Raw genomic sequence first — 530089 nt, 5'->3', positions numbered from 1 at the left:
TGGCAGTAGCCATGTGGGAGTAAGGACAGAACTTTCCTCTGCCTGTTAGGGAGATCTGGGCTGGTGGGACAGACTCGTGCCAGTGGGCCTGGGCAGAGTGCCATTGAACAGGCACCAGGTGCTCTCAGCATCACCAGCCATGGCATGGCCATGGACAAGGGTGTGGGCCAGCACCAGGAGTCCACACAGGAACGCTGTACCATGCTGCCTCTCCATAGCAGGATCTTGCTCTTTCAGGAGAGGATATCCTGCCTACTTAGGTCCGACTTTGAAAGGGGAAAAGACTGGTTAAAAGGCTGCTGGCCCTAGCCTGGCTCCCTTTTGGTGCTGGGTGCTTAGGCTGAAAGGATTGGAGGTTCAGCACATGGAGAGAACAAGCAATGGCTATTAATTGTCCAGACTCTCCAGAAGAAAACCCTTTTCTGAGGTGGCCTGTCTCTTACCCCAAGTGACTTCTTGCTCTTGTGGCTCCCAAGCACTGCACCAGGTTGTTCAAAGTCACAATTTTTCCACCCCTCTCTCTTACTCCCATACTCTCATTTCTTTTTTGGACAATGTAATGTGCTTTTACACTATGAAGTCACCTACAGACACTGGTGCCCAGTGATGAGATTCCCTCCTCATAGCTGCACAGCAGCTACATCCTCCCTTCCTCACTTCTTTCCTCCTTCTCCTCCTCCCAGCACCACCACCCTGTCCCTTTCACCACCTCTTTGTACTGTCACAATGAGATGAACTCAGGAGCTGAGTGTGACACTGAGCCTTGATGCTGCATGTTTAGGATTAGGTGGCCTGTGAGGAGAGTTTGTGGATCCCTAGAAGATGGTGAGTGGCTGAGACCAATGCTCAGGCTCTGGATGCTTTGCTCTTAGCCCCACCACATGCAGTGACTGCCTTGGAGAAATGTCCTTTTGTCAGAGTTGATTGTGAACTGTTGCTCAGAAGAGCTGGATAAGCTGCAGTTCTGTGCTGTGACATCTGCTCTGTTGCTGCTCTGGAACCCTTGGCCTGTCATTGTTGGATGGAGGTTTATTGGGAGCAAGGAGAAGATTGCTTTGTGTTAAGAGACATGATAGAAACTGCTGCATCCCTTTTTGACAGTTTTGAAGGGGAAGAGGGAAAGCAGCTGTGCTGCATTCCTGGTGACCACCCTGAGACCTCATTTCCAGAAGCACCTTTCCTGGAGCAGAAGAGAGCTTCCCATCAGTGTGGACAGGTGATCTTCCCTGCAGGAAGAGGGGCTCTGTGATGGGGCTATGTGTGAGGGGGGAAAAAAGCAGATTTTGGGGGAAACTCTGACAGAGTATCAACATCTGAGTGTTTGGAGTCAAATTGAAATGAGTTCATGCTTCTTTATTTCTGAGAGAGATACTTCCCTATGCCCTGCCTCTACTCAGAGCAGAGAGCTATCCCTGCTGCCTGGGAGAAATGACATGTCTCACCCAGCTCTAGGGCAAGCCAGGCTAAATTCCCAGCACGTCCAGACCTTCCCACCATCCAACCTCTTCCATCCGCAGTTTTCTGAAGGGACTTGTGAAAGGGAAATGGAAGGAACACCAGTCTGAGCACAGCTGAGAGCAGGCCACAGGGTCTTCCCTGTTCCAGCTACATGCTGCTCCCTAAAAATTAAAATTGTTTGCACCAACTCAATCACCCAAGGGTGTCACTGAAATGATGCTTTCTTGGAAGTGAAGGTGCTATTTTGGTGCATGGTACAGGTAGAAATTTTGTGCCAAGGCTGCAAACTGCAGACAGTGAATGTGGCTCCAGCCTCAGCGTCTCGTAAGTGACCTGGTTTGTTTTCTCTTGCTATTATTTTTTCCTTCCACCCCAGTCTGTCAGGTTGCAAGACAGAAGCTGAAATGTAGCAAAGGCAAGAGATGCAGAGTGAAGGTCCATCCTGTCTCTTGCAAAACTTGCCCATCTGACCTTTTCAGATGTCCCTCAGTGCATGGATTTTGGGGGGGTGAAAAACTCTGAACTGCCTATCCTTGGGTCTGCAGGGTGTTGAATTGCAGACAGGTGACTGGGAACTGTGCTGCCCAGTCAAATGTTAAAACTGGAATGCTTTTAAAGAGGCTGCTTGCTTGAGAGACATCATCTGATTCGAGCTGTTTGCTTGTCCCCAGGAGTGGGTGGAACAAGGTGGGAAAATATGTGGAGGAATAAAAAAGCCAAGAAAAGGGAAAAGCTGGTTTTAGAAGGCAACTGAGTACCTTGGGTTGGGAAATCAAGACAGATTTGGGAAGTGTGGTGCAGAATTTTCAGTATCACAATGGATACAAGCAAAACAAATAAACAAAAAAAAAAAAATAGCAATATACTGCAGTTCCAGGAAAAGTTAGCCATGAAACTGGGAAAACACTAGTTTAAAAAATGAGGCAGAAACAAATAAAATCAAGAGACCATTTATGCAGGTGGGAAACAAAATCACTAGTCTTTGTGCTTTTCTGTAATTTTTTTCCTTTAAGAAAATGCAACTGAAAGAATGTCTGAAAAGTTATGCTATTTCAGGGCCACAGACAGAAGTATAATGCTATATGAGCTGTTTCCTTTCATGTGAAAGGCTCTTATTTCCCAGAACTCAAATGTATAGGTTTCCTTGGCTCAGGATATAGCACAGTCACCATGAGCCCTCCAAACCCAAAAGTTGTTCTGAACACTTGATCAGCATTCATTCATGTACCAGTCTGAAGACAGTATTTGGTTCAGCATGTCATCTTAAGAAGATTTTTAAAAATCTTTTTAATTTCCTCCCTCTCCAGGGAGTATCCACATCCTTTCCTCATCTGGCAGGAATCAGCTGAAGCACTACAGCCATGGCTTGTACCCAATGTTTTTGTACCAGCTCTAGGTGTACTCTCTGGTTGTAAGGCAATGATGAGAATAAGCAAGGGGAATAAAGGAGATCCTGGCTGTGATATCACCCTGTGGTGGCTCCTCTGATAGCTGGAGGCTCTGGACATAACAGGGCTCCTCTGCTGTGAGACTCACAGGCACAGGCATGTCTTGGTGTTTTATTCTCCATTTACATTCAGTGGCTTTCTGATGGATGGTGGGCTCATGGAGCCTTGGCATGACAATGGTGTCTCCAAATGCGTATCAAAAATAGAAGAAAAGGAAGTTCCCCTCTCAGCACTGCTTTTCAGGAGTGGATAGACTTGCTTAACTCTAAGGCAGCTTCTCCACTCCTGCACCAAGGCATCTCTTACATCAGTACCAGTTTAGTGTTTACATAGCTGCTAAATCCTAAAAATTCTTTTCCTTCTGCTGCTGTCCTTGAAAGCAGAGATATTGAGTTTCAAGCCTGGAGAAAGTAGGTGTTTTCAAAACATCTGTTCTGGCTGGCAGTGTCATAAATGACACAGGCAGAGATGTCAGTCTCTGCTCTTGGAGGAATGGAGGAGTATTCCATCTCTCCTGTGCCTCTTTTTCCTTTCCAATGCAACATTGAGCCATGCATGACACAACTCCCTGGGAGTAGTGATTGGAGTCCTACTGCTTGCAAATCTGAAAAATTGAACTGAGGAAAGAGATAAGAGATGAAGAGAAGGAAGGACAAAATATTCCAGCTTTCCCCAACAGTTAAATAAGCTGGTAGGTCGGTTTCATGTTGGTGGCGTGGGTTTCTCACAGACACAATCTGACATCTCTTTTCAAACTAAAGGAATGACCATTGGCTCTCCACCTCCCTTCTGCTATTCCCACAATTTCAGCATCTCTGCAGGGGGAAAAGAGGCATCACAAATCTAACCATTGCTTCCCCACACTGTCAGGAGTCCTCCACAGGAACTGCTCTCCCTTCCAGCACAAGTGTTCTGATCCCACGGCTGAAAACTGGAACAGTTGTTCTGAGGGGAGTTTAACTGCTGAACTACTGGCTGCTTAGGACAGGGTCCCAGCAGGGAAGGGCTGAAATACCTCTAAAGAAAATCATAGCTCTGGGAGGTCCAAATGTCTTCTTGCTTGCTTTCTCTTGCTCTCTGCTGGCTTCCAGCCTTTCCAGTCTTTGCTGCTTGATACTCAGATAGCTGAGTTTCTGCATTCCTTCCCTTTACTGAGTGCAGAGGACTGGTGAAGCTGTTTGATTTCGATGTGGTAGGTGAGATCAGATTTCTCCCCCCATGCCCTCTTCTTTTTCTCCCTGTGCAGCTCCTGTCCTTGCAGTTCTTGACTAGCAGAGTTTTTAAATGAAGTGAAAGTCTTAATGTGAGGTGAATCCCAAGACCACAAACAGTTTGGACTTCAAACAGTGAGAAAATTGGCGCCGGATGATTCCGCACACAAAGCAGAAAACTTTCATTTCCTGCAGGCAGGATGGAATTGACTGTTATATTAAGACTTCAGAAGGAGCACTGCCCCGGAGTAATTTCACTGCTGTCAGGCAGTGTTGACATCTAGATTAACCTCTGTGCAGTGAATTTTACAGCAACTCTCATTGTAATGCATGTGGGGTGTCTCCTGTAAATCCCAGCTGAAGCCCACAGTGTCCCACCCTTCTGCACAGGAGAAAGGGTCGGGAGCAGCTGCTATCATTTTTGACCCCAGCAAAGCATGACTCCAACCTCATCCAGGCCAGTTCTGCTGAAACTGATTTTCTGCTGTGCTAAAGTGACAATAGCTCTGCCCTATATTTTTTTTTCTTCTAATTCCCCAAAGGGGTTTACATCACAAGGCTGAAATTTTTGCCAGTGACAAACAGCTCCCTTCACGTATCCAGCCAGCAGTACAGTCCTAATTAAAAGGCACTAGTTAACTAGTGGCAATTAGCTGCTTGCACTGATTAACTCCAAGACATACAATCCCCAAACACAAAGCTCTGATCAGATGTGATCTAAAAGGCAGACAGACTCCCAGCTGATGTGAGATGGTGGCATCCAATCCTACTCACCAGCACACAGGCACACAATGAACGCTGCCTACCAAACCTAAATTGCATGAATTAAAGAAATTCACACAGTTAACTCAGTGCAAGTCAGAGAACAGTGCAAAAGAAGCCCCTTGGCTCTGGAAATAAATGTTCCTGCTGGTAAGTCAGAAGCATAGGCCTGACCCCAAGTCCTTCTGTCTTTTGCTGTAAGGAGATTGAGCAGTGGGATTTCCCAGGCAGGACTACAACAGCTTCTTCACTTTTGTGCTGGCAGAGACAATCCTGTCTGTGGTTCTTAAGATGCATCTCTAAGATTCACTTTATGGAAAAAAAAAACCAAAACAGTAGCATATAAAAAAAAAACTACAGAAAAGGAAGGAAAGGGTTTTTTTGTGTGTTTTTGCCACATCTTCTTATTAATATACTTATTTCCTACTCAGACATTGCTCTGCAGTCATCTGCAGGAGGTTCTAGGCAAGAGAAAAACTGAAGAGATCAAACACTAGCCCTGAGGGCAAAATCCTGATAGTACTTCTAGAAATCTCTTTCAGAGCCCAGCTCTCCTCTCACCCACAGCTCTTCATAGCAGGCTTACCGTTATATTTGCCAAAGGTTTTGGACAGCCTGTGAAAGAGGTGACATATCTTCAGTTTCCCCTCATCTTCAGAAGGAATTGTGACATTTCTGTAATTTGACCCATCAGGAAGATTCCTTCAAACTAACATTTATTACCCCCAATCAGAATACAGCTAAAAAGGCTACCCAAGGTTATAGAAAAGGTCAAGCTTTTGCTTTGGACTGGAATTTGCTTTGGAAGGAATTTGATGGACCAATTTAACCACCACAGCACATCAAAACCTGGTGGCTTCATTTAAAAAGTAATCAGTATTGTATTTCGCTTTAGACATCCGTGCATTAGTGTTCTGCAAATATGATTTCCTCTTTGTTTGCATTATTGATGCCATAAAATGTCAGACACATTAAAGAAAAAAAATAGAGGCCAACCTTTGGGGTTTGGAATGATTCTGGCTGAATTGCAGTTGGGTTACTTTCCTTTTTATTTCCCCTGGCAGCCATGCACTGTTACTCATTCTGCTATTGTTTTACAAGGAGTTCTCTGTAAGTGTATTTATTCAGCCAACCATGTTTCAGGAAACACATAACCTTGATTTTTTTAGCTGCATGTGGCAGCATGTGTGAATGTGTGTTGGGGAGAGGAGGGGAGGTGGAGCTCTTTACAAGAGCCCTCCCATGCCTGGTAGTGTGTTGGCTTTGTGCAATGCTGCATGACTCCTTCCTGCTCAGGTGTCTGGTTTGATTTAACCTCAAGAACTGGCTTTTGTAATCAGGATTTGAGGTCTTCTGGTTTAGCACTGCCCAGAATCTGTCATCTGCTCTCACCATTCAGCAGCCATCTGCTATCCACAGAGGTTCCTAGATGTCTATGCCACAGAGATTGCACAATAATTGAGTCTCAGGCATGCGATAGAGGAGTTTTAGCTCATTCTGATCCTGGACCAACAGCAAGTTTGCTGATTTAGCTTGGTTCCCACCCAAGGTTCAGTGACTACAGTTCCCAAGACAAATACTCTTAGCTGCTCAGTGCTTTTTCTCACAGACTGTTACAAGTACAGGCCTTGGCAGTTGTAACTCTCTGTCTCACCTCTCTATAATGAATGTGGATCCATTTTCAGTGTTCCTGAGAATTTCTTCGAAGAATATTTTCCTTCCTAAAATCTAAGAAATTCTCACGTCGTCTATCTTCTTGAAAGTATAAATGGAGAAATAAGGTGGAAATATCTCTCCTGTGAGAGATTTTCATCAGTGGTAAAATTTCAGCTTTTCCTGCCAGTGACAGCAAGATTTGGGTGCATGGGGAGAAGAATACAGTGGAGCAGTCCAAGGAAGGGACTCAGCTAGGACCTAGACTGCAAAGTCATATATTCACTACTGAGTCATTGCCAGATTCATACAGGAAGAAATCCCCAGCTTTTCTTGAGCTTCAGATTCCTGCCCAGCTCTCTTTTCTCACTCCAGTTCTGAGAAAATGACCTTCAGATGACCTTCAGATCTCCCTATCTTCACAGATCCTTCCCAGGGATATCCAAACAACCCAAAAAAGTGATGACAGGGGCTGAATGGGTGTGTAATTCAGTGTCTTTCTCTCCCTTTTTCATCAGGGGCAGAGATAGTGAAAGTGACAGAAGAGAAAAATTATTTTCCCCAACAGCAGTGATCCAGTTTCTTTTTAAACTCTGAAATTTAAGATGCCATACAGCAGTACCTATAAATATGCCTTGAAATGTTGAATGAGCACAAGAGTATATTTGATTTTGTTTTTATGCCTGTAATTTCTCTCACCAAGAATTCAGCTGTTACTCAGCTCCCAGCAGGTTGTTCTGATTGCTGGAGAGATGGTTGGGATTGATTCCGGCTGTGACCTGTTCCAGTCCAGCCTCATTCTTATGTAGCTAGATTGAAACAATAGAAATCAGCAAGAGACTGAATTGTTGTTCCTGTGTAACTGAACCTTCTTGTACAACTCCAGGCTAAATGTTGAAGGCATTGATGACCCACGACTTTGAAGTCAGTGAAGGCTGTAGATCCTGAGAGGCACTGAGCAGGTTTTAGGAACAGAACGGCAGGAGAGAGAAAGAGAAATGCTACAAGAGGGAAAAACAAACAAACAAACCAACAAACATTACATCAGAAAAGACAGTGGTTGGTTCACAATATAAGAAAATCTGCTGCTGTACATGAGAAAAGACACAGAATATTCACCCTGGTAACCAAGAACGTTGGCCATCAGGACAAGAGCAGTTCTATATCCTGCAAGCTTCCTCTTACTTTTAATTTCCTTTTTCTCCTTCTCCTGCTAATACAGAAAAAATCCTGCCTTATGGCCTTCCTGGAAACTGAAATTAAGAAGAAGATTTGGGAGATGATGAAAGAGACCAGATCCTGCTGGATGATACAACACCTTTATAGCTCAGCATCTTTCAGTAGCAAAGGGGTGTCCTTTCTTTTTTTTTTTTTTTTTTTAATTAAAACCCCTAATTGGTGCAAGTGGCGTTCACAAAGAGCCTAAAACAGTTCAGTCCCCAGTCTCTGGTAAGGTGGGGATTTCAGCAGACGGGCAGACGGGGTGAGCGGCTCCCTGCGGATCAGCACCGCGGACAGCGGCACCGCTCCGGCCGCGCCGCAGCGTGGAGGAACCCCAATTTCGAAGTTTGACTTTTTCCTTCACTGCCCAGGGAACTGCTGTCTCACCCTTCGTTCGTTTCTCCCATGCTTTTTTTTCTAGTGCGAAATCATTATCTGTTATCTTGTTTTCAAGTGATGGAGGAGGGATGGTTTAAAACACAAACCAATCATTCCAATGAAAGAGTGAACCATTTTTTTCTTCAAACTCTTTGCCTCACTTTTTCCTGCACTGGTGTTCCACTTATGAAGGCTCCATCTCTAATTTGGATTGTGTAAGGTTCTTACCTTCTCATCCATTGAGACAGTTTGACAAATGGAGAAATATTACACTGGTAGCCCTTTAGAAACAGAATCCTTATTTTATTGGAAGCATCATGTGATTCAGATTTCAGCCATCAATTACATTTACTGTAGGTAAAGGGTAAACAGACAAATCTCTTGGAAAATTGCAAGAAAGTGACATATAAATGACACTGTGGCCACTGAAAGTTGTTTCCAACAACAACAAAACAAACAAACAAAAAAGACACATTACTGTGTAGTGGAGAATTGTCAGAATCATAGGATCATAGAATGGTTTGAGTTGGAAGAGACTGTTAAAAATCACCTAGTTTCAACTCCCTTACCATGGACAGGAACATTTTCCACCCGACCAGGTTGCACAAAGCCCTGTCCATTCTGGCCTTGAAGAGACAGACAAAGTGAAGAGCCATGCAGGCACCAAGAGACAGGGCTCCAAACGGAGAAGCAATTTTATCTTGCAGAGAAAAGAAAGGCAAGTGTCTCAGTGTTCATCTTGCTCAGTCTGCATACTTGGGATTTCATCCCACTGGTATCCTGGGACATACTAAGGAAGCTATACCCTCAAATTAGCGTTAAACATGTCCTGGACCTATTAATTGTGGTGAGAAGCTGTTGGGCAGGACCATGCAGGCTCATTATGTGCCTGAAAAAATTAGTGTGAAGAAGAGCCAGAAAAGTAGGCCAGAAAGTTGGGCTATTCCCCCACTCAACATATGCTGCTTTCTAGAAGCAGTTTCCTCTGTATCCCACCTCCCACACACTCCCCAGCTGTGACTGGAAGTTACTACAATGGGACATGTGGATGGACATTCAGGGACAGAGAGGGCTGGGAAATGCCTGAGACACAAGACTTCAAAACTTGTAAGCAGCAATACTAAAAATGAGGGATGAGGCTTCTGATGTCTGGAAGTCAGAAAAGATCGCAGGGGATGGCAAAGATAATTTAATTAGGGGCTTAGAGAACAAATGATGCTAAGAGGAGGGATCAAAGACACCTACTGGGACACAGGAAGAGGAAGGAAGTGGACAAGGACCTGATTTCCAGTGAAGGATCTTGATCAAAAGGGTGGTGAAAGTCAGATAGGAGCTGTGGTGAAGCAGAAGAGAACCCTGGTTGGGGAAGAACTAAAGATGTGAGTAAAGTATCCCTAAAGAATGATGTGTGCTCATCTGAAGGAGTCCTGAAGGTTTCTCCAAACCTTTAGTTCTGTTGGGCTTCCTCTAGGCTCACATTGTCTGCTTCAAACCCGACAAACACCATGACTTGAACTGCATTTATTTTGCTCTCTGGCAGCTCTGGTTTCAGTATTAACATTGTTTTAGTTCCCCTCAATCCTCCCGTTCAACCCCCACAACCAGCTAATTCCTGTGTGAAGGAGAATTGGCTTTTTTTAAAGTTTTCTATTATTTTTTTCCCAGAAGTGTCCATTAAAATTTCAGCTAAACTGAAAGGCAATTTTTTGCATGAGAGCTTTACATAGATAGGCTTAAAGCAGAACAGAAATAAATAAATAACTATACTAAATTACCTCCCCCTCCCCCACCTGTCTTAATGAAGTGCTGTTTTACATAAGTTATTTCAAGAGAAATGAAGTATTTTTGGGCAGGCAAGTGATCAACATTTATTTACGTTTCCAAGAGTATTGCAACTCCCTCTGAATCTTCTGGGCCAGGCAAGGAGGCAAGGTTTCCTCAACTAAAGGTTAAGGATATACACAACCTTCTTGGGTGAAGGCTGTCTTGGGGTTTTCAGGTGTTTGGGAATGTTTTAGTGCAGCCACTGTGCACTTGCCTATGGTAACTTCTGCAAGGTTTGTGTTGAAGCAGTGTTGTCCATCTGTGGTTTGTGTGGCAGTGTGATGGCCTAGGCAAAAAAATCACTCTGGTTTCCTGTGCTGGCCTCAAAAAAACCCCAGGCACCTTGCAGAAATCTGCAGATAAACTTAGTTTCCAGGAAGCTGCTCCTCCTCCCAGCTGAGCTGCCCTTCAGCAGTGCAGGCAGGCTTGGCCCATGGAAGGTGCTGCTCCACAGCTCACTTGAGCAGGCGAGCTCAAACTGAGAGGAGGATGGGGCTACAGCTCAGAGGAAAGACATTTTGATGGCATTTGTGCTGTTACTATTATTTAAAACAGCTTATTTTAATCTCTGCTAATGTCATGGAAAGTCTGCACGAGCAGAAAACAAATCCTCTGGTGATCTATGCTGAATTGATTTCTATTTTTTGGGCAGACTTTTTTTACACTATGCATCAATCCACATTTTCTTAGTCCGGGGCTTCTTTTGCATCTTATGAATCCTATTTGCCATTTTGCAAGTGAATTGATGGTTCTCAACCTTCTCCAAACCTCAGTCTCCCACTCTCCAAACCAAAATTCACCATTTTCTCCTGCTGGGAACAAGCCAGGTTACCCCTCAAGGGAGAATCTGGTGAGAGCAAGGAAGCTGTGATCTCTGCTTGCCCACCCCACCTCCACTGGCTCCAACTCAGAGGATGAGGAACTCTGATCTGAGTTTTGGCCAAGGCAGGGTCCCTGCTTGTCCCCTACCTGCCACATCATGTGCATCGAGCGCACTGCTACCCTGGAAGGGGATGACTGATACAGCATTAGTCACACTCACATGAAGAGTTTTTAAATTAAGAATTTGCAGTGAGGTCCAGGGACCTGTTAAAGTGCTGAGGTATTTACCCTCCCCAGACCTTCCCTTCCTTCCTGCCCTGCTTTGGCCCTTCCTCTCTCCCCAGCCTTGAAATGAAACAGAAAATTATTTTTTTAAAACTGTGTCGATAATTTATGTTTAGTATAAAGGATGATTTAATGGCATCACCAAAGGTCATTTTTTTCATCTCCGTGTTACTACCCCAGCCCCAGAGGCTGTGCATCCCCTCTTTCCCATAACTCCAGTGCCCTCCCTTTCATTCACCTGACACATCCCCTGTCACCACCCCACCCCAGCGTTCCACGCACCCGACACCCGCTTCAGGTTCAGCCAATGACCGATGGAGAGCAGAGATTTCAGACCGAAACCTCCACTCCAGGCCACCCCAAACTGGAACCATTTCCACCTTGAAAACAGTCAGTTGCTGCAAACGCCAGGCAGACTCATTTCTTGAATTCTGTAAGGTTTTTTTTAAAGCCTTTTATACCTATTTACGTGTGCGTGTGCGTGCGCCGAGTGTGCACAGTGGTACCTGTGTGCACAGATGCACACGAATCTCTCTCAAGTATAAATATATTGTATGTTAGAGCTGTAAATACTCCTTGGTCATGTGTCTATGTCTTCTTCAAAGTATCATATCCTCAGTGTTACGTTAACAACTCCATTTATTGATTGATGAAACTATGTGTAGACCTGTACCCTCCTGACATAGTTTATGTAGCTCTCTCTTCTCAAATAAAGTACAAAACTACCACCAGCAGGTCCTCCTCTTCTCTTTGTTCTGTGTTGAAAATTCATCTTTAACTCATAGAAACTTAAAATTTATGCAGTTTTCAGCTATCCCAACGGTACAGAAACCTTCACGTGGTGTTTTAGGGATTTTATGTTGCTGGTCAGGCCAGTAAGAGTTGTTAACAAAAGGCAATTATCTGTAGATAAAGTGGTGTCCCAACTGCAGTGAATGATGATCTCTGTACTGCTCCAATTCATTCTTCCCACCTACCTCCAGGTGCAGCCTACACCAATCACAGCTCCCTTCATCCTGGTAGAGACAACAGGAGTCCATCCTCCTCCTCCCCTTTAGGTGGATCTCTGTACCATTACATCAACCAACCCTCCCAAAGTACAGAAATTTCCCCTTGGCTTATAAGGATCCAGTCTCTTCCCTGTCATGCTGTTGGCTTGTTGCTGCTTGGATTACTCAGCACCCAAACTCAGCTCCAGTCTTGGGGCTGGAAACAAATCTCAGGATTATGGTAAAATCCACTGCTATCACTTGCCTCCACTTGATTCCAGGAAATCACAAGAACCAGAGGATATTTACCATTGCAAGCTGAAAAGAACCCTCTTTGCACAGATACACTTACTGCAAAAAACAATAAAGATGATTTGTGAAGTAACACTTAATTTACTGCAACTGACACCAGACTCCAGCTGCCAGAAATTTGACTGACAATTTCTATTTATTTATATCCTGCTATACAATATCTGCCTTAATGCTGTAAATTTTTCTGATTGGAATTTCACAGTGTCTGCCTGGATATTTATTGATCATAAAATAATCTGCACAACCCGTTAAAGTCAAGGCAGGGAGAATGGATGCCAGAGAAATCACTCGACAGGATCTGGGTGCCAGTGCCCAGGTAACAGGAGATGCTCAGATGCTATTTTTACAGCGTTATGTATCACTGAGAGCCAGTCACTTGAACTGCTTTTCTGCTGTTTCCTGAAAGCCTCTTCTGAAATGCTTCCAAGAGCCTGGTATTGAGTTCCTACCAGCAACTCCATATGGACCCTGCAACATGCCTCATTTGCAGCTCCTCACCGTTGAGAAATCCCACCTTTACAGTGAAATCTGGTGTTTTCACAACTGTTCTTTCAGACAGCCCACGAGGGAAATGTTTGGCTCTTCCTGCAGCAGTAAGACCACTTTTTTTTTTTCAACTATTATTTTTGGCAGGCAAAGACAGAAGCATTCAATTTCTGCCCACCAGGGAAAAAAATGTGAAACTTGGTCCCAACTGGGAGTTCCTGTATTGCCTGATGAGGAGAGTCTCTAACTTCATTCACACCTTCAATCATGCAGCTTTCCAGTATCTCCAGTGGATTTTGCCTTCTGAGTTTGGGCTTTTTTTAAATTCTGTTTTGTTTTGTTTTTGTTTCATTTTGGTTTTTATTTTCCTAAGGTCCTAAGGGACCCTTTTCTCCCCTATGGAAGTTAGAGGTGTGTGCTCTCCACGTGTGGATGAACACAAAGGCATACTTTGGTCATAGCCAATAACACTCTTTCTCCCAAAAGTCAGCACATCCCACCCCCAATCCAGCACACACCCACTTTCCCAACAGGAGCCTCCCAGTGTGACACCCCTCCCTGCCCTCTACACACACATTATACCCCCTGCTCAACCCACCATTCTCCTGCCTTCTCCTGCTCTTGTTCAACAGGAATTTGCTCCTTTCCCTGGAAATGCTCTGCTAGTTATTAATTCCTGCTGCTTTCTGGGGTCCCAAACCAGGCCTCATCTCACTGCTCATCAAACACAGCTCCCTTTCCTTTCTCAGCATCAGATTAATAAACCAGAAGCTGAAAAGCAATAAAGAAAACAAAAATCCCAGTTTGACCAACTTCTCTAGGAGTCACCCTGTTCTGCCTGCTCCCTGCTCCAGTTGCAGTTTGCCTTTGCCTGTCCAGGACGAGGTGGTTTCAGGAGCATGCAGCAGCTGGTGGAGCATCTAATGGGCTGGAAATAAAACTCCACCAAAATAAACAGCAGCCAGGGAGGCTGCCAGGCCACAGGCACTTGCCCCAAACTGGACAGCATCCCCTGTGGGAAGTGGACAATGGAAGCACTTGATCTGTTCAGGGCTCCCTGTGACCTTTTCAAGCTCCATAAACCCTTCACAGATTACCCTTTAGAAAGCAGGGAAGGCAAGCAGACCCCTGCATGCCCTCAGGGCAAGGGGAAGGGAGAGGTCCTGGCCTTCCCCCAGGTTGCAGAGAGAGTCAGATGAAAGGTTAACAACAAGATGTAATCACAAGGTAAAAGCACAGGGCAGGAATGGGACAAATAATTTCCTGTTGAATTGTGGCTTCTGTTATTCCTAGAGAAAAGCAGCAGGTATTCAGGAGCTTCTCATTAGCCAGCATGATTTCCATTAGGCTTTCTATTAATGTTTTGTGGTCGTAATAAACACCTACATAATTAACACACACAAAAAAGGAGCCCATTCCAAGCCAACAGGAGTTGCCACAAGCTGTGAACAGCACAGGTGGGTCAGTTGTTGTCTGGAACATTCTGCTTGCAAAGGAATTTCTCTTTACACCCACCTAGGACATTTCCCTTGCAAAGAGTTAAGTTTTAATACTTCTGTCCTCCTGCTTCAGTCTAGGAGAACATCTACCTCTGCTTTGCAGCTGAAAAAAAAAAAAAAAAAAGTGAGAGAACAGGATAGAAATTGTCACTGGAGAGATTCAGGACACTCCAGTATTCCCTAGTCCTTTGGTGTAGCTCTGAGGAGCCTTTTCCTGATAAAAACTGACAGGGAAAGAAATCCTTTAGGAACACATGCATGATCCCAGACAGTAAATAAGCCCCAGGAGCTCATTCAAAGTCCCCATGGAAAGAAGTGGAACCTACTACAACCTGGGCTTGTTTATAACCATGAAGCACAGCAGCACTTCATGTCCTCTGAGAACTGATGAATTATGGGGAAAATAGACACAGAAGTAAAACATGATATTCCCAATGCCAAGTTGGAGACTTTCCATGCCTTATCTGTCTTGATAAGGGCATGAACATCATTTCTGAGTATGGTACCCACAGTGAGAGCTCACAGGTAGATCTGGATCCCCCCCAGCCTTTGCCCTCCTCCCCACCCACTGCCAAAGGTACCACTGCCAATCTGTGCCCAGGAGATTGAGGACATGTCACTTTGGCAGGGCTGCCTGTCCCCCTCTCCTCATTTCAGACTCCTGCTGCTAAGAATTTGTGTGCCCTTTATCATAGCTCTGAAATACAGAGAGACACTTTGGAATTCAATTAGTCAACCAGTTGCCACAGCAACAAAAACATATAAACTTAAATGATTTATACTCACAGACACCACTTCAAATAGGAATAAATTTAATATAGCAGCTGGGAATGAAATGCATTGTACAATAAGAAAATTGTATTTTTTCCTCTTCCTGATGATAGGCCTCAAGGTCTTAATGCAATATAGATGAAAAAAGATATTTGGTCAGAAGGAAGCAGAATATGTTGCGCTGTATTTACAATGCCTGCTTGGAGAGTACAACCCATAATGAGCATGTACATCTAATCACAGAGCTGTGATGCTGTTTGCAGACAGCCACAGATCAAAGATTGCAGCTACCAAGTTGACTGCTTGGTTTCACTTTCTTTCTTTGTCTCTCCTTCATCTCATAAAACCTTTCCCGTTGGTCTCTACCCAGGCTAAAAACAAATCTACTCTCATTCCTGTTTCTCCATCCCCTACAGTGCCAGGTCCCCACCTGGTAAAGAGAGATTGTGGTTTTTTCCTAGAAGAAAAATAAAAAATTAATTCAAACATAGTCCTGGGACTCAGGGCAGAAATTAATTCCGAGAAATATGCAGGAAATATTTTCCTCTGCAAGAACAATGAAAAACTTGCAAGAAAATCTAGAATAGTCATTCAGGTGATGGTCACCTGCAGTATTTTTTCCTATAAAAAACTGAACATGAAGTTCACACTTCTACAGTTCTTCTTTGACTCTGAGAATCCCTGGAGAGAACTACAGGTACATGGGATGTGAGATCACAGAGAAGATAATGCATGTACAGGCCTCTGGCATTAGCACAGTTTCAGTGCATCCTCATTCCAGTGCATACAAATAGATCCTTTTCCAACCAGCAAAGGTTTCATAGAATGAAAGTGATGTAGGGGCTTAGAGGAGCCTTATGGTTAGTTTCCAGTAAACAGGAATTGTCCAGAGGTTGTGCAGAAACTGCCTCATCCTTTCTAAAGGCAGAGCAGCTGGTTTAACTCACAACTGTGGAAAGTTGTGTGCCTGTAGCTCATCTGCCTCTTTGTTGAGGTGCCAAAGCCAGCTGCCTTGGCAGGGCCTGGGCCAGAAACAGCCAAGCAGTGTCTAGGCTGCAGAAGAGAGTGGAGATCCAACCACTGGCTCCTCATTTTCCCCCAAGCAGAAGCTAGCTTGTCATGCAAGGAGGCGTTTGGGAAGTTGTCACCTGCCTCCACAAAGCCTGATCAGCGTGGCCAACCACTCCTATAGCAGAGGCAGCCAACACCCTTGGAGGGCTCAAACCTACGAGCAATTGTATGAGATCTCTCATCTGACCTGCTCCACTAGACAGCATTTACAGGGGGAATAAGAGCTTTATTTCCTGTCCAGATCGTGCTCGTAACACCTTCTGCTGCACTTCACAAGAACTCAAACAGGACGAGTCTCACGCACTCGGGGCCCTGTGTGCAAAGGCAACCTCTCTGGCTCAGACCGTGTTTTGAGTAAACACTGCAGATCCAAGTGCAGGAGGGAAAAGCCAGAAAAGTGCCTTTGAGACAAACTCAGTACTTTTGTCTAAGTACAAACAAACAAAACCGCAGAGGCCATAGCTCTCACAGAACTTACTTCTCGGTGGAAAAAACTACAGGGGTGAGATTTCACGGGCTGTTTTAGGCAGGAGGTCAAGAGTGTTGCTCATTATTAGAGTTGGCAGGTGGGGTGGAGAGTTCAGGGTGCTTTGGGTGCAAATCGAGATCAACACCTGCAATTCTCTTTGGCAGTTTGGGAAAGGAAAGCACACAGATGCACAACAACAACTAAACAAAGCTAATAATGAAATCATATTTATGTAGGCAGGAAGGAAGCTCAATTGCCAGGAGAGTACTAAAGTCTACAAGTGTAAATACATACCAAATAAGTCAGCTTGATGAGATGCCAAGTTTGTTCAGCAGAGTATGGCACTTCACTGTTGAAGTGTTCCTGCAGGAGAGAAACCAGGAAAATGTCAAAAAGGTCATTGGGTGAAATGTGTGGTTCCACCAGAAAACTGTGCAAACAAGCTCATGTCAGTAGATTCAGCACTGCCTTGCAAAGCTCCTGTTGGTGCTGTCACATTGAAGCACAAGCCTTTCACTCCTGAGCTGATCTAGAGCTCACTGCTCTCTCCACGTGGCAAATCAGAAACCACCACAATATATGAGTCAGATGGACTGAGTTTCCCCCTTGAAGGTTCTGGGTTTCAAGTACAAAAGCAGAGAAAAAAAGGACGTCAATACGTCCTGAGGGATATGGTGGGGCAAGTGTGTGAGGATTTGTAGGACTTGTATGGCCAATACATGACAATGAAGGATCCAAGACAATAAAGGAAACGAGCAGCTTTACAGCATCTCTGAGCCTCACTCTCAGACCAGACTATTCACATATTTTGAGTCAAGAGGGGGAAAAAACCCTACAAAACAAGAATAAAATAGTGCAAAGTATCTCTGGAAATGTTTAGAGTGGAAATCAGAGACATCACAATATTTAGACCCTGGATCAATCTTCCACAGACGTTACAAAAGGCAAAATCCTAAACAGCTGAAAGATGGAGCTGAGCCAAAAGAATTCAACCTGTGACATCAAAAGTCTTGACTTGGCTGGGAAGTCCCCTTCATCTCCCTTTCCCTGTGAGGGAAACATCTGTTCTTCTCTTTGCCTGCTCCATCTCTCTTTGGTACCATGGCACAGGGAACAGCAGGCTGGTGTGTCCATTCCTGCTCCATCCCTCCTGGATTAGGGGATGCAGCAGTTCAGCAACCAGCTCCCCAAGCCACAAACTACATTTATCATCATCTTTACACGCCTTTACACAGCTGGCTCTCCTGATGATAATGTGTTCTACAGTTTCCCTTGCTGGCGTGGCTTATGTTAATACTCCATTAACATTGCTAATCAGAGACAGACTTCTGGCAGCATCTCCAGGGGATGAGCAAATGTTGTCCTATGCCTTTCAGTTTAGGAGATCAGACTCTCAGATGAAATCCATTCCCAACATCTCTGATTTCAGCAATTAAATGGAGCTGCAGCATGTGGGAGCTGTTCAATGCTGGATGCATGTGGTTCCTCCTGCTCCAAAATAAGACCTTTTAAACTGCCTTTTATGCCAGTCCTCAGATATGTGACATTTGGAACTTTTGTTCACTTGGGAAATCAAAGACTGCTGGAAAGATGAGATGGATTCAAATCAAAGATAAAAGGTACAGAGGTCCTGAAGGTCTAACAGTGCATGCTCCTAGTTCAGCTTACCCCATCCAGAAATCTATACTTTAGTTTGATCTATTCCTTCTCACATTTCAGGAACACTTCCAAATCCACTTTAGCTTTACAAAAGGAGTCTACTTTTATTTGGATTAAGTAGAGTCAGGCACCATGATACATATAAATCTCTGGAAGGTCTACTTGTGTTGGTAAAAGGAAAGAAACTGCTCATTAATGCAATTTTTGAGTCACCTCAGATTGTAGGTGCACTGCCATTCTCTACAGGATTCAGAAAAACTATAAAATTAACATTTGTCAAAGCCTATACTGTGGAAATAAACTTATTTCCAATCCAAATGTCATAAATGAGGCAGAACAAAACAAAACTGTCGAAAGGAGATGTAAAGCCTTTATCCTCCCCAACTCCTTCAGCCACAAGAAACAGCTGAGCAGGAGGATGATGCCATTGAGCCAGTGAAACAGCGAGTCTGCTCAGCAAATTTATGCTCTCATTCAAAGAGATGCACCAATCCAGTCAAAATTAGGACAGGCTTCTTCTCTACTTTTCCCTTTCCTCTCCTCTTATAGTCTCCCTAAGAACACCTCATGCCTTGTTGCCTGAAATGGGAGGCACCTGCACTGCAGGAAGAGGTGCCTGCTGGTGCTTCTCAGTGATCCAGGCATGAGGAAGAACAGCTCTGTTTTAACAGACAACTGCAGACCAGTTACATCTGACAACAAAGCCAGTACCTGCCTTTCCCCCAAAAATCCCAGTTCAATTTACAGAAATAAAAAGAGAACTCACATACAATGCACATCAGTACCTAAATGATGAAGTGGTACATGACTCACAGCCATTTGGAGAGGCTTCTCCAAAACTCTAGGGAGCTCACCAGAACCTGTTTGGATACACAGCTCAGACATGGAGTAGATGCAGAGTTTATTTCAAACACCTCAGAAGTGTGGCTTCTGTGCCCACTCATTTTAAAGGTCTGAATTCCAAATTCAGTTAATTTGCCCCACATTCTCTGAAGATGGAGAAAACGGTGAACATTTGTGCAAGGTCCATGGCACGTGGATATGACCTTCAGTCACTGGCTGGAAGTGATTTCTAATGCATCAGCTCATTGCTGTAATGATGTGCTTTGGAGCCATTAATTAACTCGCTGCTCTCTGAGGAAATCCTCGTTTCCTCCATCATTCATATCTGCTTGGAAGAGCTGCAGACCTGCAAAAGCTCCGTGTGGAAGCCTGAGATGTGTGGGATGTAGCTGAGCAGACCGTGGGCAGGTGCTATGAAAACTTCCTCATCCAGAGAATGCCTCAGTGCAGCTCCACCACATCCCACAGCACCAGAATGATGCTGCCACAGCAGCTCTGCCAGGCCCCAGAATCACTGCTACTGGGACATCCCAAATCCCACTTCTGTGATCTTCAGCTCTCCAGCCTCCTATTCTACCTTAGTGGAAAATGCTAAATAATGGAAGATGAATAAAAATGTAGTGAAAATATTTGCTTGTTTCTCCTTGGCATAAATTGTCATCTCTCTCCTATTTATTCATTATTCAAATGTTTTCACAAGGCTGATTATGGATTTTTGCCTTCCTGGACCAGAGCTTGTTTGCAGGTAGTTGAATGCTTGTTCTCCATATTCAGTGCCAGAGCATGAATGAAGAGCCAGTCCACAGCTACTGAACCCTCCCCTGGCAGGATGAGGCTTAGCTGCCTTGGCTGAGGACTGAGACCCAAACAGTGAAGATGATATGTGCCTCCTGTGCTGCTCTACAATATTAACTCTTCTGCAGTTCACTTCTGTTTTGTTTCAGCAGCTTCCCTCACTGAATCATCAGAGAGCAAAATTGCTTCCAAATAATAACCAGCTCTATGGAGTGTTGTTTGGCAAGGGAAAGAGCAGAGTTTGACTCTAGATTTCCATAAATCTCAACTCACACATTTCAATTGCCAAGTAAAGTGTTCAGACACCTCCTTCTTCAGAGCCAGCACCTTGGGAACCCACCTTCCCAGCCTGATCTCTGCTTCCTCTCTTTACAGAAGAAACACCCTCACTTATGTAACACAGATAGCACTTTTGAAAATACTTTCAGCTCAGGAAGGTAATTTTTCCAGGTTAGGACAGTAATTAATGGATTTTAGGCCAACTCAGGTCCCAGACACCCCATCCAATATTGTGGGGCTGCTGCAGGTTAGTACTTCTGAAACCCATAATAGACTGGTCCTGTCAAAGCACATAACATCTCTGGCTCTGACTAACATCACTGCATGCTCTGGAGCAGCTCTATCCAGCAGAGAGAATGTACATTTGTAAGATTTCCACTGCACTTGTCTCTCCTTTTCACACACACAAACAAATCTTAAGGTACAGATTAATATTTAAACAACCAGGGCTACAAATATCTTCCAACCTTCTTGGGTAAGATTTTTCTTGTATGGAAAAACAGAGTGGGGAAAATGCACAGAGAGGGGAAAAAACCTCTTCTCAAGTGGGAATTTACTTTTCATTTCTGCTCCCTTTGATACAGCCAGGATTAACTGCATTTCATCCCTTTCTAAAGGACACGTTGGGTCTCCAGCTGTTTTTCCACTATCAATCCCTGGAGAACAAAGCTTAGGAAGTTAAATGAGTTTGGGAATCTCATCTTCGCTTTTAATTAATTTAAAATGAATGCACACTAATGACAGCACCATAGCAAGATTGCCAAAACTTTCCCCAGCTGTATAAGGAAGTGGTGAACACCAAAAAGCCTGGCACCTCACCAACAGCTTTAACCCTTGCTTGGAGAGCTACAGCCAAATCCTTTGGGCAGAATAGGTTCTGAAGGGTTCAATGGTTTTCATCTCCATGTACACTGTGGAGATGTCCTGACTACCTCCACTCCAAGCAGAGAAGCCCAGTCCTGCTGGCTGTCAGAGTCTCTGCAAAAAGGATGACAGCCAGAAATGCATCTTGCTGGGTCCAGATTGTGAGGAGCAGAACTGCTGTTCCCGTGTTCAGAGTCACACTTGCAGCTCCTTCTCTTAGTTTTGCATGAATTATAAAACTACAAATGCACTTCAAGTCACTCATGTGGAAAAAAAAGACAGAAAACAGCCTGATGAACTTATTTTCCTACCATCATTCCCATGGGTGGGATTACCAGTGGCATATTAGAAGGAAGGCTATTTGTAGATTTTTAAAGGCAGAGGGGGGGTCAGGTTGAAACAATGAGTGTTAGGTTGCTCCTAGTGCTGACAAGGTGAGCTATGGCAGGAATGAGTGCTGGGCCAGGGATGCTGGAAATCTGTGTGTGGAACTGGAGGCTGTTAAATCTGAGAACAGCTAACTCCAATTTTGGCACAGAGCTCACAGGGTTTGGGGAAACCATTCTGCAGAGACCACAACCCCAGCTGTCAGGAGTAATAAAAGCTCAGCTCTAACTGTGATACAGACATGGTTGAGGGGAAGGACAAGCTGAAAAGTGGACTGGATTTGCTGATCTTACAAGAAGATTTGTTTATAGTTACTCCTGATAAATGGAAAATAAAACAGAGAGCCAGGCAGGTCTGTACTGGAAATTAAGCCAAATTAGAAAAGAGTGTAATGTGAAAGGAAGAAATTGTACTCATCAATGTATGTTTAGGGTCTTCAGGAGGGACCTTAAGGACATTGTAGAGGGCAAGGAATGAGTTTAAACAGAGCAACTCCCACTGTCCCAGGTCACTGAGAACCATTCATCCATCACAGCTCTGGCTGGCTTCTCTTGATTTGAGCCTACAGCTTTGCAGGAGTTAGGCTCAGGACATTCTATCCTACCAGTGTCTCCTTGCTTCCCCAAAGAGCTTCTGCCTCCAGTCTCCTCCTCCAGACCCCCAGTTTGTCCATATTCTCAGTGTCAGTGTAAATACAGAGCACTCCTTGCTGTCCTGCAGAGGAAAGCTGCCAAAATAACAAGGTTCAGCACAGGAACGTGGGTTACAGAGATAAAGATGACCACAGATGGGAAGGAAGAGAAGCAGTTCATTAAGCAAGTTTGATATCTGCCTGCTCTGGACTATGCAGTGGAGGACCCAGGTACTCACAGATACAGGCACACACAGTTTGTAACCATAAACATTTTAAAATATCATGCCCAGAGGAGGGTTTTGTTCAGTTAAGACCTAAGGCACTAACACCAGTGTGGCTGTGATCTGAATCTGTGCAGGTAACCACCCTGCACTCTGAGGTTAACATTAGAGTGCCTTTACAGATGAGGAAAGCAATTACCTCATTTAAATTAAACAAAGATTCCTAAAGCTGCTGTTGTGCAATGCTTTCCCTTCTGTAACTGAGCACCAGCATATTTACATGGGGGCTTTTGTGGTTGGGCATAAGTCATTTGCAAGATATTTTTACTGCTTGCAGGAAATCTATGAAAAAGGATGAGGCAGAATGTCTTGGAATGCAAAGTACCAAGCTGGATTTTAACCACTGCACAACAGCAAATGGGTTATGCTTGGCTTTTTTACTATTCAGCTGGTAGCAATAAAACAGTGCTTGGCTTACTCCTTTACTGAGCCAAGTTCTTTATCTTGAAAGAACAATAGTGAAAAAAGGCCTGTAGAGGAAGGAGGCAGCCTTCTGAAAAGTCCCCTCAAGATTTGCTCAGAGCTGAGCACAGAAAGCTTAACTCCTACACCTCCAGCCCCCCTGGCACAGCTCTCCCAGCTCCTCAGTGCACTCAGGGTGGGAAAAGCTACAGCTCAGCCTTGTCTCTGGTGAGGGAGATAAGCACATTCACAGCTCCCCATCCTAGGGCATGGGGAGACAACTCCAGCTGCTTCTCAAGGCAGTGCTCACCCCTGAAGTGCAGAGGAAAAGCCCCTGCAGGTGATGAGGGTGTGCAGCTTTGCCTCTGCACTCCAGGAGCTCTCACTGCTCCTGCACACGCACCTGGCAGCACAGGTATCTGCAAGGATGATGCTCACCCAGAGGCTCCTAGGCATAGCATCCACTTAAAGGCAGAGAAGAGACAGGCCTCACCAGCAATGAATAGAAAAGGCTCCTTAAGTAAGACTGATGGCCACAGACAGATCCTCTGGTGCTCTGCTCTGCCAGCTCCCAGATCCGTATCAGCACCACATACATTACACGGTCGTCTCCCTTCTTGGCCAGGGACACAGCCATGGTTCAGCGTTTTAATTAGCCCATTCCAGGCTGTCTTGGTCATAAAGGCTCGCAGAGAGAAAGATAAACATTATGCAGAAATCATGTTAATTTATAAAATATTCAATTAAAGAAAACAAACAGCATAAACTAAGATCGTCAGAGCAAGATGATGGGGAAACCATCCTGCTGGGAGGCAGCTGCCTCTGGCCTTGGGCAGGCAAATATGTTGCTGCTCTGCACTTCTTGTACCAGAAGGGGCCAGGGAGAACAGGACCACCTGGGAGGTGAAATTACAGATTATGTCCTGCAGCAAGTGGTTTTGACAGCTCAGCCCAGGGCCCCTTCACCCCTTTGGGGATCAAAACACTTGCCTTCTTGTATTTTTTTCAAAGCAAGGAGAGGCACAGTCCATCCCATTTTCATTAATGTGCAGCAAGATTCTGTTATTTTAAAGCCCAATCCCACCATTTGCAGTTCAGGTATCTGTAAGCTGCTGAAATGCAAAGCTGACTTTCAAGGGCTTCTCTTGCACTCACACCAAACTGTGACCCTTGAACCCTGCTGAGGAAGGACCATTTTCTAATAGGATATGTGAAATGAGAAAGAGGATGCTGGGAATGAGAACAGCAGCATGTTCTGCCCCCAGGGTTGGGCACACAGCTGCATGAACAGCAACTACATTCAGGGCTGGATCTCATAAAGGAAATGAGGAGTGGAGAAAATCACAGCATTTAGGGATGGAAAGGTCCATTTGCTGTCTTTCCTAGCCCAACAGTGACAGATCCCTCCCCTGTGCTTTGTAGTGTGTGTAATGACCCAAGCAAGCAGGGCTTCTAGTTACTCTCTCAGGAACAGCTCCACAGCTTCAGGAATCTCCATGACAGCAAAGCCTAAGAGGCACAGCCTAGATTTACCTCAGCTAACAAAATGGGGTGGAAACTCGGTTTGAGTCTAAATATTGCCTTTAGCCTTCTGTATCTCTGGAGTACTTGGGCCAGGTTTATACCAGACCTCCCACCATTAGTGGGAGTCAAGTCCTTCTTGCCAAGTCCTTCTCCAGTCAAGCCCCTCTTGCCAAGCTGCATCTCAAGAGAGATGAGAGCTCAGAGCTCAGCAGCCATGCCATGGGGACTGGCCTCCTCTGCTGCCAGCCTGTGAAAGCAGAGTCCCTCTGCACTGCCCAGGCAGTGACAAAACAAGAGTGGAGGACTGCCTGTGCTGCTGGCCCTTGGCATTTCTCCTGCTCCTTTTCCCAGCCTTTTTCCTGCAGGGCCATTATTGCTTCCAGGGAGGGAAAGGAGGCAGTGACCCTGTGAGTAGTACAAACCATTAAGCCTCGCCCTGGGGAGTGGAGAGACAGGACTGCTCTGGCCTCAGTAAGTTGTGTCACTCTCTGAGATTCTCATTATCTCCAATGGGAGCTCTGATTTGTTTCTCAGTTCTTTCTCTTTGTACACAGTTGCCTCTCCTCTTCAAGGCAGCTTTTTGTGGGAGCTCTAGCCTCAAAGGTTCCTTTTTCTTCATGTGTGAATTACAGATGTCACAAACACCTCCGACATGGTGCATGATTCCTCATTCAAATGCAGACTAGCTGAGGGGGAAAACAAGTCTTTAGATGTATAGCATCCCCTGGGGATATCAGCATAGGACACAGGCGTGCCAGTGATAAGCCAAACTAGACACTGGATGTCACCAGCACTCCACTGGAAACACGGAGGAGGGAGCAGGTATCTGGCAGTAAAAACCTCCTCTCTTAAAGCAAGCACTCTGGTTAGCTAAAGGAAGGGTTGGCTGGGCATGAATTAACAAAGATCATCTAACATGCTCTAGAACCAGAATAAATCCAGCAAAAGACATCCAGGTGAGGAGGTGAAGGAAAGGATGGGAGGAGATTGCTATCCTAGCTTGGAAGGAAAAGCAAGACCAAAGGTGATGTAGATCTTCCAGACAACCACCAGCCCACAAACCTTAACAGCTGCCAAGGAAAATATTTGGTGGGATGGAGAAAGCTGCTTCTCCCCTGGCAAATCCTGAATACCAACATGCCTTAAGGGCTCCCCAGAAGGGCCCTGCATGTCAACAAAATGAGAATTCCCTGCCACCTAAATGGACATCTCCCAATGAAGAATGACTTCCAATGCACATGAGCACCTGGAATTCCATGCTCACAGAATCCTCTCCTTTCCTTTCACCTGACCAAACACTCCTCCACCCCAAGGTCCTGTGAGAGAAGATCAACCTTGACAAGATCTCAACCTGGCTGCTGTTCAAATCCCAGTGAGGAAGAAGAGGAGAAGACTTTGGGCAAAGACCCAACTCTCTCTCAACCAGACCTTTGCTCTGAGGGACACAGAAAGGAAAAAAAGATGCTTGAGGAGGAGAGGGGTTGCTGCACACATAGTATCCCAGACCAGCTGTTCAATAGACAATAGCACATTCAAACTATGTCTGAAGCTTCCTGGAAGGGTCCCCACCTCAGAAACACACATTGCACAGTTGATCTGGTTGCTTCCTGCAGAAATTACTGGGATTACAGCAGGTGCAGCACCTTGAGTAGCCATGACCCACACTGGGCTGCCAGACAGGTGGAGCTCCTGCACAGATACAAATCATGGATCTCCCTGCTAGTCTGCAGGCAGATTCCTCCAAGAGAGCTTAATGTTCCAAAATGTTGTGAAAAGCAGGATTCACACCTTTCTGTGTACATTGACAACATTTCCCTCTGGACAGAAACAGCACAACTGGGTGGAAAGAAGCAGCTCAACTGCCTGTCACAGACTCAGCCCTGCCAATAACCAGAGTGGAGTCCCTCATGAGTGGGCTGTGTTTTGGCAGAAAAGGTTGGGATTTTGCTCCACACCTCCCTCTCAGCTCTGCAGCAAGGATTTGAGTGGAGGCTGTGAAATACAATGCAAAACTTGGGATGGTGATGGCTTTATTCCAGTCTGGGAAGCAAAAGCTCCCACCACACTTTTCCTAACATTAAGGGCTCCTACTTGACTGCATAATTATATTTCTGTGCCCAAGCTTCTTTGTTTGTTGCTTGTTTTAAGATCTCCTCTGTTTAATACCTGGCTTTACTGGAGCACTGAGGGAAACAGGCACTTGAACTGACTGCCACCTTCCTTTCTCTCTCCATAAATGAAAGCATGGGAGTGCTTCACTGACCTTCTAAATACAGAGGCTTCAAATTAAATTATAACATTGCTGATAATCAGCAGACCAGGGATTAAACTGATTGGGGCCCTGCCAGACCAGATTTAGCTTTCATTAAGTTCTGCCCACAAATCAGACTTATCCATACCCTCGCTCTTGAAGTTATAATGGACACAAATGCACATAGGGAGAGCAAAATCCAAAGTACTTTACTGTTTAGAATTCTAATCCTTTCAAGGTCTGGAAATACCTGGGGTCCAGCTGCCACACGGTCTATCCATATCTGCTGTCACAAGTAAAAACCTGAAAGCAAGTAATTTACATGAGGCTTTAAGAGAGGAATGACACGAGCAGGGATGTAATCACTAGCACAGGGAAAGTCTGAAAGGAGCTTGTCGATCCCTATGAAATAGAGCAAGAAGCTTATATATATATATTTTTTTTTTCCTTGTGTGTGTAAATTTCCTAAACAGCTGACCTAAATGAGTTCTTACCACGATCAGATAGCCTGGGACAACAGAATAATCCTTCTAATAGGATTACAGGCTGTGCTAAAGGAGACTTCAGGCTTCTCTCCTCTGTGTTGTAACACACACACACATACACACACAGAGTTGGACCTGGTACCTGCAAACCCAGTGTTTTCCCCATTCATTACCCAGCCCTTCTCACCCCACTGCTTGTTTTTCCCACAATTGCTGTAAAGTAGTCACCAATATTGGATTGAGGAAGGAGGAAGGAATAAGTCAAAGAGCTGAAATCATAACACTGGACAGATGGAAGTGTGGGGGAATTGGCAGCCAAGAAGCCTAGTTTCACTATAATTCCAGGAGTATTGCCTGATGCCAGTCAGCCTTTGCAGTGCCATTCAGCAAGGCAGCATAAAAATCCCTGCCATTAAGATTTAGAGACAACACAAAAGCTGGTGAGGAAGCACAGAGCAATTCAGCAGGAGGTTCCACGGAGCTTTGCAGACCTCCTGGTATGCTGGATCTGTCCAAGCCAAACACCTTAATGAATGCAAACACAGAGTTATGTGCAAACAAAGCAGGAAGATCTACGTCCCAGCTGTGGGTGGAAAGCTGCAGGGAAGTGTGAGGGAGTCTCTGTGCCGTGAGAACAAGAAAAGAAAGCAAAGCACACACACAGAAAGGAGCTATTTCCTAATAAAGAAGTAACTGACTGTGAGCTCCCAGAGAAGGTTGTAGTCAGTAGTGTCTAGTACAGCCTTTAGTAACATGCAAAGGGATGGAGAATGTGCCTTGTAACTTCAGACTGCCTGAGTGAAACCAATGCTGGTGTGCTGATAACAGCTCTCACAAATGCATTTTTCAAAGGTTGCTAAGAAGCACTTAGAGATGGTGCTGGAGAGAATTAGAAAAACCACCAGATACAGTGGGGAAAATGCCTTGCTGCAAGGGACTAAGAGGAGCTCAATTCCCTTTATCAAAAAGATAGTTATGGGGGATAACAACTTCCAGCAGGAAAGATCTCAAATATTAGAGAGGTATCTGCTCACACACAGAAAGGCATAGTGACAACCAATGGCAGCTGAAAGATGAAGGCAGATCAACCCAAATGGGAAATCAAACATACATTTGCAATAATGAGGAATAGGGAGAAACTACACACTCTTTCTCCCCCCCCCTCCCTTTTTTTAATGCCTTTAAATTAAAACTTGGAAGACACTTGAAATTATCCCTGGGAGGCATCTTTCAGCCAAACATGTTCCTGCCCTCAGTGCAGGAGAAAGGAAATAAAGGCACTGCTCAGCAGTACTTCAGAGTGCCTTGACCAGGTGGAGGTCTGGGGACCTGTGTGTGCTGCAGGAGGTCTCCATCCCCCCTGCCTTTCCCTGGGGCAGCTGATCCACCAGCAAAACACCCCAGCAAAGCACCCTGCTGGAACAAATGTCTCCTCTAGTGTTCATGCAGACCCAGAGCAGCCCAGCCCTTCTGAAGAGTCCATCTGAACACATAGAGAGTGTATGCAGCTCCCACAGCTGTGCTTACAGCAGGTGACCCTGTTCCCAGTCCTGAAGGAGCATGAGGTTCCATCACAATGTTGCTGGATACTGCTGGGAACCAGGGAAAAAGCAGCCTTGAAACCTTGGGTTTCCCAAGCTGCTCAAGGACAAGAAATTATAACAAAGATTAAACACCTGCAGGGTGTGTGAGAGCTGTGTGAGTGTCTCGTGTTGTTTTGCAGAAAGCATGTTTGCAAAGAGGTGTTGCCTCTTGGACCAGTGAGTCTTTTCTATCCTGTATTACACAAACTACCCTATATAAGTGCAGTATTTCTTTAAATAAAGCTCTCTTTTGCTTCTCCATTACACAAGGAACTGTGTTGCATTATCCTTTCCATGCTCCTATAGCCAAAATGCAGCATCACAGTGCTGAAGGCTGGTTCAGTTCACAGTACTGTGCTCCTGTTTTGGGCTCTCCCTGGCAGGACACATGCCAGCCTTCCAAGAATTTGTGCTCATCAGTCACATCAGACCCTCTGCCAGCTCCCAGGCAGCACCACCTCACCCAGTGATGGAGGAGCTGGGCTCCTCCACCTGTTACCAACCACAGCTGGCTCTGCAGAGAGGCTGATTTTGACTTTATTGACTTATTTTTAAAGAGAAACTTGGTGAAAAGCACCAAAACAGATACTGCATTTATTTCAGCATCCTGGACTTTACTTGCCAGGCACCAAAACAAGATCTCACAGCAAAGCAAAGGGCTGGCAGATGAAAAGTTAATCCTTAAAACATCAGGAAAGGGAAAGAAGTTTGAAAGATTTAGAAGTGACTTGTTGCTTGACCTGGAAAGAGGATGCTGGAGCCCTGGGTCAGCAGCTCTCCTGGGCCTGTGATTGAGTAGGTGACATAATACAGATGACTGTGACTGAAAATTAATTGATGTTACATCCCTTATAAATCTGGACTACCTGGCCAAAGCATAATGCTCTCAGAGTGACTGAGAGCTGCTGAAATATTTATAAGAATGAGATATTACTTTGGCTTAGCTGGAGCAGAGGATTAACTTCATCACTCCCTCCTTTCTCCTCCCTTCTCCTAAAAATATGAAAGCTGCTTCAAAAGAAGGAAACAAAACTTTCCCATATCCACTTTAACAAAATGTTATTTTGAAATTAGAATTAATTTCACTTTTTGGGAGCATGTAATCCCTGTGGGACATATATATACATATATATATATATATATATATATGCCCACAGAGTGTGCCTGCACTATATAGCTGAAATACAGGCTGGTTCCCCTCATCTCCCTCACAACTGTACACCTGCCCTCCCCCAGCAGCAGGACCATCCCAATAGAATTCCAGCAGGGGAGAGGCCAGGGGAGCTGTAGGGACAAGCAACCCAAGGAGGAGGAAATAGGGAGAGAGGAAATAAAGAGAGAAGAAAACAGGTGAGGTGGTGAATGAAGAAAATCCAGGTGGGAGCAGGAGCCTTCCCACGTGCTGGTGGTGTGGTCCAGCCCCTTAACCCACATCTCCCTGAGCTGGTCCCCACTTCATGTGCCTCTACACAACAGAGCTGAAGTCTCCACCTCCCCCCTGAGCATCCCCATGCTGGGCTCACACACTGAGCATTCCCCACTCACTCATACAAGCCACGCTTCTCTCTGGTTTCAGCACTAGTTATGAAAATATCTGTGCATGATGCTATCTGCTAGATGTTTTATTATTATATTCATGTTGAAAAAGGAGTTTCAGCAGCTGTTTTCCTGTTGCCCTGCTCTTCCCAGCATTGGGCATGCAGAGAGCAGCCTGGTCAAAGGTCACCAGCTCCCTCCTCAGTGTCAGCTTGGAACCCTGAGAAGGCAGCACCTCTCACCTTGGTGCTGCTGCCTCCTCAAAAGCTGTTTTTGACCATGTTTCCTCTATGCAGATACACAGAACTGCAGCCAATATCTTTAACAGTCACCCAATATTTATCATTGGGAAATAAGGGGTATTTTTGATCATGAACTAGGGACTAAGCAACAGAAGGAATTACCCAAGGTCTAAAACATCTGGATCCCCACCCTGGGCTGCTTGAAGTGCCAGTGTCTGTCACCTACATGGTGGTAACAGCTGTCTTATGTGCACTCAGAAGTAACTAATACCCCACTTTTAGCTCTGACTTTTCTCACCAGCTCTTGGCCACATGAACCACAGCTCTGAGCTAAATAAAGGTTTAGCCTATGCTTGTTAACAGGCCTAAGGTTTGGGAGTGCTCCCACCACCTCCTCATCAATGGCAATGGCTAAACTCAGCACAAGGAAAGGCACAATCTCATTTCTTGCTGGCCCATTTGGGTAACTGAGGAAGTCTGGCAGCTTTCATCCACACAATAGGAATTTATCCCAAACCTAGATCTGCCCCTCTTCCTCATTCCCCAGCTTTTTTCACCCCCATCCTTTCCAATGAGCAGCACTTGCTGTTCAGGACAGACCAGGTCCTTTCCCAGCCCCAATAAGGCCCAGGATCCTTCCTGTGGACTCCAATCAGCAACAGGTCGATCACAGGAAGGGTAATTGTCAAAATATCCCTTTCTTCATTGTCTGGGGCTCTTCCACAGCTCAGAGGCACACAAAAGCTGCTGGCTGGGAGGATGACAGTGCAGGTGAAAAGCTGTCCTGCTCTGCTGTGTGATGGGCTGCACGTCCTGCAGGATCAGCACTTCAATAGCAACGCAGGGAATTTTTAGAGACATTTGTTTATCGCAGCCATGTGCCACCATTTGATTGCCTGAAAAGCCCAGGAGGGCACCTGAACACAATATCTCCCAGAGAGTGACAGTCAGGGCAGTCCTCAGCTGGAATTAAACAGACAACTTCAATACAGATGGAAAGGACTACAAAAGAGGCATTAAAAGAGCAGTTACATCCCTCTCTCAGCCGTGGTACCTGCTCCAGCTTCCCAGGCTGTCATTAGGGACTGCCACGGGGGCCTGTGTCACAAATGAGCAGCACAGAAAGCACAGCAGAGAGCAGCTCCTGCTGCTCCAGGCTGCCAGCAAGGAAAGCCTGCACAGCAGCACAGGGCAAGGGGCACAGCTGCTGCCACACCTGCACCAGCCAGAGACCTCCCTCCTTCCCTGGAGGTGATGGTGAAACATGGAGATTGCTGGTGCCCAGTGCAAGATAGGACAGGAGCTATTGTAAGCTCACTGGAGCATTTCTCTCACCATTCTGAAAATGCACCTGTTCCCTTCTCTTGCTGGGAAAGGCATCATGGTGGTTTCAGCTTGTGACTACAGCTTATAAAGCCAAAATTTTAAGTCCAACCTCCTTCTCCAGAGAGCTGTCCACCCACCCCACCCCAATTTGTCAGTATTATTTTCCAAGAGAAACCAAAGACAGGAAAATGATTTTATACCAAATTAGAATTTCCCCCCTCACTCCCACCTTTACCGCTTGGATGGAGATGCAAACCCCAGAAAATTCTGAACTGTCCAAATGAAAAACATATTCCTCATGTGAACATGCTGGGATGGTTTAAAGCAAGGGAAAAAATCTTCAAAACCTGCAAACTGTCAAAACTCCTCGCAGAGTCATTTTGACAAGCTCAAACCATAAACTCTGTAAGGTTCGCTGCCCATTAATATTCTCAGATGATTCCTTTCTCTATTTGATTGTCACCAAATGCAAATATCAGTTCTTCCAGATATTATCATATCTTGTAATGAACAAAAAAAGAAAAAAAAAAAAAGGAAGGTAGAAAAATAATCAAAATATCCAAAGTCTTCCAAATGAGTACTCAATCTGCCTATAACTAGATTTTCTGAGTTCATCATCCTTCCTGACAACTCTGCACAGGTAAACAAAATGTATTTTCACTGTTTTGCACAAGCAGTTTTGCACACAGTGAAATAGAGCTCATGAGGGCATCTCTCCCTCCAGCTTTTAGCATTACATACCTAAGCTTGTCCAACCAACATGGACAGGGAGCCCATGTCCCTGCAGAGAGTCACAGGGATCCCTCAGAGGGATCTTCACATCTTCACACCCAGCCTGTCTGGCCAAGGAAACATCCAGCAGGTCCCATCATCTAATCTGATCCTGGCAGGGCCCTGCTTTGTGCACAGCCCTGTTACATCACCTGGAAATATTTATGGAGAAGAGCAGCACTTTTGCCATGGCCTGAGTCGATGCTGTGCACTGCCAGGTATTTTTAGGCAGTGTGGATGGACCAGGAGCAGCACATGTCCCTGCTTAGCCACTGGCCTGTGCTCCCCTGGGAGGTTTGGCTGGCAGCCTTAGACAGCAGCATAGATCAGCAGGGCTCTGCACTCCTGTGACACTACATCAATAAACCTGCAGCTCAGACAAGGGGCTGTGGGGACAGAAATATATATGATTGCATTCCCATTGGTTTGAAATTTTCCCCACACAGTCTGCCTCTGGGCTGCAGCTCCCCAGCTCAGTTGGAGCAACAGATATATACTCTGTCAGGGCTTTGATGTATTAGAAACAGGAGGTGTCTGAGTCCACTCTAATCCTCTTCACATGGCTCATTTTTAACCAGACTTTCTCACAGGAGCCATCCCAAGGACACCTCCTCCAGCTGAGTAGGGGGGGGACTGGCATGTCTGCAATGCACCAGCGATGGAAAACTGAGGGAATTGTGCAGAAAAAAAGCCTTTTTCTCCCTCTCCTCTCCTTTCCTCTCCCACCCATGACTGACTGCTGCCACTGCAGCTCCAATCTGTTTGTGCAAACACTAGACCCTGATCTGGCTGGCAAGAGACGCTGCCTGGAGGCTGCAGGAACAGATGGAAATTTCACCTGGAAGAGCAGTGCATAAATAAAACTGATAAAAAGTTTTAGGACTTGTGGAACGTGCATAATGTGCCTTATCAGAGATATCAGCTCCCATGCTTAAACACTGCCAGTGGCTGCCAGAGGAAAAAAAACAATGAAAGGTCTCTTATAAAATTATTATCCTGTCACTTAAGTCAACAGCAGTGATACCACGATAGAAGCCAGCAGTTATGTCACATTGTTTTATCACTGTAATTACATCAAGAACACAGTAACTGTCTGTGAGCGATAAGATGATGGAAACAGCTCTGCTGAAGCTTCCTGTTCACAGTGCTGGGATTTGCAGGCTGGTTTGGGGTTTGGACATTACATTCAATTACTGTCCTTGAGTGCTGAAGAGCCATGTCAGTGAAGAAATACAAGCCCAGGGCTCCCCTGGCTCCTCCTGCTGCAGGTGGGGCTGGAGGAGTTATCAGGGTCAGTCCTCAGCATCACAGAGGAACAAATTGATGGAAATTGGCCTCTGGAGGATCCCTGGGCTTCACAGGCTGCTCAGACTCCTAAAAATGTACAGCAGGGTGACATGACAGCAGGGTGACATGAACACCCCCACAAATTGGTGGAGGAAACCATGCAGCCACATCTGCTGAACAGGAATTGATCCACCTCTCCCCAGGCAGAAGGGATATATACTCAGGAAAAAAAGTAAAATTGTAGGCTAAGAAAGGACTTGGCATGGAAAGGTAAGCAATTCTGTGCAGCTTGTAGAGTTTCAGGAAAAGGTGCTGAAAACTCTTCTGCTGACCCCAAAATGACCTGCAGTCCTTGATCTCACACTCATGCAAAGTCACATAATCTCTACGGACCCCACTAAATTCCCAAAAAACTGACACCCTCCAAATGCTTCCTTCAAACTGGTAAATTCCTAAGGTTGTCACTATTTGATGTTTGTTCCATCCCATTTTCCCCTTTGCTCAGGAATATAGTGCAGTGAGGTTCCTTCTGAAACCCAGAGTACTCCTTGCTCCTCTCATGCTGGAAACTCACCCATTCCTGTCCCTCTTTCCCGTGGATTCTGTGTTTGTTGTGATTTGTTCTGAGGCAGCACAGCAAACAGCATGCAGTGCAATGAAGTTGTGGCAGCTTCTGGTTGTCAGGCAAGATTGTGAAAACAAATAGTAAAAATGAGCTTCAGAAAGTAAATAGGGGTTTGGGGTTTTTTACATGGAAAAGACAAACTAGGTCACAGACATTTGTAAAAAGAAAGATGCCCTAAACCTGTTTTCCTGCCATCCCAACCTCCCTCTTATTCAGAAATGCACAGAATCATACAGTTATTAGACCTTCCCACACTTGGACACACAGGATTCAGGCAAGGGCTACATACAAAACTCCTTCTGCATTCACTGCAAGTGTGCTTAGATTTCCTCTGCTTATACCAGGGAAGGACCCTCACAATGACATTGCCCCTGTTATTCCAGAGCCACTGCTTTTCAGGGCTGGCTGGACCATGACAACACCTCAGTCACCTAGAGAAGAAGCACTTTCCAGCACTTCATTACTGTTATTGCAGGCTGCAGAGAGGTCCCAAGGGAACCTCAGCACTGTAAGATGGATGCAGGGACCATTTTTGCCAGACAATGCAGAGGAAGATGATGCTGGGGAAAACAAAACTGTTTACTGTTTACCACTCTTCCCACCAAAGTTTGAAATAAAATATCCTCTTGTGTGAAGTCAAGAACAGCAGTGCCATTAAGGATGATCCGTCATGCCACAGAACTTTATCATGGTAATTACATCAGCAACAAGTTTACCATTTGAGAAAGAAGAAAGATTACAAGGAGCAATCCACCCAAACAGCTGCAGTGTCACAGCTGAGAGATATGCAGAGAAGAGAAATGCATTACACAGGAGCAGTTGAGGATGAATTCCAGGTGGGAAGGGCTGTGTGTTCATGGATTGTGTTTAGAGGGGAGAATGGCTGCTTACAGCCACGTGAACAATGGTCCTGCAAGCACAGGATTTTCATTTGCATGTGCAACTTTTGCTAATCATGCAAATGATTTCCAGAGGGCCTTCAGAGAAATAGAGTCACCCATGGCTTTTTCAAGCTTCCCAAAGAAATTAGCCTAATCAAAATCCCTGACAGCTACACAGGCTGGAAGTGGCACAGATCAAGAGAAGACTGCTTGCATGTCCCTTCACATCTCACATTAACTGCACAGCCATCAGCCTGAATGCTTGACCTGCCAGCAGCTCAGGGAAAGGACTTCTGCTGTTTTAAAGCCTTGTGGAAACACACAGGGGATACTAAATTGAGATCTTGTGTGGAGCCTGTTGCCAGTATGGCAGGAACAGACACCAGTCAGAAAACATCCTTTCCTTCCTGCAGAGCAAGCGTCATGTGTCACAAGAAAAAACACCTTAATTTGTTTTCTTCTTTCTTTTTGACTCATCAAATTCTCGAGGAGGAGCATCACATCACCCTCCTGAGAGAAAATGAAGGTCATTACAGCCATTACCATTACAGTGCTAAGCTCCCAGCAGCAATATCATTTAAGGCTGTTTCCTGTGCCCTGGAGTCACTCTGGTGTCTTGCCCATCACAGAAACCTGCCCTGCTCACCTCGTGTGACCTGCCAGACATTTGCTGGAAGAAGTGTTATATAGGAGAGAGATTTGGAGTGAGTGGCTGAGGGAGAACACCAAAATAGTTGAGCAAGAGCAGGATGAGAGAGCATGAATCACTGTCCTCTCAAGGAGATATCCACTCACACAGCTCATGGGCTGGACACTCGTTTGCAGGGCATCTGCCCTCACCTTCCTGGCACAGGCCTGGACAAAACTGTCACACAGCCTGCAGTGAATTATCAGCCCAGTGATAAAGACTGCTCTCTTTTCTTTATGCCAAGCCCTGATCTAACTCTCTAAGCAACTCTAACCAACACAAACCCATCAATCAGCAGAGTCCAGCCTCACCTGCTCACTGCTGTGATCCTGGATCCTTTCCAGACCAGCTCCAGGCCACAGCACAATACAGAGAAAACACCCATTGCTGGGGAAATTGTGCTATTATTGTGACAGATGTGTTCACTTACAGCCCTCCAGCTTGATATTTCCATGGTATCTCTAAATACTGGTCAACCAAAGATTGCCAGCCCTTCCCTACTCAGTGCCCAGGAGCATTCCCTGCTGTGGGATACATCCTAATCAGAGCTACAAAGACTCATCCCCTCTGATCTTCAAAGCACTTTATCTCAGTGCCTAAGCAGAGCTCAGGGTGTGCAGATGCAGGCATTCTCTTCTGCAAAAGCTGCATCTGGAGGAAGGCACAGAAACATGGAGTTTCCATGTGAGTGGAAATGTCACTGAGCTGAAAGCTGAGCCAGGGCCCAGTTTGCCCAGGAAAAAAGCCCAACAGCCATTTCATCCTCTCACTGGGAAGCCTTTGTTGATGCTATCAAAAGTAACACTTTGATAGTTATGAGAAAGCCCTTCAAAGGTGTTCTAATTGGTGGTAATAACTTTTAGATGCCCAAAGAAATTGGTAGAAACACAAAAATGTTAGGAATGGAGTCAGGACAGGTGGGAGGGAAGTTTTAGGGGAAGTTTTAACATTTTGCTTTTGTTATTGCATAACCTTCTGTTTAAAAATCATCAACAGAGCAGAAAAAAAGCATTTTGCATCTGTGTTTTTGCAGAGGGTGGGGAAAGTCAGCTCCCCTGCAGGATGGCTGCAGTGTTCATTTATTCAATACATGGTAGACTAAGGTAGGATTTATGACACCAGGTGTAAAGTAAGTTTAGAGTGTAAAACACCAGCCAGCTTTCAAAGTCATTTAAGAAAAGGTATCCATGATAACAATAGATTGAAGATGAGAGACCAGTTCTCTAATAATCAAGCTTCAGTTATGATACCCTGCCCCAAAAGGTAGTTTCCACACCTCTATTAGCAGACCAGGGTTATAGTTGTGCTGAGTTCAGGTTAGAGATGGAGCTCTTCCAAAATACTCCTGAGGGACAGCTCAAGGGCTGGGGCTTTATCTCCATGTATTTCACAGACAAATGCTCAGCAGTGTTTCTGAGGTCTCCTCACCTCCAGCACAGGGCTGTTGGAGCATTGGGCAGGTGTTGCTTGCTGGGGCAGAGGGGAGAGAAAATTTTCTGCAGATTTTTTTTGAGTGCAAGGGAAGAATTTATCCAGTCACCACATGTGCTTGTAAAGCCATCACTGTGTTCACCCAAGCATGCAGATGGGTGAACACTAAAGAAATGGATAAACACCTGCCACAAGAATGGTTTCTGCATCTTCAAAAAATCAGATCTTTCTAACACAGCAGAGGCTCCATTGCAGACTAAGCTACAGCAACACCAGGACAGCAGGGTGCCTGCTCTGCCTGCATCTGTCTGTGAGGGACAGATTCAAAGCCTATGAAGTCTTTCTTGTCTTCAGTGCTTTATATCTCAAGCACTTAGCCTCTGTGTTCCATTGAGCTTGTAAAAACAATGTCACATCCCCCACAACAACATCACTTGGACTAACCAGGGCTGTCCTGACAGCCTCTAGTCAGGGCCCAGGCAGGCTGACAACATGCTTCCCATGCAATCCTTCGACAAAAACAGCAGCACTCAGTACCCAGGGCTTTCAAGCTGATACTTTCACTCCAGCTTTAATCTCCAAAATCAATTAAAAGCAAAGCAAATAAACCCAAGAGATCATCTCCCCCCCACCCTGTTTCTTTCAGCTTCACAGGCAGGAGCAAAAATTATCCTTCAGAATATCACATTGGAGGCACGTAGCACAGATGGCTGTCACTCAGTCATTAAGTGCAGTTTTGCAATTCCACCTATCACTCTATGAGCCAGGATGATTTGTGCATACTCGATGCAGGAGTAACATACAGGAGCCATCCTGCATGAAAAGTCATTATAGATAAAACAGACAGATCCCTGATAAGGCTTCAAAGGGGCTGGGAGTGTATTGCCTTCAAAAACATTGCCAGTCCCTCCTGAGATAAGTCCTGCTTGAACCTGACTTGCACTCAGGCTCAGCCAAGCTCTCTTTCACACTCCAGAGCTCTGCTTCTTGCTGTGGCTAAACAAATAATCTTGTCTGCAAAGCAAGGATGTCTGAGCAGAGAAGAGGGAGAGCCCTTACAGTAAAATGCCTCTTGGGTCACACACCAAGCAGACTTTTGTGACTTTTTGTGACTGCAGGATGCAAAGGCACAGGCTGTCAGAGCTGGTGGGTTTCCACCTGACACTGAGCTGAGTCATTTTACCTCAGGTCTGCACCTATTGGTGATGCCAGGCATCATCTCCAGGGTGGTTTGGATGCAATGCTGCAAGACAGCAGTGTTGAGTCATCCCATTCATCCCACCTTGCACTGTGACCAGTCTGCTGCATTTTTTATTTGTGTGGATGCGTGTCTGATGGGTCTGAGTCACCATTCACAGAGAGCTGCCAGCCCCAGCTACGAGGAACATCTCATCCAAAAAGATGGGGCCTATTTCTTGCTACAGGAGAATGATCAACTAAACCTCATTGCATATCGAGTGCTGGAGGAGAGAGGAGTGCAACACAAGAAGGTTGATAGCAAAGCTTCTGTTTTGTTGGCATGTTTTATGAGAAAGCATAATAATTGAGTAGTATTTTAGATATCTGAGACTTTATGAAAGGAGCCAGAGTAACAAAACTCCCATCCTCCTTAACACATCCATAACACATTTCTGAGCATTCCCTTAAACCAGAGCCGCAGAGACCTTGTTAATTATATTAAGATAAAGGGGAAATTTGCCAATTAAGCTCCCATTTTTTTGCATATGTCCCTGGCAGGCTTCTGATAGCACTGTCTGGTGCCTGAGGGCAGCGTTCCCCACACAAGGTTTCCTGGAGACCCGCTGCTCTGACTAAGCCTTCCATCATTGCTGTGCAATCACCAGCTCACCCCGGGAGCTAAAGCTGCTCAGGCTGTGGCAGACATTGTGACTTGAACCTTTCTCACAGAACATCTTAGGATGAGTTTCTCTGCTGCTGAAAGCTCAGCAAAGCAGATTTTAATGACTCTGCCAGCAGGAGCTGGTGGAATTTTTTTGCCCTTTCATCTAAGGGAGGTGTTTCTCAAGGACCTGTATTCGTGTGTTGGCTCTGGTGGTTACTAAGGCTTGATCACTGGAACAGGAGAGGAGATGGAAAAGAGCAAAGCTGGCAATTTCATTCTGCTCACATGCACACCAACCTCCCTGAGCACACATGAGCAGGCAGTTAAGTGTCCAGCACATGCTGATTCCACTTCTGCCAGCCTGTCCCTGTCCAAGTTTAATTCTGAGATCATAAAAGTGACCTGAGTACAGTATTTAAGTACGGCTGTACTTTTGCCAGCAAAGACCAGCCAAGCATAGAGGGCAGCATTGGAGAAGAAAGATCCCCAATAAGGATGGGACACAACAAAACCATTCCCCATTTCTAGTCCTCTAGTGCTTCCCAATAAAAGAAAGCAAACATTAAACTGAGGCAACAGGGCTTCAGTGAAATCTGAGCCAAAGTGATGGTTAAACCTCTCCACATCCCAATAACACTAAAGACTTGTTGACTGTGTAATTCCACATAAGGTTTCATGGTTAAAGCATCAGCAGCATGGTTTGTTTCCCCAGCCCAGAGATCAAAACGCTGTTTCTCAGTTTGTTACCTCCACCCAAGTGCCAGCCCTCACCAACAGCTCAGAAACAAGGGAAATGTTCCTTTCATGACTACTGCAGAGTATTCCCCAGGCAAGCACATTGCCTTACCTCAAACATTATTTAAGCATTTAGCTAGTTGCATCCTTTGTGTGTGAAAGATTGACTTTTCCTCTGCTTAGATGAATTAAATGGCTTTTGCTCCTTCTCCTGCCCTCCAACTCCTCAACAAGCAAACAATCATACTTCTGAAGAGCCTGTATTTTCTGTTAGTTTCACCTGAATAAATTCTGAAGTTTGAAGCTTCTCCTGCTTTCATCAAATCTGACCTGAGACACAAGTGGCAAGTGAGGCTAAGGAGAATGCAGGGAAAACAGGTTTAATTAAATGAACTTAGAAATATCAAGCATCATGATCAGAAGGTGAGATTTATTCTTTTCTAAAGACCATGAGAAAGAGGATAGAGGAAGTAAAAGAAGAGATAAAGGCTTTTGGTATTGAACAAAGTGGCCATCAAGAGGCCCAACTAAATTTTCATTATACCTTGATAGTAACTATAAAAGGAGAGGGAATTCACCATCCCAGAATAATGAGGAAAAACATTCAATTTGAATTGTCCATAAATACCCTGTGCTTGGAGGCTTTGCACTTCTCAACATCTAAATGGCAGTTTAAAAAGAAAACAAAGACAAGAAGGAGAAGGGAAGATGTACCCTTAGGGAAAAAAAAGCAGGAAAACAAAGATCTTTGTATCCATTTGACTTGATGTAAGCATTTGCCCTATCAAGAACTAATTAGCAGTGGAAAAATAAGCATTGGGGTCCCTGTAAACGGTGGTTTGTTACAAGCAACATTTATTACAGTGGGGTTTGACTACATTGCAGTCTGACAAGTCTAATCCACCACCTTGGTGCTGCACAGGCTGCTGCTTCCAACAGGGCTCAGACATCTCTGCTCACTCAAGAGCCCCCGCTGTGATCAGGGACGGGTGCACAAAGCTTTGTACAAAAACTCCACAAGGAGCACTCCTTGTTCACGAGCAGCCAGCCAAACAGGCACAGCAGACAAAGGCAGGAGGAAAAGTATCATGATCCCTATTTCTTGTACAAGGAGCTGAGCCACAGAGAGGTGAGTGTGTGCTTAGAGCTGGTGTGCTGTGTCACTGACACAACCAACGTGCCTTTCTTGTTTACCTGTACATGCCAGGAGGTCCTGGTGCCTTTGTGAGTCCCAGGGTTAACTGCACAGGCTCCCAGGATTGTATTTGTTCAGATTTAACAGCAGGCAGCAACCCCAATGCTCCCACACTCCAATGATTGCCACACCACCAGTGACTGTTAGAAAACCAGCTGAATCAAAACTGAAACACTCCAGTGCTATCTAAACAAACATACAAGCCTTTGTACTCAGAGCAGAAATTAATCCTTAAATTGATCTCCAACTCTGTCCATTTTCAAATTCTCTCTGAAAGACAGCTCTTGCATCCTGCTGGCCTGATAGGCAGCAAAATTGGGCTGCTCTGGGGTGTGCTGAGCAGAGATTTTCCAGCTGTGTCACCTACCAGTTACCCACCAGGGGATCACATTTTCCCACTCTTAGCATGCCTTGGAGAGCATCACAGAGTGGGGCAGGCTCCATTTGCAGGTTTCAGGACATTTTTGCATCACAGGTCACACACACAGATCTGCATCTTGTCTGTGAACTGTGACTCTGCCTCCAGAGACACACCCTGGTACAAAGCAGCTTAAGGGCAGCCTCGAATTTAATGCATGAGAATGTTCTGCTCAACCTGCTTGAAGGAAAAAGCCTCTCCTCTCTCATGTAAGGACACAAGGTGCTACTTGACCCTTGCAGGATGCCCTTCTGTAAATCAGGCTCTAGATGACATGTTGTGTGGTGCAAACAGGCTCTTTAGCCATGACTTGAAATGGGGCCAAATTCATCAGACTTAAAAGGGATGAAAAGTATTTCCTCTGTAGTAGATTTATTCTTGATCTATCTTCTCACAACCTTCCATTTCATTATATTTGCACCAAGCAGTTCTCCCTCAAAAGTCTCAGCTGCAGAATCCATGTAAGGAAACAAATCTGTCACTGGAGTTATCCATGCTGATGCTTGCAGCTAATTGCTTCCTCTCTCATATTCCCCACGTTGTTCAAGGGACAGTAAAATACCCCTCGAGGTCTTAGAGGTACAATTCCCACCAGGAAAAGAAGGAGAGCCCTTGCATAAAGTTCAGCCCAGGATACATGAACCAGCCCTCCTTCCACAGCCTCTAACCACATCAAAAGCTTCACATAACTGGGAATACCTGGGAGAGCTGATAGGTGTAATAATCAGTCTCACCTTTCCTGCAATTACTGGAGGAGTCAGGGGCTCTTATCAAACTCAGCTCTACCTTATCACCTCCTCACTGCCTCCCTCTTGCTTCTGACATCCTCTCCTGGAGGTGTTTCTCTGTCAGCCTCTCTCAGCCAGATACTTCACAGACCTAATAAGAGCAGACAAACAACGTCTCTGTCTGAATGATTAGCTGATAATCACAGACGTTGTCTTTGCCAAGTTTTTTGAGTAGAGATGCCCAGTTCAGCCTCTCTTCACCCCAGCATCCCGCTGCCAAAGCCCACAAATCACATCAATGTTAGGGATGGGTGAAAAACAAAATCTAGCTCATATTGTCTGACATCAAAAAGCTGCTAAATAATGCAAAGAAATGAAAACAATTTGGTTTGGATGATTGATTATAGGGAAATTGCTCATACCTCCAGAACGTGGCACTTCCAATCACATCTTTGTTTCATTTGTCAGCCAGGAAATTAAGTTCCTCTCCTGGCTCAGGGCCTGTGCTGTCCTGTTAGCTGCCTTTGGCACACTGCATGGCTTTGCAGCAGCTTTTTGCCCTGCTTTGACACCTCACCTTGTCCCACCTAAGCTGCCAAGCTGTGACCCTCTGGCACATGAGGTCTGGCTCAGTTTATCAGACTGCAGTGGCTCAGCTCTTCTCTGAGATGACACATTAACCCCAAATGGCACTGACCCAACCAGCACAAAGTGCAGCCTTGGAAAAGCCAAGAGGACACCCAGCAACTGAGGATTTGCAGTTGTCTCCAAGAAGGTCTTCCCAAACTTGGAATTCCCTCCTTCACCTTAATGCAATTAGTTTTAAAGAGAGACTTGACCTTCAGATCTTGAAAGGAATGTCAGTAGCTGCCTCACACATGAAAAAGCAGAGGGATGAAAGAGGCACATTTGTGTCAATAAAGAGCAGAAAACAGTCCCACTGGCACAAAAAATACTTCTCTTCCTCTCAGCTCCTAAAATCCAGCAACAAAAGGGATCTCCTAGTCCTGCACTCTGCTATGACAGGCAGTAGTTCTCTATATCCTTTGAATTAATTTAGCAAGCTCTATTTTAAAAACAAGTTCTGATTTTTGCCTCTAGCATTCCCATTATGAAAGGCTGTTTCAGAACATTGCTGTTCCGACAGTTCAAAACTTTCTTTCCATTTCCTGCCTAATTTATGCCTGGCCAGTTTTATACTCATGTTGTTACAGCAGTGCTGTTCTTTGGTTTAAAGAGTTCCTTCTCCTCCTGATGTTTGCTCCACAATGATATATGAACAGAGCTGTCACATAAGGCACGTTCAACCTAGTTTTACCACTAAAACATGAAGACTTTATCTATTTATAGATGGGTTTTGAACTCCTCGAGGAAACGTCTGTGTTTTTATATTGTGCTTAATTATAGATACATATGGCAGAAAGGCATTCTGTGGGATCATCAGAGGCAGGATCAAATATATTTCAACAACTTAAATAATAGTTGTTTGTCAAATATACTTAAGTAATAGTTGTTGGTCTAGCCCATTCCTAAAACTCACTGGGAAAGAAGATGCCTGTCCTAGACAGTTTTAGTGTTTTATCCCTCTAGGGATTAGAAACGTTTTCCTAATAAACATCTTAAATCTTCACCATGAATTCCCTCACTTTCTTTTTCTTACACCAGTGACCATGGAAAATGACTCATCATCAGCCTTTTTATAAGTGCTCCTTCTGTGAGGAAGACTGACTGCATCCCATTTCCATAGTTTCTCTCTTAAGAACTAATGCAGAGCCTTCAATCTTTATCTGCAGGACCTGTTTGCCTGACCTCTTATCATTCACTTGATTTGTTGTTAGGCTTTTCTTCACCCTGGGCTCTCCAGATTCCTTAATGGGTGTAGATAAAGTTCCACATCAGTTCTGGACACCCACACTTGACTGAAGCCCTGTCAGCCCCGAGCAGGTTGTAATCATTGCCTCCCAAGCCTGGCAAAGAGCACTCTTGTTAATACAATCTTGGATACAATGAGGTGTTTTGCAGCAGCCTTGCAGGGTTGATTCATATTCTCCTTGTGAACCAGAGCAACCCCAGCCCTCTCCAGATGCCTCATTGTGTATTCTCTGTTTTGTGTTTGTGTATTCTGCTTTGCCTGCCCCAGAGGAGTGCTTTGCACTTGTCTTAATTTCATCTCCTTTGCTTTCAGGCAGGATCTCTCATTTGTAAGGATTGTTGTAAGGGCTGAGCCTCACTCTCAGGGTGCTGTATTTACCTGGCACAATGACAGGCAGTGTCTAAGACCCCTGAATGAGGCACCCTGCCCTTCCAACACAGCTCAGACAGGACAGGGATGCAATCTCCACAGCTAGTTACACTGCTCTTCCCATACTACCATTACTAGTATTCAATAAACTTTACTTATTCCTGATTTTTAGAGATTTATTCCCCCAAAATGGCTCACACACCTTCCCTTCACCTTCTGCATTGTACCTTCCACACAACATCAAACACCATTCCATGAGATCCACCTTTCAGATCTCCCATCACCTGAACCTTCCACCTGCCACACAACACTGTCCCTTACTCTATGGCCCTATTCACCCTTGCCAACACCCTAAATCATCTACAACCCACAACTTCACCTTGAGTGAAGCTCAGCCTTGAGCTTCACTTTCCCCAAAGCAGCTGCATGACACTTTCCAAAGCTGGAATACACCCATGCACATTGTAACACAGGTTTCCTCTAAAGAGAGATTAAATCAGGGGTCAGAGAACAAACTTGCAGTCTAGTGATTGTGTCCCGAAGCATAAGATATTCTTCTGCTCTGCTTCAAGGAGCCCTCAGTACCTCTCTGAACCTCCAGTCCTCCTTCCCACATCCAGCAAGGCTGGCCAGGGAATTTAGAAGCTCTCAGGAGTCCCCTGCCTACACTGCCCTGGGCTGAGTATGTTCCATAATGAGATCTCAAAAAACATCCCTGTAACAGAGAGCACTCCAGAAGAAAGAGCCCTAGGGCCCAGCCAGTGCCTTGTCACACATAAAAACCTCTGGCCAGGGAACAAGTAAAGTAAATGCTCTCACCACCCACCCACTTTTGTTTGCTTTGACCTAAACTCGGTTCTCTCCTCCCTACCACCTCCCAGCTCCATTTTGACAGCAAGGACAGAGGTCTTTAAATCTGGTAAATTCTGAAGAGTGAAGCTTTCTAAATACCATTTCCCTGAAGGACATGGCAGTGTCCTGGCATGCTTTCACCTGAGGATTTTTAAGTGCACCACAAAACTGTTCCCTCCCATGGCACTGCACTGAGGGGCAATGCAGTCTGTGTATGAGGCATGGAGAGCTGCCTCAAGTCCTTTGTTTTGGAGGCATGAGACCAGCAGAAAGCTGCTGAGGGCCCAGCTTGCAAGGCCCTTACTCAGAACCAGAGCTAGTGTGACAGCAGGTTTAGACTGGAACATATTACAGGTTGGGACTAGGCTTGTTAGATCTCTTGGGAATAGCTCTGTGTTCTCGGGAATTGGGGGAGGTACAGGCTGGGTAATTGCATCCTTGCACCTCTTGGAGAGCCCTTTTCCACTGTCCTTCCCTGGAGGCTGTCAGATGCTTATCAGTGAAATGAGAGAGCACAAAATGAGACCTTAGTGCAGCTGGGTGCTGGTGTGCCTGCAGCGAGGGAGAGCGAGCAGTTACCAGCAGGAGCGCTGGGCTAAACGGAGCAAAGCGAATTCAGGTGGAGCTGCTGCTCCTCCTAAGAGTGATCCTTCAGGATTTGGCTGGAAAGCTGTTCCAAGCTGCTGCCATGGACAGAATGCTGATTCCAAGCCCAGCTCTCATCCATTGACATTTTCCAAATGGCATTTCCTTGTGCTTGCTCAAGCGTGGAGCGAGCCTTCCCCCTTTCCCGGTGCCTGCTCTCCTCTCACGTCTGCTCCCCATTCATGCTAACGTAGGGCAGGATCTTTCCTGCTTGCCAGAGGTGTGAAGCCAATGTAAATTACTTTCCTTTTTGCATTGAGGGAAAGTCTTATTATCAACCTGTCAGATCCAGACAGTTGCCAAGATGCTTTATAAAAAGAATTAAATCAGGCTCAATCTCCACAGATAGATTCCTGTTCCTCTTTGGGGGCCCCATACAGGGCTCTGGCCTTTGCCAGCAGCACCAATGCACATCAGCAGTGTTTTTTATTTTTCCTCTCTCAGCTGAGCTTTATCAGTCAAAGACAAGCATCTGGGGGAGACTGCAGCAGCATAAAACAGTCCACTATCATCAAAGAGTAAGTCATAAGAAAATTGTTTCCCAGGCTTTTAGCCAGGGACATATCACAATGAGCTGACAGAGGAATGACTTGGTTTCATCCTTGAAATGCAGCCCTCACCATTATTAGAAATTGATGGTCAGTAGGGACCAGCACAGCCCCCAAAGCAGTGGCATGCCAGAAGGGAAGACTGTACCCCTCACAGATGAAATAAATGAAGTGGGAGTTTTGCAAAACAAAATAGGATTATCTGTTTATAATCCAGCCAAGACAGAAACACAGCCCCTCTCTGGCTTGGTAGGTTCCCTTCATGGATCATGAACTCTGGGTCACAGTGGAAATGGCAGTCCTGGCTCTCCTGTGGCAGTGGCCAGGTAAGTTATAACCTGTTCTGGGGGAGGCTCATTGTCACAGTTGACTTTTCCAGCACTGAGTATCAATATTTTTGTTGCACCCTGAGGCTTGATGAGTTCCCAAGTCACAGTTATGAGGATGGCATTCAAATCCATGTGAAATCCAGCAGCCTCCAGGCTCCATAAGCTACGTGCATTTTGTCCTTCTCCACAGGAGTGAAAAAAATATATTTTAAAGCCTATAAATAAAATTAATAGCTCCTCAGATACCTTCTCGTCTGCTCTACCATCTTCCAAGTTCTACAGCTTACATGCTACCACAAATTGGCCATGTAGGGGCCTTGATTTAATACAGTGACAAAGCACTTGTCTCTCTGAGGCTGAAGTCCTCCACATATGGCATCCCTGGATGGAATGGATACAGGGTGAGGGCATGACTTCACACCAGAAAATCCACTTCATGCCACCATCCCTCCTTTCCCTTCTTCTACAATCTTCCCTGGTCACCTCTGCATTTCCTCTTCCCAAGGGGGAACAGCCTCCTCTCTCCTCAGGGTGAAAACCCTTGAGACAAGATAAGTTGCAGAAACAAAAATAATACAGACATAAAAATTTTCTCTCAAAAAACACCCAAATGATAATTTATAGCCAACCGTTCATGAGGGGAAAGGAAAGCTCTTATTTGAATACCTTATGCTAACTGCCTTTGCTGGTTGCTGCTCCGTGGAGGAAGATTTTGTTAAATTCAGAAGTGATGAAGGCAGTGGAAATGAGAAGGTAGCAAGAAGTCCTTCCTTCTCTCATTACTCCCATCCCATTCCTCCAGCCCACAAACTGGAATATAACAGTGCATTGTCTCAGCTGCATTAAACAGCTCTGGTGCCAGTCACAAACACAAACGTGCTCCTGGGCCACGCTGATGAATTGTCTCATGCAGAACTGACACATTTTGAGATCTAATTATGATGACAAAGCTCTAAACAATGTGGAGCAGACTCGGAGCCTTTGCTCATCAGTGCCCAACTGCTCCCACTGATTCCTTCTCTCGGAGCAGCAGTTTGTTAGCTGCAGGAACCGTCTGTCTGGTTTTTTTGGGAACTAACAAACTCGAAGACTTTCAGCTCAGGATTTGTTTTCTGCCTGCCAGAAGCTCTGATTTGATGCCCAGACCAGAGTCCATGACATTCTGGGTATTTGGGTTCCAGTCCCTTGTGAGCCAGTCAGTTCACGGCCTGGAGGGTTACAATTCTGCCAGGGATCAGTGGCTTTTCAAATGGGATCAGGTAACTGTGTGCAGACAAAAACAACCCCACATTCCTTTCTTTTGCTTTATACATAAATAGCCACTGTTCCATAAACCCTGCAGCCAGGAAGGCCTGCAGCAGTGCTCTCAGAAGGAAGCACACTCAGTTTGTCCTTTAGCAGGGGTGCCAAGGCATTTTGGATTCCTCCAGAGCTGCTGTTCCCTTTGAGCTGGCAGTCCTGAAAAAGCAACAGTTCATCTATAGCATTTGTAGGCCAAGTATAATAGGAAGTGTCCCCTTGCCAGCGTGTTCTAAGGAGTCTGCAAGACATCAGCCTCCATGCAGGCTGGCTGGAAGCTTCTCCAAAATCAGCCTACACACCTTGGCAGAACGGCCTGTCACCAATCCCTAGGAAACAACCACCTTTGAGAGTTAAAAATAGATGCTATTTTTAAAAACAGCAAATTAATAACCCCTAAATTCCTGCATATTAAAATAATTAAGTCTCTACTTTACAGCTGCCCTCAAACTGGCTTTCCCCCTTCATTTACCCATTTCCACACCTCAGTTCTGGCAGAGACTGGCACATCCAGACAAGTCAAGTGAGCTGTGAACTTTCTGAGGCCACAGACAGAGAAACACAAAGGTTGTGTGCAGACACTTTGTGCCATCGGTTTGTTGCTCACAGATGAGCAACCCCAGATGGAACAAAAGCATTCAGCATAACCAAGCACCAAAGAATAAATTGTTGGGTATTTCAGCACATCACATCCATGTCTCTTCCCCTTGTTAAATCTGTCTTTTTCCCATTATCATGGGCAGCACTGAGGCCTATGTAACATTTTTAACACAACAGAATTTCATGCACTGAAACTCTGGAGAGGAAAGGCGCAAATAAAACATAAAAATGTTCTCATGACAACACAGTAGTATTGTCTGGCAATATGGTGCCTTTTTTTCTATTTTTTTTTTTTTCACAGAAACCTTGTCTATTAAGTACTTCTCATACTTTTAGCAAAAGTATTCCTGTTTTTAGAAGTGTGAGACTAATTTATTTCCTCTATTATTTTCAGTTTAGCTTTTGTAGCATGGAAAAGGAATGGGACCTGAAAGTCAAGGATTTTTGCACTGAAATCAATGTGTCTGCCCCAGTGAGAAACCACCTTGGATCAATTCACAACCAATCTACTAATCATCACAAAATGAACATTTTGGTGAGAAGCATCTCCATTAGAGTCATGAAAATTAAATTAAAAGATTCATGTGATTTCATGAGAGTCTGAATCTGGTCTGCAACAAAAAGCTCTTCCCATCCAGGAAGGATGTCAGTAATACAAGTCGAATCTTTGGGACTTTATAATTTCATTGCAAAGTGTCACTTTACCTATTATGCATCTTCTCTTACCTTGTGTAGGCCCCCAAGCCCCAAGATGTCAGAACATCCTTACACTTGGCTGACATTTCTGAATTTGGTTGGAGATTAAAGGCCAGGGGGGAAAAAAAAGAGGAAAATAATTTCATATTTTAAATTCAGCTCTGGTACAATTACAGCCTGGGGTAAAAGTTCAGGTGGTTTTATTTTATCTCAATGGTTTATTTCTTCTTTCATCTGCCCTCCTGTCCTTGTACCTGCTCTATAGATACATAGAAATCAAGAAGGCCTTGAATCTGCAGTCCCTCATTAAACAAGACTCAGGTCTTTCAGACCAAACACAGAAGTCTCTTTATTTAAAGGCATCCATGTACAGTGGGGCCCAGTACTTCAATCAGCACCATGATGCTACAATAAAGATCATAAATTAAAGAATATTTTTGAACCTGGCCTTGATTCTCCATGATAAAAAGCATAGGTTTAAAAAGGTGAAGAAACACTGAGTGCACTCTGTTGCTACCATCAGACAATCCCTCTAGCTCAGCAGTCTTGGGTTTTATCACAACCACACACAGAGCTCATAAGATAGCAATCAATTAAACATTCTTGCTAAAGCATTTAGTCAGAATGGGAACATCTGGAGTTGTGATTCAATTGTCCAGAACTTGCTGCCTGATAATTAATATTCCTTCAAATGGCTCTTCTATCAAGGTGTCCCTCTAATTTCCAGCCATTCCCCTGTGGCTTGGAAACACCATTGAGTTATTGTTCATCCCCCAGCCCAAGACTTATATAGGAACAGGGGAAACAGATGAGATGGAGGGCTTCTGTTTCAGCATTGCCTCAGGCACATCCACCAGAGAATGCATGCAAAATATCACCTCATCCAACAGCAAGAAAGAAAACACTGAGGAAATGTTCCAGGAAATGAATTTGTATTTCCTCAATGGGACTAGTGCAAGGAGGATGGGTTCACCACCACCAGAGCTCACCTTCAGTTCCAATATCTGTGTTTTAGAACTCTGAAGGGCTGCATCCTTCACTTGCCTCTGGACCATGCTCTGGTGCAACTCAGGAACTCAGCTTTGCCATCACTAGGCAGGCCAAGCTCTGCATCTCTGTCTGTCTTACATGTGCAAATTCAGGCTTTTCAGGCATAAACTGATATAATTGTTCCACACTTGGATGGTGGTTGCTGCTCTTTAATTCAGCCCTAAAAGCCTGTCCAATTGAACTATTGGCATTTCACTCTCCCATCAACTTCTGGGCAGCCAGGGAATCCTTCAGCTGTCTGAAAAAATGTCTTATTTCTATAAAATTTTGCTTTCTAGTTGCAGGGAAACAAACTAACTAGACTGGAGAGAATGCATAGACCCTACATCAAGCAGGGATGTGCTCATAAATATTGATAGAGCATATGTAGGTAGTGGTAATGAGAAGCTGGATATCTTTACCTAAGAAACTCTTGGTACTTCTCTACTCTATCTGAGTTAGTTTGCTATTTTTTTCACCTTAATTTTGCCTGAAACCATCTCTGTCCAGCAGGTCTGCATGCTGGTTTAGAGCCCAGTCCTATCTTTACAAATCTGTCTGAAGGCATCTTCTTTGATGTCTTCATAGAGCTCTGCCCCAGAGAAGGGTAAGAAAAATCAAAATGCCTACACAGTCTGCAAGTCCAGCTCTGTCTATTTGGCTTCAAGTGTGTTTCCAATCTCTTTAAGCTTCCAACAGGGAGAAAGGGATCTGATTCTATGCAATCTCATTCACACCTCTTCTCCTACTGCTGTGGAGGCATGATGTTGACTTTTCAGCAAACAGAGCCTCATTCCTCAGGGTCTCTGCACTGCTTGCTTAGCTGAGCCCCATCAAATTATGCTCAAATCACACTAAGACAAGAGAAAAATCACAATATGCCCCTTCCATACCTCGCTTTTGTATTTATTTGCCTCTAATAGAATTTATCATCCAGAGGAATTTCAGTTTTTACAGAGCTGCTTCTTTTTCCCCTCTGTGATTTGGGTCAAATCCTATCACTGAGCTCTGCTGAATTTGTTGAATTGCTGTCCCCAGCCTGGTGGGGATGTGACAAGCAAACATTGCTGAGCTGTGCTCTCAATCCAAGCTAAGAACACCAAAAGGACTGTAGCAAAGAGCTGAGGCATCCCAGCCCAGCTGCAGGGAAGCTGATGGAGCCGACACAGAGCAAGGGGAAGTAGAGAAGGAGCAGCCCCTGCAAGCTCCACATTTCCAGACACTGACACAGAGACTCTTCTGGATGCCCTGCTCTCCCTTTGAGAGATGTGCTGGAGCCATCAGTTTCTAAATCAGAGCAGACATTGGGCAGAAAGAAATAGAGGATGACAACAGAAGGTCAAATGGACAGGGGACATAAAATCACAAGGAAATAAAGAGAAATGAGGCTTTTTATTGGGCCTACTCTGATGATGCACAGGTAGGAACATAACAAGAGCTGCTCTGACATGTAATTCAGGCTGACTGCTGTTTAGAAAAGGCTGTGTTTATCCAAAAAGAAAGCCTGCTGTTCTCATTTCTGGCTGTGGAAAAGGAAGTGGCCAGGACGCATCACCTACTTTGAAACTTTGGAACTTTGAAACAAAAGGAGGAACAGCTCAGGGAGCACATTTGTGGGTAACTGCACATTTCACCATCATCTTCTATCCCCCTACTTTTTTCAAAGAAACTACAGTTTTAGATAGGCATCTTCAGCATGGAAAAAATGAATCCCCATGGATACATCAGAGAGCAAAGGGAAGGAAAGAGTTCTTTTCAGAAAGGACACCAGCTTCACTTTCACCTCAGCTCATTCCCATTTCTTTCTTCCTCCCCAAGGTCTTTCTCTGTAGCCCTGCAGGGGTACCCTCAGCCCCTCTCTCATCAACCTCTAGCTCCCTGTGGGTCTCTCTGCTCCCTGAGGTTCCCCTGTTTAGGAAGCCCCTGGGCACTATGTGGGAGCATTCCTCCATGGATTATGCTGGCACCAGAGCTGCATCCCTTGCCAGCTGAGGGCTGGTGTGGTTATAGTGCTTTTAAATCTCCCCTGGCATTTAAACCCATTTTAAAACTCCCTGGAGTCTTTAAATGACTCATGCAGTCTGTGGAGAATGCACACCTTGGAGCATATGGCCCAAGTGCTGACTAATGTGGATAATGTCACTAGTGATGCTCCAGGGCACACACAAGCCAAGCTGCAGCTCCACAGAGGAGATCAGTGCAGGCCTGGCCTGTGTTTTTAATGCCTAACATAAAAATAGAGAAAGATGTAATGGGTTTCTGTTTTCAAACAAGCGTCCAACTGAGCCACCTGGAAGTCAGGGAGATGTGAGAAGACAAAACCCAAGCCATTAGTTATAAAATCTTCAGGAGGAAGGCAGATAGCATTGATAACTGTTGATAGCATTGTCTCTGTTCTTCAAGTGGTGTTTCTCAGGACATTCTCCAATCTGTGGGAATGTTCAGGGTTTGTTCCTCTGAACTGCTACATCTAGTGAGTTTCCTGCTCTTGGAGTGGGCTCAACAAATTGCCTCTTGATAGGGAATAACAAGTCCTGAAGGCAAAGCAACCACTGCACCCAATATCTCAGCCCTGTCAGACTGTGTTTGTTTTCTGTATCAGCTCTGGAGCTGAGACTCACAGGCTTCCTGCTCCTACAGCTCACAACAGAGCAGACTTGCATCTCACACCAGGGGACACCCGAGCTGTGGGTTGATTTAGTAGCTGGGATTTTGTGGTGTGTAGTGAAGAGAGACTCAGAGAAGATAGTTGCCAAAGTAAATTGTACAAACCAGCCAACAGATAGTCTTCTCCCTTTCACAGCCCCTAATGATCCCTTTGCTTCTTATCAGCACAGCAAGGGAACAGACATCCCTGCAGCACATAACCAGCCCCTCTCTGAGGACCAGGAGATGAAACCATCAGCAGTGAGTTACAAACATGGAGTATTCCTGAACTCATTTGTCTGCTGATAGGATTCAGGCCTTATTCCAGCCTGTAAATGGGATGTGCTTCACTAGTTTTAAATCACTCAGCAGGTGATAAGTGGTTAATGCCTGGAGCCCTGAGGTGCCTTCAAAACATAATTGCTTATTAAAATAAAACAATAATTAAGTGGAAGACACAGAACCTCGTGACTTCTGAAAACTGGATCGTTTTTTATAATGAATCACTGAGGCTGGGAGCAGAAAAGGGAGAAGGGCTAAGTCAGAGACCTGAGGGCACACAGTGCTCTGGCAGCTGAGGAAGAGAAGGAGTGAGAGGGCTTGAAAGCACCATGGAAAGGATGCTCCAGATGCCAGCACAGCAAAGACACAGCTGCATTCGCTCTGCAGGGAACGACATCCAGGCTTGCGTTGGGAGCAGAAAAACTTCATGCTCAAAAAATCTGAAATCAAGAAAACTGTGGCTCATTTTCAAGATGTTGGAGGAAGAGCAAGGAAATTGGTTGGTGACAGCTCCTGCCTTGTCATGTGGCAATGGCCTTGATAATATGGAGAGAAGGTCACAGCTTCCCAGGTCCCTTCAGGCTCCAATTAAACTGTCTCAATAACCATCTCCTAGATCAGGCTCTGCTGGAATCAGCATGTAAAATAAATTTCTCACCTTCCTAGCAGCATCCATCAGTGACTGATCATGTCTGTGTGGAGATCTGTAGGCCAGAAACTCAAACAGCAGATCCCTCACAGAGTTTTTGACATCTGGGGTGCAGGAGATAGTTTATATTCTTGTATTCCCCCTGCCTTCTCTCCTTGCAAGCACAGAGACCAGAAATCTCCATTTCTTTCAGGCAAGATCTGACAAACATTGCCCACCCCAAGAGCTTTGATTAGTCAGAGTAAAAACCACTGCATTAACTGTTCAGTAAGTAAATACCTGATTGTTTTCATCCTCTTCACACCACAGTATGAGCTGCATAGTTTTAATCATGCCTTTGGGCTTAATCCTGATTATTTCATTGCGAACTGCAAGAACATATCATTACTTACAGTGCCATTCTAGGCTTTAGTCAGTCCTTCAGGTCAGCAGGCAATGAGGGAATCATCATGTGGTACCAGCTCTCCATGCCCCTGCTTCTCAAATGGCAAACTCCTGCAAGCCCTGAGCTGAGAATTAATGAGAAAGCATCTGTGTGGTAATTTAGGCCCTAAATTTTCAACCCTTGCAGTTTTGCCTGTTCTCTGCAGATATAATCCCACAGAAGAGGAGCAGGGATAGACAAAGAGTTGCCACATAAGCCTCCAAACACATAACTTGTACAAGTTCACCAGGTAACAGAGTTGGTGACACATGCAGGAGGCTGTACCCTACACCAGGCAGAATATCAGGCTCAGTTTGCCTGTAGTGTAGCAGCTTGAAAATATTTTATCTTGATCCAGCTCCAGATGCCACATAAGAAAACTACCCAGTGTTAATTGGCCCTTCATTAACAAGCTCAGCAGAGAGTCAAGGCTGGAACTGAGGATGGAGAAGTTTTCTCCAGAGTGAACTTCTTCCCCTCTCCTTCCAGGCCAGGGTGAAGAGAAAACCAGACTCCACTGTCTGCCCTCCAGCTGTCCCCAGAGCTCCCCATACTGGCAGGAGATGCCAAACAATTTTGGCTTCTAAACATTTCCACATTAAAAATGACTGCCAGCACTTCAAGTGATCTGTGGCCTCGGTGAGCAGGAAGGAGGCAGCACACAGCTATTTTTAACCTGGGCTCGTTTCTTGGGGAGGAAATCACTCACAACCTGTGTGCATGCAGTACATTGGACACAGGGCAGGCTGGGCTGCAAGCTCTCATTCAGGAGCTGCCAGCTCTCTCTCTGCCCTGGGGACTGAGGGCCCTTTGCTCTGTCCTGCAGGGCTCCACAGGGAAATGCTGAATGTCTGAGTTTACCTGTTCTGTGCCCACCTCTGCAGTGGCAGGAGGGGAACCAGGGGCTCCAAGCCACATCACCATTGTGGCATCAGCTCCCCATCTCTCATTTCATCCTCTCTCGTGCTCAGAGCCCATCATTGTGACGTTCTTGGAACTCCTGTTCCTGTTCCCTGCCATGAACACACAGAGTCATGCACACTTCTGGGAGGTCCTACTCTGAAAAACAGACCCAGCTTAGCCTAGGGTAGTTCAAGAGTCTCTCCAGTCTTCTCTACATGGGGAAAGTGCAGGTTTCCTGAACTTGAAACTGCTTTCTTGCAGCCCTGTCACTTCTAACACTTACATCCTTTGCCATAATCAGTGGTCAAATGCTTCTGGCCCAGCAAGGCACAGATCACTTTGAACTGCAGTTCTGATAATTGGGTTTGGCAGGCAATATTTGGCCCTAAGACCTTTCTCATCTCTTTGATTTCACTTTTATATGCTCAAGGATTTCAGCTCTGAAGGTAAAAGACTGTTATAATCTTCTAATCTGACCTCCCACTTAGCTCTGGGTATAAAAATTCACCTGATGGTCCTGTACTGAGCTCAGGAACTTCTACTTGAGCTGGAATGCCACTTTCAGAAAAGTGATCTGAACTTGATATATTGAATTTAAGTAACAGAGAGCTTGCCTCATACTTTAGGCAACTGCTCCATGGGTTCATCATCCCATTGTTAAAAACATCCAGCTCATTTCACAATTGGAAATCAATGTTAGACAAACAGAGACATTGGATCTTATTACATCACTTTCTCCACTAGTCTAAAAAGCCTCTAACACTCAGTATTGTTGTGGTTTCCCCCCCTCAATTGTGAACAAGTTGCTCCTAGAATCTGCAGTGTGCCAGCTTCAGAGCAGAGTACACATAACAGATACATAGCAGCTTTAAAATACACTGGTTCATCATCAGTCTCAGCCTGAGAAGTTTGGCTTTTCAGTGTTTTTCTGCCCCACTCCCGTGCCTGTCCCTAAGATCAGAGGGCTTCTTTCACACCCTCACAACTCAGAGGTGCTACATTCCCTCACCTCCTCCTAAAAACTCTTTTGCTCACATTAAGCATGAAGGCCAGGTTAACAAATGTGCTTTTGGGTTGGATGAGATGAGCCCTCCTGCTGTGTTTCAGGCTCCAAAAATCTTGCAACCCCATTATAAAAACATACGGTTCGGTTTAGCTGCTCAGAATGAGACTGTGAATCTCCAGGTCCCTTGGGATGGGTGCATGCTTTGGGGAGAAGAGGAAAAATGAGAAAGAGACAAAGCTCAGAATCAGCCAAAATACTCAGGTTCTGAGCTTAGCTCACAAAAAACTGCAGACCAAGTTTTCAATCCACTGCCTAACGACCCCTGGGATCCACAGACCACTTCTAAAGGTTCTGAACAGGTAGCTATGAGAGCAACAAAACCATAAATTCTTGTAAGAAAATTCGTTATGCCACTCAAAAACTTTTGGGGCCCATATAGCAAGTGGGGATGAAAGCTATTGATTGCAGGATAAGGATGTAACAAGCTGAAGGGGAGCTTGGGCTCCTTTTCCTCCATGACAAAGAGCATCACACCTCAGTTAAGAAAGCACAGACACTCCAGCTATCCCCAGAAAGCAACTGGAAAAATAAATATGCCTCATCAGAGTGCAGCTTTTGCTTTTTCTGAAAAGAAATATGAGGCAAGCCTTTTTTTTTTTTTTTTTTTGTTTTTGGGAAGCAGGACAGAACAATCTTCCCGTGAATCCCCAAAGCACGATTTCTATGATCCCCCCATCTGCTTTCCCACTGGATGGCACATGTTTACAAATCACCCCTTGGAGGCAAGGGAAAAGAAGGAGAGAAAGAAAGTTGCTGTGAACAAATCCACAGTGATGGGAAGATCTTAGGGAAGCTGTTGTAATGTATAATCAGCCCATGTAATATGGAACACTAATGCACAGCTGCTCAGCAAACTTGTCCAGTATGCTTCTGCAGCAGCAAAAAAGGCTCTGAGGTCAGCTTGGTGCCTACCCTATGCTACAAAGAAATTGCCTAATTGCAGAAACTTGTGTAGTCTTCAGTGTTAACCTCTTTCCCTCACAGCCAGCCAAGCTACACAGATCTCTAGTTTAGCAAGCCTCAAGCAGGATGACCAACAGAAAATGGATTAATAAATCCAACATGAAAAGTCTGTTACTGTTGATCCTAGATTTGTATCTGGAATAATCTGTTTTTTCCCCTGAGCAGAGTAAAATAGGCCAATGATGCAGAGCAGGACTCACCTTGAGACTAAGAACATTTCAAGCTCCCTTTTCCCATCTGCTTTGTCTGTCTCTTCCATGAAATCTCAGGTTCATTGTGTAGGGGCTGAACTTGTAAATTCCCTTGGCCAGTGTGTTCCTGTGGTTTTAAGTGTTTCAATGCCTTGTGTTCTCAGACTAGAAGGATCTTGATCCTGCAGGTGAATGAGAAAATTCAGGAAGGGACGAGGACAAGGCAGAGAAGAGAGAACAGAGCCCAGAGCTTCAAGGCACCATTTAATTCTTCTGGGAGGGCACTGGATGGTGGTTCAGGCAACTCTCAGGCAGGAATGGAAACTATTAGTAAAGCAGGGTCTCTGGAGAAGCCATAAAGCTTTCAAAGTAACTTTGAGAGATAGCTAAGCAGAGCTGTGAGCAGGGGTTGCTCCTTGTTTCTAAAGCATCATCACCACAGGCTGAAATGAAGTGACTTGTGACTCAGAAGTCCAGGAGGTACCTGCAAACCTGAGGTTAAGTGCAAATGGGCCCCAGCTGACAGCCAGATCCCAGAGGAGAAAGCAGTGAGAGAGCTGTAATTTCAGTTCCTGGGCACCTACATGAGAATTTCAGTTCCCAGGGCTTTCACTTTGCAAAGTGTGCTCTCTGAAAACGGCATCTGAGACAGCTCAGCACTTGCTCGTAACTTCCACAACCTGCCTGGCACCCTCCCAACACTAGAAACCCTCGCTGCTTCTCTTGAAATTTGGCTCAGAAAGCACAAATCCCAGCTTCAGGCCAAGTGAACACTTTGTGAGCCATTCTGTGAGTCTGGCCTGAGTTCAGTGTGCAGATGATGTGTTTTCTGGGGGAAGAGGCTAAGCCAGACTCATCCACACAAAGTGCAGCCTGGCTGGAGGTAAAGCTGAACAGCCTGTGCCCAAAGGCATGAAGAGTTTGGGATTGCTCAGGAAATGCTGTCACTAGCTGGTGACAATTTTTAAAAGCAACCACCTCTACATGGAAGGCAGAGCTTGAAATTTCAGTTACAAGCATGCTAAATAAACTTAAAGCATTAAATAATCTTATGTGTGTCAGGTAGTATGGTAACCAATCTTGCAAGAAATCCCAAATTTCTTAGTAACCTTCTACAAGCCTCTGCAAGAGAACAATAATGCAGAGAGTGCAGAGATTGTTAATCAGAAAAGGACAAACAACTATGCCTGAGCAGGCACCAGTCTGTCCACAAAGCCTTTGCCAATTAAAAGCAAGATGGTTGTGTCAAGGATAAAGCACAGGTTCCCATGGTGTTTGATCTTGTCTAATTAGCAACTGCTAAGAACCAGTGAGCATTTTGATTTGGAGGAGTTTGGAAAGCTGTACACTAACAGAACCGTATTAGAAATGGAATTTATTCCAAGAGATCGTGCAATAGAAAGACTTAACTACATTAATAGTTTAATTTGGAAGAGATTGCCTCTTCCCTGCTGGAATTAGGTGTCAACCTATGGAGCATATTCAGTTTTATTTGGACAGTTAAAGTGTGACATTTTAAAATGAGGGGACTTTAAATCATATATCCGCTAAACTATTTGTGATGCCTGTTTGTGGTCTCATGTTTGAATTAAGGTCACCAGAACAGTTTTGACTTTTTTTGTTTTGTTTCATTTTGCTGACACTGCTCCCTCTAACATACCAAGCCCCTTGGTTAATTCAGTCCCTGCTAAGCACTGTGGGGCTCTTTCTTTTTGATCCCTGCCTGTAACAGCCATTGATCAAAAGATGGTTATTTATTTTTACTTTTACTTTTATTTGATTTGTTGTTCTGTGGTTGAATACTTACTTTGTGTTCATGATCCCAGCTCTCAGCTTGACCCCTCAGAGCCTGCAATCCTTTTTTGCACTGCAGTTTCAGCCCAGGACTAATTGTCCTGCAAGGTCTGGACTGGCTGCAGGCAGTTTGATGTGGCCATAGGTGGCTGTGCCACTGCAAGGCTTACACTTGCAGTTATTTCCTGGGCTACAAGAGGGTGACATTGTCACACACAGCTCAGCATTAATGACACTTTGCCAGAAGAAGACATGTCCCCTAGCTCAATTTTCTCATGCTACTTAGAACTTGGATGTTTCAGAAGGAAGGTTCTCTGTTGTACCAGCAGTTCTAAAATTTACCTCCTTCTTAACCATTGTGGCAACGATTTTATTTCAAATTCTAGTCACTTGTGGGATAATTCAATCTGTTAGTTTTCCTTTTGAAATGCAGCTATATCCACAAACTAAGTGTGTTGTGCCTGAGCCCTTTTCTCTTATTTCTGTCAGCAGTTATCAATTTTGTCCTGACAGATTTTTGGCTCCAGTGCACAACAAAAAAAAATTAAAGAGAAAACCATCTTTAATTCTTCACCTCTATGAATCAAAACATTCTCATTTGGATGTCACAGCAAAAGCCCCAAGACCAGAAGAACAAGGATCATTTTACAGATAATGGTAGGTGAAGAAGCTGAAAACAGGATTTTGTGGAACCACTTTAGAGAGGATATGAAATCTCCATGGGGAATTTATTAAAGCCAACAATGCAGCTATTCTGTAGCTTTTTGAGGCAAACAGAGGATCAGGTCTTCAGTCTCCTTCAAGCTTGTTTCCTCACTTGAAATTGTACTTGTTATCCACAAAACGGGCTGCAATTACTGTGCCAGAACAGGTTGGACTGTGACTGACTAGATCCCTGTACACCCAGCCTTAGGAAAACTAGATGCAAATGCAGACTGATGTATTTTGCACATGAAAATTGGAGTTTTCTACCAAAAGTTGTGATTCTTACTGCCTCTCCCAGTTAAGTTAGTCAGTTTGGAGTGTGAGGTGAGAATCAAAAAATGGATCATGTATGTCTGCTTCTTCTTTCTTCTTTATTGTCTTTCTTGTACTTCAATCTATACATAAGGAAATGTTACTGCTCTGTAATTCATGGCAACTTTTAGTTATGTCTGTGGCAAGTCTGTGGAAAGATGCTGCAATTGTCTGGATTTGATTTCTCCTCCATTCATTTCTTTGGTCCTTTTGTCTTTATCTTCTTTTTTCCACACATATCACCTGTTTCCTCCTTTCTGTGCCTGTTTTTTTCTTTCTGTGCCTGTTCCCTGGACTGGGAATGGCACAGGGGAAGCAGAGCATCCCTGTCCCTGCAAGCACACTCTGAGCCACCCAGCCATGCTCACAGCTGTGTCTCTGAATCCCAGCCCAGCCTGCAGCAGCTGTCCCACCCTTCCCCTTATAACCCACTCACACATCTAAGGCAGCAAGTCTCTAGGTGTGCTGTTGGGATGTCCTTTCTTAAAACTATTATATATTCTCTTGCTGTGGTTGAAACCCTGGTTCAAATCCACCACAATTTCCCATTTTCAAATTTTACAAAAATAGCTATTATTGCTTTCTCCCAGTAGCACTCAATTTATCTTTGAATTCTTACTGGATCAAACTTCTGTGTGAGTATAGATCTAACTTATTTTTTAAAAAAAATATTTTTGTATTTGTGTTATCTAAATCAGCCAACAGTGAGCTGTGGATCATACTGTCATATACAGCACTGATATTTCTTCCTTTATTTTCTTCATATTCATTCAGGTGTAATGTAAGAGGCAAACAGATTCCTTCATCATGTTTCATTCCTTGTGCTTCCCAGTGTTTTTTATTAAAATTTGTGGTAATTTTTTTTTTTTTTTTTTAAAAAAAGCTTTTTTATGATAGCAGTGATCCATCTTCATCTTCCCAGATCAGGTGTGTTCATCCAAGTCATGGTGAAGCCCACTGACCGTTACAGCAATAATACATATTTATTATATTTATTATGATGTCCAGTCATGCCCCAGGAGCTGGGACAGGAGTGGGACCCTGCTGTGCTGAGCCCTGTGTGCACACACAGGCCCACGAGCAGGACACACTGCTCCAGACCCTGCCCAATCCCTGCCACAATTTCAAAGTGTTGAAGGTCTGATATAATCTGTGAACTCACCTCAGTTTATATGAGCACTCAGAGAGTTAAAGCCAGCAGTTTATTTCCATTATTTTTTTTTATAGTGACTGCGCGCTTCTCAATTTCTGTATTATTCACACCTCAACAAATCTTATTTCATTAGATTTTGGGAACTGCAATGGTAATTTTGGTGATTAACTTTAAATTGAGGATAATACACGAGCAGATATTAACATAATGTCAAAACAATTTTGTACAATTGTTACTTAACCTTGGTCAAATAATTTCCACCCCCAGCATCCTCCCAAATGGACTTTTATTAATATGACACAGGCAAACATAAGAGAACCCTGGGCTTTATGCAGGGAAATGATTAAACAAGAACACTTATCAGAAATGATCATGCAGGGTAACAAGGCAGCAGGGCAAATCTCTGAATTTTCAGATTCTTAAGGCTGCATTTGGCCTTTAGAGGAATTACATGAATGAGCCCTCCACGGGAGGCTTGTCTTGCCTGGATGACAACTATCTCAGCATCAAGATGTTTAGCTTCTTGCATTTATTACACACAGCTGATTTTAAAGCTGATGGATATTCATTACTGCAAAGAACGAAGATCTTAATTTCTTAAAGTCTTGATATCACAGCTACACCTAAGAAAACCCGTTTTTTAGGGCTGATGGAGAGTTCACCATCTGTGTCCTCTTCAGTCAGTGGACAGACCAGGAAAAAAAAAAAAAAATCAGAAGGGAAAACGCACAAGAGTGATGAGTCAGAAACACAGTGGTGCCTCACCCAGCCAGGGGATGTGTTTAATCCCATACAGACTGGCTCCCTCCTCCTTGCAGGAGGCTGCTCCCATGTCCCATGACAGGAGCCACATCCTCGCCCACAACTGGCAAAGAACCCTCCTGGGCTTTCCTCTCATTAACTGCCAGGGGAAAGGGAAAACATTCAGCTCTGTGTCCAACTTTCAGTCTCACTGGGTTTCCTGGGACTTTGTTTTGCAATTCCCAGAGCTTTTTCTACAATCAGTAGACTGGCTCCCACAGGCATCATGTGGAGTGGGATAAGTCCCTTGCCACTGAAGCTGGGATAAATGGGATCTGGGCTTGCTGGAGCTGTGTTGGGGACTGGCAGGCCAGGTACCCAATTTGCACATGTACTTGCTTGAACAATCACTTTATAACTACAGAAAAAAATTGGAAATTTGCTGAAATTTGTGGCTGGAGCCATGATAGGAAAATACATGGAGGAAAAATAAATGGAGAGAAAAGACTCCTAATTTGTCAACATACTAGCTTTTATCCAAAGCTCAGCCATGGAGACTGCTGCTATTGGCAGAACTCCCCTTTACCATCTAGATGAAATGCTTCTGAGCAGATTGATGTTAATTTGCATAACCCCACATCCTTGGAGGAGAAATCCTTCCCACAACCCCTGCTTGGTGCAACACCTGTCAGCTTTTCACATCTGGGCTGTGGAGAAGCTCTCATCAGCATCATCAAGCTCTGAAAATATAAGGTATATCCACCTTTACATGTCAAGCCTTAGACTCAGATTCCTGAGACAGGAAGGAGAAGGTAATCACCTTGTAATCATTGGGAATGAATTCACAAATCACCTCCTGCAACTAAATTCACACACAAGAATCTTAATTTAAATACTGCAACTTTGAAATATTCAAGACCAATTATTGCTTTTCACAATGTTGACTTAAATTAATTCTGGCACTTATTCCAAATGTGTAGGGGAAAGAGAAAAATAAAGGAAGAAAACACATATAGCCTTTTTGGTTTGGTTTGGTTTAGTTCATGTTTTTTTAGAGGCTTTTTTTTCCCCCCACATAATCAGTCTGAATGGAACACAATAAATCTGAGAAGGTAATAAACAGCTCATAAAAATCACTTTTCAAACTGTTGCTAAAACAACCTCACAACAGTTGGTGCACTAATGGCTCACTGGAGGGATCAGAGGAAGCTTAGGTGAGCCATGAGCCCCAGGGTACAAAAAGTGCTGGTTGTTAGCACAGTGCCATGGCTTTAGGAAAAGTCACTGCCAGAGCATGTGGAACATATGGGGTGACTTTAGGAGCTGTTTGCTGCTTCCTTTCCATTTGGTCTCTTGTTTTTCTCTGTAATACACAGCATTTTGGAAGGTTTTGTCTTTTCTACACAAGGTCTGAAGTTTATTGTGAGGTCTTGCAGGGCGACATTTTGTGGTTTGCAGCAGGTAGAGGATGTGGCACAGATGTTCTGGGGAATCATCTGGACTGAACATCTGCTGAGGGCTTGGCAGTGGTGTGAGGAACAGGATTTGCTGCTCCTCTCCTTTTTCATTTGGAGGACTTCCCTGTTTCAGAGGTTGTGACCACTACATCTGCACTTACTGCATCTACATTTTACCAAAACCACATTTCTTAGGGGAAAAAAGATGGCATTTATCCAACCTCTCATGGCAAAATAGTATTTGGTTGAGAAGAAGCCCTTGCTAGAGCCAAACCTCACTGCAACAACAAACCTTCAAGTAGAGAGACCATGCAGTAAACAAAGAATCGTGTTGTTTCTGCAACGACCAGCTCAAGGAAGAAGGAACAAAGCATGAGTCACTGTGACGTGCACAAGCAGAATTATGAATGATAAGCTAAAAATAAAATGCTTTCAAACATAGTTGTGTTCCTGCTTCTGACTGAGGAGCATATTCCTCCAGGGGAGATGACACCTTCCCACTCCAGCTGGGCAGCTGTGTCACAGAAAGGCAGAGACCCAAAGCAAGCAGCTCCCTCACTGCCCTGCAGCTCAGCACAGCCTTTGAGCCTGATGGGTGATGGCAGCCACTGGGGATGGGGCACTCCATCACTCTGTGGCATCATCACTCTGCAGGCTTCCATGGCCAGACATCACCCATGCTGAACAGGCACCCATGGTGTCAGCTCCAGGAGACACAGCATCCTGTGAGACTGTCAAAATATAACATCTTGAGCCTGCACTGAACTGAGCCAAAGGTTCACCATTAAATAGCACTGATCATAGACCTTTCCTTTGATAGGTACTGTGGGTAGCTAGTAAGAGCACATGAGCCAGATTGTCAGTGCTATGAGGCTGCTCCTGAGCTTTTTAGTGCACTGATATGTTGCAATGTGAATCACTTCATCCTGAGAAATGTCCCAGCAATGCAATAATATGAGTGCATAAATTCTAAGGTCCTTGCTTGGTGGTTTTCACAGATTTTCCATAGTGTTTAGCCACCTTGCTGGGTAAGGGCAGGGTAGAGCCTAGGCAATGGCTTTCAGTCTGCTCCTTTACAGCTGAAAGACTTGGTAGCTCTTGATAACACTTCCAAGTCTGTATTAGCTCCTGCTGCATGTTACCCAGAAGAGGAAGAAGAAAAAATACAAGGTGAGCTAATTTAAAGCCTTTTGGCAAGCTTGAACACTTCTCTCTGATTTTGTCTATTTGTGTAAAAAAAATTCTGAAATTCTCCATGGGTGCAATATATCACCAGCTCAGACTAGGTTCCCTCCAGGCTCTGGTGAATATTTGGAATAAATCTGTATCAGGCTGATGTACGAACCTCAGCAACTCTGAGGTAGAGGAAACAGAACACCAAAGGCACAGAAGTGGGAAGGAGTGGATCCACCTTGAAGTAGGGGAGGGAAGAGCATCAGCAGCTGAGTTTCCAGTGTGTAGTGCTGCTTTTCCAGGTACAGTGGGAACACTGAGGAAATGGGAAATGAGCCCTGAGCTCATTAAGTGATTTCTGAACATCTGCAGATATTATCACAGCACACAGGAGTCCAGGACACTTCTGAGGCTGTAGACACACCTCAGTGAAGAAGACAGCTTTGCCTTGATTTTAAAGACTAAACGTTGCTAAGCTCCATGGGCTGGGAAGGGGATGACTCTCATCTTTAAAGGGAACAACAGTGATATCTGACTTATCTTCTCTTGCTAATGAGCTATTAGAAATTGTTTTTGAGCCATATACTCTTTGGCCTCATTATGACTGTGTTCCCATAAGCTCTGACTGTTATAATGAGGAGAAATCTGGACTGATGCATAGTTTTAATGAGATCCAGTGTAGATGTAAACCAGAAAGTCTTACATGTGAAGTCAGACCTCAAAGTGCAGTAACAGAAATAGGTAAAGGATTTACCTCAACAGAGAATCCTGGGCGAGAGAAGACGAAACAACAATTTTCATGTCACAGGTAGAACAGATAAAACTTGCCCCACACAAATCAAATGTGAATTCAAGAGGTGATATCTAGAAGGATGTAATTCACTGAGGAGAAAGCAGTGAAGCTAAAAAGTGATCCAGCAGCTAATGACTTCTAAGAATTGAATGGTGAAAGAAAATGCTCACTGTCGACAACACCAGCAAGGAATGAAACAGCCAGCAGAACATTTGTTTTGTTCTTGTCTCATATCTTTTCATGAAAATTAAAAGGGCAGGTTTCACAGCTGGTGAAGGACTTTTTTCCCCCTTCACTCTGCCATCAGATGCTGTCTCCACTTTGAAAACAGCAAATTTATGCCTGAAGCTGAATGGGTAAAAATTGGACTCTGTTGTCTGTGGGTATTTTGCCATGAAGAGCAGCAGGACCTGATGAGAGGTTTCATGTAGATCAAACTAAAGAATATTCAACGTCTCTGTTTTCAAAGGAGACTTCCAAGCAGCAGGAGGGAGCCAGGAGCCAGGGCTCAGCTGAGTGCACCCCAGGATGCCCAGGGCAGTCTGTGCTGTGAAGGGAAGGGAATGGGGTAAGGCTGCCAGCTTTTGCCTACGTTCTCTGAACTCAATGAGCCAGAGTGAGAGATCTCCAGTCTGAACCCAGAGGGGAGGATTTCATCACCATGCAACATGTAATGTCTGGTGAGGCTAAGAAGTGGAGATAAAACCTGTGAGAACTCCCAGCTTCTCTACAAACCTCTGTCTGAGGATGCTCTGCCAGTGCACAACATGTCCTCTCCTCTTTGTTGGCATCCTGTTTCTCCTGGAAAGATCAGTAGTAAACATTCAGCAAGAATTACCCTGAGATAATTCCTGTCAGGTCTTGGGTTTTGAGACAAGAAGGGAGAAATCTTTCAAGAGTAACTTTTCAAGAATAACTGTGGCTCATTTCTTTGTGACTGTTTATTTGAGCCATGCATAAGCATATTCATATGGGGAGCATTACAATGGCCATGCTCAAAAGATGTCTTGCAGCCACAAAGACTAGAGATTTCTGATATTATCTTCAATTAAATTTTAAACGCTGCAAATACTGATATGGCTGGCTCAGCACCCAAGCTCTGACTAACTTACTCAGCCTCTGGCTATGCCTCCAAATGGCAAAAGAGGTTCAGTCCCTCTGAGAAGATTTCTGTCCTGGGATGACCATGATCTTCACAAAATACCATGTGTGGAGGGGTTTATTCCCCTAACCCTGAAACTGCTCTCTCCCTGACTCTACTAAACTGTGACCAGATTTCTGTAGCTTCCTAATTAAGAGAGAAGAAGCACAAACATTAAATGCAGGGTTTTTTCTGCAGTACCAGGCTGGCTGCAGCTCTCAGTCCCAGAAGCCTGTAGGGATGGATTCCCCAACCTCTGTGCCTCTGTGAATTGCTCTGCTGTGACAGTGGCTCTCATTTTATAAAAGGACAGCCAACATGATGTTTCTATATGAAGAGGAGAGTGCTGTCCCTCAATAGAGTGCTTGGAAAATGCAGGATTGCTGTGGTTTATTTTTGATTATTAGGTGTCAAGGATTCAACACTGAACAGCTCTAAGGGTTTTGATAGTGCAGATGCTGTTGGTTTGAGATGTAAAGCCGTGCTCTGCTTCCCCACACCCCACCTGGAATGTGCTGGAGGAAGCAGACAATGAGAATTCTGCTTTTTTATTAATTTTTCCCTATTAGCAGTCATCAGAGCAGCCACTGGCTGAAAGTTGGTGCTTGCATTGGGGATGGTGCACACATGGCACAGCCTGTGTGGACTCAGGGCAAGTGCTTGCATATGTAAGTTCTTGAACTGTGATCCAGATGACAAATCATAAATATGGAAATTATTAAGGCATGTACCTGTGTGAGTGTGGGTGCCCCTGAAGTGCCTCTAATTTTTGTGCATCTCTTACTCCTGTGTACAAGTGTGTGCACCCAAAAAGGAGGGGAGGAATTATGAAGAGTCCCTTTGGGTTTGGGAAAGGTCCCAATTGCTGCCTCGAGGCCACTTTGCTTGCACAGGACTGAAGGTCTCAAGTGCTGGATGTTTTAAAGCCTGCACCTGGCACAGAAGGGGTGAGGTAGGGATAGACCTAAATCCAATTAAATGGAGATGTGCAGCTTTGCAACACTGCCTGTCTTGTTTGACCCAGGAATGTGTGTCATGCACTGTTCATGGGGCTAAACTGCTTGCCCGATTGACAAATTCCCTTCAGTAGAGTCCAATTGACAGATTCCCTTTAGCGGAGTCCTGACCTCCCTGCAGATGCACGGGGATGATATTTATCAGGTCTTGCAGCATGGACTGGATGTGGTTTCCCATTCAGCTCTGGAGCGTTTCCACTCTTGGCAAGAAGCTGTTAAAAATAAAGGGGTGGCAGGGAGGGGGAATGTATCACCTAATTGATTAGCTCGGTGAATCACAGACATTGCAGCCTGTCAAAGAGTAAATCACTGAGCTGTCTTTGATGTCTCCTTCGGCCAAGGACACACCAGCCTGCTGCAAGTGTTGCCTTTTCTTTAATGTGCTTGCTCCTCTCTCCCTTAGTCTTGTGCATGTGCACGCAGGGATGTTTTTCCACTGGATGCCTGCAGTATTTTGATTCCTTTGGCAATTACTGCCTAGGCAGGGCAACCCTACAGGACAGGTCTGCAGAGGAGTAATTACTAAGGAATGGGAAATGCAAAGAGGGATATTAAAGGCCCCTCAAGGGATCTCTCTCCCTCCCATCACAGTGCTGTCACTCACTCTGAAAAATACCTCCCACTGCAAATAATCATCCTGAAAGGAATGGGGACCTCCAGTTAATCCCATTTTGTGGTAGTTGGGAGAGAGGGAAAATGCAAATGGGGGTGGCTGTTGGCAGAAACACAAGGTCTTTCTGCACTATCTAAAAAGCTATTGGTTGTTTTTTCCCATTTCCAGCATGGCTGGAGATTCACTAACAGTCATGTGGTGCTGAAAGACTATAATAAAAAGCTAAGTGATGAGGCAGCTTTTGTGATGGAATTTCAGCACTCCCAACAGGAGCTGAAGCCAGATCCCACATACAAAAAAAAATGTGCTATTCAGACAAAACAGAACAAACTAACCAAATTTCTCTAAATTCCAAGCCTGAACCAGTTCCAGAGCTTCAGAAGCTGCCATAGGCACATCTGATCTCGCTGCCAATATGCACCACATCTCCCATCACGTGCCACCTCGGATGGAAGGCTGCTCCCAGGAATGAGCTGCTTGTCCTGGTCCCTTGCCAGTGCCACCTGGCTGACTCTGCCAGGTACAGCACAGGGTAGTGAGCACTGGCTGGGGCAGGCACTGGGATCTGGGCCAGGCTGGAGATGGCCTGTTAGAGCTGTCGCTCGCTTGGCTGGGCTGGTTTGTGGTGCTGGGACAGGGCTCAGCACTCGAGGGCTTCTGCCAAGATTTTCTGCATGACAGCACCCTCCTTTCTGCAGTCTGTGGCTGGACTGAGCTTCTCCCTGCACTTCCCAAGAGTGGGCCTGTAAAGGAAAGGAGTTCTGACGTTTCCAGGCTGTTCTCCTTGGAGGTCCCTGCTAACACAAGCTGCTCCCTGTCCCAGTGCATGCAGCCCATGTGTTACCAGCACAGAGCTATTGGCCACACAGACAGAACAGAGCAGGGCTCTGGTGCTCAGTTCCTTCCTCAGAAGGCAGCCTGACCCTAAAAATGCTCATGGGACACTGGCAAGCAGAGAATGGTGCTCCCAGAACATGCCTTGCTGCCATTCCTTCTCACTCCACCTCCCTGCAAGGCAGCTCAGGGAATGTCATCACTCAGCAGGCTTAGGACAAGCCCAAAGTGTCAAAAACAAATGAAAGAAACCACTCGGGCATTGAAACAGCAACAAAGGTGCTAGTGAAGAAGGATGAGATAAGCAGTTTTGATGGAAGGATGTTTTATGCTAAATGCTGTAAAGTGCACTGTCTAGCTCTCATCTCAGGCTGTTGTAACCAGCTGTTTCTGTATTCCAGCATGAGTTTATTGCCACAATGCTCCTCATGTAAGAATTTCCAAATTGTGTCCAAGTCAGCCAATCAGCTGGCCCCTGGCAAGGTACCTGGGTGGAGATTTGAGTCTAAGGTGACATCTCTTGTCTTTGAAACAATTATTAAGGCTTTTATTTTTTTTAATGGCTTTTTTTTTTTTTTTTTCCCAAAAAGCACTTTTCATTTGCCAGCAGCTTTCTTGAACTGTAAAAATCAGGACATGGCACAGGTTTTCAGTGTGGATACCTGCCTGTGGTTAATATCAGCTCGTTCCTCCCACTCTTCTTCCTCTCTGTCTTCAGCCTGTGGCCTCAGAAGAAGGCTGAAAAGGGCTAAAAAACGCGTGTCACCCTGACATTGCTCATGGACACGTGTTTCTGAGAGACAGAAGTGCCAGTCCTTGGAGGTTACACATGGAAACACTCAGTGATTTCCCTTTTCATTCCCCATCTCCATTTTGCACTGTCAGGTTTAAATCCACTTCGCCCATGCCATGTGAGCACTGCATTGTTCTAAATTCCTCCTCAAAATGACACGCTTCCTATGGCAATCTTGTTATCATTACCAACCAAGCATGTAATTTTCTCCTCTTCTCCTCTCCCCAAAAGTATATGATCTTACTTTATTAGATTCTATATCTATAAAACAAGCCATGGTAGGAGGCACAATGAAAATATAAAGAAAGGTGATGAGGCGTTTTCCTACCATCCCTGAATTCTGACTGGCTCTCAGGATACACAAGACATTAAACCATCATTCAGAATAAACATGTTAATCCCTCTTTAAATCTTAGCTGCCAAAGCAGAGGTGACCAGTGGTGGCTTTTGAAGGGCATGATGCTGTTGATCTTAGCAGGGATGTAACTCTCTGTGATTTCCTTGTGTATTTTTAGTGAGAACCCCCTGACAGGGTGCTAATGGCTGGATTCATCTGGAGAAGAGGTGATTACTAGAAATGTGGAGATGATGGTTTAACATTACAGTGTATATGTAAGTTCTTTTTCTTGGGCTTGAGATCTTAAAGAACCTCTCAGAGGTAATCAATGGCACTTTAGTACCCTTTGAAGCTTTTATTCACAGCATTTGCATGGTACTTTGTGACACATTGACTTTACTATTTTCCTTCAATTTTACACAAAATTGCTCCAGACCTGCATTTAACTTGCTGTAAATGCAGTGATCTGTCAGCTTCAATCACACACTGCATCTGGGGCTCCTTTTCTGCAGTAAAATCTTGGGTCATCATTACATTTTCCTGTGCTCTAGGATGGCAATGGGCTCATTGTTCAACTCTGCACCTGCCCTTCTGTGAACTGAGACACTGCACCTTGAAAGAACTCAACAGGATTGGCATTGACCTAGCAGAGAATTACAGTGCTGGAACACCAAATTGATATAACACTAAAATAAACTGGGCTCCAAGGCTCTGAATGGCCAATATTGTATATGCTAAGTGAATGAGGGCTGAATGTTCAAACAGCTTCTTTAAAAATGCAAGAGCAATTTCCTAATTTAAGTCCGCACATATATTTGGGGGTTGATTTGGGACCTAAACCAGGTGCTTTTCTTTTCTTTTCTTTTTTTTTTTTTTTTTTTAAATCTACAGCTTTGATCTCATACAGCCACATGAGCTTATCACTGTCAGAAACAAACTCTATATGGAAAAAGTTAAAGGCAATTTATACCTCATGGATATAAATTGGAAAACTGCACTTTTAAAAAGATATCAAAAAGTATAATGTATTCATCTGCCTGGAAAATGCCATGAATCTCTCATTCCTCCATATCTTATGTTCAGCCCAAGCCCTTTCCTGCAGCTGGCACTGTGCAGGTTCTTCTTTTTGCAGCTCAAAAGGTTGGAATTCACCTGACTCCAAGAAAAGCTCCTTCCCACACAAAAAACTGTGACCCACCTGCAAGGAAGATCATGGAGAGTTCATGAATCAGCACCCCAAAATTGTGGCTGGCCCAGGCTGAGTTTGGTGATGCCACTCACTCCAACTGGGAGCACTAAAAGTTTGGCACGAGACGTGAAATATTTAACCAGGCTGCCACCGTGTAAAAATGAGAGAGAGTGCTTGAGCAGAACATCTGTCAGAGAGGTGGCAGCTGGCAGAACCTGGCAGGGATTTTCTGGGGAGAAATGGGCAGAGTTTCCCAACTTTGTGGCAATGCTGATCTGCGTGGGAGGGTGATGGAGCAGGTGTGAGTGTGCTGCTCTCTCGATGAAGACACAGAAAAGCAAATCAGTGCCCTGAGGCAGCTCGTTTGAGAGGGCAGACATGAGTGCTGGGGGGGGGGGGGAGACAGACAGGGAGCAGGGGGCTCAGCCCCTGGCTCCTCATGGCCCAGCCAGTGGCCTCTGATTGCCACAGGCTTCTCCCACACTGGGTCTGCCAGCAAACCATAATCCCAGACTTCTTTCCATGCAGAATGTTGCATGTGTAAGTGTCTAACTCAAGGGATTTAAGAAGGGACACCTGCAGCAAGGTGAGTGTTTTCCATGGGCCAAGGTCTGGTCTTGTTGCTCTCAGTGCAGATGGGATTGAACAGCTCAGTCCTAGGCAGGTATCCAAGACCTAGCTCAGCAGAAGGAAAGAGATTTGGGTCCAGAAATCTTCCGGCCTGGGAAGAGATGGGTCTGACACTGCTCTCCCATTTGTCCTCCTACTGCTTTCAAAGGAGCTTTATGTGACCTTCCCCAGCAGCAGACTTTGGGTGTCCCATCACTGGGTTCTTACTTCCCTTATGAACTCTCTTCTCCCCAGATTGACCTCACAGTAGGAAGGTGAGTCTGGTATGAGGCTGGAGGGAGGCAAACACACAGAGCCTGAAACCAGCTCTGAGAGGGAGCAGGAGGAAGGATGTTCAGAGAAAGGGGTTCAAGGGGTGAAGGGGTCTAAGGAAGTCAGCCTGATTGCAAAAGTTCTTTGTAAACACAACAGGGCTTCAGTCCAATCTTTAAATTATTTTTCTCTGTGTCAGTGTAACTCCTTGTGTGCACACTCTTTTCTTCCACCAGATTATGCAAAGGTTCAGAAATGCAATAATTAATTTCCCCATCATTAGCACTGCTGCCCTGCAGATAATTCTGCTGAGTTTTTAACTTAGCGCTATTCTGTAAGCAAATAATTCCTCTTTTTGCACTAAGGTAGAGATTGCCAGAGACTGATGCAGGTCACTAGAAAGGGTTAATCAGCTGGGGGTACATATTGTCTAATTCCCATAGTGTGGGAGTGAGACAATAGGAGATCAGAGTTGGACTCAACTTCTTTGCATTCTCCCCCACGCTCCTTTTGGAGGGTGTTTCAGGGACAGGCTGTGAGGAATGCACACTATCTAATCTGCATGTATAATGTAAATATGCACATTTTTATTTGCTCTCTCCATCTGCAGGGAACTTGCTGGCATCAGAACAGCCATGCAGGCTCACAGCAAAGTTTCCCTGTGAAAGGGAAGGAGAAGACTTAGCAAGGCTGCTTGCTCTCTGCCTCCTGCATCCTGTGCAAAGGGGTGCACAAAGCCTGTCCTACTTCACATTTGTCTTTTGGTCTCAAAACCTGGGATGGACTGGGCTTATTAAAGGAAGCTGGTCCCTTAACTGAGCTGGAAAATCAATGTGGAAGAGGGAAGAGAAGAACTTGGCCAACCTTAAGCCATAATTTAAACCAATTTTTTCCAGCATAGCAGAAACTTAAAAAAATAATATTCAGGATAGGACAACTAGGTTTTATCTTTTGGAACAGATAAGATTAAATGGAGGTAAATTCAAGAATGCTAAGCTTCTCAGCATATGGAAATCAAAATGTTTCATCTGAGTTGTCAAAATAAAACATCTAGGCTGTATGTTTTGCAGGTTTTTTACGTGTTTGCATTTGAAGCAAGTTGTGTAATTTGCACATTGACTAAAGCAGCATTTTTTGCCTAGAAAATAAAGTAATTTTTATGAAAAGCTGTTCACCAGCTCCATTGTGGCCTTCTGAACAATGCTATTACCCTGGCTGGAAGCAGCAGCAGCAGCAGCTGGAGTCCCTTGCCCTGCCATCAATAGCTTGCAGCACTTGGAGTCCTGGCTGCCCTATAAATTGTCTGTCTCCCAACTGGCTGAAAGATCTGACTTTGCTCCACAAAATGTTTTGGACTCAGGTCACTTGAAATCAGGGAGGGGTGTTGCTGTGCAGAAACTAATGGTGCAAAAGAACTGAAGTTTGCACAGTCACCAGGATCTAGCAAAAACTTTCTTCATAACCTCTTTCAAGAACATAGATCTTCCTTCCCATGGAATTTTGCAAAGGCATGGCTGACTCAAAAGGGGTTTTAATCTATTTTCCTGATTGTTCCACTGCATGCATGTGTATTTGTGTGTATGTGTTTGTGGCAGTATAAATATTAATAGCACAAGGGTGAGAATACATGTGGCCCTCAAATGAGGTTACATAAACACACAGCTGCTGTGCTATTTGTAAATTTATAAAGACACATTTCCATCAAGAGTGTGAAAGTCAAATAACCGTGCAGGGAGAGAATGCACATATGCTTCATAAAGTGCACAAGATTACATGGTGCTACTCAAAGCCCAGCCCCACTGGGGTCAACTGGAGCTCCATCACTGACTTCAGTGGGATCAGCACTTGGCACAGTGCACTTGCTGTGATTTCCATGGATAAAGCAGAGTGAGCTACTGGAAAAAATCAGTATGAGAAGTGCCAATCCCTTGAGTCTTGCTGACATCTGAGCCTGATGGGGATGGTGCAGCAGCATAACACCACAGAGCAGAGAGCAGAGATTGTGCTCCTGGTGGAAAACAGGATGTGGACAGGGCTGTGAGCAGTTGGAAAGCAGCTCTGCATTTGCCTCCCTGCACTCTGAGCTCTGCCAGGGAGGGGCACTGGTGTTGCCTCAGGCAGACCCACAGCACAGCATTGCTGGTGTGTTGGCAGGGGTGATGTGTTGACAAGCTGCAGGTCAGAGTATGGATTTCCATGCAGTCCCTTTGGCACTCACAGCCTCCCCAGGAGGTTTGGCAGTCACTGTCAGACTACATTCTGGATGACAGGACTAGATGGGGCTAAGGTTTCATCCCATGCACAAGGTGGGGCATGCAAGGGGATGAGCCTGAAGCAGGAGGGTTTCAGGCACAAACAAGACTTGTTTAGACTGGGAAATAGGTTAAGCAAATGTTAAAAAATCCCTAATTTTCTGGGATTCTTAAGTTCTGAAATCAATATTACATTTTCCCTACTGCAGCAGATGCTACTCAAACCCCCATGGCCAGTCTAGGATCATATTTTGGACTCGCAGAATTACCTTGGTTGTGATAGCAGCCTTTCAATCAGGAGCATCTTCCTGAGAAATTTTCTCAGTCTGCTGCAACACAGCAAGTCCAACTCAGATAAAGGCCTTGATGTGTGGAAATTTATCTGAACCTTCTCCATATCCTCTATCCCCCCCTGGTTTGGTTTAAATGTTGAATGAGGAGCTCATGAGAAACTATTCCATAACCTTCCTGAGGCAGCATAACCTCATAGGAAGGGTGTTGTGCCAAAATCTGCAGATTGTATTTTGGTTTTGTTTTGTAGTATCACTGATGCTTTAACAATTGGTCCAAAATGCAGTCATGTAGTCACCCAGCCCTGGAGGATTTTCTTTATGGGCACCAAAGGCTGGGATTCCTTTTTTCTGGGTCTTCACCAAAGTGCCTGGTTGATGGAAGGTTGGCCCAGAATCCCTGGGTACCCAGTGATGAGAAACAGGCATGTGCAGATGGCAATTCAGATCTTGGGTGAGGTAAGGGAAGTGGACTGAATCCAAGCCTCAATCTGTCTTTGATTGGGAAAACTTAACTTCTAATGTTTTAATGTTGCCCTCAGGGGAGGGGATCTGTCTGGGGGAGGAATTATGCAACAGGTTGGGTTGTAAATGTGTGCTGGAGTGCACTGAGCACTCACCTCCCTCTGCAGACAAGCCCTTTACTGAAATGAGAATAATTGAATTTTTGGTTCACTAGCAAAAACATTTCTTTTCTGTATTGTTTCTGTATGTTTTTTTCCAAGCCAAAAGTAAAGCAAAAAAAAAAAGAAACATCTTTGTCTGGGCAAAAAATTTCTTTTGTCTCTTTAACAGAGGTAACAGCTGGATTATGAGCACACTTTTCAAAACAAAATGTAAGGCAAATTCTAACCAAACTAAATTTGTGAAGGGAAGATCAAAACATTTTCTTTGAAAGTAGCAAAATGAAACATTTGGATCTGAGTAACATATTCAATGTCAAAATGAAGTTTTGAAATTCCCCTTTTAGCCTCTGAGAAGGATTCAGTGAAGCAAATATAAACCCAAAAAAAATTGCTGTTACCAAATCTGCATTGCCCACTGAAAGAAAATATTCCCAAAATGTCTTTCTGATCTAAAAATGATTCTACAAATGCAAGAGATCAGGCAGCTGTTTCTTGGACAAAGTGCAGAGCTGTTTTAGCTGAAATTTCAGCAAGTCACCCCTAGGCTTTGCAGTAATATCTCTGTTCAGTGATCATGAATCCCTTGCAATTTAGAACATAAAAATCCTGCTAGTGTCATCATAGACAGACAACAGTCACCTCATCCAGAAGGCAGGATGAGAGCAACCTGGCCTTGAATTGTCATACCTTTATTTCAGCTATTTGTGTTTGTTCCAACCCACAGACTGGCTTTTGCTATATTTAGTTTCAATCTGGGGAGAAGGGCTGAAGGGAGTAATACAAATTTTATGAGAATGTTTTGTATTTTATCCCAAGTGTTTCCTACTTCCTCATGTAAAATATAAGTGAAGGAAGGGGATGAGTGAGGGAAAAGTGGTTTCCCAGAGTAGTACAACTGTGCAGATGGAGGAGCCAGGCGGGTTTTGCAGAGGAGCACTGGGGATGATTTAGAAAGGCATGGCAGATGCTGATTTCCCAGCCTGCAGGGTGGAGGGAGCACCATCAGCCAGCAGCAATCCCTTTCCTGGATGGGTATGGATGAGAAAAGCCTGGAGATGAAGAGCCTCTAACCATGGGCACCTCACAGTGCCTTGCTGGGTCAGGATTTGGGAGCAGAAGGAGGCACTGCCTGATCCCCAGGCGATGGATGGAGCAGTGCTGGTGGAGCTGCTTTTCCAGCTGCCTCATCTCCCCCAGCACTGCTCCTCAGAGCTGCACTTAGCTCAGCAGGGTGGCCTGGCCCCATGTGCCTGCTCCATCATTATCCAGACAGGGATTTCAGGAGCCACTCCAAAGGGCCGTGATTGTGCCGGCGTTAGGTGGCAATTTGCCAGCTGGAGCTCCGTGCTGCAGCCAGCAGGACAGCAGGGCACAGCCAGTGAATCTCTGCTTCCTTCTCCCCTGACTGCTCACTGCCATTCCCAACATCTCCAGAGGCTGAAATGTTTTCCTACCTTCAGGTATCTAGACATCTGAAAGACTTCTTGAGCCACGGCCATGAGGTCAGGGATATAAAGAAGTCCATGTGTTATCACTGGTGAAGTTATTCTGGATTTACAACACTGCACTGCAGTGACTGTGCCTGCCCTACACTGCAGGCCATCAGCCTGCTTCCCTGAGCTGTGCTCAGTGATGTGCTCTGTTTGGGCTTGTTACTGGTGTGACCTTAGTGCCACTGTTTGGACAAAATTCCCTCTGATTTTTCCCAGGCATACTCTGTACAGAATAATCAAAGGACCCTGGCTGCTGTCCCTCTGATGCACGTGCTTTTCACTTTGATTTTCCTCTCTTGTCACACAGCATATTCCCCACATCCCTCCATGAGGGATATTAGTCTGTTCAGCTGCTCTTCATTCTGGTTTCCATCAGCAGCAGTGGTCTGGAGCACAGGGGAAGATGAAAGGAGGCACCATGTAAAGCAGGCACAATCCCTGGAGTTCAGCAAGGATGAGGCTGCCCCAAGACAGTTTCCTGGGACAGACTGGAAGTGATGTGTGAGAGGCAGATATGGGTGTGCTCAGCCTGATGAGGAATCACATGAAAGGCACCATCCTCAGCAAGGAAATATGTAAATATTTGGAGGAAGGAAAAGTGTTTACTCCATAGGGTAGCTTGCATTGGTGTTACAGAAAGTCACTGATGCCGGAAAAAAAATTGGTAAATCTTCCAAATGAACAAAAGTGTTTGAGAATTTCTCTAGGAAGAGAAGAAGTGAATTTGTTAATTGTTCTATACCAGGTTATTTTGTTTGGCTCTAATTATATCCTTCTAGCAAAATAAATTATTTCTAAGCTCCTTGATAAGTGAGCAACAGAGTAATTACCTGAAATACTGCACTTGGACAGGAAAGCCACCAATATTATTTAAGCTGCAAAAAACTGTAGGGTACAGCTGACTCCCACTGTTCCCCTTCCAATATTTGTCTATTGTGTAACTCCAGATCTATGATACCTGCTATTCCCTATCCCTTTGAAATAACAATGTCTGTCTTTGTGCATCACTTTTCCACCACAGATCTCAAAGTACTTCACAAAGGCAGGTATCATTACTATCATTTTAGGGATAAGAAATCCAGACACTGGGAGGTTAACTGCCACTGGACTGCCCCACATTTACTCTTCGACCACCAGATCTTCCATTTACAGAGCAGGTCAAGTTTCTCCCTTCCATTCCTGGATCCCTCTCTCTCCCCTGTTTGTTCCAATAGAATCCAAAGGCTCGTGCAGAGATTTAAATTTATGTGGAGTTATTGACACTGTGTTCTGCTCTTTGTCTCCTTGTGGTTCCTGGAAATCTTTGTGTATCTGCCTGCTTTGGGGAGAGTTGAGATAATTTCTTTTTCTATGAGCACAGATTACAAAACCAGATCAGGTTCATGTATCTTCCAAACTCTGAAGGAGCCTGACTGTGAGAATTCAGCTAAGACTGCAGGATAAAGGATCATTACAATATTCAGTATTTTTAACTCAAGTTTGTACTCTAGCACTGCTCCTGACTTCACAGGCTGAAATGCTGGTGTCTCTTTATACTAGAGCCTTCTTGGCTCTTTTCAGCTCAAGAGTGCTCGTGGCTGTGTTTAAAATTCAGAAGTACTTTATTTTTGACAGTAGCCTGTGCCTGAACTTTTACACCCAGCATCAATTGTGATGAGGGGAGAAAATGAATCTTTGCCTTTGAATGATAAACTGTTTAAAAGTAGGGCTTATAATGGCAGCAGTAAAAGAGTTTCATTTATAGCAGCCTCAGCACAACAAAGATAATATATTTCATGGGACAGGAGAGTGACAAGAGAGGAAAAGAACCAACAATATTTATCTCGGAGGTGTTCCTCCAGCAAAACCAATTACTGGTCCTGTTCTTCTGAAGGTGTGAAGATGCTGTTGTCACACCTGAATTTCCCTGTGGGACTTGGATAGGACACCAAAGACAGAACAGATGAAAGGACATAATTCAGTTGATCTCAGTAGATTTACAGATGTTTATTTGTGCCAGAACCTTCACCCTCTGAGATCCTTTCCTGTTAGTGCAATGTACACTTGGGTGGAAGCAGGGTAACCTCAGAACATCCTTGTCAGGAAACTATTAAAATATCTGCACAGGGGCAGCTGTTTTGGCAGTGATCGAAAAAAACAGCATAAGAACAGTGCAAAAATTTATGAGGCTTCCCTTATGTCTTAGTGAATTCCTGATGATTTTATCCCTTCTTTGCTCTAGTTCTCCTTCTGCACTTCTGCACAGACACTTTTGAGGGCACATCCTGATACTGTACAGGCACTTGGATCTTGAATTTGAACAATTAACCACATTGAGTAGGGTCCCTGCAAACCAAGGTCAAAACCACTTGGATCACAAATAGAGATGCTCACACAAAGGCTTTCAAGTAAATTCTTAAGGAGAGAATAATTAGAGACACGGAAGGAAATGGAAAATGGGATAAAATGTTAGATAGGTTTAACAAAGACTCAGAGAGTGCCAGACTAACTCGATATCATTCTTTGATAAGATAATTGATTTTCTAGACAAAGGAAAAGCAGTAGATTTAATCTATCTGGATTTCAGTAAAGCATTCGATATGGTGCTGCATGAGAAACGATTCGTTTTGTTGGCAGATCTGGGGTTTAGCACAGGAACTGTAAGGCAAACAAAGAAACAGCTGAAGGGGAAACAATAGGTTTGTTTAAAGAGAGAAGCATCAGGTTGAAAACAAGATAGGAATGTCAGTCCTAAAAGGGCTTCCAGGTGTCTAATCTGGTTTAAACTCATGAATACTCTTTGTTATACATTCACTGTATAAAAGTTCATATAACATTTGTACCTGTGGGTTCAAACCTGGAAAACTTTACAAGTGGGAAGAAGTGATGGAACATTGTAAGAAGAGTTGGATATTATTGAGAGATGGAATAACAAAATCAGAGTGGGATCTACTGGAACAGACTCCTGTGTCATATATTTAGTTAACAGTAATATTCTTTCCTGTGATCTTTACTTGGCAATGCCATGTGAGAAGAACAACATAGGTGTAACAACTGATGGCCCATCAATAAGGTGTCACTGTTAAAAAGTCAACCTGGGATTTGAATATAGCAGATGATTCTACTTGAAAAAGTAAGGATACTATTGTGCAAGGTCAGAAGAGGGGATTTAATATGGAGCAGTTGAAGAACAGGACAATGTGGCTGAAAATAATGGAGTTTTCTACTATCAGGATTAGGAAGACCTCGCTTACACAGCCTAAAAATTGAATTATGTAGTGTTGTAAACACCAGGAAAAGACAAGAGCACTTTAACCTAAAGAAGATACATAGTGGTAAAAGATACTCATAAACATATTCAGCTTAGATTTCAGAGGACAATCTCATTCCACCAGAATATTGAATGTCAGTTAAGGGAAATGTATCCTAAAAACCTGCTAATTTAAACATGGAAAGGGATTGGTTGTGACAGAGTTGTTTGGGGGAAACTGGAACAGCACATGCCCAAAATACTCAGTCTCCAGCATTGTTTTTTAGTCCCTTTTTAATCAGCACAGAGAAATGAAATCATAAAACAGTATGAAAAAGGAAGCAAACAGCCAGTCTCTTGGTTATATGTTTTGTCAGTCCCCTGCTGGTGCCTTGGCTTAGAATTATTTATGTTCATTCCCAGTGTCTCATATCTTACCAGTTCAAGTTGATTTCTAGCACATATTTTTGCATTGCAGTTAGGTACATTGCTCTCAGACTGAAATACAATATTCACAACTCCCTACGTGCCATGACATTCCCTTTAACATGGACTCCAGAGGTAAATCCTGCACCCCAATAACAGGGGTGTGTTGTTCCCCCTTTAAAATGACCTTGCCTTTCATCCAGAACCTCAGTGGTCAATCTAAATTGTGTTGTTCCAATAAAATGCAGTTAGTTGATGAGCTCAGAGACATGATTCCTCCTTCCCTAGGCATAGCCTGCAGCATTGGTTTGTAGGGGGCTCGCTGGCAGATAGAGTGATCTCTGCATAGGAAAAACAGATTGGCATGATGGGCATGAACAGTTTAGCAGGCTGGAGGCAGGGAAGCAGGAATTTACAAGCAAATTGGTTTAAGTACAGATTGTTTCGTTTCTGAGAACAGCAGCAGGGAGCTCCGAAGTTGCATGCTGCTGCAGCTGTTTAGCCATTAGTTAGAAGAAAAGAAAGAAAAATAAATAAGACAAGACAAAGGAATAATCTTTGAATAGCAACAAAATATTTCAAAATAGAATTTGAAAAAAAAGCTTTAAAGAGTGCCTTTTTTCAGTGGTAGGACAAGGTGTGAGATTGGCATCAGCGAGGTAAATAGAAATGACTATAATATAGACACAGAGAGTGTATTCTCTATTCTATCCCTTAAAATACGAATTTGACACCCTAAACTAGGCATCCACTTAGTAGCCATGAGGGTAATGCATAGTGAGCAGTGTAAATATAAAAATAGAGCAAGCCCAAGTAAAATTAAATCAGGATAATCTGTTGAAGAGCAGCAGACTGGGACAGGGCTTACCCAGCACGCAGGGCTCTGTCCCTGCCATCTCCAACAGAGGAAGATTTTGCAGTAATGTTGCTGCATTTTACATCAGCCTCAGCCTTTCATCAGGGAAGGGTTCTCTGCTCACAGTCCCAGCTATGGAAGTGAGAAGTCATTTAAAGATTAGCTGAGATGTTATTTCTATCAAGCACCCTCCAAGCCTGGCCATTAGCAGCAAATTGGCTGTGAATAGTGTCAGAGCACCTTTCATTCTGACAGGCAGCTTACAGGTGAGGGACTTTTCCGACCAGACCTGCTATTCTTATATTTAATAATTCCTCACAGAATTTTCTCTCCTTATTTGTCCAGCCACTTTAAAAACCCATATAAAAATTTAGCATCCAGAACATCTCGTGGCAATGCGGAGTAATCTCCTGATGAACATTTTGAATTTGCCATCAACTAAATTTATTCCATAACTCCTCCTCATTGTCTTATGGAAAGAGCTAGTGCATGATAATTCCTTCTTCATATTTTCTACAGTGAAATAATACGAGAAGGAAACAATCTCCTCGTGTGTCCATGTGTCTAATTTTGACCACGACAGACTGGCTTTGAGGGCATGTCAGACCTGGGTCACAAATATCCTGCTGCTGCACAGCTGGAACAATGGGAAGGCAGAAAATAGGACATCTCAAAGACCCTGTATTTTCTGCCTCTTTTTTTTTTTTTTTTTTTTCTTTTCCTTCATTTTCCAGACTTATTTTGTGACTGGTCTGTCTTACAATGCTAGCATAACTTGCAGGTATTTCATGTCAGTGCTATTTCTGACCACACTGGCTGAAGCTCCCATTATGTAGGGATAAAGGCATATACAATTTTTACCTTGAGTTGATAATAACAGGAGCTTAAGTTTCACTGATTTGTTGTCAATGTCATAACCCACTTATGAAAGCATCATAACAGAGCCATAGAAGCATAGCTAATTGAAGTCCATTTTGGTGAAACTACAAGGGAAATTGGCCTCTTGTTTAGTAGCATTAATTTACTGTGTTCCAAAGTAAGGATCAATAAACAAACAAACAAAATAAGCTTTTGAGTTTATTCAGCAGAGAAAGAATTATGACATGAAGGATAATGTCTCCCTGTTTTATGGTACCTCTGGCAATAATATATTGAAGTTGTTATGAAGCCATGATCATATCAGAGACATTGAACAAAGAAACAACCACAACCAAACTCAATTTTACATATATTCTTTCACATGAGAGACAAATCAATGCATTCTCATAAATAATAGCAAAATCCCTTGAATAGCTCAAAATTCAATACACTTATTAGAATGTCACTAGAGCCCTGGGAACAAAGTGCATAAAAACATGGGTGGAAAGAATCACCCCAGTCCCATAATTTTAAACATTCCTAGATGAGGAGTGGTTATTAAAGATCCCATCATACTTTATTGGAGAGAAGGGATTTAATATACTACATGAACCACACTCTTGTTGGTCAGCTGTGTTTGTTGAGAGGTTACTAAGTTTTATGCAAGGCAGATGAAATTGGATGAGGATGTGGTCAAGACAGAGGATTAGACATACAATTTATGGGGCTGTTTGGGGAATGAAGACACTAAATCATTTGTAGTCATTTATAATATCATTTTTCACTGATATGGATAACCTTTGTGACCTGGGAGGTCATATATAAATATCTTTTTCTAAACATAAGGATCTCTTTTTTGCCTTTGTATTTTTAAGGCATGTTTGTATACTGGTGTCCCAATACAAAAGTGCTGTGCAACAAGTTCTGGGGGTCAAATTAACACAGGATACACCTCTGTGTCCACAAAACCCATCATGTCATATATTGCCTCCAAAGTCTTGTTATTGGTATTCCAGCAATATTGAGTCCAGAGGCCCCCAGGTTCTTTTGATTCTTCCTCCTCACACCATCCCTGGTGACATTCACACCACGCCACCTTGTCCTCCAACCCAGGCTACCTCTGGAGTGTCCTGCTTTTCCTCACCTAAACCCTCACCAGTATTACTTTGCCTCTTGCACAGGCAGGGAAAGGAAGGTGCCAGCCAGCCCCACACTAGAAATGAGACTGTGTAGACATTGGGGCTGAGAGAGGCACCGAACTGAGGGTTTTTAAATAAACTCGGGGAAAACTGCATCTTATGCTGAGCATATGACTGCCATAATAGTTTGTCTCATAACAAGGCTGTTAGCCAGAAGGGAAAGCAAAATTGTTGGTTTTTATATGTGTAACTAAGCATGCCTGGACAGAAGGATGTGTTTGGCATAATTTGAAACACTGGTTGTGTCTCAGTGAAAGCTCCCCCAGGGCTGTGGGAATGCCCCACTCGGTGCAGTTTGGGGAGCTGGAACAAACCCTGTGTGCCATGACTAAGGAGTGAATTATCTGAGTATTTTAGGCTCAAATAAGCTTGTCTTGACAATGACAAGTCTGTCAGGAGCTTCAATTCTGCCTCCTGGAGACATTAAAGCAAATGAGATGATTCCTGCTAAGTAGCCACCTTGGGAAGAATTATCTTATTTTATTATTTTTAAATAGAAAGCTTTTAAATACACATTCAAGAGGACTGAGTGGAGCTAATGCATCAGGAGCAGTGAATGCTGATTATTTGTCATAATAAAAACACTGATATGAATGAGAGAGGGAACAAATCACACCAACTGAACTGGACAGACTATCTTGGTGGTTTGTTCCTCTGCTTTGGATTAGAGTTCTTCCTATCTTCACAGCCCATTTAACCAAGTCCAAGTGCTTCCTTTCACTGCCTGCCATCCTAATCTATGTAAACCAGCTCAGTCAGGCATTTTTCATTGAACTAATACATATTAATGGGCAATAATACAGTTGTACTATTGCATACATTTTCTTGAAGTACAATTTTCCATCTAAAGAATTTTATTCACATTGCTGCATGGTAACTGCATCCACAATAATATCTTTAGTGATTATTCATTACAGGAATAATGCAGCTGTGTCAAATACTATATTTTAGTGGTTTATTTATTTATTTATTTTTAAACAAAAGATGCAATTATATTTGTTGACTAATCATATTGTTGTCATCAACTAAAGAAAATAATTTTCTGCTCAGGTATTCAGAAAAGTAGTGGACAGGTAGAAATCAGGTGTCTTTCATGTATCTGTGAAGAGAGATGATTTTAAGAATCATATAATCATTAAGGTTGGAAAAGACCTACAAGACATCGAGTCCAGCCCTAGAACAAACACCTCCATTCCAAATAAACCACAGCACAGAGATCCACATCCAGTCATTTCTTGAACACCTCCAGAACAGGTGACCCCACCAGTTCCTGGGCAGTGTGTTCCAAGGCCTGGTTACCCTTTCATGAAGAAATTCTTCCAGATGTTCAACCTGAACCTCCCGTGGCACAGCTTGAGACAGTTCCCTTGTCCTGTCACTTGCTGCCTGGGAGAAGTGCCAGACCTTCACCTGGCCACCAGCTCCTGCCAGGGAGTTGTAGAGAGTGGTGAGGTCTTCCCTGAGCCTTTTCTTCTTTGCAAACCTAGTTTAAATGTCTGGAAAGTTTCCTAATATATACATAACACATTTCCATTGGAGTTTCCATGTACCTACAGATCTGGCAGGGACCTGTGACTGAACCCAGGTAGAACTGGGCATGAACAAGGAGCAGAGGCTGCTAATGGTCAAACATTGCTCATGCAATGCACATGTAATAATCCAGTGTTGGATGTCCTGTTTCCTTGGGAATTGGCACTGTGTAATGGAGACATGACCAGGTGACAAACGTGGTGGAAGTAAATCTGGCTTCAGTTCACACTGACTGATCTTTTCTCTGGTCTCACCTTTCTCCTTGTGCCCTGTACATTGCCCTCACTCCGTCACAGGGTACCCCTGGGAGCACAAACAGACTGCTCAGCATCCTTCAGTCAATTTGCTGCCACAGTATGAGAAACCAGCAGCACAAGACACCGTGTGGAACAAGATTGATGGGATAATAATGTGTGTCCATCTTTCTCACTAGAAAACTTCATCATCAATTATGGTGTCAGCTGTAATTGTGTTGTCTCTTGAGGAGAGGCAGACAGTAGCATTGTTCTAAGGAGGCAGGAGGCTGTGTCCTTTCCTACATGATGCTATGGCTTTCTGAGGGGGAAAAGAGGCATCTCCTGAAAGCTGAGCTGCAACTAAACTGGCAAACCATAATTATCTGCAACGAAATAATTAGCAACATAAACACCTTCAGGCAATAAGCAATTCCAGCTACTCCTACAGAGGCAATTTGACCTCACTTAATGTCTATTATACATAACTTTGTAGAGTCCTATTGATAGTGTAGTGCCAAGACCTGTGGGATCTGCCAAAGTTTGTTTCCATCGCTTACTGAGGAAACAGCAGTTCTGCAGTTGCTTGGGAGATTAATTAACTTGTCAAGTAATTAAGTGGACAGCCTGTAATGAAGGTTCCTATTTCATAACTGATTTATCACTTTAGAAGCTTCCCAGATTTAGCTTCTTTACATGAAGGCTTCCATAAAAGGCAAAAAATATTTTGTACATTCCACTCACCTGTCCATGGTTTGTTTTTTTCTTTTTTTTTTTTCTGATTTTTGTCCTGGTTTTGTAAGGAATGCCATAGTGATGCAATAAATCTCACATATATCTCACTGAAACTTTTAGGGCTGGATGACCATTTTCATTTTGATGTTAGCAGATCAGCACTGGCTAAATGACAAGATCAGATTTTTAGAATGAGGTGCTGCTGCAGTGAGTGTTAAAATTGTTTGGTCATCTGCTGGTCTAATGATTGTGATTTTGGCAGACCCAGCTTCAGCTATCTCCTCTGTATTCAGTGATGAGCTAAGGGCCAAGTGAATTACCACTTTTTATATACTCTACCTCATCTTTGTTTCCCTTGAAAGTATTTGCAATATTTAAAAGGCCTTTTTGGGGATTTGTAGCATTGAATCTCCAGTTTTACTGTTGTGTTAGTTATCTGAGATGGAGAGCAGTAAACAAAAATTTCATGTATTATTCACCTTGCCCCTTAACTTAGAACTTCACATGAAAGTGTGATACACTGACATACTCTGAAGACTGGCTATTCTGGTGAGATAGTCTCATTTTCATTGATTTTTCTTAGAAGAATATATATTACTTACATGAATATGCTGACATTTTGTTGGAGCACATGTGAAAAATCCTCTCTATTTGCCTGCCAAAGACCTTCCCAGGAAAACAGTCGTGCTAACCTGTTTAAAGAAAGAATCCAACAGAATATTATAATCCTGGCTGAACAGAAAAATCCATCAATAAGTAAATGTGAGACTGAATTTTGAGTCTGCATGTGCTTGGAGGGGACATTGGTCTGGGGCAGTTTGCTCCAGCCTCTCGTTAACATGAATAATTGTTTTGTTTCAGGCAAGAAACTCTCGACTATCAATAAAACATAGTTGGTGTAGTCAGCCTCCTGTGGGGTACTTAATGATCCATAAAACTGTTTAAAGGGAAGCTGCCAACCTGATTTTGGCCCAAGCTGTGACTTTAGTTTTGATGTATCTGTATTATACACGTACATATTTGCATTTATTGGCTTCAAAGCAGAACTTTAGAAAGTGTAGGATTGCTTGCACGAACTTTATTTGCCTCTTTTATGGAACTGGAATTGTATATCAGATTTCATGACATGATCACAACTGGAGCTTCCAAAGCACCAGTGTCCTGAGATCCTTTGTGGCACGTGGCAGCAAATCTCCAGGGCATGAGCAGTGACACGGGCATGAGGAGCACAGGTAGGACTGCAGACAGCTGAGACCTTTCCACCAAATGCTATGGTAAGGCAAATTAGCCACAGGGCACCCACTGGCCTTGTCTTTGGCCTTCCTTCCCTTGGCTTTGGATGTTCTACACTGAACACATCAGAATGGGATTTGACAATGCAGATTTCTACCTCCCTGTTGCTTCCACCACCACCTCTCTCTAATGCACCCTTTTTTGAAATTGTTTGCTGTCATAGTCAATCTGTTTAAGGACTTGGAAAAACACTTTAATTAGCCCTGATAAAGTGGCTGGAGCCAAGTGAAGCATGGTGACTCTTGTTCTCCTTATGTTTGTATTTCCTGCTGTGTGTATTTGCTGGAAGAATCTTAAACCTGACTAATTACTTTTTGTGATGTGGGGACATCTTTAGGAAAGTGATTCTTTCCTTCTTTACTAGTGCCTATATTTTACATTTGCATGGTCCCCCATTCATCCTGCAGAATTTTCAGAAAAATATACCACACAGCACTTAAAGATCAAAAAAAAAAGGATAGAGGCAAGCTTGGAGGAGTTTGAAATTGTATTGTAACAATCAGCTATGATGTTCCAACTTCTCCCATTACTGACAGATCCTTCCACCAGTTTTGCATCACTTGCATCAGTTTGGGTTTCTTGCATCAGATTCTTCTCCATGCCTCCCAGTTTCCCAAGGGAGATGAATCAGGACTGGGGTATCCCAGGATCAATCCTTTCCCCTTCAGCTGTCTCTCTTTTTTTTCCTCTGCCCATATGGAACATGAAAGCTTTTGTAAGCTGTACTAGAAAGCAAAATCTCCCTTCTAACTTGTCCTTCTAGAGAAGAAGCACAAAGGAGCCAGATGCCCAACATATGAATTCAGCAGATATTAATCTAAGACAGAACAGATGATCATCTGTGGAAAAATCATCCTGTTGTTAATAGAGCCTTCAGGAATATTAGCAGACTGCTATAGCTTATGTTAGTCTCTCAAAGCTCAGCTGCTTTTTCCTCTGTACATGTTCCATATTCACCCTTCTCCTTCTCTCCTCATAGATAAAGACATCATGCAATCCTCTTCATCTGCCACTCCATTTCAGCAATTTTCCCCAACTGATGCTTCAATGATACTCATCTTCTTTCCTCAGTTTAGTCCATAGGAAATGTAGCATTAATAGGCTAATATCTGTGTATCCAGTTCTATATCAAGGGGATGGAAAATGGCTTATTTCCATCTGACCAAAAATAACCTGAAATCATTGCAATTCAATTCCTTGCTTGCTTTACATCTGCTTGGAAAAATATGGCCCATGGCAAGTAGGAAGAGAACTCAACAAACTAATTTCCATGCTGGAGCTGATTAGAATCTGTGGAGATGTTTTTGTAGGTGGAATGCTGCTTTGCTCCTATCACAGTTGCTGTCTCAAAATTCATCAAGCCCATTGTAGTAATTATATTAATCACCCAGAAACTCTGGCAGGATGTCACGCATTATGAAGCCATAGCCTGATATAAAGTAATTATTCAAATCTTCCCCCTCCAGAGGACTGTACGTGGCCTTACCCAGGGAGATGTTTGGGTCAGAGCTGAGAACCTGGGTAACATTTTCCATGAATTCTGCAGTGGAACGACTGTATTTGAAGTAAAGGCAGTTGCATCATTAGACACCCGACTAAAAATAGCTGTATATGTTGATGAGACAACCTTTGAGTGCTGTGATGAATGAACATTTCTTTTTGCTGAAAAGCTCTCCTTGTTTTCAAGTAGCTTTCCTAGTTGACAAAGGACAATGTGCACATGTTTTCCTGAAAATATTCTGGGAAAACATTTCAGAATGATAATGCACAGCCATAAAGATGTGTCTTTAGCCTCTAAATCCAATCAACAAGGCAGGGAGTCTTCTAGGGAGAGGCATCTTCTTGACTGTATTTTAAAGCAATGGCTCTGAAAATAGCAGATGCTTCAGTCTTGCTCACCTGCCTTCTCACCCACTGTGGGACTGGCTTTCACTTGTGAAATGCCAGATCAGAAACAAATGCTGCCACTTATTTATAAAGACCTCCCCATCAAACATCCTGCATAATTCCTGTGGAAAACAATATGCCCCAGGTGACTCTCCTCCCCTCACAACAGTTCGTGGGCTTCACTGCAATTATTTCCAATGGAAACTGTAAAGATAACACCATTTAAATTATCTAATGTTTTATTCAATATTTTGGTGGGTTTCAATTACTTCCTATTATAATTCAACAGCTTTCTTTTATAAACAATTATTGTCTTTTATAACCTGTTTCAAGTCAAATAAATTGTTTGCCTTTATTCCTCCTTGACTTCTTCCACAGGTATTCATTCTAGGTCTCCCTTTGGTTTTCCAGTTCCCATTAACTTGTGTGGCCTTTCATTAACCCCTTAAGTGCCCTTCCACTCTACAACACAATCAAGCCTCTGAGAAGAAGCTATCAGCACAGCCCCTGAGACAACCACAATCAATTAAGCTCATTAAAAATCAATATGATTTAATTACGAGCAACAAGACACAATCCTGGTAGGCTGAATAACACTGGGGTGCTTGGAGCTAGGAGGAGTCCACTGGGGCAAAGATTGCCCCATCCTTGGCTTTGGGGCTTCCCATGATGGGAAATGAGGGTGTCACCATGAGCTCTGACAGAAATATGAGCAGGTGGCAAGTGAGGGGAGCATTACTACAGTAGCTCATCTTAAAACAGGAATAACTGGGGGGTGAGACTATTCTTTGGTTCACAGAATTTATAGGGAAACAGTGCTTGAAAGGAAAAGGGCATCCCTAAGACACACTTGCAGTGATGTTAACTTATATGTTATTTTGTTATTTCTTTGTAGCATAAAATATGTCCTGATAACAGGAACTGGTTACCCTGTGATTTTGAAAAAAAATAAAAATGTTTGATTGTGAAGCTATTTGAATCTGTGAAAAAAAAAAACAAACTCCCTTTGGATATGGGACAGGAAGAAACCCTTCATTTGCAAATTATTGTCTCCTTGCCGTTCTTTGAAGGTGAGTTCCCAGTTCAATAGCTTTACATGACTGCGAGTTGTTGAGAGATATTGGGGAATAAAAACGTTTGTTTTGTGTAGATGTAGAACAGAGGCACTTTGTCCTTCATTTCACTCAGTTTCCAGGTTTTTTCCTTGATGAAAACTTGCCATGTTTAAAACAAGGTGGGTTTTTTTTAATGTTATTTTATTCCCCAAGAGAAAAAAAGCACACAAATCTGTCTGTTAAAACTCGTGTTTTTAAAATTTTTTTTTTCCTGGTGGGACACTGCTGAAAATGAAAGCATGTGTTCTTCTCTTTGGATTTTTTGCCACGATGTTTTCATTAAGCAAGTTGCTTTTCCCACACACAAAAATATACACATTAGACTAAAATCATCCATAAAACTTAAAAAATTCCATTTGGGATTTTTCTCCGGAAATGCAAAATTAGAAAAAAAATCAAAATAGGTCAGGAAAAGATTTCCTTTTAGCCAAAACAGTGCTTTTGAATTAATTTATTCTCAATCAAAACATTTCACTCAACTCTAATCGCTGGACTGAAGTCACCCTGCAGGATTCAAAAGGAGTTGATTTAGATGCTCCCATGGGTTCCCATGAATCAGAAAAGTAATCAGTCAATCATCTTCCTGCTCTCTCTGTTTTCTGTTGTTGAGTAATTCTCCAGATCATACTTGCTGAAACTCCTTGTCTGGCTTATTTTTCTACCTAGCAAAGATGACTGCAGCACCCACGGCCCCAGTCCAGCAAAGCACTTTACACATATTCTTTAGTTAACGTAGTCTCCTTGATGTTAATGAGGTATTCATGTACTTAAAGTTAAGCCCGAGCTTAAGTGATTTGTTGGACGGAGTCCTGAGCCCTGGGAGGGGAGGTGCTGAGAGCCTTTTGTGGAAGCATCCTCAGCTTCAAAGCAGCACGGCTTGGCAATGGTCAGAAGTTGCATTGATCTGAGTAAATCAGGTTAGAAATTGATGAAGACCCGTTTAAGCATCTCCCATCCAAGGCTCCTCTCTAAGTCTCCTCAAAGCTGGTTTTATGGGATGTGCTCTCCAAGCAGGACAAGAGCAGGGATTGCTCTGACTGACCAGGCTCAGCTCATGAATGATTTGCTGAGCTCCTGTAGGTGCCTGCAATGAGAAGTTGCTTTTGCTGAGAAGTGTGAGATCTGCCCCTGGACACCCATAAGCAATCACCTTGCTGAAAAAAAGCAAACTCAACTTGCTGAGTTTTTATACAAATTGCATATTGATAGCCTCTTTTAGCATCAAAGTGATCAACCTATTTTGTTCAAGGCTCCATTTCAGGTGATATAAACTGTAAATGACTATAATGTACTCTGCTCTGCTATTATTTATATTAAAAACCCCACCACTATTATGTGTAGGTGGAGGGCAAAGAAGGTTCTTCCCACCTCCTTGCACTTTGTAATCTTATGGATCCCTCTGAAATGTAGCAGACAGCATCAATCATGTTATATAAATAACAGCTGTGCAGTGCAGTGCAGTGATATACCTGTCCCTAGGCATTGTCAGAAAATCCCATGTCTTCCCTACAGAAGAGTAAAAAATATCTATTTCTTGAAAGTCACCAATCAATTGCTTCAGTCTTTTCCTACAGACCTGACACAAAAAAATGTATTTGAAATGTCAATTCAAAAATGCTTCAGAGGCGAGTTTTCCTGACTGGCAGAAGGAGACTTGTTACTGACAGCACTACAGGAAAAAAATGCCTGCTGAAACACATCAGTCAGTGCCTTTGCCATGGTCTGGAAAGCAGATAATGCAGAAAAGATTGTGTAATTTGATGCAGGTCCACCCTTGGGCTAAGCTTGTTACAGGCTTGGGCAATATCAATAAAGTACATCTAAACCAGACCCAATTCTCACCTGTTGCACCTGAAATCTGCTTCAGGGATTTGGATGGGCTTTGGTACAGGTGTAAGAGGTTCCCATGTGCCCTGATCCTGACAAAACTCATCATGTGAGGGAGCTCTTGAGGTCTGTCAGCACCACAAGTGGCACACAACATTTCACTGCTTGCATATCAGTCTTGCTTTCCTACAAAGATAAGCCATGAAATATCAATGCATTAAATCTCTAATTCATTGATTTCAGAATTAGTCTTACTATTTTATCTCAGTATCTGATCCCAGCCATCCAGACACAAAGAACAGGGATAAGAAATCCATATGCACCAGTGTGTGGTTAAAGAACAGTTTTTCCAGATAACACAAACATTAAAGCAAGGACAGACGGAAGTCAATATGCTCTAACATATTTTAATTGCTTCTTAATAAGTGGATAATTTTGAGACTTCCCATCTCAACCATTTTCTGCTTTTTCCATTCATTCTTCTACAAGTCTTCTTCTGTTTAGGACAGCAAGGTGCTGGCTGGACTCAAGATGTGTTGATGTCCATGGACCAGATGGATCCCAGAGTATTCCCACACCTCTGGCTTAGACTGATAGAGGTGCTGTGCTGACACCTTATATTCTCCTCAGCCATCCCTGCATCTCCACCTTCCTCAGAGAGGTGGGAACTGCATTTCAGCATTTCTTATCTGGGTTCAGTCTGACCCACCTCACAGTTCTGCCAGTGCATATCGACACAGAATGCAGCATCCCCAGGGGAATCCTCGTGGGTCCATCACTGAGCCTCATCCCTCTCTTGCAGCCCTCTTCCCAACTTGGGTACTCAAAATATTTTGGTTTGCTGCCTATCAGATCTGCCCATACACCAGCTCTGTCCTCAACAGTTCAGTGCTGATCAGTTCCTCCCAAAATCTGCTTTCCTGCCAGTCCCCACTGGGAGCATCCCAATATGCAGCCGTTTATGGTTTATGTCAGCAATGTGGAGAGATTCAGGGGTTGTTCACCTGAGGCAGGGCTACTGCTGGGCTGAAGTGATTAAAATATTAACTGCTGGAATAGCTGTCCATCCCACTCATCTCCATCAGAAGCAATTAATATGGATTATATATATTTTGCAAGAAGAATATCTTTCCTTTCAAGCCTTGGAGGAACTCCAGGGAGGATTAGGTAGAAAACTGAATGAGCTAATTTGCATAAATTAGGTAAAATGTGAATAGCAATTTGCATTCCGAAAGGCTCTCTCTGACTCTTCATGATATATTGATGCCATCTGGAAAACCCAGCTATGAACCAGACATTTGTTGGAACGATTTTCCCCGGGCTGTTCCCACAAACTTTGCATGTATGTTCAGAAATATTCCCCTTTCCTCCTACTGCTTGGAGCAGGGTTAAAGACCTCTTTATATGATTGACCCTCTTTATTCAAGAGAGGACAATTCAGATAGCTTAAGAAGAAATGGATGGTGCACTGGAAATACTCTAATTGCTGTTCTTAACTGGAGGCAAAGGTTCCTGCAGAGGCTGTGTTGAATCCCTGTGTTAATGTGGCAGAGAAATGTGGCAGGGTAAGGAAATGGTCAGGCTGGAGTCTGCTGTCATTTTTCTTTACTCAGATTTCATAATTTCTTTGATAACCATATTTTGTGAGCTTACTTTTTTTCTCCCTTTGATATACAGCTTTTCCTTGCATTATACGAATTTCAGCCCTGATCCTTCCTTTATCAGAAAGGATATCAGAAGTATTCAAGGCCAGGTTGGATGGAACCCTGAGCAACCTGGGCTAATGGAAGGTGTCCCTGCTGATGGTGGGGGTTGGAATTAGATGATTTTTGAGGTCCCTTTCAATCCAAACCATTCCATGATGTGTCCTTTGTACACTGGATTTCTCACACAGCCACACGTAGCCCCTGCACTCTGCCCAGCTCCATCACATGACAGTAAAGCCATGGTGACAGCAAAGCCACTGCTCCCAGTGCCTCCAGCAGAACATATTAGCTGATCATCACCTTCTCCCTCTGCTAGGCATCACCCCTATTTAACAAAGGTAGGAACTGAGGCAATTTGTCACAGGCATCCATTAATCTCCACAGCTCATAAATGCTCTTCAGGACAATGGACTTTCTGCTGCCTCTTGGAGCTGCTGCTGAAGCCATCACTGAATGGTTAACCAGGTGCTCTGTAGGTTCTCCTCCCAGAGCTGCTGATGTTGCTGAGGCTCACAGTAAGGAGCTACTGAACCTCAGTATCAGTGCTTTGAACAGACAAAATCATCTGGCTGGAGCCAGACCAGGAAACGCAGCACAGGGCAGGAACAACAGTTAATAGATAAAGGCTTTACATGCCCCAAGGTTTTAGGGCAAAGAGGCAAAGACAAAGGGTCAGAGAAGTTCAAGATGCCAGAAATGGGAAGAAAAGCTCTTTAGATGTAACCTTTTTAAAGCAGGATGGTAAAGGAAGCTGGCATCAGATTTGAATGTGATTTATAGCATCCTTATGCAATGAGAATTGCCACTACCCCCCAAACCCAATTATTTCCACAGCTCTTTTCCAGACAAATGTGTCTGAGCTAACAGACAAACACGAACTGGGGCATGAGTCACTTGCTCAGGCAGTTGCCAAGTTCACAGACTGAAGTCCATGACGAGTGGAGTCTGTATCAGCTGCCCGTGCTTGAGAGGCTGGATTTGGAATATCTGAGATGAACAGCCCTTGACTACAACTGTCAAAACTGGGGTGAAGGTAATAGCATCAGATTTATTCTAAATAAATGCTTTCCAAGTTAAAAGGAGGGATAAGGGTTTGGTGATTACACAGTAACTGTATAAAGCCCAAACTTATATATCCTGCAATTAAATTCTGAGAGCTCTGCAAAGTTCTCTTAGAGCTGCAGAATTAGAGGTCATTTCTGTGTGACCTGGAGGCTAAGACGGTATCAAAAATATCTAAGAAGTTTCAAACTTGAAATCCCTGACTGTGCTTTAACTCCTTTAGGCCATTCTGTTTTTCTTTTTTGAGAACACCAAAAGCAGCAGTAACTTTTTATGCAGCTTTGTATGTGTTGTATAAACTTTTGATAGTAAATGGCAAGCTGACAATTTTTAGATTAAATGTTTTTTTCTTTTGGTGAATGTAGGTCAAAACAAGCTGTTTTCAGAAGAACTTGGTTTAAATTAATTTCCTCATTTGAAGAAACTTTAATTTTTTTTTACATGGCAAAACATCCTTTTTCCTCATTTTTAACAACTAAATGAATTTTCTTTTTTTTATTTCAGAAGTCTCACCACCATTTAATGAAATATTTTCAAGATATCTAAATTAACTGTACATTGATCTGATCTGCATTTTTTTTTAGATTATTGGTTCACAAACACTGATAAATCCAGAACAGGGCAAATGATTACAAAATGTTGCAAATTCCCACAGAGACAAAAAGTATTTCCTTTACTGAGATAATAACAAATAGCAATCATAATGAATGTCATAATTACAGTGGTCGTGAGGATAGTTATTGGCAATTTAAATCAAAATGCTCCCAGAAAACAGGAGAAAGTGGGAAGGAGTGAGGTGGGTGGATGATGGCTTAAAAGAATGGTTATTGATCGAGTTGTTCATGGTGGATTAACTCAGGAAGGGAGAGCTGGATTTATTTTATCTTTATCTGTGAAAAAACATTGGATATTTGTTTAATTTTATTGCATATGTACAGTGTAACTTGATGATTACACACAATTTATACAAAAAGCCCATACTAAAGCAATTAAATACTCATTATGTTAGTTTTCCTGGCTCAGGAGGAGGACTAGATATTTCCTTGGGCTCTCCTCCAGCCCTGTCTTCTATGCTTCCATACCCCATAGGCCAATCCCTCTAAAACTGGCCTTTGCTGGGCTGGGCTCAGAGCCACCTGGGCTCTGACAGGAATTTCCCCAATGACCCATTTTGAGTCCAAAGAGCATTTGGGCAGGTGGTTAGGCCAGGCAAAACAGGAGGCTCTTTTATACTCTCCCTAGACTCCAGGACAAGCTATATGCAAGTGTTTTCCAAACTTTTCCAATTTGTTGTCCTCTAAAACCCCATCCTTTCCTCATGTAAGCCCTGTCCAGCAAGCCTGAGCCTGCTGTGAAAAGCTTTACCCTTTTTGCACGATTTATGGCTTCCCACTGCAGAGCCATTAGAAATGCCCAGGTCCCCAGGCATCCTCAGGGGTTGAAAACCAGGGGACTCCCAGAGTAATCCTGCAGGAGGGTGGTGCCTAGTCCTCTGCTGAAAATAATGGAACAGGCGTGAATCTCAGCTGGAGATGATGGAGGGGAGAAATGCTCACAGCTCTGAAACTGCCCACTCTGGTACCAGGAGCAGCACAGCTCTGCTTGACCTGATTTACTTGGTTCCCAGGAGATCTTGGAGCTCCAGGCTGCTGCTCAGCACCAGGGCACTGCCAGAGCTCCCAGTCCAAAGACACCTCATGACCCAGGTGCCTGCTGGGCTGAGGGGGCTGGATATGGGGTGAGAAGGGCAGGATGGGCACAGCTGGATATGGGGTGAGAGCAGGGCAAGGTGGCACAGCTGGATATGTGGTGAGGAGGGCAGAGTGGGCACAGCTGGATGTGGGGTGAGGAGGGCAGGGCAGGCACAGCTAGATATGGGGTGAGGAGGGCAGGGCAGGCACAGCTGGATATGTGGTGAGGAGGGCAGAGTGGGCACAGCTGGATGTGGGGTGAGGAGGGCAGGATGGGCACAGCTGGATGTGGGGTGAGGAGGGCAGAGTGGGCACAGCTGGATGTGGGGTGAGGAGAGCAGGGTGGCACAGCTGGATATGGGGTGAGGAGGGCAGAGTGGGCACAGCTGGATGTGGGGTGAGGAGGGCAGGATGGGCACAGCTGGATGTGGGGTGAGGAGGGCAGAGTGGGCACAGCTGGATATGGGGTGAGGAGGGCAGGGTGGCACAGCTGGATGTGGGGTGAGGAAGGCAGAGTGGCACAGCTGGATATGGGGTGAGGAGGGCAGGGCAGTAATTTCCTCTCTTCCTGGCACTGGGGAAGAGAGCTCTGCCCCCACCTGGCTGCAGTCTCCTCTCAGGGAGTAGTAGAGAGTGATAAAGTCTCCCCTGAGCCTCCTTTTCTCCAGAATAAACACCCCCAGCTCCCTCAGCTGCTCCTCATAGGACTGATGCTCCATCTGTGCTTCCCTGTGTGTTTTAGCACAGGAGGCTGCAGAACTCCCTGCCAAGAGAAATCATTGACTTCTTTGCCTGGAATAACACTGAGAGGTCCAAACTCTGATTAAAGCTGTCTTGTTTGCTTGCCCTCTCTGTAGTTACATGTGGGTATAGGATTCACCTATATCTGCTGCACTTTTCTCCCTGGAGAAAACATTTTGGCAATACTGAGAGGAGTCTAATCAGGTATTAAAAGCAAAGTGAATTGCACTTGCTGTAGAATTGAGGAAAATTACTAAAGCAATGATAGAGCCCCTCCCCTGTTTTAATCCATTTTAATCTCATTGTTGAGTTAATAAAACCTATTGGTTTACTAAATCAATGTAGGGTGTGATTCATTATTATGTGTGCTGGTACACAGATTCAACTACAAACTCTTTCTGCTATAGAGTGGAACAACCCTGATCCATTGGAAGTTGGCTCCAGGGAAAAATTACCTCTTGCCACTTGTCATAGGAAGATACTAGCTATGGTAAATTTTTGCTTCTGCAAATCAAAGGCTTTATTTGACTTTGCTGATGCTGAATGCACTTGAAATATTTTTACAAATGATTTAATCTACAAACAGAAAAGAAACCTCCTTTTGTTTGAGTTCATATTGGATTCATTTATGACCATTAAGCAAAACAGCTATGCCCTATAATGAAGAGGGATTACTAGGGAAACAAATATATTTGTTAGCTTTATTCTTCCCCCTGCATCTATTAGAACAAGCCTGTGTTTCCAGCTTGCATTTCATTTTCTTTATGGCAGGCTTCTGGAGCTGAGACATAAATTAAATAGATACATTTATATAAAGTCTGAATTTCTGGTGCTTTTCTGTCTCAGATCATATCATTCTTACCAACTGTCTTCATTTAGGAGGGTCAATCTATATACTACTGGAGAAACAGACTACATTTTTTTCATTCTGTTCCTCCCAATAGCTCTCTGAAAACAATGAAGTTCTATGAACTAAAAAAGTATCTCTCTTATTTATATCCTTGAAGATATCAGATATTTGACAGAATCTTTCTTCTTTAAGAACAAGTTGCAGTTATTATTTTATTTTATTATTTTTAATTCTCATTAAAGGACTTGAAAGGGTTTGAGTCAGAAAGTGCTGTTCTCTTGGGAGATGGTTTTCCTGGTCAATAAAAAGCATCCAATCTGTCACACCCTATGCAAAAAAGGGGAAAAAAACAAAAAAAAGTCTGGGTAAAATATCTGTGCTATATACAGCCATAAGTCCTTGCAAATAAGAATATATACCAGAATAACAAAACTAGGATTCCCAAGGACTTTGTGACAGCTGTGAAGGACTCCAAGCTCTGACATACGATCAAGCAAGAGTGACTTAACAAGTCACCAAACAGCAGAAGAGCTGAGGTAGCAGTCTGGGCACACGTTCTTGGCTGGTGACAAAGATATAATAATGCAATTTAACTTTGCTGACAGTGAAACAAAGTGAAGCTACATCATATTATTTTGCATTAGCTCCAGGCAAAGAGCATATGTATGGACAGGTACCTTCGCTCTGCTGATGTGAAAGGACATATTAACCTGTGTTTTATCCAAAACCTCAGGTCTTCTTGCTTCAGATATCTTAAGCTTTCACCACATCAGCCAGAAGGGATTCTCTAGCCCGGGTGTGTCAGGGGGAGGCAGCAGTGGCTCACAACCCCCTGTGCAGTTAAATGGGGTGCAAACAGATTGCACTGAGCTGAGGGGAGATCTGCAGCCCCAATTCCACCAGCACAAGGAGGCAACAAGCCACAGGGCAGACTCAAACTGAGATCAAGTATCTCAACCTTAATCCAGACACAAGACAATTAAAATATTATCTCCTTACAGAAAGAGGCCTCAGCTGCACAGTCCAAATGCCCAGATTTCAGCCTCTTCACAATCTTAAAGGATTATTACAGACTTAAATGGCCTTTGCCTTGCACTTGTTTGGGGCGTCCTTCCCAGCACATGGCACTCTGGAGGCTTCCAAAGAACACCCAGGAAAATGTAGGGAACTTACCTTGTGCCAGCAGTATTTGGCTTGGGGATGAAAAAAGAGAGAACATGAGAACTTGAAAATAGAAAATCAATCACAAATGAGTCCATTAGGGCAGTGACAGTGTCAGCTGTGGAGATGAGCATCTCTGAGCTCCATTTGTGAGTTGCTATAGATTTATGGAATCAGAACAATTTGGGTTGGAAGGGTTACTTAAACATCATCTTGTTCTAATGGCCCTTCCATGGGCAGGGACACCTTCTACTAGACTTTGACTGGGTTGCTTTGTGTTGGTGGCTGTTGCTCTAATTTTCTCCAAGATTTCGGGCTGGATATCAGAGGCTAGAGTCTTTCTGTAGACAGGGCAGGATGTCTGTCTACAGTCCCTTTACAGAAATTTTGAGGTACATTGTAATTGTAATTGTAATGTAGTAGATATACAGTGGGATTAGAATCACCCTGGAAGGCTAAACCAGGCAAGAAGGGAACCTGAGCACTGGTTGAATGCAAGGAAGGTTTTATTTACTGAAAAGTCACCTATTCCGGAGACTGCACAAAAGCAGGATAGTGGGAGAAAATAAGTAGGTAATGAGGACAGGGACAGAACTCCCATCTGGAAGAAACTGCATACAGGTAACTTCTCTCATCTACTTGCTGAATAGGCCTGACTTGGAGGTTCGAGGTCTTAGTGATGGATTAAATTAAAGAAGAATTAAATTAAAGAAGAATTAAAGCAGAACATGGTCAGCAAATTCTTCCTCCTTCATCCAGTTCACCAACAGCTGTGGAGGGCAGTTGTGCTTCTGGGATGCAATGTTCCTTCCTCCCCAGACACCTGCATGCTGGTGTAGGCTGGAGAAGAGGCTTTTCCCACCATCTGTACCTCTTGCTGCCTTTTGGTTTCCTTCTTGGATCATAGGTTTCAAATCACCAGTCCACCCTGGCTCTGTCACAGCAAGTGACCCATCAAGAACTGCATCAGTGAAAAAGATCCAGCTACAAATCACTGTCAGACTGCAGAGATGTCTTTTCTACAGTGGAGATGGAATATACAAAGCCCACCAAAAGAAACTATTCCTCTAGTCCATGGAGTATTTTGAGTTCTTGACCCAGGATTATTTCTGCACAAGAGACAATAACAAGAAGGAAGTGGGGAGCAGGAAACACCAATAAAAAATTAGGACATTAGTATGCTCAGTGGTGTAGATATAAACATGGATTTATTCTGCTGAGAAGAGTGATTGCCAGGATCTAGGGGAGTGGGGAAGTGAGGTTCTGCTGAGATACCCCTGATTTTACACACTCAGGTGAAATAATCATAAAAAAGCCTACATAGAAAGCTGTGACCATTCTGGTGTCTCTCTCTACCCACTAGAAAACCCTTTCCTTGTGCACTTGTGTGTGACCATGCCCATCCACCTCAAGATCAGATTTATGTGGAATGCATCCCTCAGTACCTCCTGCAGCACAGCCCCAGCTGTGGGTCACAGCACAATGCAGATCCAGCAGGGAAGAGCCACAAACTCTGTTCTGTGTCAGGGCCAGGAAAAAAAATCTTCATGCACAGAGCTTGTGGGCAGACAACTCAAATCACTGGCACAGAACTAAACTCTGGAGTCCTCATAATACCTGGAGGATTGTTCTTCTTAACCTACTTGCATTTTATTTCACTCGGCTCCTCTTTGCGCCTCTGCCAGTCGAAGCGCTGAGTTACAAATCTGTCTAGCAGAAGAATCTCTGCTCCCTCAAATGGCCTCCCTGGGCTGCACAACTCATTAATTAGCATCTTTTAAATGGTTGGGTAATACTCGTTGCTCCTTTTTGAAACCATTTCCCCAAGCCCTAATTTTAATAAAGCTGGTTCTCGTGAACATTTGAATATTAAAGCCTTTGGTTACAAAAAGAAGAAAGAGGCATTTTAAAAGACAGCTGGGCAAAGATTACTTAAATGGCTGATATAATTTTGTGTGTCTGTGTGAATGTGCAGCACCTCTGAGATAAAGTGCTGTCCTAGAGGTATTTCTGTGTCAGTGTGCAGGAGGTCAGAGGAGGTGTCAGTGTCTGTCAGGGCAGAAACAACAGCAGGGCCCTGGGCAAACATGGCACCATGCAATATCTTTAAGTGTGGGTGAAAATTTCTCTCAAAACACACCAGAAAGGGCTGAGTTTGCTTTGTGTAATTGCATGCACTGCTTCAGATGTGAAAGGTGAACTGCAAGCTGCTTCGTATTTAAAGATCTTATCCTGGGGAGTTCTATATCTTTTATTATGTATTCTTCAAGCTTTACAACCTCACCAGCTGGGGCTGATGGTGGCAAAGGAAGAAACAGTTCGACTGATTTTTTGCAAAACACTTTTCTGATGGAGGTGATGTACTAAAATCAGCTAACTATGTAATATTCTTTCAGCATTGTCATGGAAGATCTCCAGTTCTGTGGGGTATTAGCAGCAAGGGTTTCCTTATCTTGCCAGCAATGCCCAGATTTGCCCTGGAGGAACCAGAGGACAGTCTGGATTCCACCACCCTTTTTTTCCCTCCTGAGGCTGACAGCAGAGGAGTCAGACTGATGATGTTTTTTGTTATGTTGATACATCTTGTCGATTCTGGACAGGGCATAGACTCTCTGATTCATATCTCACAGGTTAGTGGATCAGACAGCAGTGATTTCTGTCTTATCACAAATCTGAGGTTCAGTGATCAGCGAGGTGTAAGTATTTCTTCAGATACTTCAGCCTGCCTGGGAAAGATTTACAGCCCTTTCCTTGCTGAAAGGCTTTATACACTGTCAAACCTCTCCTGAGTCAGAGGGCTGCCTATCAATGGGCTGTTATTTGCTCAGAAAGCAGCTGTGTTTTCCCACTGGATGCAGTGGCACAGCCGTGATTTGTAGCCCCTGTAAAACGATGATAATCTGTTATTCACAACCCACCAGAGGTGTGGTCACAGGGCTCTGCTGAGCTGGACCTGCTGCCCAACTAACACAATGCCTGAAAAGTAGCCTGGAAAATTTGTTCTTCTTTTAATCCACCTGATCTCACTGTCCTCTTTGCTGTGGCCATTGCTGACCCTGGAACATCCTGAGGAAGCCTTGGAGAGCTGACCCCAGCCAGTGCATCATTCACACAAATCCTCACCTTTGGTGGAGCTCAGCCTCACCCTGAAAACCCCAAGTGGAAGAACTGACACAATTTTCAATAGTTTCATTCTCTGTATTTGTTTCAGCGACAGATTTGAGCAACAGTCTCCATTCTTAAGCCATTTTCCTCTTAACAAAGAGGCTTTTCAGGAATGCTGAAGCACTCTCTGTCTCTCTTGAGCGGGAGCAATGCTCTCTGTGACAATGTGCAGCACTGAGTCCTTGTCCCTTTGCCAAACCGTGTCCTCTGCCCACTTGACCTTCAGGAGATGTTCTTTAGCTGACCCCACTCATGGAACAGTCACAGGAGGTCAACACTGTACATTGCCTTGAGGACAGAAGGCCAGAATGTTGTATTTGGAGGTCAGGCTGTTGACTTTGGAGGAAATGAAGCAAAAGGACAATGCAGGAGAGCCTCCAGAGACCTAGGGTCATGGAGATGGCTCCACATTCCCATGCAGTTTCCCTCCATGGGGAATGGGTACAGTACAGTGCATCTACCTGCAAAGAACTTTTAGGATTTATATTCACACTTTACATAGTCACCAACCCAAATTTAGAAGATAATCCTGAAATTTGACTCCTCTCAGCTTCTTTGGATCATCTCTGTGGTGGGTCTGGACTTCTTTCCCAAGGATAATTCTGCAGTTCCAAAGGCTGGGTGTGAATGGAGATTGGGTGAGGCAGAGGTTAATTTAGATTTGCTGCCAATGATCCTAAATGCAGTCAAAGGGTTTGGAGCCACCAGTGAGAGGCTGAAGTGGAAAGGGCAGTACACAGGAGTGAGCAGGTGGCTAAAGTGACCACAGCCACACTGTGGCTTCTCAGCTGCCTGTGGATCACAAGAAAAATTATCTTCTGTGGCTTCTTTTTGAGGGGCAGCCCCTCAGCTGCAGCAGAGGAACCCAGCAGGGCAGCAATCATTCCACATCACCCCTAAAGCTCTCCTCACCCCAGGTGTGGGGTCCAGCATGGGAATATTTTGGCCATTGATTGGGAAAATCAGAAAACTGACCCTCTGAGAGGAGGCTGAACTTCTCTACTCAAAGTAAGAGCAACCAGCAGCCAGGTCAAGGGATGAAATCACAAATGCAGTGTGAGAGAGGAGGAGTTTTGCAAAGCTTTATGTGGGGTTTTACCAGCTCCAACCATCCCACAATGTGCAGGATGGGTTTTCCTTCTTTGTGTGTTGGATGGCCTTGTGCTTCTCTTAAATTTTACCAGTGGTTAAAGCATAGAATATTTCTTTAAAAAACTAGGAAGACTGTCTTGTGCACACTCAGTTGCAATGGAAATCCCATCTTGAATGGCAGAAAAAAAAAAAGAGAAAACAGGATTTACAACATCTCAAAGTCAAATATTTACTTTATCTTATTTCTTTGCATCTGCTTAAATAATTGACTAGAAGTGGAGAACCTTCTAGGTGAGAGGAAGAAGAATAAATTTTTTTCAGGCAGACATATAATAGGTGAAAGATTATTATTGGTTCTAAATGCAGGATAAAACCCAGCTTCAGGCCTTCTTTGCTTAGGATGAAAACATATTTTCATGATTTTTATGCATATGAAGGAAAGTGAATCTTTTTCTCTTGTAGTAATTGCATTTTTAGTCACAATTGCCTGTTATCTTTTCATTTCCCACAGGTGGAGATATTGGTTTTCACGGAGGGTTTGCTTTAGCTGTTCATCTCTCAAAACCCTTTGTGATACTATGAAATATCAGGCTGCCAAGTAATCAGTGTGATTTTTTTTTTCCTAATGAACACACATGCACAGGCAGTAATTTGTTTATTCAACTCCTTGTTCAGGGTTGAAATTTACTCAGAAAGCAAGCAGCAGCATGGAGAGAGCCCAGGTTATGGTTCAGGGGAGAGATGGAGCTGCAAAGGCCATTTATTCACTGATGGCCTGTGACACCCAGGTGGGAACCTGTTCAACTTCCCTCATTCAAATAACTTTAATTTGGATTTTTAATTCCTTTTTCAGGAAGCTTTTCCTGTATCATTCATGAAGTCTCTTTGTCAGAATGGAAATAATTCTAATCACCTATGTTTATTTTCCCCTTGTTCACTGTTTTTGCTGCAGTCTGATGAAACGAGTTTGGTCAGCTTCCCACTTGGTAATAGGCAGATTCACTTTCTGATTTTCAGTCAGGCACAACACAGCAAGAAAACAGCTCATGGGGGTGATCAAAACACCTCACTGAAACAATTTCTGCTTATTTTGTTGTTTGTAATTATTCTTTTCCCTTTTTTTCCTTCAGCATCATGGAAATATTGAGTCAAAATTAGGTTGCCAACATCACTTAAAAAGAGAAGAAGGATTTTAAATCCCTAGTCAGTGCTAGAATCCATAGGCAGTCCTAAAAAAAAATAAAAAAAGAAAAAAGAAAAAAGGAAGAGGAAAACATTTGCCATCAGAATCAGCATAATTGTCACAGTTATTCTTGTTATTCTTTATTTTACCTACCAAGCTCTGAATTTGAGATGACTTCCTTTTATTTTCCACTGCTGATGGTAGATATCAAGAAGTGCAAAGATAAGCATGCCAGATTTCTGAAGAAAAAACACAATTAATCTACTTTGCTTTTCTGCTCTGGCCTCAATCTGTTGGGAGGAGGTGAAGGTGAAAAGGGCAGGGAAACAATTTCCAAAAACCTGTGCCGTGGCTGCAGGAGAACAGCAGGAAAACAGGTCTGAAGATGTTTCAAGTATTGTTTTATCCCTCTGATAACCTCACTTAAACCATCTTTCACCTCCATTTTAGCATCTGCAACCTAAAAAAAAAAAAAAAAAAAAAAAAAAAAAAGAGAGAGAGAGAGAGAAAACAGGACAGTGAAGTGGAATGAAAAAGATTTTCTATTTCAAAGACTTTCTCAGAAATTTGTTGGTAACCAAGTGGAACAGACCCACTCTCAAGGTGAACTGGGGGCTGTTCGCTTCATCAGGACCCAATTTGCAGCAGATTTCAGTTCTACAAGGCCAGAACCACCTTTTGCCAAGCAGATCCTCTCCTAGAGGCTTAAAGAAAACCAAAAGTAACACCAGGCTGACAGGGTTGTCTCCAGGCTTGTCCAGGTGGGGCTGTGGACACGGAGCAGCTGGTGAATCCTGGCTGCTGGCAGTGTGTGGAAAGGAGGATCCTGGGCTTAAACATCACATCTTCCTGGGAGGAAAAGGGGTCTGTGACATCAAAACTCTCATTCCTTCAGAGCATAGACCTATCTGCCTGTCAGGACTCTGAATTTGATGTGTTTTCAAGGCAGTTTTATGTGATGGATGGCTTGGGCCCCCTACAATTTACCTGCCAAAAGTTAATGTAAATGCTCCAGAAGTTTGCAGAGGAAATGAAAGCCCAGGATGTTTCTGAAGTCTGGGAGATAATTAGTGTGATTTACATCCTTGGCATTACAGGAAGCTTAATGTTTCTCGTGTTCCCATGAAATGTTGTTGGAGAGGTGGGGATTTGGGATCAGGATGCTTGTGGAGAGTGTAGCTGCTAACACAGATGGAAAGCTGATAACAGACAAAGGGGGTTTCAGATCCTGCTGCTGCACAAGGACACACTTTTACAGATGCTGGAACTGCTGAGCTAACCACTTTTCCTTTGAAAACTACTGCTTTGAATGGGCAAGAAATGTTTTTGCTATACTTAGAGGTGGATTATGTGATGGGAAAAAATAGAAGGGCTACTTCATGTGCCAGTGCATGAAACTGCCTCCAAGTCTTGCCAGAAAAGCACAGCAAAAACTTCTCAAAAGCCTTCTCTAATGAGGAGCAGGTGTGAATTTTGCAGAAAGGCAGGTTGCAGGGCAGCTCCAGGGAAAGGTGACAGGCTGTTGTGATAGGGGAGGAGTACACAGAGTGGGAACCTCTGGAATTCAGGCCTTAAGGTTTGACTTGTTGACAGATGAAAAATTACTCAGTGCTCACTGTTCTCAGAGATCAGACACCCTCCTAATGGGGATGGAGACTGGCCAGTCCAGCAGCAGGATTGCTGTGGATCTGCAAGGCCAGAGGGGCCATGGGGACAGGGAAAATGCTGCTGGGCAGATAGAACCATCTACAGAGTGGAAAGCCTCAGTGCTGGAGGCTCTGGGCCAGAAAAACCCATGGAACAGTGGCAGACAGAAAGGGGATGCTGGTAGAACAGGGGTAATAGATTTCCATCTTTCCAGGTTATTTAGGGAACTAGCCAGTGTAAGAGTGCTTTAATATTTTAAACCATAATTTAACTCCTCATATTTTTGCCCTGCATAACCTCATCTTGCCTTCTCTCGGAGATCCCTTCGGTCCTCACCGTGAGTCACCATGGAGACTACAGCCATGTGATGGCAGGACGTGACTCCACACTGCTGGAGACTCATCACCTCATTATTTATTAACAGACTTTCACCCTCATAGCCTCAAGAGGTACCTCATCTTGTTACCAAGGCTGGGAGAGAAACAAGAAACAAAGGTATAAAAAAAAGGGGGGAGAAAAACAGGCAATTAGAAATAATTAATTAGAAGTACTATAAACATGCCAGGAAACATGTAATAGGAGTGGAAATTGAGCCCCAAACCCTATAGGTCAATACAATTTAGCTGAAAAAGCATCTGGCTAGGTAAAGACACTCAATATACAGAGAGGTGAAGTTTGTGGGCAGGGTTATTCTGCTGAATGCCCACTGCAGGCTGTTGGGATGGGAACATGTTTTTTGTGTTCTCAGTTGGAAATGAACCCAAAGAGTTAAGTACATTGCCCTGCCTTTAAAACCTTGACATAAGATTTTGATCCCACAGGAATCAGGAATAAGAACCATGGAGACCACAGGACCATGTGGCTTTGATGACCAGTCATAATTTCTAAATTGTTAGGAGTCTGGCAAACACTCTGAAAACCTCTCACTCCTGAATTTTTGATTAAAACAGACCTGGCAAATAACAGGTCAATTCCTAGGAATGAGTGCCAGTTTATAAAAAAGGTCAAGATGCACAGCAGGATTTCCTTGCTTTGTATTTGTTTTAATTGAACAGCTAATCCAGCCTATTATAATGGAAAGTAAGTGCAGACATCATTTTATTTTTGTCTCTTTACTTTTAGGCTTCTATAAGAGCTATGGCATCAGCAAACTAGGTATTACTTTTTCTGGAAATTTCTTCCCAATATAATTAACCCAAAACTTTCTTGTGCCTCCTTCAATTGGTGACTCTCAACTAGGAGGAGACAGAACAAGTAGGAACTCCAACAGGGCTTGTATGGGGTCACCTGTGCCCTCTAGATAAATATCAGACATTACGAGACAATGCACTGGGCCAGAAAAATGAAAACACTTTCCTAATGTGTCTTCAAAGAGGCAAAAAAAATATAAAAATCCTTCAACTCCGAGCACAACATAAAACAAAACTGAAGGAATTGCATGGCATAAAGCCAAGGAAATTTAAGGAACAAATCTAGCAAACAATGAAACGTAACAGCTCTGACCAAAAACAACCATTAAATGTTAAATGCTGCTCTTGTAACTGACAACACCAACAACTTTAAAGGGCTGTTTTACCAGCATGTGTATGTGTGTGTAGGGAATACTTAGGCTCTCACAAAGCTGGCTAAATTTGTATTTCTTGTGTTTTGTTGTGGTTTTTTATCTTTAGTTTTTTTCTTTACAAATTTGTCCTAATGGAAGGAATGTCCACAGTCAGGCCAATTGCAGATGAGGAGGTTGGAGCCCTTTGCTGGTCTGGTGGCATGAAGGACCAAAGGCATCACCTGCCTGCTTGGTCTAGAGGCAGGTTCACCTGGAGACAGCTCCTGCCACACACAAATGAGGCAAAAAGTCTTGTGGTGGGGACAGGGAGGAGAGGGACTGGAGGACCAGGAATGGGGAAAGGGTTTGCTGATGTTCCTGTACATTTTGAATAGAGTTTCCATTCTCCCCTCATTCTCTTTGCTTGCAATGCCCTCTCCAGAAAAGTGATGTGCTGCTGGCTGCTCAGATCCAGCCACAGAGTGTCTGTATGTGAGATCTCAGTGTTTATCCCAAGAGTTATTCAGTGTTCAGCCTCCTGGCACTTAAGCATCTGGAAGTCTATTTTGCATTTCTCCTCACCATATCTTCCCCCTTTGAAGAAGGACAGTTTTTGGGTTTATCTCTACTCCACAAAGGAGCCTAAAGGAAGGACTTCAAGTACAGAAGAAGTACTGAGGCAACTGAGGTCAAAAAGTGAAGTCCTGGTCTTCTTCTGCCTGGCACAGCTCAGCAGAGAACCATCCCCAGCCATCTTTCTTGCTAGTCATACAAAACCCTTGATTGCTTTTGTTTATGTGAGACTACCACAGAGCCAAAAGATTTTTTTCATTTTGAAGGGAACAACGACTCAGACTCACCCCTTTCCTTTGCTGTTCCACTCTTCTCTTATCCTCTTGTCTCTCCTTCAAGAATTCCAAAATCTCTGTCAGTTTTTTTGATCAGCCCCTGTTGACTCAGTGGTGAATTTGTGAGAAGTCGTCCTTACCCATCTCCCTAGAGATTTTTTGGAAACAATTCCTACCAGCTCTTGTATTCTCTGACACTAGCCAGGTGATTCTCTAATCATATTTAGTACAGCAAGATTAACCTGTCATTAAAAATATAATTGTTCTTCAATTTGCACTTCTTTCTGAAATGGAGGCTGAACAGAATGCCAATGCTGTGACTGGAACTTTGCTGCAAAGCCTCTGGCAACAAAAAGCTTATTATTTGCAAAAGAGGGGATCCTAATTGGAAAATATGATGGAGAGAAAATAGTGAATCCCCAGTAATCTCCTTCCAAAATGATAATGTATGTGGTATAATGAATATTAATGCATCATATTTATGAAATGGGGACACTGGAAAGTGCAAGATAAGTTTTCCTTCTCTCTGCATTGTACTTGGCAAATAACACTTGGTGGAGTGACATTCACCCAGGAGTTGTCCTCCACACCTCTGTCTTAGACACAGCTGAACAAAAATGCACCCAGAATTTCCCTTATCCGTGAACAACAGATTTATTCCCTTACAACAGCCACTGCCCCACCTCTGGCATTCCCTCCCCACAACCCTCCTCTTGCTCATTGCTCATTTCAGTCAAACCTGACACTCCTCACACAGCCCCAGGGAAGGTGCATGAACTTGCACCAGCCCAGCTGGAAAGGTGGTGTTGTCCTAACATCCACTATGACTACACACTAAGTACCAGCACAAGTGATCTCTGAGAAAAGGAGATGCTTTATTTCAAAATCAGTCAACTGGATTTTAGAGGCAGGTTTCTCAGTCCCCATGGACTCTTGAAGATACTGGAATTAATGTGAGTTTGTGTCAAGACACAAAATTCAAGAACTCATAATCTGGCCCTTCCTGTTTAGGTATTAAATGCTAAGAAGTGTCAGAGTTTGTCCTGAATTTCTTGGTAGAGATGCTGCCACCCAGACATCCCCCCCCTCAATTGGCTAAATCATTGTTCCTAGCACTGTAACTATAGTACATGAAGTTTTTTAGGACAATTGACTCTCCCTTAAGTACAGTCATTACCTGTTCTGGCAGACTTCTTTGTAAGTCTTTAAAAAATAATTCCCAGAGAATTGAGGTTTATTGGAGGGAAATATTCTTTTATTTACTTGCCCATTCCCGCACTATTATCTTCCTGTTATCTGCTTCCTTTGGAATTAAGCAGTTAACATAGTTACTGTGTAGAAATGTGGTTTTCCCTTGGCACTCCTTGGAGGGAAGAAAGGATAATTTCAGACAGATTCTCCTTTAGGTAATGCATCTGCCAGAGCTATCTCAATATTTCTATAGGATAAATGAGAGTGACAGCCTGGGAGTTCAGGAAAGGAAGAGCCATCACATGCTGGTAAAAGACCTGAGTGAGACTGGATTCACTCTGGCCACAAACTTAAGTGTGTGACATTAAGAAAAAACATTTTATTTCCCTATTTCTTACTTCTCTACTTGCAAAAACTTTACTTTACCTCAACTCTTTTCTACTGTGTTGGTGTAAATTACAAACTCTTAGGTATAAGAGTTTAGGTATAGGTATATATCTATATATAGATAGATAGATGTATATACCTATATATATATATATATATGCCTATACCTATATATAGATATATGTCTTAGGTATAATCTCTGTCCCATCCTGTCATGTTATTTAGCAGAAGGGAACATGGATTTTTGCAGGGGCCTTTATAAACCAGAGCAGAGGTGACAATAACAGAGATGACAATGGGAGACAACATCTTCAGGACTACAAAGGCAGCTCACTGTCTTCTGATGTCAGTGCACATAATCCCCACACAGAATCCACACAGTGTTGCAATCACCATGTGCTCCCACCAGGATTACAGGAATGACTCACCTACAAAATGCTTCACCAGTTCCCACTTGTGAGAGGATGATTTGAAGGTGAGTGGCCCTGGGGCTGTCAATGATCTTCACAAATGCTGGACATGGAGTGTGACAATCAAATCATGTGCTCTGGCTTTAAACCTGTCCCTGCTACTGCTGGAACCCTGAAGCCTGGGAGTTTTGAACTTTCTGTGCTTTCTGACACTGAGCCCCAAAAGAACACTGCTTTTGACTTGAGGCCTTGGAGAAGACTTCCAAAATTGAGAGATGGAGTTGGGATCACTGGTGTGTAGTTTGATCAGAAGTGTGTAATATCACATGGTGAAGGGTTTGGAATTTGGGGTTATAGAATGTAGTAATGGGTATGGGACAAGATGGAGATTCTTGGGAGGTGGCTCTTCTTCCTTCTTGTTCCTTCTTCTTCATAGCTTTAGGTACTAGTTTTTGGTAAGATAAAAAGTACTGCAGTGCATGTCACAGGTGTTTTGTCATTGGGTCAAAAGTATAAATAATATAGATGTTAGTTTTAAATTGGATAGTTAGGCTTTAAAAAAACTTGTAGCTAGCTAGATTGATGGACATTTTTTTCACTTTTAGCTTATTAGCTAGAGGTGCTGTGGAACTCTCTGTACTGTAGATAAAAATTAATAAACAATCGAGTCTGAACATGAAAATCCATCTCTTGTGCTTTCAATCCTGACTCTAAGTGAAGGCAGAGGAAAAAAGATGCAAGCCACTAATATGTAGTGCCACTAATAAGCTACTTGTGCTAAAATAAGGTCTCAGCACGTGCAGCTTAGAGGCTGTGGCTCAGACAAGAGCAGTTCTGAATGCATCCAACAGGGTGGCACACACAGGACATTGAGTTCTGTAGGGCCAACAGGACATATCCCATTGCCATGGCTGTGGGGTGCCTTCCTCCACTCTTCCTCTAGCAAATGCATCCATCCACATGTGCTGTTTCAGGAAGCATCTAGCACTGAGAGAAACCCCCTCCCCCAGGCTATCCAAAACCTCCAGCCACTGCCATTCAGAGAAATCTCTATATACAGAATAATTATTTTAATCAGGAGATGTGTTAGAAATAGGATATGTGCAGCTGCTGTGTGGTTTCCTGCACTTCCTGGAGTGGCTGCCTGGAAAAGTGGGTTAAAACTGTAGGTGGAAGGGCAGTTGTCATGGAAACTGCATCATTGGCAGCTTCATTTCAATATTTTCTTCCTTCTGATAATTTTCTACCCATTTTGCCACTCTGATCTGGTACTCTGCCATCTTGGTTCTCCCCTGCCTTGATCAAACTATCTGTGGTGCCTCAAGTTGGGGTTTGGAAGTGAACTTAGCTGGATGACGTGGAAAATCAGTGGAGAGGACCACAAGCCTTGGAGGACAAGGCTGTGGCCTCAAGAGTTATTGACATCCATGTTTAACAAGTGCAGCTGAGAGTAAAATTTCAAGACTGCCAAATATAACCTAAAGTGGCCTTGAGAGAATGAATTACCTTCAGCTGATCTTAGATTTCTAGTTTTGTTTCCCCAAATAGTCAGATTACTCTGATGCATCCAGAAAATGTTCCAAAACCCCAAGAGTTTAATGAACTTTTATTCAGGTCATTATTCAGTTAAAAAGAACAAAACCCCCCAACTTTCCAGAAGGAGTGTTTCTTGTTATTAGCACTTTCCTACCTACTACTCTCAGTTTTGGAGGAAAACTAAAACCATGAGGATTCAGAAACAAATCAAACCATGAGAAAAAAAAAATAACAATTTGGACTAATGAACCTGAAAATGATTGGTCCGAATTATTGATAAATATAGCACTTAAGAGTAATGAAAGCACTTAGGCAGCATGGGGACTGGTTTCAGAGCTATTTGCCAGCTAGACAGCAATCTAAATTTGCAGCAAATGCTGGGCCTGATTCATCATAGAGTTTTCTATCCCCCTGTGGCTCTGGAGGCTGTTTTGCAGAGTAATGAATTAAGTTCATTACTCAAGATGCAGAATCCCTCTGCTCACACCAGCCCGTCACTTCCTGCTTGCTGAGGTCTGCCACAAGTAAGTTGGTTTTTACATAAAATTTAAGTTTTAATTTGTTTTCAGCAGAAGCCATTGGTAGGACACAGGGAACAAGAGTAAAGCCCTCACCCTCAGCAAAAAGTGCTTTTTCCTGACTTATGACTATTTTTTCTGTTGTTTTCTGGCCATGTCTGTGTTTGTTTATTTATTTTTTTTTCCCCAGTCCTAGCTTTATCAAAGGAACAGAACCACAGATGCAAAGATAGGTTTGTCTAGCAGGTTTGTTTTTGTTCTGGGTTCTTAGAGTGCTCCCCAGAGATGCCTGCAGAGGAACATCCTCAGCCGAGGCTCTTGAGCCCACAGCAGTGACTCCAGAGCACAAAACTACCAGAGTTACCTGGCTCTTTCCATTCCAGCTTCAAACCCTCACTGTGCAAATGAAAACAGCATTGTTTCCACGCTGATTTAACACTGGAAACTGCAAGTTCAGCATCACTTGAGGTGACTGTATTCAGTGCAGCCTGTTTAACTGTTCCTCATGGCACCACCAGCAGCTGATGGTGGCAATGGTCCTTTGCCTACGTGTGTGGCAGTGCCTGCAGTGGGAGGAAGGCTCAGTGGCAGAGATGAGCAGCCTTGGCTCCTGCAGGTTCCTGTAAATTAAACACTGCAGCCAAATGGAGGAAGAAGGGGGAGGGATGCATAAGGAAGAGCTCAGCTGCAAGGAGAGCTCGACCCCCACACTGCTTTCCCTTTCCCAGATGGGGAATAGAGCCCCATTTGTCATGACTCAGAAACCTCACAGCCAGCTACCTGCACATCACATCCAGAGCCCTGTGGCTGGGATGTGGAAGGATTTATAAACATGTAGGCTGGACTTTTATTTCCTGATAATCTAGTTTAGTGTGACAAATGGCCCCATGAACAGGACACCCGCTGGCTCTCACCATCCACGTCACCTGGACAGCCTCCAGCTTCCCAGAGCCTGAGGTGCTGGCTTCCTTCCCAGCACTTCCCTCTATCTGCAGCAAGATTTCATCACTCCAGCCCCTTTGGGGCAGTGACCCCACTGTACCTGTCACAAGGTGTCCTCCACACTGCCATGGCACTTGGCAGTGTGTCCTGGAGCCAAGCACAATTTAGGAACTCAGCTTCACTTTCTTTGTCGTCCTCTGCTCCTTCTCCCTGCTGCTCCCTTCCTCCCTCTCTTGAGCATCCAGGTAGCTCTTGGTTGCTCTCCACACACTTCTCTAACCCTATTACTACCCTGTAGGTGTGATAACCAGCCACCCAGTCAGCTCCTTTACCATTCTGTGACATGGGAATGTCCTTTGCTTATTCTGTCACACAGCTCCAGGCTCAGTGTCTCCATCTGTTAAATCCTGTTTAAAAACTCCTCAGAAGGGAGTTCCAGCACCAGATGCTGGCCTTTATCCATCCCTTCCTTACCACTCAACTGGTTTACCAGCCTAACCAATTTTTTATCTGCTAATAAATCATGAAGCAACAGAAGAAAACCATGCTCTGTTTTAAATAGAACTGTGGCAGCTCAATTCGATATAAACAATTCTGGCACTCCAAAGATTTCCAGTTGATGGAATGAGCATTTGTGAGAATATCAAATATCTCTTCTGAGCTCTACATAAGTCAAATGAGTTGGTCTGAACCAATCTTGTGATTCCAGGGGAATCTTCAAAGAAGCCTCAGCCCACCTCAGAGTGCAAAACATTATTACAGCAAGGCAGAATTTGCTAAAACTTTCTCATTTTTTTTTTTCCAAGCAGCAACAGTAGGATGTACTAAGGTAGGCAGATGGGACAGAATTTATCATTTTGCTTGGGTACTGTGGGCAAAGCCTGGGAGGTGTGTGCACCTGCAGGAAAGGTGCTCTCAGTCAATGCACATGTGCATCAGTACATGCTGCATCCAAGAGCAAATGCTCCTGTGCATCTCACACATTTTCATTTAAGACAGAATTATATCTAATCATTTTCAGATTGTGCCTGAAGAATCAGCTATTGCATTCTCTGAATCACTGCTGTCCAGTTCTTACAAGGAAATCATTAGCCTGTGGAAATACTCTTTTTCTTTACTAGCAGATGAAGCCATATGCTCATCCAGAGGCAATTACTCTTCTAATACAAGCTCTGTAATAATCTTAAACAGTACAGAATAGCATAATTGTTTGCTTTAATAAATACTTCAGAACACTTTAGCTGCATTGTAAAATGGCTTCACAAAATCCTGTTTCAGCTCCTTCCAGCCTGTCTGCAGTGTTCTCCATTCTTCTGACCACTTTTTTCCCTCTTGGAATTTTGCAGAGATACCTAAACAGAGATGTTTTGAATCACAAGTGTGAGGAGTTAAGAATTCCTTTCTCTTTCTCTTCTAAATGACTTTTCATCATATGGTGGACCCAAGTATCTATTAGGGTAAAATCAATACCAGCTCCCAGAATAAAGAGAAAATGCCCCAGACTTCATAAACTTCATGCACAGCCACTGCAGCTGTATATCCAAAAGGAATCTAATAGAGTGGCTCATTCCACAGGTTACTGATGTTTGAAACAAGTCCATTGCTAAAATTGTTAGGAGCAATGTAATTCTTAGCATTACAACCAAAGCAGGGCTCCTGCTTCTTTGCCTTTATAGGTACAGCTGAGCAGCAATGATTTCTCTGGTCTCAGTTCCTAATATCTGAGCACCTCTCCATGCTAAAATTGATAACAGCCAAACAATATCCTCCTTCCTTTCTTCATCCCTGTGGGAACGTGAAAAGTTGTATGCTGAGTGGCAAGGACAGATAGGAACTGAGGAAATATGTCCCTTTGTTGGGACTCAACATCCCACTGCCTGTTCATGTCAGATTGGAAGCAAAGGTCAATGACCCTCTACTATTTTCCATTCTTTTTCCTTTTCTAATATTTCAGGTAGATCCTGTGCTCCTACCTCCTCTGAATGCTGTGAAGGAGCCAGGGAGCTGGGAAGGATCCTCTGGTTGACAAGAGTTGTTATTTAAAATAAAATTATTCATCTGAGCACCAGAAGTTCACTGAAGACCAGCTGAGTGACACCCATGACACTGAGCTTGCATGTAAATGCAACTTTTGTTCTTTAGGACTTGGCTGGGTCAGGCACAAACACAGATCAGCAACTCTGTTCCCAGTCCCTCCCATGAAGAGTAGGGCACAGCAGGACTGCTGGCTGCATATCAATCAGGTTGCTCCAGAGAAAACAGTGGGAAGATATTCCTGCTCCCCCTCCCAGGTCCTGAGATGGGACCCATCCAGAATACAAAACACATCCTGAGTCCAGGAATCTGCAACCAAAAACCACCCAGAGACATAAAAGTCATGGTTGCAGCACATTTTAATAGTATGTAGATGGACAAAACAGCAACAGCATTTATAATTCAGGAACATTAAAGAAAATATAGCACTTGCTGGAAAGCACAGTGGTGCTCTCCATCTGCCTTATCACTGGACTCCAATGGTTGGGTGCCCACAGACCTTTAGCATTAAATTTTACATTGATTTTTATGGCCAGTTATTACATGCAGTGTCTGAGCACTCCAACTGCTCTGTCTCCTCCCTGGTGTGGTATGAAATAAAGTTCATGGCAGTGGTGTAATGGATGGCTCGGACCAACTCCAAAAGTGGGGGTTTATCAGGTAATTATTTGAGGGGAGTCAGAAAATGTGGTCTTTATGTCTACATATAAAAACTGCATTAGGTTTGGAAAGAGCCAAAACATGTCATGTCATGGGTTCCCAGTGCTTATTACTTCAGCCCCTTTTCTCTTTCCTTCCTTTCCCTTCCAGAGGAGCATTCCCAGGCCTTTGTTTCACTGGGAGGACACCAATTCCAGCATCCCATCACTCACAGCCCAGGGAGAAAAGGATGTACTGGTGTTCTGGAGCCCAAAAGGCACTGAGCTGGGTGCTGGAAAAACACAAGTTTTATAGCAGCTGGCAAACCCAAGGCCTGCATTCCTCCCTTTATAATGTGACTCCCTTTATAATGTGACTTTCAAAATCAGAAGTGTCAAGGTTGCCTTCCCAGGTACTTGGTAAAGATGTGCTCATTCTGCCTTGCACTCTAGGACCTTCCCTAGGACAGACTTTTTAGCAGGGCCTGTTGTGATAGGACAGAGAATCATGGTTTTACATTAAAAGAGAGTAGATTTAGACTATAGACAAGGAAGAAATTGTTTGCAATGAGGGTGGTGAAAGACTGGCACAGGATGCCCAGGGAGCTGATGGATGCCCCATCTGAAAACATTCAAAGCCAGGCTGGATGGGCCTTTCTAGATGAAGATGTCCCTGTTCACTGGGGCTGGAATAAATGAGCTCTAAAGGTCCCTTTCAACCCAAACCATCCTGTGTTTCTGAAAAAGGCTGTTCTCATGCTGGCTTCAAGGAGAACTGCACCCTCACCAGGAAGGCTTAGCAGATGTTAGATTTGCGTAGGCTTGGACTGCATATTCCCATATTTCAGGATTCTTTTCCTTAAAAAGGCTGCATCACCAAAATAAAAATTAAATATATGGTGTTGAAATATTTTCTAAGGTGCAAGTAACTAGTTAAAAAGAAATGGAAAAATTCCACTGGTTTTCTACATGACATCTGCCTCTCTGGAATACAGCTAGAGGGTGGCTCAGCCTGGGAGGGGGATCAGCACTGTTGGACTGTTGCAGGGGGAATTGTGCCTCTTCCATACATCTCATTTATATCTATCTGAGAAGAGCTGGGCCCATTGTCTCAAAATTGCTTTGAGCTAGGACAGGATGAGGCAGGCTGTGGATACATGAGCTATTAGAGCTATTAGTGATGGTGATGTTAGACAGTATCGCTTGTCTGTCTGCTTTACAGTTATAAATGTGTGTCATTTAAAATACAATGAGGGGCCAGATGCTCAGCTGGTTCCTGACATCTATCCACCAGCTTCTCACTGCCACAGCTGTAGCAAATTCAGTGTCTTTACAGGGAGTATATATATATTTAAAAAAAAAAAAAATTATAGCTGATTTTGAGGTCCAAGCTATGTGCATGACATAAGAATTCACTGCCTGCCCACATCTCCATGAAATGGTGTGCCACTGTGCCCTGAGATTACAAACTGGGAGTTCAAAGGAGGGTCCAAAATATTTGAATAAGATCCTGTTTCCAAAAATCTTCAATTAATGCTTTTTCAAAGAAAGTTAAAATTATTTTATTTTTAACATGCTAGGGACTGAGTAATCCCTTCTCTGCCAGCTTGGGCATCCTACTTCTGCAAATGCCAGTTTAAGATGAGCAAAGGAAGATGAAGAGCTCTGTGAATCATACTCCTTGGGTTCATGTCAACTATGTGCTTGCATAATGCCTCTGAACCAGCTGCTGAGTATTATCTCTAGTTTCTAATCCTCTAATTTCAGAGTTCTTTTGTGCAGATTATTGCTAAAAACTTCATGTAATTAATATCAATTATTTGGATTTGCAGTTTAATCAGTGGCAGATATTTTCCAGCTCAGAAAGCTGTGCTATTCCTGTTGCCATTATTATTAATTTCTAGTCTCGGTCACCCAAATAGATGATAATAAATACAAATGTAGATTCACTTGATACCAGGACTGTGTATGACAGGAGATGATAAAAACCAGGAAATTCATGAGAACCACATTTTTATTCCTGTTATTCTGCCTGAATCTGTCCAGTCTGACAAATCTGGTCTCAGTGAAGCTTCAGTGTCCCTTTGTTGCCAGGTAGCTGGTGCAGCCAATTTAGTTTGCTGTTGAACCTCTCTGAATGAGCACATATTTAAATACTACATTTGCTCACACAAATTATGCCCTGCTCCTCCTCCTACCCCAGATCATTCTCAAATCTAGATCATGACCCTCATATTGTTTTGTTTAAAAATATGATCAGCTGTGACTGCAGGATGTGAAGTGCAGTCACAGAATAGCCAATATATATCTATGCCCATTATATTAGGAAACACAGCCACATTTTTTCCACATCCAAAGCCAGATGGATAATACCCCATGACCTAAGTGCTAAGGGAGAGATTTCCAGAAAAAAAAAATATGTGTGGTCTACCCAAGAACGTGCAGGCTCATGCTGGCAGCTCAGGGAGTGAAGCTGATGTGTGTCAACCCCACTCACAGGTTCAAGTCTCACACCTGACTTGTCCCACATTTTACCAGCTCTGGCTACTGAACCACAGCCTCCTGCCTCCTCTCCTGCAATTCCTGGCATCAGATAGTTCAAGATGCTGCAAAAATTAACCCTGGCAGATGTAACCATGTGCTCAGGATTGGGAAGCTGGAGGAGGGAATGCCAGTGCCTGGAAGATGGATAGTGAATATGAACACACAACTTGCCTCAGGGTAGCACAACTGCAGCACAGGTGTGGGCAGGAGATGAGTTTTTGCCACTGCCAGCAGATTTCCCAGGTTGAGGGCAGTCTGGGATGAATATTGAAGGTAAAAATGCACAAGTAGGTACTGCAATAGTCTCCTAAATTATTGCTTCATGACAAACTGTTTAGGTGCCTCATTTCATGCCAAATGAGCTTTCCTTTTTAATTTTGGGTTGTGCTATTTATTTATTTATTTACTGTTTATTTATTAGTTTTACTTTGCACGTCATCCAGTCATTTACTAGTGCCTGAAGAGGTAGAAATTCTTTGTTTATCTGATTTTAAGAAATCCCAGCAGGAGCTTTATGGAAAAATCCACACACTCTGCAAACAGGTACAGGGGTGTACTATGCTGGTGGGGAAATCCTCCTTATTAGATATATAAGGCTTTTCCCATATTTCACCAACCTTCTTCTAGCCAAGCTACCAACAGAGAAAGAGAAGCAGGTGGAGTGTCACAGTGCTTATACTTGTAGAAGTGTAGGAAATTGCAGCTACAGCATGGCCTAATTTACAAGTACCTGATTTTACAGCCTTAACACCCTTTCAATGCAGAATTTTTTGCACATAATTCAGGACTTATTCTTCCCTCATTGGGGCAATATCTTAGAGTGATTTGATGCCTGATTCCTGCTTGGCTGTTCCAGGGTTGCAGTGATTGCTGACACTCAGGTGTGGGAGATCAGCCCTGGCCAGAGGAGGCTGCCCCAGCCCATGGATGAATGCACAGGCAGGACAGGAAGGGGGACCCTGACTTGCCTTCAGAAAGGTTCCAGGAGTGGGGGGATAAAGTTCATGTCCTGCCTGCCTTTTCCATGATCCTGACCTGTCTTAACTTTTCAGTCCAGTAAGTGCATGCAGAAAAATGTGTTTTTATTAGAAAAATTTTTGGGAAAAAATAGAAAATCATGTCCCAAGTGGTGACTGGTAATAATAAAATCATCACTTTGGAGTGAGAGAATGTGGCTTTCTACACTTTCTAAGAGAGCATCAGCAGAATAGGACAGAGAGAATATTATCTCTAAAAGCTATGCATCATTCTCTTAAAATGTTAATGTTCCATTTCTAGCTGAACAAATAAACCTCTAGGAGTTGGATGCAAGTACCACTAATGAATCAGAGTGCAGACCAGGAAAACAAAGAACCAGCCTCTGACTGCAAAAAAAGCATCTTTCAAGGAATAAAAAAAAATAATTAAGTCATTATTTAAAAATTGTTCCAGTAATGTGCTGTGAACAAAGGGCTGTTAGCTTGAAAGGACCAAACAGCTTTTATTTCAGAGCACTTTATTTGCTGCAGAACTATAAACAAGATCCCCAGCAAACCCTGCAATCAGAGCACGTGTCATTAAAAGATTCAGAAGCCTTTTTCCCATTTACCATTTCCTTGAAATGTTGAGGGTTTTTTTTCCCTGTTTTGCCTTCCTAATGTATCTACTGTGCAGTTTCCACGTGGTTTAACATCCAAGTCAAAATCAGGTGGATGCAGGCAGCAGTGCTTCATGGCTTGCTTTTATGGCTTTCATTGAGTTCCTGGTGCCACAAAACCCATTGCAAAGATTAGGATAATGCAAGATCTGATCTCATATGTGCTCATGTTGAGTGTAGTGTTGAATGAAAACCCCAGGCTATTTTCATCATCCGAGCACTCAGGTTTATTATCTGTAACATATTCCTGCCTAAAAGCGCTAACCAAGGTTGTGTCAGACACTAAAGAGCCACCTGGAGTTCTTGCCCTCAGGAGGAGCTAAATTGGACAAAACCAGAAGGTGATGAGAAGGCAGAGATGAAGTGATGCTTAAAGGGATGCAGAGCAGGCCAGTGGTGCAGATGTGAGCCTGCCTGCATTTAATAACTGTGTCCTGGTGGCAGTGCCTGCAGGGCTGACACTGGGTGTTGAGCAGCATTTTCCAGGGAGCAAAGTGGTTTGTTTTCCCAAGTGCACAACTCCAGGAAGTTTGTGTGGCTTCATCTCCCATGCTGAGAGAGATCCAGAGCCCTGCTCTGGGCATCATTTTTGATTCCACTTTTTCCTCTGTATTCCTTCTGGTGTCCCAGTGTCCTGTCTGTGGAATGGCACTGCTCAGTCCTGCCCAGAGAAACATTGAGCCAGTTCTAAAAGGCTCCTGGTAAAATACCACAGTTGTAGGCATCTCCTCAGGAAAATTGATTCCTTTACTGTTTTATAGGAATTTCAGTTTACTTTCCCCATCCCCATTTTTGTGGCCTTTAGAATGGGTTGAATTCACTCCCAAAATCACTGTCTTTATTCATCTTCTGGTTGTCAGACAGTGCTTTCCAAACTTTTCAGTTCCTCTACAGAGAAAATTCAGCAAAATAAAAGAGTGATTTCTGAAGGAGGACCTCAGTAATTTGAAATTTCTCATTAAATGAAATTCCCTTTCTAAACTACTTTTGGAAATTGCCCCATTGCAACCTTTTTTGGTGAATAACATAATTCATATGAGAACCAACACAATGAGGCTGAAACAAAGTGCCTCAACCTTTAGAAGAATGTTAAATAAAAGTCAGATGAAATTGAAACTGTCCCTTGAAACACTCAGATTTTCAGAATCAGCATTTTCTCATAGTAAGCTGTTCCATATCCCCTGCTGGCAGCAAGCTTAGAGACATCAGCTTTTTCTGGAAAAGCTTTAAGAGCTGGGTATTATTATTGTTATTATTATCAGCAATAATATGCAGAGGAAATGGAGTTGGAAAACAGAGGCAAGAGGATAGATTCTGCTGCAGCTTTCTATGCCCACTAGTACCATGGTTTTGAATTCACAGAGGTCCAAAGGAGAGGAGAGTTCCCCTCTACAAAGTACTGTCCACCTCTCTTTGCCTCCATGTTTCTACTTATGAGCACATCAGGTGCTCCCAGCTCACTCTTCCACTCTGCTGGATTCATTCACATGCCACCACTGCCTGTCATGACATCAAAACTAACCCCTAACAAATGCTTCATTTGTGGCTTTTGCCATTATTTTTTTTCCATTTGCATAGAATGGAAAGGTAACACTGATGATCAGGAGAAGGAAGGCTTTGGACAGCACTTCAGTTAGCTCAGTGGGCTCATACAGGATGACACGGCCACTGTTGCTAGTGAGCTGCACAGATTGACTCAAATATCTGGATGACAAGTGCAATTTAAAGCATTTTAGGATGGATGTTAGCACACACACGGTTGTGCGCCTGCTTGATGAGCAATCCCACTAGGAGGCTGATGGCAGGGAGGAGTGGGAACGAGGGTGGGCCAGGGTGGGTTGGTGTCTCCTGGCATGATCTGCTCCCTCAGGTGTCAGAAGTGGGTTTATAACAGGGTGTAGAAAACCAGGCATAACTTTGTCTGAGGGCTCCCATCCCATCTGGGGAGCCTGTGACTGACCACAGCACTGTGGCTGCCTCCATGTGCCATTGAGTCCCCAAATTAAAATTATTAATATATTTTCCCTTGGCAGGGATTATTGACATGTGGCTGACACATATCCCGGTCCTTCATGGATGAAATGTTTTGTCTGCCCCTTTAAGGAGTTTACTGCCTCACTGACCTTTATATTCTGCAAAGAAGCATTTTAATCTCCCACACTACTGGGCTGCTAAGTGGTTTCTCATTTGACTTGTGCTGCTCAATGGTCTTTCCATGTTGACGGGCTCTATTAAGTCACTGGGAGTTACTCTGAAACTGTTCTAAGCTGTTATTTTCAGTAATAACACTTCTATTTGTTCCCCAGGTTCACCACGCCCACGGGAGGTGGGAGGAGATGTGGAAGCACAAATTCTCATTAAAAGAAGAAGCAATTTTCTTTGGGAATAACCTACCTCAAGGGGACCAGAAAGGGTCAGGGCACTGATTCCAGTATGAGCCCACCTGAGACTGGAAATCTAAATGAATCAATTCTCCTATTGATGACTTCCCCAAAATGCTATTTATCACTCAGAGCCTGTCAGGAGGTGTCTGTGAGTCCAGGGAGTGTGCCAATATGTTATGGATGATGTAATTGTTCACTCCTGTCAGCATTGTCTCTTCGTGTAGAGTTTGTACATAAACAACTTGTGAGTGCTCGTCCTCCAGAGTTATTTAATGTGCATTAGTCACTAGACATGTGACTTACTTTCCTTGAAAGGGGGGGAAAAAAGGAAGAAACATCTTTGGGATACTCCCCATGGAAGACAGAAGAATGTATTTTTTCACTGAATTCATCTCATATCGCATAAAATTTGGGAACAGCCTGGTTGCATGACCTGCATGCAGGAGACAGAGCCACCAGCCAGCCCACCCAGCATGGGGTGACTGAAGGTGCAAATGGCAGAGCTGAGCAGTCAGCCCAGGAAATTCCCTGGCCCTTCTATCAGAGAAATTAAAATGAACCTTTTCCACCATTCCCTGCTGCTGCTTTATCCTCTCTGGCTCTTCTCTTGGCTCTGCATTCTGGAGCCTTGAAATCCAACATCAGGTTCAGCCCTAATGGTATTTACAAACTCTTTTATTTTCTTTCTTTCTTTTTTTTTTTTTTTTTTTTTTTTTGCCTTGGTGAAACATCCCCATGTTGCTCAAGTTCTTGTTGGTTAGAAATAACTGCAAACTGTACACCAGTTCCACCCTGTCTTTTCCCTCTGTGCCCATTATATAAGGCTGTTTTGATAAGCCTGTGTGATGAAATCATATACACATATAGTACAATAATAATATCAACCTCATAATGACTAGGGAGAGGATAAAAAATGTTGGCTTTATCAAAAAAATGATCTCTTTTAACAACAAATTGTAACTAATTAGACTTTGAATGGGAAATCAAATGAAAGTGCATGAAGGCTCAATTTTCCATACAGCTGACGTTCTGACCTTTTTAGGAGTGGAAAAGAAAATTATTTTTAATTAACATGACTAATCATTTCCTGTCATTTTCAGATAATTGGCTTTGTCGAAAAAAAAATAGATGTTTTGGGGGGAAAACTGGGGAGGGTGACAGTGGCAGCTCTACTGGCACGTTTAACCTTTTAGATTCTGCCTGCAAAAGGAATTTTGAATACTTGTTATCATGCTGAAAAGGCTTTATATGGAAATGTGGTGCCCTACGCCTCTTCCTTTCCATATGGCTGATACAAATTCATGCATAGGGAAAAATTCTTTGACACACTGCTAGACTTCTTTCACTTTGAACTAGTCCATTATTTTTAAAAATGCAGAGATGGCTTAGCTAACAAACTGTTTTCTGGTACATCTCGAGGTCATGCACATGATCTGAGACAGAGGGTCAAATCCTGGAGTCCTCAATAAATTCTGCTCCAGCTAGTTGGGAATTTGGCTTAAGTGAGTGTAGCCAACTTTTATTCAACAAGCAATTGAAAGTGGCCAGACCAAGTGCTGTATAGACTGTTTCATTGTACCTGCTTGCTGGAAATGAAAATCCTAGGAAAATAGAACTCCTAGGCCATGAGGTATGAGTTCAGTCTCTTTTAAGCAGCAATGAAACCTGGTGTGTTGGAGGCTTTCCTAGGCAATCGTTGAGAGGTTTTAATGCACACTTCAAGGGACAGGCAGAGTTGTTGGAGAGAGACCAAAGAAAAGCAGGAAGATCAAATGACTGAAACACGACCTGCAAGCAAAGACTGAACAGCCTGGGATCGTTCAGCTAAGAGAAGAGAAAATTCACTGGGGAACTTAAGTTTAGAATAATATTAAAAAGCCACTCAGAAAGGCATAATCTGTCCTCCACTTTCAGTTAGTGGGGTAAGTAGAAACGAGAATAAATTGCACTAAAGTCTCAGAAGAGATATTAGGAAAAACTTTCAAGTGATGAAGAGAGCAGAGCACCAGGAACTCAGCAGAGTCCCTGCCTCTGGTAGTTTTAAATGGGACAAACATCTGTCAGGGATGACAGGGGGACAGTTCACCCTGCCTTGGGGTGGGGAAATGGATTCTCCTGCTCTGCTGAGGTTCCTTTCAAATGTGATTCCCATAATGGCATAGGGCAAAGCATTCCTGTTTGATACCAGCAAGCAGGATAAGGCTCTAAAATAACGAGCAGCTTTTGAAACAGAAGGAAGATATGAGCACAGAGAAGGTGAGCAGCAATCAGCATTGGATGTAAATGCAGCCACAAGAAAGAAAAGCCACCCTCATTATGCAGAACCTTTGTCCCAGGAGGAGCAGCTGGAAGCCTGCTGCCTGCCTGCTTGTGCAGAGCTCTGCTGGGTCAGGATGCCCAGAGGTTCCTCAGGCTCTGGGGTTGTTACTGGTACAGCCATAAAATGGTTCCTGATATAATTTGCCTGATGTGGTGTTATCTGGTGTCTCTTGGCCAGTGTGGGTTGTGGGACCAGGCTGGTGGACCTCACCCTGGTCTGTCTTGAAAAGGCAGTAATGGAGTCACTGACACACAGAAGGAACAGCCTTTGCTGTTGATCCTTTATTCAGGAAAAAAGAAACTAATTTCATGGTTCTTTCATTCAACCCCTATGAAAACTAAACCCAGGAAAAAATTGGTTTACATTAAATTTATACTTCGTATAAAAGGAATATATTTGACTTCCAATTTTTCCAACCCCCTTTTTCTCTTTTGCCTCCACTCACAGAGCACTCTAGTTTCAGTAGCATGGGGAACAAGCAGGATAAATTCCTAAACTATATAACAGCAGCAGCTCCTGTCCTTTCTTCTTATTTAACTGACATGTTCCATAGCTGAGGAATCCCCTATTTTACTGATATCAAATCCATGTAGTCATTTCTATTCATGAAACAGATCAGAACAAGTTCCACTAATGACTAAGAGATGTATTTGGGAGTGGAGAATTCTGCAAATTAGCAATCAAACACAATAAAAAAATCAAAGGTACTGCATTAAAAAATATACTTTGTTCATTTACTTTAACAAGTATCACTTATTTTCAATTATTTACAGTGCTAGTGAGTGTGCTCATAAAGTACTGTGGCATATTGAGTTAAAAGTAATGGATTCTTAGTGCTGGGAAATCTCAGCAGAGCACTCAGCTATTAAACACTAGTAGGAATGAAAAGGTAATGTTATGGTGGGCAGCTTTTTTTGCTTGTTGTGGAGCACTTTTTGATGGGGTGAAGATAATTGGGTCTGCAGATTAAGGGAGTTAAGAATTAGTTGAGTTCTCACAGTGAAGAGTTTTGTAAATTCCCACATCAATCTTTATGTCTTCCAGCTCATCTCTCCCTTTAACAAATCCAGCATTCAGAGCCTTATCTCAGGGTGTCCTTTCCAGTCTGAATTCTCTGGCTTTCTTCAGGTGCTCATCATTTAAAGACAGTTATTTTTTTTGGCATTTCATTTCCTGCTTTTCCCCTCCTCTTCTTGCATCTTTTATAGATGGTGATAAATGTGAATAACAATGTGCCCAGTGTGAAAGACAGAGTGTAAAACCCAATTCCATTCGATTTCTCTTTTATTCTAACTTTAACCCTCAGATTTGCCCATGTCTCACTCCCCTGGACCTGTCACCTAAATTAAATTGTGACTCTTAAAACTGATTGCTGTGAAGAAATAGATCTCAGAAGCAAGAACGTAATGGCATCTTAAAGAAAATTTCCTAATAATTGGTGAAGCTCATTTAAATTTTATTCCCCCACCCCTGAGATATGGAAGCAGCTCAGTGCTAATCAGAAAAAGGAGAAAAGTGACCTTAATTTCAGATGATCTATTTTCAAAATCCTGTTGAAGGCAGCAAAAGGCTCTAATAATTTGCACACCATGGAGATGGCAGAGGAAGAGAGGGGCTGGCAGACAGGGAATTCTGAGACACTTGTCTGCTTCTTTGCATCACTGCTGACACCTGCTGCAGAGCTGCCTGGCACAGCCACCTTCCAAAAACTGGGAAAGGGAGTCCCAGCTTTCATAGCAGGAGGGTCAGCTTGGCCACACTGGGAGGAATGAGGCAGGTTTAACAGCAAGGAAAAGCCCTGCTGTCTAGGCTGGGGAGGAGAGGTTTTCTCCAGCTGTATACTGGGTTTTTTTTTTCTTTTTTCTTTTATTTTTAGTGTTCAGGTCTTTTTGCCTATTTTTCAATATTTTATTGACATCTTGATAACCTAGGGTGGGGTTTTTTTCACTATCTTAGGCTCTGAAATAGATGGGTCAGAGCTGCCCTTGGACCCTGGCCAGGAGAGAAGTGATCAGCAGCAGGTGATGCTGTAGTCAGAGCTGATTCAAATTCAGATCAAGGTTGGTTTAGAAATAAAAGTGACCAGCTCAGACAATGGTTGGTTTTTTTTAGCACGTCTTGCTTGCTCATATAGGTTAATCTGGTCGGTGGCTTCCTGCCAACATGTGGGAGTTGTTCTGGCAAAAAGTGTGGTTTTCTCTGTGTTCCTGCTGTAAAATGAGGAGTTCTCACCTGCCATAAACCTTCCTGCTGTAAAAAGCTGCTCAGCACAAGGAGATGCCCAGCAGAGTTATCATCATTATCTGATGTGACACAAGAAGCATTTAGCAGGAGACTGCTTCCTCTGGCGTGGTGATAGTGAGGATTCTGATGGACAACTTGCATTAACATCACAGACCTTGGGAGGGAAAAAAATTACAAGAGAATTTTCTTTTTAAATGGATGTTTGATAAAAGAACAGAGGCAGGTAATGACTAGATTTGCTTTGTTAACTGAGTGTCCAGAATATTTGCATTTTATAATTGATCCTGCAAAATTTGGTGTGAGCTGAACATCAGCTTAGATTTCCTGTGCTTCTCTTTTCTTCCTGTGTGGAGTCCAGAATGTTAAACAGCTTCAGTTCCATCATGCCAGGTTCATCTTTGAGCTCTGGTCATTCTGCCACCGAGTGGCAAACAGATGCCACCCCACTTCCAGTGAGGGTCAGGAGGAGAAATCCTTCCAGAGTCATCCCTGGGGATTGTGCAGCACAGTTTATCCCCCTGTCCCAAACAAAACACACCACAAGTGTCAGAACAGTGCTCCCTGTTATTAATCCCACTGTGATTCGAGATGTTGTGCTATTACTGCACACACAAAGATACTTGAGGGTTTTCTGATTTCAATTATGATTATTATCTCTTCTGAGAGATGTTTTCTCTGCTGTTGGGAAATCAGCTCTGGAACAGCAGCAGACAGCAGTAAATAGTGCTGTTTGTATTAAATGTGCACTCTGCTGGCCTCCCCTGCCTTGTTCAGGGCCCCTTGCTTTGTTCCCCTCTATGAGAGATGCTGGGAGACTCTAAAAATATGCTGCAGGTAGCAAAGATCCACATTTAATTTACACCATCTTTTGAACTAAGCCTAGCCAAAGTCAAGATTTTGACTTTGCAAATGGCCTCACTAAGAATTTTTCTCTCAAGAACTTTTGCTAGATGTGAAAACAAGTCAAATACATTTTTCCCAGACCTATCAAATCACGTCCTGAATTTTGCTGTGTTCACAGCAATGGCCAATCCTTGAGGGCATCATGTGCAGCAGGAGTTCATGGAAGTGATAATGCTCTGGAAACAGGGAGCATGCTGCTGTGTTGTCACTGGGAAGAGCATGGTGACTTTGGACAGTGGGAATTTAGAATCACCAAACCACACTTGGGGTCATCAGTGGGCTCAAATTTATGCATGTCCTTCAGGTTCTTAGCACACCATTGTCCAGAGCAGCACCTGCTGAGCCTGAGACCATCTAGGAGCTCTCCAGGGATCCCAGGATGACCCCACAGCCTTGTTCCAGCTTCCAGGGGACAGATACCCACACATGAAATGAGCAGATCAGCTCAGCACCTCTCTGTTTGTCTCAGCAAGGCAGCCAAGAGCTGAGCTGGCCAGCAACAGAAATCACAGGTAGAGAACAGAAAGAGAAATGAGTAACAGATGCTTGCTCTGCTATTCCACCTGGACTGTGGCTAAAGGGTCAGTCCACTGCAATCTGCAAGATATGTATTTTCCTTAATGTTAAAAATGCTGAATATTCAGTGTTCCAGATTCTTGGTTTCTGTCCCAGTGTGTCAAATCCATAATCTCACAGCTACCACAACCCCAGTTAACTCATTGTCCTCTTATTTCTGGGTATGAGCTCCTCTGTCTCCCATGACCACGTCCAGAAGCTTCTCTCCCACACAAATTTAATATTAGAAACACTTTCATTTCAAAATGACTTCCTACTCCTTCCTTCAGATGTCCCTTTTCTGGGGTGAAGCACAAGAATAAAGGAAGAAGATTCTTCCCAACCCCAAGGCTGCCACTGCTGCCATTCCTTATAAAGCTTTACAGAGCCTTCCAGATGTACATTAGGCTTGATGTGGACTCTTTAAATCTCAAGAACATTTAATAAATGGAGAATTAGTTTGATTAAGTCATACCAGAGATGAATTTCTTACATTGATACAATCTCCAGTGAGCACTGTACTTCATTTAATAAATGTATTTATTAAATACATAAAAGAGTTGTAAATGGAGCTCTTGTCTTGCTGAACCTTATTAGCTTCATCCTTATTTAACATTTATTTTCTTGAGATGAGACAATATTTGTTAAATCTTGAACACGTCATTGCAAAATCCACCCATGGTTTATTCAGACTGACTCTAAATATTAAATTTCGACATTTGCTAGACCTGGCTCTTTGTTTAATCTACCAAGATCTCTAACAAGCACAAGGAAAGATTTGCTAACTAAAAAATAACTGTTATTGAATTTCCAGTAGGCTTTTAAAAATCTACATAATATTTAATAAATTTGCCCTAATATTTTATAAAATCTGTTTAACTTCCATTAAAAATGAGGAAAAGGAATTTGTTGGAGTCCCTTTTTGGATTCATGCAAAACTTAATAAGTATATCAGAAGTTCCCCAAATCCTATTAAATTGCCATGTGAATTTTCTCTTTCATTTCTCATCAATGTTGATTATTAATGTATTTGTGCATAAATAACAGCTCTCTCCTCCAAGGCACTGCATCACTCCTGTCCTACTCACTCCCCACCATCAGAATTCAGCTGGTGGGAAATTATAAGTCAGTGCTGGAGCATTTCTGCCATGCCACCTTTGAGATTGCAGCCTGTAATTTTGCAGGCCTTTTCTGGGAATGTGCAGATTGCCTTGGACAGTTTTATATATCTCCTCTAAAGAGACACATTCCAAGAAAAAGTAATCATGCTATATCCACAGCAGAAACAATGCTTCCCCACCTCTTATTATTCCAGTCTGTTGCCAGACTAAGACAGACAGAATAACAAACATTGTACTTAGTTCTCAACCTGCATCCAGAGCATTTTTATGTCTCTATCTAGTTCCAGAATTTCTGGGGCAGCAATCCCAAATTATGTTTGGCCCAAAACCTCTGCCAACTTGTCTTGCAGAACACCCTGCATCCTGGTCATAAAATTTCACTACAAAAGAGAAAATTGAAAGCAATTACGTTTTTGTGTGCTTCTGTACACCACTCCCCCTGGCCTTTCAGAGCCCAGGGATGGGGGAAGCACAGCCCAGGAATCCTCCTCCAGCACATGGGCAATACAGAGAAACTGAGTGGGGAGGTGAAAGTAGCCTGATTTACTTGCCCTGTGCTTCCAGCCTTCCCATTTCCTGACAGTTACCTTGAAAACTCCTCTTTTCCATGACAATGAATGCAGATCCCTGCTTTAGTAGGTCTGACCTTGAAGCAGGTAGCAAAGGGCAGCAGATGAGATGTTAAGACTCTCAGCACCAGAGATGGAGCTTCAAACCTGCTCAAGGCTACAGTGGAAATGAGCTCAGCCACCTGGATCCTGTCTCTGTTCATCAAGAGCAAGGAATATCTCACTATTCCCTTGCCTGGCACTCCAGGCACAGAGGAGATGTAGAATACAAAGGTGGGCAGTGCTGTGGGTCACTGTGTGAGGACTCATCCTCTGAAAAGCAGCTGCAACACAGAGGGAAGTGGGTTTTGCTGAAAGCTTCCAAAATGTAGGGCTGGGACAGCCAGCAAAGCTGTTTTGGGAAAGGCACTGGCAGAGCTGAGTGGGGAACAGAATGGGAGGATTCAGCTCTCCTCACAGGAGTTTCATAGCAGTGCTATCAGACTCTCCCCTTATTGCTTATCAAAATCCTCTTACAAAAACATGGTGCCAGTATATTATTTAATATGAGCACTCTGATATGACAGTGAAGAAGACCAGACAGGGCAGACATGACAGATAACTTGGCAGTTAAAGCTGCTACTAAAAATAAAGGCACAGATTTATTAAAGGGCTACAGAGAAAGGGTCTGCAGTCCAGCTGATCCCATCTACAGGTCCCACATATTAAACATTTGAGTTTGGGTTCAAGTAAAGTTTGCAAGTCTCTACAGATTCATAAGTTTGCCTGTGATAATTTGCTACTGGGTTCAGGTTATTCTCCTACTGATTTATAGTCTTGGATGTTCTAAGCAATATTTATTGCATCAGATAGTAGAGCCAGCTTTCAGGAAATGCTGGTACAGATGACACAAGCCTTGTACATTTTGGGATTTTTTCAAATACTATTTATAAAGTGGCAGAATTCAGGGAAATTCTTGAGAAAAGCAGAAAGGACAATGTAATTACAGATTTTCAGAAGTGGTCAGTGATTTTTCTGAGCATCTGAAGAAGAGCAGCTACATCTTTGTGGATAAAGATGGGCATTATTACACTGAAAATCTGTTCCTTTTCCATGTGAACAGTGGCAGGAACACAGCACAGAGAGATGCAATATATGAATCTACTTCTGGAAGCCTAGACTTGTGAATTATTAATACACAAATAAACAAAAGTAACAAAAACACCCCCACAAAGCAAAACAAAAAACCACACATATACAAATTTTTAAAAACCCAAAACAAAACAAGCAAAAAAAATTCCAAATACCTCAGACTGTTTGTATGCTAACTCAGTTATTTATCATGAGCTGTTTGAGCCTGAATGGAATCCATGTCCCAGCCAGGCATAATTCTGCAGTCCCTATTAATACATGTCTGTGTATTGAGCTTGATGAATATGGAAAGTCTGGATGCACAGCTCTGAGCTCCTGTAGGAGGAAAAGACAACTCCTCATCGAGCTCTGACCAGGACCAAGTTTGAGACATTGCTATGCAAGAATCCATCTGTAATAACAGGCACAATTTAATTCAATTCAACAGCCTTGTAGGATTCAGAAACAAATAAACAAACCCTTCACTTCACTAGTGTTAGAATTTATCTTGAGGAAAGCCAGCCTCATAAAAAATGAAGCAGAAAATCAACAGCTAAGAGGGTAAAAAACTTTTCCTGTGGCATGAAAATTGTTGAAAAGATCACATTAGCTGCTCACTAGAATTTATAGCATCAAAAATTGCAGAAAGAGGGAATACAGGGAAAAGGGTTATGTTTGGTTCAGCCATGGATTTAAAAAAAGAAGAAAATTATGAAAAAGATACTTAAAGTAGAAGATATCCACTGAAGAGCACAAATTGGGCCAAAAAGAGGAAAACAGAAAAGAGCTTGGCCAAGTTCAATGTTAATCTGTCATAAGGCAGGGCAAAAAGGTTTTCAGAAACAGCTCCTGAGAGACAATTGAAGTCACAATTCAAGCACATCAGAAAGAAGAAATTTGTCAGATATTTTATACTGGCAGTTCATGATTAGTGTGTAATGGGTCCTCAAGAAAGAAAAAGATGAAGTGGAAAAACCTAATAAATTCTTTTATCAGAGTTCACCAGGGAGGAGGTCAGTAGTTTATGAGGGATGAATCTGAACAATTCTCTATTTGAAATGCAGGTAGAACAACTTTCAGAATATTTTTTCCCAAAGTGATTGGAAACAACCCTTCCAGACCAGATAAACATAAAGTGTTGCACATGAGGAAAATCAATTTTAATTGTAAATACATAGAAATGGTTCCAAATTAGCTGGAGTCTCTCAGGAGTTATCTTGGAATCACTAGGAATTTCTCTGAAAAACTCAGTTCAGCACTCAGCAGAGGCCAAGAGTATACTAGTAACAGTTAGGAAATATCTAGAATAAGAATAAAAAGATACTGTTAGAATTACTCACATCTTGATTATTCTGGCTGTGATATCTCAGACAAAAAATTCTGCAGAAATACAAGTGGCACTGAGATGGCTGGAGGTACAACCAGGTGGGTTTGGAGCACATCCTGGGCACAGAAACCAAAAGGCTGGGGCTCATCAGTTTGATGAGTGAAGGGTGTATATGTGGTTATATAAAATCATAAATAGCACAGAAGGGACTACAAACAATTTTTCACTGTTTCTTCTGAGGCAGAAACAAGAGGCACCGAATAAACCGATCAGGCCACAGATTTAAGCAGAGAAAAGAAAGCCCTTTTTCATACACAAAGCATAATCAAACTGTAGAGCTCATTGCCCAAAGTATAAATGGGTTCAAAAAGCAATTAGACAAATTCATGGAAGAAAAGTACATCAAGGGCTTATTAAACACAGTGAAGTGGATCCAAGCTCCAATTTGGGACTCTTTAAGCTGCAGATTACTGAAAAATGAGGAGAGGTGTTGACAGGGAATTTTCTTCCTCTGTTTTTTTCTCTTTCTTATACTCATTTCTTAGCAGCCACTACTAGCCATGGACAGAGGGATTATTCTGCTCCAGCTGGAGATTTGCTCTAGACTGGACAATTGCTCTTAGGCTGTCTCCTCTCTTGTAGGGAATATACGGCAATCATTTCCATTAGCTCTCAGCCTTGCTTCTCCAAGATTTCTTCCTTTTTTCCCCTTGCAGAAGAGGGTAAAACTGCTGCCTCTGCAGAAGACCTCCTGTATCAGCAGAAGTTTTCAGTGGGGTGTCTCACCAGTGCTGCATTCTTGCTCAGGAGCCACCAGCACCTTCAGCACTCACATGAAGTCAGGGAGAAAATTCTCCTAAAGCTGCCCTGGGCTCAGCACCAGAGTGACAGCAAGGGCAATAGGAGCAGGGTGGATGCTGATGGAAGAGCACCAGGCTCACTATCCCAGCCAGTTCCCCACGGATCAAACCTTGGCTGCTCAGACAAAGCTGGTGCTCAAAAACATTCTTTGGTTTGTCCACTCCCAACTGATAAATGACCCCGAGTTCTATGTGCAGACCTTTAGAAGCAGAGCTCCAAGGTCCCTGTGGTGGGCTCAGAGAGTGAGAAATTCACAGAACTGAGGAAACCTTGAAACTCCATACCACTCTTATCACAGTTAATATTTGGAGCCACTTAATCATACAGGGCTTTCAGTTACTAAGGTCCTTTTAATTTAGAGTGAGAGCATGTGGTAATTAGCCTTAACCAGGTCATTGATCTTAGGGGAATACACTCTGTGAGGATCTACATCCATCTCACATACTTGAGGGAGGGAAGAGCTGATCAGCTTGACATCTTGGCTCTCAGCATTAACAAGGCAGGTTAATGCTGACCTTCTGCTGGGGCCCTTCACACCCAGCTGGCCATGGAAACACAAGGACACCTCTCCCCTAAGCCCCATTATTCCTTTGGATTCAGCAGCGCTGCTGTGAGTGGAGGGTTTTCACCTTTACCTTGCTGTAAGCACAGAGATGTTCTCCATGGCCTGCCATCCACTTCACCAAAATGATTTATGGGCTTTCAACAGCAACTTTGCTCTCTCCCTGATCCCACTTCTTCCTGGGGCAAACCTCCAATTCCAGGTCAACAATTTGCTGCCACAGCAAGAGCTGAGGTGTCCCATTTGTGCTCTCCAGCTTCCCATGGGCTGCAGGGGTGCAGGTGCTGAGAACCCAAGGTGAATAAATCCATCTCAGCAGCGTGTGCCTTGCTCCAGGCACGGAGGGATAGAGGCCTGGGCCAGGCACTGTTTCACACTAACATTTTCACAGCCAATTTCTTCAAAATGTGCAATCAAATTAGGCAAAACCATTCAGCACCTGCCATTCCATCACATGAGCCACTCACTGTGACCATGCCTGTCCTCAGCATTAGGCTGGAGCCCAAGGTGGAGCAGCAATCACCATTCCCTATCACACACCAGCTATTAGGGCTTGTCCTACATTAGCTCTGCAACAGTTCTCACTGGCCTTACATTTTCAAATTTCTGCTTGGAAAGCCTCTCTTCTGGCTTTTTAAGAACTTTTTTTAAATTGTTTTGAGCTTTATTTTTGCAAAGTTGGCTCTTTAGGAAACTCTACAAGGACTAATATCTCACTTTCCCCCTTGCAGATTTTGTGGAAGACAAAGGGGAAGCAGGCTGGACCTCTCCCTACCCCAGATTTCCCACATCATGTTTTTGCTATTGCCAGGTTGTGATGTTTGGATGTTTGTTTTTTTTTTTTTTTCTTTTCTGGGTCTCCTGCCAAACATTTGTCTGCTTTGTCAGTTTTTTATTTTTTTCTTTTTCGGGGAAAAAAAAAAAAAAAAAAAAGCCTGTTTAATTTTAGCAAATGGGTTTTTCCACTTCAATAGCCTCAAAATTTTCCCTGGAGAGCTGTAAGCCCTTTAAATATATTTAGGTTGCCAGATTTCTTATGTTCTCTCTCCAGGAAGTCAATTTTGCTTCTAAGCTCTTGAGAAAGGGCCAGTCTCATATTTTCTTGCACTTTGAAGCTCTTGTACACCACCTTCCCTCTTTTCTCTTTTCTTTCAGAGTTCTCCTTAGGTTTAGCACTTGTCCCTGAGGTAGCACAAAGGCCAGAAACCCTTCCCAGGCTTGTGTTAAGCTCCTTATCCACTCTGGGTCTTTCATCCTGTATCCATCAGCAACTCATTCTGGTGTTTCATGACAAAAATCCCCACGTGCATTGCTGTGCACCAGGCTGAAGACACTAACCAGGACTAAATGCTTCAATGGCTGTGTGCCCTGCTCTGATGCAGAAGCTCCATGGGGAATTTTCTTCTCTCTCTCTGTTTTTTTAACAAAACCCAGCTCCTTGGGAACTCAGCACAGTTCATGATCTCACCTTGCCTTCATCAGTTCTTGTGAAAAGCAAAGATACTCACATTCTGTAGCTCCCTCTTTTCCTACCGAACATCTCACTGAAACCTTTGCTAAGTGCTGAAATCCCAGAATAAAATGGGATCCTGGGATCTGGCCAACCCCTTACAACCCAAACCTCCTTTCCAGATATCATGAATAGTTTTTAGTCCAGCTTGAACAGGATCAGACAAAGATGCAGGGTCCAACAGGTTCACCACACACATGGGGAAGAGCTGGTTCAATTACAAATAGAAAGTGGTTCCAGCTTGCAAACTGAAGGCAAGACAGCTTGTGGTGTCTGTAACTGAACCAGCAAATGAGTTGTATAATATGTGACCTCTGGGACAAACACAAGTTCCTTCTTCAGACCTTGGCAGGTTTATAAACAATGCAAAAGAAAAAGAAGAAAAAAACCCAGAGCTGAAGTGCTCTGTGATGACCTGAGGAGAAGGAAGATTCACACTGCTGACTGAGTGGCTTCATGGTGAGACTGGAGCAGGGTAAGTAATGGATCTGCAGACTCTGGGGAACAGGCATGGCTACTCAATAAAAAGTGCTGTTTATTTTACAATCAACAGTTCTAACACAAGGACTCTCAGGTTCTCTTATTCACGATGACAAATTATTCCTGGGATCAATGAGATTCCTTTTTACTGCCCCTCTATTTCACTTACATAAAAATACGCACGCACTGACGAGCTTAAAGAGCACCTTTGGCTGCTAATTAAAAACATGTTTCACACGTTATTCCATAAATATGTCAGGACTGTTATTACCCCAAGACAAGCTTTCACTAAGGCAGTGTCCATCTGGTGTCACTGAGGTGCAGAGGGGATTTAATGAAGCCAGGGCTGTGTCTGGGAATGGACCACGGGTGTCCTGATTTGTGCTCTAATGAGCCTGTGTTCATCTCAGAACCTGACACGGGGCTGCACTGTGCCAGGAATGCTGCTCTGGTCCACCCAGCACCCTGAGAATGGGAAAAATCCCCAGGCTGGACACAAAATAGAAATTCCATTCTGTGGGAAAGGACAAGATTTCTCTGGCTGCTGTAACCATGAACCAGGACAACAAGTTTAAACATTTAATTGTTCTTTTTATCATGAACCAAAATATTTTGGAAAAGGTTTTCTTTCACTCCTATTGGAACACTCAGCCATGATATTGTACTGCTTGCAAATCCATCCAAATAATAATTCCAGTGCACTCATGTACATAAAAGCATGAGACCTGTTGCATTTAAAATCTCAAGCCACTGCCTGGTCAGCCTGGAGCTCTGCAGCATGACCTTGGGTTTGAATGCTAAAAGAGAAGCTTAAGAAAGAGAAAGTTGCAGGTGTAATAATGGCAGGAGCCTTACTACTGTGAGAAACACAGAGCAAAACACAAATAGGATTAGGTCCCATGAAATCTAGACGACAGCTGTGTAATTTATACAGGATTCTTTGGTTGTCAGCATCGTTCTTGTTTTCTGGGCTCCCCTCCTGTTATCTCAGAGCAGGAGAAGGCTGATACAGCTCTCCAGCCAGACCCTGTAGCCTTTAGTCAGACTTAAGAGTTAGTGACTGTGGGAAATGGAGATTAACACTCTGGGGACAGGTGAGATTACCCCATTTCAGGTCATTAGAGTTTCCATAAATCAAATATATTTGTCTATGCATACACACACTAATGTCCAGCAGATCTATAGCACAAGGTGTAAATGAAAGGCCTGGGGAATATCTAATCAGAAGGACTTATTGTATGGGCCTGAGAGCAGAGTGCTGGGCAAGAGGACTGGCTGGGAACTGCTGATGGAAATGCAGTGTGTGTGACAGACCCAGGACCTGTGGGTGTGTGTACCCTTAAATACTCTCCAATGGAAGAACAAAAATGAATCAACCAATAATTAAACATTGCTCACCCCATTTATAGGTATTCATATTATGGTACTAAAACCCTGAGTCCAAACATTCCCTTTACTGATGTGTTTGCTCCCACAATGCAATTTCAGTGATCTGATTTTTTGATTGCCTGAGCTGGAGGGGGAGTGGAAAAGTGAGCAGCAGGATTGATAAGAAAATTCACTGTTGCCATGGATTAGCGTGCCCTATGCAATGTCATGAGAAACTGAGAAGCTCAGAATTACAGAGAGGTGACTTTATTCTGTCCCCTACACCCACTTCTGGCTCTGTAGTCTCTGTTCAAGCTGTTTCTTTCTCCTCACTGGACTTACTTTAAAAAGTGAAAATCTGAGGATTATTGTACAGGGGGAAAATTGAACCCTGGAGAGGAGCCCATCCAAACAGGGCACCTCCTCTGGGGGACCTTGGACCTCCTGCCACTGCCTGGAAAGTGCAAGAGCTCTGCAGCTCACATTTGATCTGGGTCAGCAGATCCCCCAGTGCCATGGACAGAGGGACAGGCACAAATCATTCCACAGTCCCTCAGCTGGAGCAGTGCAGAAGCCTTGAAAATCAGGTGGGAATCCTAAAAGGACAAAGGAGATGGGATCCAAACTGTATCATCTGTTAGCTCAGCCCCAGGCACTGTGAGCCCCTCATGCTGGCAAGGGTGATGTTGTAAAAGAGGCAGAGGTTTAAAAACTGGAATGCAGTAATACAAACAGGCAGAGGCATTGCTTGTGACTGGAGTCCTTGGTTTTGGCATTGTGCCACTGCCAACTGAGATAGATTTCCTCCACAGGAAGGAACATGATCTGAATAGGACAGGAAAGCAGTAATGGGAAGTGGTATTCTTCCAGTGTTAGATAGGCAGCTGAGGCAAGCAACTAACTCACACCTCTTTAGTGAGTCTGCAACAGAAATTGGACTCAAATCTGCATCTATGAGGGCCTCTTAGAACATTTAAGCCACAAAAGAAGCTTCTTCCAGCTTTCTTTCCTGTACAAATGCTCAGCCAGTGCTCAGCTGCTCTGCAGAGCACTGGCCAGCTCAGAGGAGCAGCATTTCTCATGAGACTCACAGTGCTGCTCAGCCAGAAATACCTTCAGCAAGCTGGAGGGTCAGGGAGGGCACGGGGAAAAAATGGCAATTAATCCCTTAGGTTGATCTTCCACTTCACCTAAGCAGTGCCTTTCCACATGAACCACACACATCAGCCACACTTCACTTAGTGCTGACTTTTAGCATGAGTCTCACGTGGCAGCAGCTCCATGCCAGTGTTTCCAAGCCTCTGTCCATGGGGCTGGCTCAGTCAGACGTGCTCAATCCTCTCCTTCCACGCCAAGGAGCAGATCTGCTCTCCTTCTTTCTGTCCATCTTTCCTGTCACACTCTTTTCCATATTCTCATTTCCCTTAGATGAGAAAAGCAGCACAAGGACATGTTTTACCTTCTGCTTGCACTGAGACTGAGCTTGTCTTCAGAGCCTGACAGATCTGAGCTGTCTCCTGCAGTCCAAGCAAAGCTAGAACAGTCACCCATTATTGGACTCACTGACCTTTGTAAAACTGGGGGTTTCAGTGGTCTTTGAGCCAATACAAATTCATAGGGCTGCCATTTCCCTCTTTCCTGTCCCTCTCATCTGCAGATCTTGTTTTGAGGACATGAAAAGAGGCATGAAGATAAATATTAGACAGATCTCACCTGTAAGTTTTTTTTTTTTTTTCTTTGTGTGTGTGTGATTTTGATAATCATAACTCTGAGCACAGATATGATGAAGAGGATATCTGGTGAGAAATGTTATTGATAGTGAGTGTCAGAAAGTATCAGTGAAGATCTCACTGTCTGGACATCTCCCTGAATCCTATCAGAGCAATCTGAAGTTCTAACATCTGTGTGCTGGAATGCTTTCAGAGACAGACTCCCTCATGAGCAGAGGTGCATGAATAAGGAATTTTTTTTTTGTTGATTTGCTTGCAGTTCTGGAAGATCAGAAAAGAGATTGATTTCAGGGTAATCCAAAGCACGTATTTTAAAAAACACCCTCAGCAAACAAAATGAAAACTTGCAAATTGTGGTCATTCAATAGAATGATTTTTAGTGAACTAAAAACTAAGTTTCTTTCAGCTTTTGACTTTTTGTTGGTATATATAAAAAAATTACTGTGCCTTCTTTTTCCCCTTCCAGAATGTTTACTTTCTTGTGTGAAAACTGATTGAATTGACCTACATTAATGAAATGTCTGGATTAAACCCACCAAACTATATTGAAACAAAGCAAAAATAAACCCCTTTCATTCAGAAAAAAAAAATCCTGATGCCATTTCACTTTTCTTCGTTTTTTTCAACTTGCTATTAAAATAACTAAGGTGAATCATTATCCAAAATTAACTCCAGTTTAGTGTGGGAAATAAATAACATCCTTGAATTTGTCTTTATTTTACCTGAACACTGCTGTCAGCTTTTACAAAACAGGCAGCACATTGTCTTCCTTATTTAACAGAACTTTAAAGGAATCTGAATTGGCTTCTTAAAGCAGAGCAAGGCAATTAACAGGCCATGTCAAAGACAAATGTTTAATAGGATGTGATCACTTAAAATCACTTAATTCTGTGTCTGGCTGCTAAATATTGGTAAATCTAATCAGGGCTGGCAATAAATAAAATGTTTGTGGCATCAGCAGTTCTGCCTGAGAACTCAACATGGAGAAAGGAAGTCTCTTTATAATCAGGATGGAGAAATTGTTGTCTTGTGGGCATGGGAAGCTTGCACAAGCATCCAGAAATCCAGTTCTTTATTCCTATCCATGGCTAATATTCTCAGCACTTTTGAATTTGCAGATCTTGGCTGAAAATCACATGTTAACATGTGATTAGCTCTTTGCTATTATCAGGGCAGGATATTGACTGCAGAGGTCTAAACTGTAAACACCATGGAAACACCTTTGCCTTGGCATTTCCAGGCTCTGCATGCAGAATGGGAGTGGGAGGCACAGCAGCAATCAACACATATATTTTAGGTTATCCATACTCTCCTCCACACCTCTCTTTGAATCTGAAAAGGTTCTTGCTTTCTAAGATTACATAAAAGGACTGGTGGGAAAAAAAACCTAAGAAGATTCACAACTTATTCTTTCCCAGACATTGAGTCCTGGAGTATGACTGGGGCAAATAAGGCTGGAGGGGCAGCACAGGTGGAAAAAAAAAAAAGTTTTTTAAATAAACTTATTGAAAGCAGAGTCTTCTCTTCATCAGAAAGACTCCAGGGCTCTCATTCTAAGATATTCAGGTAGAGCTTGTCCTATTTGGTGTAACTGAGATGTAACTGAGAACCCAAATTGGTCCAAGAATATCCAATTTCTTAACAAAAACACTTGGCTGTGCTCCCCTTTGGCTTTTGGGCACCCATGAGCAGAGGAAAACCAGAGCCACGAGCTAAGCACCCTGCAGTGTGAAACTATAAAAGATGTGGCAGGAGATGAGGCCCTAATGGGTAACTTCTGGCAGGAGATGACAGAACCATTTGTGCAGCTTTCAGCTGTGGCTCCTGTGCCCTGGGTGTGAGTGATGGACAGCTGCTGGGCTCCTGCAGCCCTCTGGCTCTCTGCATGCACCACTCACCTTTCTGGCCAAGCTGATGTCACTAGCCCCAGCCTGCTGTCCCATTTAAATAAAAATATCACTGACATTGCCTGGACTGAAACAGCAGCTGGAATCAGCTGCTGAGCTCACCCAAGCCCAGGGGAAGAGCCCACCCAGCCCTCTTGAGAGTCAGCAATGCCAGGACCAGTCTGAGAACTGTACTTGCATTGCTCAAAGGATACTGTAATTTGCTGAAAAATAATTAGGAGCTTGAGGTCAGAAATACTAGAGCTTCTTTACAGGTGGGAGAGAAAAGACTGGCAAAAGATAAACAGAAACGCTCTCCACTGAAATAAGGTTTTTTTTCCTAGGTACCTGTTAATTAGGATAAAAGTAGGAAACACTATCTAACAAGGTTCCTGGGAGCAAGCTGGAAAAAGCCTTAATGAATTCAGCATTACGAGATGGTTCCTAAGCAACAGAACATTTCAGCTGAATATTAACCCTAGTCAGAAGGAGAGAAAAAAATGGGCTCAAAAATAACCCAGAAGTCAGTTAATTAAGACAATGTCTCTTCTGTGCTGAGCTACTCTTGGACATCTTAAGGCAAGCATTGTTTGGGTACTATTTGAACGAACTTCTGGCTGACAGATTAATTTCAAGACTTTTTAAAATTCCTTTTCTGCTTTAGTATTAATCATAATTATGGCTGTTTATAATAAAGCACCTTAGAAGATGAGGCAAAGAACAAGGCCAAGATGTAAATCCTGTAACATTAATTTTTATAGAGATATACTCCCACGAATGTACCATCCATGACCAGCCACCATGTATCTTCAGATAGAAAAGAGATGAACATTTCAAAACAATGGCATTTGGAATAAGAGCTGGAGAATTTAAGAGATGAGAGGAAAAACTCAAGGACTACGTAGATGTTTGGATGCTACTGTGTAGTTGGATGGGTTCAAAATATTACTTAGTACAAAAAGTGGGATCATGTACCTGAAAATAGGTTATCACAGGTGTCAAATATCAACTGAGCACTGGCTAAAAGCAAGAAATTAATCAATCCATGGAAATTCAGTCATTTTCATGTTATCAGTCTCAGACAAGAATCTTTAAGTTCATCACTCTCTTCTGTACCTAACCAGAATTTAATTTCTTAAAGTCATATGAAGGACACAGCTTTTCATCCTTAAAATCATAACTCTTACTCTTTGAGTATGCAACAAAGTTTTTGAAGATGTACACATAAATCAATTAATTTGTTTATGAAATAACATTAATCATAAATTCAGTCCTTTCAAAGAAGAGAGCATCTAAGGCAGTTTCTTCTTTGTCCCAAATGATTTGAAAGGACTGCAAATATAAACTCAAGTAAATCAAGAAATTGCAGTACGGGCTTATTTAAATAAATTACTCTGATTGCTGTATTATAGTTTGTGTAATTGTGTGGAGGTTACCAACTTTCTTCTGCTCCACAACCAAGGGAAACCCAGTTTTGAGGCAGCAGGGACTAGATGTGCCCCTGAAAGATGAGAAAATCAAGCAACTTCTTACAATGTGAAATATTAAGAGGATTTTAGTTTCAGTAGTAAGTTTGTAGCCTTGAAAAGACTGAAATTCAATGTGAAAATCTGCCTTTAAAATGAATTTAAAAACATACAATGTAAGGCAGACTCTGTATGACTGCTAATCTGTAGCACTATTATCTAATAATAGTCTCCTTGGGTTTCTTTACCAGTTTTGTATGACATTTCTGATAGTTAAGGGAAAATAAAAAAAGAAATTAAAGCTGTTCTTAGAGAAAAATGAAGTTAAAATTGAGTTTAAATTGCATCATGTGTGTAATGTACAGGTGAAACTTTTTGAAAGTGACTGCAAATGGTCCTCAACCCAAATCTTGAGAAACCAGCTTCGGAATTATTCTACTGGGAAACAAAAAAACCCAAGTAATTTTACATTCAGGTAGGAACAGGAAAGGTGATAAGTGATCTCTACTCTCACTGCAGTGCTGATACTTTAGTGAAAATGTGTGAAACATAATTGAATGGGTCTTTAAAGACCATCACTTAGAAGCTGATTATATTGAATATCTGTAAGTGTAACCACCTCCTTATTTCACTGTGTGACAATGCCTGGGCTGGGATGGCTCTGTGTTTCCTCATGTGTCTTCTGAGAGCTGCAGCAAAAGATCTTTGTCCACGAGGTGCCAGGAACACAGCTAAAGGAGGATCAGTTTTGGGCTGCTCTAATTCCCCTTTGAATCCATTTCCCCTCATGGACAGAGGATGACAAGCCCGCACCTTGCATCCCATTCTGCCTCACTAGGAGCTGTTAATTGTCCTCCATGTGGAATTAACTCTCCAGCCATCCCAACAACTCCTGCTGCATCTAAATCTTCCCTTTAATGGGCTCTCAGGGAGCGAGCGGCTGCAACCTGAACTGTGCTCGCCGCTCCATCAATCTTCCCCTCATCCCTCGCACGTTTTGCAGCAATCCCGAGGAGCAAGCACAAGAACAGAGCTGCTCCTCCTGCCCGCAATTCCCAGCCCTGAGCTGCCTCTGATCCTCGGAAAAGGAGTTTGGAGAGAGCATCTCTCACAGTGGACAAAACCCAGTGGAACGGTCAAGAGAGAAAACAGGATTCTGGTCTGGGCATCAGAAAACATCAGAAAAAGTATCTCTGTGACAGCAACAGAGAAAGCAGAAGCAGCTCTGAGATTCCAAGCAGGAGGCAGGTCCTGATTCAAAAGGTTAATTTGATGCATCAGGAACAGGTTTTGGGTGTAAGGATTCAAAGATCTGTTGTGCTTCTGTGTTTTCACAGTGCCCAGCACAATGGGATTCTAGAAATAAACAGCACCAGAACAGATTGGTTTGAGAAAGGAGCAAGAGAAGAGCTCATTGGGAAGAGTAGGGGATAGAATTTATTTCCATGCACATCAGAGAGCCCTGCCCTAAGAAAGAGGTTTGGTTAATTATAACTGGCCAGGCATGCCAGCCATTTGATCAGGGATCTGAAGTGTGTGTACACAACTCTGAGAATCCGGTAATTGTTTACAAGAAGTGAAGAGTCAAGGTGAACAACTTTCACCATGTGTTGAAGGCTTGAATTGATTCCCTTAAAACTGCCAGCTAAATAGTCCAGCTGGCAAATATAAACTCACAAAATACTTGTGCAAACAGGAAAAAAAAAAATCAGTTGATAGATGATACTGTTTACACAGAATAAATTCTGCTTCTCTGCTAAGAATATGGTTCACAGCTAAGCAACTGATTTCACAAGAGATAGGTGGGAAGTGAGCTATTTTTTCCCCCTGTGACCAAATTACACACTTTCCATTCACACATCTAAGTGCAAGAATAACCTTTCTGCAGGGATTATTTTTTAAGCAGTTTAATTAATATTTCTGTTTGCATTGAGTAGTTCTCAGAAACAGGAAAAAAAAAAAAAAAAGAGGAAAGCAGTGTAGCAACACAGAGAAAAGAAAGAAAAGCCCAGTGTTACTTTAACACTGACAACAAAAGTCACCCTTAGATGAATTAGTGATAAACTCCTGGGGAAGACTTCAGCTCCATATGGTGATATTTAATATTAGTCACGTAGGATTGGACAAATCAACTCCACATCCTGCAGTACCTGTGGGACTCAGTCCTGCCTGCTTAGCATTCCACTGTGACCACCTGTGAAACACTGCCATTGTCTCTCCTGATATAAATAAATAACTCCAGAATAGCAAACAGGAAGGGGAATGGTGACTTCTGAGTCAGAGGGAAGCACTGAGAAGGGCTGTAGCTGTGATTTTTAGGGGTGCTAATGAGCCCCAACACAAAGAGCCTCCAACAGGCAGGTGCTGGCAGAATGAAAACCAGGTGTGCAAGGTGCTCTGTGGGTCCTCAGGGTTGGAACCCTGAAGCCTGGGAGTTTCAAACTTTCTGTGCTTTCTGACAGTGACCCCCAAAAGAGCACTGCTTTTGACTTGAGGCCTTGGAGAAGGCTTCCAAATTTGAGTGATGCAGTTGGAATCACTGGTGTGTAGTTGGAATAGAAGTGTGTAATATCACAGGGTGAAGGGTTTTGAATTTGGGATATTAAAATATAGTAATGGGTATGGGACAAGATAGACATTTTTGGGCATCTCTTCTTTCTTGTTCCTTCTTCTTCATGATTTCAGGTAGTAGTTTTTGGATTGGATTGTTAGTACTGCAGTGCAGGTCACAGGTGTTTGGTCATTGGGCCAAAAGTAAAAATAATATAGATGTTAGCTTTTAATTAGACAGTAAGGCTTCAAAAAACCTTGTAACTAGCTAGATTCACCCCCATTTTCTTGCTTTTGGCTTGATAGCTGGAAGTGCTGAAGAGCTCTCTGTACGTTAGATAAGATTTAATAAACAGCCAAGTCCGAACAAGAAATCCATCTCTCGAGCATTAATCCTGACTCTGAGTGAAGGAAAAAGAGAAAAGCTGACCACTTTCACCCAGGTTCCATGTCTCTGGCCTGCTTTCTCATTTCTAAATGCTTAGTTAGAAAAGCACCTCTCTCCTCACACCAAAGGGTAACTCCAAGCTCCAGGGCACACAGATTTGGCCCACGGCAGCACACAGCTCAGCATATTCATGCTCAAGGTTTTGGGGCTTAGGTTGATATCACTGGAGAAGAAAAAGCAAGAAAAACACTTGTATGGGCTCTGCTCTGTCCTGGACAGCTGTTTTGCAAACTTCTGCATGTGAGAAACTCACTTTCTTTGAGGAATAAGCTTCTCTGTTTGTCTTTGCTCCCTCATGCTCACACCAGAACAAGCAAGCCTGGCCAAGCATCCTGTCTTTTGGAGTGTAACCCAAAGGCTGGAAGCATTTGACTCTGCTCAGCAGGAGTGACTGAATCATTCCTCTCTCTCTGATGGGACCTCACAAGCCCTCTCCAATTAACCTTAAACTACCAGCACTCCCAGAGCTGTTTTCAGGAACAGAATAGGAGCTGTGTTTAATCCATGCTGGTTTGTGCCATGTGGCACTGCTTCTCTCTCTTGAATATGACATTCACAGGAAAATAAATTAATGCAATCCTCTCCCAGCACCTGACTCACTCATTTTGCCTGTATATGCACTGCTAGTACCCAGATTTTGCCACAGATTTACAAAAATGCTTTATTTGGGGCTTGGTTTTTCAAGCCCACTGACAGTGCATCTCTGAACTTTACTCTCCAAAGCCCACACCTATGAAGAATTGTCCTGTTGAATCCAAAGTCCATTTCTCACAGAAGACTTCAAGGTCATGCTGAGATTGCTTCCAGGGGAAACCCCTGCCATGCAGATGGTTTTTTTATGGATTTTAAGTTATTATTTTACCAAAGTGATAGAAACAGTGAAACAGAAGCCACCAATGAAAATAAATCCTCACCTGTTTGGCAGCAGGCAAAAGCTGGGCCCTGACTGAGGTGAATAACCTGGGCAGTGGCTCAGGTTAAGTTCCACCCTCACAGATACCTCCCACCCACACCCAGCACTTACACAATACTTGTAATCACAGTTTTTCTTCTTTGCCCTAAGTCAACTTATTCTTTAGTTTCCCACTGCCCTGAAGTCCATCAAAGGCAGTTGCCATGGAAATGGTTGTGATGTGCTTTCTCAATGTCCTCAGCCATGAGTGCATATCAAGAGCTCTCTCTGCTGGCCTGGAATCACCACCATCCCTCATGGCCACCTCACTGATGGTACCTGGAGCTCTCAGAGGTGCAGGCTGTGTCTCTAAGCACTGTCAGGGGCTGGACTCTGGCAGTGCAGCTCCTGTTTTTGAGCTATCTGGGAATACTCAGCTTACCAATAAGCTGTAATGTCCAGCCCCTGTGTTCTCACAGTCTGTTTGTCATTCAGTGAAGAGTGCTTAGTGATGCTGCTATGGGAGCAGTGGGGGAAGGAGGAGCCTTGCCTGTGCTGGCTCTGCTAGAGAGAGCTCCAAAGCAAAACTATGGGAAACTGCAGGAGTATGAGAAATAATCTTTGGGTTTTTTTCTATATCAGCAGTGTTGTCAGCCTAGGAAAATTGGCAGTGGCCTAATCCCTTGCCTGAGCAGTACTTTTTTTTCATTTTAGCACAGGGTCCTTGTGTAGGGTGGAAACACACACAAGTCCTTTTTTCACACTTGCTGTAACAGCATTAGGAGGACTGAGATCACTGTATGACTTTTGCTTTTCAGACTGTCACTAATCCTTCCATGGGCTGAGCATGCTTTGCTGCCTCCCAGATACTCCCAGGAGCAGCAGAGCTAAGGCATATTATTACCATAATTTATTAGTAGTATTGCCTCTCTAAAATACAGTTTTTAGGATACCAACACAGGACAGAGCCTGCCTCTAGGTCCCAGAGGTTCCTACAGGCAAAGGTTTGCAGAAGCCAGTTCCAGGTTTGCCTTCCACAGCAAGAAGATGCAAAACCATGAACAGACCCAATCTGTGTACCAGACATCTGATTTCCCTCTCTGCTTGGGTGTCCATTGTCTGTACACCAGAAACCCACAGGAAAAGATGCTTTTGCAGCCAGGGACCACCCTGGAGCAAACCCATCTCCTCTACCTTATATGTCTCATAATGTCAGTCTCAAGGAGCTGAGCTCTCAGAAACCCCTTGAAAAACATCAGGATCTGACTAATAATTGGTGTAATTACAATGTTAAAAAGAGACAAAGTACGATTTAATTAACAGGGTGGTGCTACCAAGCTCTCTCTCTGCTAAGCACACAGCTAAAGAGCTGAGCATGCTGTTCCTCAGACAGGGTTTGGGTTTTTTTCCTCACTGTCATGGTGATGGCATCTCTCTGATGGACCCAACAGCAGTGAAACAGAAAATAAAAAAAACAAGACTGAGGTGCCACTCGTTGTCTGCCTTCCACTCCTTGCAGGACTAGCTTTTAGCAGAGCCCATATAGACCTTTTTATGAAAAATAATAACTCCCAGAATTGTGTAACACTGTGAGAGTTTCTATGATTTTGGTTTTAAATTGTTTACTACAGAGGTGTAGGACTGTGTATGAATGCTGCATCTAATCTGTGCACAAATCATCCAAGTTACTTTCTAGCTCCTGAGCCTGAGTTGAAGTTGCTTGGAGTCCTAATGATTAAGTTGTTTTTTGTATTCTCCAACAATAGTGTTTTGGCTCTACTTTATAAAAAGCAGAGAAAAAAATCACCACAGATAATTTAGGAGGGAAACATAAATTAAATGTTGCAATGGAAGGATAAGGGGCAGAGAGGGCTGCTGGTCTTACTGCCTTAAAATCTCAGAAAGCACAAGGTTGACCAAGCACAGATTATTTTCCCTCCAATCCTGATTCATAGTTAATAATTGGCTTTAAAAATCAGTTGTAACCACGGTGCAAATGCCTGCGACAGAGTGGCCTTGGTAAATTATTCTCTTCCATGAACTTATTACAGCTGATTAAAGTCTTGCCATTGATTTTTTGGGCCATCCTGGGGAGACCAGACATGAGGTCAAGCACACAATGGATAAGTGTATCATTAAATCCAGTCCTTTTGGGAGTTGAGAAGAAATGCCAAGTAGTTACATGGAAGTTTTAAGAGCTCATCCCAAGATCTACCTTTTTCATAATGCTTCATTTTGACAACAGCCATCCCCCTCACATCCTACGTCCCAAACTAATGAGATATTTAGTCACTGAGAAGAGAGACCTGTGCCAAACTCCAGCTCACAGTATTTCCAACTTGCAGGAACACAGCCAGGCTTAACGTGACCAATTCCCAGCCCTTAAAATAAAAGGTTTCAGTTGTTGAGTCTTATTTTCTCTCCACCCATTCTTTGGTCTCCTTCACTCAAAAGCATGGATGGAGGAACATTGGTAATGGGTGTATGGCATCCCAGAAAGGAAAAGATGTTGCCAGGAGCAGGTTTTGAGGAAAGATTACCCATATTTATCAAAGTACAACCAAATTACCCTAACTGCAACCTCCTGTAGAGCCAGTGGAAATACTTCCAGTTTATTTTGTTTCCCTCTGGAGGTGCTGGTGTGTTACTGTGGGGCCGGGGGAGCAGGGAAAAGGATGTAACAACAATACTTCCTTCATCCAGAAGAGAAGCAAATGCCAATTTATTAAAGATACAAATCACACTTTTATAGAGTAGATCGTGGAACTGAGGATAAACTCAATTTCATTGGTTCAAGGAAAGTAACACCCCTGGTAAACCTGCTTTCACAAAAACATCACATCTCTCATGCATCCAGCAGGTGCTTAATCATTGTTATAATTCATTCTCTCATGTTTTCCTTCAGCAGCCTGAGAAAATCCAAGTTTTTTTTTTTCTTTGCCTGGCTTTCATCAGTATCCACACTGGTGTCTCTCAGTAGTTCATCCAGGGTGCCTTGACTGGGTACTTCACCTCTCTGCTGCCATGGATTTCCAGGGGTTGGGAAGGAAGAGCTTTTGGGCATTTATTACTTATCAATGCAATCCTTGCTCCCATATGAGACAGCACAGTGACAACAGGACAATCCTTCCTGCCCTCTTCTGTGTGCTTGGGGCTGTCAGCCCCAGGTAGACATCAAATATCAGGTGAGGGGATTTTGAAATTGCATGCAGATTTGAGGAAAATGCAATTCAGGCTATTAAAAATCCTCAGATAGTGTAGCTATTCTACTGCAATTTATGCAGGAGAAGTTTGTAGGTGTGGAGCATAACAACAAGAAGCTCTTTGACCTATATTTTGGATGCCTGGCTTGTGTGACAGACTGTCCAAGGCGAGGCACAGGCTAATGGAACAACATCAAAGCCTGAGCCAACATTAGCCTTTTTCTGTGAGATGCTGAGCACAACGTGTGAGCAGCCACACACCCTCCAGGGTCACTAAGCTATCCAGAATCCAAATCACACCCAGCACAAGTTTGGATGTGGCCCATTTCCCACTCTCAGCACCTGGCACAGCAGAACTCTTGCTGTGTGAGCGGATGGTCCACGAGTGCAGCCTGGAGGCACCTGCTGCTCCTGCTGCACCTGAGCAAACCTCTGCCTGGGAGCTTGGGACACATCCAGGTTCCTCCAGCAACGACAGACAAGATGCTGTTTCATGTAAACCTCATTTGCATTCCTACTCTAAATCTGTTTCAACTCTCCCTCCATATGTTTATCAGGGAAGAAAGGCAGAGCAAGGGAAGAGGGAAGCAGCTGAGTGTCTTTTCTCAAATCATTACACCTCTCATTTTAACTTCCATTTTGTGTTGGCTTCCCCCACAACCCCCCCCAAAGTGTTTTCAAAACCTTCCTCCTACTTCCTTCTCCTGTTCACTTGCTTCAGATCTTTATTAAGACTACAAACCCATCCCTGGAAATGTTTTCTCTTTGTAAAGACATCAGATTTAAAACAACAACAAACAGCATGGCATCTTTTAATCCACCAGCACTTCTGCTGCTGCTTCATAAATGATTCTGGTTGAAACTCAGATCTCCTGGGTTGACTGATGGCAGAACCACATGGGAAGTGAACAGACAACAATCTTGGAGAGCAAAGGCATCCCAGTGATCAGGAGAGGACACTTGGTTTGATGGGAGGGATTTAAACTAAAGAGATTTTTTTTGAGGTTCCCTGAATTTTTGAGGTTCAGCTGGAGAAGAGGGACAGAAGCTCACTGCAGTAACTCTCAAGAATTTAATGCTCAAAGGTAGGGAAAAAAAGGATTATCTGAGCACCTAAAAACTGTGAGGTGCAAAACAGCTTTTTCTGGAGAGGTGTTATGAAGAAATCTAGGAGTCTCTCAAATGTTTTGATTCAGCTTTTCTTTTAAACAAAAGCTTTTTAAGTCCTGTTTTGGAGGCTGATAGATTTTTCTTTTAAAGGTTAAGCCAAAGTTAAAAATCAAATGCAAATTTTTCAATTCAGCTCAAGTAAAATGGGTCATCTGATCTGGGAACTTATCCCTGTGCTTCCCATTTCCTCAGTTCAGCAAGCAGTGTGGAAGTGGCAGGCACTGTCCCAGCCCCTCCTCTTCCCTCAGACAGGGAGTGAAATGTTGAAATGAGGGGTTTCCTTCTGGAAATGGAGTGATGACATCCAGATCTCTGTGCTCAGCTCCTTCCTCCACCACTGAAGTGAGTAACACACCAGAGCAGTCATGCATTTGTGTGCAGACAGCTCTGGAGCCCCATGGGGAGAGCCCAGGCTCGTTTTCTGCTCTGGAGGAAGGTTGGCTATTTTGCCAGGTGCTTGGATTTGGTTATTTTGCTTTGTGTGAGACTATTAGAATTTTTTCCCTGGTGTCAGCTAAACTTTCTTGTCTCCTCTGGTGTGGTCTGGCTCACCCAGAAGTTTTACACAGCAGCCACACTACTTTAGGGAAATCCAGGACATGAGAGACACCCTATTCTCCTGCTGTCTTCCCTTGTGAAAAATAGCTGTGGGGTTTTGTTTCCATCTCCCACTCCAGGCCTGTGGGGTGGAGGGCAGTGGGACGTTCTTTGAGGGCAGGTAGAGCAGCTGTTCTGCAAATATTTATTGGACATCTTGGACTTTCTGTCAGTCTGCCTCTGCTGGAAAGAACAGGACTCAATGACTCAAAATTGTCCCTTCTTGTCCTACACCTCAAACAGCTAAATGGTGACTTAATGGTCTCAGGAATAAACCTGCATCTCTCTTGGATTCTGCCATTCTCAGGGATATTTGTGAAACAGGTCAGTGCAGTGGCACAGGGAACTGAAGTTTAAGTGAGTGGAATTCCTTCCTCACCAGGCAGTTTTCACTCATTTCCTCCCACAAAGAATTTAGTTTAGAATTAATTGAATTAGCAAAGGCCTTCAAATACTTCCACAAGGCACTGGGTTCATTTTGGCCTTACAAAGCCAATCAAATCATCAGAGAAGCAGAAAAAAACCCCAGTCAATGACTCACATTAATCATCTGAGAGAGGAAAAAAAAAACAACCAACCAAACAAAACACCAGAAAGGCAAAAAACACCCAGACTGCAACTCTCAGAAACTTGGCTCACCCCAGACGTGGAGCTGTAGATGAAAAATTGACTCTGTGAATTGCATTATAGATTTTGAAGATGGGTCTGTTTCTGAGAGTCTGAGATTGAAAGTCTGGTACGTGCTGATGGAGTTTACTGCAGCAGGGACCAGCTTGTGCTGGGGAGCTCTGGAGAGCACAAGCCCAGGCTCCCTGCACAGAGATCAGGGACTCTCTGCTCATGCACACTCTGCTCAGGGTGCTGGATTTGTGAGGGGGACTCAAACTATTATCCCCTTGCAAGTAAAATGAGTCGGAGGTGCAGACAGCAGGCACATGGACATGGGTGTGTGGCCCTCAGATTGGAGGGGGTGCCTGAGATTTGTAAAAGCACTTTTATACATCTAGAAGGGTTTATTTTGTTTGTTGTTCCGTTTAGTTTGTTTTTTTCCAGAGCTAAAAGCAGGACTGACTTTCTCAGTTTTCCAGAGGAAGAAATGAATGGAGGAGCTTTGAATTTTACAGGTGGGTGTCCATCCTACCTCTCAAGGAAACACACGGGCATCCCTCACCATCCATGGCAAGTGAAGAATGTGCCTGGATGTAGCATCTGTGTCACACACCTGGCACATGTCCCCTGCACATTTGCACCTCCAGTTGCCATAGTAAAGATGCACCTCAGAGTGCTGCAGGCTGCAGTGAATTAAATCCCTGCAGCTTCTCACCCCAGATGAGAACAAAACACCTGCCAGAACCTGTCAAGTCAAAGGCAGTGCTAAGAAATGCAGTCACAACAGGAAAGGCTGATAAAGCTACCTGGTTTATTCCCCTGCCAGGAAAAGAATTTAGATCAGATTTCAGGCCAATCTCTGCATCTCTTTCTGGATTTTATTTTTAAATAAGTCTGTTGTAGAAGGCACCAGACTGAAAGCCTGCCCTTCTTCTCCATTTTTGTGCTTAACACTCAGATTTAGAGCTGGTAATTTTTTTTTTTTTTTTTTTTTTTTTAAAGATAATTCACTGTCTCCTTTAAAAAAAGAATCTGTATAAGACAAAAAAAAGCAATCATGAAAAGACTGAGTTTTAATTGATTTCTTTGTTCAAAAGATTTCAGAAAACCTTGTGCATGTAAGGGAGTTAGGGATTGTTTTTATTGGTTGGGGTTTCTGTTTGTTTTGTTGTCTTGCTTTTTGCTTTTTCAAAAAAACCCCTGCTTTACCTTACTTAGCTAGAGAGTTAGTAAGGGTTTTTATATGGAGTAAAAAATAAATCATCTTTCTGAATAAGAGAAGATGTTTCAGACCGATGCAAGATTTCCAAATTAACTAAATAAAAGATTCTGTCTCAAAAAACATATTAAGACATGATTATTTTTTCTCCAAAAGTGCGGGAGAGAAATAATTTTGAAAGACTTGAATCATTTGATGGGACAAAAACCTAATTTTGCAATTGCACTACAAAAGACATAGAAAGTAAAAGATGAAAACAGAGCCCTGCATTTTACTTCTGTAGTAACAAGAATAATAGAAAGGAACAATTATTATTTTATTGGTAGGAAATGGTTATGCTAATTTTGATTGAATAAATGGGCATGAAATATCAAAGTTAATAATAGTCCAAAGAAAGTAAAACACTAAAAATTTCTAAATGAACTTCAGAGACTTTTTTTTTTGTTACAGAGTTTTGTAAGCAATGACAAGCTCTAGTGGCAAGAAACCACAATTGAAAATAATTTTATTCTTTTATTAAGTATGCAAAAAAATTATCTCAACTAGACATCCTTGCAATGTAGAAAATTATGTAAACCTTTCATTTTACAAGATCTCTTATTCCCTATTTCTTTAGCAACAGCTTCTGTAACATAAGATGACCCCTTTGGACACTTAAATATGGTATTTATGGGAAAGGAAAAAAGTATTGTGAAGTTTGCATTCATGCCCTTATTTTAGAGGGCAACTTATTAAAAAACAAAATAAGATCAACCACATGAGGAAACATGATGAAAGAGAAAAGAGCAAGAAAAATAGTAAATAATGAGACTTCAGGGCTAGAAAAGAGCAAGTGAATTCTTAGACACCTTAACTCGTCATAATCATATCAATACTGATGTTTCAGACAGGGTAAGGTGTCCATTCCAGCTGTGTTCATCTTTGCTATTGTTTTGTGATGTCATCACAGAAATGCTATTTATGTTGAATCTTTTTTTTTTTTTTTTTTTTTTTTTTTTTTTTTTTAATGGGGGGAATGTAGGAGAAATACATGAGGAGAAAGGAAAAAGGAGAAGAGAAAAGAAGCAGCCCAGCTCTCTGATGCAGGGCTGTCAGCAGCCTGGCTGAGCCAGTGAAGGCACTGCTGTCACTTGGAGCTTTCTCTGGAGCTCACTGCAGTGAATTTGTTCTTCCTGAGCAAGAGGACAAAGGCCTGAGCTGCCACAGTGACCAGAATGTCCTCTGGCCTCAGCACCTGCAGTGGAAAAGTTCATTCCACCCCTGCTCCTCATGCAAAGGATCCTCAGGGGTGGAGACAAAAGGAAGACTGGCCTCCTACCAAAGGAGAACTAGGAATGAACCAGATGTTCTGTGCCTCATGGGCTGATTCCCTGGCCACTGAGATACATGAAGGCTCTGCCAATCCAGGATATCCCAATTCCTACAGCTCTGGAAAAGGCCAATAAGCCATGGCCAAGAAAACTCAGGCCTTCCTGTCCCACCTTCCACTTGACACTTCTCCTGCTGGGATGAATTAATCTGATTAGATAAGTAGGTAATTACCAAGATTCACTCACTGTCCATGTTTTCACATCCCAGACAAAGTTGGAGGTTGCTGGAAACTGTGAAGTGCCTGCCAAGAGCCCAGTGCAATTCCCATGGTCCCATTTTAATTCGGAAATCAAAATACCTGCACTGTCATCTCCCTGCACTTCCCAAAACCCTGCCTGCCTTCCCCCTTCTGTGAGAGCCCTTTTTCTCCATCAGGGCTCTGCCTGACCTAACCACACACTCAGGTGTGTTCCCTCCCTCTCCCCTGAGCATGATGGAGTTTGACTAGTGCCCTTCAGCTGCATCATTCCCAACATAAATCAGACCAGGACATTTCTGACTCCTGTGACAGATATCCATGAAATGGTACTCAAGCAAAGCTCCTACAAGCTCTTACTTGCACCTTACTGGCAAAAGTACTCAAAATTTGTGGAAAACATAAGGAGTGAGTGATGAGAATTTGTTCAAAAACCTGAATAAATACTCACCAGGGAAAACAAAAAGGCCATGCTGTTTTCATAAAGCTAATATTAATTTACTGATTTCTTGATTAAAACAAAAATGGAAAAATGATTCCCAGCAGGTTCCTCCTCTCTTGCTAACTTAATAGCAGGGATGCCATTACACTGAAAATGATACATTTGATGCTAAAACCTAGATACGTGTTCATTTCTTCAATTCATCTAGCCAGAGAGGTTCAGCCATATTCCACTGGGCTGGGACAATCTCCCTGCATTCTTAGACTGAAAAAGAAGTGTGGAAAAAGCAGCTCATCATGATGGGCTCTAACAACTGGCTGCTAACCCAGCAGCCTGATGTTATGGAATACATCTGGAAGGGCAGCACAGCAGCAATCCAGAATTGTGACTGCTCAGCCAGAGTGGAGCAAAAGGGACTTGGGAAAGAAAGGGCAGTGTGGGATCTTTAACTTCAGAGAGGGAAGGAGGCCACCATAAGCCATGACAGATGTATGACCAAAGCACTGACAAGCTCACTTGGTGAAATGTGCCCTTTACAGTGAACTCAGTTCAGGCAAGGACAGATTTTGGGAAGGGTTCCTGGGCATGTGGAGCCCAGCAGTGACTCCTGTTACTTCCAGTGGTATCTCTCCATCTCTCTTATATGTGTTTGGTCTGGCAGAGAGCATTTTGCCTCTTTTGGTGCCTAGGAACTCAGATTGGCATTAATATTAATTGCAATTGCAGACCCTCAAAGGTTTAGGTCCTTCACATAGATCTGCTGTTATTTATTTCTTGTACTGCCATTTTGCCCTTCCTTGCCTCTGCTCCTTCTTGGCTGAAGCAAGCTAGTGAGAAATCAAGAAGTCCTTTCACAGGGACCCCAAGAGAAAGGTCATGAGGTGGAAAGAGGAATATCCAGCTGCAAAACAAGATGTCCAAAATGCCTTCTGACATTGCAGGACATGCTAGTCCTACATACCAGCCTGGTATTCAGCTAATGGTTTCTAAAGGTCTAAAATCTCCACTGGGTCCTGGATATATTTGCCAGTCTCTACTACCCTTGGGCACCTGAAATGCCACACCTAGGTACCTGGTTCAGAAACTCCAGTGGTTTTCTATCAGTTATATAAGGGGGAGATTTACTTTCAAAAGGAAAATTCAGTCTGTGAGCCAAGAAACTCGAAGATAAAGGGTCTGATGAGGCACAGTTGAAGTGTGCAGGAGCTTTGCACAAGTGCCCAGCTCAGGTTGGTTGTCACCACTCAGCAAAACCTTGGCTGTTCCATATCAAAGAAAGATCCTTCCTGTGCTGCCAAAATGACACAGTGCTGATAGACAGATCCTGCTTGTTATACACCACAGCTGAGTGCTGCCCACACACGCTGCAAGTGCAACCTAAGGGGAAAATGGGCTTAACAACAGTTAGAGCACAGATCCTCAGAGAACAAGATAGGAGGCAGCACGTGTAGTTCAGAATCAGCAGCCTTTGGAGAGCTGAATGCATTTGAGGAGGCCACTGCTACCAGCTGTGCTTCTCTAAGATGAATTTACATTTAGCACACAATTAATTTCCCTTGCACAAATGAAAGGGATTTTGGATTCCTCAGGGACAGACATCCCTGTAAGCTTGGCCACGAGGCATGAGATGTTTCTCATCACAGATTCTGGGTCAGCTTGGGGCAGGGAGGATGTGTTTCATTTCAAATATTAACCAGGATAAGCAATTTTTGTTGGATTCCAGAGGCTCCTCAGGGACAAAGTCCTAGTTGTAGGGAATGTTCAAGCAGTGAAATTCCACCCATTCAGCATTGATTGCCTGTGTTACTTGTGCTGCTGCTGTGTCTCCAAAATCAGTGCAACATTAAGCAGTCAAAAGCCATTCTAAAACTCAGTCTGTTTAGCTGGATGTGTAATGTACTCAGATTTATGGTCAGGTCTGCCCTGTTCCCAATAACCAGGATCAAATGAAGGTTTGGCTTGCAGAAGAATATAACTTAGGCTATTTGTGTCAAATTCTCTGGAGGGGCAGTGTTTGGGAATAAGCTGTGTGTACCCCACAGTGTCTGAACTTCCCAACCTGAAAGCAGATTTGGTAGGTCAAGACAGGTAGAGAGTGACACAATAAAAATTCAGCTCTGAGGATCAGGAATGCAACACTAAATGTCTAAATAACATTAGACATAGACTACCAAGCTGTAGAATAGCAGAGGAAAAAAAAAAAAAAAGTACATAAAAAACCAAAATGAGAAACAGCCTGCTTTTGTTCTTTCAAAGACCCAGCTTTTGAGTCCTCTGTGCACAAAGCCAGCATCGTTGATAAAATGATGGATGATTGGATCAAGCCTGGCAAGCATCAGAAGAACCCACACCACTGAGCTGGAAGACTTTTCTGCCGCGTCCTGGATCAGGATTTGAGCTCACATCCAAATGTGCAGAGTTTGGCCATGGCTTTCCCTGGAGCAGAGGTGTGGAGCAGCACAGTGGAACAGTTGCATTCTGCAAGGGGAGCAGCAGCTGATGGAGGGAAGCAGCTCCCTGCACTCCATGCAGGGCTCGGGGGCGAATTCCAGCTCCCAGCAGCATGTGGAATTTGCAGCTCGCTGCAAACGCTTTCTGCTGATTGTGTCACACTCAGATTCCTAAGGAGGAAGCAGGGGAACTCAGCCTTATTTGCATGAGTTTCACATCCCTCTCCTTGGCTGAGAACACACTGTGCTGCTCGATGGACAGCTCCTTTCTGATTCACTGCTCTAATTATGTTTTACAGCCGGAATATGGTACTTATGTCAAAGCTGATGGGTAAAATTCTACTGAGAAGCAACAACATTTTGTAGCATTCTCCTGTTGTTCATTTCCATGACTTCCCTTCATTTTTTTTCCCCTCAAGGCTCATTTTCCAGGCACTAGTCATTCTGAAGAGAGATGTTCTCACCTCCTTGATGCTTACTTTTGACTAACAGCCATATTCTTCTTTTATTTGTTTATTTATTGTACATTTTCAGGCATATGGTGACAGAAAGAGAAAATAAGGAGAACAGGTGTATGATTTGTCTAAAGCAGCTGTAGTATCTGTCTGCAGGTAGACTTTCACAGTAACAATAATCCTTTTTCAATGGAGAATAGGATCATACAGGTTTAGAGACATTCTTATTTCCAAGATTAATCCAGGCCCTATGCTACATGAAACTGCTTCTAGTATGCTCTGTTATCCTCACATGCAGAACCTCTCCTGACCACATGTCAAAGGAGAATAAGCCCCAGTCAGCTTCACTTCTCATCCCAGACAAAAACCACCAGCAAGAGCTGGCAGCTATCTCTTGGTCCCAGGCAGCACTGCAGGGACTATCCCAAATTTAGGGACAGTTTGGCTTGCTAACTTGTCCTGAGAGGCTCAAAAAAGCCATCCCTCAATGGCAAATCTGCTCTAATTGCTCTTATGCAAGCAGCTCACAGCACTACACAGCCCTTCCCGAGGGAGAAGGGCTGGAGTGACCCCTCCCCACCCAATGGAAGAGAGGAATTCCAGAGGAGACATGGTACAGGACTGCAGAGCACCAGTGCTGCTGGGCTTAGCTCCACATCGTTTTCCCTGCCTCCTGTAATTTTCTGCAGCTGGAGCTGCTCCTGGGGCTGGATGGTTCCCTGGCCATTCCAAGCTGTGAAGTACAGCAGGACTCCAGGCCAGCCAGATCTGGAGGTGGTGTGTGTGTTTGGCAGGTGGGGAGAGGAGAGGGAGGGGAGCACACTCACTGCTGCAGCAGCAGCAGGATCACAGCTTGGCTAACAGGGGGAAAACAAAAACATGATCTCTCATTTAACTGTGCTAAATGACAAATCGCTTACAGGCAAGGCTGCCCACTGGGGAAAACAGCACCAAAGTGATTGTTTCTCATTTCCTAGAGACTGCTGACCTAGGGAGGAAGGAGAAGAAGGTGTATTTGAAATGCTGGTCAGGTGCTCTATAGTGCTCGACCACAGCTATTTTCTCCATTTTTGCAAGAACATTTGGTAAAACATTTTTCTCGGTCCTTGGCAACATTCAAATGAAAAGAAAAAGCCCAGGTGATTGTTTTAAAGACACTTTGTCTTTCATTGCTTAACTCTGTTTCAGTAGAACTTGAGGTGCAGATGGTTTCCTTTTCTTTTTTTCCTCAACTTAAACCTGCCAAACTTAGGGTTCAGAGATCTGTCTTTTCACACTGCACCTGCTAATGGGCCAAGCACCTACACTGTGCTGGAACAGTACTTTTGCACCACCTCTTCTCTGCCAAAAAATACACTCTGGTGTTGCTAAGGAAATCTTTCACCCAAATCTTGGCAAGGAAAGAGAAATGCTTAATTTTTAAAAGAAAAATAACTTTTCATTCCTTTGTTGTATTTGTTTGCTGTACCATACGGTGCCTATTCATAAAACATAAGCCTCATTTTCTCAGAATTGTAGAATAATTCAGGTTGGAAGGGATCTCTGTAGGTCACCTAGTGCGACTGCCTGCAGAGTTAACTTCAAAGCAAGATCAGGCTGCTGAAGGTCTTTTTGTAGTCAAATCTTGAAAGCCCCAAGGATACAGAGCCACACCTCTCTGGGCCCCTGTTTCAGTACTTCAAAAAACTCACATCAATTTTTTTTTTACATATACAGCCAGAAACTCTTTTTGCCGCAGCTTGTGCCCACTGGCTCTTGTCCACTGCTTGTGCACCTCTGGGAGGAGTTTGGCTCTCTCTTTGCTATAATATCTCTTTCAAGGTCCTCTCACATTAGCTGGTCACTGTGGAGAAGCAAGGATCTCCCAGTCTCTCTCCTCCCCATGTGCCTCATCCTGCTCGTGTTTTCTGCCCAGTTTCCCCTTTGCTTTGCCTGAGATTGCCCATCCCACACATCACAACACGACCAGACAGAGCAAACCCAACAAACAGAAGGTGAGAAGGAAAGATGCACGAAACAGATCTAACCAAAACATCAACACAGGTGTCCAGAAAAGAGAAATTATCCCTGAGGCTCCCCTGTCCCCATCTGAACACTCACTTGGGGCTCACTGGCTTCTGACTATTTTGTAAGCATCAAGAAAAGCCTCATTTTCCCCATTTTACTGGTTTGTTCCACTGTGCATGCATCTATTTTGTCAAAACAAGACATGTAAGATAATGAGTTCCAATTCAGCAACAATCTAACCTTTTCCTCCACAGTGTGAAGGAACACTTGATAGAATTAATATACACTAATTAACATATTCTTAGTGTCAGAAAAGGTCTTTGATAACTTTTGATTTTGTTTTGTTACATCCTTGCATTTCAGTTTCAGGATGCTTCATGTTGACTTTTTATTCTTTTCCTCTTACTCATCCTGATCAATACATTTCTAAATTCTGACAAGAATCCTCGGGAGTATTTGCCATAGCTCTAAGCAGGCCAAAATCTCTGCACTTGACAACTCAGAAACACATTGAACTTTCCAGGATTGTACAAAGACAGAGTCATGTTAACAGCTTTGACTCTATTTTCCAGCCAAATTGCAGATAACCTTTAAATAGTCTTATGGAGGGATTTCTCCAGAGATTATCAGGGCAGGTTTGTACTGAGAGATCATTTTGTTCCCTGAATAAACTGAGGTTACCAAGAGGTGACATTTCAACAATGTCAACTGTTCTTATTTCTTCAGTAATGTGTTTCAATAGAGCCTGGTCTGGGACAGTGTAATGCATTCCCCAGATAACTGGGCTGAGCTAAACCTGACTTCATGGCCCAGATTTTGGAAAGTCTTACACTGTTTCACCATATTACTGTGTTTGGTTTTATATGCAAGTACCAGCAGAACAAAAAAATTCCAAAGGGAACAGTCTGTTGCTCTCTCTGTCAAAAAAATCCCCAGTTTTAAAATGGTTCATTAAATAGGATAAATTGTTTTCTCATTACTATTCAAACCAGTAAATAATGCATTTTTGAAGAATATTTTATTAATTAAAAATATTTATGTCTTTACTAAACAGATTGCAACAACTCTTTCGAATATCAAAGTTGATGTTATTTCTCTGGCGTTGTCATTTGTCTATTAAATTATCACTAAACAAATGAAAAAGATTAAATATTTACCTCTAGAGTCAAACTTAGCCTATAGAATGATACAGGCACCAGTTTTCTCTGTCTGATATCCAGGTTATTGGATCCTTTACAGGAACAATACTTTGCATAGGTGGTACCTTTCAGTTTGAATTAAAATACCAGCATGAGAAAAGCAAAAATACCACAAGAATCAGGGAGATGGGCTTTTCTAGCAGCACTCTGGTCGTGCATGTACCTGAGAAGGATCCTGGCTCACATTGAGAAGAACCTGCAGAAAGAGTTTTTGAGTGTGTAAATTGAGAAAACAAATCCTGGTTCTCAGGGATTGGGCTGGGTTATGATGGAGGGATGGAGGATGCACCAGCAGGACTGTGAGACCAGCTGGAAGATTAAATTGCAAGCTCAGCTAAAGGGCCTCAGTTTTAACCTCCTGGACACAATCCTGACTTTTGCTGTGCCCTGTGCTGTGACAAGGTGGGTCAGAGGATGGGTGTGGCCTTGGTGGAAATATCCTGCTCTGCCAGTGTCTTAAAGGTGCTGCTGGGTCCTGTGTTTGTTCCAGTGATCCAGGACAGCCACATGCAAAGGTGGGAGACAATTGCTGCTCCTGGGAGGAGCTGGGAGCATCTCCAGACCACCCTGCCCTGACTCCCTGGGATCTTGGATTACAACTGTTCCTCTTCAAGAGACTTTCTGACACTTATCCTTCTCAAAGCACAGGAGAGAAAATGGATTCCCTCCTCTTACTGCTGTGACAGACTGTGATCCTTTCTATTGGTGGGCACAAAGTAAGGCAACAGAGAGATTGAGACATGAGGTAACAAATACATTCCTAAGTACAACAAAAAATGCAATCTTAAATTTTCACAGCCTGGCCTTTTATACCTCTCTTCAAAAGGAACAAAAGAACACATCCAATATAATTTGAATTTTGGAGCTCCTACTTGACTATTCCCACTGAAGTGAGCGTGTGAGGTGAGCAGGGGAGGCAATGCCATTAAATGGAAAAAATGAACAAGGCAATGTAGTTACTCTGAAGCTACAGGACTTTGGTTGCTCTGAACTGATTGCTTGAATGCTTTTTCTGTGAAAAGGTTTTTTAAGGCACAGCTTCATTACCAAAATGTTAACAAAGCTAAAGCCCCAGGAGCAGGCAAGAAAATTAGAAATGTTCACACATTCAAAAGCATACAAAAATAATCCCTCTCCATTTTCAGGACAGAAATGCAGGGAGCTGCAGCAGTGCACATTGCCCTGCCAGGGTACCTGGGGCTCTGCAGATCTGAAAGGGGTAAAACCAGCACAAGGCACATGCAGGCAGCAAGTGCTTCATTATCAATGTGTTACAGTTTGATTATTGACTTCAGGTTCTTACCAGCAAACAGTAAATCTTGCTGATCAACAGGACCCCTGGGATGAGAAAACTTCATTCATCTTTCTGAGTTTTGAGCCTATTCTGGCCTCAGCCCCTCAATCTGTATGGCACAGCACAAATTCACTTTAATTACACCATGTTATTGCAGCCTGGGCTGGCCAGAAAGTCTCTGTAAATGTTTGTGAGGGCAAGTGTCAGAGCTTGGTCACCTCCCAGCTGGAGGCTGAATTGTAAATGTGCCTGACACTTGGGTAAGACAGTGTCTCTAGTCAGTATTCATGAAATCACACTCATTTAGGTTGGAAAAGACCTTTAGGTCAGCAAGTCCAGCCATTAACAAGCACTGCCAAATCCACTAAGCCATGTCCCCAGGTGCCACATCTATACATCTTTTAAATACCTCCAGAGACAGCAAGTCAACCATTTTTGTGGGCAAGCCTTCCTTCTAGGTGCTCATAGAATACTTCATCTCCCTTTTTCCTGGTTGGATAACCTATACCAGATTCCCACCAGGATTCCTGCCTTGCTGGCATTCCCCCTCTATCCTAATGTCCCAACATTAAGCTGCAGACAATAAACCACTCTCTGATGTACAGGGCTACCCCAGTGTCTCTCCTTCCTTGCCTGTCCCTTCTGAGGAATTTACAGCCATCCACTGCTGCTCCCCAGTTTCCCAGTCATCCCATAATGTTTCCAATGTTTCCAACTGTGTCACAGTTTTCCAGATGCACATCTGCTTCCATCTCCTCCTGTTTATTGCCTGTGCTGAGTGCATTGGTGCAGATGCTTTTTAATTGGACCATAGATCCCTCCACCTTTTTAGGGGGAGAAGTTATTAAAAGCAAGAGTTGCCCAGAGTGTTTTCCCTCACCAAAGGAAAATCAGCATTCCAATGGGTATAAAGACAAAACCCTGATTTCATTTTGGGGGAGTACTTAGAATTTTTTTTTTAATTAGCAAGTAAATTAAGAAGCTTAAGGGCAAGCAAGAGTCTCTCTCTGGTTCCCTGGACACCTCAGCTGCTGAACCTCACCTAAGAGAATCCCTCCTTCTGTGCATCTCCCATCAGAAAAAGGTGATTGAGTGAACTGGACTAATTCTATGTGTAAAAGCAAAACAATCTCAACTTCAGGAGGAGGAATCATGCTTCAAGTGCACGTTTCAGTCTTTGTTCCAGTTATTTATTCCTTTTGTCTTTCAGCTTCTAGCAATCAAAGGAATTAAAAGGATTAAAGAGCACGCACACAAGTGATGGCTTAATACATCAAAGCAGGTGTGACAGAGTGAAATAGAAGCCAGGGAGATAGACAACTCCCTAAGATTTCTTAAATTAGATCTCCAAGTTCTACATGTGAAATGGCACAACAGAGCACAAGGATCCCCATAAAGCACAATTATAATTAAAAAAAACAGCCTGGGATAAAAAGCAGAATAAAATGCACTTGTCAGTGTTGCAGGCATTTCTGTGTCCTGTGGCACCTCAGATTAGAGGCCACCAAAACACTTCTGCAGCTGATGCCAGCACAGAACCACTTGCTCAGTGCTGCAATAGGTTGGGACACCAAGGGAGGTGTGGATGTGTCTGCTCCCACAGACCTCCAGGTATTGACAAATACTGCCTTCCTAAAATGAATGGGTTTTCTGAACAGGGTGTCTCTTCCTTTCCCAGCTGTGGTCAGACCCTAACCTGCACTGACAGGAGCTCACTTCACCATCATCACAAGGTTGCCAGTTGGATTTAGCTTAATTAAAACCTCCACTGAAGTAACATTCAAAAGCTACATTCACATTATGAATATCCTACACAGCTGTAAATTGGATATTTTCTCACACTTGCAGGCAAGGTTCCTGCCTTGTAATGTGCTCCAAAATGATCTACAACTCTCCCCCAAAGGGCAGTAAATGAGGGGAAAATGAGGGAGGGAAGTGGGGAGGAGCCTTCTGATGAGCCACTGCTGCATGCAGAGGTGAGAATCAGGTTGAGGACACTGCCAGTCCCACTTTCCACCATGTCATGCTCAGAGCCTGGCAGAAATCATGTTGGCTGGATACAGCAATCTAGTTGAATCAGGACAGTCATGGGGCTGCCTCCAGCATGTCCTGCAGATCAGAAATGATCACCCAGAGCTGAGTATCATCACCACCCATGGGCTGCTTCCCCACTCACTCCCACTTTGACTGAAACATTGCAATGGCCTGTGCAGGTGCTCCTCCATCCTCTCAGTGCTGCCTCAGCTCTCTTCTCTCAGAGTACACTGGTGCTGCACCACTCTGACATGATGTTGCTGCAATTGGCACTCTGAGGGGAATGCATTTCCCCTTCTACACAAGGCACTGAGATTTGTTCTGAGGATGTACTTTTCATTTAAGATTGGAGCAAAGCAAAGGGAAAGCACACACTTGCTGCCTCAGAGCAATATTCCTGCTCAGATGCCTGGCTGGATCAGACCCTCAGCATGGACAGGATCAATAAAGCTCATTGTTATGAACCACCATACAGAATTTCAATGCCATGATTTAAGCAGCTCCTGGTCACCAGGGACACGAGGGCTACTGATGCTGTTGCAGTTCCTCAACAACACCCACTCCCTGCAATCCAGAGTGTGAGTCAAGCATTTGGCCACTTCCAGGGAATGGCTGATGTTCTGCCAGGACATCTGGCAATCCTGCTCCCAGTGTCAGCCACCAGTGCAGAGAACAGCCAGGCACCATCCATACTGGCCAGCTTTGTTATGTAGTGGACATAGGAGCAATACATTTTCCAGACACATAATAAATCTGTGCAAAATGAACATTGCGTTTGCTGCCCAGTCACATGAAAATTTTGTCTTCCCTCCAACTGCTACCTTGGAAATCCAAATTGATGGGGGTAAGAAGCATCAGGGGAGGGCTCAGGATGCTCTGGATGAATGACATGCAGTTCAGCCTGACATAATGGCCAAGAGCAGACAGCCAGGGTTTCAATTAACTCCCTGTGTGTGGAATCACATAGCTTCTTCCATTAGCAGCACTTCAAAAAGCCAAAGAAACAGCAGCACCTGTCCCCTCAAAGTACCACAACTTCCCTACTCACCAAAAAAAGGTTTGCATCTTCAAATAAGCCCTGAACCAAAACTGGATCTTGTTAACACAGCTGTTAGAAGGCTAAAAAACATGTGAGTTGAACAAAGGCTTGGTTGAAGGTACAACTGTGGCTTTCTAAGGAGAGACAAGAAAGGGAATTCATTGCTCACTGGTGAGTGGGTCAGTGCAATTTGCTGGCTGCAGATGAGAGCTGTCCCTGTTAGCAGTGCTTGTAAGTGCAGGGCTGTTCTGGATAAACAGGAAGCATTTCAAGATCTTCTCAATAGATGTCTGCAAGGAAAGTTTAGGAATTATGAGATGAAGTTTAGAAAAGTGTCCAAGGGAGCTGAGCTGTTGTTGAGCAGTGAGATCTTTCTCCTAGTAAGGTTCTTTCAAGAAGAGTTAAATGGGGAGTACATTTGGTGTCTTTAGTGCCCAGTATGAATGGAACCAGGTCCTTAGGTCATCTTCTCACAGCAGAAATCCATTCTACCTCCACCAGCAGTGCAGTAAATTTTGGAAACAAATTAAACTCCTTCTCCAGTGGGTCAGTGTCCTACATCCCTGGTGGCCTCAAGGAGTCCAGTTCCTCTTCATGAGCATCCCTCACACATAATCCTTTCCTTGAGGTCTTTCCCATCTCACTTGTCCATAGCAAGAAAAAGGCCAGTCTGTGTCAGGCCTGTGTACGTGCTGAGTGGCCATCTAGACCAAAGCTCATGGCAACCCTCATTAACAGAAACATGCAAATCTCTCTCTTTTGTCTGTTCTACTCAAAGAAACATAATTCTTGCTGTCCAGAATGGCTGAAATTGGTCAATTAATTTAGAGATCATTAGAGGAGGTCTGCCAGACCAAAGGTGAGGGAGCACATGATTATGGATTCCTAGCTTGGGAAACCAGTCTAAAAATAGCAATAGACTGAGGAAGAACCAAACCCTGAGATGCCCTGAAGAGGTTGGTCTGCAGCACAGCAGAGAAAAGGTGGGTGGGGAAATCCTTCTGAAAAATTGCCTGGAAGAGAAGTTCATCAGGGGGAAGTCAGTGCTTGCTATTATATCCCTATTCCCCTGGCCTCGGGAGGAACATAATTGCATTTCAGCTTAACTGTGAGGAGACGAGGGTGAGATATTCCCTGTCTTTGATCACAAAAGATGTTTTACGAGGGAGAACCACTGTCTCCCCCTACAGGGTGATCCATATCCAAGGCTAATGGGCCTGCTAATGAGAATTACTACAGCTGCCAATCTCCAGCTCCAGAGAGATATCCTGCAAAGCAAAGTCTGCAGAGTTCAGCTCCCGGGGGAGAATCACTTCAGGACAATGCTGGGACACCCTGGGGTAATGTTGGATATAATCATACAGGGTAACTGATGAATTTTGGGCTATAAAAATTGTATTATTTCATCCCAAAACTCTGATTTGTCTCTTCCCTCTCATTATAAGTCGAGGGAAGGAATATGCTCTTCCTTCCCCCAGGCAACACTCATTTGGATGCAAGTGGGAATTTCTTTTGGTGCTGTTCCTGGCTCTTCTCTTCGACAGACAGGAGAGTGCTTATTAGAGCAGATGCACATAGGAGATAGCCTGATTACATTCCCAGCATTAGTCAGAGAATATTCAAGAAAACAACTGTCCACTCTGCCCCAGAATATTTGTCAGTCTTCCCAGGCCATTCAAGAACAACTTAAACAGTGCTTTCAGTGATGTTGCAACGTGCTGCAACTTGTCTCCATTAATCTGAGGAAAGGCAGAGCTAAGCACTGCCTCTTCCACCACACTTCCACCAGATTCCCTTGGATTAAACACTGGGAAGAGATTCCCACATCCCTCAGGAGGACCCAGGGGCAGGCTAACCCAGCAGGGCAGGGGCTGCACTCTGGCTCACACAGCATGTGCTGTCCTGCACCTCCTGAGTGCTCAGCAAAAAGAAGTCTCTCCATTTCACACCTACTCCTGTGTAGATGCAGAAGGTGACCTTGCTGCAGAGCATCCCTCATGCCATCAGATCACCACACACTTAGGCAAAATCCAGACAAGAAGAAAAGCAGAGAGAGGTGGTACAGGTGTCAGGAGAGGCTGAAGCTCCCCTCGTGTCTGTGCAGCTGGGCAAATGGAATTTGTGATGTTCTGCTTCTGCTATGCCAGAGCAATGTGAAATTTTCCATTACCAGAGAAGAGAAATGGAAGAAAAATGAAGGAAAAAAAAAAACCACAACCAAACAAAAACCCCAAACATCTGCAAGGGGCATGTTGCTGTTGCAGAAAAAACAGATACCAGATCAAAAATCTCTGCTTAAAGACAGTACATATGCCAGCTCCAGGGGATTTCAAATATTTATGGTTTGCTACATTTTTAATCTTTAAGATTTCCAGGGATACTGTGCGTAGAACATGATGCAAGCTCATCCCATGTCTGACATGGATGTGGATTGTAACTTGCTGCAGTGGTGGAAAGAGGAAAGCAGCATCTCTCAAGGGTTCCTGAGGCTCACACCTCACTGCAGCCCTGATGGGCTTTTCACTGTGCCCTAGAAGCAAATTCTGAAATCTGTGCTCACACACTGACTCTAGCACTGCCTCTGCCCCAGCTATCCCATCCCAGGCAGTGCTCACAGCACTCTGGAAGGTGCTCTCAGCACAGGCAGGGAAGTGCAAAGGAGAGATGATGCCCAGGAGAGATGGTGCCCACTGCCAAGACACCTTATCCTATCTCTGTCACAATGACAAAGGAGAGCCCCCATTCTACTCCATGGCCTAAATAGATTTCTTGCCTTCTACATGATCAATAACCTGAAAGAGATTAATATTTAAGATCCCACTGGGGGGTAATTTGCAAGGCATAATGGAGATTTTGGCTCTTCTGGTACAGCAGCATGGCTGAAGTGCTTTAGCAGGAGTTTGGTGTTTGTGCAGAATACCTTAAGCACACACAGACTAATGCATCTAGCAGGTGCTGGGATTATTATTATTTCAGCTCATGTCACCTTCAATTAGAAGAAATTTCGGGTATGGTCACTCATATGCCTCCGCTTCTCTTTCTGTGTTTCTTGAATAAAATAAACCTAAAATACCCAAAGCTGAGGTAGGATTTCAAGGAACTCTGGCTGCAGCACATTGGCTGATGCTTGCCTCCTAACTTGGGGTGAAGCTGCATAAATTATTCAGGTTCTTGTATTTTAACTGTCAGAAAAATTTAGGCTTCTTAACCCATTTTGCCAACTATCATGTGAGCTGAGGGACTTTGGGAGAGAGAAAGTACTTTCTGGAGGGTAGAAATGTTCATATTCACAAAGAAAATATAAGATGTGTTATTCTTGGGTATAAAATCACGTCCTGTTCCACTTTTCTCAAAAAGGCTTTACTTTGCTCACCCTGGGGAAGCTGTAAAAGTGCTGCTGTAGAGGTCACCATTTAAGTTGTCCCTCTGTGGTTACACCCAGGCCCTGGGTGCTGATGGTCCAATGCACCAGCCAGCTTTCCCTGAAAGCTTTCCCTGAAAGCACAGGGACTGTTCTGCATCCTCCCTGTTCTCAAAACTCCCTGAGACAGCAGCAACATCAGCTTTCCCCTCCATGCCATTCTACACTTGCTGCTGAAGCTTAAAAACCCATGGGTCACAGCAGGAGAGGAGCACATCCAAAAACTGCCCTGTCCACTTTTTAAAAGTGATGGGACTGGTCCATCCAGAGTGAGCCAAGTTACCCCATGGGGGGGTTTCAGCATCCAGCACTTTCCTGTAAGTCACACAGAGATTGATAATTTTCCATGGCTTTTCCCTGCCTACTGTAATCTGGCATCATTAGACAGCACAAGGACAGCTCATTTGAGCAGCAGTTAAGGGATTACAACTGGACTGTGTCTGGCTGTGCTTTCTTTCTCTGCACAATGACCAGGTCATAATTAGGATGGGAATTATGGTGCTCAGTGATGTGGAGAGGCATTAAGCTGTTGAGCTCCTGGCGCCGTGACCAGGTACGTGCTGCCAGGTTTCAAAGTTCAGCAGCTTTTAGGACTGGCAGAACTGTGGCCTCCCACTGTGGCACAGCAGTGAGGATCCAGAGCATTTCTGCAGAGCCAGGTGGCCCTGGGAAGAAATGAGGAGTGGGCACAGCCAGAACTGCAGCAGCACAGCCTCTTTCTGCCCTCCACTCCTGTTTAGGGAACCACACATGGTCCCAGCCCTGCCCTACACAGGAAAACCCTGGGGCAAGATGCACTGTCAGACATCCAGCTCTGTGGTGGTTCCACAGGAATCCAAGCCTACATCCCAATTTAGGCAGAGCAGCTATGCAGAACCAGCCCCTTCCTCACCAATTTATTTGTAATAACCCAGAAGTGTTGCCTTAATGTTGTTTTCCTCCCTTTTTATTTTTTGATGCACCTGACCTTTTGGAAAAGAAAATGCTATTGACTGGCTTTTGCAGTGTTACCAAACTTCTGCAGTGTTAATTATTGATAACCATATAAAAATGAGGCTAAGCACTGGATGTTCATTTGCCAAAGCTCCATTTCTACTCCTGTGCACGTTTTTTAATATGCTCTTCACAGCAATATGTGTGTTGAAGGGCTTTACCACCAATTCCTCCCTTCTTGTGAGTATTTAGTCAAGTAAAGCATTAGCCAAGCTTAGTCCCTCTAGCATCTGAATTAGGAAACTGGCACCAGCACAGGATCTCCCTTGACTGCTCATATAATGATGTATAACCCTTCAGAATTGCAGATTTTACAATTTTTAAAATGATTTCTAAGAATGCAATGCAATGTAGTTGGCCCACGCAGATTAAGTAAAAAATAGCTTAGCTGTTGCAATATGACAATTTGTCAAGAAATAAACAGCAGCACACAAGACCCTGTACCTTACTGGCCATTCAGTACCCTAAGGGAAATACCTTTCCAGCTGTTTTTACAGATACTCATGGGTGAGTGTAGATTTCTGTGAAGATGAGCCATACACAGGGAGCAAATAAAAGAGTGTAAAAATACATTTGGCCTCATGTGTCACAAAAAAGATATCATCAATATTTTTTAAAGGAGAGTTCTCTTGGGTTTTCTTTTTTCATTCTGAAGCTGAACATGCTACAAGCATGTGGTATGACTTCAGATCAGACAATTGGCTTGATCTGTGTATTGACTAAAGTAACCCTGCTTTCCAATTTGAGATAATTGTTTAGTTTAAAAATATGCAAAATACTTTATGGGGGACTAAAACATTTCCCTTGTGTGTCTATTTTGTTTCAGCAGTGGTAAAAGGTGATACCAAAGGATAGAAAATGAACCTTTTTCTGTTGAGGAGACTACCCCAAGATATCAGCCATAGTTTCACTATCCTGAATGACAGACCATGAAAGATTATTCATCTGCCTTCCTATCTATCTACAGCAACATGGGTATCATCTGCTTCTGTGATAAAAGCCCCCTGGGAGGCTCTGCTGTTCTTATCAGATGTGGCAGCAGTTGAAATAGCAGCTGAGTAAGATAATAAATAATAAATGAGCCTATATATTTTAATCTGATGTAGGAAAATGTTAACTGTTAATCTGGATAATGGAGGCTCCATGTCCTAAGTTCCCCTACCCATGAACTTCAGGCAATCTCTCTCTGAGAGCTTCAGCTTTTCACTGGAATCAAGCTTCTGAAGGCATCAGCATTTCTCAAGGGCTTTCTCAGAGGAAATCACAGCCTCACACTAAATAGATTCATTTGCTTGGGGCTGATAATTAGTACTCCTCAACTGCATTTACCATCTTGGAATTCAGATCCTGTGCTTTAAGAGGCACCAGGAAACACTACTGTTTCTACCATCAGTTTTCCCCAGAACAGCACTGTCTGTAAGGGCTCTCAGTCCCTTCTGCCAGCAGAAGCAGCTGGAGCCTCATTCTTCCAAATCAGCCTTTTCCCCATGTTTGCAATAGCTGAAGGATTAACATCTGAAAGCAAGGTGCTGTGAGTTTTTAAAAATTCATTCCTAGAAGTTACTGGAGGGAAAGGGCTTGGGAGCTCCAGGTACAATACAATAAAAAGCAATGCTAGCTCGGAGCAGGCTGTGGTTGATTAGATGTGATGGGTGCTCTGCAGAATGATTCCTGCTGTGATTGAAGAGCTGCCAGTGAACACAGGCAGGTGCTCAAACAAAACCCCCCAAACAGCAGCGATGCTGGACTGGGGAGCTCTGCTGACAAAGCAAAGGCTGAAAGCACCGGCCTTCCCCCTGCCCATCCTCCCAGGGAGGGACCAAGGCACCCAAAGGCACCCCATGCTCATTTCCATTCCCTTGCCATGACCCACACCTGCTTGGCAATGAGGGATCAGGAATCACCTCCAGCACTGCACTGAGCTGAAGAAGAGACACCAGGCAGGGGAACATCAACCAAGCACCCGACACCGGAAAATGCGATTTTGGCAATTCCTTAAACAACCGTGTGAATAATGTTTGTGTTGCAGGTAGCAGCAAAATATAGCAGGTTTTTACAAGTGCCATGGGGAAATATAGTCTGATGTAACTGTTTAAGATCTGTTCATATTCCAGACAGCAAACTACCATTTGCAGGATGAAATTGTTTGCTGTTTAAACACTGCCATTCAAGGACATTAATTGCTGTGGGTTAGATTAAACTAGATGGCACAGCAATAAGATTTGAAGCCTGGGAGAGGGGTGGGGAGGAAGGAGGAGGGGAAGGGCAATCTTCTCTCATAAATAATGGGATCTAAAAAGGAATCTTTATAGGGACAGATTAATCTGCAAACAGCCAAGTTCAAATCTAGTTCATGTCCTATGGATGCTCCAAGCAGCCCCAGAGGATCCAAACACTGCCCTCATCACAAAAAGAAGATTTCAACCTTCTATTGGGGTATTATTCCAAATTTCTGATCAATCTCAAGTGCCATATCAGAATCTGGCTGCTTCCCAAGATGGGACAAGCCACCCAGTGTGACAAGAGAGGAAGTATTCTCCTGCTATTTTTAAATGCAGCCAGTGGCAGGAAAGGGGGCAAGCTCTCATGACAACGTTTTGTTCAGTTTCTTGCACACACATATACATACAAAGACAGACAGAGCAATATATTCACACTGCAGTACAGGGAGAGAGGTAAATTTTGGTCCAAATGTGTTCCTGTTGTATTTACCCTGAGTGCCTTGCAATAAACTCCTTTTCTCAGCTCACGGGAAAGCATGTTATTTATTCCTTTACAAATGCAAGCCCATTTTAAATAAATAAACAGCAGCTCTGGGCACTTTTTTGGAGCTGTCTTTAAAAGCACTAATCGAAATGTAATGACAGGCTGGCAGCCAGTTCCACTATCCAGGCTGCTGATAACCAGCTAAGGTTTGCAGCCACAAAATTAACATCACAGCTGCAAACAAAACTATCCTCCTGTCACTCACTCTGTCCCAACCCTTTGGAAAAGGCAAAAAACAAATCTCCAACCACTCAAGCAAGAACTTTGCAGAATGTTTTGAAGGTCGAGAAATTATGGCACAGTTTAGATCAAGCATGGAATGAATTTTTAACATAAGGCCAGAAGAGGATACTGCCATTTCTGCAGTCTGCCCCAGCCCCACCTCCTCCAGCAGTGCTTTATGAGTCAATTATCAGCAACCAGTGCTGATTTGCTGTAAACATCTGTATTAGGTACATCAGAGCAGCTACAACCTGCCCAGGATGACTCCTTTGAAACATTCCAGAGGAACAGGAATTTCTTCTTCCAGCCAGGGAGGGAAACAGCTGTATCCACCAGACGGACAACACTTGTTACCTTCTCATCCTCAGCAGAGGGGAGAGGAAACTACAATCTGTTTGCAATAATTGTAGGAGATACAACCTGCCAGAGCAAGACTCCAGGACTCCAACACCAGGACACTCATGGACATCCCCTCCATTTCTATTAGGAAGCTCTGAGGGGACAGCTTAATAGAAGTTTAGTTAGCTTAATAATAGTTTAGATAGAAGTTGACCCTCAGTGTTAAAATAATTTCACACAGTTCCAAGTAATTTTGTTGAAAGGAATACCTTGCAGCACCCCAAATTAATTGCAGATCTAGTCCAACAATGACCATATTAACAAACCAGGACCTGATTCTTCATCTTACAATCAATTTTACCCTGGAGCAAATCCGTTGACTGCAGATGATATGGAATGCTCAAGTGAGGATCTGGGGCTTTAATAATTGTTTCCAAAGATGTAGTGCAGACAGTGCTGATAACACCAGCAATAATCCCATCTCCATCCCTTAGGGCCATCCTAAAACTCCTCGGTAAAAAAATGGCATTACCAGTTTTCAGGTGTCAGGAGAATTGAGTTATTTTCTGACAATACTATACCTAAAGCAGTATTTAAATTGTATGTTAAATAAATGCTGTGATTATTAGGAGCAGACTTCTTGAAGTTGAACCACCAGGTAGCTGATAGCTATCCTATTACAAACTCCAGAAGCCTCAGAAGAGATGTACTTAATAATTGTTTGGCATTAATTTGTCATGCAATAATTATCCTATTAAATCTAAATTAAACCCTCCACTCAGACACTTCATCTAAAGTGTGAACATAACAATTAAGAGAGAAGGGGGAAAGGGGGATGATTTCTGCATCATTTGCAGCATAAGATTTTGTGCTTTTGTGAGCAACAGCAGAAAAAGGGATTTAAGAAAGAGAAACCATTCTGAAACAGAAACACTCCCACCATAAACAAAGATCCATCTTTCTAAGTTACATATGGTGCACATCTCAGGATAGCATCTTGTTACGCTACAAACTTCAATACATTTATTTCTTTACCATAAGGAACTTCTTTAGGCACTTCCTTTATAAGGAAGAAAAAGCAATTAAGAAAAAAAAATAAATGAATTTAGACAACTGACAAAGGTCGGGATTGCTCTCACCTATCTAGCCAAATAACAGCTTAAAAAAACAGACTGAATTTCTGTTTTACAAGCTCCTCCTGCTGTCAACAGCCAGAATTCAGGCTCTCCAGAGAGAGATTCATCCCACCCACCTCAGAGCTCAGACCTGACAGCTAAAATGAGAGAAGAACAAATCCCATGCGAAAGCCAGACAGGAAGCCTGGAACGAGAAAGATTTAAACTTGTTCTCATGTCCTAAACTGAGATTTGAGACACAGAGCTGTTCTTCCACATAGGATAATGTAGCTTGAAGTGCTTAAAATGTCATTAAGTAGCACTGCTGAGATGAGGACAGTCTGGGCAGTTTTCTGGCCTTTTCCTGACCAATTTAATTTTGGGATCAAGAAGAATGGCTTTTTTAAAGCAAGACAAGATCTATTTCCAATTGCAATTGCTCAATGAATTTCCACATGAGCTGCAGAGCAGCACAGTACATGACAGTCTCAGGAGGTTTTCTTCATCAATCCAAACTGGTTTTTTTTTTTTTTCACAGCATTTAGGTCTGAAATCTATTTAAAAATGCAACTTCCTTCAACAGAAGAGCCTCCTCTTTAGGTAAAAGCTCTATTTAGTAAGTTTTTGTATGTTTTAAGATTGTTTTTTAGTTATGTTTTCCTTAGGGATAGCAGTTCTTTACATCCTCCAGAACCCCAAAATACCAGTTGTGGTGTTGGTTTTACAGTGTGTGATATTCTCTCTCTCTTCCCAGGCTGCCTGAGCCAAGCATGTCTCTCTCTGTGCCATTCTCCTAGGAGATAATTACCTCTTCACCTTTCTCTTTCTCTGCTAACACTCTCTCCTCTGCCAACTGCATTTTCCCACAGAGATGGAATTACTCATCCCTCTAACAAAACTCTGATGATTTCTCAAATTATACTTAGCTCTCCAGTCTGGCACTTGTGTCTCTGTTCTTCTCTATATCAGTTTGTCTAATAAATGTCTTATCTAGATCCTTAGACTATTACAGTACAAACAACACAGCCTTTTTCAACCAAAATGTTTTCCTCTAAATCACACAAAAATGTGACAGGAAGGTTCATTGTGGATTAAACTATTCATTGCCTCTGTTTTTTTCCCACGAGCTTGTTTCCAACCCCACAAGTCAGCTTGGGTTTAAAAGGTTGGTTCAAAAACTGCAGAAAGGAGATATCAAAGGGTGTAGGAGTAGATTACAAAGGAAGAGCAACACACTTTGATACAGGAACAAGAACAGTAAGTAACCAGTTCCCTGAAAAGTTTATTTATAAAATTTAAGCACATTAAACTGGAAAGGAAGCTTGTCTATTCAGAGACATCTGTGAATAACAGACTGAGAAAGCCAGCATAAACAAGGGCTGTTCAGGTAATCATAGGCAAATGAAATTCAAAGCAGATTAAATCAGAGAGTCTGTTTATCATGAGTGGCACCCACACATGGTATATTTAGTAAAGTTTCCTTTCAGTGAATTTAGTGCTAGTGTGAGATGGACAGCCCATCCAGCTCAATCCAACCACTGGGGGTCACAGCCAGGACAGGGCAGCACTCACTGATTCACTGCAGCCAGGACTGGAGAGGAAGAACCTCCCACAGACACCTCCCCAATCACCCAGTGCCTTGCAAGCCATGGACAAGCCCAAACCACGTTGTTACATTATTTTCTAAAATATCCTGATAAAAAAGTGAAACCTTGGAATCTATGAAATATTCTGTCATAGGGACAGGGCAGATCTGTGCACAGTCCCTATCAGAAGAGGACTGTTCTGTGCTCCAAAGCATCATTACACAGAATTTCAAGGAGTCTTAAGCAGCATTACCTCACTGCCATGATGAGAGGTCTTGGATCCATCATAACTATCCATAAAACATTTCCTCATTTGGCCACCATAGGGAAAAGCTGCACACGGAGCTGCAAAGGAAACCTCAATATTTTCTCCAAGACAATATTAGGAATGAAGCAAAAGGCAGGCATAGGAGGGTTGACAGTGCAGTTCTCTGGAATATCTGTCATGGAGATCATTACTGTTTAAGGGCTGGAGATTCATTACTGCTGCTGCCTTATGGACCCAGTGCCATTAATCCCTTACTTGAGCAAAACCATGGGGTGTATTGCTAATGGCTTCCAGGTTCCTTTTAGGATGCTGTGAAGCCTATATGATAATTAGTTCTCTAAATTAGCACTGTTTCCTTTGTAATCACTCCCCTCCCCAAATGATTTCACATAAATGTTTCTTTGTAATATTTTTTGGTCTCATTTCCCATTATCACCACTGGAATCACATTGATAACGTTTATTTAATCTTTTTCCACAGCTCTCCTGTACATTTAATGTCACCATCTGCACACACATTGCATTGATCATGTGAGTCTTCCTAACTGCATTAGTGTGTGTAGACTTAGGAACATACTGAGTGCTTAAAGAAGCCTCTTCAAAATTTGTTATTGGCTGGCTGTGTCCCTGCTGGAGTCCTCTGGGGACACCCAAGAAGAACAATTGTTTTATCCTTTCTAACAACACTACCACTGCTGCCTAGCCCTGTTCTTTCACAGGGCCCTGGAGATCTGTTATAGCATCCTACACTGTCACTGCTGTGCTGTTAAACCCTCATGAATGCAACAAGGAATTAATAACACTACTATATACAATAAACAACTGCTGGCATAAAGGTAGCAACAAGATCTCTGGCAACACCACCATATTCCACTACTTAGCCAGTGGATAAAATAAAATTGTCTGGTTCATCTTGTTCAGGCTGCTCAGAAAATATTTACAGGCTGATTTCCTTCCCTGTTGTTTTTATTTTTTTTTTTTTTTTTACTTTTTCTTTTCTGGTAGGAGACAAACTATGGCTCAAAGCCAAATCTAAAATATCCTGGGGCTTTTCACTGCTATATAAACAGTTAGTTATAGTCATTGATACATTGTTGGCATATAATAAACCCTAATGTCCAGATTGCTTGTAAAATACGTATCTGTTATTGATGTATGTACCAGTTGTGCCTCATGGCTCTCTTTGAGATTAGTTCCCCTTCATTTGGGGGCCTAGATATGTTTACATTAAATAGACACTTGGTAACTCAAAAAAATCTTAGCAGACTCAGTATGGAATCTGGAGAAACCCAATGATTTGCCAGATTTGGTGGAAGGGGTGTGGCATACAGAGAAATAAGCACACCTTTGATGGCAATTAAATGCTCTATTTACAGTTCTTTCCCTGCTAATATTGGCAGGAGATTAAAAAGAAGAATGTGCTGGGAATATAACGCTCAACCATAGGTGTCAAAATTCTGGCTAGGCTCTGCTAGAAAGCCAAAGTAATAGTGCAGTAAAATATTTCCTGTTCCTCTCTGCTGGTGATATTCTCTCCTTCCAGGATTTCACCTAAAGAAAAAGAAACTTGCAAGCTTCACCTTTAAACCACAACAATGCATGTTGTTTTTTTTTCCAGCATGCCTGTTCTCTGCCACATGCCACAGATGCAGCAGCACGGCCACCAGGGTCAAGGTTTCTGTCTTCTCCAGCTCTGAGACCATTCAAGAGCCTGCTGCCAGCAGACCTTTGCCATCAGCAAGCAGCCCCTGGGATCCTGTCCTGGGTGATGACACTGTGTGACCCAGCTTTCAGCAAAACCAACAACCAACAGCTGCTGAGCCCAGCACAGCAACCCAGATACATATGTCTAAGTAGGAGGAACTTGGTTTTTAAGGGCAGATTCTTGACCTGCTGAACCTGAAATGGCTGGGAATTCCCTGAGTCAGCTTGTTAAATGCATATGGATACAGGCAGGCACAGAGGAAGTGCCTTGGCAGCCTGACCTGAGGCTCCAATGAGCAGCAAAATGCTCAGAGAAACTGTTAAAGCTGTGTTTTCTGTAAATACACTTCCTACAAACAGGCAAAACAGGACCTAAGGAGCTCGTGTTCAGGAGAAGCCCTTGTAAAAAGTTAAGCAGGAATTTTAAATGAACATGATATGCCCAAGAGTTTATGGATCATGCATAATGGCTTAAATCACATTAAAGTGGTTTTGAGACAGGCACATCATTCCCACTTGCTCCTATTTGACTTTAGCATTGTGCAGAGCAGTCTCACACAAGGAGGAGACATTCACAGGCTTTCTGCTCATGCCTGGGACAGGGGCAAGGACACAGAGTAAGTTCAGGGCTGAAATATTCACTATTTTCAACAACACCTTCAAAGCTAAACCTTGGATGCTCAGGAGATCCCATCCTCTGTCAGCTTAAAGCTTGTCCATGTCAAAGTCCCCTCCCTATAGTTAACCCAGAGCAGATTTAAACAAATAATGTAGCAGTTCCTTCCAATTCCCTGACTGCAGGAGACTTCTGCCCAGGTAGCAGGACTAGCAGTCCATAGTACTGTGATTTAAGGAATGTCACTGTTCCCAGCAGAAGACTGCAAAAAGGCATTGGAAATCCCAAGGGTCTGGGAAATGTGCAAAAAAACCCCCAAAACCAACCAACCAAAAAAACCTTTAAAACCCAATCAAATAAGCAACTGAAAAAAGAGTCACTGGTCTAACACACATATTTACATGCTAAGTGTCAGTGAAACTATTTTTTAAGAAAGCTTTGCTAATAATGCCTGAATTTAGAAATTATGAACATTCCTGTACATTAAAATACAGTGATCTGGGAGACATAACTGTTATCAAGGTATTTTAGGCTGTGCAAGACCTGGATTTGATATGGTATAATTTCTGCATGTGGAGCCTGATTCAAACCAAGACAATGTTCCCTGTGTGCAATTGCCATTTTCACACTATTTCTCTGTGACCTTGTTTGTTGGGCAGTGAGCATAAGAATTTAACTGCATCTTCCCACCCCCTGCCTTGTTATGGGGAAGGCTCAAAGGAAAGTGTTGGCTATTATTGTTTGTTTCTCTTGAACATCCCATGGAGATTTCAAGTCTATTTACTGCAGTAGTTCTGAACCGACAGCTGATAAAGTTTCCATTACTGATCTCTAATGAATGGATATAGCTGGGGAAACAGGATTTACCTTCCCTTCACTCTGTGTTCTCTGTTTCCAATCACAGAACTTTTCCCTTCTGCCCTGCTCCAGCTCTTCCTCTCTTCCATTTCTTACATAAACTAGAAGGTCAATTCTAGGTCAGGTATAAATGGACACAATGTCAACATACATGACCTTGGAAGCTTGAGTTTTGCAGATGGTTTCTGGATAAATTGGATTAAAACAATTTAATTTGCCACCTCCTGAGCATATCCCAGGCTCACTGTGGGACACTCACACTGTGGAGATGCTTCCCCAATCCACCAAGGTGCACTGACCATGATTCCTTTGGCCTGCCCAATTAAACTAAAAGCCAGGCACTGAGTGCTGGAGGAAATGAGGTTTTGTTCCTATTCCAGAAGATGTTTAAGCAACAGATAATTTTCTCAGCATTTTCACTTGTAAGTACTACAGGAAACCATGGGGTGACAGTGCCAGCAACATTCACTTTTCTAGACCCTATCAGCCTCTGCTGCAAAAATCTTCCAAGAGAAACTTTCTGTGGCCCTCAGCAGTCATCATCCATTCTCTGAAACAAGATCCTGCAATTTATGGCTGTGTTTTTATTCCCCTCTCCCTGCCAAGCTACAGATTGCAGTGCACCAACGCCTCAGGTTAACCTGTACATTGAAAAATGTCAGTAGGGCTCAAATGGTGACAACTGAGGACCTAAAAGAAAAAGTAGGAATTCTGCAGACATTTATGGAAAAGCACTGAGGCATCCCAAACCAAAGTAAGAAAATAACAAGTAAGCCTAAACTGCTCTTCATCTGCAAAATGCTACTTTGAAGATTCAAAAGACCAAAATTTGTCTGTCCTTCCATATCCGTAGAAGAGTCACTGAATGTCAAATAGTCATTTCCAACATTGGCATGGGTTAAAGAGATGGCAGATCCTGTGTTCCTTCAGCAGCTCATTTCTAAACCCACTTTCTCATAGCATTAGTTATAAATTTCAACTAACACGTTTCTGTGAATAATCAAAGAGAAATGAGAAACTGGATGGATTCAGGCACAACTCAATAGGAAGAAAGGTAACAGTATATGCTTATAGGACATTTACATGATTGTTGTAGAAAACACATTTTTGTTAAGTTCCCTGTATTACATTTTAGCTGACACGACGTAGAGAAAATAAATCCTTAGGAAAGTCTTCTTCTTACAATGTTTCTGCCTTGCCCAAAACTAAGCAGCAGTGTTGAAATCTTGCAAGGAAGCTCATTCCCCTGAGGTTGTTAATCAGCATTTTAGACAAAAGTTTGGGGTGGCTTCCAACTAAGACTTCAAATTTTTTTATCTGAGGCAAACCAGACTGCTAAATTGTATTCTGGTTTTATAAGACAATCATTAATAATAATAATAGCAAAATGAAAATTACAAAGATTATTTTTTCATGTGTTTTATTAATGTGAAGGTAAAATCCTGCTGATCAGATCAACACAGTTGCATCAGAGATAAATTTAGTCCATTATTCAATTAATCCTTCAATGCACTCCTGTGGTCGAGGTAATACATTATTATTATCTCCACTTCTGTTATTCCCATTAGAGACATTAGTTCCAAGAATGTGAACCATTTATTGTTGAGGGTCCTGATCCTGTAATAGGATGTGCTGGCAGAGACCCCAGTGTCCATAGTAAATCCCACTACCTTGAATGAAACTCATCATCCTTCATTAGGACAATTGTTGCAAAGTGCCATTACCTCCTATTGTGCCCACCCTGTTGAATAAGTGCTTATACTATTCAATTTAAGAAGGCAATAATTAAACAAAGAACCTTTTTGCATTTACTGTAACTGGGGCATGCTTAATTGACCACCCTGGTTTTGGGAACATCCCCTTGTCCACACAAACAAGGATGAGGAAAACAAGCAACACTGAATGTCAAAATAGGAGTGCTCTCAGCACACTCCCCTTCCCTGCTCACCAGTCAATGCACTGACTGCTTTTAAGGTGCTGGTAGTAACATTTTACCTCTTCAAATAAGCGATGAGACAATTCCCCTATTAGACAGTTGATCCTCCTGCCTTCGTGCTTTTTTGAAATTTTATTTTATTTTATTTTATTTTAATCAGGATTGTCCTTTTAAAGAACATGGAATCATGGAATGGTTTGGGTTGGAAGGGACCTCCAAAGGTCATCCAGTCCAACCCCTGCTGCAGTGAGCAGGGACATGAACTAGACTGGGTTGCTCAGAGCCCTATCTGACCTGAACTTGAATCTCCAGACTGTTCCCACTTTATTGTATTTTGACTCACATTTTGCAGTGATCTTAGCTGTGTTTCTTTGGGGTGTGTTACCCAGATTTCTTTCAGATGATGCTTAACTTGAAGATATGCTCCAGGACCACTTAAGTTCTGTGACCACTAGCAAATACCCGCTCTGTACAGCCAGACTAGAGCTGAATGAGGGAAACCCCTTGAAATATACACAGTGTGGACACAGAATCATCTGCCACAGCTGTATTGTTCTGTGGCTCATGCCATTTACAAATGCAGAACAATCCACTGTCTCACCCCATTGACCCTCAGCCAACTCCAGAGAAAAGAACATTGCAGGAACCAGTCAAGCTGATTGCAATACTGTCACAGGGCTGCTAGCACAGGCACCTGCCCATTCTGAGCCACAGCAATATTCTAGCTCTTCAAGATTGCTCTCCAAACAGCTATTAAGTAGCCCAGGAACCTTAGCTGCAAACACAAAAATTCAGTAAGAAGCAATTCTGCTTGCTAGTTAAACTGCAAAGATCAAATAATAATAGCAAGCAATGCAGGAATGCCATATAATTTATTCATTAGCATTGCTAAAGTGGAGAATGTTTCTTATCCTGTGATGAATCTTACTCATTACATTTTGAATATGAGAACATATTCAGAATGTTGTGTCAAACATGCAAGTGCATGCTCCATATTTAAAGTAACAGGGAAAATGGCCAATTTTGAAATATTTTAGAAAAGAAGGTTTTTCTATTGCCACATATATTGTACACAGATGTTCAGCATTTTCTGAAGTATAATGTATATCAAATATATAGGAAACCTTTCCCTGGCCTTTCTATACTACACCTACTTATACCAGCCAGATTAATGTTGTTAGTAAAAGGCCCAAGGGTGATGGATCCGTGGGGTAATCCTTGGAATACCTTGTGCTCCAGGCTGAATGATACTCCCTAACATTTGGAGACCTGTTAGGTATTGCAACTGGTAGAAAATTACCTCAGACAGAGCTATAATTTCTTTTTATTACAATTCTTGCTGGAAACTGGCCCTTTTAGCAGAATGAAAAACAAAATAATGAGCCTGTCTTTTTAATCCCCAAGAGGACCGGTTAATTTACGTTCACTCACTGTTTAGTTTTCATGGGTCCTAAAATTTGCACAGGGCCTCAGGGTCTGCTCTGTTCCATGATTAAGTGAAGCAAAAAGCCAGAAATGCTGTTTTACAGCTCCTCACTTACAATCTGCTTACAAACAGTAGATCACTCCGTGGTGTACAAGAACAAACACATTTTCCTCCAGTCACTAACTAACTCAGACAAATGCTCATTTACTGCAATCCTTCAGACCATGGAGAGATCAAGGTTTGCAGTGGGCAGGTCATTCCTAGCTCTGGCACTAAAGCTCCATGTAAATTTTGAGATACTGTCTTCATTCTTTCCACTGCAGATTCTCTTCCCCCTTGCATTCATGAGGACAAGGCTTTTTCAGAGTGGATTCCCTCACTGAATTCTTCAAAACAAACTATTCCACAAAATGAATGCACTTCATAATCCCTGGAGGAAGTGACAGCTTGATTTAGAAGGCAAGTGTTTTATATGCTTTGATTTCTATATTTTCCCCCTCTCTATACCTACACACACACTTGTATGCATATAAATATATATATATATATATATATTCCAGAAGGCAAGTGAACCTGAGCTTTTATTTCCAAAATATCCACCGTGAAGGGAAATGTGAGCTATAAACATGCACATCATCTCTTAAGTAACTTACTCTGCTATGGTTTTCTTTGTAGATAAGCAATGGAAATGTTCATTGCCAAAATCTGTTAATGACTAAAAGACCCCCAACTCTGGTGATATCTGTGACAGGACCCCACATATGAACATGGAAATTCCAGAATACTTGATTGGAGGATCAATTTACTAACCTTTTACACAACATGAAGCCACCAGCATAAGGCAGGAATAAAAATATTGCTCTGACTGCTAGAGCAGTACAGCCACAGAGGAACAGCTCTCACAACATGAGCAAGTGTGAAAAACACAAAAAGCAAAAGAAAAGAAAACCACATTAAAGAACAGCCAACAGTATCCTAAGAAAAAAGCTTTTCCCTCGCTCTTGTAAGAAATAATGCCAGCTGAAACAGAGATCAAGTTTCCCATTTACACTTTCCATGGCTTTTATTTTCCCAACAAACTGGAGAGCCCAAACATGGAAGATGACATGCTTTCTTGTGTTTCCCAGGGAGGCGTGCCAGGCTACCACAATAATGGATTTCCACTTCACATTTGCTTCTGCAGATGATTACAACGTTCGCTTTTGTATTCATATCAGAACCCAAGCAGACAAAATAACTTTTTTGCTAGAAACAAGCACTTCCATAAGCAACAAAACAAATCAAGGAAGGTTTTGCTTGAAAGAATAAAAAACCCCAAACATCTAAGTGACAACTGGAAATCTGTTTCCTAGAATTTACAAACACAGATAAGGTGCTGAAATATAGGCTTTGTTTCAGCTTATACAAATAAGTGCTTATTTCTAGAAGACGGAGTTGCTGGAAAATAAAAACCATCCTACTTGAAGAGGCACATAGCTGATATCAAGCACAGTCCTTCCCAAGCAGAGATATGAGAAACAGACACCTCTATTTCTTCCTTAGTCATATTCAATTTCTTCAAGCTATGACTATTAAAATGAAGACTGAGCCATCAAAGTGTCATTGAGCTGAGGAAGGAGAATGAGTTGAAGTTAAAACAAATTACGATCAAAAACAAGGGAATTTATTTTAAGAAGAAAATTAATATATTTCATATTCAACTTGTGCCAAAGTCTGACTGCAGTAGAAGAATTTCTAATTTGTCTGGTTTAATTATCACTGAATAAAGATCTTCAGATTTGATCTCTACCTTATAAAATCCTGTAGTGAAAGGACAAAGAACTAGATTATGGTCTTGCTTATGGCAGTGTAAATCTCTGATAACTTCACTGAAATCACACTGCTATGAATATTTACGGTTCATTGTAAACATTTTGAGAATTGTAGTGGGATTAACTTTATAGAGCACAAGATATTTTAAATATTGGAAATGTAGGCTTTGTACTTTCAAGCAGTACATGCAGGGCTTACATTTACCACTGTGAACAAAGCTTCCCAGTGTGCCACAAATCCAAATCACAGAACCACAGAATATCTGGAGCTGGAAGAGACTCACGAGGATCATCAAAGTTCAAATCCTTCAGTCAAGGCTCATAACACCCCAAGAGCATCTTTCAGCCCCATGCTTCCTCCACGGGAGTTGTAAGGACTCAAGACAGACACTTCAAAGCAGCATCAAGAGGCATCACATGCAAAGATGGTTGGTCAGCTCTGATTAGGACCTTGGGAAGTGGCTTATTTGAGAGAATATAAGGCAATATTTTGCTGTCATTAATCCACTGAGAATGTCTGGTTCTTTCATTACCTAAACATGACATGCATATTTCAAATTACACATTTTTACTTGATAATTATTCAGTAAGATAGGGATGGAGTCAGCAAATAATGGCTCGAGAAGGAACATTTAATTTCCAAGAGTGTCCTAAGAGACATTTCATTGAGGGGAGCCATAGCAATTACCTGCAAATTCAGTGTCAGACACATTTCACTAATTCAGGACTAGGAAGACAATGTGCATTAGCACTAGGAAGGTTGTAGATAGAGATAATCAGATAATGAACATCACAGTGGTGAATCTACACACAGAAATTACACTGCTGCTCTGCTTGTCTAAGATTTGAAATGCAAATTATTTTGCAAATTTACAGAATGAACTCTTGATACTTTTTAATTCTTTGCCTTAATTTTGTTGGGATGATTCTACATTTACCTCTTGACCTCTGACAGATACCTGAATTTGCCCTGGTGATGAGGATTTTGGCTGGGAGGTGTTGAATGCAATGTACTTTCTATTTGAAGGAAATGTAAGTTCAAAGAGCAGAGAAGCAAAGTACAGCAGGCAATGGTGGTGTGTCCGTGCTATTTGATCAGACTTCATTCATGAGGAATTTCCAAACAGCTGTATCTGACTACATATTAATATTGTAAATACCAAGCCCTCTTGGCAGAACCTTATGCCAAAAGAAAATATCCCAGGTCAGTTAAGACAAAAGTCATGGAATGCAAAGCAAATTAATATGCAAACATCCATGGGTTAGACCAGTCTGCTGGTTGAAAATATCAGAAATTGTTTGGAGCAAAAATGCCCTAACTTGGGTTTTGTGGAAAATAATACTCAAGAATCAATGACATAAATGGAAAATTGAGATAGTCAAGCTTTGGAATAAGGACCTGTTGTCCTCCTTCCATGAAGGAAGTCCTTCTATTCACTCCACACCAGGAGATGACATTGAGGATAAGACAAACTTCAAAACCACTGACAGACCCATGTGGGTGTCCCCAACAACTGAGAGATTTTCTGCAGAGTGTTAACACTTCCCCATAAATATGGGAACAGGCTGTACCTCTCTGCTCAGGAGCACTGTACTCTGGGTGTGCTCTGCTTGAAATTATTGGTGGCATGAATCAAAGTGGCAAGACCTGCCTCTTATCTGTTCTCACTTAAATTGAGTACTTTGTATGTGTATCTCTAGTGTAGTTGGGTCCTATATTCAGCAACAGTGATAGAGAATCCTCAAGTACCAACATGCACCAAGTGATATTTCTGATTTAAAGGTTAACACTGATTCAAATTGCTTTTATTCTTCCCTCCTGCTGTGTAGGAAAATGTTCTTTAGCTTTATTGTTCCGGAATGTTCTCTTTCAAGATCTCACTACTTTACCCCCAAGATTTCCTCATTGTCTCCCTCCAAATTTGCAAGAACAAATTACAAATATGATTATTTGCAAATTTTAATGCCTTGGATGAAAAACACTAATAATCTTCATCTTGATTGTTATCATTGGACATTGGTCAAACAGCAATTACTCTTCTTCTGAGAGCTGTTGTCCTGACTTTCTTCCAATGCTAAATCATGAGTCCTCCATCATTTTCTAATAGATTAAATTATTTGCTTTTGCTGAAAACTGTTTAGATATTTATTATACTCTGTTCATCGCTATCCCTCTGAATTGTGCAGGGAAAACTTAAATGCTTTGAGAGATTGGATAGATGGGTAGATAACTGTGGAATTTTACAGTTAATATTTGCAAAGCGCCTAGAGATTTCAGAATAAAGGAGGCACGAGAAATGCAGAGATTTCTTGTTATGTTTCAATGCATGAATGCAAAAAGAGGAGGAGAGGGCAGGAAGAACCAAATCAAATTTTATGGTAGGTTTCTAAAAGTCACTGGCTTTAATCCATGACTTCCCTGTTCTCCCCATCTCAATCAGCACTTGCAGAACCAGACTTCATTTGTTTCCTCTGAGATGTTCCTTTAAAAAGGATCTGAATGGAGATAGGGATTTCTGTAGAGCACAGGTAATTAGTGCTGGAGGACTCTGATTAGCTCTTTATACCCTTCCTCACCATTTGACACAATTCCATATAATAAGCCTTCCCTTGAACAAACCTGGTGTGAGACAGAGTCTCCTGGGAGGCTGGTTCTCAGTGTGAGCAGAGGAGCTACAGATTTCCATCCTCTGCAGACACAGGTCCTTTTTCTTCACTTTTATAATGGTCATTGGAGAGTAGAAGAATGATATACTGTATTTAAAAGTAAAATTCCCGTCCCCTATTTTTTCCTCCCAGTAGAACAGTGGGACAACCAACTGTTTATTTTTATTCTTATTTTAATTTCCTTTCTATGCTTTTCCTATTTTAATTAAAATGAGATCAACAATCCACAAGAAAACAAACTCATGAAAGCTGCACTGAATATATATCTGCATTATAGTTTAATAAAAATTTAAAAGTTAGGGTATTGAATAAAATTAAACAATTTCCCCTAAACAGAGTGGGAATTAAAATAAAACCCAACAGCAACAACAAAACCAAGGAGAGATCATGATCAATTAATGATGAATATTGCATTGCTTTGTTTGCAATGTATCAGTTCATGCCCAAAGAGATAATTTGGAAGATGGGGAGAACTATTAGGGGTATTTAGGGAAATACCAACAAAGCCCAAAAAGCTAAACTATAAGAAATAATATCAGGCAACAACAAAAGACCTTGAGGAACACGAGACTAATTAGAGAAGTCGGTCATGCGTTTTGTTATCACTCCATAACAATGAATGGAAATGAGGCCAGGGGTTGAACATCTCTGCTCAGGAACACCTGGGGAGCAGGAGCAAGGAAAAACCTGATCTGCCCTTGTATTAGTTATTTAAAAGCTCAAAGAACTTTAACTGATACAGAGCTGATTTCAGGCTAAAAGACATAAAAATTCTCACTAAAGATCAGAAGTTCAGAAAACATTAAAAGAGGGACCGAATAAATAAAATTTCCACACCCTTTTCTATATAAGAGTCAATGGGGCAAGCAAGATAACAAAGGAACTTATGATGGGGAGAAATAACCATTATACTTCACAGACACTTGTTTAGAAACAATTTTCTTTTGCCAACAGCTATAAATGGTGCAAGCTTCAATACTTTTATTTGTGCTTAAATGAGAGGCCACTTGTCAAATATTTGCATAGAATAAACCTCAGCTCAAAGCTTTTGAATGTATGCTTTGCTTTAAATATGGTTGTAATCCCACCTCTAGTCAGCCGAATCCTTAAAGTCATGCTGTGCTGAGCCACATCTGTCTCTCGAGATTCCACAATAAAAATTATTGCTTTGCATTTCAGCAGCGAACAAAGTGATTCCCATGTACAGTTTGTTTGCAAAACACTTTGTCAACCAAATGGATCTTAAGCAACTGCATATTCTTATAAAGCAGAAACACAAACAGAAAAAAAAATCACCCCACCCTCCTTCTAAATGTGAATGACAGTAGACAAACATGACAAGCCGAAGCCAATTCCTCTGGGAAAGACAAGCTCGTTTGCAACTGCATCAAAGGCAGCAGCTGGCCAGCCCGGGCTGCAGTGGGATGATGATGCTAATCAGCAGTTTGAAGGTGCTAAAGTAAATGACATGGTGCTGTTTCAAGAATCAGGGCCCATAACAAGTTTATCTGAGGATGGGCTGGTGAAAATGCCTCTCGCTTTTCTTTCTAGCCGTTCCTCACGATGATTTTGCCACTCCTGCCTAAGCTTCTGATAGAGGCAGTGTTTTCTTTTTCTAGACAAAGACCCATTGTTTAATTCTTCTGAATGCTCTGATAACTAACACCCTGTGAGTGACAGTAAATGCTCTCTCTCCCTGTTTTGATACCCAGGGTGTAGATCTGCAATGCACTGTTCAGTGATTCTCCAAGGCTGCTCCCACAGGCAGCTGGGGAAAACATCAACCCACTGTCAAAGCAACAGCAGCTTTTGCTCTTTGCTCCAGAAGTTTGGGGTCTCTTGTTTTTACATTTTATGATGATACAGAAGCATCAGCTTGCAGGTGGCATGGACTGGCATGGGCTGGATGAAAAGAATGAATTGCATTCTCATATCCAACCAACCCAATTTTTGTTTGCTCTGCTTTCCCCTTCCTTCTGTAGTTTGGCTTAAGAGACCCAAACAGCCTTCATACACAATGGAGAAACATTTCCTGCCCAGCCAGCACATTTCTACTTAAACTCAGTGTTCTCAGGACACAATCAAAACAGAAGACAGATGCTTAATAAGTATCTAGTCTGAGTGGGAAGATGATGATATATAAGGAAGGAAAACAGGATCTTTTCATTCCTCCTGTGTAAAAAACACATCGGTCTTGAATTCTCAGTTGAAATTTAGATTGCACCATGTAAAGTTAGGCAGACAGTGCAAGTTTGCTATGGATTTTATCCTGGTTTTGGAAGCATCTTGATACTGATGCCTATCTCAGTTTAGCAAATTTGACAGAATCTCTTGGCTAGATAAACTGCTGCTCCCTTGCAGGTCACTAGATGGTGATGGGTTATATTACAAATTCCTTAATGCAGACAGCAAAGCTGCAGACATTGCTGTAGTTAATGAGTGAAAGAACACTTGCTGCTCTCCATCATTCCTTTCAATTCTGCTCACGTCATGTAACCTCAGACAGCCCAAATTGTCATCAGTGTGAGACACCAGGAATGCCTCAAAAAGCACTGTGGAGTTCAGTATGAGAGGTGGAGACTGAACAGCATCTCCAGCCTATCCTCCTGGGGTACAGCTTTAATTAACAAGGTTCTATATAAAGAATTTGTTGAGTTAGTTATTTAAAGGGAAAAAGTCCATGTGGGCTCCTAGAAACAGGACCCATTTGAAATTATATTCCTTTTTATAAAGCTTGGACACAGCAGAAACAAATGTCCAGAAGGAAAAAAATCTTCCTGAGATAAAAAGGAGCTGGCTGCTCTCTGATGATCCTTTGGCACTGTGCCATTTGAGAAGAACAAAGCTGAGAAATAGAAATCCAGCACTGCTAAAATGCACCCACTACCTCTGAAGCATTAACACCCTGCAGCCCACTAGGAAAAAATCACTCCTAGGCCAAGCCTTTAGCCTGGCAGAGGCACAGGGAATGGGAAGCTGAGGCAAGTCCCTTTTAAGAGGAGAATTCCAGAAACAAACCAGCCAAAATATTAGCTGATAGAATTTGTTAACTATTTCAGGGATGGGGAATAGAGAAATTCAGAAGAGAAGAGGGGACCACTCTTCTGTGTCCCTGACACCCATCCAGAACTTGCAGCAGGAATTCCCAGAACTACCCACTCTTATCTATTCCTGGGGATTTGGAGCCAAAAAAACCCTTCTGTCCTCAGGAAGCTTTTCTTCTCCATTTTTTTTTTTCTTGCGTCTGCTCATATTAAACCACCACAAAATAAGAAATTCTTAAAGTACTGACAAACTGGAAAATATAGAAGAGCAAGGAGAAATGAATTATGAGTGCTGGAGGGACTTACTTGCAAGGAAAGATTAGAAGAACTAAATATGTCTAGCTTGGCAGAGAGATGACTAAGCAGAGAGGGGGAAGTGATAAATGTCTACAAATATTTGAAGGGTGTACACACTGAGGAGGCAGAGAGATTCTGCAGTGTGAGCCATACCAGGTGGTGGGATTAGGAGCAGAGGGATGGAATCAGAAAAAGAAAAAAAAACAAAACAAAACAAAACAGAAAAAAAAAACCCTCACAAAGCAAAAATTCAACTACACAAACCAAAGTCCTCATGAAAATGATATATATCCATATCCCCCACACTGGGGATGTGGAGATTTTCTCAGAGGTAGAAAACTCAGTATATGAGACATATGGGAGGACTGCAGGAGTGCTTTGTTGCTTGCAGAACTAAAGGAAAGAGCTGTGCCTTGATGCTGGGAGACCAACAGGAGCCTCAGTGGACAACAGGTGTCCCACCAACACTGTCAATTAGAGAGCTTCAGGCAGGAAGTAAAGGTCGTTTTTGGATCCAATTGAAATCACAAGAGAAAGGTTTGTTTGGAATAATTTAATGACCCTGAACTTGGTAGAGCTACAGGACTTTATAGATATAGTTCAGCCAGATGGTCCCTGGGAAGCAGGAGGATTTGGGCTTGTTAAGCATTCAAAAAGATGATGGTGGAAAACATGAAAGATCAAGATGGAAGACAAAAGCATCCTATTCTTCCATCTTAACTCAATTCAACCATTACTGGTTTAACCAGGTCAAAAGGAGACAGGGGAGAATGTAGTACATTCCACAACTCAGTTTCTGATGCAAAGCACACCAATGTTCCTTCAACACCTTGAAAATCAGGAACTAAATGTAGCCAATTCCTCTTTCAGGAAAAGAAAAATCCCACTTGCCTTCCACTTCCAGGCAGGGAGGACCCCAGCCACCACCACAGACATCACCACAGTATCCCATTTCAAGCCCTCTCTTGTTCCACATCAGCACACTCATCTGTGAGCAAGCAGAAGGACAATCTGTGTATCACCTCCAAGGGCACATAATTGAAGGTTTTATCCTACACCCAGTTCAGATGGATTCCAGCCAGGACATGCAGCTCAATTGCTTTAGAGTCACAGACAGAGGTGCCTCCTCCTGCCAGTACAGGAGGGGCAGACCTTGATTTTTGTCTTTTCTTTGTGTCACTGAGGTCCCTGTACACACACTCAGCTGTTCAGCCTGAGAAGGGAGCATGAGTCCAAGGTAATGCAAGGGAAAGCATTGAGTCCTTCCTTAAGAAATGCATTTGGAGTGTTAACCTCTCCCTTGTGCAATCTTGTATAAACCAGGCAAAATTCCCACAAGTCCTGATATGGGAAGCAGGTCACGGTCCTTCCCTTTACCCTGGATTTGATTCAAAGTCTGATGGGAAATCAAAGCCTCAGCTTATGTTTTCAGAGCACTCCATGTCCCTAGCAGAGGTTTGCAGGGATAAAACCCCATGCCTGTGACAGGGAACTCTCTGTAAACAGGGTGATGCTCATCTGCTTGCAAGCTGAGCTAATTCTAGTAGCATTGTGCTTTTGTAGATGAAAAATAAAAGGGAAGATATTTCAAGATTATTGCATATTTCTCTAACAACTGGAATAGGGGAGCACATGGAACAGCCAGAGGTCAGATGTGGTGGAGCAGCTCAACTGAACAATAACACTGTATGGAAAAAGCCACACTTCTGTCTGACACTGCAGAAAACCAACACATTGCTAAGCATGGCCCTTCACACTCAGAACACCAGAACTAAAAGCCTCAGTACAGGGACAATCCCTGTATCAGTCAGGTAAAGCAGGGTAAGGAAGAACTTCTATGAACTGAGGCAGTAGAGGCAGAGGGGAAGTTTTCCAGGGATTCCAGTGTTGCATGCAAAGACAAACATAGGCTTAGTAAGCCAAAATCTCTAAGAAAAAGTTAAATATGCTTTTAATAACGTAATTCCCACCAGGAATCACACTGGACAGTAACCACAAGGTCCTCCCACCTAAAAGAGAGATTCTTATCATCCACAAGAACCAAACCCCAGTGCTTCTTGCTTAGGAGCCAATCCTAGGACAAAGAAGCTGTGATGAGGCATCCCAACTCAAACATAGGCAGAGAGGTGATAACAGACATGCTCTTCTCTCAGCCCTTCCCAAGCACATGATCCTCCTGCTAACATAAAGGATGGGATCTCTCAGTGGAGCTATTATTCATCTCCTGCTCTCCTACACCAGATGAAACAAAATGGCATACCTTGATCTGGGTAGCACAGGCACTGAGCCCTCTGTAGAGGCAGGCAGGGCTGGCTTGCAGCTGGGAAAGCCTTTTCATCAGGAAAAACAGCAGCTGCCATTCAAGACTCAACTGAGCCAATTCCAGCAAAGTCCTGGGACTCGTGGCAGTGAGGCTGAAATGGAAGATCCAGGTTCATCTTCACAAAAAAGCACAGATTCCAGTGTCCCAGCATGGCTCTGGGGAGCATGGTGCTGCTGTAGCTCTTTTTATTAATTAACCAGGTGTTTAACTTCAGCATCCTGGCTAAAATCCAGCATGGAGAAATACACTTCTCCCTCTTTACCCAGTTTTCACTCAGCAGCTTCATCCTGGGCAGTTTTTCCAGCCTGCCCTGGTGCAGTCCCTGCAGAGCAGGTGCAGTGTCACCCCAGAACACGCTGCACTTCAGCAGCAGGTGAGAAACTGCTCCTCAGCCTGCCTGACCCAAAGGCTCATGGAACCTACTGTGTAAACATAAGGCACTATTATCTCCCCTCTCCACATGGAATCACTTTATGGAATTTATTATTATTATTTGGAGCTCAAATTGAAACCCTCTGGCCATGTATGAACACTAAGCCTGCTTAGGGAATGCAGGAAGCAGCTAAAGTGGTGAAGAGGCAAAGATTTATGACAGGCAGAAAAGAAATTTTCTTTTCTAGCAACAAGCTTCACATTCCTAATCTATTTCTGCAGATTTTGCTACCCTCTACCAAACTTCTGACAGGTCTTAAAGACTAACACTTACCATGCTGCAAGCTGTTCCTCTAAAGTCTATTTTATCATTGTTTATAACCACCTGGCTGGATTCCCTTGGTGGTATTTTTCACTCTTTCTCATAGACCCTAAGAGTATCCATATTGCCTGCAACACAGCCTTCATCTTCACTTTTTTCCTTGCCTCCAGTATCATCTCTGCTGTGTTTAAGTGGGCTCCCTTTACCTCCTCCTGAGAGCTCCCACCCTTTGTGATTCCCATTCAAACCACCACATTAGTGAGACAGACTGACTGTGGTTTTCATGTGTGTCTTAAGCAGGATTGCATGCTCACCCTCTCCCTTAGCTTCTTTCTTCTGTAAGAGCTTCACAAATATATTTTTGTCCCTGATAAAAAGATATCAGGTAAGGATATAAGGGGAGGTCCGTGAAAGGAGAAAAATAGCAGTGACAATGAGTCGTCTCTCCCAGACTGTCTTTCTGAAAGCTCCAAATGGCTTTGCAAGAACATGAAAGTGCTTCCTGATTATTGCCAAGCTGAGGCTTGGGAAAGCCCTAAGGGTGGACTGAGAGGGGTAAGGAATATATAAAAACCTGCAGGAAGAAGGGGTGTGGTAGAAATGCTGTGACCCCTCACACGCTCCCTGGGATATCAGAGCTGCTTCTGCAAAAAGTTACAAGGAGAACTCAGGGCTCCATTTCAGCTCCCCAAAAAGAACTTCAAGCTATTCCCTATGCAGGAGCAGTGTAGTCTCTGTGGACCCCCCTCATGATTTTCAGCAATATCTTACAGCAGAAGTTTCAACCAGGACTCATCAATTTCCTAACCCAGTCAGACAGATTTTCCTAATTTCCAGTGACTTATCACATCAGACTTTCCTCTCACAACACAGGTGGGGCTGACCCCAAACCCAGACTCCTGGGAGGGCAGGTGGGCAAGCCTGGCCAAGTGCCACCAGGGCTGGTCACAGCCACCTTGAGCCAGTGGCTCTGGCTGCAGGAAGGAGCACAGCTAACACAAACATCATGCTGTGTTCCCATGGCAACCAAAGTGTCATGTTCATCATCCTCTCGTTTCTGGAAGAAAAAGACATAGGTCCGATGGAGAAAAACCCAAGAGTCCCAACGGGCTGTGCAGCTGGCAGCTCTCACCCCAGGCCTGCTGGAAAGGGCAGCACCCAGCCCTGTGATGGCCCATGGGTTTCAGCAGGAGGCTGAATGGGATGCAAATGCATCCAGCCAGATGCAGACACTTCATGTCTTGTCTGCTCTGTGTCAATTTGAAGCTAGGGATAGACAATCCACTTAGAATTCACTAGATGTTGGCAGAAGAGGTGTCAGTTCCACCCATTCTATCTCCCATTTGACATGACCTGGGGATGAAGGTTCTTATCAGTTATCATTGCTCAGTGACTTGTTAAACCCCAGGAATTTAAGAATTGCTTAATTGGAATTGCTGTTCCTGAGAGAGCAGAGATCTTTGTGTGCATCAAGTCCCCTTCTGGACTGTGTGAGCTGCCACCATCTCACTGTCCCCTGCTTTTCTGATATCTGTGCCCCAGAAACCAGATCCACCTGGGATCCAGCACCCCTGTTAACAGTGACCTCTATGAGCTTCTGTGCAGTGACTACAGGGCAGCAATTAAAGCATTGCCACATGGATTTGTGCACAGAAATATCACCTTCCAGTTCCAAGACAAACATGCCAGAAGTGCATCACTGGACAGTTTTGGAGCTCTTTGATGTGTTCTTGTTTGAGGCATGAGAAGGTGTAAGGCTGGAGGATTCATTTCAATCACTTTAAAACCAGTTCCACCAATTAGTAGTTCTTTTCTATGGGAAAAAATGAAATTAATAGAAACTTCCAGACTGAGGAACACAAAAGGAAAACTCCAATAACTATGCTTGGGAGAAAGCATCTTCCTGTGGAAGAAAATAATGCCTGTGCTTGAGAGGAAAAGGAGAAAGGAAACTAGGAAGAGAATGACAGCATTCTGTAGAGCACTTGGATAAGGCAAGAAAAAGTAATTGAAACACTCCAGATTCTCTACATCTCAATGCTGAACTCCAGCAAGGTGCAATGTTTGGATGGTTTAGTATCCTGAGTCAATGCAGATCAGGGGAAATATCCCTGGATGCTCAGGGGCAGGGTATATCTAAACAACACTGAAATCCAAAACATTAGTTAACTTACTATCAATCATAGTTCTAACCCTCAATTTTATTTTTATTTTGCTTCCCCCCCCCCCCCCCCCGGGCAGTTTTGCTGGCCCAGCAGTGAAGGGTTCAAGTCAGATTTATAATTGTAACTGGGGCAAGCACCTTAGCTAAGAGACTGTCCCTATCTGGAGCAACTTCTTCCTCCTTAAAGACAGACAGAAACCTCATGCAGGCAGTCTTTTATGAGAGGGATAAAGAAAAGCTACTTATAGGCATTCATTTGTGCTTTTATGGGAGAAGAAACTAGAGAATGAGTATGACAAAGGTTAAGGCAGATGGTTGCAGGAATGCAATGAAATTTTGGCCTCTGCAGGACACCTATGAAGGAGATCCTGCAGGGAAGTGCTCACTATTGTCCCATGGGCCCTGGCGTTTCATCCAGGGGAGTTGCATTTTCTTCAACTGATCTCAAGGCAATTGGCCACCTTAGTCCTTTTCTCAACTTTTGGGAATCCTTAAGCAACCAAGAGATGAACATTCCAGCCATTTCCACTACCCAAACCATAACTCTGAGCAGAGAAGAGAGAAATAAGTTTTAAAGTCTATTTCTTCTTTTGACCATCTAAACTAGTAATCAGTTAATACAGGTGGAAATACCTGAGGGGACATTAAGGGTCGGCCTGGTGTCCTTTTATTCCACTCAGGCTGAGAAACAAAATACTACCCTGAGGGTTAGGGGATGGAAAGGAGTCCATCAGCCTGTGAAGGCCTGAGATCACATGTTGCTGTCTGATTAGGAATGGTGAATAATGCAGCAGCACACACGAATTCTTCAAAGCAGAGAGAAGTGGTTTACTGAAAGGCCACTGCACTTATGTAGGATAGATTGTGCAGTACAGAATAGAAAAGGCTCGTTGGTCCAAGGAGGCAACACCTCTTTAAAAACATGCTTTTTGCAAAATATCACAAGACACTCACGCAGCTCTGTGATCAACAACAGGTGTTAATCTATGTTATTAATTCTTCCTTCTCTTGTTTATCTCTGAGAAAAGTCCCCAGCCTGGGAAAGATCTGAGTTGGATTTTCCCCTGAGCCTTCAGCAGTGCCCACAATCACAAATAAAATAGTTCTGTATCTCAATTAAACACAGCAGAGTATTCAGGTGTGCCTTGCTAAGTGGTGTTCCTGCAAAGGGGATGAGCCATTCTGGCAAGGTAAGAGTGCAGTTCCCTCCTCTTCCCCACTGCAGCAGCCAAGCAGGGTCAAGGCAGCCCATGGGAGAGATGTGCTGCCTGTGTGCTTGCTCTGTGCCTGGCTGCCCATGTAGAAGCTGGCAGGGAGCTGGAGTGTGCCAGCCAGGTTTTTGCAAGCATGTGAAAATTAACAAATCTCACCCTGAGCTGGAAAGGGCAGATAATTGAGAGAATTGAAATTAAGAGAGGAAAAAAAAAAGGAAAAATGAGGGGGAAAAGGAAAGAACATGGAGATGAGCCAAGAGGAAACACTTCAAAGGCCCATAGCCTGCAGCCCACATTAATGACAACAAAAAGATGGGACCCTTACTTTTAATCAAAGGCAATTTTTTTAAAAAAGGTATAATAACTGTGCCATGCAGGAGCTGCCTCCCTGCCCCCAGAGGTGCTGGCAAGGCAGGCTGGCAAGAAGAAACTGTGGCTTCCTTGGCTGCCTTCTTTCTGCACTGCCTGTGAGCACCAGTGAAAGGAAAGCAAGAGTGAGAGGAGCCTTGAGGAGAACTGCTTTGAGGGGAGAAGCTGCAGGAAACCAAAGGAATTAGAAACATGACTGAAATCTAAATCCCAGCTTCCTCTGGCTGGTGTCTGTGAATACTGCATGCAGGATGTGAACTGGAAGCTGAAAGCCAGGTGAATCAGCAGCAGGATGGCAGCCAGTGGCACTGGCTGGGTGGATCCCTGAGGATCCAGGGAGTGGCACAGCTCTAGAGACAGAGTGTGAGAGAGGGTAAGTGTGACCTCACATCCTCAGAAAGATGCTCTTCTGTAATCCCTGCCCTCCATGCAATAGAGATATCCTGTCTGCTCTCCTCAGGCAATCAGTGGGGCAAGAGTTCTGCACAACAGACCAAACAAAAGTTTTCTGGGGTGCTGGCGTTGGGGTCTCTGCTCCCTGGTACATCCTTGTGAAGGAAGGGGGGAAATGGAAAATGGGAAAGGAAGTAGAGCAGCACAAAAGCTGAGGAAGACCAGAATAAGGCTGAGTGTGCCACAGGGTGAAGAAACTCTGCTCAGGAAACAACAAGCAATTGATTCCATTAGTCTGAAAGAAGAGACAGTGAAAAAAGGTTTACAAAGACAAAGCCTCAATTAAACAAAAAACCCCAAACAAACAAACAAACAACCCCAAAACAAAACAACAACAACAAAACAAAAAAATGGAAAGAATAATTTATTAAACACTCACTTATTTACATAAAATGAAGAAAAATGATAGTGTATTTAGTTGTAGTCAGAAGCTGAAATTTTCCATGGGTTTTCAAGGCAGTGCCACATGTAGCCACAGCCTGTGATTGAGCAAAATTTCCATAAAAGCATGAAAAGATGAAGGCCAGAAGGAGTCACACCTGGATTAAGATGCTCAACCTACTAAAGCTTGTGCCTAGATAGCAAGGCAATGACAACACCTCATACTTGGGTAGAAGAGCTGCAACCTGGAGAAAAAAAATAAACAGCCCTTCCAAAATGAAGGGCTATTCCACCTATTCCAGCAGATGACAAGAAGCAGTAGACAGTTTGAAAAAGAAAAAATTCAATTTTTAATACACATAAGAAATTGTTAGCTTCTTTTACTTAGAAACATCCAAGACATTATGCTACTCAAAAAAAAATAAAACAAAAAAATCCTCTAATGCTGAACAACAGAGGATATTTCACATGTGTTGTCTACACAGGTTGTTCAGAACTTTCAAAGGCATGCAGTGATTTTTGATAACACCTGCAGTGTTACTACAGTCTGGGCACTTTCCATAAACAAAACTCTTGAATCGTTGCAATTTGAGGCTGTTAGGAAAAGCCAGCTCTCTGCAAACATCCCTTCTCAGTCCAAAATTTTAGGACCTGCTGAAAAGTCTAATGCTGCACGATGTCAGAGTAAAGTGAGCACTTTATTCTCCCCAGAATCATACTGTGGGAAGAACTTCAAGCTTCAAACAGAATATTCTTTTGCACCCAAAATCCCATTTCCACTAAACTCCCTATGAAGTCTGCTAAGGATCTTTTGATCCTCGTGCCAGCATTAGGCCTGATAAACCAAACAGTGTTCTCTGTGTAGGTACACAAAGGGAGGTGTTCCTGGAGCTGCAGCTGAAAGCAACTCAGATTTTGGCAGTGTGTTAACATATGAGCCACAGGGGGTTTGCTTTGCAAGACCAATCTAGTTCCCTTTAATTTATGATCCTTCAATAGTGACAAAACTTGATGAAGGAATACTGTGTCTGGAAACTTTGCTGCCCAGTTTTAACAACCAGCCTCGTTGTAAATTTGGGTTTTCTGGCACCCTCAGACTGTCAGGGCTGCGCCACCACTACCCCCTGACACTTGTGACAAGGTAGCTGAGTGATGCTGCAAAGGACAACAGGCTTTTTTTGGTTCCCTGTAGGTGTTTAACCAAGCAGCAGCACCTCTGAGCCATTTTAAGGTTTGCTCACAGCTAGCTAAACCAGGAAGAATTCAGTGACCTTCAGGATATTAATAGATCCAAAGCCCCTTTGTGCCTGGGGAGTGGGCAGGGGATACTTCAGCATTTATGACCTGCAATTACTCTCCCACCCAAGAGAACAGACTTTGTTGTCAGTGTCTACAGCAATTACCAAGGCAGGAGTGGTGTCATTTCTAATAGGGCCAGACACAAACAGCCATCCTGGTGTGTCTCTCCCTTGGTCCCTCTGTGATGCTCAGCCTGCTCAGCTCTTCCCATCAGTGGCGTGGAGTTGCCAAGCAACATTTGTCCTGTCCCTCCACGGGCCCTGATCATGGCTCTGTGGCAGCTCATGCTTTGAAGAAAAGGGGCTGTTGTGCAGAGTGAAATAACTTTCCTTCTCTCTTCTATCTTCCTACATGATTAGGTGAAAAATGCATCTTTATGAATATGACAGATCAAATCCTGCATTCGGTTGCTCTGGGGTAATCCCATTGAAAATTGTCTTTGGGGAATAAGTTCACTGCCAGATAGCAAGGACCAGTGCACCATGCCCAGCACACACATCCAGGATACAGCAAATATTTTTTTGCATCATACACATTAGAAAAAGCAGCTAGAAGAAGTCAAATCATTATTGTCAAATAATTTATTCAGCCATAGTCACGAAGGAATTAATCTTATCCATTATTCTCAAACATGACTCAACCAATTCCTGGAAATAACACAGCTAAAGCTTCTAGCTCTGAGCTGCAAACCCTAAGATTTAAATACTTATTTAATTCCACAGCTCTTTCCCTCTTGTTATTATGTTCAGCAGTGTGCTGCTGCTGTTCGTGTGCCAATGATACAAGGTTAGAAGGCTTAGACAGTTCAAAATGTTCTCTCCGCATCAGTAAAGCTAAAAAGTACAAAGCAGCTCTTACAACTGAGAGCACTCAGGCCATCTGGCACAGTGGCTCCAGTGTGAGCTCCCTGCTCCAGGGCTCTTGGCATCTACCTGGATGTCAGCCACCAGTGAGAGTGCCTGGTCTGATCCCAGATCCCTCTGGGATGCAGCCCCCCAGATCACCAGTATTCTCTGTATTCAGTCTGGGAGAATGAGCAAAGAATGGGGTAACAGAGCAAAGAATGGGGATACAGAGCAAAGGATGGGGTAACAGAGCAAAGGATTGGGTTACAGAGCAAAGGATGGGGTAACAGAGCAAAGAATGGGGTTACAGAGCAAAGGATGTGGTTACAGAGAGGGGTGTGGAGAGCTCTGAAGCAGAGCCCTGTGCTGCAGAGGCTGAAGGTGAGGTTGGCAGATGTGCTGACATAAATAAAGTTCAACAAACATGGAGCTGAACTTCAACAAAAATATATGGGATTTTCTGAAAAAAAAAAAAAAAAACCAAATTGATTTTCCATTGTATTTTCTCAGTTATTCAAGTAAAATAATCCTGCAAGCATGACTCTGGGATTTCTTTTTGGGGTGGGCTTAAAGCTAGGAGTCCCATCTGATCCGGTAGTTTAACTTCACTCAGAAGTTAACAAGGCAAGGAAATAACTCAATAAATGATCCTTTTCCAGTATCTTAGGATGTAGATGCTGTGGGGCTCCCTGTTTCTCTACATTTACCCTAAAGAGACTAAATCACAGAATCATAGGATGGGTAAGGTGAGAAGGGACCACTGGAAATCATCTGGTCCAATCTCCCTGCTCAAGCAGGGTCCTCCAAAAAGTGTCACTGAGGATTGTGTCCAGATGGCTTTTGAACATCTCCAGGGAAGGGGAACTCACAGCCTCTCTGGACAAACTGTTCCATTGCTCAGTAATCCTCACAAGAAGCAAGTTCTTCCTCCTGTTCAGGTGGAACTTCCTGTGTTCCAGTTTCTGCCCATTGCCTTCCATGCTGTTTCCTGGCACCAGGGAGAAGAGCCTGGCTCCACCTCTGTGACACCCTCCCTTCAGATACTGAGAGACATTGACAAGGTCCTCTCTCAGTCATCTCTTCTTCAGATGCCTAACTTCTAGAAAGCTAAAATTAGTGGAGATGAAACCTGTCTCTCCTAAGTAATTCCTCAGCTAATGTGCACCTTCCTTACAAATACTTCATATAAACCATATTACTTCATTCTTTATGAAAAGAAAGTATTCAAAGCTTTCCTAAAGCAAAGACATATGTTATCCTCTAAGCCAATTAGCCAATAAAAGAAAGGAATTAGATCAGCTTGACAAATCCATGTTTATTCTCTTTTACCACCTTCTTATCCTATAGCAACTAATGAATTGTTTGTTTCATAATTTGTTGAGGTTTCTGTGTAGTGACTCATCTTAGCTGGCTGATTTAAATTTCCTGGCTCTTCTTTTTCTTTCTATCTACACAAACAAATACCCTATTTGCCCTTTTCAACTCTTGATATAGGAGAAATTCTTGAAGTCCATTCCTAACTGTTCACAGACTGTTTTCACAGGACAACCTACAGGAGAATTCCCTCAGGTCAAGCAGTTTGAATTTGCTCAGTCAGTGTAAGGGTTCTTTAATTTACACCCCTTTTCTCTGGCCCATTCCCATACCCCAATCAGTGTGACCTGTTTTATATTTATCTAGCAATAATAATAATATCCAGACTGTTTTGGTGAAAAGGGAAGTCAAATAGGCAATGATGACTCCAACCATTTGCATGTGCTCTCTCTCTCTGTGGTACGTATTTTACAGTTTTATTCTTTCTTGCATATTTATAGCATATTTATAGGATTTTTTTTTTCTTCTCTTGTGTGTTTGTATCCACCTCTAATTCATTCTTTGCCAAGACCCTTCTGATTTCATCCACACGTGCTTTGGTATCATTATCTTCTCATTCCTAGTTTGCTGCTGCTTGAACTTTCAAAAAACAATTAATTTCTCATTTTAAGGTATTAATGAGGTCCTCACACAATTTTAGTGTTTTTCTTTTGTTCTATTCTTCTCCCTGCCTTAGGAGATCTCGTCATTGCACCTCTGCTCTAATCTCTAAGTCAGTGCTTGCTGGCCTGTATTCCTTTTTCCTTGACTCAACCTACCAATTCCCTGATGTTTCACAGCCAATTAATCCTTCTTCTGCTGTTCCTACTTTCTCTTTTCCATGTGTCTGGGAAGCTGATTAACTCATAGCTTGGTATATGTACTAAGGCTTTATATTCTTCCTGTTTAGCCCTTACACTCCTAGCCTTTGGGCAGAGACATTTCAGATGTTTACCAGATTGCTCCATTCTTCTCCCAAGTGCCTCATTTTCACCTCTATTAAATTTCCCATTTTCCTAACTCACTAACCAGCATGCTGCCTGGTTCTTGGAAGACTGCTGCTCTGTAAAAAAATCCAAAGTTTTTGTCAACACTGTCCGTGCTTTCACCTCAAGGATTTGTCTGGCCCACCTGTGCCACCTTCCACAAAGACCAAAGGAAACACAGCAGCCCCTGGAAAGGAGTTAGAGGTGATCCCAGCAATGGGCAGGATTTTTATTTCAGTGATGGCAGATATATGTAGGAGGCAGCAATTAATCCTTCCTGTTTGCCTTCTCTCAGGATATCAAATTGTGTTGTAAACACTGGAGATTTAAACCTCTTTGTGACCCCTTTCACCGAAAATAAATATTAATAACCCCACTTCACAGACAGGGAAACAAACACAGAAAAGCTAAATGACTTTTTATGGAAATGCCGCGGCAAAGGCAGGAGCTGCCAGAGCATGCACTGGAAACCATTCAGGGAAAGCCGTCAGTCAGGCCTTAAGGAGCAAGGGGCAGAAAACAGGGTTGTGATTGCAATTACATCAGCTGGTGAGGAGCCAGCCCCTCAGTGCCCAGAGCTCGGTTAGCCAAAGGCTATGGCACTTTACTGACACGGGAGTTATTGCCAGAGCATCCAACTGATGATTGTTTTTAGTGGTAGATTTGTCTTCCCTCTCACTGGTCCATGCATGAGCTACAAGCAGCTTAATTAAAGGGTAAAAAAGCCCCTGATGCTAAAATAGCTGCCTTGCCATCTTTCTGGAGATCATGCTAGACTCGTAGCAGGGCACTTCTTCTTTGTCTCTCACTCCTTCCTGTTCTCTCACTTTTTAAAAAGTGAAATAAAAGAAGCAGGAAAAAGAAAAGATGAAAAATGCAGCCACAAACTGCTCCATCAACAATAATATGCCATGGATCTTCCAGGAGCTGTCTGAGGATGTGAGTCCCTGGAGAGAAAGCCCGAGGGCAGGGATGCTCCAGGCTCATGAAAAGCACTCACAGACCCCAGCGCACAATGCAGCGCTGAGGATACGGACTTGGCTGCCGTTTATGGAGTGGGGAATACAGTGGCAGATTTATTCTACAGTAAAGAGGGTTGTTTCTTGGTAGCACTAATACTGACACATTATCTGGGGACGGAAGAGGATGCACAAATAGGAACAATTCTCCCATTTCTCTGCCTGTGTCTCCCCCAAATGCCCCCTACTCCTATTCCCTCCTGTTCTCTTCATTCCTCTCCTTGCACTGAGTCCTCTCCTTCCTCTCTGATTTATACCTTATTTCTTTAACCTTGTCCTTCATCTTTTCCCAATGCAACTACATGGACTGGGTTTTTAGTTCTCCAAGATTTTGCATATAATTTTCAACTGGAGCCTTGTGTCCAGCCCCCTGCCTGGAAAACCATACAAGAGTTTTCAAAAAGAGGGTCAGATCCTGCTCTCACTAAAACAGGAGGGAAAATTTTCTCACTGTAAGGACCAGACCATGGGACAGGATTGACTGACAACAACCTGAGAGAAGAGGCCTTTAAAAATTATCTAGCACAGCTTAAAGAGAAATGTCCTAACAAATCATGACTGTGCATCACTGAAGGGGAAACCAGTGATGGCAACTACCACCACACTCCTGCACAAAGTAATTCCAGCTCCCCTCTCATCAGCTGAAATCAGTCTAGAGAAAACACCTGGGCAGTTCTACATCTACATTTCTCCCCCTCCTTATTCCATGAACACACACTTACTTTCACTACTGTATTTACTATTTGTATCTCACAATGGAACAGAAACTGGGAGCACAAACAAATTGGTCAAGAGTACAAAAGGGATCTGTGGCAAAGAAAGAAATATAATATGAGTGTCCCAAATGGCTGCCAAACAGTCTCTGACTCAGGCTTTGCATCTCCAAGGGATGGATAGGGGCAGTGGATCTTGTCCAAGGACAGATAAGACAGGAGATAGCTCTATCACCCACATCTCTGCTGTTTGGCAGCAGGAATGAAGCAGTGGAGGAGAAGGGCTGCTGTCTTTCCCTCTCCTTAATCTGCTTCCTGCCTGCTTCAAAAACAACCCAGTGCACGGTTGTTTATTATTATTATCACTGTTATTTTCCAGAGTGCTGTAAAACTAGGGGATAGAGCACTCTGACAGCCTCATAACAAACAGCAGATAAAACTAATTAGATTTTGTTCTTCCTTCAGTTTGCTGACTTGATTCTTTTTTCTTTTTATTGTTTAATTATTTATTTTTTAGCCCAGAGAGGTTTACACACACACACATGTATTTCACTAGACACTGGCAAGGCATCCTTGGGGTGATCTCTGACAGGAAAGGGATATTGTGGCCGGGAGACCCAGGAGCTGAGACAGAGGGTGCAGTGTAGTGCCGGGCTCAGCACAGCATCTTCCACCCACATCATGCAAACTGGGGGGAGGAAGGAGAGCACAGCCATTCACAGCCTCTGAGAGAGCCAGTGTGAGACAAAAGGCATCAGTAAAAAAAGTTAATGTGCCTGGCAGGAGCCCAGAACTGCTGCAGCAGTGGGGACCAGGCGAGTCACCGTCTCTTCTGGCCACTATGGGAATATTTGGCTTGAGTCTCAACCTGCCAGCCTTGCTGACTCTTGAGGAACGACAAAACGGTGGGAGCAGGGCGACTTCCCTCTCCCTCCTCCCTCTCTCCATCGGCCGTTTCCAAATTCTTTGGGATTAGCCAGCGGCAGCAAGAAAAGGCGCTGCTCCCGGTGCCCGGCACTCAGCGGGCTCAAGCGAGGTGACGGGCCCGGCGCAGGGGACAAGGGCTCCATTCACTGCGGGTACCGAACCAGAATTACAAGTGTGCAAGAATAAACAAGGCTGGAGTTAATCTAAAGTTGTTTTACACTCTGTTTTATTAAAGTCAATGCACTTCCGTTCCTCTGTGCGGAGCCTAGCTCTGCTTAATTACCATGACTCAGGGAGAATTTTAATAGCGCGGAGCGCGCAGAGCGCACGGAGGAATGCTCCTGACCTCTAGAGGTCTGTCAAAAGAAGAGGAGCATCTGCTCCCTGGGGAAGTTCTGGAGGAAAAGGAGAGAGCCCACAAAACTGCTTCTCCTGAAGTTATCCCAAGTGGCTGGGGACTCTTCTGTCCCGCTGCACATCCTCAGCAGCAGCTGAGCATCCTTGGGCTGGAGATTCTCCTGCCCCTGCCTTCTGCAGCATCCTCACTGCTTGTGACAAGTCATCGGGCACAGGCATGGGATGCTGCCAGGGAGAAAAGACTGCCCAGGTTTTTTACACCACACAGCAGCATTTATGCAGGTGTGGGTGATGTCCAGGGATGCTGCTCCCAGCCCAGCTGCATTTGCATCCCAGACACTGAAAACACCCAGAGGGCCTTTGCCATCCCCCCACTTTCTGCAGCTCCTAGCACAGAGATCTCTGAAATGGTGATATTGCTCATACACATTTGGCTCTAAACACACATGGAAGATACATCTTTTATTATATGATGATGATTCTTGCACATAGTCACCATGGCAGAATTTTCCCACTGAACTGAATTCTCCCTATCTTAAAAAATTCAGAATGAAACAGCTAGAAAGCCAAATTTTATAGCCAGAATATTTGAATCTCATTAATGAAAATGCTGACTGAAGATTTTTTTTTTCTCTGCAATAGCATTTACCACTGTCAAACCTTGGTAAGCTCCTTTCAGCTACTGTTGTGGCAGTGTTGGTACAGAAATCAAAGTGGGTGCAAACATGCACACTTACAGACACAGATATGTACAACAGTATTTTCTTCCCTGTGTTCTGGGGATGTGCTGTCTGCTGAACATCCCACAGCACGGCTTTTGTATGCCAAGTCAAGTTTTCATCATGCCTACAAACACTGGATTTTTAAGTTAATTATACACATACATTGTTTCTTTGTTAATAAGGTTTAAAGCAGTATTATACAAACTATTATAATGGGAACACCTGTTTCACCTCTTTTGTGTCCCTTCCTGTGAGCCACCCTTTTATTAAAATTCAGTATTGTGTGCAACAAGCTGCATGCTAAACCAAGCAGAACAGGACATCTGTACAGAGGCACACACCACACCTAATGAATTAGTCTGGGCTAAGAAGCTCAGCTTCTAAGGACCCAAGCTGCCTGTCTTTTGAGCAGCATCATAGAGAGAGAGAGACACAGGAAACCCTTATGTGCCAGTGAAGACTTTAAAATACATAGATACTGAAAACCGAGCAGGACATGAAGAAGCTTTTTATCTAAAGAGCAACCTCCTGCTGGAAAATATTGTCTAGGCAGTCTGAGGAAAGGTGCTCAGAAACACATCTTGTTCTGCACTAGGAATTCTCTTCACAACCAGCATAAAACCAGGAAGATGACATAGTGTTTTAATAATGCATGAATATTAATAATAACCATCACTGGTAATCACTGGAGTCCTTGCAGGCTGAAATGCTACAACACACTGTACATTGATCCTTGTCCTTGAGCCTCAAAAAGCAATGACAGAGTTAGGAGCCTCTTGCATCTTAAAATTAGCTCCATTTGGATTCAGGGCAATGCCCCATTTGCAGCAGCAGAGTCTAAGACACATGGCAAGATCAGGCAGTGTAAAGTATGAGATGAAGTGACATGGCTTTATGCTTTAGAGATATAAAACACATGTGTGGGTTCTCTGTGCTGGATTCTCAGGAATTGGGAGGCAATTTTAGGAGAAATCTAATTTTTCTTCATTTGGGGATTAAAGAAACTGTTCTGGTTGATGCTTGGACTAAATTCACTCCTGGATTTTGCCACCTTCACTAATCTATTGGTGAATTTAGCCCAGGTTTGCAGAGGATCACTATGAATTGTCACTGCTGCTTTCCTTACTGTGGCACATTGGATTTCCCATGCTGTTGCTGAGATATAACCAAATCAGAAATATGCACAGCCTAAGCCAACCTGTTGAATGCACTGTAAAAATTCTGATCAGACAGAAATCAGAGACATGCTCTACAGCTCAAGAGAGAATGGCAACAGAGAGCTCTGGTGAAAGGCATCCATAACTGTCACTTCTCCAGGCAAAGGCTGCCTAATGTCAGAAAAAGAGAATCATCTCTGATTCCTTGGTCTCTAAACACTGTTCCTTAGGTCAATCTGTATGAAACCACATGCTAGAGGCAGCCATGAAACTGGGGATTATGTTTAGGAATGGATGATCTCACACAGTATCACCTGGGCTAATGGCCCCTCACTCTGCCTCATGTACAAAGTGTAAGGAGTCATTCTCAGCAGATGTATCTATACAAATTACACAAACATACAGTCAACTAACCATTCACAACCAGGACCAACACATCTGGGAAGGATGCTGAAGCTGGCAAACAGGCAAACATGAGCAGCAACCCATTTTCTTGCTGCTCTGCAAGTCACAGCCTTGCTCACACAGGACTGCTCTCAAACCCACTGTACAGTCCAAGTGCTGTTGAACCCAGAGGAAGAGCTGTGTTGTTGGCTGCTGGCTGGCTGGAAATGTAGAGCCCCCTCAGAGCCCTGGAGCTGCATGTCTGTCCTGTGGTCACTTCATCTTCTGTCTCCCCTTCCACACACGAGAGGCACTCCTGGATCTCCTGGTCTAGCTCCAAGAATTCCTCTTCACCATCAGAGCTACTGGCAGTGTCATAATCAATCTCTTCTGCACAAGGAGGTTCATCATCAGACTCCAGGCTGCTGTTACTGCATCTTCTGCAGAAAAACCACAAGAGAGACTGGACGTCACCAAAGGAAGGGATGTTCTCAGGGGAAGAGCAAGCAACAGGGAAATGGAATTCTGGGCTCAGCCTTGTGAGGTACCAAGCAAGCTCCAGTGTGTCTTTGTGTCTGTCTCATCAGTGAGAGGGATTAAATGAAGAGTGATACTCACTGACCTCTCAGGAGTAAAGCATTATTATTCCCACCTCTATTACTGCTATTGCTTATACAGAAAGAGAGTGCTTTACATACAGACAATACCATTCTTGCCTTGAGGCACTTACAAAGGTCACAGAAGCTGAAATATAACAGAGAAGAAGGTATTCAATTTCCAGAAGGTTGCTGGTTTAATCATCATCCCCCTTGCTGCAGTTCCACACTTAGTGTAAGCCCTAATTAATCCAGGTGGTTGAAGTACTTTGGCATCTTTTCTTCCTGCTCTGTGCAAGCTCAGAGCACTGCTAACAAGATGCAGCACAAACAAAAACCAAGCCTCTTGGATCTTCAAGCACACTGGCTGCAGGGAGGCCAAAAGCACCAGGAGTGGCTGTGTTTTGTGAGGAACATGGGAAGACTTTGATAGCCTGGCTTCCTGGGGAAGGGCCAAATTCAGAGCCAAGCCTGGGTGGCTCAGGAAAGGCTCTAAGTGGATGTCACAGCCATGTCATCTGGCTCTCAGAAAGGCAGGTCACCCCACCTTGGCCTCCTGCCATTTACTCAAAGGAATGGCCACAAGGGCTTTCCTTACATGCCCACTTTCAATGCACACTGCATGAGGTTGCCTGATGCAATATTTATGGCAGAAAAGTGACCACTAGACTAGATGGCTCTGGGGGTCCTTCTCCCAGCAGCTGCATCTCCTCCTTCCTGCATCCCAGCTGGCCCATGAGGGCAACTGGGTAGTTTTTTGAGACTAGAAAGAAGCCTGTGATTTCAGTGCTGTCTGGGTCACAGTCTGGATGAATCAGGGGAAGAGATACTGCATTTTTCACCTCCAGGTCAATGTTTTCAATCAGACTCAGAGAAGGGGAATGTATTGCTTTGGGGGACAGGAAAGGAATAATAATATTCCACCTCTGGGCTAGAGTTTCTAATTTGTCCCAAGCTGGGAAGAATGAATGGCTTGACAGATGGAGCATGCACAGCTTTAATGTGTGATCTGCTCACTTACATGTCAGTAACCTGAATAATCTTCCAGCTTTCAGCTGTTTCACAGTAGTGCCAGCAAGTGAGGTTTCAGAACATACCAAAGGTGTAAAGTATTGCTTTTGCATGCATTGATCCCTCCCCTCTTCTGCACTCCAAGAAAGGTGTAAGATTTTCCTAGTCTGAGACTCCAGGTCTGAACTGCATACTATTCTGCAGCAGAAACAAGCAGTGTCAACCCACATCTTCTCAGGCTGATCTCTGGCTTAGTTTACTTCAAAGGCTGGGTAGAAAGGATTTTGTGAAAGCCTAATGGAGCTGTACAGCTTAAAAATAAATAAAAGAATAATTATGCACTTTTACAGTTTCTGGCTCTACTTCAGTCTGCTCAGAAATCTGGGTCAGGAAGAACTCATACTGAAAATGAGGATGTGACACAAAACAAAGAAAACAAACAAACCAGGACAGTCCTCCCAGCACAAACAGCAGCAGCAATGGTCCCAGCAGAGTCTGACCAGTGGGCTTGATTTCTTCTTTTACTTTTCATATGCAGGCATGGCATGAATTACCATGATACTGAGTACCTATGATAATGTTCAAAGCTGACTAAACCCAGGGGAACCAGAATTTTCATTTATAAGCCCTGCTCTTGCAGATTTGCAATCAAAAAGAACCAAAGCATACCTACTTTCAATATTGTAGCTTTTGAAGGAGCTGCTAATGCCATTGGGACAGAACATAGCTGTTGCCCAGCTCACTGATATTTTACAGATGGAACAGCTTGCAGCCTAGGAACTGAAGGTCAAACATTTGCATTAACAGGATAATTGGGGGGAAAAAGGTCTCTATTATTACTTAAATCTGTGAAGCCAAATAACAGGAACTTCTGAAATTTTCAATAATTTAAGTGATTTTAGGACTGTATTTCTGATGAAAAAGGGAAAATGCCTCCTACCACAAAAACATTTTGCTAATGAAGGGAAGTCTGGAAGACAACAAACAGAGAATGAAAGACAAAAAAAAAAAAAAAAAGCAAGCCATTTCTTTACATTGCAGACTGAAGGGATATTCTTTAGGAAGCAAGCATTTATTCATAAAACATTCATAGTGGACTTCCAAAGCTCCCCCTTGTTGCCTGCCTGCACAGCACACAAAACACCAAGACCATGAGAGCTCAATTTAGGAGGGCAGCTGTGCTGCAGAAAGAGACTCCCACGAGTGAGGATGTGCTCAGACCCTGTTGGGAGATCAGGAAGGAAGATTTGCTTCCTCATTAGTTCTGCCCTTTGCTCCTTTGCTGTGGCAGTGGTGAGCAAGGCAGCTAGCACTGATCTTAGTGGTGGCTTCTCCAGCCTGGACTGACACCCTGGATCAGAGTCACCACCACAATCTCACAGTGAGCCACCAAACAGCAAATGGATGGCAACCAGCCTCCTCCTGCTGCAGTCACACTGCTGGCTCCAAAGCTGAGAGGATCTTTGTCACACCAGCAAACTCCACAAACCAGTTACATCTCTGCACTACATGGAACTGTACATCCAAATAACTCGCTTTCTGCTGCAGGAAGATTTAAAACACATCACAAAGCAACACAAATGGGCTGGTTCCAAGCAGCAGGATCCACCAGTCCTTGCACGTGCTTCCCCACACCACAGAGACCATCTCCTTCAATGCAGATGGTGAAATATGGTAAGGAACAGGATTGCCAACATCTATTGACTATTGCATTCTTTCCCAACAGAGCTTTGGAGGGTTTGTTTGTTTATTTTTAATCTGATTGGTAAAAGCTGGAAAATAATTCACCTGACAAAAAATGAAACAAAAAACAAAAACAAAACAACAACAAAAAATAACTACCCAGGAGACATGAAACATATTTATCAAAGAATAATGATGTTGTCTTACAGAAGGTAAACAAAGAGGAAAACCAATGACACTACATTATAGAAATCCAAGACAAATACAGACTATGAATACCACTGAACATGAACACAGTGCAGAACAGAGGGGGAAAGGCTGGTGATATATTCTACAGCCAGCAGTCCCCCAGTTTCACAATAAAGCATGTATACATTTGGTTGATCTTCAAAACCTACAGCCTCGTAGCCCCCATCTATTCCAGCTGATGGGAGCCACAGCAGCAATTTGCAACTTCATGATGTGATAAATAGAATTCCTTTGTTTTGATTTTTAATTTGCATGTTTACTCAGATATGACTTAATCTTAATTAGTTCTCCTTTTCTATGTGGGTGTGGTTTTTTTTTTTTTTGTTTGCTTGGTTTTGAAAAGCGAGCAAGATTTGGTTCCCTGTAAAATAATTCTGGGATTTTTGCTGGTTAATGGGAGGAGAAGGGAGCCCAGTGCCTCCTTACATGTCAGCATGGCTGGAACTTTGTGGTATGACTGGAAAACATTTCTTTCAGGTGCCTACTCTCAACCCCTCATTCTGAGTCAGCCTGCTAGGTCACAGCTGGACAGAAACCTCTCATGCCAGCTGTCCTGCTGAGCCACACCTCAGAACACACATTCTGCAGCTTGGTGATAAACCATAGCTGCACACTGCACTTGGGGATGAGTGGCAATCTCTCTTCCATACTTAATTTTCATCTACTGGTACATTGCACTTCCAGGGAATGGAGAAAACTAGAGAACCTCTAAGCAATTTCTAGAGATTTTTCACTCACATTTTGTTTTTGTGGCAGGTCACTCACTCTCTGTGTATTCTGCTGGCTGGCTCAAAATAGAATACTTCATTTTTTTCTGCTGGAAGGAACAGGCACTCACAAGTGTCCCTCTTAGGGAATCTGTGACTACTGCTCAGGGTTTCTGCTTGACCTTCACTTGACAGGCCTCACAGTTGCAATGCATTACAGAAGGAAGTGGAGCACTTGCTTTTTTTTCATATTGCTCCTCTCACTGTTGAAATTTGTTGCAGCCTTGTCAGAGAGAAACTGGAAGTGGGAGGGCTTAAATGCATCACATAAAAAGGAGGAAAAAGCTGAGGCTGGAGAGCACTGCTGGTCATGGACATACCAATGATTCTCTCTGAAAGATGTATCAACAAACAAGCAAATGTCCTCAACCTCTCTCTGCAGTGGAAAACAACCTCCCAGCATAATCATCCTGTCTGTAACCCTATTTTCTCCTTGTATTAAACTTTCTCTCCATCATGGTATGTCTCAATTCTTTGGAAGCTGCCCAAAGCAGGGATGTTGCTGTGTATAATGAGCCAAGCACATCTCTGATACAGTTCATAGACTAAATAAGGCAGGAAACAGCTTTACTGAAAAATTTTCAAGAGATGAGACATTCTCATGTGTCAATAGAAAACAGAAAAAAAGACTTTTATGTGATTAAACAGGCCAAGTTGTCTGCAGCTACAGCATTCACCTGAAAGAAGGTTGTGGTTTTTCCCCACTCAGGCAGGGACTGGAGACCCCAGAAAGTTCCCTGACCACAATTATCACCTATGCAGAAGGGGAATCACCCATTCGTTTCCAAAGAAGTTTTACCTATTGTATGAACAGTTGCCAGTGCTGGTAAATAAAGCATCCTGAAGCATTAAATATATGCTGCCCTCTCCATAGTGAATTGGAATTGCCTTGCCCTTCTGGCTTTTTGACATTAAAATTCCATCTACATCACCAAATCCAAAAGGGATGTGTGGTCTTGCAGTTTTGCTTTTGAGGAAACCGTATGTTTTATTAAAAGCAGGAACACTGCTTCTGAAGGCTTGTAATGAATCTAAAATGAACCTTAAGCAGACACATTTGCAGTAATCCCAGAGTACAATTCTGCCTTTAATTGCTTCATAAAGTAGTATTTTAGGACATAAATGAAACAACTATGATGCTTGCAGGTAATTACACCTGTAAGAAATACACTACAGCAACAACATGCCAGCAAAGAAGGGCTTTAATCTGCCCTTTGTGTCTGGATTTAGTTGCTACAAGATGCCTTGCACACCTTGTAATGACTTTCTAATTCCTGCTCTGCTGTTCAGCAGCTCCCCAGGCAGCAGCCTGGCACCCTCCTGCCTGAGGAATGCCAGACAAGGATCTGTTTAGTCCCTCACCAAGGGAGGGGATCAGCTCTGCTCTGGTGCAAGATGATTCCAGCTTTAGGAGCTATTGCTTTCCCCTCCGTTGTTGCTACACAGCAAACACTAATGGTGTTAACTTTGTAGACTCCCAAGGGATTTCCCTTCCCAAAGACTCTTTGAGAAGGACTTTTGCATCACACAGCCTCTCCTGAGAAAATGTGTGCTCAGCCCAAGGCAGTGCCAGGTGCCCTGGCTCTCAGCCCACCACAGCCCAACCTTTCACCAGCAATATGAACCTAATTAAACCTGGCCTTGAATTCTGTTTGCTGGGGCTGAGAGATGTTTGGTCTTGCTTTGAGTGTAGGTTGGGATTTTTTTTCTTTTTTTCTTCCTGCTGCAAATAGCCAAGAGAAAGGTGCAATTCATCGCTAAGGCTCGAACTAATTAGTTTTTCAGAAGTTCCCAGGCTAATTGTAGACTGCAATATTTATAATTGATTTGGCCAGATTAGAAATGGGTGTCTGGTGCACCAGTTAGATAAGTAAAGGACAAATGGGTTTTATTTAGAAGAGAAGGGAAGACAGCTTGTAAATAAAAGGAGAGCAAAAAGAGGAAGAAACAGGCAGACTCCTGGCCAATACTGTCCCCTAATGTTCATTCAGGCTTGCAACAATTTAACCCTGGGTCAGCATTTCACTTGCATCTACCATAAACTCTTCTTGTCCCCAGGAATGGGTGCCTCCAACAGTGGTGAGATGGTGCAGTAGGGGCAGGGGAGGTGTTGGGCACACTCCTCTCATCACATGTGGTTAGGAAATGGAAAAGCCTTGTATGAACGGAGAGCTGCACTGAATTGAAATCCACCATGCCATTGGGACAGCTTTGATCTTTCTGTGAAAGACGAGTTTGTAGAGAGGACAAAAAGTAATTTTTCTCCCATTTGAAGGGTAGCTGACACTGCATGCCATTCCTGGATTCCAGGTACCTCAGATCAGAGCCAGGCGTGCTTCCAATGCAAACCAACAGAACTCACACAAGCTGGTCTTCAGACGCGCAGGATGGAAAAGCTGTTGGGAAGCCAGAGGCTGTGGATTCAGTCTTATGAACAATCATTAATTTCCTCCTAATGGAGGACCAATCTATATATATCAGAGCAGGGCAAACACTGCATCTTTAGCATCCTTATAGCTGTAGGCTTGTAACCATTAATAAAAGCCACTGACTTGAACAGATACAAGTAAGCCACGAAATGAAGCTCTGGCAGCTGCTGCCGACCCCAGACATAATGAGTTTTTCTTTTCTCACCCTTAGACTGTTCTTAGGTCTTGTACATTTTTTTCTTTAAATGCATTCACATTTCAGCACAGGAAAACACCATCCAGTGAGTACTTTATGAAAGATTTGTGAGCTGGTATATTCATATTGGTTTGTGATGATGTTTTCTTTCACATGGTACAATACCTAGCTTGGACAGAACATTAATAATTCCATTAATCTGCTGCTTGCAAGGGCAGATATGAATAGAACAGCTGCATCCCCATCACCACTGACAAGCTAAACCAGGGTACTGAGTAAAATTTCCACTTACTATGGTGTGAAGTTAATTATAAAAGAACCAAAATTGGAAAACTCTGACTTTACCTCCACAGACATAGCAGGCAACCTGTTAAATTTCAGTCACACCAAGCAAGTTCAGCCACTCCACCCAAGCTGGGGGAACACCTCATTCATCCCAAAATGGCATCCAGCACCATCTTCTGTGTTAATTCCTTGGCAATATGATATATATCTGAAGAAATCTTGAGACATGACTGCCCATATCTGTACAGCCACTATATTCTTGACATTTGGGCTAAAATCCCAAGCACCAGGGCTCAAGCCCTGGGACACAGATTTTAAGCAAGTTGAAGACTTTTATAAGAAGCATATGTGATATATGTGATATATGGATCAGAGGAAATGCTTCCAAAACAGGTAAATTTTGGCTTTCTACAGCTTAAGCTTCCTATGGAAATAAGAGCAGTCAAGTCCTCTTGTATGGGAAAATACTTAGTGAGACTACCAGAACTCATTAGGATACTAAATAATGAAAGAGTTGCTGAAAATATGATTTTGAAAGTGTTTGGGAGCTTTTTTCACAGTGTCTCTATCTCAAGTAATTTCTTCTCAAAAAGATAATCATGTTATTGATGATACTTAGCAGCCCAGCCAAAGTAATACAGGAAGATTATTGGAATACTTGTAATTGCTTTTAGATGCTTCCAGTAGTTGAGATATTGGCACTGTGTGGGGGAAAGAAATGTGGAAAGATTTTGGCTTAGATGCTAAAAAATTGTACTGCTGAGGATAAAAAATGTAAAGGCAGGCAGGTTCTCTTGAGTTCCTGTTTCCCTTGATGCTCTTTCACATAATGCCACTGATTCTATCCAAGTTGGATAATTGGCTCTATATATTTAATTTCAAAATTCCAAGTTTCATATGTATATATCCCTTAGTTCTCTCCAAGAGTCTTAAAGGATTTGGGATTTTGAAAGCAAAGTGTTCTAAGATGGTCAAGACATGTCTAGACTTTGCCTTAGCTACATATGTGTCCTATGTACAAGGTATTTTTGGGTCACATAAGTACACATGCAAATATTTGTTTGCACAGCAGAGGACAGATATTTAATTACTTGACTGAAATAATAACTGCTGTAAATTACTAATTTCCAACCACTACACCCTGTGAAGGAGAAAGAAACCTCTTGGTTGCTAGCTTTTCTTGATGAAAATGCATTTTTAGCTGATACTCACTCTGATGTTTCAGAGAATCTATGGCAGAGGTGTATATACGTGTCCAGGTATGTAAGTTTAAAGAATCCCATAAATACATTACCACCCCTTATCTACCTTTCCTTAAAGACAGATAAATAATAAATTTATACACATTATAGACACAACCATGCACACAGTTACATGGTTTGCTCTGTATTCAGAGCACAATTTTCATTACAAGTCATAGGAAGTCTCAGGACGTGCTCCTACAGTTCCCTGAGAAATAACAATAGGTGATCATTGAACCTTGATGCTGGTGCATTCAAGTGGAATCAACCTGAGGGGAAGAGCTGGTTGTGACCAGAGCAAAGCAATTCTTTGACTCCAGTCCCCAGGTGAGTGTTTACAAAGCAGGAGTTCACCTGAAAGGGAAATTAGACCATCTGGGTAGCACTGGCAGCAACTGACAGAACGAGAGGGCAGCCTTAAGCTGCACCAAGGGAAATATAGGTTGGATACTCAGAAAAGCTTTTACAGAAAGAGTGATCAAGCACTGGAATGGTCTGCCCAGAGAGTGGTGGAGTCACCATCCCTGGATGTGTTTGACAAAAGACTGAATGTGGCACTTGATGTAGTTGTGGCCATGGCTTAGTTGAGGTATTGGGGCATGGGTTGGACTCCATGATCTAGAAGGTCTCTTCCAACCCAGTGATTCTGTGATCCTGTGAGTTATGTTAGGATGGTCGAGAGGCAGACAGAGATGGTTGTCTAAAACATCCAGTGTTGCTATCAGCTTAAAGCAGGACTGTGGTTAAAGTTAAGATCCTGGATATTCAGTAAGGAAATCAGGACATTTTCCTATTCCACATGGACCTGACTCATTCTTGTACCTCTTACAGTAAGGAATATCTATTTTAGAAACCCCTCTGCACAGATCTTTTTCTTTTACAATCTTGTGCTTCAAATGGGTAAAGGACAGGTGAGACTAAAATTACTCAACTCTGCTGAAGAGGATGATTCTTGCTCTGAAGCACCCAGAGAGGGGACAGGATATGGCAACACATGGAGGTTCAACAGCTGTTCAAACAGCTGCTTTTCCACTGAATTCTGCTTTTAAGGAAAGGCTTCAGACAAATCTCAGATTAAGAGCCACAGAAAACCATTGTTGGAGTACACTGAAGGCAGTTCAGGACAACATGATGGCAAAGCCCTGAAGCCTAAGAGGTTCCAGATGATGAGTATCAGTCAACACAGCCACCTCTCAAAGGAACTTTACCTCTGCAAGGTCCTATGTTATCACAGATTTCTTGGAATGGACCCAACACAAATCTGCAAAGTCATAATCATAAAAGTCATGCATTTCATTCAGGGATGCTCATCATAACTGATCTGAGAAACCTCCTGTATTGTAAAAAGTTCTGAGACTGCTATGGGACTTTTGGTCTCTCATCCCTTTCTGAGGAAAACAAATATATTTAATAAATATTATAGTTAGGAAGGGAGAGAGATAGAAACTCTGTGTGTACCTATAAGAATGAAAGACAACAAGGGCAAGGTCAAAGAAATCTATTGTGCCTTTAAAGCAGAATTAAATGGGGTTTATAGCAGAAACATCTGATGAAGTATGTGTGATAATAAATAATCAGTAATAGATCCAGCTTAAAACTTCAGCCTCTGCCCTCATCCTAAATCTCTTCTCAGACATAATGAGATTCAGATAAAACAAATCTGAATACTCATGTTCAATATATTTCAAAACATTCTGATCAATTATGTTTTTAACACCATATGGAACCAACTCCAAAACCTTGCTTAACCTCGCTCATTACACAGCTGATTTGCATATGCTTTGGACTCCATTAAGGACAACAAAAAATGCCATTTACTGCATATAAAAGTGGCAACACTTGCTAATTCCCTGATCTTGCCAAAGCCCTGCCAGATGTTTCATGAAGAATAGCAAGTATTTCATTATGTTCTCCCTGCTTCCTAAAATTTTTCTGTCAGGAACTGCAAAGATGAACAAGAAAAACAACAGGCATGGAGAGCTGACAAAATGAAGCATCAGTTTCAACCTATTTCAGAGCTCAAATGGGGTTTTAAAGGGATTCTTGGTGCCAGAAGGACCTTCCAGCCAGGAACAGATGAGTCCCAGTAAACAGGAGAAAGAGGAAAAACAAGGACCATTTGCTCTGATCTAAGGAGACAGGATCACCTTGCAAACAGAACAGAGTAAAGCACATATAAAAGTTGCCATTGCTGTTTGTGGTACAAGAGATCTCCAAATTCTCTTCTGTGTTCCTGTTGTAGGTATTTAATAATGTTTCACCTGTATAACAGGCAGATGCAGTTTCCAAATGAATCCATTTGTAGCTTGTAGCATCTATCAACTCCCAGCAGGGAAAAATTTTTAAAATTACTGTTAACATGAGTATTCTCTGAATATTTTATAAAAATCAATTTTCAAATGCCTGCCAAAATAGTCTGTGTTTTACCTGAAAGTTGCAATTACATTTTCTTTCTTTTTTTTTCTATATGTGAATATATATGTCTGTATTTATATATGCTTACATAAATTCTTAAAAAATACTAGCCCACCATGGAAGCAAGCATATTCTGAGTGAAAGCTGAAGCAACATAAACTGACAAAAGTATTCATTTAATTATAGCAAGACATGTATTTGGATGGATGGGGCAAATTACAGCACAGCTTGCAGAGCAGTGAAACAATCACTTTATAGAGAACCACCCCAAGCATTTAACGTCACTCTCTGATTTACAACTAAAAATGATAAAAGGTCAGTTCTTGTGTGCAGAGTAAGTGACTGAAAAAATATGTCAGGCTGTACATCAAAGGAAAATTAAATCATGAGGTTAAACCACTTGGTTTTCAAAGATCCAGGTTCTGTACTCAGTGGGCTTGCAGTCACTGTGAGCAGAGTGCTTTTCTCTCTTTGCCCCAATTCCCCAGTGATGTGGGCACAGAAGGCTCCATCCCTCCACCTGTCTGCATGGCAGAGCCAAGGTGTGTCTGAAGCTTTCCACTACCAGTCTAAATGAGGGTGCAGAGCTCTTCAATTGCCTCTGCTATCTGTGTCCTTCTCTCTTCTGAAAGCAGTGACCAAAAATGTGTTTAACATTGCTGAGCAAGGTCCAAAAAGGTGCTAAACCTTACTGACTTTCATCCAAAAACTCCTCTCAGCAAACCATGATCTCAGTAAAGTAGCAGGTTTCCAGATCCATTAGGGACAGAAGTCAGGTTCTTGATTCTGCCAGACAGGAATGAAAAATGTAGCTGGATGAGGATGTGGGGCTCCTGTTGACATCAAGAGGAGGGAGAAGTGCTCAATGATACCAAGGATTAGCTGCCAGATCATATTTTGAAAGAGAAATGCTGTAATTCTTGCAGTCCTGAAAACAAGTAATGTCATGAAAGTGAAGAGGAGATTATTTAGAAGGGAAAGAAAAAGCCAAAATGTACCAGATTTTCTGTACCCAGTGTGGCCTCTGATTTTGAGCTGCCCAGCAATCCTGGCTGCCAGATCCAGCTAAAGCAAATAAAGGCTGTGCATGCTGGCTCCACTGGACCTGAAAACCTCATTAGTCATGAAATCTTGTATTTCCTGGCATTTTCTTTGTAGTTATCTTTTCCTAGCTCCTCGTTTTGTCTCTGCTTCAGAAAGCTGCTTACTGCACCAAAATTAAGTGACACCACTCATGGTGGGCTCTGTCTTACAGGAACTGAAACACCAGTTAAAGACCAGGTCTTGAGTTGTTCTGGCTCATGAATTGTCACCAAGGCATGGAAAGAGCCCACAGAAATTATATTTTTCAGTGCAAACAGCACAGATCCCAGTGCTAGAATATACAAACACACTTCACAGAGGGGATGCATTTAGGAAGATTATATTCATGGATATGTACAGGGCTCTTGATTGATGTGTTCTGTGACAGAATCTCTTCCTTCCCCACCAAATCATAATGGCTTCACTTCCACAGACATTTCTGCTGCACCAGCAATAATGAGGTACCCCCACAGGAACACTTCAGTGCCAGTAACACACAACTCCTTAAAAAAAACCCCTGTATGCTGCTGAGGGACCCAGGCTCTTGGAATGATGGAGATAACAGAATGGTGGAGGCTGCTGCTGACTTCACCCTGAGTTTCCCAGGCTCTCGCTGGACTTTCTCCTTTTCTGCACAGCCAACCTGGAGATAAACTGTGTCAGATTTAATGGTGCATGATACAGGCAATTCAGTAGCAAGGAGAGGGGGGGAAAAAAGCATTTCTGAGGCAAGATGGGTTATCAGCTCAGTTCAAAAAGCAACCTATCAAGAAACACTGCCAAGGCGACTTCAGAAATCTATAATTTAGGTGTTACCTTAAGCCTGAAACTTTGTTTGAAAACTTCATACTTCTCCCAAGCAGACTGGCAAAGCCCAGGAGGATCAGACCAGCTATCAGTCCAGATGACAAAGTAATACACTTAGTGTGTATCAAGTGCTGTGCACATGAAAGGTACAGGAAAGATGACAACATTATGCAGTTTTATCCTGCAAGGAATCAAAGCTGTTATTACACAGCAGTTTTCCAAGGGCTATTACACTCCATTGCTTACCCACCAATCAGCTCACCTTACTGGGCTTCCCAACAGTATGAATCACTTTTAAATAACAATGCATTTACTTTACATACAAACTTTGCAGCCTGAAACACCCCATACTGCTTTCTGCAAAGGGAAGCAGCCTGAAGATTTATCAGGAACAGGGCATGTCCCAGCTGAGCAGCTGAACTCCTGAAAAACATCATTCACCACTAATTTTGCAGCCATTTCTGAGGCAAGGAATAACACTTAACTTTAAATCTTGTCATTTTCAGAACAGAAGGCAAAGAATTCTAAAGTCAGTCAACAACAGGTGCAAAAATTTTAAGGAGCTGAAGATAAGAGAAATATGCCCTGTGTCAAAACTTGGCAAAGGTGCAAGTCTTAGATCCTTAATTCCTAACACTCAGAGTATTTCTCGATTTGCAAGTGAATAAGGATTGCTGTGCAAGTACAATCACTCCATGGAATCACATTATGATTTGGGTTGGAAGGGACCTTAAAGATAATCTCGTTCCAACACTCCTTTCATGGCCAGGAACACTTTCCACTAGATCAGGTTGCTCAAAGTCCCATCCAGCCTGACCTTGAACACTTCCAGGGATGGGATAATGACAAGAGCAGTGAGAGCCTGTGGAACTTTTCATGCCAGCCTCACAGACTTGCTCCACAGATGGGCACCATGGCAAGGCAGGATGCAAACTGCAGTCACTGCTGGGAGGGTTGTGCCTGCTTGTGCAGCTCTGGGAAAGAACTACTTCCCTTGGGGCTTGGAAGGGGCAGAGCCAGGCCAGGGAGGCTGTGTACACTGATCCAGGGCTCTCTGAGGCAGACTTTTACAGCCATGCTCCCAGGTCTCAGTGGAAGACAGCACAAATCCTGCAGGTTGCATTTCTCTGACACGCACCTATTTGCTGGAACTGTCTCAGGAGTTTAGGAGAAAAAGGCTCAGAATTAAATACACTTACACAATTAGAGTTGTATTAGCTAAGCTGATAAGGGTGAATTTAATAGGCATAATGTGTAAATTATGTGTCCCAAGATCTGTGGCTATGGAGGAGCCCACCCAAGCACCCCAGATCAATAGCTGTAACTTCTGGAGATGCTTCCTCCCACTTCATGCTGTTGTAGGTATTCCCAATGCATGAGGTCCATGAGGAGACAACCAGGAGAAAAGAAAATTTCCTGAGCTGTCTACTCCCTTGCTGCTTTCAAGGTCTCCCCATCCCAGAACTTTCACATATCCTTATCCCACACTACTCCCTAAGTCAGGAAATGCCTAATATTTCTCTTCTTACAAAGGGTCTCCTTTGAGATGGATTAAACTGTAACTCCTTAAACTCAAACCTGTCAATTTCCTCTGTTGGAGACTTTGGATTTAGATATCTTTGCTCTACTTGAAAATACCCACTAATAACAACCAATTATTATTATGAAATACATCCTTAGAGATAGAAACTGTCTGCTAGGAAAGACTGAAATGAAGGGAAGAGAAGAAAAATAAAAATACTATTCCCACTTACCCTGACAGGGATTTAATCACCTTCCCAGCATGTCATACCAAGAGTCCTTGGTCAGCCTCCTGAACAAGACTCAATTGACAGCTACAATGTAAAGCACTTGATTTTCTCACGATAACATTAAGCATCATTACTAGAAATGGATGATACAGTTCAAAGCTAATTTCAAATTTAATTTGAAACCATTAAATATATATGTAATTGCCTCTTCCCACAAACCAGCTTTTGGGCCCTGAAGGCAGCATCCATAGTAAGCTAAAAGACAGTATGTGGAGCTCTTTCTGTGAGAATTTACAAGTGTATATGAGAGAAAATTATTTATAAAATGCATACATGGGGCCTCTAATAGGAGGAATTGAAATCAAACATTTTTGTGATGAGGGCAGTTTTAAAGCAGTAACTGTAGTGGGAGGAGGTGCTGTAGGAGAGGAACAGAGGGTTAATGTGCTCATCTGGTTAATGCTGTGGACCTGAATGTTCAAGTCATGGTAGAAAAAAACTGAGCAAACCAACTGTGATGCATTCCAGAAGTACTTTGGGGTGCATCATGAATTCTCAGAGAGTTCAGAGCACAAGCAAACTGTGCTGGACAAGCAGCAGTGGCCTGCTGCCCCTGAGAATGGACCTGTCTGCTTTAAGGGCAGTGCTGAGACTGACAGCCTCAGAATGAGCATCCCTGGCACAGAGCTGAGCAGCCCACTAAATGAAAAAATCCTACCAAAGCACAGATTAGAAAGTCAGTTATGGAGGTGAACAAAACAGTAGCTGGTACAGAATTTCAGTGGGGATACTAAAAATCTCAATCTAGGGCACATCAAGGAAATGAGCTCTTTGTAAAGCTCAGGAGATGCATGAAGTGAGACACGAGACACAGGCAGGGTGGAAAGACTAAAAGTGTTAAAGTACCTGCATTCTCAGATGGCCTAGCCTCCAGCAGTGCCCAGGACTGCTGGCTACAGGAACTACAACAACATCAGGCTCCTTGGAAAGGCCCTCAGTTTGTTCAGACCTGACAGGTGTAGCAGGAAGCTGACAGCCTGACAGGAACAGGGATCTGGGTAGATGACAACTCTTGCCCAAAGCCTGTTGCAGGAGAACAGGATGTTCCATGCCAGGACATCAGTAGCAGGACTCAAAAGGCTCAAGAAGGTCAATAGGGCTGTTGCATTCTGGCTATAACTGCACAAAGGATAATGCAACATAGTTCCTCGTGTAATGGAGAAGCAAAATATAGAGCTTTACTTAAAGAAAGACTACACTTATCTAGGGTAATACATGTAAAACAGAATAAAAAGGTCTAAGAGGCAACACCTCTTTGAAAACATGCTTTCTGCAAAACATCAGAAGACACTCACACAGCTCTCACACACCCTGCAGGTGCATAATCATTATTATAATTTCTTATCCTTGTGCAGCCTGGGAAACCCAAGGCTTCAGGGCTGCTTTTTCCCTGGTTCCCAGCAGTATCCAACAAAATAGGGCAGCTGAGGACAGCTGGGAATGGGACAACCTACAGGGGCAGGGGGGCTTCAGGGACAGACACACCTGCATGGTCAGGCTTTGGCCAGTACAACAGAGTGGTGGAAATAATTTTGAAATGTGTTATCCCTTGGTAAGCCTGGATACAAAACAGGGAGCTCATATGTAGATTGTGGCCTATTTACAGTTCTGAAATCCAAACATTATACATTCTTATTTCCTTATCCAGTGTTGATTCAGCACTTAATTACCTACCTGCTGGCCTGGCCTTTTCTGCCATGCTGGTGCCAGACCATCACTGATGTGTCTATCAGGGTGAAAGGAGCTCTGAACTGGGTGATAAATTGTTGTTTTTGCTGCAGCTGCTCACATCTCGTAAATGTTTAAACAGTATAATCACACACATATCTAGTAGCTGCTTGGTTATGTTTATTTTGGATGAGGTGCTATGAAGTTTCTTAGATGTGTGTGTCAAATATTCATAGATGGCAGGCTACTGAAATATTTTTCTTTAGTATTTATTTATAGACTTTATTTATCAAAAGAATCAATCTTCACGTTCCCAGCTGCAGCATTACTTCTTGCCTTGCCCATTTTTCCCAGACAGTGCCTGTCTCTCTAACAATATCCCTCTTCCTGCAACATCTATTCACAGAATATCTGTGCAAGGTATCTTCCCATGGGTACTCACAGCATCCATCTCTTTAATTCCAGCTATATATCCACTCCATCTAATGCTCGTCATCTCTCTGAAGCTCTTGCTCTCTCTCCTCACCATCTCTTTATCTAGGTAATGGTATCTGTCTCTCTGTTGTGATTCTCTATCCCTCTCAGTCACTCACTGCACTAGGGTATAATTATGGATTTGGGACCACAAGAGGTTTCTTTTATTTTTTTTTTTTTCCACAAATTGGGCTCACAAATCACTGGCTAATTTATTTGTTTTTACGCAAAGGCTGGATGTGAGAAATGAACTCCAGAAGGGTACAAGTGCCTTTGGGTCAAAGACTCTTTCCCAGGTTTTTTTGCTTCCCTGCTGTGTGTGAACTGTTCACTGCTGTGAGAGCTGCTATTATCTGAGAAACTCATCTTCAAACGAAGATGCTGCAGTGACTACTGCCTCCCTGTTCTCTTCCTCTTTTCCCTTTCCAATTCCCTTTTTCTCCTCCCATATTTCCTCTCTTCCCTTTCCCCAGTACTTTGTATCCACTACTCCAAGTTTTTCCCTTCCCTTTTTTTTGCCTGCTTGGCATTCTGAGGATGATGAGTGAAAGTCCCTCCCGATTAAAAATTCACTGTCAAATAAATATTAAAGCAGGTGGGAAAATCCAGTTGGCTCTGTGTGACTTATTGTGATGTGCAACACAAGATCCAGGTTTCATGGCCTATTTACCCACTTCACAGGGATATGAAGGACTTTCTGACCCTCAGCTCTTAGAAACCCCATAATGGGGAGAGATTCCCCCCTCTCCATCAGCCTGAATGAGATGGGTAGAGCAGGAGAGGAGGGATGTAAAAACTAAAACCTCTCCTTGCTTTTTTTCTTCCTCCTACTTTTCTCTTACAGAAAAAATGATACAGGAACAGTACAAAAAAATAATTATCAGGTCACATAGAAATTACTGGAGAGGAAAGGAAAGAAAAAAAAAAACCAGGAAATTAAAAATAAAACAGAGCAAACTCTGACAGGAAAGGAGGGAAAAGCTTCCATGTCTCTGGTTTTGGTTCCCTGTTCAAAGACCCCAGCAGTTCATAATTTTTCTCCAGGCAGGGCCAGTATGGTTCAACAGCAGAATAAAACATGCAGTAATTAATGAATAGCTTCACAGTTTTATGGATAGGTTTAACTCTTTCCCTTCTTGAGAACTGCTGTAAAAGACTGAGACAGATGCAAAGCACAACAGTGTGAATTAACTGGTTTTGACATGGAAGGAGGAAATAATATTTTCACTGAGGTGAGCAAATTTGCTGATAGCTTACAGACTTCAGAGGGGACCCAGATTTAATTTGAAGAGTAAAGGTATTTCCTCTCCCACCACAGTCTCCATGACTATGTGAGGTAGGATTACCAGCCTTTGTCTTAGTTCCTTCATGGCAAAGGATGGGAATAACTGTGCTCCCAGGAGTGGCAATCTGCCAAAGGACGACTAACCCTTAGGGAAGAGGAGTCCATAAATCTTTCAGAGGAGAAGGCAGAAGAATAACCCACCATTCCCCTTCCCTATATTGGTTGGGACTGCTTAGTAGTGTTTTAAACATGTAAATTCCATGAAGGAGACAGGAGCTGTGAGTGGGGAAAGCTCCCACACAGGAGTAGTCCATGAACACATCAACAGGTCCTCAAGAGAGGAGTGCTTGTCTCATAAAGCAAGAACCCACTGCCATGCATGGAAAGGAGCAGAGCAAGAGGCAGCAGTGGAAGGGGGAAAATGGAGAATGATGAGGTCTGGGGTTAGCTACTCAAGAGGTTTTGTGTCTCTCCTCATGTTCACCCTTATCATGGTGTGAAGACACAGTATGAACCATTGCAACAGGACGTGGAGGCACTCCAAAGGTAGATCAGAAAGAACAATCCATCTTGTCTGACTTGTCTAATTTACTTATTGTGAGCAGATGGGTTATGAGGTCTGCCATCAGTGATGAATTATATTCATGATAAGTCATTCCCAGCTAATGAGGATCCATTATCATTATCTGCTAAGGAAGAGTAACAGCTTGCCAAGACAGAGTGGGGGTTTCACAGTTTCCAGGGAGAACATTCTGGGCTGGTAGCCACCTGGCTATTGAATTTTCAGGAAACTGAAAACTTTCCAAGATGGATACCTTCTGCTTGTTTCAAGTCTTGGCTTTTAATTTATTTGGGCAAATTCAGGAGAGGGAATGTAAAAGAAGGTGGAGGAGGAGGAAGTGAGGGAAAATAGTAGTAACTGTGTCTGATAAGACTGTGATTAAATCAAGGTCTCACTCTAATTACACTGCATTTAAATAAATTTTGCCTAGTAAGTAATTGTAATTAAACTGCAATTAAACATGTATTTATATCACCATTTCCTCCCCTGCACAGCTGTCTGTTTCCACCTCCTGTTGTTGCTGTCTACCTGCCAAAACCTCTGAATTATCACAAGGGACTTTACATTTCCTTGGACTTCCTTCCCTCACAAGAAGCTAAAAGGAACTTCTGTTTCCAGCCTGTGCTGCAAGAATGGTGCAGCTGATGCTGTGATAAACTAGACCTGAGGAAAAGGTTCTGAGGGGCAAAGGTATGAATGAAAGGAAGTAAATGTCTCTTTTCTTTGGGCTAGATCTCTGTTTGCAGCGTCAAGTTTTCTTTTACATGATCTGGAGGAAAAGAGCTCACTTACCTACACAGTAGCACCTGCAGGTGAGTCCAGAGCTCGGAATACAACTCTTTAGCTCTGTTTTTAGCTTTTTAGAAGTGTTCATACCTCTAACTGTGTCTCAGTTTCCTTTATTCGCTGCTCTGAGCTCCCTGTACATAACAACCCTACAGATGGTCTTTAAAGTTTACTGCAGTTCTCAACAACTGGGTTAGGAAAGTCTTGTTATGGAAAAACAGGAGGTTCCAGCTATTTAAAATGAAAGCTAGTTCCTGTTAGGAACCTGAAGGCAGTAAGGAAAGGAGAAACAAAAGAAGAAATAAACAGCTAAAGGGGGAGTGATAAAAATGAGAAGGTGAACGCATATCACAGCAGGAAGAATGCCCAGGGCTAGCAAAAGCAAACTGGTTTCTCTGCCTTACCTCCCTCCTCATCAGAAATGATGGAAAACATCTCCATTTGTGCCTCTGCTCTCACAAAGCTCTAATTAAGGGACTGGAGAAATACCACCGTCACCCTCATCTGTTTGTGCTCAGCTGCTGAAAGGACACCATGCATCTCCCTGACAGGTAGTCATTACAGCTGGGTATGGGCACCCCCTCCCAGCAGAGCATGAGCCCTGGGTTAAATACCTCCAACGAGATCCTCTGTGTGTTTCTGTGCTCAGGGAGCTGAGCCATGAAGCCCTTATCATGGAAATCACTGCTGGCAGGGAAAGGGCAGCTGATGGAGCAGAGACTGCATTCTGGACATGCTGCTTCAAAAGACACATGGCAAATGGGAGAACCCATATGCACAAATGTGTGGTGTCCAGAAGTGCATATGGGTGCAATGGATACAATAATTTAAAAATTCATTATTATCCAAAATTAGTTAAACAAATCTATTTAGTTACTGACAATTTCCACGTGACTGCTGTGTTAGAAGCTGTGTTCATTCCCTCTCTGCCTTCAGACATTTCTGTTTTCCCTCTGATTTACTGGTCTCAGGAAGGTCCTCATGGCAGTGTTTGGTGAAAAAACCAGAACAAGCATTTCAAGCTTGATTTTCTGATGTGACCAATAGCCAACCTGATCTGGAGTAATCTGTCACGTCAAAGAATATAGATTCCAACTCTGTGACTATCAATTTCTTTCCAAATCTTTCTTTAACCTATAAACCTCAGTTCTACTCTCATAAATAGGAGACAAAAGCAATACTACTGGAGTGACATTTATCAGAGGAATGATTGGACATTACTTTCCCTACAGACTCACTCTGGAACCATTGTTTATTTATTGGTTTGTCAACAATATCTTTCACTCATAAACAGCCTGATCTAAATGGTATCCTTTGCACTTTCTGAATCAAAATGGGAGGAAACCCGCAAGGCTGTCATCACCCACAGTTTCCCCACACAGCATCCTTTTTAATCAGGAGCCAGGGAAAGAAATGGCACCATTTTAGCGTACAGGAGCTGCTGCCCTTTCCCTCTGGCAGAGTGCTGAGCACAGACACAAACCATGAGTACAGGACTACGTTCAGTTTGATTCAGCTCAGCTTGGAGGTGCAGTCAAAGGAGGAAAATGACAGTCATAGGTCAAAACCCAAACCTTCCTTTCTCTTTAATGGCTCTGTGACTGCCTCGGGCTTTTTGTTTCCACTTACAGTGAACTCCATTCTGCCAGCAATTTTGTTCTGCTATTAGACAGATGGAATAATGTGAACAATTATCACCTCTGTGTGCATTTTGTCTTTCTCTTTTGATGTAAATACATTTATCTGCAATCATGGATGGCCTTCAGCCCCTTTACAAGAGACCTAAGACAGACCTTTTTAGCAAGGTTTAGACAAAAGTCTCCTGAACATTTGGGACTCAGTGGAGATACTCAAGAACCATCTGGAAGCAATCCTTTGCAATGAGCTCTAGCATGACCCTGCTTGAGCAGGGAGGTGGACCAGATTGCCCACTGTGGTCTCTCCCAATCTCACCCATCCTGTGTCCACCAGCAGGGACAGAGTTCAAGAGAAAACCTTCCCATTTGTGCCTGTTCCTGCCTGTCACATCCATCGGATCCAGGCTGTGCTGCCCCTGCTGTGTGCACAACTGCAGCCTCAGTCCCCTCCACAGCTGGACATGCACCACCAATCCTCACTTTGGCTGACTTATTGGAATCAAAACAGGCCATGGGCAGGTTAAAGATGAGATCAGCATCCCTTCCCTTGTGGATTAGTTGCTCTGGAGGCATAGGCAGCACTAACAAAAATGTTTCAATAGCAGGGGCTATTTTCTTCTCAGTGGCCCACTTAGACTGGTCATTTCTACACACTAGAGCATGACCAACATCCCTAGTCCTAGGAAAAAACATTTTGCTGATTTAGCCATGGTAGGAAGAAGGATCTAGTTTTGAGCAAAATCCAGATATTCAGTCTGAAATCTCAGAGAGGAAAGCTGTGAAAGGAGGGGGAAAAGCAGGAGAGAAATCTTCAAAAGGTAGAGGCAGAATGCTGTGAGACATTATCCTTCATTCAGCATGCAGATGAGTTTGCCAGGCAGGAAGCAAAATAGAGAAAAGGTGTCTGAGGCATCACATGCCATCCCTGCCGTCAGTCACACACTTTAATTACCCCTAAATCAAGTGCAGCAGCTTCCCCAGCCCTGAAATGCACACTGCCTGTCTCCTTACACACATAATAAGGCCTGCAGGGATTTCAGAGACTTTAGCCTTGTGTGTCTCATTGCTCTGATCCTGAGGTTTCTTTTAGCATAAAATCAGCAGAAAAGCATTGAGAGGCACAACCTTATTTTAACAAATCCCTATCCTGCTTGCCAATCCTGTCTGAGTCAATGCATGACCAGGACTGTGGTTTGGATTCTCTTGCACAGGGTTTATTTGTGTACTGCTGTTTCCACATGTCATCCTGTACTTGTTATGCTGCTTGGAACTCCACTGGTACCTACACAAGGAAAGAGCCCAGCAGAAAATCTGCAGCATTTCTAATTTACATGAGATTTCTAGGAATGGGCAAGACCCATTTCCCTTTTTTGGAAGGGAAAAAAAAAAGGAATCTCCAAACATCTGTCCCTTTCCCAGATACCAATCAAAATTAGTTCCTCCTAGGGAAATTAAGGACATGAAAATTTAGCTGAGTTGTCTTTTTAATTTTTTTTTTTTCCTATTTCTATCTCTCATTTTTGGCCTTCAATTTGTTAATTATTGTGGGTGACATCCAAGGAGACATGTACAAAATGAAGTATTAAACCACTGCAAGAGGGGAATTAGTCTCAGGTTGTTCAGCCACCACAATGGTATCTGGTCAAAACTAAATTTTGTGTCTGCCCCTCAAATCTATGAAGGGAGACAAAAGATACATTGCAACCATAGGTAAATCAAATTAAAAATGTGATCATCTTTCAGCAGCCTCTTCCTCTCTTCATGAACTACAGAGGAAGGAAGGTAACCAGCTCTATTTAGACACCCAAATCTTACAGCCAGAGGCTGTATTTTGCAAAGGTTTGTGCTGCTGAGGAAACAAGCCCCAAGGAGAAGTTTGAGCAGAGACAGATGAAGGATATTAAAATGGTCAATGAAGAAAGAGTTGAGCCTAAACTATTAAATCCATATATTCCTTCAAAGTTCAGCACCAGGGCTGTCTGAATATACTGTGTCCTGAATTTTGGATATATATAACTGAAATAGAGAAGGTCTAGGACAGGCAAAAGATAAGCAGAAAAAGACTGTGTTTGGCTTAGGTATTTATTGGCTTTTCTCTGCAAAAACAATGAATGCATCGCACACAATGCAGAGTGAGAGCAATCCTTCCCCAAAAAACTTGCACAGGAGTGGGCTGGAATATAAAAGCAGTATGAAAATATATTAAGTGGCAATGTAAGTGTTATCCAGAAAATTTCACACTGTTATCAAATTATGGTCTTAGTAAGAACCATGATGTGTGGTTTGCTGGGTCAGCCTTGCAAGATATTTGTGGTCCCATTTGAATATAAGGAGATGATCCAGAGTCCAGGTTGAGCAGTCCTTGAGGAGGACACCTGGGACAAACACAGCTCCAGTGGAAGATGTGGGCTGGAGTTTTGAGTTTGTTTTGGGAATAAATGAAACCAGAAGGCTGCCATCTGCTTGGGATGCATTTGAAAGTAGAGAGAAAGATAAACATTGCAGGATCTTATGACATTACAAAAACCTTATTCTTTAGCTCAATTCCCATCTTGAGACATCCACAGGAAACTTATCTACAGGAGGGATCTGAGAAAGGAAGGAGGAATTAATTAGGGAATCTTTCCTACAATCACTGGAAAAGAAAGTGCATTAAAATGTGGGGGCTGTAAAAAGGCATTGAAAGCTGCTTTTTTAAAAAAATAGGATTGTAGCAGCTCTATTGGTACCTGGCTTTTCTCTGTTGAACAAAATTCCAGCCCCTTCCCATTCTAAATCTAGTTTAGAGCTCTCCAGCCAACTTGTTGACCAAGACCCTCTTGCACACTTGATCATTTTGTGCTCATTCCTGGAACCTGAAGAGGAAGAGGGGTGTTGGAGGAGGATGACAGCTCTCCCACATTGAGTGGACAAAGTCACCCCATTCACAGGCCAAACACTCATTCTATCTACCTGATGCTACCACCTACATCCCTTCTGACCCCAATAAAATAAATCCTATTGTAATGATCAACAGCTGGTGAGTGGGACATACGACTGCTGACCTCACACAGGGAGCAGAAGAGATTTCCATGAAACACAGGAAAAAAATGAATAGCTCACTTATGATGTGGAAAGCAGTCTAGGGTGGTTTGCAAGAACTCACTGAACCTACAGGCAAAATCCATCACCTGCAGTTGTGTGCTCAGTGCTGGTTCTGAGCACCAGCACTGCCCAAGCCCCCCATGTGTTTCAGAGCCACTGATACATGACTCCAATATTTCCCTTCTCATTTGTCTTGCTTCTCAGAAATGCTGGGCACAGTGTGAAAATCAGCAGGAGCAAGGAATTCTCAGCAAATTTGAAAACAATGCCACAGGTAGGTAAACAAGTGAGGCAGCAATGAGCTGCCAAACATCAGCTCTTTGACTCCTTTGAATATTTTGTTTCATATTTTTACATATGCACGTGCTGTAAAGCCTGTTTATCTGTTTGCTGTTTGCCCAATGAATCTCCAAAGCCTCCTATGCCTCAGCTATGATTCATTTCTGAACAAATTCATGAAAGGCAAACAGCATGTTTCCAGATCCACACACTTGTCTGATATTACTGGGCACTTCATCATTTAGAGGAAATTTTTTCCTACTTGTCCCAATCTTCCCTTTCCCCTCATACATGTAAAACCATTTCCCCTGTATTCTGACCACTCAGAGATTACAAATCACTTTAAGTGGAGGAGAGGTTGAGCCCCAGCTTTGTGCCTGATGCATTTTGTTTAAGTTGCTCGTGCTGTTCCAACATCTGTCATATCCTCCACAGCAGTGCAATCAAACTGTCAGGGCTGAGTGAAGTTTTGCTGATCCAATCTGCTCCTTCTGTGATTCCTGTCAAAAGCATCAGGAGGTGGCAGATACAGTTGTGTGCTCTTTAAACAACAGATCTTTATTTTTGCCCATTAAAGGAACTGTTATTGTTTGTTTCTCTTAAGCTCACAAAGCGTGCTCAGATGTGGCTGCAGCCACAAACCAGGCTGCCCATCCCAGATTCTTCTGCACTCCTGTGGCTCCCCAATTTTACCTCCCACCTTCTCTTGTGAGAACAGAACATAGAAATATCTCTCAGTCTTGCTGGTCTCTGTAATTCCACAACACATCTTGGGAGCACCCAGGAGGAAGTTACTTTGTGGATCCCACATTATTATTAATGAGGTAATTAAACCAAAGGGTTGTATGGAAAGGGGAAGAGTCATATTTTAATAAGCTCCCTTCTGGATACTGCACTCTGAGTTGCCAGATAAATGTTATTCCTTGTTAACTATACCAAAAGGATCTGATACTAATTGATATTATTGATAGTAATATCACTAATCACCTTGACTAAAAGGACAGGATGTTCTTTCATCATTTAAAAAAGGATGTACCTTTGATGTACCTTAATAACCAAAAGAATTTGGAAAAAAAATTATTCCATTTGGGTTCTGTTAATATGCATCATGTATTTTTAATCAGCTTTCCAGCATGATGCACCTTTTCCCACTTCTGACTGAAGCCTTAACTCGTGCTGTGAAATGGAAACTTATGGTTTTATCATTTAATAAAAGGAACCTGAATCTGAGGTGAATCGTATGGTCCTGCCCCATTTCTGTGCTGGCCTCATAGCCTATGGCTTTCCCATCAGGGCAGAAAGTCTTCTAATTACAGCAAAACACCAATGGAAAATGAAACCTAGGATGCCACTGTGCCCTCTTCTCTAATACTTATATTGGCTGGTGGCTCCTGCTGTGATGAAAAATCAGGTTCAGAAATACTTTGATTCATTAAAGAAAAAAAATGTTAAAAAAAATAAAAAGAGAAACTCTAAGATAACAGACTTTTGTTCCCTAATACATTTACTTCTTTAAAAATCTCAATTTCCAAACAGGGAAACATATTCTACTTTCCATGCTCTGTTTTTACCCCTTCCAAAGCATCCCAGCCAGGGACTGGATTATTCTGCTCTGAACAAAAAAGAAATCTGAAATTCCTGTCAGAGAAGGATCCTGTGCTGTCTATAGGCATAAAAAAGGATTGGCTCCAACTTCCAGCTTGGACACAGAATTTCAAAATATGCACCAAGTAAACCCATAGATGAATGACAAACTCATGAGTTAACAAGGTTCATGCACAAGGTTCAGGGCTCTGAAAATCCCACATGGTATGTGGTTATCATTACTAGGAGCTGTTCCTTTTTACCTTCTTCAGGCTGTTCTGTAACCCTTTCCAGTTCAAGTTCACAACACATCCCAAAAAGTGTCCCAATGAAATGCAATGAAAGGAATGGACACTCAGAACATGCTTCTGACAATCTCTTCTACCTAAACAAATACTGTATAATAATATTTCCAAAGTAACAGAAAATGAATGGCAGCACTTGCAGGAGCTCAAAGCTCAGCAGGTTGGTTCTGCCTGGCAGGGCTTTTGCAGCCACTGACTGCACATCTCCTCACACTGTGTTAACAGCTCAGCCTGACTCCAGTTGTTGATGAAATTTCTTTTGGATCACATCTGTGTTCTATGATGGAGTCCAATTGTGAGCTTTTTGGCAGCTATATAGACTACTAAGTCTCCACTAATTTGATTTCTTGTCTGAGAGTATACATCTTTAGGGAATTTACTGCTTGCTCATCTCTGAGTTCCAGTAATATGGCACAAACAAAAACAAAATCCAAGGATGAGTTATAACAAGAATTTTGCCAGTCACAGGACTTCTCCTTATAAACAGGATCCATTAGACCAGATGAAATGAAAAAAGTAGTCAGGGAGAAAAAATTGCTGTCTCTGAGAAGTAGCCACTCTCTTGAGGAAGAGAAAACTGTATTAACAATTTTGACTAAAAAATGGATTCTCAATGGTTATCTCAAGCAGAACTTTTAGCAGTGCACCCATCTTGACTGTAAAGAAAATGGAGTTTGGAAAATGAAATAGAAAACGGGAATCTGTGGTTGACACGGAAAGGGAAATAAAAACATCCTCAAAGCCTTTTTTTTTTTTTTTGTCCATATTGGAAAAAGAGGAAATTAAATCTGAGTTGGCCAATTAGCCCCCACAGTCCCCAAAGGAAAGACAAGATCTTTTTGCAGAAAAGCCTTGAGGTGAAGCCAATTCAATTAATTTCCACAGCAAAACTGTCAAGATCCAAAAAACTAGGTGGAATAATGAACTGATTAAAACTTGTAATTGCAATTCAATGGACGAAACCATTAATCACAGAGATGGCAACATTCTTTCATTTCAAGACTGTGCTTGGATGAGTTGCCAACAAAAGGGATTGTAGGAATAAAGGGCTCATGTAAACTGGAAAAGGAGTATCCTGCACAGAATATTGTGTGGTTCCATGACTGACCTGAGGAAAAGAACAATCTTTCCAAGACATTAAAAGACTACTTGAAAAAGTTTAGGTGCATTTTATTATTATTCTCAGTTCCTCAGCACTCAGTGGTTTACACCACTCACAGCCTAAGTGTCAATGATGTACTGAACAACACTCAAACCAGACTCAAAGTCATTTCTTCCACCTTTAATTTCACGTGTTTCTCATATATTTCTCCTCTCATTTTTTTTCTCTTGCCCAGCCCTCTGCTGCAGGTGTCCTGGTCTCATCTCCACTGACAAGCTGCTTGTGCTGCTCCCAGAGCAGGATCAAGGAGAGGGGAGGCAGCTCCTCCAGAGGGGTTCAGACACCCCCACCATGCACAGCCCCTGTGCTTTCCCAGCTGCTGCCATGGCACAAACTGCAGAGCAGAGGGAACCAGGAAAACAAACCCCACTTCTACTCAAACAAAACCTGATTTAAATCAAAAATCAGACGTTACTTTTATGTAAGCTTTTGGAGATAACTCCACAGCTCAGATGAGTTATGCCATGACTTTTCATCATCTAAACTTTAACCCCACTTCCTTCTCTCCTGCTACTCTTTCAAGATTAAGCCATGATTAAGCTCATGAGATCAGCTAAGTCCCTCACCCTGTCTTTTGCCAGCCTTGGTTTTTGCTTTGGCTGACTCCCCTATAGCCTCTCTGAAGGAAGGGCCAGACTGGGGTGTCCATCAAGCTGCTGAAAGTGTCAGCCAGGCTGGAGTGAGAGCTGACAGGAGGATAAAGGGAAGTGGGTGGTGACAGGGAGGGTGAGAAGAGGTCTGAAAATCCTGTATTGTACCAAGTGTACATTGCACATAAAAATGATCAGGAAGTTAAATAAAAGGTAAGAAGGCACCACTCCAGTAATGTCAAACCAGAATGGAAATTAGCAGAAAAAGAAAAAAATTTGATGTAATTTCATTTTGGTAATTGATTTGTCAGGGTGGTTGAATACCATTTAACTTAAAATTCCAATGAAGTCTACAGGTTTTGTAATTATCAGTGATATCACTAAGTGGCTATTTTACAAGTAAGGAATGTTCAAACCAGGGACATGAAAACACTTCTGCTGGGAAGAAAGAAAGTGAAGAAACAGGGTGAGAATGAGCAAAAGCTCCTCTTAGCTGAGCAGATTTTTCCCCTGGAGAGCCCGGTAGGAGCAAATTTAATTAATTGTAGCACCATTGAAGCTCTACAAAGAAAAAAGCCTATGAAGTCATGAGCTCCATCCTCCAGACCACAGCCCAATTCCCACTGAGCTCTCCAGAACTGTGCTCAGTGTCTCTGGGGATGAGCTTTCTGGAAATCCTAACTCACTGAAGCTCTTGTGCACTCAAAAGCAAAAAAACCCCAACAACTTTGGGAAGAAAAAGGTAAAACTGCAGAGCTCATGGTCTGCAAGAGCCTTCTCAAAGACTGGGTCTGTGCTTAAGGAATAAAGTAGAAGACATGAGAAAAGTAGAAGGTGAAAGAAGAAAAGTAGATTTTCACCTTCTCTTTGGATCTATCCAAATTCATTCTTCCCTCCAAAAATGCTTCCAATCAGAAGACTGCTCTCTACTTCAGATGTGAGAGCTGGAGGGAGTGGTTACAGGTAGATTTTCTATCTCTCACAAATTATTGCAGCCAACAAAAATACAGCTTATTACAAACAAGCAAGATCTGAGCTGTATGCAAAGTTTTTTGAACTCATTGGAGACATACCAAGCAACTGCCACCCACACCACTTCAAGAGCAAATAAATGCAGCCTTGAATTAAGTGATGCTTTAATGGACTGGATTGCTCCCTCTGCCTTTTTTTATTTTTTAAAATTTATTTTGTAAGCAGCTGTAACTTCCAAATTTTGCTCTTAATATGTAAAAATCCATTATTAATTTATTATTAGCTTATTTTGCCACTAATGATCTAAATGAAGACTTGCCTGTCAACTAACCCACGTCAAGAGAGATAAAAAATAACTCCTCAACTTGATTTAAAGGCTACAGCTTCTGAGTTGTGGGAGCAATGTGGGAGTTCAGAAACTGTAGAAGCTCCAGGGACAGTTTAGAGGAATGGGTGCTTTTAGCATGAAGGGAGGGTGAATGTGTTCCTTTGCCACAGGGAGATGAAGAGCTGCAGTGAGCAATTCACATTCTGGACACAGCAATGCTTCCAGGAACACCAGATAGGACAACAACAACAACAACAACAAAGGTTCACTTATTTCCATCTGGAAATAGCCTTCTTGGCACTTACCAGAGTGGAAAGCTCCCTGCCTCCAGCCTGCCCTGAGATGCCATGTTCTCAGGTGTTCTCTGAATTCTTAGTCCTGTTGTACTGAATAACATCACCAGGATTCTCAAAGCAAGCTCCCTCCCAACAGCCTCCTACCCCGCAAAAATTCACCTGACCTCATTTCTGCACAGGAACCTATTTCAAGCCTTCATTTTTTCTGATAGTACAAGAGTAGATGGGAACAAGCTACCTTGAGTTAATTGAGAATATGGGGATGCACACAGGCAATACTTCGACAGACTTGAGCTGAAAATCCAGTGTCCCATTCACTTGCCAAAAACTTGTCAGGTAGCCAGATCACAAGGGGAACAAGTCAAGGGACTGGTGATACTGGACAGGCACTGGGATGATTCTAAGATAGCTGAGGAGTACATAGTGAGCACTAAATATGAAATTATAGTGCTGAGATAGGGCCCTATGGCTTCCTCACCATTTACACACCCTAGACTCTTCCTGGCTTCACTATTTTAGGATCCTGGAAAATCAACCAGTTTAGAAGACAGCCAATGCCAAGATCCCTTTTTAGAGACTCCGAACTCTGCTGTTTCCTTCCAGGTGACCTCACCAGTCTCTCTGAAATCTCCAGCACTCCTGTAGGTCCCCCAGAGATCATGCTGGGATGTGTTTACATTGCCTTTCACTTTTCTTTTCAAGACCTTGGCCATGTTTATTGATTTATGCTTTGTTTCCCAGCACTGTGTTCTGCTGAAGGTGACCTGTGCCTTCCCAGACTGGAGTGTTACTCTTTTGAGGTCATGCTCTAATGCCTGCCTGGCTCCTGTAAAACATCACCCTCTGAACAGCTCCTGATGGATGTTTTGGTCAAGAGTTCTGCTTATTGCATGTCAAACATGGCTCAAAAATGAACACAGACTGAGTGCCTTGATGAGGTGAAGCCAGGATCACATCCAAAGTTCTTTTTGTTCTAAAGGTCAACACATCAACTTCTCCAACAGGTTCTCCTATGGCTGTAATTCCAAATCTTTTGCTCAATACAGTCAAACAAATATTTTTTTTTTAAACCATGAGTTGGTGGGAAAAGATCTACTAAATTAGAATGGGGGAAATAAAACTTTCTGTCTTCAGATCACATGAGGAAATCAACTTTTGTCCTTAGAAACCAAATGATCTTGCCATTCCTTGGTTTTCCAGCTGCCTATTGGCAATGGATAGAGCTCCACCAGAGCCAAGCTTTCAGAGAAAAAGTTTCTACAGATATGCCCACCAACTCATATTTGAACTCTTCATTAAGATGTTAATTTTAAAATTCATTAAGCATGACAGTCATGCCCCCTTTGCATTTATTTAAAATTGAGAGTAACCAATGTTTTTTCAACTGAGTTCAAGATTGCCAGCAGACACCACACCGCTATGTTACAATGTGCTGTACATACACCCACTTCATTCCAATTCTCATTACTGAAAAACTTCTCAAACTAACTCAAACTTTTCTTTCACTCATCCAGAGCACTGTTACTTGTGCTACTACATTTAAAGAGAAAATAATCCCATTCCCTGAATAACTTGCATTGTATAGATATCAATGAAATCTCCCCCAAGCTCTTTCTTTACTACACTACAGAACTTTGGTTCCTCCCTCTGTTTCTCCTATCCCTCCAGGGCATGGAATTATATGTGGAAGACAAGAATCACACACTACCACAAAGTGCTACAAAGGAGAGTAAAGCAGCAGTGCTAACAGTGCTACTGTTTGGGATAGTCTGAATAGATCTGTGAAGTTCTCACCTGATTATCTCAAAAATGGATCCATAAAAACAGCACTACTTCATGACTTTGCAGGGCAGCCTCCATGGAAGGCCACCCTTGGCTGTGTACAGGGGAGGAGGCCAGGCAGACATTCAGGTGGGATGGAGCTGGCATGGATCACCAATTACCAATTATTGTCCATTCCAGTCCTTCTCAGCTGTGTATGCTTTTCCTCATAAAATAAAACAGCAAACTTCAATCCCCTCCCATCACCAGAAAGGTTTTCAAGTTTTACTTCTATAGGATAAAGAGCTGTTTAATCATCAAAGAAGATAAAGATCAATTCTTTCCTACATTTAATAACAGCCCTAAAGTTTCAGCATATTTTTGGAGGTTTGCATAAACTGGCCAGATTCTGACCCTGCTCTGAAAGCATTTCATTCTGCCACAAAGACCACCAATGAGCTCCATGTAGTCACATGAAAGTCTACCAAAAGTGTTTCCTGAAGACCCTGATGACCCAGACATCACTTTTCCAGCTTCCCTGAGAATGTCTCCACTCCTCTCTCCTTTCCTGAGAAAACACTCCTGGTTTTCAACATCTCCTGTAGTTTGAAACACCAAACAACCCCCAAACAGAAGGATATCCAAATGTGACAAGTCAGTAGTGCAGATAAAATTCTGCTGTTCTGTGTAAAAGAAGGTTTCATCCTCTGCTGGAATAATGTGCTCAGGCTTAGTCACTAAAAAGGCCAAGCAGAAAGAGACAGCGGAGGCAGCAAAAGTAGGTTGGATTATTATTCATTATTATAGAGGGGGAAGAAAGTAATCCATTAGAAGGAAAATGAAAAGCTTTGGGATGACGAGGGGTAAAAAGTAAAAGCAGGAGAGTAGGCATATGAGAGAGCACTGCAGAAAATGTCTACAAGGGCAATTACTGGTTCCCTCTCTCTCTACTCTTTCCCATAGCACAAGACCTGGAGGGCAACATGCAATTAAGGGCCACCCATTGAAAACATACCAAAATGAAACACTATTTAGTGTGTAATTAACCTGTGGAACTCAGTCCCACATGGCATTCTGGGGACAAAGAACTCAGACAGAGCCCAGGAAGGATTAGACACTACTAAGAAGTGGTAAGATAACATTTCCCATTCCACCAGCTGGATAAAAATAAAGTACAAAGAATATCAATCCTTCAGCTTCAGGGCCTAAGTTGTTCATTGTGATCAGCAGCAAGTAAAGCTCAGCAGGATGTGAAAGATGCAGTTCTGGCAGTGAAAGCTCTAGTGCACAGCCCTTTCCTGTGTGCTGCTTGTCACTTATCTCAGATGCTTATATGGCTCCTACAGCTCCAGTATGAGTTCATTACAATCAGTAACATATTCATTATCACAATAGCCTGAGAAGGTACAGAAGAACTTTCTTCCCTATTGTACAGACTGAACAAAAAGGTTAGGGACATGCTGGAGGTCACACAGGAGAGGGGAGCAGAGCACTGCTGCTCCCTGCTTCCATCCTGATCACTGGACCCTACAGCAAGGCAGAGCAAAGAGCCAGCTGGGAAAGGAGACAGCAGCTCCATTTCCAGGCCTCCTTCAAACACAGATGTCCCAACACTAAGCTTAGCAGCAATTTAACTGCAAACCATGAGCACAGTTCCAGGGACCAGCCCTCAGGTGGGACCTCCCAGCAGGTTTCTCTGACTTTGCTGATACACAGCCCTAGCCCAGTAGCTGGTTTGTCCTTTGGGATGAGTCCCTGTCTGTGCTGGATGGCACCATGGCACTCTTAGCATGAATATTTCCCTGCTGCTGTGAGTTATCTATAGGGGTTTAGTGTGTGCAGCCCACTTAGGGTCAGACCATGAAGCTGCTGCATGTTTTATTTACCTAAGTAGTGCCAGCCAGTCCAGTGCAATTACTCCCATGGGCTGCACGACCTACCAGCCTTTTAAAGGAACAGATTACAGAAACCAGGTCCATATGGAAACAGGTCACTTTTTTTTTTTTTTTTTTTTTTTTTTTTTTTTTTTTTTTTTTTTTACAAATGGCTCTGTATCCTTTTTGATATTGTCATATATTTTTAATATACTTAACTAAGTGATTTATCAGTCATTCTCTGATGATAACTACAGCACTCCTTTAGAATTCATATTGCTTTTATTTTCTCTCTTCTTCTTTAACCTTTTCTTTTCCTGGAGCAGCTTTGCCCTGAGGTGGAAATGTAAAGGTCCACCACAATCTTTACAGGAGAAAAGAGTCCCATTTGAAGCTGATTCAGTGATACAATGAATGCACAGGTCATTTTGAGAATAAAACATAAAGACACACTAACCATAAAAGTTTTATTTCCTTCACAAGTGATAAGCATGTATGAAGGAAAGACTTTTCTTCTCGCTACCTTTGGCCTGCAGTGGAACACTTGTTAAAAAATGTTCCTTGATACTAATCTCCAACTGGTGTTTGACTTACCTTGAACTCTCAAATGTCACCAGCTTTCAACTGGTGCTGTGAAAAGACCTAACTTACATATCTATAAAAGAGCTCTATTTTAACCAAGTCTCATTCTCTCTTCCTTTCTCCCTGCCTTTTTTTCTTTCCCTCCTTTCTTTCTATCTTTATTCTGCCACCACATTTCTTCTTTGATTTTGAGTTGTAATACAAAAAAAAAAGGGCAAGAGGAGAAGCTATAAATTTTGCAGAATGAAACTAACCTTAATTTGTCAAAGCCCCCTTTAAATTAACACATTTTTCCTTAATCTGACCTGGCACAAAAATTTTAACTGAATTTGCCTGTTAAGGGTTGTTCTATTGTACCAGGGAAACAGCCAGCCTTTCTGAGCTGGATAGTGAATCCTGAAGAGATGCCAAGAGCACCCTGCAGAGGTGAGGAAGGTGCTTCTTCAGAAATACAAACACATGGGATGGGAAGGAAAAAGTGGGTGCTCACAAAGATTAGGAATTAACAGATTTAATGTCTCCTGTTTCAACCTGCAGCTGTATACTGAAGTGTTACCATAAATTAAAAATCTTTGTCACTTTGATTGTATGTCCATGAAAATGATAAATCTCCATTGCACAGTAGATTTCCGTGGGCTCCCCTTCCAAAGCCAAGCAATGCAGGGGATTGGGGCATTTTTCAATAAGGGAAGAGAATCAAAGATGGAGCTCAGGATGTTACTGACAAAGATCAGTAGAAAATTGCTTCCTTAATGGAATCTTGTTATGAATCAGCAGATCAAAAATCTAATCAAGCACATTCCACCACACACATCACAGGGAGATCACAGGCAAGTGCAAGTCACAGATTCCTTGATCCCTGCCTTGAAGGATGCAAGAGATGCAAAGCTGAGTCATGCAGCTGGACAGAGGGATACTGGAATTATGATGGCATTGCCCCTTTGAGGAAAGGAAGGACTCAAATTCCATGTTCAGAAAGACTGCCAGAAATTGTCAGTGCTCCACATTATTCCTTAATCTGAAACATCATTAGGTTATTGGCTCTGAAGTTCACACTCTGAAAAGTAATTTGGATTTCTAATAAGGCATTGAGGCACCAGTCAGCCAACATATCAAAAAAGGATAATGATATGGGTAGTTCTGTCTTTTTTGCTGGTGTCTTATCCCTCAGATCTAAACACTGGACACACTTTCCATAGTACTGCTCATCTGAGCATATCAAAATGCTTTATAGATGTTCATTATAAGTAATTACCAGGCAGCACGTGTGAATAATTTACAGGATGGTAGAAGTGTAATTTCTACTACTCTCACACTTTTTCTCTCCTTGCAGTGCCAAGACTTTTAAAATTTGGTATCCTTCTTTTTCTAGCCAGTGTAAATTAAGAATATCAGTAATTTGAATATCTTCCTAAATCACATCTCTAGGTGCCTATAGTTACAAATACCTAGCCCTCAATTTGGAAGCAAACCTAAATCAGCAGCCTAAGGCAGAGATCCCTTCTAGAACCAGCTGTGCCAATGGAAAGGTTTCTGCCTTCAGCTGGACTTTTTTTGCTAACATGAGCTGCTCCATCAGCACTAACTTAGCTTTTTATCCAGGTAAAACATAACAGTAATCAGTAAGGAGGTGTGAGCTACAAGGCAGTAAGTGGGAGAGAATCTGACTCTAAAACACACCCCACTAATATCTTGAGGAAGTCTGAGAACTTAACTGACCTGAACTCGTTAAATTCAGTCAGTCACTTCTCAGTGTGTCTCATTAAGACAAATACAGTTTAAGCATGTGAAGAACCTTTATTGATCAACAGGGGAAAAGAAACCTTTTCAGATGTGCTGGGGTTTTCTCCTCCATTTTCTGCAGAGATTTCGCTCAATTCTGTTAACTCAGTCTCTGTCTTTCATTTTTCCCAGTCAGCTCTGGGATTCCATCTCCCAGGGCAGTCTACATTTAACAGACATGAACATTTAAAACATAACTGTGAAGTGTCATAATTGTCATTTAGAGCAGAGGCTGGGATTTCTGGGGTTTGTTTCCTTTTCTTCTTCTTTCTTTTTTTTCCCCTACAGGATCTTAATTGCCTTTTTCATCAGAGATTTTCAAATAGAGTTAATGCTTGGGAGAGTTTAATACTGAAAAAGAGAAGAATGGTGCCCACCTCAGACAATCAGAAGGGAAAGTGATTCAAAGGAGCAGAACTAGAAAGGTGTGTCAAATGGCTAAAGGTGTGACACAAAACCCAGCAAAGTACAAAGCTGAACACAAAGGAGGAAGAAAAAATACAGTAGCTGTCTACCAAGCCAACATGAAAATGCTGAAAGTTAAATAACCAGAAAGGAAAAAAAGGGAGAGCTTTCATGGCAGGAAAAAAGAAAGGGCAAAAAGGAAAGAAGCAGCACAAAGACAACATAGCCTTCTACACACAGAGGAAAAAAGACATGTCCAATGACAGAACATACGGACAAAGAAAAATAACCCCAACCACAGATGGATTTCCAAGGCAACACATAGAAACCAAACAAAAATTCGAGGCAAGAAATTAATTTAAAATCTCCACAAAATATTTTTGGAAAAAAAAAAGCAAATAACCTTTTCCAGCTTAATAAAAATGTTCATTTTCTAAAAAGGCCATTTTCCAACACAAGTTTTTCCATTCAGCTAATGTCACCCATCTCCAGTTATGTATTCCAGGCCCCCAGGGCTAAACATAATCTGTATTTGAAATGAGAACATCTTTGTTCAAACTTTAGGCCAACAGCAACCAATTGGTGAAAAGAAACAGGAAGGGAACAGTAGGGGTAGATTTGAGCATGCTTTGAACATCAGACAGTGTCCAAGCACTCAAGGATACCTGAGCCAAACTTTCACTGTTATACCCCTAACTCATTATGACACCCTGAACAATTTTCAGAACATACATCAGCTTCTCCAGTGTGTAGCCCTGCAGGAACTGCAATGTGCTGTTTGTAGAGCCCTTCCAGGATTTTCAGGTCTCTGGGAAGCTGTTCTTCAGGATATCAGTCACTCACTGCAGTGAGGAGCACAAACACAGGGCAGTGAAGGTTTGTGGTGTCAGGGCAGCTCATGGAAGGCTTCACCCATTGACATCTCCACTACTGCTGTGGAAACAGAGTCTAGCGTACTATATACTTCATTCCAGACTTTTGAGGCCAGCCAGGGCTCTTTTTTCTAGGTGCCACAGCTGTGATTAAATGGAGGAATAGCTCTGTAATCAGACAGATCAATAGAGCCATCAGCAATTAGCACCACTGGAACTGCCCAGAACATCTTTGTGTGTGGCAGTGGGCAAGTCAAGATGTCTGGGGAATGAGCAGTCTCTGGCATGGGAAGACCCATGGACAAAGGGAGAAAAGGCTGTTGTGGTGGAACATGAACCCCTTTTCCCTCCCACTGCTGCTGCCATCTCACACCACTGCAGAAACAGCTGATTCACAGCAGAGCCTGGGGGGCACAGCAGGCTAATGCATCTCTCCTTCATCTCCAGAGCTACAGGTGGAAAAAACTGACAGTCCCAGGGTACTCCCAGATGGATTGCCACTTGCTTCAGACCTCTATTCTCACTTTCTTCACCTAAAGCAGATTTCATGACCAAAAGTCATGGCAATGTCACAGGCCAGGATTTAGTTGAAATGAAAATTGCTCGAGGGGCAAAACTGGAGAAAACAGATATAAATCAAAGACTTGGGTGCATTAGCAGAGCTACATGAAAAGGCTATGATGGCAATGGCTGGACATATCCAAGCTCAGGAGGAGAGCTGAGCAGAGCTCTGTGGAGACTTAGGACTAGCACAAGACTGCCACAAGAATGGCAGAGGTAGAAAATTCCTGTGGCCTCTGACCAGCAACACTACAACTTCTGCTCACCTTCACAAAAAATCAGGAAACACACTCAATGTTTCAATAATGAAACAAAACACCTTACAGCAAATGCAGGTTTTTATAAGAGGGTTCTAGCTGTACGTTCTATCCCAGTTGGTTCTGGTCCACTGGTTTTAGCTGTTTCCTGAGGCTTAATTGCTTCCAGTTTTGGAATGCATTAGTGTTCAGCTCAGCTCCAGGCATCATTCTAAAGGAGAGAGGCAGGGTGAATTTTTAAAAGAGCCAGACAGCAGTATTATTTTTACTCGAGCCGTTACTGTTCTTTCTCACTGGAACACCTCCCTGCTGGTTCTGCTGATCTGAGCCAGCCCTCACCCTGAAGGGCACTTTACTTCCAGTCCTCACTTCTCTCATGGCTGTACAGCTCAGCCATGAAAGGAAGCAGTGGGCACATCCCACATCCCAGCTTCAGCTCTCTGCTCCTCCACCCAGCTGGGGAAGTCTGTGCCCTGACTGAACTAACCTCAGTTCAGGCAAGCTCAGCTCCAGCCACCTCAGCCCCAATAATGGAGCCACTGGGAATCATTTAGGATGATGTCATTAGTGCACACACATAACCTTTGAGTTCCTGGAGGTAATTTCATCTCTGTTTCCATAGCTGATAGAGTCTGTGTGTACAGACTTGAGGAAAGTGGAGCAGGATATTTCAAGTCAATCTCAACTAAGCCTGATAACTCCCCATACTTCCACCTCCCTTATTTATAGCCAGCAACTGGGCATTGCAAGTCAATGACCATCGACAATGTGACACATGGATCTACAGACCCAGCAAGTCTAATATCAGCTGAGCTGACAGAGCTGGATCCTGGCTATCATCAGAGGAGAGACAAATATTCCAGCTGCCAATAGATGTGCCCTTGCATGGGCCTTACATGAAGCACCCTTGGCCTGAGGGAGCACTAGAAATCAATTAAAATTCTTTGTTGTGCCAAATTCTGCATACCTTTCAGCAGCTCCCTCTCCTCCTTCCTCTGCTACAGGTGGATGACTAATCAGAAACCTTTTTTTGTACAGCAAACAGCTAAAGCTTTAAAGAATTAACAAGATGGCAGGGTTTTGTATTTTTTTTTTTTTTTGTTTGCTGATATAATCAAGGATCTCACCTCCTTTTCAAACCCCACAGGACCAAATGTGTGAAATCTTTCATTGATTCTGCAGCTTCCCTTTCCAATCTTGTTTGCAAAAAGCTCTTGAAATTTATCCTGCACTTGAAGAGGGCATTTACAGTTGTCACTTTTGCCTACTCTCAGCATCCATCCTCCACACAAACAGATTCTCCCTGGAGTTAAAGAGGACATCTGATAATTTCCAAGAGGCAGGTTTGCAGTAAGGATCTGCTCACAGGGGAGGAGAGGAGACTCTGAGAGTGTGCTCCAGCTGCTCTGCTTAAATGTCCCTTCAGGGTACACTTCAGCTGACTGAGAGGAGCTCTGGCCAGACCTTGGCTAACCCCAGGACCCAGTGCTACCATAGACAGTGGTTCAGAACAGCTGAGAATCAAGCCTGAGGCCCAAAACTGCTCAGCCCTGCTACTTTGTAAACCCACATGTCAATTAGTAGTGAATGAAGATGCTCAAAGTGATCAGAAAACAACAGATCATTTCCCACAGCCCACCCAAGAGCTGTACAACAGCCACAAGTCTGCATTAATGAGGGCTTGGGCTGCAGCTGGGACAGCTGTCTGAAGCACAAGGATCCCAGATTTAGGTCTAATGCTTCAAACTATGAAATCTCTCATAAATCTCTGTGTGGGCTCACTAATTACTTGTTCAGACACTTGAAAGCACTAACTGTCTTATCTCCTTGAGTTTCCAAGAGTCAGACTCAAAGTAAGGAGCAGAACATGGGAGAACTGGGAGTGTGGACAGGACAATGGGACAAGAGGCAAAGTGAGAAGAAATCTCTTCAAAATAACAGTAATAAATCAGGAAAGCACTGATTCTCTGTCTACACAGTTGGTGGTATTGACAAACCATATCTCCTTTGCTTTTCCCACAATTACAGTATCAACCAGGCTTCTGGAAGCAATAAAAACTCTTTATCTACTATTGGTGTACACTGAGATTTGAAATTACTTTCAATGGCAAAATGCAGGCTTAAGTGCTCTCGCTGGCATATAGCAGGTCTGAGACATTAGCATCAATAGATGCTGTGAATGAGCCCTGCTCCTTCATTGCTCTCAGAATAGCAGATGATCTCTGCTGAAAAGTCTCTGTGATTTGCTGGGCAGAGCCTCAGCTTAATAGGGACAAAGTACCCCCGAGTTTGAGAATAGCTTCTGTCTTCATTACATGCTCTTCACCCACCTCCACAGACACAGTCCTGTTAGTAATGACTGCAAGAGGCTCACCACAGGCTCTGCAGAGCAGTGCTCCAGCACAACAGCCACTGCTTATTGCTGAGTGGTGATTATCCTGTCACACCAGCGCTTCCTTCTCCCAGGCAGAGGTGGTGGAGTTATCTGGAGAATGCCTAAAACACACATTTCTGAGAGGGACCTGTGGGGTGATGGATTAGGGGAGGCTGCCAGCACAGGCACCAGAGCCATTACGACTGACTGAGGTCTGATTACTGTTTTGCATAGTGTAAGGGCACATCTGAAGATGTGTAATTTAATGGCTCATTGCTTGCTTCCTACCCAGAATTGTGCAAGAAGGAAAAACTGCCAGAGTCTGGTCGATTTGAAATCACCTGTTTGTGTTCTACTATGGAATAGTTACAAAATCTCATGAAATACTAAGCAAGGAAAATGCTTAGCTCCCTCTGAATTGCTTCAAAGTGATCAGCCAGCAATTGAAAAGTGGAGCTGGAATTGCTGGAACATTCCCTGATACTTGCTATTTGTAACTCTCTTAAAGTAGGAAGCCTCCATTTCATTACTCTCACTTTTCTGAGCTATTTTCTTACACATTTCCTTATGCCATTTATTTTTTGCCCTGTAAAGCTGCTGCTGGTGCACTCATGTCTTGCAATACAGGACCTTATAAACCAAGAGCTGCTGCAGAAAAATGAGTGTCACCTTCTGCCACTGAGAGAGAGGGGCTAGCAAAAAGCAGATTTTCTTTCCATAATGACCTTTGTTTCTGGCTCTGCTCTTTTACTCCCATCCAGCCACAGCACTCAGGGCTGGCAGAGCATGTTTGTCCTGTTAACTCAGATGTGCTCTTGCTCTGACCCAGGTAAAGAGCTGAACACTGATTTAGACTTTCTCAGTTTTCATGTGTTCCAGCCAGCAGGCCCTTTACAATATATCATGAACCAAGGAAAGATTTGGCTTCTGCCTTGAAAATGCAATTCTTCACCAGGTTGTGATGAGACCTTGGGGTGGCTTTGAGGTGTCTATTTCATGTTTTTACTGGTGAAGCTCTTGTTTAAAAGAGACAATTTTTATTCTGGCTAGTTTCCACATTCTAGTGCCAAACAACACCCACTCTGACAGCATCACTTTCTTTTTTTTCCTGCCCGCCTCTGTCATGTTGCTGTTCATATTCTTGTTTTTCTAATCCCTGAGTCCCTTCTTTCATTCACTACTGTCAGACACCTTGATCAGGCAGCAACAGACCTCCTAAAAAGACCTCAAGGCTTAAACATATCCACAGCCAGGCCATCAGGAAAACTACTGCACCAAATAAAAGAAAACTGTCTTTGGGCATGAGGAGTAGGCTGAGATCTAGAGTCATCAATTAAAAAGGTGCACTAATTACCCTGAGCCAGGGAATTTCACATGCAGACACACAGTATTGTACATTTGCTACAGAAAGTCTGGTTTTGCATGAGCAGAGCAGGAAAAACCCCAAATTTTGTGACTGTTTGTAAATTCAGAGAGCACTTTAAATCCTCTGTGGGGTGATTAGGGGTGATCAGGAGCTGGCAGCTGCCTGGCCCTCAGCAGAGGGGCTGCAGCAAAGCTGATCCTGCAGCAGCCTGGGAATAACCCAATCTCAGATTTTGGTGAGCACATTTTAGCAGGCAGGACATGCTCCAGCAGTTACAGAAGGGGGCAAAAGGGATTATTTGATTTAGAGTAAAATCTTAAGTTTAGGCTTTGGGGGGTTTTGGATTTTTGTTTGTTTGTTTGTTTGTTTGTTTTAAATTTTGGTTGGTTGGTTGGTTGTTGGTTGGGTTTTGTGTATGTGTATGGCTTGTATGTTTTGTTTTGGTTTGGGTTTTTTTGTTTTTTTTTTTCCCCATGAAAATTAGTTCCTTATTCTATTAAAACTCTAGACTTCTTGTCTGCTAGATGTGGCTGACTAAGGTGATGAGAAAGGTGAAATGAGCAGGTATTTTAAGGGTGCCACTAAAAAAACCCCCAAACTTTAAAAAATAAACAGTGAATGGAATCATGCAAGTCCTGCTGAGATCAAGTGGAACATGCATCTAAAGAAATTGCAAGAAGGGGATCAAGGAATAATAAAATAAAAATAATTTCATATAGGGGAACATATTCCTTAGGGAAAAAAATAGAAACACCCAAAAACCCCAAAAGCCAAACAGAAAGTCTGAGAGCCACAGAGGAAACACCAAGCAATTTCACAGCAATTCCCTTGGGAGTTGCTTGCTTTCCTGAGACTCCTAATTAATTATACATGCTAGTGAAGAAATATAGTGTGTCTTTGAATAAAATAAAACTCAAAATTTAAAATGAAAGAGATAGGGAGAGGGAAGACAAAATGATTTTCTTAATTCAAGTTTGAACTAATTTAACTTTAATCAGAAGCTGACAGGAAAATGGTAAGCTCAGCTGCTTGTCACATTCAGCAGAGATGTCCCCACTGTCTTGAACAGATAAAACATTTCACTACTGACCTCCAGTGGGAGCAGAACATTGCCTTTAATGCTGTTGAGTGCAGTTTCAACAGATCTCAGTACTTACTATTATCTGCTCCATGGTCATCTCTCCATCAGCCTGAACAAATGGGATTTTTTTTTGAGTCTAAAAACATTGGGGTTTTTTTTAGGGCAGTAGAAATATCTGGCTTCTATAAGCTGCAATGACCTCCATGACTCTATGACAAGGCAAGTCAGGGCATGTAGGGGTTAAAAAAAAAGACTTTGGGCTCACTAAAACATAGGTGAAAAATCTTGTCAATAACAGTAATTTCAAGTGTTATCAGATTTAGGGTTTACAAATCTCAAGTGTTCTGATCCCTCACCCTGAGTCTTGTAGAGAGTTCCCAGAAACCCTGTTCATCCTCTCCGTGGCCTCTTCCCCTTCTTTAGACTTTCTAGAATGTAGCTCACATCTGGGGTTCATTTATTGCATTTTATTTGCATTTCTCCAATTGAAAAAAAAAACCAAACCCAAAAAAACCCAACCCCCCCCCAAAAAAAAAAACACCAAAAAACAGACCCTGGTTTCCCTTGACTCCAGTTATCAAAACAAAAATAGAACAGCAGCATATCCCAAGAGCCAAAAGGGTCCTCCAAGCAAAACACAAGATGAGCAAACTCTGCCCATCCACGCAGGCAGATGTGCTCTGTGCCTTTCCCTGGGACAGGATCCCAGCTGCTCTGGGCCAGGCTGGGAATTCCTGCCAGGCACCCTGAGCAGACAAGGCTTCTCACAGAAGCTAAATGCCTCCACTGGGCAGAGCTCAGGCAGTAAAGTGCCTCTCTGTTTTCCCAAGTAGGACATTTCAAACAACTCAAGGCTTTGAGTGGGAATCAATGGGATGTGAATATTAGCAGGCAGGGAGCTTGGGTGCTGCAGCACACACAGTGCAGGCTGCCATGGAAAGGGACACCCTCTGCACTGTGCTGGTCATACTCCTTCACCACATATTGATGGCATGGGGAGTGCCCCCAGCAAGGCCTCACTGCAGGGGAAAAAAACCCAAATAAATGCCAAATCATCAGAATAGCCATCATTAAACAACAACAACAACAACAATGACAACAAAAAACCAACAAAAAAAAAAAAAACAACAAACCAAACCAAACAAAACAAAACACAAAAAACCCCACAAACAAAAAACCAACCAACCAACTAAAAATAGTATAGAACCTCTCAATATCCTGCTGTAAGTTAATGTGCCAACAACACAGGACCCAACATCCTTGCCAGATTGATCAATTGTGTTTTAGGTGTCAAGGGCACCATCTCTTCATGGCTTCCAGTCCCTCTCATTTATACCAGGGCATTCTATAATCTGCCTTTATGCTATCAGACATTTCTTTTTTAGGGGCAATAGGTCAGTTGTTTTCTCACACACCACCAGCTCCATCACAAGCTTGCTAGATTTTCAAGCAAACCTCCCTGAGACTCATCTCAGACTCACAAGGATCTTACAGATACCCTTCAAATTCCTCATTAACCTCCTATTTTCTCTGATGCCTGTAAGAATTTGGAAATTACAGGCCATAATTTATGAATATTTTGCTGATTAGTACTCGCAAATCTCCTCTCTTTTTTTTGGATGCCCCCCCCACCCCCAATCTGTCTTCTCATGCTGTACCCAGAAGTTGTGAGTTCCTTGGGGAAGAACCAGCTCTTCTGTTTCAAGTTTGCACATTGCCTAACACAGCAGGGCCCCAGTTCACAGCTCCAAGATGCTGCAGATACAACTGCAAACAACAGCAACAGCAAACACCACCCCTTTCTGCTCCTGCCCACTTGAATCTGGAATGAGCACGTATCTGGCATATGTGTCTAAATCTCATTTTACAGGAATCCTGGGGCAAGAGTCACATCCCATCTGCAGAGATGAGATCCCTCTGCTCCCTGCCCATTTCCCCATGGCAGCAGACCCCAGCTGCTCCTCACCAGCTGAAGAGCAGATGTGCCCCTGGTCTGATGCCAGTTGGCAGCTATAATGTCTCTGTAAAATAAGGGCACTAAAAAGAGCCAGGTTAAAACAACAGTGATTCTCTGGGACCAGTTAGAAGTAGGGCAGTTGGATGTGAACAATCACATGAAGAGGGATGGATTGAAACCACCAATTAACCTCAAGTAGGTCAAAGAGCCACTGCAGGCGAGCACATCCCAGTCACAGATGACAGGGGCTGAATTTAAAGCAATGGCCTAAAAGAAGAAATCATTACATCCCATACCTGAACTCCTGTACCAATCTGCCTGCAGAATCAGACTCTGTTTTCATCCAGACCCATTTCCATACACAGCACTATGGCTCTTGCTGTGGCAGCACAGATCTGACATCAATTGAATTTCACTTTCCAACACATACAGAGTCACGTGCTACAGAGCAGAAATCCCACTTCACTTTCATCAGTTATTAAGAATGTTGCTGCTTTAATTTTCTTCTGACCCTCCAAATAAGCTTATTGTCTGGAGTATTCCTGCCTAGCAAAATTTTTAATATTTAATGCTCTGTCTTAATTAATATCTCTGAATTTGGATTTTTGCAGGTACATCTCCAGTTCTCCTGACTAGATTTGGGTTGGCAAAGTCATTTCTCCTTACAGAAACACTTCAATCTTCTTGTTTTGGAATGACTTTTCACTCTCCTGTTTATGATTTTTCTCATTTATGTGCTATAGCCTGGAGCTCTCCAAGCCTTTGTTACCACCAGCTTTTTAATCAATTATATACCAATGCTTTCCTCCTTTGTATTTTGCTCAATCAAGCAACATTTAAATTCACACCATGGTATTTTTCTGCCTGTCATTTGTGATCTGTAAATTGTAACAGACGAATTTGGCTACATGACCCCACATACCTGTCAGGACCAGCTCTGCAAACAATGTTTAACTGGAGCCACTTTCATTCTCCTGTTATCTCTGCACAGATTACACTGCTACTTTAATTTTATAATCACCAACTCTTCTATACTTTTAATCATTTCCCATCCACCCAGCACAATTTCAAGAGCATGCCTACCAAAGTAGAGTTTCAGTCAAAGAAGCAAAATCCTATAAAATGGGGCAGTTGTACTATACTCAAAAATAATATCACATCCCATTCTTCCAACACACGAATGAACCTCATGTTCACAGTGTTGGGGAGAATATATTAAAGGCTGGAGCAGAAAAGAAGCAATAGAACAATGCAGAGTAACATGCAGAGTGCACATCCTCACACAGGTTTCTTCAAGGCTCTGCTTCTGCTCCTCATTCAGGCATCCTTCTCCCCAAGAATTCTAAACCTTTCAATAAGCATTTTTGCTCTTCCTTGCATGGTCCCATCATTTGGCCTTGTCAGGAAAAAGAGGTAGAGGACTAAAAGTCTCATACAGACTCTGAAGCAAAAAATTTGTGTTTTGCTTCCTACAGCTCAAGATAGCTAAAAAAAATCAGGGAAAATCTCATGGTAGACTGGTCTGTTGGAAAACCAAAAGTGCAGCAGGGATTTACAGCTACTTTTACTCCAGAATCACATTTCCAGCACAAGACCAAGATGTGGATAATTGGGCAAGAGGTTCCTGAGGACAGAAGCACTTTTGCAACAGCTGATAAAAGTCAGGTGTAGGCTGTCATTGCCTTCTCTTGCTCAAAGAACTCAAAAGAGTTCACCACAGCAAAATAGCACCAGGACTAACACAGAGACACATTTTGATCATTCTCTTCTGTATTTCTTTCACTGTCTGACAAATGAGATGTTACTTCAAGTGTATTCTTTACTTATCAGCCTGGGCTCTTGTTCCACATTGGGTTTTGCAGACACTGTACCTAAGGAGTCAGAGTATGATGGAGTGCCAGCTAATGCTTGAATAAAACAGTTTCTGAATTCTAAAGATGAAATGGAGAGAAAGAAAAGATATGTCTTGTAGAGAAAAGTCAAACTTTATTCTCAAAGTGGCACACTTCCTTCTGGGAAGCAGCTAGAATCCATTTGAAAAAATCTTCAATCCATGCTGCTCACAAGAGGAAGGAGTTGCTACTCCATCTTTTCTCTACAGGCATTAGGTCACATACAGGGAGCAAGGGAAATTTATGTCACTTGGTAGTTTGAGCCAACTCTCCACATTTTCACTGCCTTCTCCCTGTAGAGGCTGCCTTAAACCATCCCCTGTTGATATGCCCAGATTAGGATGGGAAAGTGGCAAAGAAAACTCACAAGGATGTATGAAAAGGAGCTGGACTCACTCTTCTTGTCAGGTGTGGACTAGACCCATTATCCAGCAGTTTGAATTTATGATGCTTCCAATTTTTCAGAAGCACAGAGCAGGGAGCTGGTCCCTCCACATGGGATCAGAGTGCTCAAGGACACTTCCAGTAAAACACAGAGCTGTGGACCTGCTGTCTTTCAAGAACATACAATTTTATCTTCAGCTTAGCCTATGGTATTTCACAGAAACCCACATCACTTCCACCTTGATCAGTGCACAGCTCACAACTTTACAGCCACTTTTTCCCCCTGCTACAGTTTTCTGTGGGAAACCCCATGCCAGAGGCAGTCATGCTGACCACCAGTTAATGTGATTAACTGTACAGGCAGCAAGTGACAGATGTTGTATCTAAAAAGCAACAGGAGTTTGGCATGGGAACATCTCTTACAAGCTGCAAATACACATGTGAGCAGCTCCTGTGAGCATATAAGAAATAAAAAACACCCTACTGACCTATAATTTGTTCTACACTTACCCCAGAAGTTACATAAAAATAATAAAACCCAAAATTAATTAAAAAGACATTATATATAATTCTGGGAAGTGCACTGGAACTCATTTTTAAAGTTTGCTCTTGCTTTTCAAGCCATAGCAACTGTGGGAATCTGTGCAGAAGCTTGGATTACACAGAGCCTCTGCAGACTGGTGGGCAAGGGATAACTGATGAGGTGAGAAATGCTGGGAGGTTCATCCCAGAGCTCTGCAGTTACCACATGGCCAGCACACAGAGGTACCCAATCTCCCTGTCTGTGAGCCTGTGCAGATTACCACACCTGTACAACATCAATGCAAAGGGGGGTTAAAGACACTGGGTTAGAAACAGTGGCACCACTGCAGTCTCAGGGAAAACAAAAAATCACAGTACTAGGGTGAGGTTTTTTCCTCTCACTCGAGGCTGTGAGTTTCTTTCAGATCAAATAAAGGACTGGCAGTGGAAGATGGAGCTTTGCCTTAGCCTTTGCCAGTGAGACACTGGCTGAGTTATGGGACCCTTAGGAGCCATGCTATGCTGGCTGAGCAGCACCAGTTTTGTTTGGCCTGAATTTTTAGCAAATAAATGTGACCCAGTATGTTTTTTGTGTGCCACTTAAGTGAAAAGCCTAATCTCTGATCAGTTTTGCAGAAATTGGATCACAATGGTTGATTGTGCAAAAGGCCATGAAATCGACAAAACCATAAATGAGAACACACAGGAAATCTAATAAAAAAAATCTTATTCTTGTCCATGTTACAGCTAAATCTTCTGCCTCTTTTTATTTTGTGGAGGGGACAGAAGCCTTCCAAGTTAGAGGTCACTTGTCATTTACCTTGGTACATTTCTAATTGAGAGGAAACAAGAACACAGCCATGAAGAAAGGAAAGAAAAAGAAAAAAAAAAAAAAAGAAAACAAACGAGAGAAGTGCATCCTTCAGCCTTTTGTTTTCATAGCATCCACTGATATTTCACAACTTCTGTGGGTTTTCACTGCATTTAGAAAGTCACTGAAAAATGTTAATGGTCTGGTGGAAAGCAGCCATTGGGAATGAAGAATGAGCCAGAGATGGAATGAGGGTGTGCAGCTAATGATTTCCTACATGAGCTGATTAAACATTGCACTTCCATCTCTTGCCACCTAATTCCCTCCACCGCTGATTTATGGAAAAAGCCCCTCCATCTATGGCTCCTGCAGTTTTATTAGCCAGTAACAATTTAGCACCACAAGAGGCTTTCCCAAGCTTCTAATTTTCTTATAATGAAGAAGGAAACGGGATGAATAGAAGGGAAAAAAAAACCAGCATTGCAGTGTCTTTGCTTAAAGGTGAGGGGAAAGGAAGTGAGGAAAGTTAGTCCAAAAAACCTAATAGAAATATCAAGGAGGGCACCAGGTTCAGCACTTGGGATCCTGTTATGATGAGAGGATCATTACTTCACAGAAATCATTATCCTTTTCAAGGCACAGAAGAAGACAAGTACAAGTTCCTATAAATGGAATTTGTCTGATACTATTTCACTGGGTTTAAAAATAGCTCTTCACCTCATTTTCCCTAATACAACTCTGCCTGCTTTTAGGTCCTTTCCAGTAAAAGGTTCACGATATTTCTTGAAAAACTAAGCAGATAAGATAGGGGGAATTTGCCTTATTTCTTTTTATGATTTTGACATCCATATTTTTCACCAGTAGGCTCAATTCTAGAAAAAGAGGTGCAAGGGCAGGACACTCTAGCTAGCTAGCTGTGCTCCTTGGAAGAGGAGGAGGTGAAGAGGTGTGGGATGTCCTTTGCACAAGAGGCTCTATCATTGTTCATGAGCAACTGGGGGAGAAGCTTCAGTCAACCAACACATGATCACCCTGCAATTCCAGGCTGAAAGATGAGAATTTTTCACAGTGGGACTCAAAAAAGAAGTCACCACAAGTTTCAACCCTCTGGGAGTAACTATCTCTGCATTAGCAAGGAGTGTACAGCAGTTCAGATGCTGATTGCTCCATTTGGCACCTTAAAGCCAGATGTTTAAACTAAGCTAGTCAGTTTGGCATCCTGTATTTTAAACAGGAAGCTTGAGCCCATCCCAGACTGGATCCTCCTGCTGAATTCAATGAATCCAGCACTTGGACATGTCAGTGCACTCAGCTGGTAGATGACTCTTCTCCTTCATTTGTCTGGGTGGGTTTTCTGCTGGCCTGACAGGCTAAAGTGGTTGTGACAGCAAGACAAAATCCAGAGCCAGTAAAGGAGCAGAGTCAGAGATGTGCAGCCAGGAGTGGGCAGCAGTTTAGATGGGAAAGTAGCTAGGTAGGAGTTATAATGTCTCAGGAATGCAGGAAATGACATACTAGATCAAACCCATACATATCCTATCTCTGACATCAATCAGACAGGCATTTTAGAGGGAAATACAAGATACTGCCTTTAGTAAAAGATTATTTAACCTGCCTTGCTGATTTTTCCTCTCTAACTCCATCACTGGCAGGCTTGGTTTGAGCTAAAAAAAAAAAAAAAAAAAAAAAAAAAATTCTTTTAACTCCTTTCTATGTCAGTGCAAATTTCATATGAATTTAAGAAGTTATATGTACAGCCTTACAATTCTTATGCAAATCTTTCTGTTCACTATGTGAAAATTTTAAAGGTGCCACCACAAAATTGACAGTGAAAAATTATTCCCCAAAAGTGAAAGATGCATTTTGCTTAGGTCCCTCTATTGCTACTGCAATGGCACAGACTTCAATCAAGTTGGTTTGGAATCAAGCTCTGTATGATATTGCTGGGATGATGGACTTCTGACAAGAGCTGATGGCAGGGCTCTCAGGAATTGGTGTAAAATTGAGCTGCAGTACCTGAGGGGGGATCAGAGGTGAGAGCATGGACTGCAAACCATGCTGGCTGCACTCACTGGTGCCAAGAAGACACAAGGGACAGGCTTTTCCTGGCTTCTGTGGGGGCAAAGAACATCCCAAATCCTTCCTTGGCTGCTGAAATCTTAACTTCCCTCAGCACTGCAAGGAGCACAGAGGCCAAGCCAGCTCTTCCCAGCAATCTCCTGTCCCAAGAAACTGCTGTGCCTAAAGCTGGTCTCTGATTTCCTGACACTCATTTAAAGAGATGGATTTTTGACTCTGGAGTATCTGAAAACATAAAGTCTTCAGAAATCAATCAAACATTTTGTTACATTCCAGTATAACAACACATAATCAGCACTCACACACAAACAAATCTCTAGGATCAAACTGAGTCTCTGTTAGATTTGACCAGAAGCCCAACAACAGCAATGACTGTGCCAGCTGAGGACCTTTTTCCTAAACCTCCTGGTTTCTTGGAGAAAGCCTTTGTATCTGGATTGCAGCCAGAACAGTGACTTCATCTTGGACAGCTACAACAATGAACCTGATCATCAACAGGAAGAAATCAGGGAATTCCATGAAAACCCATGGAGCTGCATCTATTTAAACCAGACCTGAGACCAGTAATTTCATAAATCAATATAGAGTTTCAATTGAAAACCAAGATTCAAGGAGATGAGAGTTCAACTTTTCTTCTGATTTCCCTCTTGAGGTTATCCATTTAGGTTTTCAAAAGCAAGAGAAACAAAATTGGCTGAGCTGTCTCCTCAATTATGGATGCCAAAGAGTAGTCATCTATACCTGCATTCATTTCTTAATTCTTCTAACTCTCCACACACACATTTTTTATTTCTTTGGAACAAACACTGACACCAGAGTCCATCATTCTGCAGAAATATTTCCCAGTCTGCTTCCTCTTCCCCAGACAAATATAGGGATGATGCAATTTCCCCTGCCATCATTTTGGAGTGAAAATATTTTGATAAATCAAAGATCTCTAAGGCATTTGTCCATCTCATTCTCTCTGACTTGTGCACTGAGAATATGCTACAGCAGATTGAAATCCAAGAGAGAAAAGAGTGGATACGTGTGGAGGTGGGAGAATGATTTAAACAGAAGAAAAGAAACAGAGAGATTTCCCTGGAGATCAAAAATTCACATTGACCAAAAGGTCACCTTGGCATTGAAGGAGAGCTGAAAAGTTCTAGAAGGAAGGCAACAAAGAAACTGTTTTGCATGAAGATACTAATTCTGCATTGAAATAAAAGGTGAAAAACTGTTCTTCAACAAAAGGCTGGTGCTTCCTGCAGAGCATGCACACAGCTTCAGGGAATCGTGAGCTCAGAGAGACACGTCTCCCTTTGTAATTACACAATGTCAAGCTATGATGTCCCTGAGTCTTAATTGGGGTCTGCAGGCCCTATCATCATCATCATAATAAAAGCAGCTATTTAAACTGCTGCAAATAACATACATCAGTGTAAGTCAATCAAAAGTCTTCTCAGCTCTCTATCACCAGGCTGTGTGCAAAGGTAAAATGGGGAAATGCATGATCTACTTGCCTGGATCCAGTCTTGCTCCCACGGAGGCCAGCACAGAGCTCTTGTTGACTTCACTTACAGCATAATAGTGTTTATAAGAAAGAAGTATTATTTCCCTGTTGACAGTTCAGTCTTTGGGCAATGCCGTAAATATAGGCTTTGTATTTTCTTCTGTGCTTTTTACCCTGTTGCCCAGAAAATGCAATTTTTGGATTTACAGTCTGTACAAGACAGGTGAAACAGTTCTGACACAGAATGACACCAGGCCACAATTCAGATTATTTACAAGTGACAGGCCAAATGTGAGGAGAATGATTTGCACCAGCAAAATTTCACAGGGAAAGCAAGTAAAGAAACTGTACTTTGGCATCTATAATTATGGGAAGGCTTAAGAGAGCCAGTGAAAACTCCAAATTTATAGAATTGCACCAAACCAGAACATACAACTACCATGATTCTTTCCCCTTAAAAAAGGTATTTTATAACAAATGACATATTTTGTATTAGTAATACTGAAATAGTATGAAAAATTGAGACAAATAGTGGAAGTAATAAAAAGTGAAATTAACTTATTTTTAAAAAAAAATAAAAAAAGATAATTTCAAAAAGGATTTGTGTCAAGAAAACATGCTACAGGCAGATTCTTGGAAACTTTGATTTCTGAAAAAGATCCATTTTGTTAAAGCTGTGTTTTCTTGTGGAAAATGGTTTCAATTAAGTTTTCCTGAACAGCAATATGTCACATCCCATATGCAAGTTACAGCTGAGCAGCAGCGATTCCCATGTTTGCCTAGATATTTATGGCATCATTTATAGCTACTCCATTATGGTGAGAAATATTTTGATTTCATTCTCTGGATACAGAGTGATGGGGCCTAGACAGCTGACAAATGACAAATGAGAGCTAGTCTGTGCTCACACCCAGCATCTTTTTAGGATGCATTTCAATCACCTGGCTGCATTGCTTCCTCTGACCTGCTGAACGGGGTTGCCAGTAATCACTAAAACCACAGGGATCATTTGTAAACCAGGAAATCTCTCTTGACAAAAATGACAAATAAAAATTGTATTAAAAAAAAAAAAAAAGTAACAGGCTTGATGTAAATTCTGGTCTAGATTTCCAACATGTCCTTGGAAAGTATTTTATCATCATATATCCTTCACATTGTAGAAAAAGAAAGATTGTGCTATTGTTCTCATAAATTGTTCATGGCTGTCAGCTTACAGAATATGCAGAGCTGTTTTCCTGTGTACCAGGTGTTCTTGCAGCCTAGGGTTATACAGATAAAAACCTGCAAGACATCCAGACTGCAGATTCTTCCTCGAGCAAGATTTCCACGAAGCACTGTGATGATGCCAACTACCAAGGTTTTAGCAAACAGCACATTCAGAAGTGGCTGCTGCCCTTCCATCAGTGCTTTCCAAGGGTATGAAAGGTCTTTGTAGCAGTCAGCAGGGTCCTGCTGGCCTGGGGAGTGATGCTCTGACAGTCAGGCTCTCCAGCACAGTCACTCTGTGTGGCCTATTTCCCTTTCAACCATTACCTGTGGAACAGATCTCTCTTTCCCCTTTCTCCTCCTTTATCTCAGCACAGCACTCCTTAATCACTTGGCTCCTGGGAATGTTTCAGACCAAGCCTGTACAGCATGGAGCAAAGCCAGGTGTGGCTGGAGCTGAGCAGATGCAAACTGTGCACTGTGCTGTTATCTCTTTGGAGGGAAGATTTAAAAGACTTCACTGTGGAGAGCAGGATTTATTGTTCCCATTTCTACAGACAACAAAACCAAAGCACAAAGTACAAGAGACAGTACTTTAGGCACTTTATGAAAAATGCAGCCACTGGATGTGGGGGACATTCAGCCTGGAACAGCCCATTATTTCATAAATGGTCATTGTTGAGTGGTTTCAGCAGCATTTTCAGAATGGATAAGATTAAAGAAAAAGTTTCCAAAGAAGCCCAAGTTCCTATTGATTCAACTAAACCAATTCCCCACTCTGCAGCATCCAAAGTCCCCCAGCAAAGTCCTCCATGAATGCCAAAGCACTGGAACAAATCCACATCAATTTATAGGATGACTAATACTGGGTATGCCAACTGACCAGGCAGCCTTCTGCACACCTACCAGCCAAGTTCTGCCTGCCCTCTCCAGTGGGACTGCAATCAGGCCTTTCTCTGTTCTGTTTTAACACCCTTTCTCAATATACTTGTATACCCTTTTTAAGATTTTTACTCTCTCTTCCACACTTGTTTGCAATTGGGTAACACATTGAAATACTATCAGAGAAGGCAAACAGCACTGTAACTAAGATATTTTTAAGCAAACCACCAGCAATACTGCTGGTATCTGGTCACCAGTAGCCCTGCTGGCTTTTGGAGAGTCAGTGTAAAACAAGGGTTCAGCTGCATTCTGATTTCTGAAGTTAATAAGAATCTGATCTAAATATAAAGAAGATGGTGCTGTCCTGATGTGCCTCTTTTATGTACCAGGAATTTAGGCTATGGTGTCTTCAGCTTCTACTTTTGTTAACAGCTGTTCAACCATTAACAATAAATTAATCAGCATTTCCCTAAGTTTACAGGAACACACAACCCCAAACCACTGCTTCATTTGTGCAGGAGAATATGTCTGATAAAATATGGCAGGAAAAAGAGACCCTGAGAAAAACAGAGTAAGAAACAAGGGATGAAGTGGAATGAAGATGACAAGCTGATGCTCAGAGCTATCTTAGCACCACACAGCCAGCCCAAGGCCTTATTGCTTTTAGATCTGGCACTTGGGTTTTCTTGTCTTGATCCAGCCTGCATCTACAGTTTGAGATATTAAAGCCAAAGCAGAATGATTGATGTTCTTGTGTTCCACTATAATTTACGGCTCAGTTTTTTCTCAAATGGGCTCCTCATTTATTTGTTCTGTGGTTGTGACCCTCAACTGCTCATTAGTCAGGAAGGTCACTTAGAAAGGAAATTTTTCTACTGGCTTTCTCTATGTATCAGCTCTCAGTTCTCCTACTGCTCAAAGGGAAAGCCAGCCTAAACATCAGTTATTTGTTTCTGATAACTACTGGGTAGAGACATGCATAGATAGATAAATAATAACATTTTTCTTAATATTATTTTGCAGTAGATCTCACCAGCCTGAGAAGGGAATGAAGACCACTAAGGTAAATCATGTGCAAACATACAGAGCTTGACTTGAGAGCAGTATTGTGTAGGGAAACACTCCCTACACATGATTTCCACTCAATGGTACCAACAAGACACTGCCCCTCTCACCCTCCAGCAGGTTCTCACATGATCTCACCTGCACTAACACAGCACTGAGGTTATCATGGAGCAGCTGGTGTGCTGCAACCATCTGAGCTGTGCTCTTGTCAAGTAATAGCACACAGGATCTCTCCTCACGCTCCCAGATTCTGAGCTCCATACACCTAGCTCACTTTTGGCAAGAGAAAAAAAGGCAAGGGTAATCCAGTTTCCATTAAGAGTAGCAAATTAATATCTGCAACTCTTTAAGAGTATGATCTCATGATTTCTTATGAATCAGGCAAGTCTGAACCTGGATGATGGAATGGCCTCAAAGGAAAACCCAGATGCTGTAAAGATCTAGAAATTAATACAAGATGGTCTTGCTTGTTATTCTGTACTGAACTAGGGTCCAACACATAGCTGTCTTTTGGATAAGATATAAAATCAAGGTTCTGATAACCTATCCTTTTTTTTTTTTTTCCCCAAGCACAAAACTTTTTAAATCCAAGAATCTGGACAAATTCCAGTTAAGAAGATTACATTCTGTCTACAAAAAATACTACCGTTATTTCTCTCTTTACCTGTTAACAAATTTTATGTAGTTCTTGATGGAGTAGAGCAGTTGCTGTGTTCCACCCCAGAAGTGTTGCATTTCAGCAGGGAGTGAGCAATCTCTTTGTATGCTGTGAGAAAAGCCCTCCGGGATTCTTTCAAATGAAAGGAGTTAAATAAATCTCAGTTATTGCTATTATGACTTTCTCCGGCATTTATCCACAGAATAAATGGTTAGGTAAGTTGATTTTCAGGCTGCTCTTCATTATTTCCTGAACAGAACTACCTGAAAGTGGTTCACTATTACTTATACAAAATTTAATTTGGTGACTAATAGACCCAGGAAACTAAAGCAGGCAGAAGTCTATAATAAACATAAGGAGACTTGTATTTATTAGGTGGTGACTGGTGAATCCCAGGGACACAAAGGTTCTGTGAACTTTCCAAATTGCATACTGTTTTTTTTTTTAAGGTTCCCAGGACTTATTTGAATTCATGGAACTTTTCTTCTTCTGTAACACATTCATAGAACTAGATCCTAGTCCTTACTTGGGCTGCTTTGAAATACAGGAAGAAATCCACTGCTAACTTCTTTCCTACCTGTCTGCCCACTCACAGCTTTTCCATAGGGAAAGAATCCTGGAGATATAGCTCATGTGGCCTGGATGTCTTTATGGCCTCTGTTGCTTAGCTACCAGAGAGGTCCTGCATGGCTACTGAGCTGGCACAAATATGAGCAGCTTGACACTGCTTTTCTTTACACAGGTAACTTGCTGGATCCATTATTCATCCTGCTGGTGTTTTATTTATATTTTACTGGGCTTACTCCTCTCCCTGGCTCTATTACTCAAATGAAAGCCAGTACAAAATGAAAGCACAAATAGCCCAAGTCTAGCTGCAGAAGTTTTGATCTTTGAGATCATCCAGAGGCAAATGAACACAATTCTCCTGCTTAATACTGCAGGAGAGGAGCTCAGAGCAGCACAGCTAAGGGAAGAGTCATGTTCACACTATTTCTCACACCTCATCCTAGAAAAGTCTGCATTTGGAACATTCTAAAACCAGAATAGAAAGGATTTTATGTAGCAGGATCAGATTATTGGAGATTCAGCACTGGCCTCCTGCCAGACCGTGGGTAGTCACCTTCCCAAACTCTTTCATGTCCTCACTATATTCCTTTCACTGGTGCAGCAGGATGCAGCTGACTACAATAACAGGGAAATTGGGCTCTTCAGGCAGTAAGAAGTATATTCTAACCCAATGGGAAAGGGTGGCAAAAGCAGCTGCTCAGGAGAGATGCTCTCATATCAGGGTACCTGAGGCACAGACCCAAGGTGAACCTCTGAGGAAAACAATGTTTCTACTAAATGATAATTCATTAAATACATTCCTAATTCCTGAAGAAAAATCCTTGCTGACTGATCCTGGCTCTGTAGATACTCATTCTAGTATCTTTTGGTCATCCAGAGGTCCCAAGCAAGTGCATGTTAGTAATCCATAGATACCCTGCCCTTCTGTATTTGATGCTCAGGTTGCCTGGCACGGGGATGGAGGAAGATACACAGATATCTTAGGAGCAGCCTTTGTGTATTGATTTTAGAAACATTTTGGGCCACTGAAATGCCAGAATGATTCTCAAAGGCCTGGTAGCCCCTGCACTATAAAGGCTCATACTGTCTCATAAATCCTTGCCACAGAAGCAGTGCACTCTTATTGCAACTCTTACTCTGCACAGTCTGCCTGCAGCTCAGTTACTGACTCAGCTCAGGTAGTTACCTATATTGATTAAAGAGTCTGTACAAGTTCACTAATTAATTTTCATAATTAGCAGCCACCTTTTTAAAGTTTAACTTTATGGCTATGCATCTCCCTAAACAGATAATGGGAGGTGGAGGTATCAAGCTTTTATGGAATAGGGGATCTTTTAAAACCTTATCTGGACAAACCAGGTGGAAACAGACTGTAAAAGACCCATGTAAAACTTCCCCTTAAGTGCAGTGATAAATTATTTGCTGCTTAAACTTCTTTTGTCATAGAGTCAACCATAATTCTTTGTATAACTAAACTTTTGAAGATATCTTCCCCTAAGACTGAGAGGCTAGAAGTGCCCAATGCATCCCTCTCCCCTGTAGGATTTGATGTCAAGCTGTTCAGGAGAAATCAGGAGTTGTGCTGCCAGGATTAGTTAGAGATCTATATCCAGACACAAGAGTGAGAGAACGTGGGCCAAAAGAGAAAGAGGAGGGAGCCTTGGACAGGGATCCAATTTGATCCCGTGCTGGGTGGGCAGCTGACCCCAGAGGAGTGATGTAAACAGAGGGGAGTTTCCTCTGCATGTACTGAGCCAGGCAGAGGGAAAGAAAAATCACACAATATGAACTATTAATGTACTGCTCAAAACTGAAATGGAGAAGTCGGCGCATTTAATGACTAGACACCAGCTCCCATCACAGGCACTAAAATGACAGCCAGTAGATGGAAGAGGTCATAGTTTAATCAATTCTCCCTCTTTTTGTTTTACATAACTGAGGGTGATAGGCAGCTAATACATTTCACAGCCATGTGATAAATTGCACTGTCACCTGCACTTTGCCTGGTGCTCCTTCTTTGTCAAGGCTATTTCCACCATCCCTACTCCCACTCTGACACAACTGCACTAAAACTCACAAGTATGTCAACTTTCCCCCTGACAAGCAGATTTTGTGCATCAGTCCTTCTAGTGCACAAGATCTTGGGTGGGGAACCTGTAGGGTTAAACCAGTGAGAACTTCCATGGCCCCAGTCAGAAGCTCTGTGTTACTGCATAAAGAAATGTCTCAACTCTGCCATGTGGCTGACTGTTTCTTGTTGCAGAAGGGACAAAGAAGCAGAGTTTACAGTCATTACATTTTCAAGTGGAAATAAAAATATCTGTGCCTTTTCAGTGGTTATTTTCTCATTTCCAAAATCTTGTCTAAGCCAGATTCTTGGTGGTCAAATCATTCACTTTTACAGGCTATGTGACAAAAGAGCTCCCTGGCACTTGGAAGGATGACTTTCCACATTCATCCATGCTTTTGCCCTGCACAATAAAGCATCTATCCCAACAGCAGAACTAAAATAATTTCAGATTATTGAGGCTCTCCCTCAAGCCCTAACAGCATAAGTTGTAGGGAGCTGCATGGCTGCTGCATTGCCTGTAGTCCATCCATCACTTTTCAGGGACATGGCACCTTTCTGGCCATTACTCATGGATTTATGGAAACAAGAGTGTGGTACATGCAAGCACTGAACTGGTACATTGCCAGGGTCCTGAAATTTGGACATGTCCTTATAGAGCAGGATGCAAACAGGACCAAATTCTCATTCCACAAAGGGCAATATTCTACTTAGGTACTTGGCCAAATCATTACCTTTGACACTGAAGTAATAAATCTCAACTGCCTCCATAAAATAAAGTTCCCAGGCACTGAATTGAGCTTGGTTCAAATTGTGGATGAGTGCTGCACTATTTTTCTGCTCTCTAGATTCAGTCATTCTCAGTAAATATAGCAGCAGCATGATTGGAAAATTGCCCTCAAAGGTGATGAAATACAGGAATCATCAGATTTTGATATGTCCCTGAAAATGGATTGTTGTCCTTTCTCATTTGACAGCCTGGAAGTATCAGAACTTGGAAAAACACTGCAGGAAGGAGAGCAGTATTCCTGGAAGGGCCAAACTTCATCTCCTACTTTTCCACAGCCATCCTTCTCTGACTCCCTATCTATCTCTTTCCTTCTCTGAAGGGGTGCATTACTTTTTTTTGCTTCTCCTAAGAGGACTCCAAAGGAGGTGTTTTGCCTTGCTTTGATCTAGTTAGAAGCCATGACCTCGTCTCACATCAATATGCTCAGAGTGAGAGCAAAATGCAGAGCCAGAGAAAGCCTCCATCAGTGTAGGGCAATGCAGTGCAGGATGAAGGCAAGCAGTTCCCATGTCTCTGTTTCTGTTTTCACAGTTTTGTTGTCTCAGAACAGCAAATTCCTTCCCCCTGCACCTTCAGTGGGAAAAGAATGGCAGTAAGGAAAAACAAAAGAGGCTTTTTACTATATTTGGATTTTACTTCAGTGAAGTTCCATGTGGTGGGAACAAGAAAGCTCTAGGATGGCTGACTAGGAGATGTCAAGTGCTTGCCACTTCAAGAGGTATTTAGACTATCTTTAATAAATTGTTTCTCTTCACAGTCTTTTCCTAGAAAAAGACACATTTTTAGTGCTTCTGGATCTAATTCTGTGGTGAAAGAAAAGACATTAATAAATATTATGGCAGATGGATGTAGAGGAAGTTCCTTCTCATTAGTCTGCTTCTCCCAATTGCACATATCTTTCACCTGTGAAGATCAGGCTAGAAACATTCCTGATCTTCATTAATCCCAGCCCATCAGCACTCTGGAGGATGTCCCTCCCTGGCATTCTCCAAGAGAGATGTTGAGTCCAGCTGTGAAAACATAACTGAATCTGTTGCCTAAGATGTGCTGAGTTATTTCAGTGCACTTGCATGTGCAAACACTCTATTGGACTAAAATCTGATTTAGCTAAATTGGAGAATCAATAAATTTTAGCTAATTTAATTTGCATCATGGCTACTGAAGATCCCAAATTGTGCCAAAATCCCCAAATGGGCTATAAACCAAGGGGCTTTTTTGTTTTGTTTTGTTTTATAAGCTTCCGACTTAGGGCATGGACATACTTCTATGAAGATGTATCTTAACTTTGTGACAGGTTAAGATAAAAAATTTTAGATCATTAAATAGCACTTTCAGAACATCAGGAAAGGAAGAACATCTTTGTTTCATTTGTGACTCAGAAACGGGGACAATGCATTAATACATCACTTCTCAGGCTACTGGACACAGGCTGTTATCAAATCCCATCACCATTCAACTTAAATCATTCCTTCTGAAACAATTATTTCTATACCTGGAAAAATTACAGTGAGCAAGCACATTTTGCAATCTTTGCCTCTCTTCCATTTGTAAAAATCTGGACATAAGACTATGATTTTTCTCCAGTGTTTTGCCATATGCACTGAAGTCATGGACTGTGTTTCTGTTTTGTTCTTGCAAATGCTCAGCTTTCAAATCAACAGCACACACCATTGCAAACTCTGCAAGTCCTTTCCACAACTGTTTTATAATCTGTTCTTCCACCTCCCCCTGTCCCAGATCACCCCTAGCCCCAGGATGTTGGCAGAAAGCAACACAGAAGGAATGCAACTGTGATAAAAACAAGCACAAAACCTCACATTTGTTGGAGACATTTTGTGTTATTTAGCTGTCTTTTCTGTCATGACACAAAGCCCTGGACAGACAAAGCCCTGGGCAGATAAATACTAGGTATGATGGCATTAACAGCATCAAAATGTGGAAAAATATTTTTTGGTTTTAGTTCTTTACACCAAAAGCTGCAAGGCATATTCTGTTTGCTTTGTGTCATGCAGTACAGAAGAAGGAAGAAGCTAATTAGACATTGGATTTTGTTGGAGCTACCACAATAATGTTATATAAGCAAAACAGTTACTTCAGAAAAAAAAAATAAAAATCAGACAATTCTGCTTAGAGGTTTTTGTTTCCATGTTCTCTGTCAGTGCAGCAGCTAAGAAAGCAGTTAGTCTGAGAGATCTAAGGTAGTAATCTGCTGCCAGAGTGCTTATGTGACAGAGGTGGGGAGGAAATATCCTTTGATTGGACTTGGACATCATTGACAAAGATTGGGTATGACACCCCACAAGCTACACTTTGCTGCCACTCTTCTGAACTATAATTGCATTTCAGTGCTGGAGCAAAAGGGAAGCAGAAGTCAATGGAATAACCAGGACTCCAAAGAGTTCAGCACTGTTCTGGCTTTGTCTCAGGCTTATCTGAGGGAGCCAGGTACTATTTTCTAGTCTCATTTTGAAACTAATCTCTTCTTGGATATGTGTTAGAAATGCAGATTAGAAAGCCTTGGCTTCATATAATGTGGCTGGAACAGAGAGAAAAGCAAAGGCCAAAACCATAAATGAAGAAACCATTAGGAATAGGAAGTGGTTGACACGGGATAAAGAAAGCAAGAGAAAACAGAAACAAATGGTCTAGGAATTTCCAAGTCACATTCTCCAGGGTTTTAAAAAAAAAAATTGTTTCAGAGTTTTTTGAGTTGTCATCCTCCAAAAATACATGTTCTGGGCAAAGGCAGGTTCTCACATAGAGAGTAATTCAGCACAACAATTAAGGCCTTGTTTCTCAGCATTGCTGGATTTATTATTTGCTTTATAACAATGAACTCACAAATGTGTCTACTCCTTCCCTGAAGGTGTAAAGAATAAGAACCCAAGGAAATTTTTTCGTTTTTTCCCCCTGTTATCTTTTCCTCCCTCTTAACATTCAGCTAAAAGGCTGCATATCAGGAATAATTATTATTCTCCAGATTGCAGGCAGGACATCAGAGTACCTTTTGCTCAAAACAAAACAAAACAAGAAAATAAAACATCATGAGAAACAAATGCTCTGAATAAAGAAATTAAAGTATTGCAATTTTATTGCTCAAGACTTCATTCTCTCACACACTCTGCACCTGAATTCAATAGGAGAACTCATATTCATGGAGCTCTAATTCAGCTTATTTTACCTCATGTCCATCTCAGACTAAGGCCATATTCAGAGAACAGCTTTCATCTCTTCAGAAGCATAATGTCATTTAGAAATTATGGAAGCTCATATTTTTATTCTTGCCACCACTGCAGGTGAGGTGCAGTTCCACTGAACACAGGTAAACCCACCTGGAACGAACAATTCCCTGAGTGACAACACTCCATACCCTCTCAATGAAGGTTATTTAGCAAGCAGTTGGTCCTTTAAATCCTCCTTTGAAAACCTCTGGTCTAGAAGACCAAAAGACTTCAGAGCAAAGAGAGAGAGAGGCATGGTGAACATATTTTGTCACATTTCCTTTTCTTTTCAATTTCTCCCTTTGGTTCCTCTGTGGTTTTTCCAGCTCAGATAAAGTTGGTCTTCATTTTTCATTGGTATTTGTCCTGCCATATAAAACTGCACATCATGCTTTCAATCCTATGGGATACATGCTTTTTAGCAAGCTATAAATCAGGATGAGCTAAAAGACACTGCAATTAGAGGAGACACAAACCCAACAGAGTGCAGCTACAGATTTCAATCTTCAGATAGTAAGCACTGGGGAAAATTGATAATACACTCCAGAACACTGAGGGAAGCACATTCCAGCACCTAAACCCACCCACCCTGTATGTACACTCAGAAATGCTGTCTGTTCTACCCCAGTAAGCCCACAGCCTCTGTGAAAAAAGCTGTAAAAGTTTAATATTCTGGAGTGCTCTGTGAAACAGAATTATCACAGGGAGCCAAGAAGCCTTTACTGGAGAGAACAAGGCTGCTTCATGAACATGAAGACTCTCCTATCAAAACAGGCTGGGATAGCTTGGGCTGTTCAGCCTGGGGAGGAAAAGGCTTCAGGGAAACCTCACTGTGCCCTTCAGAAATCTCCCTGCAGCACAAGGTAGGGGATGGCTGGAAACAAATGAAATAGAGAATTACGTACACTTAAGCCAGAGGAGGAAAAAAAAATAAATTGCTGACCCTGACCAGTGTCAAGGCTATTAAATTGACTGGATTTCCCCTCATTTCACAAGGTAGACCAAGGGTACCCAGCAAGAGAGCTGAAAGCAAATCTCCCTGGGTTTACATTCATCAGGCACCCAGCCAGAGTAATCAGATGATTTGTAGGCCAGTTCTGGGCTATTACAGAGCATCACCCAGACTAAAGGAGTAGCAATACACTGGAGTCTAACTCCAATCTACTTTTAACACCTTCAATCGATCAAAACCTCCTGACAATCCCTTCAAAGAATGAAGAGACTTTGGGAAACAGAACTTGCAGAATAAGAGATAAAGCCAAGGTCTTTAGATAAAACGAACAAAGGTTTTGGTGTTTTGCAACAACAAGCCTGTGATGAAATTTGCAATCTTTGTTTGAGCTGCACTTTAACAGAATAATGTGGGTTTATTCATCTTGTAACTTTGTCTGACTGCAAATATGATTTCCAGGCAAAGGTGACTCTGAACACAGTTTCCTTCACAAGCAATGAACCCTGATATTGAGCAGATTTTCTCACTTTTAAAGACCTTGTCAACCCAGCATAAAACATGAAGTTCTCTAGCAATAAAGCACAAACTTACATTTTCCTAGCAAGCAGTGCTATAAGAGAAAGACAACAAAAGCCCCAGAACCATGAAAGGTGTTTCCATGAAAGAACTCCACCAAAGCTTAGTGAAAGAGTAAGATCAAGCAGCCAAGGTTTTATGTAAATCTTCCACAGCCAAGAATTCAATGGAGGTGGGTGGATGCGTGGGGGAGGATCCTTACAAATTTTCTTTCTATAAGAGACTATTAAAAACCCCCTGTACATTCAAAAAGAGAAATTACAAAGTTGATCTATTTTACTACAAAATAAAAAAGGTAGCCAGACCAGCTTGGTCATACTAAAAGGTCTTAACGGACTTCAAATATATGGCAAAAGTACAAAGGAAGTTAAAAAAAAAAATTAGAATAGCCTAATGTGTGCAAATGTACAGCTAAGAAAAGCATGGAGGTGAAACTGGCAAAAATATCACACAGCAAATAATATCATTATTTAAGTTTATTACTAGTAAAATGCAGCACGATTTGTTAGTCCACTTTTCATAGAAGGAAAACTTATTGACAATCAAGCTGAGAAGAGTGATTTTTGCATCAGTTTTCATAAAAGGTCAGCTGTGATTAATTAACATTGTTAAGAACTAACAAAGGCAGCCCAGAAGACAAAAGGAATTGTTTAGCAAAGTTAAATTGCTCAGATTTTCCAACTTATCTGAATCTACTGTATTCCTTCTGCAGCTCTGAGGAACTGACTCAAACTCAAAGCTGTTAATGATTATTTTTTTTTAACTTAGGAAGGACTGATGATGAACCAGATAACTGACACAATAGAGTAACTTTCTTTTGAAAGCAGGAAAAAGGAGAAGACAGCAAACGATAGATCTGTCAGGTTAACTCCAGTTCCTCAGAGCAAAGAAACAATTTGGAAGCACTTAGGAGAAAAGAAGTGGGAATCAGTCAACACAGCTTTGTCAGGAAGAAATTATGATGGCCCATTCTAATTTGCTTCTCTGAGAAGGTACCAGGGGAATACCCCATGGACAAGATGTCACATAGTAAAGTTTTTTGAAACCATTTCAAGTTCTTGCATCAAATAAGCAGCAGGGTCTAGGTGAACTATAGCAGAGTAATTCTATAAACTGTTAGAAAATTGCACTCAGAGCAGTTCTCAGCATTTCACTGTCCAAACAAATGTGTTGAACGAGCTTCTGCAGGACTCGTACATGGATTTGGTACAATTCAATATTTTTATTAAAGGTTTAGACAAAATGCAAAGTGTGTTAATTAAATTTGCAGATGAAACAAAAGTCAGACAAAAATTGCATTAAAATTCAAAATAATTTTGACAAACTAGAGCTATAACCTGAAAAAAAAGTTGCAATTTGATAGGGTCAAGTACAAGTTACTTCAATTAGACAGGTATAATCAATGGTACAAGCACAGAAAATGAGGAGCAATGACAAGGTAGTATTTCTACTGGGAAAAAACACTGATTTGCCTTATCAAAAACTACAAGCAGAACATGAGCCACCCATTCCTTTCTTGTACAAAAATGCAAATACAATACTGTATGGGTATAAGTAATTTAGGCTGACATATAAATTAATCTGTTCTTTCTTGATCCAGCACTATTAAGATCTCAGCTACAGATCTGTTTCCAGCTTGGGCAAAGCAATTCAGGGAGGACTTGGTTCAAGTGAAAATGGTGCAGAAGACACACTGAAATAATTAATTCTCCATATCTAGGCTGGATAGATAAAAAAATTACTGTCCAGGACTTCCTGTAGCAAGACAGGGCTCAGGCTAGATACCTGGAAAATATGAGGGTAGTAGGAGCTAAAATAGATTATTTGAAAAAGTCTAGTAATTCCATTATTAAAGCTCTCCTGGAAGAGATTAGATTAACATAGCAAGAGTGGTACAGGTAAAGTTGATCCTCACTGCAGGAAGCTGATGACCTGTGGAGATCCCTGCCAGCCCTGAACTCTCCAATTTTATTGCAAACACAAATGAAGTTTAAAGTTCATTCCCCACAATGATAGTAGAGGAGGAATAATTTCCATAGCAGCTGTCAGAGCAGAGGTGAAGGAGCAGCAGGGCTCTAAGAGCTCATACCAGAGCACTGCAGGGTCACTGCCATCCTCTTCCACCAACCATAGCAGGAATTGTTGCATATCAGAAATGGGAAGCAGGGAAAAGACTGCACATGGCTCCCAAACCAGGAAAATCAGTCTCCAGTGGAGACAACAGTATTAAAAGCCAATCACTGTAAGGTCAAAAGATGGGAAGATGAGCAGGTGCAAGTCTGTATCAGCATGCCCTGATTAAACTGTGTGGTGTTAAAGGAAAGCTTGAATAAAACTTGCTCAAGGTACACCAAGAGAGCATCACAGGTCACTCCTCTCTTGCAGACTCACTCCTGCTCCTCAAAAGTCCACAGCAGATCAGAAGGAAGGGAATTAAAAGGGGCTTTCACTGATGAGCTGCTGGGCACAAATAAATTATTGAAAGCTGTGTACAATACATCAGCAGCAACCAAGCCTGGCAGGGCTGTTATTGCTGGGTATTAGTTTACAGCAGCAGAGATGAAGGAGAGAGGCCACTCCAGGCAGAGCTGCCAAGTGAATCCTAAGGGATCAGGAGCAAAGGGCTTCCCTTCAGAAGACTGAGCTGGGAACATGGCACTGGAAATTCTTTTTCTTACAAATTTCATCTAATCTCTTCTCTCTAAATCCCTTTTCTTTTCTAGGCTTTGTTTCTCTGGAGCCACTTCCAACATTCTTTTGTTGTGACTGAAGGAAGGAAACCAAAAGAAGCAGCAAAGCATTTTGCTGTATTAAAAGCACAAAGAAGAAATATTTTGCTCCCTGAATGTGTACTCTGCATTCTTAACTGTCCTGTTCCAAAGCACAGAGAAGTCTTCATGTGCCTTGTGTCACATACACAGAACAAGCTGATATTTTATCAGCCTAGTGTGGATTGCACAGGATTGGATTATCACAGTGTAAACTCTGGATTGAATTCTGTACAATTGTATAATCCATGGACCTCATATTTATTTTCCCATTTTCACTTTAGCAAGGGCTGCTAGAATGTGGTTTTGGATTGGGTCTGAGGAGATCCATTTCCAGCTTTCACACTCTGATAGGAAGAGGTTTAGACTCCAAATCAGAAAGGAGAAGAGATTTTAGCCCTAGACTGGGCCTTCTCTTCTCTTTTTATTTTTTTTTTTCTCTTCTGCTTGTGAGACAGCATTCCCCAGTTAGTTACCCTGCTACTAGTGGAACCTACGGAAGGTAAGACAGATGGGATGAATTGCTCTCAATGACTGTAAAGAAAGTGCTTGAATACTGGCATTGCCAGATACAAATACAAATACAAAATACAGATACAAAACTTTTAGGTGATTAATAAAGTTGGTGAATCTATTTGATGGGCCTGAAGGATCATTTTTCTTTGTGTATATGCGTGTGCCCCTCTGCCATCAATTCCTGTATTAAGTGGAATAAACTTTACCATGACAAGCTACAGGTAGGCAAAGGTAAAAAAGAAAAACAAAAAACAACTCTGTGTCTCATATTTTCTAAAATTGAATTAGTTCTGCTGCTATAAAATCTCTATCATGTTGATTTCAAAGACAAACTCCTCTAACAGTTTATGCACTGCTGCTGCTGCTGGGAGATTTATTCACATCACAACCAAAGTACCTCACGTGTCCAGGAAGACTAAGTCCTTTGGCTTTTACCTCTTGTGACAACCTCAATGCATTAGTTTTCCCATTCACAGGCCAGAGTATATTACAGATTAATACGGCTCAGCAACTCAAAACACACAGACTGTCAGTCTCAGTAATCAGCCTGAAGAATTTTGAGAACAGTTGTTATTTACAGAAGGTGAGAGGAGGCCCAGCAGAACACTCAGCTCTAGATAAAGCAGAAGCCTCAGTGCCCAGGAGGTCCTGAGTGGCAAATGGGCAGCTCAGATGTTCCCGGCGGTTTGATTGCATTCCTGCTGAGACTCGGGAGAGCAGGAGGCAGGAAAGGCTAAGTGAGGAAGCAGGGGGCCTTTCTCACGTGGATTCACTTTCATTCCAACCAGTGTTTAGCTCTGTTTGTTAGCTCATTATGAACATGCCACAGAAACCAGTCTCAATGCACTAATCCCAGCCCTGCTGCAGCCCAGCCCAAGGATGGGGACCTTGTGACATCTGGCAGCAGCAGGTCTGACCACCAAGGATGTGGAGGGACCTGGCAGGATTTTGCAGCACAGAGGAGAGAGTAACAGCAGAGTTCTTTTCCTTTCTCCTACATTCCCTTCACCAGGGTATCTGAACACCAAAGGAGACATTTCCCTGCACAGCAAGCAGGCTCCTGCTAAAGTGCAGCCAGCAACACAGCAGCATAAATCTTGATTTAACAAGAATAGGGCTGTGTGGGTCCTGAATTAACCCTGAGTTCAAGCTGCAGCCTAAAGATTCATGGAGAGAAGCTTCCCATTAGAAGAGCGAGGAGACTCCAGCCAAACCTCATCCTCTTGGAACCATGCAGGAATTCACCTCCATCCTGCCCTGCCTCTGAGACCTGGCACAAAGAGGGCGTGCTGGGGGTCCTGAAAAGTGCCACATGCAGCATGGTGTTTGAGCACTTCACCTCACTTAAATCTGCATGTGGTTTCTGCTCACCCTCATGCTGGAAAAAAAACTTCACCATCAAGCAGCTGCTATTCACTGGAGGATTTGCAATCAAGCTCTAAATTTAGCAAGGTGCCATAACAGAGAGGGCTCCCACACTGCTGTTAACACCAGGAACCAGAGTTTAGTGATGTGAACGGGCTGATAATAGCTTCTGTCCTCACACTTTGTGGCTAGATGATGCCAGCTGCTGAATGCCTTCCTGCAGCTTTTCTGATATACCATTATAATCAGCCAAATGCTGGGCTAAAATAAAATCTTGGCAGAGTTGTGATATAAAATTGTGTGTACCCCAAGACCAACTCTTGCTGAACTTTGAACTCGGTTGTTATCTTGAAGAATACCCTTTTCTGAATTTTGGTATGAACTTAATTAATGAGTTAATTCCCTGATAATCTCTTCTCTTCTTTGTGCCTGCTTCATGATTAATTTAGTTCCAGTGAATTTCCTTTACTGACTGCAGAGTAGAAACAAATTTCCTGTCTTAATAATTTCCACTTTCGACCCATCATCAGGGACTAAACAAGGGCATATGTCCCTATGTGTTAATTTTCTTAATTGTTACAGAGCTCAGGTAAGTTCTAGAAAAGCAAGGTGCAAACAAGGGAAATTCCCCAGCATTTTCTACTACCATAGAGAAGATGGAGGTAGGCTGGACACTCAGAAGATGTAAAGGTTGTGAAGTATTTGAAAACCCTGTCTGATGACATTAACCACAGATCTCCCTGAGAGGAAAATCCTGCAAGGTTGCAGAGAGCACAGGAACATCATTCAGTGACAAAACCCTCCCAAACTAAACAACAAAAAATCCAAAACAAAGTAATATAAAAGCCTACTAGAAACTACAGGGATGGAAAGGTCACCTTCCTGGAATCACAGCCCTGCCCTCACAACTGTCATATGTCCTTTGGGGAAACTCTTCCAAAAAAAAAAAAAAAAAAAAAAAAAAATAGTAGCAAAACCAAGCGAGGCTCCCTTTCTCAAAATTAAGACAAAATGTACCAGGGCTTTCTGTGTAACATCCATGTAGAACAGTGCTGCCAGCAATTAGCATCACAAGCCTTCCTCCTGATGCCACAGTGTGTCAAGGACGTTTTTAATGACAGATCAAGGGCACTGCTCTCTGTGAGGTGTTTGAGCTGTGTTAACAGCAGATTTCTTGGCACACAAATCCAGAGTCCCACAAGGGAGGCCGGAAAGGCAGGAAAACATCACAAGGCAGGAGGGATCTCTATACAAACAGCTATGCTGCTTTCATGGCTGTTCCTGTCATACCTGCAGGGCATCAGCTCTGAAGTTTCACTGAACACCTTTCTGTTGTTTCTTTCTCAATATTGCTATTAGAGTCACTCTGTGAGGGGATGGAAATGCCAGAAATGAGGCATGTGGAAAAATATACTGAAAAGGGCAAAGAGCTCAACAGTTCCCATCCACTATCCCTTCTCAGACAAATTCCAGCCTCTACACCAGTGTTCAATTCCTGAGAAAATTCAGGAAATTAGTAGGTGTGTTACAGAAGAACCTTACAGACAGCCTGACACAAGTGAGGGCAAACTCCTGATGGACCCTGGCCTCCAGAGGGAGCTGGGCTGGCAAAGGGAGCAAGGAGGAAAAGCCAGGGAAGGACATGGGGTACACTGCTCCCCTCTCCATTGGATCAGTAGATGCTGGGTCATGCATGACTGGATTTCCCAAACAGACTGGGATACAGCCAGCTGCACTGCAGACTTAGCCTTCAGGCCTTGCTCTCCAGGGACTTTCTCTGCTCTGAGATAAGTCTTTGATCATGAGCAGCACATTTGCACAATAAGAGTTTGGATGTGATTTTAGAATGTGAGTGAGAAAAGTGAACAAAAGCCATGTTTCTGCATCTCATGTCTCCAATCTGTTTCTCCTTGAAAGGGGCAAAGACACCTCAGAGACATTGTCAAAGTGCCTAAACCAATTTTTCAGCCTAATCCATTATTTATATTTCCACTCAACCCTTTTTTTAATCCTGAGCTCCTGAAATTAGGTTCTGTAATATTAAGAATCACTCCCATGAGCTGAGGGGAAGGCAGGGAAAGGGCTTAAGTCCTGTCCTGCCCTTACCCTTCGAAATCCACCTCTGACAGGACTGTCCATCTTTTTCTCCCTGTTCTGTACCTCTCACTAACTACCAGCATCTTCTCCTCATCCACTCACTTCCCTATTTTCTGCTCAGTTCTTTCTGGGATATTTAGGAGGAATAAGCACTGTCTTCAGTCCAGACACATTAACACTGAAATCTAAAAGGTCTAAAAAAAGGCATCACTTTTTATGGGCATGCACATGAGGGATTCTGGTGTCCTTCACCACCCCCATTTGTGGCCAGTAATCCTCAAAAAAACTGCTTAATGGTAAAAGGGTTTCTCCAATGCAGTTCATCAAGCCAAGTGAGGATGGAGCTGATTAATCCAGGAAAACACCATCCTTCTGGAAAATAATAAACCTCAATGGCAAGGCCACAGACAACACTAAAAATACTACAAAAATGTTACTTTAAAAAATGCTACACTTTCCCTAGAAAACCCATTCTGAATTCTCGGTTTCCTATATCTTAAATATGCCACATAAATAAGCAGGGTTCAAAGTAGGTGATAAAGGTAGTTAGAGGCACAAAATTTAAAAGAATTATCTTCTTTCATGACTAGATACATGAGAAGGGAGATGGTAGTTGTTTACAAAATGTCTGGCAGTTTAGGCACTCCCAATTATTCTGTTACAGTGGAGGACAAAGGTGCATTTGCAAAGGGGAAAGAGCAGCAGATGAAAGGAAATATTTTCTTTCCTCACAACATGCAGCTAATCTATAAAACTCACAAGATAGCAGGGTGCAGTGAGAAGCAATGCAAGATTCAAAAAGCATTAGTAACTTATACAGAAAATGAGAGCACTGAAACATTTCATTAGATAGAATTATTGTTATAACAATTATTCAGAAATGTTACAAATTCTTGTGTTCCCAGGTACAAATAAATCACTGTCTGAAGTCAGAAAATAATTTCCTCATGGAATAAGGGCATTCTGCAGTTGTCCACTATGGCAAGTGGTTGCACCCCTCTTTGAAATCTCCAGTGCTGAGCACCATCAGGGAGGACACTTGACTGTATTAAAGTAGTACAGTGCATCCTCTCTTATGATTCACTTTTTCATACATGAACACACAAGTTGAGTACTAGAACAGAAAATAAGTATTAATTCCAGGAAAAGCCTGACAAGATAAATCCGGGTAGCAACACTTTACCCAAATTCTTGGCTGCCCCCTGCAGTTCAATGGAAGATGAGGCACAGCTTTAATACTTGGAATGGGTATTTGCTTTCTCTTTGAATTGCACTGGACTTTTATCTTTTAATGAGATGCTGGTGCTTTTTGGAGGGTGCTATAAAATGGCATCTTCAGAAAAAAATTCTCAAGTACAGAGTGTGATGTAAAAACATGTTGGGTAGACCAGACAGAACAAACAGATTAGAAAGAGAAACAGAGAACAGATGCTTTATATTCTTCCCCTTATTCCTAATTCCTGATCATACTGGCCTGATAGCAGAATCTTGTTCTGGCATTCAGCTGCTTTTATTGCTTATTCTCCCTTACAAGTCCAAATCCTCAAATTCATGTTTAAATAGGGATTTAAAGTAATAAGTAACTGTTAACGCTTAAAAGGAAGCCATTATAGATTAAATGGTGAATAATGGGCCATAGATAAAGCTGCTGATTAAGTATTTTTAAATGGTTAGGGGTATATTTGAAAGTCTAACCAGAAAGCATGCTACTGTTACTTTGAAAATGAAATCTGACCTTCCAAAAATTTAAATTTTCCTCCAGTTAAAAACAAATTTTGAGAGGAACAAATAGAAATATGAATGGGAGATTGCCCAGAAGGAGGAAACAGAGAGAGAGAGTATTTTTTCTTTCCTCTTACCCTGTTCTGAGTCTGTCTCTTCCTGCTGCTCTGACAGCAGCCCTTGCCCCTGGCATGATGACTTCCTTTAGCACTCATGGTCCAGGCAGCAGCAGCAGCCTACACCATCTTCCCCCAGACTCAAGAGCAGAAGAAGTGACAATCTTTCCTTGGGAAAGGAAAGCCCACAAGAAACAGGTATGGCTTCCCATTTGTTTCAGCCACTGTATCCCAATCCAATTCTTGCAGAGTCACAGTTTTCCATAGAGTTCTGCAGATGAATCTTGGCCTCCTTTCCCACTATCCCCATCCCCATGTGGACACTAAGCCCTCCCAGCACATCACAGGTCCATCTGCACTGTTCCAGCCTGGAATCAGCCCCACACCTCTCACACTGTCTGTGACATCAGCAAGAAAGTGGCAGTGCTCTGTGCTGGGCTTGTGGAGAGGATCCCTCCAGCTGGGCTGCATTGCTAAGTGCTGCAGAGTGACCAGGGCCAGAGACAGATGGGGCTCCATCAGTATTGAGGAGAACTGCTCTACTTGAAAGAGAATTTTCCTTACATTCATGAGAATAGGATCTGGGATGTTAAGCTTGAGTGAATTTTTATTTCATGTGCATCTTCCCCCTCACATCCTTCTACTCTCAACTCCAGCCTGATTCTCATAAGTTCTTTTTACCAACATCACACTGAACATACACATCCTAATAAATCCATATGGTTTCTGAGAGAATACAATGAATTATCAGGGGCTAGAGAGATTTGGCTTTGACATTTGTACCTCTGTGCATAAGCACTCATCCACTCTGGTGCACGTGTGCTGGGGCCTGGAACAACAACCTGCACGTGTTTATCTCCTGCCTCCACAATACCTGCCTGTCCCTGTATAGTACCTAGTGAGGCAGCAAGAGGCAGGGGCTGTGTGTGAGTCACAGCCACAATACACTGAACAGCCAGAGCCTCTGACAGAATATACAATGCAGCTGAGATGTCAGTGGAGGTGGCTTTGGAGTGCTTTAAAATGCTGTTCAAATGCCAACTTTCACCTGCAAGTATGACACTTTGCTCACCCACCCACTTTCCTTCCAGGCTATGTGCTCCTTTTACTGCAACTTGACAGCTTTAATTATTAATTTTTCTGCCTTCTCTATCCTCTTAACTGTTTAGTCTCTTATTTGTCTCGCTAAGTTTTTGGTATTCTCCTAGATAGCAGCTGTACACTCCCCACAGTACAGCAGATTTGGTCAGACTCTCATTAGCAGGCTGGGCACCAGACCAAGAGGACTTGCAACACTGCATTTACCTCGAAAGCAGAAATCTCTGCTCTCATTTTCTCTTTGCAGAGAAAGAAGGTAGCAATGGGGACACAATGAAACTATGAGCAATGTTAAATCAAATCCATTTGGGACTCCTTAGCACTTTTTGTCTGAATCATTTACACAGGTACAAACTTCTGGTGAAAAGCTGGATCCCACTGGTGGTTTTACAGGGGATTCAGCTCCTTCCAGCCCTGCATTTCACCCACGACAGGAAAACCTGCTTCAGACAGTGGCAATACATGCACTGCTACTCTCAACACCACGTCCTGCTCTGCAGGACTGGAGCCTCTGGTGCTGCTGGTGGGTGGGGAGACATTCTGCTCTATAGAAGCTCACAGACCACTGGTTTGCTCTAAGTTCTGTGATACTTGGACATCTGAGCCATTGTGTTGGATTCAAGGGGTGAGAGCACCACATGGTGAAGCCTTTGATCCAGATAATCCAGATCTAAGTCTCTTGTTCCTGTGTTCTATGCCACATGATTAACTCTCCAACACACAGGATAGAAAAGTCTGTTTTGATCCTCAGCCAGTCTAATTTTCACCTACATGACTGTGTTCCTCAAAAAGCTCTGGTGGGAGCTGTGGACAGATTAAGTAGAGGTCAACTGAAGTGACAATTGCAATGAAGAGGGGAAAAATAAACAACTTCCCAAAAAACATGTTAACTTGTAAAGGGTTGGAAGTACATTTCATCTAATTGCCATCCCATTCACTCTTTCCATTGCTTTGCCTGCCTGAGAGAAGCTAATGTAGCATGTATGAAAAATCTGACTGTTCTCTGGTTTTCACAAGTCTCAAGTTGTTCTGGCACTCTGGGAACACCATTTTGGAAAAGTTCCACAAGGAAACATTAAATAACCAAGATCTTTGACACAACCTTAGTGTCTATCTATGGTTCCCCCCACATGAAGACACAAGGGCTCCCACTACAGTTATGCCTTGTGCATCCCTATCCTCTGAATAATGTCAAACAGCTGAAAACAAAGGAAGGGATCACCAGCAGAGTTGCACTGACAAAGTTTTCTCCTCCTGATCTTGTGCCAGAACCTTAAATCTAATGCAACTGGTGTTCAGCTGCTGCTGCAGTATAGATATAGTGTGTATAATGCTATATATAGTGCTCTGAACCTGCCTCTTCAGCACTAGACCTGTGACATGTTCAATCTGAAATCCCACCTCTGCCTGCATTCAAAATGATCAATAGTCTAAGCAAACTGATACTCCCATTACCCTTTGCATCCTCTTAGAAAAAAAAAACCAAAAAACATCTATTCTGTTCTGGTGTCAGCAGTGTCCTGGTCTGTATAAAGACCACCTCAGAGAAAAGAATGCACCCCTCACAATGTATTGCTTTGGGGAACATTCCAGAAATGGGAACTTCTGCACCCCTGATATCCTCTGGTTTATTTTTCTATCTCAGCATGTGAAGGGCCCCAGTGGCTTTCATATTTGGAGTTAGATCTTAAGGGAGAAAGACTGCAGCACAGAAATACAGATACTCCTAATCAATACCAAAGTGTCTAATGCCAGACAGCACCATAGCAATGTGCCTCACAGAAAGGGCACTGCAGAGCCCATTTGTTCTGCTGGGTATATACAAGTTCATTATCTGTAGTCCAGTCAGATCTGTGTGAGTATGGTAATTTGAATAACCTCAGACAGATACAATAGCAAGCAGTGCTTCTGTGCATGTTTGAAGTTCCTTCTATGATCTCTTTCTCTTCCCATTTGCTCTTTTCCTCTCCTTCCTTTCTGCATCTATTTAAATTGCTATTATTAGCTTTAAAAGGATAAATTAATTACCTCTGAAATGAGGATGAATACTTATACCCAGCCTGGCATAACTAGAACTGGCATTTGATAACAGTCAACAGAAGCTGAGCAGCTTGCAAGGCATTTCACAATAATAATAATAATAAAAATCAATAGGAGGAAAATAGAGACAGCTCTAGAAAGTGTTAATGAAAAGTTGCTGAATTCCAGCAGCTCACCTGTGAACATGAAAGCCTTCTGAATACCAAATATATTCATTATAGGCTGCATTGCTTGGCTGAGCCTCCAAAGAATTCTCTGGGCTTGTATTCTCACAATAACAAAGGAGAGGCACAGAAGAGAGTAGATAAGAAGGATGAAGGGGTGGACAGAAGAAGGTTCACATTTTTATTTTGATAACAAGATTATCGAGGCATATAAAAACAATAAAATCTAAAATCTGTAATAGATCCAAACTCAAAATCTGAGGGTTTTTTTCTCTCAGTAGCAGAGGCAGCAATTCTTTAGGTCAGACCCTGGGGGTGCAAGGAAGTACCACTCTTTTGCAACATCAATGTGAAAGATTGCTGGAGAGTGTTATAAAACAGTCAGGAGTTAAAGCATTTCCTGAACTGATCCTAAATGGTTACAGCAACATGAGACTGCTCTGAAGCCAAAGCCCAGCTTCAGCCACTCTCACACCTGTCATACTGAATTAATGTTAGGCTGTGCTCTCACAAGTGTTTTATGAAATGCATTATAGAAACCCCTTTTGCCCCATGTTCTGCACCAAAGTGACAAAGTAGTTTGGCTTACTTAGGTAAATGCATTCCCACAGCACTTTTCTCTCCAGCATCCAATACAGAAATACCTCATCCAGAGATGCTCATATAACAGTAGAAATTTCAAATTCCTTTACCAGCAATAAAATTTGTGACTAAGCAAAAAAATAGAATCAATAAGCACTCTCCTCTTCTGAAAGCTGCCAGAAGGTATTTAATGTCTACAGATGATCAAAAATGCACCAAATCTTTACTTACAGGAAAAAATGGAACTCCAGTCAAATAAAAACCTGAATCAAGTCTGGTCAAATAATTCCTGCTGTGGTTAGATTCTCTAAGTGATGAAAGGGCCCTTTCATCTCCAGCCATATGTCAGAGGGCTCCCCAGAGTCCAGCTGTCCAGTCTGCCTCAGGAATGGACACTGTCACTGCTGCAAGACTGAGCTGGGAGGGGATGGGGTGCTGTGCAGGGTGAAGTCCTGTCTTGCACCTAAAGCCCTGAGCTGCAATCTGTTTCAGTATGTATGACCAAAGCAATATAACACTGACACTCACATTCACCTGTAAGAACAGCAAGACTCATCCCACCAGGCAGGGGAACCGTTTTCCATCTGCATGTGGGTATAACACCACATTTCTGCTACTCACAGATGCATTAAGGATGCACCAAATGAAGTGAGAATGCTTTGCTCCAGCTGCAATTTTTTGTTGTTTGAACTTTCCCTTTTTTTGTTTGCTTCATTTCCACAAAATCACTTTCATTTGATCTGAATCACCTTTTGGCCACACAGTTTAAAAGATGAGTGAAATTGCTTGCACAGCTATAATCAGGGGAAGGTGCATTATAGTGAAAACATGGGAGATTCAACCTAGTTCAATACTATCCAGGATCATGATAGTGCATCAGTGTGGTATAGAAGAACAGCACACACATTTCCAAATGATCTGCAAATCCCTCTTGTCAATTCCTGGCTTTGCCATCCACACACTGACCCATCTAAGTGCTCACTGTATGGAAGATGAAGAGATTACACCTGGACAAAGAAAGAGAGCAATGATTAAGCCTTCTGTTTCTGATTAATAGCAGAGCTAGACATATTTACCATCTGGGGTGGAAAGAGATTTAGCTCTGCTCAAGAAAGGTAAGAAATGATGAAGAAACACAGGAGATAAATAATGTTTGAGTCAGCAGAAAATGACTTCACAAAAGTCTGTCTCAACACCGGAGATGTCTCATGAACAAATGGCTGCAATTGCTGCAGTGTATGCAAAACGTTTCTTAGCACAACCTGGAGGGCAGGGAAAAAAAGAAAATTAAGGAATGTGCCATCAGTTTAAACCACAAGGAAGAAGGGGAGGATACTGCAGAGAGGGGATTGCTCCTTCTCTCTCAAACCTGCTTTAGCACTTCCCATCACTTCCCATCCTCCTTGTGGTCATGACAAATGTGAAGCTAACTGGACAGCAGTGACTTAAAACTTAATTACTTTTATATGAAATGAGGCATGAAAACTATTATCAAAAAACACAATGTCCAAAGTACAAGCTGCATTTCATTTTCCCCACAGAAAGCCTCTGAATGCCAGACCTGACTGTAAGGCATGGTAGGATGCTGGAAACATCAGTAATTCTTCCTAGGGCATGGCAGTACTGTCCTATGAGGCCAAGTTTGAGAAAGAGCAGAATAAATTGCTTGTATGAGCACCTGACACATGGTTTTGTTTGTTGAAAGTGGTTGCAAAGCCCAAAAAAATTCTCCACATATTTGGCCTTTGATCTTGGCAGAGTGGTCCATAAGATCAAAGCTATTCAGTGCTGGTAGAAAAAGGACTATTTATTCAATTCAAAAAACAACCAAAATATCATTAGTGAAAAGAAAATCCACAACAACTAAATCCCTGCAGAGAGCTTGTGTAACATGAGGGTGATAGTGCCTGAATGTGAGAGTCATTATGATGTGCCCCAGAAGCACAGGTTGATAATTAAAAGACCAACTAATTCCTGAAGCAATTTAACCTTTCTTCCTCACCATCACACATTGCAGCTCTAATGCATCCTCTGTGCTGCATCTTGTACTTTCTCCATTTTTGGCATGTTCCTGAGCTACCACGTGTTGGGAACAGTGACACAGAACTGTTAGGCCAACTTCATGGTATCCTGGGACATCATGTGTCCAGGAAAATACTGGAAATACTCTACTGTCCCATTAGCCACACAGCCTGACTGGTGGAAGTTCAGCCCCTCTGGCTTATTCTCAGAGGCAGCACTGCCTTTGCTGTGAATTTATTCCACATTTTGCCCCACTGATGTTTGCATTCCTTTTGCAGTTGACAATTTAGGGGAAAGACAGACTGCAAAGTGGGGACAGGAAGAAATTCTTGTGCACCAAACTGTGTTTAGTTAGGTCTGCTAAAGGCTTCTTCCACCTTTCCTTGGCTCATTAGAGCACAATGGACTTGTTCTGGTGTGAGAAATCCCCCATTCTCACAAGATGCCTCCACCAGAGCAGGCACCTCCCTGACAGCTATTCCATCCAATTTACTCACCACTGGCTCTGACAGAGCTCTACAAAGTGCACAGCAAATAGTTTATTCCAGGGAAGCAGGGTCCAGCCTGCTCCTTTATCCCCCTCACAGCAGTGGTGAGAGAATAAGGCTGCAGCACACCCAGAGCACAGAGAGGCTGAAGAGGAAAATTAAAGGACACAAACAGTTATGAACCTTGACAGGTGAAAATGTTTGCTGTCAGAGGGAGATGCTGAGATGCCAAGTCAATGCCACGCACAGCAGATACCAGGGCAAAGAGAGACAAATGCAGGACATGAACTGCAGGGATTTCACAACAGAAGAGATCTCTGGCTCCACAGCTTTTGATCTCTGTACCTTTGCAATGAGACATTTCATCTGGGAGTCAGCTTTATCCAGTGCTGGATTAACTTCTTGTTCCACAGCTTGACCTGTCACCCAGAGTATTACAGAGATGGGCACTCAGAAACCCTTATACAGAAAACACATTAGATTGAGATAGATGTACTTAACATCAGCACTGTGCAATACATCACACTGCTCACAGCTTAATTTCAGCTTGACTTTCACAAAACAAAACCCTAACAACTAAGAAATACTCATGTTCTCATCCAAGCTGAACAATACTAATCTTTTCTTTTGGTATTGGTGAATACTGATATGGAAAGCCTCAAACATTTTTGTATCTTTTTCTAGACATATCAGCAGGACAGTCTTTGGGACACCTTTTCCTTTGCCAGAAAACATTAGCTACAGTAAAAGCTATTGCCTCCCACTTAAATATCTGTCATGCACACAATTTCCTGGGACCAGGACACTCCAGACTTCTGGTTATAAAAGGGATAGCTTGTAGGCTGTTCAAAAGACACTGCTGTTTACTATTTAAAGCATTTAAGAAAAAAAAAATGTGCCAAGTGACCACCCAGGACTTTTCCTGTGTTACACCTGAAGGATCCCCAAATCTGATTTTACTTTGGCAAAGGTACACAGAAATGTGGGTATTTTTATTGACACCTACTCACACTTTCTGAGGCAAAGTATAGAAAGCATGCAAGAATACTGTGCACTCTTCTGGTAACCACACAGGAAAACAGAGGTAATTTTAAACTACAAACATTTCACTCAAACCCAAAAAGGTGGGTCTGTCCTTGGAAGCAGCAGAGTATAATTTCCATTGATGTCATGATATACCAGCAGTAAAGCTGCAAGGTTTTGGTGCTACCTCACAGAACTAGATTAGACTTAATATTTACAGATTAATATTAGACTGAGTGTCACCCCTCAGCTTCCTCCAGAGAAATGTTTTGATTTTTTTTTTTTTCTCAAACCCTGTGAGTAAAGAGAGGGATGTAGAAATAGTTGTCCTCCTGTCTGTATCAGTGAACCCTCTGCATTCTGCATTCTTCCACTGGTTCCAATATTCCAACTAAAACCAAACCATGGAATTCTCTTTGCTAGGCTGAGAGAAACATGGGAGGAAAATATTAATTATCTGAATCAGAATCAATATGCTGCACAAACATTTTCCATGAATTATTTATTCTTTAAGAGAATATGCTAGCAAACATTTTGGTCCCTGCATCTCCCTTGCCTTTTGAAACCACGTCCTGCAATGTGACCCCTCTGGGTGGGATTATCAATTCAGCTGCTTACCTGGTCTGCAAATGGCAACAAATTACATCCAAGCTAATAAAATTTCACAAACCTGCAATAACACCCAGTGGAGTGAAAATTAACAACTACCTAACAATTAATTGTCTTTTAGCAATGGCATTCATTCCTGGGTGCCACAGGGGTGCTCACTGCTGCTGGCCAAACTGGAAGAGGTAGAAGCCTTCAGCTACTGAGGACATATGGGAGTTTTATAAAGTGAGAGAACTTTTATTTTCTGTTAACTTCTTTAAAAATATTTGTCATTAGAAATCTTCCTTCTGTACTGATCAACTACCACACAGTATTGGATAAATAGAATGAATTCCCATTAATATAAAGTCAGCTGAAGGAAAAAGTAACAGAAGATGACAGAGATCAGAGAAAATGCTCGCTGAGTTACTGTGACCAGATGGCTTTTTGTCAATGTTTGAGAGAAGCCAGGGTTTGATGTTTTTCTTCCCACACGTTATTTTCATGCAAAGGCCCTTCTAGCTCCAGTTCAAAAGTGAGAGTTTGATTTATATCCCAAAACTATCCACCTAGCCAGGCTCCAGCAGCTCTCTCTAATGACATAGCAATGATTTTTTGGATGGCTGTCCACAACATAGATGGTGTTTAGCATCCACCTTAATTGCTTCATTTATATGTTCACACTACAAGTGAGCACAGCTAATCCAAAGGAATGTCTCTACATTTTATTCTTCTTTTTAAAGCGTCCCTCATAAACATTTAAAACAAGAATGGATTTTTGGTATGAGGAGCAGGTGGTGCTAATGTTGGGTAAATGTTACTGCTGGGGAAAGACTGGAAGTCTGCTATAAATTACAGGGGTATTTCTGCAATTGAAAAACTTGATGAGCTGAGAGAGCTCTTTGATGGCAAAACCATTGGGGAGCTTCAAATAATGTCACATCACTAAGTCTTCTTTCTCCATTTGTCTGGGAAAAACATTCTTGCAATCATATGTGATGCACATAGCACAAACAAGTGATGGTGGCCTAGAGAAGTTATGTATTTCTGCTTCATCACAAATTCAAGCTGAATAATCTCATACTCAGATATTTTTCCAGGTCAAATTCCTCTTGTATTTATAATAGGGAAAACTCACTTAAATACCCCCCACTGAGCATAGGAAGCAAGTAAATTAATTTTGCAATTTCAAAAAACATGTCCTAAATAAGCAGTAGGATCAAAACTTCTTTCTGTCCATCAAAAAGTCATAAATCTATGCTCTAAATTACTAAAGGACTCCATGCAGTGAGGAAAAGAATTTATAGGAATGCACTTGCAGTATGTGGGCCACAATTTCTAAATCATGCTATCAGTGTCCTTTTATAATCTGCAGTGCTTGTTCCCTACAGTGCAGCACTTAGATAATGCCTTTCTCATAAGAGATCCTCTCCATGGAGGATCTGAGCTGGACAGAACCCCATGTGACAGTGAGCAGGAAAATGTTTCCTGCTGATGAATTTTTCTGGGGCAGTACCATTCCCATGTTCCAGTAAGCAGTTTTGCTAGAAAAATGGAAAATCACTGGAAAATATCTCTATTTTCCAGTGAGAACAAGTACTTCTCTTTCACCTCTTTTCTCCACATGGATGGCTGCAGGGCATGGACCCACTGTTTCAGTAGTTTCTCTGTGAGTCAATTACATCTCAATTCCACTTACTCTCCATACACTGCAGTTTTTGCAGATACAAATCTCAGCCATGAGGAGAGTTCATTGCTGCAGGTTTAAACCCAAAACAAAGCCCCACCAACTCAATTCCCACAGCAGAGCCCTCTGGACACAACAGTCACTGACCTTTGTGCCCAGTCTGTGATCTCCTCCTCCAGATCCAGCAGGAGAGCTGCCTGAGCCATCAGCTCCTTGCTGCAGGGCAGGGATTTGAGGTGCAGAATCAGCAAACCAAGGCAAAACTTGCTCCCCATCTCCTCCAGCTCCTGTGTTCCCAGCTGCAGGCCCTGATGGAGAGAGGCACAAGGTTTCATGATTCCTTCATATGCAAGTTTCCCCTACAGAATCATCTGTAAATTAACTAACAGCACATGGTCAGAAGCTACCCTAAAACAGCCTCTCTTTTACAGCAGGGGAAACAGAGGCAAATAGTTTAAATACTCTCAAATACATTTTCAGAAGTCATTGTAAGAATTAGACTCAGACCCCAGGAGAACCTGGCTGTAAATCCACTTTTACAAATCATCCAGTTTTTCTTTTTCTCTGTAGAGGAGCATTCTACCTCAGCAATAGGAAAAAAAAAAAAAAACAAGTCCTGTGATTATAAACATTAGGCAGTGGCAAAGATGGAAAAGGGAACTGGACAAGGGGAGAAGAGAGAGGAAGAGATCTTTAACAAGTTATGAATTGTTTTTTAAGAAAATCAATTGCAAAGTAATTGCAAAATAACAAACACCTCTAAGGAATTTCTCAGTCTGTTAAAAGCTGGTGGCATAAACAGGGTTTGGATTATCAACTTCATCTTTCAAGAGAGGAATTCTCCAAGCTGTGGATCCTTGCTGATTGTGAATAGTCTGTGTTTGGTTTTACACCAAGGACCTGCAGCAGAGTAAGTCAGAGTAATTGATGGCAGTTTCATGCATCTGCTGAGAGGAGGGCAGGAGACAAAACTCAGGAATATAAAAAAGAAACTAAAACTGCAGAGTCCTTCATCTTTGGCACTTAGTGACCACATCACCCATCAGGGGCTGGACCAGCTGCTGCCTCTGCCAATAACAGCCCTGTGTGTTTTTGCAGTAAAAACATCTCTGCAGCCTGTGAGCTGCTGTGAGACTTCCAGCTCCATTCCTGGGCTGTTTCCTTAGCAACTCTCAGGAGTCCAGAATAAGCCCTGGCCTTTAGCATGGTGTGAGCTCCACATCAGCACAGCCTGGGCATCACTCTCCATAGATATTTGTTAGTGAGCATCTCATGGGTACTGAACACATTATAATTTGTATTATAAGATATAATGTGTTCAGTTATCCATGACAGGGGATAGAGCTCTGCTCTTTTTCTATATAAAGTTATATTTGTAAAATGCTTTGGGATCCTCATGTCTGAGCACCTCTGTAGAGTTGGCAGATTATTTCTGAGCCAAAAACACACAGGTGGATGGAAGAAAGAAGAGATGTGACACATAAATGTCTGCAGCTCTCCTGAGGAGTTTTTTGATGCATGTTTGTTAGAGGACAGAAGCTATTTCCACAGCAGCACCATAATTTCCTCTCTAGCAGGCCCAGCATATGCAAATATCATCTGGCATCAAAAACACCCTCTGACACAAGTACATTGTCCTATAGACAAAATATTGTAATTCAGTTTGTCTTCTGAGGCCCCATGAGCCAAGCATGAATCCATGGTTATGATGAACACAATCCAGAACTCAAACATGATCTGAGTGCCTGGACAAGGAAGGACCTGCTCAGAAGAGCACAAACAATTTGAAGGAGCAACCTCAGTGCTAGGCAGGTCTAGAGCCCCAGGAAAACTGACTTTTGCCCTCTGAGCAGTCTCCTAAGTGTTTTTATCACAGTGGACAAATTTCTGATGTCATTTCTACTCTTCTCTTATTCACCTCTACTGTAAGCTTTGACAAGCAAGATATGGGTACAAAAAAAAAGTGTAGCAATAATTTATTAAAAAAACACAAATGGAGGGAGAAGTTTATGAGAACTGAGGGTCATTAACGCAAAACAACAAGAATGCTCAGCAGCTCTAAATAGATTCCTAAATGTTTTATTATTTTACTTTAAAATACAAGATATTTGAGTGTGGCAGAGTTACAACCAGCAGGCAGAAGTGGTGACATTTCAGAGAAAAAAAAAAATGTCGTTCGTGCAGCAAGAGATTGATTTCCTCAGGGGCAAAAAAAATACAAATAACATCTCGAGGCTTTCCCTGGGGTGCATCTCAGGGTCTTGCTTCCAAGATTAAGGCAACATACTAAACAGCTATCAAGGAGATGTGAACAGTGCCTGAGCTGAAACTCAGCCTGTGGCTTTATGACTCCCTCGAGCTTTACTCAGGATATGGAGAGGCCTTAAGAAACCATGAGAAAAAAAGAATAAAATATTAACACAATAGCACACCTCAGAAGCCTAAGACAGTAACAGCTCATGCACTGAAGTCAGCTCTGTACAATGGACCCATATTGCTTTGATGTTAGACAGCTCAGGAGTAACAGCCAGAAACTCAGCCAGAGGATTGCCTGCTAGCATACTTTATTCACTTCAAATATGGACATCTATTTATTTTAACTCAGGCAATTTTCTCTCTCCTTCCTCCCTCCTCAGTTCTCAGCAGAGGGAGGAGCTGGAGATGCAGAGCACGACTGCCATTAAACTAAGCTGGGGACAGAGCTGGCATGTTGAACTAATGTTATTGATGGCACCTGCCAGCAATGCCAGGACCTGGAGTAGTGGTTAATAATCAGTCCCACCTGCATTACTGAAAGAGAAGCCTGACCTCCAGGCATTTCCCTTGTAGCCATGTGGCACAGCCAGCTGCAAAAAATTTGAGATTGTGCTTACAACTTATAGTTATGAAAATATCCTATAAGAAACAAAAGAAAGAAGACAGGTAGAAAGGTAGAAGTGATGTACTCTGGTTTGGTTGAGAAGCTGGTAGGAAGCAGAGGTCCATGGCAGGGAGGCTGTCTGGGTGTTACCAAGTGACAGTACACGCTCTGTTTGTCACAGCTGTACAGGGGGAAGCTGCTCTGCCTGCCAGCACCTCCCCTGCAGTGCCCTGCCAGCCTGGATTCTCAGTGACCCCATCTCCTTCTCTGGCACGTGCCTTCACAGCTCTGTCCCCTCCTCTGGTCACGTCTGTGTGACCAGTGGAGCGTGGTGCAAAGTCTCCCATGCCAAAAGGGTCCAGGTGAATTCTGAAGGAGGGAGCAGCAGCCCTGCACCAGAAAGCTGCAGACAAACTCATCAGTCCTAATTAGTCCAGCCTCAGAAACATGCTAACTAAACCACCCCACTTTAATGATCAGCTCAAAGCTCCACACAGGTTTTGCTTTCCATTACAGCAGAGTACCAGTCTGGACCAGCATCAGCTTGATGCACCACATTCCACTGCACAATGCAAATTGGTCCCTTGGGCCCTGTCATGCAATAATTTTCTGCAGGCATCATGTTAAGGGATAACAGGTTAATTGTTTCCTGGCTATTATAGAGAGTAATGGGGCTGAAAAACTTTTCTTAAACCATTTTCACATTTTTATACTGCAAGAGACAGAATGGGAAATGGGGATGCCTAAGAACAGTCCAAGTTTGAGATATATTTATTTTCCACTGTAATACAAAACAGGGGGACAGGAATAAAAGACTTATCATTTGGCCTCAAAACTGTCAATACAAATTTTCCTAAACAAAATTGATCAGGTTGTATTGGAAAAACAGTTCATTCATGCTTGGTACTGATGCATCAAATGAATACCTACAACTAAATATTTCCAGTATCTCTCAGCTTGCCCTCAAAATACTTCCCAGGCTAAATGACAATGTAATGGAAAAACTTTATTATTCATTACTTATGTACTTTAAATACTCCAGGAGGCAAAGAGAGTGATAGTTCTGTAATGCAGATACTCTTGGAGGAGGTGGAAAGACACCAGGAGTTAAATTAGAGCTTTCTCCACAAGGGTAATGAGAATTACAGTAAAATTAGACTGGGAGATACTAATAAATACAAGTAGAAAGAAAATTTCAGAGGGATCAATTTTTTCCTAAAAGGGATTTTTGATATTCAGCACGGCCTCTCCTGCTTTAGGTCACTGTTCAGTCCTTGGGGCAGCAGCTTTTCCCTGCAGATCCACTTCCAGTCAACACATCTACACACACACTTACAGAATACTCCCTGCATCTCAACAGCTTTACACATGCACAATGGCTATGCCCTAAGGCCGGGTATAAATAAATTGACAGTCTGGTTTCTCACTAATTCCATCAGTGAGCTCTCCCTTGGAATACTAATCGAAACCATTTGGAAGCTCTAGAGGACAAACTTCAGGAGCTGAATGAAACATTTGGTGCCTGGTGTCTGCAGCCTTAATTTTAGCTTGAGCCAGCCCTGAAGGTTACTGTACTTTCAACCCCTGTGAATGAAAATACACAGACACCTGCTGGGGAACTGGCTATTTGGACAACTAGGACAGCAGGGAATAAGCCAGGCTTCTCCTGCCCCAGAGATCCCCCAGCAGCAGGAATGGCATGCAAAACAGATGAAGTGGAGGGGATGGGAATTTGGGCCAAAACATTTCAAGAGGATTAAGTGAGTGGAAAAGGCTGAAGATGCAAGGAAAAAAAAAAAAAACAGGCTAGCAGGAATTTCTAGAAAGAAAGATGAGAGGGACTGTAGTTAGAGACAGGAGATAAAAGAATGGGAGTGATAAAAGGATGAGAAAGAAGGAAGGGTTGTTGAGGTCAGTGGATGCTGATACAGAGGAACGATAACAAGAGGAAAGCTAATGGCAACCTTGACCACCTTGGCACCCCTGGGGAACTGTGCCTTGCTCTGCACATCTGTCCTCATTACATCTGGTGTTCTGCCCTCATGGTGAGGAGAAAAGGCCTGACTTGCTTTGAATCTCCTGACAAAACTTCTGCTGAGCTCAGCTGGTGTTTCGGCTGAGCAAACTTCAACAGCACAGAAGTAATTATTGCTTTATTCATTCAAATGGGCTCTTTCACTATTAAAAGGTATGTGTGTCACAGGCAACACTGTTCAAGGAACAGACTGAAAGGGAAAATGAAATATCTTCTTCCAATCAGCTGGAGAAAGAGTATTGGACAAACTGCTTATAGAAGAACTGGAGATTCAATAAACAAAAATTTGTTGCCAATTTCTCTAGAAAAAACAGATTTGTATGTTATAAATTCTCCAGTTCTATTGTGGGGAAAGGTTTTTTCCTTCTTTCCACTGACTAGCTGTTTGCCTGACATTTCCATTTCCAAACCTTTCCCTCACAGTATTTCCACAGCTGTTTCCCTCCACCCTTTTCTCCCTCCCAAATTTCTTTTCCTCCTCTGTTCCTTCCTCAGCATCCTTTCTCCCTTCCTTAATCATCTCCCATGAATGACTCAGTACATGTCAAGTTCATCATGTGCTGGAAGAGCCAATTTTATTAGTGTTGCACCTGAGCTCACTTTTCTTGGCCACTCTACCCCACAGTGCTGCTCATGTTTTACACCAACAATTTGCAAACTACACAGGATGGAGACAGGGGTGGATTTAACTTTCCACCTCCTCAAAGACTGCAAAAACACACAGGTAGTAGCTGAACAGGGAATAACAAAAAAAACTTTTTTGGTTTGGGGGTTTTCAGGGAGGAGGAAGGGTTTGTTTGTTTTTCGGGTTTGTTTTTTGTTGGTTTTGTTTTTTCTTTTTTGTTTTTTATGTGATCCATAATTGTGATGGGTGGCCATGTCGGGAACAAAAAGAGAATGACAAATGAGGATATTTTCCACCTGTGCAGACAAACCATGTAGAAAGATGCTATTCTTTGCAGAGTTCTTGCTTTCCAATAAAATTGAGTAGTGCATCGGTTTTCTGTCTCATTCATTTCCTTGTGACATGCTGGAGACCTATTTTAGGCCCTGGATGAACCTGGACTAAGCTTATCCCTCTCTGCAGACACTGAACAATCTTTCTCCTTGTCCCATGATGTCTTTTCAAACAGAACTGACGAGGCTGAGTGAAGGCCAGGCCAGAACTGCACACCTGAGGGGAATCTGCAGTTTCACAGCACCAGGATCAGAAGTGTCTCAAGTTCCTGAGGACTGCAGACAGTTTTGGGGAGGAGAAGCCTGCCTGTACCATTCAATGAAGATGGGACAGTCCAGAGTGCAATCTTTTGACAGGGGACCTAACCAATGCCACAAGCAATGCCATTATTTTAAATAATTAAAAAAAAACAAAACAAAAAAAGCCAAAAACACAAAACAAACCAAGCAAAATCCAAACATTCCAACATGCCAATTTCTAAAGAAAAACAAATGTAGCTGCAGAATACTTAAGCTGCAAAGAAACAGAACTAGGGACTTTTCAAATCACATAGGAGTTCTGAGGCAGTGCAAGGAAATAAAACAATTGCCAGTTATTGGAGGCTATCAAGTGCTTTGTTCAAGAAAGCACCTTTCTTCCCCATGCTCCCAGTATTTCCAACAGGCTAACTGGTATCTGATGGTGCCTTGAAAATTCATCAGTAGTCTCACCATTACCTCCTCTCACGTGTTCCTTTCCCTGCTATCTGAACTCTGTGGAACACAGAACAAGTCACAGACAGGTTATAGCCTGAAGTATCTGGAGATTAACTGTGAGGTGGGGCTGTAAGTATGTCTCAGAATCTGTATCAAATGAATTAGCTTTTAAAAGCAGTTTGAGAAAGCAAGAAGCTGAAATTTTTCAAGTCCTAAATTGGCAGCCTAATCCCTGGATGACTTTTCTTCCCTTCTTCTTCCACTTAAAAGTTTGCCTCTATAAATAATTCTGATGTACAGAAAAGTAAGCAGACTCTTGGCCCACCCAAGGCTTTTCATCAGCTATGAATTTACCCAGTTTAGCCATATTTCACCATGGGTGTAAAACAATTTTCTAATCCTGGCTGGTGATCATCACATGCCTTGGAAGAAATGATTTATGAGATGTATCCTGGCTAACATAAATGTAGATGCTACTCAAAGTGTCAAACCCACTTTAAAAAATCTCAGTAAGGTATTTGTCTTCATAATGCCATTCACAGTGGGAATCCCCAGGTTAATTATGTGTTATACAAAGAACCAGTTGCAGCATCTTAATTTCATGGAATGGTGATGCACATTTTTATTATATTACACAACACTTTGTTATTTTTCCACATGGTTTTCAAGCATTTAAATTAACAAGTGCACTTGATCCTTCCCACCAGATGAAAATACTTACTGACCAAAATGACACAGCAAGGTTAGTGTGCTTTAATTCCCCATCCAAAACTAGACACCAGTATCATGCAACCCTTCACTTTTGCACCAACACAGGGACAGGGGCACTAGAACAGATTTAGTGAAAGCCACCACAGTGTGACTCAGGCAACACCCCAGCTTCCCCAGCATGATACCCACATTATCTACATCCCTCTGCTGCCACACCAGATCACTGTGGGAATCCTTAAAATCAGAGGGTTTTGGGAAAGCTGCAAAAAAAGCAGGCCTCAGAGACAGCAATCTGCAATTACAGCTAAGCAGAAAGCATAAGGCATGTCAGCAGAGAAGTTCTAAGAGATGTAGAAAGCAAGGACAAATAGAACAATGGTCTGTGTATTAATGCCTGGCTAGAATAACTCTCTAAGCTGCAGAAAAGTTTATCTAGCAAGATATTAGGAAGGTCTAAACTTAATAATGGAGCTCTGTGTGTTGTATTTTAAGGCTTACAAGTAAGTGTTATATTCAAAATAAGCAAGCATTCTTTTAACCAGTGTACTTATAATGGTTGGATGGAACTACTGTCAATATGCTTTTGCTTTTTGTGGTTGGTCAAAAAAGTCCCAAAGTGTGTTGTAATATCACATTCTACAGCTGCTGCTGAGGGCGTGAGCTGCTGGCATCTTCCCATCATCCCAAACTTGTAATGAGACTGATGTTTGGGAGGAAATAAAAAATAACAATAAAGCAGCTCGAGATGCTTCCACAGCAGTCCTGTCCCGTTTGTGATTCTGTGCTTAAACCCCTGGCTGGCATTAGATCACCATGGAGTCTAACAAGCCATGAATCTGCCTTGGCCTGGCAGCAATGTCAGGTGGAGGAGACCCTGAGAGGAGGGCTCTGCTCCCTGCTGTGCTGCCCCCAAGCACCCCCAGCCCTGCAGAGCCTCCCCAGCCTGGTGTTTGTGCCACACGCTGCTGTGCTCTCTGCCCTGCTGAGCTTCATTCCTTCCCTTTATAATTCAGCAGCTCCAGCATCCCCCAGTGCTTTCCCTGTACTGAAGCTGCCTTCCAGGCCACTAAGCACTTTCATCTGTTCCCCCAGCCCGTGTATATCACTGCTTTGTCTCTCACAAAGAAATGACCCATAACACACACAGCACTCCACAGGAGGTGTTACCACTCACGTCTACAGGGATATTAGAGCATCTTCCAAGGCTCCCTGTTTCTTCACACACACAGACATCTTACTCACTTTTTTTTTCCTTTACTGCTGCTGCACATGGCACAGACATCTTTATCAAGCTGTCTTTGTAATAGCTACTTATGTTTTCCTGAATGGTTAGAGCTAATTCAGAGCCCAGCCATGTGTCTGAATGCTTTAAACTATTCCTTCAAACATGCTGCACCCTGCCACTGCCTATGTTTCATCTTCCATTCCAGTACCCACAATCTTTCAGCCCTTCTTCCCACGGTATAATTTGAATCAGCTGCTAGCAGCAGATCTTATTATCTTATTATCTCCTTGCCTTCCAGTCATTCAAATTACAAATACTGACCAGCACCAGAGTGGTAACTGGATTCACTTCACATTTCTTTCCATCCCAGTGTTTGCCTTATCCTACCCACTTTTCCCAGCCTTTTAGCTAGGTTTTGACTACACACAGACCCTTTTATTTCCCATTCTGTAACTCCCAAAATTTCTTGGGTTTTTTTTTCTTTTTGTGGGAGCCTCTCCTTTCATCAGCCATGACTCATCTGGGATGCCCACTGATACCATTCTGCATGAAAATTAGCCTAGGTTCACCCTTGAAAGCCATGAATTAAACTTTTTATACTAATTTCTCATTTGTCCTCTAACTCCTCTACTTCTTTTTAAAAAGTCATATTATCAAGGCTCTATAAATTCTATTGATACTCTCAATCATTGGGTTTCCTTATCCCAGTGCTAGTCCAGGTCATGTGGTTGTGCTATTGGTGGTCCTCTCATGAGGTCAAATAAGTTTTTAAACATAAGGAATCATAATTATGATTATTTACCTTGTTGAACCTGGTTTAGACAGTTAACTGCTGAGTCTGCTGGCCAGTTTTAAACATTTCTTTTTAGTAGTTCAATTTCTTTATTTCCTTACAACTCCTACAGGAAAAAAGCCTGGGCTTCACCTAATTCTGTGAGTTACAACCTTAATCAAATATCAAATAACAGAGCAGACAATGTGCAAGCAAGCAGTGATCTGTGTACAAAGCAGCCAGCATGGTCCCACAGCATCCTGCTCTGTTCCCATCCTGGCTGCCTACAAGCTCTGCCAGGGAACCTGCAGCTCCAGAGCACATCCAAATCTCAGCCTACACAAACTCTGATTATTCCAGTCCTTGGAGTCCTTTATTATTTTCCAAATCACACCTTGAAGCATAGAAGCTTACTTCTTTCTTCTAGGTCTAAGTCTACTCTGCACAAAATCCCTCATATCCTTCTGCCAACAGCCTCAGAGCAGATATTCCACCTGGGGGTGGCTTTTCTGGGCACATCAGATGGCACATGGCAGCTTCCATGGTGGAATAATTACATGCATATGTCCAGAAGAGATTATCCTGAGGCCCTCTGTGTGCTGGTCTCCTTAAAAACTTACTTTAAATAGGCCTTCACACAGACCCTCACAGGTGAGAGATAAGAACACAGACCAGTCTGCAGCTCTGCACCTTCCTCTCCCATTTCAGTTCTCATTACTGCAACCTTTCATGCCTTCTATACCCATCCCCTTATTCTGATACATGTCAAGAGCTACCTGAGACTTTTTTCCTAAATTATAAATGGCTCCCCCAGGCTAATTTCTTTTTTCCATATCACAAATTCTCTTTGGTCATCTTCAGCAAACACCATCAAAGCCAGCCTTCCCACCTATCCCTCCCCACAACCTCAGCATCAGGGACAGGACACAGCTATGATTCTACAATTTATTGTATTAGCACTTCTAAAACAACAAAGAAGGCATTGATTTTCCAAGCCAAAGGCACATGGGAAAGCACAAAAAGCATCTCTGCCCAGCTCAGATCAGAGGAAAGAGACACTGCAGAGGAGAGGGCTTTCCCCAGCCTGGTGCCTGCTCCCTTTGAAGAGGAGGATGGAAGTGCAAGCAAGGAGCTCACTGGCTGTCCTCTTACAGGTGTCAGTGTAATTCTGACACAGGACCCTTCTTGCTGCTTGTCACATTTAACAGAGAAATGGACAATAATGGGGAAAATATGACCTTTCTATTTCTTTCTTTCTCTTGAATACCCTATACTAGTCACCTGGAGAATGTCTGATAACACTGAGGGTAATTCAGGCAAAAATTCTGCAGTACCCTCTTTGATGTCTGCTCTGATTTAATATGGGTTGGAAAAATGAACATGTAATACAATAACACCATAGAAAGTTACAGAATACATGAGAAAGCTGGGTCAGAGGGAGATTTCACCAGACAGTCCAAGGGCAAGTTACTAATCATTTCATTCAGAAGCTGGGTTAGGAAGGACATCCTGCAATGAGTCCCAGGGATGTGATATCCACAGTCAGAAATCAAAGATCAAGAAGGTCCTTTCAGGTGAACCAGCTGCCATTAACCACTAACAAGGGTTTGCAGGCCTGCAGAGCCCAAAGGTTTATTTCATCAGAGCCCACATGTTCAGTGGCACAAAGTAAATTGAGAGCCATTAAGACATGAATGCTGGATATTTATACCTTAAATGTAATTGGAAAAAAATTATTACTAAAACAAAAGCAAAAATGAGGGTCAAAACAAAGCTTCTACATTATTGCAGGAGATAGGAACTTGTGGTGCTTGTCCATGAAGAGCTGACCTGGAGCATGCAGATGATTTTAGACATTTGGACACACATTGTTCAGAACTGGCAGCTGGATGCAAATTTTGCAAACCACCTATCAGTATTTTCCCTTCTATAAAACTACTAGCATAGGGTAAGTTTAAACACTCTGTGTTTTAGGAGAGATAGAGACATAGAAATTCCTTGAAGACTGTGAGGAACAGACCGAAGAATGGTAGACAAGTTCCAGAGCTATGGTGAGGAGAGGCAGCTCTCTCAAGGGGATAACTGATGTGACCCACACAAAAGCACACATTGCCCCTGCTCTGCCATGAACGTGTCCACACTGACTTTTTCAGAGATGGAAACCAGAAATAAGCAAATGGGAGTTGGCTGTAAAATGTTTCACCTAGAGGGAGCATCAGGTAAGAAGCACACAGGGCTTGTAAAAACAAAGTACAAGTTTCTGAGTCTTTGAAAATCTACTGACCATTCACAGCAAAGCAGACAAACCTTTATGAGCAGAGGAGATGCTGACTCCAGATTACAGGCTCTCAGGATTTTTCATCTTGCAGATGTACTACCTGAGAAAATTTGCATAAAAACATGCTGCCTTTTTCTTATGAGTCCTTTTATGATTTCTACTGAAAATGATAATCCTCTGTTTGTGATATTGCAATCATTTCTACTACAATCAAATCTTCTGTCCAAAAGGAGGATTACTGATTCTGTTTGGAAAGTGCATGGACTTTCAGAGGAGCTAAGGAGCCAGTTCCCTAGAAAATGACCTTGGTAATAGAGAACAAAGAGGACCAAGATGTAAAAACAACACTACATTGATCAGAACTGCTTCTTCCAAGAGGCATCTGAAGCTCTTTAAGCTCACAAAAACTGATATTCCTACAGATGAGGAGAGGGAGGCAATGGAGACAAAGTACCAAGACATTCCTCTTTACTGTGCTATTCCAACATTCACTCAGATTTTTCCTTTGACAAGCTATTAATGTTTTAAAACTAAACATCACAGAGACCTACAGAAAACCCAGTGCAGTTTTCAACTCCATCCTTTCAGCAGTGTCCTGTGGGGAGGAGCATCACTGCACGTGGTGCTGAATGTCAAACAACTCATTTAAACCTGTGCCTCTGGCAGCTGCTCAGAAATCCACAGAACAAACAGTTAAGAAAAAGGGAAAGGAAAAAAGTCTTTGTTTTTCTGCCTTTTTTTTCCCCCCAAGAACATAATTTAGCACGACTTTCCACAGAACAATTTGCACGGGATTACCCACAATGCACAGTATTATGGTAATGCATTTCAACCCCTGATGCATATTAGACTGACAGTGCTAAGAATCTGTTAAAGGAAAAATAAATGATACAGGATAAATGATGATGTAAGGCAGGACAGTAGACATTCCACACTTGTGTAATCTGCCAAAATTCAGTCTAAAACTGGCCTAAGAAAGAGAACATGATTCTTGTGCACTCAGAACAGCTTTAGGGAATGTTCCCAACTCAAGCAGAAAACAATACCTGACTGAGACATGGATGTAATCACGGAGGAATGGAGAGTACAACAAACCAGAACTAAGAGCTGAACAGAAGACAAGGAGAGATTTTCTTCATTTCTTTGATTTCCCAGTGGGTAGCACTGGAGGGAATATTCCTTTTTGCCCATCCAAGGATGGCTCGGTTCACTGCACTTCAACACACAAATTCACTCACTCTGCCTCCTGCTCCTCTCCAAGCCCTGCTGCATCTTCTGATGCTGGTAGCAATCCCTAATAGATCCTGGACAGACTGTGTTCAAAAACAGCTGTCCCAAAATGCTGAGCCTCAGGGCTATGTGGTCACAGAATTCAAACTATTGACACTTCCTCACAGATGGCAACTCAGCCCTTCAGCTGGGGAACACTTCCTCCTAATGTTTTCCAGAATTGGTCGTGCACTTTCCCATAGGAAATATGCACAGGAAAATAGACTCAAACATTAACTCTCCCCCTTCAATCAATTCCACACACTGTTTTCCTAGTAATTGAAGCAATCAGCTATGACTCCTCAAAACCTGAACTGAGGGATAAGTCTCTGGGTATGCCATGAAGAGTCACTGAACTGGCATGGGGAATTTCCTGCAAAGCCCTCAGACAAACAGGAGCAAAAGGGAACAAGGAGGGAACAAGTTATAGAGCTGGTTGAGGGGAAGGTATATGGTGAAAAGTAGGATTTTTCCATCAAGGTCTTTTCATTAGTTCTCTCAAAGCTAAGTCACAGAAAAATGAACAAAATAAGGGTTGAGGCCAAATTATATTTGCTGAAGAGGAGTTATAGAGATTAGTGTATTAATTAATTGAGACAATGATGTCAGCAAGGGCCTGACCTTTATTCCTGCCCCAGTAACAGCTTGGTCCCTGGTGACTTTCAGCCTGCATGCTAAAGCCATTTAGATACATCCCTCAATTAATCGCAGGATTCCCTCTGGGAGGTGGGAGAGCAGCACTGCAAGCTTCAAGCAGGGATGCTGAATCAGAGGAGGAGTAACCTAGTCCAAGGCATCAAAGGCACCTTGTCAAGGACATTGGCAGAGCTAGGAGAGAGCCCACAACTCTCTTTACCTCTCACACTTCACCTCTCTTGGATAGGAAGAAAGCTGCTCAAAGGTATTAACCTGGAATTCTGCCATACTTAAAAAAAATTAAAATCAGAGGCTAACAAGAATAAAGATTAAGTTTCAAAAAAAAAAAAAACCAAAAAACCTCTCACCACAAAACCACAGTAAAGAGTCTGGTTTAAAAAGAGCTTGTATCATTTATATTCTGTAATATAACGCCAGCAATACTTGAAACTTGGACAAATGACAGATACTACTGAAACCAGGACAGCAGGCAGGTCTTCAGTCACATCCTGCTTCTCCCCTTTGCACTGAGACCAAGTCCTTTCCTCAGGCAGAGGAACTGCCCATCCCCTGAGCACCAGCCACCCTGGCATAGGATCTCCAGAGCCCACAAGTGCAGCTGGATGAGAACACGAGACAGGATAAAGAGCTGGTGCTGTCCCACACAGCAGGGAAGGACAGGGGTGGAACCCGGACAGGCTCAAGAAGACAATAAACAATCACAGCTTTTCAGAGGCAGTCAGGGGACCAAAAAGCCACATGAGTTGAGAGAGCAGTGATGCTTAAGGACGGATGCAACATTGGAAGGATAGATGTTACTACAGCAGCAGCTGGGAGCCTGACTTGATTCTGCCTCCCAAGCAGAAGCAGCAGACACATCAGCCCATTGATCCTGCCCACAGGCCCCATCAGTCAGGACTCCCATCCACAGACTGAGTTCCTGTCTTCACCTGGGACCCTCCTTGTCACTGCAGATCCACCAGTGATTCCTAGGCTGACCCCAGTCACCACCACTGGACCTGATTCACTGGTTTGCATTCCTGGCTTGACCTGGCTCTGCTCCATCACCACAGACCTGCTTAGTGACCTGGGCTCTGGGCTGAATCTGCCCATCCTTCACAGGCCTGCTCACCTTGCTCAGCTGCAGGCCTGGCTGGCAAGGACAGACATCTGGAATTAACTGATTTCTCCCATTGCTAACACTGCACTTAACTCTTCTCAGTACAAGCTCCAAATTCTCTACTCTAGATGAGCAATACTGCAGAAGCTGTAGCTTGGACAAGAAAAACTGTACCCTCAAGATGTCTGTCCATGCCTAGCTGACCTGAACCTGCCCCTTCCACTTCAGCTCTACAGTCCTTCACATTCAGTCCTGATGCTGGAGAAAGCTGAGACAAGAATGATGTGGATGGAGCCTAGGCTGGCACATGCTCAGCTTTGTTCCATTTAGAGGTTACAACATCCCAAACCACAGCCAATCTTCACTGCACTGCATTGCACTCACTTGTCTGGCACCTTCTTGTCCATAAGGAGCCAACACCTGTCACCTCTCAACTGTCATATTTGAATTTGGTCAAAAAATTTGCCAGCACAAATAAGCCTTTAACTTTAGGCACTGAATTAATTTTCATTAAAGCCTGCAGGGTTACCTTATGTTAGAACCCAGCTACAAAAATAGATTTCCTTTCCTCTTCCCTAGCTATTGTTGGCAAACATTAGTAATAGTGAGAGAAGCTATTTTGGGACTTTTATTGGCAAGTCTTATGTTCAGACACTAAAGGAAGTAATTGGCTGACAGTGGGAAAAAAGCAGTAGACATGGCTTTCAAGAAAATACCACTTTCTGCCAAGCTCTTTATGCACAATTTCTCAGTGAAAAAAAACCCAAAACAACAGAAAACCAAAAGGCTTTATTAACTGCTACTAATAGAGGACACATCTGTGAGGATGAATGAGATACAAGGGCACATATGGAAAGTTCTGCCTCTGGCTGACAATCACCAACACTCAAGGACACATTTCTGAGACACAGGTACCATAACACACCCATTCATAACTACACAATTAAAATAACATGTACAGACACACCAATGCACGTTTGCATACTTGGAGGTGTGAGAGAAAGTGTTTGGAACTAGCTCACTCATATATGAGCCCACATTCAGTCACAGTCTGCAGAAAAGACGAGTCTGCACTCACAAATATTTCCTGCACACAAACACTCCACCAGTACAAGCACTCACCTCTTGTGAGTCAGGAAAGTACAGGCAGGAGCTACACAGAGATTCATATCTATTCCTCTTGTAAATTGTGCACACAGTCTTCACTCATTTATTAACACCGTGCTAATAATTTCTAGTAATTAGCGTTAAAATGGGAAAACACGATAATGCAGATCTCGGTCCTTTACAATGAATTAATTACACCCAGCAATACCTGTCACCCCCAATGCATACAAAGGAGCAACACCGACTTGTTTTTCTGTTTCCCAGGCATTTGCTTCGGTGTAACTAGGATTTATTCATCAACCAGCTAAGAAACAATACAATAAAATTCACTAAATGGAAACATAAAAATTAAGCCCTTTTCCACAAAGCCATGCTGAGCAGTACAATTACCCAGACTCTTTCAGACTCCTAATGAAAATCAAAAATGACTGGCAAATGATTTAGAAATAATATAACCTGTTCTTTTTCACTTCTTTGTCTGGGTGTAGAGACAGTACATTTGTCAGCAAGCAGTAGATGATGCAGCTTATATCATGCATAATCATAAACTTGTGCTGGTGCCACTAACCTTGCTGTGCATCCAAAACCCAATTAGGATTATGTGCAATCAGCAAAGACAAAAGTCTTCATTCAGTCCCTAAGTGTTCTTGTACCAGGTTTGCAAGAGCTGTGGGCCCAGCCATTCACAAGGACTAATCACCCACTCACAGACAAATCTGTCAGCTCAATACATGGGTTACACATGGAATTATTCTCTCCATGTACCCTACTACTGATTTTCCCTTCAAGAAGAAGGCAAATTCTCTACAATCCCTATATAGCGAGACTGAGTTCTGTATATATAACAAATAATCTGGTGCTGTTGTACAAAAAATGTGCCATGGGCAATGGAGGAAAAAAAATCTTAAGGCTTTAGTTTTTTTCTTCTTTTTTTTTTTTTGTTATCTTTTCCTTTTAAATCCAAGAACATATACGTAAATGAGATGTATTTTGGGATTATGCCCAGCCTCAGTAGTATTGATACAGAAATATAGGTAAAACATTTCTGGTTGTCTTGGGAGCATTCTGGCTGTCTTAAAGGAGAAGGCCTTCAATTACTGATTCTGCCTTTTTGGAAGCTCTTTAAGGTTTAGATTCTGGGTGAGGAGTTATGAGAGCTCACATTTAATTCAGTTTATCATAGCTGTACACTCTCAAATGAAATCAGTGGAACTGACTGGAAAGAGAGGATATTTAATGAAGCACCTTGGGGCTTGAAATATCTGTTATTCAGTCTTCATGAAATAAGCTTCTCTTCAGAATTTTACATTCCCTTATTTCAACCAGTCAGGATTTTCAGCAAAGCCAGCCTGACCTTAAATGCCATCTGGACTGTGCTTATGTATTCCAAACATTTCAAGAAGAGCTACATGCTTCTTATTCTTGGGCTATATGAGCAGATAATAAACCAATCTGTACCATAATAATTTGATCCCTCTTCAGGCTGTCCCTCTTTTAAGTACCTTTTCACGTGAATTCATTAATCTACCCAAGATTTTTCTTTCCCAGAGAATGTAACAAAAGATTTTTCCAAAAAAAGTATGAGAAATCCTGATGAGATTTCTCCTTTCTAGCAATGGACTCACAAAAGCTCCCATTCATGCTCCACCAGTGGCCAACACTGAGTCAACAGCACATCCACTAAACTGTTACCTCAGTACCCTGATAGCAAGGTCTAGCCTTGGAATTAGGACCAAAGGCATGAACCAGTGACCATTTACACATCTGTGGGATGCTGAGCATCTCTGTATCAGCAGGCTGAGGGCACTTCAGTAGGGGCTGACTCCATTGCCTTGCTTTGTCCTGTACTCCTCTGCCACTAAATCCATGCATGTAATTTTAAATCCAAAAATGTTTGTGCTGAGAAAGACATGTCTGAAAAGCTGTAGGAGACCCTAAAGAAAGGTAAGGAGAGTTAAGAAGATATGAAAGTTCCTTTCCACCTTCTAATAAATAGCATATGAGCAGTAAGGAGGAAACATTAGAAGGAATAAGCTGTTCTCCCCTGCCCTACAAGCAGCAGTTGTGACAGGCACTGCCTGTGCTGGTTTGCTTTCCACCACCCCTCACATCTATGAGGTGTCATTGAACAGGACTGCTCAGTGGGAAGAGGCTGCCCCACCCTTCTGCTCCCATCCTGGAGGGAGAAGGGATGGGACAGAGCCTCACAAAACCCCACAGGGCATTCATCTCCTTTGCTGTCCTGTGGGCTCCCACAGACAAGCAAGAAATGCACAAAAGGCAGTGTTTGTGAGCATGCTGTCCTTCAGAGGCTCTGCTGCTGTCCTGTGCACTGCACACCTCCACTCCAATTAGTTACAAATGGAGAGATAGAATTAGCCTCAGCTTTGCATTTATTAAAAGGTCACCAAGGAAATGTGATTTTTTTTCCCTGTGAACAGAGATATCAGAAGTAAATGAAATCTGAACTCAGTCACTGCTGCATGCATTTTCTTTTCAGTCTTTCTTTAGAATTAGACTTCATTCCCTTTCACAGGCTACTACAGACTCCTCTGCCTTCTTCCCACCCTACTGCACTAGCAACTGTGACAGTGTCACCTGGCAGCAGAATGACACGGAGTTCATCCTAATTTTAGCTTCACCTTTCCTAGTATAGACCCACAGGAAACATCTATGTGCATTCCACATACCCACACAAGACACATACACTCATGTAGCAGAATCATAAAATCATTTAGGTTGGGGAAGACCACCAAGATCAAGTTCAATCTTTGTGTTAGACTCAGGCAATGCTGATAACAATTACCTGTGTTCCATGTTCTGCCTATAAGCAGATATAAATGTACACTCACACACAACCTTGTGCACATCTTCTAAGCACAATCTCTCATTTGCACACAGCTAGAATAAGGAAATCCACAGGAAAATCATAATCATGTACATCCTGTCACTCACCCATGCTAAAACCCCTACAAACCTGAATGCTCTGTCCCCAAGCACACACCCTTCCTCACCCCCCACCTCTAGGAATGCAAGAGGTCTGGGAATCAATAACCATTTACAGCCCTTCAATCCACCACTGTCAAGTTTGTTCTCCCCTGTTTGTGGTGACAGACAGGCAGAGTAAAGATGCAGGACATCAGTATGCAGAGGAGGAGAGGTGGGCACTGTGTCAGCATAAAAAGCAGGAAGACACTGCTGAATCCAGTCGAGTTTGTTCTTGCCTCCTGCAACCAACTGAGCAGAGCTGCCACTGTCCCAGAAATCTCCTGCTTTATTGCCAGGACATCAATGCAGAACAAAACAGGGCAATAACCACAGGCCATTTTCCAGAAATAACATAACTGTACATAGGAAAATTCAGAAACAATCCCATTCACTTATTTCCAAAGCCTAAGCAAGGACCTTACCCACATGAAAATGTGCTACATGATCAATATCATACCTGAATGAATTGATACCATATCCTTCAGAGGAGGATGAAACTAAACACATTGCAGGCACAGCAGGCCACCTTTAGAACTGTCAGGATGCTTTGCTGTCCTTTTAAAGGGAATGAACATGCAAATGCAGTGCACCTGAAAGCAGTGAATACCTCTATCAATTGATTTCAAGCAATTTTGCAGCATCCAGAATAACCAAAAATCTGACAGTATTCAGTCAGACATGAGCTCTAACCATGTACCTCTGTCACAGCTCACAGCCTCACCTGCAGAACCTGCTGAACATCATAGAGCTACTCAAGCTCAGCCCACAACATGGCCTCATTCTCAAAGCCCTGAGTTTACCACTGCATCTGTATTCAGAGATCTCAATTCTGCATTACAAACAAATCCTATTATGCCAGGCCTGAATCTCTCCTGGGTAGACACTGGCATTAATATAAATATAATTATGGTTGTTTAATAAATGTACAATGTCTGCCGATGTATCTTGTTAAATTAACCACAAGAGTGAATTTTGCATTAGTCCTGACAAGGCCTATTTTCAAAGCTGACATTTAATACCAGGCCCCAATACAAATCATACTTCAGGGTACAAAAATCAATGGATTTGGTGAGGACTAAATATGTAAAACCATAGAAGCAGTTCTGGTGGCTTGTTGCAGATACCCAGCCTGTGCAACACCTTTACCTGGAGCTGATCAGTCAGATAAGAAATTCAAGTAATTTCTGTGTATGTGGAGGTTAGCAGGATTGTTCCTGACCCAGAAGAATCTTCAATGCTCTGACCCCTGGAAGTGCTTCCAATCACTGAAGATACTGGCTTGATCACAAAGGCAACCTTCCTGTCGCTCTTTCCAAGCCAGCCTGAGCTCCACTTTCAGAACCCATTTATTTCATTCTCCCTTACTGGAAGAGACAGAAGGGCTGCTCTTAAAAGGTCATTAGAAAATTGGTGTCCAGCTGCCTACTGCACATTCACAGCTTTCATTTTTGGTGGAATTGTTCTGTCTGGCAGCACAGGTGACAGGGGTGGCTTCAGGTGCCAATTCACCTGGGCTTAGGAGAGCTGAAGGTTGTGAACAAGTCACCAAGGAGCCAAGGCTTATTTGTTTATGTTGTGTTCCAGCTTGTCTCTCTTCCTCCCCATCAGTGCCAGCCAGTGAGGCATTCATGCTCTGGGCCATCATGAGATGGTGATGCAGCCCTTCTCCCTAACTCACACAACAGATCCAAGCCTATTCCTCCTCAAAGCTAGAGAGAAAAATATGAGAAAGGCAGTAAAAATAGATTTGAAAGTATAATATCATGTTAAAAAAGGGGGCTAAAGTAAACACCATCAGAAATGCTAGATTCATCCTCCATTGTTTTCATGTAGACACAGAAATTCAAACCAAATAATACCACTCGACTTTCAATTATCTTGCAAGATAAAATCATTTTATCAATTACCAGCTTCCCCCAAACCACAACAGGTTTCTGCAGAATCTGCTGAGCAGTGTCTTTTAATCAAATTATTAGTTAAAAAAAAAAAAAAAGTACCTATGAGCAAATACAAACAGCCCTCATGGATCCTGTGGCAAAAGAAAATCTATATATCTGTTCTAAATTATATTTTATCAAATAAGTGATCTCCGGCAGGACTAAGCTGCTGTAAACTGGACAAAATTTCTAGGCCTTTTTTAGCCCTGGTAGTACACAGCTATACTTCTCTCCCAGAATAATTTACAGTATCTCCCTCAAACTCATTATAAAACATCTTTTCCATTGCTGCTTTGTATGAATCAATGTAATGAATTCAATTTCATTGTGGAATTCAATCGTTACTTCGAGCACCCCCAAAGGAAACTTTCTGCTTTATTCATAAAGCTAAGAGGAGGCAGAAAACAGGAAGAGATTTGATGAGAATTGTTTTGAGAAAGATGCTTTGTCTAAGACAAAACTTCCTTGTGAGACTATGACAGGGTACAGGTGACCTTTCTCAGGAAGAGCTGCTCAGCTCTTGGGTGATGGTTTTGATCAGACCCCACAAGAAAAATATCATTGCAAGCTGAGCTCCCTTCTTCCCTACAGGGGATGGGGCTGTTCTATTTAGGTGAGTACCACTGCTCCTGGGTTGTGCAATTAAGTCTCTTTCTGGCTCAAGGCACATCTCATTATTTACACAATATATTACAACTCTTACATGAGAAGCAGGTACAAGTTCAACAAAAGACCTTCTAGCAATCTAAATCCTTGCTTTGAAGCAGGCAGACTGGAATGAGTTTTCTTCAGCCAAAGGAAGGTAGTGACCTGCTCTGTGATCAGCTGTTTTCAATTTTTGTAAGTTATTTTAAAAGGCTGTGTTTTCACCCTAGTGCAAAATGGGAACATTGACTTGCAATACCAGAAGATTTCAAAGACAACACCTGCTTTGCCCAACTACACATCAATATTTTTATCTTCCATGGCAAAAGGTGCTGAGGAAGTGTTGACTGTGGTGATGATGATGACAACAATAGAAAATGAGGCAAAGCAACTTCACAGGCATAAGTCCTAGCACCAGCCTAGTAAGAGTTTGGTCTCTTTAAACCCAATCCCTTGTACTAGGACTAAGTATACAGTCAATAGAGTAGAAAGTTTCCCATTTCTGGGTCAGAAGTAATAAACTGAATAACTGTCTTACAGATGCCAATCCATGGCAGATAGAAAAGGTCATGAAAATAAACAGTTTGTTCCCTTTGCTCTTAGTCCAGTGACCTAATAAATCCCACAGGAAGAAATAATAAGGGCAAAGATAATCAGCATTTAGTATCATCATTATTGAAAACACCCAGACAAGAACCATAATCTTTGAAAAGATTAACATGGTAATGGGTAGAAAAAAGAAATGCCTCTAACAAATTAAAGACACTACTTTAATAAAGGCATTTGTTTGAAAATCTTTTCCATGCAATAATTTCTATAATAGTGTTCCAGGACTTATTTTCTGGTGATGCTTTCAAATACTTTCTTACTGTTCTACAGACTGACTGCCATGAATTTTTACTCTTTATCTTCTTATATCCATTTCCAACATTTCAATGGCTCATGTCTATTTTCCCTGCTTTCTTTGTTCAGGGACAATAAATCTATGCTATTATTCTTTACAAGATTATTTTCATGAGCCACATTTAGGGAAATGACCTCTACTGTTGTTTACTCATTACATCCAGAAATACTGTAAACAATTAGTGCTAACAAACAAGAAACTGAGACTGAAATAACAGAAATCTGTCTCACTGTAATCAATCATGTAGACTTTTCATCAGTATTATGAGCCACTGTCCTCTACACTAATTATTACTTTCTTTTTGCTACTCAACCAGCATCATTTTTAACTGAACATGTCCTCAGTCCTTGATTAGAGAATTGTGCCTTTTTGGATATGCAACAAAATCCTTTTTAGAAAAGGACTCAATTTCTATTCATAATACTTCTATTTTTTTTTTCCCCTCTTGTGATCTGCTTTAATATTTCTTCAGCTCTGAAAATTCACCCTTATTAAGGAAAAAATATACAAGAAAATGTGTTAATAGGAACACTGTCCCCTGCCCACATTAAATGTAATTGGGTCATGATCACTGGTGTCTAGGTAACCACAAACTCCCACAACAAAGATGAATTCATCATTTCCTGTTACAAAGTAGTCCAAAATAGAACTGCAGTGGATACTACATCTTTTGAGCTACAAATTAGTTATCTGCAATGTTTGCAATCTTTAATAGTATTTACTGCTGCCACACAAAATCTCAAGATTTCACCCAAACTGAAACCCATGGCTGCACATTTACTTTGCCTGGAATACAAGTGCTTCTGAGGTAGTTTATCCCATTTTCTGGTTTAATTCAGCGTGCCAAGGAGGATCATTTCCTGGCCTCTGCCATCCTACCTGCAGGATGTAAACCTGAATTACCAGTAAATGAAGATGTAGCACACTGCCACTACCCTCATGCCAGCCAGACATGCTGCTGCCTTTCCTGTCCTCCCCAAAAAGAGAACAGACCAGTGGCTGGAGGTGTTTAAACTCAAGAATTTCCAAAATTTTCCTAGCAGCTTCCAGTACAACCAGTTAAATTACACCTTATCAACAGAGATGATCTTTCAATTAGTCTTGCTCATTGTTCTTTAGCAGTAGCGTGGAGACATTTGAGAAATTATTACATCTGCAGTTTTTCCTGCACTGGTTCAGCCTATTTATGACAAGGTGTTTAGTTCTCTTCCTCCAAAGTGCAAAGGGACCCTCATCCACAGGACCCCCCTGAGCACTGGAGCATGGCTCACTTCTCCAAAAAACGGCTTCAGCTTCAGATCTGTTTATGCAAACAATAATCATCTTTCATTCCTCCTTGACTTACACCTTTAAAAAACTCTCTGGTAAAATCACCAAGATTTTTGTCTTTATATCAAAAGCCCTGAAGAATCCTATCATGCAGAACTTCATGTATTTCTCTGCTATCTGTTCCCAAAATGCATCATCCAAATGTGCCTTTGTATCCCATACTTCTGTCTAGACAGACAATGCAGTGTCACATTGTACTTGTATTTACTCCTCTGTCCACTCTTGCTAAGTGAGACTCATTTATGACAAATACTTAGTTGAAAATATCCCAGAGGTTGTTTGTTTTGCAGCAAAAGACATTCAGAGATATCCTTCTAATTCTCTATAGAGAAGAGTGTCACACATCAGCAGCATTGAATGTCTCTAAATTCTCTTTCTTCTCTTGGCTGTAAGTAATCAACTGTATTACTATTATTATTATTACTATTACTATTTCTTATATCATCAGGTCTGAGCTTTCCCTGCTTATGACAAGTAAGCAAATTATTTCTGAATTGTCCCCAAATCTCCATCTCTGCATGTTGCATGCTGTGCCAAAATGTCTCTTTCTAGACCACATATCTTCACTTGTAGATCTCCCACCATCTGGCAGCACATGTATTCCTTAGATAAAAATTAGAATATAACACATCCAAGGGAGATCACAGCAGATTTTTCGGGTTTTATTTCATCATCCATATGCAGTATGCAATGCAGGGTCTTACCTAAAGATAAGCCATAAAACTTCAAATTCCATCCCAAACTGTCCTGCTAGGCTTATCAACTTCTGCCTCAGAGTTCATCTGACATAAGCATACCCCCACTTTACAAGTTTATCACACACAGAAGAACATATTTTTGCTCTGGTATTCGAAACTGAAGTGTTTACAATTTGGTTTGGCTTAATTTACTTTAGAAATGAGTTAAGCCAAATTTAATTAAGGCCACCTTAATTCTGCTTCAGAGTGTTGACATGTAGCTTAATGTGGTTTAGCACAAGAATTTCCACTTGCACCTTTACTTAATACAGAGGCACTTTCCTGCATGTTCTGATATAGACAAACTATTAAAGAATTAAGCATGTTTAATTAATTATCAAAAAAGATTGAGAGGTCGCTTAGGTTGCATTGTGTAAGTACCTGCAAGAGAACAAACTCTTAAGTTACTAAAGGTCTCTCTAAACTAGCAGAGAAAAATAGCACAAATGCAGCCAAAACATCAGGCAGTTGAATTAAAATGAGAATAAGGCAATAATATTTAACAGTTACTGACATCTAGAAAATACCAAGGGACCAGATAGATTTCCAATCCTGTGATATTCTCAAATCCAGCCTGAATATTCTTCTGTTTACACAAATACAAGTTAACAGGCTTTGTACAAAGCCATCTGGGTGAAGCCCAAAGGCTTAAGATGTACAAGAGGTCAAACCAGAAGAACTAAGTCTCATCTAAGCATCAAAGCTTCATGAATTTGTCATTAAAATTCTGTTTTCAGGGTTTAATACCTTTCCCAGCAACTGCAGCCTTCCCTCTACAGGATAGGCTGCACCTGGACTTGGCAGAGGAGAGCAGGAGCACAGAGCTCCCTTTGTCCTTGCTGTGACTCTGGAATATTTGTCAAGTCTTCATCCCAGACTTGAGGCAGAATCACAGAAAGGCAGAGAGGCTGTGGAGCTGTGCTGCACAGGACACTGCTCTCATAGCCAAGGAGCTGTAGAAGGAGTAGAATTTCCAGATTGGACTGGTGCAATACCCTCCTTCTCTAGCTGGCAGACCTGGCTCTTCCTCGAGGACAAGCCACCACCCAGCTCACTTTGCAGACACACACATATTATTTATGATGTCTAAAGTACCAGGCAAGGGCATGTGGTCTGATTTTAGCAAAGAAATCCATTAGCACTCGGTCAGTAAGGAAGGGATTTAGTACTGTCAATGCAGAGAAATAATAATCAGATCTGTTATACTGGGCAACTGGAAATCATTTTTGTGATAGAGCAAAAATAGGGAAAAGGTAATAATTAGTAAAAGAGTTCAGCATATAATAAAAAATAAATCTGAAATATTAAAATTAAAAATAAATAAATCTGAATTGGAAACAAAACAAGGAAATGAACCAAACAGACAAGAGCTGGGTAGAACCAGGATGAATCTGCAGATTTGGAGACTGAAGAGAATGAACAGTCCATCTAGTGTGATTTTAGGGAAGACCAGACCAGGGGACCTGAATAACACAGTAGATAACAGAGGCATGAGGTAGCAGTGAGTGTGGATACAGAGCTGACAGAAAAGCAAACTGGAAACTCTTCAGCTGTGGGAAGAACATTTTACAAGCATACAGAAACCAGCTAAAGGAAGATTAGATTTCAAAATATAATTTAAGCTTAATAACAGATGGCATATACATATTATGGGCATCAACTGGTAGAATGCACTGCTGCAGGAAGCCCTGTAATCTTTTATCAAAAGACTACAAAAGAGAATGAAAAAGTGACATAATGATTCACAGAGAACAGAGCTCATTATTCCAAGTTTTGAAAATGATAATCAGGGCTCATGTTGTAGTATATGAAGCAGAGGAGAGGCAGGTGAGGCTAGCAGGATTATTTCCTTTCTGTGTCTTAGTGTAATTGAATCAGTTGCCTTACAGGCAGGTTTTGTTTCCTTCAGAGCCATGAGGAAAGTGTCTGCATGAGGTAGGATACCTGATTATATGGACCAGTGGTCTTATCCAGCATGGCAAATGTTATGATCCTAAGAGAAAAGGAATTCATCTTTACAGAAAATCCCGTAATCAAAAACTTTGAACTTTAGATGCTTCTAGAAATCCATGCACAGTCAAAGGCAAACATGGCTCTTTCAGCCTGTGCTATTCCACCTACCCATTCTTATTTTCCATGCCTGAGGAGTTCATGATTAGACTAGGAGCTTCATCAAAGGGCAATTTTCAGCTGCCAAATAGATTTGTACAATAAATCCACACGGGGCCAGATTAACAAGCAAGAGAGACATCAGAAATCAAAAAGCTAGCTGCTGTAATTCCCCAGAAAACTTGAAAGGATGATGTGCAATGATATTTGTGCCTTTAAAGGGGCACCATTGAAATGCTGTGTTTAGTTTCCATTAGGAGTTGCTTTTCTATTCCTTATCCTTCCCAGGAGGTTTTGCTTCAGAAGACTGAGATCCCATGGACATTCAAGGTCATACCATTCTGGCCTTCTTAGTGGACTTTAAATGAAACAGTAACATTTCATCCAGAAAAATCACATGCATGTGTGACTGCAGCTGTCTGATTTGTCAGCATAATATTTTAAGTAAAAAATGAAAAATAATCTTTAAATATTGAGTTTGCTTTATTTTTACACTTTTTTCAGTTTGCTCTAAAAATTTGTACTGTAAATGTAGTTAAGACTAACATCTGAAGTCCAAACAGGTTCTCAGCTGTACCCATAAACAGAATAAATACAATTCAGAGATTAGCCTAACCATAAATTGCTAGGCATTTTCAGCCTTCAGGCACTACAAAAGACTGCTTGACTTCTGAGCACAACAGCACTGATTTCAATACTAGGAGAGCTTGTTCCTCCTTACAGCACATGGACAAACCTAGTCCCTCAATCACAAGGTGACAGCATTTGCTGTTAATATGTCTCCACATGAGTACACTGGTTGTGTTCATTTCCAAATGGGGACACAACAGCAGTCACTTGTCAACAGGGTGAAAATACAGAGGTGAGCCATTGATTCATGTCTTGTTCCCTCACAAAATGCAATTTCTCCTGCATGCAACCCCAAGTGCAATAGCAAATAGCTTTTTTTGCTCAAGTGCCTGGGCTGCCCAGATTGGTAGTGTCAAAACCTGGGATTTCTCCATCTAGTCCTGTTCTCTCAAATGCTGGAAGATGGATGTGACAGGACACTTGCACTTCTGATTCTATGCAGTCCTGTTGCTCATCCACTTTGTAGAAAAACAGTTTGATAGTCCCTGTCAGTACCTGTCAACTCCTTTCTGGAGTACAGCTTTGGAGTATGGCAAGACTGGCTTGCAACCAAATATCTGGGGAAGTGTAAAAGCAGCTGAGGGGGAAAATACCCCATAAACAAAGTAGAAACATCAATTTTTTTACAATACACTGGGGGGGAAAAAGAAATCTAAAGGAAGATCAACATTCAAGACAAGCTTTATTCAAGATGATGCCTGTTTTCCACTCCCCAGCCCCATGGAGCTTGCTGTGTCCCTAGGTTTAACAAAAAGCCAACTACCAGCCAGGACACCATCAACACTGCTAACACCATAAGCAAGTTAAAGGAATGCAGGAGATTGTCAGGATTTGTTGGAAAAAGCTCTCCAAGGATGAGTCCCAAGCAGAAGGGGTAGACAGCAGAGCTAATGCAAATGTATGACAGTGGGGAAGGGTGGGACAAAAAAGAGGTACATGACAACTCTGCTTTTCTATTCTACATGCCAGTCATATCCACTGAATCTCAACAGGGCTGGACACCTCCCAACTTTGCAGAGTCAAATCTATTATGATCTCACCTCTGTTGTCATATTTTATTGTGCTGTAATTTAACCAGATGGCATGGGATGTCTTCTCAAGGTCATAGCAAGTCAGGGATACAGATAGCTCAACATCTCAGGAGAAAGAATTATCAAAATAAGATGTGAAAAATTAATTTAGTATCTTAGTTCATGATCCAGTCAGCATCAGTGACCAGTATGTGTCATACATACAAAAAGAAATTAATTCAAATATATCTTTCCTTGGGTGCTCAGCCATAATGAGAAGGAATAAAATAAATGTTTCTCAGTGCCCCTGATAATTATTGCATGAAGTTTTAGTGCTTCCTGGGTGCTCTGGGGACAGGGAGGCTAAAGAAAGCTCTGTGCAGTTCTTATCCAGCATCTTTCTCCCCTGTTTCCAGTAACAGTGTGAGCTCAAGCACAAAGGAACATTCCTCCATCCCCCAACACTCAGATCCTGCAGCCCAGGAACAGCAAAGCAGATGGCCTGAGCAACAGCTGAAACCCACTGCAGCAGGTACTGGGAGAGCTTTTTCCAAAACACCTTTCAAGGCAGCATCCATGGGACAGCTCACCAGATGGACAGTGCAGGCACCACCCCTGGACTGACTCCTGGAAAGAGTTAATGAATCATTCAGTCATGGTAGGAAAATGTTTGTTTGTACAGCAGCAAACTCTGCCTGCTGGACCAAGGGCCCACAGCTTTTCCAGAGTCATTCACCATTGGGCAAACATGGAAAGAAGGGCTGAATGTTCTCAGCAAAAACTTTAATACAGTTACACTAATGCCAGAAAATGGGTTTTAACTTATTAATAGTACACACCACCTCCCCCCACCATGGCAACATTGAGGACCCTCAACAAAAATTAAAACAAACAAACCGATAAAAAACACTTAACAAGGGAAAATACTCCTGCAGTTAATGTGAGAATTTCATATAAGAACTTCATATAAGAACCACGTAGATTTAAGTATCTACAAGAAGAGCAAACACCCACCATCTCCTGATTTGTTTGCTCAGAAACCCTTCTCTCTTCTTCCCCCACTTCCTAAATACCATTAGTCCTACAAAGCTCTATGAAGTGAGGCCCACAAGCCTAAAAGGTACAATTAGAATATCTCACAAAATGAATCACCAATCAATTAGTGCAAGGGGTGGGTGGAAATAACAGAGGCAGGAAAAGAAAGCAAATAGGATGCAAACTTTTGCCTTGGATAACAACTTAAGAAAAGGGAATAAACAGCATCCTTAATTTGAAACATCAGTCCTTAGATTAATATTAGATAACTTTTTTCCCCTATACTTTTCTTGCTGTTACAGCTGCTTCCAATTTGAGCCACTTTGGACCAGAACTGGAAGCAGACTTATCAGAAAGAAAAATTATTCTTTCTTATTCTCAGCATCTGCTATAGAATGAGATCTCTAGAGCACTGAGGGTCAGCTAAAAACACACAGTTTAGAGATGAGTTTTGGTTTTTTTTAAGAAGCTTTTGAATGCTTTTGAGACTTACTCATACTCAGGAAAAGTGTAAGCTCTGGGGCACAAAAGAAATCAGAAGTGGCAAAGACTCTGTAAGATTTGCAAAGATGATGTAATCATTATCCAGAAATGTACCCCAGAAAGCATAGAATATATCCCATTTCCTTATTTTTTCTGTCTACAACTACTTATCAAACATGCTTTATAGCAAAAATATTGCTGAAATAAATTTTGTTGCTGGCTGAATACTGGCAACAAGCCAAATTAAAATTATTTGCAAGTTTCTGTACCAGACTTCCAATTACAAGAACAATATACATCTTACTGGAGAACGGAAGCAGCATCATGTGACCTGCAAACTCCATCAGAACAACTCAATTTCTGACTATTAACTGTAATAAACTGCTTATGAATAAAACATACGTAAAAATTCCCCACAGAAATTTGGTAAGAAATCTTCAAAAGTAAGGAAGATAAAGAAAATATTTAATTGTGTACTGATAATTATGAAAACATAGTGCTGCAATTCAGTGGCCAATCATACATGGGTAACAATTTGGCTCATCTGGGTGGAAAGAGATCAAACCAGAGCAGGCCCCTCTTCTGAAGGATGAGAAAGAGGGGAGGCTTTCATCTTGGCATATTGCTTTAGTGTAGCCACTCTTCCATGGCAAATCACTGATCCATCACTCATTTAAATATGTCAGCCCATGCTGGTCAGGCTAAAGGGGATGGGTAATATTACATCTTCTAATTAGACTAACTCTCACTACTTCTGTCCAGCAAAGACTTTTTGAATTAATATCAAGAGTGCCCTGTGAACTGTATGACCACACTGCTTGGTGCTGAGTTCCAGTCTCTGCAAAGGGATGGCTTTTTTCTTCAATCAAGTCCTATGAGAAAATTTGGGTTATTTAATTCCTCTGACTCGGAAGAATTAAAATGGACTTGAAAAAACCCAATCTTATTTCTCAGCTCTCCCAAAAGCTTTCTTCAAAGAGGGATCCATACCAGCATTAAAATCTCCTTCACAGGACATTGTCAAGATACCTGCAATAATTTTAAAACTCATTTGTTACTCCTTGTTGTTTATAATCCATTTGAAGGAAAAAGCTAAAATCTATTTCCATTAGTACTCCAACTCCTCCATCAGGCACCCCATGCCAAGGAAACTGCTTTTCCAACATAACATGTACACACAGAGCATGAAGCTCGATTTTTTAGATCAGTTGTATTACCAAGACATATGGTTTGGAACTCAGCTGCACACCCTGGCACTAAAGGCATTAACTTGGAGGATGATGGATGCAATAATGAATGGAACAGCACAGTGGAATATGATATAGAAGGGTCCTAATTAGCAGGCAAGGTAACAAGGAATCAGGAAGAATGGTGAAAGAGTGTGACATGACAGAACACTAATTCTTCTGGGGTCATGGCTGTACCTGTGCTCAGAGCTCCTCACAGCACAGCCTTGCATTCAGACTTTTCAAAACCAAAGATGAGAAGGGGGCTCTGCAGCCCACAGAAGGGACACAGCAATTGAAATCAGGCTGAGCTGGAGGGGTAAAATCTCCAAGGAGGGACCAATGCAGAGAGTCATCACATGAGCAAGGAAATGATAAGGAGTTAATTATTTTATTATTGATAGTTTCTGGTTTTACCACTGGGTTACAAACCAGCAGAATCAGGAGGCAAAATTCCCTGTGAAACTTTGTTACTTTGTTTTTAGCAACTTTCAAATGGAGATAGGGCTCCTCCAAGAATGATTTGGGCAATCCAGACAAGATGAAAAAGAGTTTGGATATTTTACCACCTTCTTTTCTTGTTCCTTAGGTTGAACAAAACCTTAGATAAGATCAATAGTTTCTTTAGTTTTATGTTTCACTTCCTTAAGGGTAGTTGGCTTATTGCATTTCCATTGATCACACAGACAGGGAGATTCTCAGACAAACCATATCTTTTCTACTTTCATTTCCACCCTCCTCTCCATTTGAAATCAAATGACTTTTAAAGGAAGCTGGGGTCACTATTGTTTCTCATTTACATATCAATAGTACCCAATTCCTGCCTTATCTTTCAGTCACTAAAGTATTTTAAAATTTCAGTCCAAGAGAGGGGACACACACATTACAAGGGAAAAACTCTCACAGCTTTTCTAACAGTCAGAGTTCTGGTTTACCTCAGCCCTTCCTCAACCTGTGGTGAGATGAGGTACACTCACCAGCCTTGTGCAATTAATATTTTAACCTCTTGTAGCCTCTCTACAGCTTTCTTGTTCTTCCTAAATCCTTTGCACAATCCCCATCAGGTGCCTCTGTGCAGCTCCAAGTGCTGTACCTGTGCTCACAGCCAGCAAAGCAGCTGCTTCAATGAATTCCTGGCTTGAATTGAGAAGAAAGAAAAAAAAAAAACTTGAAAGCTGGAAAAAAGCTAAAGACCAGGTCTGCTGCTAATAGAGTCTGACCACTGATTCACTGAATGATGCTGGACTTTGGAGCCTCTGCTGCATTTAACAAGAGGTTTTAAATCCTACTTGCTGTTTGTACTGTACTTCAAGCTGTAAAAGTGAAAACAAAATATAATTGTGTGCTTGTCTGAGGGAAGTTCTGGAAATATTTCAAAAAGATCACTCATATGCAATTTAAAAAACTGACTCAATGATCCACAGTTAAACAAGTCTTCTAAAACACATGTCAGAAAGCCCTAAGTACAGGACATCTTCTGCCTGAGCATTAGTGTCATTCTACTGCTCAGACACACATCCAACCTCAGGGGCCAAGAGTGAAGAACTCGTGTTGGAGCCATAGAAGAACATGACCTCTTATGTGATTCATTTCCAGTTTACAAGAATTATTTAGGGCTCCAAGATACTGATGAAGCAGCTTTGGCTTGATAGAGGGAAGCTGAGGATTAAATTGCAATTATGCAACAAAATCTTCAGTTCAGTCTGTCAATTCCACACTCTTACTAATCCACTTGTAAGAGCAAGTCAATAGGGCCAACTCTAAAGACCACCAAAAAGAAGAGGAAATAGCTTATAAGCATCCATTTTCTGGAAGAGATGCGTTTACTGTCTATTTGTATTATGTATGTATTTATGTATTACTATGAATGTATTATGTATTTATTATGTATTGCATTATGTATGTATTTATATGAGCTCCAGTTTAATCAACATAAAAAATTATATTATCTATTTTGATACTAACAAGTTGGATACTTAGTGCATTTGGAAAAAAAATAGTGGAAATACTTTAAATCTGCCTGAATCATAGAAGTTGCAATAAGTGTTTGTATTGTCCTTGTGACAGAGAATTGGTGAAGGAATTCTTCACAATGGGAATATTCATGTATCCTCCATCTTTGAGATAAATCATAACCCTAAACAACAACAACAACAAAAAAAAAAACCCCTTAAAAGACCAGACAAAAATATGTGGCCTCATAAACATAACCCAGTTAAGATTCAGCTTTTCAAGGCATTCATAATGGAAATTTCAGAACTGCTTTACAGCTTTCAGACTTCCCTGAGATCCATGGGAACAATGGATTCTCTCACCAGTCACAAGCCCTCATATGTGAGCCTGCTCTTGTCCTCAGTGGCTGGTTGTGGTTCTGATCAGTGCCAATAAAGAACACAAGAAGAAATACAAATATTTCTAGAAACAGAAAATAATTTCATACATTTTAAGAGATTTCTCTTCCTTCTATTTTAAGCATCTAATGACACACTTGAAGCAAGTTTGGTTAAAGACCTCAGAGATGCTGATGGAGAACAAGTCATTAAATATCAATAAAATCTAATATGTCACTGATTTTAGATCTTACTGTGGTTATCTAAGAAATCCTCCTCTACAGAGATCATTTGGAGCTTTGTCATTGATTTCAGTCAAAGTAGATTCCCCCCCACTGTCTAAAAAGATTCAAACCCACTGTCTTGACCTGTGGTGCCTATTAAAAAGCCATTAGCACTTCTCAGGAGTAGAGAGTGTTAGATATAATTGCCCTGGGCATTACACTCTCTTGATTTTAACTGTCTGTCATTTTTTAATTCTGCCTTTCCTGTCCTGGAATTGATGTGTGTATAGTAGAGCATGGTTAGAACAGCAGCTGAATACTTCCTGCTACATTCTACAGAGAGGTAAAAGGATTAGTATAGAGCTTACAAAGATAATAATTTGAATGTCTTATTAATTAATTGTTATTTGCAATAATGGCTCTTTCCTTAAGGGTCTTTCAGGATCTTTAACTGCTTATTAATGTTGTGCAGATAAGGATTGCTCCCTAGTGGAAGAAATTAGGTGGAATGTAGAAGCCTTTCAAATGAAAGCAACAGGTTTGGAATAAGAAAAGGCAAAAAATTAATCATTCAAGTGAAGGGAGAATTATGATCACTCAAATACAATCACCCAACTTTATCCTGTATGATTAAAAATTGCCAGGAGAACTCCCAGACTGATGCATTTGGTACAAGTACAGCAGTTCCTACAAACCTCATTTGATGTGGAATTTGGGTCTGTCTAGATCAGAGTCCCAGGCACAGCTTGAATTCCTTGACATCTGCCAAAAGTAGCCTTAGACTGCCAACCTCTGCCTGTTCAGGAACAGGCAACTGCAAATGCAGGATTTTCAGTGGAGGCTCTTAAATTTTGCCATTTAGGCGAAAGCTCAGGCAGTGAGCCTGTACCAATGAGTGTTCTAGTTAATTACCTTAGAATAAGGTTCAAAAATATCCATATGACCTGCCAGAACTTTTATTACAGGACTGTGAAAGCCCTTGTAAGCAGAAGTCCCTACATCATCCCCAAAACACTCTTCAGCTCAACGCTTTTGGCTGCAGACTGGAGTTTCCTTTTATTTCCCTGCTGATTGAAACCTCAGAGAAGGACTCTACTTTCCTGTCATGGAAGGTAAAAACATGAGGAGTAAAAGAATGAAATTCCCCTGAAAAGAAATTCTGGCTACCAGGGTCTGCAGAGCGCACACAGCGCTGAGCAATGGTCACCTCCTCCATCCAGGCTCATGAGATGTGCACTGGGAGGGCAGCAGAGGGTTTTTGGGAAGATTTACTCACCCTGTAGAGCCCGTGGCTGCAGCTGCAGTAGGTGCTTTCCATGGTGTAGCTCCTGAGCACTCCCATTTCCTTCCACACCACCACTCGGGCCGTCGATGCCCGCGACTTCTCCACCAGGAAGCTGCAGCTGTTCATGACAAATGCAGGGGCCACTTTATCCAGGATCTTGGGAAGAGTCTGTGAGGAAATGAATTGCACAGATGTGCACGTGTTGGTGTCATATACACACATAGACAGACCTGTGTTTGAATGTGTCCTCAACCAAATCAACCCATAGATTCTGAGAACTCCAGCTGGTGCATTATCTCCATCCCATGTGAAACCCTCAGATTCTAACATTTGTTTCATTCCAAAGACTAAAATGCAACATTTCTACAGACTTGACACACATCACTCAAAATCAAACATTTGTACACCCAATAGTTTGGGTGAAGTGCTGAAATCAGTTTTGTTCTCAAGTTGCTTCAACCAACCTACACCTTCCTGTTGTGCTGCCAAGAGTGACAGCTCAGTACCTGCCATCCCTATTCTCCCCTCTGCAGTTCCATTACATCTCCTCCCACCATAAATCCAGGGCCTGACCAAGGATTGAGCCATTTTGTCTGAAGCTGGTACAGAGCAGAGAAAGGGGATCTATTTTTTACAGAACATCACACATAATGATGTGAAAATAAAGTTCAGCATTTAACTAACTTGCATTGTGAAATAAACCAAAATACTCTCTTCCAGGTCCAAACAAAGAATCACAATAAAAAGTTATAATAAAACTAGTAAATATTTTATCTTAGCCCTGAGTGAATTTCTTACTCTCAAAATCATATTTCCCAACAAAGTCTATAAACAGTAAGCCTGAAGTAAAAAATATTCCATCAGTGAAGAGGCAACAATTATTTAGTCATTACAGAGGGCTAAATGTGTTATTTTTACACTCTATAAAAATAGAAAACAGCTACATAGGGCACACCTAGTGCTAATGAATAGACTGGGTTGTTATACACACACACTCCTGTGGGTTATGTCTGTGTGTCTGAACTGCAGTGCTGCTACACCAACCACAACTTGTGCAAAACATCATTTGATCCACCCAGAGGAGACCAAGCAAAATTAGAAAATTCGTTGTTTCCTTTATGACAGTTTTCTTTAACACCTGAACTGAATGGAATCCTACAGAAGGAGTTCCTACTTATTGCTAGTGACATTTACCCTTGAATTTCACTCACTTTGGGTAGCGAAAACTAACCAGCTAATTTTACTTTCTATCAGTTTCACCAACTAATTCTGAGAAATTGTAGTTCTGTTCTTTTGGGCTTTACTTCACATCACTGTATGGGAATATTTGATTTGAAAGTGATTGAACAATGTCCTTTCCTAAAACAGTGTTAGATATTTCCCTATCAGTGTAAGATATTTGATCTGAACTACTTTACAAAATCTCTTGCAAACTACTTAACCATACATATCTTTCCTTTATACATATTTAATTTTTCAGTGTATTTGGGCCACAGCCACCACTGGTCTCCTCCCGTTCCATGAGGTTCATTTTTCAGATGAAAAAACTAAGCCAGAGAAAACTAGAACAAAGCAAAAAAACTTCAGTTTAAATCTGAGACCACCTCAAGCCTCAATCTCAAGTCAAGATCTCCAGTGTGTTACTATGAGCTGCAGCACTCTCTTTCCTGTGGGCACTGGAACAGAGAAACCTTGAAAATTCACTTCTTGCCTTTGATAGTGCATCCAACATTTCTGCACTGCCTTCAGCCTGCTACTTGCTGCACAGAGATCACAAAATTGTATGGCTTCATGCACAGATTCCTGGATTTTGACTGAGAAGGAATCAAAAATATTCAGCAGAACCATAGCACATGAGACCCAGTTAAACTGCATGTGAACAGTATATGCCCTTATCTGCACCCACACACAAAATTTTATAAACTTATCACACCAAATACAATCATCAGAGCCTTAATCCAGTTTAGCTTTTTAGAGCAATTTAAATTATATGCATAATCAATCTTTGACTTTTAATTAAATAAAAAGACTGGCAGGTAACAGTAATGTCTCTCTACACAGGACTCATTTAGAACCATTAGCAAACTGAATTTAATATTCTTTTCATTTTACCAGCATTCACTGGATTTCACACTAATGGCTCTTTCTTCTCTATTGACTCTTCTCATTAATTATCTTTCAATAATATATTTTGTGTGAAACACATCCCTTTAAAGGATGCTTTTATGCTAGTGCAGCAGTGTGACTGTGTTCCATGTCTCTCCTGCAGCTGGATTTATCACGTGTGACAGCAAAGGAAGCTGCTCCACTTATACTGGACCCTGTCTATAAACCTTCAATCCCATTCAAAAATAATGGAATTATATTTCTTTACTAATGTCCCTGCAGAGATTGCTGTCAAAGGGTCCTGGAATGTTTATCAAAAGGTCGGGATTATGATGCCAATGCTGTGCAAGTCACCCAAGGCCACAAAATATTAAAGGCAAGGAGGATTCTGACTGTACATTGCCAAGGGCTACAGCTGAATCTATAACGTATGAGGCAAAGGCTCTTCCAAAACCCATAATTTTCTTGAGGTATTTGGTTTCTGTTCCTGTGGAGAAAAATCAATCATGGAGGCCAGATTAATTCCCATTACCTAGAGGAGGCAGGAGACAAACCTGTGCAAACAGTGCAGGGCAGGGCTGGGTATCTCAGTTGGAATTTCAGATGTGTCCCTGTACAGACCCAGGGCTGGGGCAGGGCTGGTATCTCCCAGCTGGAATTTCAGATGTGTCCCCACACAGACCCAGTTCCCCCATCCTAAGCAGGGAGAGGGTGACCTCCTGCAGCAGGCACCCACCTCCCATTTCATGCAAAAGCCAGGATTTGAGCTGTAAAAACCTTTCCTATGTGTTTTCACACTGCAGAGTGTTCTTGGACAGCCTCAGAGCCTTCATTGCAGATTCAGGTCAGGCTCCAAATGCTGGCAGCAACATTTGAATTCTGCCTGTGCAGCAGTGAGCCCTCCTCAGCCTTTGCAAGCCCCCAGAATTCAAACACAGCCAAAAATGCCCTGGCTGTGGGAACCCTCCCTGCTTTCCTCAGGAACCAACATTTGCCACAGGCACCCCTCACAGCCAAAGCTGGGGCACTTTCCTCCAGTAAAGTTCCATAAAATGAGCATGGAAAACATGAAAATCTCATGGAAGGATATTGAGTATTTATGCTGAAGCAGCAAAAATTGTACAGAGGCATAAACTGTCAGAGACTTCTCAACCTCTTTCAGGTTTGAATAATCCAAGCTGTAACTACAATCAATTTAAGGCAACAATTATGTTTTGTGATATTAACATTTTTAGGACAAGAATTGGACTGTATAATTTCTTTCTTCCCTGAAAAAACTTATTTAATAGGAACATATAGGAACATATCATTTAAACAGATACAAAGAAAAAAAACAAAAAAGAAAAAAGAAAAAGAAAAAAAGAGAAATGGGCAGGAAATGCAAAGAAGAGTTTGATGAACGAGACATTCCCATAAGCTGAAATAAAATAGATTTCAGAATTCTTCCCCCTACCCCCTGCCCAAAAAAAAAAAAAATTCCTAGGTATGACACCAAACATTTGTTCTGGACATAGCATTTGCTTGGCACACACTGAATTATCCCATATTTTCAGAAGGATCAGGAGCATTTTGTTATGAAAGAAATTCAATTGAGTAGGACTGTGGGACACCATCATCTTCTCAGTTAACATTACATAATTCCCATTTATTTTCATATTAAGGGTAGGATGGTGAGGAAAAAAGTGTATGTATATTTAGAAATTATAAAACACATAAAAATATGTCTGTCCTATTAGCCTGTAGCCAAATGTTACAGTGCATCATTTTACTGAAATGAAATAAATAGCAAATACACCATCAGTACATGGGTCCCTAATATCTGGTGCATGAAGATATTGTTGAAATGACTTGAAATTCTCTGGACTATTATTCCTCTGGAACAAGGAAAGTTTGCATCCTATCATCAAAATTTTTTGAGGTGACCTTATCTTAAATATTTTAAGTGTGTAATGACATAGAGGCTGCTAATAAAGGAAGGAACCAAGTGAACCTACCCTGTAGCCAACATCTTCTGTGACAACTGCTGTGTCAACCATGCAGCCTGCTTGCCACAAGGTCTCTTTAATGCTGCAGCCATAGAGAAACACATTCTTTTTCTGGGAGTGCCCATGGTAGTCACAGAAGACCTAGGGAGAGGAAAGAACGAGGCAAAATGTTGAACATTGGAAAGGTTTCTTGGTTCTTCATAATAAGCACTATTAGACTATGGCAGGGTGGTGTTAATGTTTTGGGGTTTTTTTCAGAGTAGCTTAGACTCTGGGCCTTGCCTTTGACCTGTGTCAGACTTCATTAGCCACTTGCATCTTGCTTTATTTATTTGATCTGACATGATCTCAGGGGTCCAGAGTCAAGCCTGGTGCACTTCTGTCTGCAGCAGAGATAAACATGACACCTGTGCAGGAATCCATGGCAACTCAGCAACCTAAGGGTTCATGAGAACCCCTGATACCACAACAGAGCAATTTGTCAGGCTCCTTCTACTTCTAAATTCCTAAACTCCAGCTTTATCCTCATGAGATATGAAATCTATGCCTTCCCAAGCAATTAATCATTGCTCTGTCATCTTTAAATTAAAAACCCATGCTACATAATTTTCAGGAAAATATAATTGTGCAATTGTATTGTCAGACCTTTGCATGAATTCCTGCAAGTCAAGCACAGAAAATGACCCATATTCAAGGCAAATAATCTCATTCCACACTAATCTACCTGTCTATGCAATCCATCTCTCATGTCAGCTGTCATATAAACGAGGCACAAGGAACATTTCCAGTTTTAGAGGAAGTTTTGATTGCCTTTATAGGCAGATATTGATTCCCATGGAAATGAAAATCACAATTTAATGACCCAAGAGGTAAATATTGACCCAGGTCTTAAAGAATAATCAATCTCAGTGCCCTCTGAGATATGAAGTCGATGTACACATGGCTGTTACATATATTCTCCATGTCTTAATCAGGAATATTCAGAAATCTGCCAATGAAAATTTAAGAATCTCTAAAGACAAGGGATTATTTAATTTTAAACCAACAGCATTCACTGTAGAGTGGAAAGGAGCTTCAAGATTTCATTGAAGCAGTTTTCTAGGACTTCTGTTGGAGACAAATGTGTGTAGGAAGGTAGAGAAAAATTATGGATCAACATAGAGATGGGGGAGAAATATGGGGGTGCAAAAAATAGAACCATAGAATCATTTAGGTTGAAAAATATCAGATCCAACCATTAACTCAGCCCTGCAAAATCCAGTAAATTCTGTCCACCAAGTGCCACAACTGTATATCTTTTAAATATCTCCAGGATGGCGACTCTACCACTGCTCTGGGCAGCCTTTTCAAACCTTGATAACCCTCCAGAGAAGGAATTTCTTCCTCATATCCAACCTCAACCTCTCCTGGCACAATTTGAGACCATTTCCTCTTGTCCTGTCAACTGCTGCTTGGGAGAAGAGACTGACATGCACTCCCTGCCAGCCTGTCCCAGTCCCTCTGCAGAGCCTTCCTACCCTCCAGCAGAGCAACACTCCCACCCCTATTCTTACCTAAGTACATGCACAAGAGGGGAGAAACAGATGGAGAACACGAGCTTCTTCCACCAACTGTTAGGGCAAGACTTACCCTAGTTTGCTTATTTACCAGCTCCACAGTAACTAAATTTAGCTGCAGCACGTCAGGAGTTTGTTTATCTGGGAATTGAGCACGTACATTCTTTCAGCTCCTCTGACACTGGAGAGGCTGAGGCACATAATAACCAGTCAGATGGACAATTATGCACATCCCATATCTTACATGCTGCTGCTTCCTTTGGTTTCTGTCCTTCCCACACCACCACTCACCTCCAGATCTTTTTGTGGGGCTGAGGGTCTGCAGGCTCCACATCTGGAGCATGTGAACAGCCACCTACCCAGCAGTAACTCTGATCCACACACAATTATCCTGGAGTGCCTCCTTCCAAAGAGCTGCATTTATTAATTCTATTAATGACAGACATTTTTCCATCTAGTGTTTGATCTGAGCTATCAGCAATACACAGTTGTAGCTTAGGTTAACCACAGTTACTACCTAGAACGTATTTCTATGAATATCAAAGAGGATTTTACAGCTTTTGTCTTATTTCAAGACAGAGAACTCAGCTCAATTGGGTATCAATTACTTGCCAATTTACAGAATTGCAACACACAAAAGACAACATATTATCTGCCTGAAATATTATTTATCAGAAACCCCACAGGGATTATGAGAGAGTGATGATGCCTGGTAAGTAGCAGGTCCATAATTCTGCACCTCATGAAACCTGCAGACAGATCTGGATTGAGACTTCTTCACTGGTAAAGGATTACCAAAGTCAGGTTCTGTAATTTGGCACCTGGTTCAGGCCATGGAATCTTTCATTGAGTGTCACCAGCTTCCACAGTAAAATTCCATCAGTGCCACTGAAAACACTTTCACTCTATTTGCAAGTTGCATAGCACTACATTTTAATTAATTTGACTGGAGACTGCAGTCACTCCCAATGTTTATACTCAATTATTCTCCATAGCACATACTTCTGCCTCATTTTCACACCACAGAGCAGCTTATGTCTCACCACTCAGCCAAGGCTAAGAGATATTTCAGAGTCTGAGCACCCAACACAGAATTCTTCCTGGGATATGTCTGGGCAAACACTGAGCAAACTTGGCATCTCCCTGTGCTTTTTCTTCAGCCTGTCCTTCCATATGGCTGGGACACTGAGACACACAAACCAGTCAGACTCCCAAGCTTGCACTCACAGGGATATGACTCAAAACATGCACAATTTTCAAATCTATTTAAATTTATTTGCCAGCACTGATCATCCTAAAGGTAAGGACTGTCTTCTAGCTCAAAAAACAACCCTCATGAGTCACAGAGTCAGGTACCTTTTAAAATAAAAGCAACAAGAAAAACTGTTGGAAAACAGAATTTTTTGAAATTTCTTTTCTTTTTTGTGTCTTTCTTAATAACGTTGTGACAGGACATTAAATGCCAGTTTTGAGATAGACATGATTAGAAGTTTTTTTTCCTCTCAATGAGTACATTCTTGCAGGCTGTGCTTGTTTCCAAGTTTGATATAATGCCTTTGAGAGGCAGAAAACTCTGCTCAGAGCCTTCTGGTCCATTGGAAGTTCCTTCCCCCTTTTAGAGCATCCTGCTCTTCACCAGAAATGAGACTCTGCAGTGTCCCAGTGCACCCAATCTCTTGGTCTCATTATGGTTCCCAGAGCCAACAAGGTAAGCAAAAAAACCCCCATCAATTAACAGGCTATCTTCTTGTTAATTAAATAAATAAAGTGGCCTTGGTTTGAAGGGCTGCTGAAGTTCTTTGCTTTTCTCCTTCAAGCAGTTTTTCTTGGCTTTGAAGAAACTGCTTGCACATCCCTAGGTTAAATTAAACCAAATCAGTTCACAGAAATAATTTGGCTATCGGTGAAATCGGCTCCATGAGATCTTACAGGTTAAAAGAAAACACATTAAAAATAAACAAACAAAATCCCAAAAGCCAAACTCTCTTCTGAAGGAGGGGAAAGGCATTTTTGAGGAAGTATAAACTAAAATCAATGTATTTTTCAAAGCAAAGAAAAATCAGTTTATGAAGTCTGACATGCAGTCTGTGAGTGAGGGAGATGGTAGGATCAATAGCCTCCCTTCACTCAACAATGATGAAAACTTGTACTGAGTATTTGACTTCATGCACCTGAATAGGACAAGGAGGGTCATGTATTAAAAGAGGCCAGACAGCAAATTACAGGGTAAAAAAAGACTCATCCTACACTGCTCTGAACCAAAGGAAAATGTTGGTGACTCAATTTGCAACTCTGAGCTGAGTTTCAACAATACACCTCTCAGCCTACAGAGAAATTTCAGAGCTGTTAGCTTAGACAAAAAGTAAATTACTGCAAGAATTCCCTTAGAGTAGCTCACAGACATTTTCACCTTGTTTGGGGCTTTTCTCATGAGGTGCACTTGGACATTTCCTGTAGCTATCACCAACAAACCTGCCAGTTCATGTATCCACATCTGTTTGTAAACATTTGAAGCTCCTTGTGGTTTTCCTCCTGGGATCTCAGAACTATCTTTTCCTTCTGCTGGGCAACTGAGCAGATGGGATGGATCCCAGCCCCATCTCATGAATTTCTAGTAGCCCCCCTTTCTTCTCATGGCCAAAGCAGCAGCAAAGTTCACACACTTTGAGGGCTTCTTCCTCTGTTTTTGTGAGTGCATGGGCTTTAGCACAGTCCATTTGGACTAAATCTTTCTGGAATTTCTCCTAATGCTTCCATGAAGATAGCAATAACCTACTCATAATATTGAGTTTAGTTGGAGTACTTTGAGGATATAAAGAGCTTTAAGAAATTAGATTTCTCATTGCTATTCCAGGTATACAGACATTCTGAAATTTGGAGGTGCTGGTTAGAAGATTCAATGCATGACAAATATTCAAAACAATTTCTCAAAATGAAAGTGTAACAGGACATGATGCTCCCAAATCACTCCAGTTCTGTAACAAGATTATTCATACAAGTACAGTAATCAACCCATTCACAGAATCACAGAAAAGAACCTGCAAGAGACTCACCAGAGGAGCCCTGCCAATGCTGCGCAGGTAGTAGAGGAGACCTTTGGTGTGGTAAATTGTTGGGTGCAGCTGGGAGCTGGGTGTCAGCCACTGCCTGTTGAGATCATCTCCACTCAGTGAACAACGGAGGCTGGAATCAGGAAGCAACATGTCACAAACTGGGGAACAGCAGCTGGCTCCAAAGCATTTCCAACCCTGGCCAGCCATGGCACAGGACAGGGAATGTCAATAGAACACAGATATTGTGGTTTTGAACACTGAATGGAATGAACCAATAATCCATATTATGTTTTTCAGGTTCTTAGAGTATATTAATTCTACAATTTCCTTTCCATCTAAGGTCCACATAATTGCTGTCCTGCAAATAAATGCAGTTTTTCATTCCTAAGAAGGCACAAATGAAAAGACCATTGAGAACAGTATCTTCTGAAACATTCTAAATTCTGTGCTATGAAATTCATGCAGCTTGCATAGACCACAGGTTTCCCAAAACCCCCAGAGCAAACAAGCACATCCAACTTCTACTCATTCCAATTGAAGACAGGCACTCAAATCTCATAGACCAATCTGAAACATGAATGTATTTAAATGAGATGAGCTGGGTGTCTCATTTAAGCTACTCTGCTCACAAGAAATGTCTCTATCTAAAGCCCATCAAGGATATCATGATGCCTGCTAGAGCATTATGTAGAACAATTACCCAGCTTCACTGCAAAGGCTGGATAAAAATCTAAATAAGAATCCCAGATTTGCACTGAGGAAACGTTTCCCTTAGTTAGTTACAACATATTCTGTTACTGACTCAATGATCAGTGGAAGTCTGTGCAGGATACTTGACCATGGCACAGCACTGTGCAATTTTGAAAAATTCAACTAATCTTCCTTGTTAGTGACTGTGTAGATCAGAGCCTTACACTCTTCAAAGGATTTGCTATAATTTGGTTGATAATTTTCAAATCACAGTGTGGTGATAAAATTCAGGAATCCACCCTCCAGCATATGAGATATTGTGGTAGGTTCTCATCATCTTCAAACCATCCACTAGAATGCTTTCAGTGGCACTGTAAAATTGGGGTGCCTCTTCTTCAAAATGTTAAAATATCCTAAAAGTTGGATGAAATTTCTAGCTACAGAGTTGCATTCAGCTTTTCTGCACCAACCACTTAGAAGAAATTAAAATATTAATGTACTTGCAAAATGCTTGGAAAAAGGGTTGTAAAGCAGGAAAGTTTTGGGGTTTTTTTTTAATAGGTGGGAATAATGGACAACTGGTTAAAAATCGAAGACAAAGACATAGAGTCACTAAGAATATTCCATATATCTTTAATGCAGAAAAACAAGGTCATTAATGACATCTTGGGGTTTCTGGCAACACCACAAGATCCATTCCAAATTTACTCTAGTTTCAGTTATCTGAATTCCCTTGTTTCCTCATAATCCATACCCCATGTTACTCATTCAGCAAATCAGAAAACACTAGCAATAGATAACACTTGGGAAGTCAGCAAATGCTGCTGGGAGGCTTCTGCCAAAAGAATTCTACATGAAAACATGACAGTTTCTGTTGTGTTTCTTAAGAGCTCTTCGGATAAAGTTACCCTTAGGCTCACCTCTCCTGATCTTCAGGACAACAACTGCTCAGCTGAGATTAGCAGCTGCATTTCTGCCAAGAATTTGTGTGCCTACACAGTTTCCCCTCAATAGGTACAATGACACAGAGAGAGACACTGAATTGCATAAAGAAACTCAAAACTCATCTTTTTCCAATGTGACCAGAAAAAAAATAAAACCCAAACGCTTCCTTGACATGAGGCTGTGGTGCCTTCCTCCATCACAATTATACCAGGGAGCAAAACTAATTGAGAATAACAACAGAATTTTCATTCTGAAGGAAAGAATGATAGCTGGACTTGTATTCCCATGTTTTAATTTAATATCAAGAAATAAAAATGGAAGGGAGTCTTGTTGTTTCAGACATACAGAAATAGTTTTTCAACGTTGTCATTGGTCACACCCCAAGCCTATTATAACCCCCTTTCCTGTGGGAATTGACATTAGTTTATCCCTGCTCAAACCATTTACACTTCCCTCAACTAAAATGCCTTGGTACATATTGGATGAGTCTAACATAAAGGGAGAAACAAGCAGGGGAATAGAAATATGACAGCTGCAAATTACTGCTAAAAGGATTCAGTAAATACAGATACTAATATTAAACCACTGTCAAACTCAATTTTTATTTTTTAAACTAAAAGCTTCTAGAAATTTTCATTATTCCTTCAGCAATTATAAAGAAATCCCATAATCTGTCACACAAGAGAAACTTCTAATCAAATTCATAATACAGTTTATCAATTCTATTGCTCTGACAAAAATTCTGACTCTTTTTTCAGAGGTGACTATGAAAAAAATAATCCCTAGCTCTGCAATTTACAGGTGCTGCTGTGCTTAGTATTAGCTTAAGAAGGGTAATTCAACTCTAAAACAATAATTTGGAAGTTCTTATGAACTGTTTGGAAAGAAGGTAACTTCTCTACATAAAGCCAAGAGCTAGGAGACAAAGTTCAGCTTTGTACCTTCAAAGATTAACACCTCTGCTTATTTAAAGCTTTAAAAATTAGCCCTCAGCTTGGCTGTATCCACAGCTCTTAAGGACATGCAGAACTCAAATTTAATTACAAGAGGCTGATTTTTCCCACCCTGCTCTGTCCTTCCTTCATTTTGCTAAAATCTGTTTACTTTTGAATATACCAATTATTCCCTTCCAGTCCTGTTTCTCCTTATCCCTTCATTCCTTCTCTCTTTCCTAATAGTGATGACATGCACAGATAATGGTTTTGCCCGTTATGCTCTGCAGCCAAGGGTGAAGGTAAAATATTAAGCAGATTTCAAATGCTGATAGCAAATAAAGGGACTGAAGAGCTGAGACTGGCTTTGAATGTTTGGCAGGGTTTAATGAAATTCACTACTCAAATCAAAGGCCTTTTTTACAACAGAGTTCCAAGCTATTATATTTCCTTTAAATTCTTTACATGCCTTTTCTCTTTTGCAGCATTAGCAAGGTTACATGCCACCTTGGATGGGACTAGTGGAAGCTTACAAAAATGACTGATAGAAAAAAAAATCCAATAAAAAACACCATTTATGTGGCTCTACATAAAGTACCTGAAATTCTGCTAATTGTTAGGTATATTCAACCCAAAGTCATTACCCAGACATATCTCAAGTAATTAAACTGTGATTCTCTTAAAAGCCTGATCTATTATAGTACCCCCTCCTCCTCTCTTTTTTATATAGCCAAGACATTTTGGCTTTGAGGGCAAAGTAGCCTCAGATGCTGCACAAAACTCTACACAAACCACATGTATGGCTGGAGAGATCCCACCTGGTCTAACAAAAGGCTTGATAAGGTTAATGGAACATTTCAGTTGACTGCAATAAGCCTCTGTCCCACAAAGGTACAAAAATGGCAGGGGATGAGAAACACAGAAACACTGGAAAACCAATACTGAATAGGGTTGTGTAGTAGAGACTGGGGATAAGAATAATACACAAGATATTAGACAAGAAAGAATGAAATGGAGTCACTTTTTAAAGAAAATATGTTGCTGTGCTTGGAAGATAAAATGTTTCCCAGTCTCCTGTCCATAACAGATAAAAGGAAAGACAGGAGCCATCATACTGAATGAATGATGTCAGGACTGATAATAACAGCACCTGTGGCTCAGGGAAATATAAAATCTAAAGGGATGCATCATGTTTGATATGTAGAGAGGAGCATCACCATTCACTGTGCATCTTAAAAGCAGACAGCAGCACCAGTGTAGGATGACAGTATCTGTATAAAAGGCAGCAGGCACAAGTAAACATCAAGATGCCATTGAGCAGCATGAGGCAGCTTCAACCAGACACAGCAGGCTGGACTTTGGAAAAAACAGCAGCCTAGGTAAAACTGAAATATTTGTATTAAAGTGTTATGGTCCTGCCATTCAGAAAACTTGGAGCAACATGCAGGGGAAAAAAAATAAGATGGATAGAAAAACTTTTATTGCTCTTGATTTTAAATCTTTCCATAAATCAAGACTTGGTGACTGAGGAAGCAGCAGCAGCAGCAAAGCCCTCGTGCATATTGTAATGGAGGCTGTCAGAAATATAACCATTATTTTCTGGCTTTGACTCTGGCTTTGTCCAAGTCCATGGGCTGAAATCATAATGGCTACATTCCATCCTGGTATAGCCTTGTGATGCCAATGATTATTCCAGAAATGGAATATCACCAGAACAATGTAAATTTTGGAGGCTTTACAGTGAAACATTTGCTGTCAGCATTACTCCAGTTAACAGTTTATTTCCCATCCTTCTCTTTCCTTCTGACTGCAACATGAATGCTAAAATGTGTACAGTAGAACCAGGCTCAAGAGCAATTCACCTTTCCAGCATAACCAAAACAGCTGGGAGTCCAGGAGCTACAATCCCTATTTCATATCTATTTTCTTCAAGTGTGTCTTTCATTCTTAGGACCTAATCACACTCCCATCCTTACTTATGCATGAGCTACTGCAGTGCTAATTGTCCTCAAACAGCACTGGCACCACATCTTACTACCAAACTGATTTTTATCAAAATTAAGGGCCACATTTAGCATTGGAGCACCAAGGGAGGCTGGCCCTGTTTAACTGGCCAGATGATAAAAAACAAGGCCAAAAAAGTCAGCTTCTCCTAAGAGATCCCCATAAAGTACCAAACAATGGTGTTTGTTTCAATTGCACTGTGAAATGCTGCCTATTTATTTTATCACCAAGCCTTTAAGAGGAAATTTTTTATTACTCCTTTTTTTTTTTTTTTTTTTTTTATGGCACCTTACACACACACACACAATGCCAGACTCATGTCCTGAGTGACATTTGTGCCACCTGGGTGCCAATGAAATGACCAGTTTCATTTCAGCCCGTGGCTGCTGCACCACCCTTTCTTCCCAGCACTGTCTGATAAATCTGATGCACAATTCTTCCTCCTGGACAAACACTATCCTCAGGTATCACCCTGCCAGGTTTTCCCTGCCTCCCTGCAGCTGAGCACTGATACTAATTAGTGTAATGAACCTTCAGCATTTTACTTGCTGCATCTGACTGATTTTGTCACAATGGACAATTCCTTTCTTCCCAAGATAAACGATGTAATCTGTGCTCTTCCTGTTCCATGCATGTACCATATCTCTGTCCTTGCTCAGCTGCCGCTGATAGAAGGGCTCCTTTTCTCTCTGTGGACACATTTCATTAAGTCACACTTGGTCACAAATCACTTGGAGATGCAGAACAAGATCTGCCTCACCCCAGCTAATGCTGCCAATGTCATCATCAAATAAGACAAGGAGCTCACCTGATCTGCTGGAAAACTGAGCAAACAGCCCTGCCAGGGATGAGCCAACCTCCCTCCCAGTTCCACACCAAAGCATGCCCAGCACATTCCTATTTCTTCTATTTGTAATAGCAGTAATCATCAAATACCAGATAATTAACTCACCTGCAGTTGCCCACACGTTGCACTGTCATCTATGAAAAAAGTTCAAGTAATAAAAGTTTTGTGCTATTTTATGAAGGAGCAAATAGGGATTCAGGGAACAAATATAAACTGGGTTCTCATCCATGACATGGGGTCATCTCAAGAGCTTCTTCTGAGGATCTTCAAATACTTCATTCAATAAAAAAGCTTTAGAACAGAATCCTTAGAAACTGGTTTTGTGTGGAAATTTCACTTTTCAGCTCTTACAACAAGTAGGGACTTTTTGCAGAAAATATTGACTTTTCCTCACAAATCCAACACCAATTCCCCAGAAAACTGAATTTTCTGTCAAAACTCCAAGTTTTACTATCGAAAACATCAGAAATGGTTAAGGACTCAGAAAACATGAATTTCAAGTTTCTTAGGCACCTGTTCCTCTGTTTCAGAGAGGGGGGCACATTTTCCCTCAATGCTACATCAAGACTCTGTGACAGCAACTCGGTGAGATGCAGAATCATGATGCAACATGGGAACTGTAGTGTGGTCCAGCCTGGGCAAGGGCAGCCAAAAAAACTCCCAAAGGGCACCATGATGACACTTCCAAATGGAAGCACTGTTTTTAAATGGGAAGATGTGGCTCCAGTTCTGATTATCTATTATTCATAAAAAAGCTTAAGCTTTCCATGAGGGGAAAAAAAAAAAGAAACAAAAAAAATCCTGAAAAATATTTTCTCAAACAGCCCCACTTATATCCTCCTACAAGCAATGTCAGCAAATAGTAATTTTGCAGGCAGGGATATTGAGAAGTGAAGCCACTCATGCAGCAAAACAGTAAATCAATGAAAAACTAGGAATAGAACCTGACAGCTGATGAAAGCATATCACATTAACTAAAACTTTACTTTTAAATTTATGTCCTTTAGCCTGTTTCTAATTCCTGTATCCTTTCCTATTTTAAATATGGCTTGTATCCACACAACTGAAGAGGAGTTTTAACTGACTTAAGCTAATTGCACACATATGGGTTGCATTGAATTAACTGAGTTGATTTAAAAATCTGTTAGTTAAATCAGTGCAATCTCTGCATATAAACGAGCACTAAGAATTGCAATTTGCAGATGATTGTTCTAAAACTTAAACTAAAACAAACAATGCAGAAGGGCAAAACACAGCAACTCAGAATTAAGTGATAATCACAAGCAAGGAGTGTGGAGGTCCAGGAATAAAAAATAAAAACCGAAAGGAATGCACTCCAGTGGCTTCAGATCTCCAATAGTTTTTTCTACAATCCATCCTTAGCCAAGTAGTCCAGGAGGTGGTACCCTGGCACCTGCAAAGCTTTGTATGGGAATCAGGCTTGTTTCAGCCAGCTGACATCTCACAGCAAAGCAGGACAGTGACCTGTCAGCTGGCAAGGAAGAAAGAAAAAAGGAAAAAAGAGAAAAGACAAGAAGACCTCAGAGAGATGAAGTGAGGAAGCCTGAAGCCACTCCTCCCCAGCTGAGTATGTCCCATTCTCCATCACCTCATCCATCTTCAATAAAAACAAGCAGCAGGGATAAATCTCTGCAAATCACACCTGCATGACAATGAGGTGGTGGTGCTCCAAAATAAGATGCTTTTGAGCACATATATTTTTGGCCATGTAGGAGGCTGAAAGGTTGTTTTGCCAAATTTGTTCTGTTGATTTCTGAAGAGAGGTTAATAATAAACTTTACGAAACAGTGTTTAAAACATGGCTGGTCTAGATTAGGCAGTGTTGGTTGTCCCCTGTAATGCTAAGTAGGCTCACATATTAACCCTTAAGTATTAAATCCCACTGGTCAAAAAAAGATGTTGTTTTCTTCTCTAAGAAAGAGCTGGCACAAGATGGTTTACTCCATCAAGTCACTCATTTCAGTGTAGGAGCACAAAAAGGGACCTCAATGCACAAGAGGCTGCTGTGATTTATGGTGGAATTGGCCACAGGCTGACATAATTCTTCCATTAATAAATTATACTTCTGAAAAAGCAGAATTAACTGAAATATGCTGATTTGTAGCCTACAAAATAACACAAACCCAAATATAAATCTGGCTAACTCTTTCCTTTGAAAGGCAGTGGACTGCCTAAGGAAGAAAACACTGCATTGTGTTTGTTGCTCCTCCTAGAAGGGTTTCCCCTCTTTTTCCCACTTCCACTCCACCTTTTTTTCCAGTTATTGTAAACTAAATATGTTTATGAAGACATTACAGCTATACCTTCAACATCACTGGAAATTCCCAATATAGAGGGGTACAACATTTTGGGACTTGACCCCTACTAACCTCACAGGCTACTTGCACAGCAAATATAATCTCTCTGCAATACAGTGATGTTTCCTCACAGGTTACTCAGCAATGATACATATGAATCCAGGCTTTTTATATTTCTCCTTTGTGACATGGGATTTCTAACTCTGCCTGTGAATTCCACTGAGGAGCCAGGAGTTCCTATAAAACACTGTTTGCTTTCTTTGCAATAAATGTTCCCCTCTGTGCAGATGAACAATATTTATGGATCAGACCCATTTGCAGTCCAGCTTCCATTTCAGAAAAGGCAAGCTGGAAATAGATGATCTTTAAGTCCCCTCCAACCCAAGCCATTCTATGAAAACAAAAAAAAACAAACCAACAGACAACAGCCAACATAAATCACACCAACAGAAAAAAAAAAAAAACCTCTCCAAAAACCAAATGAAAATACCTCCTCCTATTTTTTTGTTATACATTCCACATGGCTTTGAAAGGATGTGGTTATTTTCTATTTTACAAGGCATAGATCATTGAATTCTTTCTATGCCAGAACGTTATATCTTCCTTGTTGATGTTCTACTCCTTCATAATACTTCTCTCCAGTGTTGTGAACTCTTGGCTAATACTATGCCTGATTCCTCCACATATTGCTGGAGACCATTAAGGCTTTGAGGGGCTTGAGCTGTGAGTTAAAAATATCATCACTAACATAACTGGAGACTGCTTCTTGCAGTAGCTAGAAAATTATGCATAGCAAGTGGTTTAATAAGTCTTTGCAGTTACTGAAAAAGAAATTAAACTAATAATAATAATAATCAAGAAAATCCCCAAATACCACTCCCTCTTTTGTGGAGCTTTCTGCTCAAAAATGTATGCACCCTCTCCCCTACTACATCCCTCCTCTAAGTGTCTTGGGTAAAGAGCTACAGAGGAAAGATGAAGCTCCTCCAGTGCCCAGGCAGAGGAAATAAGGTGTTTTAGGATTTCAAGAAAAATTATGGATTTGAATTGCCCCTGCATGAAATCTGGCAACTACCACAAGGGCCACACATCCAGCAAACAACAAAGTGTTAGTAATAAAACATCTTTTCACCAGGGCAGGCACACAAGCCATAATTATTGAATAATGATAATGGCAAGGACATGCAAAGAGAGAGCAGTGCTGCATCTGGAACTCTCTGAAAAACAAACTCAGCTCTCTGCTAGCATCCATCTCCTCCTGCAGTGCATCCTCAGGCATCAGGCACTGCAGCAGTGCTGGAAGAGCATTTGGGCTCTGACCAGCAGTGAGCAGAGCAGTCACAGGGATGAAAAGCAGAAAAGATTCTGTGTGTAGATGCACTAAACTCTCCTTTATTTGTTTATTTTCCCACACACACATGCACTGTGAGCCTTCAAACCTCAGTTGAATCCTAATTCTGATACTAAAAAAAAAAACAACAAATTGCACTTATATAACTGCTCATCCAAGCACGGTGTCTCTGGGCACTTCAAAACAGTCAAGTTAAACGAAGCATTCAATACACACTTATTAAAATAAAGTATCCACTAGAGAAGCCTGATAGGCTTGCAGAGCACTGCAAAACAGTCAGGAAACAAAAAAAAAAAAATGTACACATATAACAAGCAGCAGCAGATAGAATTCCTGTTAGGAACAAAAAAAATAAAAATCAAATTCTCCAGAAAGCTTCACAAACCCTAGCAAGACTTGGAAAAAGTTTTAAGAGAGCTCATTTAAAGTGCTAAGTAAAGCTGGTGCTGAGAATTCAGGATGCATAGGAAAATTTAAAATTCCTAAGAGGTGCTATCCCAACCTCAGGGGAGCTGAGAGACTTGCAATGGGTACCTTGCTGAACATATTAACAGTCCGAGCCTTGCTGGAAGTTTCTGGTAAAGAAAAACTAGGACACTAGATAGGAACAAATGCGTGGAAGTAGTTGATATATACTCATGTGAGCAAAAAATCTAAGCTGCTTTTGCATAGCAATTGACAAATTTTAATTGGGGACTAGTAGGATCAAAAAATTCCCTCTTGAAACAGATTTGTAAAGTGAAGTTACTTGAATACTGAAATAAATGACCTGATTTTTCAAAATATGGAGCTATTCATCATAGCCTATTGAAGTTCAATGGAGTTGCAAGCACTCAGCATCTTCCAAAGTCAGGAAATTCTTAACTAGCTTCCTGAAAAAAAAAAAAAAAAATAGATTGGGTCACCTAATTTATGGTCCTTAGCATTCATTTTTAACTCTCTCCTCAAAACAAATCAGGAAGCTGGAAGTATCAGAATGATATCAGCAGAATTTTCCAGAATGGACGATGCAGTGCTTTATCCAAACCTTTTGAGCTTTTTTCCCTGAGCTCTTCCCTGCCAATCACTCAACACACTTGTTTTTAATGTAACATAATAGAAGAACCATCTTTTAAAGGGGTACAAATTGTGTATATGTGAATACATGGGGACAGATGGATAATCCAAAAGACATCCATGAAGAAAAGTGATGATCAGCCTCCCATTTGGGTAGCAAAATGTTTAAAAGTCTTTCAGATAAGTGGCACTGCTGTTTTACAGTGAGTTAAGAATATCAGGGCCTGATCAAAAAGTGAAATATTTAATTGGAAAGTAGATGACAAAGCACCAGGCTGACAGAGCCCCTTATTTAGACAAGGAGAAAAGAGAAGAGAGCTGTAATGCAACTTCTTTATCACTTCTTATAAGACACAGGAAAGGATAATCTATAGCTATAGCTCTCCTACTTAGAAGGCCCATGGATAAAAATTGACACAGTGTCACTAAAAGCAATTTATATCTCCTGGCTGATCCAACTCAGCACACTCAAACAGCAATCAAAGAACAGGTCCACGTTTGTAGAAATAAACAACCAAGGCTACAGTTTTTTCTCTATCTATATAAGAAAACTCATTTCAACCTCCTTATAGAGAAAAAATATTTTGCATATCTATGTGGAAAAGCTGAACACATTTTAACTGTTAATACACATTTAGGCTCAACAGCAGCACTGATGCATTTACAGGGCAGCACAACATTTGCCTCCAAGGAGAAACAGTGCCAAGATCCAATTTGGAACCAAGAGGTTTTCCAAATTCTCTGCCAAAAAAAAGGACAATATTCTGTCATTGCTAGGAAACTCCAAGATATTGTTTTCCATGCAGATGTGTGTGTCTCAGTACAATCACATTAAAAAAGCAGAGGAATAAAATTTTCTCAATTTCAAGATGGAGTTGAAAGAGAAATAAGCATGGTGCTTGCTTAAAATAACAAAAGGCTAACGAAGCCTCTAGAATAATTCTGATTATACCCAGTAGTGCTTTTTCCTTTTTTAATTTCTTCAGCATTCCTTGTTCTTCGAGCTAATTCTACCACTCAGACCCCAGAGAGAATAAAGACTCAGCTGCATAACATTTAGTCAATACAGATAAGCTCACAGAAATATCCCCTGCAAAAATCAATGTGCAAATTCAAGCAGGCCATTCTGGTCATGTGGAATAGAGGTTGTACAAGGTTGCCAATTATTTTGGCTTCTGATGTATTTCTGGAATATTTATAAGCAGGGGAAGTCACTTGCTGCCTACAAGAAAGGATCTAGCTAAAACTTTGACCACTGCTCTGTTCTACCCTTCTTGACCAGCTTCATTCCAATAACATTGTGTAATTAATAATGCCATATAGAGATAGGAACAAATGGAAGTGATTCAAATATGTTTGTATGAGCAAAAAATCTAAGCTGATTTTGCACAGCAATTGAAAAATTTTAATAATTTTTTTGTTAAGATATAACAGTGCTTATAACCAGAGAAAATTACAAATTGTTTTCCAAAAAGTTGATTTTTCTGAGCAGATGGCAAGTTTGATCATAAAAATTTGCTAGTGAGGGAAAGAAGTACACCAAAACAGTCATATTTTTTGCCATTTTGAATGCCCCAAATAAAGATCTACCCTCTTAATTTTTTTAAAAGCATCCCTATCCTCCCTCAGAGTGCAGTGAATGTACTTTCAGTGTGAAATCTCCATTTCAATAGGACCATCTCTTTTCAGACTAACACTGGGACATTTCAAACAATTATATAATCATTAAATTAAGCCAAAAAAGCTTCTTTAAGGTATTACTGCCATCACTGTATAGATGGCTAAAGTAACTACAAAACAGTTTAATGACTTGCCTGAGATTGCACAGTAAACATTTGAGAAAAATGGAAAAATGATGATTCAAAGAGAGCAAAACATTCATAGGGGTTTTTTTAAGCTGTTCACAGCCTGAAAAGCAATTACTTAGTGGTCCTCAAAGGATGCCATGAAGGATGCTTATCTCTATTCCTGAGCACTAAAAATTACCAGTGACAGACAGCAAAAAGGGACTGCAACCAGGAAAAGAATAAAAAAAAAAAAAAGAGAGAAAAAAAAGAGAAGAATTAGATCTATAGAGCTCATTTCTCTCCAGCTCACAAGGCAAATTTGTTGGTCTGAAAAGCATGCTCACTGAATTGCAGCTTTGAATGTATTTCTCGTGGTGTGACTCCACAGCTGCAAAATCCCAGCTGCAATTAGGAAACTGTGTGGCTGGGTTTTCCATCACTGCTACACCAGCTCCTCTCCAGCAGTGGCTGCAGCTGGCCTGCCACCAGCCCCAGCTGCTGCTGAGCAGCAAGGCACTAACTGCACTTGTGTGTAAACAGCAGTAAAACACTGATTTCACAGGTGTGGAAATGGGCTGCAAGTGCTTGGTGTGGTTTCAGCCCAGCACTTCAGTCAGGTGAATATGACTGCCCTGGGAGAAGTTACAGAAAGGGATTTTACACCATCAGATGGTGAGGGGAGTGCTAAGCCTTCAAACTGCCAAAAACATAATCACTGAATTTCAAATAAAATCACTTTAGAGAGAAAAAAAATCCTCATTATTCCAGTTGTGAACCATTCTCCAAAGATTAAAGATTAGGATTTTGTCCTTTTCTCTTATTTGTATGAGAGGATCCTCATGTCTTCTGCAGTATGATTGCTCTTAAGAAAAAATAGTACATCAAATGGTTCACAGATGCTAAGGATGAATTAATAGAAAGATAGTTTACATCCAAATCCACAAATTCATTCCTTCCTCAATATGCAAGTTGACCCTAAATGATGCATTTTGGTGAATCCTTCTGTGTCCAGCCTCTAAAGGGTACTGATTCAGCTGGGGTAAATCTAAGATAATTGCACCACTAGAAGACACTGACAAAATTAAAAAGACTTAGTGCTTAACATCCACTCAATCATTTATTGCTTAGTTTTGTTTGACCTGTGACTATCCCTTCCTGGATCCCCCAATAAAGTCCATTCAATTCTTAGAGAAGAAAAAGGTGTTGAGACTCAAAATGGATCTCATGGGCAATACACTGACACAGCACACATCTCTCCACTACAGGATTTCATTTCAAGCTTCCAATGCTGCTCAGGAATTTCACATTTCATTCTTAAGTAGAGAAAACCATCTCTCCATCCCTCCACGAGTTAAGCAAGCCTTGAAAGAGAAAACAAACCAACAGTACCCAAAATGTTAAAAGTTGTCACATCAAAGGCAAGACAAAAAATATTTTACCAACCATCCCCTGCAAACACACCTCCTCTCTTTCAGTTTGTTCCAAGTGTAAAGCTCCAGAAGAAGAGGAGCTGCTCTACCATAAACTGTCGTCTAAATAACAAAGACATTAACTAGGCCAGGTCTTTTGCAGATAAAGATGAGGGTAGATGAGGAGCTGCCAGTTCCCTTCCTGCCTCTTCCAGGTGTGTGTCCCTTTACCTGCCTAACCAGCCAAGCACCCAGGAGAAGCTCCCTTGGAAGGTTTTCCTGTTGTGACAGTGCTGGCACACATGGCACGGAGTCACTGCCTACTGCAGCAACACTTGGGAAGGAATGCCAGCCCCATCCCTGCCAGCAGCCTGTCTGCCACTGACACCACAAAGCTGCTGGGCCCAGCTCTGCCAAAAGGGGATGCTTGGCCTGGCAGTTGAAAGAAAAAGGGATGCCACAGGGCTGTCCCGACTTATGCTACTGGCACCACTCCTTGGGGAGAGCTCACTATCTTGAATTGAGAAAGACTTCAGAGTTCAATCCTTCTCTCCTCAAAACATTCTTGAATCTGTCACAAAGAACAACTAATGGACATTGAAAAGAAAGAGGTGGATTTTTTTTCCCCTTATGAGGGAAATTCTCCAACGTACAGTTTAAATTTCCCCTTTGGAAAAGAAAAGGTACAAGCAGGAATTAACCTAATTTAAAGATCTCTGCTGTTGGCCTACAAAAGGAACAGCATCATTCTGATTTGCTGTCACCATTTATTCCAAGATCAAATCATCACCAGGACTAATAATCACTCCAGAGGACAAATAATCACCAGGTCTTCCCCATCAAACAGGGTCAGGAAGATAAAGGCCCAAAGCCACTCAGCCCTGCAGACAGTGACAGCTTTGGGCTTTCATGGTGCCCCTTCACAGCCTCTTCTGTTCATGCTCTGGGGTCCTGCAGGGATGATTTGTCACAGCCCACAGCAAGTTGCCAAAAGTTCCTTGCATAATTCAGTGCCAGCTTACATCATTGTTTCTCCTGGAGTGCCTCAGGGGGTCTCCTCCTTCTTGCTTTTCCCTTTGCCAACTTCCACTCACATCTACCACCTCTGCAGGGACTTTATTTGAAGCAATGACAATGTTTGGAAACAGGTTCCAAGGTAAATTAGTTTGCATCCATTATGAATTCTGCTATAAACTATACTTGCATCCCACCAAAAACCTCCAGGATAGAAAACTTTTAAAGACAGCGGAGGCTCAAAGATCCCAGTGTTTTATTATTGACCTAATCTCTCCCTTAAGAAGCTAAAGTAATCTTGCTGCAGCAGCAGTTTGGAAGGCACCACTTGAATAAAATAATAATAGGAATAAACTCAGAAAAATCCCTTTTCTTACAGGTTATTAAATCCTCCTGAAGTAGGGGAAGTGTCAAGAATAAAGCTTAGGACAAATGGCTAGATATATATTTTTACTTGCATAAGTGTAAAGTAACTCAAGAGCCTTGAAGGAAAGAATCACTTCCTTGGGTATTCTTACTCAGTGAGCTAAGTTGAAAATCATTCCAAAACATGTTTCCCATCATTACAAAGGGACATTTGAGTCAACTATGTTTTCAAAGTATTATTTACATCCACTTCTCAGGATTTCATCAAATGCAAAGTGACTACGCTGATTGAATGGACACAGTTCCTTAATTGCATTCAGAAAAGAGAGCTGCTTGAATTTTATTTATTTACTCACTGATTTATTATTATTATTTATCTGTCTGCTTCCAACTGCAAATATGTCTTTTCTGCTCCATTAACCTGAGTACTTCAAACTCAGCCCAGAATGCCCACACAGGAAATATCTCTGCAGCACTTGGGGAAGCAATGCCCTGCATTTTATGGCCAAATCGTAGGTTCAATTTTTAATGAACACCTGTCCAGGTTTCCTACACAGTAAATAGATATTCTCCAAGAGATTGTGTGTGCACATCTAACATCAGGTCCTAGCAAGAGTTGCAATGGCAAGGGAGCATCAGCACATATCTTCTTTTTTACTGTTCTTAAAAGAAAGGTTTCCTTGCCATCACAATCCTAACACACAGTGTTGGCCACTTGTTAAAAACAAAAAAAACAAAGAAACAAAACAAACAAACAAAAAAACAAAACCAAAACCAACCAAACAAAAAACCCATAAAAAAAAAAAAAATCCCACCCAAAAATTAAAAAAAGAAAGAAAACAAAAAAACCCCAGGATAAATTTACACAGCACAATTGGACTACCAGCAGAGCAATTATTACATTCTAATGTGGTATAGGAAAACGAGATCCAGTCATAAGGTACCTATGTTGACCAGTTTGCCCTTCAAGCTGAAGGCTGTAGAAATGCTTTACACAGTGTTACTCAGAAGACCATCTAGACAGCTATTTACCATTTCCTGAAACAAGAAAATTAATCAAATCACTGTTCTCCTATTTTGTATGACTGGCCAGCAGAATATGCATTTTCAGAACATTCACAGGCTCATATTCCAGTGCCAAAGATATCCCTGTTAGAATTCAGGGCATTATGCTGCACATTAAAATAAGCTCTTTAGAACAAGGTAATAACAATTCTTATTCCTTCTGCTCCTGGGCATATTACCTCAGCAAACTTAGAAAGTTTTTCCTTACCATCCCATCATCATTAGAATGGCCTGCTCAGAATTCAGTATTGACACTTGGTGTCCCCTATTTAATCTGATGATGACTACAAATGTCAGGCTTTGTCCTCTTGGACCAGGTTGCCATGTGCTGACTGCCAGTTCTTCTCTGTGCTTTTTTACCTTACTTTCATCTGCTATCACATTGCATGGTGAAGAAGAAAAGATGTTTTCTTTCTGTTGCCTATAAACATCTTCACTGCACTTCAAAGTAGCAGGGGGGAAATAATTACAAATAGTGAAAAACATTGCTCAAAACAAATAAAAAGAGGAAAAAAGTGAATGCTTCTCTTTAGTGAATTGATGCATCAATTAATTAATAATTTGATACATGACTTTTCTATACACAGATGCACTGCAGATATGTCACAGATATTTTGAATAAGCAAGGTGATCTTCCTTCTAAATGTACCACTAGCAAGTCTGATACAATATTTAAAAGAAAAAATCCAGAAATTATATACAATACTCATTTCTGTTCCCTACTAGACTTTTTTTTTACCTCCAGGTAGGAGAGTTTATAAAAGCAACTCCTTTCCCAAATCCCTACTGGAAGCAGAAGCAATATTACATTACAATCAGCTCCATATAGACAAATGTTTTATTCATACCACACAACTAAAAAAATACAAAAAAAAAACAAACAAACAAAAAAACCCCAGTTAATTCTATCTAAATAAAAACCATAATGTAGCTTTTAAATTATTTCAATTTTTTTTTCTTAACCTGCCAAGGTATTTTTTAATTTTTTGGGATGAGCGATACCAAATGCAGATACAAAAAGTGAAACCCCAGAGATGTTTACAGTAAGTCATGGAATTTTGGGGCCCTTTATAAATGCTACAGATAAATGGATTACTACTAACACAATTTTTAAAACAAGTGATCAAATAAAATTTCATTTCACTTGGCCAAAAAAAATTCAAGGAAGAGAAACAGAAATCTGCTGCCATTTTCAAGTTTGATGGCTGCTCTTCTCTCGTAATTCTTTCCCACTACCACCTGTTTCATACTTGTCATTAATATCATAATTACTGAACTGTTAGTCAGAGAATTTACAATCACCACTTATTATTTCTTGAAGATTAAGGGAAATTGCCACAGAAATGAAAGCTATGATTTGGAAGACATAAACCCAGGAATCCTTTTCCTGGGATTTGAGCTTGTTCCACATCTGAGGAAAGTTTAAGCTACACACTAAAGATTCTGAATGCTATTAATTAGACCACATAAAACTCTCTCTTATTTAATATAAAACAGTCTACATAAGTAATAGGGGGAAATATTGCAATAGTACAGGCCAACAGGGAGCAAAGCTACTTAATGAATCGGAAAGGAAGAATTATTTTGCAAATGCAGGAGAACTACGAGGCCAGAGTTTCCCTGATTGAGGTATATTGTCAGAGCAGCAGAGGAAGGCCAGAAAGGGAAAAAAAGACATAATACCCATCAGAATAGGGTAAACTGAGAATAGCTGACATAAAGCACACACTTTTCCAACACATACTACAGCTCCTAAAACACACAGTACCCTAAATATCTCCTGGAATCTTGGATACCAAACCTAGGTGAAAATTAGTCTACCTGAGAGCAGCTGAAGAAATCTTCCCGTATGCTATGTGGAACCTGCCCTCTCTGAACTACAGTATTTTGTGATCACAGAATGATCTGGAATGGAAGGGACCTTCAAGGTCATCTTGCTCAGCCCCCTGCCATGGGAGGGACACATTCCACTAGACCAGCTTGCTCCAAGCCCCATTCAACCTGGCCTTGAGCATTCCCAGGGATGAGACATCCTCACCACCCTCAAAATACAGATTTTTTTCCTAACTAAACTGATTTTCCTTTCGTTGTAAGTCATTCCCTTTTGTCCTGCCATCCCAGGACTTGTAAATAGTCTCTTTCTTGTTGGCTTCCTTCAAGTACTGAATGGGCACAATCAGGTTATCCCAAAGCTTTCTCTTTGCCATTTCTCTCAATCTTTCCTCATAGCAGAAGTGTTCCAGCCCTTTAATCATCTTGGTGGCCCCCTCTGGGCTGGAGGCAGCTCTGCAGGTGGGGTTTCACCTGAGTGGGGCAGAATCCCCTCCCTCCCCTGCTGCCCACACTCCTCTGGATGCAGACTGGGATGTGTTTGGCTTTCTGAGCTGCCAGAGCACATGGCTGGGTCATGTCCAGCCTCTCAGCCACCTGCACTGCTTCTTGTTAAGCCTCATATGATTTCCAATGGGCCACTGCTCATTCTTACCCTGGTCAGTGTTCTTCTTTGAACTCATCAACCTCACCAGGACACAACAGCAAACAGTTGTCTCAGCAGTCTCCACCAGAAATTATAAACAATGAGCGTGGAGCTTGCAAGGTCCTTGGTCCATATCATGCTAAAGAGGAGCTTTAAAAAATCCCAGTGGATTACCAAAGCAAAAATAAGTAAAAATGAAAAGTGGGAGACTGGGAGAAAAAAGCCAGAAGGAGAACTGCACAGGGAGAGAGAAATTCACAAAGAAGGAAAGGGCAAAAGTGTAAGACAAAGAGAGACAGATTCTGAACCGAAAATAAATTAGAATATAACTCCCTGTGGGGGTAAAGCAAGGGAAAAGACACCATATGTTGGAATAACAAGGAAAAACAAGCAAAATATTTACATTTCTTTTCACATAACTGAAAAGGTATAAATCATAAGAAAAAGTAGCTTGGTACTCTGGGGATTTCTCAGTGTTGTTTTGTTAACACACAGAGACCCAGGACTTTGCTTAGAGCATCTTCCATTAGCTCTATAGAGCAGAATTACAAATGAGGAACCAGATCATTCTCTGGAAATGATGCTAATATCAGTCTCCTATGGTAAATAAGCTTCTGCACTGTGGAGGTTTTGGATGAGAGTTCAGGCTACAAATTCAAACAGCACTGGGCAAACATCTGATTGGAATCCTGGAAAAAATACCAAACACTTGCACCAAAAACCCAGAAAGATGAGAAAAACAACATTCTCATTTAACAGTGTTGCTTTTCCTTCCCTGTCTCCTGCAAATACTGGAAAGAATCTAATTTTCAGTATACTCCTTGTTACCAAAAATCCTAACACAATTTATGGACTATAATTATAAGCCAGACAGTGAAACATGAAGAAACTGAAGAGCTGTTCTCCAATCCAGAGCTAAGACTTCAACATTCCCAGTCACAAAAAGCAATTACAACTTTAAACCAGAAAAAAAACAGTGAAAATCAAAGTCAAAGGCTGAGTTTCACTATCCAGCCTGAGATGTCAGTCCATCATTTGTGACAATAAGCTATTGCTCCATCAGGTTACAAGATACTGGCATCATTTATCTGCTACTGAAATGCAGTTAAAACATTCAAATATAATAAAGTGATACCTCTAGATCTTGTAGAAGTAAGCAGGAAACAGTTATCAACCAAAATTAGTGCTCCAAGGGAGGGAACAGCACAAGTGTTTGACACATCAGCAAGGATTACTGCCCTGTTTAACAAGATCCCTCTGAAGACAGGCAAAGACAAAAGTGATGGCTCATAGCCTGGGCTATGGATTTTGCAGACCAAAGCAGAAGATGCCACATGGCCTTGCTCCTCTTCTGAAGGCAGTGCTCACACTTTTGAGGGTTGTCTGAGCTTAGAGAGAATTCAACAGGTGTCACAACTGGAGTAAACATTACCCTTAATAATATCTGAAAAGATATCTTCTCGTCATAGCTGCTCTGGATTTTATTTAATTGCTGTGGGGTTTTTTAACCTATTTTGTGTTAAGAATGCACATTGAAAGCAGAATACACTACAGTATTCTACCAGTGCTCACTGCATTGAGCTAAAAGATCATGGAGAGATACAGGGAAGGTATTAAGATGCTTTTCTTCACTCCATTGTTTCTTATGACTTCTTGTAATAAATAAAACTGGAATTTAGAATTTCTCCCTGCTTTGCTTGTTCATCTTGTCTTCTAGCTTAACTTTTCTTTTTCAGCCTTACCCCTAGGATTTCTTACCCCTGGCTATGCCATTCCAAGCACTTTTTTTCTCTGTACTCAGCCAGGTGTACCTCACTGTGACTTCAGCTGTAGGAGTTAGCAAAATTGGCTGCTTTGATTAGAAATGTGTGAGTGGAAGGCAAATAATAGCCTGGTTCTCTACACCTGATCTCCCAGTGAGGGGTCATTGATAGGGGTCAACAGCTGAAATAAGTGTCTCATCACATGAAGAGTTTGTGAAGGAAAATCTGTACTGTCAAATGAAGTGGAGCACAGCAGCACTGGGAGCTGGAGGGGCCTGACTTATCTATATGTTTGGGTTGGTTTGTGTTTAGGAAATTTTATTCTAGGAAGGAGCTTCCAGGAACTGTAGAGCCTGAAGTGCAGAACAGATTCACCCGAGGGACTGGCAACTCCATCCTCCCAGAAATGGATTTGCCAAAGGGGCAAGAGAAGGTGCAGCCACCCTTCTCCAAGGCTATGCTCTCATCTCATGTAATCAGCCTGTGGGAACAATCTGAAAGCAAGGGGATTTCCTTAAGCCAGTTCACTGATGGGCTCTGATTAAATTATCTCCAGACTAATTAATTTGTTGATTGACACTTGTAACATGAAGACCATCCCAGATAATTTGACACTGGCCATTGGTGAATCATCAAGTCAAAGCCTTCACTTTACATGTGGATGATATGAATGAAATGTCACATAGTGACATTTGATATTTTGCACCAATTACTACTGTGCATGTGGGCACATAAGCACCATTTAGGCAGAGTCAGACTCAGGCTTTTAGGAGTTCAGGGATCAAAACAGACAGACTACTTGTCTTGTCTAGGTTTATAGACTACATAGCTATTGAGAGTCCATTAATCAAGTGGAGGAAAAAAACAACCATTATTGCTAATGAAAAAAGGAGAGATGGACTGGAGGAGGTTGAAATGGACAGGTGCCTGTTATGCCCCACATCCTCTGATCCCCCTGAACAGCCACTGGTGCATGTGTCAATCTGAAATGAATTTTAAAAAATAAAGAGCTACTGTTGAGTTAAATGTGACACAGAGAAAAGTCTAAGATCAAGTCACACACTTTCCAACAGTGGGAGACACAGAGCTGTGAAACTTGCTCCATTACTGCTTAACTTGAATGGTCAAAACAAGCAGGAATGTCCTACAGACACTGCTCCTGTGTCAGGTGTGGTGGGAGTCAAAGCCCTGTTCCTTCCCTCAAGACTCTTTTGTCACCCTTACCTTTTATAACAGCACTTGTATCACTTTGCCTGTTTCATACATGTAGGAAATTACAGATCAGGACTTTCATTCCACTGACTCTCAGACTAAAACTACCAGAGGTGAAAGAGAGGAAATCTGAGGAAAGAGACAAAGTCTGGGCATGTGTCAGGGGACAGAACCATGTTTCAAGTCCAAAACATGGTGCTGAATAGGGACAAAGCTTACATGTTGAGAACTAAACTTGGTGGCTTTTTGAAACCTTTTGTCTTCATAAGTTTGAGACAACTGTTGAAACTGAGGTTTATTCTTGACAAAGATGTAAAACTGGGGTACTTCAGAAGTCTCAATAGAAAAAGACTTTAAAATTCTTAACTCAAGACTCAGAGGCTATTATGCACATGAGAATGTGCAATTCCAGCCTTTCTTATTTTCTCTTTTGAGCACACTATTGACCCTACCTACAGCTTCCCCCAGTTGTTTGTGTAGCTGCCTCTCGTTTTGGAGAGAGTGTTGAGAGGAAGCCAGCATGATGGATAACAGGAGTCCTTTGACATACCATGTCATTTATCACATAACAGCCTCAATCCTGCTAAGGTGGCCTTCTCCATATGTCACTGTCAGCTCCTGTGCCACCTCAATGCATCAAAAAGAAAAGTTTGAATATGAAGCACTGTAATTCCTAAGTCACAGCTCATTGCAGCTTGCCAGACATGAAGAACCATTCTGTCTATCTGCCAGCTTGTTTGTTTAATTTTCACTGTCTCACATATGTGAGAAATTAAGTCTTCAATGTGGAAGAAAACCAGAAAAAGTCAGAGGTCTAGCAGAGGGAAGGAAGATAAAAATCTCTAATTCCATCAGGAATCCAATGTGACATTTTGAAGTGGAAAAAGAAAATACAGCCTATTACCAATAGGTATTAGGGAATTATTAAGAATTCTTCCTACTCAGGGAAAGAGGGTCTCTAATGGGCTGATATGAATGTAGCAGGCTTAAAGCCATGCAGATAAGCTCCTGAACTCAGCTGCCTAATGGACACCTATCTCATCTCTTCCCCCTCTTGAAGGCTTCCAGGAAAGCCTCTTGAGATTATCCAGCAGGTCCTGCTTTGGTCTACCCAAATTAATCAAAACTCAGCTGCCAGTGCAAGATTTCAGCAAGTCAGTTCCTAGGGGACACCTGAGAGCACCAAAAGAGGAGGTTGGAGCCCATCTCCTCTGACATAAACCCCAGAGTCCCTGTGCAGTCTCATGAGCTTTATCCCAGATGGCAATGGAAGCATGAGCCACCCACACTCTTCCATGAGGCTGAAGGGATGTAGCCTGGCTCAGGTTAATTAAGTGTGATGTCAAGTTTGGGCTGCCTGGAGCACAAACCTCATCCGGAGTTATTTTCTCCTCTTCAGTATGAAATAGTCAAGGCCACGATTCTTCATTTCCAGTCCCAAAACATTCGTGCAACAAGGGTAAGATCCCTTTTCTCAACTTTCTCTAACAAACCTCCCTTATCCTGCCCTGCTCATAGCCCAGTCTCTGCAGAGCATCCCCAGCACCATCAGGGTATCCAGGACTCTGCAGATGAGTCCAGAACAGGCTTGTTTTTAGCTCCTTTTAGTTTAGATTGTCCTTGAGTGATCCATGACTTTGCATAGCTCCCACATCTAGCCAGACAAATTGTCCTACCCCTCATCCTGTCTGTGAATCACCATTTGGAAAGTCTAAGTTACAACCTTCCTTTTCACATTCTTTTAGCAGCTTACAAAGTTTACATTCCTGCCCAAACTTATATGAGTCATAGACCCATTTCCCAGACTAGATAAATTTGCATATTACTTCCAATGATTCACAGACTCCCCCAGCATGAACGGTGTTAAACTTCAAGAATTAACGATGTCATTTTGCATCACAAAAAGTGACTTAAAAATATATGGTTTCCCACTTCCTTAGGTTATTGTCATATAGTCTTAATATATTTCCATTTCATATACTCTCCTTCCAAAAGGATCACAGGCAAGCTACAGCTTGAAAATTAATCAACGAACCTTTATTATGCTAACTCTTAATAGGATTACTAATATGAAGGAACTTAAACAAGAGTTTTTTCCCCAGGAACTGTTTACTGACAAAACCTCATCCTTCTGTGACATTCACATTGCTACTGTCCTTTGTGACATCTACTCTTTCTTAAAGAACCACAGAAGAGATATTAAACACAATCTTCTTTAAAAGCAGTATTTCCACTAGGCATAAATCAGATGACTCAAAAGTTCCTATTTTTGGTGTAAATTTCAGCATGCTGAAGATCTTTGAGCAGTTTAGCTTCAGCTTAAATAACCTTCCCTTTCTGTGTCAGACTGGACAGCTTCATCCTCTCTTGAATATTTGCAGTAGATGCTCTTTATAGATATATTAAAAATCTGAAAAAAATAAGAGCTTCTTGAGCCTCCAGAAAGCCTGTGAGCTAAGTCACTAAAAAACCCTTGAAAGGCTTTGGTAGTCCTACAGGCAGCTCTCCCCTGAAACTGCGGGATGGAGCTCTGAATCAACAATAGTGCTTCTGATTTCCTTTGTCTTTCAGAGTTTGGCATAAAGACAGACTTGTTTATGGTGCATGTAGGGAAAGTAGGAAGCATAAGAATGATAATTCAGCTGGGGGCAAGCCTTGGTCATTATTTGGGCCACTAGGCAATGGGGTTGAATTATGGCTTGCCATGACAGTATCCTAAATAACTGTTAGCAGGAAATACTATCTTACATTACAGAAACAATTACAAGAGTTAACCATTTGGAAAAGGAAATCATGCTGCTGAAGAACTGCCATTCAGCCACCACAGTTCACATTCCTCAGATTAAATTAGAAATTTCAAAGGGAAAAGAAGAAAAATCAATCCAAGTTTATGTCCAAGTAATGCAACATGTTTTTAGGGTAGCACACACCAAAACATATGCATATTTGTGTTGCTGATTTGCACAAACCCATTCCCCTAGGATGAACATCATAATTGAAAATGAGAGCACAAATGGCCACTTAAATGCCTGAACCCCAGCTTGAGTAATTGTGCATGCACACACATATCTGTTTTTCAAGCACAACTGCATCCTTTCAATCTTAGCAATCTGGATCAAAATAGTTTCTATTAACATGATATATGCATTTACATGCATAGAATACTGTATCATTTGGACATCAGAATTTTTGGCAAACCTCAAAGCTAACTCCTTATTTAGGTTTCCATGAGGTTTAAGCAAGAATTAACAATGAGAGTTGTACCTGCACCATAGCTAGTTTGTGGAGAATTAGATATGTACTCTTTAGGGACCAACCCATCTGAGACTGCATGTAAAATTATGGTTTCAGAGCTGCCACATGTGTTTCTCAGAGATTAATAAAATACTCAGGAAAAAAACACAAAACAGAAGGGGGTTGATTGCACCTAAGTGATTTTTTTTTTCTGCTTTGCAACATCTGCCGCAATTCTGGTTGCCACAATTTCTACCCAGTGGCCTGAAAGCAAAAACCCACAACATTCACAAAGCAGTGGGTCCATCAGTTATGAAAGAGCCAAGTCCAAAGTGGAGACAATGCCTGAGAGTAAAGCAGGTGTTTTGTTATGGCACTTTGAGACCAAGGATATAATTAATAAATTGTCATCAGTCCACACTGTCACAGGAGACAATCATCAGTTAAAACAAGAGAGAGCTATGAACACCTTCAAAGCCAGTTCATTAGAGAATGATCCACTCCAGATGGGCTCCAAAACTGTGTGGGATCTTCTGCTCCAACTGGATCCCTACAATCTATGGGGCCTGATGGGATTCATCTGAAGGTCTTCAAAGAGCTATTGATACTGGAAAACCCTTAAAATTATTAAAATAATTAAAAAATTATTTTTGAGCAGTCTTGGGAATCTAGAGAGGTTCCAGACAACTGGAAGCTGGTAAACATTGTCCCAGTTTTCAAGGAGAACAAGAAGGAAGACCCCAGAAACTACAGGTCTGTCAATGTCACAGGTTTGGGTCAGATATTAGGGAAAACTTCCTTACCCAACAAGTGGCTGGGCACCTGTCACAGCACTGACTAACAGAGCCCAAGAAGCATTTGGACAAAACTCTCAGGCATATGCTGTGATTCTTGGAGTGTCCTGTGCAGGGCCAGGAGCTGAACTCAATGATCCTTATGGGTCCCTTCCAACTTGGCATATTCTGTTATAAATAACAGCCCTGAGCTAGGCTTTTGTTTAGATAAGAAATTGTGTAATAAAAAGATACACTTGATTTGAATTATTTCTACTGTTTACAACAACAGAGCCTTTTTCTTAATATTCTCCTTTTTATTTACATTCCCAGCTGTATTACTGCAATGTGCCTGAAAGCTCAAAGCCATTGATATGGACACTATTTGATTTTTGAACAGCCTACATGCTGGATGGGATTACATCCCATTCAAGGCTGACTAAAGATAGGCAGAGAAGTAGCACAGTTCAAGGGTGCCCTCACCTGCATGTCAGGGAAAGAGACAGAAATTACTGTGACTCAAACACTTCTCCACCTGAAATCCAGACAACAAAGTCACTCAAAAGCAAACTCTCTTTTGTGTAACAAGCATGTTCTAGAGTGGAAAGCAACTATTCTCCCACCATCTTTGGATTGCCACGTTCAGCCTCTGCATGGGGTTACAGCAGGACACAGGTGAATCTGCAGATTTTGCTTTGGCTGTTCCAGGCAGATGGTTCAACACACAGTGTCAGCTGCCTTTCCAGAGATCTCAGTCTAACCCCAAAGATGTTATTTTTGTCGTCTAAAAATACCCATGAGAAACACAGTTTAGTCTTAATTTCCCACAGTTTCTTCCACTTCATGTTCAGCCCTTGTGTCACCTCTCTGCTCTCACAGATGTATCCAGACCTGCTTTGGCTAACATTATATCCATCCAAGCATAGAATTCACTGCTTCTCAAACGAGATTTCAATTATATAGACCAAGATCTTTTAGAAAATTGGATAGGAGATCACCAATTTTTTTTCACATCACTGGAGCAAGAACTTCAAGTCATGATAGTGCACTGCAGAAGTGACTGATTAGTGCAATAAACTAGATGGCTACATAAAGCCTCTTTCCCTGGTTCTCCTTATTCCTGAATGATATTAAAATAGTTTATGAGTGTTCAGCTGCCTTGCACTTTACACCCTCTTATGTGCCATAACTGTTAGATGGAAGACAGAAAAATCATCACTTTTTAAATCTCTGCCTTTTGTTTTTATGCTAATGACCTTTTGTTACCTAACAGACAATGAATACAGGAAATGTTCCTCAAGAGTAAGTTTTCACTAATGTCATTCCTGTTACTGCTGGCTGAAGACACCACAGACCAAAGCTAGAACTGAGAACCAAACTTCTGCTGTAGGCAGTGCTCTGTGAGAGCCAGGGTACCTGGGAGGACTGCTACTTCCCTCTCCTTCAAAAGCTGAGCTTATGGGCATTTTGGGAGAAAAATGGGGCAACATGTGAAACAGAGAAGGAAACTGCCACTAGAGATGCTGCCATGGGATGCACCTGGAAAGAATTCTTGCACTCTCACATTGTTACTTGGTACTGGTAACTTGAAAAAATCTCGCAATAAAACATTAGCTAAAGATACTAACCTGATTATGGATTGTTATGTATGCACATTTTGCAACAAATCCTTTTTCCTACTGGCATTCTAGGAAATATGCATCTTATACACACAGAGTAGAATATAACAGCACTTCTCCAACTGATGAGTCCTTAAGACTTTGCTATTTGTGGCAGACAAACAAAAGCAATCAAAAAGGTGAATTAGGACCTAGACTCCACTTCTCCTCTGTGTTCCGCTTCCCCACACACCAAAGGATCTTACAGGATATAATGCAATATGTAACAATTTTATATAAGGACACATCCACTGGTGACATTGAATAAGCCAGTTCTAAAACACTATGAAAAATTTTCTCATTCCTGCACAACTCTGAATACAGCATAATTTCCAAAGAATCTTACATCATAAATCACCCCTGTTTCCATACAGAAAAACACCAGCACAGTTACCTGAGAGTCCTCACCAAGGCTGTGATATCATGGAGGCAGGATGTGTTCAAACACCAACTTCAGAGCTGTGCAGTGTCCCTGAACTGTGCCATGTGCACCATCACTGGAGCTCTTTTCCCTGCCAATGTCACCCCCTGTTTTTTTATTTTCTCCCCTCAGCTCAAACCTGAGCTATACAACTTCAAGAGCCCTTCAGGTTTTTCTCCCCCTTCAAGACTCAGAGCCACTTTGCAGCATTAGAACTCTGCTGCACCTTTCTCCACTCCCAGCAGAGCTGCCCATTAGGCTGCAGAAAGGGTTTTGATTTCTCACCCTCTCATTGCAGTATTGACTCAATTTTCTGGTTTTTATTTTCTTGATGCTTTCGTGGGACATTCAGCTGGGTTTATAAAATTAGGACGGCAATTTGCTGAAACCACTGGAGCAAATTTTGCCCGTGTAATTACCCAATTGCATGTGCAATCACACAAGCCATGTGCACAGGTAAACAATTCAACTTCAGCTGGACCTCTGTAGGTACATTTTTGCACAGCAATTTTGAAAACATAAGCTCTCAAATGAAGCTTATTTTTGTAGACAAGGCTCTTCATCGCTTTTCTACAAACACCATTTCCACTTGCCAGTGTGTTTCCTCAACCCAAGGTAATTTTGCATCCCCTCTCCTACCACAGTACTTCACCAGCTTTTAATGCTCCATTTGAATAACAGATTCCAAAGAGAGGGAAGGGAAAAAGTGAGAGAGAAATACATAAATAAATAAAAATGTTAAAGAACAACATTAGCCAAAAGACAAAGCTAACCCATCACAGAAATTTTTAAAAGCAAACTCATGGAAAATCAGCTTACACTTGCAAACCTAAGCTCCTGATTTTTTTTGTTCATAAGCTTTCAAAAATTTCAGTGCATATTTCACAAAAAATTATGTGTTTTAATACTTAAAAGGGCCAAATAGCCACATAAAATGAGAAATGTCACTTGGAACTCCAGGGATGTCCAGCTTTCATGTCGAAAGAAATACTGCCTGATTTATTACACAGGGTAATATATGAAGGTATATTACAAGAGACAATAACCTTCATTCCCAGGCAATTTCAGCTTTCCAGGTAGTGTGGATATTGCAGTAAAGTACTGGACATTCTTCATTGCATCTATAAAAGTGAAGTTTTTACAATTTCATTTTGTGGACTTCTCTTTTCTCATCCTATGAATAACAACTCCATCTCTGCATCTGTAGCTTCCAACAGGCTTTAATTCAGGTAAACAGACTTGATCTTGAGATGAGTGGCCAAAAGAGCCCCTTCACTTGTGATATTAGCTTGACTCCAAAATACTCAGCTTTGATATCAGTGATTGATATCTCCCACCATCAGCTACAAGGCACCATCCAAGTTCAGCAGCAATTACATCTCAGTGTAAATTTGCTTCTGCAGCCAGCTGGGCCAGGGTTTGCATATACATCCTGGAAATCCCAAGAAGGTATAAAGAGACTCCTGATTTTTAATACATTTCCCCAATTCCTGCATTGCTAATACTGAGGTATCCTTCACAACCTCTCATCAGGTGGTTGTGGAAGCCACTGCAGCAGGATACTTTCCCTGTGCCAGGATGTAATCCTGAAGAAGAGCTGCAGCTGCAAAGCTCAGAGCTCCATGAAGTGCCTGATGAGATGCTGCAGCCACCAGCCCAGCATCCCCTTCATTGCCACCAATCCCACTGCACAGCCTATGGCACTCATGCACCAGGCCCTAACAAGGCACCAGCTGCTCCCTGCCTGTCTCTCTACAGAGCCCAGCACGGGCACAATTGTGATGGGAATAATATCCCACAAATGGGACTCAAATAAGCATAATAACAAACAAAAGGGATAATGACACACAATCAAGCTAACAAGAATTATAATATAATTCAATCATCTCATTAACTTCACTAAAAGCCAGCTTTGTACTCCAGTCTCCTGGCTCCTGAAAATGTCTTCAAAGGAGTGCACACATCTGATTACAAACTCACATCATCAGTTAGGAAAACAGACACGAGTGCAGAACAAAGGGATTCCTTCCTGAGCCTGTGGAACAACCTGCTCATATCTAATATTCATGCTAACTTGAAAATGCAAGGTAAAGCCTATCCAAAATGAAACAGTTCCCAAGGCTAGAAGCTGAAGTGTTTAGTAGTCCAAGGCAGTAACATCACTGAGCCCACACCCAGTGATTTTTGTAGCAAAATTTCCAGGTGACCTTGCATCACCAGCATAAACCATACAGGAAAAAGCACAGGGACACACACACAACTCATTGGGCACCTTTGCTGTTTGAGAGCTTACAAAGACTGCACTTGCTTTGGCCGTTGTAACTGGGAGACTGATGAAACATGGAACAATGCCTTGGATCCTTCTAGCTTTTAATATAGCCATTAACTAATTAGATTTCATGACCATTTAGAAGACAGATGATATTGCAATCTCCACTCTATTAGCAAGAACAATATGGTACTTCCATGAGAAACCTGCCAACAGGAGAATGAAGCCCCAGAATTTAAACAGACCCTAGATCCTGTCCACACCACAGTTTTTAGTCAAAAGGCAGCAGTTGTGTTGGTCAGTTATTAGGCTGGGCACTGGGACAAGCACTCATAAGCAACAAATTGTGCTCACTCTCTGGGTCAAACTCCTGAAAGCACATGGGATATGCTGAAGTAAAAAGGAATTGTAGCAAGGTACCCAAAATTTCAGCTATACAGCTTCCGAGAAACAAAAGCACCAAACAATAAAACCAACTACTGACACAAGGCTGGTGCTGAGTCCCACAGACAACGATATCACACAGGCTCCTGTTTCAGAGGCTCAGGCACACTATAAATTAGGTGAGGGTGTTAAAACAACAGCTGGCTGCTAATTAGTCACAGCCCCCCTCAGCAGGGTATCAGCAAAGTGGCAGAGAACATCTCGAGTAAATTAAATTTTTAAAAATCCTCCTGCAATCGCTCCCCTGACAGACCCTTCCTTCATCTCCCCTCTCAGCTTTTTATTTATTGTAATTACTTTAGTAATAAGATTTGTTTCCTTGTTATTATATATATTACCATGCAGGGCAACAACAACAACAACAAAAAATAATAGCTGGGAAGAGTTATGGAGCTTATTTATCTCCTTGGCTGTTATTGGGCCGTTGGGTGGAGAGAGCAATGAGGAGGTGGGGGCCTGGGAAAAGCAGTAAATAGAAAAGAAAGCATATTCCTCGGGAGCAGAGACATATGGGGGCATATTTACGAAGGAGGAAACATTGACAATGAGTGAATAGAGCTAATAATTCAGGGGGCCCAGCAGCCCTGGCTGATAAAGGAAGGAATAAACAATCCTGCACTGGAAGTGCTGTCAGAAGGGAGAGTCCTGGGGTGCAGCTGTCTGCAGGGGGATGTTTATCACAGAAGGAGAGCCAAGGATGTGCTGTCACATCAGCACAGCAAAAAGGGCCTTGGATGAAGCTGGGGCACCTCCCACAGCAGAGAGGAGCTCACACAAGTGTGTGGTGCAGGGCCAAACACCATTTCTGGTTGTTCCACCAAGGAACAATTCACTGAAATGAGAGCTAAGAAATACTGCAGCTCATATTTTATCTCATGTTGTGCAGGCTCTAGCCACATTTGGTACCCTAAGCTCTCAAATCCATCACTGCCCTCTCAGTGGAAGGCAACAGAAGCAACACCTGAGGTACCAAAGCAGCAAAGAGGTGTAGAAATTTCTGCTCCACTTGAGGAAAATTTGCCCACACTTCATATGCACCTCACAGAGCCACCAAGTATTCCAGTACAGATGTTCACAGAACTTGCATGTTTGTCATCTCTGAGGTCTTAAGGAAAGCACCAGTGCATACTCTTGTCACCTTACAATGAGAATCTCAGAGCACAGTCAGTGCATGTGAGGGTTGAGTCTTTCACAATTTAAAAAATGCTCTTTTTTATTCAAGTATGCCTTGCCTTCCACATATGCCAACCCAACTACTTTTGGCAAGGTGGTGACAATTTAGGTGCAGAACTTCTGAAGAAAACAGGGGGACAGGCTCCTAGAGCAGCACATGACTCCTGTAGCACCTTGCTTCTAGAGAGATTCCATTAATTCAAAACCACTCCTTTCCCAGCCTTCCCACATCTCTGAGCTATCCTTAGAGAAACACACACATCATAGATTAACCAGTCTGGAGTGTGTTTGCAAAGTGCATGGCATCAATTTAGAACTAAACTTCTCCTTCAACCCCCTGACCACAGAGAAGCAATAAAGAGAAGGAGGGATGCCTGAAGTTGTGCAGCTTTGTGTGACATCACCTCAAGATTTAGTCCTTAAGGATGCAGCTCTGCATCATAAACTGACTCCTCAGACCAGCCATTAGTTTTTTTTCCTATCCCTGATTCTTTCTGCCTCTTATTTCCCAGAGAACACAATGTGCCCATTCAGAAGAGTAGGCATTAATACAGGAGAGAAAAAGATCATTTATACAAATAGTGTGTTTGGGTATAGAGACAAATGTGCTTCTTCCCCTCCTCTTAAGAACCAAATAGAAGGCACCAGGTTCCAAAGGTTAAGTGGGAGCACACTCCTTTTTTTCTTTGTAATCTTTGAGAGTGTGCAGAGGAAAACTGCTCTGAAATGGATTTTAGTGGGCATTTCTATCTCTTTATTTCAGTAATTGCCAAAAAATCTGAAGCTTTTCTCTGATAGGTTTGAGGAGGTAATGAGCAAATCCCCTGAGTAAACAAGGAACAGACAGAGTAAATTAAAGGGGAGGAAGCATCAACAGAGAGACAGAAAACCCAGCCCTCACCTGCCTTACCTTGGAGGAGCAAAGCTTACTCAGCCTGTGCTGGGGGAGGGCAGGTGCAGGAGGAACCAGGAGATTTTTAAAATGGATAAAGAATAGTCCACAGCTATATTCCAAAAGAAAAAACAGGATTCCTCCACCTAGCTGCTACTATGGTTACCCCAAGGCTTTGAAGAAATCATGTGGCTTCCAATAAATTTCCTTTATCTAAAAAACATTCACCAGCTCCCATCTCCACTCATTGGTTCATTAATTTACAAAATTCATCAAGTTCTTTTCAATGAAAACCCTCCTTGATTCAACAGGAGGGAAGAGTGAGAAAAGAGAAGAAGATGAAAAGAAAAAGGAAACATTAAAATCACATAAAGGAAGAGGAAGAAGGTGGCAACTCTTACACACTCTCACAAGCTCTTACACACTCACACACACTATTATACACTACCAGTAAACCTGAGGCCCAGAACAAAAAGTATTTCTTTTCATATAGGAGAAACCAAGGCTCTTAAAAACATATATATTAAGAAACAAGAAGAATATGTGGGCCATGGGAGGCTTCACAAGAGAGAAGTATTTAATTTAAAGCATAAAGGAATTATTTATTCTGCTCCCCAGACCCCATGATCAGTAAAGAAGATGTGGCCAAGTCCCTGTTCTCCTAGTCCTATCCATTTAAGGTTTACTAAGCTTTTCTTCATTATCAGATTTAACTACAGATCAAGCTTATCTGCACCATGGAACACAAAACAGCCTCCTGTGTGACCCACCAAGAGCCACATTCTCCCTCCTGAAGGTCCCTTCTCTGCTACACTGGTTCCTGCCAGCTGGGGGAAAAGGTCAGCCATTCCCTCCAGTCCTGCATCTGATGGAAAATGTAACTAAGTGTAGTGAGAGGAAAAGAATAAGGGAGAAAAGTCACAATTATTTTTCTTGTTCTTTCTGTCTGTGAGGATCAAGAAAACATTTGGTGCTAACAGAGGCTTTGAACACCCTGGAGCAGTACCCAGCTATTCTGAACAGTTCTCCCAAGACTTCTGGCAGATCCAAGCCCTGGAGAGCAGAGCCCAAAAGCTGTGACTTCACAGACTAGAGACTGTCAGAAAAGTGCAAGGTGCTCCCTGGTGAACCCCTCACCCCAAACTCAAATGTTTGAAACCCAGCTCAATGCAGGTGTTGCTCAGGATTTGCTTTTCTGTTCCTGCAACACTCAATCAGCACAGCCCAACCCCAAAGCAGGTGTGGTACTGTAGCTTAAGGAAAGTTGTTCCTCTGCACTTTGCTGTGTTCCAGTGCTTGTTTAAGCCCCTCTTTCAGCTTTGACACTTCTCATGTTCTCCTCTGCAATAAGCCAGGGAACACAGTTGTTGCAAACCCTGCAAGACTCCACCAGTGGTGGGATGTGACCATGATGCCCTGTCCTTTCATGGGGCAGGACCAACAGTTATTAACTCATTGTCACTCCACAAACACCCAAAGTGAACAAATTCCACTGTCTGCAGAGAGGAGGAGATTTGTTTTCCAGCAAAGTGCAAGCCTACCTTAGCTTAGTGCCCTCTTCAAGGTTTCACACAACAATATTTCAGCTCAACATGTCAGGAGCAGAGTTGTACCTTTTCCAGTCATGTTCAGGGAGAGGGAAGTTAGTGTGGGTGGATAGGGAGGGTATAAGGTAAAGAATGGAAAAAAAAAAAAATCAATATTTTCCCAAGATCAGATTCAGCATCTCTTAGGAAACGTGGTAAGGAAGACTGAAAAGAAGGTGGGAGAAGGAGGAAAGTTCACTATAGAAAAATATTTCTATATTTCTGAAAATTTAAGAAATCCTTCTTCATCCTCCCCCCACCAGGTTATACAAAACATTACTTACAGACAGTTTTTCCCAGGCATACCTGCTTTGCAGCTGTATTCTGCCCTGCTGCTTTAGCAGAATGCATAAACCTCCATTTGTCAGTAAAGATCCTGTTTCTCCAGCACCACTAACACTCCTTCCAGGGAACTGAGACATCTTCTGACCACAGACAGTACAGAACCACAAATGCAGGACAGCACAGGATTGATAACAGAATGAGTAAAACACAGGCAAAGGGAATTCTCCCAGCACAAACACTGAAGATGAGATCTGCTGGGTGCACAGACCAACCCCAGAAAGCGCACGTCACAACTCACTTGCCATTGATGACTCCATCAGGATTAAGCATGGGCACAATCTTGAAGATGAAGCATTTCCTCAGGAGCTCAGCAATGGGATCACTACTCACCAGGAACTCCAGGGTGCCCTTCATCACCCAGCTGGAATTGCTCTCTCCAGGGTGAACCCGGGCTGTGAGGAACACGTAGGGACGGCTGCCTGCAGAGCAAACACACCCCTGCATTAACAGGGCTCTTCTTGGAGCAGGGTCTTTGCAAGTGGACTTTATTCCTTTATTTAATTTAAATAGCCATCCAAAACGCATTCTAAAAAAAATACATACCTAGATATTCCAGATATTTTCACAGATTTGGTCCTCAGAACCAGCACAGAGCCCATTTCATCCCAAGCTCTCTGTTTATTCTGTGATAACTTACAGGTATTTACATGTACCATTACAAAGCATTCTGCAGGTGCAGGTTACTCCAAAAAGCTTTACCATACTTTCTAGTGATTATTGAAAGTTTGATCCCATCAAATTTCATTAAGGTATAAAAGGCAGCAAGAAATTATTTCATTTTCTAAGGTCCTGCTCCACTTTCAGTATTTCATCATTAACAATTTAGAACTTTCTAAATATCTAAGCAGATTTGCCCACTCATAGGGGACTCCAAGGACATGCAAGCTGCCTGATCTCTGGAAATAATTTGTGTTGTAGGGTCAAAAATCATAATTAATTGAATTTAACTGATATAATTAAAGGAAATGCACTAATACATTCACCAGAGCTGCAGAGGTTGAGTACTCAAACCTAATCATTATTTCATAACTACACAACAAAAGGTAGAAATAATAACACACATTGCTAAGGCAAGCAGTTGCTTTTGTTGGAAAGACTTTTTCAGTTTTATGTAATATAGATGCTCACGCAGATTAAAAAGACTGATTTTCAGAAGTTGCAACTAGAAGAGTTCATCTGTTTCTAGCAATGCTTTCATGCATGGGAAACAAGCTGTGGCAATTTGAGGTAGGGGAGGGGATTTGTGGGTTGCTTTTTTTAAAAAAAATGAAAAAGAGTAAATTGAATTTTTACTGAACAGTTCATTGATAATCTCTACTGAACCTATTTCAAAACAGACTTACAACTCAACAGCAAAAGTTTCCTTGTTATCAGATATGTTATTTGCTGTTCCTGTGAAAAAGCCACTAAACACATTTGGTCTGCTTACAAGCCTCCAAAAACTCTCAGCATACATATGCTTAGACAAGACCAAGTTTGACAGCAGATTCTTTGAAGACCCCATCTGTGCTGAGCACACTTCAGGGATGGGCCAAGGAAACAGGAGAAGGCAGAAGGAGACACCTGCCAGGCACAGAAAATAAAAGGCAAGGAGAAAGCAATTATCTGTTTTAAAATGATCCTTTTGTGAGCATTCACTACCACAAGTCAAACTGACAGATTTACTTCAGTGGAGAGCTTTATCTGTCAGGGCATCACAGCCATGCCAGGGCAGCTTTGTCCTGCTCCATCAGGACAGGCTCTGCTCCCTTCCTGAGCTGAAAGCCCTCAGCTGACAGGCCTGGGAGAGGCAGCAGGACAGAATGCAAAACCAAAGGCATCAGCTGAGTGCCCTTGTAAACAAATGCTGAATTAGCACCTTGCATGCCTCTGTCTTTAGCTCCCAAAGCCATCCTTCAGTTTGCAAATCATTAATCAATCATAGTAAAACAGGGAGGTACAACACCATCCCCAAAAATAAAGATGGTAATAAAGAGATATTTAGCTGTTTGTCTGACCAAGAAAAGGTTGTGTCAGAGGTGGGAATACAGGTGAAATTTCTCATTTCACATTTAAACAAGGAATAAGCAGTAATTTCTCTCCTTAACTGTATACTCTGCACAGTTCTGCTCAGTATATATTTTACAGCACAATTTACAGGGACACATTCAGATTTGGAAATAATCCCACATCCACACTTCCCTCTTAAGCAGTTGGTGGAGACTGGAAGAGTGAACTGCACTCCCAGCTCAAAGAGCTCCTACAGAGCAATCACATTCTGGTCCAGTAAAGCTGCTGGGACTCTGTTTCTCAATAACCACATTAGGCTTTTATCATTCTTACACCTCACCATACTGGGGGGTCAGTACATTTTCATCAGTGTGTACTCATAAGTGCCCTAGGCACTTAAGGACTGCAAAAGACTCCTTTAGCTCCTGCAGAACCAGCCATTCTGATTTTTTTCCCCCAGAATTAGAGTACACTAGTTCTATTCTTCTCCAGCCAATTGTGCATTACCATCTACCTTAGTAATGCCTTATAATAGCAACAAACAAAAATCAGATCTCACAAAGACATCAGCTGCATTTTGTCATTTCCAAACATTTTCTCCTTTCTCCCATCACCATGATTTAGTGCTGTTTTGCAGGCTCATTGCTGAGCTAAACTTATGGGGCTGTGCAGTTATAGCTGGGAATGAGGCTCCTGAGGACTTCTAATGGACAGCAGCTGTAAATAGCACAGAACAAAATAAAATGTACTCTCTTTTGCAATTGATGAACACAGCTTTAACAACTCTTACCTCTTCTGGATATTGGTACAGAGGTCAGCATCTTAATTGAGAGGTTCATTCTTTAGTTAAAATAAGAAAAATAAAAAAAAAAACCCTCTAAGCAACAGCTTTCACATGTCAGAAACACAGAACAATTTTCCATAATTCTGTTAATTGCAATAGCATGGGGCTGACAGAGACCTGAGTTCTGCTGTTGCTCTCAAGGCTCATCAAAGTCAAGCCTGTCTTACTTAGATTCAGTGTTGGAAAAGCTGCTGGAGTCTCCAGATCTTAAACCTCAGGAAACATGAGGGCAGGGAAAGAGACCAGGGATCACCTACACTGTTCTCCTGTGGGTGACAACAGGAGGGCCCCATTACCTTGCAGATTCAGCCAAGGAAATCTCTCAATTCCAGTGAAAGTTGCCTTTGAAAGATCCCCTCCTGCCAAGCACATCCACAGCGCTGACATCCCACCCACAGGAGAGTCATAAGGAAGGTTTGTACAAGCAAGGAAACCACAGAGCTTGTTAACTGCCTGTTGCCTTCACAGGAGCCATCCCAGCCAAATCCCACATCCCAGTGCTGCTCCCCCAGAGTGAAAACTAATGAAGCAGCAAATAGAGCAAAGAGCTGATGACATGGCCATAAAACTTGCTTCTCTTGAAACACCTGGAAAACAGCAGGAGTGGCCCAAACCTATGTTTCACAGCATATCCAGTTACTTTGGAATTATTGTGCTGACTGCTATTAACTCATGCAAGGAGTAGAGAGAGCACTGGCCAGGCATGCTCCACACTCAGCTGGCAGCACCAGCCAAGACCTCTGCACTCAGTTCAGCTGCTTCCCTTCATTCCTGACCTCCAGCAGCCCCATAACTGCAGTCCTGACCATCCCAGCCCAGTACTACCAGGACAGCTTACTGGTTTTTACTGGTGCCCAGCTGCCCTTCTCTCTCTGCTCCTTCAGAGCCCCATGGTGCAATTTCCTGCGCCCTGCTAAACCTGTGTTAAGGACTCACAACCTCATGCTCTCTCATATAGCTCTTCCCAGGACCAGAACTGAGCTTAAGTCTTCAGAATCCTTAGGCCAACACTTAGGCAACTCCTTTCCAAGTTCTGAGGAAGCTGCCAGAAAGCTCAGGTTAGTCATTTATCTCTGCAAAGCCCACATGACACATAACCTTCTCTGGGAATGTAAATAATAAAAAGGGAAAGTAGAGGAGCCTTTTCATGCTACATAAAGCCTTATCCAACAAATCATGTCTCCTTACACTGTGTTACATTTCGACATGCCCAGAATATAACATGGCATCAACAATACCCAAGGTGGGAGATTAAAGAACCACAGATTCCTCTTGCAAAACTTCAAGCAAAGAACCTTTGAATGATAATTTTACTAATGCATCACCTAATTCCCATCTCTCCTTCCCTTCACTCATTTTTGATTGTGGATATATGAATGAAAATGAGAGCTTTGTTCTTCCAGTTGTGCTAACTTGCTGCTTAATCTCCTGCCTCTAAGGGTCCTCTTCTAGTCATGTCATCACCAAGGTTCACTAAGAGGTGACTTTGATGTCACTAATCGTGACATCAATTGTGGAATGAGAAGCCTGAAAGAAAAGAACAAAACTCCATTAGCACAGCAGTGTCCCTCATCAAGGGGAGCACAGAAAGGAAATGAAAAGCAGTTCCAGATGCCCTGACCTGGGCTGCTGGTCTAAATTATTTCAAGCTGAGGTTTGAGCCATGCCATTTGTAAAGGGACAGGGCATTGAAATGACACAGGACTAGGATTTTTTTAAGGAGTCAAAGGGAATTATGGACACAGCATGTGAGAAATTCAATCTAGATCTGGGTCTTGGGCTGAAACTTTCTGGCTGTGCCTCTGCATACCTCACTTCCTTTGTACAAACCCAGGGCCATTAAGACAAAGGCTTCTTTTTCTCCTTTATGTCCAAGTACAGCATGACTATAGCATTGCACAGATCAAAGGGCCAAGTTTACCCCAGGATATAGTGCAGAAAAATCAAGAAAGCAAAACATTTCCTTCCAACTTAATTAGCTGTGCCCACTACTGGCTATTCTGAGAGTAAATGATGGGTAAACAGGAGGACCATCACATAGCTCTTCCATGCTTGCCACAGCTGCATCATGTCCTGGATACATCTGACATGCCCAAGGCTGCAGAGTTATGCAAACCCAGAGAGAAAAGAGGAAATGGTGTGATGTACAATGAATATATTAAAGTATATTTGTAAAAAACATCAAATACTGGGATCACAGAAAACAATGAGCCTGAATATTTGTCAGATACTTTTCTCCCCTCCTAAAACTTTTCCACCAGTTGTCAGACTTTCAGTTGCCTTAAGACAGAATAATTCTTCCATGCCCATCTTCCCCTACCCCAGATTGCTGTGCCTTTTTTTAGCTAAATGCTCTAAAAGCAGACACATCTTAATACAGAGGAAAAAATACAGTCTAGCAGGATCAGCTGTTGTTTTCCAGAATTATCAATGAGCTATTAATTTCTTAAATATTTCTGTATTATATGCATTATTACTGTTACCTGTGCCAAAGAAGTGAACATTACAAATGATCTCAGCTGCCTGTTCTCTACCTTCATCTCTTGATGGGAGAGTTTCAGCCTCCAAGTTGCTTGGCAACCTTCTTTTGTGTACATGTTTTATGAATTCATTCACCTCTGAATCAGAGATGATCAGGGAGCTGAATATGGGTACAGCCTGCTCAGCCTCAGTTCAGCTTGACCTCCTACTAACACTTGATTTGAACTCCAGGAAATTGGTAAGCAAGTTGCCAAGCCTGTTTTGGGGAAGCTTCCAAACCTTTTTCAGGATTTACACCCATAGAAACCCTACTATAACCCTTTGCCAATAGTCTCAGGTTATAACTAACATCCCCATACCAAGTGTGTGCACCTGCACCTCACAGAAATCTCCAACTACCGCAGCATCCAGCCCTGGATTCACCCACTCAGCATTCACTGGCTTATCCAGTACCACTCTGCACACCCTTTAGCTGCTCAAATATCATCAGACTTCAAAACTGAAACCATGCAGGTCCCTTATTAAGCTGCTGTCAAGCATGTTACCTGCATTTACCTCCTCCCAGGCTGTCAGTAGCAGAGGAATTCCTCTGCCTGGGTGCACCTGCCACACCTGGGCTCACTGCTGCCATCCACCTCTGCTCCCCTCAGCACATTCCAAGGGCATGAAACCAAGAGGAGGACAGCTGGCCAGGAAAAACCACTGCCAGGAAGGACCAGGGGATTACAGCAGATGAGACAGTAGTGCAAAGCAGTTGCAATAATGGCAGCTCTCCTGGGACCCACACCAGGCAACACCAACAAGGAACACCCTGTTACTTGCCTCTGGTCAACCCAGTGACCAAAACCAAATAGCTGCAGGGTTGTGCCCACTGCTGCCCAACACAGGTTAAAAAACTGGTGAAAATTGAAGAGGTCATTGAAAAATCATAAAATGTTTAGAAGTCTTAGGCTGAAAAATTGGAGAAAATGGGTTTCAGACACAAAAAGGAAAGGTGAACAGAGAGGAGGGAGAAATAACCTTTAAATTGCAAAAGGATGCTATAAAAAGATTGCAATCACCTGTCCTCACTGTCCACTGGGACTAGGCTGCATAAAAAGAAACACAAGTTACTATCAGCTGAGCCAGCCTGAGGTGACCTGACTGCCCTCCCTCCTGATGGGTCCTTGTTCATAAAGCCCAGAATCTCCACTACAGTACCCAAAGCAGTGCCAGCAGAGGCCTGCAGCCACATAAATCATGATAGATCCTCCAGAAACCTGGTCCATGATTCTCCTCATTCCTCTGGAACTAGCTCTCTGTTCTGAGGGCTGCTGGAATTACTATTCCAGTCCACAAGGCAGCCCTGCCACCTCCTGTGTTCTCTTTGATGGAAGGTGTCTGCTTGCTACTTAATGTTAGCCATTTTAAGCCATGTTAAGCATTAGCCACTAATTAGTGGCTAATAAGAAATATTTAATATTTCAGAAATACTTCATCATCATACGTTGACATCATTAGGGCTTCTTCCTACATACAGGACAGAATTATTTATGGAAAATTCTGTCTTACCTGCTCATTTAGTGACAGTCTTGCCACTTCAAAATTGAAGTAATACAATTTCTGGGATTCCTGTCATTAGTAATGATCTTCCAAACCTCTCTATTACCCTTAAGATTACCATTTCTCAGCTTCTGCTTATGTATCCCTTGAGAGGTGTGAGCAGCAACCACTAAGATCAGCTCCAACACATGATCTAGGTAGCTGTTGTAGGGAGCTCCAGATTATCTGTCAGAAGGCAGGCAAGGATCTATCATCCCCTGCTTCTATAACACACACATTATGCCTTTAATTTGTTCTCTGGCAGCAGGCAATTTCAGATACTCAAGTATTTTGTACTGCCATGGCCAGGCCATCAATCCATGTGTTTTTCAGTCAGCATGGGAGAAATGTAGACTGTCTTGCAGAGATGCAAGGCTTCTGAGACCTGGCAAGTAGTAAAAAGCAGTATTTTCAAGTTAGGCATATATGTGACTTTCACCTTCTGGGGTTTTTGCACAAAGACAAAAAAGCTGAAGTGAGAGAAGAACTAGAACATAGCCCTAAACTGTCTGTCCCATGCCTCAAAGAAGGTGCAGGCAGGAGATGAGCACACAGAGACCTGAAGGACAGCTGCTGCAGCAGGCAGAGTGCAGAGATCCACAGAGCTATAAAATCCATAGGCTCTTTTCTGAGAGAAGGATTTCATCTGAAATTAAATCAGGCAGGAGGAGCAGACTGAAAAAGCTTCCATTGTCATAAAAATATCTCCCTGGGTAATCCACAGTGATGGAAAAAGGAAACCCTGATAATTTATGTGACAGTTTAATGGGATTTTGGTGACATATGATACTTTGGAAAGAATCTGCCCAAATAGGACAGACAGGACTTTAATAAGGCTTCAGCTCCAAACCAGCAATATTTTCACCCCTTGCTTTTACATTTCATTCTACACACCCACTGCTCACTCACAGCTCATCTTTCTCATTTGCAAGGCACATTTCAACACTGTAGGAGCAACAACTGCACTTTCTGTTTAGATCCCCTGCCAGAGAGGCTTCTGAGTATCTGATCCCTGAAGGGATCAAGCTGCCTTTGCACCTACAGGGCAGAGCATCACTGAGCTGTGAACTGTGAGGCATGAGCTGCCCTCTGGCCACATCCCCTGCTCTGTGCATGGCACTAACAGCTTCTGTGGGGAATGCAAGGGCAGCAGATGGACAGTCTGGAGCAGGAGCTGCTGGCAGAGGGGACGCCCCAGAACACACTCCAGGAATAAATGGCTTTCACACCCAGTGAGTAATGCCTCAGTCCCCATCTCCTGCCTGGGGGGGACACAGCCTTTACCCCCAGCCCAACACCCTGTGCCCCTCACTGCCATCACTCCAGAGCAGGCTCAGTGCAAGAGGAATTGCTCAGAGTGCCAAACCCGGGTGAATCCAGGGTTAATGGGATGAAACTCCACAAAGGAACATTTAGACTGACTATCAGTGAGTTACACTAAAAAGTCTCCCCCGTGGAGAGGTGGAAGTTAACATTAAAAACACATTGCCCAGAGCACAAGAAGTCGTTCTGTTCACAACAGTCTTGCAGTGGCTGGGGACAGAAAGAACCAACAGAAATTTGTTTTCTTTCCTAACTTCAGTGGATCCAGTTAAGAAGCACAGATTTTGCTGAATTCTCCTTCTGGGAAATCCAGGCACGAAAGGAATGGTAAAAAACTGGGTGAAGATCTCAATATTTTTGTCCACTCTGAGATGAACTTAGAAGCTGCAATGAGGCCTGTGAGCCCTGAAATGGGCATGAGAAATGGAGCACATGCCAGTGTTTCTTTCACTGCTGGGAATGAGCCAAGTTTAACACAAGTTTAAGTTGTGTAGTACTTCAAGCTGTTCTGCTCTGCAGAAGACAAACACTATAGTTTGTAAAAAAAACCTCTTTACTCTTTATGCAGAACATATTTAAAACCACCTATTACCACCTACAGCATAAAGTAATGTTTATTCTTAAATATGTGTTGTGCTTTTAAGTGGCACAAATCCATCTCTCCCTGACTTGAAGTCTTCCTCAGGGAATGACTTGAAAGTAGTAAAATATATTAAAAGAAAGTACAATCAGAGCCTCTCATTGTCAAAGTGAAAAAATATCATTTTTTGTTAAGATAAAAAGCATCACAGATTGCCTCTGATGGTAAAAATTAATTTTTTGGTCTTCACTTGATTTGATATTTATCACTCATTTTTCCAGACTCAGTCAAGCAAGGAATGTTTCTTAAAAATATTATTCTGTATTTCTCCTGGAGTAAGCAAACTATGAGAATTTTAAATTGTGTGTTTTCCTACATATAAAGAACTCAGAGAAAAACAGAAATAAACAGAAAGTCTACAAAAAAAAATCTTCTAGCACTTCACTATGTCAACAGCTTCACAGTAAAGGACCTTCTGCAGGTTGACCTCATTTGTGGCATCATTAAATTGACTTTTACATCATTGCTGTCTAAGTCTATCCTAAATCTTGGAACTGCACTGTCCAGAGCTGATCCCAAAGGAAATTCTTGCTTTCCACAAGCAAGAGATCAATGAGGTAAAGCTGTCTCCAAATTTTGAATAATGAGTCTTGCCTTCATGGCAAGGTCTTAGACTAACTCCCCAAATACCTAAGCAAAGGAACACAAATAAGGGGTCAACCTAAAAGGTCTTTCAATCAGATCATCAAGAGACCAAAACTGATGCTGGCCCAAGGCTCTTGTACCATGACATAAGCAGCACCATCCTTCATCTCCTAGACTGAATGGTGTTGTGTGACAGACCATAAGCAGAACATAAGTTTCCTAAGAGAAATAGCAGAGATGAGCCCTGAAGTTCCCAACTAAGTTCACACTGTATTTTTTTAAGCATTTCTACTACTGAGATGTCCTAAAAATTAAGAAGGAATCAGGCTCCTATAGCACAATCTGAGTCTCAGAGTACTTGACAAATCTGGGTGGAACAAGATTTGCCACTGCATAAAGTAGATAGCATGCAGAAATTTCAAACAGCCTGTGGAAAGACACACTGAGCAGTCCCTGTCTCAGGTCAGTAAGTTCCTCCCTCCAGATGCCAGCAAAACAATGTCTAATGGATGATGCCTTCCTGCATCAGTCACTGCAGGGAGCAGAGGGTCAAAGCATAGATAAAGGTCCTCATGAGCAAAGGAGTCAGAACAGTCCTGTTCCAGAAGAAACAGAAGTGGAATATGTGATGTCCTTCCTCAGTACCCCATGAATCCCTGCAAAAGTGGGAGATTTCACATAGGAGAGCATTTAGTCCTTATCAGTTTCCTAAGTGATATTAAATTCATTTAAAAAGCATTCTCCAGAAGGTTCTTTTAGGCAAATAATTTAGCAGCACAATTGATAGCTCCTAATCAATTTGAATTTCTGATGTGTAGTACACAGATTGAGTTCATAAAGCTGATACTGTCGTGTTTCCTCAATCCCAGTGCCTTCCTGCACTTTCTCAGCAGAACTTTGAATTTTTCCAGCTGACCCTGCCCCAGAATCCTTCCACTATAGCTCATGGACTCTGTACAGCCTGTACAATCCACAGCATGGGCTCCTCTCTTAATGTGCCATAGGAAACACTCATATCAAAACCATTCTATTCCAGTGTTCACTGCCACTTCATCTGCAGCTCTGTAAACTCTGAGTGCTTTTAAAAGAAACACTTATTTATATAGAAGAAAATCCCTGTAAATCATGGTTGTGACAGGCTAATGGCTAGCATTGCAAAGATGATTTATCTTCCTGCTGTATCTAACAAAGCTTCCTATGTTAATACCTTGTTTGCAAAATATGAAGAGACTTCTAACTGATGTTTTCTAACTGCAAGAATATGCAGCTAATGAAAAATGCCTTACATCAAAAAATAACCTTCACCTGCCACCTAACACTCCCATCAATTCTCAAAATCAAAGGATTTTGAATTATTTCTTTCCTCTGTATTACTTAGGGTGCTTCCCTCATGGATGAAGGAGCCCAGCATTCAGTCTCATTTCCTGTTGATAATCCAAATTCATTATAGGGTTTGCATGCATTACCTGCATGTTTTAATTTGATACATTTTATTTGATTTCTGCCTATTAAATTACATCTGAGGTAGGTTATATGGCCTCGTGGGGAGCACTGCCCTCTGTGCAAACAGCAATTTTATCAGGGCTGAGCCTAATTTCCCATTACATTGTGATAGGCTGACATACAAGGTCATGGTGTCTGCATGGCAAGTGATACCCAACTGGTGGGAGAGACTTTTGCTAAGGTAGGAAGTGGATTCTAGGATTGTTCTTATTAAAGGGGTATGATCTAGGATATAAGATTAAGGAGCAAGCCATCAGTGATGAGCAGAAGTGATGTTTCAAGGCTATTGACAGGTATTCTCCATAGCTGGCAGGGCCATCAGCTTTGCCAGCACAGAGACTATAAACACCTCATTTTTGGTCATTCATAGTTAGTAATGGCTAAAAATGGGGAGAATGGCAACAGTGGAGACACCACAGCCACTGACACACCCAGAGCCCTTCATCTGTCCCTTGCTCTCTTTCAGCCCTTGGCCAGCAGCTCTTTTTGAAGCTCAATTCCCATGAGTTGAGTTGTGCCTCACGATGACCCTCTAGCTGTTGTTTTTGTGCCCTTCCAAAATGCTTGACAGAACTGTCACAGAAGGAGCATGGCATCTGGAAGCTGTGGCAGACATGATATGACCTGATTCATAAAACACAGCTAAACAGCTTGGGCTGCCAGAGGCCAGGATTTACAGGACTGTGCTTAAAAACAGCCTTCAATGCCTGCTCTGCTAAAGGCACTTCCTACTCCACACAGTAACAATTCCCAAGTTGTGTGAGGGTGACCTGCAACACTGTGAAGTGACAAAGCAGACAAGACACTGGAGACACTAATGTTGTTACAGCCCACACTGTCCACTGCTACTCAGGACAGGAAAGGAATGACCTCAGCTCTGGCTGAACCTTCTGCAATGGCTACAGGGATGGGAAGGACTTTAAAAACAAAAATATTTTATTTTCAGAAATTCCCCCAGCACAGCAAGCACAAAGGAAAAAAAAATAAGCCAGAGACAGTTTCTGCTGCATTATCCACTACAGCCTCATTTTTATAATAAAAGCCTCTCTGCATTTTTACTTCCAGCAGGCACAGCCTGATCAGCAAGGAATTTAAGGACTTTCTGCCCTCCCATCCATCTACCTATTTTCTTCATCTCTACTTCAATCACTAGTTGCAGCCTTCTGTTAGGTGCTTGCCATGGGACCCAAACATCCTCTGGGAGACCTGTCAAAGTCACTCTGATGCCAGTGATAATAAATTCCATCTCACTCATCTTCTCTTGAAGCACTTCACAGACTGAAGATTACATGTTTCAAGTGTACCAAGTTATGAAGGTGAGGATTTACAGAAAAACCAAGTAAGTTGCCCAAGGATAAAATACAAATCAGAGTTGGAAGCTCAACAGCTGTTTCCCAAGCTCCAGTCAAAGAATTCTGTGCCATCCACATTCACCCTAGAAGTGATTTTCTACATAATCCATTGCTTCAAATCACTTCCTCCTCTTTTCATTAGCTATGAAAATGAATTGAATTGTGCACTTAGACATAATCAGTGGAGCCCTCTCTCACTCATGATATTTGTCCTATATCAAGATCAGCTGTCATTTTCATTCTGGAACCCACCCATCCTTCCCAAAATTACCAAGCACACACACATTTGCAGAGTGCTCTGGTGTTCCTCACTATCATGTCATGTTTTCAGACTAAGGGAAAAAGCAAGAGATGCTATGAAAGTGGTAAGGGAAGAATGAGGAAATAAAAGAGAATGTTTTAGTAGGTCTCTCTGTTTTTCTTTAAAAATAAAATTAAGAGAAAGAAAGTTCCTAAGTTGTCCACAAGCCCTTCTTTATCTGTGGGCCAAGACATACCTCCAACCCCATTCTGACTTCTTCATTTAACCATCACCTCTGTCCACATCATGTTTTAATAAAAAAAATTAACTTATTTAATTTAACCTCATTATTTCAAAGCACCCAGGCTAAGCCAGAAATATCTTCAAAAGTGTTTGCTAAACAAATTCAATGGGGAAAAAAAAGGTGTAAAAGCTTATAAAAAAGAATTGCCAAGTGGCAAGGAAAATTACTTTCTTCCCTCCCCCAGCTAAGTAGCATGACAATTGATAGAGCAAATTAAATTCTAAGCACATTGGTCATTTGATAGATATAATTTTCCAAGTGCTACAGCCACATAGTAAGTGCTGTGAAATGATACAGAAGTCCAAGTTTAGCTGTCTGGGAACACTGGTGCACTTTGCAGTATCTACCATGTCACTCATCAACTCGTTGATCTTATCAGCACATTTGCAGTCTGAGCAGAGCAGCTGTCTCTGCTTGGTTTTTATTTCTATTTCTGCATTAGAAACAGGTGGGCAAGCTCAGAGAGCTAACAAGTTTCTTTTTGATGTAGAGATGGACAAATCCTCTCATTAACAGAATGGCCTTTTAAAAATCATTATGGGGTATTTTTAGTCCCATTTCATTTTAGTATTTCTGTATAATTGCAGCCCATTAATCACAAATGCTTGTTTCTAGAATCTGTCAGTTACAGGCAACAAGTAGTATCAGCCTGTGGCATCTGCAAACTACTACTTTCAACATATTGCTGGCTTATTTTACTGGGATAAGATTGGCTGCATCAGTCACACAGGAATGGATCTCATTCTCCAATTACAGAAATTAAACCCAGTTAAACAGGTCAGGCAGAAATCTGCATAGACCCTCCCAGCAAAATCAGCTTACAGGTGGGAATTAGAAATAGCAGGTGTTCAGAATTCCAGATACAAAACCAGGAGAAAAACAAACTCACACCATGTATTGCAAATATGCCTCCTCACTCAGTAATGCTCTTGGATAGATTAATATTAGGATCAGTGCATAGAAATAGCATTTGATTAAGATCAGCACATAGAACTAGTGTTTGCTACATTTCACAGGTGTGTGGAGCCCCTTGCATGGATGTGGGCAGAGTAGCTGAACAAACTATCTGCTTGCAGCTCTGGCAAACACGCACTAAAGCTGTTCCATACAATCCAAACAACTCCAGGCATTTGTAATGCATGACTAGCTAGGTCAGCCTTTATCAGACAAAAATGCATAGCCTGGAACATTAAACCCAGAAATTAGATTGTTGTTTTCCAGAAAGTTTTCAAAGCCTTGAGGTATCAGCTGAATGACTTCTCTATTTTCAAGTCAGATGCAGCAGACAGTGTCTTCAAACCAGTCAGCCAAGATTGAAAAGCACCAAGAAAGTTCCCAGTTTAGAAGGATAAAGGTGAAAGCAACATGAAAGTTATAACACCACCCACACTGTTTCCCAACAGTCTGTTAGTTCTGGGTGTTGAGGAAGGGTTTTTGCCTGTGCTAGCTGAAGCCTATTGTTGGAGTGAGAAATTCAAGAGTCACAGCATCATGAAAAATCTACCTCAGAGGAGCACAGCTCCCTGTTAGCAGGACACACTCTGGGTTCTGTCACAGCCTAGCAGTTCTTTAACAGAAACTGTGCAAGACTTGATAAACTGTCCCCGAGCTGAGTTCCCAAACTAAAAGCAATAGTTTGCTAGAAGAGTGGCAGACCCCACTTTTTGCCAACTCTGCCCAGTCTTGCCATCCAAAATAGTTTGTTCCCACAAGATCATCAGACATCAATGTGTATCTACCTCAATCTGTGTACCAGCACAGCTTTTCTGGAACAGAAAAGAAAAAAATATTGCACCAGAAACAAAACTGCTCTCTGAGATGGCAGGAGTGGTTGTGTGAGTCTGACAGCAGCTGGGCCATGTGCTGCACCCCTGGGATTTGCAGCCACAGATCACTCTTCCACAGGGCCAGGCTGCCAGCTGTCCTGCTCCCAGCTCTCTGATCACAGCTTGCCTAGCAGTTAGCAATGAGGAGCTACAACAACTGGTCTCATTTCTGCTGTTACAAAATGCCATTTTCTTACCTTGCAGAAGGCCTGAACCTGAGGAACTTCTTAATGAGCTTTGAATTCAAGGAACAAGAGCAATCCCAGACTGCCCCATCATCCACACCTTCAGCACTACTGACCACAAACAACTGTTTTAACACAGGTGCTCAGGGGAAAACCAACTGCCTTCAAGACAGCCCACTTGATACATCAGCACGTGCTGCAGAACTTCTGACTTGTGAAAAACAACCTCCCTGTGCAGTATGACCAGCTGGGCAATATTGTGACCAGATGAAGGAATCCCTTCCTGACCTTGGCTTTACCTTGAGGCACAAGCATTGACTCATCCCACCTTCATAAGCACACTGCTCCTATCAATATTCAATCTCCATTGACAAGCTGACCCTAAAATTATGTCCTCCCTTCTCACAGCCCAGCTCTGCCACACTGAGGAGGGATTTACCCCAATTCAAATGTTTCTCTGGCTGACTTACACAGTGACCTTTTAGCACCTGCCCCACAGGACTGCACGAGAGCAGAATTTAGGGCCAGGGATGGGAAATGCGCCACTCACAGAAACACACTGATTTGGAGGTTTTTTTGCCATACCATAATTTGAAGTTGATAATAGAAACCCAGTAGCAGTTTAATGCTTGTTCACCATTTGAGGGAGCAAGAGCTGCCTGGGGGTTCTGCTGGGCTGTATTTCAATACCTTGATTGGCCATTGGAAACAAAACACCTGCAGGCTTCTCACAAAATGTTCCCACCTAAGAGAGAGAAGATTATTTCACTTTTTGGCCTTCTGTTAAGGCTGGAATTTGGGCAACCTAGCACTGCTAAAGAAGCTTGCAGGTCCACTGCAATGAGCTCTGGTGCTGGGGTATTGTGAGACTGGTACATTCCAAGCAGCTGCATATAAATTTCCAAAGCAATGTAAGAAATACATACAACCAAAGCATCTTCAGTTTCATTGATAATTTTCAATGCCTTGTAGCAAAAATACAAGTAGCACCACACTCCTGTGAGAAGACCCTTCAGAGGCACTTGACAAACCAATCAAGAAATAAAATAATTATGACTAAGATATGCTAATTGAGATTTTCAAGATGTTTAATTCATTAGTGTATCAGAAAAGGCTGTTAAGTTCTGGAAGTTTGGAGCATTGCCAGCCTTAAGCAACGCTGAGAGAATCACTGAATATCTTGGGTTGAAAGTGACCCACAAGGATCATCAAGTCCACTCTTGATGTTCTAGCCCAAGTTCATACCAACCAAGAAGATATTGATAACTTATGTTCCAGAAAATACAGCCTTTAATCAGATTTCTTCCCTAGAAAGGACATGCAAAGGTTAGAAGTCTCTTGGGGCAGAAATAAGACTGTTATAAATCAAAGAAGGAAAGGCAGCTGAACAAATGCTGAAAAAAATGCTACAGAATTTCCTGCTCTATCCTCTAAGCAGAGGAGGGCTTGGAGAAAATATCCAAATTTCAGAAGAAATTTTATTTAAAAAAAAAACAAAACAAAAACCCAAACCTGGCAGCTGAATGAAGAACACTACAAATAATCTCATTTAAGGTGCTTATTCTGCCATCATGCTGCATTAGGCAGAGGGTGGGACAGAATGAGAGATTACCATAATATTTCCTTTCTCTCTTTGCTAAAAACACTCTGATTGTCTATGCTTCAAAGCCCAGTTTTAGCATCCTTATTCAGTGTTTTCTGTCCATTCCTTGCTGCCTTGACTACTGAAATTCAATATATTAATATGTATTTTGCCAAGCACACAGAAGGCTGGCCACAGTGTCAAAGCTGTGCTGGCAGAGTCGGCTCCACCACCATTTCCAAATGCAAAGAGCATTTGATACATCATGAAAAATACTGGCCTCAGCCTGCAGACAACCATGTGTCTGTCTCACAAATTTCATATTCCCTTCAACCAGCCTCCATCTTTATGGCAGCAGGCTGGATACTCAAACAGAAGCATAGTTTTGCAGAAATTTGTCTGCTCTTTTTGCAAGGAGCTGCCAATGCTGTTGTGACTGAGATATCAGAAGGAAAAAGTAGAAGAGATGTTTGAAATTGAAAGACAACCTTGAAAAAGTTTCAGCACACACCATCAGTGTTGCATAACTGGAGAGCATTGCTTTGGCTTCAGAAGCTTGAGAAACTGTCTATTCAAGTGGAAAAAAAAACATATTCTCAATTCTGTAATTATTTAGCAGTGTAGAACACATGACAATTTTATTCAGCCTTTCTTCACTGCTGCATAAAAACAGGATAACAGTTTTCACAACAGCTGACTTTTCCTGTCACCAAAACCAAAGTGTTTGGTACAAAGTGAGAGAGAAATCAGCACCTCTGCCTGGCAGCCCTGCAAATTAGGAGAAAATCTTCAAATCAAAAGAATACAAAGACACAAACCTCATTATTGCAGATGCAAGGATAAAGAAAAAATGTTTCTCTCCAGTGTTCTATAATCATCTCAATCAATTTCTATACACAATAAATCACTTTTAACTATAATCACAAATAAGGAGAAGAGAGAGAGAACTGATAATAAGAAAAAGCAGAACAGATCTGTAAATGGAATACTTGAAGGAAATGTAATGCTGGTGGACATTTTCTGTATAAGACTGCAATTTGGTCCACATTAAGTACCTAGAAAGCTACAAAAACACTCTGTCAGAGATGACATCTTCTGTTCCATTCAGTGGAAATGCCATCTAATGGGGGACCACCCCAGGAGCAGGGGCTTTCTTCAGTTCTTGGTTTCTCTCCTGAGATTATTCTATTATTCACATATATATACATTCATATTCCATACAAGAAAAATACTTCTTTCTTCTTGTATGACATTAGCACTGTGGAAATGTCATTATAACAGCCCATTAGACCTTTCCACAGTCAGCAGCCAGTTCTGGGGAGGTGGGTTGGTCCCCCTTGGCAGACATTGATCTGAGGGTGCATCAGCAGTGGCTGTGCTGTTTGCTGTGTCTGCAGGGAGGATCAGTAGCAGTGCAGAGCAGATGTGCTGGCTGGTGTGAGCTGCTTCCAGCCAGCACAACGCCAGGTTAGCACTCCAGATGAATTGCTACAGGCAGCCCTTCTGCCTGCTGAAATGATCATTACCAATCAAAGCAGGTCATTCTACCTGCTTATTTCAACATTATGAGATGAGAGCTTCCTTTAAGGAGTGCAGTTTCCTTTGGGGCAGGCTGACTCCAATAAGGTGTTGAACTAATTTGATCCCTGTTTCACCAGGAGATGTGTCATCTCCAGGTTTGAAAAAGTTATTCAAGAGAGCTTGAGCCTTTCATAATTAACATGCAACACTGGTTGCCACACGGGGAGCAGGCACAGTTATAATAACTTGGAGTCAATAATTCATAAACTATCATGCATTATTAATCAATTATTGAGGCCTGAATTACATTTAATGAGATTAAGCTGATTGGAGCACTAAGCTGTTTGAGTCATATTGATTTAATCAATGTGCTTAATTAAACTGTGTACATTTTCCACATGATCATTATTTCCCAGTATCCTGCATAAGTGGCCCCTGCAATTCACATCCTCTGCTGTTCTTTGCTCAGGAATTGCTCTTTGCTGCAATTTATATTTAAAGGTAAAGGGCTTGTTTCTTCCTAAGAAAAGATCAAAGTTGCAAAACAACTGTCTAAATAGCTTACACAAGCAAATTGAGAAATGTTAGAATAGTTTTTCCCAGCAACTGTGTCTGTAGGCTTAAGATGACACCAGTTAAAGACACCTCATTAGTCTCACTTTATCCCTCATTCCAGCTCCAGGAGCATCTGCCAATTCAATGGTATGAGTACCCTACCATATCTATCCTGAAAACATTACCATATCCTTCTTCAGAAACATGCCTAGACAAAAAATGTGCTTCAAATCCCCAGGAGACTTCATTTAAGATAAGCAGGTGTCATTATCCTTTTTTTTTTACAATATTCATAATGGTTTCCTCAGCCATGCATAAAGAGGACAAGATGACAGGAGAGCAACTCAAAGTGACAGGTATTACAGATGTAAATCCATTTGCTAATGTCATTTTTCTTTGATTTCCCTCACCTCTGCTGCTAATTATCTGGGACAATTTGGGTTAACTTTAAACCACAGAATTCAGATCTATAATGCTACCCATGGCTAAAAGGATACTCATTAGGTGTTTTGACTCTGGAATACACATAACACACTGAATAATCACTGTTATTAATGGGGATGACAACAGTACAATCAGCCATGAAGAGAGTTGTGCAATTCCTTTGGGACTGAGTCATTACTCTGTGTTAGCACTAACCAGAATGACACCTACACTACATCACATCTCAGAGGTGTCCTGCCCCTTCCCTTCCCCAACTAAAGGTGAGAACAAATCCACTCCAACCCAGAGTAAATGCAGGAAAAACCTCCTGAAAAACACTCACATGGCAGGGTAGAGTGTACTGTCTTCTTTTCTGACCAATTATTTTGCTTTTGGTGGTTTTAATTCCAGCACTCTGTTAACATTAGCAACATATCAGTGTCCTTTATTTTCTTAACAAGAAGACAATTTTATCACTGCCCGTGTGTCAGTGTTTAGATATTTTCCTTACACTTCTTTGAAGAGTTAATCTGTCCATTTGCTCTGTCACAACAGTATCCCACTGCTTGCAGGGTCTACTCAGCTGTCTGCCAGGGAATTTAGTGGAGTTACACACATGATAAATAATACTGTGAATTAAGAGTTTGCAAACTATTACTGAATTACACATACATGCTGCTAACACTGCCTTAACTGGGCTGTGTGTGCGTGGCAAAGTGAGGAAAATCAGAGCTCTGCAAACACCTATTAATTCATCAAGTGGGGAGCTGGCACCAAGATTTGGAAGCTTTATCATTCTCCTTGTTCCTGCATTCAAGAATGTTCTGAAAGATGTTGGGAATTGCCCTCCCTTCAAAAATCCCTTTAACTCTCATCAGCAGACCTAAAATAGCCAGAAACAGTCACCCACACAGAGTCAGAATGATTTTACCTTTATCACAAGGCCATGGAGGATATTGCAGTTAGAACAGACATCTGTACTAGCTGGATGCTGAGTCTTCATCTGATTGCAGGAAGGGCAAGTTTAAAGTTAAACAGCAACCACAAAAAACAAGATAGACCCTCTCAGTCTCTATTTGTTCAAGTCTATGGAGCTGCAGAGCCCAGCAGGGACCACTGACCAGCCCCAGGTACCCCCAGACATGGATTAAGTTGGAGTGGAGGTTGTGCTGATTGTAACTAAGTGGTTGCATGAAGAGTAAAAGCAGAGGAAGCCCTAGAGTTCCCAGCTCACTTCTTTGTGTTCATACCAATTTCAGAACTGAACATTTAATAAAAATTATTCACTGCACAACTGTCATATAAAGGGCAGATAAAAAGAGAGGAAGGAGAAAGAAGCCTAAAATCAGTATCAAAGCCTCACACAAACAAGGCATAATGAAGGAAAGAAGTAGCCCATTTTTCTTCCCTTCAGCATGGCTTGGTGCTTCCTATTAACAAGGTGCACGTTAATAAATTTAACTCAGACAAATTTAACCTAGGACCACATTAATCTAAAGCCTGACAAGAGCAATCTGAAAGAGTTGAGGAAGGGAAGTAAAGCACAGCTGACACAGAGGATGTAATGCCCTCACTCTCCCTGGGCAAAATGCAAAATAACTTCTTCCCACTGCACTCCTACCAGGCTGATCCTGCTGCTTTCCAAGTACTCCTCACCCACCCAATGCCTCTATCTGTGATGTTTCCTTATCCCTACATGTCTATACTTGGGAAAGATTTAGATTATTTCAGTATGATCATGTGCAGGAGCTACAAAGTCCTGGTGAGATTTGTGCCACTGGCATTGCTGAAAAAAAACTCTCAAGATATAGATTAACACATGTAACAAAGGCAACACACATTTGATGGGAAATCAAAATTACTATAGCTCATTGAAACTATGCATTGGCCTACAGAAGGAAAAAAAAAAAAAAGGCTGTCCATTTTTATTCATTATCCACATGCCAAGTTCTCAGTGCTGGAGCACCACGTTCCTTCTCAAGCTGGAATACTCATGCATGGAGACTGCACAAAGACATGGGGTTTATTGCAGGGAAATCCTCCACCCTTTGGTCTCCTCATGTTTAGCTCTAAGTTGCTACTCTTGAGTTATGTTTTTAGCATGGAAAACATTGACAAACAGGTCCTTCCATCAGCCAAAACACTTCACTGAAAGATGGGTATGTCATACAAAATGAGGAAACTGAGAAGTAACTGCTGATCAAAGCCACACAAAGCAGCACAAATTAGACTAAGTGCATCCCCAAAAGCCATAATTATCCAAGCTACTCAAACAAAATAAGCACATACATGATTATTCAGATTTGCCTACAGGGCATCCCCACAGCATAAAATATGGTGTGCTGTCTTGCTGTTCTTCCACTTGATAAAACAATAAATATTTTCATCACTTAAGAATAGTGCTGTTTACTTTTACAGTCTTGAAAACTTGAGTGAAACTGTGTTGCCTTGACAATGTCTTTCCCCCCAAAAAATTTATTTTTTCAGTTGGACAGCTGGGGTTTCTAAATGTTCTGTTTTGATTGAGTTCCATGGGCTCATGGATAGATGTAGGAAGGCTGCAATCTTATTGTAGTGCAAGGCTTCAGAGGAAGGCTTTAGTGATGCAGGATTTCATGGCATTTCAGGGAGAACTACCCACTGGCTTCATGTACTACCACAAGGCAGGAGATATTTATTTCCATTGAAAATAAAGAGGACTTAAGCCACATAATTGGGATTTGAACCTAGATGCAGTATATTAAACAGTGTGAAGCATTTGAAAAAAGTAACTGTCAAAATTGTTCATAGATGCCTCATGAATCTTTCAGCAAACTGGGCTGAATAAGCAAGCCAAGGCTCGTCTTTGCAGACAGGTTAAAAACCTTTGAAAATCTGCCAGGCTCTCTTCTAACACTGCAAGAAGCAGTTTGAGAACACAATCTGACAATGCAGTGCTCCAGAAAATGGCCATGCCTCCCAATATGGTCACATTTATATCACAATACTTTCTTAAATTTTTTTTTTTTTTTTTTTTTCTTTCATATGGCAAAACACTCCTTTCAGAAAGTCCCTTCAAAGCCAAAAGAGCAAAAGTCCAGTGTTTAGGATACTGAATCCTCATGTGACTGACTCACTCCAAGCCCCTGCTTAGATAAACCCAAATATTAGTTCAGCTTTTGCATATTACCATTGGAAAGGGTTTCTCACTTGGGCAGAGAATCTTGTTCACTGCATGCCTCTTGCAGAAGGCTCCAATCCTCAAATAAAATATTCCAACCTACTTTCAGTTGTCCCCTTGAGACCTTCTGCCATGAGGTGTCAGCAAATAACAGGTGATCACCCGCCATGTGCCAAAGGCTGCTTTAGATAATCAACCTTCCCCTCCCCAACTCCCACCCACTGCTTTTCTGTATATCATTATCATGGGGAAAAAGTGCTTAAGGAATTCCCTCTTCAAGCCAGGCATGGACAGCCACAATTAAAGCTGTGCATGCACATTATAAATTCCCCATGTAGCCTGGACTTGGCTATTTTGCTTTAATATTTCAACCAAGAAAAGCACGTTCGTGACACAGATTGCTATATGCGGGTAAAAGCTGAATTTTTTAATCAACTTATTACAGTAAAAAGGTATGAGCTGTGGATGATTACACTGTAATGTCAGCATAGCTGCAGTCACTGCTCTAAACCTGGACCAAAAAAGATAGCAGTAACTTTCACCAACTCTCATATTACAGCTCCCTTTAATTTAGAAGGAGAAGTCTGCAACGAGAACTGTGGTTATGTCACAGAATCCTTTTGGATTCTTCTAGCCCAGTATCTTTGTGAGGTAATGAAAATTATTCATTTAACATCCAAAAAGATCTTGAGACCATTTAAATATTCACGAGTCTCAAAGGTCTCAACTTGTGTTATGTTTGAAGAGATAAAATTTACTGCATACCTTGTTCCTGATTTTGAAAAAAACCAAAACAACCTACAGAGAAGTAGTTAATGATTTAGGCTCTAAAATCAAAGCTAACCCAATGTGATGCTAATCAATCTTATCACTTGCTGTTGAGTTACAAAAACATGCATGTCTTAATCTTGTTCATAAAGGCCACTGAAGGTCTAAATCTTTGGCTCTCACAACGAAAAATAACCAGTTCTAGATATAAAATAGCAATTATAATATTTACTGTTAAACAGTACATCATCAGTATGGTCTCAGACAGAATGAAAAAAGCTATATTGTGTCCAGATGGATCTACTGGGCACACTGGAGGAGCTGGAATTTCACCAGAACACTTCAATTTCTGGTCCAGCTGGGAATGACTTATCTTGGGTTTGGGATTTTTTTTTTTTTAGAATTTAAGACTTCAAAATACAGAAATAATTTTAATAGAAAAAACAAAATGCTAAAAAAAATATATATTATTGAATTAGTTATTTCACAGTTTTTTGCAATAGGAGATATTTAATTTAGAACTTTTCAAATCATTGAACTTTACATCATTGAAGAGAAATCAGAAAATCAGAAATCGGTTCCCCTCCCTCCTTCATGCAAACCTGTAATTTTTAAAGAGCATTATAATTGGCTATTCCTCATATTTATATTCTTTTTTCCAAAATGAGAAAGACAAGGAAACCAGCACATTCACAAAGGAGGTTGTTATTGTCACTGCTGACAGGAGCACAACTCACCAGCATCTTTTTTAATGCTTCATTGGGCTACTTACAGAATTGCTCCAGGTCATGTCTGTTTTTAGACTCAGGCATGGCAGTGATTGTGAGCAATGGGCATGGATTTCCTCCTAGAGTCTGGCAGAGTGTCTGCTGCCTCAGTAAACCTTCTTAGGGTTCCTATTTTGTTCCAGGATATCAAGATGGGACTGAAAAAGAAGCAAGGAAGCAGATTATAAAGGAGTTCACACTCTATAACCTGATTTTTTCCAGGAGCTGTATATTATTTTTGATACTAATTTCATATCTTGCTAACTCCCCAGTTCCTCTCTTCTGCCAGAAAATATCACCACCTTTTACAGCCCACAAATATGCACAAGCCATCCACAGTGCATCCCAATCCACTGAAGCTGCACAGAATATTTATTCTTGTATCATGATCTACTTGAGGGTGTCCCTTTTTGTTGCAGAGGGGTTGGACCAGATGACCTTTAAAATGTTCCTTTCAACCCAAACTATTCTATGATTTTGCCTGAACAGTTCCTAGATGCTTTCATGAGCATGATGAAATTTCTATGCATACATGAAATTCAAAAGAAGCATTTACTCTTTATATTTTAATAACGGTTTTGTAGGAACGTGAGAAAACTCACCACTTTTGAACATTTACAGAATTGATTGCTTAGCTGTCAAGCACATGCCAGTGAAACTCAGTGACAACTCCATATCAGAGGCAGCCAAAAAGTTTATAATCGAAACAACATTTTGTACAATCAGTAGTGGGAAATTTCAAGTGCCTTTCCAAGAAGTTATTTAAAAAGGGAGATTTTCCCCCCACCCCCAAAGTTTATGACAGTTTGAAACAATTCTAAAGTCCAACAGCTTCTTGAGAAATTTGAGAAAAAGAACTGGCAGCTTAGAAGGAAGACTTTTTGGAACAAATTACAATCACCTCATTAGAGATGGAGCCACTTGTCACCCACACACCAGATGAAGTGTAGTTTCTCTGTTTGCATTGCAACTGATGAGTGTGAGCAATGCCACTGCAGGGTGTTGCTGAGTGTTGTGGAACACCAGTTGTCTCCCAGTTGGGAGGAATAGGTGCACTCAGCACATTCGTCCCAACAACAATTAAAACACAATTAACTCAATTAAAATTGTTTAAAAAATTTTAAAACTTGTTAAAAATCAGTTCACTCAATGGCCCTTCACACGGTGATGGTTTGTCTCTGAGCCAGGGTTAAATTTTAATCCACGTTTATGGGATACCACATTCCTGTTATTCAAACCTTGGAGCTCACCATGTTTCAGAATGCTTTACCAGCATCCAAATAGAGCCATGTAAGCACAGAACTGAAATTTACAGTCAGCTATGTTGTAAAACAATTAAAATACAGCTCTATAAAGTAAATTCAATTATTAGATGCATTTAACAAACGCACATAGATACAGTGAGCTCAATATCATCATTTACTTATGTTCCTGGTACCCAGTGAAATTTAATTGGGTATAGCTACCACAGAGACTTCAGCTAGATATCAAAACAATTAATACTCTGATGTAAAAATAGATAAATTACTGTTCATAAAAGAAATGTAATTACTAATGGACAAGAAGTAATGAACTGCAGAGTGCATCCAGTTCAAACAGGATTCTGCAATATTTCCTGCAAATATGCCTATAACCATTAAATATATATGATATTTAAAAACATTTTCAAATTACTAACTCCATATACAAGTTTATCTTCTTCCCCAAAGCACTATGTCTTTAATTGAGCCCTTGGGTTCATAATCACTTTTAACTCATAATTGATATGTAAAATCCACATACTTCACCAGTGGACAAATGCTTTAAAATGCAATCTACTGATGCACAAACCTGATTTAGTATATTTACTGTGGAAATAAAAATAAAATGGAAATGTGTATAGCACATCACTTTACATTTTAAATTAGCCCAAGCAAAAAAGCCTTTCAGAATTATTAGTAGTGTCCAGCTAGAGCTAGAGCTGGACACAACAGTCTATCAACCTTTTCCACCCATAACTCCCATTTACCAAACTTTATGGTCCTTATAGTGTCTGAGTTCATTTAAACTTTACCTGGGGCAAAATTCCCTTTAACTTCAATAAGCATTTTATTTGAAGAGACAGTGAAATACTTAAAGACCTGGTCCTGCAAGCCTAGGAATAACATCTGTTTCATCTCTATTCTATTCATTCAGGAGCAGGTGAGATATTCAGTGATTCCCAGAGCACACAAACTCTCCAAGTCTCTCTTGCTTTGTGCCAGCAGAAGATAGAAATCAATAACAGTAAAATAATGATGAGGCATTGCATTTATGTGAAATGTATGGTGGTGAATAAGTCCAACCAATACTTCAGTATTGCATGTATTTTTTACCCTGCAGACTGTAGATACTGGTGCCTTCAGGGCTGAAGGTCAAACCCCACCACTGGAGCACACACTCTTCCCCACAGAACTTCAGGAGTAACTGGTGAGGTACTGATAAAAAGTGAGCTGACAGCCATGTTTTGGACTGAAGGCTGGACTGGAAGCAGTTTCTTTAAATGTCTATAATGGGATGCAAAGCAGTTGACAAGAGGTTTTCTTGAGTGGGAATCCATCCAAGCCTCACTCTGCTGGCATGCTGGGCAGCACAGCCAGTCCTGGGGGAAGACACTCCCCTGGTTATGGAAAACTGATACAATTGCAAAAAACACAAACTCCACCAACCCACACCAGCATGTATTGCCCAAAACGTGTTGATAATGGAAATTGAGGTGAGAAGGAAGGGAAATTGATCCACTGGAATTGTGTGGTTTCATCTACAGTAACATCGTTCTCATCTTTAGCATCAAAGCAAAGCTACTCCCAAAACTATTCATTTCACTTCTTTCATCCTATCTTCCCTTCAGACCTGGTCTCCCCTTCATCAATTATAGAGGAAGCACACTGGATCCATTTCCCAGAAAATTCCCTTACCATCCGGCCCTCTCCACAGAAAAGGCTGTGGAAAACAAACCCATGCCCAGCAAAAAAAAATCCTTGGTACAACTCAGTAATTAAATTTTTGCTTTGGAGTTGTTTTCTTTTAGTTTCTATATTGACAGCACTGGTGGGAATGTCACAAATTCCTTCTGACACTCCAGCTGGGACTGAGGAAAGAGCTGGTAAAGTATCAGGTGAGGTCCAGCAGCCTGGTGATGCTGGGGGCAGCTCTGAAGGCTGGACTGTTACCCTGGGGCAGAGGAGGATCAGGAGCACATCTGAGCTGTCATTAGGTGTAGCCCCCTGCTTCCCAGCCCTTCAGGAGGAGGATCTGCCTCCCCAAGTGAGTGGAGACACCTTTGGTTTGTATTATGGTTGGTCTAAGCACTAATGGTTTGTGCTTATCCCACAGAGAAATTTAATTCTCCTTACAGCATTCTAGGCTTTATAGCTAACAGGAGCTGCAGCTGTAAACAAGGCAATTGTTAACACACCACCATGATCCCAGAATAGCTTCAGTGGGAAGGAACCTTAAGGATCATCTCATTCCAACCCTCTTGCCACGGGCAGGGACACCTTTCCCTAGACCAGCTTGCTCAAAGCAAACAAACAAACAAAAATTCTGCACACACCCAAGCAGCTCCAGCCTGCCAGGGCCATGCTCTTATCTGGGTGACATGCCAGTATTACCATCATGGTGGAGTAGGTGTAGGGGTAGTGGTAGGCCAGGTAGCAAACATCATCTTTGTGGGGGAACTTGATGCTGAAGGTGAGGGTGTAGTAGAACCTGCCCCTCACACCTCCTCCTGCAGCTGCCCTGCAGCGGTAGTGGTTTCTGGAAGAGGAGAAACAGGAGCAGAGTAAATGCTTTGCACTTCTAGATGTGCATTTGAAGCAGCCATGGGGAAAATAAGCATTCAGAGAAGCATCCACACAAGAGGACACAAAGCCCAGCAGGGAGTTAGGAGGCAGAACTGCACGTGGCAGAGCAGGGCACAGCCAGTCATGTGCTGCTGAGGGATGGGAGCACTCTCCTAGGAAAATAACATCCATTAATGCTCCATTAATGTTTTGTTAAGATGCAAATAAAGAAGCAGGCAGCTAATAGTAGCTCATATAGCAGAGTCCAGACATATTTAAACTATGCATTCAGCTGAAATTGCTGTATTTCTTCAGATATCCACATTATCTTGCTCAGAGATGCAGGTTCCTTTTCACAGCCCTGAACAATGCCATGAGAAAACACTCTGCAAAAAGCCTGGAGATTTAGAAAATATGAATATCCTGCCAAAGCAACTATTCAGTTCCACCACAGGAAGAAAAGTGATATTTCAGGAATAAAAATAAATAATAAATAGGACATACATAAAAATATTTCAGATAACAACAAAGGCACTTTGCTGAGTAGGAAGGAGAGTGGGTTTGGGTAGAGACTGTTCATGAAGGAGAAATGACTTCATACAGATTTGCCAGTTGTGACATACCCAAAAATTGTTCTTTGTACCCCTCTTTTTTGAAGACTTGAGCCTCCCCATCTCAGGGAACAGTTAGGACTAGCTGCACCCTAAAAAATAGGGAGCTGAGCTTGACATGGAAGGAGAAGTGCAGAGAACTCTCAAGGCAGGGTCATCTCCCACAGCACCTGTGACTGGGGTTCAACCACAGGTCCAGATCACCAGAGAAGATTGTGGTGGTGGGGCAGGCATGGGTCCAGCAGGAGGTCAGGTCATGGACCAGGATCCAGATCAGGATGTGCAGCAATGCAGGGACAGCAGCAGGGACACAGCAGCAGGGACACAGCAGTGACTGAGCTGAAGCCTCACTACAACAGAGCTCTGGGTGAGGCTGGTCCACACTGACCAGGTCTGAGAGGGCACACAAATCTTTAACACTGCTTCAATGAAACTACAAAACCTTCTAACAAGCTCCTCAGTCTAGTCTCAGGACCTGCTCTCTTACAGGAGACTTACTCTGATGAAGAGATGACTCCAGGCTGACTAGGAAAGTTTTCTTTCAGCAGAGATGAAGTGACAAATCATGCACTTTAGGGAGAAGCCTCAGAGCAAATTGCATCCATAAGTACATTTCAAACAATATTTTTCCCACATTGCACCAATTATGCTGTTGCCAAACCTTTTGATTCTGAAGGACTGTGAGGTTTCTTTGACAAATGTTATCATCAATGTTGCATTAAAATGCAAAATAGAAGAGGCAACCAAAAGATGCAATTTCAGCTCCTGAATTTTACAATACTGGTTTATTTTGCTGCTGTTCATTTTTATTCAAAGGGGTGGAGAGAAAAGATAATTATTCTTGTCAAATTCTCCAAAATAATCAGCTCTTTTTCATAAGGGAGAGACAATACAATGCTGCTAGGTTTTCACTTGAATTCAATAGTTAGGAACACGTGGGGTGAGTGATACTGGCTGGATCAATAGATAGTGCAGGAACACTGAGTCACAGTGGCAACCTGAAAAGCCTGTGATTTCATTCTCAGTTGAACCCTTTACCCCAACATTTCCTTTGCAAATAAAGTACATTAAACTGAACAAAGAGACTCAAAGGGAAAAAAAATTCAATAAACCCACAAATATGGAAACATGTACTTAGCATTTATGTATGTATTTCACTGGATCAAGGGTTAAAGTTTGGTATTTTTTTGAAGTCAGAACAATGACATTTAACATAGTTCCTGTTAATTTTGACAATAAAGGATCATTAGGGCCATTTCCTGCATGGTGCAGAAGGAAAATGCTCATCTCCATGGCCTCTATTATACTCAGTGTCACTAGGAAGGTTAGATCACCTTATTCAAAAAAGAATGATTACAAAAGTGCCAAGTTCTCCCTCCAAGTTCACATTTGTAATTAGACGTGTGGGAAGAAACAGGTCTTTGCAGGCAGAATTTGCCTAAATATCTCACACAGACATTATTCCCACCTGTCCCTAACACTCCAAAGTAAAGGTTCTCCCTCTGTAGTCTGTAATTCTGCAGCCAAGTGTCCTCTCCTACCTAAAATGGTCCCTTTAACCCAGGGGTTTTGCAGCAGGAGACACCTCTGACCTCAGTGCTCCACTGGTGGTTCAGTGTTCCTCACCCTGTCCAGCTCCCACAGCACTGCTCAGCAGCATTTTCATCCTTGTTCTGAGCATCTCTGCAGTTCCACCTAACTACACACCCAGAAAAGACATTTTGAATCACTTCTTGACATCTGTTTCAATCCATAGCAAGCTATCTGGCAGTAACAGGAAGTTTACAGGTGGCTTTGGGAGGCTTTAGTATTCTTCACTCTTGCATTAGAAAAAAAAAGCCCCTGTGTGTAAGCAGTGTAAATGATCATGTACTTTTACTGTATATAATCTGGTCTCCTCACAATCCGTCATACAAAGCAGTAGCTCTGAGTATTTTTAAAAGAAGCCTAAAAAAAATAACATTTTTCCTCTGTGCCTCCCTCTCCTCCTACTGCTGTCAAGCCAAAATAGCTCTATTGCTTCCTTTTTCCTCCACCAGATTGATGGTTTTTAGTTCTTCACCACTTTTTCATCACAACACCCTCCCGTATCAGCATGGAGCCTAAAGTAACAAGCAAGGAAAAGGAAAGGAATAAAAGACTGTGGCAGCACCTGGTCCCCACTACCTTATTTGTCTTCTCTTTCAAAAACATGTTGAAAGTCTCTCATGCTTTCTAGAAGCCAACACACTGGTTATTGGAAAGGGAAAAAAAGACCAAAGCACAGTTTTCTCAATGAACATGCAAGCTGTATCTGCTGTCACCATAGCAGTGAAATCACTTTGCTTCCTGCTCTCCTTCAAAAAAAAAAAAAAAAAAAAAAAGCACAAGTATTTTATTTCCAGCATAAGCAGTGATAAAGAGTTAATTAATAATAATTGTAATACTACTTATCTTTTACTGTGCAAGATAATTTTTTGAGTTAAAAAAAATCTTTGCAAACACTGTCTGATTAAAACATGCTTCCCCATTTATCTATTCCATTCTTTGGGTGGCAGAGAAGTGACTCTAATTTTCCACCCTTTGTTGGTGGAGAAACAGACAGACAGGTGAAGCAATTTGGACAAAGATGCAGGCAGGAAAGGAGCTGGGTTGTAATTTTGAGGAATTCAAAAGCACCAAGTGATTCAGGAACAATATCTATTAGCCATCTGATCTTTAGACTTTTTATCTGCAGTGTTTAGTGTAGTAAAAAGCACTGTTAAATGATGGAATATGGCATCTTCAGCTTAGACTAAAATGGCCAAAGAAAGTATCAATATCCCAGACTTCTGGGCCACTTCAAAACAGAGCTCAAATGGAAAGCAAAATATTTATGTCTCCTAATCTGTTGATGTATTCCTTTGGTCCAAAATAGTTCCCACCAGGAGTTAGGTTTTGGTTCTTGTTTTCCATGTCTGGCCCTCCTTACATCTCTAAGTGTTGGTATTAAGTGCAAGATGCTTTAGTAACACCCTGGTTCATACCATATAAAGCAGTAATTAACAATTTACTGGGCGTGGCTGCTATTTTGTAGTCTGCCACATCAGAAAGCACAAAATGCACAAGTTTCTTTCTGAAGGGCAAATCCATGATAAGGTATTTTTGCTGTCAATATTTCAGGCAGAATCCCAGCTGAAGTAGAATATTCCCCCAGCTATTGTGCCATTAAGGTGTTCAGTCATACTGCAAAGGCCAGGTGCTCTCAGAGTGAGACTGATGTCTCACCCTCTCACAGATATCATTAGAGCTGAGAAGTGACCTGCTAATGTTATGATGTTTATTTCATCTAATGTGATTATAAAGATGCTGAAAAGAGAAGACCTAGTTCTGACATCGTTATGATCACTAAACACCAAGTTTTTAGTGCTGATGTGAGAACAAAACACTCCATGTACCTCATTACTATCTGACCTGAGTGCTGTCTGAAAAAGCTGGAGGTTAGATAATATGCTTAGAATGAGACATGAAACCAAAGGCACAAGCACATTGTCACCAATTCAACACTCAGCTGCCATTGTTCCTTAAATAATTTGCCAGAAAGGAATATTATTCAGTGCATAAAAGCTGCCAAGACAGCAAGAGAATTAGATGATCTTATTGTAACTGCAACTGTTTATCATGGCTGTATCCTGTCACTTCACAGAGGCAATAAAATAGAGCAGAAGTGTCACTCAGCTACTTTTTGACAAGAGCTCTGCTAATATTCTCCACAACACAAAAGCTCTTGTGAGGCACATGAGGAAGGTACACAGTGACACGGGTGTGCCACAACATTCATCTTTATGAGTGAACTTCCCCATCCTCGGGGAAGATGAATGCCAAAGATCAAGCCAGCCTGCTGCACACACACATCTCACCAACTCTTCCTCCCCCTGCCCTTCAGCTCTGAGCTGCCTCTCAGTAAAGGCCCTGATGCAAAAGCAATTAAAGGCATCCCTGGGTTCCTCTGTACTTTTCAAAGTATATCACTTTTCCCCCATATTTATTAATAACTACTGGTAAAAATATTTGGATGAATTTCACTTAAAAATATGCAGCCCCAGCTTAGGATACCTGTGACCAAGGTGAATGGAGCTGAAGTGAGCTCTTTCCCAAAATACTGGCAGTGTGATATCACTGTAGCAATCCCATCTCCTTCTCTTCTTAGAAAAAGCCTGAGCAGCCTCAACCACACTAGTTTCACATTCCTCCCCCCTACAACTTCCAGTGACTGAGAATCCCTTTTATAATCACTGAAATAAAAATATTAAAGTTTCAGTAGAGGTGAAAATGTATTTATGTGTATGCATGCACATTCTTGTGTATACAAAAATGTGAGAACCAGGAACACACAATAAATGAGAGACAACAAGTACTTATCCTAGATGATTATGTTGACATATAATTCAATGTACAGCTAGAAAACACAGATTATTCCAAATCAATAAAACAATTCTCTCATATATTCTGAACAAGAATCTGATTACAGGCTTAATTGCACAATCATGGCTTAATCTTGAAAGTCAGCTGCTGTTTAATCACTGCACAATAGCAGCCTTGTTAATGATATGGGAAGCCACTGCAATGGTATCCAGCATGAAAAGTCTGCCCATGCTCAGAGAGTCAGACATTACAGGCACATAAAGGGAAGCCACTGCTCTTGAGGTACAAAACATTAAGGTCAGGTGCATGAAGGTCAGCAAAGAGTACTTGAAACAAAATAAAATAGCTACTCAAATTGCTGTAGACAGATGCTAGGCTGAGAGAGGATAATCTGTGCCTTCAACCCCTCCCCACCCCTGAAAAGAAATTACAACAGAAAATGGGACAGGTTGAAATTTTCTTCTGAGGCTCTGGCACACTGCAAAACCAGCCTGAAACAGGGAGCTTGCACAAATATCAGCACTGAGGTTGTCATAGTTCTTTTGCACCACTGTTGTATATCCAACCCCTTCTTTAGCTCCTCAGTTCCTTTATCTCTTATAAAAGTCAGAGTATGCAACAGAAAAACAATGATCCCATCCAGTTCTTTTCTTCCTGGACAGGGGAAAAAACAACTACACTACTTCTCCTTTCCTTCTCCTTCCTCCTGTGCAAGGGAAGTCTGCATATTCCCTGTCATCTAATAGTGAGACCTCCCTTGTGGCTGTTTTCTGAGGGGGAAGCACAGAGCACAATTGAGCCAGCACCAATTCAGAGACATCTGAAATAGGGTGGCAAGAGGCTGATGGCATTGGTGCAGCTAACAGGAACAAAACAGTGGAGAAAGGAAGGCACAAATCATTCACCAAAAGTGCACTCACTTGTAGTAGCAGATCTCCTGGCCTGCCCGAATCCAGCGGGGTCTGCCCTGCAGAGCTTCCCTCACTGAGTACATGACCAGCTGCATCCCTGTGGAAAACAAGACAGCTTCAGGTGATGGGACTTCCCTGGATGGAAAAGACAGGAGTGGGAAGAAAAAGTCTAAAGAAGAAGCATCATTATTTTGTCAGTGCTTTCCCTGCTGATAGTTTATGCATTCCCAAAGCTCTGTGTTTTGTTCTGAGCCAGCCATATCTGTATAAAAAACCCCTCCAGAAGAAATGAGCTGAATGGAGTTTATTAAAAAATAAATTATTCTTCTGGCCTTTGCAAACCATTTTGTTTACCAACTGAGGAAGGGAAAGAAAATAATATGAATCAAGGCATCAACAAGATCAGTAACTTGGTTAGTCCAATATTTCATGCTTGGCTGCACTATTATTGAACTCCTAATCCTACCACAGCATCAGAGAACTGTGGTGCATCCAGCACCCTGCCTTCCAAAATCAGCAAGCAAAACTAGAAGATTTTAAACCTAATTTTAGACCTAAATACCATCTAAGTGTCATAAATGCTGATAACAATAGCATCCATCTTTGGACTGCACTATTCCAGAGCATGACTTCTTCCTGACCTCCAAACCATGACTGTTCCATGCCCTGAGGGGCAAGGCTTCCTCTGATCTGAGCTGCACAGCTCCATGGAGCAGCCCATCTGCAGGGAGTTCTTGTATCAATTTCCTTTGCTGCCCACACCTGCCTGCTCTTTAGGGCAGGGTGAGGATGCTGCCCTCTCTGCAGGGCTCTCTGAGGGAGGCTCAGTGCAGCTGCAGTGGGCCCAGCCCAGCCATGGTGCTGGCACCACTTCTAGGAGAGAGCATTTAGGAATGACAGAAATGCCCTCCCAAGTATTTTTGTATGTGGACAAGTTGCCCCCAAAGCCTTCTCCTGGCTTTTTTTTGTGCTGGGGGGGAGGTGATGCTTGAAAATCTTTAATACTGATGACAGATCTGCATGGACAGCTGTTCAATCCCCTGCTTCCTTTGGGTTTCTCTGTTAAACTCTGCAGCACTGCTGGAGCCAGGCAGCATCAGCAGCAATGCTGTGCTGTGGGGCAGCACTAACTCACCACTGCCAGGAGTAGCCTCTAGAATGTTTTCTGAACCAGTGCTGTGAGTTATGTACAAGAGGCAATTCTGTGTTTGGTACCAGCACATGGCCAGCAAGAATTTTGAGGGACACTGGTGTGTCCAGATGCCCAGTTGATCAGAGAGGGGATGTGGGGCTCAATGTCTGCAGGGATTTTGGTATCCTGAGTGCCAGCTCCTGCCCTTCTCTCTGAGTCCAAAGGACTCACACATGAAACTGTCTCAGAGCAATGGTTGCTACTAGTCTGCCATCTCATTTTAATTAAAAATAGAAATCTGTTTCTTCTTTTTACTTCCCCTGTGGAAATGTTCAGCTTTAGAAAACAAACTGAAATCAGGGCTCTGATGAAATCACATTTCCCATGGTAGAGTAAGTTACTGAAAAAGGGGGAAGGAGAGAGGTGGAAGCTGCACCTCCTGTCTTGCTCTGTTCCTGGCCACAACTACTTCATTAAATATCCTTTCTGCTGATTTGAAAGTCACACAGTGCCATCTAATCAAGAGCAAATTGGAAAAATCAAACCAGACAAGTAACCAGGAGCTGTAAAGAACTGCCACCCAGGGCACTTTGGCACTGCATCACAACTGGAGGCTTTTTGTCTCAGAGTGTGGGCATTAGCCCAGGAAGGTGCAGAGGGAATGTGACAAATAAACAGCATCTCTTACCACTGCTCTCTGTAAATGCTGTGAATGTGCTGGAAGGGGTAGTGAGCTTTATTCAGCCAAGCCAGAAAAGCTGGAGCTTCACTGCCTGCTTGGAGCAGCAGAAGGAACCCACAGAGGAATTGTTTAATAGCCAACCCCATGAACAAGCCATCCAAAAGCCAGCCATGGCTTAGCCTCCCTCCTTAGTCCAGATGGTATTTTCACACTCCTCTTCCAAATATATTTTTCACTGCATGCTTGAACATGTGAGTCATGTGCAGTTTCAGGTACACAAAATGAGATTATAAATGCTGACAACAGCCAAACTAGCAGATAACAACCTTCCACCAATAATAGCCTGAATCTCTGGCTACAAAAGTAAAAGCATTAGGGGCTACATCATCGACTGCATTGTGGTTTAAAATACGACACCAACATCCTTCATTTTCAGGCTCCTACCACACACACCATACTAAGATGACAAAAAAAATTCAGTTGGGGTCTGTATGAATACTTGAACTTCAGCCCTTTGGGTTAAAGAGCAAATGCCTTTTAATTTGTCATGTCACTCATCCAGCCAGTTTCACACCTACAAGTGATTCCAACTCCTAGTGCTGTTTGTTGTAGGTACATTGATCATCCTGGTGATGCTAGAGGCTGTAGCCACAGGGCTTCAGAGGAAGGCAAACTCTAATATTATGGACTTATTAAACATTCTGAGTCAGGTTCTTGAGCTGGTGTAAATTAACAGAGCTCCATGAAAACAAACAAACAAACAAAAAAATATCCAGCCTATGCCAGCTAAGAATTCAATCCACAGTCTTCTTGCAGAAGAAATAATTTCCCTTCTGAAATGGGTATTCAAAGATGGGATTTGTCCTGCCTGTTTCTGAATGATTCTGCCTTCCTCCTGAACCATGACAGGAGCTAAAAGACTGCAAAGAATAGAAGTTTTTATCATCATTAATATCAACAGAAATTTCAGTAGGTCTGAAGATGTCTTATTAGATAAAACCAAAGAATCATGAATATTTGTTTGAGGATTATCACACTTATTTAAATCTTAGAAGTACTTTCCAATCCTGTGCTGCTCATTCAGTTCCAACAGATTGTCTTTCCTCCCCAGCTCTCCCAACTCTAGTTCCATTCATCTTCAGTTCTGGTCTATAAACACAACAGTGACATTTATTTCCTCTCACAAATCCTCTTCCAGGTCTCAATATTCGGTTTCCTCCTCAGTCCTCCTGAGGATAGACAAAGGTTCCTTGACAAATCTAAAGTGACTTTTTCAGTGGACTTCAGGGCAGATAAGATTGAATTTACAGTCTCCCTTATACTTATAGACAAGGAGAGTTTGAAACCTTTACAGCATTAAAAAGATACTCTTGTGAAGAGAAGGCCACCCCAAGTCCCCAAAGGCTCCTACCATAATTAAACTGGCTGTTGAACTTCTCACAGTTGATGATGTTGAAGCGATAGGGAACCGCTGGCTTCATGTCACGCACCTCGAAGTAGAACCACTGGTGATGCTGGCTGCTGTTCACATCTGCATTCATAATCAGGTCATACTCAAACCTGCAAAGGAAAATTATAAAAACAGTGGCCATGAACACCTCCTGTCAGCCAGCAGCCTGTGCAGTCAAATTGATTGATACCTTGTGAGCATCACCATCAAGCACCATTAAATACTCACACTATACTAGTCAAAACATTTTGAGCTCTGTTTTCTTAATCATGTTCCTTCCATGACATCCAGGTGTCAGAAGGCATAACAAGCTCCACATTATCTAATCTGCCTCCCTGGCTGACCCTTTCCAAAGCCAGGAGAGGCCTCCATCCCGTGCTTGGGTGCAGCAGCAGGGACACCTCTCTGCAGGGTACTTACTCACGCACTTGGATCGCCTTCCGAAGGTTTCCCGACTCAAACTTGGAGAAAAATGTCAGACAGCCTGGAGCAGCTGGGCTTGAGCCACTGCTGGAAAGCAAAGCAAGGACACCTGTAGCAGGTTGCTTCAAAGCTAAGCCTTCCCCAGCACCTTTTGTATGCTAAAACTTGCTTTAATAATTGTTTTTTAATAAGAACAACCCTGGAAGAGGAGGAGGTGAAAAAATCCATAACCTTCCTATCCAATGCAACTTCTGTCTACTCTTGCTTAGTAATTCTAAATCACATCTTGCCTTTTCCCAATACTCTCTTTTGTTGCTGCCCATGTTTGCTTTCTTTATTCGACTTACTTTCCCACTGGACTATTCCTATTATTTCATTAATTGCAGAAGACAGTTTTATACAATTACTCTGTATTTACTCTTGCTTCATCTATAGAGTTTCTTCCTCCAACTGCTTAGAAACCCTTAAATTAATTCTAAGCAACTACATAACTTTATACCACCTCAAACTCTCACCTCTTTTTTTTTTACTCCAAAGAATGTCCTCCAAGTCACCTATCCTTCCTCTAAATGCAATTTCATTAGATTTGGGACCCTCTCAACTGCCTGGTGCTACATTTTCCTACAGACCACAGCTGAGCTCTTAAAGCAGTTCACAAGGCCAGATGTTTGAGGGTTTTTTCAGAAGGGCTGTGGGAGTGTCACACTTATAAAACAGGGTACATCTACAGCCTGTGACACTGGCTGTGCAGGCACTCAATGGAAATGCTGCCTCACGGGGTGGAAAGGATGGATTTGTAAGCACAGTTCCCAGCACTAGTCTTCACATCTCTGTTCCAAATCACTGCATGCAGTGCAGACAGATCCAGGGACAACCTACAGTCCCTTTGGTGTATTTTCTTGTTCTATCTTAAAAGTTTTGATGCTCTCCTCCTCCAGTGACTTCCACAACAAATTCTTTCCCTGGAGTCATCTACAAGGAAGCTGCTCCTCCTGGATATTTCCTCTGTTAAGCCTTTATCTCCTGTGCTATTTCTTCTTTACCTGTATCAGAGCTGATCAAGTGAACTGAGCTCAGTGACAGCACTGGCACTGGTTGCACACTCAGTTTAAGTGACCCACCTGGGATCATCTAAATCAAACACAGTTCTTCCTATCACGTCCCCAGGCTGCATTAGGCGGCGAACATCATCAAGGACTTTGTCCCTGGGAAGAAGAAAGCAGCAAATCAGCAAATTGTAGTGACAGTGCGAGAAATATTGATATAGAGTATGCTTCTAGAAAGTCTTAGGAAATTATTTTTAAGGACTGGGAAGAATATCCATGTGCTAATTCCAGGTGTTTTTTCCCATTGTGAGAACACATCTGGTCCATTCCCATTACGATGGGTTGCCTTTTGGGTTAAACCACTGATTCTGCAAAATTTTTTATTCACTGCTGGATTTGACACTACTGTATCATATTTTATTTATCCCCAGTTCTTCCCAGTCAATGCCAACCCCCAAGTAGACAGTCTTACCCTGTAAGGAAATACCTGCCATAACTTACAAACCTACAAATCTGACTCATAGTGAATACTGACTATATGTCAAGCTGATTTCTACTCATTATTAAACAGAGTTTCTCTGTTCCCTGAAGATGGTCAAATGTGGAATAGCAGATTTTCTTTCTGACCTTTGAAGCAATCATCTTCTGCCTCAAAGCATGATATGATTAGTCCCATTTTAACTGTGCAGTTACACATGTTGCTGTAGCCTTAAAAGCAAAGCTTTTAGAGCAACAGTACAAGAAGATGGTAGAGTGATCTTGCCTCTAAATAAGATTTCTAGCTTAAATATTTACTGCAGAAAGAATGATTCTCCCTAGAAGTCAGCAATCAGTCATCTTAAATGCCATTTGTTGATCAATTGTAAAGTTTAGCACAGAATCCACCATCTTTGCTGCCTGCTAATAATCCCCATACCACTAAAAGGAAATATAAAGTCATTGCATATAGGCCTATGTCAAACCAAAAAATTGTTGTTATAGGAGCTTTCTCTCCCAGCATGACTTTAAAACACAACTTCCCACTCATCTGAGCACCTAAATAAGAAAGGTCCTTCTTCCTGAGAGGACAGATAGGATTGTCCCTGAAAGAACCAGATGGGACCAATGGTACAAGCACTAAACGTGGCTGAATAAAGAACAAGACTGAAGGTAAAAATTTATCTTACAAGAACACAGAGGCTTCTCCATCTCTAAAATGGACCTTTGTGTTCTAACAAAGTCACCGATTCACAACCCAACTTAGATTCTTATCCCAAATATAGGTATATTGATGAATTTACCAATCAACTGAGGCAAATAATTGGGTAGCAAAAAACTTGTTCAATAACTTCCTGAGACATTCAATAAGAGCTATTAGAATCAGACCTAATAAGCCAGTTTTGAGCTCTCAATGTGGTCACTACATTCAAGCACAATCACCTTTGGACCCCGTGCTTGCGCTCCAACACGGGCTTGCTGGAAGGAGGTGGCTGGTGACCCCAGAAATCTGGGAATGCCAGCTCTCTGTAGCCTGGGATGGACTTCACACATTTGGCCCTGGCTGCATAGAAGTAAGGACTGTGGAATGGGATGTGGTGTTTCTCCAGAATATTTCTAACTACATCAGAGCTCTCCAGCCTCCCTTCAGGACTAGTGTTGATTGAGGCCTCACAGTGAGGAAAAAACACTTTTTTGTACCAAGCAGCATCTTTTAGGAGAGAGCAGAAAGCAAACACAAGACTCCTGGATGGATCTTCCTCCTCACAGAAGTCTTTATTCTGGGCTTCTTCAGCAATGTCTCTCTTTTCATCCTTCTTATCCCATATGCATTCCTCCTTCTTTCTCCAGCTCTGAAATGGGACTTTGAAATCCTGTTCCTCTGGATCTGGTCCCATCTCTGTGACACTTTGGTTTCTCCATCTGCAGTTTGGATGTTTCACAGAAATAGCACTTGGAATGAAATGAGAGGGAGCAGAGGGAAGATTCTCAGTCCTGTCCTCCAAGCTCTTCTTTTCCTCAGATTCAAATTCAAGCTCCTTTAAATGTAAAAAGCAGAAGAAATTAAAAGAAACTACAGACAGATTGTGCCTCCTTCCAGATGAAACCTTTCAAGGAGGAAAAGAGGAAATATTTACACATCTCCCAAAACTGTACTCAACCAATAAAACAGCCAGAGCAAACTCAGTGCATGGACCACTTGCCAGTATTTCTCTATCCACAAAGCTGTTTCAACAGAAATCCTCAGAAACCAAAAGGATCTGATGGAGATGATTCGCCCAGATGACTCAACCAAAACCAATCATTCAAACAAAAAAGGGAAGGTATTTTGCAAGGCATTTTTTCAAAGATATAAATGTTACAGGAAGGTAAAGGTGGCCAATCTGTCATGCAAAACTACCTTCATGCAGGATTATGATTTAATTCCATTTGGCTATTCATGGTCACAATATTGTGCATACAGGAGATACATTAACCCAGCAATCTTTTTCAGATTCATATTTGAAACAGGCTTTTCAGCTCTCCTAAATTCCAAAACGTGTAATGAGTGCCATATTCCTTATTTTCTTGTCCCAAGCACCACTACAAAAAATTATTTGAACTGTTCATTTCATTCAGTGCAATCTCCTCTTCCTTCAAACCACTAGCTGACAGTATTTACTTTTCACATCTCATTCTGATTTTGATATTGCTGTTGAAATTGCCAGCAAGGATACAAATTATCTGACAGATTTCTCATGTGGCAATTGATTCAACAGTGCTTACTTAATCTACACCCAGACAAATGTGCATCAAACATCATTCCTTTTATCACTCATGATTCACACCAATAAACTACAGCAGAAGTCATAATCTTTGGCTTTCCAGTCCTGTAAGACTTAGAGATTCACTTTTGAAATAGCCTTGTCTAGCTATTATTTGTCAATACTCCCTTTCAAGTATTTCTTAAATTCTGGAACATTCACAAATAAAGGAAATTGCACTACAATCATACCTGAAAATTCTGGGAAAGTTCTGCACACAGAGCTTCATACTTCTCAAGCTCTTGTTCTGGCCGGTCAAGCACTGGCCTTGACCTCAATTTATTCACATCAGTCTCCAAGTCACAATCCTACAAAAGCAGAATCAGAACAGCACGTGTATTGCACTTGCCCCATGAGATGATCTCAACCATCAGTGAATTGAGGATAAAAACAGTATCTGAAACTTTCACAGTCAAAGGCTGCTCTGCAATAATGTGCAGCCTCACCCATATCAGATGTGAGAACCAAAGCCAAGCTGTGTCCAGCATTTGACTATTACATAAAACAAAAAACCCCAACCAAACATAAAACAAACAGGAAAAGTTGGAACAAGAGGAAAGGATGGAGACATGGCATTGATGACTGGGCATTACATTACAGCATTATTCAAATAATTCAATGTGTCTGTGTCTCACCAAATGCCATCGAAGTAATTATTTGCTCCTGACAAACAGATTCATTTCCAAAGCTGTTATGAAACAAAAAAAAAGTAAATTTGCCTGAATGCAGCAGTGCCCATGGCATTTCAAACCATGAGCCACACTTGGGTCAAAAAGCAGAGTCTGAAGTGCTGTTTGGGCAGAGATGAAAAAGCAATGACGACCTGCCAGGAGCATGAGGATGGTGGAAAAGGATTTTCCAATGAGAGCACACTAATACATAAGAAGCTTCGAATTTCAGATGGGAAATAATAGATGTGGTGATTTTTATTTTCATAGAACTCTCTGAACAGTTCCTGATGGAAGGGTAGAGCCAAGTTTCAGTTTGGTTGGTGTTGCTAGCATGCATAGATGTGTTATGTAGCTGTGAAAATGTTTGTAAATCACATCAATACCAGCAAACACTCTGCAAAAGATCTTATACAGAAAAAAAAAGGGATAAGCTGAAAGTTCATTATCCATTCCCTGCTTGCTTTCCCTTTAGCAAGGTTTTTTACAGGAGATATATGGCCAGTAAACCAGACAAACAGTATTTAAAACTCATATTCAGAATAAGCTCTTAGGCAAAATTAGAAAAAAAAAAAAATAACAACCCCAAAACTGCTTACATCTACTTGGTAAATCCTTATGAATAATGAAATAGTTCAGAAGCATAGTGGAGCTGTTACTGAATGAATAACTAATTAAAGAAGGAGATAAATCCACTATCAGCCTTATTCCTAATGAGCATCTTGACGAGTTCTAATATTCAGATAAAGACAGCCAGACAGGGGCAAGTTAGGACACTCAGATAATGTGGGGGGGTTAACTTCCTTTTTTTCACTGGGTAACATCAGTTTAATATTTGAGGAGAAAAAGACAGGACAAGTAATGAGAATCCCCTTTCACAGAAGGTCTCAATCATTTCTAATTAGACTGTATTTGCAACTTCAGTTCTTTAATTTGCTTTCCCAAGCCTCTTTATGTGGACAAGACTTATTAGCAGTATTCACTGCTTCACATTTGCATATAAGCTTGTTTGTATTTTCACAACAAAAAAGTTTGCACCCTCATCTTCAGCTGGTAGAAGTTCTTTTTGCCAGTTAGGTCACTGCAGGGAGAGTGCAAAGGGAGAATTCAGAGAGATATTGAATAATTAATTGTATTATTTGTCTATGCACAGCAGCAAATAAAGAAGGCATGTAGGTTCAAATGCACCAGCTGTGGCTTAAAAGAACCAACCTTTTCCTTAGGGTAGGTGCACGGCCTAAATCTGCACTGGTATGGGAATAAAGAAAGGGTTAGCCTTTCCTAGATGATAAATCAATTTTCCCTAAGTGCCATTTTCCTGGCACATGCCTAGTGGATCAAAGACCCACCATTTATCCCTGATTGTGGATGTGATTCTGGGCAGTCTCTGCAGGAACAGAGAAGCCACCAAACCCACTCCACCCTGGGTGACAAGCATGAAAATTAATACAATAAAAGCAGGGCACTTTTCAGTGAAAGTCAGTGCATTCTCCTTTCCTTCTTTCAAGAATCCTCCTATTACCCATCTAGTGTGTTCACATGGGACCACATGCACATCTGCACTCTCTACTGAGATAGTGTTTCAGGGTATCAAAATGGACAATGGAAATTTTATTTTCCAGTATGTAGATAATTATGGGAACTATGCTCGTATACCTACTTCCTCTTTGCTCTCCACATCCTCATTATCCCAGTCTTTTTCAGCCTCTTCCTCTCCTTCACTTTCACTGTCACCTGCAGAAGTAGGAAGGAGGCAGAGACAAAGGTGTTTAACCTAATATCCCACTCATACCCTGCAGAGAAATACATGTAAATTCTTCTACGTGTGCCACACAGTCCACAACCCACCACAACCCTGATTAAAACAAATCCCATTTGTTAATCTCATACAAATGAATTTGGCACTAATTCACCCAGTTTTTAGAGCTCTGTTCTCTTGGACTCCAGTGCTGCCTTTCAAAGCCATGACAAATGTCCCCATGATATGGATCCAACTCATTTTGCAAAGCAATGCAGAGATTTTCTGCTTGGCTGCAATGATATTACAGGATGCTCTTAATCTGTATTATCTAGATTAGGGTGTTTTACTGCTATGATTGTTACAGTATTTCAGCATCATCCACACGAAATTGAATGTAGCAAAAATTGCTTCTGTGTATCATGGAGCCTTTTCTGCAGAGCAGCTCTCCTGCCTGTGCTCGAGTTCTGCTTTCCAGCAAGAGCTCCCATCTTTTACTCATGCAGCATGACTGCTATCTGCTTTTACTTTAGGAAAGGAAAAGGATCATAATTCTTGCAATTCTTTACTGAAAAGGCTGCAGGGCAGTTCTTACCCCCCAAGCAGCCAATGCACAATCATGTCTCTGTCTGTTACTGAGGAGCAATACCCACTCTGTTCCACTATTTTTTGGATAACAGAAGAAATTTTTTCCCTTTTCCTTACTTCTTTCTGTCTTCTCTCATTTATTCTCCAAACAGACTCTCACAGCTTCAAGAAGACCTGGGAGTAATTTCTTCCCTATTGAGTGACACTGTAGGTTATCAGATTAATTTTATCTATAAATCTCAGGATTATGCCAAGTCTCCCTTCCCCAGATCCCACACTTAATTCTCATGTCATGCTCCTTTTGAACTCACCCTTTAGACATTTACCTTCAGATCCCTCACATGGAGGTTCAGCACTGGCATTCCCAGGAAGAGGGAAGGAGTAGGAACTCCTGACAGTCACCACAGGCAGATGCTCCTTGGGGTAGCACTTCCTCAGAATATGAGTTGCAGTAGTTATGATAGGATCCAGATTTTTACAAGACAAACAGTCCTAGGAAACAAAGAAGAACTACATTAAAAACAGCTTCTTACAGCAGTCCTCCCTGTCACACATCACCCCCCAAAGCAGAGCCACTCTTCTGGTAAAAACATAATTCCCTTTACCACTCATGATTCACACCCATAAACTACAACAAAAAGTCATAATCTTGGTTTTCCAGTCCTATAAGACCTACAGGTTTACTCTTGCAATAATCTTGTCCAGTTAACATTTTTCAATACTCCTTCTCAAGTATTTCTTAAATTCTAGGATATTCACAAATCAAGGAAACTGCACTGTGATTGTACCCCAAAATCACATGAAAGTGCTGGACACATTGCTTCATATCGTTCACATTATTTCCCCTTCTTTTTTATCATTGAAGAAATATAACTGGAACAGCAAGTTCTGCAGTCTGAAACTTGAGTTCTTGCAGCCCATCTCTTACAGACATGCAGGCTAGAATGGACTTCAGGGGATTTCCATCCCTACATGTCATTTGGGATTCACAGCATCTCTGAGCTCTGCTCCAAATCATTGCAGTCAGGGTACATTAAAGGAAGATAACACAGGTAATGGTAGCACTGAAGCAATATGTTTTTTAATATGGATTTAAAAAAGCTTTGTGGAGCCCGTGTGTGTAAGATTTTGGCTGCCAAAACATGCCAAAATCTGTGCTTCTGCTCCCTCAGCACCACTGCACCCAGAGTCATAATGCCAAAACTCACAGAGATTAACACAGCTAACAACATGATTTCAGTGTGTTCATGGTACACAATATATTCTCAAAGAGAGCACTCCCACTGCACTCTACTCTCTGGTTAAAGCATTAGACCCAAGAGTTATTCTGAAAGATCACTGTATATTACTTTATCATAAAATAATCAGTAACTGCAGTATCACACAATTTCTGCTGCTACAGTCCAGAGAAGAAAAAATAGACATATAAGGATTTTTTAGATCCCAGGTATACTTTGAAGATAGAATATTTTGTATTTTTTTTTGTTGTACTGTTTTGCAAGTGAGCTTCTCAGACTTTGTTGGAAATAAAAAAACCAAAATCCCCACAGAACTAAAGCAAAGACCCCCTGGGACATCATAGAAGTGATGTAAGTCTTCATACATCACAGTGTATGTCTTCAATATAAAAGAGTCAGGGAGTTTGGATAAAGAAACGATAGTGCTCCCCAAAAGCAAAATTGTTCCAAACCAATTGGTGCAATTCTCAGAAAACCCAGCCCTCCTACCCAAATTCACAATTTTCACTCTGCCTCTCAGCATGTTTTCTTCATTGGTTTGGAACTAAGACTATGCTCATCAGAACAGGAATGCAACTTAAATAAGCAGCACGAATGTGCTATAAGGCAAAAGAGCAATATTGTAATACATTCTACTACTATTTCATAACTGTGCATCCCTGTGGCAGAGATAAAATGGAACAACCAAGAACAAATACTTTGTGCCATTGTCTGACAGCCTATAGTCAGGATTTGGGCTGGACAAAAAAAAAAAAAACAAAAACAACCAGACAACCCAAACATTCAGCAGAACCAGGCAGAAGGCCAAAAGAACATAAAATGGCCATTGGAACACATGTCCTGCCTGACTAATCTGATCTCCTTGTAGGAAAAGGTGACACTGTTTAGTGGTGGACTTGAGAGTTCTGGGTTAATGACTGGATTCAATCTTAAAGGTCTTTCCCAATCTAAATGATTCTGTCATTATGAAGTCCTTTATAATAATCAGGAACAGGAAAATGGCTGCATTGAGGTTCTTTTGGTTGTAGAGGATTCTACTCTGTTTTCTCATGTATGATTGAGCAGCATTATAAGATTCAGTGGGATTAACCAGGATTCCTGTAGGGAGGATAGAAAAAAATCATCTAAAGCTGACATGCTTACAAGACTCACTACAAGAATTTTAATATGCATTTCTAGTTCTCTGGTTGTTTGGAAATAGGGGGAGAGAAAAGAAAATTATGAAAGCATCTCTGAGGAAAGTCTTATTATGGGTAGAGCAAACACCAAGGAGAACGGTTCCTGTTTCTGTTTCAATTCATTCACTCCTTCATATGGTTGCCTTTGCTTGCTTGTTATTAAAGGAAAGATTAGGAAAGTTTGCCTACATGTGGGAACAGGCTAATATTCTTAACAGTCTACTAGTTTAGTTTACTAAAACTGATCTGTTTTTGCTAAAACAGTGAACACAGGACTGTTTAATTGCCTGCCTTGGGACAACCATCCTAATTCATTGCCAAGTGAATTTAAATAGTCAAGTACAAGGCATGTTCCTCCAGACAATGAACTTCAACACATGGAGTTATTCAATGATGCTATTTGAAAGTCATATTTTTCTGTACAGCAAATTAGCTCACAAGTGCAAACAAGCCTTAGAGGGAATATGTGGGACTGTTTTCATTACTGCTCATAAAGTGCTCTCAGATTCTAAGGTAACACTGTTTACAAATGACTGAAAATTATTACATCAGTGTGTTGGAAAAGTCCTGTTTACTGACACCTGGGAAGCAGACAGGAGACTGCTCTGTGTGTAAGTTATCCCATTTATTTTTGTGGTGGAATATAGTGAATGAGGAAAGAGTAAATCCTTAGCTCAGAAAACTCATGTAAAGCTAACCTAGATTCAGATCTGCTTTTTAATCTCCACACTCAATCTTTTCTCCACTGAAATAGGAATAGAACAGATATTATGGTATGTGATATATAGAGAAAAAAAGGAGGTTTCAATATGACAGTAAGACAAAAGATAGTGATGCTGATGGATGCTCCTACTGGCAGACAGAGTGGAATACAGGATAATGTTATCCTAGAGTGGGAAGGCTGAAGAGAAACAAGGCAAGTTTAAGAAACCAGATGGAAAAGTGATAAAATATCAAGATAACGTTCCATGTAGCAGTCTCTCCTAAAGCACACACAAACCTGTTTTCTTGTCTCAGAGTAGGCAGCTCTGACACTACACACAAAACCAGACAGTGCTAATGTGAATATACCATTTAACTGTCAGGAAAATCTAAGTGCAGCTAGGAAGAGGCAATGGGAACAGAAAGTACTTCCTTTCCATTAATGATTTCATTATCTAAAATTATTTTTTATTCCAGGTAGAAGTAGAATTCCAAGTATCTCTAAATTCCCCCAAAATATCTCTAAACTCTTCTCAAACAGAGCAGCAGTCACTCCTAATCTATGTGAGGGGACAGTTTTTGAACTACTGGCTCCTCCTGTAAAGAAATAAGCTTAAGGACTATTAAAAGCTCAGGTATTTCATCTGTCCATCAGCCCAGACAATAGGCAGCCAGAGAGGTTTCAACTGAAAACCAGCCTTGTAAATTGAATTTCCACTGGAGTTTAAAACAAATCCATCTTGGCAAAATGGTTTTCATTTCAATAAATATGTCTGTATTAGAAAAAAAGAAAAGAGCTCAAAAAGTTTTATAACTTTTCTAGTTAGACTTCAACACCTTAAAAACCTCATTAGTTACTCAGAGTTTGGTCTAGGTTAATCACCACAGCCAGAGCATTCCCTAAAGGCACTAAATACTGTCCACACACAGAGTCATTGCTTTCCCAGTCAGGAGCTGTTTGTCTTCTCCTGCCTTCATCTCTTTCTGTCTTGCTACAGCCTGTTGTCCATGTCAGGAGACAGAATTTCCCATCTTCCCATCATGAAAATTATGAATATTTTCATGGCACAGCAGCCTCTACCTCAGGTTAGAGTAGGGAAGAGCACGAGTGAGACCTCCTAGGGCTGCCAGACTCCTGCCAACACTTCATGTCTTGGACAGACACTGCAAGACTGACAACATCCCAAAGAAGCAGTGAGAGAATATTGAGTTCTGAATATATCAACCTTGGCTATCCCTTGTCCAAGGTCTCCCTAATAACACACTGGGGAAGAGAAAAAAAAAAAAAAAAAAAAAAAAAAAAGCAACCTGGAGGCCCTGAAGCTGTCATTTCCACTCCACTTCTGACCTTTGGAAGGATCAGCATCAGCAGTGTTCACTGGAGCCTTGGTATGTCATTTCCTGTTTGTTCACCCAAGGTCACCCCACGTTTGCAGTTCCCATGGAGTTGCTCCCAGGCTGAGCTATCAGGAGGTGTTAGCTCAGAAAGCTCCATGGGCTGTGGAAGGCTCTGCAGAGGGAATGAGCCAACATCCACCCTGGAGCAGCTCTTCCCATCCACCCTACTCACGTCTCTTCAGACCAGGCACTTCTCATTAGCAGAGGCCATAATCCTTTGGGATTTGCTGGCTCTGGCCACCTCATCCTACCTGAAGGAAAGGTCAACTCTTCATGAGGAAAGTGAAGTGAAAAAAATTCCAGAAGTCTCCCGTACAGTGGTGGTAAGAAATGACTCACAGAAAAATCCTTCATGACAGTGATGGAAAACGGGAAGAAAAATACACTGAATCATAAGGCAATTGATTTTTTTAAGGGAGAAGGAGACAGTTTTTTTCTTTCTGATGGCTCTAGAGTGAGATAATGCATAGCCAGTAAGAATGACAATGGAAACACTCCTATGGAATCACACTGGTGATTTTCTCTAAGTTCAAAGCAAGCTAAGGAAGCATTTTGCTGAGGAGCTGAGGAAACTCACACTTTTCTGTACCTGCCTTTTCCATCCTTATAGGCATCCCATCCACAGGACCATGGCATCTTTCTTGAACTCACATTAGTATTTCATAAGATTTAAATTTCACCTCCTAAAAAACTGTTGAGTGTTTCTCATTAGGAAAGGCTTGGCTAAATGAGCATTTTGTTTAAAGGGTTGCTTGAGTGGAATCATCTGGATATTGCAAAGAAAAATCTCACAAAAGACCCAAGCCATTCCCTTACAGAGATAGTGCATTATTCTTCAGGAGAAGTTGTCCAAGCAGGCAGCAGGATGCATAAGGAAAGAGAAAAAAAACACTAAAAGCATGAACTAGAATTCCCGTGTGTCTCATAGGAATTAAGATTTTCCAAAGTACTAACTGTGTAGGAAATCATTAGTTCTTCATTTTATCAGTTTTTTTTCATTCATGTGTCCTATCCTGAATTTATATAACGATGGAATTTCCTGGGAAATTTCCTGGGATGTAGAACCCAGCCCTAACCCCCAAATCACCTCATTTAAACACAAAAAGCACCATTTACCTGCACGCTTGTGAAGAGAATCTCCATTCCCCTAGAGCCAAGGAAAGTCTCCCTGCCCAGCTGGATGTTGGTGATGTATTTAAGGCAGAGCAGGAGGCCCCTACGAATGTAAATGTAGTTGTTGGAGACATCATTGTGATGCCAGTCTTGGTAGAGCCTCAGCAATTCACCCAGGTAGCCTCTGTTCACTGCCCGGCGGCTGTTGGACTCTGCAAAGGAGAGAAAATTAACATTAAACTCCTTCCTGTTTGGTCATTGTGGCTACTCAGTGCTTGAACTCAGACTTGAACACTCGCTTAATAGTCTCAGTTTAAAAAACAAATTTTTTTAACCTTTTTTTTAATATTTAAAATGTTGTTTGCTGAACATGCCCTATGTTCTTGGAACAATACATGAAAAAAAAAAACAAACCACAACAGTGTCCTGTCTGGAAACAGGAACTCTCCAGATGAACCAAACCATAAGTCTGTATCTCCTTCCAAGTGCTAATAAACCTAATTCCAGTTACAGCACCACAAGATTTCCTGAAAATACCAAAGCTCCTGAGGAGTGAGAAAAGCTGAATAAAGACAAGCCAACAGCAGAAAATCTCCACATAGCACTTCAGTGCTGAGAGAACACCTTGCTGAGATCAACAAATTCAAAAACCTTGTGGCTGTACAGTCCTGTCACAGCCAGAGAAATTATGTTTAACTTCTAAATGTATTCCCACAAATACCTGCATAATGAAAGCCATGAATCAAGTGATTCTGGAAACCCACAATTTTTAAAAATTAACAAAACAGCATAAGCAATAGCAGTTTGGGCTTCTTTTCTGTTGCTTTCTGGCTCCAATATTTTAAAGGTCACATTCAGATAATGTTTAAAGGCTTTACTGCATGGGCAAGAAAATAACAAAAAAAAAAAATTAAAAATATAAAAGGACATCTACAATACCCCCTTAATCATGTAGCTCCAGGATATCAGACTGAAAGGAGAAGATGATAAAGCTTATGATACAATACAAATTCTGCTGAGTTTCTAAAACACATCCCTTCACCCTGGTTCTCAGGACAAACATTAAACCATACCCAACTCAGGCTCCCTCCCTTTAAACCAACCCTGCCTAAATTTTCCTGACTGCTCCTGCCACTCCTTGCTGTGGCACACATGAAAAGCTGTCAGAAGCTCAGCAATCCCTGGGGCCAGGCAGCATGAGCAGGGCAGGAGCTGAGCTCTCTGAATGCCAAGCATCCCTTGCAGCTCCCAGCAGATGGCTCCTGGTGCTGCTGCTCCAGAGCTGCTGGGCTCCAACCCATTCCCAATTCATTAGAAAGGGCCAGAGCCTTCACACCTGGATCAGGACAGGAGAAGGGAGAGATGCTGCCTGAAGAAAATCAGCAACTAGAGGAGGCACAGAAGGAATAAGCAGGAAGCAGGATGGGCAGCAAACCTCAATCCCAGTGATGAAGCAGATGGAGATATTGGAAAAGGGAAAGAAGTCACCTGAAGTCATCTCAGTCTCTGTGCAGTACATTAGCAATCCCTTACCTGGAGGAGGGATTGGAGGGTTTTCTGCTACCTGGCCTGGTCCTGCAATTTCCTGCACCAGTGGCACCAACCAGCACCCCCAGCCCAGGCTGCCAACTCATTTTAATGCTGCTCTGCATCTCCTCCCCACCCTGCTGCCATGCCCCTGCTCTGAGCTGCTGCTCCCACAGCAATTCCAGTCCCACACAGCTCTGCCCAGGCTCCCATAGCTTGGCCTGCAGCTCTCCAGCACTGCCTGCCCTTGCTGGTAACCACCTACACCAACTCTGAATTCTGAGGCTCAGTGGCTGTCAGCATGGAGAAGGTCACCCTCCTCCTCTGACCTTCACTCCGTATTTCTGTTTTCTATTTGACTCTCTGAGAGAAAACTTTAATTGCCTGAGAATCCCTTATCAATCCCAATGATTTTATTCATGATTTCCTGTTAATCCTCAACCAGCTGTCATGTTTACTAACCTGCAGCATGACTAACCCCTTAAATCAGTCAATCTTCCTTGAAGAATTACTCAAGAAGCTCTGTAAAAGTCAATAAGAGTATAAAACATGACAAGAAGAAGAGAGCTGGGGAGCATAAGGTAGGGACAATTTAGATCAGACTCAGAGCCTCCCTGAGCTGTTCAGGGACAGATTAAATTGGACTAGATCTAGGGTTTATAGCCTCTAGCACTCAGAGCTTGAAGTCTAAGCTTTCTGTGTCAATGTCAATAGGAAGAGGGAAAAACTGGGAAGCACTGTGTGTAGAGCTTCTTGGGGAATTTATTGGAAAAAAACATTCCCTCAAAGGGTGTTTGTGATCTTTTAAGACAGATTTCCACATTTGAATCTCAACTCCATAGGGAGCAGAACACACAACTGTCCTATGCTTTAGATTTAATACTCCTTGAAAAGCATGGAGGAAGGTGAGCAGAATAATTTTGCTGTTTCCTCACATGTTTTCTGTAGTACTTACTACCTTCAAGATCAAAACAGTCTCTTCAAAATAAAGCTGAGATACTCTATTCTGTGAGAAAGAGATGGAGAGGCAGGACTACTGTTTCCTGAACCCTTTGATCATAAGCAATGAGAATTAATTGCTGAAGGGGCAAAAAACACATTCATTTTGTTTCTCCTGTCTGATTTCATTGATTCTCCTCTGCTCTCCTGTGCTGTCAGTGTTTTTCTTTATTTTTTCTTCCATTTTTTCAGTTTTATAGTCAATAAAGTAGTGAATAAATGAAAGAGGAAGTATGCCAAGATCTCCAGAAGGCAGAATGGAAAAAGGAGGCCTCCCCACCTGTCTGTGTCTGTTGGTCTCTCCATCTAGGGATGCACCAGCATGGGTATCTATCTATATTTTGGCACAAATACAGATGGTGGAAATGAATCATACAGGTACAAGCAGCACTGCACAGATTTGTAGGCAGCAAGAATCACCCCTCCTGCAGTGAGTGTGTATGATCTGTGTGGTAAGTGGCAAAATGTCCTGTCTTTTGACCCTCCTCCTGATATTCTTTAGTTAAACCCTCTCCTTCTCCCTGGCTATGGTCAGTGGCCAGTGGAAATGGAAGTTTTCCTACCACACAGCTTTCACAGCTGCCCAGGGATGATGCTTCCTATTTTGAGTGAACTGAAGGGATTCCTATCTTGTGAGGCCATCAGTGGGAATTCAGCACCAAACCCACAAAAACCCTATTTTAGCTAAAGACTGGGCTGATCAGTGGCCAAAGCTGTATTAACAGCAGAAATCTGATTACACATCAACCACTCCAAGCTATAAATATCTGCAGCCATCATATGAACTCTCCCTCTGTGGCAGCTGGATGTGTGGCACTGACCTCCCCTGAGCAGGGACAGCTCTCAAGGTTGCCCCTCAATGCTGAGGGATCCCTTGCCTGACATAGAAGGATTGGTAAGTGACATTTTTTCCATGTGTGTGACATTCAAGACATATAGTAAACTTATATGATCATCTGTGTACCCCATTCTAACCTTAAGGGCAGTAAATAGAGTATTGCCCTTCAATTCATCTGTACTTAAATATTTTACATACCCATGTTTATTGATTAGAACTAAACTAACTACTGGGTCAGATCTGTCTGAGCAATCCCTGACTCTTCCCCTGTGACAGTCTCTATTCCTAATCTTATTCTGCCATCTCTGACAGGGGAGCACTGTCTTCACCACCATCCCAAAAATGCCCCTGGAATCCTATTTTCTTTGAAAGAGTTCCCCTTCTGCCTGATGAGACTGAGAGGAGAAGAAAACATCCCATGCCTTCTTAGTTTCCCACATTTCTAGACCTGCCCCTCCATTTGTGGCTGCTCATCAGTGAAAGTTGGAGCACTGCAGCTCAGAACATGGTTCCTGAATCACCTGTGCAGTTCACCAGGAACATCTGACATGTATCTCCAGCCTCAAATGGTTAAAGTTGCATCCAAATTAGCTAGGGCAGCTCACTAGAAGGAAATCTCCAGTTTTGAATGAATTTTCATTCTGTGGTGGGGGGCCTAAAGTCAGGTTTTCAGTTTAGTAGATGAAAGCCTCACAACCACCAGTGCTAGTATGGACATTTCTGAAGCCCTCTTTGCCATCCATTCCCCTTTGAAGTGTTTGCCAAGAACAGGGGTACCACTGGAAAACATGCAGTGTATTCAATCACAAAACTGAATTACAGTCAACCTGAAATATGATGAGCAATGCACTGCAGAACAAAGAGATATTTATCTTTCTGTCTATCTGCTTAAATCTCTTTGTTGATGCCACTCAGCTGATTCATTATGCCAAGAACATACATTGCTACAGCTTGGAGATAAGAATACTCTGCTAAATTAACCCTATGGCCCCTAAAGCAGTGAAAGGAATAAGAAAAACTCCAACTTCCCCACTCTGCTCTAGGAAATGAAAAATGCAAGCTATCTCCTGCAGCAAAGAGAACACAGCTGTTTTATTTGGCCATTGAGAGGCCATTTTTGCAGAGAAAAGCACAAGGGCTCTCTATGGAAACAAAATCAATTATCCCCATGAAGAAACTGAGTCCCACATGAAGTGCTGGCACTCAAGCAGAAGGTAATATTAAGATTGTGTTGGAAACCAAAAGACTGCCCTGTAGTTTTGCCCTAAACAGTTTCCCTTTTTTCCTTTGATTCAGTTTCACAGTATCTTCTGGTTGCAATTCATCAAAAAAAACCAAATAAAATTTGAAACAGAAACACAATTGCACAAAAATCTGCAGTGTGATTTTTCTGACTGAAGTGGTTTGAAAGAGTTCTAATAAGGACACCAGAATTTGGAAGACTACCTCCTCAAATTCAGACACTTTGCTGAAGCCAGATCATCACTGGAGGCACAAACACTGCCCGTGCCAAGACAAGGAGGTAAACAATCATTATTAAGGATGTCAAGAGAGAATAATGCAGCTCCTCAACACTTAGTTTTCACTACACCCACCCTGAGAGGCTAAACATCGAGAAGTTGCCATGCCCCAGGAGATAAAGCCAACATCTTTCTCTAGAGCACTGAGTTACTTTCAGTTTGGGATATGTCTATGAGTGAAGAGTTTTGGGGAAGGGAATATAAAGGACACAGAAAAATTATTTTCTCTCCCACAAAGTGGCTCTTCTCAAAGAGATAAAAGTATAGAATCAAGACTGCTTGCATTCTGAAATTCAGGAAGAAAAGACAGACACAATGCTCAGTTTAGATAATCATGAAAGGAACTGCAAAATTCAGCTCTGATCACAATACCCAACAAGATGTGATCATGGATTCAGAGCTAGACTGACACTGGGGTTTGAATCCAGAGATGGATAACAAAGACTTAAAGTGATGATGAGAGATGGGTACTTGGTGCATGAGGAAAATCCCAGACATTGTGCTGTTGGCTACAGGAACTGGGATGGTTTAATAATGGGGTATTTCAACTCCAGATCAAAGACCTGCCTCACAGATCTGTTGTCAAGCATTAGGGATTCAGCTGTAGGGAGTGCAGGCCTAATCTGCTTCTGTGCTAGAACATCACTTTCTCTTCCTCAGAGTTAGTTGCCCCTCCTTGATGCCAACATAAAAGGAAAAGAATGACAGTGATCATTTTATCCCAGCAGCCACAAAATACAATGCTTATGGTTCAATAAAATAAAAAAAGAAGAGGGTGAAGGGTTAAATAAAGGTTAGTTGATGGAAGATGGGAGGAATGAGTAGGATATGAGAGATGAAAGGCTGTGGGAGAAGGCAAGAAGATAAAGACAGCAAAAGGAGGAAGATTTAGAAAGAGAGAGGGGAAAGGCCATCAGCAGTAACTGCTGTTAGCACACAGAATTGTCTTGATGAAATAAGCACCATCAGGAGGTCACCACAACCTGTCTTTTTAAATTGCTCATTACAATTTTACCAGGCAAGCATTGCACAGGGGCCCTGCCCATTTCTCCAGCCTTTTCCCTCAATATCCGCTCAGCCAATGCCTCTGAGACCAGCTCGAGCTAATTTCCTTAAAGACATGCAAGCCAGTAATTCTGGGAAGCACAGATAGTCAGGAATAACAAACACGACCAAAATTAGATTAAAATAACCTGCTGATAAACAAATTACTCACCCAAAATACACACTGGATTGGGCACGGTGGGGATCCCTATAATCACATCGCCACCGTGTGGCTCTTGCTCCCTCACATCCCCTCCAGCCTCTGCACCCTGGCTTGGGCTTGTCTGTGCTTGGATAGCAGCTGTCCAGTTTGATCCCAAACTGGGGATGGTTTGCCTGTTTATTCTGGGGTTTGGGTTCACTAAATCCATAGACCCACCTGGAAGGCATCCCACACCTCTGAGCACTGCTTAAACAGGCTCCAGCCCCTCCACACCTGGGGTCTCAAACACACAGGAAGGCTTCTCAATGAATTCCTCAGGCCTTAATACAGAGCTGAACCAAGATATGAAGACACGTGCAGAGAAGTAGAGCAAAGCCAAAAGAGACTGGAAAAAAACCCATGTTCACTCTGGGACCCCCATCTCAGTATATCTATAGCTGCCAGGATCTGCCTCCTCCTCCCCACCCTGGCCTGTAGTGAACAACCAGAAATTGAAGATGGAAGAATAGACATGAGTAACACTGGAAAGTTTGTCTATAACACCAAAGAGAAGAACAAAAATACTCCTGATGCTCTCACAGCAATTCAGCACTACTATAGATATTGACCAATCAGAATGTTCAGCCTTATTATAAAGTCAGAGTTAACATGGTGGAGAGATAACAGATATTAAAAAAGCAGCCAGGCAATGGAGGAAGAACTCAGTGGGAGCTGTTTGGTGCCTGCATGTGGGCATGGCAGTGGCAAACAGCCACTGGGAGAGCAGCATGCAAGGATTGGTAAAATACTCTGGGATATTGCAAAGAGAAGTCAGGAGTGAGAGACTAGCTGATGATCAGACAAGAAATGTCTTCTCCATATCAGTAATCTGAAGCTTTCTCAGAAAGGTGAAGCACTGCCATTAGAAGGAACTTAAACTTCTACTTCTCCATTATTCACCATTTCTTTGATTATCACCATGTGGCAATCACTGGATACAGGGAGACAGGACAACCAAGGTCTCTCATCTCTCACTGGGCTTCCAAGCATTTCTTCCCTGTTGTGGATGAAGCACAAGTTTGTTGTGTTCCATCATTTATTTCTTTAGACCATCTTACACTTCCCTGTCTGAAACACAACAGCAACAACTTCCCAGGTCCATCTGGATTGGTAATTTTTTCTTATGCTGATGTCTCTTTTTCAGGAATATCTTGCTTCTTGCAGTTATGCACCTGATAAGTGAGCATTTAGCATCAGCTTCTGTTCAGAAGCCAAACAGTTTTGAGCCAGCCCATGGCTCTGCAGGTGGACAAAGCCTCAAGCATAGCTTCTGGAAGCCTGAGATGAAGATGGATGTTTCTGCATCCATCAGGGAGACACACTGCCATCTGCCTGCTCCCTTTAAAACTGCTTTCTCACTGCAGCTCTGCTAAAAGCAAAAGGGATACTGAACCTTCAGCACAGCCCTGTGTATAGCCATGATGCCCTGGATCACTTTGGGCTGAAACACTCAGGGACAGACCTACAGGTATCTCCCCAGAATGGCCATGTTCTTACAGCCTTCAGCACCATAAAAATACAATGTTCCCACCATTCCCAGCAAGCAGGTTACTGGAAATCTCAAAAAAACTCCTCATAATCAGTCCACCACTTCACTACTGTATCACTTTCCAGGATTCCTGCCTTCCATTTAGTTTGTATCCCAACTAAAACATGCTCAGGTTCTTCTGGGTGCTTTGCTGTGTGCAGCTTTACCCCTGTTTTCATAAGCAATTTTCAAGTGCTATGGTATTCACCAGATTTGATTCTTAACTTTGCAAGAACCCCTGCATCACTCCAATGCACTGAGGCCAGGCTCACAAATATGTTAACTGAAAAAGAAAGATGTCCTGGTGCAATCCTCAAAAAAGAATTCATCACTTTTTCAAGCATGGTGAATTTATCTCAAGAAACCAGAGCTGTTTCTCACATCTCCTGACCCACACTTCCCAAAAGACACAACCTGCTCATTTGTATGCAGCTACCACAGCAGTCTGCTCCAAAAGCCTGGAGCTTCTCATGCCCTGAACCACAGGACAAGGAGAAAACTAGAATAGATTCTTGGCCACTCAGAACTGCAGAAATCACCCTAAAAACACAGTTCAGGCTGACTTCTGGTAAGTGATGCTCTATTTAGTTTTACAGTATCAGCACCATTTCCTGAATTCCAGCTCCAGTACCTTTAAAAAATAATAATTAAAAAAAAAAAAGAAAAAGTAGAAAAGTAGAAAATAGATTATGCCTTTTCCTAAAATCACTTTACAATTCATAACCAAACAACATTGCTGTTATTTACACCCTCTTCTCCCTTTCCATGGAAGGAACAACAAATTGGGAAGGGCAATAAGTATTTGTCACTGGCTGGAGAAATTCCCCACTTCTCCTATGGTACCAAGCCCCAGGAAAACCAGTGATCTCTAAATACTCAGAATAAGGGTCCAGCCTGGCTCCCTGGGCATTCAGGGCACCATCTCCCACAGGGTTGGGGGTGCTCCAAAAATCAGAACTGGTACAGGAAACTCCTGCACTACTGCCTTTCCCTGTGCATTGCTCTTTGGGACAAAGGAATGAGGGAATACCAAGGGAGAATGAGGTTCAACAGGATCATGTCCAGCAGCACAGCACAGCAAGGAAAGTCAGAAAGAATACGAAGAAAAAAGCTTACTTGATTTCAGCAGAGCTGCCAGAGCCCCAATGGCTGCCCTGGGGAAAGAAGAGAGATGGAGAAATAATGTCAATTTCTTCAATAATTTTTGTAACCTTCATCTTCACAGTCTCCTGGACCAGGCTTTCCAGATGGTCCAAACTGACAGTTTATGATGGACTTTGACAGAACTGCAATGTTTTACACCAACAGAGGATCCAGCCTCTGCAGCTGACTCAGTTATTCTAAAAGACCATTAGCCCTCTAGCTTTACTGTTACACTGATTTGTAGTGACCATTAAAATTTAAAGCAACACCCACAAAGTGATCTAACAAGTCTTTAAACTGCTGCCCCAGAGCTTTTTCTTTGTTCCAGAGACTTAACACATGCCCACTCCACACACAAGTGCTTCTATCTGCATCAGCAGATAACTTCCATAGCAAACTGGACATTAATATCGATATTTCCAGCAAAATCCCACTCCTTTGTCTATTTTCCCAAAACAAGCTTCATCCCATCTTCCCTCCCAGCTTTAACTGAAAACAAAATTGAATTTCTTTTAATTGAAACCACATCTTGCATTGCAGAGGTATGCAGAGGCCCCAGTCAGAGGAGGACTGGCAGGAAAGGTGCTAAAGCTCTGTAGTGAGACTCCTTTCAGTGACTAAAGGCAGGGACAGACATGTCTGAGCACTTTGTGTCATTTCATTGTGCAGGTAAGCAAGTGAACCTGCCTGAGCCAGCACAGCACTGGTTTGACTGGGAGCTGGTCACTAACATTTGCAGCTTGAGAAGCTGAACTGAGACATCTTTGCTCCCCAACTTCTGGAGGCAAGTTCCTTCCACATGTGGTAAAATCTCCATCATTTGCCTCACAGAAGACTTTCTTTTCCAGTCATGTTCTGCTGGAGCAAGATCCCTTTTCCAACATGGCTTACTGCTGTGAAGTTTCAAGTGTCCAGAGCTGATTAAAGAAATGCAGCTACAAAAACCTCCATGAGCAAGGATTCCTTAAAATGTAATTTCTTTACAAACCAATCCCCAAATAAAATTGCATTAAATCCCATACTGAGCCAATTATCATCCTGCAAAAAATAAATATTTTTTTGTCACCAAGCTCCTGTTCATTGTGTGTCTTAAGCAGCTGAGACTAAGATTCAAGAGCTGGTTCTTGCTGATACTGGGTCAACATCTCTATCTAAAGTCATTCTTTCATAATGAATCTGTCAGAGTTCAACAACAGCTTTACAAACTGCAAAGAAAACGCACTCAAATGCAGATAGAACAGGAAATCAGTAGCTAAAATCTCACCAGTGGAAGCAGAGTCATGCTTTCATTACTTAGCTCCAACTGAACAGCAACCATTCAGATAGTGGAGAAGTAATGTCATCCCCCAGCTATTCAGCCTGCTCAAAAAAGGAACACTACAGCCACTGATCACTCAGCCTCTCACCAAGTTTAAAGCCTGGGACAAAGTAAACAACTCTAACTCATTAACTCAAGTTCAAATTCCACCCAGAGCATCTCCCAAAGCACACACTCCAGTATGTGCCTTTAAAAAGACTGCTCTTCATACCTATATTTTACAGGCCTAATGTGATGTCTCAATCACCTGGCAGAGCAATGAAGGAATGACCAGAGTATCTCTGGCTCCAAGCAGAAGAGTTCTCAGAATTTCTTCCAGGCATCTGTTTTATGTTGTAGGTGCTTATGAGCATTGCTAAGAATTTCAGCAGAGCTACACTGCTGTCATAAAGACAACACTGCCAGCAAACCTCCTATCAGACAATAAATCAGCAAATGTGGATCTTACAATGCTTTTTGGGGGGGTCTGTGAACCACACTGCATGCAGACAACTTCATTCATCCTCAAAGGATTCCAGAATTCCCAGAGCATGTTCTCAGTCTAATCTCCAGTTCCAACTGTCTAGGTAGGGCCTAAGTGCAGACCCAGTGGACTGACTCCAATGATATATATTGCTTTAGAACAGATTCTGAGAAAAAAATCATAAGAGACCTGAGGATAAACTGTAAAACAGGTAAAATAAATCTAAGAGATGAAAGAGACTTACCAAGAGTAGATCAAGCCAACCTAACTTGGTATCTTTCTTTGATCAGAAAACCAACTTCTTCTACACAAGGGAAGTGTGGTAGATCTAATTTATCTGTACTTCAATAAAACATTTTATATGGTGCCACAATGAAAATTATTCACCAAGCTGGAGCACATGAGGATTAGTTTAAGAATTACAATGGGAAAGGAATTGGTTAAAGACTCAATGACAGGAGTTGTGCTGGAAGAGGAATTATTAGCCTAGAGGGAACTTATGTGTGGAAGTTCTTAAGGTTCTTTTCAGACTGATCTTATTTCAGCTTTTCATTAATGACCTTGGCACAAAAAGTCAGAGTATACTAACAAAATCTGCTGACCGTGTGAAGTCAGGAACTGCTGCCAATAGCAGGGAGTTCAGAATATCTTCCAGGAGTAACAAGATGTTCTTGAGTTCTGAAGGAACAGAAATGTGATGAAATGTAATAGTCAAAGTGCAAGGTTAAGCATTTAGGGTTTAATAAGGATTACTGTTACGAGCAGGGGCTCATAATTTGGAAATGAGTCGAAGGACACACTGGATATATGAGCCCATTAAGGGATAAGGACAAGCATAACCAGCAGGGTGACAGCCATGAAAAGGACAGATCAGGTCTCAGAAAACCACTGCCAGTGGAGAAAGGAGCATGGATGTTCTCACAGAAGGCTCCACCTGAACAGAATACCTGTGTGTAGAACTCAGAAGGAGCCATGCAGAAAGGTGCTAAGGAAATCATTATGGTAGCAGAGACATAACTCAAAAGGAGTCTTAAAGATCACAGTTTAGGCACCTTAACAAAATGATAGCCAAGGGACAACTGGATTGTTCCCCTCAGACACACTGGGTGGCAGAGAAGTAAACACTGAGGAAGGCAGACAGATACTTAGGCTGAGGAAAAAATTTGGCACTAGGACAAATGGATATAAAATGGCCATGAATAAATTTAGCTGGAATTGAAAGGATTGGTTTTAAGCACTGGAAAATGAAGGCATGAAACATCCTCTTGGCAGCAATGGGACAAACAACCTAATGACTTTGAAAAGGCAGCCTGGACTGCTTATAATGGGACTGCCAGGCCCAGCTTCCAGTGAGGAAAGGGTCTGAGGAAAGTGACCCAGGAATGACTGTACCCCTATAGCCTTACATTTTAAACATAGATATTATGGGAATGAAATGAGAAACATGTATTCTAAGTGCAGAGTTAATCAGCCAGCCCAGAAAAGAGCAGCTGCATCAGCTTAAGATGGAAGTCCAAAGAGTCCAGTGTCCTGTGGCCAACAGTGCCAAGGAAAGCATGCAAGGCCACAGCAGACACACAGTGCTAGAGTTTGCAGAACAGGTTCAAACTCAGCAGCTTTCAGCCCAGAGATCCCATAAAAAACCAATGGTGCCTTTGGGAGGGGTTTCAGCTCTTAGCTGATTTTGCTTCCATCTATTTGCCTGAGAACTTTTGAACTTGTAAAATCTTAGCATTCATAAATATCCTGGAAAAGGACTTCACACCTATATTGTGTAGAGAGTCAACTCCCAGCATTTGTTTTAAGTCTGGACTTTCAATCAGCATTGTAATTTGCACATTAAGTCAGGTGTTAGCACCCCCAGAATATTACCTATCTTTGATGCTGAACAAAATCAAGCACACAAAACACCTTATGGGAAACAATAATTCATAGAAGAGGAATAGAAGCAGAATAGGCTTTCACTGAAAGCAGCAGCAAGACCACTGAAGCATCAGTGGGGTTACAGCAAGCCAGGCAAACAGTGTTTGTGATAATACCAGCACCTCTCAGCACCATATGGCAAACCAGCAGTACCTTTGCTGGCATCAGGGGATATAACAAGATGAGTAAGCCTGGGACAGGCAGGCAGAGAGAGGAATTCATAAACTGTGCACAAGAGCAAGGACAGGGCGGGAGGAAGATGAGAACAGGAGGAAAAGTTTAAGAGCACAAGAAAGATGACTTGATGAGCCATATGCCAGACCAGAGAATTTGATAGCGTGCCCAGAGCAAATCTCTGCATTTGTCTCAAGAAGGGATGGAGGGGAGACAAGGAGGGGGAAAAGGGATTAAATCATTAAAAAAACTTGCCAAATCTGTCCAGATGCCTTCCTCTGATTTTTTGTTTTCTGTGATAATACACTAGCGAAATCTTAGCTGTTTTATCAAGTCCAGTGTATCCCAAAGGAGACTCATTTGTGTATTAATAAGAAAAGATGCATAAATAAAGTTGCACTATCTTATAAAGCATAATAATAAATGCTGTTCCATAATCAGAAAACATTAAAACCTCCCTGTAGTAGCAGTCGAGACAGCCACTCTGAAGAATGGAAAACTTTGAAGTGCTTCCAAGTCAGCAGCTTGGATATCTGGGCAAGAGTACAACTAGCAGACAGATAGACAAATGCAACTTCCAGATCCTGTGCTTAGGAACCAGGAGGAACAACAAAGAATAACTCCATGTCCCAAGCCAAAGCACAATTGGATTAGCCAGTAAAACCAGGCTGTTAAAGAGCCTGGACAAAGGAGCCCTGTGCCTTGGTCACCCTTTCAGATCTGAGCTGCCAGGATATTTTTTGCTGGAAATCACTGAAGGCAGAGGAGCCTGAAAACCAAGATCTCTTCTGTTTTCTTCTACACTCTAATCTCAGCTCACAGCACAAGGCTCTATGATGGACAATCCTGTACCTGTTTCTGCCTCTTGAAGAAAACAGACTCCTGAAAATACAAAACCCCACTGCAGAGGAGATACAGGGTTGATTGCATGGAAGGATTTTAAGACTGACACAACACACTGATGGTGCACAACCACCCAGGCCTAGCCTGGAACTACAACAGGAGACAGTAGAGAAGCCAAAGACTGAACAAAGAAATTAATCAAAAGAGCTCTGCAGATCAGCCCCCAAGAAAATTAACCATCCTTCTCTGAAAATGTGTCTTCTACATGCTAAAATACAGAACACCCTCTTCAAATTATTGAATGACAATTAAGGACTTGGTGCTCTATAATAAACCTCTTCAACCTGATGCCTAAGTCCTTACAGCAATACCACCTGGATGATAAAGACAATGCACTATTTTTATAGAAATGTAAGAACCCATGTTGCTTAAGTCCTCCTGCCCTTCATCCTGCTATTTCTCATACACACAGTATTGCTGTCATGTTTCTTTGTACACAAGCAGTGTGTGGAAGGGACCCTGCAGGATGTATTTGTGCAGCACCTGGCACAATGGACCCCTGACTTAGAGCTCAAACCCCCTAAATTCCTACAGACACTCTCTCCAGGCAGAATTAAGTGTCCTCAAGTATACACATAAACCTGGCTGCATTTTGCCTCAAACCCCTGGGACTTGTATTTAACTACTGGAATTTATACAGCCACAGAACCACTCACTGTAAAGATGATTTCACATTTGACAACTGAAAGACATTCAGAAACAATACACAGGCACCACAGCAATAGGTGCTTTATAAATCCTACCAGAAGGTAGGTCTCATCTGAGGCAGATGACTTGAAAGTCATTTCCCTCATGGCCCAGAAATACAGATCTGAAATATGCAGGCACTTGTGTAGCAATTTGTTTTAAAAACTTAAAACCAGCAGTTCCACAAGTCTTGGAAATAGGGGGGGGGGGGAGTTGCTTATGCTGCTGGCATTTTCAGGGCAGTGCTAGTCTAGGACTTATGCAAAAACACTCAACATCTTGTCCTCTTCAATTCCAGCTTGTTAGCAAGGCATTAAAACTTACACTGATGGCAAAGTTTGCTTACAGTGTGCAAGCCCCACACACTGCCAACAGGTGGAGTTTGGAGATCCAGCTGTTGTGTACAGATGTGCTTTCAGTGTAATGCTAAAAGATGAGAGGACAAAAACCACACACTCCTTTTCTAATTGATACATCCGTTCCAGTGACCAGCATGTCTCAGATCCCAGGTTCAGCTCAAAGCCTTCACTGCAGCTTCTTCCAGACATCTCTGCCTGCTCTGGAGCCTGTCAGGTTAAAACCAGTGAAAAGGTACAGCCTCCCAGCCTCTTTCATCTCTACCTCACAAAAAGAAGAGTGACTCCAGGCTTATCCTCCAGGCATCCTTACAAGTATCCTACTTCTTCTTGTGTGCAAATACAGAAGTGGAGACAGCTGTATCCTAAAAAGTCAAGCTATTCTTTACAACTCTAAAATAAATTAGCTTCTAATTAGTAACAAAGAAGAACAAGGTACATGAAATACACTTAAAAGCTTGCCAAAAGAATGCCCAGGTGTTTTTTACAGTGCAGTGCAGAGCTGGCACTGCCTCCCCAGGCTGAAACTATACCTCAGAAGATTATGTCAGCTCCCTCTCCAGGGTCAGATGTCACCAGTATGGCTGAGGTAGGCTGTGACAGCTTGTCATTCACATCAAGATAAAGGGGCTGGAAGGTTCACAATCAGACAGAACTCTTAACAAATTCATCACCCAGGCAGTTCCAGGGTGACAGTGTGAGAACCCAGCTCTCCCACCCCAGGGTCACATGTGAGGCGACTGGAAAGGGGCTCAGTACTGTCCATGATTGATTGATTAAGAGGAGTGGTGAGGACACTCATCAAGGCCACATCTGCTTACAAGCACCAGCAGAGCCCTATAGAACATCTCACACACAGTTAAAGTGTGTCAGGGAATGTGGTTAAATCCCCCTCCTTCCATTCCCAATCCAGTTACCACTCAGTTCAAGAGCCTGGTGCTCTCTTGGCTCACTCCTTAGCTGTCATTTGATTTGTAGCTCATCCATTCCCAGCAGCTTTTGTTCTGGAAACCAGAGAGACTGACATGAAGACTCTGCTGACAGAAGACTGTGTGCTCCACACATAGGGGAAGACACCCAGCCTCATTTTTCTTACTTCTGGATCATTCAGCCTTAAAATCTCCTGATTGTGCTGTGTACATCCAGAGAAAGGGCAGGGAGAGGGACACAATCTGTGCACCCTGCTTAGGGCAAGATCAAATCAAATTACACTTCTTGGTGGCACACCCAGGAATCCTGGGCTCAAATCTCAGCAGCACAACAGGGACTGCTTCCACTAAGAGAAACTGAACTGCAGGTGCTTTGCCACTAGGGAGTTTGATGGTGAACAATTCAGGGAGAGTTTGGGGGTACCCAGGGGTTTATGATGCCAGAAAATAAGGCTGCACACACAGTATATTGCTGGCAAACCACTGCAAGATTTTAATTTTGTGAATACTCTCAATTACTGGCTGTGAAACATCCAAGGGCAGCTTGTGTTGCTGACAGTCCAGGTAGAGAAGTATCTCACCCATCACTGCTTGTGCCCAGAGCTATTGGAGAGCATAAAAGGGAGGCTGGTTTCAATGCAATCAAGGCTAAGAGCCATAGCTCTTCCTGACTGCTGGTTAGCACAAACCATCTCTAAGGCAGCAGTAATCTCAGAGTACAACATCTTTCAAAAGCACTTTGTAGTGAAAGGTTTGCTTGAGCTGTGTTTTAAATAGTCACCTTTCCTGCATGAAGCTAGGCTGTTGCAGTGGATGGAAAACGTGAGTTCTCATTTCAGCTTTTCCTGTGGTTTTCAGAATTTTCAGGTATGTTTTGTTTGAGGGTTTTGGTTGGTTGGTCTTTTTAACAAAAGAAATAAACACCTTTCAGAGAAGCTAATTTAAAAAATGTGTACAACATAAGAGACTTGAAAAGGACATGAATTATGAAGCTGAAGGACTGAGAAAGCATCATCTTCCTTGATCTCTTCCAAGAAAGAAGGCTGACTTGTACAGAAGCTTTTTCTTCAAGCAAAAGTCAGATATTTCAGAATTAGAGAAGAAATTACTTCTATTGAACACAAGATAAAAAACTCCATTCTTTTTAATCTAATGGTATTGTTTCCATATTACAAGGCCCTAGAAATATCCATCAGTTTGAGTTTATATTGCACTTCCCTTCCCCTCTGGTCCTATTCAGATGAAGCACATCCATAAAGTTCAGCCAAAGAAACTCAAAGTTTAAAATCTCTAGTGAAGAGGGCTGGATTGCAGAGGGTTTTTTGAATATGCCAGAGCAAGAAGCTGTTTCATGCAGCAAGTACAAGTGCAAAAAGATGAAATTAATCTACCAAATTAATCTTCCTGCATGCAGTGCATTTATCAATCCCCATGTGCTTCCCAAGGGGTATCACTTCCCCTGTTATGCACACAGATCAGATGTTTCTATCCATTACTCTTACCAAATACCAAGGATGGTGGACAGAGTTAGACCTGCCGGAAAGGTTCATACGCAAGTGGAATTTCAACAAAATATTCAGAAGAAAATGTGCAGAATAGATCACCAAATCTTTCCTGTTTTCCAGCTATTCCCACTTCTCAACCTTTCTAATGATTGTGGTCCCCAAGTGCATCCACACATAGCCCTCCAGCACCAAATTTAGTGAGAATTGGGCACTTTACAGTTTGTTGGTCCTAACTGATGCTGCCAAACAGGAGCATGCTTGGAAATACTGGGGTATCCATTTGTATGCCACACGTGCACACAATACTGAGCTTAATTGGCACTATTAAATCAGCCTCAAATTGAGAACAATGCATAAACATGCTCAAGAATCACAAAGTAACATTCTCTTACAGATTCACAATAGGCATCTTGACCTGAATTTAAAAGGCATTTTTATGTCTAAACATGCAGGCAGCACTCAGCAGGATTTTTCAAAGCTCCTTTGTATACTAAGGTCAGAGCTACCTTTTAACTGTACAGGTTAATGCATTAACCTGATGGGAGGCTTTCTTTCATGGTTACATTCCCTTTCATCTTCACACATTTAAATATCTTTGAAAATCTGGACATTCATTCAAAAAATTCAGGTCTCACCTAAGTACCTTCAGTCAGTGCCAATTGCCAATTTTAAGAATTTTTCAAATGTGTCTTCTGTGCTAGAAAAAATGGCCATTTTACCCATCATGTGTACCAAAACAGAGGGCTGCAAAACACACACAGAATGTTGCTAGAAATGTATAATATTGACTAACTTTGCCACAGGTAAACATGAATTTTTAGGGGGGAGAGTTGTTGCAAATGCGGAGCAGGGAGAAAAGCTTTTTAATTTGCCTGGGATTTTCAATAAGGATTTAGCAGAAAAAGCCATCCTGCTCTTCACCTCCCTCTGCCATTCCGTGGTTTGTCTTGCTGGATAGTGAGGGCAGGGCAATACTGCTGCATTGTGCAGTACATCCAGGGATACATCTGCAGGAAAAGGAAGGTGTGGGAAGCAGAGGGTTTTCCCACAACAGCTTTTTGGACATCAGACTGCCAGGCTATGAGAGGGAAGGCAGCAGAGTCACCTGAGGACTGATCAGGCTCACACACACCAAGACAGATGCTGCAAATGAGGATGCATCCTCTGCAGAAGCTGTCTCTGCAAACAGGCTGAGTCACCACCCCACCAGCAGCACCCCAACGCCTGCTGTGACCCTGTCCTTGTCCTGTCCTTGTCCCCACAGCTCTGCAGGACAGCACTAGAGCTTCTGCCTGCAGGGAAGGCAACCTGCAGCTCAGGGATGAGGCTCTCTGCAGCCACAGTACCTCGAGATCTGCATTTCAGAGAACAGCTGTGTAAGACAGCAGTGGGAACAGCACAGGTAGAGTCCTGAGAAAGAATGAGATGTTTGTTAACTCATTTCACTAGAATGCACAAAAGTCAGAGAAACAGGTTTGACTGCTAGATCAGCCATGTTGACTTCCACACAGCAGTTTGCCCAGCTGAGATTCAACATGCAGGAAAAGTCTTTGACCCAGCCTATGAGAGGATGGGCAGGAAGACTGCCAGGGCCAGCCAGAGCACAGCCTCAGCTTTTCCCCACATCTAGCAAGGGGGTTTGAGAGCAGGCAGCTCACACCAGCCTCAATTGCAACACAGGTCCCCATGGAGTATGTGGGGCTGGTGGGGAGGCAGCATCTGCTGTGGCTGATCCAGCCTAACCCTAACCCTGACCTAGCCACCCACACACTAATGAATTTGTTCAGTTGCACATGTCTAACTCTTTATTAAGCATTAATCTGGTCACATCTAATGCCAGTGCCTGTTCTTCACAACATTTAGCTAGAATGTTTAAAAGGAAGATAAAGTCAGTAAATGTCAAAATGCAGCACACACTGGGTCAAGTTCTCTGAATATTTTCTGTTTGAAACTTTCCATGTCACACCAGCATAACTGCAGGGAATTTTTGAAGCAGTAATTTGTAGAAGCCCAAGTAATAAAAGTTAGGGGTTGGGGTTGTTTTTTTCCCCTTCCTTTCTATTGGAAATCTTCCATTTGATACAATCCAGCCAAACTCTGGGATCTGAAAACACACCGTACCAAAGCCAGGCTGGTAGAACTCAAGGTGTAAATATAATAATGAAGTGACAAGGATAAAGAACTACAATTCATAGGAAAAATTCTGAGCCTTATTGGGATGGCACTTCCACATGCCTTTCTACATAGTAAAATCTGGAAGGTGATTAAAACTGGAATGACCACAAAATTTTAAAGTGCAATTTTAAACAATGAAAAACAAGGAGAAAATTAAGCTTTTGACTAGACAGTGACAGCTGTTGTGCTATTGCAGCATATGCCTTATGGTCCACACAAAGCCTGAACTGTATCCTTTCAACACAGGCTACAGAAATACATGGATTTGGTGTGCTGAAGTTCTAGGATGATTCTGTCTTTTCAATTCTGCAATAATCTGGCTTTTGCTGTCTCAGAGCCATGACCTTCCTGAGGTTTGCACTTCAGGGGGAGTTTCCATTCCCATCCCCAGAGCTGCAGCCATCCATGCTGGGAATCAGCAGACCTGTTCTTCCTCACCAGCCACTTCCTCAGGTCTTCAGGTTCTCCCCTCCACATTCCAAGCCCTGCCTCCAAACACCTCCCACAGCAGCTCAGCTCTGGGTTTATTTACAGATTTTACTGGCATTGCTGCAATTCCAAGTGTTGCCCTGCAGATAAAGAGATGGAGAAGAGCCATGCCAGCATTAGTGAGCCAGGGCTGTGCTGAATCTGTGCCACTGCTGCTGCAAAACCTCCTCTCCCTAAAAAATTCATATCACCTTCATGGGCAAACACTCTAATATTTACTTTATCTCTTTCATTCTCTGTAATAATTGCTTGATAGCCATTCAAAAGAGCCTGAAAGACTGAAGACTTTAGAGGTCTCTTTCACCCACTGAAAATGAGTCTCTTGTGTTGTCTCTATATCTCTAAATCCAGTTACCCTGCTGCTGGTACAGCTGGTGAGGCTCCAACAGTGCAATCAGGACAGGGAACCCTGCAGCAGAAAGGCTGTTGCTAAGGCTTTGACACTCTCATATAACTCTGCTCAGGGCAGGTCTAATCACTGCTGTGCTTTAAAACCACTGATAGTTCTAGAGACTGGCTCACACTCCACCTGCCAGCATTGTCAGCACTGGTGGAGCTGGGAAAAAGCCTCAGCAACCACAGGAAAAATTCTTGGGGCTGATTTTCTTGTAGGGAGTGCATTGTGCAAATTGCTTCTGTGGAAGCTCTGCATTGAGACTTATCTTCACTGCTTCTTTTTCCAAATTTCCCTTTTATATCTTTAAACTGAAAGCTTTTGTGGGGAGGATTTCACAGCTGCTTCCTACCCTCTTCATAAGGGCAAGAGGCTTCTGGTAGGAGGAGAAATGGCAATAAATCAAGTGAAAGGCAAAGAAGAGGAGATTCCTGGGCTCTCACATGTGCTGACACACAAGTGAGTGCCCTCAGCTTTATCTGCTCACTCTCTGCCTCTATCAGAGATTCACGTCATTACTCAACCCAGTGATTTCCGAGGGGGAATTCTTTCTCTGTCTCCTTGACACAGGAAAACCAATGCAGGCAAACAGGCAGGGTGGGCACCTGTTCATCACCTCTGCATGCACATTCAGATAGGCTTTGCTTAGAAATCCCTTCCCTCCAGTCCCTGTCCCCCAGGGCTGCCTGGCTGATGTTTTCTAAAGGCTTTGGCACTTCACAGCCACCTCCAACATGATTACAAGGTCACAGAACCACATTGCTCAACCCTTTCCTCACTGCACCAGCTCCACATTCACCCCACAGTCCACTTCAACTGCATCTGAACATAAACTCACAAATTCATTTCTGTTCTTCTCTCCCATTTCTCATTTCCCCCACTCACTGAATGCCTCAGACAGGGCTGAGTGTACCCTCACTACCCTTAGTAAGGCCTGAGAGAGGTGTGGGTTTAAGTGTATTACACATATGAAAAGTCTCAGATGACTGTGCCATAGCAACACACAGCATTTCAGGGTAACACTTCAGACATCAGAGATCCTTTGTCTCCTAACATTAGATTTTTTGCCTTCTTTACCCACACAGCCCCCCCACCACTGGTGCACCTCCAGATCAGGAGCCTGCACAGTCCATATCTCACAGAAAACCCACCAACTTCCAGAAGTCACCCAACCCTTCATTTCTTCCTAAATTATGAAATATTTTATAATCCTTCTAGCTGAGGTCTAATTTTTTAAAAAAATTTAATAATTTCACTCTGGTTTTGACACGCTACTTACAAAATGCTTGTGATAACCAGTTCACACTAGTCTTGACCTAACCTCCTATGGAGATCTATCATATTCAGCTGCAAGACAGCATCACCAACATTAACAATTCATCTAACCCAGGGAAACACTCGGAGATGCAACTGATGTATGAAATGAAGTTGCACATCCCATTTGGATGGGAGTGACAGTTTCCATGGTTACATGGGATCTGCACCTCAGGGAAGTCCTAGGAGGCAGTGGGATTGCAGGGAGAGACCCAGGTGTTAGTTTTAATCCAGTTAGAACAAAGACTAACAGCAAAACACATACAGCAACATGAACCCCCAGACTGGATAACAAGTCCTAGGTAGCTTGGGTAGCCCATACTGCAAGCCTGAGCATTTGTTAGGAGAAGGAGAGGATTAAAGCTCACACACAGGGAATCTCTTGCCCAACAAACCCAGAGCAGCCTGCAGTATGGACATACCCAAAACCATCACAAGGTCAGCCATGAACTGCATCTGCCACAGCCACCAGCTGTGAAAAGCCAAGAACTTGAGAACAGCAGGGACTTGCCCTCAGAGCATCTTTCCAAATATAGCACTAGCTACACCAAAGGGGAGAAATAATGGGCAGGCAAAGAAAGGCCTCCAGCTGAAAGCATTGTTTCTCTTTCAAACTCTGACCTGAAATAGATATAAAACATAAACTAGACCTAGAAGGCAAACATCTCTTTCAAAATAACAGTCTCAAAGTTGCTCCATTTCTAAATCAGTTCCTCCCTTCCCATGACATAAACTTAAGCTCAGAAATTAATTTCTCTCCATATAATTTAATGTCTCAGAGGTGGGTGCAGCTGTGGTGAATTATGCCATTCCAAAGGCTACCAAGAGATGGCACCAGGATTTCTGTGTGCCACGTGTTCGTCCAGACCTCTGGAACAACCTTGGGAGATGCTGTTCCTCTCTGCCTCATCAATTCCTCATCTATTTTCAAATCTCGCCTGAAAACATCTCTTTCTCCCTTGTCTCTACCTCTTAATTTTTCAATTTCTCTCATCTACTGCTATTAACAGTGCAATGCCAGTAAAGTGTAATTCTGAAATGCAACTCTATTTGTTCTGCAAAGCAGCACTGACATACCACCAGTCTGAAATGAGATTTTGTAACTGATTATTGATATTAGAACAGGTCATTCTTTGAGAGAAACCACACAGACCGTAAAAATAATGAAAGAGAAGGAACTGCATGAAATTGGGACACCTCTGGCTCCAAGATCATTTCTGCTATTACAATGGCTCACTGCAATAAACTTGCACAGTAGGGTTTATTTACTCATCTTAGTGATGCAACAATCCCTGCTTCATGATAGCTGAAATTTTAGTCAAGTTGAAGAGACACTTTATAGAAACAAAAATTTTCAAGACAACACTCTTTCTTTCCTTTGTTGCTGGCATCATCTCATCAGAATGGTATTTTCTAGTTTTATTTAACAGGACTTCTAGGATAAATCCCATGTAGATCAAGGCCAGATGGGAAGCAAGTCATTTAGCTGTGATATAGCTCAACTGAAATGTTTTTTTTCCCTTCCTGTGAATTTTCTACATGAATCAAGTGAACCAAACGTGGCTGTTTATTCTCAAAATGCTAAGCATTGATTAATTCTGACCACATTCCAATAGAATCATGTGTTACTTTCCAATTAAATATCCAGACTGCTCAACATGATTAATGACAAAACACAGACTAACAAGAGGAATTAAGAATGATTTGCTTTTGATCTTCTATCAGGAACCACTGCCAAATAAACAAAGGCATAAAGCTGTGTATGGAGCACTCCTCAAAAAGAACCCATCACAACAGCTTCCCTATCAGGTTGAAGAAGAACTAATCCCCATGTTGGTGCCTTGAGTTTCTGCTCTTTCTCAAAATACAGTCTGGCAGTGGCCAGATATGCCAGATATTCTTCTGCTCAAGAAGAGAGCAGCTGGAAGTTTAGACCAACCCAAGAGATGGAATTGCAGGAAATGTTTATGGTGATCTACCAGCAAGACATTACCCAGGATAAAGGATAAAGAAAGATCTAACAGCCTGCACTGGGTCTAGGGCACATTTGCAGTTGGATTTCTTCCATGTGCCTCTCCATCATGCTCAGCAGAAAAGGTAAATCCAATATTCAGGTAATCCCCAGCACATCTCCTCTCTTTGTCTAAACCAGACATAGCCCACTGCTATTCTGGTTTCTGCTGTCAGTGTTAAGCTCAGGAAAGCACTTGTACAAACATTTCTTGATGTGGCACCTTGGTCACTTTTTAACACCATGGGCTCAACACTTCAACCTTAGACTGAAAGCACCAGTTTCAAGATGAGAAAACAGATTCTCAGTTTTATGCAAACAAAACAGGATTTATAAAAAAGCAGAGTAATATATATATATATACACATAGTATGTGACACAGGAATCACTTCATGGCCTGAGCACTTAGCAAAGACAAGGCACCTGTGGTATTCTCACTCCTCCTGGGTTCTGAGCCCTGACACCAGATGGATCTGACTCCACTTTACAAATCTCTTTCAGCAACCTTCTACCTGACCCAGCTTTAAATGCCCATTATGCCACTTCCAGGCTGCCCACTGCAGACTCATCCTCCACTGCACAGAGAGAAATAAACATTTTCAAGACCCCAAGTTTCTAGAGACAAACTTTTACCACAGGTGAGGAGAACTTGCTCCTTTTTCCCCTCAGTATGTGAGGAATCAAGATATCCACCTCAGGTGAAATAGAGTTATATGGGAGGATTTCCTCCCTTTAATGAAAAGGGAGATTATCAGCAAGCATTTGAAGCACTGGGACTATCCAATAAGCACCAAACATAAGAAGAATTGTGATCAAATGTCAGAAGTGGGTAATGCTGGACATGAGCAAAGGCAGATAATTTCTGCATATCACATTTTCTAGTGAATTAATTTGGCACCATTCCCAGACCTTTTTTATTCACTTTCCACTTTTAATTAAGTAGTCAAACTTTACTGGAATAGGCCAATGTAGAAAGCCAAGTATTCTGAATACCCACAGAAAGAGTTTTTATTTCTGATGAATACTCACTCTTGTTGTAATCTTTCATACGAGGTTTATGCGAACACTTACCATGAGCCAGCTCTGCTCAATATGATAAATAGATGTACTCATAGAGGTTTGAAAAACAAAGACATTTTAAAAGACTCTCCAAATTGCTTTAATAAAACTCTGCACCAACCTTTTAGCAGCAGAAAAGGAAAACACAATGGAGGGAAGGACCAATGCACCAGTCACCCCACATTTGCCATTTTCTAAAGCACAGGTCTTCCTCTTGTGAAAGGAGAATAAATTCTGAGGGTTTCGGTTTCAGCCTCTCTGATACTATATCTTCAACTGGAGGAGTCCTAGAAGAGCCTGTACAACATGTAACCACAGGTGAGGACTTCAAAGCCACTGGTGAGGATACCTGGTGACTGATAACCTGGACAGAGCCATGCAGAAGAGACCAGCTCCTGGCTGACTAGAGAGCAAACACCTTCCACTGTCACATTCCATAACACATCCTAACACTTCTCAGAACAAGCTGGGAAAACAAGCAACAGTGTTGAAAGGGACACAGGAAAGTAGGAGAGGGGTAGAAGCTGTGGAACATACAGGGATAATAATAATAAGGATGAAAGGTGAAAAGAGCAGTGATCATTGCACTGTGTGAGGCATCAGAGATGCTACATTAGAGAAAGTGTTGATGGAGTGAAGATTTGAGCATCCCACACACACTCCTATCAGATATCCCAGCTCCTGACATAAACAGAACTGAGAAAAGCAGAACATCGTCTGGCTTTATTTTAAACTGACCCTGTGAAAGGTATCAGGAAACCTTCTCTGCAGAGCAGAGATGATCTCCGTGAGAGATGGGCAAGACAACCTTGTCTCCAACTCTCTTGGATGTCACAGTGGTTAACTTGAGTTCTCCACACCTCAGAGAGTTCCACGTTTTTTCCATGTAGCATTTATCTCAGATATGGATACTTCTGGAGAGATCCACAGTCATGGCACCAGCAAGCTGCAGACCTAAAATGCCTAACTAAAGCCAATAAAGCCCATGAGTCACAGTCTCAGGGGAATCAGAGCTACTTGGCACATACCCAGAGAAGGTCAATTGGAGCATGGGGAGACTATTTCTAAATACCCCAGAGCTTTGCCACTGGGAAAAATAAATAGAACTATGTATCTTGTTTCCACATCTTAGCGGGCTAAATAAATAGCTGTCCCAGGGCACTCTCCAGGGCAGATTCTTAAAGTGACCTTGGCCCTGCTGCTGCCCAGGACAGGGGAATGGGGGTGTGCCCACCAGAGAAGTGGTGCATTTTGAACGCTGCATTCCTGGCAGCTGATCAGAGAGCAGGGTAATCTCAGCTCCCACAGTTGCTGGCTGCTCCTTCCCAGCAAAAAGGCAAACCATGGTGGCACATAGTCATGAGGTGGAGAGAAGGCATCAAGAGAAATGAAAATGAGGAGTAAAGGGTTTCTGGGACAAAATAGGAGTTTTTCTCTGTAGGCAGGTAAGATGCTGGTGCTCTCTATAACTTCCATACTGATAGCCAAAAAGAGGCAGATGTTTTTGTGACCAAGAACTACACCAAAACACCACACTCCCAATTTCACAGCCACTTTGGGAAGAGCTGCATCAGTGTCAGATAGCTGGGAGCACATGCTGAGCTAGACAAAGAACACAACACCTTTTTATCCTTTCTCCCCTGCTCAGAAAACCCATCTAGAAGCTCCCTGCCATAGTCACCTCACAAATTTTTAGCTAGAGCAAGTTAAATAATGGAAGGACATTTTCCCACATGCACCCACCTTCATTTTGTGATGAATTGCTAAGATGCTTAGGTCTTTCAGACTGCAGCTATTTCCAGACACTTGCTAATGCTGGGAGAGAAGATCTGCAATCCACTCTACAGCCTGTTCTTCTGGTCTCAAGACCTAAATTTTTGCCAACAATATCTCCTAAAGCCACTTTCCACAGTGAAAGCAGCACCTCCAAGTGAGCTGCAGACAGAATCTCCACTGACTGATAAGAAACTAGTGCCTTTTAATGAGTTGAAATCGTGTTTTAAAACAAAACAGGTTTGTGTGGCTCTTCTGATGTGAAACAGGCTGTCTCCACTGTGCCACTGAGCTCCTCAGCTACCCTAGTTATGAAACAAAAGGCACAGCTCTGAGCCCTGGGCAGGCCAGCTGAGTGGCCACAGGCTTGAGCTCATTCAGGGCTCTTGTTCATCAGATCAAGAGTAGGTGGGAACCAAATCACTTTTTCCTGTGAGCTGGGTCTCAGCAAAGATTGTATGTGCCATTTGCACACTCATGAAAAATATGTTTTAAGAAGAGCACAAATATTTTAGGAAAGAAAAAGAAAATTAGGAAACTGAACTAGCAGTGAGAAAGGTCAGGTAGACAAAAATTAATGTTCAAGACACCTTTTTTCAAATGAAAAATAAATTCAAGCTTTCCAGTAATAAAAAGGCTTATTAGCTATCAAATGGAATTTACAGAGGGAAATTTTGAGTTTGCTTTTCTGGTGTTTGGTTCTGTATTCTAAATGGAAAAAAATGTCCACAGAAGAATTCCAAACAATTCTTGTGCACCAGATGAAAGGAAGAAAGAGCTAAATATTGCATATTGACAATGTGGAATCTTTGAAATCAAAAGCAGAGTGTTTCTCTGGTTGTTTCCCATAGAAGTGAGTATTTTAGAGCACTTTACAGACTACACTTACAGCAAACCCCAGCCACACTCCCTGCATCTCCAAATGTATCTCAGCAAGAAGCCAGGCTGGAAAGGTATGACAGATACCAAGGTCCCCACTTCCCCTATGCAAAACAGTCAATGGAAAATAAAGCACTTTTGCACAAAATTAATTTAAAAAGTCTTTAGGCAGCCAGTTGCATTGCTTAACAGAAAACTGATACAGACCCAAGTCCCATCGCACACAGATCCTGGCCTACCACTGGTCTAATCACAGCCAACACTTCCACAGGAAGAAAAACAGTGAATTTAGTGGAATTTGCTTAGTTAAGCATGGTCTTGGACCCATCAATCACTTTTGGTTGCCTCAGAAGCCAAGCCCAGCTCTGGGTCTTATTCTGGGCACCCCTGTCATACATAAAGCAGTTCTCCTGGCTGCCCATATCTTAAATTACTACATGAGGGCTGAGGGAAATGTTGAAGGATGCAGAGATATCCTAGGAATAATATCTTACTGGTAATATTCTTTGAGTTGAGTAATATCCAAACCTCTGTATAGGAAACATCCTGGTATCCCCACATAGAGGAATCTCAGGTATTTTGTCTAAGAGAGAACTGAAGCTGTGAAGCAGTTCCAGGTACCTGGCACTGTGCTAGAAACCCAAAAGCACAGGCAAAAGTGAGTTGGCTCCCATCAACAAAGCAGCTGCAGGAAGCTGTGCATCTTCTGGACCCCCTAACTACCTTATTTAGAAAAGCAAAATGTCAAAAATGGTGTATCTCCAGACATGTAGGCAGAGGGACTGGAAGAAAGCTGCCCTTAGCTAACAACAGTACTGAGTGTTGATGTGCAGCTTCAGCACTGATGGCTGGTGTAAATTAATGCAGATTCCTTCCCAGTTATTGTGTCATTTGGGGTATTGAGAGAACTGGTGTCAGTCTGTGATGGTAACAGCAGGATGGACATTATTTCATGCATCCAGGGTGACTGGCCTCCACTTCAACCATAGCTAAGCAAGCAGGGTCCAAACTGTGGCTGTTCATCCTTCTCACCTCGTGCTCTTCCTGAAGCTGCTTCCTCAGTAATCACCAGCCATGGACCTCCCCCATGCCAGGTCCATGCAGAAGCCACAGCTAGCTGAATGCTGCCATGTCCTTGCTGACACATGCCTGGGCAAGCAGGGACTGTGCCCCACAAGCCACTGCATGACCCAGAAGGAGAACTGGCAGGCTTAAACAAATGGGATTGTGTGGGCACAGCTCACAGCAGCTAATTCTTCCTCCTGCTTTTAAAGAGCAAGCCACAGACACTGGCTTGTTTTGCTCTTTTGATGCAGATGTTTTGCTCTTATAAAATTTGTCTTGAAAGGCATCTGAGGAAGTGGTCAGAACAGACAAGTTGAGGACTAACATTCAGCATTAAGATGAAGACATAAAATGGACTTGATGTCTTCAGAAAAGAACTATTTGAGATATGTGGGATGGGCTTAAAAGCAGACGCAGATTAATACTGGTAAGAACTGTCATACTTCAAAAATATCATGATGACCAGGTCATGACTCTCTGCAAATGGAGGATGAGGCAGCACTGCCACGATTCCACTCTACCTACCCCTAGGCTGGTGGTGGCAGGAGGCTCTTGCTGAGTGGGAGGCAGGAGTGGCTTTGTCTGCTGCCAGCACATGCTTCTGAAAGCCCAGTTGTGGCTGGGAAATGAAGGAGGGGACCTTGCAATCAAACTGCCATCGCTGTCTAGGGCACAGTACAAATAAAGGGCCACCAGCATGAATCATATGATGAATCACAGCATTAATGTGTCCTTTGGGGAACTATTTCTGCCTCTTAAAAAGCCCTGCAGATTTAAAGTGAGTGGAAACTGCATACATTTCTGATTTCTTTGCCTCTTCAAGTGGAACCAAAATTTTATTTCTTGCTGTCCTGAAAAGATGAGTTCCCTTGGGGCTACTGCCTACCTGACCGTCCTGACGTGCCTCTTGCTGTAGGGAGTGATGACTTTGAAAAGCAGCTCCATGGCTCCATTGATGCCAAGCATAGTTCCCGTGGTAACTATGGCAATAAAAGGGAAAAGCAGTCAGCTCTGAAGCAGGCAGCTGGCAAACATTGCTTAGAAGGGATGTGGGGAAGAGTAGCTGCCCCTGGGGCTATGAACTCTCTGGGATCCCATCTGGACTCCAGAGGTCCCCTTACAAACACAGAAAGTGAAGCACAAAGCTGTCTGTGGACATAACCTGAGCCAAAATTGGGTGTGAAACCAATCCTGCAGCTCTTTCCCAATTTCCCCAGGGCCCCCTTTCCTGTTGACATTGTACTCTCCAGAGAACAAATCCTATTTAAACAGGGTCTTCTCCCAGGAAAAAAAAAAAAAAAAAAAAAACAAAAAACAAAAAAAACCAAAAAAAAACCGAACTCAAATTCATCCCACATTTCCTACATGCAACTCAATGAGGACAGTTCATTTAATAGGGGCTTACAAGGCAGCATTTTCTTTCTGTGCCATTATTCAGCAGAGTGAAAGTGGGTTTGGGGGGCTTCTAAATGCAGTTTAATTTCATTCAGGCCAATTTTCTCTTTAATCCTTCACTTTTTAACACACTAGGAACTTTTATGGATAGATTTTGCAATCAGTTTCAATACCTAATGCATAGCCTAGGTGTTTAGCCAGACCTCCCCACCATGAGACAGGATATCTCTGTGTAATGAAGGAAGAAATACAGCCTTGAAATACTAAATGTAAGCGACCAAGGTGAAAGGATCAGTAATCAACAGCAGCCAGAAGGAGCCCTGGCTGCCTGCCCACTGCTGGGTTTTGGCTGTTTTGTAGATATCTCCCAGTGGTCATCAGAGAGCTGCCAGAGGGCCCATCATCTCCTGCTGTCCTACTGTGTCCCTGCCAAGCTGTCCTGTGATGGAAAGCCTTGCAAGGCCTGCCAGCTACACTCACACTGCCTGGCAATTCATTAGAGACAGGGTGCTGGACAAGGCTGATCAAACTCATCCTGCTCCAGAGCAGGATGTGGGCAGCCACAAACATCTGGTGGCAGTGAAGGGAGTGACCCAGAGTGGGGCATGAGGTGAGACAAGGATTCACCTAAGCACTCTCAAGAGTTTTGTATGGTTCTGGCTTCCCTTAAGTTACTCTGTAATTTTTAAGGTTGGGAACATGTAATCCCCTGGTTTGATATCATATCCACACAGATTTTCACCTAACCTCCCCTGCAGCCTCCCAGCTGGGCCACAGAACCCACAAAGTCAATGTTATTAATGGAGAGTGCTGGAGGTACATGGAGAGTAACAAAGGTGCTCCAGCAAAGGTACAGAGGTGGGGCTCTGGTCTGACATTAACAGAAAAGGGGCCAGGCTGCCATGAGCATCCTAAAACCTCTGCAGAAACAGCAGCTGAACTGAGTGCAGGTGCACTGAAGCAGGGAAGTGGGCAGATCATCATTTTGGGTGAGGGGCAGCCCAGGGTCACTGCACAGCTGTGAAACCCAAATAAAGGCACATTTCATCTTCTGGCTTTGGCTGCATTTTCAGCCACACTCAGAATTTCAAATACTGCTTATCAGGGGGGAGAGGTTGAGTGTTGAGGCTTGGCTGCTTGCTGAGGAAGCCCAAAGCATGAAGCCAGCTCCTGTCCAGGCAGAAGGGACCTGCAGGAGAGCTAAATCTCAGGATGCACATAGCAGACTGCAGACAGGATGGCCATCAAGAATTGTCTGCTGGGTGAGGGATGTAGGGAAGGAGAGGAAAGGGTTAGAGTGAGAAAAGGGAAATTTGTGCTGATGAGCTCAGTGCTTTATAGCACAGAAAGCCTGTATGAATATGTAATGATCCCGAGAGGATACTGGAAATCCCATTGCTTCAATCATTTAACATGAGGGCATTGCCAAGCAAGAAAAGCTGGGAGAGTGCACATCTGAGGGGATACTAGTAAAAAGACCAGGATCTAGCATCTGCTTCCTGGGAGACCTTGAATAAGTAACAGATTTCTCTCTCCCTTTGCTTCTCCACCCTCATGCAGCTGCTCAATGCAATCAACAATAGTGAGACATGTGGCTGTTATGGTAATGGGAACTGTATAGAGACTTAAGGTACCCAAGTTTCATAGCAGAAGAATTGACTGTCTATATTCCAGAACAGAAGATCTTTGCCATGAATATTTTTCACGATAGCATTTTTATTTCCATAGCTCACAGATGAAATGTACTTTAAAGGCTGCATAGGCCCCTTGAGGAGCACCTTTTTCTAAGGTTGTTCTGGTTTTTGTGCTTTTCTGTATATTAATGATGCATGCAGGCACTAACCCTACCAGGAATAATGTTTCTTTGCATTGAAATGACTAAAAAAAGAACCCTGATGGTTGTCACACAGAAGAGGAAAATCCTGGCACTCACCATTAGAAGCACAAACCCGCAGGACCCAGAGGCAGTGGGTGAGGTGCAGGTGGTGGCCCAGGTGTCTTCTTGCCAAGCTCAGGATTATATCAGTGGCTTCTGCCTTCTGCACTTTAAGCCCAAACTTCCTATCTGTGAAAAGTAAATGAGAATTAACTATTCAAAACTATTGCAAAGGCCTGGTCATTGCAGCTGTGCTGCTAAACATACATTTATTAAGACTTGTAACTCAAAATTCTATAAGAATCTCACTGAAAACAGAAAAACATGGGATTTACTTTGAGTTATCATATTTGAAGCATAGAATAGTCTGAACTGAAAGAGACCTTTAAAGGCCACCTAGTCCAAATCCCTCACAATGACTTGCACTTCCCAAGGTTGCTCAGAGCCCTGTCCAATCTGACCCTGAATATTGCCAGGGCTAGGACATCCACCACCTCCCTGGGCAACCTGTGCCAGTGCCTCACCATCCTTATCATGAAATATTTCTTCCTTACATCTTATCTAAACCTATCCTCTTTCAATTTAAAACCATTACTCCTTGTTTTGTATTACAGCAGCACAGTAAAACTAGGCTAGAAGGGACCTCCAAGATCATCAAGTCCAACCCACATCCTAACACCTCAACTAAACCATGGCACCAAGTGCCACCTCCAGTCTTTTTTTAAATACATTCAGGGATGGTGACTCCACCACCTCCTCAGGCAAAGTATTCCAATATTTTATTATTCTTTCAGTAAAAAACTTTTTACTAATATCCAGCCTATATCTCCCTTGGCACAGCTTGAGACTGCGTCCTCTGGTTCTGTCAGTACTGCCTGGAAAAAGAGACCAACCCCACCTGACTACAACCACCTTTTAGGAGTTGTAGAGAGTGATAAAGTCACACCTGGGTCTCCTTTTCTGCAGGCTGAACACCCCCAGCTCCCTCAGCTGTCCCTCACAGGCTTTGTGTTCCAAACACCCCACCACCCCTTCTGGACGAGTGTATCAACAGGCCCTACTAAATGCGTGTCCCCTTTAGCTGCTGCCCACGGTGAGGCAGCCCTGAGGTGCTGTCCCTGGCTGCAGCCCCCCAGCAGTGAGTGTACCTCTGTGGCCCACCCTGGCCAGCAGGCGCAGCAGGGGCAGCAGGGTGCGCTGCTCCGGGGGCTCCGTCCGCGCAGCCGTGCCCAGCGCCTGCAGCAGAGCCTCGCTGCCCCCTTTGCTGACCACGTACTGAATCCTGCGCCCAGTGCCTGGGGAAGAGAGGAGACACTGCTCAGAGCATCCCTTCCCCGAGCCACAGCTGCCACAAACCCCCAGGCTGCAAGGAGCAAAGCTTCCATGGCCTTCGGGCAGTATTGGGGGGCCGTGAGCCTTTGCAGAACTGGCCATGGATGAGCCTTTGCAGAATTGGCCATGAACCCCAGGTGGAACTGTGTGCTCTGCTGCCTGTCACCAGGACAGTCCTTGCCTCTCCAAAGCCACGTGCTGCAGGAGTTTTTCACTCTGCATTGAAATGTGGCAGAGAGGAATAAGCAGAGACAGCGACAGGTTTCAAAGCAGCGAAAGGATCAGTGGTCTTTTCTTAGATACTGGAAATTAAACAAGGAAAGAACTAAAGCTGCACTGGGCTTCTGCCAAATGAAAAGGAATCCTAGAGAAGCCTTGGGGACAGCTTTCAAATAAATGTAGGTCTCCAAAGAAAGCACACTCTAACCCTGGGAGCCTTACTGTGTTAACAAACATTGATCCGGGCTCTGTGGCTGGGGGATGCTGCTCGCTCAGTTCCCAGAGGAGAGCAGGACCCCCTGTTCTCCATCCCTGCACCCAGCTGAGGAACAAGGCTGCAGGGCTCCAAAACACAGCCCAGATGGACAGGAGATGCCTCTGTGGGGCTTCCAGGAGTGGGGTACCCAGCAGGATCCAGGCCTCACCAATGCAGCCCCCAGCTTAGCTGGGTTGGGAATTGTTTAGCGGATGATATTTTTGTGGTGAAGAAAGGAAAAAGAACTTGACTATTTTTTCAGTTCTTTTGCCAATACATTTATTTTGTTCATGCAGCTTTCAGCACATAAAGTGACATCCATTCCCTGCAGGCCAAGGTAGAAGTGCCTTTTGGAGAGAGGCTGAACACTCTGCATTAAAGGGTTCCTGGGCTCTGAAAAGTCAGGTTCCTTTCCCTTCTTACAGTCCTCTCTCCAATGGCACTGAACATTTCCAAATTGACTGCCATGGATTATTATGAAATACTTTGCATGGGAGGAAAGGAAAGGGAAAGGGAAAGGGAAGGAAAACTTACTCTGAGTCTCTTTTCTTTAACATAGTGAATAAACTCAGTTTTCCAAACACAAGAGTAAGGACTGCTGCTCAATAGATGCAATTTATATTTTTTTCACCTTGCAAACACCTGGTCAAGTTTAAATGCAGGTATGAATTTCTTACTTGAGGACCCCCTTTCTGCCCTAGCCCACAGCCATTGCCCCAAATCTTTGCTTCCTTACCCAAAGACAGCAGGTCAGTGAGGACACTGAGACTGTTCAGGATGACATCCTTGTCACAGGAGCTCTGGAATGGAAACACACTAAATGTACAGATCAGTTCAGAACAGGACACTTTGTGCTGCACAGGGCTGCAGTGCATCATGCAGTGCAGAGGCACTGAGATCCTTGTTTGGATACTGAGCACTTTTGTGCCATCTGGACAGTGAAGATGTGGAAACATTGATAACACATTTTAAAAGCCTCTAACATATCATACTACACAGTATTTAATACACAGTAACATTTCTGTAGAATTTACATCTAAATTCTAAACAAAAGCTCTCTTTTTTGGTTTGATCTGGCTACCCCAAAGTTGGGGAAATTCTGTATCACAAAGAAATGCTAAATGTGAGGTGGTTTTCCATGACAGAACATCTTATTTTTAGAGCTGAAGAACAATATATTTAAATTATACTAATCACATCTCCAAGAAAATTCCCATCTTTGTAGCCACAACCAGGTGGAAACCCTGAATTTGAGGAGAAGAAAAATTCCTAAGATTATTTTTAAACTAATATAATTTAATTTTAAGACCAAGTTACTACCACACTTTGCATGACACATTCTGCTTTAGAGTCACTTTAAATTTTGCATTAGAGGAAATAAGATGCAATGCACTTGAGGAGAAAGAAGCACATTATATTTGCCATCCATCTGTGTGATATACTGGATCCTTCTTTAATCCTCCTCCAAACAGATTTCACTGCTGTGATTCAAGAACTTCACTGGTCTGTATTTCAATTTGAGGGCTTTGGGTTAAGATCTGGATGTCTTTATTTCTGAACTGATACAACACCATAGAAATTCCTAATATAATACAAAACTTCAATTTGAATAGCCTTGGTCCCAAAGATCCCTTAGGATCACACAAACTATAATGGAATCACTTTATTTTCAATTAATTTATGACAATAAAATAGCATCTCACAAATATATGGCTCCTGTCTTTCTGAATGTTGAACGGCTTCAGAAACTTAACCCACATTGTGAATTAAACTAACCTGGTATCTATTCTAGATACATGTGATCATTTTACCAACCAATTTTTTTCAACCATTCTCTGACATATTTAACATTATGCAACTCTATATTTAAGACAAGGAGTTGAGAACTAACACCTAGCAAAAAAGAAACTCCAGAAAGAATATTAGGAAAAATCTAATTCAGATCTGTAATAATGACTGTTAAGGCAAATGGACCATTTTTTCCCAATGGATCCCTGAAAAAGTCACAGCACAAGCTGACAAGGTGCTGAGGATTGTGTAGCTAATTAGGGAGCTGCAGTTCATACCTCCTCCTTTGTTACAGCTGGGGAGGGTGTGCACAGGGTGAGACACAGGGATGAAGCAGGAAATTGATCACTCTGCAGTCAGAGCAGGTGACTGCCAGCCTGGAGAAACAGATTTCCACCCCTGTGACAGAAATCCTGTAGGATGCTTGGCAGCTCCCTGCAACCAGATCCTTTTGTATTGGCAAACTATAAGTGCCATTTTCTGCATGGAGTAACTACATTAGTGCCAATATTTCCTAGTTTCTGTATCCTAAACCTTGTGTGTTTTCTTAGATTTTTTTTTTTTCCCCCAGTCATAATTATTAACAAAAACCCTCCAAATCTCTGCAAAACCATCATACTGGTTTTGGTCAATTAGCAGTGCTACCAACCATTTCCTCCTCAATGTATATTCCAAGTGAGCCATGGAGACAAGAGGTGTCAGCAAGGGAATGAGAGAAAAGAACAAGATGTAGTCAGGGAAAGGGAAGGAAGGAAAGAAGAAGAATCAGGTGAGGCTGAGATTGGAGCAAACAGGCAGAGAATCACTTCTGAAATGGGGACTCAGTGGAGGAGGGTCTGTGAGCACTGATGGGCTCCTCAAGGCTCAACTTGCTTTTGCCCTTAGCTAGAATCCACCTGTGTCATCCCCACCTCAGAGCTGGCCCGTGCCCAGAGAGGGAACCTGCTGTTTCTATTCATTATTAACTCAATAAGCAGAGATCTCAGCACTGAACATTAAAGTTCAGCCCTTTTATTACCCACATTGAAATCAAAGGCTTGGTGACAGGATTACTGCTCCTTTCAGAGCCAAGCCAAACAGAATGTGGCTTTAATGAAATCCAGCAACTCTTGTTTCACCAAGTGTTGCCACCCTCACCTTGGAGGAGTCCAAATTTGTGCCACTGGCTCAAGGGACCACACAGCAAGGAAAGTCTGCAGCAGGTCAGAGCAGTTCTGAGCAGCATTACTCTTGGGTGAGATATATCATCTTAGTTCCATGTTAATCTTCCTAATTCATATCTTTGATCATTTGAGCTGGCTCAAGTCTCCTAGACTAAACAAAGAACATTCAGAGCTCTCTTCCCAAGAGTTTCTGGGCATTTTTTAGCACAGGGACTTAATAGTCAGGGGCAGGTTGTCAGGAGTGATGAGTATCCATCAAATTTACAGACTCCAGGAAGACTTACTGTTCTCAACACCTTTTTAAATATCAGAGTTGCCTAAATCAGAACTGTCCTCTGGTTTTGTCTTGCTGCCTCTCAGTATCCCTTTCCTCTGTAGGTGGATGGATTACACATTAAGGTTTCAGTAATGAAGTCTTCATTGATTTATGCTCCTATTACACTGGGTTGTTTATTTTAACTGATTGGATTGTGGGTTCCTAAGCCATTAACACAAATAGTGATGACATAAGATATCCTCTGACTTTCCATGCACTTTATCCAGGGACTCAGGCAAACAAAGAACTTGAGGGAACATGAAAGATCAACCTTTAAAATGTGAAAATTAAAGCTGGGTGATATTGCCAAATATTTTACCTGAGTGTTTACTGTTGATATTTTAGCACTAAAATTCTGTGTTGGTGCCTCATTGCTCCCCTCCCTCCTGCACCCTACTGAAGGAGTTGGATGACTCATGTGTTGGTTGAAACAGCAGATAAAACCCCAATCTCACTACAAATTCTAACATATTTCCCACTAACTTTAGTGGCACCACTGAATAAAACAGACTTCTGCAGAAGAGCACAGCTTCTATTTATAATAGCAAGACAACACAGAAAAAAACAACAACCCTAAAGCTGCTATTGTCTTGCTAGATGACAACTTGCCTCTTGAAAAGAAACAACTCAGATTTTGATTAATTAACTTCAGGTTTTCAAAGTCATCAAATATATTTGGGCATTGAAATCCATTAGAATCGATTGTTTAAATTAATACACATAACAAACTCTTTGTGGATGAATTGCCAACATATTCATTCATAAAAAAATTCAGTAAATCTTTTTGAACAGTAAGTACAAATGAGAAAATCACAACTTGTGCGTGATCTAAAAAAGATGAATAGAGTAATTTCTTTAATGCAAATTTCTTACCCAGCTCTGGTAAAAATAAACACATTAGTTATTTTTATTGAAAGAGATGTTTGATAGTTTAAGAACAAACCATAACCAAAGAGAGGAGAAAAGTAAAATTCCTCTTGCTAAGTATTTTCCATTCCTGCCAGCACTTACAAATGTTAGATACAGCATCTACATGTGCACAGACTAATGAAGATGCATTTGTTGTATATGGATAGAATAAGAGCAGACAAAAGTTCCCAGAGGCTTAAACTAGATTACAAAATCGCTGACCTCCTGCAGGATTTCACTAAAAGGATTTAAAGTTAGAGCCAAATTGTTACCTATTAACAACAGCCTGTAGTTGCCTTTCACAGCTTGTGGCTGGACAAAGGCTAAAGTAACAAAACCATCACTTTAAATGTCATGCATGGCTGTACTTTTTGGTCAGAGCCCCTCATCTGCTTTAGCCTTACTCAAGGAAAGCATCCTGCCTTCCTCACCCAACCAGGAGTATCACAGGGATGAGCTCAGATGCATTTAATCAGCTCCTGGCTGAGAGCTCCTCTCTGAGCTTTTTCTGGGAATTAATCCCTGGAACACTGGGGTTAGCTTGGCAGAAGCTCCTCAGAGATAAACAGCAGGAGGATGGAGAAAGCCAGGAATAAAAAAAATACCCCAGCACATCATCATTGATACGTTACAGGCAGCAAGTGATTAATTGGTGACATTGGGCTTGGAGGACAACAGCTCCTGACTGGCAGCTCGGGTTATTTCACTGACCCACCATTAAGCAGGGAACAGCTCCTGTCTCCTTGTTCTGCTCCTGGGAACATGCCAAGACCAGCTGTTATTTACTCAAGACAAGATTATAAAATTGCTACTAAGCCACAATAACAGGTAACCTCAGGGAAATCTCTGGGGATGTTTTCCACAAGACTCGGGAACCCAACAGAGGTGGGATTTTTCGTGTCCTGCCTGGAGGACAGCAGCCATCAGTGCCATTCCTCCTCCAGCACTCCCTTCAAACAAAAACCTTCCATAAACTCAGTCTTTTGGGCTTTTGTGTCTTTTGCCCAAAGGCAAGCATTTCCCTGAATGAGACACACAGCCTGCTGAGAGGGTTTGTTGGGAGTCTAAGCATTAATGATGAAAAAAAGGAGGATGCCCAGAAAGAAATCAAACAGCATTAATTTGTTGTGCAATGCGAGATTTAATAATAAATATTTTATTTGGGGGAAGAAATACAAAGCAGTTATTCCAATCACAAAAATAATGAATGCAAAATGAAAGAAGTCGCTCTTGCAAGACAACCCATAACATGGTTTCTGCCAATACATCTTTTAAATTAATTGTTGAATTGTCTCACAAAGCTGTGTGACTGCTTAGGGAAAATCTCCCAAACAAACAACAAAACAAAATGGTCTAATTTTAAAGAAAAGATTCTGCTGCACTAGGCTAAAAAATTTCCAGACCTGTTTGTTTGGGTCTGTTTTAGTGAGACTAAGGAATAGGATATCCAGCTCCAGGGTTTGTTTGTTTATTTGTTTGTTTGTTTGTTTTAAAATAGCCTGTTTCTAAATACGGAAGCAGGGTTTGACCTGTCCAAAATATATCCTCCTCTCTTCTCTTTCCCTTAATAAATTTGCTCACACAAATAGCAGTCAGCAGCCCAACTGCCTGTGTAATGAGACTTTCATCTGCAAGTCAGATTTCTCACTCTCTGCACTTGAAGCCTATTGAAGAGAAATTCTGGTGCAAAATTAATACTGGCTAAAATCAAGAGCAGGTGAGAGGCTGAGCAGCATTAGTCCTCACTGCCTCCTGAGACCTCTAGAAATATTGGTTCTAATTACTCTCTTAATGCTTAAATCAGTTCTCTGCCAGCAAGGTAGAGGTGCCTACCAGCCCAAACTTCTGGGCACAGCCACTCACCGCTGGTATTATGGATTTGCCAGCTGGATATCTCCTTCCCACAGCTGACTATCCACCCTTACAATAACTGTGAAGCCAGGTTTGGTGCCTTATGTTCTGTGCTTTGTCAGAGTAAATTGCTTTTTCTAATTTAAGAGGAGCTAAAAATTCGCAGTTAAATAAGAGAGCAAAATACCCTGGAGAGTTTCTTGTCTGTATGCTCCTATCCTCAGCCTCAATATTCAGCTAGCTGAGTGTGATTTCTTCTTGGTGGAAGGTGAACAGTATTTGTTACATGGAAGTTTAAGGGGGGGAAAAAAATCATTATTTCTGAGGGGGAAAAAAGGGTTCAGAGACCTCCAAAATATCACTAGGCAACCACAGAGTAAGGGAGGATTCCAATTAAAGTGATTATGGCCTGAATTTTGGCATAAGTGGAACACCTTCTTAACAATACTACCATTATCCAGCCTTAGAAGGATCCCAAGAAATGATGGCCAAAGTGCCCCTGCTCCCAAAATAACCATCCAAACATCCTCAGCATCACCACAGGAGTCACCATCCTCTGTGATAAACACTAAGTGCATTTCTTTGTCCAAATCTGGATTTCCTCTTCTGAGGAGTCAGATAGGCCTGAGCAAGCCAGGAAACTCAGAGGAGACATGGAAGGAAAAGGGGCTATTTAAAGCCTGAGAGAGGAGGACCTTGCTGCTCTGGGAGTGTCCTGAGTGACCTCTTTAATCCTGGGAGAAAGGCGTCCGCAGCTGTGGGGGATCACGTAGCCCTCAAACTGTACCCGGGGCAGCCAAGGGGCCTCCAGGGACAGCACACATGGCACAGCAACTTCTTGCTCCTGCTCCCAAGCCTTGGAGACAGCCCCTCTTGCTGGCCCTGGCCACCCCTGTGGCAAGCACCCCACTGAGCCAAGCGCCAGACATTTCTTTTCCTACTGATGCTTCACACCACACCAAGCCCAAAGCAGGAATTATGGGGTTTATACCAGAAAATGTAGCAAAGACTCATTAAAAATGTCCCTCCCTCTGGCCTGATGCAGTCAGGTGGGTGGCTTTTTTCACGGCTTGCAATGACCTGAAGGTCTGGGTTTTTCTCACCTTGTTTGCACTTGGGTGGGATAACCTGCAGCATCTTTTTCAGTAGCACATCAGATCACAGCTGGGTGCTATGGTTCCAACCCTTCACACTGGGTGGCAGCTCATCCAGGTGAGCAGGAGTAGTGCCTCAAAGCCAGCTTCTAACATGCAAATGGACAGGGCTTTGCTCCTATTCACTGAGCTTCAGGACTTCCTCTCAAAGGATACAGCTACACTCTGCAGGACTGAACTGCTTCAAGGCAGAGATGGGAAAATTCCAAACTTACATCCTAATGCCTTCAAAACACTAAAGGTGTTGAGATGAAACAGCTTGGCTTTAGCTGATCTCCAGCCAAAACAACTTGGTGAGCAACGTGGTGAAAACCATCTATGCCAAGGAATCTCACAAAATTTAATGAAATAAATTGCACCAACATAACACCTTGTATCAGAGGATCACAGACTTCTTTACAAATATTAGCTAACACCTGCCCAACAGCATCCCTCATCAAGATCAGATTGTTTCTTATTTTCCTGGTGGGAAATATCACCCTGTGGTGGGAAATTCACTTAGTCAATACCTAAGAGGATAGCTAGCAGAGCCAGGATAGCTATTACAACAAAATGAGGCAGAAACACTATGTGCACAGAAGTACTGTGGCCCTCAATCACACACTTACTTTCATCTATTTGTGAAGAGTTCAAAATTTTCCTTCCCTGAGATCAGTCTTCTCCTCCCAACTTCCCAGAAGTAAGTGCAGCAGAAAAATCTATCCCCACAAGGAATACTGATGCCAGATTGAGAGAAGAAAGATCTTCTCCCCACCAACAGGTACCAGAGCTTGGGATTCATCCTTGCTGATGAAAAAGAGATTCATCCTTGTGCCAAGAGATGAGGAGGATATTACACTTAATGAATCCATACAGGAATTAGCAAGCACACAGATCATGACCTGATCTTTTTCCAAAGGATGTTTTACCTGCTGTGTAAAAAAGACTCAAAGTTGTTTCAGAGCAAGGTCATTCATCTCAGTGCCACGTTACTGGTGTGCCACTGCAATAAAATATATTCACACCCAGATATCTGCAGGAATTGTGCTCTGACCAACTGCAATACCTTGGACACTGTTGGCAAAGTAAACTCCTTTTTTTCTCTCTTTTTTCACGCCAAAGTTCTCTCACTGTTCTCAAATAAAAGCTTGTCCTTGTGCAGAAGTTCCTCCTGATACAAAGTTCCTTTTTATCACTTGCTCCTCTCACTAATGTGCCTCTAATAGAGCAATTACTTTATTATGCAGAAACTATGGTAAAACACATTATTATATAACCCTCAAATGCTTCTGTCAAATTGGAAGTGTTAAAAGAATGAGGAAACTTTGAGATAAATCAAAACACGTGATACTCTGCAAAAGGCTTTTAGACTTTCTTTTGAATATTTCTAATGTTCTTTCTGTAATTTCTACTGCAGATAAATTCTCCCAGGTTTTATCTCTTATTTCACAATAACTTACCTATGACACCTAAAGATTTGGACTGGATTTTATGTTATATTATTCTCTTTTTTGCTCTTTTTAATCTATTTTTATTTTAATGCCAAGATTATCCTAGCATATGCCTTTCACATTCTCTTATTAACTTTCTGTAAGGCATTAACCATTCTTGTACAATGAATTCTATATGCATGCCAGCACCTACTGTTTATTGCTGTTTCTTGGATTTATTCCTATATTTTGCATTATTTTTGCTGTTACTGAATTAATTTAAAGTATTAATGTTTCATTCAAATGCCACTCTGTTACAGATATTTAACACAACTGCCACCCAAATTTAATAGGGAAGGATCTGTTTTCTCCATTCCATTTTAGTTTTATTTTCCTCTACCAAAAGCAGCATGAAACATGGTACTCTCTTTCTTAATTTGTGAGATTTGATGGGTGTCAGTCCAGAGAACACTTTGTCTTTCAAAGATGAAGCACATTTGGGAGTTGACAAACTTTTTTTACAAGCAGTGGCATTTCTCAAAGTACAAGCAAGTCTGGAGAATCTTGGAAAATTTCCAGATGTACTCGCTTTTTAATGAAACCACAGATTTTTGAATGCTATAGCAATGTGAGTATGTTCATGTGCATATAAATAGCCAGAATAAGGTGTTGCTATCCTTGGCTTCTCTGGGATGTTCCTGTTTGGACCACACATGATAAAGCCCAAGAATCCCTGGGTTTAATCTCAGTCTGCCCTGGCTCTTGCCTGAGTTCAGTCCAAGCTTCTCTCTGTACTCCAGTGCAATGTCATTGCTGCACATTATTCTGGCACTGACTTGTACAGGCCAAAGATGAGATGTCTATGAGGTACACTCTGATTTAGGAAAACACCAGTCCTTCCTCTTGCCAAGACAAGTGTCCTTATGTGTCAATCTACCCCACTTCAAAAAGCGCCTTCTGGAACAGCCATGCAAATGCTTTTAATCAATCACATTTAATAGCCATGATTGAGGTATGGGCAGCAGAGACAAGCCACTAATAACTATTGTTAGTCACAGCTTATTTTCTTCAGAGATGGAACCTGAAAGTGAAAATGATGAACCTATTTTTGCCATCCAGTCTAAGTGAAAAATCAAACAACAAACGAAACTCGGCATCCATAATGAATAGCAAACTGTGTTTTGAAATTCTAATGATTTAAAGTAATATTACCAGTAATATAAAGCAGAACTTCAGTTTAACTGCATTGCTGAGACCCATCTATCTAGATTTAAACAGCAATCTCTCAACAGCAAAGCCCTCAGTTCTCTGAAAAGGTTGCCAAGTTTTTAAGAGGCATGATAGGGGTATGTCATTTTCCATCCAGAAGGTAACAAAGATTTTTATCTCCTTTATCTCTAGTCTACACCCCATGCAAGACACCCAACAGCAGCAAGCCAATGCCACCATGCCCAAACCAGGCATGTTTGGGGCTTTATTCCACCCTTGTTACTTCATCCAGCAGCTCAGAAGCACCTGCAAATTAAGTGTTGGTCAGTCAGGCTGAAAGGCATTTTATTAGCTCCATGAATAAGCCCATGTCTGTGTTTGTGCTCCAGGAAAAGGGACAGGAGTTGTATTTAAAAATACCCAGCATTACACATTCTGCTGGGATCCCCTGTGGAGTTCACCCAACCAAACCCCTGGGGCTGTCTCTTCTGAGACTCTCTCAAATGGGAATAGGCTGAACACGCATGGGCACCATGGGCTGATCTCTTACTGAAAGGTGAATTCTTCAGTGAACACCCAGTAGGAGATTTGATCTATGTCAGAATCTACCTCTGATGCCTGCATCCACTGCCAGCAGGGAGAGATCCCCAAAAAGTTGTTGTTGTTGTCTGTTTTGTTTAAGCATGTTCCCAAGGAGACCTGTTGGTGTAATAGTGCTCTACAGGCTTTGTAGGACATAGCAGGGGACTCTCAGCTAGGGAGATTTCCAAGTGTTTGATCACCCAGCCATGCAGACCTTTTAGACAAACCCTCCAGAGTTTTCAGTCAGTGAGGTACAGCTGCTGCTGTGAGAGCTTTTGAAACAAGCTGTTAATAATCATGGTTTTCATCTCAAAGAGAACTCGTTTTAATGCATCTCTGCATCCAGCTGTCCCCTTGAAGTCCCTGTGCATCGTGGGGAGATCAAATGACCTTAGCCATATGGGAAGAGAAATTGTCAAAGAAAACAGAGCCAGGCACATATTCTCTTTCTCTTTTTTCACCTCCAGCTCTCTCCGCCACTTGCAAAACTTTAACATGGAGCCAGAGGCCGCTCAAATTGCAGAAGATTGTCCCAAAGAGAAGGTCAGATAAACCAAGGCAGTAATGCTGCTTTCCCCTAGCCTCTCCAGAAACTCTCTCCATATGGATGGTGCTGGTTTATTCCTGGAAGAATTGAGGGTTGAAAGAGGCAGTTAGTTCAGTTTGTTCCTCTGACTTCATCAGATCAGCATTTTAATCATAGGGAAAGGTCAGGTGGTCCATTCTGCCTGCTCCCCTCCTTTGAAGTGAGACAGGTGGGCATTCACCATGCCAAGTAAACTGCTTGTGGGAGGGTATCTCTCTCCCTGTCAATCTTCTGCTTGCCAGGTTAATCCTGAAAAAAAGGGAGGGCAAGCTTTATCTTCACTGTAAATCTGCTGCTTTGGCCCTTTGATCAGGAATCTCATAAAAACCACAGAAGATGGCAGAGGACAACAGGCACTGCACTGATTTCACCCAAGCTGCATGAGTGTCATCTGCTCAGGGAGTGAGTCGTTCCACCCTTTGATTTGGGAGACAATGTGAGCTAAAATTCCCTTTGCCCTAACTTGACAGATGAACCTTATCTCCATCTGCTGTCCAAATGAAGAAAGCAGAAGGTACAGACATTGAATGAGTTTGATGGGGTTTGTAACAGTTCTGAAATAAAGCCCAGAGCTCTTGCTTTATCCATCAATACAGCATCATTCCCTCTGAAAGGAATGGAATAGGTACCAGAGAGTGCACTGAGCTGATGGGCCATGGGGAGAAGAGTCTGTCTCAGTTTACTACAGGGATCAAATTCCCATTAGGCCCAGTGGGAAAGCCTTTGCCTGTAAGTTACACCAAAAATTAATGTACATAAAAGGCTGCTCAGAAGTTGACTGCAGTAAAACACAATGCTATGGTGTTTCCATGTCAGAAGAAAACCCCACATTTTGGCTTCAAAGCATCCCTTGTTGAAAGGCAGGGGGGAAAAAAGCCAAGATTTCTTTGGTAGAGTAGTTATTTCTCCCACAGGACTTCTGTGTCAGAATTACTCAATTTTCTAATAAGAATCATGAAAGCTTTGCAGTTCTCATTAATTCCACCTCAACCTACACCACCTTTTGAAAGTAAGGCTGTGTTCTTCTACGAGAAGAGACCATGAGAAGAAAAATCCATCCTTGTTCTCTCAACCCTCAAAGGGAAGGAGATTAAACTTTGCCCATGTAATTTCTTATCAAGCAAATGTTATTCTATTAATCAATAGTTGGTCTAAAACATTAATTCACTTTTTTGTAGCTTAGTAATTCCTGTGGGCAGAAGAATCTCTACTATGTTATCTTTGTCCTCTCTAGAAGACATCTTTTGAAATCAAGATGAATTCTTCATTTCCGAGATCTTGATTCCTATATGGTGTGGTCAACCTCCACTCAGTAAAACAAAAGTCATAACAGTACACAGATCAAAAGAAAATATTAACTCATGGATATGAATGGGCTCTGTCTCCATCAGCCTGTGGAGGAGAATGACCAAGTTTCCCTTATTTTAAGAGATGATCTTCAATGCACTAGACTTTCCTTCCCAAAACTGTAATATGACAATTTGTTTTGCTTGTATGAAAAGGAAAAAGGTTATCCAGTTCTTGGAGATTTGAATCTACACTCAAAGAACCCACTTAGATTATATTTAGGTCAACTTCTCATAAAATGAAGCAATCAGGGGAATAAACCCAGATTTTTAATAACAGAAAATGTCTACAAGTATTTTATTGATTTGTATTCATGTTCTTGCTTCTTACCCATCTTAAATTAAACTGCATTTTCTGAAATAAACTGTCTCTGAAGCAGCAGCACTGTAATAGTCCCTGTGGCACACAAAGCTTGCAGGATTGCAGCCACCAGTGTCAGCTGGGCTGGACAATGCAGCAAAAACTGCCGCACTGCTCACCCCTAGCCCTCACTCCCCAGCTCCTGCAGCAAACCTGGTTTGTCCAGGGAAAAAGGGAGGCAGGCTGGTGAGCTACTGCTCCTGGTCTCCTTGGAGAAGGTTGTCATCCTCTCTCACAGAATGTCTCAGGAGCATTCTGACCTCACAGCTCCCTGGGGATCAAAACCAGCCTGCTTTGCCCAGGAATCACAGCTCCCCATCCTTCCCTGCAGAGATTCCTGGAGCACAGAGCAGCTCTGCTGATGGATCAGCACCTCTGTCCTCAGGCCCATTGGGTCCTGTGGGCAAACAGGTGCAAATAGACTGACTGTGAGACAAGAGCTTATTAAAAGAACGGGGGAAGGCTGGAGGGAATTATTTTCTGTGCTGGTCTGGTGAGAGCAGCACAGTCACGAGAGTAGAGTCTGGCAGAGCCAGTGACACGTGTGGGCACGTGGAGGGTGTGTGGATTTGGGATTCTCAGAGCCTGAGGCTCCCAGGTGTGCACACCCCAACCCAGCAGGCACAGCAAAGGGACACCTCTGCCCAGGATCACAGCCAGCAAACCCTGCCTTATTCTGCATTCCCACTGACTGCTCTAGGAGGGGCTTTCAGCTGCACTTCGAGAGGCTTGAATCCTCCCAGATTTCATTGCAATTGTGTTATCTATCTATCTATCTATCTATCTATCTATCTATCTATCTATCTATCTATCTATCTATCTATCTATCTATCTCACTGAGTTGTGTTATCTATCCTGGCACAAACAGGGGTGATCACACACAGGCAGTGTGTCCATGAGAACAACAACTCCAGGAGCAATTTCCAGCCCTGCTATCCCAGACCAAGCAACACAAAAATCCCCCCTCCATCTCTTAAACTCCCAGTATGTGTATGAAATTATTTTCTTTCTCGTAAAACACATCAGTAAGATCTCTGCTGGTGCTAGAAGACACTGCTGGAGTCAACCATTATCAGCCCCTATGTTTTTTCAATACAAGCAACTTTTTGTGTGCACTTTGCTGAACATAATATAATAAACTTTAATTCAAAATGCCCATGAACACATTTTCTACCACAGACATTTTTTTCCTATTATAGATAAAACCAAGAGGACTGAACCAATGCATCGGACAGAAAAATGTGTCTAAGCCATCACAACAAATGCAGCATAATATACTGAAAATAAGATTATGCTACGCAAAGAAACACTAGCAAGACCTATTCAAACAAACATCCTTCTGTGTGAAAACATCTCATATATTTCAAAGAGGAAAATTATTGAAACCTGAGAAAAAGAGAGGGGGGAAATATTCCATTGTTGTAAAAATATTGATGTAATGTATAAATACATCTGTAGGCATACAAAACAGCTAGGGAAACTAGATAACTACCAATAATTATCCTCAAGTTACAAATAGATAAACAGATTTTTTAAATATAATTGCACACTGTATGTGAAAAATAAGTTGTTTAAATAAATCCATATACCTCCTTCCATAATGTGGCTTTTTCTATTAATTTGTTTGTGTCTATAATGCAGTACCAAAATACACAATATTTAGTTGCATGACATAGCATAATGTGCCATTACATTACATCCAAATAGTCTAAGTTAAACAGCTTGGCCATAAGCATAAAGTCAGCCCCTCAACAGCTAAAAAGCACCAGCTTTAAAGCATTCCTGATATTTCATTTGGTCCCCTGGAGTAACTGCATTTTTTAATTTCCACATGACAACTTGTTTTATTTCACAAAACCTCTGCTTCAGGATGAGCAGTGCCTGCTGCCAGGAAAATCACCCCATGCAGCATTTCGTCCTCATCATTTAGCATGTGGTTCTGTGCATTATTTATTGTGCAGGATCCAAGCCCTGCATGAAAACAAATTATTAATTTGCCTCTCTTTTTCTTTTCTTTTTTTTTTTTTCACTCTGTTGTCACCAGAACTTCAGGGTTGTTTTTTCCCCCAATGTTCATCACCTGGTTTCTCAAGCACTGATGTGAGGCATGGTGGGATTATTTGCCATGTTACACACGATTAAGTCTGAAGCAGAGGTTTATAATCAATTTTTCCAGACTGGCACCCAACTGATCCATGGATTGCTATCCTTTCACATTTGCATTGCTGAAGGAAGGGAGAAAGAGCTCTCCTTGACCATTCATGACACAGTCTCATTTGCCCTCAAAGCCCATCCTAGACAAGGATGAGGCACAGCAGAAGATGAACAGAACTTTTCTCACCTGACACACAAAATTCTACTGAGGCTCCAACTGTGATGCACTCGTGCTCAGCTCAGCCAACACTGCTGCTGCTCCCATCAGTCTCTGAGTACATTCTGCACCCCAAGGTCCTGAATTGTCATTAATTCAGCCACAGAAAATTCTAGTTAGCCCATCTGGAGGCATTTGCAGAGGAGCTGGCAGTGTGCTCAGAGAAACAGCTGTGGCCAGCCCAGGGACAGAGAGCAATTCTGGTCCCAGTTCAGTCGGTGGAAGGATTTCAGCAGAGTCCAAGAACTGCCACAGTTTCCTCTGAGGGCTTTTAGTGCACTGCACTGGTTCACAAGAGTGAAAAACCTCAGTATTTCTTCTGTGGCCTGTCAGAGTTTGGGATTAATGTGTGGATGTTAGCTTCCCTTCTTCTTTGTTGCTTAGCAGTGCCCTGTGGTGATGAGTCAAGGGCTGTAGGGAAAAGCACTGGGTTACCTTCAGGTTCTCCTTGGACAGGCAGGAGAGGACAGTGGAGGTGGGAAGGAAAAGCAGCAACCCTGAAAGCTGAGGTGGGGACCTGCACTACCTCTGTGGGATTGTTTATGGAGGATTATGCCTTTTCTTCCATGGTTAAAGCCAAAACCTGCCTCATGCAGCCCAAGTGGCATTGGCAGTAGAGACATGAAAAAGTTGCACCCACTATCTCTCCTTAAACCCTGCAAGCCAAGTGTTTCCCTGTCCTAACTGCACTTCTGCTGTTCCAAAGCTAAAACAATTTTTTATAAGGAATAGCAGGAATAAGTCCACTGCTGCTCACTTTAAGTACAACAATCTCAGTAAAACTCAGTTAATGAACCACATAAAAATGACCATCTGGTTTTGAGTTGATTTTTGTTCCCTCTAAGGCTATTCCACTAAACCTGGCCTGCCAGGCTCCCAAAAACACAGATCCAAACTTTGAACTCCTCCATCCTCAACCCAAATGAGTGGCCATCCTGCCACCTGAGCAGTTCCTGGGATTTTTTGCATCTATTTCTCTCAAAGCCAGGAATCTCAGGAGCTCTGCTGACAGAGTAAGTGCAAGGATGCAGAGGAGACAGAAACATTTTGCAAAATGCATTTCTATTCCTTGTCAGTGGAGCAGCACAGATACCTTCCCACTTGTCCTGAGGATAACAATAGCTCTGCCTTGTCAGCCAGCCAGCAGGGCAGCTCGGAAGGGGCAGTGCAAAGAGCTGAGAGCTTTGAGTCAGCAAACAGCAGATCCTTTCTGTTCTGCTGGACACTGTGGCCACTCACAGATAAATCCCTGTGCTAAAACAACATCCACCACTGATACATAAGATTTGCATCTTTTCCCTGTCAAACCATAGCATTTGGGAACCTGTGAAGTCCAACACAGTAAGACACAGCTTGAGCCAAAGATCTGCCAACGGCCCCAGGGGCTGCCAGCTTTGCAGAATATGTGAACGGGGACTGTGGCTTTGGGAAACATGTGAAAACCACTCTGAGAGCCAACAGGAAATCTGGGACTCCTCAGGCAACACGATGTATCCTGCCATGGAATAAGCATGGGGGGTAACCAAGGCATGGGCAGTGAGGAGGAGAGCAGTGAGAAGGGAAGAATCAAAATGTTTCTCATTTGTCTAAATGATCAGAGGCTGGGGTGAGATGAAGGCCAGGGCAATGAGGAGGAGGAACTAAAATACTCCACAGTCTCAAGGGATTCAACAGTCTGGGTCACAAGGCAAGACGTTGGCTTCAGTTTTCTATCACTCTTCTTAGCAAGTACCAGCTGTTTTTAACTAACACCCAAATACCTCCTCCTGGCATTAAAATAGCCAAGAGATCTAATCCCAAATCTCTTGGGATTTTGCACTCAGGAGCCTGCCTGTAAAATGGGATGTCAGACTTTCTTGCCTGGTCAAGAACCATAAATGGGGAGGGTGTTTACTTCTGCCAGGCTGTGGCCAGGGACCAGGGTGAGAGTGGCAACCAGCCCAGCCTTGACTGAGGGACTGCATTGTCCATGTATGGCAGACAGAGCAGGGCTGGGTCGGGGCTGAGGAGCCCCATGTCATGCAGTGAGAGATGGGAACACAAACAGGGAACTCTATCCAAGCCAGAGGGATGGGAGGTGATAATTGCAGGATCACACAGGAGAGTGAGAGTCAAGTAGGGAGAGCAAAGAAGGTAGCAGGGTTAGAAAGAAAATGAGAAATGACAGTAAAATCCTCAGAGCTTGACTCTGCCACACTGCCACAAAACCTGTGAGACGGGGAGAGGGTTTTCTTAAATCTGAATTTCACATTTTTGAAGCTGAACATTGTAAGCAGCGAAGCACTTTATACCTAGAGATCTGAAATGTCACGTCTTCCCTGCAGTGACATTTTGGTGACAAAATGCAGCTGCACTTTGAAAGGAATTTTTGCTATTCACCTTGTCACTTTGCAGAACATCCATAGCACGTTGCATTTCCAGGGGTTTGAGCTGTCTTTGGAGGATCACGCTCCTTCACAGCACTGGGAACAATTTTGAAGAACTCAAAAAATGTGTTTCTTTCCGTGACTAGAGCAGTTGCTCAGTTACAAAGTGCACACTGTTCCGGATTTGTTCTGCTTGATACTGCCCTCCCCAAAGCCAGCCTGTGAGTCTAGGAGTGAAAGTGTCTGTGCCAGGAAGAGATGGGGGAGATCCCTCCCTCAGCACAAGGTGACAGACCCTATCTCAGGTCTGGACATTCCTCCAACTGGGAATAAAAATCCGTGCCACTGCTTGGAAGGGAAGTAGAAATTTAGTCCTGCGTGAGTGACTGATGGAGAAAGGATGATTTTATTCTGAGTTTATAAACACTAGCTGAATGTTACCTCATTCTTCACCTGAAAGCTTTCTGCATGCAAAGCAATATTATATGATAGCAGAAATGGAAAATGCCCAGTAATACCCTGCAGAATAGCCTGCTGTAAGCAGCAGATATGTTCTTCATGCCCAATAAAAGAATATGAACCAGCACTGACAATCCAGCAGGTCACAAAAACAAAGCAACCATGTTTTGGACAGCTGTTGCAGAAAATAACGAAGTGTGGAAAGATGTTATCAGCAAAGACAAACATCAACCAAACTTATTATTTCCCAGGCCAATACTTTGCAACAGTGTCAAGTAAAGGTCTTTTTTTATCGCCTGATTTTTTAGCAGAGACAGGTAATGGTATTACAAAGTTATGCTGGTAATTTTTTGGCTGAAGGTAGAGGAAAGAGGTGAATCAGAACATATAATTGTCATCAACCCTTTACTTTCTGCTCTTCAGCACTCAAGCCTCCACATGAAATTGAAGATATAACAAAAAGATTTTTGATGTCTTCCAAGTGAATATAGAATTTTTGGGAATAAGGGTTTTATGGGATTTTGTGGCACCGGAGATGAATGGTGTGCTACCTTGTGGTACCAATACCATGCCTGTAGTGCTCCTAACTGTTTCTAGTTTAGACCTCCCTGTAGCCTTGTCAGGCTGCATATGTGCTTTTAAACTATAGGTTCCAGTTTATGTCTGGGTCTTGTCCAATTGTGTTCCCAAATTATGCAGTGAACACCAGGGCTGTTATGTTAGAGAGTATAAGGAAAAACAGAGGTGCACTCAGCTCTCAATTATCCAAAGAAGGAGGGAGAGGACTGTAGCCTGGATATGACACAAACATGATCTACTACAAAATATGAATTAAATAAGCTGTAACAACATCGGGCAAACAAGTTACACTGCCAAAACATAAAAGGACAGCAGGATCATTTTCTTCAGCATGACAGTTTACCTGCAGAACTCACTGACATAAGGGGCTACTGAGGGCAAACCAGTGTTTGATATGAGAAGTAAAAGCTGTTGACAGTTACATAAGCTTGAATAAATATGTCAAGGTTGATCAGGCCCCACAACTATAGTTTCAAAGCCAATTGCTATCATCGGGTTTTGTAACCTCCTCTGCACGCTTATAGCTGGTTACAGACACGGGGCTGTAATCCTTGGGCTCACCCAGGTGGGTCAGACTCTTTTGCACACCCTCTCCCTCATTTTCTGCATCTGCAGTGTGTGAGGCTGTGATGGCACGTGTGACAGTCAGAGGATGCTGCTGCCTCAGGCATGAAACTCCTGTCCCCACAGGGCTCTGGCCCATGTCAGCACAGCTGCACACAGGGGCTCAAGGCACCTGAGGAGTGCACACAAGTGGCATTTCACCATGACTCTCTAAAAGCTGCTTTATATGCAAGCAGCTTGTCTTGGCGAAGCAGTTCCCACCCATCCCTCATGACAAAACCAGGCTTATAAAAGCACAGGTTCCCTCCCAAAACAACTTCCTATTTCATGGGGTAGCTCATGCCACAACCTGGGCATCTTCTCCTGCCAGGAGGAACGCATCCTTGCAGTGGGGAAACAGAGCCAGAGATGCTTCTCCTTCATCCCATGGCCAAGCTTGTCCATCAGGTATGATCCTGGACTGGGATACCTGCCTCTGGTCCAGGGACCGTTCACTGAGCACACCCAACACCAGCACCTCACAATCTCAAGAGTTTTTGTCACTTCCCTGGAGTGCTTGAGGGTCCTGGGCAGACAGTTTGACAGGAAGGAACTTGCTCCTCGCAGGCAGCTCTGTTTGCCGGTGCCCCTGAGCGCTGGGAGCTCAGACTGACAGCGCTGTCAGGTCCCATTCATCTCACACAGCCGGTGCCTCACACCTCCCTGCTGCCCTGCGAGCACAGCCAGGGCTGGGCAGCGGAGCCTCTGCCCTCGCACGGGGCCCAGAGATTGATGCATAGCAGCGACTGCCAGCACTCATCGCCGAGCGGTGAAGCTGCGACTCAGAAACGCTTCTCAGGCGGCGAGTGCGGGGCTCCCGCACGCTGATGCTTCCAGAGCCGAGCCAGCCAGGAGCTCCTACAGCCCTACAGGTCACTGACGGGGAATTAGAGAGGAAAACAAGCCCAAGCGCCTCTCTTGTTAGTTCAGGCTGTTCTTACCTGGAGGGTGGAGAGAAGGACTTGCAAGCCACTGGCTTCTTGTTCTGCCATGCTGCTCCCCACTCACACTCCCTCCTTGTAGCAGCAGACACAAAGCAGCTCGAAAGCCAAGCTGCCAACTTGCCTTGCTGCTGCCCCTGCGTCGTTCAAGAAACGAAGAACTAAACACAGATCCCCAGACACACGCACTCTGCTCCCAATAACCACGGCAATGCAACTCTAGACCTCGGCGGGAGAGATAAATGTACCCCCTCCCTCCCAGCTCTCCCACTGTGACGAGACGATTAATTCCTATATAAAGAATCCCGGGGATTAAGTAAAGTGCCCAGGAAAGGTCCGGGTGCTTGGTGTGTGGTAGGGGGAGTGTGGGGAGGGTGGCAATAGCAACAAGAAAGCAGAAGAGCTACAAACCTCAAAGAAAGGCAGGGAGAAGGGAGGGAGCAGCGCTGGCTGCCTGACAGGCATTCCCAGCTGACCCGCTGATCCGTTCCAGACCCCGCGCGGACCCGTCTCCGTTTGACTCCGCTCCAGTGAAACCGGAGACTCGGAGAAGGCAAAGCGAGCGGCAGAGATGCCCTCGGTCTTAACGAGCGCTGACAACGAACGGAAGATACACCCGGCATGAGGGACAGGTGGAGCCAGGCTCGCCGGGGCTTCTTGGCTCCCAAGCCCCGTGATTGTCCCAAGCGGCAGCTGCTGCGGCCGCAGGCAGGGCCCTGCGGGGCAGGGAGTGACCGCACAGGGGCATCTCTGCGGGAAGCCACCTCTTCAAGGTGGGGTCTGGGGAGAGTTTGCTCCAAGGGCCCCCAGAGTGACCCACAGGTAGCTCTAGGTGTCGGTAAGCGCAGCTGCTCGGGCTCGGGGTCACCCCCTGGTGCACAAGACACGCTGTAGTACAGTTGTGGTTGTAGCTTGAATTCCTAGGAGGGCACGGAGTCCACTTTTAGCTGCAGCCCAGTGATATCAAAGGGCTTGGTAAACAAGAAGGAGCAGATAAAGAAATTGAGTAGAGGGTTAGGTGAGGATTTTCCAGCAAAATGTTTTCAATGTTAAAAGGTCGATTAGTCCCACAACAGCTTTCTCAATGGCATTTTTGGTCCTGAGAGACATCACTCCAGGGTGGTTAGAAAGCTGTCAGTGGAGATAATTACTGGATGTGAAGAAGACAAAGGTTAACTCTTGTCTTTCCAATTTGGGGACACTCATTTCAGTCTTTTACCTCTGGAATAACTTTATTGTGGTGTGGTTCTTTTTAGTTTGTCCCTTCTGAAAGAAAAACTGCGGATTTTTGGCACAGTAACATGAACCTGGGTCTCTGGGCACAAAGCAGATGCTTACAGAACTCAGTGCCACACAAAGACATACCAGACACTCAATGTGCACACACTTCCTTTGCTGCTGTTGGTATAAAACCCTAATCTTCTAAGAAGCAGTCAAATGAAGAATAAAATGCTCCAGTCTTGGCCAAGGACTATTTTCACATGATGAACCTTCATTGATAAGTGCTTTATGCAAATGGTAAGGCTAATCCTCCTCAACTCATCCCAGCAATGTGTGAACAAATGGCACAAGCATGACATTCCTCAGTTTCTGTGTGTGCCAGCAGGATCCCAGGATGTCACTACCAGGTTATAAAATAAAACAGATTAAAATGCCTTTGTCATAACTATGGAGACACACCAGTCCCTTCAGAGAGAGTGCTGTGATGACCATTCACTGGTGGACAAGATACTCTACAGACAGCTAGGTAAAATAAGACAAAAAATTTCCTTTCCTATTAAAATTCAGGTTAAAAGATTTTACTTTTCTTAAAACCGTGTTTTATTTCATTTTAAAAGATAAATCTCTCACGCTTCATGAAATACCATATTTTAGATATACAGCTGGTGTTCAGCCATTAGAACACTGAATTTTTGGCCATGTTGAGTAAGCTTCTGGCAGCTTCCCACAGAAGTCACTCCTGTATCCTCCCACTACCAAAACTTTGCCACACAAACCCAGTACAGCTTTGGGGGTTCTTTCCCATATGCAGGATTCAATAAAACCTGATAAGAGGCCACAAATAAGTGGGGGGAAAGAACCAAGGCAATGCAGGCAGTGTGTCCAGATGTGCTGGGTGGGAGGCAGGTGGGTACTGGGTTTGTGAGCAGTGCAAACGCATATCTCTTTTGCAAATTATTACAGTGACAGAAAACTACTTCAGAGCTAATGAGGAGCTGCTTGAAGAAGCTTTCCACACTGTCACTTCATTCTCTTTCTTGTGACAATTGTATCTGTCAGCAGAGCTGTGTGGAACTATTAATTCCTGCTGTGTGGATTTTCAGGCAGTGAGAGCTGATGGATGTAAGCAGGCAGTGGCTGCAGGCAGTCTGAACCCTAAAACTACCTATAAACCACAACTTTGGCCTCTGTTATAGGATTCTATAACAGATTCTCTGACTCATCAGTCGTCTGGTTCTTGCTCTCTGTGTGAGCTTTAGAAACAATTGCAAAAATTTCACTGCAAATATGCCAACCCAAGAGGAAGGGGACACCAGCATCGAAGCTTGGGGTGGGGGAAAATGTTCCTTAAAATTTTGGGGTATTTAGCTTGGTTGTACTGAGAGAGTAAAAGAAATTATTGTATGCAGAAACCTCTGGAGCTTGCATTTGATTTGAAAAAAAGAGATAATTGAGAAGAGTGATTAAAGAATAAAATACTCATGAAAGACCCCAGCAGTGACAGTGATGTTTACACTGATGTATAGTGTACAGCAAAACCCCTTTGAAACCAAATTTTAAGCTATAAATCATGGAGGCTTCTAATTATTCACCATTCCCAAGTAATTTCCTCCAGAATTTGCTGAATTTCCAATGTCCTTGCTTTCTAAGAATAGGAGGTCCCACATCTCAACACACGAAGGCTGAATGAATTAGGAAACCTACACAGAGCTAAAAGCCAGAATTAAAGCATTCAGATTCTCCCATTCATGTTACAGTGCAAACTCAGTTTGAAGATTAGCTTGTTAGTTTATATTGATGGCATTGTTGTTTCCCCTGTGCCCTCAGGATTATGTGATCCTTAAACAAATTGAAAATTAAACTGCTGTCTCCAGCTTTCTGCTGGTGCCAATGTTCCTGTGGGGAGGACAGAGGGGATTAGAAGCACAAAGGCAGGACCTCTGAGCTCTCTGCAGGTGCTGCACACACTCACACCAGTAATTTCCTTCCCTTGTGCTCCAGGGCTCAGACACACAAACAAGCTGGAGATCTGATCTCCTGTAAATATGTGTACATACATTTAGCCCATAGCAAAGGCAAGGTAATTCAGGATCGTTTTACCTACATTAAAAGAGCACTCAGCCCAATTATTTCACATTTTATGAGCATATGCAGAAACCATTACCATGGATCAGCTGACATTAAGTAATACACTAAGCACAGAAACTTATTCCTGTGCTTACATTGATGTTTTCCCTACCTGTGAAAGCTTGAAGTTTTCCTCATGGAGATTTTGTACAGCTATGACATTGGTAAGCATCCAAAAGCATTTTTTTTCTTTTAGATAGAGCATTGCATTAGAGAGGTAAAAGGTCAGAAGTTTTACTGGATGAGATTATCTGGAAACTGATGAAAGAAAGACAGAAGTCCTCTACCAGGTATCTCCAACCATAGAGTTATCACTTTGATATTTAATAAAATCATACAAATATTTAAAAAACATTTTACTCTGTTATTATCACTTTTCTACTTATTCCATCGCCTCCAAAACAGAATTCATGCTTATCCATCTGAACCCTGCAGAATCACATTTGAAAGTAATTTACAGGCTAAATCAAAATTAGCCTAAAGCAGTATTAAACACTACAAAAACAGCACCAGAATCAATACCAGCAGAATGAAGTGACCAGCCACAGCCAAGCTTCAGAGTCTGTACCAAGGAACTGCAGAACTCATTCATTTTTTTTGACATCGGCATTAAATGAAGTCCAAATACCAAAATGAGCTTCGAAACCTACGATTAACCTGAGGATGTTTTCTTCCTCATTCTCAAAATACTGACACCACTTTTGCACTCACATTGCACACCTGATTTCTAATAGGATCATTTCAATTTTTAAACCAGTGAGATAGATAAGAGAATGGCCAGGTTCTATTAAAAATGAGAAGAAAAAGAAATCTAATTGGATAAATTATTCATTCTGAAGCCAGCTTGAATTTTATGAAATGCAATTGAAATATCACTGTGTAAAATACCCAGTTAACTGTCCATATTTCATTTATATTAAATAGAGGATAGACTTCCCCTGTCAAAATTATGTGTAGCTAAGAAATATATATATTTTAATAAAGGGATATTGCTTTTTCTATTTGGATGCTTTTCTCTCTAACAAACCCTTCATTTTCATTCTCCTTCATTCAAGCACAATGCTTATTGTAAGTGATTGCCATAACAAATTTAATATATTTGAATGTGGAGGTCTGATGATGTTCCATTTGTGAATGACTATGCAGAGGTTTACCCCTCTGAATAATGTCATGTTGCCACCTCCCTAGAAATAATTTACTCTTCTACACAAGGGAAAGGGTTAAAATTGAAAACACAAGTCATGACAGTGAAATTGATTTTCAGATTCTGCTGGAAGTGACTCAAGGCTGCTGTAGCCACTGTATGTGAAGATAACATCTTCACAGACCCCTGGAGACTGCTGGTGTTACTGGATTAATGGGAGGCTGGGACTGTGCAGAGCACCAGGGCAGAGAGGGGAGCAGGCTTGGTCAGAGCTTTGTTTCCCTGGGAACATCCCCATCCAACCTGCTTTCCATTCTGTCACTGCCCCATGGCATGGCCTGGGGAGGGGGTTCTGACAAGGGCTCATAAGGACAGGACAAGAGGTAATGGACTTAAACAGGAACAGGGTGGGGTTAGGTTGGATGTGAGGAAGGAATTCTTCCCTGTGGAGGTGGTGAGACCCTGGCACAGGGTGCCCAGAGCAGCTGTGGCTGCCCCATCCCTGGAGTGTCCAAGGGCAGGTCAGGCAGGGCTTTGAGCAGCCTGGGATAGTGGAAGGTGTCCCTGCCCACGGCAGGGGGCTGGAACTGGCTGATCTTTAAGGTCCCTTCCAATTCTGCCATTTTATGACTTTAAGAAAAGCCTGTCACACATAAATACACAAACACACCTCACCTTGAGAAAGGTGCATTTAATCACTTGACTGCTGTGTGCTGTTCCCACTTTTTCCCTGCAGAACACCTTGCTGTGTCCTTCCATGCCCCAGATGCAGCAGGTGGGAAATACCTGCCCTTTCCCTGAATGCTGCAAGTGTGTTCCAGCCAGATCTACCCAGGAGCTGCTGATTGCACCCAGTGCCCTGGCACAGCAGACCCCTGCTACGCCTGTGGGTCTGTGAGAATGAGGCAGGCAGAGCCTTTGCTGGGCTGCTGCTCTTGTGGCTGCTGACAGAGCCCTCACAGCATGAGGCTCCTGTCCCACCCCTGCCCAAATAGCCCATAATGCCACCCCCGTGTTGAATGATAACAGTAAAGGTGTACTAAAGAAGCAAAAGAGGAGGAGGAAATTATAGAAAACTACTTAAATTAAGAGCTTTGATACTTTAATCCTCTTTGGCAGATCCCTGGGCAGCAGTACAAGGCAAAGCCCTCTTTATCCTGATGCTCAGTAAATGTTTCTGCTGAACAAAACACCTTTTCCCACAGACATAACTATACCAAGCTTTTCTATTGCTTATAAAAAGAAAACATTTTTTTTCCAACCTTGACAGCCTTTCTTTGTCACTTTTGTCATCATTTTTTTTCTGCTAAAAATGTCTCTTTTCTAATTTAAAAGCATTCAGCACTCCCATTGCAAAACTGAGCACAGACACATTCAGGAAAAGGAAGAATCTGGTATGTTGAATGTTTAAGAAGTGGACTTCACATCAGCCAGATGCAGCAGTAAACAAAGCTTTCCAATTAGCAGAACAAATTGTGTTATATCTGTCTTTTCTGTTTGTCCCACATTTAGCATCTCTGACCCACACTGTATGCAAAGGTGCCAGAAAAAAAGGTGGCTCTGAAAGGGTAAGAAATGAAAGAGAGGACTCAACCCAAATAATCCCATGGTAGCAGTTCAATGAGCCCTGCAAGTGAAGTAGAACATGGAAAGTTGGGCTGGTTCAGATGATCCCATATTGGGACTTAGAAAATTACCTCCAAAAGAGGTTCTTCACCTCAGTTTTTGTAGTAGCACATCCTCCTTGTTGTTTTGCTTTGAGGTATGATGAGTATCAGTCATCTCTCTCATGAGGAAGCAATGACAAAAACAGTGGTGATGGGAGAATCCCTATCCTGCTTCCCTGGTCCATCAAATGGGCTAAATCTGGAGTTGAACTCTTCAAATCTGGAGGAGTCTCAGTACACACACTGAGATTTGGCTAAGACTGAATTTAAATAATGGTTTGTGACCTAATAAATTTATCAGTGCAGTGGAGGCCTTGGAAAGAGCTGTCATCATGTGAAACACAGTTGGAACTGAGGATGGCCTCTTATTTGCAATACTTCATCATTAAAATCCTCTCCATGCTGAATGATGAACAGTTGGCTATAGGAATACAGAACACAGCAAAATTTAAAATGCAGGGAAATTTATACTGTGGGGAAGGAAGTCATCTCAGAGACAGAGAAGCTGTAAGACTAAGGGACAGCATTTGTCTACATTTTGCTTTGAGTGATTGAAAGCAGGCTCTGGAAGAACCCAAGAGGATCTCTTATGAGATTAAATCCTTCTAACTTTCCTCAGAAATACATATTTACACTCCCAGCCCTTTGGATGTGCAGAGCAGTGGCTTTTTGCAAACACTCCAGGAAGTAAGTGGTTCAGAAAAGCCAGCCCAGTTTCCCACATCCATGAACCCAGTGAAAACAAACACTACTTCAGGCCATATTATGCCCACAGCTCCTATCTCTGGTTCCAGCTTCTGCTTCCTCTCCCCATCTGAGGGGCTTTTTCCCTACTCTCCTTCCCTGGAGGATCCCCTGAAGACCTGCTGATGAAGATGGTTTGGTACAATTTCAGAAGAATCCACAGACCCTGTGGAAATCATCTGGGCAAAAGCTATTTCTGGAAGCAATCGAGTTGCTGAAGCTAGGCTTGCTGAATGCAGTTTCACAGCTGACCAGCTGTGGCTGAGAGCACAGGTTTCCAACTGAAGTGCTTGGGGCAATTTTTTCCACACTTTCCTGGTCCTCAGAGCCTCCAGAGTGTACTAGAAAAGCCTTTTCCTCACTAATGGTACATCATGCATGTCTCACTTATACCCAGACACCTATTTTTCCTAAAATCCTAGAAACTACATTATCTTTGGGATTTCTGCTTCTGTCTAAAACTCATTTTGAAAAAGTCCAATGAGCTTGTAAGTTTTTAGGGCAAGGGAACAAAATCAGGAAGGGAAGGATTTTCTCAATTATGTTTCCAAATGAAACTAGATTAAAGAACAGCAGTTAAAATAATAATCATTCAATGCCATTTTCACATAATGTCTGAACTCATCAATGATGTGACCCACCAGTGCTGGTGAGTTCTGGGCCCCTCCTGCTCAGACCTGTGGTGGTTGCTATGGACATGACACAATTGCTAACAAACCCCAGGCTGCTCCTCTTGTTCAAGCTGTGGCAGCTCATCCTTTTAGCTGTGGATGTGCCTGGTACATTCCCTGGTGTGCCTATCAGTAGCTCTTGACACGTGCAAAATGCAGCAAGTAGTAATCCATCAAGCCTCACAACCCCCTCTTGGGGAGTGAGACAATTTTTTTCCAGTTTACACTTAGCAAAGCCAAGGAAGATTTTCTCAAGGACACGTCCAGCATTGGTGGCAGAGGCAGGGGACCATACAGGTCACATTTCCCAGTGCCACCACGGGAGAACTCAAAGCAATATCTGGGATGGAAGGGAAAAAAATGTTGTAATCTATTCAGCTGATGCATTTTCCTCCCAAAAGTCAAAGAAGCTGTGGCCAGGTGCATATTTGTCAGTGTTTCAAGCAGGCAGAGCTTATTACTGATGCCTGAGCATTCACTTGAACATCTGCACCCCTCTGTCCTTTGGGCAGCATTTGGCAAGCCCTTGGCTTGTCCCAGCAAGCTTCTGCCTGGTTCTGGAGACAGGCTCAGGGAAATCATGAGGGTTTGGACTCGTTTCTAATGAAAACTTGCTTCAGAGACCAGCTTCAATTAAGAGTGGCCACAAAGGTTCATACCTCCACCTTTCCCAACACCACTTGGAGCCAAGTGTTGATTATTCCAGGACGTGTCCCTGCAGGCTGCTGGGGGACAGTGCTGCCATTGATACAGACTTGGGCTCTCAGGTGCAAGTCAAAACCTTGTGAATTTGGGCTAATCCTGGTGGAAGTAGGGAAGCAAACACAGAGACAGGGAGAGCCACAGGAAACAAACTGCCTTGCAACTTCATTATCATAAGTGTTTCTTGTTGAGCTCACTATGTGAATCCAGTTCTCCATGTATTTCCTCCAAAATTTGGAAGGGGAGGGGAGCCCTGTGGCTTGATAAATCCACTTCAACTCCTTCCTCCAACCAAAAACTCGTCAATCACTGCTGACTCTTTTTCAGTAAAACCTTCATTTCATTAAAATTTAATTATTGGTTTAATTAAAATAGGCAAGCAGCAGTGTGAGATGTGTATGGTTTTTTATGGCTGAAGGAGATTGTAAAGTCCTCGTTCATTTCCCAAATGAGCTTCCTCTAAAAATTGGGCTGCCTTTTTATAGGCCAATTCTCAATGCTGCTTTCAAATGGATCCCACAGCCATTCATATAGATTAATTCAGGCAGTGAATCAGATCCTGCTTATTGGCTGTCTTTCAGAACACACTGACGATGCTCCAGGAGCCCTGTGGTAGAGCTCTGGGAGCCCATGGGTCCCTCCAAATGATTAATTAATCCTCATACAGGAATTTTTCAGTTCCATCTTAATTTATTCACATTGCAAAAACAAATTTAGTCTTGGTGAAATGGGCCAGATTGACAAGCCTTGTGTGACTGACAACTGCTCTGTTATTCCCACAGAAAGTGTGACATGGGGAAGGTTCTCCTATACTGGTAAAACTTGTCCTGTGACACAGGAGACAACAATTATCTTCTTCTTCTTTTTTTTTTTTTTTTTTTTTTTTAATACAAAAATTCAGTGGTTCTTGTCTCTTTTCTCAATGGATTCTCCAGTGTCCCTGTCCCCTCATCCAGGATCTTGGGAACACATGTCTGTACACAGTGAGAAATCAACACCAAGCAGACAACACACAGAAAATTGGCCTGGGTCACTATACAAGGAGGTTTCCAGCTGAACCATGGAAATAGTGGGGAAGGAAGAGTGACACACTGGAGGGTGTGGATGTGTTTCTAGGGACAGAGACAGCCCCACACAAGGATGAGCAATGAGACATCCAAGTGCAGTCATGGCTTCCCTGAGAACCAAGTCCATGAGCTGCTAATGATTTTCAAGTAATAAAAGTGGTTTCCACCTCACAATAGAGATGTGAATCTTTAGATTCTCTTGAATCCCCAAGCCATCTGGTATTTGGATTTGTTTTAATCACTCTTCTCTTTGCACCAGTGAATCAGGTTTCAAGAGCTGTGTAGCTCTTTGTAAATGTTGGTTGCAAAATAATCACAACAAATAGAGGAATATTGAAACTTTAAATAATTTCAGCTTGTGCTTCTAGGCAATGCTGGGCTTTGCAGTCTTCAGATCTCTTTGGCCATTGTCCGTGAGGAAATGAGAGAAGCAACTTTTCATTTTAAAGCAACCCCCCAGACATTTTGCAAGTACCTGCAATGACCTTCAGTTACCCAACCCTCTCCAGCAACACCAGCTGAGAAAGCAAGTTAAGCACAGGGCTGGGAACAGTGTGCTGTTTCAAAAAGCTTTTACATCTCTTTTGTACTTGCTCTAGTCTCATCATTTTTCATTTTAAATATCTTCCTACATATGCCTGAAGGTTGTAGATCTCTTTTTATTTCAAAAAATATAGATCAATCTGCAAGTAGAGGTCTAATTTTCAGCATTGTCACTGAGTTCCTGGGGAGGCTGGAAGCACTTGAGAAAATCAGGAAGCAATGCTGGCACCCTATATCTTTCTCCTAAAGGAAGATTGAGCATTGTATGATGTGAAATGGAAGGACTTCTTTTCCTCCTTACATGGCTTGACTGAGCAATGTCTCACAAACTCCTTGTTGTTGAAGCTAAAAGATACTTGGCTGCATGGATCCTGTTGGATCTTTGAGAACACATTAATAAGTTGTCATAGTTGCTGTTTGGAACAAATAAAACTGCAGACTGGCACTAGGTTTGAAGAAAAGAGTACTTGGGGGATCAGAAAGGATTTCAAACTGTCTTGCTCACAGGAGAAACAAGGCTGGGCTAGACAGGCTTTCATGTGAGACAGTGGATCCATAGGACATGGCTTTATGCTGTCATGTTCAACCTGTCTGGGCTCTCTTGCCTTCTGCAGCAGCATTAAATTCTCATCACAAGGTCTTGTGAGGCTTTGCAGCTTTGGTCTCCTCAGCTGAAAGGAGCCACGTAAGTGTGGACATAATTGTATCTTACTGAGGAATGCTGCTGTAATAAACAGCCTCTATTACCAACTGTCCAGCTGTAATATTTGTGTTTATGTCAGCACTTAAAAATCATTGATCTGCAATAAGCTCAGTGTGGGGGAAAGAATCTGATCCAGAGGTCAGAGAACAGAAATTCAATTTTTCCTTATCAGGCTGGAGAGCTCAGCCAGGGAATGTGGGATTGCACAGAGCTGTGCTGCTGCTCCCTTCCCTGCTGCTAGGGCAGCGCTCAGGGAGATGACCCAAGATCAAAGCTGCTTGCAGCAGCAGTCTGGTTGCAAGGCTAATCATCCTTGCCCTTCTTGGGCTGCCAGGTTGCAGGTAACCACCCACTGTGGTGTTTGCTGCTGTGCCAGAGTGGTGCAGCCACTTTCCAAAGGCAGAGCCTCCCCACTCCCCTGTGTGTGGCAGCAGCAGGCTGAGCTCTGTGGGCATCTGCCAACAGGTTTTGCTCCTCACAGAGCCTTTGAGCTGCCTCATTTGTTTTCTCTGGGAGCAGCAGGGTTGCTGAACAATGGGTGTTTTGGAGAACAGTAGCCCTGAGCACACATCAGTGAACACACACTGAGTAAAACTCTGCTCTGCAGCACCTGAGTGCAGGACGTTGCACACTTTTAGCCCCTGAGTGTGTGTCTCTCTGAAAATCTGAAAATTTCCTCCTCAGGCAGCTCCTGATGTGTTCCCTTGCCCATGAGTAGCAGTGACCATCCTACACCATCCAAACAATCTGGAATTCTTTCTGCCATCTCCTGCAAGGCAGATTCCCTGCTTGACTCCCCTTCCTTCAGTGAGGGACTCAGGAATCTGGTCCTTGACTCCCCTGTCACCAAGCAGTGCACTCAGGACCAGTCTCTGTGTTCTCCCATCCCAGAAAGGACCTGGAACCACCCCTCCTACCCTCTATGTCCCTTTTCCCCTCACTTTCCCCATTCTTGTTCTTGAAGGCATTAAAGTTACCTGGAAGGGACACCATCTCCCAGTAACTAAGCACTTTGGAAATGAGATTACTGGAGTGCAGATTGTTCCTCCCATCTGATCTCCCCCTGGTCCTTGCCACCTCCCTCCTCCATGGGCTGCAAGGAGATTGCAGCAGTTCACAGACAGAAGGGAACAGGGCAGGAGGCAGGAACTGCCTCACTGACTCTGTGGAAGCTTCAGGGTTGCTTAAGGGGGAGCAAATCTGCACTCAGAGGTCAAGGAACTTGAAATTCCTCTCTGAGTCTCCATTGGCAGGTTAAATGGGATGAGAAGTTGGTCCCAGCTCATTACAGAGAAACTGCAGGGGGAAATTAGACTGACCTTGCCCTTTCCAAGCACTGGGATGTGGGAGAAGAAGGGGTGATCCAAGGGCAGAGGGCTGGTGATGGGAAACAAGGCCAATGGAGGGTGCCAGGGCTGGCTTCTGTGCTAAACCACAGTAAAACAGCACAATATCATCACCCACCAGCTCCTTGCTTTAATCCTTCTGAGCCTGCAATCCATAAATGGGGACTTGTCTCTACCATCTAGGGCACCTGGCAGCCCACAGCTCACCTCCCTCGACGAGAGATTTGTGATCAGATTAAAGCCCATTTCATGTTCCCCTGCTCAGCTCCTTGTCGGCTCCCTGCTCCCCCTGATGTTTACACAGGATACCTGACTCATTTCCACATGAAGAGCTGACATTTCCTTCTCAAACCCAGCACAGGGGTCATGGGTTGCTATGTTAAAGGGAAAAACTACAATGAAGAGATATTTCTAATCACTGCATCAGATTACAAAGGAATGTAAATCACTGAGCAGTGTTTTTTGTTAGGAGCAGAGCAAGGTTACTCCAGGTAGTTCTCAAGAGCATTTTGATATCTCACATGATACGCCCACGTGCAGAAGCTCACACGAGTTCACACAAACTCTGCTGCTGCTGGAATCCTTAGGAGAAGTTAACCATGGCATGGGAAAGGAAGATTTTTGGGTATTGAGGAGTGTCTCCACCCTGTGCTGCACCCCAGAGCTCCCCCTTCATCTCCACAGGGTCATTTTTTGCCCCTCCTGGACATCTGATAACCTGGGGTAATGCCCACTCTTGGCAAGGACAAACGTTAAAAATACAGCAAGTAAGAGGAGGCACAGAAGGAGACAAGGCAGATATGGACACATAACCATCAGCTGGGAGCAGATTTATAAGCATGTCCATAATATGATTATTCACAGAAATGTCACTAGAGACTTGCAAAAACGTCACCTGAGAAGCTGTGGCTGCCCTATCCCTGGAAGTGTTCAGGTCCAGGTGGGATGGAGCTCTGAGCAGCCTGGGCTAGTGGAAGGTATTCCTGTCCTTACAGGAAGGTTGGAATTTTAACCTGCCTTCCAACCCAAACCACTCTGTGATTCTATCATTTAACTGCAATTTTGTCCTCTCCCCCTAACAAAACTGAGGTGGTTCAAGGGAAGATGGGGAGGAAACAAACCAATAAAGGAATATAGCAAGGTTGTTTCCCTTTAGTGCCAAGTGAGAGAATGGTGTAAAAGGATAGAAGCTGTCCTGGCCTTAGAGGTGTCAGGCACTGCCTGTAATGCTTTTGCAATAAAGACTGTGAATATATTTTGTGCTTCTCACTCATTCCTGTGATTTTTGGAGAACCTTCTGTGAGCCACCTGCTGAGGTCCTGCTTTGGTAAAAGTATGATAAAAATGGAGAGCAGTTAAATGTGACCTGAACCCCACAAATGGTGGGGTCTCCATGCAGCCCTGCTCCTGCCCTTTTTTGTCTTGAATAATGACACAGTGAAGAGGAGGGGAGGGCAGATGGGAGCTGCTTTTCTGCCAGCCAGCAAGCTGCCACCCAAATCAAACAGCAGAGTCAAGGAAAAAAAAATAAAAATAAAAAAATTTAAAAAAAAAGAAGGCAGGAGCCCATAATCATTTTATGATTCTAATTTAACTTTTATGAACATGTTTTGAGCTCCCCTAGTCAGACTCTAGTATTGATCTTTTCAGTATTGTTAACTCATAACTAGACCATATTTGAAGACATAAACTTTAAGAGAGATAATAAAGAAGAGCCAGGCTGCACCAGCTTTATTCTTCTTAGCACAGGGACTGGGAGCTGTAAATCCTGCTGGAATCAGTGAAATTATGCAAGTGGAGATGAACTCCTGGCTGTGTCAATTTTTTGGATATTGGGCACCAATGACATCAGTCTTTATTTCTACTTCAAAGTGGAACTGTCTTGAGATATAAAGCAGTAGGATAGTAAGAAGCCAAACAATGGAAAAAAACACTAACTTCTCTGTCTCTGTGTACTTTTGAGAGATGGGCCAAAATGATGCATTTTGGCCCATCTGTGGACCAGCTGCAGATTCTCCAAAATTATACATTTCTTACATTTGAGTCCTTCCTTCCAACTCCATTAAATATTTGAGCTAAGCAGGAACATTTTTTAGATCTTGCAAATGCTGATGTGGTGATCTGCGCTGAGCACTAGCACAGGGTGATGGATCTCCTGGCTTTGCTGTACTGCATGTCTGCCTTGTCTTTTAGGTCAGGGACATTAGTGTAGCTTGCTCCCTGCTTCTGACTGATAACATGAGAAGCCTTAATAACAATGTTAATGGGCTTTTTTCTCTCCATGGTAACAGTACAAGAAGGACAGTTTTCCAGCCTCTGTCTGCTTGTTGGAAAAAAGAGGAACATGAAAATATGATGCAAATAAAGTAAATAAATATGTGACATATTTTTTTTCTTTATTAAATTAATCTCAGACTAATGAAGTGAGGGCAGGGTGGGGAGGGGCACTGCTTTCCACCCTGCTTATGCAAGATGTGAAAGGTGTTCTCAGTTTGAGTAGCAGGCAGAAAAACCTGGAGGTGGGATTTACACAATTCCTCTGAGGCCTAAAATAGTCTTTGAATTTAGAGTGCAGGCTGGCAAAGAGTCAAGATTAAGGGTGAACCTGCAGGTGCTTGCTGTCAGACTGAGTGGTCCTTGTGAGACCTTTCCCAGCCCAAGCCACAGAGAGCTGCACACTGAACCTCAAGGCTCAAGGTGATGCTGAAATCTCAGAAACTCAGCAATGCTTTTTGTTAAAAATGATCCACAGCTCTCAGTTTTCAGTTCTGAACAATGCCCCCAAACAGGTGAGTTGTTATAACTTCAGGCCTTGTTGCAAACACTGGAAATAGCACAACTCTCCTTCTGCTCAGCATCTCCAATCCCCTCAACACTCTGCATCTCCCCAGGCTCATCAAGGTTGGAACACAGCCCACAACTCTAATTCTGCATTTTCCAAAACTCACACCACCCAGCATCTCCATGCTGGCTCATGTTGGTTGGAATTAAAACACAAAGGGGATCTTAAAAAAAAATAAAAGGCTGTGGGGCATATCCTGCCAAGAACTTGGAGGGAGCTCAGCAAAGAGCAGCTGGAATGATCAGGGTACTCAAGGCAGTGACTTTGGAGGAAAGATTAACATTGCTAAAAATAGCCCACATGGGTAACCAATGACTAGCAGGGTCTGTGATAAAAGTCCCTGTGTATCAAGGGGTATAAATAATCAAGGATGGAATTAAAGTATTTAGAGGGCACAGAGGGCAACTACCCAAGTGCACTGCTAGGATTGATGGTATTAAATAAGGAAAGTAGGGGAAACAAAATAGGGACATCACCTTCTCTCTCCTTAAATGAACTCTGTTTAACCAAGTCTTGAACTAAATCATACTCCAGTCCCTGGAAACTTCCCTCCAGCACAGCAGTACCCCCTGCAAGAAGGTGACAATTCTAATTTACAATTATCTCATCAGGGTCTTCTTTAGAGGCATGTGAAACCCAGGACACCAGGCTGGGCATCTCTCTTTTTCAGAGCCCTGCCTGCCCTGCCAAAGTGACAGTATCTGCATGGAGCAGACCCTGGTCTCTTTATCCAGAGGGAGCAGCTCCCTGCAGCTGGCAGTCACAGCAGAAGGGTTCAGCAGGGAGGATTATTCTGACCCACTGTGACACAAACAGTCCTGCCACAGTTTCTGCTTCCTTGGGGAAGAGAGGTAAAAATCACTGTACAGAGTACACACTGCCTTTGTTCTACTCTTTTCCCTGTGTGTCTTTAGAGTTACCATGGTACCAGCACAAATCACTACTATAAGCTCTAGGTTTGACTCAGAGTCAGGGAGAGACCTGCTCATCCCTGCTTCACCCATTTCTGCACATCCCTTAGCCCCCTTCTCTCTGGGGTGCATCCACACATTTCTGTGCCAGGAAATTCCCTCTTGCACTGAGATCCACTCTGCAGTTTTCTTTCACAGTTGGGCTATTAGCAGTCAAGGACTGTGTATATATGTTATATATGTTAAGAAAGTCATAGTAAATTACTCCATCCTTCCCGAGTAAGAGACTCTGTAACTAAACAAACACAATAGATAAGCTGTATTTTCACTTTCTAAGATTTTAACTGTCATTGCTCATGACAAAGTAAAGAAACATAGTCATATTTTTTGTGAAGAGCTGTTTGAAAAGCAATATCCAGAATAATAAATGATTCATTGTTGGTCTAGCAGGGTAAGTCTTGTGGAGGATTTACATGGTGCCTCTTAATTCTGGTGCTGCTCAATATTTTCATTAATAACCTGAGTGATAAAATAGAAATGAAACTCATTAAATTTAGTCCCAAGATTCTATTCAGAGCAAGTAAATTTACTCCAGGAGACAGGCTTAAGATGCAGCAGAGATAAGCAGGGATGGTCAAAAATATAAGTATAAAGTGGCAACAACTGGTTAAATAACTGTATGGAAGGGGATATGGAGTGACCACTAAATGGAAAAAGAGGGAAAATGTCACACTGCTGAGAAGGGGACAAACCATGCTGGGATTCAAACAGCAGAAAGGCCTGTGGGATGCACAAAAACAGATTTTTGTTGACTTTGGGCTGGTGCAGGCTCAGCTGAGAGCTGCAGCCTGTGACAGGCACTGCCTGGAGCAGCTGGAAGAGAGCAGGAAACAGCAGGACCTACAGTGAAGGAAATGTTTGACTCACAGAGGACAAGATGAAAAGAGAAAGAAAAAAAAAAAAACCACTGTCCTGTTCAATACATGAACTGGGGCATGAGAAAGGGGCTGGAGAGTCCAGCAGGGGTTAAAGCACAACAGAACCCTGCTTGTAGTGACCTTCATCTGTACCTGAGACCTGCATCCTGACTCCTCTTCAGTTTGTTAGGAGGTGACATTGGACCCCAATCAGGAATTTTTGGGATGTTGTTTTATTTTATTTGCACTGAGGCAGTATTTATTTTATTTCATCTGACAGCTGTTTTAGACCATTTCACTCTGCTGGAAGCATGATCAGATCTGAAATGTGGGTTGTAAATAGCTGGGAAAACTGCACATTTAAGTCTAATTTTATGTGTAGCATCTTTTATTAATGTTACAACATTTACTGTGTATTTTAAGTCATCATTGATTTTTATTAAAAAAGATATTTTTATTATATGTGCATGCTGCCAGCGAAATAAAATATTATGTTTTTTCCCCCTCAGTATGAATTCTCATTAATCTTCTCTAAGAGCACAGGAAAGTAAGAAGACAACTCACTCAGTTCAAGGCAGCATCACTGCCTAAGCTCTGTGACTGAGACAATGTCATGTATTCATTGCACCAGGATGCAGAAGAGCTGCTTAATTGCATCAACAAGCACATGCAAGGTGGGGGCCAAGGCAGCAAAACACTCCCTTGTGACTTATTACATCTGGGGCTGATTAGTGCTGTTAATATATCATTAAGATTCAGAGGAGAGGGGTAAAACAGCCACTAAGGACACAGAGTTTTCTGAGGAGTGAACAGGCAGCTGAGTAAAGCCAGGCACAGGAAAATTAGTGCAGTTTGCACTCAGTCCCCTGGTGCTTTCTTAAGTCAGGCTGTGTTGGGTATTGGCAATAAGGTTTTCCAGTAATAGAGCAGTGCATGCTGTAGAGAACATAGTCCACCCCTAGAAGTCTCATTTATTAGGAATTTTACTACCTAGAATAGGTGAAAGTGTAGTGAAGACAATGACTTTTGTTTGATTTTTTTTAGCAAGATCAGGTAACATTGCTTTGCATTAATTGAAGGCTTGATTTGACCTTGCATCAGCTGAGGAGCAGACTGTAAAAATCTGGTTGCTTACTAGAGCAGAATGCTGGTAAACCAAACCTCAGAGAGTTTTGGTTCTGGGCATTTTGAGAAACACCTGCAAGCATCATCTTTAATAATAATGAAGCCATGACAGTGAGGTTTATGCAAACATGGCACAAAATTGAATTAGTAAATGCTGTTGCAAGTGAAAAGGGGATGTAAGAATGTACATAATTAAGGAGATTTATATGAAAACTGGACACAGGGTGAATGAAAGAACATACAGAGGTCTTTAAAACTCTTTTCTCCAAGACTGTAGCTTCAGCACTGGGGGACCACTGTGTCATGCCACACCAAGGAGCCTGTGAGCACATGAAAGGCAGAGCTGCCTGCTGGCAGGTTTTGTGTGTTGGAGCACTGCTTTGATTTCAATGATAAAAAGGGCTCCTTTTCCTTGCATTTATCTTTCACCATGCAGGTGTGCAAAAAATCAAAGCTCTAATTTCAGGTACCTGTTCAGACATGTGAGCCTGCACAGGGAGGCCACCTGGCCCAGATGCATCCAAGCATCTGCAGTCCCAACCACCTCCCTCAGCATCACCTCACAGGGAGGGTGGCAGCAGCAGGAGGGGGCTGCTTGTGTGGGCCTAGCTGGGAACACCAGATCTATGAGAAAACCATCTCCATTCCCCTCCCAGAAAATCATCTTCAAAAGAATGGCTCATTTCTGAGCTTGCTTTCACCCAAAGACATCCCAGCACTTAGGGAACATCCATCAAGGAGGGAGAGATGCTGGTCCAAGATACCATCAAATGCTCCACAGAAGCAAGACCCATCCTCCATGAAAGTTTTAAGGTTTGGGAGCTTTTTAACCTTTTTCTAGTCCACATAATTAAGGCCCCCTAATCAGCTGTTGGATAGCACAATCAGGCTCAGCAATCAGCCTCCTGCCTCTGCTGCTGATGAATGCCTGGAAGAGACCTCAGAGCCAAGAGACTAATTGGCCACTTTGTTAAAAAAACAACACAATAACAACAGGGGTGGGTGGAAGTGTGTTTATTCCCCCAGATTTGGGGAGCCCAGGAAGGAGGCTGAAGCCTTCACAGCTGGTCTGAATATGCCAGCAGTTCTGTGTTTGTTGTGAACAAATGCTGCACTGGCTCATGTCACCCAAGAGACTGATCTGATGGAGCTCTGTATGAGCCTGAAATCAGGAGCATAGTTGTTATCACAGCTTATCACATGTGTTACTGAACTATATCAAAATTACTATCAGAACCCTCTCTCAATTCAACATTTTTTAGAGGAGCCATCTCAAGCATTCAATCAATGGACAGCACTTGCTTCCTCTCTGGTAGTTTAGGTACAAATAAATCTAGGATTACTGAGCTCCTGTTAAATTATTTATTGTAGGTATTTTTATGGTCCTTAAAGTCCAGTATGTGACCTGGGTCACTGCTTTGTATCCAAAAGAGAAAACAACATGCAGTGAAGACATTTTACATATGAATTACATCAGCCTCCTCAATTTAGCCTTCATTTTACCCACTCTTAGCACGCTCAGCTCAGTGCTGGTGATTTTTGCCCAAGGCTCCATGACAGAGGCAGATGAGAAGTGGCTGAGAGGCAGAGGGGCCATGCTCCTGCTGTATTTCATCCAGACCATGGCTAGAAATTGGCAGTGTTCCTGCCTGAGAAATCATCTCCACCTCAGAACTCACCTTTAAAAAGGAAGGATTTGTTCTTGTGTTTCAGATGCATCACTCTGTTTGTTTATTGACCCATTAATTATGGTCTGTGTCTTTCAGTGGTCAGGACAGAGCAGCAAACTGGGATTACAGCTCCAGTGTGACTCTTAAGAGACAGAATTAGCAAAGCTATTCAGCCCAGTCGCTGTAACAAGGTTATAATGTAAAGCACTAAACAATTAGCTGGGAGATTTACCTCCCTGTCTTAAAAGCATTTTTATTACTTAATCAATCACAGGCAATTTATAAACAAGGCTGAAATTTTACATGGAGCCATAAGCCTGTTTTATTTGCTTCTACAACAAAGCAGGAAAAACAGACCTGAAGTTTCAAAAGACATTTGATCAATTAAAAAAAATAAAATAAAAAAAAGGCAAAACTACTTCAAAAGAAGATAAATTATTTTTTCAAAGGCAGGAAAGACTTCAGCAGAAGCTGGAGGAAAGAAAGTCCATCTGTCTGTCTATTTGCTAGTCTATAATATCATCCATAACAGTGGCATGAAGTACTAGTAGAGCTGTAAAGTGAAAATGTGAGTTGTTTGGGGCAGAGACTTTGTTTGTCTGTGCATGCCCTCCTCAAGCTGGATTGCAGCCACCGAGTGCCAGCATTGTGCAATTGCAAAATAAATGTATTAAGAGTGCTGAATCAGCAATATCACGTGTGCTCCAGGTGCCCTTTTTGCTTTCAGAGCTCCTGACTCAGTGCCAGGACAGGGCTGCATTAAGAACCTGTTAGGCAGAGACAAGATACCTGACTCCTCTGAGGAGACTCCTCCAAGCCACAGGAGTGCTCAGACTCCCCCCATGCTCTCTCTTGATTTGCCTTGTCCTTAGGATGGGTTCCTGGCAGTATCTCCCAGGCAGAAGGGGCTGACCACAGGCAAAGGTGCATAAAGATGTCCCTGCCTGAATCCTTCCTCAGCCACTGTGGCTGCTTTGCATCCTCACCCCACAGCTCCCCAGCATAACTGGTTGGACCAGTTAGATTTCCATGCTGGGAAGCTGGGATAGTTGCCTTGATGGAGATGGAATCAGCACTTGCTGGCTGAGTGTGTTTTAGTTGGTTTGGCAGCAGTCCCAGCTCTGCCAGTCCTGCACCTCTGACATTCAGTGCCTCAGCAATAGTGCTGACTTGTGCGAAACTGGGGCACCAACACACGAGAGTCCCTCTATGGACAGAGCTGCTGAGGAGCTTGTGCTGCACTGCCTGCAAGAGCTACACTGCAGGCTAAATTCACCTTGGCTTGTGGTGATCTAATTCTTCCAGCATCAGCTTTTTAGTGGCTTTGACTGCTCTGATCTTACAGCTCCCAGTCCTGATTCTTCTGCCATTTCCCACCCTACCTGGCTCTTGATTTACACCTTCCCAAGCAGAAACACATTGGTTTGATCCAGAGGAGTGTTACTTCTATATGTGTTACTTCTAGTAACTACCCAAGATGCAGATGGATGGAAAAGCAACCAGCTTTGGGGTGGTTTTAGGGGAATTAATGGAGTGGATGCTCTTGTGTTTGTGTGGGAATTCCAAGGCAGGTTCACCTGAGAGAACCTGGGAGCTTCACCCAACCCCACTCCACCACATCTGCTGTTGAGGAGATACAGAACTGCTGCTCCCCACCCCAGGACAGCAACACTCTGCTGTGAGGAACAGCACCCTTCCTCTTCCCAAAGGCAGTGACCTTGAAATGCCCTGACTGACACTCACTTGTGCCCTTCACTCCTTCAGGACAACCCTGGAACCATGTGGCTGGTGACAACATGAAGCAGCTCAGGGAGACACTTCAGATTTATAGGTTTTCTCAAACTGTCTGGTCCATGTTTCAGGTTCCTATGTACAGGAGGCAGCAGCAATTCTCTACAACTCCACGGTGGCAGGAGGGAAAAGCTGCCTAGATGAATAGCCCTGTGTCCAGGGTGTTCTTGCCTGAGATTTCCTCTCCCTGAGTCAGATGCCAGTCCCCAGTGTTGGGCAGGCTCTTTGCTTTGCAGCTCATCCCTGGGCAGGTCTGTGGCTGAGCCCAGGAGCCCTGGGTGACAGCAGGGAGAGCTGCTGGAGCCATCACAAGTGGGGCTCACATTTCACGGCCGGTAGGAACAAATGTGTCATCGCATTGTTCAGTGATTTAACAGCTCTGAGTGTTTTTGACAAATAGGGGCTTCCTCCTTTCAATTTGTGCACTTTTATGGCTGATAATGAAAGTCAGATGCTCACTAGTTTAGGACTTACATAGCTGAATCCCAGCTTTTGCCCAGAGACATGGGAAAGTCACAGCCAGAAACTGTCACCCCTGCACCTTTGGGGTGCAGATTCCTGCCCCATCCTGAGATGCAAGAACATATTTACCAAAAGAAACATATGTCATAAAAGTATTGCAAAATAAGAGGAGAGGAAGGGCTGTCCCAGCTCATTCTTCCTACCATGACAGTCACAAATAATACCTGCAGGCAGTTCCTTAGCATGGAATTATCACTGGATGATTTAGTGTCCTGGCCCACCACACTTGCACGAAATAAATACTTCTAATTGGCAATGAAAATGCAGGTTAATTTTTATTGCATCCGGGCACTTATTATCAACATTATTTATTATTGATCAAGTACTGACAAATGCTTTCTATGTTCTACAGCCATAAGGAGATAAAGCCCCTGTCCCATTAAATATAAACACAGTGTTTAACTGAAGGCCACCAGGAATCCCACTAAAGTCAATACCCATTTATCTTCTCAGGGGAGTTTCCACAGGCAGAATAAATTGGACATGTGAAATTATCCTCTTGAAGCCTAGATACAATGTGCTCTGCAGGAGACTGTCCCCAAAACTTTGCTCCATCACAGATTTTTTCCTCTAGGAGGGTATGCTGCAATTCAGCACAGAGAGGCAGGGAAAAGCAGGTGCTGTGTAGCAACATCCATGTGCTGCTAAATACTCTGGAAGACAACAGGACCTTGGTATCCAAGCAATCTAAATAACATGTTTTATTGCTACAAAAAGCTCTGGCTGCCCATGCCAAAGAGAGAAAGAAATGTGGATATTGTTTCACTAGACTCGCTGAAAAGCTTTGACCTATTCCTGTTCCAGAGCACCCAGTAACTGATGGGCCCACAGCAGTTATGGGAAAAGGTTTCCTTTTGGTTTGCCCCAAATAAACATCAGCTAAATGGAAATTTTATTCATAGCCCACACAGATTATTTAATTTCTTTGTAATGCAGAACTGCTGGTGGTCTAAAAGCAGACATTTTAGTAAGATTCACAAGGAATGTTCAAATAGGTGCTAAAAAATACTGCAAAATTGAGCTATTGTGGCATCTCAGCATTTGTGAGTCCAATTTTTCTGGAGACTGAAAGTGAACTTTACTTCACTGAGTGTATCACAATACCCAGGAAGATTTTAGGTGGATTTCATTGAAAATTCATGAACCTTTTTGAATTAGCCAACCCATTTCCTACACCACTGCTGCAAAGTCGGGCTGGATCAGCAGAGGTTTCAGGGGTGAATTTTACAATTGTGTGCTGCTTCCAGATTCAGAGATCCTCAACACCTCTTCAGCTTGCAGGGCTTGTGTTTCACTTCTGCAGATGTTTAAAATTGCATGCAGGATCTAAAAAGAAATATTCCATTTATTTATGTGCACCTGCACTTTGACATTTCACGAACTACTGAATTGAATTCAGTGTGGAATATTTCACATATTTCCACTTTTTAATAGGATAAATGATATTTCATACTTCACCCTGTTTCTTAATCCCAGACTGGCTTCAGTAGTGATGCACATCCATCCAGAGTCTTTCAAATGATGAAATTTAGATACATTTACTTCCCATCCAATTCTGCCATTTTTCTGAGTTGCAGGCTATTGATTAATACAATAAGCCTCATCAACTGCAAATGCAGTACAGCAGCTATTGAGCTAATCTATCTTATTTCTAAGCAGTTTTTTATCATGTAATTATTGTAATTACTTTAACAGACAAAAAACTTTAAGTACTGGGGGCTTTCTTCTCCACTCAAACCAGAAATTAGCAAAAAGAGCTTTTCTCTTGTTTATTTAAGCACCAGCAGAAGTCCAGGATTTTCAGAAGAAAAAGAGGATATCACAAGTTTTACAGCTTCTGAACAAGCATTAGCTTTAAACTGTGGAAGAAGATGACAGAAAAGAGGGTTGGTCAGAAGAGCAGTTGCTCCATCTAGGATGGAAATCTCATCTCCAACTTGTAAGTAGCAAATATGAGCTGTGAATTTTGCTCTCAACTTCCATCAACAAAAACAGAGGGTGTTTTGTGAGAGTGAGCAAATTCCAATTCTATGAAAAGTATTAAATAATCATGGAATCACTGAATCATTTAGGTTGGAAAAGAACTTTTTTAACCCAGCAGTGCCAAGCCCACCCCTAAACCATGCCCCTCAGTGCCCCATCTTTGAAATATCTCCTTTGCAAACAATATTTTTATTCTTCAGAAAATAGTTTCATTTATTTGATTTTTAAAAAATAAAAATTCTATATGAAACATTCAGTTTTAACCTTCTTCACTTTCTCTCTTCCCTCAGCTTTCTTTTTCTGATATATTTTTCTTCATGTTTTCTTCCCCCCTCCCCGTTCATCACAGAAAAGGAGGCTCAAAATAGGATTAAACAATACATATGGAAAGACTTAATTGACCCAAATATTCACATATACAAGAAAGAAAATGTAGTCAAGCTCAACAGATATTATCAAGAAAAAAAACTCAGTGTTTCTCTGGGAAGGGATTAAGCATAGAATGTAAATAATGTGCACCCTTGGCAAGTGTCTTCATACTTCTGGCCTTACCTCAAGCACATCATAAACCAGCACAGCTGTGAAAAACTCTCTGGGGACATCCAGTTTAATTGTCAAAGCTTTTCTCCTCCATATGAGGTTTGCAAATGCTGCAAAATACGTGCCTGAGACCTTTCTGTGCAGCATTAATTCTCAGTGCTCAGTGTCACCAGGTAGTGAGCAGCCTCTTGGCTGTTTCCAGCTCTCTGGCTCTGGGATCCACAATAAGCACTTGGGCTCCACTTTTTGGGGGCACTGGGGATGCAGGCAGGTGTGATGTGATGTGGCAGGGCATTGCTCCTCCACCCTCAGCCCATCTGAGAACACAAATCTGCCAGCCAGGACTGAAGTTTGCCATTGTTGAGGGAAAGTGTCCTTGCCCATGGCAGGGGGGCTGGAAATAGAAGATTTTAGGGTCCCTTCCTGTTGTTAGGATACTACTGGGCACCAAGAAAGCTGCCTTTCTCAAGCTGATCAAGGACAAGAAATTATAACAATGATTAAACACCTGATGGAGACTGATGTTTTGCAGAAAGCAGGTTTGCAAAGAGGTGTTGCCTTCTTAGACCAATGAGACTTTTCTATCCTGCATTACATGAACTACCCTATATAAGTGCAGTGTTTCTTTAAATAAAACTCTCTTTTCCTTCTCCATTACACGAAGAACTATGTTGCATTATCCTTTTCACTGCTCTCCCATAGCTCAAATGCAACACCCTCCAACCCAAACCATTCAATGAGTTTGTGGTGACGATTCTGTGATCACTCCCTTCCCTGCAGCTGCTTGGCAAATCTTAAATCCCTTCCAAACAGTTTGATCTTCAGTCAGCCTAATTTCTCTCTTTTTCACTGTTAGATTCTTCCCAGATCTCTGGGCAAGGGCACAGAGCAAAGCAACAGACTCTACAGGAGGAACAGCAGAAATACTCAGCAACTTGCTGCTCTCCCTGACACCTGCTCTCTTGGAGGTACATTCTGCCCCATAAATCACCTCTAAATGGGACAGGCATAGTTGTGCCCACATATTTCTGCCTTTCAATTCCCTCTGCACCTGTAGAATTCGTGCCTTTTATGCCATGGGCTAGTTAGCCCAGCTAGCCAGTGTATCAGGGAGGTCCTGGGTAAGCACACCCCAGGCTCATAAATTAGGTGCCAGCAACTTTGGAAATTGGCCCTTGTCACCTCCAAGCACGTTCCCTTCCACACCATAGCTACAGAGCTGATGTGGGATTCACCAGGAGGAGAAGCATTTCTAGGCACTCTCTGAGGCAGCACAAAATGCACATTGCTCTACCTTGCATTAAAAATAGAACTTTCAGTGTGCAGGAACTTGCTGTGCCAACTTTGTCAGAGGTGGTTTCTTCTCCTTGCACTCTGCTAGACTTTTCCCTTCAGAGCAGAAGATGTGATGTTTCTCAGGGAAGTTCCTGCCTCATCATCTCCAGCTCTTTTCAACATTCATTTTAAAATTAATTTCCTCTTTTCTCCTTGCATCTACCTCTTAATTTGGCTCATACTCTGTTATGAGTTTTCTGACTGAAATTTGTTCACCAGACAATGTCTTTATGACTGCTTTGCCTCATTTCATTCTAAAAAATACTTTGCAATCCAGTTTCTCTAGAAGCCTCCTTATAGAATAACTTTTTGTTTTATGTTATGGGTAAAATCTGCAAAGCTCTTAGATTGCTGCATGCAGGACATCAATTCCAGCTTGTGAAACGTTTTTTTTTTTCTGGAATCCAGCAGCTCTATAAGTGGAATTACTTTGATGAGTAAACTGCTAAATCAACACTTGTCTCACTCTCTTTAAAAAATAATTAAATCAACCCTCTTTCACCTGCCACTGAAACAAACAGAAAACAGACAGATCCCTTGTTGTGACTCAACATTTTCAGCAGTTACCAAGTGCTGTCATGATTACATTTTTTTCTTCTGTGAATAGTTTTAAATTCACATTTTTTGGCAGACGTAAGAGAGGTAATATTTCCATTTTCTTCCCACTTTCATGTGTTTCTGAGACTTGAAAAGATTTCAGAAAACGCAGAAATGGATGGATTAGCATTGCCAATGGGACAGAGGTGACAGATAAAGCTGGGTCACTGCCTAGCCCCCTCCACACAGATGGAATAGCACTGCTATCTGGTGGCTGCTCCATGACTCATGGAAAATGCCTTGGTTGTCTCAGACCTCTATTTGGAGGCCAGGTATACATAGCACAGAGGTTTGCCATACAGCTGATCCCAGAAAGAAAAAAACAAGGATTAGCCAGGCTGCCAAGCTTACACTCACTTTGACTGACAGACAAAAAAAAAAAAAAAAAAAAAAAAAAAAAAAAAAAAAAAAAAAAAAAAAAAAAAAAAAAAAAAAAAAAAAAAAAAGCAAGCAAAATGCTGCTGAGAGTGGTAAAATGGGGAGAATATATTTGCCAAATTGCTGGGGGACAGGGAAAGGTTTGCAAAAAGTTGTTTCCAACATGACAGTTTCCTGATTGTCATCAGATTTTGTTCTGCAAAAAATGAAACAGATAATATCAGCATGTCCCATTTGTAACAGTCATGGAATTGAAAGCTGTCATGTTGTTGCTCAAAACATGCTTTTGAAAAGAAAATTGATGTTTCTTTTGTTTAAAAAAAATACTGTTTTAAAGAGCTGCCATCTGAACTAAATGTTTCAATCGTGTTGAAATGTTACACTTTGACCCAAGATCAGTGGGGATGTGGGATGTGGAGAGGGTTCATTTAGTTCTATGATTCTGGTACAGTATTTCCAGTCTTTTCAGTCCTGAGCCTGGTGACAAAATCAGGCTTAAAAAAAATTATTTTCAAGCAGAGCATCAGTACCCCAGACAGATTTGTCAAGAAAGAAATCTGTTCAGTTAGATGCAATGCAGACCATCACTGCTGTTGGGGTTTGGGATGTACAGAATGAGTCAGCCATGGGGTCTGGATCCAGAGGCACATCCACGAGTGGGGCTGCTCCCAATGAAACAGCCTGTGCCCATCCAACACCCTCCATCCCAGCTGAGGATCTGCAGTTCTGTACTGATGAGCAAAGATGTGTCACAGAGAGCTCTGGACCCAAGAGCTGGAGCTGTTAATTACACCAGACCCTCGCCTCACCTTGACTTGACCGCCAGGATAAACTCTGGGATTGGCCAAGGCGAAATGAAGTGACAAAATCCATCCTGCAGAGATTGCTCAGGGACTTCCAGCCCATCTAAGGAAGCCTTGCTTTCTCCTTGACAGTTTAAAGACCAGCCGTGAACAACTGCGGCTGTGACTTGCTGCTCTAAATATAGAATAACACAAATTATCACATGCTGACAGGTTTCAGTTCCAGGGATGAGCCTGCCAGCAAGGCCTTGAAAGCATCTCCACTCAGCCTCCTGCAGGCCCAGCAGACAAACTCTGGGAATAATGTGGCCAAACCAGCAGTTTTCTTCTTCCAGCTCATCCCATGCTCCCCCCCATCCCTCTCAGGTTAAACTCAGCCTACATGAGCACCCTTCTCCTTCTCCTCTTGGCCTAGATGCTTTGTCTTTGATATAACTTGATGGGGGACAATTACAACAATTAGACATTAGAATTGGAATTAGACAGCACCCAATTTTTTTCTTACAGCAGTAGTAATAAATCTGTTCCTGGCACTTTCTCATGTACATGAATCTGGCCCTGCAGACCCCCAGCCAATGTATTTCTTAGTTCTCACACAATTAAAGGTGCCAAAGTTTTTTTCACTCTTAAGTCACACTTCTGACAATTTCACAAAAACAGTATTAAGGAGGCAAAGAGTCAGCATCAGACCAGCAAGTTGTGAAATGCAACAATGTTTGGATGTTTGCATTCGGGTTTTTCCTGCAATTAACCTTCTTCATGCAAATTTATTACAGTTTTGAAATTAAAAAAAAACAGTGTTATGAATAAAAAAAGGGAAAAAAATCACAAGTGCTGGGAAAAAAGCATTCCAATTACTTCAGTGTTATTCCTTAAAATATTAGTTGTGAGATTTGTGATACAATAATTTTGTGGGTCTCTGTAAAAATTTTACCCATTGTCTGAAATATGCACTTTATGCTCAGCAAAGGCAGTGTCTCCTCATCACCAAAAAGAACTGTCATTATGATTCAGTAATGAGTAGGCACATTTAGCCCTCAAAAATAGAAGAATTAATCCTTTTCCCCACTTTTCCTGCAAACCTGAGTCTGAGATTATTCCCAAAGGAGCACTAGTTCAAAAGCTGAGAAAAGTGGGGTCTTCATATTGGAAAACTCACCAAGTAGCAGGGATGAGTTTGTGTTGTCACAGCACTGGGGATGGCACCTGGCTGTGGGACCAGCTGGAATAAAAAAAGAAGCTGAACTGTGGGTGGATGTGGTGGAAAAAAAAAAAGAAAAAAGAAAACTAAAAAAGAAAGGTGGTGGAAAAGAAACCACATCTGCAAAGCTGGCTCTCAGGACTCAGAAGGATTCTGATCAAACACACAGTGATCAGGAAAGGAGAGCAGGCAAATACAGGCAGGGTTTATCCTTTTGGGATGAACTGGTTTGTATTCTTCTCATAAAATTACTAGGAGTGCCTGGAAAATCCTGGGCTGTTTGTTTTATTACCATGTGTCCCTGGAGATGCAACTGCAAACCCTGAGGGAGCAATTCATACCACCAAAGTCTTATCACCTGCCCAGATAATCATGGAAAAGAGAAAGGACACTTCAGCTTGCCTGGGATACAAATTACACTCCTGAAGTGTTTATCTGTCACCGCTGGTGTTGTGGGGAGCCTGGGGCCATCAGAGCAGAGCAAACTGAATTTCCCTTATCCTTGGGGACCACGGGGTAGAGTCATGGCAGAGAGCAAGACCTGAAGCCATGGGAGCCAACTGGACCATGGGCTCTGATTCTGTGATGGCAAAGGAGCCTCTGCCTCAGCATGTGCCACAGCAGGGCACTCCCAAACCTGCCTGAGGTGTAGGATCCGTGTCTTTGACTCACCATGGACTGACCTCTTCCAGTGGGAAATTACTCAGCCAGCAAACTCCCAGCCAGCAGCCTTTCCCTCCAATCTCCCATACAGAACGTGGCAAGCCCCAGAGGTCTTTTTCTCTCCTCGTGGTGTTTCATCTCCTGAGAGAATCAGCATTGTAACAGGGAACAGTTTGTTCCCTTGATCCTCTCCCTGCTGATGCCTCATCCCCTCTTCTTCCATAGCCATTAATACCTTGCTTTCAGCACATGAATGTAGTTATTTTGTGAGTCTCCTTCACTCTGGGGACTGGGATAACTTCTTATTCAGGATGGAAAAGGACATAAACAGAATATTTAACAAAATGACTGTAAGCACCAGTTATACCTGAACAAAGAACTGCAAATGGCCCTGTAATGTACTTTATACCTGCTTCTTCTCACAGATTGCACTACAGGCTATTTACAATTCATATTCCACATACCCCTGCATCTGAAATGTCTTTCTCACTTACTTGCTGATTAAGTGACAGAGTCTAATCTCAGCCCAGCCTCCAAAGCCGCAGCAAACACAAATCTTCCTGGAGATAACTGAAATAGCAGATTTATTTATTTCCATTCTTTTGCAACTCAGTATTTGCATATTAGAGTGGTTATTGGGAGGAGAAAAGTCACACATGCAAATCTGACATTCATATGTCAGCTTCTCCATACATAAGGTCAACCCTGATGAGGACACTTGCTAGTCTCCAATTTTAGGTCTCCTAATGCGTAAATAACGCTAATGAATGGCATCTGCCATGGAGCACGACTCATAAAGAAGATGTTAATCGAAGCCAACCCAGCTGAAATTCGCTCCTCTTGCTGTTTCACGGCCTTTTGATTCTCAGGAGATTAAGATGTTGACTTGAAAGTGGTTTGAATCACTCAGCTCACATAGCTGGGGTCTGCCCAGCCCTCCTGGATCACAATGTGTCCCCTGTCACCTTCTCCCTTCCCCGGGCACCCTTCCCAGCCCAGAGCAGAGTGGCCTAATTTTACAAATTAGGGTGACTCCAGCTCAGGTTCCAGCCCAGGCGTAACCACCTGCAATTCAATCCCTGTGGAAAGAAGATCTTGGTCCTTTCCAGAGAGGACACTGGCCACTGCTGAGAGGACAAGTCCTCTCAGCCCTTCTTCAGGAGCTGACAGGGTAGATGAGACTTCACTTCAGTGCCTTGGAGAGAGGGCTCTGACAGGCACCGTGTGAGCCTGGCAGAAGTGCCAGTGCTTGACCTCTCACTGTATTTTCTCAGGCAAATAACTCCCTGCAGGGCTGAATGCTTCTGATGGCACAGCACTTGTAGCCGGAGCTAATTGGTGACTCCTTTTTATCACCTCTCCAGTATCATCTGGATAAACTGGCTCTATCACTCCACAGCCCCAGAAACGTGAGTAGGGTAACAGGCTAAAGATGAGAACACAGGGCTGCCTGCCAAATGCTTCTGGGGCTTGTTCTGCAGGCATCTTGGTTCCTCACTAATACTTTTATCCTCTCCCCATAAATCTCTGTTTTCAGGTTGGTATTTTTTGCTTTTTTTAGAGCAGTGCCATGACAGTTCCAACAGTTGGAAGCAACTTTTAAACAGAAAGTGAAAGGTTGCAGGAGCAGCGAGGTGACAGTGGCACAGGCAGCAGCACCCACAGGAGCTGCTGAAAACCTGGGTTCTTCACCTGGCTTTGCCTTGGCTTTCAGAGGAACTTGAATAAGCTCTTTATGTCTCAGTTTTTATGCAGCCATCTTAGTAAAGTACTTGAAAGCTTTGTGGATGGGAAATGCACAGCAGCAAGGACTCACTAAAATCAGGGTGAGATATTTTGTCTTTCTCAGATCAGGGCAATAAAGTACAGTTGCAAAGAGAAAGGCTGCCATAGTTAACACTAGGAAAGAATTGACTTCCATCTGGTACAATAACTTCCTTTGGGCTTTTCTCCAGCTCTACCTCAATAATCTCCCTTTTATTACCTTTTATATGAGTTTCAAATTCCCTAGCTGCCGAGGCTGGCAGGGCGGGAGGTGGAGCTGCTCTTCTGAGACAGATCCCTTGGCTCTCTCCAGCCTGGTGACTGTAAGCTGGAGCTCAGAACAAAATCTCTGGTGATAAATAAGGGCAAAAAGAGCAAGTCCAAAAAGCCCACTGCTCTCCAACCTGCAGGTCACCCCATGTAGCAGCAACATGCACCCATAAACCTGGAGCTACCCCAATGCACCTGTTGGGGCCACTCCGGGGTTATTAGCAAGTGGGAGGGCATGGGGCTGAGAATAGAGGGCAAGAAAAAGGCAGCAGCTACCTGCAGATGAGACCTGTAAATGCTAAGCACTTGTAAAGCTTTGTTTACACGCAGCATGGAAAAAAACCTGTGGATCAAAGTCAGTGTTTGGAGTAGTGATAAGAGAGGGGCACCGCTGTGAAAGCCAGGGCTCTCAGGGCTAACAGGAGCTTTTTAGCCTTTTCCCAGCCTCGTCAGCAAGGGGGTTATTTACAGCTTCCAAAGAAGAGAGAGCTGAGAGATGTCTGGGAGTGGTAACGGGTAAGGCAGAAATTTTGTCCCTTTTTAAGGGGCACCAGTGAGCTGTGAACCCTGGAGCATCCGGCATCTTTGCTTCCCTCGCTCTGTATCACTGTAGGGGCTGCCCTCAGCACTCCAGAAAAGTGAGCTCTGGAGCTGTCCCTCCTGCCTGGGGAGCATCTCTGCCTCCATGCAATGAGACTCGTTCAGTGTGCAAGTGAGGACAAGAACAAACCTTGATGAAGTCAGTGCAACACCACCAAACCTTGGGTTACTCATGAAATTAGTGCAAAACCCTGGGAATTTGTTTTATGACCTTTTTTTTTCAAGCTAGTAGATAACCATTCAGGCAGGTCAGTGATCCCCATTTCTAAGACCTTGTTTCATTACTACATTCTACATTTAATGAAAAGAATTTTAAAACCTCACATCCCTCAGCCTAAAACCAATAACGAAGAACAGCTCACACTCAGGCAGCAAAGTCTGTCTCTGGGAGTTGCCTGTGACCTGACACTCTCTTGCCTTATACCAGGGATTTTCTTATTAACAGGAATTTGCCAGCACAAAAGGAATTGTTAACAACTTTCAGATCACAAAGTTTTCCTTTTGTATTCAATGGAAATGGGGAAAAGCAGTCATACAATACAAAACTTGCTAATATACCATCATCTGCTCATATATTATAAGACTTGCTTATTGCTGTGGTGATTGATATATTTTTAGTATGCAAGAAGCTGAGCATCGTGTGCCTTCCAACTGCTTGAGCACAATTATTGTATTGATTTGATGTGACAGTAGCTCTGTGTTTAAGGTGGTTTATGTTTTTTAATTTGCAATTAAATAAAAGGATGTCTACTCTGCAAGATGGCTGACGGTTGTTTATACCTTGCAGTAGTTGATGAAGCAAACTTTTATTTGGTTTCATAAAACATAGTTGTTCTGTCACTCTGAAGCACATTAGCTAGAGCTCTCAGAGTGGTTTTTTACCTAGCAAAAGATAAAACTAAACTCCAATCTATTTTAAAGTAGGCAAGGTAACAACATCAATGTTGCAATGGGACTATAATGAAGTAAGTGAGCTGGCAATATTGTACTATTGATAAAAGTAATGGTGATAATATATTTCTACAGCACCTTTCATCTTGAAGTGCTCTGGGTATTCACGTGTTCCTTTGCTCTGCCCCCTCCCTTCCTCTCTTTCACTTTATGTATATAAATACAATCATATATACATACATTTTATTTAAGCTCTCCTCTTCTTTCATGGATTATATCTTCTTAGCTTTGCAGAAAGGAGGAATCTTGGCAGCTGCTTAAAGTCAGGTGCTGCACAAGAGTTACAGAGCTGTGGATGAGATGGTCCATGGTCCATGGCTAGAGGGAATAACCCAGCAGTGGAAGATCCCCAGTGTCTCACCCAAAGCAGGTAATGCTCATGCTGCCTGCCTGCTTCATAAATCTGAGATGCTGAACAAAAAAGGGGAAGAGAATATTTTCTGCCTGTAAATGTGCACTGTGGCTCTGTAGCTTACAGTCAGAGGAGGAGCCACAAATGTGAGCTGGGCACATCTCTGGGTCCATGTCTGCTCCACAGACCATGTGTGACAATGCCAGAAGATGACTAATCTTCCTCCCACAAACACCATAACCTCATCTCCATGTCCCGCTCTTAAACCTGGAAAACTTCCTCCACCAGGGCTGCCCAAGAAAGAGGAAAATCACCGAGTGCTGCCTTGAAAACTTGATGCATTATCTCTTGCAGTTCATAGAATATTTTCTGCCATCTTCAGTAGCTTCAAATTGATCCCAATTCAGTGCAGAGACATTGGACATTTGCCAGCACCATAGAGTCCAGCTTGGTGCCTGCCAAGCTAAAGAGTTAAATCAGCTGGGGGGACATTTAAAACCAATGCATGTTTCAAGCATAGATAAGGCCTGGTCTTGCTGACCTCCATCCAGCTGGCCTGTGCCCAGAGCTAAACCCTCCCAGAGATGCGATCGCCACCTCTCCATTACCTTCGTCATTCCCGAGATTCTTCCCCACACCAACGTGGCAGGCAGAAACACAAAACACCACCAGGGTCAAATGTTTCCAAATGTTGTGCAGCACATCTCTCCAGCCTTGGGTGGGCCTCCAAAAATTCCACAGATTCTGGGCCGTCCATTCATCAACCTCAATTGAGTTCTCGTGCTTGTCGTGCCACAGGAAACATGTGTTGATTATCCTATGATGTACTATAGCATATATACAGCTGAATTCCTGTGTCACCTTGTGCTCCTGCAGACAAAATAGTCTATAAATACCAGCTCGGACCCTGACAATGGATTTGTTTTGACTGCAGCAGTGCCACTTCTGCATGAATATTCCAGCAAGCAATTACAGCAGGAATGTAGCAGAGACTAATATTATCAAGTGCTCCCCTCAAGGAGACTATTAGTCGAGTCATCATGTCATCCTTTGCCATTATTCACCCCAGAGATCTGACATAAGGAGCTCGGTCCTTTCAGTGTAGGATCCAGCTTGTGCCATGTGATCTCATCTACCTCAAACATCCAAAATAGTAAGTGACAAAAATCAAGTATACCAAATGCTGTTGATGGCCAACATTTTTAAGCAGCTAAAATGTGCATTCCATTGTCTGATCAATTATTAGGGCAGGCAGGACAATTACATCATCCAGCTACTAAACAGAAGAGTCCATTATATCTCAGTTTATCAGCTTTACATAGCATGACACAGACTGTCATTTTGGTGCAATGCATTGGTGCACACACTCCAAACAAGTTTTAGTAGTAGTTGAAGGTACATATGTGAGTTTATGACATACAGATGCATTTCTGGAAAGTTCTGCCATGAGTGAAAGTGAGATTAACACCAGGTTGGCTCCACAAGGGGATGGAGAGGGACAGAAAAGAACATTTACACAACAAGATTAAAGGGGAATTCTGTAATGCATGGGGGTGTGTGTGCCATTTGATGCCTAATCCCAAATCTTCTAATTCTGTGATGAGAAGAGACAGCACATGAAGAATAAATATATAACACACAACATAAAGATAACCAGTATTGCAGAGTAAAAGGATTAAAAACAATTTTTCTTCTACCATATATAAAGCCTTTATTCCAAAACCTCTTTAACTTGACATATAATAACCTTTCATTTAACTACAGGTGATGCTTCTAAGTGACTGATTTTGGAGATATTAATTTTTCAACAATTTCATGTTGCTCACAGTTTAAAATGCATTTAAAGAAACACTTCAGGGGTTTGTGTCATTTTAAAAGCATTCTCAAACAACCCAGCTTGTAAAAGGATATAAATTTGTTATTTCTTTCTTAACAGAATACAGATTATCACAACATTGTAATTTACGTATTTTTCAAACTCCTTGGAATAAAAAACCTCCATTATTAATGGATTAGTATAGGAGAACCAGAAGAAATATCTAGAAAACAAGGAAGCCCCACTAGAACAGACCCACAGAAACCTGGAGTGTCACACATACCTCAACCAACCACAGCTTTGTCCCAGGATTTCTGATCCAACAAAGAAACTCATAAAAATAGGAAAGGCAATGGAAAGAAGTATTTCCTTCATGCTATGCAGGTGTCTGGGAGAGATATGTGATGTTTGGATTATTAATGACACAGCCCTTCTGGTGTGAAGAAGTGACTGAATTGGTCCCAATTCTCTCAGCTCATGAAAACCTTGTGGCAAACCTTGCCATGACAAGGAAAGATTGAATGATGGGGACTTTGTGGTGTAAGGAACAGCAAATTTCCACCTTTCTTACCTAAGTTCTGGGCATTTTCCTTCTGTAGAAATGCATGTGGTAGTCTCAGACCATACCTGAAATACAGGTAAAATACCTGGCTCCAAACCTTTCAGCAGAGCCCTGGCAAAGCAATCCTGGGGATTTCTTCCCACATAGCTGCTGAAAGGAGCCACATAAATGTAGTTTCTGAGCACAGGTGTAGGTTAGAATTAGGAAGAAATACTGGAACAGGTTGCCCAGAGGAGGTGTGGGTGCCCCATCTCTGAAGTGTCCAATGCCAGGCTTGGACAGGACTTTGAGCAGCCTGGTCTAGTGGAAGGTGTCCCTCCACTAAGAATCACAGAATCAGAGAATGGTTTGGGTTGGAAGGGACCTCAAAGATGATTTACTTCCAATCACCTGCCATGGGCCATCTTCAACAAGACCTGATTCCTCAAAGTCCCATCCAACCTGGCCTTGAACCACAGCAGGGGGGCTGGACTAGATGATCTTTAAAGTCCCTTCCAACCCAAATCCTACAATTCTATGTTTATAAACTTCTTTGTGACACAAACCAGATTCAGATGTCCCTTTCTAGGAACAGAGGATTCACAAAGCACATCAAACAACACTGTCTCTCCCCACAGCAGTTTGGGACTACAGCAAGGGCTTATGTAAACACAGCTTTTCACACACCACACCTCCCAAAAGTGCCAACAAGATTCCATCATCCTCTTGCTTTTCACACATTACTCAGTTTCAGTGCTGAAAGCAGGGCCCAGGACTTGGAGCCTGCCCAGAACAAAGCCACCCTGATACTGTTATGTTTTGCTGCTTCAGAAAACAGGCTTCAACTCAACAGCAGTGCAATGTTGTAATCACACTGTGAGATGCGAGACCACAAACAACAGGCACAGGAAAATCTTTCTAATCCTGCAGAAAAATTTCCAGAACTACAAAGACATTCTTATTCCATGCTGGAGGAAAAACAAAACAAAACAAACCAACCCTTTTGAAGAGTTTTGATGCCACAAGAACAGTAATCCATGTCTGATTCAGTGACTGGAATCTCAGAGCTGGCCTGTGCTGTACACTGCTTGTGAAATGAGAGGCAGGGTATCCGTGTCAGTGTGATTCCCAAATTAATGACTGCTTTTTAAAGAGGATTATTCCTGGCCAAGGCAGGCATATGGCGCTGGGATCCCCAGTGCTGTGCTGGGTACATGCACAGGCATATGTGGGTGCTAGGATGCTTCATGCAGCACAGTGCACTAGCCCTGATGCACTTCCCAAAAAACACTTTACAATCCAGACCAGAACACGATTCACTGTTTTAAGAAGACTGCAATTTTCTCTCCTGCTTTTTATCTCTGTCCTTCTCAGAGATCTTGGGCTCAAAAATGATGCTAACAACCCAGCTCTAAATGCCACAGTGAATATTCCTGTGAACATTAAATTTTCTTTCCACAGATAATTATACTGTGAACTTCAATTTTTATTGTATCTTACAGCACCAAAAGTAGCCACCTAAGGCAAAGAGAGAATCTCCATTGCAAGGAGCTGTATAACAAAATAGACCAGAAAAGCAATTTCCTTCTTGTTCACAGGACACCTCATTAATTGCACACAACCCTTTGGGTTGTGGGCACAGGCACTGTATTTACTGGAATTATTTCAGGGATTTATTCCCAGATAGGGACAAGTGAGCCCCTCCCAGACAGTCAGGGATGGGCAGTGAAGCCTTTGGCAGTACCACACATGGGGACCCTCCTGTGCCCACGCCCTCAGTGTCAGCTTTGAGCTCTCTATTGCCCTCCCTTCACTCAAACATAGATTTCAGCAGCCAAGAGTCACCTCCCATCTCTCCCTAGGACAGGCATAGGAGTCACCAGAGACAACCAAGTGAATTCTGAGTATGAGTCCAGGGGGCAAGGAGAGAAACAGAGAAATAGGAGATGTTTTCTGGGTGCACTGAGTTCATCTCCAGACACACAGACCCTGCAGCATGTGGACAGATTGTAGCCAAATTTTTGTGGCAGTTTCTTTGGGAGCAGAAGCTTCTATTTGTGAAGAGATCACAAAGGCTGGGAGTGATGTTAACCTAGAAAGGACACAAATAAAAGCACAAACCTGCTATCATTGCAGTAACTAGGTGCTTTATCTTTAATTTTAAAGAATTTAAAAGATTGTAAACTGAGAGCTTGGCAGTTAAGAAAGAAAATTAACTCTGTGGTGAATCCTGACCTAATGCTCTTCTTCTCCCCTCGTCCTAGAGTGATGGAGAATTTTTTGTTAAACTAAAAAAGGCACATAACTTGGAAGTCACAAGAAGAAAGCTGTTATTTTTTTTTAGCACACTGCAGACACCCTGTGGAATTAGCTATTGCAGCAGGTCAACAAGTCAAACAGTTTGTAAGGATTCAAACAGACTCAGACATTCTTATGAAAACAGACAATCACTGCGAGGAGCACAACATCCAGCTAAAGGAGACAGGCAGAAAATCAAGCTGCCTTCTTCAGACCCAGCTTGTTGGCCAATCTTACCCACAAAGAAGGTGCAGGAATGGCCACTGATGCAACAGCACAGGAGGAACAGCCTCAGAGAAGGATAAGGCATCCATTACAAAGTGCTGCTAAATCTCACCCACTGCATCTGTCCTGCTCTCCCTCCTTGGGATGCTGGAATAACTCCCCCCATCAGCTCCTGCTCTCAGCCTCATGGGTTGACAAAGCTCTTTAGGAGAAAGAGAACTCATCCATGGGAAATATTTTCAGACAGAAAAAAACAAATCAAGTTACATTTGGAAGGACCAAATGAATTGTTTCCACACATCACATAAGGCTGCCTCTACATTAGCATTTTGCTTCAGAACAGGAGTGGGATTTTGAAGTAAATCTCCCAGCCATCAATTTACCATGCATTGGCTCTGTTCACAGAGCTGTTTTGATGCCCGTGAACTAGATTCCTTTTGAAATAAATTAAACCAGAAGCTCCAACTAAAATGTGCAGCAAATATGCTCCAAACCCTGAGGCAGACACAGACATAATGACCAAGCTGATGTCTGGTCCTCCAGACAGCTTTGGATCCCATGTATGATGGAGACATTTGGTCCAGGGGACCAGATTAGGCAGAAATAAACCTCCCAAATTTCATGTAGGACAGCACAAGTGTCCCAGCACAACCTGCCCCAAACCATTCTTGCACCTCATTCCCCTGGTTTGCTTGCTGATCCTATATAACCTACAAATTAGGGGTAGGTCTACACATACAGCTTTTTCCATCTAGCCAAAAGAAGAGAAATTCAAGCACACAGAAGCATTTCTGGCATCCCAGGATAAACAATGAAGGCAAATAGGGGCAATTTCTGCCTGGACAGGAAATGCCAGTCTATGTCCATCAAGAAGTGATGGGGTGACATCACAGGCATTTTCTACAGGTCAGAGCCATGCCCAGATTCTGGTGCTTGGTGTTCCCTTCTGAAGGAAATCTCACAGAGCTGGGTCATAAACCCCAAAAACATGCTACTAGATAGCAAACACATTAGTGAGATACAAATTTAAGACACTTTGTTTCTGCACTGCATGTAGAACTATGGCAATCCTGAGCTCTCTCTTTGCTTTTTTGAATCAAGGAGCCCAAGTCCATGCAAAAAATAAATCTACTTATTAATGAAAAAACTCCTTATATCAGCATGGTATATATAGATCTTCATTCTTGCATTCCTTTGGGTTATTTCAAAACTTTAAAGAGAAGACAAATGTTAGAAGTAAAAAGATATTTTTCATTTTTTTAAGATCCAACAGCCAACTAAATGTTAATCTAACATGTTTTTCTAGACTCAGGTCAAATCCATCATCTTTAATCCTTGGGGATCGTCATCCTCTGATTTTTTCACTCAGCTTCCAAATCTTTTTACTTAACAGAATTTAAGCATTCCTTCAAAGTACTCAGAAAATATTCTTCTTTTTTTCTTCATCTATCAGGACTTGCCAGCAAGGAGGACTCCCGTTGCTTCTGCTTTACTTATTTTCTGGAAATAGTGGCAATCTTATAGGTGTTTGTAGGCAGGAGAGAACTTTAATGGTTTTGATCAGTCAAATCAATTTAAAAGGTGCCAGGTGGTCTGTGGATTTGGTGTGACAGTACTTTCTTCAGACACATGGTGGGTAAATATTGAAGAAATAGGTATCTTCTGTCTGCTTACCTTTTCCTACCCAATAGGAACAACTCAAAAGTAAGCTGCATTTTGGAAGAAAGCCATATTTTCACCCTGTTCTAGTCAAGGAAAATATCTGCTGCTATCACTCCTGCTGTGAGTTCGAGGTCAATCCATGGCCTGTACAACAAATCCAGGGCAAAATGATGGAGGTGACTTTCCAGCATCAGAGCTAAATTAAGCACTGCATTCCTCTATCTCCAAAGCCTCACAAGCTGAGCTAGTCCAGTCTAAGTTTGGACCAGAACCCTGGGGAAAGGTTAATTTTCAGTACTCTGAGGTTCCAAACTATGGTTCTTCTCTAATGAGAAACAGTTTGTGCATCTCTTCACACACCAAGGGAATATTGCTCAGCTTGACCTCCCTCCAACTTTATGATTGGAAGGAGTATGATACACAGGAAGCAAAATCTCCAGACTGAAGCACTGCCAGAAAATTCCCCCACTGAGTGTAAAAGTGAGAGACAAAATTGGATCTCAACCAATTTAAAGTTTTGGGAAAAGAATAGACTGTGGCCTAGTATATCAGTGCAACATTATCCCACAGATTCACTCTGGCAACTTGACCAGGCTGCTCTCATTAGTTCCAGCACAGCCATATAAAAATCTGAATATGTCTCCAAGGCAAAAAAATAAGTCACCAGTGGGGAACAACTCTGTTTGCAAGAGGTCCTGCTGGTCTGTATGTACTGACTGGTCTTTAAAGTCATCACTGAGTGATGGGTGGGTGCTATAACCATTCCTTACTCCTGAGGTGACCTTTCCTGAGGCAGCAGAGATGTAACAATGTGTGTGCAGGGTGAGATTGTCCCACCCCTGCCCATCCCATGGGCAGTGCAGCTGCTGGCCAAGGCTTCCCAAAGCTGTCACTCTGGGTTGGAAATGCCTTCTTTTCCACTCTGGGTTGGAAAGGAAGGTTTCTCTTTGCTTTTGAGATGCTTGATTCCTGCCAAACTGAGGTCATTTAAGCAGTTCCACCCCATCAGTGAAAGCAGAGTCCTTTTCTCAGGACTTGTCTCCCTCTCAGTTTCCCTCAGGAGTGCAGAATGCTTGGGCAGGTTGTACACAGCACCCAAGTGCATTTTAAATATCCAGGGTGTGGGTCCCTCCTGCAGAGCTCTGAGCCCCTTCTCCACTGCCAGAGGAAGCCTGCTGCACTGCACTGTGCCTGCATTGAGCTGCCACTGTGGCTTTCTCTGAGAGATTAAGCAGAGATTTATTTCTCCACTTCAAGTGGGTTTTTTTTTTTTATGCTGCCACCAAGCTTGGATTTCAAACTTGAGCTTGATTGGGCTTTAATGGATTTTCTACACAGCATGGCCATTGAGCACCTCCTGTGTACTTCTGGAGTGACTTTGCTGCACAGGGATATAAAGTGCTTAAATGGTAGATGGTGCTGTTACCCACATAGCTACCAAGGTCTGGTTCTAAACCACGTAACAAAATTCATCCTGCACTGCTCTCCCTGATAGCACAGCTTGCAGGAGCTGGCATCCATCTTTTCAGCTCAGGTTAATCAGCACCAGAAAATGTACCTTAGACAGTGTTTATTCATTTGTTACAGGGCTCAAGCAGGGAGCAGCTCAGGCTGTCAGGCTACCTACCAAGAGTGCCTGCTTTGGACTGGAAGTAGTAACACAAAGAAATTCAGCCCTGGGTAAATCTCCACTGAAGAGGGAGCTTTGTAACCTTTTCTCCAGAGAAATGAGAAATGGAAAAGAGAACCCACAGGAAAGCTCAGCTGAGACTGATGCAGCAGTGGGAGAAAGGCAGGAGTTTCCATAATGTCCTGGATATGTGGACTCAAACCTGGGTATTAAAAGGTGATATTGCCTGATGAGAGATCCACAAGAGAATCAGCTCAGTCTGACTGTCAGCAACAATTCTGGCATGACAGAACAATAGGGCAGGTCAAGAGGAGTCTGGGTCTGAGGAGTGTCACCAGATGACACCACCAGAGAAGGGGACTGAGGTGGCATCAGCTGTGATGGGGCTTCAGAGCTCTGGGGCATTAGTGCTGTGGTCAGAGCTGGCTGCTGGGCTGGCCCAGGGCTGGCACAGCCTCTGCTTTCCACATCACACTCTGAATCAACAAGTAACTCCCCAGTCCACAACCTGCCCTTTGCAGATAACCTGTACATGGCAGCAAAACACATGGGAACTGGCAGCTCACAGTTTGTTTGGTTTTTCTTTCCCTAAAAGAAGAATCTAAACAGTCCCTATGGATATTTTGATTATCTCAGGTCTTCCACAGCTGTGAAGAAATTGAAATTTCCCTTTTAGTGTTTGCCCATTGCCTCTTCAATAGACACAAGCTTCACCAAGCACCCACACTAAATCTGCCAACACTTATTTTCCACCATCTGCATAGTAATTGCACTAGGAGCTGAGTTTAATATCCTTAAATTTCCATTTTGACATGCTGGAGAGCTCCTGGTGTACAAGGTGCATGGGGATATTTAGTCTCAGATTATTGACCTGGAATGAAGAAATCCAAGTACCAGCTTTCCTCTCCTTTCTTCCCTCACCTCAGTGGCTTCATCAATTAAATGTTCCCTATCTCTTCAGCAGACACAGCTCTCCTATCACCCTATTCTTATTTGCTTAAAGGGTCTCTTCCAGCTGTATCCTACTGAGTTTGTTGCCTGATGATCTGCAGTGGTTGTTTTCCCTCTTCCTTCACTTTGTCCCAAACTGTGTTTTTCTGATACATTCCTGTGTTTTCAGGTGGGCTCTCTGTGATCCCCTGTGCCAAACTACCATGGAGCAGCTGGACTGTGAGATGAACTTCTCAGCTGCCTCGAAGGAGCCCCAGGTCTCAGTCTGACTATGCCCCCGGCAATCTGAATGAAACTGCAATTTTTGCAGCTCAAACCTATTCTATCTGTACTTAAAAAGTGGGCTGTTTTCTCAAAACTACTCTCCTTCTGCTTCCACCCAAAGAAAGCACTCTTGGAGGCTGTGAAATAGGGTGATTTGCTTGTGAAGCTGGGACACCCTGCTGTAGATCAGTGACTGGTGAAGATCTTGTTCCTCCATTCCTGTGAGCTGTCTATTAATAACTGATGCTACCTAGCTTTATGTCAATTATGACGATGTAAAACTCATCTCTTAGACTTTACACTCCTAAAATACCCTAGCAATGCCCACACAGCCCCCCAGGCACACCTCTGTCCCCGTGGAGCTCCCTTTCTGTAACTCCTGATACCTTAGGATCAGGTATCCAGGATCAGTTTATCCTGCCATCCCTACTCATTCACTCAGAAATTCAAAACCTTCAACAACACAAAAAACACCCCACCCTGGAGTACCCTGAGATAAAAATCTTACTGTATGAGAGGATAAAGACTCCAGGGGTGCTGGTAAGTCAGGGAACTGATTCAGCCCCATCACCTCAGTGCAAGTCAGCATCTTGTTAACCCTTGCAGGGCAGGTGTATCTGAGCCTGCCCTGCACTGCTGGAGGAACCCTGGCATAGTTTTTCCCATCCAACAAACACAAGAGCACAAATTTTCAGGCAGTGATCTGGATGACAGTGAAGCATTGCCAGCTCCCCCATGTCCATAGTGTGACTCCTCCGAGGCACCACCTTGCTGAGGGTGGAGCAGAGGAAAAAAAAACCTTTCTAGGTGAAATCTGCAGCACAGGCTCAATCAGAGAGGAGAAATTTGGCCTTGGACAGGAGAATAGATGGAAAGCTGCCCTGCTCTTCAAAGTTGAGGTCAACACAAGACTTTTCAAAATGCATCTTTTTTCCTAAAGTGAAAACTTTTTTTTCTTCTCTAAGCATGGTGAATTCATCTTTAGTGCAGACATCAAACAGCACTGAGAACAAAGGAGCCTGTACTATGTAGCACAGTTGCTTTTTATGGCTTATTTTTAGTAGCATGCAATGACACAAGAGCATTTAGTTAAAATAGTATTTAGTGTGAAAACAAGCTATGAAATACACTACAGGGATTATATTTTGTTTAAGATTTACTAAATATATGGGAAGGACGAAAGCTTTGGAGGATTTTCCATTAATAAAAATTGTTATTTGCTCTTTGTCAAGGGAGAACTCTCACTTAGTGTTTTAAAACACAACATTACCCATAAAAAGAATGAAAACTTTCTAGATTTTCTACAGCTTAATAGCCAGTGACATGTTATTAAAAATAGCAACCCCCTCACTTTGCAAATTCTGCTGTAACTTTTAATATGAGGAATCAGATAAACATAATACCCAGAGAAGAAAATTCACATCTAGTTTGGAGAACCAATTGCCAATAGCAATGAGGAGCAGATACCACAACTGACATGAAACAGAAACAGTTTTCTTAAGTGCCTGAGCTGACACACACACATAAGTATAGAAATATAGTGAAGAGAAAAAAAAAAAAATACTGGTTTAAATTTATTTTGGTTCCCTTAACATTGAAAATTATCATTAATTTAAGCTACATATTTTTATCTATCCCATCATGTTGCGCAGTGGTTATGAATAGTAAATGTGCAGAAAAGTTGTAATTTGGGGGTAAGAGGAGACCTTTCTAACTTTATCCCACTGAAAATTTATTGCAATTCCAGAACTAACTTTCCAAAATCACACAAACCCATTTGAAGGATCTGATCCTCAGAAGTTCCCTTTTGCTTTTGCTGTTAATGAAAGGTTTTTCAGACATGTAATGAAAGCACATCCAGAGGAACAGCTCAACATTCAGGCTCTCATCTTCCCTACACTTTTGCTCTTTCTATCAAGATGTACATATAACCCTGTGGCAGAAATAAGTGCTGCTCCTGCCTTTACACAAGTTGAAGTGCCCCTGACTAATGCCTCTGCTGCTGCTCTAGGAAGGCAGAGGAACAGATTATTCTGAGGTTTCCTCTTTTCCTCATCTGTATGCATGTTGCATAATATGTAGTACTTTAACATCAGGACCAAAATTTTTATTATGCAAACTTATTGTGACTATCAAGTCCTCACTGAGCATTAACAAGCTCTGAAAGATACTATTAAATGTGTCACTTTAACTTCAAATTGAAGCCTATGTATTTTTAATTAATAAGTAGAAGTGTGTGAGTGTAGCAGATGCTGCCATTAACCATCTTATCGGGTTAGGGGATGGCAAGAGCTCCTCTCCAGCACTGGCTGGGAGAGCATATTCTCCTTTTATAAACTTGGAACCATTGTACAACCATGTGCATCACAAAACCCAACTGCAGCTCCAGAGCAGAGGGCACACGTAATTAGACCTTTTGTTTCATCTGTGTCTCTGATCTCCACCTCCTCACTGCCACGATTTTGCCCTTTTCCTCTCTTGTTCCCATCTGCAGCTGGAATCAAAGGGTGTGTGTAGGAGGGGTGGTGTGGGCAGGATTTCAAGGGGATGGCAAGATGCTTCAGCTGGCTGATACATAGAAACAAATAAGCCACTGGAAGGCTCCCAAAGCCTGAAGAGCATGGCCAGAACATGGACAGGAACTGGGGAAAGCAGCATTCTCCCACTGGATGCTGCTTTCCAACCTCTGAGCCAGTCCCTCACCAACTACACATGGGAGCAGGCCTGCCTGAGGTGAAGGAGAGCACTCACAGAGGCACAGATTCAGTTTCTAATCTTCACATCCTTTGGAAATACACCTTCCTTCCCATGGTAATTTGTTTTAGCTAGAGTTGGCTCTGACACAGATGCTTGTCATCCCTTGGTCCTTTAAAAAGGGATGGGGTACTCAGGACCCTTCTTCATGGAAATCTTGAATCTCTTAAAACCTTCCTGGCTTTGGTCAAAAATTGCCAGGGATACAAATGCCTCAGGTACTATACTCAGCACCTGGACTTCCTCAGCTCCTCACAGAGCAGGAAGGGGGACTGAGGAGAAGCAAAGTGATGGTTATCTCTAATAACCAGCTGTTGCTGAAAGGTGGGATAAGCTGATTACAGTGCAGGCTGGGTGTAATTTTAAATAATTGACATGGCACTCAGAACTCATATCAGGATGCTTTTTCACTGTTCACGCATCAAAAGGAATTAAATACATTAAATAAATGTATTGGAGGGGTGAAGTATATCAAGCTGGTAAATGGATACAATCTGATATTATGCAAATTCAAATCAAGAAGCAGGAGATTACTTTCCTTGCATTGCCTCTAGCTAAAAAGAACACTGGAAGGACGTTGTACCTATTCCTTGCTGCCTTTGCTATTGGGCTTTGTTATCTGTATTTCAGAGCCTGCTGCCCTTTAGACCTAGACCAGCACCCAAACTAAGGGGGAATTTGCTATTTGCTCCAAACCCAGTAACCTTTGCACCTGGTTATTCAAGGTCATGTGTGCTCCTTTTAAATAGGTTCCTGGGTGCCATTTGATCTATGTCAGACATAAAAGCAGGAAAGAGGAAGATCATGAGAACCTTAACTGAAAATAGGAAATATCACTGTCTAAACTCCCATAGTTTACAGACCATTGAATTCAACCCTGGTATTTCTGTTGAGCATAAGAATTTCTGCCTATCAAAGCTGTCCAGGCATCTGGTCTAGGAACTGAGGGGATTTTTATGTGAAGAAACTACATCTTGTTAGCTCATTCCAGTGGTTAATTTTCCTCATTACCAAGTCATATGTAGGTAGCATTTCTGCCAACTTCAGGGTGATGCTGTCTTTAACAATTTGTATGAGAACACTTTATATGTTCTTGTACTACTCTGTTGTATTTCACTGGTTTTTTATGTTTTGCTCTGAGAAAAATGGTTTGTTCTCTACTCCCCAGAAGTCCTGTGAGGTTGGTTCAGGCCTCCCTTAGCCCTTCCCTGCTGGTACAACCCCACTGGCTGCAGTTCAGTCTCCCCTCTCCTGACCCAAGGTTTGAAAAAGCCTTCTGTCTTCCTCAGACACCTCCCCCCAAAAAACCTTGAGGAAGCTCCTCCCTTTTCCTCTAGCAGTGAACTTCTAGCCAGAAGAAAGGTTGGAGAGTGGGGGGGATCATGGCACTACTCTGTATATTTGTGTGTCTGTGTTGGCTCTTCCCATTTTTAAAGCTATTTAAGCAAAAAAATCTTAGGCAAGACACTGGTTGAGAGATGAAGTTATCTCCCTAAGTTTAATGGAGAAATGGAAATCTAACCCAGAGAGGGACCTCAGATCTTCAATTGTCTTAAATGCCCATTCTGGAAAAGCTAGTAAATTTTAAGGGTATCTTTTCCCTGGCAGGAAGAGCAGTAATTTAAATCAGTCTCTTATGGTCCCATTGGCTTAAGTATCCACATCTTGTTAGCAGAGCCAAACTGTTCTGCTGAATTTTTATAATCTAGCAGACCACTCCAACATAGTCATGGTCCATTGCTCTAATCTAACATGTCACCAATTTCACCAGCTGGCAAACCCAGCAACAGTGGTTTTGTCAGCTTTATAGATAATGAGCATCTTAATAGGCAACAATTAAATATTCATTTAGGAATTGATGAAAGTCAAGTCACTGGGGATTATGTCTTCTAAAAAGCTCTATTCTTCCAATAGTTGCCTCACCCATGTAAAAAGTTTGTGTCTCCAAATTAAGGCTCTAATCCTGGTTGTCTCAACAGCTGGTAGAATTTCTGCCTCTATATTTCTGTCCCTGTCCATGGTTATTCACAGTAGGAGATGGAAAGGAGAACACCAGAAGTTCACTCTGTCCAGCCATAAAGGAAAACACTTGTTGACAGCCAAAGAGGGGAAGAAAAACACAAATTAAAAAATAACTAAAGCAAGAGGACACTTAGGGGGCATGAGGGGGCATTCCCTTACAATGAATTTCCTTTACACCAGCTGTAGAAATAAAATTCCCAATGCACTGTCACTTCATCTCCAGTTCATGAAATTCTTCTCTGATGGGCAGTTAGTTGCAAAGGATCTCTTTCATGGCACGAGGTGGGTGAGCAAGAGCTTCTTTGTCTTCAGAAAGAAACCATCTCTGCTTTTGAACTACTTTCTTCAACACTGATAAAAAAGGTCTTTCATCCTCCTTTCAGTGCATCCATTTTAAGCTGGAGTCAGTCAGCTTTTCAAAGTTAGCACAACTTGATCAAAACTGAGTTTGCCTTGGAAACTGCACATTAACTAGAATGTGATGTTCGATTAAGGCAGCAGAGGAAAAGTATACTGAGAAAAGTTCTCTGACTCTTTAAATATCTCCTGTAGGAAGCATTCAGGCACTACCTCATCTTTTCTGCAACTCACATCTTTTCTGCAACTCAAACAGGAGGCAAAGACAATAGAGTGTAGCTCTTTCTTATTTAATAACCTGGGAGGGATATGCCAACTCAGATGCTCTTCTATAAGAAGTCTGACTGATTTTCTGAGTTTGTCATGGGAGTATAATTAATGCTGGAAGCTGCTGGAGGAAACTAAGGATGGAAGAATTCTGCTTATCCTGCATCTCTGTGGTAAAAACACATTTTCCCCATGGCACTTTTACCTTCCAGCCTGACTAAAGGCATTGTGGCACAAAATACACCAGCTAAAGGACTAAGAAATTATTTTGGCTATTGTATCTGAGCAGGTGCTGGCTTGTTAATTCAGCTTATTAAGGTAAAGGTGAATGGACGATCTAGGGAGAAGCAGCCCAACTCATGGAAAACAGTAATTTTGGGAGAAAAAATTATTTACATATAGATCATCAAACAGTAAATAATTTTTGGATGCTTCCGTTTTTGGCTGTAAGCAGCCTGAATTCTCTGACAACATTTTAAAATTATTCAGCCACTGAGACATCTGTAAAGTCACCATTATCATGAGAGAAAAATCAAGTTCATAACCTATTTCTGTTATTACATTCTGGAACTGATGTCTTGCAACATTTCACCCCATTACACTAAACAACTAGTAAAATTTATCCTGGTCTCTGTCTCTTCTTCAGAGTATTTTAATGTAGAAACTGAAAAAATACCAGAGTTAGAATAGAGACTTTGACTTGCAGTAAGACAAGTGACTACAATCCCGTGTTGCAGTATCAAATTATAAGTATAATAGCATGGGTATTTCAACTCATAAATCAATTTTTGATAATCCTCCATAGAATCTGTAGCAAAGTGAAGTCCCAGAAGTTCTCTCAGAGGGGATGGTAGTATTGCTGCTACAGCAGTTCATGTGTTTCAGACCTTAGTGACTCTTTTTAGCCCTACTGCCTGTGATGTGCTTCTTAAGACAAATATTCCACAGAAGGAGCAAAGCCAATTTCCTGTACTTTAGAGGCATTTTACTAAACCTTTCTTTAAGAAGGGCTAGAGCATATTTTTAGTGATAAGGAAATATCTTCAGTGCCCAAGCTATAATTTTATTGAATATTCCACTGTAGGTTATACACATTTACAAGAATGAAAATAATCATGTAATTAAGCTTGCCACCTAAATTATCATGTGTTTTTCTTGCTTATGTGACCAGTTCCTTCATGGAAATTGATTCTCAAATCATAGTCTGCAGAGAAATGCTGAAATCACAATTTCTGCACTACTAGATCTAAAATGTTGCATTTCAGAAATGTTTTAATGTTCTTCAACCCAACCAGGGGTTTCCAAAGGAGCAAGGAGCATTGCAGCTTAAGGTAACTGCAGTGGTTCAGGGTACCCATGCCAGGAGGGGCCAGTCTGACAGCAGAGATACCTACTTCAATTCACTTTTTTTGGGAAAATTGTCCTAGTAGCTAAAATATGCACAGTGAGAGGGGAGAGAAACACACTTCTCTACAGAGAGGCCCTGGTGTCATCTCTGTTTCAGGGGAAACACAGATATTAGAGGTATGTGTGTGCTGAAAACAGGTGGCAGCTCCCCAGCAGACTCTGGAAAACTTGTCCTGCCTTTCCATCCTCCCAGCTCCCTTTGGGTGCCACAGGATAAGGAGGTGTTTCAGCTATTAGAGAGTGTCCAAGGAGGGCAGTGATGGTGGTGGAGGATCTGCAGGGGAAGCAGCTAAGGGCACTGGAGAAGAGCAGAGTGAGGGCAGAGCTGCAGCTTCCTCGGGAGGGGCAGCTCTGATCTCTGCTCTGTGCACCAGTGACAGCTGGAGCTGGGTCAGGGTGTAATAAAAACAACCAGGAGACCAACTGCTTTTTAAAGCCCTTTCTGAAGGAAGCTCTGGGTGGTCAGCCCAAGGGATTGCACACACGGCTGCTGCTCCTGACACTGAAAAGGAGATGCACAACTTCACCTCTAAGCAGAGCCAGGGCTTCCTCCCTCACAGGACCCCTCAAACAAATAGTTACCAGTGCTTGGTCTAGGGGTGTCATGCAGACTGAGTGCTATTCAAGTCATGGCAACAAAGTGACAAACCTCTGGTTGGTGATTCCATCTTCTCAATTCCCTTCCTCACCTGAGAGTGCCCTTTTTCAGTCTTAGATATTATACTGGCTTATTGTTTTTAGGGGTTTTTACTACTGAAAGGTATCTCATGAGTACTTGCTGTCATGTGTCATTTTGGAGGGGGCAGTGGAAGCGGGCATGGATACAAGAGCAGGAACTGGGACGTGGGAAGGGACAAACAGCTAAGGGCATTAACAATTTACATTAACAAAAAATAGTCAACACAAACATCAATTATAGTCAACTGGGTAAACACACATCAACACCAAACATTAACAACTTCACTACATCAACCAATAACCTATAACTGCATGCCCAACATCAACTCGTTTATAACAAGGGGAGGCTTAGGGTGCATTTTGGGAAAAGGTTCTTCACCCGGAGGATGGTGAGTATTGGAACAGGCTACCCAGAACAGCGGTCACAGCACCGAGCCTGTCAGAGCTCAAGGTGTTTTGGACAGCACTCTGGGACTCATGGGGGGATTTGGGGGTGTTCCTGTGCAGGGCTGGACTCCAGGGTGCGTGTGTCCCCCCAGATGAGGGATGCTGTGATTCTGTCAGCTCCTGGAGCCGAGCCCAGCCGGGACACAGGGATGCGCTGATCCGAGTGCCATCCCGAGCCCTGCCGGGACACAGGGATGCGCTGGTGGCGGTGCCATCCCGAGCCCTGCCGGGACACAGGGATGCGCTAATGGCGAGTGCCATCCCGAGCCCTGCCGGGACACAGGGATGCGCTGGTGGCGAGTGCCATCCCGAGCCCAGCCGGGACACAGGGATGCGCTGATCCGAGTGCCATCCCGAGCCCAGCCGGGACACAGGGATGCGCTGGTGGCGAGTGCCATCCCGAGCCCAGCCGGGACACAGGGATGCGCTGATCCGAGTGCCATCCCGAGCCCAGCCGGGACACAGGGATGCGCTAATGGCGAGTGCCATCCCGAGCCCAGCCGGGACACAGGGATGCGCTGGTGGCGAGTGCCATCCCGAGCCCTGCCGGGACACAGGGATGCGCTGGTGGCGGTGCCATCCCGAGCCCAGCCGGGACACAGGGATGCGCTGATCCGAGTGCCATCCCGAGCCCTGCCGGGACACAGGGATGCGCTGGTGGCGAGTGCCATCTTGTGGGGACTGAGCCACGGAGCGGGGACAGGACAGCCGAGGCAGCCGCGGGGCCAGCGGGATGCTGCGAGCGCCAGGAACGCCGCTGCTGCCATTCCAGAGCCCAATTCCCCATCCCCGGTGGCTGAGCCGCGTGTCCTTCTCCCACTCCGTCACTACCAGAGCGCAGGGATCAAACCAGACAAGTAACAGCCCACTCGGAGCTCAGGCAGGTGAAGGTGTTCTCTGTCTTTTAGATAAAGGTACCTCATTTCCCAAAAAATGTGGACACAAGGCATCAGCTGTTCCTTGGAGTTCAGCCTCTCTCAAGGTCTCGTGACATCACGTTTCAAGGCAATTCTTAATCTGGAGTGTAGAAGCTCCATCCTGCAGAAAAAGAAAGCATTCACATTTTAGATTTACACACAGTAAGAGAAGTAAATTTTAAATCTTTGCATGACTGGGGCCAAGGAAGACCAACCTGCTATTATTTTTCTTTTCTACTGACTGTCACACTTCAGTGGTTTCAGCAAGTAAAGGTGAGAGAAATCATTTAGTGGCACATTTCAAGTACGTTTTGCTCATTTTTGCTCCCAGCTGCAATTGTCTGTGCTCTGCGGTCTGCAAAACTCTCATGCACAGTGCCCAAGGAATTCTTAGAGCCATTTCCTCATGTGAGACAGGCCAACATGAATAAGCAGAGCTGAGTAAATCACAGCACAGAAAAGTGACACTCCAAAAATCATGAAATAATTGGAACAGCTGACAGAAAGCAGGTCACTGTCATAATCATGCAATGTGTTCCTGTCTACCCTCCATAACACCTCAAACAAATTCTGCCATCACAGATATCAGAGACACCTCATGGATGTAAATAGGGACAGAATTTGGCCAGCTCACACTCTAGCATTTGTAGATCTCATTTCATAGACTATTTAGCTGCAATTATCCTTCAGTGCTGAGCCAAATGCACATCTGATAAAAGCCACTCTGGGTGATATCCATAAACATGACAGAAAGGGATCAACTTTAACATCTTTTTAATAGATCCAGGTCATCTTCCAGCAACACTCATACCAGGGTACCAGCTCCAGAGACCTGCTCTTTCTTTCAGGCTCTTCCCCACTTTAATGTCAATAAGCTGAGCTACTCTTCCCTTTGCAGAAGCTTTTTCAAGAGCTCAGTAAACCACATCTCTGCTGTGGCTCTCCTGCTGCAAGCCCTCTCCCCAGTAAAAATGCACTCTAAGTCCTTCACCTCCCAGCAACTCATCAGCCTTCTTCTCCTCTCTTACTGTCACTCTTGGCCAGCTTGAGCTCCTTAGTCAGCTCCTTCAGCTCAGTTAGAAATTGGTCTGGCTTCTGGTAAGGCTAAATTTGGCCTTGTATCCCTTAGCCAGCCACATTTAGAGCACTCCTACTTCCCACATGGTTGTGGGGAAATCCCAACCCTGCCATTAGCCTAAACCTCCAAGGAGGTGGGTTTCATCCCTGTTCTAAGGGTTTGATGTAATTTGCCAGCACTGGGGGGTCCATTTTCCGGGCTAGACCTGTCAATCCCATCACTATTTACTTTGAGTACTACCCAAGAACACCAGGAGACAATGGAGACAGCTTGCAAGCCTGCTCCATTTTTAATTCAAACCATTTAAATTCCTCCTTCCCCTCATCCTTTTGGAAGGCATTGGTCCCACGCCACTGCTGCTTTAGGGTGTTTGTGGTTTCCTCTGAAAGGCTGTTGTGCTGAACAAGCCCACTATGTACTTTCTATAGGTGCTCTGCTGCTTTCCCAGCAGAGAGACATTCACTGGAGCAATTCTTCCATACACACCAGCTATGAGCCAGTTTACCATTCTCTGTGGGGAAAATAAGACATTGCAAAATCAGGACAGCATGTGAGAAAGGAGTCTAAGAACCCCATCCTCCCTGCAGCTTCTTTCCAGTAGGGAAAGTTAGCCTAGGAACGCACAAAACGTAATGGAGAAATAAAATACTTTCTAATGCATGACTGGAATAAAGCAGCATGACATGGTTAGCTGGGTGTTGCATCCTGATCAGTCAGACAGCAAAGACATCATGCTTCACTTAGCCCCAAAGTACCCACTGTGTGACAAGTGTGAAAAGATATGTTGGAGGGGGAGGAAGAGAAGGCTGCTTTGGGCCCAAAAGACCCTTTTGCCCCCACTGCACTCACAAAAGGGGTCCTGAATGGGAACTCAAATGAGCCCAGGGAATATTCATACGATCTTAATTTACCGTGACTGCTGCCTACCAGCTCCAGATAAGTTGGATTAATAAACTGCCTTTCACTTGTGACACCTCGGTATGAATTTTGCATTAGACTCAATTCAGTAAAGTTCACAACTGACATGCTTGCTTTTATGACAATCCTTTTCAATTGTTTTTTGCACTGGGATGGCATAAAGATGTTTGAGCTCTTTTTTTTTTTTTTTTTTTTTTTTTTCTGGTGAGAAACTGTCTTTTATCCTGAAAAAGAGCTTTTATAACCCACTCATGCCGATAGCACTCTTGAATTAAGCTGGAAGGCAAAGCCCCTAGTTCATTTATACTATTAACAAGACAGGATTTTTCAGTGTCAATGAAAGCAGTAACGTGCTTGCTTCAGAGCTGGGCTTGTCACATCAAAAAAAATTTCAGTGCAATGGGGGTGGGGATGATTAAAACACAAAGAGGACACAATGTGTGATAAGATCAGGAGAACCTTTTGGAATTAATGCAAGGCGAGTGGATGATGCTCACCAATTAGAGCTTACATGGTACTTGCTAAATTTATCAGACCATGAATCTCTTCTTCCTTAATTGATAAGCAGGTAGCATGGCTGATCTGCATCCAGATTCGAGGAGGAGAGATAAAGTGGATGGATGGATATGAATGGATGGATGGATGGATGGATGGATGGATGGATGGATGGATGGATGATGCATTTATGAGATGTTTTTATCTCTTAACGATACACCCTAGTTTTATATTGCCTCTCTCAGCAACAACTAGTCAGGTCAGGGGTCCTTCAAAAGATGGATCTCTGTTGGAGCTAGATGAAAATGAGGGATATAGGTTTGGGGAACTATTTGGGAGAGAATTTGACTGCAGTCTGACAAAATAACAGAAATTGAAGTTGGCTGGACAATTTCATTCCTGACCTAAGGGGTTGGCTCAGAGCCATTATACAGAACTCAGCTCTGTAAAACCTTAAAGAACCCAGCTAAAGTCAGTTCCTGAACAGTTTCATCTCTCAAGCAGGGAAAATATTGCCATAATACTTTTTTATCATACCCTTTGTCTTTTGGGCCCCTTCAGATAAGGTGCCTTTCAGAGAAGAAAATGTTCCTTGTTATGCACAGAGCTCTGAGCTCACTCGGGGTATCTCACACACACTCAAAAACATCTGGATGGATTGCTAAGTCAGAACAGGTTTATCTGCACAAAGACCAATTATCCACCTGCTCTCTCTAGAGAGATCCCCCATTTACTCCTGGGAACTTGATGCTGTGCTTCAATCCCAAATCCACTCTAGTTCCTTTTAATTCCCCCACTCTGAGCACGAGTGGAGGCAGATTTAAGTCTTGCTGTGTGGAAGGGAAATACATTTCAAGACAGCAGGTTCAAAGGGGTTATGCAGAAACTTCCCTTCCTCCATGAAATTCTCTAAGATAGGAATCTTAATCTTGAAATTATTGAAATACCTGATGACTCTGAAACATCTCAGCTTAAATATAAGGAAGGGAACCTGGACAGAGTAGTCTGGTTTCATCCATGTAGGCTTTGAATGACTGTTCCTCTGTGTTTCACAGCTCCAGTTTGATAAACCATAGATGGCTTCAGGAGCTTATCCCAAATATAGGTCTTGATGGCTTATATTTCCCCAAAATTGGTCTGTAAAAATGATTCTTCAGTTACATAAAATGTTTTGCAATTACTTTTATTCCTGTGCTGACAAAGCCAGGTGTCTTAGCTGTTGCTGTGTTCAGAGAAAGAAGAAAAGCAACACATATAAAAATGGCTTAAACTAGGTCTTTGCATAACCAAGGCAGGACTTCAGGGATATCTACACAGATCAGTCTGACTATGCTCCCTTGCAAAGGGTCAAGCCTCCCAATTTTCACCAGGGACAGAATTCTAGTTTCTGACTTCTCAATGCTCAACTGTAATACCATGATTTTACTTGTTCAGAGCTGATTCTCTGCAGTTGGGCTGTAAATTAGGGAACATTTCAAGGGGAAGACAAGATTATTTGATCTACTAAAGAACAGGGGTTTCTCAGAGGGCTCAGAGGAGAGGATTGATGTAGTCAGGAATCATCAGCCATAGGAAGGAAAAGGACATAGGAACCCAGGAGACTTTCCCAGGCTCTGGTAACTTTACAAAAACACAATTCTGCAAACCCTTGTCCCTTCAAATCAGCCACAGACCTTTCTGCTACGAGCAGCTCCTTCCCTCCCTCCCCTATAAACACCATCCTCTGCTTGATGTGCTGTTTCCATAGCAACACTTAATTAATATAAACCCCCTGGCCGCTGCACAGCACAGGTAGTATCTGTAAGCAGCATTTAAAGTGAAATAAAAGCAGAAAGTTCAGCCAGCAAAAGGCCTGGCTCCAATCTCAAGTGTGTTTAGAACAGTGGAGTGGAGCCTGTGCACTGAGGAGGGAGAAGAGTAACTGAAGAGATGTACAAAGCAGTTAATCAACATGGAGAAAAACCTGGAGATGCCTGAGCTTCCAGCCCTCAGATCAGCACCTTGGATCACACATCCATCAGCAGCTCCATACTCGATGCAGCATCCTCTGAACACCTCCACAGCTGCCTGGGTGCCCCCAATGCACACTGATCTGGGGACAAGGACCAGGGCTCTCTGTCAACCTGCCACCAGAGCTTTCCCCCACAGTCCCCCTTCCCCCAGTGTCTGGGAGGTCAGGGACTGGATATTCCTGACTAACACCCCACACACCCTCTCTCCCCTCCTGCAGGAGCCACTTTAGCATCTCCTGATGGAAAGCAGGTGGGGTGCAATTGCAATGAGGCATCAGAAACAAACTGGTTTTATGGTTTATAGGAATCACACGTGTGTGGGTGTTTCCACCAATAAATTCTGGGGTGTAAATTGATCAGGTGTGTGATGCTGTGGTTTCTAATGATAACAAAGCTTCTGCTTTTGCTTTTTCTGGCAAAGCACCTCCACACCACAGTGCCTTCAGGGAGTTAAGAACAGTGTAGACATAAGGAGAAGGTTCCCTCTGAGCCACCAAACCCCTCTTCTGATTGCTTTGGTTTCATTGCTTGTCTCCAATTTAATATGAAAGCATTTAATAAATCACCTGGAATAAGGGCCCCCTGAGCAAGGTCTGTTATATAACCTGGCATAATCCCTGGGATCACAGAGATTTTGGGAGCAAATCACCCTAATTTAAAGACACCATCCAGGCAGATACCACATAATGAGGCCTTCTCTCCATTTCCATTTTAAAGATCTAATCCTTGTTTTTTGCTCATGTAAAACTTTCATGGGTGGCAGTGGCATTCCTTGCACTTGGAAAAGTCCTTAATTTGGTGGTCTGAATAAGATATAGTCAAAATTAAGCAGGCAGCAAGGATCAGTGTTAAGATACCTCTGAAGAAAGGTGCTTGGACTCTGCTCTAAAAGCCAGACATTTTCCAGCTGCCTCTAAAAGCTCATTTTAAAAGAAACAGAACATTGGTCTCCCCTTTGTGTGTGAAATGGGTTTTAATTCACATCCCTCAGGTTTTCTGGTCTCTTGTGGGAAAAGAAGGGAAGCCTGAAGCTTGAGGAAATAACCAATAATGTTCACCTTATACCCAGCAGTCAGAGAAGCAGATTTCAGTCTCCCTGTCCCTGGGGTGTGAAAGGGATTTGCTCTGAGTGTCAGTACTTTGATTTCATCCTGGAATTCAGAATTGCCACCTCATTTTTCTAAAAAATTTGTTATCCCAGTGCTTCTCATCAAGTCTAATTGTTCTGGCATGTCAGTTACCCGGTATCTGAGTCAATTTCTTTCATGAAACTTAATCTTTATAAACGTAAAGAGAAAGAAATTATTCCAGTTAGAATTTTACAGTGAGCCATTTTTGGATGGAAAAGGGCTTTACAGTGAAAAAATACATGTAACAGTTTTTGTTTATCTTCTATTTTAAAAGATTGAAATGTTGAGTACAGAAAAAATAAATAATGGAATTTGGAGTCAGTAACTGGAAATGGTTTTTCTGGTTGTCACTGGAATTCAGCAAAAGGTAAAGATTTGCATGAATATGGCACTTTATTTTCTTCTTGATTTTCACTGGCATGGAGAAAACAGAGAGGAGAACAAAAGGAAACTTTCCTACCTGGATGCAACAATATCTGCTCTTCCAGGGCCTTGGCAATGGTCTGTTTGCTAATCCTCTTGTGAAAAGCACTTTGAAAGTGCTTTGAAACTCTCCTTTGGGACGCAGAAAAATCAACAGCTAAACAACTCCAGGGGCTCATTTCTGGAGCTGAAACAACACTCTAAATCTGTTACTTCAGACTTATGAAACCCTTATTATTTACTAGTGCATAATATTATTGATTTGGACATGAGGGGATATAAGAACTAATGCAGGCAGGCAGGTCTGATATGGGGCTGGCAGCTCAGTTTAAGTTTACAGTGAGCACTTCTGAAATCAGCCTAATTAACAGTGACACCAGCAAGCATCTGGATCCTGCTGAGGGCTTGGCAGAGATAAGCTTCAAGCTTTACTTCTCAGCAGAAGTGTTCAAGGAGGTGTCTCTGCTTACTGGGGGGATGTCAGGCCTGAAGAAAAATAATTAAAGTAAATCAGTGGGAACGGACCTGTAAATTCAAACATACCAAGTACTGCAGCTAGAAAAGCTTCACAACTACAGCATAGAGTCTGGCTGCACAGAAAGATGAAACATTACATGCATTATTTGAATGTGTATCACATACTAGGGCCAGAAAGGTGGAGGAATCTCCAGCCTGGGAGGCATTCAAAGCTCAGCTCCACAAGCCCCTGAGCAAGCTGGTGTAGCTGGGTTTGTGCTGAGTGTTTGGCCAAATGAATGCCTGTGGTCTGTTCCAGCCCAAATTATTATGTGATTTTAGGACCATATTATTTTTATGTGCTGGTTCAAATACAGGGAAAATATTTTTTTGAATTATTTTTTTTAAATCCTTAAAATTTTTGCCCTCTGAATTCCATGTTAACATGGGTGAAGCAGCATTTTAAGTGGCAGCATTCTCCAGCTTGCTTAAAGTTTTATGATCCTTTTTTTCTTGGTATTTTTGATGCCTCTTAAATTACACAGCCTGTCAATGACTAGCAGGTTGTCTCCAGCAGATGTTAATACAGCTATTCCAATGCAGAAGCTGGAGCTCAAAGGGCAGTATTGGCAGGTGATTATTCACAGGAAGAAGAAAAAAAGACTCTTAGGAAAGAAACAGTGTCCAATTATTTGGTTGAAGCATGTGAGACTATATTTTGTAATGAAGTCTTAAATCTTTGTAAGTTTTGTTCCTTGGTTATGAGGCAGAAATTGGAACACATTTGAGAAGACTCAGGCCTGAAGAAGAGAGCAGAGAATGGACACACTCATGAGGAAGGAGAATTCCTGCCAAGAGTTGTGCTCACAGCAGGCAGTGGATTTTTTCTCCTCTATCACATATTCAAATTTCTGCACACACCATTTGACTCAGATTTTGCATAAGGCAAAATCCATTGACTGATAGAGCCCAGGAACAGAAATAAAGAAGTCTTGGGGCAATGTGAGGGGAAGGGGGCAGAAAAGGATACTTTAAATTACTAGGGCTTGAAATTGCAGCTAAACTCAGCTTCTCACCTCAACCCACTGCTGTGGCTGCTGGGGACTGAACTGGCCTGCGCTATTCAGCACAATAATGCTGCACCACCATCCAGATTTTGCCTAGATTTTAAAATGGCAAGGGTTTTGGTGTGCATGTGGCAACAATTCAATTCTGCAGGCTCTCTCTATTCAGTCAGCAG

At 42.5% G+C, this 530089-nt stretch overlaps 1 protein-coding gene and 1 long non-coding RNA gene across 3 annotated transcripts; both read right to left on the bottom strand.

Moving 5' to 3' along the window:
• Positions 1-128006: 128006 nt before the first annotated feature.
• Positions 128007-196484, bottom strand: LOC306808068. Of its 2 annotated transcripts, none has more exons than XR_013775894.1 (3): positions 196342-196484; positions 193923-194076; positions 128007-128125 (listed from the first exon to the last, which is right to left on the bottom strand). It is a non-coding gene; the product is annotated as an uncharacterized lncRNA (long non-coding RNA). The 2 variants fall into 2 exon arrangements; XR_013775895.1 differs by lacking the exon at positions 128007-128125 and adding an exon at positions 178721-178854.
• Positions 196485-207206: 10722 nt separating this feature from the next.
• AGBL1 (AGBL carboxypeptidase 1) lies at positions 207207-471457 on the bottom strand. Its single transcript, XM_079318217.1, is given in 25 exon segments — positions 207207-209462; positions 291068-291228; positions 325450-325626; positions 329559-329690; positions 334159-334288; positions 368427-368607; positions 391824-391928; positions 391931-391976; positions 395451-395595; positions 401536-401623; positions 404752-404900; positions 405211-405300; positions 406335-406418; positions 407679-408274; positions 409231-409347; positions 411368-411441; positions 412360-412525; positions 417666-417874; positions 426437-426474; positions 446767-446860; positions 449209-449340; positions 450300-450446; positions 451695-451758; positions 470952-471088; positions 471363-471457. Coding segments are annotated over 24 exon segments (3480 nt in total). The 5' UTR covers positions 471003-471088; positions 471363-471457; the 3' UTR covers positions 207207-209158.
• Positions 471458-530089: the final 58632 nt, after the last annotated feature.

This window comes from Erithacus rubecula (assembly GCF_903797595.1).
Source record: "Erithacus rubecula genome assembly, chromosome: 14".
Classification (NCBI taxonomy): Eukaryota; Metazoa; Chordata; class Aves; order Passeriformes; family Muscicapidae; genus Erithacus; species Erithacus rubecula.
The sequence above is the reverse complement of the archived record's forward strand: the minus strand, read 5'-3'. Positions and strand labels throughout refer to the sequence as shown.